The sequence below is a fragment of the Cyprinus carpio genome, chromosome B5 (genome assembly GCF_018340385.1).
Source record: "Cyprinus carpio isolate SPL01 chromosome B5, ASM1834038v1, whole genome shotgun sequence".
Taxonomy (NCBI): domain Eukaryota; kingdom Metazoa; phylum Chordata; class Actinopteri; order Cypriniformes; family Cyprinidae; genus Cyprinus; species Cyprinus carpio.
Genome location: NC_056601.1, coordinates 5,397,728 through 5,912,267, shown reverse-complemented (window position 1 = coordinate 5,912,267; position 514,540 = coordinate 5,397,728). Strand labels below are relative to the sequence as shown.

The 514,540-nt window shown below is 37.2% G+C and overlaps 22 protein-coding genes across 38 annotated transcripts; 12 read left to right on the top strand and 10 right to left on the bottom strand.

The window, feature by feature from the left end:
* The first annotated feature begins 35,380 nt into the window (after positions 1-35,380).
* On the top strand, positions 35,381-60,478 carry LOC109083844 (nuclear receptor ROR-beta-like). Of its 2 annotated transcripts, none has more exons than XM_042723868.1 (10): positions 35,381-35,615; positions 51,387-51,472; positions 52,186-52,327; positions 52,452-52,871; positions 52,962-53,083; positions 54,396-54,528; positions 54,610-54,717; positions 55,354-55,464; positions 55,666-55,778; positions 55,899-60,478. In XM_042723868.1, the coding sequence occupies exons 1-10, from the start codon at positions 35,609-35,611 to the stop codon at positions 56,055-56,057; spliced, it is 1,401 nt and encodes a 466-aa protein (XP_042579802.1). In that variant the 5' UTR covers positions 35,381-35,608; the 3' UTR covers positions 56,058-60,478. The 2 variants fall into 2 exon arrangements, with proteins under 2 accessions (XP_042579802.1, XP_042579801.1); XM_042723867.1 differs by lacking the exon at positions 35,381-35,615 and adding an exon at positions 49,800-49,858.
* Positions 60,479-60,973: 495 nt separating this feature from the next.
* On the bottom strand, positions 60,974-82,681 carry LOC109083816 (transient receptor potential cation channel subfamily M member 6-like). Of its 4 annotated transcripts, XM_042723866.1 has the most exons (40): positions 82,077-82,663; positions 81,536-81,604; positions 80,861-80,940; positions 80,686-80,724; positions 79,901-80,078; positions 79,594-79,807; positions 79,016-79,140; positions 78,523-78,694; positions 78,252-78,426; positions 78,038-78,161; positions 76,822-76,894; positions 76,649-76,749; positions 76,440-76,574; positions 76,304-76,357; positions 75,614-75,754; positions 75,392-75,502; positions 75,039-75,280; positions 73,102-73,328; positions 71,506-71,663; positions 70,399-70,500; positions 70,152-70,280; positions 68,663-68,911; positions 68,335-68,509; positions 68,017-68,131; positions 67,608-67,798; positions 66,710-66,842; positions 65,601-66,526; positions 65,438-65,514; positions 65,232-65,352; positions 64,486-64,529; positions 64,317-64,381; positions 64,206-64,228; positions 64,061-64,111; positions 63,898-63,963; positions 63,515-63,816; positions 62,664-62,746; positions 62,369-62,574; positions 62,233-62,284; positions 62,007-62,116; positions 60,974-61,343 (listed from the first exon to the last, which is right to left on the bottom strand). In XM_042723866.1, exons 2-40 carry the CDS (start codon positions 81,536-81,538, stop codon positions 61,276-61,278), a joined length of 5,640 nt encoding a protein of 1,879 aa, XP_042579800.1. In that variant the 5' UTR covers positions 81,539-81,604; positions 82,077-82,663; the 3' UTR covers positions 60,974-61,275. The 4 variants fall into 4 exon arrangements, with proteins under 4 accessions (XP_042579800.1, XP_042579797.1, XP_042579798.1 ...); XM_042723863.1 differs by lacking the exons at positions 60,974-61,343; positions 62,007-62,116; positions 62,233-62,284; ... (17 more) ...; positions 70,399-70,500; positions 71,506-71,663 and having other exon boundaries at positions 73,128-73,328; positions 75,035-75,280; positions 82,077-82,681; XM_042723864.1 differs by lacking the exons at positions 60,974-61,343; positions 62,007-62,116; positions 62,233-62,284; ... (17 more) ...; positions 70,399-70,500; positions 71,506-71,663 and having other exon boundaries at positions 73,189-73,328; positions 75,039-75,201; positions 82,077-82,676.
* Positions 82,682-83,713: 1,032 nt separating this feature from the next.
* Positions 83,714-86,478, bottom strand: wu:fa19b12 (uncharacterized protein LOC560551 homolog). The gene is made up of 2 exons (XM_019098548.2): positions 85,946-86,478; positions 83,714-84,641 (listed from the first exon to the last, which is right to left on the bottom strand). Exons 1-2 carry the CDS (start codon positions 86,324-86,326, stop codon positions 84,486-84,488), a joined length of 537 nt encoding a protein of 178 aa, XP_018954093.1. The 5' UTR covers positions 86,327-86,478; the 3' UTR covers positions 83,714-84,485.
* Positions 86,479-86,696: 218 nt separating this feature from the next.
* Positions 86,697-90,560, bottom strand: LOC109083779 (carnosine N-methyltransferase-like). The gene is made up of 8 exons (XM_042723869.1): positions 90,318-90,560; positions 89,914-90,109; positions 89,605-89,771; positions 88,079-88,219; positions 87,766-87,944; positions 87,551-87,664; positions 87,343-87,446; positions 86,697-87,253 (listed from the first exon to the last, which is right to left on the bottom strand). The coding sequence occupies exons 1-8, from the start codon at positions 90,464-90,466 to the stop codon at positions 87,077-87,079; spliced, it is 1,227 nt and encodes a 408-aa protein (XP_042579803.1). The 5' UTR covers positions 90,467-90,560; the 3' UTR covers positions 86,697-87,076.
* Positions 90,561-96,280: 5,720 nt separating this feature from the next.
* On the bottom strand, positions 96,281-98,282 carry fut7 (fucosyltransferase 7). The gene has a single exon (XM_019098539.2). The coding sequence runs from the start codon at positions 97,627-97,629 to the stop codon at positions 96,430-96,432; it is 1,200 nt and encodes a 399-aa protein (XP_018954084.2). The 5' UTR covers positions 97,630-98,282; the 3' UTR covers positions 96,281-96,429.
* Positions 98,283-100,750: 2,468 nt separating this feature from the next.
* Positions 100,751-164,871, top strand: LOC109081569 (ATP-binding cassette sub-family A member 2-like). Its single transcript, XM_042723861.1, has 49 exons — positions 100,751-101,377; positions 127,172-127,265; positions 134,424-134,535; positions 136,422-136,585; positions 137,927-138,048; positions 138,556-138,666; positions 140,284-140,457; positions 140,596-140,817; positions 141,459-141,811; positions 141,893-142,052; positions 142,313-142,441; positions 142,543-142,710; positions 142,906-143,002; positions 143,911-144,084; positions 144,626-144,728; positions 146,713-146,827; positions 146,927-147,117; positions 147,217-147,391; positions 147,477-147,681; positions 147,776-147,934; positions 148,085-148,265; positions 148,407-148,619; positions 148,706-148,902; positions 149,012-149,191; positions 149,899-150,074; positions 150,179-150,299; positions 150,376-150,648; positions 151,565-151,777; positions 152,391-152,493; positions 152,599-152,924; positions 153,915-154,128; positions 154,883-154,988; positions 155,080-155,191; positions 155,318-155,378; positions 155,462-155,636; positions 155,744-155,859; positions 155,991-156,138; positions 156,869-156,992; positions 157,081-157,212; positions 157,300-157,421; positions 157,517-157,695; positions 158,605-158,746; positions 158,987-159,121; positions 159,908-160,011; positions 160,092-160,184; positions 160,285-160,387; positions 160,703-160,840; positions 161,893-162,102; positions 162,832-164,871. Exons 1-49 carry the CDS (start codon positions 101,312-101,314, stop codon positions 162,865-162,867), a joined length of 7,527 nt encoding a protein of 2,508 aa, XP_042579795.1. The 5' UTR covers positions 100,751-101,311; the 3' UTR covers positions 162,868-164,871.
* A 68-nt stretch (positions 164,872-164,939) lies between these two features.
* On the bottom strand, positions 164,940-167,103 carry paxx (PAXX non-homologous end joining factor). Its single transcript, XM_019096571.2, has 7 exons — positions 166,882-167,103; positions 166,173-166,233; positions 166,038-166,087; positions 165,762-165,946; positions 165,636-165,686; positions 165,298-165,388; positions 164,940-165,205 (listed from the first exon to the last, which is right to left on the bottom strand). Exons 1-7 carry the CDS (start codon positions 166,998-167,000, stop codon positions 165,157-165,159), a joined length of 606 nt encoding a protein of 201 aa, XP_018952116.2. The 5' UTR covers positions 167,001-167,103; the 3' UTR covers positions 164,940-165,156.
* Positions 167,104-167,224: 121 nt separating this feature from the next.
* On the top strand, positions 167,225-171,438 carry dph7 (diphthamide biosynthesis 7). Its single transcript, XM_042723860.1, has 9 exons — positions 167,225-167,552; positions 167,643-167,779; positions 168,035-168,122; positions 168,789-168,883; positions 168,967-169,124; positions 169,516-169,588; positions 169,711-169,776; positions 169,994-170,166; positions 170,762-171,438. Exons 1-9 carry the CDS (start codon positions 167,412-167,414, stop codon positions 171,181-171,183), a joined length of 1,353 nt encoding a protein of 450 aa, XP_042579794.1. The 5' UTR covers positions 167,225-167,411; the 3' UTR covers positions 171,184-171,438.
* A 359-nt stretch (positions 171,439-171,797) lies between these two features.
* Positions 171,798-173,069, bottom strand: LOC109081605 (39S ribosomal protein L41, mitochondrial-like). The gene is made up of 2 exons (XM_019096590.2): positions 172,955-173,069; positions 171,798-172,389 (listed from the first exon to the last, which is right to left on the bottom strand). The coding sequence occupies exon 2, from the start codon at positions 172,359-172,361 to the stop codon at positions 171,954-171,956; it is 408 nt and encodes a 135-aa protein (XP_018952135.1). The 5' UTR covers positions 172,362-172,389; positions 172,955-173,069; the 3' UTR covers positions 171,798-171,953.
* Positions 173,070-175,101: 2,032 nt separating this feature from the next.
* pnpla7b (patatin-like phospholipase domain containing 7b) lies at positions 175,102-189,988 on the top strand. The gene is made up of 35 exons (XM_042723859.1): positions 175,102-175,216; positions 176,074-176,117; positions 176,271-176,345; positions 176,446-176,530; positions 176,677-176,759; positions 176,875-176,963; positions 177,051-177,191; positions 177,325-177,484; positions 177,573-177,653; positions 177,774-177,902; positions 178,298-178,378; positions 178,470-178,635; positions 178,780-178,863; positions 178,984-179,069; positions 179,181-179,336; positions 179,444-179,521; positions 179,611-179,816; positions 180,190-180,321; positions 180,469-180,592; positions 181,937-182,050; positions 182,133-182,208; positions 182,282-182,431; positions 182,515-182,578; positions 183,310-183,478; positions 183,709-183,891; positions 185,264-185,382; positions 186,256-186,412; positions 186,494-186,610; positions 186,712-186,781; positions 186,862-186,978; positions 187,148-187,296; positions 188,522-188,674; positions 188,758-188,874; positions 188,958-189,258; positions 189,334-189,988. Exons 1-34 carry the CDS (start codon positions 175,117-175,119, stop codon positions 189,135-189,137), a joined length of 4,035 nt encoding a protein of 1,344 aa, XP_042579793.1. The 5' UTR covers positions 175,102-175,116; the 3' UTR covers positions 189,138-189,258; positions 189,334-189,988.
* A 4,914-nt stretch (positions 189,989-194,902) lies between these two features.
* emid1 (EMI domain containing 1) lies at positions 194,903-254,760 on the top strand. Of its 3 annotated transcripts, XM_042723855.1 has the most exons (17): positions 194,903-195,520; positions 205,458-205,571; positions 205,988-206,091; positions 235,393-235,482; positions 235,935-235,996; positions 236,222-236,348; positions 240,145-240,189; positions 240,631-240,729; positions 244,288-244,389; positions 246,978-247,067; positions 248,166-248,218; positions 248,299-248,361; positions 248,446-248,490; positions 248,561-248,605; positions 248,790-248,801; positions 251,371-251,455; positions 253,148-254,760. In XM_042723855.1, exons 1-17 carry the CDS (start codon positions 195,354-195,356, stop codon positions 253,282-253,284), a joined length of 1,440 nt encoding a protein of 479 aa, XP_042579789.1. In that variant the 5' UTR covers positions 194,903-195,353; the 3' UTR covers positions 253,285-254,760. The 3 variants fall into 3 exon arrangements, with proteins under 3 accessions (XP_042579789.1, XP_042579790.1, XP_042579791.1); XM_042723856.1 differs by lacking the exons at positions 248,790-248,801; positions 251,371-251,455 and adding an exon at positions 251,664-251,754; XM_042723857.1 differs by lacking the exon at positions 248,790-248,801 and having other exon boundaries at positions 194,904-195,520.
* Positions 254,761-255,500: 740 nt separating this feature from the next.
* Positions 255,501-258,195, bottom strand: rhbdd3 (rhomboid domain containing 3). Its single transcript, XM_042723858.1, has 5 exons — positions 257,728-258,195; positions 257,261-257,644; positions 256,421-256,550; positions 256,122-256,334; positions 255,501-256,039 (listed from the first exon to the last, which is right to left on the bottom strand). Exons 1-5 carry the CDS (start codon positions 257,888-257,890, stop codon positions 255,877-255,879), a joined length of 1,053 nt encoding a protein of 350 aa, XP_042579792.1. The 5' UTR covers positions 257,891-258,195; the 3' UTR covers positions 255,501-255,876.
* Positions 258,196-258,396: 201 nt separating this feature from the next.
* ewsr1b (EWS RNA-binding protein 1b) lies at positions 258,397-267,544 on the top strand. The gene is made up of 16 exons (XM_042723854.1): positions 258,397-258,507; positions 259,439-259,475; positions 259,579-259,630; positions 260,340-260,499; positions 262,042-262,225; positions 262,633-262,898; positions 262,981-263,116; positions 264,833-264,870; positions 265,231-265,263; positions 265,723-265,835; positions 265,950-266,079; positions 266,206-266,319; positions 266,407-266,533; positions 266,666-266,763; positions 266,877-267,093; positions 267,197-267,544. Exons 1-16 carry the CDS (start codon positions 258,492-258,494, stop codon positions 267,231-267,233), a joined length of 1,758 nt encoding a protein of 585 aa, XP_042579788.1. The 5' UTR covers positions 258,397-258,491; the 3' UTR covers positions 267,234-267,544.
* Positions 267,545-269,853: 2,309 nt separating this feature from the next.
* Positions 269,854-297,742, top strand: LOC109090808 (GAS2-like protein 2). The gene is made up of 5 exons (XM_042723852.1): positions 269,854-271,449; positions 285,653-285,760; positions 289,430-289,526; positions 290,195-290,504; positions 292,908-297,742. Exons 1-5 carry the CDS (start codon positions 270,763-270,765, stop codon positions 294,916-294,918), a joined length of 3,213 nt encoding a protein of 1,070 aa, XP_042579786.1. The 5' UTR covers positions 269,854-270,762; the 3' UTR covers positions 294,919-297,742.
* Positions 297,743-298,182: 440 nt separating this feature from the next.
* On the top strand, positions 298,183-325,538 carry LOC109090809 (AP-1 complex subunit beta-1). Of its 9 annotated transcripts, none has more exons than XM_042723846.1 (25): positions 298,183-298,314; positions 300,655-300,715; positions 301,179-301,284; positions 302,333-302,468; positions 303,560-303,805; positions 304,167-304,357; positions 304,715-304,936; positions 305,081-305,201; positions 306,835-306,930; positions 307,137-307,252; positions 307,530-307,695; positions 308,012-308,110; positions 309,788-310,047; positions 310,362-310,560; positions 311,034-311,054; positions 311,444-311,509; positions 312,448-312,477; positions 312,681-312,824; positions 313,183-313,328; positions 313,998-314,127; positions 316,427-316,511; positions 317,299-317,385; positions 318,413-318,567; positions 319,705-319,713; positions 323,981-325,538. In XM_042723846.1, exons 2-25 carry the CDS (start codon positions 300,679-300,681, stop codon positions 324,053-324,055), a joined length of 2,943 nt encoding a protein of 980 aa, XP_042579780.1. In that variant the 5' UTR covers positions 298,183-298,314; positions 300,655-300,678; the 3' UTR covers positions 324,056-325,538. The 9 variants fall into 9 exon arrangements, with proteins under 9 accessions (XP_042579780.1, XP_042579781.1, XP_042579777.1 ...); XM_042723847.1 differs by having other exon boundaries at positions 298,251-298,342; XM_042723843.1 differs by lacking the exon at positions 298,183-298,314 and adding an exon at positions 298,387-298,564.
* A 2,256-nt stretch (positions 325,539-327,794) lies between these two features.
* Positions 327,795-340,429, top strand: LOC109090290 (ras-like protein family member 10B). Its single transcript, XM_042723841.1, has 3 exons — positions 327,795-329,222; positions 336,858-336,982; positions 338,735-340,429. The coding sequence occupies exons 1-3, from the start codon at positions 329,007-329,009 to the stop codon at positions 339,003-339,005; spliced, it is 612 nt and encodes a 203-aa protein (XP_042579775.1). The 5' UTR covers positions 327,795-329,006; the 3' UTR covers positions 339,006-340,429.
* Positions 340,430-345,735: 5,306 nt separating this feature from the next.
* On the top strand, positions 345,736-400,875 carry LOC109090291 (oxysterol-binding protein 2-like). Its single transcript, XM_042723389.1, has 21 exons — positions 345,736-346,156; positions 362,376-362,584; positions 380,398-380,648; positions 386,275-386,473; positions 388,205-388,329; positions 388,638-388,883; positions 389,408-389,528; positions 389,664-389,767; positions 390,396-390,492; positions 390,643-390,880; positions 393,564-393,766; positions 393,898-394,021; positions 394,880-394,946; positions 395,482-395,634; positions 395,949-396,194; positions 396,727-396,847; positions 396,984-397,087; positions 397,718-397,813; positions 398,012-398,196; positions 398,696-398,916; positions 399,431-400,875. Exons 1-21 carry the CDS (start codon positions 345,858-345,860, stop codon positions 399,571-399,573), a joined length of 3,552 nt encoding a protein of 1,183 aa, XP_042579323.1. The 5' UTR covers positions 345,736-345,857; the 3' UTR covers positions 399,574-400,875.
* Positions 400,876-404,087: 3,212 nt separating this feature from the next.
* On the bottom strand, positions 404,088-418,074 carry LOC109090292 (V-type proton ATPase 116 kDa subunit a2-like). Its single transcript, XM_042723838.1, has 20 exons — positions 417,215-418,074; positions 416,637-416,715; positions 415,843-415,940; positions 415,229-415,366; positions 414,691-414,788; positions 414,310-414,436; positions 414,006-414,088; positions 413,596-413,689; positions 410,292-410,504; positions 409,691-409,841; positions 409,437-409,576; positions 409,135-409,292; positions 408,579-408,669; positions 408,264-408,382; positions 407,967-408,177; positions 407,760-407,879; positions 407,556-407,675; positions 406,490-406,607; positions 405,447-405,618; positions 404,088-405,364 (listed from the first exon to the last, which is right to left on the bottom strand). The coding sequence occupies exons 1-20, from the start codon at positions 417,329-417,331 to the stop codon at positions 405,262-405,264; spliced, it is 2,550 nt and encodes an 849-aa protein (XP_042579772.1). The 5' UTR covers positions 417,332-418,074; the 3' UTR covers positions 404,088-405,261.
* A 67-nt stretch (positions 418,075-418,141) lies between these two features.
* LOC109090296 (tRNA (uracil-5-)-methyltransferase homolog A-like) lies at positions 418,142-422,531 on the top strand. The gene is made up of 12 exons (XM_042723840.1): positions 418,142-418,280; positions 418,654-419,293; positions 419,489-419,597; positions 419,784-419,965; positions 420,154-420,268; positions 420,371-420,486; positions 420,569-420,680; positions 420,823-420,945; positions 421,017-421,092; positions 421,169-421,285; positions 421,377-421,473; positions 421,680-422,531. The coding sequence occupies exons 2-12, from the start codon at positions 418,665-418,667 to the stop codon at positions 421,834-421,836; spliced, it is 1,833 nt and encodes a 610-aa protein (XP_042579774.1). The 5' UTR covers positions 418,142-418,280; positions 418,654-418,664; the 3' UTR covers positions 421,837-422,531.
* Positions 422,532-423,272: 741 nt separating this feature from the next.
* LOC109090295 (microprocessor complex subunit DGCR8-like) lies at positions 423,273-431,238 on the bottom strand. The gene is made up of 14 exons (XM_042723839.1): positions 430,960-431,238; positions 429,357-430,362; positions 428,882-429,029; positions 427,857-427,999; positions 427,446-427,779; positions 427,159-427,356; positions 426,968-427,069; positions 426,458-426,556; positions 426,281-426,363; positions 426,086-426,186; positions 425,854-425,960; positions 425,612-425,739; positions 424,402-424,515; positions 423,273-424,258 (listed from the first exon to the last, which is right to left on the bottom strand). Exons 2-14 carry the CDS (start codon positions 430,050-430,052, stop codon positions 424,175-424,177), a joined length of 2,337 nt encoding a protein of 778 aa, XP_042579773.1. The 5' UTR covers positions 430,053-430,362; positions 430,960-431,238; the 3' UTR covers positions 423,273-424,174.
* A 2,036-nt stretch (positions 431,239-433,274) lies between these two features.
* On the top strand, positions 433,275-440,547 carry LOC109090227 (nucleolysin TIA-1-like). Of its 3 annotated transcripts, none has more exons than XM_042723836.1 (11): positions 433,275-433,497; positions 434,176-434,272; positions 434,612-434,710; positions 437,259-437,313; positions 437,465-437,552; positions 437,652-437,727; positions 437,846-437,954; positions 438,138-438,236; positions 438,410-438,494; positions 438,583-438,718; positions 438,810-440,547. In XM_042723836.1, the coding sequence occupies exons 1-11, from the start codon at positions 433,466-433,468 to the stop codon at positions 438,957-438,959; spliced, it is 1,026 nt and encodes a 341-aa protein (XP_042579770.1). In that variant the 5' UTR covers positions 433,275-433,465; the 3' UTR covers positions 438,960-440,547. The 3 variants fall into 3 exon arrangements, with proteins under 3 accessions (XP_042579770.1, XP_042579769.1, XP_042579771.1); XM_042723835.1 differs by having other exon boundaries at positions 433,277-433,497; positions 438,807-440,547; XM_042723837.1 differs by having other exon boundaries at positions 433,490-433,617; positions 438,807-440,547.
* Positions 440,548-502,584: 62,037 nt separating this feature from the next.
* On the bottom strand, positions 502,585-504,420 carry LOC122137434 (putative nuclease HARBI1). Its single transcript, XM_042723834.1, has 3 exons — positions 503,476-504,420; positions 503,058-503,339; positions 502,585-502,837 (listed from the first exon to the last, which is right to left on the bottom strand). The coding sequence occupies exons 1-3, from the start codon at positions 504,189-504,191 to the stop codon at positions 502,792-502,794; spliced, it is 1,044 nt and encodes a 347-aa protein (XP_042579768.1). The 5' UTR covers positions 504,192-504,420; the 3' UTR covers positions 502,585-502,791.
* Positions 504,421-514,540: the final 10,120 nt, after the last annotated feature.

Sequence of the window (514,540 nt, the reverse complement as noted above, 5' to 3'; positions counted from 1 at the left end):
AATTACAGGTTCAAGGCCCTGCACAGCATTTAATTTAGTAGTAAATCATAAATATAGGGTGTATTTGAGTTTCTTAGTTGTAATTTGAGTAAAGGTAACCATTAACAAACTGAATGTGCCAGAATTGATCAGCCCGAATATGAAAGATCTTAACATGTGAAATTGTGTATGACAAAAAGGACTTACTTAAACAATTTAAACTTACATGATTTTTGCCCCAGTTTTCAGTCTGAAGGAGTCAATGCTGTTTGCCGAAATACAAAGAAAATTGTGTAGTGTATGAAGGGCACAGACTCTGATTTGTTAGGCTTCAAAGTTGGACTATGATTCTATCAATTCAGAGGATATCAAACATATGTATTTTTTGATGTTTTGAGCCAATTTTTGAACAAATTGTTATGCATCTCCTTACATTATAGTTTCTGTACTAATATTTTGTGTTCTGAGCAATTTGAAAGTCTGGTATCATGTGATCCTCTGTTGTTTAATGTAAAATGCACAGTTTTTTCTGTAACCATTTCCAAAGTAAGCAAGTGTATGATACCTACACTGCTGTTCAAAAATTTGGGATCAGTACAATTTTTTTATTTTTTTTAATGGAGTCTCTTATGCTCATCAAGGCTGTATTTATTTGATCAAACATACAGAAGAAAAACTGTAATTTTGTGAAATATTATTGCAATTTCCAATATGGGATTCCTGTTTTAATATACTTTAAAATATAATTTATTACTGTGATGCAGTGCTGAATTTTCATCAGCCATTACTCCAGTCTTCAATGTCACATGATCCATCAGGAATCATTCTAATATGCTGATTTATTATCAGTGTTGAAACTGTTGTGCTGCTTAATATTTTTTGGAACCTCTTATACTTTTTTTTTTTTTATGTACTGACTCCAAACTTTTGAATAGTAGTGTATTTTGTAACAAAACATTCCTATTTTGAATAAACACTATTCTTTTTAACTTTTTATTTATCAAAGATATGAAAACAGCCCATAAAAATAACTTAACTAACTAAAAAACACAACAGCAATGTGCAGGGTCCAAAATTAACTCACCAGGCACCAAATAAGCTAGTAATAAACTGAAACCACAACATATTGAATAGTTTTAATTGCAAGCATAATAGACTGACGTTCACGGTTTCTTTTTGCATTTACATACATAGACAGATTCATGGCTGGTACATCTTCTCATTTACCTTTGGCAGGTATAACAAAAAGCTAATTTTGGACCTTCAGTATGTGTAATTGTCTTCAAATAGGCTGATGCAAAATTCATGAGAAAGCATGCCTACGTATCAACACGTGTGCCAGTGTAACATCCCCTAACAAGAGGCCTTACCCGCCTCTCTCTTTCTCTCTCTGTGTGTTTCTGTGCTGAGTGCCTAACTGTAGCTGACAGGCAGCAGCTCATTAGAGAAGACGCTCATTTTGTTTCTCTGTCCGCCAGCGCCCTGGGACACTGCTGAAGGGAGGGGGGAGGCTGGGACCGGCTGCCCCAAACAATGCTACTGTTTGTCCACGACAGGACGGCCTTACATCCATAGCTGAGGATTTGGTCGGAGGAAAGGGGGAGTGTTGGGGGGAAGGGGAGTGTGTATGTGTGTGTTTAGGGGGCTGTTCTGTACTCTCCTGCACAAAGATATAATTAATGAAATGGGCAAATGGTACGAAAAATTGGCTCTTGAACATTCAGTGCTTCACTGGTGTTACTATAGAAACGATAGTTTTTGTGTTTGTCTATGTGTGTGAGATGTTAGAGATGGCAGAGTGACTGTGTTTTTATAAGTATTTATCTTTACAGAGACAGGCAACTCTAGTCTGTGGATGAAGGAAGGAAAATATGAAAACAGAATTTTACAGGTCATACTACATGTACTACAAAAGTTTTTATAGATATTATATAATTTCAAACTAGATGTTTTGTGGTATGTAGATATTAGGAGATATCAGAATTAATAGAAATTACATTTATATTTGTCCTGTTGTGCCAAGTCATTCCAATTTTACTTGTCCTGCAAAAATAATAATAATAATAAAAAATCCACTTTACAAAATTTTGTTCACTTTTTTCTGGAAATTAATTAACTATTCATATATACTTTTGTTGCAAAGCAGTGATGGACATTACTGACTGGTTTTCAGTTTCCGCATTCCACAGCACATTCTTAAAAATGCTTCTATTATTGAAAAAGTAATTTTTGCAGTTTTGACCACTTGGATGGCAAGTTGTCAAGTTTTTGTTCAGTTGAGGTTAAAGCTTTTTCAGTGGGTTTTAGTACTACATTCATAATTGTAATTGAGCTAAAGGGTATTGTGATTAAACTTTGGAGTATTTCAAAGTTTTTAAATAATTTATTTTTTAATATAAAATTGCAATATACAAGTAACTAGTTAAATGAACCCCTACAAAAATAGCTAATTATAGAACAAGTGAAAACTAAATTTAACAGATACAGAAATAAGATCTAACATAGAGTTCTCACCCGAGTACTGCTATTTCAATTATATGTAGCCTATGCTATTGTCTTACTGAAAATTTGACACACTCTTGTTCTCACTCATACACACACTTCTTTATCACCTGAAATGCTTCATATCTGGAGCTGAGAGCTCAACATTGTGTTCACAATGTCCCTGAGAGAGCTCTTTGCCCTGCGATTAACAATGATTATAGCCTCTTCACTTCATATTGCTAGCGCACTGAAGATTTTAATTTGTAGTTTAATTAATTTTAATGACATAACATTGGGCTCAAAGCACACATAAAGAAAAGGATTGAACTGTACAAGAAAACAAAAACATCAAAAGTTTGTTGCTGAGGGTTTTATGTGCTCGGTGTCTCTGCGCACGTTAAATGAATTAGATAACGTTCATTTATACAGAGGAGCTCTTCTCATCTGATGCCTGTAGATGTGCGTAAATGGGTTTTAGAGGACAACATCAAAAGGATGTAAAGCAGGCTTTTAATTAACTACTCCATGAGTCAACCAAGCAACAACAACAAAAAAAAAGAATATTTTTACAATACCTGAAAAGAGCCGCAATATCTAAGCTGTTGCATGTTATTATCTCAGTCGTAGTGGAGAAACTCTCATTTTGCAATGTGTTAGTAACAAAAGATAATCGATAGGAGATCAATTAGTGGCGATGAGAGATGGACAGATGTCAAGGACAAACCCTGAGAGCCAATCGATTAATGAGGGGGAGTTTCAGCTGGGTTCCATGGAGGGTGTTTGTTAGTGTTGATTTATTGCATAATGACTGCCGTCACCCTGAATGTGTGTTAGTGGAAATGTACCCAAGCCTCCTTCACAATTCACTTTTCAGTTTTATTTACATTTTAGCTCTTTTGTACATTAGTGAGTTCTCATTAGAAATCGACTGACCTGTGACCAGCGAGGCCTCGGTCTGGCCACTCTGAAACATTCGGCCGAGCATCTGGAGCCAGAGATGTGTTGTGTTTTTAAGTGAGTTGGTCTAAAGTTGTGTCCTTTGGTGTGATGGGTTTGCCATTCTGCCTGTTTGTGTGTGTGTGTGTGTGTGTGTGTGTGTGTGTGTGTGTGTGTGTGTGTGTGTGTGTGTGTGTGTGTGTGTGCGACAGATACTGCACCCTCCTCTGTTCCCCTCTCCTCTCTCTCTCAGCCCCATGAGCCAAAACAACAGGCTCCAAACAGCTTGAGCCTCTCCTTATCAGCAGAAAAAAGTGCCCCATTTTCACAGCTTTGAATCTGACATTTTTGGCACATTAAGTATTGGACATTAATAAATTAAATATAATGAAGTGACATGAAAGCAGAACAAGTCAGATGGTACAATGCAAAAAATAAAAAAAGTAGAAAGGGAAGAAAAAACTTTCTTTAAGCTGCAATTAGCTATTACTTTTTTAAAGTCATCTGAGAGTGTTTTTCATGTTCATTTATTCAGGCATATAGTGAATAATTAAATGGCCAGAGATGTAAGGAAGAAATACAAGTGAAGTTTGAGCCAATAAATCCTTGTTTGTGGACATAAACCAAGGATCATTTTGAATTCATTTTATTTGTCGATTATCTTAACTGGTCAACCAGAGGGTATTTTGCAGCATTGAAATAATCATAGGCATATTCTGGGTTGGATTAATATTTGCTACTGCATTGATTCAGTGTTTATGTTGCTCGTTTATCACTTGTAAACTTATTTTAATACCACCTGAACAAAAAAGAAAATTTCATTAAAAAGATATGCACAAGGTGACGCTTTAAAAGAGCCATAGCAAAAATAAACAGATAAATAAACAGTATTATAAAGCATAGAAATCAGAGTTGTAATCATCTTTTTGAAATCATTGTGCAATCAGAGCATCAGAATTATAGTAAAATTCTTTAAATTATAAAACTATATAACTAAACATTAGTTGTCAAATTTGTGACTAAGTCCATTTATTTTATAGTAAGTACATTTAATTATTATTATTATATTTATTAAATTATTATTACCACTATTATTGTTGTTACTGTTATTACAATTTATTGTTTATTATTAATACTTCTTGCTTTTACATTTTGCATTATTTCTTTTATTATTATTATTACTTTTTACTTTTACATTTTGCATTATTCCTTGTATTACAGTTGCTTACTGTTATTAACAACAACAACAATAATAATTTATCTTCATTTAATAAAACAATATAATTTATAATTAAGTGTTTATATAACAATATCACCACTTAATTAATTCTTCAAAATTTTATTATCCAATTTCATTAAGGATCATTTCATCAAGAAAAAAAATACAAAATTCCAATTTGTTTACAAAGCACAAATTAAATAATCTCACCAAACGTGAATTGTTTATGAAGCTTTATAAGCCTGCAGAAGTTTCCATGCATATGGAGCATGTCAGTCAGCTAAAAACTGAGGGCATAAGTTTAGGAGGAAGTGGGTCTAAGCCTTTGGGCCTTTGATTGAGAAGGGTGGATGGAGAGAATCATGGGTAGAAAAAGATAGACGAGAGACAGAGCCAGGAGTCTTTGCAGAAGGAGAGCGACTGGACCAGCGGCCCTCCTCTGGGCACGGGGATTCGGGAAGAGTAGGTCGGCAGTGTGCTGATGAAAGGATGGGGCTGCATCCATAGAGGAAGTGGAGGGGCGGAGAGATCAGGTCAGCACTCAAAACGAGGGAACAGCGCAGAATCAACTTCAAAAAAACAACAAGAAAAAAACAACAAATAAACAAACACAAAAAGAAGCAGTAAAAAGGAAAGAAGAAACAGAGGCTCCAAGGTCCTTTCGCTAATTACCAGCACTTGCATTTATTAATAAGGTCTAATGAGCACTTTCTCAATAGTTTGTTTTCCCCTAATATGAATATTTCCTTTTCATTAACATGTTACATGTGCATGGATTCTTTCCAAAGATCACACCACAGTCTCTTCTTTCCCAAATGTGCACCCGCATGTGTTTATGTCAACATTAAGTGCAAGACAACACGTGAGAGTTTGTAAAGATTACAGCTCAGTGCTCGGTTTGTTTCAGATTGTAGTTGTTTGTGCAGTTATGTATTATGTGCTCAACTCTTCCTGTAAGTCTTTGTAATGTCAGAATCACGTTAGATCGTATTGCCGGAGTGAGTGGGGGAGGGGATCCCATCCAACAGCCAAGTTCAGGCAGATGGTTTGCCTTTAAACTGCCTGATTGGAAGCATGTAGCCATCATTAAAGGTACTAATTTCAAAAAGAGTCCATATTGTACACATGCTTAATTAATCAGCCCCTGGCTTGCCTACTAAATCACCACTGCTGGTTCTGTACTGATATACACTATACACAATCACAAACACCTTCTTTCATCGGATCAGGAGGTTGTGGAAGTATCTTCTGCTCTGCAGAAGCATCATTGAAAGCTTTTGTTTTGTTTGGTCCTGTCTGGACTGAGTCTATTCACTGCAAGGGTTCAGTGATACTCAGAGAAAATTAGGATGGAAGTTATTTTGGTACTGTGCAAACATGTTACTCTGTATGTGTGTATCCACTGTGTTTGCTATGTTAGTACTTCACTAATCAAATTATTGCTCTATTCACTACTTTATCATAGCAAAAACATACCATTCCTTGTTTATATATATATATATATATATATATATATGTGTGTGTGTGTGTGTGTGTGTGTGTGTGTGTGTGTGTGTGTGTGTGTGTTATTCTCATAATGTTGACTTTATTGCCAAAGGGCTGTTTTGATATATATATATATATATATATATATATATATATATATATATATATATATATATATATATATACACACACACAAGTCTCTTAGGCTCACCAAGGATGCATTTTAATTTTTTTAGATAAAAAAAAAGGTAGTTATGTTGTGAAATGTGTGATTACACTTTAAAATAGCTGTTCCTATGTTAATATGTTTTAAAATATAATTTATTCCTGTGATGGCAAAGCTAAATGTTCAGCAGCTATTTCTCCAGTCTTCAGTGTCACATTTTTCACACGTATCAGAAATTGTTCAAATATTCTGATTTGGTGCTCATGAAACATTTATTATTATCAATAAAAACAGAAACATTTTGCAATCTTTCATTACAATTTAAATGTCTTTACTGTCACTATTGATTTAATGCATCCTTGCTAAATAAAATTATACATTTCTTGTAATTCAAGCAGCATCAAATAGCAAAACAAATGAGTATGATTTGTAATGCAAATGATTGGTGCATTATTTTCACAATGGGTGTGCCTTGTGCATGTTCTTTAAAGGGATCAAATCATTTAAATGAATGGGTCTCATTCTATATTTCTTTGTCAGGCTCTCCAAAATGCTTGAGTCTTTGTATGTGTGCAAATCTGGAAATTGGTAAGATTTTACAGAAATAAAAACATTCAGAGTCTGATTTCATAGGTTTTAAGGTTTTATTACTTACATTCTACTTTAGTTCTTTAGATTTATTACTCTTGAGGAAAATATGTGGGAATATTTACATGCCATTAAATAAATATTTAATCGATTCCTAGAGAACAAACAATTTATGATGCTGTCAAAATCAATACAATAGGACTAATACATGATGCAATATATTCTGGAATGACAGTTAAATTGTGTAAGACTGTGTACATCTGTACTTTCCTTTGATATTACAGTGGAGTAGAAAGTAAGGTAGACAGTACAGTAAATAATCTTTCTGGCTGGTGTTGGTGTGTACGTTAATTAAATCCAGTCTGAGGAGAGAGTGTGGAGCTGGTGCCAGCAGGGCTGGTTAATCTACTGTGCTCTCTGCCTGTAGGCCGCTTGTAATTAGTGATGAGTTGATTGGTAATCTAGCCTTTCCTGGTGCTTTATCTGTGGCAAGTCTTTAATCTGGTCAGCCTAGTCTGCCTAGCGTGTGCATGTATACCAATTGAATTGGCTGAATTTTAATCTCCGACGTCCCCCTTGCTGGTGTTTCGTCTGTCGCTGGTGCGTGATGTAATGATCTTTGTGAGATCTGGGCATAATTAGTGATGGGCAGTCGTTATAAGTGTGCCTGGTAAATAGAGCATGTGCTTTTATGGAAATCTGAGTGGAGTTGGAATCCAGCTCAGTTAATTTTTCTCATGCGGTTTCTTGGAATATATTTACAGGTGATGGAGCACAGGTGTGAGCTCGGATACACCCTCAACGATTGGCTCAGCAGGACACAGAAATGTTACTAGGTTGCAAAGCTGAAACAATGATCCCGGAGAGCAAGGGTGGGTCCCCTCTCACCCTGGGACAGTATAGAGCACGAATATATTGTAGCAGAATAATGAGGTAACCTATATACTCTCGTTGTGTCACTCTAACCTAATTACTGCTCAATACACCGAGAGCCTGCGTGTAACGCTGCCCAACAAATCTGATATCACCGTCCACCTCTCAACTTCATTACTTTGCCACCTGCTACAGTACATGTTACATGGGACTCATACATTTAGCTAGTTTTTTTCTATGGAAAGATCTGATAAAAGTAATGTTTGTATGATCTTTGAACTTCAAGTGAACTGTCCGCTCAATATGCTTTATATATACTGAGAGCCTGAGGGCTATATTTATTAAATTATGCTAAATCTAACTGCCTTGCAATTACCTCTGTCAAATGACATAAGTGTTTAAAAAAAGATACTTGGATCCAACCTGAGATATTAATAAGTGTAATTCTTAAACAGCTGTTTAGGTTATACATATATGTATGCACTACCAGTCAGTAAGATTTTTTAAATGCTTTTGAAAAACATCTCATGTTCACGAATGCTGCATTTATTTGATCAAAATTACAGTAAACTCATGATGTGCCATTACAATAAGTTTTCCATTTTAATATATTTTCAAATGTAATTATATTTGTAATGGCAAAACTGAACTTTTAGCAGCCAATTACTCCAACCTTCAGTGTGTGTCACATGATCCTTCAGAAATCATGCTGATTTGGTGCTCAAGTAAATTTTCTTAATATTATTACATATAACATATATCTCTTTTTTTCTTTCCTTTTCTACTCTCTCCAACTTTTGACTTCTGAGAATGACCACACATGAAAGCCCATTATAGAAATTCAACTTGGGAATAGACAAATAAACAAATGAACCATAATGGCGGGAATTAAAGCTTCCCTTTGGCGGTTCCTGGGGGCTTGTAGGAATGTGGTTCCACGTGTCCTTTTCTGAACATAAATGTTAGTGCTCCTGGTCTGAGACACAGAAATGCTAAATATGCCCCATTGAAGAGAGCGTGCTGGCATTTGGAGCTTTAACACTGCATATACTTACAGCAGAGGGTTTTGCTGTCTTTGTTCATATTTAAATGGATATCAGACCACAGACAACACTTTTGTATGCCTCTGAAGGAGTCCGTAGGCTGAGGAAGGTGTGATGTTTTTTCTTGATCTTATTAGCATCTGAATCTGTCATGTGAAATTTAAACCAAGCAAAAAACAGAATAGACATATGTCACTATTGCATTGCTGCGATGACAGTTTCACGGTTTATACAAAGTAAAATAAAAAGCTGAAATGTGTCTGTAACCAAGCAAGATCTGAGACCTGTCATGTTAGGCTACAAATAAAGATCTATTCAGGGGGGATTTTAGAGCACACACTTAATGTTCTGTGGTAAGTCCCCTTATTTAGTGGGGTAAGATGTGGTAGTTTTTGCTTATGCTGTGCTTTAGGCAAAGAAATATGAGACAGAGGTAAAACAAATAAGCAATGTTTTTAGTATGTTTCTGGGTTTTTCGGATATTTGTTATAAAAATTTCTATTGTTTATTGATTTATTGATAGTTTACTTGTTTCTTATCTTTATTTTTCTTGTAAGAGTAAACATTTTTTTTCCATTCCAAGTATTTATCTACATTTCTAGACAGTTAAGCAAACTTTCTAGGAGCCACAACAGGAGCATAAAATGGAAATGGAATGTAAACCGCAAATTTGATTGTTTTGGCAGATTTAATAAATTCTGAACTTCTTTTAATAAAAAAATGCATTTTGGAGAATTATTCGGTCAATTGTTGGATTGAAAAATCCCAACACAAAGGTTTCTTTGAGATTTCTCTTCTATTATTTTTAGGCTGAAATAGCTTCATTGCCACATGCATTCTTGGATCACAAACAATCAATTTTCCAGTTTCTCAATCAAGCCAATGATGTGGAATCTCTTGCATTTGATTGCAAAGTTCACTTAAAGTGACCAACTAAAAGGTAGAAATTACTCTGGATCATTCTCAAAGTTTTTTTTAACCCCTTAGTTTGTTGATAAGTTAATAATTTGGTAAATCACCTTCTAGAAGCAGTGTTGTGATGATGTTGCAAGACTGAACTGTTTCTTCTCACTGCATCTGTCCCAGGCCACCATTTTCACTAGTGTCTAGATGAGGGAGGAATTTTGTGACTAGCCTGTGTCTCTGTCAGCTTTAAGGCAAATATACAGTCAATGAATACGTTGCTCAGTTCCTGACTCCTTTTCATTTATGTTCTACTTGTAGAAAAAGACAACAGACATGATTGAGGCACTTAAAAGTCATAAATCACGGTGCAAATAATAATCATATATATGTGTTTAAATGTGTTTATACAAACAATGTGGGTTTGCAACTTGCTTTCTTTTACAGATTGTCACATGCACATACTTAAGGGGGATAAAACAGAGATTCATATACAACGTGGCTTATGGGAACATGTTGGACCTGCAGGGCAAAACAACCAAGCAGAAGATACAAAGAGAAACAAGCGTGGAAAGCTTTTAAGTTGAACAGAGTGAGCTTTATGTGGAGGAATGTCTAGACGCTCAGGAGAGTGATGCGCTCCTCACTCCAACAATCCAGCAGTGAAACCCCGTTCTGCCTCTTTCAGCTCAGTCCTTTCAATGCAGGATTTCTGCATTATCTGTCTGTCAGCCGAGGCCGCTGGGCAAACTCTGCGCACGCTAGGTGGGGGTGGGCTGGACCAGCCAGAGCATGGCTATTACAGTTGACCTCTAAACCTTTGGAAGGCCTCAGCGCTCTTGGTTCACTCATTCATCTGGACTCAAAAATTATATATTCGGAACTGTAAAGGGTCTACTTTTATTTGTGTGCACTCACAATATCAACAAAACCTTGTGCTTTTGTAAAATAAGAATAAAATAAAAAGGATGCGCTTTCTGTCGTCTTGGTCTTGAACCGAAACTCAACGAATAGGCTACTTGCCTCCTCACAGACATGATAAATGTATCTAACAGAATGCTTTAAATTATAACTTTACAACAAAATAATTCAAATTGAAAACAAAAACTCTTTCGTTATGTAATCCGTAAACATGTATTTCTCTGAAGGCGTGTCCTGAGGAGATGGTGAGTCATCTTTGCGACACTGACTCAGAAAACACTGGTTCATTGATAAATAAATGAAATATCTCCTTAATTTTTTTTGTTTATTTATTTATTGGGGCTTTTGTGCCAAGATTGTGTTTGCATGCAGTACAAATATCTTACAGCGGCATTTTAGTGCCACGTTTAAAAATAACTAATTAAATAAGATTAACGTCATAATATCTTAAGAATAAAGTCAATATTACTATAATAAAATCAAGTTAATGTGAAAATTCCACCTATGCTCTGCCAAAAAAAGAAAAAACAACCAAAAAAAAGTCTGTGGTATCCAACCCGTCATTCTTCACATTTAACATGAAAAACAGCAATAAAACTTATGCTTATAGACGTTTTTGAAACTCTAATTGATCGATTTCATGAGACATTTGTTTGTATTAAATTCTTCAACATGCATTCAAATATTCATGTTTATTTTGTGCTGCAAATATTAAAGAGGAAAAACACATTTATTGTTTTTATTTGATCATAAAGTTGACAGAAGGCTGAGACTTTTGTTTTAACATAAGTAACAAAGCACAAAGCTTATTGCAATTATTGTGTGTCTTGAGTGTTTCGAATGATGAATGGACTTGTAAACGTTAAATATTATTTCCAAGCATTTATACCATAAATAAAGCAGATTGTGCATAGTCACATGACGTTTATTACTTCAGAAAATTCAACAATATAGTCTAAGTTAAGTCAACCAAGTTGGAGCCCATAATGTTTGGGGGGGCGGGGGTTCTACCATGATACAGCTACCATTCAAACATTTTAAGGCCAGTAAGATTTTTTTTTTTAAAAATTAATACTTATATTCAGAAAATGCTACTAAGTACTAATTTTAATATATATTTTTTCTTTAAATCAAAGCTTGCAATGTTGTGATTCATCTCAGCAAATGTTTTTATTGTAATTTCCTATTTGAAAAAAAAAAAAAAGGCAAAAACCTGAACCAGGGCTGCATTGAATGGCTATACCGTTATTCTGTAACTTTTGCACTAGAGGGCCTTTCTGGGCACACATCAGCACACTCTGCCGCTGCCCAGCGTGACAGGCTGTTGAATATTATGGGGTGCAGATCTATAAGGTAGAGACCCCTTCTGAGTGGTGAGTCCTTGACACAGCAGGAGAGTAAGTTCCCACTCTCATGATTGGAGACATCCATTATTGATGATGTCCTGATGAGATTAATCAAGCTTGAGAGTCTTTTTCTTCCTCTTTTCTATTTTTTTTTTAAAAACCAGAATCATGTTGAAACCAATAACAGCGTCATGACATCCTAATCGCTGTGTAATGAATATTTATATCCAATGGAAAATGATGCGTTCCATATTCATGACCTTTCTGTTTTTGTTTTGTTCTTTCATGTATCAGGGTTTTATTTGATTTAGTTATATTATTATTGAAAGTGTATGTTTCTGAATGATATACCACATGTAGATGCGTGTTTTAATGCGCACGTTCTTTCATTCTTGAATGAATCTGTGTGTTACTGATTGTCAGATTATACTGTATCTGTTTGAGTTCTTTGCTTACTCAAATATGATACATCTTTCTGTTTTGACACAGCAGCAACCACATGCTCATAAATATCATTTCACAAAAATAGCTTCTCATAACTATACATGCTGTCCAAACACATCAATTGCATAAGCTTCCGCTTTCATTTCATAAAAGACAGAAATAAAGAGCCTGCATGTCATTAAAATACATGCGAATGCATCCACATTTATCCTCAGTTAATGTTATTTTTGATCAGGGCTGGAAGCTTCTGTCTTCCAGTCTTTCCAAGTAAGCTAGACCTAACTATTGCAGAAGCACTTGGTTGTGTGAATTATTGATTTAGACAGGCATGTTTTTTCATGCAGTTCTGTATAGCTCCCTCAGCCATTAAAAACTCTTCTCAGAATTCCTTATCAGTTCATTCACAAGCTAAGCAGGATGACAAACATATTCAGTAGATTTACAGTGTATTCATTTTATTTGTAACTATAAAGCAAAATGAGAAAAAAGTTTTAGTATTGTATAATGTGTAGTTTTAAGATTTTGAGGCCAATTTAATTCTACAAAACAAAGTAAAATATTAAAAGGTCATTAAAAAGGCTGTGTACAAATTTTTCAAAAAAGTTTTAAATTTATTATTGACATTGGCTTATTATTTGCCAATGTAAGTGCTTTTCCCCCAAAATACTTATTAAAAGAAATGTTAATGAAACCATTCAAAAATGGGTGCATTAGGATTCATTTATATTTTCACAAGTTCACAATGTTTTTGAAACCATGTTATGGTCAACATTATGAGATAAAGAATGTAATGCACTAATGCATATTAAAAAAACAGCCTCTAGGAGTTGAGGAGAGTAAGACATTTGTTGACGTGGTGACCAGGGAAAGGTCTCTGTTAGCCTGCAGTGTCTCTTTACGCACATATTTAAATGCAAAATGCAGATGCAATATTAGAGCACATCAAATAAAAATATTTTGCATATATAGTACTCACATCCACGTCTAGAGTCAGGAAAAAAGGGAACAAAGAGAACGCTGTAGTCAGTAGGTTAATGATTTGCTTACCTTAAAGGGATAGTTCACCAAAAATGTTAAATTCTGTCATGGTTTACTCACTCATGTCATTCCAAACCTGTATATGACTTACTTTCTTCTGTGAAACACAAAAAGAGCTATTTTGAGTAATGTTGGTATGGGCCAAAATACTACGGAAGTCAGTGTGTGAGTGTGTTTGTGTAAGATGAATGATGTCGATGAAAGTTTTTCTTGGCTAACAGGAAACACAAAAGGTCTGATGCTGGACCCCTCTGCCCCAACAATTTGTTCAGTGCATGTCTGTGTGTCTATGTTTGTGTGTTTGGCTATGGAAGGTGAATGGATCCCCTGCAGCAGTGTGTAATAACCAGTGTGTTCTAGGTAGGGGGTACAGAGGGGGAGGGAAATGGATTAGATGAGAGCCATTGCCGGACATGGTGTGTTAAAGATCTGCCTCCTGGCTTTCTTTAGTCTCCATCGGTGCTTCTGTCACTCTCTTTCTCTCTTATGCATTTGTCCACGGCACTGTGGCTGTGAGCCGCAGATCCCCTTATTCGGCCGAGAAGCAGCTCTGTCAATAAGGATACATCAGCGGTTCTAGCCCATAGAGGATCCACCCATTACCCCCCTCTCTTTACTAAACACACACTCACTCACTCACTCTGTAGCTACACTGCCAGGGGCTTCCATTAGTCCCACCACCTGCTGTGCCACGGCCCCCCCAAACACACACAGTCACTCTTTTTATTTTTTAAAGGGTCTCAAAGTGAACCGTCCATATGGTTTCTCTCTCTCTCTTGTTTTTGTCCTTTCATATTTTCAAGTATATCTCCTCTCTGAGCACTTATGTACAGGATTTCCATCTTCTTTAGAAGGAAATGAGTAGACTGAGACAGAGAGGAGAGAGTGGAGGTCCCATCGCCGCATCCCTCCCTCTTTCTTGGACTCACCGAGTGAAGACAAGGCGATGCGGTGCAATTATTTTAATTGGTTGTGACTTCTTCATTTACATGACAAGTGCATGCACATCCTGGGAAACCGCGGTCTGCTTCTCCATCAGAAGAGACCCCTCGGTCAGCGTGGGACACTGGGCTCTGGAGGTCCTGAGGGGGGCCCGGGGTGATTTTCTAGAAAATCCCACAGTCCGCTAGCAGACTAGCGTGTCCTATCCAAACCTGGTCTAGTCCCGCTTAATTATCGCTCTGTTGTCCCCTGTTGGAAGTCACCGCACCCTAAGCTTTATTCTTAAGTGGTGAAAGTTCTCATTAAGGCAGCAGTGCGGTGCGATACTGAGTGCTGTTGGTTTAACCTTGCAAGACTACTCAGCTGAATCATTATAATGATAACCACTTTTTCCCCTCTCTTTGGCTTTGGTTGATGTCCACCCAGTCACCGTCAAAGTTCTCGTATCAGAATGAATCATATTTAAATGTTGAATTTGTACATTAAAATACCCAGAATTTAAAAAAGGCCACACATTTATTACGAATATTCAGAGATGTTTATTTAACCTTTTTCATCCACATGTTGCATTTATTTGTTTTCCAGGTGTTATTCTAAATCAGAAAAGGAACATTATAAGCATTTATCATAAAAGGCAACAATATTTGCTCTACACAATGCCAAGTTTGAGCTAGAGTAGTTAAATAAATGTTAGTAGAGACTGTGAGATTATTTTATTTTATTTTATTTTTATATAGGATTTTTTGTAGAATGTGTCTTTGTTAAGGGAATTTAATTTACAGAAATTAATTTATTACCTAAAATGGTGTACATGCAGATGCTGTTGTATGTTTTAATTCATGATGATAATGCATATAACTTGTGGCATAATCATGGCTATAATATTTGCCCTATAAAAGCTGCTGATCATATTGCTAATTTGATGCTTTGACCAGAGATCTAAGATATTCTCCCCATAATCACCATTTATAATTTTTCTGCCCCATGATGTTGATTATTACAAATTAAATCACATCCTGCATTTAAAATGTATCTATCAGCTGTTCTCACGTCAGGTGGTAAATGGCTTCCTGGAATCACCTGATCGAATACTAAGAGAATGGACAGAAAGTCATGCCAAGTCAGGCTTTATAAATGTTTATAATAGAATATCACAGTACATTCCTACCAGTTTGACTTTAATGAAAGAGACTCTCAGCTTGTAAAAAAAAAATAATAATAATTTATATGTACGTATGTAAGATACTTGAACTGCTCTTCATTCACATGAGCCTTTAAGGAAAAAGTGTTATACCATATCACAAAAAATTTGATGTACTATGTAAGTTTATATCCTCACACCTTACAATACATTCAAGTTGTTTTTATTATGATATGATAGATTGTTAGATTTAATCTCATGAATTTACTCCACAGTCCAAAAAAAGATGTGATGAGGAATGAGTGTGTAATATCATGAGTGTGATTATTTGGAGCAGACTGTCTGTAACTCTCCTCGCTCTAGGTGCAAGTTTGGATTAACTCAAATGAAAGGAAATCAATTCAGTTTGGGGACTCCCAGGGGTGTCGTCTGACTCTGGCTCATGCGTACGCCACCATCAAAACATGTTGGCAGTAAAAAGACGTGTCTTCACACAGATGCCACAAAGCCGCCTTTGTGCTGCATGTGAGGGAATCTTTTAAAACAGGCACTTCATAAACGGAATAGCGAGCGAAACAGAACTTCTCTAGTCTACATTTTCAGCTGACAATGAGACGAGAAAAGCACAATGTGAGTGATAGGAGCGAACAAAAGAGTGGTTTTCCCTCACAGAGACGCCGGCGCTGCCAAATTTATGGTCCAAAACAAGAGGCAGATGAAATTCTAGGCTGGTGTTTGGGTTTGATTGGGTCCGGTGTGGAGTGCAGCTGGTCTGTTCTCACGCCCCGCCGGGTGTGTCTAGCGGCTGAGGGAGTGGCTGTCCGACACCTAACACAGCTCTGAACTCTGAGTTACCTGTCTCACAGACGGAGCCAATTTCACACACAAGACGAGGGAGACAATGTGTGCGATTCGGGGTCATTGCAGGTGTTTAGTTTTTTATTTGATTTCAGAGACTCTTGTTGGATTATAACTGATAGTTTAATGTCATTCAGGGCTCATCTTTGCTGTCTGGCACAAACAAAATGATTGTGAAACAAAACTCATTAGCTTTTGACAGACTGAGGGTGGGGGGAATGTATTTGCTGATAGTGTTATTTATTTACACACTTTCATACAGAGTCTAAGTCGATTCTTAAGGCTCTGGTCACAAATCTAAGTCAAGTCCAAAGTCTTTTGAGGCCAAATCTCTCAATGGAAGTCTCTTCTTCTGTCACACACACACTATTCAGTATATAGCAAGGATGCATTAAATTGATCAAAAGGGACGGTAAAGACTTTTATATTGTTGAAACATTTAATAAAAATCCTATTTATCAAACTTAATAATCCTAAAATACATATTTCACAAAATATTAAGTAGCAACTATTAAATTGCAATAATATTCTGCAATATTTTTTGAAGAAATTATCTTAAGTGAGCATGACTATTCTAAAAATAATTTTGAACAATATATATCACAAATATTTGCAAGAATTTCATTGATTATCTAAAAAAAGTATAAAAAGTTTAATCTTTATTACTATTTAGCTGTGATTGAGTTTAGTGTGCCTGAAAACTGTTCTCTTCCTTCTCACATAATAACATCATATAAATATAACTTAAATTAATATTGCATGTTATTTATTTATTTATTATTAATTATATATGTTTTTTATTATTTATATCTCAAGTATCTAGTCTGAATTTAGTCTCAAGTCGATTGTTTATGGGTCTAATTTGAATTTTGTGTGTTTGTGTGTGTGTGTGTGTGTGTGTGTGTGTGTGTGTGTGTGTGTGTGACTTAAAGTGATAGTTCAGCCAAAAATGAAATCACTGCCATTTACTCATTCCAAACCCATTCCAATAGTTTTTCTTCTGCAGAACACATAAGCATACATGGTCACACTGCTTGTTAGTAGTTATGAAGGTAGTTGTTAAGTTTATGTATTGGATTAGGGATGTAGAATATGGTCATGCACAATATGTGCTTAATAAGTAAGTAAAAAAAGAAGAATCTTTCACAGACATGGAGGAGTCACAAAGTGCTTTAAAAAAAATAATCAAAATAGATTAAATACCAGCTGTACAATTACCACCAAATACCACAGAAATTCAATAAAAACCAAACCATATTGTTAATTAAAAGCTTGTCCAAAAAGATATGTTTTTAATCATGCAAGTGCAGAACACTCACTGCAGGTAGAGGATTACTTGTTACAACCAAGATCAAATAAAACATTTGTGATCACTAACAAATACAGCACTTTGTTAGTGCTAATAAACAGCCAAATTGTTTATAATAGGCATGCTAATAAGCAACTAGTTAATAGTGAAAATTGGTCCCTATTCTAAAGTGTTACCAAATACATTTTTATCAATAATCGAAATGTTTTAGATTCATTCAGTGAAAGTCACAGGGTCATTTTTGGGTGAACTGTCACTGTAGGTGTAACACTCAGACTGAAGTGTCAGTCTCTGGCTTTGACTGCACATCATTACTCCACCACTGTGAACACCTGAACTGGCTCTTTAAAATGCAAAAAGTGTGCTCATATACAACACATGCCTGGATATATGCCCAGTTAAAGCACTATCCTCCATCATTTGATCGTTGTTTGATGAATTGCTGCTGCCATGATTAAAAGAAAATATATACACAGTTGTCTTTTTAAAAAGAAAATCCATTTACCACCGGCTCTCTGTGCCTTTTTTGTTAAAATACCTCACACAAAAGTGGCAAGCTTCTTTAGTGAATTCACCCCAGAGTGTGTGTGTATGTTGATGCGATCACATTTATTACCTTGTTGGTTTATTTGATTGTCCATAAAGGGAAATTGAAGATTTCTGGTGTTCTCCATTGTCTCTTTCTGTCATTAAACATGCCTGTATTTTATTAGCTCGGTCCCAAGCAAGGTCATTAATTGCAGCTGGGACCTGGGGTAGCCCAACTCCACTAAGAGGTGAGAGAACGAGAGAGAAAGAGAGTGCGAGTGAGGAGGGGGAAGGATTGTTAACGTGTTACGGCACAGGCGTCTTCTGAGATTGCCTGCTTGATTGCTTCATAAGGACCCTGTGGCACACAGCAATTAGGAGCCGTAGACCCGAGGAGCACTCTTCCCGTATCAGTCCAGCAGATCGGCACACTCAGCCTTCCCCTTACGGAGCGAGAGTCTGAGGAACGGGGCGAAAAGAGAGTTTCGGGAGAGGTTAATGACATCTAGAGCAAAGAACATGTGCTGTGGGTAATTGGTAAATGGTGGTATAATGAAAAAATTATAAACGTTGTAATGACTGTGCTCCTGTGAAAAGAGAAGTGAGTGTTTACACTGGAGAGGCTCAGGGAAAAAAAAGAGGATAGATGGAGAGAAGCAGAGAAAAAGGTGGAGGAATGGATGAAATGATGGCCGGGTGCAAACAAAGCAGTGATACTGATAAGTGTGAATCTTTGGAGTTTAATAGAAAGGCCTCTGGCTGTAGGAAAGCTCTGAGGATCCATTATATGCTCAATTATATCAAGACATATATAGCTACAAATAGTGTGTGTGTGTGTCTGTTTTAGGATTGAACTGATAGAAGGTCTTGTTTAACGCTGCCATATGATGCCACACAGTGACGTTATGTCTTCTGTCCTGCTGCAATTCATAGTTTTCAGTCACGTGACTGGTGAGGAGACCTGGAAGGCAAAACATCCATAGAACTGCAGCACAGGCCAGTCAGTTTTCCATCTGTTTCAAGTCACGAATATTTAGCTCACCTCTCAAAAGAAGATAAAAAAAGATATGTGAATAAACTGCAAGCTTTGGCCCCTTGTGACCCTTACACAGCACTCTCCGAAGTACATCAATCCCTAAATATGAGGGACGTTGTAAACTGCACATGGATTAATGCATTTAGTTATATTAAAGGATCTTATACACAGATAAGCAGGTGAGCCCAGAATATCAACGCAATGTGCTAAATTGCAAATGTTTACCTTATAATGGGTTCCTGTTTAAAAATTTGGGATTTGTGTTCATATTCTGGGCACATCTACTTGCCTGTACAGTATATAGTAATCAATGAAGTGTATACTGAATTATTGTTTTAGTATCACCGTTCTAGTACATCAATATTTAGTACAAAACCTTGTACAGTACAAGTGCAAGTTTTGAGGAGGTAAAGATGATCGAAAAGAAAAGGGTTGTCAAAATTAGCTTTTATCTTTTAAAAATGTTAAACTAAAAAAAAGGTATCTCATGTGGTAACATCTAAGTCAAAAATAATATTTAAAATCACTGAATCAACCTACAGAAGATTCATTGGATTAAACCAACAAAACTAAATTTAGGGTTAGATAAGGCAGAACACTCAAAGTAGCTGCCATCATTGTTCATACTGGAACTGCAGGTGTAGGTATGTATCTTTATATTTTATTTTATTTTATTTTATTTTATTTTATTTTATTTTATTTACAAGAGTATTTGACGAAGCCGAACTTACACCAAAACCACTTGCATTGGAAAATAATTGTAATTTGGCATGAATTAAATCAAGTGTAATGTGTGTTACAACTCGGTTGGTCATTTCCAGTTAGTAACCACATCTCCATGGGCGTTCCGGTGTCAGTGCCAAGGGGTGTCTTTCCACACCCTTCCCCCGCCCTCACAAACACACACCCACATACTGCTGCACATAATTGACAGTGTATTTAACCGCAGCTGATGAATGCCCTTGATTTCCCGTGTGTCCGAAACACAGCAGGAAATCAAGGTTGTGTGAGGCTGACTCGAATGTAACCGCCATTCATCACAACCAGGAGGATGTGACGGGGGGATGACCCAACCTGTACCAGACCCATCACGCACACTTCACCCAGGCGAAATGAATAAATTAGAGTGAAATTCTTGAGGAATAGTCCCTCAAAGTAAGTTTACTATATTAGCTTTCCATCAAAATCTCACCAAATCAGTGTTGTTTTTGATGCTAGATATTAGAGTAAGACTATATTGTCTTGTATTGCATATCTCATCCAGTTATTTGTACTAATGGATCCAGCTTCAAAGTGATGGATTACCGTCGATCTCAGACTTGTATTCCTTATCATAAAATCCCATCATTTTCAGATTGCTATTCTTCTAGAGGTTTGAAAAATCCAATAAGCAGATGTTTTCCCGGGCTCCTGTTCATGTTTATGTACTCGCTCAGTTCCTGTAATGTCAATTCCGAAGCTAAAATGATCTCTTCTAAATGTTCAGATATGAGTTGAATGAAACTTTCCCACATACAGAACACTAAAGTTTACAATAATAATACCTCTGGTTTAGAAGGCTTCTGCAAGTCGATATAGAAGATCTCTAACAAAAGAGATCTGATGCACAATGGGGAAAAAACTCTAGCAAACTACGCAAGGCAAAGTTATCTGAAAATCATTTGAATAATGCTCAATCTAAACTTTGTTTTTTATTAATTTATTTATTTCCACCTTTTTTCCCCTAGATGCAAAAAAGTTGCACAGAAAGTGAAGTGAGCGCAGCTCCTGTGGCTTGGGTGGCAGAATAATTTTCTTTTAAAAATATTCTTTATTCATGTGTTATTTGTTTATGTGGATAAATTATTTAAAATTTGCTGGATTTTTTGCAAAGGTTCTAGTTTGCAGTTAATGATCCCCCTCCATTCTCTCCCGATGGGTATAGTTCGTAATTTTCTTGAATATAAAAGCTGCATTATTCATGTGTATCGGCAGACCACATCTATTAATTATGTCTTTCTTTTTAGGTGCTTACATTTTTTTTACAATGATATGTTTAGTTTTTTTTCTGCTTAAAAGAGGACCAATAACTACATTGGAGGTTGCCCTGCAATAAGGTTAAATATCACTTTAAAAGTTTCAGTAGTTCATTGGGACATTAGTTTTAAAAAGTAACAGTGCAAAAGCAAAAGAACAGAGAAGAAAAGAGAAAAAGAACAGAGGGAAAGAAGGAGAGAGAAGTTTGTTGAGAAACAGAGATGTAAATGCCCCTGTTTAGTAATTTATAGATGTGGGAATTGAGTGAGACTCTCTACAGAGTCATAAACTATTGATGTGTCTAATCTTTTAGATCCTGCCAACATAATAATCAAGATCTGGATGACAGTGAGAGGCAGAGCCACACCCACTTCCTCCCCTCACCCCCACAACAAACACACACACACACACACACACTCCTCCATCAAAGCCTCTCCGTTAAAACACAAGCTTTGCTCTGTTAAAAACAGAGGACTGCAAATGCTACACATTTCTAGTAAAATCAATGAACACTTCACTCTACATTAGCTGCACAAATGTCCTGCAGCATTAACCGTTTGCAGTGTTTTTGTTTAAACTAACACTCATCTCTGCGCTTGCTCTGCACTGGAGTTTGGAGCACGCTCTAATGAGTCATTTGCACAATGACTTTTAAATAAACTTAGCTCATCCAGAAAATGTATCACGACTGTGCCATAGGAAAGAAAATCACAAATGAGCTGTTTCTCCTGAGCAGAAATGAGATTTTGCTCATTCTCCTGCTTCCCAGATTATTCTCCTGAAGAAAAAAAAAAGACCAGTTACGGAAGTTTCAGAAGACTAAATAAAGTGAGTGATTTCAGTGCGAACTCACCAGTATATTTTTTCCCTAGAGCAAATTAACTGCTACTTTTAATAGGAGAAACTTCTGATAGATATTTGATACCAAAATGAAACAATGGCATACCTTTAACAGAGCAGCCTTACTTTTGTGTGTCAACAAAGAGGGCAAGAAAAATTTATTATTTTGTAAAAGAAAAACAGTACAGCCTTCAACCGCATTAATGCTTTTACTCACAATACTGTATATTCCCTTCTGATTGAAGAGTTTGTCTGGTCGAGTGCTGATTGGTTTAAAAAGGTTTAATCCAAGTTTTTCTCTTGTTGTCACAATCAGAAGGAAGCACTACTGTCGACCATTATGTCAGAGATTTGGCTTTCATCATTTGTGTGGTAATTTCTAATAAAGACATCTCATAGCTGGAAGGTCCCCTGTGGGTTCAACAAGGAGAGCATCAGTCTGCAAAACAAATGAAATGCTTGGTCTTTAACATTTGACATCAGCTATTAATTATTGAGCGGACACACTATTGTTACAGTAACAAAAATCACATGAGAACACACATTGGCCTGGAGAAAGATGGCTGAATTGGTGTTGTTTATTGTCCGTGTGTCTTTGCTGTAGGCCTCTTTGGCATGTTCAGTCTTGTCCATCAGATAAAAGAACTGAAGGTCATTCATGATTCTGACAGAGTCGGATCAGTTTGGAATCTGAGTCACACACAGACTGTAGTATTAGCATCACTGCAGACCTTCCTCAGAATGGGCATGTTTTTGTGCTGCCTTTGGTATGAAGTTGATGAGTATCTATCCATCTATCCATCTATCCATCTATCCATCTATCCATCTATCCATCTATCTATCTATCTATCTATCTATCTATCTATCTATCTATCTATCTATCTATCTATCTATCTATGCCATTTTCATTAATCCATTTGATTTACACTAAAATGTGGTAAGTTTTTAATTTAGTAGTTAAGTGGTTCAGTCACTGGTATTCAGCTCTTCTCAGGGTTATTATCATGTTGTTATCATATAAGTATATTATCATTTAGTTAATCTTTTTTTTTAAGTTTGTACTTGTTAATTGTTAAACATTTTTCATTTCAGCTACAACATTTCTCATTTTCACTAGAAAAATAATTATTTTCTAGATGCATCTTTTTCACCTTCTCTAACTATTTTTCTTATACTATTCTGAATAGGAGCAGAAGTGCACCAATGAGCAGTAGGTTTTTGTGGAATGTAGGGGTTTTAAGTGGAAAAATAGCTGATCATGTTTTGTAATTGTGGTTAATGGAAAACATAAATGGACTGTTAATTTGCTGTTTATGCCTATTTAATGTCAGTCATGTCTTTTTAATGTTTAAAGGCTAAAATTGTATGTATATGGCTATCATAGTACTTAGTAGATCGAAAAGAAATTAAGTTAAATCTCTTCTGTATTTAACTGTGTGCGCAAATATGAGGATAAAGTCCATGGCATGCTTTATTTCTCGACCACTGAAGTTTTTTATAATTAGAACATCATGACCTCAATTATTAACTGTTAGTTTTGTAAATACAGTAGCTGTTTTATACTCGATGGAAGGTGAGAGCAATATGAACCCCCCCCCCCAGGTTTGTCTCTTTTTCTGTTTTTCATCTCTCTGAAACATAATGGAAACTCTTTTCTACACAGTGATTATATGATTTGCTCTGCTAAGGCCTGTGTGTTATTGTCTATTAATGGACAGACAAATTATATAAATGCATCTCAGAAATAATGGTGCACAATGGCTGATGCATGTAATAGCCGTCAGTGTTGCAGCCCAGCGGCTTGTTGTGAGGGAGCAATACAATGTTCCTCAGCTTGAACAACACCGGACGACTACCTCTGAACCCACATTACTCATCTGCTGATAAAGATATGGGGATAGAGAGAAGACAGGGAGAGACGAGGGATGCACTTGCACATGCAGGGTCTCAAACCTTTGTTTTTATCTATATTTTATTTAGACTTTGTTTGCAAAATGCCAAATGAAATATGCATAGTTTGCTTGACATCTTAAAGTTTAATGGTGGATTTGGGGTGGGGGTTTGAGCAAGAGGGCAACTCAAATGTGGGCAAACATGAGAATGATGGAACAGCGTTTTATAGATACAAGGAGAGAAAAAAGAGAGGGGCAGGACAGAGATGGATGAATATCCTGTAGCCGCATGAATTGTGAGAGTGTGGTAGTTGAAGATGTTATTATTCACCCTCATGTCATTCCAAACCTGTATTACTTTGATTCTTCTGTGGAACAAAATTTTTGGAGAACTTTATCCATACCAAAAAAAAAAAACAACAACAACAACTTCAAAATATCTTCTTTTGAGTTCCACAAAAGAAAGAGGGTCATGTTTCTGACACAGAAGAACTATTTTGGGTTCCCCAAATAACCTTTCAGTGATCAGTTCTTAAAAGAACCTTTTTTTATTAGTGTGTCAACATGTTAATAATATAAAGAGCTCTTTTCCACTATTAAGGACCTTTTGTGCAATGAAAATGTTCTGTCAACAAAATGTTAACAATTCTTCATGGAACCATTGATGCCAAAAATAACCTTTATTTTTAAGTGTGTGGGTGAGTAAATGATAACAGAAGTTTCTATCTCTATCCCTTTAGGATCTTTTGAAGGGTGATTTGTGAAGATATCAGCTGGCCTAGTCCTGGATTTGGTCTTGCTAATGCTATCTGGTGATAATGTGAAAGTTTTAATGCAACCTGTTATATAATTATAGTTATATTTTGGACAAATGAGGCACACGGTCAGGTAAAGTCATTCATGTGGGTATTAATCAGACTGGACATGGAAGGTTCTAGTTTTTATACTTCCGCCTCCTTACGAATTTTACAACACAGTGTCATTTTCGCTCTAGGCTTTGCATGCATGACCAAGCATGCCTGCTGTAAAAGAGAATGGATGCTCGTAGCTCATTGTAATCTATAATTAAACCTGGCGCTAACAGCTAAGCTCTAAACCTACACACAGTTCTGCTAACGGCTAGCTACCCTGGCAACTGCGCTACCATAGGAGTTGCATGATGGGACCTGACAGCACCGCCCGGGGGTTCCCCAGAGAGGGTGGAGCCTACCAAGGTGGCAGCAGGGAGGGGCACTGCGTTTGAGACGAGCAGCCAGGCTTCCTGTTAAAGAATACGACTGTGTGAGGAATTCTTGATTTGATTGCAAATCAAACTGTACATATGGATTTGAAAAAAAAAAAACATTTCACACAGTCATGTGAAAATGTTGTAACATGCATATGCATGATTATATTACTGATGTATGCACTCAGATGGAATTAAATTAAATGTAATCAACAAACAGACAGAATATTACAGGAGAATAAAGTCTCACAGACACATGCAGCGTGCAGTCTACGTGCGTTAATGTGCTTTGACAGATCGTGGAGGGCTTTTTTTCCCTTCAGCTGTTTCTCTCTAACATTTGCATTTGAGTCATGGTTTCGGCACTGTGCCAAGTGTATTCAGATGTTCCCTTAACAATGTGGGCACCACCAGGCTACAAAGGGCAAATCATGGGACATTAGGTGAATTGTTGCCTGAATAGCTCTTCTGAATGTGTAATATATATCCAAAGTGTCCATATACGTATATATATATGGACAATCAACACCTTTGAATATAGCTGATGGATGTTGGACTTTTTATAACTTCTTAGTTATGCTGCAGTAAGAGGGTGAAAGGTCACTTAAGGTTTTTCCATTAGTGGGAAAAAGCAGTGTCTGATAGCCATGAATAAAATATCGTAAAGTATGCCAGACTGTAGCTTTTACCATCGCAACCCATGAGAGACGAGAAAGAGTGAGAGAGCAAGTGAGAAAGCGAGAGAGGAATGGTGGATAACACATAAAAATCCATTTTTGAAGGCTTTCGATCACATTTTAGTCATCACATATTAGAACAAACGCATTTGTTTTTCCATAACAGTTCGTATAATTTCTAACCCTCACAAAAAATCTGGCTATTTCATAATTAACATTTTTTTAAAAGAATGAAACCATTTTGCATGAACGTGAAACTGTTTTCCTTGTGGAAACTTTTGACTGGTACAGACATTTAGATTATTGTAGGTTTTAGTATCCTTGTGAAAACATTTGGTCCCCAGAATGTATGCAAAACCTGGCCCCCACAGACATGCTTAAAGTAATATACTGTTTTATACTTTGCATAAATGAATATTTCAGCATTATAGTTAGAAACTAGCCTACGTTGCTAGGCAGATTGGGCCACCAGATTTCACCTCCACTCACTGAATATTAGCTGTGAATATGAGCGCTATTGTACATCACTGTCCACAGATCATTTTGTGGGTGAAGAGAATACATGTTGCATGCACTAACTGCACCGACTGAGTTTATAGACTGATATTAGGTGTGACAAGCAATGATGGATAGTGTGTGATGACAATAATGGATGGAGCTACATCTGAGCTACAGTGATGATGCATTTAAACAAATCAGTCAGTTAGATATTTATGCTAATTCAGGATGGGCTTAACCTACTTCATTTACCTCATTTATGGCAGCTCTGTTACAAGTACTTTGCCTATCCACCTTATTTTTAACATAAGAACAGGTGCAGCCATTTGTACACTCAATGTGCAAGGCTTCCCTTGTCATCTGCTTCCAGTTATTTCAGCTATACCGTAATAGTCTGTTATGCTGCATGATGTTGCAAACTGGTATTTGTTATTGTTATTTTAATTATAAACACATTGTTTTATTTGGCATATTCACAGAAAATACTTCTGTGTTGCAAAATAAAGTGAATAGTTTTCCCAGCCCAAAATCGTTTAGGTACATTTCTTCTGGGCTGTCAATAAGTATATTATGGAAGCTTGTAATTGTGACTTTTTTTGTTCTGACAATTATGACTTTCTTCTCGTAATTCAGATTTTTAAATTTTATTTCTGCCACGGAACAAATAATAGTAATAATAAAGGCTATTGTGACTTTTTATCTCACATTTTAGACTTTTTTTATATCTCGCAATTCTGATTTTATATCTCACAATTCTGACTTTTTTCTCAGAATCGCAAAGGGGAAATACATGAATTATGAGTCAAAAAGTTGCAATTACCTTTTTTATCTTTTATATCCTGTGTTAGCTTCCATAGCATATAGAGAGAAGGCTGGTGTGAGTGTTGAGTGAGTTTGACAGATACATTAGCATAGTGCAAATGCTCATATGCGTCTCACCTGGGGCATCAGAGGAGGGTGTGTGCAAGCAAAACTGCACAGAAACCATCACCAAATTTGGTATGCATATTTGACTGAATAGCAAATTTCAATGGCTGTTTTCTAAGCTGTAAATGATTAAGACCCCATGATGCCCCGCCCAAATGTAAATATCGCATGGCATTTTAATGACATTTTGGCAAATCAGACAATGCAAGCAGTTTGTGTGAAGTCTCATCAGATAATTTACTCTTTTGTGTGCTACTGTGTGTGTGTGCACGTGTGCGGGCACTGTTAGCAGCATAGTTTTGACTGTGCTGGTCAATGTGCACATTTCTGTGACTTCATGCCCTGAAGACTGAGTCTAGACACGAGCCAGCCAAGCTGCCCTGATGACCTACATCCCACTATTACAGCCATCATTCCATTCACACAGAGAGAGAGAGAGAGAGAGAGAGAGAGAGAGAGCGCAGGGGGAGAAGGGATGGGGAAAATGTGAGAGAGTGGAGGGAGAAAGGACAGAGTGAGGTGGCTAGTAAAAACAGAACATAAGTGAAGTATAACAATAATGTGGAATTTAAAAAAGAGAGAGAGAGAAACCAAAACAGAGAAATGTAGAGCTTATCCACAGATGAGGAGGTGAGATGGATGGTTTACGGTAGTATTAGCCAGGAAAGATAAATGCAATAACAGTTAAAAGAATAGTTTACATTACATTACATTACATAAAATAAAATGTAATAAATGGATATACAATTTTACTGTTATGTCTAGAATTAATTTTTTTATATATAAAAAATCGCTCTTTTCCATAAAATGAAAGTGAACGGAGATTACAGCTGTTGTATATGGCATTCAGTGAAAAGCTGTTCCTCACATAAAGATTACTTAGAATACCGTAAGTTGTTTAGACTAATTTTATGGTGGATTTATTGTTTTTGTCCTTTTTGGAGCTTAACAGCCCCAGTCTCCATCCACTTTCACTGTAAGAAAGAGAGAGTGTGATGAACATCCTACAAGACCTTTCACTTTTTTCCACAGAAAGAAAGTCATATGGGTTTGCAATGACCATGCAAAGTGTGAGTAAATGATGACAAAAAAAATTTCATCATTTATTCATGATTGTTTAGATGAACTGTCCCTTTAAGAATGAAGCATCCAGACAGAAGACATGGCACAGAATATGAAACATGACACAATTGGAGGCAGCAAAAACACATCAGCTTAACTCTTGTTTGTAGGAAGCAAAATGATGAAGGGGAAAATGCACTTCAGTTCAAGTCACGTGACCTATTAAGTTCAAACATATAGTCTAAAGAGCACATATTTCACCCATGTTTTTCATACGAGGATAAAGGAGCCAGACTGAGACTGTCAAAGAGATTTTGCTTTTCTGCATTCAGTTTCTTTACGTATTGAATGAGTCAGTTGGACTGTGCTAATGTGTATTTGTCTGTGTCTGTGTCTGTGTGTGTTTGCGTTTGTGTGTGTGTGTGTGTGTGTGTGTGTGTGTGTGTGTGTGTGTGTGTGTGTGTGTGTGTGTGTGTGTGTGTGTGTGTGTGTGTGTGTGTGTGTAAAAAGATGTTTTCGAGCATGCAGAATCAGACAAAAGTGTGTGCGGTTTTAAGTCATACGTTAAAGCAGACATAATACCAAAGAAGTAAAGGCTTACATCCTCTACATATGGAGCTGTGTAGCCCCCAACCCCCCACCCTCCTATTTCCTCCACTCACAAATACAAACGCTCAAGAAAATATCTACCGCAAGAGACATTGCAAGATTATGAGAGCATTTGCACTTGAAAAATAATTCTGTATGATGTCGTAAATTTGTTTATTTCTGTTATCACACCATTTGTCATGTTTGCAATATCAAAAATGTCAAATTTGCTGTTTTTGTTCTAGTGAATCAGCTATATACATAATAAACATGTGCGTGTGTAGTTTGTTTCAATAAGAAAGCTGAGTAAATTTTTCCATCCCTTTATTATCTCTCTACCCCCCCCCCCCCCCCCCACCAAACACACACCAAGTTGTTCGAGTTGTTGCAACTACTTAATCCTCAAGATTAACGATTGTACCTCAGCTGAAACAAAGACAAATTGAGATGACAAATGATCTGCCTGGCAGTCAGTGTTACACAGAGGAAGGAGGAATCAGGTAAAGGCAGAAATACATGTAGAAATAACACAAAAACACAAAATTAATGACATACTCTACCATTCAAAAGTTTGGGGTCAGTACGTTTTTTTAATGACTGCCTTTACTTGAAAAGTCTTTATTGACACTTCTAATCCATTTAATGTGTCTTCTCTGTTTACAGACTCCAAACTGTTTTTGGACAAACTGTTAAAAATCTGCGTAAATAAGACTCTACATGCACTAAAGACACAGCAGGTTAAAAATAATTGCGAAAATGCTCTAAAAAGTTAATTCTGAGAGAAGCTTTGGCATTATTTGTTTGCAGCTACTTGATTTGATATTCAGCATTTAATTCAATGAAATCCAGACATTTTAAGTCTGGATTAAGTGTCCAAATATAACCTCTGCCATTGCTTTATAAACCAGCCGAATTTACCAGAAACAGTGAAAAGACTGAAATGATCAGGAAAAAAGTATGTGTGTTATATGTGTTTGCCTTTGTGTTGACATGCTTGGATGTTTTCAGCATCATCTAATTGTATAAAAGATCATTATCACCCAGCAGATTATAATATTCCTACAGCCATCATACGCTAAACTGCTTATATACATAATCTTGGATGTGTGCGCTAAGATTTGATGCCCGTTGTGAGATGTTGGTATGGTCGAGTGCCCTCTAATCCCTCTCCTAGACTCAGGATTAAGCCGGCCAGGGCTGAAAGGGAGGGAGGGAGGAGTTCAAAACAGAAGGTCTCATCACCCCCCATCATTGTCATTAGAAGCACACACCAGTCCCCCTCAAACTCCCCAGCGTACACTTCCACACTACAGTTCCAGAGAAGATTAAATTGTGACACGTTGACTGGGCAGACACTAAGAGGATGTAGTGAGACCCCGGCTCTGGTGGGTGCCCACGTGATTTCTGATGGGGTTCAAACATGATGCCAATAGTCAGAGGGCAAAGGTCAATGAGTTTCTGTATGGAGATGATAAACTATGACACGATATCAGTTCTTCAGTCACTGTCTTCAGAGAGCGCAAACGTTGTACCACGGTTGCATCACTAACATATTCCTCGCTTTTATGGTATCTATATCAAGGATGATAAAAGAAAGGCATCATCATCCTCTTCCTATGGCTCTCAGAGACTCAGACTCCCTTGAGAAGCCCCATAATCCTCCAGCAGCCCAAGCTGTCGGATGTTTGCTACAGTAAATATGTCTCTGTTTGTGCGTTTATGAGTCTGGTCCCCCGCATATCCCAACAAGCATCCTGACACTACTTTAATTTCTCCTCAACTCTGGCAACAAGTTCCCCTTTGTTTCCTGTTGGCTCGTGAGACAAGCAGTCTGTAAGCCTTTCTGTACTCTCCCAGCCGAACAATAGGGAAGCTATGCAGCCTCGATCTCCTTTGTGTCTGTCTGTGCTCTTGTATTGTAATGCTACTTTATTTGTCCGCGTAGCCTAACTCTCAGCTTGCGATTGCATCAATTCATTAACTTAATCTGTTTTTCATGAGCGAGAGACGGAAGGCGGGAGGAAAGGAGTGCTGGAATCCGTAACGGTGTTGTGTTTTGTTTAAAATCATGCCAGAAGACTGGGATTGGTCAGCGGCCAAACGTAGTCGGGATGGGTTGAGTTTAACAGGGACGATCTGTGGAACTAACAAATGGGAGATAAATGGCAGACATCAAAGAGAAGAATGGGATGTTAAAACACGGGGAGACTCTTTGAAAATGTGCACACGACAGCAAGTTGCTCATCAGAGAAGAGAGAAACTTAGTCTCACTCCAGACAGCCAGTAGTGTGTGTGTGTGTGTGAGTGTGTTTTGCGTGTTAGTGTATATTGCATCAGTGGATCGAGTGAATAATTCAGCTACTGCTGGCGTATGTTCCATTACCTCAACCCCTCTGACTCCAGTCTTCAGCCCCTGAGGTGGCTGTACTGCAGCCATTAGCCTTTCTTCATCAGACACTTCTTCTTTGGGGGTGTAGAGAGGTGAAGGTCTCCCCCATTAGATCCGTCCCTTTAGATTCACAAATTGGAAAGGCCAATTTGCGATAATGGTCCCTTAAAAATGATTGCACGAATCAAGTATGTAGGTGTGAATTATTAACTGCGAGTTATGTCCGTGGATGAATAAGGAATGTTAAGTGAATGGTGTATATCTGTGGTAGACTAAGAAGTTCTGAGAAGTGTCGATTTGTTTGAACTTGGCTTATGTAGGGCACAGAGGTCACACTTTGACACAGAATCCGGTCGCTTCGGGTAATTCGAACTGCAACAAATGAGGATTTGAATTGGATTGGGATTTTTAATGCACAACTAAATCATGTTCCACGTTGGGCTTCTTATCGCCTTGTTGAGGTTTATTTTGCAATAATGACTGGCTGACTGTACAGTATACCACATATTTCATGGCTATACTCACACTAAGCAAAGCTACTACAGTATATAATAAATGGTCTAATAGATTGCGATGGATGACGGCTAATTTCTAGGTGGCACGACTGACCAATCAGCATTAAGTATTACAGAGAGCCGTATAAAGCAGCTCTGTCTTGTCCAGCTACTGATAGTCTACCAGAAGTTAATCTGACGTTTATCACTGTAATAAACAGATGATATAGTAGACGGTCTTTATGTTGCTTTACGCGCTGATCATTTTCAAAAGCAAGAATTGTGCAGTGTTTCTGTACAAAAGTCTCTCTCAACGTAACTGACATCAACATTTATTAGGCTCTGAAAACGAAATCAGCAGGAGAAATTATTTTGAGAGTTTGCCTCAGGGCATATGTGCATATTCTAATGTGTCATACAAAAAAACTACACACTCAATGTAAAATTAGTTTTAATATCTTAATAGCTTTGTTAAGAGAGAGTGAAGGAGAAAAAAAAATCATGGATTAAGAAAAAAATCCAATTAAAATCAACTGATTGGCAGGCTTCTGTACTATGTTGATGGGAAGGCAGTTATATTTTGAACGATTGGTCTTATTAAGAGCTTTGATGAGAAATCTGCTTATAACTTGCTGATACAGATGAGATGGGCTCCAACTTTATTAGTCTTGCAATAAAATTATAATACAGTCCCTTTGGCTTTATTTAGGCCATTTTGACATCCAGCTAAAATTATTCCATATACTAGTTCTGATCATTTACTAGTGTGCAAAACTTAGGCCATCTAATTATATTACATTTTAACCATACTTTTGATAAGTGATCTGTCAAGGTTTATAATGTAATAGTGTATGAAAAAACTGTTTGAAGAAATTGCAGCATCCCTGTAAAAGTGGCAAAGCAGTTTAGCACAAGAACAAAACTGGGTATAAAGAAACAGTATAGATTTAATATTTAGTTTGATTGTGTTTGTGTACATCTGTATATGTGTGTCAGAGCATTTGTGTGTGTGTGTGTGTGTGTGTGTGTGGAGAAGTTTAGTGATCTTTTCCACTGCCATTTTTCAAGGTGACACGGCTCTGCTCCTTCAGGGCTTTCTTTCCAATTCTTTTTGGGATTGAAATTATGATGAAGTAATTTTTTCCCAGAAAATTGCCTCTGTCACTTGTGGTATCTTTCTGTAAATTTCTCAAGTGTATTTTTCCCCTCTGTCTCTCTCTCTCTCTCTGAAAGCCAATGTCATTCTCTCATCCGACTCATTACAACAAGGATTTTGTCTGAGATTCAGCATGTTGACATTTGACATGTAGATTTGCAAGGGGAGACAATTATCGGGTGAACTCTGATCTACATACAAAAATATCGTGTTGAACAGTGATAGGAAAGAGATTCTTACACGAACTCACCTTACACATGTATATATAAGAAAAAAGCGGCGTTGTGTTCCGTAGGGCCTATATGGTATTCAATCAATTTCCCAGTAAAATGTTCTCTTTTTCAAAAACACCTGCTTGTTTCCAGAGTACAATATAAAAGGCATGTGTCATTTGAGAGTTAAGGGGAATCCCTTTGAGAAATAGTGCCCTAATTTTTATTTTCAATGGAAAGTTATCCAATTATATTTAAGTTAACTTCCTGATGGTCGATTCAAGGACAAAAGAGTTGCACAAATATGCTTAAACCTTAAAATCAGGGAGATCTATCAACTCATTTAATGCTTCTATCTTTAGACCTCAGCCCTGTCTTCTCTCAAAAATAATGACTAACAGTGAGGTGGTCTGACCAACAGTCCAGTTAGTCATCTGTGAAGAAAACTACGTACTTATGGGAAATAACATCACAATTTAGACTTTCTATTCTGCTACTGCTATTCTGTTTGACAGCAGTATGTAGTGTAGATCAAGGCAAAGCAACAGAAGAGAATACACAAGCTTTGCATAACAAACTCTTTCCTTAAGCCTTTGTATGTTGCCAAATATGTTTACCTTTACTCTGACTAGTTTTCAGGCACCATATGGCTGCATCTGTCTTTGGATCATTCATTTTTTCCTGTAGGTCTGCTGTAAATCTGCAGCCCTGAAAAAAAAAACAGGTAAGGTTCAAATTTTGATTGTGAATCAGAATGACTTTTAATTCTGTTTGTGATTAACTTTATCAAATAAAAATATTGCAAAATATTGCATGTTGATATCACAAAGGTTGCACGCACTATAGCCTATCTATTCCACTTCACAGGTTACATGTATTTCTTTTTGCAACACTCAGGCCTTTCCTGAATAGCCAGAAAAAGCTTTTTGTTCAACAACAGTGCTGTCACTCCAGGACAGTGCTTTACAATCTCCAATGGACTGGTCTGGCTTTATTGTCACGCTTGCTTTTTGTCATTACATCACAATTATGAGTTTGTTCATACAGGGGAAATGGAAAATAAAAAAGGAGGGGGTGGGTGGGGGTTTTGGGGGGGAATGTAGGTCAGTGGTGATGTGCTCTGGGCAGCTAGTCTCTGCCTTTCCCTGGATGGGTCTGTAGCTCAGTCTCTGTCTCCACCTTCCCCCATACACACACGGGCAGTGGGCAATTTCACACTCTCCTAGCTATTTGCTGTTTAATCTGATGCCTAGTAGATGAAGGTGATTAAAATATATATATATATATATATATATATATATATATATATATATATATATATATATATATATATATATATATATATATATATATATATATAATTATTGCTTCATTAGCCAAATGTAAAAGAAATATGAAACCATATTATGCAATTTTTTTTTATTATTTTATTTTTACTTAGAGAAAACTATAATTAATAAAAGTTTTTCTTCCCTACATTAATACTACTGCTGTTGTTTAATTTTCACCTGATATATCACACACTGAAAAAAACTCTCAGTTACTGCACATTAATCAAACATTGGGTCATTGATAAATATAGTAGCTATATATTCTATTATAGCTATATTTGAGGTCCAACAGTTTGCAATTATATATATATATATATATATATATATATATATATATATAATATATATATATATATATATATATACATATATATGTTTTGTCTTTAAAGGTGTTTTGCTCTATATAAGTAACATTTCTAGAGATTTTGAAAGTATGTTTAAAACTAAAATACATAAACTTTAAAAAGTATCCAAACATTTTTACTCCGTTATGATCATCCATGCAGTGCAACTCAATGTGGAACATTCAGACAAACTAGGCTACCAATAATAATAATAACTTCTGCTACTAATTGTAAAAGCAATATATTAAAGGAGAAAAAAAAACATAAAAGTTAATAATATGATAGGTACGAGAAGAAGAATATTTTCTTTAGAAAATGGATAAAACTGTCTGTGCGCGTTGCGCTGGTGTGCGCGCAGACCGCACAGTGTCCGTCTCTGCTTAATCCATCTGAAGACGCTAGAAAGTGGGCGGAGCGGAAAGTGTCGGTCCAATCCGGGCTGCCGTAGCCTGCTGCGTGCTCTCCCGTGCGCTCGAGGAGGCAGTGAAAACCTCCGGTGGGTATATGCGCTCGCAGATGTCATGTGAAACCCCGCATGCTGGCCTTACCGCACAACTGAAGAGTCCGAGCACCGCTTAACGCACCTCTGGAATGGTTTTGCACAGTAGTCTCCCGCTTTGACGAGACCAAACTTCACCACCGAGGATTTTGTTTTTTTTACTCTGGTTTATGTTTGTTTCTTCATGACTGACGCGTTCGGGAGCGAGTCGCCACCACTATGCGAGGTAGGACTACAACTGTTTGTGACAGCTCATTTAAATAATCAAGTATAGGGTGTTTTTTCATCCTCATCCCACAGTCCAGTCCCCACAGTTTGTCCATCATCCCTAGTACTGTCTGTTTAAAGTCATAACGACGTCAAGTGGTTCATACGCGGTCTATGATACTTAAATTCGTCAGATTAATCTGTATGTGGATAAAAAAAAATACGCTGTTTTTGGTCAGCTGTGTTTCATATTCCCGGGAGCAGCAGGCCATAAAAGAGAAATAAACCGCACATCATTCCCAGTCTCGTGTTTATGGAGACTTCATCAGACAGAGACAACTTTACTCCAACTTTCCTAAACAGTGGATTTTATTTATGAGCCTATGAAGACTCAGCACTGAGTATCTTCCTTTGAGTCTTGGGCTTAATTTACGTGCATGTGAGAAAATACAGCTTCTTTTTAGACTTTTACAGATTAGAAGATTAGCAAGGGAAACAGTTGCACCAAACTTACCCATGTTATTTTTATTCATTTAGTTATTTAAGTAATGTGGGTAGTGTTTTAAATCAGACCACCACGGTGTGGGTAAAGTGGAGTTAGTGTGCGTTCTACTGACCCATTTCCGTCAGTCAGGCGCCGCTGCGCGCTGAAAGCGTCGAAGTGCAGCAGCAATGTCCGCGCGAGTCCAGTGGAGCAGTTCTTCTCGGACTCTTTCCAGTTACACCTGTGATAATATGGTACTAACAAAAGCAGAAGTGTTTGTAGACTTTTTATTTAAAAATGCAAATATGTTTTAATAATAAAAGTGTAAAAAAGAACGTGGCTTGTATCAGTCAGAACGCTTTAGTTTATGTCGGAGTTCATGTTTTAAAGTGTAACATATTGCTGTTTTATTTGCTATAGAATTATGCTATAAAGATGTTTTAAGTCCTCTTTTCAGTTTGTGGATGATAATTTGATATATATATATATATATATATATATATATATATATATATATATATATATATATATATATATATATATATATATATACAAGCTACCTCTTCTAAGTTACATTTAAAAATCTTTAAAATCATGTTCATGTATAAAATTTACAGTTCACGGCCAGATCTTTATAATGGCATTGAAATTAGATTATTAGACAAAAAATAAAAAAATAAATAAAGATGTTGAACTGTTAATTAAAATGTGGATTAAAGTAATCTTTTGACAGACAACTGATTGTTTAAAATATAGGTATTTATATTGTAAGCAATCTTCTGCTGTTTTCGTTTTTTTTTAAGTAATTTTCGTTTCATAGTAAAATATGTAAACAAATACAGCATACAATGCACGCGCATGACATTACACGAAAAAAAAAAACCTTCAGATTTTTCATATGTCGACTTTTAAGGGTCTAGGCAGCTGTCTTTTTCGCCTTTTCGTTTGAAAGAATTAAGTTTAGTGCGGATGCCTGCATGGGAAACACCAAAAACTCAGTTCTCCATCTCTGTGTCACGCCCCCAGAGCACCTCTCTGCTTCTCTTTCTGTGCCCCAGAGGACCGTGTCAGAAAGAATCCCATCAGTATCAGGGGCCTCTTACCGACCCCGACTCTCCGACACTGACCTCAGCCTATAGCGCGGGCCTTTTCAAATAAAAATCAAACTTCGTGAGCTAATCAGATCTAGAAATGCAATCTGCTTACAGTCTTGTAAAATGTCCAATTACTTTTGAAGTTTGCATGGACATCATTTTTAGCAACACGTTCCAGATATAGAATTTTTACACTAGGTTACAGCCTACTTGTCTTTTTAATGTCATCGACATGACGGAAGCAATTGCTATTATTTGTTTTATATAATTACGGAGATAATCCGTTTAAAGGTTTTTTAATTATTATAAATTTTGCTTTTTATATTTACTCTATATTTTGTGTGGTTCAACGGCAGAGAAACACTTTACTCGATATACAGTATTGAGAAAAAGAAAATAGCCTAAATCTTTCACCAGTTGTTGATTTAGATAGGCTAGTAAAAATGAAATATAGTTATTAATAATTACTAATGGTGGGTGTTAAATACAACACATTCATGTTTATAATTAATGTATGTGTTTGTCGATTACACTTTTAAGCTGATAATGAGAATGCACAACAGAAAGTTTTTCTTAAAGGTCCAGTTCACCAAATCAAATAGAAATTGTCATAATTTACTCAAGTTTATGTAGTTTCAAATCTAAATGACTTTTTTTTCTCTGGTGGTTCACAAAAAAGAGATGTTATGACAGTCTTAGTCACCATTCAGTTTCATTGCATCTTTTTAATCAAGACCAAGTATGGTGATCGAGGCTGTTATTCTACCCAACATCATCTTTCATGGAATTAATAAAGTCATATGCTATGATAAAAATATGATTTTAGAGGAACAACCCATTTAAGTGTTGGGAACAGCTATGATTTTTTTTTAAATATTCAATTAATCTATTTTGTTTCATATTTACTGATTGCTGGGTTTGTGATATTAAATATTAATTGCACTAAAATATATTTATAAGAGGTAGAAAATTATACTAAAAAGTTTTTGTCGACTGGCTTCACTAGTGCACTAGTTAGTTTGTTGTTTTTGTGTTACAGGGTGTCATTTGTGTACACATAGATTGGTCAAAACATTTATCAGGTTGCTTCATTGATCAGAGATGGACTTGCAGTGTCTTCCAGTGCATATATCTGATGGACTGTGGTACCCAATCTAGTAACTCTAGCTCTACATCCGCTTCAAACCTTGTCTTCTCCATTACAGTGCACAGTGCTGCTTCAGGGCTGGTGTTAGTTTTCCCACAACTCTGTCACACGCAGATTACGTTCAAACTGCATTCGTACGCACACATACATACATACACAACACGTCTTGATTGCTTGACCCCTGTTTTCGTTGTTTGTCTTTAAAGAACAGCAAAGAAACATATCTGGCCTGTGTTTACTTCACATTTGGCCATAATTTCCACAAATGTCTCTGAGCTGCATTGCTTTGTCCATGCTCATTTCAGTCCTTGCTGCACCCCTAAAACTCTGAGCCACAGACACAAAGATACGCATGAACTCCCAATGCCAATAGCTTTTAGCATCACATTGGGTTCCAGAGTGAGAGGCCGTCTCTTCATCGACCTGCTTGGCGTTGCGTGGCTCAGCTTGCAGAAGAGCAGGATCAATATGCATGGCCTGCTCAACCATGAGAGTTGTATTCCAACTGTAATCTAACATAAACCGTGTATATAGATATTGTAGTTGTGTAAAGCAGAGGATCCACTTGATAAATCCCATTAGTGTATGTATATATTGCTTACCAAAGTGTGTTTTAAATGTGTTTTTTATATTACAGTTCGGCGGCGGATCAATAAACACAGCATTGTTTGTTTGACTGACACCATACACATGACCACATCACAGACATGGATTACGCATTGCAAATCTCTAACCAGGCAGTAGGCCAACAATAACTAGGTAAAACTAGCAATAACCAGCCGCTGCTGCTACATCCAGTGTTTTCAATGAATTAAAAAGACTTGATATACATATAACCGTGAAACTGCAAGGCAGAGTCTATCCGATCGTTCACTTTGAAGCCTAGGTTTCATCATCTGGTCAGTTGTTTGTTGTAGCTGCTAGTTTTTTTTTTCTTTTTGCTTTGCTGACTAATGGCTTGTGCTTACGTAACCTGTGAAAGATTACACAAAGAAAACCAAGAGATGTAATCCCCTAAAGTGAGGCAGAAACGGAGTTGCACAGCCAGCACAAAACCTAATCCATTTAGTATGTTGCGTTCTTTATTCTCCACTCAGTTTTATGGGCCTTTACACATTAAATAAAGAATTCTGGATGCAGCGTAATTGTAGATCTGAGTTTTCCTTCTAGCTGACTACATAATGTCAACCAGATGTCTTGGCATCTATTTCTGAGTGAGCGTGTCGGCTTTTGTCCCCTGTGGTGTTTTTGTGAACGCACCTTTCTTGAGTATCGACTGAGAATGTGTGGACTAGAGTGTGTCATCTGTTTGCTGAGCCCTTGTTTGAGATGGTTGAGTGTGCATGAGAGAGCAGATCTGCGAGAGGCTGAACTGTAAGACTAAACATGTCCGTTTAATGTTTGCATTTTGCCCTCCCTGCGGTACTGCAGCAGTGGCATTTCTGCATGTTTTCTCTGCTTTGCTGCGTGTCGGATTTATTAGTTCTCTTCGACTGGTCTCACCCTTCGCTAGGTGTTCATTCATTCAGTAATGTGCGCTTTGGAAAGTGGCACCTGGGGCTTTTGATATGGTGCAGGAGGGGAGCTGACATCACTGGAGATCATTCTCCAACATGACAATGATGTTGCATGCTGAACTTACGGTATGAATTTCATGGTCTTTTTTGTCTTGAAGTTTTTTAAAATCATGATGGTTTTGTCCAAAAGTCAGATTCGGTGCGATATATAGTGGCCAGAAAATAACTTACGAGGATTAATAGGCTTACTGTTCCACCTCAGGCCCGGAGGAAAGAGAAACTTTGTCTTATGCTTTAGAAAGAATTAAAACACATAGTTATGTAACACTGAAATCGGATCTAGAGTATAGCTCTCTCTCTCTCTCTCTTTCTCCTGTGTGGTGTATGGGTCGTGTGCCCACTGCTCACAGTTAGTTTCCACTTCTTTCAGTTTCAGCTGCATCAGAAAATACTGACATGTCCACAACAGGGTCCAAAATAAAAACACAAATATAGTGGGGTCCAAAAGTCAGAGACTACTAGTGCAAATGCTTTATCCCCCTTATTTAATACAAAATATTTAATTACTTATTGTTATCGGCATAATTTGTGTGATAAATTCAATTTTAAAAAGTACTTCTAAACTTCTAAAGTTTGTATAAAACCTGAAGATCATGTTTTCTAACATGATTTCTGAAATGATCCGAATGTGCTTCAGTGGAAGCAAGAACATTTGACCATCTGCTCAAAGAGTCTCTTGATCAATGCCAATCAAATTTACTTATTTAATTAACAATCTGTACAAAGTCTTAAATATTTCTTATTCATTTCCATTTTTTTAAATCTAGTATTTCCAGCAACTTTTAAACTTCAGTTTATATGCACATAAATCTCATTCGTCTGTTTTAGGAATCCTCTAGGAAAATTACTTTAGGAACGGCATTGAGAGGAAATGTCGAACAAAAGGTGCGTAACAGAAGTACTATTTGTGCGAGCTTTTGAAACAGAGGCCCTTAAAAGAGATTTAGATGAAGAGCAAGAATGATCTTAGAGAAAGCTTAAGACAGATAAGGATACTGAGATGGAGTGATCAAGGGAGATGAGCGAGACAGAGAGAGAGAGAGACACTGTGCTCTCAGGTGAAGAGAGGCCTTTAGATTGTGATCAATTTGCTTCTTTCAGAGAGGGGCTCCTGGGGCCACTTTGGGGAAGGACCTCGTTACATGGAATTAAATTGTGGCCTAAGGCGAGCTATCACCATCCCGTCCTGAGAGGAAAGCTGTAAAGAGGCATACGGAACACACACACACACACACACACACACACACACACACACACACACACACACACACACACACTACGATATACCAAAATTTAGAGAACAGGCATTTTGATGAATATCAGGCCAATTTATAACTATAAATATAAATCTATATTTAGCTGTTGAAAGGACCAGATGTTTCCATACACATGTAATGTGTTACAAAAAATGGTGATGTCCCAAACCAATAAATATATATATAAAGTTATATATATAATATATAAATATATAAGTACAGATGCATGTTAGATGTGGGAGGCATTCAAATTATTACCATGGGTTTTTATTAAAAAAAAAAAAAATATATATATATATATATATATATATATATATATTCTAATTCGAAAGAGAATATCACTTGTGCTATTTCTGAATAACACCTGAATTGAATGCATTCAATTTGATAATCTCCTTTATAAATTTGTCTAAATTTGTTTCTTCAGCATTACAATACATCCATATTTACTTCCTTTGACCAATCATGTTGGATTATGCAATTCTGAAGAGGGAAGAGTGAGAGAGGACACTGTCCAAACACCCAGATATGACACGGCTTTGCTGCCCTTAGGATGAGTGACTTACTAACCCACTTTAACCCATTGGGTCACAGTGACAAACCTTGCTCTACGAAGCCTCTGCATGCCTCACTGTATACTGTAGCTCACTAGCCCCTCTCTCCATGCTCACCGTTATACTGTAGCTCACTAGGCCACACATGACTTTATTGACATATATATATATATATATGCCCTTATATATATATATCCATATTTATCCATTTGACCAATCATGTTGGATTATGCAATTCTGAAGAGGGAAAGAGTGAGAGAGGACACTGTCCACACCCAGATATGACGCGGCTTTGCTGCCCCTTAGGATGAGTGACTTACTAACCCACTTTAACCCATTGGGTCACAGTGACAAACCTTGCTCTATGAAGCCTCTGCATGCCTCACTGTATACTGTAGCTCACTAGCCCCTCTCTCCATGCCTCACCGTATACTGTAGCTCACTAGGCCTACACATGACTTTATATATATATATATATATATATATATATATATATATATATATACAGTATATATATATATATATATATATATTGTCTGAAACTAAAGTATTTTGTGTCATGTTTTGCTGATGGCTTATCAGAGTGAAAACACTCATTCATTCCAGCTTTGCACACGCAGACATACACACAGTCAGTGAATTAAAGAAAGTTCAAAGGTTCATGAGGTCAAATAGGCTGTGTTGGTGGAGGGCAGGCAGGTCATGAAGGTCAGACTGATAGAGCACGAGTCCATTGACTTCCACACAGTTTCTTGATACTGTTTCTTTTTGTCTGGGTTCCAGCAATTCAGGTTTGTGAATGTCTTTGAGGTAAAACATGCAACTGTTCACAATGACAAGGATTAAATCATGGGTAGTCATGAGTCTCTGTGTTTGCTAGTAAGGTGTTCTTTGCTTTATGTCACTATATTAGACAAAACAGGTGAATAGGCTAAAAACAAAATAATATTCCAATAAAATTTGACACGTTGCTATGAAACCCTGCCAAGTTATTGCACAATTACCCTTTTTTTAATTACAAATTGTCCCCAAAACATGAAATATTAGTATATGAAATACTGGGAACAGAGTGCTTTTTGTTTGTTTTACTTATGTTTACACACAATGTGTAAGAAAGAATCAAAAATTAAATATTTAAATAAATCTTTATTTTTTTGTCATGTTTGAGAACCTGTGTGGAAAGTTGGTTTCTTGGTTTGTGCATGTTTAGTGGAAGCTGAGATGACAAAATGCATCAATTTTGATTACATTTTGAATTAAATGTATTTTAAGTACAGTACAAGCACCTCTAATTCAACATCTTGTTTATTTCATGGTTGCTACAGAGTGTAATTTGTTAAGGAAAGCTAAAAATTTAATTTGTGAATGAAAAAAAAAAGCCTCATATTACTTGATGTCTACCAAGGCTGTTTTTACCGTTCAGCATATGAGAATAATTTCTGAAGGATCATGTGATGCTGAAGACTGGAGTAACGGAGTAATTACTTTATATTGTAATAATGTTCTATATTATTGTATCTTATAAATGCAGCCTTATTGAGGACAAGAGAGAGACTTTTAAAAACATTAAAAAAAAAAACTTTTGAATGATAGGGTAAATGGTTTACTTGTACATTCCCCTATTAACTACTCTTAAACAATAATGATTTGCAATAATGAGCTTCAGTATTGCAGTATACAGTGACTGGTTGAACACACAGCACATTTATTCTGTAATGTCAGATATATGTTGTTTTATATTCTTCAGATGTTGGATTTGTGCCAGCGTGTCCCCTTCTGTAGCCTCATTGAGGCGGCCAATCACATCTCAGATCAAAGATGCTTGAGTCTGGCACAGCTGATGACAAGCCAATGGGGAAATGCCTGCAGCCTCATCAACAAATACATATTCTGCATTAGAGATAAAAGCCCTGCAAACTGTGGCACATACAGTAGAGAGCACTTTCTAAAACAGGTATAGAGATGCACAGACAGCCAACGTAGTGGGGTTAGTATTATTTTGGTATGATTGAGATACTATTATAGTTTTTATTAATATTTAATATTTTAAAATAATTTGAATACATTTTTTATATTTTCCATTTTCATTTTTTGGTTTACTAATTTTGTTTTGTGTTTTTGCTATTTAATTATTTAATTAGCTATTTTAGTACATGAAGTTAAACTTAAAAAAATAAATACTTATATGTTTTATCTTAGTTCAATGTGTATTTTATTTCAAGTAAAAAAAAATATATATATGGTTTTATGTTTAGTTTCTGTTAACTCTAAGTGGGGTAAGGGTATTATTATTATTATTATTTTTATCATTGCAACCGTCTTTTTTTGACATAACATAAAAGAGGCTGTCAAAGAGGCATCTGAAGGTCAGTGATAAAATTAGCCTATACAAGCACAGAAAGCACAGCGTTACACAGAGCGGACTAAAAAAGTCTACAGTGTGAGCAGGTGGCACAGAAGGCTTCACCAAAATGACCTGAAGTGTACCGCAAAACCCAATTACTACTGTATGTTATTCTATAGACAAGGACATGCAGAGCAAATGCATTGAATGGATCATTTAAAAAACCTGGGTTTCAAAACAATATATTGCTAATAATAATTAGCTCATTTACATGACTTACTAGAACCCAAATGCTAAGGATTTTATGTCAAGGATTATATCAATGAGCCAAGAGACTGTCCGGAAGATTAGTTATGCTGTAGGAGTTTTATATGGATGGAGTGGGTGGATTGGCTGTTTGGCTAAACATAGACAAGCTGGTCTCTTGATAACTTGAAGACTTTATAGTGCTTTTTAGTTAAAGATAATGCAGGTGGTCAGATACTTACATCTAAATATTTTAAAGGACCGATTGGTGAAAAAGTGGAATAAAAGTTGATTTCCCTGTGGAATTGTCCTAATTATTTTCATAGCAATACACAGTGGGATCAATGTTGAATCAGAATGCTAATGTTGCTGACAGTGAGTAAGTGCCCAGGGCCTTCATCTCAGAGTCATTCCCTGAAGGAAATGATGTAAAACATGGATGAACACCACATGCTGTCGCAGGCTGCCCCTCTGCAACCACTACCCCTTAGGCCACTGTCAATCTGGACAATGTGCCACCTAATGTTGACAAGCTGCCATTACACTGACCCTCTCACCCCAGCTCACTCCTAGACCTTCAAAAACACATGCACATTTGTCTGTGATGGACAATCTCAAACATTTCGAGTGCGATCGCGTCCTCTAATGTTTGTCTGTATGAAAGAAACATGGATTGTCGACATGCTCACAAGTGTGAGTGCTGAAGATAATCTCCCACCTACACGATGTATTAGTATCACTGTTTAGCATATCCCAACAAGGCTTTGGAATATCATTGGGCCTGATGCCAGATGACAAAACAACATCTTATCATATCCATACAGGCAAGATTTACAACAAAGACTTCAAATGGCCTTCCATCTGCAGGCTAAAATTAAAAGACGGCGACATTATCAGTATATTCACCTGAAGGAATGCTGCAAACAAGGTTTGTGGGTATCATTGAGGCAACTGCCAAATATCATCATCATCATCACATCAAACTAATACATATAAAATAGTACCACACATGGGTAGAAATCAGAAGGAAGCTGTTGGTGCATTACTCTGAAGTTATATATCCATCACATTTTTAGGAGAAAGCACATGTGATGATGTTATCATTTAAATTATGAATTACAATATTATTGCATTGTAGGTCGCGTTGGTACACATCTGTCACCCAGACAGCTGCTATCAACACCAAATATTTATTGGTGTTCTCCAGCATGTACGGGTGTGTATGCGTTATAATAAATTAAGTTGCAGGGGTGCTCATATCCACTTTAATGAAGCTAATTAAAGAACTATTTAGAGAGAGAGGGAACTACTCCTGGGACAGAAAAGAGCTTAATATCATTAGGAATCAATTATACAATCCACGTGTGTGTGTGTGTGTGTGTGTGTGTGTGTGTGTGTGTGTGTGTGTGTGTGTGTGTGTGTGTGTGTGTGTGTGTGTGTGTGTGTGTGTGTGTGTGGGTGGCTCTTTTTTCACCCACACACAAATTAAAGGACTAAATTCCTTTAAATTTCCTAAAAAATAAATTCAAAAGACCTTATTTACTCCCCATATGACTTACTTTCTTCTGTTGAACATAGACTAAAAATGTAATATTTGAATAACATCTTCTTCATATAATGAAAGTGAATAAGTGTCCGGCTCCACAATCACCGTAAAATCACCAAAATATCATAAAAATGCTCTGTATAATTCATACACTACATTTGAAACTGAAGCCATACAAAATTGTAAAGACAGGTATAAGACAGGAAATTATCCATGAATAAAGACTTTTGTTATCATCATATGTCCTTGAATATACCCTAGTAAAAAAGTTATAGATTTAAAAATACATTTACTTCATACTAAGTTCAAATCTATTAACATATTTACTGACATATCACTTGAGACTTACTAATATTAAAATTATAATTAAACTTTATTTGGAGTACTACTTGTGCACAATGTACATTTCTTAATATTAAGCCTAAAATATGTTTTAATGTTACTATTAATGTATGATTGTACCTGAAGTATACTTGCAATAGTTCCATTTTAGCACAATCAAATATACTTCACTATATCTTTAGTTGGACTTCAGCACCACTTCCTCACAATTAAAGTGCATTAAGTACAAAAATTAGTTGTTCCAGTTTTGCAAACATTAAGTATACAAGGTTAGTATAACAACGGTACAATTGCAGGGTATTTTTATTAAGCACATAAACATTTAATTGTATTTGTAGTGTACTTAGCATGAAATAAATGTATTTCAAATACATTTTAGTATATTTATTTTCCACTTATCATTTAATTGTAAACCTTAACCTCTTAAACCCAATGTGGGCCGCTGCTAAGTTACTTGACAACCACTTGCTTTACCAACACAAGATAGGTGTCAATTTAAAGCTTAGAAACTTGTGTTTTGTGCATGAGCCACATGTTTCTCAAAAGCACTGTTGTTTAAATGAATAATGGCAATTAATTGATCATTAATTCATTGCATCCCATATGGACTACATTTATGCTACTCTTATAGTGCTTTTATGTTATTTCACATATATGTATATAAAAACATGGTATGTTTTGGATAATGAGGGTTTAATAATGGCAGAACTTTCATTTTTTGGGTAAACTACTCCTTAAATCACACACTCTCTCATATGTGCAGTATAAACATAATTTATGCAATATTTATGTGTTTAGTTTCCACTCAGTTAACTTGTGTGCAGCTAAACTGTGAGGCTAGCATGTGCGGTATTCCGCCGCTCCTGTCTGTCCTCGGCTAAGCCTGCAGGGCTGAGCTCCTCTTAACCATGGAATCGCCAGCACTGCACTCCCTCTCTTACGTAACCCTCTGATAGGCCTAACCCTTATGCGTAACAGCGGACAGGGGCACGGAGCCTGCGAGAACAAACACATGCTCATTTTTGTGCAATAATAGCGTCGTTTATGAATGTATAACATTCACGCTAATTCTTATTCCTTGGTTCTGATGCTTTTCGACAGATGCAAAATGCACATGTCTTGGTGTAGTTAAACAGAAAACAAATTTGTAAATCTCTAATGGTTTTAGCAACACTAAGATGTTAAAAATCTAAAGAGGTAGTTAAATCCGTCGCTAACATCCCTCTAGGTTTTTCTATTTACATATTTCATCTCATCCTTTTAGGTTTTTAATCTCTTAAGGAAGTCAAATCAGTATAGGTGCCACAATGACAAATGTGCAGCATCGTTGTATTGGTAGGGATGGTGATGACATCATGTCCTGTTGGAATGTCATGGTGGTGTGGATGATTGCTCTGACAGGCAGACTATACAGGCCTCCTACCCACAAACCCAGGGAGGCTGTGGTCGTCCTGGCAACAGTGACACAGACACGGACGTCTCCTTATTTCATATGACAGGTCTACACACACAGGCCCTGTGGCCATTCTCACACAAACAGACACTTCCAATATATTAATTCAGACCCAAACACACTCATACTCAACACACAAACCATTTATTAAACACGCGTGAGCTGAATATATTTCTCAACTTCTGTAATGCATTCGCCGATTCAAATTTGGATTTGATAACAGTAACTAAACGAATTCTAACACGATATAAACACGTGCAGCATTGCATATTTTATCGATGGTCAATACTGCTGTGTCCTAGCGATCCAGCGCCCTGCTTTTAGAGGGCTATAAATAACTTCACAGCTTTTGTGTGCAGTTTAAGGTTAAAAGAGTTATTTACAGCACTGTTTTTTTGTATGAATGTGTTCAGGTTTCTATGCTCATTTGACCCAGTTTGGCTCTGGCACTGGTCAAAGTGGGTCACGAGAGGAACCGGTCCAGTGTTCGGAGTCTGGGGCCAATGGCTTTTTACCACACACAAAGCCTGAACATTTAAGTACCAGAGCATTTTACACTGCTGAAAACACCATTCTGTATTATTTGGCCTTAAAAGCAAGCACAGGGTGTGCTAGTTTTTCTTTTTAAATAACTATTTTCACATGTCTTACTGTGTCCCTGCAGATGATAATATTAATGTCTCAAAAAGAAATGCAGTGATTACAGAGTAATTAATTGTTCTGAGGAGCCCTAAAAGTGTTCATAACTCATTCTAATGAAGTAAAATGAAAACACTCAGGAGCATTCATAAGTTACTGTTAAGCAGAATAGTTTCAGTTTTGATGCAAAACAGGTAAAGGCACAGTTATCCATATAGGAATATTTTTATGGCATGCTGTCAGTAACCACATCCATTCATCTATCTATCATTAAAAATAGTACGTTTAGTCATTTAGCAGATGCTTTTATCTAAAGCAACAATGAGGACAATAGAAGCAATCAAAACCAACAAAAGAGCAATAATATGCAAGTGCTATGATAAGTCTCGGTTAGCCTAACGCAAATGTAAAAGATACTAAATCAATTTGCCAAAAAGACATTATAATGTATTAAAAATATTATATTTACTGAGGTATTTTTTGTAGTTGTTTTATCATTTCCCACCATTGTTCTACGGCTGCACTGCACAATTAACCTATCCCATTAGAACACTAAAATGTTCTTTCTAGATTTTTTTTTCTCCTGGTAAAAAAATTTGCTACAATGTTGAGTGTAGAACGTCACCTGACCAGACCCGGAAAACAGGTCTCATCGCTTCCGCTTGTCGGAGAACGTATTAAATAACGCCAATATCTGTGGACTTTTAAGGTAATCAGTTAAACTAGCAAGCTGTTCTTATTGTTGATGTTTTATTACATTTTTATATGTAAATGTTAGTGAAAAGAATCTTTTTTGTATCTACTTTGAAGGCATCTTGAGTAAGATAGCTTCATATTTAACAAAGCATATAAAAAAATGCTTGAACTGGAAGCGATGAGACTCATTTAACAGAATATGGAAGTCTGTTGCGCATAATCCCTATTGCCAATCCTGCTTCACATTTCAAACAGGGGAGTCAATTCAAGGTGACATTATCATGGGAACGACCTTGCTTGTGGTCCCTGTAGCTGAGGGTCATTGAGGGCAGACACCCACCCCCATAACCACCAAACCCACAGACACTGTGGCTTAAGTCTGTGTTAGACAGAGACAGGAAGAGACCAGCCACAGCTTAACCAAGCAGCACCAGTTAATGTATATGTGTGTGTGTGTGTGTGTGTGTGTGTGTGTGTGTGTGTGTGTGTGTGTGTGAGTGAGTATGTGTGTGTGTGTGTGTGTGTGTGTGTTAATCCCATTATACTGCCCACAGTGTGTGTGTATGTTTATGTGTGTACATTTAATTTTTCATATATCAATAAATGTTGCACATATTTCACAAAAGCAAATATTCACATATCATTCAGAAATCATGTGTATGCATATTCACAGTATGAATATAAGATAAATACTGGTCAGCGTATAATATATACTCTAGTCAGCCTGTCTGAGTTTCTATTCTCACAGTCAGATTAGCAGCGCACACACATAACTAGAGATGCACTCACACTTCCAAACCTCTGAGCTTCACACTGCGGTCTCGAGTCAGGTGTGTGTTTGCATCTACAGTGCTTCTGTCTGAAAATGAAGACAGACGTTGTAGGTAAGAGGACATTTCTGGTTTAAAGAGGTCTTAGTTTGTTTTGCAGTTAAAATATCACTTCACTTTCAAGCAAGTACAATATAATTTCATTTAGCTCTTTTATGAAGAACTGCTCTTCTTAATCATAAATCTGGCTGATAAAAATAGTAGTTGTGCTTTATGCATTTTATGTCATTTTTACAAATATTCATTTATTGCTTGATTTCTTTTGTTTTTATGTATTATCTTATTCTTTAAGTCAATTTCCTGTAAACTGTGCAGAGATGGAAATATACTCAACTCATAAATGTCAAATTGTGTAAACATTATGTCAAATTATTGTACATATATATTACTATGAAAAAATTTAACCATTTTGATCTGGCTTTGATCTAGCTCAGATGCGTATTTTGTATGTTTAATTGATTTAATTTAAAGCATAAATGCGTATAAACTAATATTGCATTTAAATCTTAGATCATGAAACTCATGATTGACATTATATGACGTCAGTTTTGGTAAATTGTATTGTGAGTGATGGAACTTGCATGAAACTCACTTAGCAGTTCTTCTGCATCTAAACTATATTGAAATTGCTTCTGAGACTGCTGTTGCATTTGTATTTGTTTCATTAGCGAGCTGCTTGGACTAATTGTGTGTTCCTGTGGTCCTAAAGAAAACAAAATCTACATGCAAATGTACAAGAATAAAATTACTCATAACAGTAAGAAATATAGCATTTGTTCTTTTATGTACATTTTTATGCGATTATAGGCAGATGTGAATTTGCGTTTGAGTGAGGAAAGATTAATTGAGAATTGCTGCATCAGATAAGCCAGTTGAGAGCAGGGGAACAAGCATGTGTAGAAATAATTTAGGATTAGATTGGGTGGCTAATCTCTTTATTGTGAGTATGCCGTCTCAGCAGGGAGATGGGTTTCTCTCTCAGTCTTCCTCTCCCTTGCTCTCTTTCTCTCTCTCTCTCAAAGGTTTTCCGTCTCCTTTTATCATTTCTTTTACATTTCCTAGTGACACGTGCAAGAGAAGGGAAGGTTGGAGCTGAGCCTCACGGCCATGTGTTTGTATTTGGTTCCTCATTAAACAACTTGCCATATTCTGGTTACGTAATTCAGTGTGTAGCTTGCCTTGTACATGTGCGAGGTTATTTTCATCAAGGAAATCTCTCAAGCATTATGCTTCAAATGGATAATGGAAGAAGAAAATTTGGACAAAAGCACAGATGAGAATCCATTTTGGTGAACCTGAGAGAAATGCATCAAGGGGTTTGGACCTTGACTCACATCTCTCGGCTGGTCTAATGTTTCTCTTTCTGTCTTGAAAGAAACGTACATTACAAAATGTCAAAGTGTCTCGACACAAATTTAAAGGGTACATCACGGTCCACTCTAAAAGCGACATCACTCTTAGAGTCAAGGTGGCCATTGTGTCACCTGAGAGGAGTCCTGATGTGCATCCCACAGTCTGCATCGGGCAAATAAAGTCATATGGTTGCATAACTGTATTTTTGTTCATTTCTGTCTGTTTTCAGCCCAAATTGAAGTCATACCATGCAAAATCTGTGGAGACAAGTCATCAGGCATCCACTATGGAGTCATCACATGTGAAGGCTGTAAGGTCAGTGAAAGATGTGCCATTTATTCAGTGCAATTGTAAGTCATCATCCAGGTGTTCCAGCCATTCATGGACTTTAGAACAAAAATAAAAAATCAATACTTTGTTTTGGAGGAAAGCTATCTAAGCATTCTTAAAACAAGATAAAGTTATCTAATGCAGTTTAACTGTTCAATATTACGACCTGATTTCAGAGAATGAATGATTAACAATGACAGATTATATTCATATTATTTTTTCATTTATAATAATAATAATAATTCATTTTATTTATGGACACCTTTCAAATCACTCTAGGACACATAATAAAATACATAAACAACAAATGAAAAGAAAACAATACACAATAATAGACAAAACTTTATCAATCAAAATAAGCTAATCTTAGTTTTGACTAGAACTATTACAAATGACTTGAGGTAAGGTATTCCAAAGACTAAAGACTATATACTGTTTTCATTCTAGACAGTATACTGTAGGTTAATTCTCAGAAAAACAGTGCAAAGCTGTCACTGGGGCAGTACCCTAAGGTACATAAGCCAAAAGGTACATATTTGTACCTGATTTAGTCCTAGATGGTACATTTTTACCTTAATAAGGTACTAATATGTACTTTTAAAAGTACATACACAAGTACCCACCCCAGTGACAGTTTTTTATTGACTGATTTTTCTGAATGTCACGTTATCTAAATTTTCTGTTGGTGTCCACTGTAGGGGTTCTTCAGGCGCAGTCAACAGAACAACGCGTCCTACTCCTGTCCCCGTCAGCGCAACTGCTTGATTGACCGAACAAACCGCAACCGCTGCCAGCACTGTCGGCTCCAAAAGTGCCTGGCTCTGGGCATGTCCCGGGATGGTAAGCGATATCTTATTCTTTCTTACAAACGAATAGCTGCTTGTCGACAAGCTGGATTGATCTTATTGATCACTTTAAACCTGCACTAATCTTATGCATTTTCTTTCGCCCTCCCCCATATCAGCTGTTAAGTTTGGCCGTATGTCCAAGAAGCAGAGGGACTCTTTGTACGCAGAGGTTCAGAAACACCAGCAGAGGCTGCAGGAGCAGCGGCAGCAACAGACGGGCGAAGCGGAAGCCCTCGCCCGCGTTTACTCCTCCAGCCTCACCAACGGCCTCAGCACCCTCAACCACGAGATTGGGGGGACATATGCCAATGGTCACGTCATAGACATGCCCAAGGGTCAGCCGAACGGTGCTCCCGGTGGCTACTACGGCATGGACTCCACGCAGGCCAGCCCAGATCAGTCAGGACTGGACATGACTGGAATGAAGCAGATCAAACAGGAACCCATTTACGATCTCACCCCTGTTCCCAACCTTTTCACCTACGGCTCCTATCAAGACAGCCAACTAGCACCAGGAGTGTCTATGGGGGAATTAGGTACAGAATTAAGTTCATGGTTCATGGGTTTTACATATTTACCTTGGTTGCTAGAAACAGTGGTCCTATATTCTGATTTTCTCTTTACAGACCGAATTGCACAGAACATCATAAAGTCCCACCTGGAGACGTGTCAGTACACAGCGGAGGAGCTTCAGCAGCTAGCCTGGCAGACGCACTCCTATGAAGAGGTCAAGATGTACCAAAGCAAGGTGTGAGGTCACTCCCTTAACGAGCAAAGAGCTCAGTTTATATGCTTAAACACTTTCTCTGTCCCTGAATCTCACTCACAGCGCCAAGTCGTACATTCATTTACATGCTTTTACACCTGCTGCTGACTCTCTCATCTCTCACCCTTTAACTCCGTACTTCGTTCCCTCTTCATAGCCAGATTGCACGCTTGAGATCAGAGTTCATTAGAGTATCTCAGCCCCCTGGAGCTGATCCTATCCCACTTTCGCACTGATACGGAGAAAAAATGAAAGCCAGAGAGCTAACGGATTTAGCTAACGAACACTCAAAGCACAATAGGGGAGGGTGCCAGACGTACTACAAGCCCTCTTCATTTCCCTGTGTCAAATGGATTATGGGTAATTACCGAGAAGCCCTTTGAAATAGTGCCTATGAAGATTCGCTATACAGGGAGAGAATTGCAGAGCTCACAAAAGCAATTTGCTGATATCACATTTTCAGTATTCTGTGTGCTCTGAAAGGATGTTTCATAAATGGGAAACTACAAATTCTGCCTTTTTTGTCGGTTTTTCATGAGTACTGAAAATTTCAATCATTACTTTTTAAAAGTAAATTAAAGAGTCAGAGTGTACTCTACAGAAGAGATAGGTCTACATTAATTTTTTTTTATATATTAACACTTTTTATTCAGCAAAGTTGCATTAAACTGATCAAAAGTCCTAGTAATGACAAAAAAAACCCTATTAAATAAATAGTTCATCAAAAAATCCTGGAAAAATGTATCAAAGTTTTCATTGATACACTGATAATAATAATAAAAAAATGTTTCATGAGCACCAAATCAGCAGAATAACAGAATGATTAGAATGATTCCTGAAGGATCAGAAATCTACTGAAATCTAAAAAAATCTACTGGCTACAGAAAATTCAGCTTTTTCATTCCAGGAATAAATTACATTTTAAAATATATTTAAAAAAGTTAAGGTTGTTTTAAATTGTAATTATATTTCACAATATTATACAGTATTACTAGTTTTACTGTGTTTTTTATCAAATAATTGCAGCCTTGGTGAGCATAGAAGACTTCTTAAAAAACAATACGTCCTGACTTCAAACTTTTGATCCCTAGTGATATTTGTGATTTCTTTAAATATTTTTGGATGTGATTAGACAATAACAATTATCAACAATGATAATAATTCAAATATTTTCAATGCATCAAAAAAAAGGGCAATTACTGAAAGAAATGTTTCCCAGAAGCATGCAAGAATTTATCCTGAACACGTCACAGATGACAAGCTTATTCATGAGGCTTATGTGTGTGTGTTTCAGACACGGGACGTGTTGTGGCAGCAGTGTGCTATACAGATAACTCATGCCATTCAGTATGTGGTAGAGTTTGCAAAGCGCATCACTGGCTTCATGGAGCTTTGCCAGAATGACCAGATATTACTTCTCAAATCAGGTGAGGAATAGCCTCTGCCAAAACACACCACACTGATACTGATTACGATTGGCCTGCTTAACACTTTTCTCACATTCTCAGGTTGTCTGGAAGTAGTGCTGGTCAGAATGTGCCGGGCATTCAACCCTCTCAACAACACAGTTCTGTTTGAGGGGAAATATGGAGGCATGCAGATATTTAAAACTCTAGGTACAACTACTTCCTGTTGTCTCATTTATATTATATTTTCTGCATCATTTACAAAATGTACATGAAGTAAAAATAGTAGAACATCATGTTAAAGGGTTAGTTCACCCAAAAATGTAAATTCTGTCATTAATTACTCGCCCGCATGTCGTTCCAAACTAGTTAGACCTTCGTTCTTCTTCGGAACACATATTAAGATATTTTTCCAAGAGCTTTCTGACCCTGCATAGACAGCAACGCAACTTACATGTTAAAGGCCCAGAAAGGTAGTAAGGACATTGTTAAAATAGTCCATGTGACATCACGAATGCGCCGTGGTACTTTATTGAATGCATGTCAAAGACTGACACAGAAGAAAATAAATTGTTAAATAAAGTCATTATTTTTGTATTCTTTTGCACACAAAAAGTATTTTCATAGCTTCATAAAATTAAGGTTAAACCACTAGTGTCACATGGACTTTTTTAATGATGTCCTTACTACCTTTCTGGGCCTTAAACATGGTAGTGCAGGTGAGTAATTAATTACAGAATTTAATATTTTTTGGGTGAACTAACCTTTTAATAAAACTGCATTAATTGTAAATTATTAGTGATAATTTAAGCATGCAATCTTATATACTGTATTTACCTCCTGCAGGCTGTGACGACCTGGTCAGTGCAGTGTTTGACTTTGCCAAGAGTCTGTGTTCACTGCAGTTAACGGAAGAGGAGATTGCCCTGTTTTCTGCTGCAGTGCTCATTTCTACAGGTCAGGCCTCAACAGTATCTTAGTTAGTACATAAAGATGTGTTCATGTGTATCATGAGTATTAATGTGACCAGATCAACATTTAGTATGTTTATTTAATGAAACTATCGTCTGAGTCCCACACATAATAGCAGATTTCTCAGCATTCCTGCAGTGTTTTCACACCAGCAGATATTAAAAGATGATTCTCTTGCATTTCTAGATCGGCCGTGGTTAATGGAGCCCAGGAAAGTGCAGAAGCTACAAGAGAAAATCTACTTTGCCCTGCAGCACATCATGCAAAAGAACCATCTGGACGAGGACGCGCTGGCCAAGGTAGGACGTCTCAACTGACCGTGACACAGTTCAAACAGGGACTGATCACATGACTGATGTAACTCAAATAGATTGCTGTTTTATCATGTGCCCCTTATTCCTCTGTACCCCGTTCTGCAGCTGATTAGCCGGATCCCCACGCTGTCGGCTCTGTGCACTCTCCACACAGAGGAGCTTCAGGCCTTCCAGCAGCTCCACCCAGAGACGGTTAACATGCTGTTTCCCCCCCTCTATAAGGAGCTTTTCAATCCTGATGCCGCTGGCATCATGCCCAAATGACCGCACACGTTCACACACACACTTCACAAAGTCTTTCATTCAACAACCAGAGGTGTTGCAGAGGATGAGCACTGTGTCGCAGCATCCGCAGATTTTGCAGCCACAACAAAAAAGAAACTCTAGGAATGTCCTGCACTTCAAAAATCCAATTCAGTTTCACCGGTACAGTCATAAGAATGTATATATGCGCCAGCAGCAAAAGGCGCCTTCCATTTGACCAGAAATGTACAGACTTTAGGACAATTTAAGCTGTCTTTAAATTGGGTAAGTTAATTTGTTTGTTTGACTTTTCTCGCTCTCTCTCTCTCTCTTTTTTTTTTTTTTTTTTACAAAATATTGTTATATTGAAATGAGAAGGTGGGAAGTGCATTCAAAATGATAATGTAGTCTTTCTCTAGTACAAAGCGGTATTCCAGTATTAAATCTTGTTCTGTTAGTCATAATTTAAAAACAACAGTGGTCTGAAAGGCCCGTACCTTGTCTATGTAATTCTCTCGTATTTGTTTTGTAGTTTTACCTGTACAGAATATGTGAAGTTGAAACTGGTATAAGGTTAACGGGGGACTAACTTTGTTTGGCCACGTTTAAAAGCCTTGTCTGGGCTATGTAGATATGTATAAACGGCACCACAGCATTAATCCTACAACTAAGGATTTTTGAAGTGGAAAAATAATTGATAATGGATACTTTTCCATACAAAAGTAGAGAGATATATATTTTGCAAAAAAATTGTATGGCCGATTACCATCTTGTTAGTCATAGCTGCAATAACAGTTTCTGTAACTGCTGAGAAACAATCCGGTCAAATGTGACTTTATGGAAAGCCCTCAGAACTGCTTCGAATCTATTATCCTGTTTGCTCTAAATGCCTCAAAATGCTGTTTTTACTGCCAGAACTAATATAGCACTAGTGTAGCTGAGCTGCAGCCATCTGTCTGGGAAGACATAAATCTCTAGTACATGATCATTTACTGCCACTGATAAGAAGTCAAAACTAAACTCTTTTCTGCCACATTCATAGACTATTCTCTGACCTTATTCTTAACCTTATGCTAAATGTAAAGCACTCATTCTTATTTTTAACATCATTTCATTAATGCTGTCTGTGTTTTTGGCAATGCATAATTCAAGATAAAAAATCAGTCAAAACTAAAAATGATGTTTTTCAAAGAAAACAGTCATGGAATTTAAGCGATCAATCGGAACACTGACGTACTTAAAAAAAATATATATGTATAGATTTCAGACATTCCATTTTTTAAATCATGAGTCCTGAAAGATCACAATCAAATCGCAATTCCTATAAATTAAGTTCCTAGTGAATAAACGGAAATTTCTATTTTTCATGTTCTTATTTATGTATTTATTCTTTAATTTATTTATTAACTTTTTCAACACAAAGTGCTACATTTAGAAATAAAAAAGGAATATTCTGATTAGGAGATTGTCTTGGAGTTTACCTGATTACGAAACTATTTTAGCAAAGCAGATTTAAATACGACACTCTTAGACAGTCATTCTTAAGTAACCACATATAAGTTTCCTGTGAATCAATATTGCTGAGCATCCTTAACTGGCTGTAATCCACTGTTTGACAATCATCTTAACTATTCATATTGCAGTATAGAACAACAAAATGCAGCTACTGTAGGAAGACTAGTAGTTCTTTGAGGGCAGTTTGGGTTTGGACCCTTCCAGTCCTAGGTAAATCTTGTAAAGTACCACCTCATACCACCAGGTGGAGATACTGAGAGCGCTTTTTCCTCTTCTCTTGACCTGTACTCACAGGATGTAAAGCCATATGTCAGTTTCTTATGAAGGAAAGAACACAAACACACAAGCTAGGAGTTGACATGTGGTTATACTGATCGGTGAATTTTTAGTACGTCTTGATGCATTTATATTGTGAAATGCACTTGAAAGCACTTAACAATGAATGATTAATAACTACAGATGGTATTGGTATTTAATACATGCACAAATGTAGTCTGCTGAGAAGCAATCACACCACCTGTTCAAGTCCTCTTACTGAACCAAACGCTCTCAGCCCAATTTTAGGGGATGTTTCCAAGTCCTTCAGTGTCAGTTTCCTGTTCAAGACAATCATTTCTGGGTGCATTTTTTTCCCGGCACCCATCTCAGGGACTTCTCTTTTAATGTTTTCAATAAAAAGAGAGTACTATTTAAAAAAAAAATGGACATTTTTAGGGAATAAAATACAATCACAGCGGTTTCTTCACATACAAAACCAACCCAGACAAGGCTTTGGTGTGTGTGTGTGTGTGTGTAAAGCGTATACACATCGTTGAGAGGTGAAACAAGCTCGACTGCAGAACAGGCCTCGTTGCACTGCGTTGCTTGTTGCACGTCCCAGCAAACAGCTCTCTCTCTCTCTCTCTCTCTCTCTCTCTGTAAATATCGATGTGCAGCAGTGTACTAGCAACGGTGCCTGTGCTCCAAATTAAAACGTTGTAATTATTAAGCATCTCCTGAAATGAAATGGATTTTATGTAAGTTAGATTATTTATACTGAGCATGAATAAGCTGCTCTCTATCTATTTCTATGCTCATTACAGAAAATGGATTCAGTCAGAAATCATTTTAAACTTATGATGAAGGCTTTTTTTTGTTTTTTGTATTAGACTGTGAATTGAGGGCGAGAGGAATTTGTATCTATATGAGAGGTTCAACACTGTTAGGTACTGTAGCAATAACTGGAAGCATTTACTACAGTCATCTTTGCATTCTAAGATTATTTTAATTTTATTATAATTCTATTATTATTATTAGCCTATTGTTCAGTTATTCTTGCATGCCGGTTCATAATAATGAAACCTTTGGGCTTTTGTGTTTTTTATGTGTTGCTGATGAAGGGTGGGCAATGGGGAGGGGGTGGAGTTGGGCTCGGGCTCGTTTTATTCTGAATGTTTCTGGGTTGGTGTTGACGGAACACAACACACCCTGTTCATTCTGTTCGCGCACACAGACATAAGCACAAAGTATTTCTTACTGTGTAGAAATAAAATAATATAAGGACACTGAAGGTCAAAACATACTTTGCGCAAGTATGCGTCTGCGCATGCGTACTTTGAGTATGTTTTGGCCCTTACAAATGTGACCCTGGACCACAAAACCGGCCATAAGGGTAATTTAATTTCTATTTTTTATTTTATTTTTTAATTGAGATTTATACATCTTGGTTAAAGCTGAATAAATAAACTGTCCATTGATGTATGGTTTGTTAGGATATATTAGGACAAGATTTGGCCGATATACAACTATTTGAAAATCTTGAAAACCAAAAGAAGTTCTTAGCAATGCATAGCCTATTACTAATAAAAAAAAAATAGGTTTTGATATATTTACAGTAGAAAATGTACTAAATATCTTAATGGACCATGATCTTTACTTAATATCCTAATGATTTTTATAATATACCTGTGCTACTTATGACTGGTTTTGTGGTCCAGGGTCACAAACTTGCCAATTCAAGTCTCCTATACCTCCACTAATCGAGGATGAATATATCAACTATAGGCATACACCAGTCCTACACTTGAAATGAAGGAAACAACATGTCTGTGTGTGATTTTGAGTGTATACCTTTATGTGACCACAGACAGCTATTCTGCTGAACACTACTGATGCATTCTACACATTTCACTTTTTTTTCCTTTTCTTAAATATTTTTGTTAATTTATGAATCAGAATGTGTCTGTCTCCCTCGAAGAAAAACAACAACAACAACAACAGCAAAACAAACAAAGGTAGCATCTGTTACCAAAACCCTTAAGACTGTACTTAGCGTGCAGCATCTTTTTATGTACTAAATATGTAAACATTTTTGTTTTCAAGTGCCATAGCTAGTGTGAAGTGAAGCTGAATGGCATTACGGGGTAGATGCTTTACTGTATAAGTTGTTTACTTGAGAAGCAATCAAAAAGTGGAATTCAGATGCAAGTGTGAATATTCAAACAACCAACTGTTTGTTGTTCATGGAGAACGGGCTCTGATTGACAGAACTTTAGCGCATGTCCACAATACAAGTAAAGCACATGTAGCAAGGGAGGGTGGGGGCTTCTGTTAACTTGCCAACAGTCTGAGTGTGTGTATGTGTGTTGTATGTACTGTGTATGTGAGTTGGGCTTTAAGACAGTATAAGTGAATGGTGAATAGCACTTTGTGTGATGGACTGAATATGTGCGCATGTGCTTGTTTGAGTCGGGGAGGGGTTGAGTTTGATGTGCGAGCATTGTGAAATGGACATGTAAAGGTACTGATTAATCGAGACCTTAAAGTGTCTCCTCCATGTTGTATATATTAAGCGAAGGACTTAAGTGATTTTTGTTAAATTCTATATTTTATGGCTTTTGTAGACATTTCTTTGTGGGATAAAAAAAAAATAAAGAAAATTTTATGGATGCAATCTCGTCTTCATTTCATTTGATTATTAATCAGTCTTGTGTTCCAGTAAAAATATCAAAACTTCCTTAAAACAGGTAAAATTATTTTAGAAACAAAAGTGTGTAAGATTAGAAAATAGTTTTATTTAACCCTTTTGCAACTGTTCTAATTATAAACATAAACCTCAATACATTTGTTTAGATTTACGCTTAAATCATTTTAAAAATTGCCAATGAATAAAAAAAAATAATATATTTCATGAGAGCAAGTCTTATTATCTTACGCAGTAATCTTATGAAATAAATTGACTTTGGCAGCAGAATTGTATAAGACTTTTGCCAGTGAAGTAAGAAGAACATGCTTCAAGATACATTCTCTTATTATCTTACAAAAACAATTAAAATAAATGGATAGGATGCTTAGTTTAGTTTTGTTTTGTTTGTTACTTAAAAAAACACAAAACGAAGACTTGAAGACAAAAATACTAAATTAGATTTTGCACTCATGCAGAGTTTCAGGGCCTCGCATACTATAATATTTTTATTTTTTATATTTAAACATAAAAATATATGTTGAACAATGTTTACACTATTAGTATAGGTACACACATGAAGTAATAAAAGAATATAAAATTTGAAATGGAAAACTGACTTCCCTTATCGCAAAAGTAAATGTTGTTTCACCTTGAGCAGCTCTTTACTATATATATATATATATATTCAGTCAGTAAAAACTGCAAATAGAGATTAGAGAACGAAACAGGATGTGAACAAGACGAGCTCCCTGGAAACTGAGTCTACTTCCAGGTTAGAGGTTAAACTGTGCTGCTCGTCTCATCAAAGGCAGGAACTGACTTCCTTCGGCTGCTGCAACTCCTCAAATCTGAAAAGCCAAACATAATATACTCAATTGTGATGCATATTCATAATTTATCACAGAGAGATGCTTTTCTTAAGATCCGAAATGAAATTTGTGGATTGCACATGAATAATTTGTTTTGATTTGATGTGGTTCTTGGAGAGGACGAAGACGAATAAAAAAAAAGCACCTTTGAAATATCAAACAAATGTGGCGGAGTGGTTTTCGTTTGTTTGTTTATTTTTTATCCCTGTACTTCTGAAGCAAAGCCTCCCTCTTGATACAAACAACAGGCATCTCATATGTCTTCCATGAGACAGTAATTAATATCTAATCAAAGACAACACTCTCTAACGCACAAAGAACTATTAAATATGTAATCAAAGAGAACACTCCACATGCCACAAAGGAAACCACGCCCCTCTTCTGCATGCCTTTGCTGTCATGGAAATGAAATCATTTCTGCCTCATTAGAATTTTTTTCTAAACCTTCAGGCTTAATTAGAGGGCTTTTCCTGTTCATTTTGAAGTTTGCTCTTTTCAAACGAACTATCAAATCACTTCTAAAGTTGGAAACATGGAGGTATGCCATGTGGACGTATTTGCGAGAGCTGCCACTGCAGGGAATGAAAAATAGAAGAGTACTGAAAGTTCAACCCTCAGCCTGGGACATGAGTGTTACCTCACCTGAGAGACCGAGCTTCTTGCAGCAGGAGTTGCAGGTGTGCTTGAGAACAAAGCTCTGGATTGCATCATCACCCAAATTGGCAGGTCCAAACGCCATCTCTCCGGAGGAGCTACAACAGGAGCAAACTTTACTTAGAAGCAGCGTAAACAAGCGTGTTGAGAAGTAAAAATCTTAGCAAATACATTGAATAGTTTTGGATGCTACACATTTGTTGTGCCTATTTACCTTTTATCATCAACTCTGATCAGAGAGGGGTCTGTGAGGTCCGCTCCCACACCTTCAGCCAAAAATAAAAAATCAATTCATCACCTTTCAAACAATTATAATAAATACAGGCTCTTAGAGTAAGCCTATCTTATACCTTGTAGATCCAGCACTAGCAGTTCCCTGTTGGTGTACTCGTACGTCCAGTGAGAGAACGCTAGTATTGCTTCTTCCAGACCAGAGGAGGGCAGGATCTCCTCTCCTGTATTATTGTTGTATTTCCTGAAATGACCGCTCATGTTCTTCTCAACAGTCAACCACTGGCCGTCAGAGCGCCAGTGCAGCAAGGAGACATCCAGAAACCTGCACACATACACGTGCTTCGATTTAAGTATGCTTAGTCATCAACTTCTTGCCATCATAATAACACAGAAAGGATTGATAATGCTGACCTAGGACTGTAGGGCACACTGCTGGGTTTGATTTGATTGAATCGCTGCATGAGTTTCTGTGCTGCTCTCTGTTGTTGGATTTCCTGCAAGGTGAAAAGAAATTAGTCAACAGAGAAGCAGAGAGAATAATAATGAATAATAAAACCTGCAAAGTGATGTATAATAATAAATACATATATATAAAACTACTGTCAAAAGTTTGGAATTTGATCAAACAATACAGTAAAAATAGTATTATTGTGAAATATTACTACAGTTTAAAAGAATTGATTTCCATTTTAATATATTTTAAAATGTAACTGGCATAACAATTTGCCTTCTGAATTGCAGTGATGTCGCATGATCTTTCAGAGATCTTTCAAATGTGCTGATTTGATGCTTGGTTATTATCGATTTCTTAAAGTAGCTTATTAGAATTATTTCTGAATGATCATGTGACACTCTCTTCCATCACAGGCATAAATGAAAATTCAGTTCTTTTAAATTGTAATAATATTTATATTACTATTTGACCATCTTTGGTGAGCATATGAGACTTTAGAAAAGTTTGACCAGTTTTAATTGTTTGTGTGTGTGTGTGTGTGTGTGAGTGTGTGTGTATATATATATATATATATATATATATATATATATATATATATATAATATATATATATATATATATATATATATATATATATCTATATATATATATATATATATATATATATATATATATAGATATATATATATATACACACCTAATTAAAACATCTGCTGTATATAATAAGTGTAAAAATGTAAATAACTAAATTTACATGCATCAATTGAAGAAATGTACAGTTAATTTATTTAAAATGTAAAAACTGTACCCGCAGACAGAGATGAAGTGAAGTGCTGATTGGGAACACTTTCTGCCAGATGCGAACTACCTCTGGCCTGAAGGCTTTCACCACATATACTGATCCCAGCTTTAACACATCACCCTCAGCCCAGGTACACACCACCTTGGTGGCCCTGCGCAGACCCCCATCCAGCACCTCCTGGTGGGCTAAAGGCTGAAGAACAGCTGTGCGTCCGTGCTGAATCCAGGTGGATATTTTAGAGGACTGATCTTTAAGTGAAGACCCTGCTTCTGTCTCCTCAAGTGTATAAATACAGACCTCAACACCACCTGCACAGACCAGATGACATTAATGTAAATAAATAAATCTGGCTAACGCTGGTTTAAAAAAACTATGGTTTGATTGTTTACCCAATAATGACACAGGGGTGAATGGTATAGAGTGAGCAAGTCTCATAAGGTTGTTCCTCTCCATTGCTGAAAGAAAAAAAACACCAAAGACCAAAAGTGATCCATCATATCCACAGAATAATAAAACAAAATATTTGAGGTTATAAAGTCAATAATTACTCACCTGAGTAATGCTGGCCTAAATCTTCAGTCAACTTAAATGTAGAGCTCTTTACTAACATTACACATAGACAGAGCACACCAAAATCAATCCCATGCAATTTACTCACAACATAAACAGAATTCCCATAAAAGTACAAGTAACTTACCTTCTTGTGTCATGCTGCTTACCCTACAAGAAGTAGAAAAATTAGGTGAACAGTTAGAAATATTTCTTCTTAATAATTAACATGTCTCATCAAATCAAAAACTGAACTTACGAGGGTCTTTGACTGATAGACTTGGCCCAGCTGCGTAGAAGTGGCTGCCCGGGGGTCACAGTGTTCTGAGTTCAGAGGTCATAACATTTAGCCCATCAAATGTGTCACAAACAGGAAAGAAATCACCTTCATGATGTGAGCACTACAGGTGAACTATGATAGGCCTTACCAGCCATGATGGGGCCAATTTCGTGAAATCCACTTGGTCAACATCTAATAAATAGAATGAAAAATTATCCCAGTGTCATTTTGCAGGTTGGTGTGATTTCATTTCAGGTAACAATTCCAGAAATAAGCTAAACTGTATCTAATGTAACTAATTTAGACACAAATTCTTAAGTAGATTGCTCAATGGCTTAATATTTAGCAATACTTAACTACTATATATATATATATATATATATATATATATATATATCAGATACATTTGCTTGCAATGCAAAATGAGATTACATAAAAAGTCTTGTTTTATAAGAAACTGATCAAAATGAAGCAAGTTTATGATTAAAACAAGCACAAATATATGGCAATGAGCTCAGAAATATCAACTTAATTCAAAGGGAAAACAAGTTTCCATACCCCATTAACAGATATTTGTTCTTGTTTTAAACATAACCTCACTTAATTGATCTGATCTCATTTCATTTTCCATCTCAAGTAAATGAATCTTGATTCAAGGACATTAAGATATTTGTTTTGGAAAACAAAACAAAAATGAGGAAGATACAAATTTTTTGCAGCGCATGCAAAATTCACTAGCGTGACTGTGTTAATTTAAGACTTTCTGCTCCAATTTAAGAGCCTTTTTAGCCCTTAAATAGTGGAGGCCCTGGAGGGGGCACATTAAAACTGTTTAAGACCTTTTTTAGACACGCAGTAACTGTACATTTTGGCATCAAAAAATTTTAAACATACTCAGCTGGGTAAGACTGACTGAGGTTCTGAATCGCCGGTCAAACAGGCCTTTTACTTTCCTCCTCATTTTTCTGCGTGGGTCATGCTCATGCATGCATCCCCGTGTTTCGTCAAGTTTTACCTAAGAGACAGTGGCATTACTTAACCATATGTTTATGACTAGGTCTGACTGCTTGAAATGAAACAGACATAGCAGGTTGGCTTACATTCTCAGGGGTTCCTGCTCTGGTCTTTATGGACTTTCTCCCAAATGACCTTTGTCTCTTAAAGATCTTAGATAACCCTAGAGTCACATACATTAATGGATTAATTAACACAAACTGAGATTGACATATAGTGTGTGGTTTTTATGGCTTGCATCCATAATACCTCTCTGGTCATGGCTGTGTTGGGGAGGCACCAGAAATGTCTGTCTGCCGTGCTCTGATGTCGAGGCATCAGGCATGGCCATAGTCTCCATGCTGGCTGAGAGCGAGTGGCTCTGCTCCAAATCAAAGGCCCATTTCCTGCCTAAAAGTCCTTGAGGTCTTGTGACGTGTCCAGCATCATCAAGCCTGTAGAATGCCGGATTTCTGATCCCCACTGATCGATCCCCATCACTGTGGGAATCTGTAAGCAGGAATGTATGGCTGGAGGATCTGGACATTGCATGCAAGTTGTCCTCATCATCCTCTTCCTCCATAGACTCCTCATGGTTGGGTTGAAGCTGTAAGTCTCTCATCAGAGACATGGTGGGAGAACTGGCACGTGATGGTTCCCCAGATCCATACATTCCCTTCTCCCTCCGTCCAACGTATAGGTGAGGTAAAGAGAGATGGCATACACCTTCTCTTGAATCGCCACGCTGTAGGGGCCACCTAAAACTACAATCTTCTTCTTCTGGGCTTGCCGACATGAATTTGCTCCTGTTCTCAAAGGGTCCAACACTCGTCCCCGGTGGCAGCTCCAGGGAAGGACGCTGCCGGCCAGGCCCCAAGCCTCTGAGTAAGGAAGGTGGCATACTGCGGTAGTGCTTTGGAGACGGAAGTGCTTGGCTGGGGGCGACACTTCCACCAATGCGGAGACAGCAGCTATGGGACACTTGCTCATGGCGGCATGCAATTGGCTGGCTCTGACCAAGACGGGCCACCTCTTGCTGCTGGTTGTCTGTGGCTAAGAGGAAGTTTAGAGTGTCCACTGCTAAAGCAGACAAGTCCTGCAACTGACCCAAGTGACTGTCTAAAGTGCGCATATTGTCCTGGATGATACTGATCTTCTCAGCAACCTCAACTAATATCCCGGCCATCTCTTCAGCCCTAGAAACAAACACCACAGACAAACTTGAGTTCATTCCATTTATTTCAGGTAAACCAAATCATTTTAAATGGAAATTCAGATGTATAGCTTTATTTACAAAGTTCAATCAACTGATAGATGAACTAAAAACAAATGATGCAATTTCCTGCGGCATCCAAATGAGATTTGGGAGATGCACTCACTTGTCAGCTGCAGAGCGAATCTGGTTGATTTGACTCCCTTGTTGACTCTCCTTTTTGTCTCTGAAATATCCAGCGACACACTTTTCTTCAAACTCATGCAACTTCTTCAGATCATCAGGGGCCAGGAGTAATTCTGTACGCACACCAGCAATACACTTAAATATATAATAATACTGTGTATAAAAAAGGAATTTAAGAAACAGCAGTATGCGCTTTTTTTTTATTGGATCAATCATAAATGTACATTAATTTTTATACAATAATTTTTTTCGAAACTGTAAATGTAAAACATTAATGTTGTCACATTTTGTCAGTATTCAACAATAGTGCAAATCGCTAATTGCAATTGAATTGGACTGAATTGTGAAAATTTAGCTTGTGTGTAAAATGTGTGCAAATAGAATCAAACATAATTTCTAACCAGCCATGTACACCACTAGTAAACAGATCTGTTTCTCAGTCAAATTCAGACAGGATCACAATAATCATGCAGTGAAGAATACTAAGCTAATACTAAGCTAATAATATTAATATTTTAATTTAATAGTATAATAATTTAATATTTTTAATGTTTATTGAATATTTGATTTTAGATTTTAGCTGTTAGATAATATAAAAGGCATGTTGCAACACTTATCGTACAAAATAACTGAACACTACATGTCACTGTTTAAATTTAATCGGTTCACATTTACATGAATATTTTTTAAATCTTTTGAAATAAAGATGTTTCTTACTTTTTTTGAAGAAACTTAAACTCATAAAGAACTATAAACTGGTATTGGTATCCTTTTTTTGTATTGTAACAATCCTGCCGAGTCAATTATGTAAGACATGTCAGTTTTGTAAGACATAAGACAGAGAGCTATGATGGTTCATAAACAATTCACACACTTACTCAGACCAGTTCTTCCCCGTTTGGATGCCTTTCTGTGCTTTTGCCACATTGAGCTGAGACACAATGTTACATGACTGAGAAGGATGAGAGGGGGCGGCAGCCATGGCTTCTCCTGATATGTCATGATGTAACGATAGCGGTTGTATTTCCACAGCTTACGGGATATGGAGCTCATGTCAAAGTAAACATTGCTGTGAAGTAAATAATAATGCAAAGTAGGTTAAACCATCACAGAGCAACCAAGACTCAACAATACATCAACAATCTGCAACAATCTTCCACTCTGGATGTCAAGGGACATATTAGTCCAACAACTCAGACCAAACTATCATCACGCCAGTAAACAAATGAAAACATGTGCGCGAATGACACTTATGCCAAGTCATAAAAACAAAGATAATATGCATACTTGAAGAATGCAATAAGTACATTAACCATGATAATGTACTGAACAAAAAGGTAGACGGCCTGCAGGAAGGGGGTGAGGAAAGCTCCAGAGACACAGGTTTCAGGATTACTACATGCTGTCAAAACAAGAAGGGATGATCACAAATAGTTGTTATAACAAAAATGTTATTTACAATATCATAGATAATATATGATAGAGTAGATCATATACAAGATGTGAAGAGTGAACCAAAAACCTGAAAACCAAATATTAAGAGATGAGGTTTGTTCACATCAGATGAACTGACCAGACTGAACGGTGTCCTTTTGTTGTACTCACCATCAATCTCTCCAGCATACACCTCCCCAAAGATCATCCAGTAGGGCTGAAAAACTACATCTCTGAGGAGATTCCAGGACGGATCCTCATTAGGAGACAGAATGGACTTCCTGGACGTGCCGAAACTGACCAACACAATTGCCATAATAACTACGATATAGAACATGTTGCTCATCTGTGGGAGAATATGTACACATTTTAAATTATATTATATATTTTTGTGAAATGTATCACATTATTAAAAACCAACTGATCTTATGAAAAACCTAACAACAGCAAATGCTGCATGTAGACAGTAATTATGTATTGATGCATTTCAAATACACACCATTTTGGTGATCATGGTCAGGTAGGGTCCTGCATGCTGATTGACAGCAAAAAGGTCCAGAAGCCTGACAGACCAGAATATGAAATCCAAAGAGTAGACAATGTGACTGGCTAAGCGTGTTTCTTGATGCCACCGCAGGGAGACCCCGACCAGGAACAGGAGGATGCCCATGAAGTCATTGATATTCCAGTACTCACTGAACCACACCTTCAACTTCTTAGTGAACTTCCTGGGCTCTAAAACCAACACCTAGAAAACACATGGTACCCATGTGTACCCAGCACTCTCAATACAATATTTTTAAAGCCCCCGTGAACTAGAAGTTGCTGCCGACTTTATTTAATAGAGGGCGTGGCAATCCTCCTCTCTGTCTCTGTGTCTAAAGATTACCAAAACAGTTTTTTTCAGCGGATTAACTTGCATGGATTAATTGTTCACATCAAGACTAGCAATATGCACTAATAAAGTAAAAAAAAGTCAATTTTGATTTCATGCAGACTTTAATAAAGCAATCAGTGGCTCTGAACTAGTGGGTTGTGAACCAGAATTAAGTAGCAGGCTTGTTCTGAAAGGCTCATGAACAGCAGAGAAAAATGTTAAATGCAAATAATAAAATGTAGCTAACTATTTAAAAGATTAAACACTTCCCATATCTGTTGTCATTTAGGACAAATACGATACATGAAATTAAAAAGTATAGTACTGTGGAACAAATTCATCTGTCACTTGTTAAAACCTAGTTAAATTAGAGATACTGTAGGAAAGGATAGAATACATACTTGAACATCAGGAACCAAAATTTATATGTAAATGAAAATAATATATTATACTCCAAAGTATGTTGAAAATATTGTATATTGAAATAATTGGATTGTAATTTACAACAATATTCTAAGTAAATTCTGTTACTATGGAACACCAAATAAATAAATAAAGGCTGTTCAAACAAATGTATTTTATGTTATTTTATGTCTTGAATCATTATGAGTTGTATGTAGTCACTTATGCATTAGACTGCTTTTAAATATTAGCAATATCTTGTTGCTGGTTTAAAGGAGAGGACAAAAATGCTTTTTGTTTTAAGTGTTACACTTAATTGTTCTAAAAAAAATTTATACTGTTATTTAGAGATTTTTAAACCAATAAACAATCACTCAAACATTTATTCAATGGCAGAAGTCTGTTAATAATTCCCACAAATGCACTGCTGCTGGGTTCATAGATAACAGAAGATGGGGAGTCAAACAGTGGCCTTCTCAGGGTCAAGCTTGAGAATAGCCTAATCAGAAAGCGATAGCACCTTACTGAAGACCTTTGGAATCCAGCTTGGTAAAGATAAGACTTTTCAAAGACATGCTTCCTTTAATTGCCCTGAACAGCTTCAAAGGGCACTGAGCCAACTTTTCACAGACAAAAGGAGACATTGATGATCTCATACTGTATATTTCTTGTAACTGCTGGAGAGGGGTGTGGTTTCAAGGGCACTCACCTCTCGAGCTTTCTCCACTGCCATGGTCAGGATGTAAGTTATGACCAAGCACTCCTGAATGTTGGGTTTCTCATCCAGCCTCACCAGCACAGTATAAGAGAACAGCATGAGGAAACCCAAAAACGCCATCTGTGTGGACAAATCAAATCTTCAGAGATGCAAGGTTGAAAAGAGAGGCAGCTGGAGCGAGAGGGTGTAAAAGAATCGGAAGGTGAGAGAGAAGGGGAAATCTTAAGGGGAAACCTACTGTGTGAAACCAGAATTTGACCACTGGAGCCGTATAGAAGTCATACACCTTTCTGGTCCAGGGACAAAGACACCTGCTCCCTCTCTCCTCATCACCCTGAATCTAAAAAAGTAAATTATTAATTTTTTAATTAATCATTATAATTTTGTTAGAATAGAAGTCCACTCAACAACTACAACACAGATAAATAATATATTTGGAATCGACCCGACTTTACAGAGTCAGCATTTAAAGCATCAGATGACAAAATTGCATCACATGTTTAAAAGAGAAAGTTTTCATCTGTTGATGCAGATACTAATGTAGTTATCTTTGTATTTATCATTCTTGGTGTGAATGGCCCTCTGGTGAATTGGTTCAGTCTATTTAGACAGGCAATTGATTCACCAATTCGTGTCCCTGCACAGAAATCCTTGCTGTCCATTTTATGCCTTATAGAATATCTATATAGAATATAGAAAAGAATATAAAATACGTATATACTTAAAGGTGCTGTATGTAAGATTTTGACTCTTCTAAAGCATAAAAATACCATAATATGTTTGCAGGTATTATAGAAACATGCTAAGTTAACATACTTGTTTATCTGAAAAACAAAGCTACAGTCAGTTATTCTCCTTTGAAAATGTGCGTTCCTGCCCTCTCCAAAATTTTGAATTTGGACTGCAATACCTAGTTCAACCAATCAGTGTCAATCCTACATACAGCACCTTTAAATAAAATATATATAAAATATACATATAACAACATATACAAAGTTTCCCAGGAAAATGCAATGCTTTTGCGTGAAAATGCAAATGTTTAGCCAACGAATGCACAATTTCTTAAAGGAAAGCAATGCTTTTTGGGGGGAGGCAATACTTTTCCAAGACAACACAAAAGCATTTTTCCTCCAATCTCATATTTTTCCATCACCATGTCCAGTGGGGCTCTATTGATAGCTGCCTATTGTAGCTACTAGCCATAAACAAAGGACTGTGGTCAGTTTGAATCAGTCCAACAAACTAAATGGGCTTACATGCTACAAACACATAATTATAGTGTAGTGTGTTAGCAGAGCAGTGAATGTTTGTTACTGTGTGTGTAGTGTCTGTCTAAATTCCTTACTGTATTTGCTGCCCCTTCTTGCTCTGATGCCCCAGGGCTTCCTGGGTCCCACCCAAACTGCAAGGCTTCCTGGGGCTGAGGAACATGGGACATCTCTGCCTGACTCTTAAACTCTAGCATCTGAATGGCCACAGGCATCAGGATACTGGCAATAATCTGGGGAGAAAGGATATGGTTTTGGACAACAACAAAAAAACACAAATCTGGGTCACAAATGTCCTGTTAACCTGTTAGCCAGCACCCCGCATTATGGGACTCACAGCTGAAAGTACCCTACCTAACTTAAAATTGCAACAGTTCCTTACTTCGGTGTGTTTCACACACATTTTGGTGTCTTTGGAAAGAATACCATTTGGGCTTTACTTTTCATCATCCAGAGTTAATAATGCTCAAAAAGGTTAAAATTTATAGATGCCTTGAAAACAATTGTACCACACTGAATTTTGTATTTCATATAAAAATACATGAAATCAGTCCTGGAGCTATCTAGAAAAGTAATGGGTTGAAAGACACATGTCTCATGAGTTTCTATTTCAAATCTGAAGAAGATACCATGAAAAATGAAATTCTGCAACCATTTTTCTGATACTATCTCTAGTGCACCCCCCCCCCAATATAAAAATATTTACCAAATGTATTGAAGGGTTCTACAAAATATTTTAGTCATTAAACATACCACCTCATAGTTTTTCAATTATAAAACAATAGACAGAATCTTAGACATCTTATAACTGATTTATTTGAGCAGTAGCAAAATACAATAAAAATAATTTGAGTACTAAAAATAAATAAGAAAAATAATAAAGAATTAACTATATTAAATGTCAAAACAAAAACATGAAAAGAGTTAAATCACACGGCTGTCAGCTTCAAAAATATGTTTGAAATATAAGATATTTGTGTAATTTCTGTTTTACTTCTGGGAAAGTTGAAGGATGAGTCATTTCTTATTTTTATTTTTACCTCTTTGTTATGTACTGTATTTACAGCAGAGAATGACAAGGAATTTCTGCAGTGAAAGAGGAGAATGGGATCGGAACATGCTGCAGGTAAGACTTAAACCTGGATTTTTCATGTAAGCACCACAGTCCAATGTGTCTGGATGCAACTGTGCTAATGATAGCATGCATAAGTAGGGTGACCATATGCACCGTTCATATGGGACATGTCCCGGCCAGGATTTTAATATTGCCTAAAATATCCAGGTTTTGGCTGTTTGCAGGTCAATCGTTGTGCGACATTCATGAGAGCTAGAGAGCAGAGCAGACGGCTCCTTATGCTTTCGGATCGCTCTCGCACCTACTTTGCTGTCTTTTTTGGAGCAGTGACACTTCAAGTCAAACGAATGAACGGACACGTGCGCATATTTGCATCGCTTTGATTGTTCCCTGTAGATCTCACCTTCTCACGTGCAGCCCCACGATTGGTCGATTATGTATAATACCTGCATGTTATTGGTCAAACTGCTTTGGATGTTTTAGGCAATATTAAAATCCTGGCCGGGACGTGTCCCGTATGAACGGCACATATGGTCACACTATGCATAAGTAATTTACGCATTCATATTTTAAAAATATGATTATATTCCTGATCAAATAAATCTGCTATGTATTTTAAAGTTGAGGCGGCCCATCCACAGGTCTGTGAGGAGCATCTGAGTGCAGTTGTGAGCCACAAAGGGCCTGAGTCTTGAGGAGACGGCCATTTGCAGACAGGTGAAGTTACTCCAGTCCTTCATCTCCCAGGTCAGCAGCTTCATCGCCATGCGTTCGTTCTCTCTGAAAGCCTGATCCAAGAGATCCACAGCCAACTGTCCGAACTCTCTGAAAGATCAATGCAATGCAATACATTGCATTGTTTTACCAACTTTTTTTTTAGCACTAGACAAGTTCCAATTTCTTTCAAGTTTCAGTTACTTCTAATCCAATGAAATCTTTACACCTTTAGCAACATTTAGCTACGGAGGCCCAGTAGTGCACAGTAGTGCCCAGTTTACAATCTTTAGCAACATTTAGCTATGGAGGCCCTGTAGTGCACAGTAGTGCCCAGTTTACAATCTTTAGCAACATTTAGCTACGGAGGCCCAATCGAGCACAACACAACGAAATCTCCACAACACAACAAATTTGACACAACACAACACATAAAACTAATTTCATTGTGCTAATTTTGCTGTGTTGTGGTAATTTTGTTTGTGTTGCACTAATATTGTTGTGTTGATGCTAATTTCTATTGTGTTGTGCTAACTTAGTTGTTGCGACTATTTTCTGTTGTGTTGAGGCTTGTTTCCATTATGTTGTGCCAATTTTGTTGTGTTGTGGCTTGCTTCCATTGTGTTGCGACTTGTTTCCGTTGTGTTGTGGCTTGTTTCCGTTGTGTTGTGGCTTGTTTCTAGTGCTGTCAAACAATTAATTGGAATTAATCGCATCCAAAATACACACATATACTGTATATGTTTTGAAAATATTTACATGTATTTACCTGAATATATTAACATTCATATATTATATATAAATATATAAACATATTTTTTCTTAAATATACATGCATGTGTGTGTATTTATATATACATAATAAATATACACAGTACAGATACATATATTATGTGAACAAAAACTTTTATTTTGGATGCGATTAATCGTGATTAATCGTTTGACAGCACTACTTGCTTCTATTGTGTTGCAGCTTGTTTCTATTATGCTGTGCTAATTTCATTGTCTTGTGGCTTGTTTTCATTTTGTTGTGCTAATTTTATTACATTGTGGCTTGTTTCCATTGCGTTGTGGCTTGTTTCCACTGTGTTGCGGTTTGTTTCCGTTGTGTTGTGCTAATTTTGTTGTGACTTGTTTCCATTGTGTTGTGCTAATTTCGTTGTGTTGTGACTTGTTTCCATTGTGTTGCGACTTGTTTCTGTTGTTTTGCGACTTGTTTCCGTTGTTTTGCGACTTGTTTCCATTGTGTTGTGGCTTGTTTCCATTGTGCTGTGCTAATTTTGTTGTCTTGTGGCTTGTTTCAGTTGTGTTGTGCTAATTTCGTTGTGTCGTGACTTGTTTCTATTGTATTGTGGCTTGTTTTTGTTGTGTTGCGGCTTGCTTCTGTTGTTTTGCAAATTGTTTCCAATGTGTTGTGGCTTGTTTCCATTCTGTTATGCTAATTTTGTTGTGTTGCGACTTGATTCCATTGTGTTGCGGCTTGTTTCTGTTGTTTTGTGACTTGTTTCCATTGTGTTGTGGCTTGTTTCTGTTGTGTTATGACTTGTTTTGTTGTTTCCATTGTATTTCTGTTTTGTTGCGTCTTGTTTCTGTTGTGTTGCGGCTTGTTTTCATTGTGTTGTGCAAATTTTTCATTGTGTCGTGGTTTGTATCCATTGTGTTTTGACTGGTTTCCATTGTGTTTCGGCACGTTTCTGTTGTGTTGCGTGTAGTTTCCATTGAGTTGTGGAGATTTTATTGTGCTGTGCACTATTGGGCCACCGTATTTAGCAGATGTTGTCTATATTGAAAACTTTAGAGTGAGGAAAAACACAAACTGACAGAGAGTTCTTCTTCAGTTCCTCGGCCACACTGTCACCCATATTGCTCTCTCTGGCTTCCACCACCATAGCACGGTAAAGCTTGCAGGCCACAACCGCCCTGGCCATAGCCTGCTCTCCATGCTGCCACAGAAACATCGCCATCTCTTGCCGATGCTTGAGCACTGCCCACACAAACAGGTCGTTAAAAGTGCATAAAAACTCGGGACTTGAGGATGTCTTCACGTCCTGAGGCGCAACCTCCTGCAAAGACACAATTCTGTGTGTTTTTAATAAACGGAATGATTGTGAATGTATTCATAAGCATATGACTCAATATTGCAGCTGTGAACAGAATGGAGATGTTGAGAGAACCTGGTGTCTGCATGGCTGAGCAGTTCTGTGGAAATGGGAGCGAGATGAGGTGGTCTCTGGAGCTGCTTTCCTGACTTTGCTGAAAGGGCTGGATGTCTCCTTACCACCCTCCTATCCCAGATCAAAAAAGCTAATTAAATTTAAGTTCAATAATGTCTACAAGAAATGGAAACTCACTTTCAAAACACTGAAATGCATGGATTATTGGAAAAGAAAGCAGACCTTAGCTGGGTTATGAATGCGACTGTACATGGCTCTGAAGCTCTTGCGTGTATATGTGCTTCGATAAGCTCCGCCAATTAGGTATTCAATCACCATTCCAATGTCGATTAAAGATATCCTATAAACAGCAGGCAGACGAGTCTACAAAAACACAGAAAATGCTTATGGAAACAGTATTTCAGGTCAAGGACCCCTTGGTGGATTGATAAACTGAGCATTTTAAACCTGACCTATAATAAGGATTTATAATATAGAATACATTTTGGGGTCAGTTAAGTTTTAGTTTGGAGTCAGAGTAAGATTATTTTAATTTTTTTTTTTTTTAAATAAGTCGCCAATGCTCACAAAGGCTGTATTTTGTATTTTTTTTTAAAAAAAAGCAAAAAGAGTAACGTTGTAAATACAGTAAACTTGTAATATTGTTACAATTATAAATAACTGTTTCCTATTTTAACATATTTGAAATTGTAAGAGAATTACTCTAGTCTTTACTCTAGTGTCAGGTGATCCTTTAGAAATCATTTGAAAATGCTTATTTGGTGCTCAGTGAATTAAATTAATTAATTAATGTCAATACTGTATTTCTGTTTAATGGATCCACAAAAATTCAAACAATAATTGTCTGACTTGCTGTTGACAACCAACACAACGAAGAACCGAAATAACTTCAAGGTTGCACTTCACACAAACCTGTTTGGCATCCTCAATGATGTGTCGAAGAAAATGATCAGAGGAGCCTTTATGCTGAAAAATACAAATGATTTATCATGAGAAGGATCAGAGATATTCGCTTATTTCAGAGACAAAAGTGGTAAATGGGCATTACTATATTGTAGAGCTGTTCCAGGCGAGAAATGGTCAAGAAGCGTCTCATGGTCATGCCGTTCTCAATCAGAAGCTTCACAAAACTGACACGATCCATTATCAATGCATCCAACATGGTCTGCTCCAGAGATCCCACCTACCAAATCCAGCACTGGATTATACACATCTGCTCTAACTCATAAAATCCTGGCTGTAAAATCATAACTGTACCTGCCATTGTTGTCCGTACACCAGAATGCTGTCCTTTGCCACATCAGCTCTGTCCCAGGCCAATGTGATATTTAGCTGCCCCTCAGGGGAAGCTCTGGTACCTGTATTTTCATTTATGGATGAACATCCACACTAATCCAATGTTTAATTAGTATGATAACAATATTACATACCTCTCAGTGATGTAGTCAGGATCGCAACATCTGCCTCTTGAAGGTCCTCAGATTCAGAGTCAAAAATGGTGATCTAAAATGAAAAATCGTCGAAGTATGACCTCATTTAAAAAGGAAAATTAATTTTAACCAACACAGATGGCCAGCATTAAAACAGATTTGTAAACTAGTGGCACTGCTGTGGTGTCATGTTCAATATAGCCAGCCGTTATTTATTTTGTTTGGTATTAGTATGAAACCACCAGCATCCCGTGCCAATATATAAATGCATGTAACTCTACAAGACACCCAGAGGAGATGTTCTTCTCTTAACATGCCTTTGGCATTTCGTCTTCACACGAGTGATTCATACCCAATCAAAGAATCTGTATGCCTGGGGACCAAATTAATCCCTTCTACTCGATTAATATGGAAATACGTTTCATGCGCCATCATTCCAATTATTCTGTTCTCTCTCAATTTAGAAGCTCAGAGATGTGGGATGGGTGTGGTAAACTACAACATTCCGTTTGATGGAGGCTTAGCATCAGAGCTTTTCGGCGTAGTGACAGAGACCGATACACAGCAGGCATCTTATCACACAAAACAACCAGTGTTTACCGCCAAGTAGGAGGAGAGAGGAAGAAGAGGAAACAGCCAGAGAAATTCAGAAGGGGATTTGAATATGTTGCACTAGGTTCACAGCTTAGAGGACAAGAACTTCGCTGATGAGTGAGGAGTTTGAGATTAAGTTAGGACTGACTGGTATTTCCTGAACTGACAATTAGAATCTGCAAGCTGATCTGTATCTCCTGAAACCAAGAGAGTGGAAATGTCTTTTAACCATTTTAATATTAGTTTCCGTTTTGGTTTTAGTAAATTATAATAACCCTGGTGAGCACATGATTAAAGAGATCAAGTCATTCGTCATCATCTATCCAGAAAATGTTCAGTCACTCATAATAAATAAATAAACACTGACATTTGAAATGACTTTGATATGAATCTTCTTAAGTATATGGCTAGGCACCAAAAATAAAATTAAATTAAATTAATAATTATTTTTGTTTGTAGAGTGATACAAGAGACATGAAACTAGCAGAGCTATGTAGGAAACCAGTTGTTTGTGACAATGGTCAATGACACTGTTTAGCAGCCATTATACAAAAATGTATCATAATTGACCAATCAGGGTCATGTGTTCCAATGAGATGTAACATAAGGTTATTTAACTTACAAGCTCTCTATATTCCATGCATTCCATGAGTATGCTGAGAAGTTCAGAGGCCTCTTGTTTGTCCATAACAAACATTTCCTGAATCCTCAGCAGGACATCCTCCTTAATATCCGAGTCCAACTTTCTGTGACATACATACAGAAACAGGTCAGACTATTCAATGTAACAGAACCCAAACTTTATTTAAATTCGTATACACTTATGTGAGACATGCCTTTCTACAGCCGTTTGTTTGTGTATTAAAGCCAGCAGGTCTGCAGCTCTGCCTGTTCCCTCAAACACCAGCACAGGCACAGGTGAACTTCTGCGCACATACTCCAGCACCACTGAGAGGACGGCAGGACCCCCTTCTACTACGACACACACTAAAGGCACATGCTGAGGCAGCCCTAAAATCAATACACATGCATATAGATATATACACATCAGACATGCACATATATTTTAACTCAAAAGATATTTGACATTGGTAAGAAATCACTTACTAGGGTGGATTTTCTGAAAGTGTATATGCCTTTCTAGCTTTTTCCTCAAGTCTATTTGACAACCTGATTTGCCCATGGTTCCATCATCAGCTAACAGGAAGTGTGAATGCATGCTGTTCAGACTGGCACGTTTACTCAGAGGATTACCTAGAGCCTGGTAGTGCCTCAAAACCTAGGATAATAAACCCCAAAATCAGTATAGCAGAACCGAAACAAAATAAAATAACATAACGCACAAAATAAACCAGTACAAATAATAATTGAACAAATTAACAATTACAAATTGTCAATGTCACAGATTTACTGCAGTGGTCCAGAAATGCATAATCTTAAATGCATTATTTGTTTTATATCATTACATTTCTTTGTTTTGAATTTCTCAAAATCTAGGTTTAAATGATTTTGAATTTTGATTTTGAATTCCCCTTTATCTCAGATCCTACTGTACATTTCAAAATAATTCAATAGCGTAGTGTTGAAATGTAGAACTCACATCCCGGCCAATAAGGTCACTGTTATTCTCAATAATGCCCCAGGGTGTGATCCCGACAACATTCCTCTTCCTCAGGTCATGTGACCCATACACTTTTACAGCATCACCAACATACTTAGACACCCCTGAATACAATGAGAAAGAAGATCCAGTGTTGTTACTGTAACTAAAAGTAAAAATGTTTTTGGTAATTGAAATATAAAGCTGAAATAAAATAAAATCTAAATATAAGATGAAAACTTTAACTTAAGATACTTAACTGAAATGAAAAAAATACTGCCTTGGCAAGTAAGTGAAATCAATAATTTTTTTTAAGTAGCAAAAATACTGAAATATAGATATATTTAAAAAAAAATAATAATAATAATAATAAAAATGAAAAAAACGAAAACTTAAAATATAAAAACAAAAGCCAATTTAAAATATGAATAAATACTACAATAGGATATAAATAATACTTAAATAACATTGATAATGTCATAATGATATGATGTGTACTGTGCTTCACTAGAAAACAGTGTGATAGCAAAAACAAGACTTTTAATGTACTGTATATGTATCCAGCCACAAACACAAACCCGTATTGATCCCGTCAGTCAGTATCCATGCTCCAGTGCTCTCTGCAGCTATGATGAGCCCTGTGCTGAAAGCCTGGCACACCCGTGGAGACAGATTGAAGTTGTCTGTCCCTCCATGCACAGAGATCACCAACTTGGGCATCTCCATGTGCCATTCTCTCAGCATCAGTTGGAGCAGGAGCTCTGGTGGAGTGTCACAGGAAAGACGCACATACTATAGAGAAAACAGCACTTTACTGTATGAACTATGCACAATTCTATATATTATAAATAACCTGATAAGTTTTTCCTCCTTGTAAGCACCAACCTTGGCATGACTTGTGCGCTTTGTGCTGCCCTGAAAGTCCAGTGATCCGAAAGCATCAGTTGGGCTGACGCTGGTGTGTTGCAGCACTGACCACTCCTCCTCATCAGGACCAGGGCCATGTCCCAGCAAGCCAGAGTACGGACCCACATGCTCCGCGATCAGCCTCCCACAGCAACATCTGAGGAAAGAGATGAAATGAGCAAAGCTGAATGAGAATAGAAGAGAGATAAAAGGTATGGAAATTTTTTCCATCACGGAATTTTAAAAAAATGAGGTAATTGTGACTTTTTTATGACACAATTAAGACTCAGATTCTTGCAATTCTGACTTTTTTCTCAGAATTCTGAGTTTACATATTGCAATTCTGTTTTTTCCCCCACGATGGTTAAAAAAGTAAAAAAGGTAACTGCAACAAGTCTGATTTCTTTTTTTTTTTTCAGAATTGCAAGAATTATGAGATACAAACTTTTTAAACCTCTTTTTTTCAGTCACGATTACTCAATATGGAGTTAAAAATTATTTTATAGAGATCACACTCACAAAGAGCAACATCTATGCAATGAAATATTTTATGTCCGAGTGACTGACTAGAAGACATTTAACTATTTAACTGATAATCAAATCCTCAGATTTTACCTAGAATTCCCATGACTTTTAAAGACTAGAATACCACAGTTTAAAAATTTCCATGACTGTGAGCTTTATATACAAAAATGATTAAAATGAGAAAACATATTCATAGTAATAAATAGAGGATGAATGTACTGATGATCAAAACATAATACCTTACTAAGCTTTGGCACACTTGACACACTGGATAACACCTGCAAATAAGCAAAAGCTGCAATTCATATGGGTGCTTTAAGACAAAATGAATAACCTCAGAAGCGCCTGATAAACTCACATTATCATTGCTAAAAGATTATATGCAGATATGACGACCAAGATTATTAAGCACACCTGTGATGATCACGTGAGGCTGGCAGAAATTTCACACATTCTCTCTTGGAAAAAGTGGCCTGGATCCAACTGCGTCTAGACTGAAGGGAAAACAGCTGTAGTATAAGCTTTGTTTTACTATAGGCCTACTTTAATGAGCCGAGATAACTACCACATTAGAAGCACTGCTGTTATTGTTACTTAAAACTAAATGTCTTTTTTGTTAATTGGTATATAGATTTATAGATATATAGATAATTTTAATAAATACAATATTATTATATAAATAATGCTAAAATAACCCAGATGTGGTCATAAAGAATTACAGATACACATAAACTTTCTTAGGGCATCTTTTACACATTTGAGTTAAGGCTGCCATGAATGTGTGCATCTGTGCCTGCTCAAAATATGTAAAGAGGTAATGCCATAAAAGCCAGATTAAATTATGACCCACTTTAGCTTATAATATCAACATATACAGTTATAACTGCTGTGTAAGTGCATTTATGACACCTATAAGCAGCATTAAACAGTTTATGTAAAGACATCTAAATAGAAGCCAATTCAGAAGCACCTATATGCCACCTTTTTACAGCCTACATACACTCCTATTGTGTGTGTGTGTGTGTGTGTGTGTGTGTGTGTGTGTGTGTGTGTGTGTGTGTGTGTGTGTGTGTGTGTAATGCAACATACCATTTCTCCTCAAATCTCCTTCACAGCTGAGTGAGTCAGTCATGAATACTTTCAGAGAGCCTTTTTAGCCTTGCAGATTTTGCAGATTAAAAAAAAAAAATACAATGCATTGGTGTGAGGTGGAAAATTACGTCTATATACATCCTTTTCCGGGAATTATTAGGTGAAATACAAGACACGGATGAGAAACAATATTCCTAACTTAAAATAACGACATCTAGCCGACCAAACAAATAAAAGGGTGGAGGGCGTCCTCACCCAAAATAGAGACTGAAACATACAGTACTTTCACTTACTGTATTATAACCTGAAGAGCCACATCTGTCCAGAAATAGTAGATAAGTGCATTTGAAGAAAGCAAACTGCTATAACCACGCATTTAAAACAACAGTGCTGTGTGGAATGGGGAATGAGATAACTCAAACACAAGTTTTAACATGTCTTGGAGTAAAGCCCTGTAGGATACAACTTTCCGTTTCATACAGCAAGGCAGCTACTAACTTATACCATACGCTGACGCTCTGCATAGCTGTTTAATTACCTGTGAAATAGCGTTGTTTTCCCAGTCATGTTTTCCAAAAATTCAGCGGATTCTTATTCCTTAAGAATTAAACGCGCATAATAGAATAGATGCGATCAGCTAGGAAGTGGGTGGTCTCTTCCAAGGGCTGTAAAGTGTCGAGTGTGGACACGCAACTGGAACTTTGATGCGAACTTGTTTCGTTCTGGGAAGCTCGTGCTTATTCAAGAGACCAATAGTAGTTGCATAACACATGTAACTTCATTCTTCACATTCTTCCTGTGTTCATTTCGAAATGTTTCTAAGATGCTATGAGATTCAAGTGTATTTTTTCTAGCTTAAAGTGTTATTTGACTTGGTTTCAAAAGCAGCGAAGCGAAAGGGGAAAATAATGTTCGTAAATGACTAACTTAATGAGCGCGTGCGGTTAAAGGAGGTTAAGGAGGAGCGCAAATAATGAAAAGACTGACGTTCAGTCAGACCTCAATCACGAGATCCCATCTCTACAAACAAACAATGTTTAGTTATGAAAAATTTTAATTGCTGCATAAAAATCAGAAAACATAGCTGCAAATAGCAGTTGATGGGTTTATTTGCACATAAGCTCACGATTCCTCGCATTTAAAATAAAACTGCAACTGGTAATGTACTGTTAACACCATTTCGAGGCATTTATATTTCGAGATGCATTAGTTTGTTATATCGCCTCCTTCAGTCAAAAACCGGATGTAACATTACATGCTTGCGACAGGCCCACCTTGTTTACTGACAATTTGATGTTGTTAATCTTATCTAATATCTTATGAAATTGGATTGGCTGATGGCTGACATTACTTTTAAATATGTAGTTGTCCTCATGTATCAGTTTACATCAAACACGTGGCATTAAAAAAAATATATTTGCAGTACGTCTATTATGCCAATAGTTGCCAACATATTTACATTTTTATTTACTTATCCCATTCAAGAATTGTAACAAAAATAGTTTGCCATACCTCAAACAGATTTTCACTCAAAAGTAATGCATAAAAAAAAAAAACTATCAGTTTATCCACTTTATATATCAGTAACCTTCTATAATGGCAAATATACGAATTACATTAAAATATTTAATAATATAAACAAAAATTCTAGCTTGTCATCAGAGATGTGGAGCTTGATTCTCACATGCTTCCATTTCACCCAAAAAAAAAAAAAATAAATACATTTTGTCTTCGTTGTACTTGAGGTTAAAGCACGTCTCTGAAGTGCCGAGTTGTTTCATTAGATTAAGTACTAACAAGACTGCACGTTATTTTCTTTTTTCATGTACATCCCAGTTCCACATATTCCCAGAGGAGAACCCAAATAGGACAAAGTATTAAAACTTGGCTTACCAATGCAGCATATTACTTTCATGCTTACTTTAGCTTAGCAGATGAGCAGGACTATCTCGATATACTGATCACTGGCGATGTAATCTCCTGATAAAGATGGCATTTTCTCAGCCCTTATTCCCTCCTAGACCAAAGGTCATGAGCACCTGACACAACAGCGTGGAAACAGGTATGTTTCATTTCCTTTGGGTGAGGAATGGGGAGAGAAAACACACCGTGTTTCACAGTAGTTCTTTACCTCTTAAAAATCAGACAGTTCACCAAGGATATTGCAAGCCATTATCAGTATAAAAAAAAGATTTTATTGCTGTTGAGCAATTTCAAAAACACTGCAATTACGCCACTGGAACGTTCAAAGCACTTGCTGTATCTACTAAGATCAGAAGTCCCCCAGAAGTCCCCAAGGCCCTAAAGTTTACAAAAATTGAAACACCTAAAGAATAAAAGTGGCTTAAACCTACAGAACACCATAGACATAAAAAAACAAACACAGGCTCAGTCGTAACAAAAGAACATTCGGTTGACATACAGGTGCTTCTCAATAAATTAGAATGTCGTGGAAAAGTTCATTTATTTCAGTAATTCAACTCAAATTGTGAAACTTGTGTATTAAATAAATTCAATGCACACAGACTGAAGCAGTTTAAGTCCTTGGTTCTTTTAATTGTGATGATTTTGGCTCACATTTAACAAAAACCCACCAATTCACTAGCTCAATAATTTACTGAGAAGCACCTGTACACTTGCTTTCACAGCTATACTGGAAAAAAAGAAGGGAAAAAAACACTCATGATTAGTCCAATATGCTTTCACAGTTCTGAACAGTTGACCTCTGTAGGACAGGAATATGAGGTCATGTAACCATCATGTGTTTCTACCAGAATGGAAGCTTCTGGAGGCCTTCATGCTGTTCACAGCACAATGCTTTGTTTATATGTTCATCTAGTGCAGACCAGGAGGAATCATCTCATCATATCCAGTCAGGTAATTTGGCAACACTTTTGTAATTAAGACAACATCTTAACAAGAATGTCACTGTGCATTAGGGATCTCCTCATGTTTCCATCGCCTCTAAGTCTTTGGTGGAAGAAGTTATGTGGGACCCAGCTGAGGGTTCAGTCTCCAGGAGAGCGAGATCCAACTCAGGCAGTGGAACCCGCCAGAACTGGAAGGAATTGAATGGAGAGAGGTCCTCATCTGTGTGCATCACCTAGTGGGATACAAGCAGAGCTGAATTTCCAAAGTGTTTACTACAGTACAGCAACAACCTGCACCAAGACGGGTGATGTTTAGTAGAAAATCCTAATTACACCTGAAGTACCTTAAAGTCAGAGCTGGGTAAATGACTTGCAAATTGTAATCCAATACTGATTCCAAATTACATGACAAAAATTGTAGTTGGTAATGAAATTCATTACACATTTTAGGTAATATAATCTTTCTACTTTTAGATTACTTTGTTTATCACATTGATTTAATTAGGATAAGAAAATAGATTCCATTCACTGTTATTAACAACATAAGTGCTTAAAACATTACATTATGTTAATGTTTCCCAAACTGGGTTTTGTGAAGGAACTGCAGAGGGTTTGTGAGTTTAATGAAATGCTAATAATTAATTAAATCATAAAATGTTAAATTTTAAAATCAATAAATAAAACACTTACTAAAACTTGAAATAATTTATTTGTTCACCTGCACATCATGTGACCATTAACCAACATCAGAGAACCATGAAGATGCAAATGTGATATTATGAAAACTTTTATTTTGAAATCTCAAGGGTAATTTAAGTAACTAAATTATGTGAAAGAGGATCAGATGTGCAGAATTTGTGCATTTTAATGTGTATGAAAGACAAAAACTTCCCAAAGACATAGAAATTCATGGTTAAAGTGATAATTCAAATAAAAAAGTAACATGTTCATCAGTAGTTGATGCAATATTGAAACACTTCTTAAACCTGAAATGATTTTTCTAAATCCGGTAATCAAATGCTGCAGACTTTGAGTAACGTTATATAGGCAGTAACGTTAGGCTATTTTTTTGCAAAGAAATTTTAAAAGATGAAAATGATGAGTTAGGGAAAATCAAGATTAATTTATTGCCCTTGTGTAAATAATATGTAATCAAGCAATCCATAAAAAAAGTAACTGTATTCTGATTACAAGCATTCTAAAATGTAACGTTAATTTAATCTAAGTACAAGTAACGTTACTTAATTTTTGGAATCTGATAATCCAGATTGCATGTAATCGGTTACTACCCAGCTCTGCTTAAAGTTTCATAGTCTTCACAAAATTAATAAAATAATAAACATGTTTAAAAGGCCAGACAGAATGACAGATAAAACAACAAATAGATTGAAATATGTTACGTTATACTGATAACATATTGGTCATGTACTGCCACCTTATGTTCATCTGCAAGCATTGCACATTGTTCCACCTGACGCCACACACACTGAAACACAGCCTTAACACGAGAGTTTGCTCTCAGGTGATGAAACTTTACCTTGTCTCCTGTAGTTATGCTATTTCCTTCGTCTGTCTGTTTATTTGATTGCGTCTGAAGCGCGCGAGATGACCGTCGCGTGCCAGGTCTCCCAGCACCATCCTCTAATGTTCTGGACTTGCATGTGTTCCTGACTGCCAGCACGAAATTAATCCCGTTTGCGGCCACCTTTCTCGGTAGGTTATCTGCATCCAGTGAATCTTCGAGATAGCTCGGTCTTTTCCTGCAGCGTTGTCCAGCCAGCGTTAATAACGAGGATGGAAATACGTTTTGGATCACGTTCACGCCTCCTACCGGTTTGTCGTTGTCGGAGAGAGAACGAAAACATCTTTTATGAGTGATTTCGGGATGCAAAATGTTCTCTGCTCTCCGTTTGGTCATGTGTGCGACCAAAACTTAGCTTCTATAAAAGAGCGGCAAGACTTTTTTTTTTTTTTTTTTAGTGCGCAGAGATTCAGATTCTCGGCTGTTTACGACAGTTGAAGTTGAATACAGCGCCCTCTGTGGCCAGAGAGGTCAAACAACAACAACGATTGTTAGGATAAGTGTCAATTTATTCACTATCTTCCAAACAATTATTGTGGATTTTGCGGGAGTGAATAATAAATAGATTCAAATGCTTAGAACACACAGTCATGAGTACGAAACACAGTTTCAATTGTTCTTGATTGTAAAAGGTTTATTACAGTATATGTACAAGATCATGAAAAATCTTTTAAAAGTTTAAAACAACTTTATTTTAATGCTGCCAACTAGTACAATTGTGATGGTCAACATATTTCCTAGGGGACACTGGAGTATTTGTGCGAGATCCAGAGCAGACTGTGAATATGATTTTGATCATAAAGCCTGATAATGTAAACAATTGCAAGAAAAAACTGAAATGTATGTGTGGAGTGACATGTGGCAATTAGTAAGTAGTGAAGCAGCACCCAAAACCTGAGGAATATGAATGCAAAGCGAAGCACCAAAACATAACATACATTTCAGGTAAACATCTGAGACAATTAGCACAGAATAAATCTCCAATCTTGTTGTATTATCAGGAATATGCTATAATGCTGGCATTCATGATTAAAAACATCAGTTTATTATTCTGTGAATTCATCCAGAGCTTCACACTTCTAAACGTCATGTTGACTTTTTTGTCTGTAAAGAATCTTTAATCTGGCCATCTTTAGGTGTCTGATCTCCGTTGATCAACTGTTCTGCAGGTTTCCGTACGATAAAAAAGACACAGTCATAAAGGTACTTGAGCATGGAATGATCGTTCTCAGTGTACGTGCTGGGAACAGACTCTCTCTCCAACTGTTGAAAAAAATACAGTAATATAATTTATAATAATTTATTCTGATTACATTATTTTTTTTTTTTTTTTTTTAAATAAACAAATTTACCTCCAGGACGAATCCATATTTTAAAATGACAGCCTTTATTTCCTCATAGCTCAGCTCAATGGACAATTCATTGGCCATATTCTCATAATGGTAAAGAAGTGGACCTTTGAGAACAAATACAAAAAGCTTTCAGTCACATGTGTGTTTTCAGGCATTCATTTGCAGATAACATTTGACTGAAAGTGATTATGCAGAGTCTGTGACTTACCCAAGTTCATCCAGACACCACCAGGTTTTAGAATATTCCAGATGGTTTCAATGTAATCAAGAACATTGTGGGCAGTGTCAATGAAGAAACAAGTAGCAACACAATCCCACAGTTCTGTATGGAGGATACAACTTGAAATGTTATTGTGTGTTAATGCTATTTAAGTGCAAATTATAATTATGTTCATGTTTATTCAAATAAACACAAAAACTCACCAGGGTCACTGTATACTTCCTGGAAGTCTCCAGCGACCATAGAGAAGTCTGAGTCTGCTGGGAGACTCTGTGGATTGACATCGGGAAAGGACACGGGTCTCGTCTGATCTGAGGACATTTTGTTATTACTGAACTGGTGAATCCAGGGATACAGTGTCAGTGCATTTTCCTTATCACACCTGAGAGACAAAATATTAGTTAGTGTCCTCATAAATACAAATGCAATAAACGTTCCGACTTCATAATTCACATTTGCTGTCAGCATCATGTGCTCTATCCTAGATAGATACTTCTGTCCTAGAATGTGGGTTACCTGTTCAGAACAAAATTAGAGGAGAAGAGCATGAAGAAACTCCACTCGTTGCCTTGGCACGAATAGCCCAGGTGAGCGATTTCCCATGCAAGCCGACCCAGACCTGCCCCCGGCACTAACACTTTGACCTGAGACACATCACTGAAGAGAGAAATATTACAAGATTTACACATTTATTTATAATATATAACATATGTGACCCTGGACCACAAAACCAGTCTTAAGTGTCAATTTTTCGAAATTGAGATTTATACATCCTCTGAAAGCTGAGTAATTAGCTTTTCATTGATGTATGGATTATTAGGATCGGACAATATTTGGACAAAATACAACTATTTGAAAATCTGGAATCTGAGGGTGCAAAACAATAAAAATACTGAGAAAATCGCCTTTAAAGTTGTCCAAAAGAATTCTTAGCAATGCATATAACTAATCAAGAATTAAGTTTTGATATATTTACAGCTGGAAAATTACAAAATATCTTCATGGAACATGATCTTAATATCCTAATGATTTTTGGCATAAAAGAAAAATCGATAATTTTGACCCACACTATGTTTTTTTGCCTATTGCTACAAATACACCCCAGCGACTTAAGACTGCTTTTGTGGTCCAGGGTCACATATACAATTATTTGAAATAGAAATCTTTTGTATATTTTGTTACATTATAAATATATTTAGTCACTTTTGATCAATTTAATGTGTCCTTGCTGAATATTTAAGGAAAAAAAAACCTATCCACTGATCTATAATAGAGAAATGGACATCATAAAAAGTGAAGCTACTGCACCATCATATTGCTATTCCCTAGTATTCCCATATATTCTATAAAATTCATAGGAAATTGTACAATTATAATTAGAAAACATTACCTAACGAGTCACTGTATTTATATCTGAAGTCCCACTGCAGATTCTTAAAAGTCAAATGTCCTAAGCATGTAAATGGTTATTTGTTTAAAAGTCCTTTATATTTAAATAATGAGTATATCACAGTTTCTGCAAAAACGGTGTTCAACACTGATAATAAGAAAGGTTTCTTGAGCACCAGATCAACAAATTAGAATGATTTCTGAAAGATTGTGTGACTATAAAGACTGGGGTAAAGGTTGCTGAAAATTCAGCTTTGCCATCATGTGTATAAACCACATTTTGAAATATATTTAAATATAATTTTATTTTTTATCATCAAAATATTATTTAATAATATAACAATTTTACTGCTCTGCATTTAACTCATCCAAAGTGCACACACACTGTGAACACACACCCGGAGCAGTGGGCAGTCATTTATGCTGCGGCACCCGGGAAGCAGTTGGGGGTTCGGTGCCTCAGTCGTGGTATTGCCGGCCCGAGACTCGAACCCACAACCTTAGGGTTAGGAGTCAAACTCTCTAACCATTAGGCCAAGACTTCCCCAAAATGGTAATAAACAGGGATACTATACATGCATCTTACACTTAGCCAGTTAAGTTAAAGCCATGTACCAATGAGAAGAATTTCATAGAATGTTTATTATATTTACCACTGGTCAGGAGGAAATAATCTCTGGATCTCTTCTACAATAGGTTTATAGCAGCTGTCCCTCTCCGCTTTTCCTGCTTCACTCCAGTCACGGACAAACTGCTTTAAGGTTGACTTCAGCTTGTCCATGTCAAAAGTCGAGGAAGGCCGTACTTTCTTTGGGTCACACTTTAAAATGCAAGGAAAACATTATAGAATCATGGACTAACTAAAGAAAAAAAAAAGTCACACTTCTGTCATCACAACAACCAAATAAAAAATATGACATTATTATTAATTGTAAGACCTACAGCCACTGATTGCCACCTACATCCTGTCCATATTCCATGTTCTCAAACATATGGAGGCAGTTGTGCACTATGGCCTGCAGCACCTCTTGGTTTCGGTCGATACAGTAGCGAATCTTGGTCAGATTGGGAATGAAGTTTGTCAGAAGCTGCTGGTGGTGATCTGGAAGGCATCGGAACTGCCGCTCGGCTCGATTCACTCGTTCATGAACATGAATTCTGAACACATGGAAGACAAAACAAAATTGAGGAGAGAGAGAGAGAGAGAATATCGATAATATGGAGAATTTATAAGCAGAGGGGTTGATAAACAGAATTCCATAAGGATATTTTCATTTTAAATATTAAAGTTCAAAAAGAACAGTTGCTCAGCTTGTGTTGGTGTGGAGCAGATGGCTCTTTGCTGCTCCAGCAATCAAGTGTTTACCTGTAGTATTTAAACGCGTTGATGACGTTCCAGAAATGTTGTCTCTCTAATCGCGCACCTTCCTCGGGGGAACATTTATTCCTCTCCCGATAGTTATAAAATATCTCTGGTTTAGACGCTGCTACTGTTTCATTCGTGATGTCAGCCATTGCCGTGCGCTGCAGGCGTAAGTAATCGATAATCGACAACGAAACAGAATACAGGGAAGATAATGGAACCCGCACAGTCGATTCGTGGGTTCATTACTTGACAGCTGACTGGCTAAGAAGAGTCATATATGATTTTGATGCTATTATTTAATTTATCATATTTTTTATGCTAATATTTTGTTTGGCGTCATGTATACAGATGGCATTGAACAATAATTTTGGCATATGCTGCCAATTTAATTTCGCAATATTTCAATTATTGTCAATGTTATGTTTTTAAGAGTTCCACTCCTGCATCAGCACTTATACTGGATTAGCAGGTATTCTGAAACTTTCTGTTTTTACTGCTGTTACCCAAATGGATGGCCTGGAGGTTCATTACGATGACAGTACTAAAAATGAACATATTTCCAAGCAAAACTGGATAAATACTGTTGAATTTAAACACGTCTGGAAAGAAATTAGTGCTTATCATGATGAAAGTGTACAGGCAATTGAAAAAGACTTTTGATGTTAAAAAGAAAAGTTACAATAAAACAGGTGAGTGTTTTCTTTTTCTTTCTTTTTTTTAAAACGTATTATACTTTGTATGTCTTTTTTAGTATAAAATTTACTGATAACAGAAATATACAAACACATCACAAAGTGTTTTCACAGGTCCCTTTAAAACATTCACCCCTTCACACCCATTAATTCTGTATCAAATATATATACCTGTGCATATGCCACTGTCAGTTGGAAGATGAAACTGGACATACACATATATACATATATATACATATATACATATATATATATATATATATAGATATAGATAGATAGATAGATATAGGTATAATCATCTTAGTTTTGATCGAGATCTAAGACTTTTTCTATGTACACAAAAGTCCTATTTCACACATACACTGAACAAAATTATAAACACAACACTTTTGTTTTTTCATGACCTGAACTCAAAGATCTAAGACTTTTTCTATGTACACAAAAGGCCTATTTCTCTCAAATATTGTTCACAAATCTGTCTAAATCTGTGTTAGTGAGCACTTCTCCTTTACCGAGATAATCCATCCACCTCACAGGTGCGGCATATCAAGATGCTGATTAGACAGCATGATTATTAGACAGCTGTGCTTTAGGCTGGCCACAATAAAAGGCCACTCTAAAATGTGCAGTTTTACTGTATTGGGGGGGGGTCCGAAAACTAAACAGTATCTGGTGTGACCACCCTTTGCCTCACGCAGTGCAACACATCTCCTTCACATAGAGTTGATCAGGTTGTTGATTGTGGCCTGTGGAATGTTGGTCCACTCCTCTTCAATGGCTGTGCAGATATTGGAAGGAACTGGAACATGCTATCGTATACACCGATCCAGAGCATCCCAAACATGCTCAATGGGTGACATGTCTGGTGAGTATGCTGGCCATGCAAGAACTGTTTTCAGCTTCCAGGAATTGTGTACAGATCCTTGCAACATGGGGCCGTGCATTATCATGCTGCAACATGAGGTGATGGTTGTGTATGAATGGCACAACAATGGGCCTCAGGATCTCATCACAGTAACTCTGTGCATTCAAAATGCCATCAATAAAATGTACCTGTGTTCGTTGTCCATAACATACACCTGCCCATACCATAACCCCACCGCCACCATGGGCCACTCGATCCACAACGTTGACATCAGCAAACCGCTCACCCACACAACGCCATACACGCTGTCTGCCATCTGCCCTGTACAGTGAAAAACGGAATTCATCCATGAAGAGAACACCTCTCCAAAGTGCCAGACACCATCGAATGTGAGCATTTGCCAAGTCAAGTCGGTTGCGATGACGAACTGCAGTCAGGTCGAGACCCCGATGAAGACAACAAGCATGCAATTGAGCTTCCCTGAGACGGTTTCTGACAGTTTGTGCAGAAATTCTTTGGTTATGCAAACTGACTGTTGCAGCAGCTATATGGGTGGCTGGTCTCAGACAATCTTGGAGGTGAAGATGTTGGATGTGGTGGTCCTGGGCTGGTGTGGTTCCACATGGTCTGCGGTTGTACTGACAAATTCTCTGAAACGTCTTTGGAGACGGCTTATGGTAGAGAAATTAACATTCAATTCATGGGCAACAGCTCTGGTGGACATTCCTGCAGTCAACATGCCAATTTCACGCTCGCTCAAAACATGCAACATCTGTGGCATTGTGCGGTGTGATATAACTGCACATTTTAGAGTGGCCTTTTATTGAGGCCAGCCTAAGGCACACCTGTGCAATAATCATGCTGTCTAATCAGCATCTTGATATGCCACACCTGTGAGGTGGATTGATTATCTCGGCAAAGGAGAAGTGCTCACTAACACAAATTTAGACAGATTTGTGAACAATATTTGAGAGAAAAAGACCTTTTGTGTACATAGAAAAAGTCTTAGATCTTTGAGGTCAAGTCATGAAAAATGGGGGCAAAAACAAAAGTGTTGCGTTTATAATTTTGTTCAGTGTATATCCCACAAATATAGGAGGCAGCCAACGATGCAGACAGTTGGAGTAATAAAACAGATCTGCTTCAACATTTTCTACAATGAATCACAGATGACTGTATTTTCTTTCTATACAATGTAATCAGTATGAGAGAACTATATTAATATATCTTCATTTTGCTAACATCACAATAGATACTTAAGTCTTTGCTTTGTAATTGTAACATCAATGCACTTAGGTAGTATGCACCAAGTAGGAAAATTAATGAAAATTATACTTTTTAGTCCCTCCCAAAGTGTATCTGCTGCAAAAGAACTCCTCTCCAGTGGTGTGCCTTGCAACAGGTTTCTAACCAGCAATAGCAATAGTGCATATTACCTGGAGGAAAAATTGACAGGAGCACCATGGAAATATGGAGACAAGAGAAACTTAAAATATGGATGAAACCTTCCAGAAGCGCAATAATCTCAGAGTGAAGAAAGAAGAGTGGAAGAGGAACTGTTGCACCACACAAGAGTTTGAAAAAGACATTCAGACGATTCTAACAGATGATGAGATCATTAGCAACCACAGTAAGTGAAATAGACCATACTCAACATTCCTTTCCAAACAATGTAGGTCTACAAAAAAAACAAAAAAAAACTGGATAAAATTTAGTTATAGGATCAGCCACATTTGTGAATTTCTGTTAATTAATTATAGCAAAATTCTGTTATTTTTTTCTGTATGTGTTTGTATGTGTGTTTTATACAGAATCAAACATCCTTGGAGTAGTGCTTGGAATTTTGAGCACCATTATTTTAATTATTCTCATTAGTGTGATTGTATTTGTAGTCATTAAAAACTGTAGGAAATACAAAACTAGTGAATCCTCATTTTTATTACATGACAATCTTACACTATATTTCTACATCACAGTTTTCATTGAACATTGCTACATTAACCATTTAGTAGTATTGTCATTTGTATTGGTATTTATTATTTAATTGAGAAATTAGTTTTTCATGTGATCTAAATTTTTTACAATGTTTTCTCTGTTTCTTACTCATGCACATTTTCAGACAACAACAGGAATGACACAGTTGGAAACAGGAACAACACTGAGTTGACCTTAAGAAATTACAATATATCGAAAAAAGTGGCTGATATCTAAGGCACCAAACCCAGGTCACACCAGAGGGTTTGTCCCTGAACATTTACATTTATTCATTTAGACAGAAGCTTTTATACAAAGTGACTTACAAATGAGAACAATTCAAGCCTTAGCGATTAACCTCATAGAAGTGGTACCATACTAAATTTCAATTTCTTAATTTTAAGTTTAAGCGCAGCGTTTGAAAATAAATGAAGTGTCTATATTGTCCTTGCAACACACCTTTCAATGGTACTTTGTACTTTTTTGTGCAGTATCTTGTGCAGTATCTTTCTACAGAGTTTCTCCTTGTAATAATAAAAATTATTATTATTCTTAAAATAATAATTTTGTAAATGTATAAGATCAAATGTCAAATACCTTATAAGGTTATAAAGTCTTATATGTGTATTTCTCTTTGTTCACATCATTTTACTCTATTGTATTAAAGGCTAACTTTAAAAAAAAAAAAAAATTACTGATGCTGCAAAATCCAAACATTCTAGAAACATTCTATATTATTGGCTTGTGCTTCTGTTTTGTAAGACTACAGTGCTTTTAAGTGAATCAAAAGTACCAATCTATGATGTCAATAGGTAGCGACAAGTGTCTGTCTTTTTGTGTCATTAAATTTCATGACAGTAGATTCAATGACAATCAGCAGATAAATGTTTAATTTAGCATGTTATATTTGCAAGCCATTTAAATGCAACAAATTAAAAAAGAAGGGAAAAGAAGGGAAACATCAGATTATATACAGTATGGTATTTTGCTCTGAGCGTATGTGGTAGGATGGAATTAACGATCCAGTTAACAGTTTACTAATTACTAAGTGATGAACGTAACATGAGATCCTCTACCCAGGGCTCGGGACAAAATTTTGATGGGTTTTTAAAACTTGTTGAAATATGGATTTATCAGAAATATGATAAACAAAATATACTCTTTTTAAATATTAATACACAATCTCTACAATAAATTTTTACATGCCAAAAAGATTTATTTAAAACTTCCCTTTGTTTCTACAAGGTGCATAAAAAGGAAACCACAGAAACAGCCATTTGAATATACCCCTTGTAAAAAAGGATGTGAGACTTTGTCCACTGTCAGCTTTTTCCGTTCATTGGTTACAAATAGCATTTGCCACATCAAGCTTTTGCTCTGTAACATCGGTTATGTCATCAGTGTTTTCAAATCAACACACTAAAAAGAGAAGAGAAGTTGTTCAGAGCACTGACTGTTAAATACTGTCTTGATTTTGCATCAGTCCAAATTAAAACAATTTCAGTAGTTCTCAGAAAAGCACAGAAGGCTGTGATCACAGATCTTAGACAGCATAAAATCAAAGTAGTCTTTAGAGACATGACTAATTCTGATCTGATGTGATGGTGTGACTAAAAACGTGCTTTATTTAAATGAAAAAAAAAAGAAAAAAAAAGTTCAATGGTTGGAATAACTATACAGTGCACTGCTTTTTTTTTTTTTTTTACCAGTCTGTCCCCGTTTCACAGAACCACCTCTGGAAAATACATAAAAATCATACTGAAATATCCAGAAGCTTTCTTGAATCGGGCTCTTAGCTTTATGCACCAGAACAACTTTGTAGAATAGCTTAGTACTTATATGCACCAAAAGCAATATTTAGCACAGGAAGTTATGAATATATATGTATATGTATATATATGTAATTTTTTTAAAAATTACAGGCATTTTTTTTAAAATGCCTGTAAAGTTTACAGGCCTCTGAGACTGATGTGCAATATCTGGCAATAAAGAAGCAGAACCACAAGGCCACAAACAAAGGCATAACAGTTTTTAACTGATTTTTAGCCTGGCATGCATATAATTAACACCCAGTGGTTCAAAGGTGAGCTGGCATGCTTCTCTGACTCATTTTAGCTTTCTGTGTGAAGTATTCTGGGGATTTTCTGGTGTGGCTAGTTTACCACAGAAAAGCATGTAAATGTGAAGTGAAATTTTTAGAAATTAGTTCATTTGAAAAAGAAATGGTTAAATACATGGAAGCATGAATTGCTGGCCTTAAAACTTTATTGATGAAACTCAGTAGGAACCTGTGAATACTGAAGCGGAAGGGCGTTCTCACACACTGAGTGCACACAACTATATTCAGTAGCATAATGGCATCTGATGATAAAAAAACAGGGTTGGAATGAGAAGCAAAATGCTATTGCTTAAGTATTAATAAAGCAACACTGTGAAATATCAGTTATGATTTACTAGCACTTATTGATGTCCCTGGACGGGTTTCAAATACATTTGACAGTTCTTGCAAAGAACAGATAAGGTGAACATATAATTTGAAAATCCACACTTTCAAATAAAACAACTTCCTTGAAAAGGTAAGTTACCTGTTGACCCAGCTGTACAGATCATTGTACACTTTTTTATGCTTAGAGAGCTGGTCATAACGCATGCAAATATTACATAGTCTCTCTCTCCAGTCTGTGTACATTCTAACATCATAGTAATTGTGCCATCTAAAATAAGATTCATAATGCTTTCTATCAGCAGCCACTTGACTTAAGAAATTAGCTAGGGCCTTAATGCTGCTGAAGTCATTTACATGGATGAATGACTCTGGTGGAATTGATAGTTCATAAATGTTCCTGGGTGGGCCGAGCACCACTGGCACACTCCCCGCCTGAAGCGAGTTTCTCCAAAGCTTCTCTGTGATATAGTCTGTGGATACAGAGTTTTCAAAGGCAAGGTAGAAATAACATCGAGATATTGTGGAAAGCAGCTTTTTGTTTGAGAGCAGCCGCTTGGACCACCGACCGTATACTTCTATTAGTTTTGATGGAATGTGTTTCTTCAGCTGATTGAAAACTAGAGAGCGACTCTGATTGGCTGTGTATTTGCTGACCACCCAGCAAACTAGGCATTCGCTCTTCTTCGGAATAGCATATGTGGCATTAGTCCTTTTAGGAACAAGCTCTCCGTATGGCATGAAGATGTCAGCGTCACGACGATAACTCATTGTCCAGTTGAAAAAACTGTTGTAGTTGCTGAGATTGTGGTTGTTCATAGGAGGTTCCAGCGATAACCAAAGCCACTTTTGCATTGGTGGACGCGTAAGGTGGAGAGGCAGTTTGGAGTAGCCAGTCCAGAGCTCATAGTGATGGAAGACTACAACATCTGCCTGAGCGAAAAGAGATCGGTTATCCTCCAGAAAGCATCTGGGAATTTCATATTTATCCATACAGACACCTCTCTCCAGTCTGTAGTGAACTCTGAAAGGCCAGTGCCACAGGAGGATGGTGATGTTGTTCTCTGAGCTTTTAGGTGCACTGGTCTCAATCTGACTCAAGAGTAGCATGGTTTTACTCCAGGATAAGAAATTGTAGAGCAGTACCAAGCCAAACAGACAACAGAGGGCACGGTTAAGTTTTTTCATTAATCGCATGGCACAAATATTGTAAAGACAAAGTGGTGAGGTGGTCACAGCAGGGTTATTGTAGATAACTAAAATTGAAATAAAATCAACATTAACTGAAGCATGTATACTTATTTTAGGTAGTGGACAAGTAAATGCTTTTTGTTTCATATTTGATGGACTAAATAAATAAAAACTATATAGACAACCCAAAAACAAAAGTACTAAAACTTATTTAAATGTAAAATAAAAACAGAAAATATAAAAATAAAAACAAAAATATATATATATATATATATATATATATATATAAAGAGTAAAATAACAGAATAAAATCAACTCTGTCATTTCCTTTTGAGAGTAGCGACTAAAACTGAGTTTATAACACTTAATCATCACATTGCATTTATTGCACGCAGCTTTTCATTGGTTAGTTTAAAAAAAAAACGCATAAATTCTAAAGCAGGCTGGAATCAATATACCACACACTGCCATTTTAATAGTCAAATAATATATTTATTATTCCCAGTAAAGGTCAATAAGTTACATCTATCCAAATGTATATAAAAATATATTTCTCTTTATTATTTTAGTCATTTTTGTAATTGTATTTTCTAACATAATAACCTGCACAATCAAAACATGTACTTGCCTAGAGTTGAGAATCCAGGAACAACATGAAAATCGATGTAAGCGGTTTGTTTGTATGAAAGCCACTGCTTTGAGTGTCAGTACCATATAAACCAAAAGCATCACTGCTTAGTGGGTAAACGACATATAAACCAAGAGTGTGTATCCGGTTTTGCCCCGCCTGTTGGCAGACAACTTCGCAATGCATACATTTGGACACATGAAATCAACTGTGGTGCAAAGATTCACCATGCACGTTTAGAGCCACACCTCTTTCAGCACAGAGCAAGCCAGATTGCCTCAGTAATATTGCACAATACTACGCACTGACAGTACATGTAGTTCAGATAATATTTTACAGATAATGCAAGGAGGATTTACATTTTTAAGGCAAAATTCAATGTTCATATTATTGTTAGAAGAAGTGCACTCCCTTCCAGATGTTTCCTTTTATTGTTTCAATGTGAGTGATCTCAATTTCTATCTTACTCCTGCCCTTCCTTTCTTTCCCCTTGTTTTTCGCCCTCCTATGTTCTCTGTCTCTCTATTCTCAATCGGTTCTCTCAGTCGGTGAAGAATGGTGGGGGACCTTTGTAGGCCCAGGTTACTGGGTTTAGTTTGCCCTTTACTGAAAGTTGAAGAGTCCCACTGACAGTATTGTTCCTTCTATGTCCAGTATTTCCTGATCATATATATGCCTTATATAACTTGTTGTTTTGGCTTGTACTCAACACATATGTAATCTATATCTTATTGGTTGAAAGGACTGTACCACCCTTATTGTATCCTTATATATACCCAGTGTAAGACAATAAAGATTTGAAGTGAAGGTATACTCAGATTTTGTGTCTGTTGTGCCTTTTCTTCCCATGGCCGTGAACACTTCTGGAGGACTGAGAAAACTTTGGTGGCCACGAGATAGAACGGGATCATTCTAATACTTTGTAATTTAACAATTATGTTATATTATATAGACTGTATAGATTCCATTTACATTTAAAAACATTCGACAAAAAGCACTGAACGTTTGTGATTCACTAAGTTTTTCAAATACTTTGAGCCTTCATTGTCATAAAGTGAAAGATCTTGGTGGGGGGAAGAAAAGATTTCGAAATTGCACCTTTTTTTATTTCCTTATCCTGTTCTGGACTGGAGAGTGCAAAAACCACAATCTGCTCTCAAATCAGCGCTTTACTTTTAAAATGCTGTGTGCAGACTTATACTAATCATTCAGTGACTGAACTCTTATGTGACAGGAATACATTACACACATGCACACTCATACAAACATGGAAATTATGCTAAATATAAATCCTTAAAAAATACAAGATGATGTTTGTCACTTTAAATTGTTAACTTTATTCAGAACTGATTATTCATTGTTCTTCAGTGATGTTCTTGTAAAAAAAATTGGATAGTGTGGCAATTTCTGCAAATTGCCTCACACTGTTACATCTATCTCCGGCCTATGTTACAACTCACACTAGTATAGTGGGGTAGGTCATTACACTCTTTGTAACTCATAATCTATGATTGTGTAGTAGAACAAGTCCATGTGAGCTTTATTTGTAATAGACAAATGTAGCTTTTTATCAAAGTTTGAAAGATCTACACAAACAACAACTGAGTTACTGATGCTCAAACAAAAAGTGTTACTTTCATCCCAGTCTCCCCTAATGGCACGTAATACTGTACTTCTAGCCACTACACAAGGTGTTTACCAAATATTTGGAGGGAAACAAGCCATTGATCATGTATCCCCAACAAATCAATAAAATCATCAGCACAATATACACAGCAAAATTGTGTTCAGTCATGTATATTGTATGTATGTGTGTGTATATATATATATATATATATATATATATATTTGGCTTTATTGCCAAATGTGCACACACAGAAGGAATTTGTCTTGGTGAAAAGATGCTTCCAGTCAGTGGACAGTAACATCACCATCACCAACAACAACAATAAGATGATAAAACAATATAAAAAAAGCCTTATATGCATTAAACATTAATAATTCATCCAAAAAAAAAGAAAAAATAATCTACAAAAAAATCTGTTATTCCAAAGCCAAGTCAGTACATGGAAGTTAACATGAATGATTCATTCATTTAATTCGTTTGAAGTAACTTAAAATAAAAGTAGATATATTCAATTCACTAATTCCTAATTTTAAAATAGTGCAAAGAAAGTTGTAAAGAATATCTGCAGTGAAATTTTGGCAAAGTATGCAAAAAAAGAACAATGAATGTTGAAATCTATCTTGAATTTGTTTTGTTTAAAATTAAAATTGAAAAGTAATAACACTAGAATACAAAGTTTTTTGTGAATAGAAGAGGTTGGAGGGGCTTGGATTATTGATTTGGAGAGGAAGGGTTAGAACCACTGCTCTAAAATATGTATAATCCTTCAGTTAATGGTCTCCCACAGAGGTGCCCCACAACATCTGGCCTTGGTGCGTGTCTAATGGTTGTTAGTTACTACGAACGTGTTTATTATAAGTTAGGCCATGTTTTGAGGGAACTGATTACTCGAGCAATTGTTTTTCTTTCCATTTCTTTCCGTACTATTTAGACCAGTGCCATGCTGCAGAGGGTGCTATTCGCTTTTCTCACTCTCAATTCTTTTCAAGGGTAACTCGCTATAATAACATACAGTACTCTGATCAAAGATCACAGACATCGTGCAATCCACGACAGCCTCAAAATAAAATGTGATCTCAGCGAAGTCTGTCCAGCCAGGAGGGATAACCTCAGTCCAAGAAGTAAAGCTAAAGATGCTGAGATTAAAATGTTCTCACATCGATGGAGTTTCTAAAAATAGCCAGGCGTCGCAGAATGATGAGGATTCAGCAGCGCATCAGTAATCCAGCTGAGGCAGCCGCTAGATTACTATAAAAATCACATCTGATCTACCGGATACATCAGTCGCTCGCTCAATGCGCTCAAGTTACTATAGCAATAAGAAATGTTCGCTCGCTACGTTTGGCTGAAGCTGAAGGGAGTATCTCCGCCCACTGCTCAATGAGATGCAAATATCTACATCTGCTGCTACCAAAAGATCATTTTGTTCACAAACCCAACCCTCGTAATTTAGGATGTTTGGCTTTATCACACGCCGGGGAGGACAAAATGCAGACGGAGCGGAATCTCAGAACAACAACAACACTGTGATGAAAATATTATAATTTGCGACTTCAATCTCCAACTCATCGAAAATGGGATTTCTTCACCAGCTGCACCTTCTCCTGTGGAAAAACGTGACTTTAAAGCGGAGAGGACCGGTAAGAGTGTTTTTGTTTACATGTGTCGCGAGTATTTTTTTTTTTTTTTAACGTTATATATTTTAATTTAGGCCTTGATGGGTTTTTGTTTTGAGCAGACGGGCGTCATTCAGTCACGTTGAGGTATTGCAAATCATTGAGCATACAGACAAAATAATATGTTACTCGTGGCTTTGGTGTTACAATTTCATCACGATCTGGCCTTCTAAATGTTTTACAGTTTTCACATCTACTAAACAAAGTGGGCGGGCGGTGTCGTGTTGACAGTCGATCACCTACTAACAGGTTGTTTAGGAAACTAACAGGTTGTTGTCTGAACAATCTGTTGGTTCGAATATGATCACGCATCTCAAGCAAGTTGAGGTGCCGCTAAACAACCTGCTGCTGACGTTGATGGAAAAAAAAATATCATTTAAACAGATGCATTTAAACAAATATGGCATATGCAAAACCTATGGTTTATGACATGTCACTGGCCTTTAACTGTAAGAAAATATGATCCTGGTGCTTCAAGGACTGAAGTACTGTACAGCAGTCTTATACTAGACTACAAAAGACTATTCTTATTGAAACAAGGTAGTTCTGTCATTTTTAACTCCACATGGCTAATTTTGGCTTGTCTGTAGGAGTAGAGTAACCTTTATTTTTATCCTTGTGGGAGGAGAAAATGCAGTGTTGCAGGACCAAAATACTGAATCTGGGCCCAGTTGCAACAAACTCCCTAAGTTTAGAAAACCTTTATGTAAAATCCAAAATGTGATGGGTTTTATTACAAAGAGCTACATAGCAAAAAGCAGTTTCAGTATACAGTGGTGTCCAAAAGTCTGAAACCACCTTAAAAATGTAGTATTTAGAATTTCGATTTTTCCATTCTTTCTTTTCGCACTCTAATTAAAATAACGTTTCATTTGTGGTCGCAGACCTTTGGACCCCATTGCACACACAATATACAGTGTACTGTGAAAATATACATTGTGCCTAAATAAATATTCACAAAATACAAAATGAGCTAGAATATAGGCAGCATGTTAATTTAGATGTTACATTATAGCATTAATCTTAAAGCAAACCGGTAACTAGGTTTGTGAGTGATTGGACCTTTTGGGTGATAGAGCACTCCAAAAATTTATGCACAGGGCATGCTATTTGTTTTCCATGTATGTGCATGCTACAGCAGCCTTATACCAGATGACAAATTATTATTCTTAATGAATGAAAGTGTTATCTTTTATTTCTGTAATTTTTACCTCCACAGGGCTAATTGTGGTATGTTTGTAGGAGAAGAGTCATTTTTATTTTTTATCCTTGTGGGAGGGGAAATGCAATGTTGCAGCATCAAAATAAGTTAAGAAAACCTTTATGAAAATACCCAAATGTATTGGGTATTTTTTACCTATTTGCATCTGGCTGCAGGAGAAAAGGACATTTTCAGTATACAGTGCGATCCAAAAGTCTCTTTATTCTCTTTTCCCTAGCTAATTAGAATGCTTGTTATATAATTTGTAATGATTTAAAAAAAAAAAGCAAAATTGATACATTTTCATTAGAGGAAACATTACAATGTAATAAAAATATTGCCTATATGAAAATATAGAACTGAAAAGTATACATTGTGTATATTTGCAACATTCATTTAGATGTTTCATTTTAAATATGAATAATAGCATTCATTTTTGAAAGCTATCTTAAGGCCCATTCACACCAAGGCCATAATGATAATGATAAAGAGATAAAAAATCATTCTAAATGTAAAAGAATAGCAGAGTCTACACGACCACACCACAACTGTAACGATAATGGACGAACAGCAACGTTGGAATCACTTTTAAAAAATTATTTTTTACAATAATTGATTATTTATGAACAACAGAAAATTGACAGCCAATCAGAATCTATCCTGCTTCAAAGAGCTTGACAAAACTGCAGTTTGCGCTTATAGTGTTATGAACAGAATATAATTGTGCATTGGGGTGAATGCAAATATGGTTATCATTAGTTATCTTTATAGTTATCGTTTTTGTTGTGAACGGACCTTTAAAGCAAACAGGCTCATAACTTGGAGTTTCTGGGCGAAATATAGCACTCTAAATATTTATATAAAGGCCAGGCCATTTTTTTATTGTATGACTAAATGTAGCAGCATTTTAAGAATGCTTGTAAGTTAAAGGGAAGGTTGACTGCTTTTTTTTTTTTTTAAGCTTGATTGTGTTTATGGGGTGCAGTCTAACATGTGTTAATGCTTAGTTTAAAAAGGAAACGCATTATTTTTCACATAATTTACCTTTATTCCACACCGCTCTGTCCCTTCTCCTATAAATGCGCTGATCATTTCCTGCTTTTATGAAGCCCCTCCCTCAGAAATACGCGATGGACTCTGATTGGTTAGCTAGTTCAGTGTGTTGTGATTGTCTAAACTGCCTCTAGTGCGTGTCTAAACGTCCCGCCCCTCACCTCAGCACAATGTGCTCCGGTTGTATTGTAAACAATGGCGTCATCTATATTGCTTATCAATTTGAGACCGATTGAGACGCAGAGGATATTCATGAAGAGGATTGAGCAGAACCTTTGCAGGCACGGCTCTTAAATTATGGTATGTTTTTTGTTTGTTGTTGTCTTATACTTTTAGATATGCTGTTATTTGTAAATGATACTGCATCTGTTAGCTTTTAATATACGGTTTTATCCTGATTAAAGCTTTAATGGCAACCGCACGTGCGTCCGTATATAACGCTTCTCATAGCTATGTGAAAATGTGTAAATGAAACCGTTCATTGTTTGAGCTGAGCTGGTGATCTGAATGAAAGATTGAGAGAGAGAGATTCAGAGCGTGTGCAGAGCAGGGCAACGTGAGAAACAGGATTGAGAACCGCTGCTTTAGAACACTGATTTTGAAACTTGTGAATGCATTAGAATCGTCAGAAGACAGATTTACGATTAACATATGAATAGAGTTTTACGTGCACCCCTATTTTTCTTCCTCTTCTCTAAAGCAGCGCAGCATGGCCTCGCCCACTTAGTAGCATGTTCCTGGGGGCAGGGTTCGTCTGGGTTTGTGATGTCACAAACCCGGGAAGTAACTCGTTGTAGTCCCTACGAGCCATTTTTGTAGGCATTAAACTGCCAGAATTTTAAAAGACAGTATCTCTGTTTGCACTGAACTTTTAGCGCTGCAACTTTGCAGATATTGTTTATACTCAAACAGCAACATTACACACTAATGTTAAAAAAAGGGAAATCGCATCACCCACCCCTTTAATCCTTATCTTTATCATATCAGCTTTCTGTTACTGTGAAACCAAATCTGCTATTGAACAGAAGTGGGCTCTCAAGAGCCCTGTCCTAACACTCAATTAGGAAATAAGCCACACTACTTTGAGCAGCGTTTTGACCTTGGGAAGATACTTAATCACTAAGCATTGTTCCTATCTTTATGAGCCTCGCTGCTCCATTATGTTATTTTTAGAAGCAGTAGCATTTTACAATAGCTCACGTTTGCAGCAGACGTCAGGCTCCCTGAAGGTAAGGATCACCCCATTAAGAATAGTAACAGTTACGTCACTGGGCCAGTTTGATAGGTCCATTTCAGAGGCTGTTCGAAGGCTTTGTACATTGATGGGACCCTGGGAAGTGGCTAGTCAGCAAAAGGTTTATCCTGCTCTGTCCTGTGGATGGTAAATGAATGAGGTCTAGTGAGTTCAACTCTCCACTGGCTGCCTGCCTTTATTGGTTACTCACTGCTGATATGTCAGTGGTGAATGCTGTCAGCTCTTTATCAAGAGTGTGTGTGGTTTGATGGTGTTGCAGTGCAGGTCTGTTCAGATGTTTGTCAGAGATGGAGATATTTTTGCTGATTTGATGACGTAGTTCTGATTTAATGGGTTGATGGAGATTCAGTTGGTGGTTAACAGCTTTCCCCTAATGTTTGCAAACTGATATGTTGATTTAATGGTGAGGATGCAGTTATATTCAAAGCACTGTCATAAAATCCCTCACAGCAGCTAATAGCTTGATAGCTTGTTTGTCTCAGCTGTCTGAATCCCACAGACATGTCTGTATTACCCAGTCTAGGGCTGTCAAAATGGCTGAAAAACTAAATTCGAGACGTTTATTAAAAGTTGAACTTACATTAATTTTACATAGCTTTCTAAACATGCAGCTCTCTCGGGCGAGACGCGAGTGCAACAGTGATAGATGTCCCTCTACAAAATGGGATGAATATGCGTTTTGTGTGAACAGATTGGTTTCAGTTTTGATGTAAACAACATCTTCCCCGCATTGATTGTTCTCTTTTTCTGCAATATTTTGTATGAACAACGTAGCAGCGCAGCATCTAGAAGGTTCAACTGGATAGGATAACAAAAACATTACATCGTCATCGCATCTCGTGCGCCACTGATAAGGCTGCCTGACGCACACCTAAAATTCGAATGCAACGTTTTTGCATTCGAATGTGGATTTTTATGTTAAATTCGATGAATATTCTAAATTCGATTTTTTTTTGACAGCCCTAACCCAGTCACAATTTTTGATCAAGCATAGATGGCTCTCCATATTAAAAACCTGGCTCTTAAAATTAAGACTAAATGGCCATTTTCCAGAATCGCTTCTCTTAGATAAAGTAGTGCTTTGACTTTACATGTTCCCAATGAATTAAATCTAAATTGAAATGCATATTTTTATCACTATGTTTGGTTATTTAGACTAGCATGTCTTCCTAATTATGTTTAGTCAAAGACTATTGAATACCCAAGACGTGTCACTCTTATAGTTTTGAATGGGGAAAAATGCAACGCTCAATATGGCCGCTCAGCTCAATCGCAGGAAGCCCCACCTTCTGAATGAAGGAGCCAATTGCTAATCGGTAAAGTCAGTGCATCACTGCAGCTGCCATTAGAAGTCCCGGTTGGTATAGAAACAGTCAGCGTTCTGTTACATGCGCTAAGGACTGCGAATGCGCACTGGCTGATCTAGCCTGACTAATAAGCTTTTTATAATGCTATCTGATTTCAAATATCAAATTTAAGTGCAAGCATAGTGAACAGTTTTGTAGAATTTGATATTTCCACATTCAAAGAGATAGGAGTTGGACTTGCATGACCGAGAGGCGATTCAAAGATGGCCGCCAAGTCACATGACTAGTCTTAAAGGGACTTTGGTTTAGTTTAAACTTGTATTCCAATTTGATGATGTCACGGTGATTATGATTATATATGTGTGTTTTGTAACTCTGTTTTGTAATGTATTTCCGCCTGCTAAAACTATAAACTATAAATAGTATTTTTTTTTTAATTGGAAAACATTTTATTCTGAATGAGATAAAGACTGTTTCATTAATAAGAATCCACTCATCAAGGCCATGTTTTCATGAATCATGGTTTGTTCTGTGTTGTGTAATGCCAGTAAGATTTTAAATTGCTGTTACAATTTTTATTATTATTATTTATTTTTGCTACATGTGCGGCAGTCTGGAGCCCTGCTTAAACCCTCTTCCCCACTAGACTGGGTGCCTCTTTTTCTTTTTTAACAAAGCAATATTTCTACCTCCTGCCCTATAATAAAAAAAAAATCCACATTTCATAGTCTGTGTTATGGACTGTGTTACAGTCCCTGTTTGAAGTTTAGATGAACATTAACCCAAAATTGGTCTTTTAATGCACTGGTTGCCTTTACCTTATGACAAGTGCAACACAGGCTGACCTACTTCCTGCGTGCTTCAATCCCTGAACAATTGGTTGAAGCAGGGAAGGGCGAAACTGTCTGCGTATCTATGGAGACAGGGATAGAAAGAGAGAGAGATAGATGGATAAAGCGAGTAAGAGAAAGAGTCAAGACACAGACAGCAGACTGATAACCGGACAGTCATCAACAGAGCGAGTTATTGTAATGGCAGCTGTCTGAATTATGCATGCTGATTGTATGTTAATGGAATCACAGTATGTGTTCTGTGAGCTGGTTTTATGCTGTGATCTCACTAGTAGAAATGCAGATAAGCTACCATTTCATTGTTAAAAATTCCGTTTGTGTATTTAGGGATGATGGTATTGCCCATTTCTTTCCATTAAGAACAGCTACTAAAATGCAGTCTAAATGTAAGCTCAAATTTTCGATGACATCATAGATTAGTGCTAACTGTTTAGCCTATATGCCAGATATATTAACATTAAGTATTTTAAAACAATGTAAATATGCCATTTACTGAGTAGCAATACAGAAACACTAAAAGTACTAACACTGTGGTTTTTTTTACATTAGTTGCTTTAGCTTCCTTTCAGTGCTTTGAGAAATAACAGAGGACATCAGTGGTCCTCTAGTTTGGCAGACATGTAATCTGAGTTTGGCTAACTACAGGATTCCATTTTTGTGATGAAAATTAAATTGGAAGATCCATGAGAAGTATTAAGTGTTCAAAGATTGTTGATTCAGCAAGCAATAAAGTTATGCTGCACTAGCGAGCCCCTTTTGAGATTTAGCCTGCGTCAGTGAAAGACCAATCATATATGCAAGCACAAAATGATTCAATTACTTTAAAAGGAAGTTAATTGAGAAGCAGTATGTTTTTGAGATCCATTGGATTGTAATTAGAAATGACTTTGTGGAATGTGTTGTAATACAGCGATATGGCAGCAGAGTAATTATGGTCCTTGTATGGATTTTTTTAAATCCTTTTAATTCTTTCTTTTCTTCTCTAATAATTTGTCCACAACTCCATTCTAACTTTGGTTTGTACATCATTTTAAAGGATTAGTTCACTTCCAGAATAAAAATTTCCTGATAATTTACTCACCCCCCATGTCATCCAAAATGTTAATGTCTTTCTTTCTTCAGGTTTGTGAGGAAAACATTGTAGGTTCATTGCTGTTTCAATGCCACTTCAAAGGGCTCTACACAATACCAGTCAAGGAATAAGGGTCTTATCTAGTGAATAAAAAAAAGAAGAAAGAAAAAAAAATTAAATAAATAAATATATATATACTTTTTAACTGTCTTGCACTAACTTTACCTAATGCATTACGTTATCATGTTGGAAAGGTCACGTGTGACGTAGGCGGAAGAACCGACCCGGTATTTACAAAACGAACGTGCAAAGAAAGTCAAATGCCCTTTTCAAAAAAGGTAAAACTATGTTGTTGGATACATTTGAAATTGAAGGAGAAAATGAGATGGAGTTTTTCGCCCTACCCTTCCTTTTTAAACCAAAGTACACAGGCGAAGAACTAACCATGTGTGACCTTACCAATGTGATTATGTAATGCGTGAAGCTGCACATGTGCATTGCAGAGTTAATGGGAGATGAGTATTTGTGGCTAAAAAGTATATAATTTTTTATTTTTTTTTTTAAGAAAATGACAGATCGTTTCACTAGATAAGACCCTTATTCCTCAGTTGGGATCATGTAGAGCCGTTTGAAGCTGCACTAAAATTGCAGTTTGGACCTTCAACCCATTGAAGACTATTATATGGAGCAAAATTTATGCAGAACCAAAGCCTCCCACCTTCCCTAAAACTTTAGCATGGTGATTTTTGATGATGACTTCTGAGCACTGATATGTGCAAATGTATTAGTTATACATTTGCAAGAAGATTAATGTGATTAAATGGTTTGTGCGGGAGTGCGGCAGACCAGTACAGGAAACAGATGTGCACAGTAACATTTACTACACTAGGATGATTGTGTGACATGAATGCTGTGAACATTTTGTGTGCTTATGGAGCTTTGTGTCTCATTCACCAGTTGCATAAAGAAAAAGCGGTATTAAGGATAGTATGATGTTCATGGACAGTGTACTGTAGATCATAGTGATCTCGTCGTTAGAAAGCAGTGCTTTGGAGCATTTGGAGTATTGATGACTATCTGTCTGCTTCTGGAGTAAGTGGGGCACTGAAAGTTCCCCGTGTCCAGTGATGGTTGTCCTGCTAGCCCAGCATAGCTCAGGCAGCCTCCTGAATTATTGAGATCTCTACCGTACTACTGGGAGAAAAGCAGCCCTAAAGGAAGATTGGATGAAATAAACATGAGATAGAGGAGAAAGGGAATGAGGGATAGAGTGACAGATGGAAAGTACTGTAATGGTCAGCCGTTCTGGAGGAGCAAGATTTAGGTAGGAGAAAGTTGATGAACGGAAACGTCTTTTGTCAATGCAGTGCTGACAAGCGAGAGTCAATGACGTGAGTGCTGGAGCGAGAGAGGACTGTAATGAGGACAGGTAGGGCAGTGTGTTAAATGAGGATCCAGTGAGACAGTAGAGGTGTTAGAAAGATTGTTTTAGGCAAAGGTGAAGGAGGCATGAGACAAGACAGAAAGTAAATGAAGTGGGACAGGAAAGAGGGATTGTGGAGTACAGAACTCGAGAGGCAATGAGTTATCCTTTATTTCAGCAACAAGAACAGCTATAAAACCCTGACCTTTAAGCCTCTCGTTGTGTGCCTGCCTTAAATGAATGGCAATATGTGTCCAGAGTCAGGGACGGTCCCTCTTAAATGATAATTATTGCAGCAGTGTTCACCTTGTAAAACCAAGCTCAGGCAGGGAGCCATAAATTGGGGCAGAGAGAGAGAGATGGAGAGAACCGGGTTAGTTTTGGAGATAGATTTAAGTTTTCCACCAAAATAGTTCTGATTCTCAGAACTGAGTGTCTGTGAACTTAATTCAGAACCAGCCTGTATTTCCACTAAGAGCTGAACCATAACTTAACTGACTGTCACTACATACAGAGATCTTTCATTTCAATTTAAGTTTTGCATGTTCTAGTTTGTTTTGTCTCAGTCTAATCCCTCAGGCTTGTGACTTCAGTGGTTCAGTGCAGAATATTTCTGGCTTGTAATTGCCTTTTCTGAATTCTGAACATATAGAAGGATTCCATAATCAGACATGTCGACTTTGTGTTAGTTATGAAGGTAATTAGCACAACTAAACAGGTTGATTTTAGGTGATATGTATGACCTTAGCTCAACCGTTACAGGAAGTTTAAGGAAGTTATGCACCAAAGTTTCAAATGTAATTTTGTAGACGTTTAAATCTATGATGCACTAGTTACAGTAAAAAGAAGTAAAAATAAAAAGGAAGATATTTTTTTTCTGTCACATGAACTACCACACCTCTATAATTTTGGTAATATTAAGACTTTTTTAGGAAGTACAATTACTTCAGGATTACAGAAATAATCGGAAATAACCTTGAACTTGTGAAAATGGACAATTGTTTTATATACTAAACATACTAAATATGAAATATCTTATAAAATAAAACCTTTTAAATATGTTTCCCTTTGAAAGGTTTATGAACGTGTCTGCTGAGTTAAAATTCTGTTATTCTGTTATGTTAAATTTTGTATATATATATACAACACACACACACACACACACACACACACACACACACACACACACACACACACACACACACACACACACACACACACTCATATATATATCATAGATAATCACAGTTATCTTGTATAATCATAGCCCCCCAAAATTGATGAGAAACACAGTTTCAGCAACAATGTAGAGTCCCTACCCTTTTTCCATTTGCTTCATTTATCTTTTAAAAGCTTCTAAAATGTTACTTTTCTAACAGTCACCCGCCCCAGTTCCTGGAAAATGAGAGAAATTAATTGAAGCCGTCCATCAAACACTGTCAGGGAAGCGTGTTATTGATCTGTTTTTGTGTATGTGAGATTTTTATGATGGATATCATGAGTTTATCTGTGTGTGTGTGTGTGTGTGTGTGTGTGTGTGTGTGTGTGTGTGTGTGTGTGTAAGCCTACATGTTCTTTCCATATATGGCTCTTCTCCTAGTCCTGTTGTGTGAGTCACCTGTTATCGGTTCTTAAAGTGTGGTTCTGTTTACTTTTGTTGTGTAAGTATGGGAATGTATTTAATAAAAAATAATAAAAAACCAGACTGCTTTTTTCCTTAACAGTTTAAGATCTAAACTTTTCTAAAACTATAATCGAATGAATTCTTATCTTAATCATAATAAAATTTTTGCTGATATCAAAGAGAAAACCGCATCATTATTCCTTTAACTTGCCCTGTTGTATCCACCATGGGGACTGTGAACTCTGCGACTGCCCTCTCCACTCATTCTCAAGAACACTTGCTCTCAGTTTCTCTTTTCCCACAGCTCAACTGCTCTTTCAACTCTTTTCTTCCTTTCTTCTTCCTGCTCTTACATTCTGTCTGTCTCCTCCTTGCCCTCCTCAGGAGGAATGATAGCGTGTGTTCTTATTGAAATGAGGTGCAAGTGCTCTCAGCCTGAGCTAATTTTGTCCTCATGTATAAAGCATTTCATGAAATATTTACCACTTTGATAAACATGAAATATTCATCTATTATAAATGTTCCTTTTCACCTTCATTTTGTGATTTGTCATGCAAAGACCTCTGAGACAATAAGATAATTACATCATTAGAAAGACAGAATTGTGCTTCACAGTCTTGACCAATCAAATGTTTCTCTGATGCTTTGATTATTCATGCTATTTATGCATTATAATAGGCTTTTTAAAAATAATAATAATAATAATCTTTTCTACTGTCGATAGACAGCAGGGTGACTTATGGTTGATATTTCACAAATGTGCATTTGAATGATATACATAGTACAATTTATTATTAGAAAATGTGATATGCACAATATTTAATCAAAATGATTTTGAAAAATCATAGTAATTGTTAAAACATAGTCTTATCCGAACCTTAGGAGATCTTGTAGGCTTGAAAGTGTTAAGGCTAGTATTATTTTTCCCAGGCATCTCGCATCAAAACTTGAGCCAATGAATCATGATATTCCTGGCTCATTCACACTCTACTGGCTACTTAAGTATCCATTTTTTTTCTGTGCTTTTCTCTGCAGAGGGTATTTATGTGCCAAGATGTTCTCCTTTCACAGCCCAGCACTAAGAAATAGGGAGAACAGAGGAAAAGAAGACTGCAGTTTCCCTTTAACTAAGCCTGATGCAAAGTGAACACTGAATGGAATTAGTGGAGGGAGAGAGAGAGAAAAGCTGAAGGAGGGAGATTACAGAGTCAGAAAAGAGAGAAATGTTATATGGAGGACAGTCTAATTTCAAGGGTTTGTAACTGATCCTGTCATCTTCGATTCACATTCAGTATCCTGGTTGTAAGATGATACATTTTCTCAGGAGAGTCATGTTGGTGCAGGTGTAATGGGAGAACAATGGTAAAAGCCTAAGGACTCCAAGGCTGCATCATTAAAAATATAGTAAAAATAGTAATATTGTACAAATTTTATTACAATTTAAAATAACTGTCTGTATTCTATTTTAATATATTTTAAAATGTAATTTATTCCTGTGATAACTAAACTGAATTTTCAGCATCATTACTCCAGTCTTCAGTATCATGATCCATTAGAAATTATTTTAATATGCTGATTTGGTGCTCAAGAAACATTTCAGTTCAATATTAAATGGAATTTATTTAAACAGAAGGTTTTTGTAACATTATTTACTGTCACTTTTAAACAGTTTAATGCATCCTTGCTGAATAAAATAATTATTTCTTAAAAAAAAAAAAAAAAAAACTGACCTCAAGCCTTTTAACAGTATGCGTACAAACAATTAGGTTGATTAAATTAGATTATGTCATGTGCAGTTCATGGGGGTGTGAGGTTGCTCCTGAACTCTTTTGGCAAGTTTCTATGGTAACAGCAACTTTATGATTATGGGTATAGTGTAGTTCCTCATTAGGAATTTGGCAATATAAACATGCTTTTTTAAAGAATGAAGTCCTTTATATATATATACAGTACAGGTCAAAAGTTTGGAAACATTACTATTTTTAATGTTTTTGAAAGAAGTCTCTTCTGCTCATCAAGCCTGCATTTATTTGATCAAAAATACAGAAAAAACAGTAATATTGTGATATATTATTACAACTTAAAATAATAGTTTTCTATTTGAATATACTTTAAAAAAAAAAATTATTCCTGTGATGCAAAGCTGAATTTTCAGCATCATTACTCCAGCCTTCAGTGTCACATGTAACATCCAGTCTATCACATGATCATTTAGAAATCATTCTAATATTCTGATTTATTATGAGTGTTGGAAACAGTTCTGCTGTCTAATATATTTGATGAATAAAAGGTTAAAAAAGAACTGCATTTATTCAAAAAAAAAAAAAAAATTTCTAATAATATATATTCTAATAATATATTTTCTTTACTATCACTTTTTATCAATTTAACACATCCTTGCTGAATAAAAATATTGATTTTATTTAAAAAACAAAAAAGAAAGAAAAAAAAATTACTGACCCCAAATTACTGACCAGTAGTGTATATTGTTATTACAAAATATTTATATTTTAAAAACATAGCTTCTTTTTTTTTTTTTTTTTTTTTTTTTTTTATTCATCAAAGTATCCTAAAAAAGTATCACATGTTCTGAAAAAATATTAAGCAGCAGAACTGTTTCCAACTTTGATAATGAATCATCATATTAGAATGATTTCTAAAGGATCATGTGATAATGATCATAAAAATTCAGCTTTGCATCACAGAAATAAATGATAATTTAAAGTATAATACATTTAAAAACAATTATTTTAAATTGTAATAATATATCACAACATTAAACATACTCTTTAATCTGATCAAATAAATGCAGGCTTGATGAGCAGAAGAAACTTCTTGAAAAACATTAAAAATAGTAATGTTTCCAAACTTTTGACCTGTACTGTATATATATATATATATAGATATATATATATATATATATATATATATATATCTATATATATATATCTATCTATATATATATATATATATATATATATATATATATATATATATATATATATATATATATATATATATATATATATATATATATAAATAATATATATCACCTTGTCTTCTTTACTCTCAAAGCTCATGGTAGGTTCATATTGAGAAGTTCATTGTCAACAGTTTCTCTAATGATAAAATGAGCAGGATTTTTACTTCCAAAACCTGACTGTTGTGCTCTATTCTGGTATTCCAGGTCAGCTGTATCTCATATGCCACCATTCAAAGAAACAATGCTGCATAAAGTGAGATACTCCTCTAATTAGGCTTACCTTTCTGTGGCATGAAGTCTAATTTGTGCCTATGACAGCTGCTGTCTTCACTCCTGTATCCTTCATGCGCTTACAGAGTGGGAAACAATGCAGTTGACTTCCCATGGGCAAAGAATGATAGTTAGATTTTTATTCTGCTGTCAGCAGCCTACAGAGATGTCCTGGACATTGTTAATTTTTGTGAGTAGATCGGTCATTCTGTGTAAGAAATGTATCCTACATGGAGCAACACAGAATCAAAATCAGAAGTTAAAACTCCATTTCAACAAAGTATTGTTAAGAATCTATCTTTACTTTTGCCGTTGATCTTTACTTGTTTCAAAATGGAAATAAGATGTGGTGAATCGCTCTCACATCCAAAATCCTGTTCTCATTGTGAAGACAGATTGTACGATTGCGCACATTATTACAGTGCAGCCTATGCTCTGTGAGGCGTAGAGCCGTTAGCATAAAAATGTTAACTACTCCATTTACTGAAGGGAAAGGAGTTTTTGAAACTCTTCTGCCCTCCAAGAGACTCCTATTCTGCATGAGGCGATCTTAAATTCTGCCTGATAGAGGGATTATCTCGCTCCCTCAGTGGCGTTGAAGGATGGAGAAAGAAAGAATGTGATTATACGAAGCAGTCTGCAATCTCAAGAATGCCGTGTGGGAGAGACTAGGACAGACTTTTGTTTTACACAGAAATGAGGCCTTGAATTGGAGAAGGAGAAAGAAAAGAACTGAGAATTGCTTGTATAGAATAACTGTGACAGAATAAGATGAGGAAACGAAAGGGATCTGTGGCAGAGAGATGGGCATGAGATTCCACTGAGATTTCCCCTTCTTTCTATGTCTTTGTGTATAGTGCTTATCAGTGTTGTGGAAGCTACTTTGAAACTGTAGCTTGCTTAGCTACTTATTATTCAAAGAACTGAAGTAAAAAGCCGTTTAACACAACACGTTTCTTTAGAAGTAGTAAACTACATTAAAGATATTTAAAGGGATAGTTCACCCCAAAATGAAAATCTTGTCATCTTGGGTCTTTCCTAACCAGTATGACATTCTTCTGCAGATACTTTGAAGAATTTTGTTTTCATTCATTATTCACTTACCCCTATGTCGTTCCAAACCCGTAAAAGCTTCATTCATCTTCGGAACACAATTTAAGATATTTTGGATGAAAAGTGGTAGGCTTGAGACTGTCCCATAGACTGCCAAATAAATAACAGTGTCAAGGTCCAGGAAGTATTCTCGTCGCTTCATAATGTTACGGTTGAATCAGTGATGGAAGATGGACTATTCTGACAATGCTTTTCATAATTTCCTGGACCTTGACACTGTTATTTACTTGGCAGTCTATGGGACAGTCTCAAGCCTACCAGTTTTCATCCAAAATATCTTTAATTGTGTTCCGAAGACGAAAGAAGCTTTTACGGGTTTGGAACGACATGGGGGTAAGTGATTAATGACAACATTTTCATTTTGCAGTGGAGTAACCCTTTAAGGTTCAAAAAGTTACAGCTCTTCTTTATGCACCAAGAGCTTGTAACACTCCAAACAGAAAGTAAAAATTGAAATCGCATCATATGACCCCTTTAAAATATCTCTTTTTGTCATGGAGTTTTGGAACAACATTAGGGAGTAAATAATTGCAGAGTTATAATTTTTGGGTGAACTATCTCTTTAAGAGGGGAGTGTTTTAAGAATGCAGTGTGGGGATTGGGAGCAACTAGAATGAATCAGTAAATTGGCTTTTTAAACTGGTTTATTGAAATGAACAGTCCCAATGAACCAGTTTGCTAAAATGAGCTGGATTTCCCAGTGTGTTAAATTATTGCCTCAGCTCATTTTTGCTACCGTTACTTCTTGGAAAAATGTCTCGTTTCTGAAATAAGCTATTATACACTATATTGAAAACAGACAATTATGTTCACGCTAATGAAAAATGTAATAATGTTAGAAATATAAGTGCTTTTGTTCATTCCCAATTAGAGAGCAGTAGCACTCTTTCTCGTTCCTTCTGTTTCAAACATATTTTTCAAAAACATGCTGATTTTCTGTATGAATTCCTTGTATGTTTAAATTGTTTTTAAATTTGAATATTTCATATATCTAAATATTATGTTTTTCAGTCTTCTATTATTTAAATGTTTTTTCCTCTTTTACATCACTGTCCTCTATTTGTTTTTTCTCCATCTTGTTTGCGTTCTCTCCAATTCTTTTTATGAGTCAAATTTGATTGAATTGCACTAAACACAGGAAGCCGAGAAAGTGTGGAGTCATTTCAGCAGATGAGTGTATTTAGGTTAGGAGGTTGATTCTCTGTCAGGTCTGCAGTAGATTACAGCTGCTGTGTCATCTGTGGGCTTTGGGCCTTGAGCTCCGGTAAGCGCTACATGGCTATTCATCTTCTCCAGGCCGTGCATAATTCATGGTTGGATTGACATGCTGTCCTTCACCCTTTATCGCTCTCTACCTTAAATGAAACACAGTCAGGTTCCGTATTTCGTTTTTTATGCCCTTTCTCAACCTTACACCTGTCTTGGTACAAAACCCTGAATGCCCACTGGAATTTCTGAATGGTCGCAGGTCAATATCACCATAGAGTGCCTTTAAACCCTCGCAATACTCAAAAATTTTGGTTTTAGTTTCCCATTCGCTTCATGTCATTTCATAAATCGTAGACACTCAAGTACTATAGAGACATACAGTATTAGCTGAGCTCCCACACATTTTTTAGATAATTATGGGCCATTATTCAAAGCATAAACCATAAGATATGTCCACCCTGTCATAGACATATACAGTTAAATACGTTTTCATTGCAAAATTAAGATACAAATTATATTTTCTGAAAGGTATGATGTCCCTTTCCTAAACAGGGTTATTTGTTTGCTTTCAAATGTAAATGCATAAAAGATTTTATGTAAACCATGTGTTTTTAAAGAAACTCTTACAATTCGCACATGTATTTTTTTTTTTTCTTATTTGGAGAAACCTGATATTTGGATGCAGTTTTTTGTTTGCAGGTGTAAAGCAGCTTTAAAAAGACTGTAGTGTCATTATTAATCCCTGTTTAGCTCAATGTTCAATTCAGTGTGGTTCAACAACAGTGTGAATTGAATATTATTTCTGAAAATTATTAACTTATCTCTTTATTTGTAAAAGAAAAGAAAAAAGTTTTTTTTTTTGGCCAGAATTTGGTTTATTGAAAGTAATTTTATTAGGTATGTCTAATCCTTCATATCCCTGTAGAAATATACTAAATATTACTAAATATGGTACATATTACTGAGTGTAGTGATTTTAGTTTACTTACAGTATATAGAATCTGTGCATGCAGATCCCTCCAGACAAGATGCACAGTAAATTAAAGGCTACAATATTCATACTTACAGTATATTCATTCTATACTAAATGTCTTAGATGTTCATTAAACTCTTATTTGTATTATGGTGTATTAACTTGTTTTATGGTCATGCTGAGAGATGGAAAGCTGTTATAAAGCTAGTCAACAAATATAAAAAATGCCACCCACCACTGACCTGTACTTAATCCTTCCTCTTCTCTCTCTCTCTCTCTCTCTCTCTCTCTCTCTCTCTCTCTCTCTCTCTCTCTCTCTCTCTCTCTCTCTCTCTCTCTCTCTCTCTCTCTCTCTCTCTCTCTCTCTCTCTCCTCTCTCTCTCTCTCTCTCTCTCTCTCTCTCTCTCTCTCTCTCTCTCTCTCTCTCTCTCTCTCTCAGTCTCCTTCTTCTTAAATCATGTTGACTCCCACTCTGTTTAATTCACATGCACAGTGATCCCACAGAAAGGGAAGACTAGATAAAATTTTAAACACATGCATGTAAATGTCTTGTCTCATTCCACCTCTTTTCTGACTGTTTTCAGAAGCTTTTTATAGTTAATGGGTTCATCTGTAATGACTCTCTCTTCAGTCATTACACTGAGATGAATTAGCAACTGAAAGAACACAGAGGTTAATTAACCTTTAAATTAGGTGAGCAGTTTTCTGTAATGCTGCCATCTGTGTAACTGGCCTCTAGACACAGGGCCAGTGCATTTTCACATATACAGTGTGTGAAACTAACATACATTTTATTTCCACTTTTCTGTAAGATTTAAAGTTTTCTTAGATTAATTAATTCTAAGCGGGTCTGTCAAAATTAGCTGTTACAAATTTCCCTCAGAAACCCTTCCAGCTCAATAAGGACAGGAGAAGCACAGTCCTGCCTTTGTGAGTAACAGAAACAGGATCTCTGAATAGAGCCTAACGTCATAGTAGATGGAGAACAGAGTCTTTTGAGAGTGAAACCTTAAGTATTGCTGTGTGAGAGGTGATTAGGATCACAGGGTCAAGAGGATCGTCCTTGAGAAAAAACACTCAGTACATCACTCCAGTGTATGCTGAGTTCATGGATATCATTAATATTTGAGACACACCAATACTACAAATCTAGGGCATACCAATAAATGGAAAATATTACAATTCTGAACTGTTTTTGTCTAAATAATTTAAGTAAAGTAAATTAAGTCAAATGTATTTATATAGCACTTTTGGTAATACCCGTTGTTTCAAAGCAGCCCAATGCAAGTATACTAAATGCATGGATAAAGTTAAATATATTTACTGTATATACCCAACTTTATATAAAGAACTCGGTGATATAGTTACATTTTGCAGTGAAATAAAAAAAATCAGGTAGCCGAGATTTCCTATATTACTTTACATGCGAATACTGTATGTACTGTATTCGGGTAAAGTCGGATATATTCTAATTTTTATATATCACGGAGCGATAATATAGTTTACTTTTTTTTGACAAATTAATAAAAATAAATCAACGATAACTAAAACCAGTCATGCTACAAAGCAAATTACACATCACAACATTGTGTATAGAAAAATAGATTTGGCAATGATTACATTTACCAGTGCTATTAAATAGTTTTTATAGATTAAAGGGTTAGTTCACCCAAAAATTAAAATTCGGCTGCGTTTTACTCACCCCTGAGGCATCCTAGGTGTATATGTCTTTCTTTCAGACGAATCCAGTTGGAGTTATATAAAAAAACTGTCTTTGATCTTTCAAGCTCTATCATTGCAGTCAGCATGTGTTCAGTCCAAAAGACGTGAAATAAAAAGTGCCCTTTCATTAAAAAAAAAGTGTCTCACACAGCTGTAGCGAATCGATGCATTTTTGTAAGAAAAATATTCGTTTTCAAAATGTAATAATCACTTGAATCTAGCTTGCGCTCACTGTTGTAAACGGAAGCAGTTCCAGGGGAATTACGTATGAGGTCAGCTTTGCGCATGCGCCGCTCAGAAGTTACTCATGCGGAAACACAAGGAACAGATCAAAACAAAACAACGGTCACTAATTAGAAGTACAAAATGAGGATTTATAAAGAAAAATCTCAGAGGAGACTGGTTTCCCTTTGCTAAAGTAAGGAAACCTTGCTTCTTTTGATCCTGTAAACAAATGTTGGTTTTCACGAGACTCACCGGCGCATGCGCAATGCTGATCTCCATACGTCATGCTCCCGGAACTGCTTCTGTGTACAACTGTTGGCGCAAGCTAGATTAAAGTGATTATTACATTTTGAATATGGATATTTTTCTTGCAAAAACTCATCGAGTCGCTACAGGAGGCCTTTGTTAAACCTCCCAGAGCCATGTGAGACACTTTTTTTTATGGAAGGGCGCTTTTTATTTCATGTCTTTTGGACTGAAGCAATGCAACACCTGCTGACTGCAATGATAGAGCTTGAAAGATCAAAGACAATTTTTAATATAACTCCGACTGTATTAGTCTGAAAGAAGAAAGTCATACACCTAGGATGCCTCGGGGGTGAGTAAAACGCAGCCTAATTTTCATTTTTGGGTGAACTAACCCTTTAAGCAAATGTTATGTGAAGGTAATTTGAATGTATAAATAGTGGAAATTAGCATGCACAATTAATACCCAATATCTCTATGTTTTCAATATCATTACTAAATAAATAAAAAATCTGTAAAATCAGCCAATAACTGATATGGTCATTCATACGTAGTGAATATATATATACATATATAATTTCATTTTTTTTTCAGTCTGCTTTAAAATATTTAATTGACTAGTTGTTTTGAGCGCTGGGTAGGGTGATAACATCACTTTATTGAGGGTAACAGCCTTCAAACTTCATGATATTTTAGGAGAGATTTATTGGAGACATTTGTATATTAAACATAATCTTTTTGTATATTAAGCTCAATCTTTTTGTATATTAAGCTCAATTCCACACATAAAATGTATAAAGTATTTTATTTAATCCCTATCCAGTAATCATAAACAAATGGGAAAATCATGTAAATTCATTGGTGCAAAGGTTGGGTGTGTCGAATTTCAGAGATAGTTTTGCAAAGGAGCTGCACTGTGAAATGCACAAAGCTCATTGTTAGTAATTAAAAAATAAAAGTTACGTGAGCAAGAAGTTAGAACCATTTCAACTTTAGAGCTTTCTTAATACACTTGTTAATCACTTTTCAATGTGCTGTTGTATTGAAGTTTGATCCACTAATCCACTAATATATATTCAGCTTTCTTTGTTGGTGAAATGGGTTTCATTTTCAGATAAACTTTAATGATCTGCTCTCAGCACCTGAAATATTATATCGGTATATCATCTAGTTGAGTTGTTCATATGAAAACAAAGCATTGCATGTTCTATCGAGGTCCCTTGTGCTTTGTTGTTGCCTGGGTGGAATTGTTTTTGTATAACCTGATGGGATGGAAATGCAGCAATGTCCCAGTGAGTCTCCGAAGAAATATGTCTATAGCCTGGAGCTGCTGGGTATTAACAGAGGGGAAGATGGGTAATCAATCCAGTGTGAATGACCACAAATCCATTCTTCAAGCCCCGGCTGCCTGGAGTGCGAGGCTAGAGTTGAGTAACAAGTAACTGCATTACACCTTTTAGATGAAGCACATCCAATACACTTGCGATTAATACACCTTACTCATTTTAGTTCAGTTTAGATTTATTTGTACTGGGCTTTTAACAGTCGCATTTGTCTCGCCAAGCAGCTTTACATAGTCCTAACATCCAAGTCTTGCACTTACAAGCAGGTACAGATATAAAAACAGGGATGGAATCTAAATTCTGATGGGATGAACCATAAAAAATGTTGCTAAAGCGAAAGACTACTGCATCAGTAATTATTCCAGTAATAAATGTAACAAATTTTATTGGAAATTGGTGCTATTGCTGCCATTTTAAGCAATAAATGCGCTCATACCAGTGGAAAAATCACTGAAACATACAGACTTTCTGATCACGCACAGTATAATAATTACAAAACATACCTGTTTCAAAAACACAGCTCACACAAACACAAACATCGCTTGGTGTCTCGATCCCAGGTGACTGTGGGGCCTGTTTGCATTCGTTGGTTAGAATGTAATTATGAATGCTAAATGATGTTTTGTGCATGTGAGTTTTATCTGATTATGCAGGCTTCGTTCATATGAGCTGTCTGGGGAGAGACGGGCCGAGGTGTTTATATGAGTTTATATGAGCCTTTCTCTAGTTCTTGCACAGTAAAAGCAATTCCATTATCTCAAATTTTCTTGACAGAAGAAAACCTCATATCTTTCAGCATGCATTGTTATTGGAGGATAAGTGTTTTAGCTCGCATTATTTGCCTATTGGTTGGTGATGGATGCTTTGCTCGATGGACAGTGGCACAAAGATGTAATTCAGTCATTTGGTGAATGGAAAATGTTTTAGCAGATAAAGTTTAAAGAGCGGACAGACAATAACTAGAATATTCTAGTGCATAATGGTGTCTGGGTTAGGTTGGGAGAGTGTGTTCCACCTACACGCTCACACACGTGTATATTACATTATAAGATAAATGCTGTTCATTTGAATTTTCTGTTTATCAAAAATATGTTTCCACAAAAATATAAAGTAGCACAACTGAAGACTGGAGTAATGGCTGCTGAAAATTCAGGTTTGTCACATGAGTAAATTACATTGTAAAATGTGTTAAAATAGAAAACAGTTATTTTAAATGAAAAATATTTCACAATATTATAGTTTGTGTATTTTTATTAAATTAATGCAGCCTTGGTGAACATTGATAAAAACATTTAAAAAAAATTACCAACCTGTGACGGTGCCCTAGTAAAAAAGTATAAATGCACTTATTTCATACTAAGTATAGTTCAAACCTATTAACATATTTACTGGCATCGCTCGAGACTTACTAATATAGAAATTATAATTCAGCTTTACTGTGGGAGTACTACTTGTGCACAATGCACATTTCTTAATATTAAGCCTAAAATGTATTTTAATGTCACTATTGATTGTATGATTTTTGAATAATATCTGCCTTTAAATGTGAGATATTTAAAGTGTACCTGAAGTATACCTGCAATAGTTCCATTTTAGCACAATCAAGTATACTTCAGTATAGTTGGATTTCAGTGCATTAAATTAAAGTGCATTAAGAACAAAATAAGTTGCTCCAATTTAGCAGACTTTAAGTGTACTAGTTTAGTATACAAAGAGTGCAATTGCAGGGTATTTTGATTAAGTCCATAAATGTATTTATAGTATACTTAGCATGAAATAAATGTATTTCAAATACATTGTAGCTTATTTATATTTCACCAGGGTGATATTAGTCTTATACAGTAGTTCTATTGGTAAGTTAAAATTATCTGCATAATTTATGTGTTAGACAAATTTAACAGGTTCAGGCTTTTCTTTATACAGTGTAGAACTAAAATTTAATTGCTGAGGATTCCAGTTGAAATGCAATCCAACAGCACAAAAATATTTCATTGTTTTATGCAGAAACTACATGTTGCTATAACAATATGTTCTAAAATTGCCTTAAAATATCAAGCATGTTTCATATTCTCAGACTGAATGGATATCAAAACGTTGGATATTCCACTGTTCAATCCGACAATAGAAAAGCGGTTATAGTCTGAAGCTAAAAAAAAAAGAGACAGTGACAATCATACACTATGTGATTTTCTATTAAATCTGTCAACTCAAATCTGCAGACTGGCTCTGAATTTTGTGCGTCAACTCCTCTAGACTCTAAATTGGTGCAAAATTCTGTGTAGTGTAGAGTATTCCAGCCTTAACTGTTGTTGCATATTTACATTAGACAAATAAGATTATTACCGAAGCAAAAGACATTTACCATCACAATCATAAAGGTCACAAAATTTTGGTATATCAAGGCCTTCTAGATCCAGCTTCACCAAGCCAGATGATCTACTCTCCCTACGATATGACACTATTCAACGATTACAATAGCAACCAGTGCCAAAATATTGTCGTAACTGAATGATTTGTTGTTTGCATTCCCTGCATGTCTTCCACATTTAAATGATGTAATAACTTTCTAGCAGAACAGTGGGTGATGTGTGGCCAAAATCTTGTACCATGGGATGGGTCACGGTAAAGGTATATATCACAATAAAGTAATCCAATCTGTAGAGTTGTTTTGAAACAATGTGCACTGTAAAAAAAAAAAAAGAAAAGTGCTGTACATATAGACTTGACTTAACTTGAGTATAAGAGCAGTGCTCATAGGCAGACACAATAGCTCCACAAATAATAGATGAACAGCCTCCACATACAAATTACAGTTTAAAACGGACTGTGAGTGAAGCAATGTTTTTCTTTGCCACTTTAAAAGTTAAATAAGCCACAGGACCTTTTAAAAAAAAACAAGCACTCTTTGGCTGGTGTTTACACCCCCCGTGCTCAGCACCGAGGGTCTCGTAAGCGAAGCTTTGTGATATGATATGATTTGGAATCTGAGGGTGCAAAAAAATCTAAATATTGAGAAAAACGCCTTTAAAGTAGTCCAAATGAAGTTCTTAGCTATGCATATTACTAATAAAAAATTAAGTTTTAATATATTTATGTTAGGAAATTTACAAAATATCTTTATGGAACATGATCTTTACTTAATATCCTAATGATTTTGATAAGAAAAAACGATAATTTTGACCCATGCAATGTATTTTTGGCTATTGCTACAAATATACCCCAGCGACTTAAGACTGGTTTTGTGGTACACGGTCACATAGATATGTATATATATATGTATACATATACCCATCCAAGTGCACACACACCATGAATGGAGCAGCCAATGCTGCGGCACCCGGGAGCAGTTGGGGGTTCTGTGCCTTGCTCAAGGGTCTCCCCTCACTTGTTTTTATTGAGGGTGAAAAGAGAGAGCTGGTTATTCACTCCCCCCACCTACAATCCCTGCCGGACCTAAGATTCGAACCCGCAACCTTTGGGTTATAAGTCCGACTCTCTATCTCTTTAGGCCACGACTGCCCCCGTATATTGATATATTGATATATAGAGATTATACCCAATTACGAGATATATTTGTGTTGACAAACAGTCCTTAAATCTTATTCTAGATCTTAAATATTTCTCTCTTTTGTGTACATTCAAATCGCTGGTTTGCCGACAATGAATGTTAAGTTTTCATTGTATGAAAAAAGGAAAACATTTTGCCTAACATCACTTTTTGTGTTCCACTGAAGAAAAAATATCAAGCATGTTTCATATTCTCAGACTCAATGGATATCAAAACGTTGGATATTCCACTGTTCAATCCGACAATAGAAAAGCGGTTATAGTCTGAAGCTAAAAAAAAAAGAGACAGTGACAATAATACACTATGTGATTTTCTATTAAATCTGTCAACTCAAATCTGCAGACTGGCTCTGAATTTTGTGCATCAACTCCTCTAGACTCTAAATTGGTGCAAAAGTCTGTGTAGTGTAGAGTATTCCAGCCTTAACTGTTGTTGCATATTTACATTAGACAAATAAGATTATTACCGAAGCAAAATACATTTATGGTTTCTCCACCATTATAATCCATCACAGTCATAAAGGTCACAAAATTTTGGTATATCAAGGCCTTCTAGATCCAGCTTCACCAAGCCAGATGATCTACTCTCCCTACGATATGACACTATTCAACGATTACAATAGCAACCAGTGCCAAAATATTGTCGTAACTGAATGATTTGTTGTTTGCATTCCCTGCCTGTCTTCCACATTTAAATTATGTAATAACTTTCTAGCAGAACAGTGGGTGATGTATGACCAAAATCTTGTACCATGGGATGGGTCACAGTAAAAGGTATATATCACAATAAAGTAATCCAATCTGTAGAGTTGTTTTGAAACAATGTGCACTGTAAAAAAAAAAAGAAAAGTGCTGTACATATAGACTTGACTTAACTTGAGTATAAGAGCAGTGCCCATAGGCAGACACAATAGCTCCACAAATAATAGATGAACAGCCTCCACATACAAATTACAGTTTAAAACGGACTGTGAGTGAAGCAATGTTTTTCTTTGCCACTTTAAAAGTTAAATAAGCCACAGGACCTTTTAAAAAAAAACAAGCACTCTTTGGCTGGTGTTTACACCCCCCGTGCTCAGCACCGAGGGTCTCGTAAGCGAAGCTTTGTGTGTCGTGTCAGATGCGGCTTTGTGTATTGTGAGAGATGCATGTAAAAGGAGCTTCTTGTTTGTTGTGACCTTCAGAAATGGCAGAGATGGGGAGAATGTCTAACAGCGAGAGAAAAACCCCTGCACCTTCTCTTGTCGCTTGTCAACAGAGACGGGATGTGGGGTCAGCGTGATGCTGTGCTGCAGTGAAAGACACATTGTGGTCAGGACAGGATGCCCTTAGACACTGATCTGAGATCAGCCTCTCTCTGTCAAGCACAGATGGCAGCCGCACGCATTCAAAAAGCAGGAAGAATAAGAGGCTGATCTCAGTTCAGCTATAAATAGTATCCTTGGCTATAACCCTGTGAGTTCCTAATCATAGTCTGCACTTCAACCAACGGCTTATTTCTCAGTAACTTCAGCTCAGATATGTCCAAAAAGAGCCTCCTGCAGAGAGAGAGAGAGAGAGCACATAAGGAAGTAGTGGAAATAATTCAGAGGTAAATGTTGGAAGATGCAGCTTTACTGCTGTACTTTGCACACTTTAAACAATGTGCTTGAAAGCATTTGACATCTCTTTCCAACCACCTGCTGTGGAGTGTGTATGTGTATGCGATATCTTTCGTTTCTCTTCCACCTCTTTTAATAATTGTTGGAACGGGCTGTTTGGAAGCACTAGCTGGTGTGTTGGCCAACCCGCTCGCAAATATTGCATCATGTTAAGCAAACTCTTCAATTGGCCATTCTGTGTTTACCAGATCAATCTCTGACACTTGACTCAATCGGTTGGCAGGCCTCAACAATGGGATTTTTTTTGCCTGCTTATCCACTTGAGCCAGCCAACATTTTCACTGGCCCCATTATGAAAGAATGTGATGTATTTTTATATTTACTACCAATATTTATACATCTCTTATGCTCATGAATCACCAATGCTGTATCAAAAATAAATTAGTCTTCAGTGTCACGTGATCCTTCAGATATCTTTTTAATATGCTGGTTTTTGCATAAGAGACTTTTTTTATTATTATTATCACTGTTGAAAACAGTTGTGCTGCTTAATATTTTTTTGTGATGGAAAGTTGAAAGAACAGCATTTATTTGAAATAAAACAGATGGATAGATCACACCAACTGTAGTGAATCAACTAGGCTATATGTATATAACCAGCAGCCACAGTGGCTAATGTGGCTTTCATAACCTGTTTTTTCTGTATGTTTATCTCTGCAGTGGGTTCTTGCATTTGAGATATTCATCCCTCTGGTGCTCTTCTTCATACTTCTGGGCTTGCGGCAGAAGAAGCCGGCCATTCCTGTGAAAGAAGGTAAGTTAAGTGACAGCACAGCGAGAGAAGATTAGGAGTAGAAGATGAAGGAAGTGTAAGGTGATTCTTACCCCAACCCAGCTCAATCTTGCCCTCCACTGGTCAGATAACTTTTGTTGCTCCTTGGGTTTTTATGAAGTTCACATTCGCAATACAATAGTCTAAGTGTGTCTGAATTAATTAGACTAGGCTCTTTATTCGTTATCAGTAATTAAAGAGACAGTACACACTCTCAGGTCGTTTCAAACCTGTGTGAGTTTCTTTCTTCTGCAGAACACCAAAAGAACTACACTGCAGAATGTCCTGACTATACAATGATATGATTTGGAATCTGAGGGTGCAAAAAAATCTAAATATTGAGAAAATCGCCTTTAAAGTTGTCCAAATGAAGTTCTTAGCTATGCATATTTCTAATCAAAAATTAATTTTTAAAATATTTATGTTAGGAAATTTACAAAATATCTTCATGGAACATGATCTTTACTTAATATCCTAATGATTTTGATAAGAAAAAAATCTATAATTTTGACCCATGCAATGTATTTTTGGCTATTGCTACAAATATACCCCAGCGACTTAAGACTGGTTTTGTGGTACAAGGTCACATAGATATGTATATATATGTATACATATACCCATCCAAGTGCACACACACCATGAATGGAGCAGCCAATGCTGCGGCACCCGGGAGCAGTTGGGGGTTCTGTGCCTTGCTCAAGGGTCTCCCCTCACTTGTTTTATTGAGGGTGAAAGAGAGAGCTGGTTATTCACTCCCCCCACCTACAATCCCTGCCGGACCTAAGATTCGAACCCGCAACCTTCGGGTTATAAGTCCGACTCTCTATCTCTTTAGGCCACGACTGCCCCCGTATATTGATATATAGAGATTATACCCAATTACGAGATATATTTGTGTTGACAAACAGTCCTTAAATCTTATTCTAGATCTTAAATATTTCTCTCTTTTGTGTACATTCAAATCGCTGGTTTGCCGACAATGAATGTTAAGCTTTCATTGTATGAAAAAAGGAAAACATTTTGCCTAACATCACTTTTTGTGTTCCACTGAAGAAAAGAAATTCATGCAGGTTTGGAATGATATGAAGGTGGTTAAATGATGAAAGAATTTAAATTTTTTGGGATGGAAAAAAGTGTTGTTTGTGGTTCGTTATAATCATATGATAATGTATTCATTTTTCTATGTGGTTGCTTCATACAACTTTGCCAATCTGTCATTGATTGCAAAGATTTTTGGCTGTTAGACAGAGCTTTAGCCATGTAGTATTTTTTTTTCACAGAACACCCTCATTTGTATGTCATCACAGTGTTATTTTCAATGCTGAAATCACACCATGTTTTGTTTCATTTTTGCTTCTTTCTGTCATCTGTCCTCAATACTTGTATCTCTCTCTCTGCCTTTGTCTTTCATTTTTTATTTTTTCCTCACCGTGCATGTTAACTGCATGCTGGACCAGTGTGTAAGTCAAAATGTTTGTTTTTTGTGTGGCTGAATTCTTAACTCTTTTGAGTATATGGGATCATTTCACTGTGTGTCCTCTAATTGTGTGTTGTGTTCGTGGACTCTTGACGTGTTTATTGTGCTGCTATTTTGTATTTGTCATATCAACTGTCTTATGCATTAATCTAATGGTAAAAGGGCACAGATGACTCCAGCAGTATGTGCAGACTGGAGCCTGCCCATATGTCAACATATACACATGCACATGATGAATTAAAAATAAATAAATAATAACAATGTGACATAACCAGGTGTGATGCATCAAGAATCCAGCTATATGAAATTTGCATGTCCACACTAAAGACCCATCCATGTTTGACTTTAAATATATTCCTACTGTGGCCATGAAAAGTTTGGAAATGCCCTACATTGGAGTTTTAGACAGAATTGGCATAAATCCTCCATTACAAGTAACTTGTTATTATCATTAAAGACCAGTAATAATTTTTTTTTTTTTTTTACATTGCATAATAATGGTAATATACAGTACACATTAAAGTCAGACAAGCCCCTTTTATATTACATTATTTTTACATTACTGTTGAAAAGTTTAGGGTCAGTAAGACTTTTTTAATAAATTAATATTTTTATTCAGCAAGGACTCATTAAACTGATCAAGACTGACAGTAAAGACATTTATAATGTTACAAAAGATTTATATTTTTGAAGGATCATGTTACACTGAAGACTGGAGTTATGGCTGCTGAAAATTCAGCTTTGCCATTACAGGAATAAATAACATTTTAAAATATAATGCAATATAAAGCATTGTAACAACAAAACATGTTAAATGGTTATAATATTCCACAATACCATGATGATGTAATCCAAAACCTCACTCCACCTAGGGTGTTTTCAAATATAAGGCTAGTCACAATGCTGCAGAAATGGAAACTAGTCATTATTACAGCTGATTTCAGAAACTCGGATTAGCATAGCTTTTATCGCTTGCCATTTTATTTCATCACGCCTGGTGTAAGAGGTTTAGGTGTTGGGCTCCCATATGTCTCTGTGAACAACACTAACATAACCCACAAACCCACTGTGAACGAAGGATCTTTCTTACGATGGCACGTTATTCAAACACCTTGTCTTGATAATGACACATCTGTGCTTTCTTCAACCAATGAGCTGTTTCTAATTGTCACAACTGTCACACACACATGCTGAATTCATCCACTTACTGAGCCATCAGGTTATTTCCCCTGACTGATCTTTGCTCTTTTAAACCTCAGCTGTGTTTGCGGAGTGGGTGCAGATGTCAGATATAAGAGTTAGGAAACCAAGGCAATAAACACAGCTTCCTCTTGTGAGCAGACAACCTGTCACTGGAAAAGCAGAAATATAACACGCCTCAGTGTTAACGTCAATCGAGGGACGTTTTTCGCAGAGTCATCAGGTGCCGATGGTGAGCGGTGTTTAGCTAATGAGGGCAATGTTGAGGATGCCAACTCTACAGGCCACACACTGCAGTGACAAACACTTAGGGAAGGAAAAAGAGTCAGCACTAACCATTAAGTAACCTTTTAGATCCCTCCATCAGTGCCAGCTGCCTCGTGTTTACATTTCAGTCAGGGCTGCCAAAGTGAAGGGAGGCGAAAGCTGAATTTGAATTGACTGATATTCTAATGGAGGATCACTTCTCACAGAGCCATTCATTAATTAAGGCTTCATTAAATAATCTCAGCAGTTATAGGCCTAATGTACTCATTAGTATATCAATGTAGGGCAAATTCGTAGAAAGGGATTGTTGTATGAGAGAAGTGCCATCTGAAAGGTAGTGGTGCATTTCAGTAAGTGAATTGTGAAGTGAACAAAAGTCACAGCCTGTGTGATCATTGGACTAACTATCGGCTGTCGATGATTTGTCAGTTAAAGAATCGTAATGAAAGCAGGTTGGTATTGGTCATAATTAAACTGAAGTTGTGAAAGTACACTAGTAAAAAATAAATATACTAAAATGTATTTGAAATACATTTAATTCATGCTAAGTTATACATACATTTACATATTTATGTACTTAATTAAAATGCCCTGTAATTGTACTGTTGGTATACTAAACTGGTATACTTAAAGTCTGCTAAATTGGAACTAAACTTAAATTGTGCAGAAGTGGTGCTGAAGTCCACCTAAAGATATACTGAAGTATATTTGATTGTGCTAAAGTGAAACTATTGCAAGTACACTTTAGGTACACTTTAAATATCTTGCATTTAAAGACTGATATTTTTCAAAAATCATACAATCCTCAATGACATTAAAACTTAGATTTTAGGCTTAATATTACGAAATGTGCATTGTGCACAAGTAGTACGCCAAATAAAGTTTAGGCTAATTATAATTTTTATATCAGTAAGTCTTGAGCGATATGTCAGTAAATATGCTTAGTATGAAATAAATGTATTTATATATATATATATATATATATATATATATATATATATATATATATATATATATATATATATATATATATATATACATATATACACACACACACACACACACACACACACACACACACACACACACACACACATACAGTCATGGCCAAAAATATTGGCACCCTTGGTAAATATGGTCAAAGAAGGCTGTGAAAATTAATTTGCATTGTTAATCTTTGTTGCATCTTTTATTTAAAAAATTCTCAAAAATCTAACCTCTCATTGGATAATAAGAATTTAAAATGGGGGGAATATCATTATGAAATAAATGTTTTTCTCTAATACACATTGGCCACAATTTAACGGCACCCTTTTATTCAATACTTTTTGAAACCTTTATTTGCGAGTTTAACAGCTCTAAATTTTCTCCTATAATGCCTGATGAGATTAGAGAACACCTGACAAGAGATCAGAGACCATTCCTTTATCCAGAATCTCTCCAGACCCTTCAGATTCCCAGCTCCATGTTGGTGGTGCTGCTCTTCAGTTCACCACACTCATTTTCTATAGAGTTCAGGTCAGAGGACTGGAATGGCTATTGCAGAAGCTTGGTTTTGTTCTTAGTGACCCATTTTTGTGTTGTTTTTGAGGTTTGTATTTGGATTATTGTCCGGTTGGAAGATCCAAACGTGGCCCATTATAAGATTTCTAACAGAGTCAGACAGTCAGTCACTTATTGATTTTTTTTTTATCTGTTGGTGTTTGATAGAATCAATGATGCCATGTATCTAAACAAGATGTCCAGGACCTCCATCAGAAATATAAGCCCACAACATCAAAAATACAGCAGTATATTTCATTGTACACATGGGGTACTTTTTATCCCTGTGTTCATTAAATCCATCTTGAGTGTTTGCTGCTAACAATCTAATTTTTAAGTTTCATCTGACCATAGAAGCCAGTCCCGTTTGCTGGAGTTTGTTTTTGGATGAGCGAGGAGAATTTTTCTTGAAACCCTCCCAAACAACATGTGGTGATGTAGGTGCTGTTTGACAATTTATTAATTTTTTTGTTAGGTTTTCTGACCCCAAGACTATTTTCTCCAATTCTCCAGCTGTGGTCCTTGTAGAGTCTTTAGCCACTCAAACTCTCCTTTTCACTGTGCATTAGGACAATATAGGCACACATCCTCTTCCAGGCAGTTTCGTAACATTTTCTGTTGATTGTAAATTCTTAATTATTGCCCTGATGGTGGAAATGGGAATTTTCATTGCTCTAGCTCTTTTCTTAAAGCCACTTCACTAATTTGTTAAGCTCAATAATCTTTTGCTGCACATCAGATATTCTTTGGTTTTTCTCAGTGTAATGGATGATTAAGGGGATTTGGGCTTTGTTTTCCCTCCTATTTATATTTCTGTGAAACAGGAAGCCATGGCTGAATAATTTCATATTCATAATCACCCTAGAGTGCTTAAAATTGTGAATATGAATGGGAATATATACTTCAGAGATATTTTACTCATAAGAATTTCTAGGTAGGCCAATAATTGTGTCCAACGTGTATTTGAGAAAAAAAAAATTATTTCATAATGATATTTATCCCCATTTTAAATTCTTATTATCCAATGAGAGGTTAGATTTTTGTGATTTTGTTAAATAAAAGATCAAAAGGATTAACAATGCAGATAAATTTTCACAGACTTCTTTGATCATATTTACCAAGGGTGCCGATACTTTTGGCCATGACTGTGTGTATATGTGTGTGTATATATGTATATGTATATGTGTGTGTATATATATATGTATATGTGTGTGTATATATATATATATATATTAGGGCTGTCAAATGATTAATCACGATTAATCACATCCAAAATAAAAGTTTTGTTTACATAATATATGTGTGTATACTGTGTATATTTATTATGTATATATAAATACACACACATGCATGTATATATTTAAGAAGAATATGTTATGTTTATATATTAAATATATTTATATATAATATAAAATATAAGAATATAAATATATAAATGTATATACATGTAAATATTTTCTAAATATATAATTTATGTGTGTGTATTTATATATACATAATAAATATACCCTGTACACATACATATATTATGTAAACAAAACTTTTATTTTGGATGTGATTAATCGTGATTAATCATTTGACAGCCCTAATATATATATATATATATATATATATATATATCTGTATATATATATATATATATATATATATATATATATATATATATATATATATATAGAAGTATACTAAATATAATAAATAAAGCTTACTTGAAAACACTGTAATTTAGGTGACATGATTACATGACCAAACTACATAATGCACGAGAATCCAAAAATTACACAGTAAATGTGCACCTTTTGCCCTTGCTTTTTTGTTTATTTAGTGCTAAAAACCTCCCTTCCTTTGTTGTAAAATTGCCAGCCTACATCTTATTCTCACCAGAATCACTTATATCATGACAAAATTATGATTTCTGAACTTGGAATTTCCCAGGAGGACTTGAAGGCAGCAAGTCCTGATCCATGGTTGTCGCTCCTATGATGTTTGTGGTCTTTGAGAGACAAATATGATCATTTACCCATCCCTGAGATTTGACTCCATATCAAGTGTGTAGAGGAGCAGGTTGCAGTGGGGAAGTGAGTCATCTAAACAAGTCTGTCCACTCCTGTGTTCTATTAGACGTGACTGGCAGCATGTGGGTGTAGAAGAGCCGTGCTACACAGCGATGCTAGTTTCTCTCTGCTTCAGTGACAGCTTGTCCGGTCGACCTCTGCGTGCGTGATGAAGTGAATCATTTGAAGGCCACTTGGAGTTTATCGCAGTGATCTGACATCTGAAACCCTCCCTGACTCTGTGTTTGCTCTCTGATATGTGACTGCTGCTTCTTTTTCTCTCCCTGTCTTTTAATCTCTCCCCAAATCTTTGATCCGTGGACCTTGGAAAATATCATTGCCTTTGTTTGTTCTATTATCCCGCATCCTATGATCCCGCTCATTCATTCATTCACTCACTCACTCACATTCCCGGCCATAAATATATATCTCCATCCATACACTGCCCTGTTTTATGTTCCTCTCCTCTACATCTGAACACACCTGCACCTTCGTCAAAACCATTTAAACCTCATTGCAATACTGGATTTCACTTTTCTTTCACCTCCATCCTCTCCGTCCCTCCGCCCTGGTGGTCTGTTTTTCCCCGGTTCTGTCCAGCCTTCTACAGCGCGGCCCCTCTCACCTCGGCAGGCATCATTCCCATCATGCAGTCTTTGTGTCCGGATGGTCAGCGGGATGAGTTTGGCTTCCTGCAGTATAAAAACTCCACGTGAGTCCACCTACACTCTGTTTCTGATTTTTCCTCTCTCGATGACTAAGATGGGCTCTAATGGATTCATTTTCATTATACTGTGTGAATAGCAGTCACCATCAACCCCTGTAATAGTGATCTTACGAGCTGTTTGATTGTGTAATGGATCTTGTCTTTGTGTTTAGATGTGATTTGATCGTTTAATGGATTGTAGTGATCGAACTACATAACTATGACCTCAGCATGACTGGTCAGCAGCATGTCTTGGGTTTAGGAGTGCACTAGCTTAAGTAGCAAGACTGCCGTCTTGATCAGTTTTACTACAGTTGTTTTTCAGTTTTGCTGGTAAAGATCATGGCTATTCTTATCCACCAGCCAGAACAGCACAAAACTACACTGAAAAAAAAATGGTGTGGAATTCAGAATTTTCTAGTAATTTCACAAAAAAATTACAAAGAAACAGCGAGTAACACATAGAATTAAACATGAAATTTTAAAGTAGAAAGACTGAAACAGTATTTAATTATATATGGTTTTATTTACCACTTAGAAAAATCATTGATCAACCGTGATATTACTAATCAGTATTAATGCATCTCAAAGGACCCATTGTTATTAAAACTAAATCTCTTAATAATAAATTTCATTAATTGAAATGCTGAATTAATGCTGAATATATATATTGTCCTGTCAAATGATTGATCACAATTAATCGCATCCAAAATAAAAGTTTTTGTTTACATAATATGTCCGTACTGTGTATATGTATTATCTATATATAAATATACACACATACAGTTTATATTTTTAAAATATTTACCTGTATATACATTTATATATTTATATTCTTATATTTTATATTATATATAAATATATTTAATATATAAACATTACATATTTTTCAAATATATACATGCATGTGTTTGTATTTATATATACATAATAAATATACACAGTATACACACATACCTGTATAGTATGTAAACAGAAACTTTTATTTTGGATTCGATTAATCACGATTAAACATTTAACAGCAATAATATAAATATATCAATGCTGTGTATGTATTTAAATATGTATGTGTATGATGTACTATGTATGTTTTTTGTGAAATTGAGTGTGTATTTTAATATATATATATATATATATATATATATATATATATATATATATATATATATATATATATATATATATATATATATATATATATATATATACATATACATATACATATATATATATATATATATATTATTTAAAAAATTAAATTAAAAAACCCAAAAGGAAAAAAAAAAATTGGAAAGGTTGCCTAATCAACTAACTGAAATAAAATAAGTTATAAAATTAATTAAACTAAAGCTGAAATAATAAATTCATGCTAAATAGAAATATCTAAAAAAGAAAAAACCATTACAAAAGGACTAAAATATAAACTAAAATTAAAAGGAAAATTTAAAATATAAAGAAGCTCATTCAAAAGATTAATATACTATAATATTATATAAGTAATCCGAAAATAACTCTGCAAGGACCTGGTGGTACAGTATTATGCCAACATCTAAGTCTTGCTATGATGATGTTGTGATTCTTTTTTAGGAATTTGGTGTTTTGCGCTAGAATTAAATTTAAAAAAATATAACAAAAAATGTATTAATTTTGGTGTGAACATAGGTTTATTAGGTAAAATACTTTAAAATGTTGTTTTTCCCCCATCTTATCTATAATCTAAATTCTGTAAGCAGTATCGGCCAGTCTGGACCACTGTTTTTTTTTTGTTTGTTTTTTTAGTTGGTTACTCTGCTTATACGATTTGACATTCTCTTCTTTTTATTATGCTCCTTCTTGTTCTTCTTTTCTTTTTAATTAATTTCTTTGACCTTTATTTTTCTCCTGTTTCTCAGTGTGACTCAGTTGTTAGAAAGGATCAGTGAAGTCGTGGAGCAGAACCACTTGTTTACGTCAGACAGACCCAGTCTGGGAGAGGAGCTGGAGTCACTGCAGCAGCACCTTGAAAGCCTGAGCTCAGCACAAGGCCCTCTGGATAGCCACTACAACACCAGCCATGGTAAGTTAAAACACATACATATACCAACCTTGACCATAACCATACATGCAAATTAGAAATTAGAAGCAAATGACTATTTTGTTCAAATAGCTATACAGTTTCTGCTGGATTTACTATTTTAAATCGCATTGTTATTACATTTCAAACACAGTTAGATTTCAGATGCAGTTTCAAATGCACACTTTTATGTGGCTCAGCTGTGGATCGCATATATTCTGTTGACACTATATGTATACTTTTGGCATTAAAAAGTTACCTTGTATATTTCCAACTGTAATCATGCAGTTGTATGATAATCAATGCAGCAGAACATTTTAGACAAACATACACAAAGCGGCAGACATCTGGCATTTTGAAGGCTATTGAACTGATTTCTTACAGGTAACATAAAGTAAACAGATGCTAAACTCACAGTCATACTGGATTTTGTTCTCTATGCACTTTTATTCATAATGTATGAATGCGAAAGAGGAAGACTGCAGATGAAGCTGATGTGAATTTTTTTTTAAATATCACATCAGTTGCTTTATACTGTACTTGCTTAAATTGTATTAAGCATCTAAATTACCATTAAAAAATTTGAGGTTGATAATGTTTTTAAGTTTTTGAAAGAAGTCTTTTATATTCAACAAGAAGGCATTTATTTCATTAAAAAAAAAAAAAAAACAATATTTTGAAATATTATTACAATTATAACTATTTTAATGTATTTCTAATTTTAATCTGTTTTAATGTAATTTATTCCTGTGATGGCAAGCGAAAATTTTCAGCAGCCATTACTCCAGTCTTTAATGTCCTTCAGAATGTTCAGTTATCCTTCAAAAATTATTCTTATATGCTGATTACGTGCTCAGGAAATATTTCTTATTGATCAATATTTAAATTGAAGCTGTAATTTTTTATTTTTTTTTTTCAGGATAAATGAACAGCGAGTTCAGAAGAGTTCAGCAACAATTTGTTTGGAATAGACATTTTTTGTAACAATGTAAAAGCTAAATTTAAAATATTAATATAATATTATATTAGTAACACTAACACTATAAGGACCTGGGGAAACAGTATTACACCATCTAAATCTTGATATGATGATGTTGTGATTCCTTTTTTGGACTAAGTAAAAATGTTTAATTTTGGTGTGAAATATAAATATAGGTTTGTGAGGTAAATTATTTTAAATTGTGCCCCCCCCCCACCATCTATAATTGAAATTCTCAAAACGAGTATGAATTTCTTTCAATAATAATTGCTGACCTCAAATGTTTAAACAGTAGTATACATATACGTCAACTGCAGCAAATCAAATCTTCTTTGATGAAAACGTTGTGCATGTCTCCGCTTCAGGTTTTACTGTGGGAAGTGTCCTCAGGAACCAGTCGATGTTCCAGCAGTTCCTGATCAGAAACCTTTCTCTGCCAAACGACACCGCCAGCCTGCTGCTCTCCTCCCCCATCAACCTGAAAGAGGTCTGTTTTCTCACCTCAACTTCCTTTTTCCTTCAACCCAGGTCAGACAGCAGTGCTTTTGAAGTCCAAATCATGACTCAGCATCATGCTCCTCTGAGCCTTCTTCCACTTTCATCCTCTTTGGAGTCTCAGCTCGGGTTTGCAGCACCATTAACGATTCTGCTCCATGACAACAAAGAGAGAAGATGTGCGATAGAATCTAATGCTTTAGGGCAGAGGAGCTCCAGCGTAACGCGCTTTAATGTGTTGGGTTAACGTGCTGTAGTCGGTGGAAAAGTGTGGAGATATGCTTTTGTGAGCTTCCGAATGAAATCTTAATTTTCCTTAGGGAGTTTCGTTTCTTCTCTACTCTGGCTATTTGAAGTATGTGTGAGATAGGAGTTTCTAAATCTGTGCATGTGCGTGTGTGTGTGTGTGTGTGTGTGTGTGTGTGTGTGTGTGTGTGTGTGTGTGTGTGTGTGTGTGTGTGTGTGTGTGTGTGTGTGTGTGTGTGTGTACTCTGTTCAGGTGTATAATCTCATCTTTGGGACATATCCTAAAGTGGGATCAAAGGTAGGAGAAATAGATGAAGGACAGCATGAACCCCGCAGTCCTGGAGAGAAGCTTGTACAGCTTGAGGTACAGAATGATGAAACACACATTCCCACGTGCATGTGTATGTACACGGCTCTTCACAAGTTTAGTACTTAATACATTTATTTAGAAATTGTGAATTAAATCAACATTGAAACTTTGACATTGTTACAAAAAATCCATTTCAAATAAATGATTTTCTTTCTGTTCATCACAGAGTCGTGAAAATAGAGAACAACTGCTTTTCAGCATTGATAATAATCAAATATATTTTTCTTGAGCAGCAAATCAGCAGTTTAGAATGATTTCTGAAGGATCACGTGACACTGAACACTGGAGTAATGATGCTGAAAATTTAGCTTTAGCATCACTGGAATAATTTATATTAAGTATGTTGACATAGAAAATATATTAAAACTACTGCTATATGACTGACCCCAAACTTGTGAATTGTAGTATATGTAATTATTAGATTTTGCAGTTTTTGTGTGGTTGACACTCTATTCTAAATAAAACACATTGTATAAAGGTGCATTTATGAAGCAATGCATTTTTCTTTCACACCTTTTTATCTTTGTAAAAATACAATTCTCTATTTTATTTTTATTATATGTCTCAATATAAACAGCAACTTCTAATTGAATAAATATAAAAATACCTTTTTTTAAAAAATAACATACTGACTCTATATTTCTTAGGCTCCATTAAAATGCACAAGAAGTGCAAACACTAAACTCGCAGTTATGCAAGTCTGCAATAATTAAATAATATAATAATTGTCCCACACTTTACAAACTTAATGCAGTGCCAATGCTGCTGCAGTGCCTTTCTCATTCATATTTCATACTTGTTGAGCTGCTGTAAGCAACTTTTTTTGAATACTACACACATAATGTACCTACTACTTGACAGATATCACAGAGTCCTGAGAAATCACCTGTCTGTGGCCCAGCCCTAGAGACTGTAAACGGCAAAAAATAGACAGGGAAGCAGGCAGCACCTTTTTTTCTACAACATTTCCTATGTTTGCTGATTTGTTGGCATGTCTTTGGGTTAGGGCTTTTGGAGAGAGGTTAAGATATCAGATTGAAATGATGTCAGATTGTTAGGATGCTTTATAGATGGAAAATTTAAAATATAGTATATGCATTAAACTATATTAATTTTGACAGCCATAAAAATTCGTTTCGAAACTGAAACTGTAATGTCTTTTTTGGATTCAGTAGGTGTGATCTCACTATGCATCAGCGCCATGTAGCAGACTACTGAAATGAGGAGGCAAAGTCCCTTCCCTACATATGTTTTTTTTTTTTTTTTTTTTGGGTGGGGTGCGTTCATATTTTGAAAAATTCTTAAGTTCCGGCTACATTTCATGCTGCTGGGCCACTTGAAATAATGTTTGCACATTAATGTCACACTAGTCTCATCAAGTTAAAGCATTTTAAATAAAAAAATGTGACATTTAGACTGTTGTTGATCATTATCTAGTGCCAAATTGTTTTACTGTTTTATAATTGCAAGGTTAAAAGCAATTGCATGCCCCAATTAGAAAGCCCTTCACAGCAAATGACAAACTACTTCTACCTATAAATATAGCAGGGGTGTTTTGTCCCTGTTTTGAGTAGGCAATATTTATGTCTCTCTCCTAATTCATGCTCAGAACAGTTACTTGGAGGCTGGCGTAGTTTGGAGGGGGGTCTGATTCAGAAGGCATTGAGAGACCCAACCAAAGCTGCTCACCGTCAAGCTCTGCTCAAAGTCCTGTCCCAGGCACTCGGGATTGCTGAAGGTGGAGGAGGCCAAAAATTTGATCCTCAAGCATTGCGTGAGATGGAGGTTGGCCTGCAACTCCACTTTTTAAGTGGTTTAAATGTTAAAAAAAAAATTTTTTTGTAATTTTGTTCTGCAGAAATCATACTCTTTAGTTTAATAACTACACCTCACAAAACCTCTTACATTTTTTTCTGTTTTTAGGGGATTCTGTTGACTGGTGCAGTGCTTGAAACCCTCACTTGTGGGGAAGGAGGGAACAGTGAGATAAGCAAAATCCTATTGGTCCCTGAGAAACAACAGGCAGTTTTACAGGCCTATCAAATGACTGTTTGTGGTGGAAGGGCGGAACAGAGGGCAGAGCTGTTCGGGGAGTTGAGTGAAGAATTGAGAGATCAGATTAATACACAGAGAGTGTTTAATCAGGTACATGCAAGAATCTTCTTAAACAGACACAATTTGGTATTTACATTTAATGTCCCAGGGGTTCATTTTTATTCAAAATAACTTCTATGCATATATATATATATATATATATATATATATATATATATATATACATAAATAAATTAATACATATTAATACATTTGTGAAAATTGTTTATCAATTTTCCAAAAATTACAACAGTCCCAATTTTGCCATTTATTTGTTTATTTATTTTGTGTTTTAAGGATATATAAGTGCTAACTGTGAAACTAGTTTTAGAAAGACACAGGAATCTGTCATTTTATTCCAGTCATTATTGCTAAAAATGTCATTTCCATCACCGTAATTGACTAAAAAGGGCAGAGAGTGCTATTAAACACAATACAGAATTTAAGATGTGCTGTAAATTACACTGTGGTACATTAAGTCCCATAAAAAAGTCCCATATACTTGGACATTATTAGTGGACAAATTAAACTATTAAGAGTATAAAAAGAGTGTTTAAGAAAGTGTACATGTCAAAAAAAAGTGGCCATTAGTTGAAGAAACTCTCAAACTGTACTGTACATATTACTTAGGATTAAGCATTACTCCTCTTTCCTTTCTCCATATGTCACTCGCTCCTGTCATCTTTCCCCAGTTGCGTCTGGAGCAGTCCAACATATCCGGTCTTTTGGATCAATCCCATCTCGGCGCTCTACTGAAGAACCTGGCGGATGTAGAACGACTCTTGAGGGATGTGGATTTGCTGTCAGGTCTGGCCAGACTGCTCCCTAAAGGGGCCTGTGCAGGCCACCAGCCTCCTCCTATAGCCAACACCACCTCTTGGAGCTCCAACACAACAACATGGGGTCCCAACACAACAGACAGCCCTGTGGAGGAAGGAGAGGGAGCCGCAGGAAACGAGGCAGAAACTGAAAACCCTAGATCACAGTTTTCTGCCTTTGTTCAGCTGTGGGCAGGTCTTCAGCCCATTCTGTGTGGAAATAACAGGTGTGTATATGAGTGTCACAGTGTGTTACCTTTCTGAATGTGAAATGTCTTTTTTTTATATAATCTTTATTGTTTTATTAGGATTATTGAGCCAGAAGCTCTGAAACAGGGCAATATGAGTTCCCTGGGCTTTACCAGCAAAGAACAGAGAAACTTGGGATTACTTGTCCATCTAATGACTACAAATCCCAAAATCCTCTACTCTCCCATTGGCTCAGAGGTGGACAAGGTCATACAAAAGGCAAGTCCAGACTCCCAAGGTGTTTCAAGGCTGGAAAAGACTTACAGCGAGCATTTATAATGTAGAAACTGGGTTTGCAATGTAAAAAAAAAAAAATAAGCAAATGAATTACTCCTGAATCCAAATGACTTTTTTTCTTTTTACTTTCTGCTGGTAATTCTTTCATCTAATTTCAGTTTTACCCAATTAATAGAGAATCATTTGAATAGCTGAAAATTTTTTACCAGATTGTTTTTTTTTTTTTAATTCTCTCTCTGTAGGCCAACGAGACGTTTGCTTTTGTGGGGAATGTGACTCATTATGCCCGTGTGTGGCTCAACATCTCAGCTGAATTAAGGGCCTTCCTAGAGGAGGGTAAATTGCACAATCACCTGATGTGGCTCCAGCAGGTAACATTCTGTCTTTTAGTTGCTAATTTAAGAATTTTTGGCTTGAATAGCACTTTGTGTTGTGCATGTGCTTGATGTCTTTTGTTGTCTGTATGTCGTAGTTCATTGCAGACCTGAAGAAGCACCATGAACTGTTGAACGTCTCAGACAGTGAGCTGATGAACAGTCTGCTGGAGGAGAACTTCACCCTGCCGAACACAACCACTCTACTGGAGCAGCTGCACACCATTGATAATGCTGCCTGTGGTTGGACAAACTTCATGTCAAAGGTCTGGAGAAGAATTTGATTTAACTTGTCCGGTCTTATATATCTGTTGGAAAAAAACCTTGTGTTGTCTGTCTTGAGGTTGAATTATAATTAACATGAATACAACTATTTCCTTTTTTATGTAATTGCATTGTTCGTTTTGATATATATATAAAAATATATTTTCTAAAAACCAAATCTGTTGTGAATGCCTCAGGTCAGTGTGGATATCTTCAGAGGCTTCCCCGATGAAGAGAGCATTGTCAATTACACACTGAACCAGGCCTACCAGGACAATGTCTCAGTCTTTGCAAGTGAGTAATCACTGGATCTCATAAAAGTTTTCACTCCCAAATCAAAAAGAAATAAGAACTTATATTTGCTTATAAAAAACTATTTTTACGACCATTATGATTTTTTGCATTGTGAAATTCAAAAAGCAATTAAGTTGTTTTTCTCTGAATTCTCACAGATAATGCAAAAATGTTCTCATATTCTTATTATCATGTGAAAAAGAAAAATGATTAAAACTGTCAGTTATTTATGTTGTGGTAATATTTGTGACATGTTATTTCAAAATGAAACACAAAAAGTATAAAAATTAGTTTAAAAACAACGATCCCAGGCGCACTTCAAAACATTAATGAAAAGCTATTATTCAACTATTTCATGACGTTAAACATTTAAAAAGAACGAGTTTCAGCCATAAATGGTTTCCTCAGGGTTCACTATTTGTACTTTTTTCAAAAGTTTTCTATCAGTTGAATAATTTTTTTTGAAGTTTGCATTGGTTTATTGTTTTTTGCATTGTAATTTTTCCTTACCAAAAAGCACCTTCAAACATATCTTACAGAAGTTCATCTTTGTTTTTTTAATAACTTTAAAATGTAGTATTATGCACTATGATAATGAGAATCACCTTTGAAAAAAATATTTGTGCATTTATTGTGATGAGAATTTGGGGAGATAAAATTGTCCTGAAGATAATATCACAATGCGATGTAGGCTTCATTTATTTATTTTTTTAATGTAAATGACTTTTTAATTTTTTTAAGTCAATGATTTTGTAGTGTAATATGACTCCGCTATTTCATAACAAGGTTTGAGACACTGACCCATTCATTCCCCATTAAATCGACATTTCCATGATTCATTTAGCCCTTAGTCATACCTTGTTAAATGTAGCCAGTAGCCATATGTTTAATCTGTGTCTCCTCTTTAGGTGTGATTTTTCAGACCAATAAAGATGGATCTCTGCCACCCCATGTTATGTATAAGATCCGACAGAACTCCAGCTTCACAGAGAAAACAAATGAAATCCGTCGAGCTTATTGGCGCCCTGGGCCGAACACGGGCGGCAAATTTTACTTCCTTTATGGCTTTGTGTGGATCCAAGGTATGATAAGAAGATTTAGCGAGACTTTGTCCTTTCACCTAGAATAAAATTTTGGATAGGATATCCAAAAGCAGATATTGTTTTGCATTTACTGTAAATTACTTTAGCTTGAGCACTTTAAAGTTTTGATCTTATTGGCAGTGAAAGATCTATCTTTCATCTAGAAGAGTGGTAATCTAAACTTATGAGCGTTAGCTCTGCCATTTGTGCAAAATTCTTTGTAAAACTGTTGACAAAGCAATAAATCGCTTGCTCTGAAACAACATCCACAGAGTCCTGAATTGGCATGGGAAAAGTGGAATGGATTTGATGTTTTATTCAAAATGAAAGTTCTTCTGGTAAAATGTGTACCTGGTTATGTAAAGCTTGGTGCACCAGTCAATAAAGTGCTGCTTTGGCATTTCTGGAAGCACTTATTTAAGAGCTCAGAAAAGCCAAGAGGATCAGAGCTGTCCCACAGCGTAAAGCTGCAGTGTGCAAATTCAGCTTCAGCATGTCTACTTGATGCTGTGTTGACATTTTTCATGTTTCTTCCTCTTAGATATGATTGAGCGGGCAATCATCAACACGTTTGTGGGCCATGATGTTGTTGAGCCTGGAAACTACGTGCAGATGTTTCCCTATCCATGCTACACTAGAGACGAGTGAGTTGTTGTATATTTTGTAAATACATAGTCTAAAATGCTGTGTTTAAAACCTGGTTAATCACTGATGATCAGTTGCATTGCGTTAATGTGTGTTATACACATTATAGAGTGGGATCTGAATGATCTCGGAGCCAGAAAGTACACAGATGCTAATATTAAAAAAAAAAAAGCATCCCTTGCTCCAGGCAAAATCACACAAGCTGCCTGCTCCGCTTCCACTCCACATTAAATTTGCAGATGACACAGCATTAGTCAGTCTCCTTCAGGGGAAAGAGGACAATCATAGACTCATCTTAGGGCAGTTTACTTTGTGCTGTGATGTTTCTGTTCTACTTAAAACTTTAAGACCAAACAGATGTGGGTATATTTTTGGGAAAGAAAACAAACTTAATGTGTGTTACTGCTGTTAAAGGAGAGCCAATTTAGAAAGTCATAAAGTGTTAACATCTTGGGTGTTATGACCTTTTGTGTCATTTGCACTTTTGGAGACAATACTGTGGAGAAAAAAAGCAGTTAAAGGGAATCCTAACCACTGCAAGCAAACTTTTAGGTATCCTCAAGAATGGTATTCTAAGTATCTCAGTAAGAAATTTCTCCTAGATCAGAAGCACCCACTTTACCAAGAATTGGATGTTGCCTCCAGGTTGTAGGTTTAGATTGCCATTATTTATTAAAACAATAATTTTTACTTAAACTGGGTTCTTGTAATGTTTTTGAAAAGTATTTTATGCTCACCAAATTTGCAATAATCTGATAAACATTACAGTAATATTATAAAATATTATTACAATTTGAAATGAAATGCCTATTTTGATATAATTTTAAAAGTGGTGTGGTGGCAAAGCAGAATTCAGTCAGCAGCACCCTAGTCTTCAATGTCACTATCATTTAGAAAATATTCAAAAATTCTGAATTGGTGTGAAAGAACAATTTTTTGAACACAGTTCTGCTTAATAAGAAGAATATAAAGCTAAGAGAGCAGCAGTTATTTGAAGTAAATAGGCTTTGTAATAGTGCTGGGCAATATACCGGTTAAAATGGTAAACCATTTTATTTACGCAAATGGTATAAATTTTAAGAAATAACAGTGCCTAAAAACCATCGCTACATAGGGTTGTTAATTTAGAGGAGATCCCTGTTAACTGCATATACTTCTGAATAATGGTTGAAAATGTTTTCGAAGTATTAATAACACACAACTAATTCTTAAACTGGCCAAATAAGCCCAATGAAAGCCACCATTAACAGAAGCCAGAGACACTGAAGCGCAAAGAAGAAAAAAATACTGTGGCAGGCAGCTCAAGCTCACTGTTCGTGATGTGCAAAATATAGGAAGAAAATTCGAAATACTGAACTGGGGGTTAGGGGTTTCTATGAATGTATCTCTGAGGGGAACTGACTGTCTTCAGAAAAGTTTAGATTTAGATTTTCTTTTCATCTTACCTCCATACAATGTATATTAATATAGTATTTAAAAGCGCAGCTACAGCCGTAGCTGCTGTTTCATAAGCGCCACCTGCTGTCAGTGAGTGAATTTGCATTCTCATATAGCTGGTCTGCTGGTTTTGTTTCGTTTAGATGTGTTTTATGTAGCAAAATATCACAAAGGTAGGGTCAGACCATTCTGTTTTTGCTATAAATTTTGAAATTATGCAATCCAATTTACATCAAAAACTGCTCATGCTATATGTATGATGGTTGTTTGGAATGTGAAAATGCAGTGGTTCTTCAAGTGTTTCATGCATTCTGATTAATATAAAGGCACAGTAAGAGAAAAAACGTGATCTGTGACCATCAAACCGCTAGAACCTGCCCAGCACTGTTTTGTAACATTATAAATGTCTTTACTGTTACATATGATCAATATAATACATCCATGATGAATAAAATGTAATTTTTCATTTTCTAAGGTAATAATAGCGATGTACTGGTGTATCAGCTTGTGGAGGTGAGAAGTTGTAACAGGTTTTTCCATTTGCAGTTTTCTGTTTGTTATTGAGCACATGATGCCTCTGTGTATGGTCATATCCTGGGTCTACTCTGTGGCCATGATGATCCAGCACATCGTAGCAGAGAAGGAGCAAAGACTGAAAGAGGTGAGAGAATAGACTGAACTTTCTTTTAAAACAAACTGGTGTCACTAACAAACTTCAGCGTGAGTGGTGCCATGGTTAACGCAAGTCGTTTTTCCACAGGTGATGAAGATGATGGGCTTGAATAATGCAGTGCACTGGGTGGCCTGGTTCATCACAGGCTTCGTGCAGCTTTCGATCTCAGTGACGGCTCTCACTGCCATACTGAAATACGGCAAAGTCCTCCTCCACAGCGATCCCTTTATCATCTGGCTCTTCCTCACAGTCTACGCTGTCGCCACCATCATGTTCTGGTACTGGAGCCATATTCTAATGTTTACTTGGCGTTTCCTTCTATTTAATTGCTTTTCAATGAAAAACAGTAGTCAAAAGTTGTTAATGTTATGTAAAAGTTCTCTCCATTTCCTTTTCGGGAAGTTCCTTGTGTCAGTGTTGTACTCCAAAGCCAAACTGGCTTCAGCATGTGGAGGAATCATCTACTTTCTGAGTTATGTGCCATACATGTATGTGGCCATAAGAGAAGAGGTGGCTCACGACAAAATCACTGCCTTTGAGAAGTGCATAGCGGTATGAAGGCTTCCCATGAATCCCTTTCATGTTCCATTTTGATAGTCTATTGATCTTCAGTAAACAAGTGATTCTCTCTCTGCAGTCTCTAATGTCTACCACAGCGTTTGGTCTGGGATCTAAATACTTTGCCCTGTATGAAGTTGCTGGGGTTGGAATCCAGTGGCGTACTATCAACCAATCACCTGTAGAGGGCGATGACTTTAACCTTCTGCTGTCTATGGTTATGCTCACCATTGATGCCATTGTATATGGTGTGTTGACCTGGTATATAGAAGCTGTGCATCCAGGTAAGCTGCAGTGATGTCATTATTGTGCAGTGCAAACACTGCAAATTTAAAATATTTTTCTTGGTTTCTGTAATGTTTCTTTTTTATCTTCCAGGGATGTACGGACTGCCCCGGCCATGGTATTTTCCCCTGCAGAAATCCTATTGGTCAGGAAGTGGCCGCATAGAGACGTGGGATTGGCCGTGGGGTGGCAGCACCAGGCTAAGCGTGATGGAGGAGGACCAGGCTTGTGCTATGGAACACAGACGCTCAGGTACACTTCGTTTCACATCCATCCATCCATCTATCCATCATATTATCAGCTTTCACTTCTTTGTTAAAGCTAGAATGTTTTGTGTAAGAATAATGTAATTTGTACAGATTTTCAGGCATGTTACTAAATATATCATTGTTTGTTGCTCAGAGGAAACTCGTGGAATTGAAGAAGAACCCAGTCATTTGCCGCTGGTGGTGTGCATAGACAAATTAACTAAAGTCTACAAGACGGGCAGCAAACTGGCCCTAAACAAGCTGAGCCTAAACCTGCATGAGAACCAGGTTGTCTCCTTCTTGGGACACAATGGGGCTGGCAAGACCACCACTATGTGAGTGTTAGGATATGGTGTTTCGTAGTGTATCAGGGTGGTTCTAGACCCATGCTGTGCTTATTTATGCTCACGATAGCACTCTAGCATATAGCACTGTCTTGCAGAAACTTCAATTAGTATCCATTGAATCTCTTGTAGGTCCATACTCACAGGATTGTTTCCACCTACTTCTGGCTCTGCCACCATATACGGCCATGACATCCGCACAGAGATGGAGCGCATCAGGCAGAATTTGGGCATGTGTCCCCAGCACAATGTACTCTTCGATAAGCTCAGTGTAGAGGAACATCTGTGGTTCTACTCGCGTCTGAAGGGCATGGCCGAGGAAGATATCCGGAAGGAGATGGACAAGTGGGTTAACACACTCGCATTTTGATAACACTTACTCAATCGCACCCATTCCTGAGTTCATTAAGGCTGTGTGTCGGAATTCACAGGATGATAGAGGATCTTGAATTGTCCAACAAACGTCACAGTCTGGTTCAGACTCTTTCTGGGGGGATGAAGAGGAAGTTGTCGGTGGCGATTGCATTTGTAGGTGGGTCCCGGGCGGTGATTTTGGATGAACCCACGGCAGGAGTGGACCCGTATGCCCGTCGAGCAATCTGGGACCTCATCCTTAAATATAAACAAGGTGATACTATGATTACTAATCATATATACAGTACTGTCTAAAAGTCTGGTGTGGGTCATCAGTTTTCAAATATATGATTAGTCCAAAACTATAATCTCTGTGTGAGCAGGTCGCACCATCCTGCTCTCCACTCACCACATGGACGAGGCTGATTTGCTCGGAGACCGTATTGCCATCATCTCACATGGCAAACTCAAGTGCTGCGGTTCCCCCCTGTTCCTCAAGAGCACGTATGGAGACGGCTACAAACTTACACTTGTCAAGAAACAGAGTGACTCACACACTGCAGGTATATGTGCAGCTATGTGTCACTATGTGATTTTTGGATATTTTCGAAAATTTTAATTATGCATGTCTGAGGTGGCATTGTGAGATTGTATCCAGCTTACATAATTACCCTCTTTGATTCTCCCTTTTTTTAGTGCTTTCCTGTCAGTAAATGTACCAAAATGTATTTAAAAATTACAAATCAGGGTTATTAAACTAACACTATCAAAAATATGAATTGAAATAATTCAGAAATAAAATATAAGTATTAGAGAAAAACTATGAAATGATTAGAAATGTCATCTTGGACACCAAATGAAATAAGTTGAAGCAGTAAAATTAATAGAAAAAAATAAATAAAACTGAAATAAAATTTAAAAATTATATATTAAAAAAGCAAATGCAAATTACATTACATAATTAGTAAAATGTAGTAAAAATTCAAATTGAAAATAAATAAAATATAAAACTAAAAGCTAATTTTTAAATATTAATTCAAACTCAAATAAAATTATTATAAATGTATCAAATCTATTGGTAAATATCTGTTTTATAGTATAAAACACTGTTTGTTTTTCTGTTTATCGCCATATTTTTATATGGTTCTTCTGTTCCTCATTTCTTTGTTTGTTCCTTTCAAATATCAAAAGAGCAGACGAAAAATCTCCTAGTTTTCCTTCTGCTCTTTCATCTGCTATGAGCTAACATCATGTTTCTGTTTGTTCTCAGATCAGTCAATCCAGTCTCCCGCCTCTTCCATATCTCCATGTTCAGAGAGCAGAGTGACACAGTTCATCCGTCAGTACCTTGCCTCCTGTCTGCTGGTGTCCGACTCCAACACTGAGCTCTCTTATGTGCTACCGTCTGAGGCTGTCAAGAAAGGCTGTTTCGAGAGGCTGTTTCAGGTGGCCCTACACACAAACATTTTTTTGGATAGAAATAAAATCTTTATTAAACTGAATATGAAGCATTCACTGATGGGCACGTGTGTTGGGGGTATTTTCTTCAGGCTCTGGAGCAGAGTTTGGACAGCTTGGCCTTGACCAGCTTTGGTGTGATGGACACCACACTGGAGGAGGTCTTTCTGAAAGTGTCAGAAGAAGATCTTTCACTGGAGAACAGTGATGCAGGTTAGATGGTCAGAGAGATCTATTAAAGCAATGTATCTAAAGCCATGAGATTTTATTTATGGTGGTTTATCTTCAGATATGAAGGACTCTCCCGGTGGACCATCAGCTGGAAAGCCCTCTAATCTGTTAGGAGGACCACAGTGTGAGGGGGCAGAGGTGATCCGGCCAGAGGTGGAGCTCAGTAACCTGATGATGTGCTCCAGGCTGAGCCCAAGCCAAGCATCCCTACAGTCCGGCTCCTCTCTCGGCTCAGTGAGAGGGGATGAAGGGGGACTTTATTCTGACTTCTATGGAGACTACTGCCCATTATTTGACAATGGCCAGGATCCTGACTCAGCCAGTCTCAGAGGTGAGGAAATTGGATTAAATAATAATAATAATAATAATAATAATAATAATTAATAATTATTTAGTTGTTATTATTATTATTATTATTATTATTATTATTATTATTATTTAATCCAGTTAATTTAATTATTATTTTGTTATTAACACATTTATTCAATTTGACATTGTGTGATTTCTAAAAACCAAACATCCAAAAGTGATTAGAAACACATTTATTAACATCACACACATTATGTAGATTAAATTTCCTTGTTTAAAAAAACTGAATGCATTAACAACAGAAAAAAGTATTAAACACATTTTAAATATTTGAAAATGCTTTATAGATACAGAACTTTATATCTGTAGATACTTTGTAAATCTTTCTATCTGTTATTATTATTATAATTATTATTATTATTATTATTATTATTCAAAGTGGATAATTGTAGGTAAATAACACATTTATTCATTCAATTTGCCATTGTAACTGTTTTGTTGTGGTCTGTGTCATTTCTGATTAGAACCAAAAATACATACACATTATCATATTGTTTCTTAAAAAAACTGAATGCATTAATTACATAAATTATTTATCACTGATCATTTGTATTATTGTTTTTAAATGACAGCCCTAGTTATTGATAATTATTTATTAACTTAATTATTTTTTATTATCAGTTTAATTGCAGTGATATTTTAGACTCTTTTCTTCATTAATAACTCAGTTGGTAGTTGTAGTAGGAACTCACTAGGAACCAGTTCTTTTTTTGGTTATATCTTGAAGGCTTTTGGAAAGAACATTGTGTCCGGTGCTGTTTGCACCCTTTGGACACAAAGCGGAAGTCTGTCTGAGACAAATGTATCTCTGAATGGCCTGTAGGTAACAGATAAAGATTACCTACCGCTCAGTGTACTATATACCCTCTGTGCTCCAGATGAAGAGTCCTCTCCGGAGCCGACCATACATGAGGGCCAGGGCGGATTTAAGCTTGAGGGCTGGTGGCTGAAACTCCGGCAGTTTCACGGGCTGATAGTGAAAAGGTTTCACTGTGCAAAGAGGAACACCAAGGGCATTTTCTCACAGATCCTGCTGCCTGCTTTCTTCATCTGTGTAGCAATGACTGTAGCTCTATCCGTGCCTGAGATTGGTAAGGACACGGGGCACTTGTGTTGTGATTGTTTGTATGTTCTGTTTCTCTAGGGAATGTAGGTTGACCAAAATCTTGTATTACAGTATAAATAATTTTATATCAAGATATATAATGGTACATATTATTGTAAGCATATATATCATGTTATATATACAACTGTTTACAATTCTGTCTACAAATCAAAAATTGACAAGAAAGACATTTATATAATAATCTATACATTTTAAATGAATGCTGTTCTTTTGTATCATGATTTCTGCAAAAATAGTCAACACTGATAATAAGAAATGTTTCTTGAACTCGAAATCAGCATGTTAGAATGATTTCTGATTTTTTATAATTAAATGATTATTTAATTATAATTGATATCAGTTAAAATGTAAAGAATACAGTGAATTAAATATTTTAAAAATGAAAGCTTTGCTAGTAGCTAAAGTACAAGCTACTAACAAAGAACCACTAGATCTCAATTTAACCAATTTAGGGGGCAATACCTTTTTAAAAATATAATTATGGAGATTGTGCAATTTAATCAGAGCAGTTTATCTGGCACAAAAAAATGATAGACCTAAATGAAGACTGTTCTGTTGGTCTCTCTTTGGCTTTGTAGGTGACCTTCCTCCGTTGATTCTGTCTCCATCTCAGTATCACAACTACACACAGCCTCGTGGAAACTTCATCCCTTATGCCAATGAAGACAGGCTACAGTACAGGTCAGCCACAAGAAATATTGTTTCAAATATCTACAGGCTTCTTTGCATTATGAAATCACAGTCATTATCTCTGTCTCAATCCCTATAAACCTTTCTTTGCTCCAGGAGTAAACTTTCTCCGGATGCCAGCCCACAGAGGATTGTTAACAGCCTGCGTCTACCCTCTGGAGTTGGTGCGACGTGTGTACTAAAAACTCCCTTCAACAGCACTCTGGACCAACTGGCCCAAACCCTGAATCCATATGCCAACAACTCCAAAACCCTGGCAGCCCGCTACTTTGACTCTATGTGCCTGGATTCCTTCACACAGGGTGTGCCTTTATCAAATTTTGTGCCCCCGCCACCCTCTCCCGCCCCCTCAGATGACCCAGATGTGCATTTTGAAGATGGCCTTTGGAACTACACTGCCGCTCCTCCCACGACTGTCCGAGGTCAGAGTTTACAGACTGGTATATGGTTAAATATGCATGTTTTTTTGTTTTTTTTTTTCAGCAAAGCTGTGCACATTGTAAAATTACGAAATGTACTGTAGATACTGCTGCAATTTCACTTTAATTTTACAATTACAATTTAATTTTTTTCTTTTATTTTAATACATTTTAAAATTTTATTTATTCCTGTGATGGCAAAGCTAAATTTTACTCCAGTCTTAAATGTCACATGATCCTTCAGAAATCATTATTAAGCTCAATAAGCTGAGTTAGTGTTCAAGAAATGTTTCTTAGTATTATAAATGTTTAACCATTGTACTGTTTTTTTTTTCAGGATTCTTTGATGAATATAAAGTTATTATTTGAAATGTAAAGTCTTTTGTAACTTTATAAAAAAAAATTATCAATTTAAAGCATCCTAGTCGAACGAAAGGTATTAATTTCCTTAAAAAACATCTTACAGTAGTGTAAGAACTATAAAAACCTAATACCATAATTAATATATATAAAAATGATTGAATATTTGGTTTAATTTTTCATTTTGTTTTAATGAAATATACTTTAATATTTCTGGACTAGAATTAGATGTAATTTTAGAAATGAGTGAGTTGATTTGAATGAATATGACATCTGAAGAAAATTCATACTAAATTATAGTTTCATCAAGAAGACAAAAACTATGACCACAACAAAAAGCTAAAAAATTTAAATAACACTCACCGGCAGCCAAAAGATGTAAAAGAATGAAAAATAGTAATTGATACTGAAAGGTATGCACCTTTTGGATATGATATTAGGGAAAACTGAAAATAACTCCTTTGCCACAAACCTGCTGACTGTTGCTAAAAGTGAAAAAATGTATTTCCTTGCATAATGTAGATTATTCTAAAACATCCTGTGTGCCGACTCTGTCTTTTTCCATGAAGCTGTGTAATATGAATTCTTCCACTCATTTGATAAGGCTCCTCTCACCCAGCTGTGCTCCCACAGAGATGGCAACGTCTCCCCCCACACTGCCCTTGACCATCCGGGAGCCGGTGCGTTGTATCTGCTCCATGCAGGGCACGGGCTTCTCCTGCCCAAGTGGAGTCGGGGGTCGACCACCCCTTATGAAAGTAGTAACCGGAGACATCTTGGTGGACATCACAGGACGCAACGTGTCCGAATATCTCCTGTACACCTCTGATCGTCTCAGATTACACAGGTAATCTTCTGAAAGGGTGCCAAAGGGATAATGTCATATTTTACTTAATTTATTAATTGATTGAATTTATTTCCAAGATGTCTTTTTTTTGCTGTTGTTCACTTACAGACTTTATACAAAAAAGTATTGCATTTGAAATGCTTACTCTGAATTTGTGGGTTTGCTGCCAGGTCCGGTAAAGTTTTTAATGAGCATCTTTGCAATGCCAGCAAAGTGATGGAGCAGGGCAAGTTGCTGAATGCTGAATATTTTGTAATATGGAACAATACCATTGCTCATTTGCAATGTGCGCGTGTATTCATCCTTATGACATCACCACAAACCAATGATTTCTGAACAAACTGTTTGTGCAGTGCAGTTTTTTAATTAATGCGCTTTTTGGACTGACTGGACATTTCGAGCTTTGAACATGCATATAAAACTGTTTTAAAATTGCTTTGTAACTGAAGTAGCAACAGTTCTTTTCTTTAATTTTGTGGTGTACGTCGAGTTAAACTGATTATTGAAAAATAAAAATAAATCTAGGGTGGCAATGCTACTTTTGTATTAAAAATAAAACGTATGTATGAATGAAATGAACATTAACAATTAGATCAATAAAATGCTTTTATAAAATGAAATAGGTAAAATGAGTGAATTACTATTTCATACCAGCTTTAAATTCTCATACATTTTTAAATTAAAACTTTTTTTTAAACCTCTCTTTCTTTTGACAAGAACTCAAAAACTGCATGTTTTTTGTGTTATCCTGTAGATATGGAGGCTTTACTGTAGGAAACATTCAGAAATCTGTCTCAGCATCCTTTGGGAGAAAAACACCACCTATGGTGCGCAAAATAGCAGTGAGGCGATCCTCACAGGCAAGTCAGAGCATCTTTACCCTTTATAGCTGATATGTATTTCTGAGTTGGTATTTCATTGTAATTTGAATGTTTTTGTTTTACTCTACAGGTGCTTTACAATAACAAAGGGTATCATAGTATGCCCACCTACCTAAATGTTCTGAACAATGCCATCCTCAGAGCCAATCTGCCCAGTAGTAAAGGAAACCCTGCTGCATACGGTGAGTCTGAATTAGCTTCAGCTAACTATCTAGAAGTCATCAATTGTTTTTTTTTTTTTTTTCTATTTAAATTGTGCATGTTTTACTGAATTCTAATGAAAACTCTATATGTGCAAACGTTCACAGGCATCACAGTGACCAATCATCCCATGAACAGAACCAGTGCCAGTCTTTCTCTGGATTATCTGTAAGTCTTACTCTCCTCTGTTCTTCCTGTTGCAGCCCTAAAACACTCATTGCTTATTTCGGATTTCATATCCGCTCTTCTAGGCTCCAGGGCACTGATGTGGTTATTGCCATCTTCATCATTGTAGCCATGTCCTTTGTGCCAGCAAGCTTCGTGGTCTTCCTGGTAGCAGAAAAATCCACCAAGGCCAAACACCTACAGTTTGTCAGTGGCTGTGACCCTGTCACTTACTGGCTAGCGAACTACATATGGGACATGGTAGGGGGAAGGAGAGACTGTGAGGGATTTGGTGTCTATTCACAAACAAGAACAGTCCTGAGGGCTTAACTGGTTTACAAAGATTTCTTTTGTTCTTTCTTCTTTAGCTGAACTACCTGGTTCCAGCAACGTGCTGTGTCCTAATTCTGTTTGTGTTTGACCTTCCTGCGTACACGTCACCTACAAATTTCCCAGCAGTGCTCTCTCTCTTCCTCCTTTATGGGTAAGCTATTTCTGTATGAAGACTCAATCAGACGTGGAGAGACAATAAATACAGTTTTTTTTTATTTTTATCAGTTTTATTAAGGTCTTAAAATGCCACATAAAATGTGACATTTCGCTCTCTCTTTCTAGCTGGTCTATAACCCCCATCATGTATCCAGCCTCTTTCTGGTTTGAGGTGCCCAGCACAGCTTATGTTTTCCTCATAGTCATCAATCTCTTCATTGGCATCACAGCCACGGTGGCCACTTTCCTCCTACAGCTGTTTGAGCGTGACAAGGTAGGTCAGACAGAGAAATTGTATATAAATTGTGTGTATAAGCTGTATGACAACATTCTTTTGAGCTCATTCTCTATAGAAGAAATAATTTTAATAAAATATTGTCTTTATGTATCTCACTCCCATCCCCTTCAAGGGTTAGTTCACCCAAAAATGAAAATTCTGTTATTAATTACCCTCTTGTCATTTCAAACCTGTAAGGCCTCATTTATCTTCGGAAAAGAAATTAAGATATTTTTGATGAAATCCGAGAGCTTTCTGACCCTGCATAAACAGCAACACAACTATCACATAAAGGCCCAGAAAGGTAGTAAAGACATAGTTGAAATTGTCCATTTGACATTGGTGGTCCAACTGTAATTTTATGAAGCTACGAGAATACTATTTGTGCGCAAAGAAAACAAAAATAATAACTTTATTTAAAAAATTCTTCTCTTCTGTGTCAGTCTTCGACTGGACTATTTTAACAATGTCCTTACCACCTTTTTGGGCCTTGGTAGTTGTGTTGCTGTCTATGCAAGGTCAGAAAGCTCTTGGATTTCATCAGAAATAACACGAAGGTCTTACAGGTTTGGAATGTGTGAGTAATCAATGACAGAATTAGTAAAAGTAATAATTTTTTGGGTGAACTATCACTTTAACATTTTCAACCAAATCAAATTAAAATCACATAACAATGTAACATTTTATCACTAATATATATTTGTTTGATTTTTTTTTTACCTTACAGGATTTAAAGTTGGTAAACAGCTATCTGAAGTCCTGTTTTCTCATCTTTCCCAACTATAACCTGGGTCATGGATTGATGGAGATGGCCTATAATGAGTATATCAATGAGTATTACGCCAAGATAGGTGTGTTTATGCATTCTTTATCTCAGAGCATCGTTGAGGACTGTTCTTTGCTCTTTTCAGATGGTAAAATGCCTTCTCTTCCCTGCAGGCCAGTTTGATAAGGTGAAGTCTCCATTTGAATGGGACATTGTGACACGGGGACTGGTGGCAATGACCATTGAGGGTTTCGTTGGCTTTCTCATTACAATTCTGTGCCAGTACAACTTCCTCAGGAAAGCCCAGTGAGTGTGATTTTGTATACAGCATGTGTGTGCCTTTGACAGTTTAAAATGAAAATGTTCTAAAGGTCACTGTTTTCATCTCATTGAGAGAGTGCCTGTCAACAGTCAGCCAGTTGAGGACGATGATGTTGATGTGGCCTGTGAGAGACGCAGAGTGCTGAGGGGAGATGCTGACAATGACATGCTGAAGATCGACAACCTAACCAAGGTCAGACACTCCTTGACATTTAAAAACTTTCCCTTAACCCAGTGCATTTGATCTGAACCCCTCAAAATATCCTCAGAGCCGGTGTTTCCTCACAGGTGTACAAGTCTCGCAAGATGGGCCGGATCCTGGCGGTGGACCGTTTGTGTCTTGGGGTTCGTCCTGGGGAGTGCTTTGGGCTGCTGGGAGTGAACGGGGCAGGAAAGACCACAACCTTCAAAATGTTGACTGGAGATGAGAGCACAACAGGGGGAGAGGCCTTTATTCAGGGACAGAGGTGCTACATTCAGACCAGCTTTGATGTGTTTCTCCCTCTCTTCCTCATCATTCATATAATATATAGAATATATATCAAATTAGTATATATTTAAAAAAAAAAAAAGTCTCATCTTGTAAGATTTTATTTCTCAAGTAAATAATTTTTAATAGACTTTTTTTAAGGTTTTGATGTTAGCTAGTAAAAAAGTAATATATTTAAAAACATTTTTTGCATACTAAGTATAGTTCAAATCTATTAACATATTTACTGACATATCACTTGAGACTTACTGAAATAAAAATCATAAATAACTTGGAGTACTCCTTGTGCACAATGAACATTTCTTAATATGAAAAATGTGTTTTAATGTCCCTGTTGATGAGGATTGTATGATCTTTGAATAATATCTGTCTTTAAATGCAAGATATTTTAAGTGCACCTAAAGTATACTTGCAATAGTTATTGAACCATAAAATGCGTTGCTGTTCTGTTGTAAGTAATCTTAAAGATTCCTAAATGCATCTAATTTCAGATGGCCAAACAAAGTGCTTTTGCTTTCACCTAGATACACACAGCATCTTCCTGACATGGCTGCTTCATCACTAACTGCGGTCACTGAAACCACGCCTTCTTTCTTTGCATGAACATCTGGGTGGCATTATGCAAATATTTCCACATAGTGACGTAGATATGTGGGGGCGTGTTTGAACGAGCCGTTTTAGGGGAGTGTGACAGAGTCTTAACTTTGATAAAGAATATCTCTTTGGGTTTGAGACTTTAGTCTTTGCAACTTTACAGATCTTCTTTATGCACAAAGAAAAAAATCGCATCATATGACCCCTTCAAAGCTTCATTTTCTTCTTTATTTTGCATATGTACTATTAATGTGAATGGTTTGGTGAGAATGAGTCTCTCATTACCCTGCAGTATCTTGCGGGAGCTTTTACGTGTGCAGCAGAGCATCGGTTACTGCCCTCAGTTTGATGCTCTATTTGATGACCTGACTGCTCGAGAACATCTGGAGCTGTACACACGCCTCCGCGGCATCCCCTGGAAAGATGAGGAACGGGTACACAGACACACACACACATCCTGTGTAGTCACACGGCATTCTGTAAAAGGTTGTCATGCACTTATCAGTGATAGTCAAGTGTGTATAAGAGCTCCTAAAAGCTCTCTTGAAATCACTTTAAAAAGTGCAAGAGCACTTAGCAATCTATAATTGTCAGCTGCAGTTTGAAATTCATTGTTCTTGCTGTTAAGAATAAAAGATCTCGCTCTCTAATTCACTCTCTCTTTGTGTCCTGAAGTGGTTCAGTGGGCTCTGGAGAAGCTGGAGTTGTCCAAGTATGCTGACAAACCTGCTGGCACCTACAGTGGAGGCAACAAACGCAAACTCTCCACAGCTATTGCTCTGATTGGATATCCCTCACTCATCTTTCTGGTTAGATCTCTGTATCATTCTTTTCTCTGATCTTGTTCCAAACTCTGCTGCAAAAAAAAAATAATAATTTTTAATCAGTTTTTTGTCTTGATTTATGAAAAAAAAAAAAAAAAGTGTATTTTTATTAAGGACATAAATATGTAAATGTATTTGTATTATACTTAGCATGAAATAAATGTATTTCAAATACATTTTAGTATATTTATTTTTCACTAGGGTATGTTAACGACTCTATAGCTTAATTTACATTGCTGATATAGCAAGGTATTTTTGGCAGAACGTAGAGTATATGTCAAAATAAGTTTATTGTTTTTATTTGTGATACTTTGCATAAACCTCCAAAAAATGTTGGTAAATGTATGTGTAATAAATATATAAATAAACAATCGTTATTTTATTTCAAAAATTTTGCTATGCTACCGACACTACTGATTAATTTTCAGTATTAAAAATAAAATATTTTACTCTATTGGTCATTTATTAAGCATAAAACTATTTTTACACTATTTTAATAACATATATGTCACAAAATTATGTTGGATTTATTCTTAAAACAAGAAAAAACTATTTGCCAACAGGCTAAGAAAAATAAAACTATAATATAGTATCTGAACACAAGTCCATTATTATAAACAAACTTGTTAATAATATTTTTTTTCCATTCATTGAATATGTTTTCCTGTAAGGAATATCAAAACATCCTTAAAACAAGACTTTTCCAGCTGAGCTGTTACTGTAAATGGTCTAAACATGATTTTTTTCATGATCTGTTGTTTTTCGTTATAGGATGAGCCCACCACAGGTATGGACCCAAAGGCTCGTCGTTTCTTATGGAATCTGATTCTTGACATCATTAAGACTGGACGCTCTGTGGTGTTGACATCACACAGGTGTGGTAACTATATAAATCTTATTTTTTGTTTTACATTTAGTTTTTATAGCACTAATGTACTGATGTATTTGTTTGCAGTATGGAGGAATGTGAAGCCTTGTGTACAAGACTGGGCATCATGGTTAACGGCAGGTTCAAGTGCCTAGGAAGCATCCAGCATCTCAAAAACAGGTCTGAAAAGTCTCAGCCATTATAATGTGTGATACAGGAGTGCAGGTTTCTTAAAAATGCCTACTCACTGTCTGTTCTTTTATTTATTTATTTATTTTAGATTTGGGGATGGATACATGATAACAGTACGAACTAAGACCACAGCTAGCGTCAAGGAAGTGATCCGGTTTTTCAACAGGAATTTTCCGGAGGCCATCCTTAAGGTGAGATTGGGGTGATTTTGACTGGAAATGCATATATAAAGGTAAGTTTAAGGACAAGACTTTGACTGGGAATGCAAACATTTCATATTTGCTGTGCATCAGCTGAAATTTCTCCAAACAGATGGCCGATATACAGGTACCTCCATGTTGTCCGTTTGGATTGTAATATATAAAAATGAGTTTTCAAAGTCGCAAGAAGCTCTCACAAGGTGTTTTTGTGCAGTGCTGACAAAACTAAGTGTACATGTGCGGATATTTTGAGCTTGCTTTGCTTGCAGTAAATAGTGTAAACTTCTGCGTATTCTTTCACATAAGGAGCGGCACCACACAAAGATTCAGTACCAGCTGAAGTCAGAGAACATCTCTCTGGCTCAGGTCTTCAGCAAAATGGAGCAGGTGGTCGAAGTGCTGAGCATCGAAGATTATTCTGTCAGCCAGACAACTTTGGACAACGTGAGTATACCTCAGTGACTAATAATGAAAGAAAAATGTCAATATTGAAAGTTTAACGATTAACCACAAGCCGGTTAAAATATGTGATGATTCAAATCGGTTGAGATGCTAAACAAATCACGATTAACTTAGGGGTAGGAGTTTATATGAATATATGTCTGAGGGGAACTTACTGTCTTTAGAAAAGTTTAAATGATATTTTTTTTCTTTTCAAATTGCCTTTGTATAATGCATATTTTAGTTCATAATTGCAGCTTTGCTTTGTTTACAGCGGAAACCAAGGAAACGCTTTAAGCGCCACCTGCTGGCGGAGTGTGAAACTGTGTCTCGTTCAGCTCGTCCGCTGTTTCTGTTTCATGCAGATATTTGTTTTTATGTATAGTTTCACAAAACTGAAGTCAAACCATTCTGTTTTTGCTTGTAAATTTTTAAATTATACAATCTAATTTAGATTAAAAACTGCTCATGTTGCATGTGTGCGGCATCTTTGTTTAGATCTTGATTAAAATGCAGTGGTTGCCTCTAATTTAAATGGAAAGAGCACAGACAAAGCCTTATTTTGTTTGTATGAAAAAATTTCTTTTATTTGTGTTACTTGATTTGGGGCTTGTTTTAAAATTTCAATTTAATTTTGTTATTTACATTTACATCATATTTAAATTTTGTTATTTAGCAGATGCTTTTATCCAAAGCAACTTACAAATGAGGATAATAGAAGCAATCAAAACCAACAAAAGAGCAATCATATGCAAGTGCTATATTAGTACATTATTTTAGTGTTATTTTTTAATTTCGCAAAGAAACGTGCAGCATTTTGTCCAAGCAATAATAAAACAACACATTTAATTTATAATTTTTCTTAAATTTCATTCTGTAAAAAAAAATTGTGAATCGAATCGTGAGTTGAGTGAATCGTTACATCCCTAAAAGTGAACAAACATTAGTTATTGATGCAAAAGATTAACTAAATGTGTGAAATATGAATTCAGAAGTGACATACTATAACAAGGAAAAGTAGTATTTTCTTCTTTTCTATTCTTTTTTTTATTTAGGTCTTTGTCAACTTTGCAAAAAAGCAAAGCGATAACTTAGAACAGCAAGAAAGTTCCCCATCTAGTGCTGGTCAGTCGCCACTGCAGCGGTTGCTCAGCATTCTCCGTCCACGTCCCGCTAACACCGAACTCAACGCCCTCGTAAGTGAAGAGCCAGAAGAACTTGAGAGTGAGGATGATGAAGGACTGATCAGCTTTGAGGAAGAAAGGGTAAGACTATAAAACTATAATTCACTTGATGAGATAATTCAATCAAATCTGCTTGGCACAGTCTGCAGAAGACTTTGGTTATGATTTATAAAGACATTTGTTATTAGAAAGCTTAATTCTATTAAAAAGTGATGGAGCGAATCACATTTCTTATGGATTCAGAATTAGGCTGTGGCTGTTGGAATGTCACAAACAGTACATTAAATGGATTATAATAAAACTATGGAAGACAAAAATGAGGCAAGATAGTACTATTAAACAATTTCAAAAAGTGTACTACATACTAAACAAAATATTACACTGCAGTTCAAAAGTTTGGAGATTTTGAAATTGATTTTTCACAGCGATGCCACAGAAAAAAAACTGTTTTGGTTCCCCAAAGAATCTTTCAGTGAACAGTTCTTAAAAGAACCCTTTTTTCTTAGTGTGAAAAACATCTTAATAATCTTAAGAACCATTTTCCACTGTAAAGAACCTTTTGTGGAATAAAAAGTTTCCATGTATGGTAAAGGTTCTTTGTGGAACCACTGATCCCTTTTTAAGAGTGTATTCTGAGTTAGTGCTCAAGAAGCATTTTTATATCATCACAGTTGAAATGTTTTACTGCTTAATATATTTGTGGGAAGTGTGACTTATTTTTTCCGGATTCTTTGATGAATAGAAAAGAGCAATTAATACAAGACTGTTAAACTACATTATTTCAATCATTTTTATTTTGCCTTCTCACAGGTGCAGTTGTCATTTAATACAGACACTCTGTGCTGAAACAGCTGTTATTCTCGCAGACGGAGAGATGTTAAAAAATAAGCCTCAAGTTCAGACCCGTGTCTGTATGGTGAAAGACATTTGTGCGTTTTTTTTTCTCGCTGGAGAGGATCTGTCTCTCTGGCCCAGTGAGTGGGTTGTTCTTGTTTCCATTTGCACTTCGGGTAGCGAAGCGAGAGAACGGCTCTTCTGGGAACTCTAAACAGAGATGCAGACACAGTCGGTGCCTGGACGTGATCGGGCCTCCCCTCCTGCATTTCAGAGACGATGGTTTATGGAATCGTGTATAACTGTGCTGGATGGGAACTAAAGAGAATGTATTTCCTAGACAGGCTATGAACCAGCCTATGGTTTATTTTGGTACTGCTTTCAATTTGAATATGATCGTACTATCTTTAAACAGATCACGTGTTAAATTATTTTAATTGTAGTGTTGATGTCATAACATAATCATCCCTCAAGGAATAGCGACTTGTTTTTTAATGACTGTTTATCCTCACATTGAGTTGAACCGAATCTTTTTTCATTACTCGGACCTACTCTGTTGATTTGTACCTGCATTGAGAGCATGCTATAAAAGACAAGCCTGTCGTGTTGTGGGTTGAAGAACTTTTACTATGCTTAAATGTTTTGAACAGACCTGTTGTTCTTGTTGAAGAATGCAAATGTACCTGTGCACCTTCATTGAAGTTTTGAAATCGGACACTCAATAGTGAATGACTCGTGACCGATTCAAAGGCCTTTAGTCGATCCAGCCCTACTATGGAGATGTTTGTGGTCTTGTAATTGAATGTAAACGGCATATGTGTTTTGTGCTGACTTTTGTGTCTCCTAAACTAGTAGGGTACAGGGGTTTCTCTCTTTTTTATTTTTTTTTTTTGTGAATGAATTCTGAAATTAATTGTAATTGATACCTGTGTCTGTCTCGGTGGAAAATTTACGTTGCATTATGGTTAAAAGCTGAGTAATACCAGATGTCAGTTGAAAGAGCTCCTACACCAGATGTCAGTAGAAAGTCATTGTCACGCTATCACTGTGAAGCCAAAGGTGAACTCTTAGTCACTATTATTACAGATAGACAGAAATCAGGTCATTGCTATTGATTATTGTATTTATGAGAACCCTTGAAATGTGTGTTTATTGAATAGAAGGAGGGTTAGACTTTGTCGTTTGCACTGTAATGTAACACAAGTGTACATGTTTCGTTTTGACCTGAAATCAGTCGATCATATTGTTCATTTGAAATGAAATGATGCTTCTCTTTCATGTCAGTGATGTACATGATGGTTCGTTCCTATCGCTCAGTGACAGTCTAACCGTGCTTAATCTCTGAATCTTGCACAGTTGTTGGCACTTAGTACTATAATGGTGTCTTATTTTTCTGACATTGCTGCGTAAAAGAGTATGATCGATATTTTGGAGCTCCTCAAAGAGAGGAAAGCAGAGACCGATAATGAGGCCCTAGTCTGCATTTTCATGTACGATGACCAAAGGGAAACGAAGCGTAGTTTTTGAAATGTGTAAATTAATTGTGAAAACTGACCTATTGAACACTTATTTACATAATGTTCAGGCGTCTGGGCCACTTCAGAATATATTTCCTGTTAACGGAGAACCTCAACAGCCTAACTAAAGATCAGCGCAAGCTGCTTTTCACTTTGGAAATTAACATGTGCAGTGATTTAAGACACCAGCAAACATGAGTGTGGTTCTGTATCATATAAAATAGCAGAATGGTTAAGGAGGTGATTTAGTTTGATCTTTCTTGTTGGAATGTAAATTCAGTACATGTGAATATGATTCGATATTTATGAACGTTTTTTTCATCCAGTAATACCTATGTTCAGGTGGATTCCCTTGTAACAAGAGTGACTGGACCTTTTCAGCTTGCTTTCAATTACTTTTGTTGTTTCCATAATCTTGTGCTAACTGGGGTGAACTGATGTTTTTAATATTAACAGGGAGAGAAGAGTTAAAAATTAAATCAATAAATTGTTAAATTGATTTTCTGACTCTTTTTTTTTTGTTGTTGTTGTCTACTTGCTGAAAATAACATTCAGTGAACACAGTTATTTAAAAATACCATTTTTATTAGAAACGCATTTAAAAAGGATACAATATGAAGAAATCATTTAGTAATGTCATTTAATAAAACCTTAAACAGTACATGATGACTTGAAACAGTTCACACTGATTTCTGTCCAAGTTACATTTTAAAAACAGATAGTGTTGAGTTGGTTAAAAGGTACAATTCTTATTTTTTTATAAAACTCAGTGGTCGTGCTGACTTCAATCATCGTCTTCGTCATCAAAAGCCACACCTGTTGCAGGTTTCTTTCTGTAAAATCAACAGAAATGCTCAGTGAGCGGAGATATTCACAGATTGTTAATTCGTTCAGTTTGGAGAATAAAGTCAATGAGAATATTAACCTTTTTGTTCCTGGGTTGATGAGAGAATCTCCAGGAAGACGTTTTTTGACTGCTACTACTGGACCCTTATGCTGTTTCCTAGGTTCAAATTCTAAAACAGAAACATGTCATCACTAGTTTTAAAGCTTTGACAATTAGACAAATAATTCTGATATAATTAAGTAAAGCTGATATACAGTGTACCTCTGGTATTTCTACTGTAATAAAATAAACTTTAAAAAAGCACTCAAAAGTGTAAAGTCTGGGCTTTTTAGCATTTTAAGTAAGATTATGTTAATATAACAAAATCATTTTAAGACTCATAAGGCCTCTTGGATGTTTACAACTAACATGCTTACCAGCACTCCATTTCTGAGGACTCTTGACTGGACTGAATGAGGATGAAGAACCTACAAATGATGAAACAGCAAACATTTAGAATGGAAAAATTTGTGAGTATAATAATTGAAAATATCCTGACTTGCCTTGACTTTCTAGCTGTTGCAAGCTGTCAGCCATTTTAAAAAGCAGTTCCTTGACTTCTGTCCTTCCCTCCGAGTCTTTGAGTTTGGACAGGGACAGACTGAGGTCTTTGGGCTCCGATCCTAAATGCAGCACAGCACTGTCCTCCTGCAGCTTCACAAAGGCTCTGCCAGCTTTACACGCACATCTGTCCACATACACAAGAGACGGTTCTCAGATCTTGCCAACCGAGAAATCAGATTATGGATTCATTAATTGGCCCTCAGGTTGCAACTCACTTGAGTTTGAAGGTATAATCCTCTGTGGACTTCAATGAAAATGTCTTGAACTGTAAAGAAATAAAAGCATTGTGTTATTGTTACAAGAAACAAATATCTGTCATGTAGAAAAAAAAAAAAAAAAAAAATCCTTACAAGCTGAGACAGAATCTCCTCTGAAAGATGTGTTTTCCAAACATCTTCACCATTGGTAAATCTACGGGAAACAGGACATCATGATATATACAACTATAAGCAATATATACAATTCGTAATATTATGTATTATTATTATGACAAATGTTGTAGCCAACTGACGAGTGTGCAATTTAGTGTTGTCACTGTTAACAAAAAATTATATATATATATATATATATATATATATATATATATACTGAATATAATTTATAGAATTAATTGTATACCAAAAAGAAAACTGAAATATTACAACTGTTAGATGAAAAGCTTGAAAGAACAAAGCAACCACCTAAAAATAAAAATAAATCAATTAAAGCTAAATAGAAATATTTAAATAATAATGATGATGATGATGACAAAATACTACATCTGAAATGAAATCTGAAAATATAAAAACAAAAGCAAATTAAAAATATGAATAAATACTATAATACTATATTAAAAATACTAAATCAACACTGGTTTATTTAACCTGAATTTATAACTGCACACACAAATATATATATATATATATATATATATATATATATATATATATATATATATATATATATATATATATATATATATATATATATATGTATGTATGTATGTATGTATGTATGTATGTATTATGTAAATTACATTAGAGCATATCAAACTGCTGTGACTGCTTTATGTCAACTCACCCTATGTTTATGTCACCCGCTGATCGTTTTTGTGTAAAAAACACATATTTGGACTGATCGTTTTTATCCAGCAATGTGCAAAGGACAGATTTTGACTCGGAGTTTTGTTCCATACTCATTTAACATAAAATCACATAAAAAAATACAACTGGAAAACTACATGCTTCAGCCAGGAACTGCTCCTCGTAAACAACAAGGGCGCGATTTAAACGCTCAACCAGTCAGAGCTCAGAAACCCGGAAGTTGTTGTGCCATTCGCGTCCTGTTTACCTCGCAAAAACGATAAAAGGCGAAGTTACACGAAAATGTTTATGACCTGGAAACTAATATTTGACACGAAGTTATAATACATACTATTCATTTTAATAAAAAATTATATAAAATTACAATTTTAAATAAAACAGCTGGTCTAGAGTGCTGCGTGTATGTAGGGGTCACAGACTGACAGTAAGTTTCGCGTGCAGTCATCTCTTGGTCAGTGACTTCGATTATCTATTCTAAGTTGCTTCATATTATGCCGAGCCGCTTAAATGGGTTGGCAGTCTCGAACCCGAACCCTGCAGGTGTTTGACACGGAGTTAAGCGCTGATACTGTGGAGTGGTGCCCGTTACCACAGTTCTCTCATGTTCTGGCATGTGGGACTTACCAGCTACAAAAAGGCGATGAGAAGGTAATGCTAAATATCTTTCGCCTTTAGTTTGTGGTATTGTGTGGTATTAACTGGTCAATCCTAAATTGAAACGGTGTTCTCTGTTAACAGCAAACCGCAGAAAACTGTCCTGCACCGAACAGAATCGGTCGACTTTATCTGTTCGAGTGTAATCCGCAGACATCTTTCATCCCTCCACTGACTGAGACTCAGCGGAGAGACACTCCTGCTATACTCGACCTCAAATGGTAGGTGAATCTCACTGTGTATTCTGCTCACTACACCATTACACACTCCATATGTATACTGTACTGTATTTTGTACAGTCTGTGTGTATATTATGTACGTTATTTATTGTATGTGATGGCATCCATCCATTTTTCACCGCTCGTGTCCTGTGTAACACTCTTGTCTTGACAGATGGTCAGTATGGAGTTGATGCGGAGTCAAACGCTTTTTGTAACTGCCCAACGCACAGTGTTTCATTTGTTCTAATTTCTCAGGTGTCACGTGCCGATATCAGAGCGCCCAGTGTTGGGTATGGCCACTGCAAGTGGAGAAATCCAGTTGTACAAGCTTATGGGATCTCAGGTGACAAATCACACTCATGCTGCAAAGTGAAATGCCCATTCAAAGACTGGTCTAAAACAAGAAGGAAAAAAGTAAACAAAAAAAAAAAATTGGTTATTTAGATTTGAAAGGTTATATATGATTTGTAATTTTTTTTACAGCTTTTTAATTAGGTTAGATAATTCCGTTTCATATTAAAATTATTAATAAGTATTGAATATATTATTTACATTATATTCATTCAGTTATATTAATTAATTATCATATTAATAGTTCACCCAGAAATGAAAATTGTCATAATTTACTCAACCTCAAGTTGTACCAAACTTGTATGAATTAATTTCTTTTACTGAAAACAAAAAAATAAATATTTTAAATATTATGTATCCGAAGAGTTTTTGTTTCTAACAGCTGTTTGGTTACCCAAATTCTTCAAAATATCTTCTTTTATGCTCAACAAACTCATACAAGCTTGGAAAACTGAGGGCGAGTCAATGATTTTTTTGGGTGAATTTTGAGTGAACTATCCCTTTTAAATATGTTAATAATGATATCTATCTATCTATGATTGAAACCATACTGCATATTCCTTTGAGGTAAACACTGTAGGCATTGGACACTGTATTTTATTGTTGTATTTGTACTTCATTGAGTGTTTTCTGCCTGTCTGGACTGTGTCTCCAGTAGCAGGGCACATGTGGTCTGGAGCACGAGTTGAGCACAGGGTTGGGTCCTGACAGACTGGCCTTGTCTTTAGACTGGTCCACAGGGAGAGGTGAGAGGTAAGGTGCGCTCGTCATTGATGGACTGATGATTTGGCATTGCGTTGTCTCTGTAAATAATGGTTACTGTTGTGTTTTTGTAGCAGTGATGTGCGTGTGGTGTCCAGTGACTCGAGCGGCTCTCTCACAGCGCTGTCTCTAGGGGAAGCCAGTTTAAATGCTGTGTGTCAGTGGAAAGCTCACGACTTTGAAGCCTGGATCGCAGCATTTAGTTACTGGGATACACAGATTGTTTATTCAGGTATTAGAGCAAGAGCAAGCAAAAGAAGTGCTGTTGCATGTATGCTCATTGATTCAGGATTGGTAATTTAAACACTATTAAAAAACATTTTTGTACTTTGATATAAAGCTGAAATAAAACACAATAAAATATAAAAAATAGATGAAAAATGTGGGGGGAAAAAACTTGTCAACTAACTAGAATAAACGGGAAAAAATAAAGCTAAATAGAAATATTAATAAATATTACAAGCTCAAAAAATACTAAATTAAAATTAAAAATATAAAATAACAGCTAATTCAAATTATTAATATTATCTTATACAATACTAAAATAACACTGCATTGATTTATGTTTTTATGTAAAAGTATTTATCTGAACTTCATAACTTTTTGTGTAACTGCTGTCCCAGGTGGTGATGACTGTAAACTAAAGGGCTGGGATCTGAGAATGGGTCCTTCTTCCCCTACCTTCACCAGCAAGAGGTCAGACACAAGCTATGGTTTTTCAGCCAGCAACTTATTACTTATTACTTATAGCATTTATTGAGTCACTGTTTCTTAATTATGTTCATGCTGTCATTGTAAATACTGCTCTCCTGTCACAGACACACTATGGGAGTATGCAGCATACACAGTAACCCCCATCGAGAGCACATACTAGCCACAGGAAGGTAAGTCAAAAAAAACTTGAATGGAGTACATGGGAGACTTTAACAAATATCTTTTTTTTTTTTTCATTCCAGTTTGCTCCAGCAAGAAAAAAATCCATGTTTGCATTTCCATGACTTTTTACACATTTGTGGTCATATTTGTGAAATGTCTTGGGCAAAAAATGTCCATTGACTGCTGTCAACAGTGTAGTGGTTTATGTGTTTGTTCCTCTTGCAGCTATGATGAGAACGTGTTGCTCTGGGACGGGAGGAACATGAAGCAGCCCTTGAGTGAGACTGCAGTGGGTGGGGGTGTGTGGAGACTCAAGTGGCACCCCAGTGAAGAGCACCTGCTGCTAGCTGCATGTATGCATAATGATTTCCATATTCTCCACTGCCAGAAAGCTATGGGTAAGAATTACTCTTAATATATGTCCATTATAAAAAGTACTCTACTGATCAAACGTATGGGGTCAATGTATTTTTTTGTTAAAGAAATTAGTTCTTTTATTCACCAAGAATGCATTACATTTATCATAAGAAACATATTTATTATGTTATTTCTATTTTAATTAAATACTGTTATTTATTTATTTTACTAAAATGTATCATTGTTTGCATGAAAAAAAATATTAACCAGTAAGATTTTGTCATTATTATTAATAATACAATTTCCTTGAGCACCAAATCAGCATATTAAAATGATTTCTGAAGAATCAAGTGACACTGAAGACTGGAATATAATTCCAGTAGCTGAAAATTCAGTTTAACCACCACATGAATAAACATTTTAAAATATATTAAAATAGAAAAGATTATTTTAAACTGTAATAACATTTGACAAAATTTTTACTGTATTTTTGATCAAATACATGTAGCCTTGGTGAGCATAAGAGACTTCTTTTTAAAAACATAAAAAATCTTACCAATCTCTAAGTTTTGAACAGTTCCTGATTTTGAATTCTACTCTTTATGCTGTTTTTATCCCTAATATTTACATTTGTAGAGGGACAAGATGCCCCATGCCCAGTTCTGGCCTCCTATATTCTACACAACTCCTTGGCATATGGAGCAGACTGGTCCAGACTCCCCCTAAGCAACTCCACACCCCCCTCTCCCCAAGAACCTCCCCAAATCAGCGTTGGGCTCACAGAGTCTGGAGGTCATCTCAGGATCCAGTATGAATCGCCCACTGCCAGCTTTGACACCTCTCTGGAGGATGATTCAGGGCGGTACATACCTGACCAGTGTTCTTTACCAGAAAAAAGTTCAGTTCCAGACCCCGTCACCAGCCCTGCTAGAGACTCCCAGTCTCTGTCCTGCCTGATGGCTTCCTGCTCCTTCTACGACCACATGATGCATGTGTGGAGATGGGACTGGAGCCCAGAGGACAAACAGAAGCCGTCTGAACCCGTCCCCTCTTCCTGAACACAGCTGATATGATGGGCTTCAAAAAATTGAGGTTATGTGGACCTGCACATTTCGCTGCATCGTGTTGCTGTAACATATCCAGTATTGCTTAGTATTCAGTATATGCAATTTTGAGATACAGATCTTTATTTCAACTGGGTGTCATTTTCTGACTATATATTTTAGCTAGAAAATATTAAGGACGTTTTCTAGTTTTACACTGAGAGCCAGACAGAGCTTTTGTAACAAATAAACCATAACCCTGTTAATAAACACAAGTGTCTACATTTATTTCTTTTGTAAAATTGTTTCTCTAAATAACCCAAAATATGATCATTCTTGTGCAAGGGACCCAAATCCTAAAATTTATAAGGCATCCATATAGTTTATACTTACTTAATGAAAAATGTATATACGTCTAAAATATATTTGGAAGATATTAAGTTTCTATTTAGGTACACAGTTATGTTTTCTTTTCCTAATCATCGTAATACTGTTTTATTTACTCTTTTTATTCAAAAGTTTGTTTATTCATGTAGATCTAATTTTTCAATTATTTATTTAAATCTTTATTGACCCCCCCCAACCCGTTTGAAAACCCCTGCTTTAGGAAATTATTCACTGGCAATATATCAGTTTTGCTAGGGGTTTGAAACTTTTCATTCCAGTAGTTTTTAATAATTTCCCGATGAAGAGACAAATTTTTCATGACTTCTGTTCAGAAGTTTAAGAAAACATCACACACTTGTTTACAGTCCATCAGCAAACCACTGAAACACAAAGTCCACTTAACGAACAAAGTTCCTGGGATGTAGCTTGAACTGCTTCCCCTCTTGTGTTTTCTCTAATCCATATTTCTCAAGATTGTCCTCATTGAAAACCCCTTCCTCAATGTCTCTCTCGATCTGTGGGGCCACCACCTCATTGAAGAACATCTCTGGAGTCATGGGCGGCTCCGTCCCTGCAGGGGTCTTGTACGAAACATATGGTTTCAGGTTAAATCCTTCCAGATTGGGCACCACAAACTCTGGTATCATGGCCTGTACAGGTATGAACTTCCTGCTGGAGGTGAGGACTCCAGTGGGTCTCGCACCTCTGCTCTTGTAGAATGTCCTGGGCCCACGCTTGCTTGTGAACTCTGCCATTCTGTCGGCTCCTCTCACGAGCCCCCGCGTCAGTGCTGACAGCACCCCCATTTTACAGTGATTTAGCTGCTGCAACAACCTGTTCAGAAATCAGTTATATTTAACTATGTTTTAAACAATTTCATAACATTACTTCTGGAAACTAATTATATTTTACACTATATTATAGTGCTGTGTGTATATTGTATACATATACAGTATTTACACATTCTTCATATTGTTTGAGTGAGATACCATGTAAATTGACTACGATTTTACAGTAGTAAAATAGTAAAAAAAATATATATATAAATAGTATATTAGGAAGGAAGCAACTGAACTGATGCTCCATGTGCAGTTGTGGGTTGGTAATCAGCATGAACATTGTAAATATTAACAATCATCATTAATAAATTATGTATTTTGTATATCATGCAAGAATGACAACAAAATTAACATCTTGACATCTTTTTAAAGGTTGTCTTACTGTATTCTAGATAAATGTTTTTAGAAACACTAAAGCTATTACAGCTGTGTTGTCAAAACCATTCACTTCAAACACTTTTACACATCGCCATAAAATAATGAAAAAGTAACAGGGCACATTTAAAGTATAAGCTAATGAAATATCATCTAGAAATCAAGAAAAAAGGACACACACTAACCTTGAACAGTCTGCTACTGTGCTTTCAAGAAGATCCCTGTATTCCCACGTTTAGCGTGATAAAGAAATCAACTACGATTGGTCAGATCAGCCTGGAGATAGCCAATAGAAGCAGCGAATACTGAATGGCGGCTTTGCGTTGGTTCTCAGCAGTGTTGCCATATCCGCTTGTTATAAGTTTCTTTGGGTTTGTTTTGATAAACTCATAAATTATAGAGTTCCAGAGTTTTTTTTTTATGTAATCAGAATGCATGCGAGTTTTGAGCTTGCTAATGGCTGATCACAGCTGTGCAATCACACTTGCTGTATTTACACTTGCTAGTTTATATGTTAGTATTTAGTTGTAAAAACGTTTATTAATAAAAAATATGAATTATTATATATGAATTATATTTCTTATTATATATGAATGAACACACACACACACACACACACACACACACACACACATATATATATATATATATATATATATTATTATTATTATTATTATTATTTTATAGTATAAAATATATAGTATATATATATAAAAATATATAGTATATTAATTATTGCCATTAAAATATGTGTATATTAATTAAAAAGACATTCATTTTGCAGAAAGTTACATTTTATACATTTTATGTACATTTTATTTATTTTATACACACATTTACATTTACTAGATGCTTGAAATTAGGAGAACAGAAGCAATCAAACCAACAAAAGAGCAATAATATGTACATGATGGGACAAGTCTCGGTAAGTCTAATGCAGTACATGTAGTAAGTACTTTTTATTTTGTTTTTTATTTTTTTTGATAATAAATAAAAAGAAAACAAGTTGATAGAATAGAAAAAGAATAGGGAACGTTAGTGTTAGAGGGTTGATATATATATTTTAATAAATAAAAAGTAAACATGGTTTATAATGAGTATATCCGATCAATAAAATTAAGCAATTCTCCTTCCTCCATAATCCAAATCCACAAATGAAATAAACATTTAAAGGGGTCATATGATGCGATTTCAATTTTTCCTTTCTTTTTGGAGTGTTATAAGCTCTTGGTGCATAAAGAAGATCTGTAAAGTTGCAAAGACTAAAGTCTCAAATCCAAAGAGATATTCTTTAAAAAAGTTAAGAGTCAACCACTCCCTCCTGAAACAGCTTGTTTAAACACGCCCCCACATCTCTACGTCACAATGTGGGAAGATTTGCAAAACACTGTTGCCGCCGGCGCCATGTCATGGAGACGCTGTGTGTTTCATTGTGAAAGCAAAGCTACTTTGTTTGGCCTTCCAAAAGAGGACACGACTAGAAATCAGTGGTTAAATTGTATTTATAACTGTTAAACACTGTTATAACTATTCCAGAACAGTTCAACCCAAATATTCAGATGTGTGCAGTGCATTTTGCAGAGGACTGTTTCCTGTGAGAGTAGCCTACAATGTATAGCCTGAATGCACTGTAAGTCGCTTTGGATAAAAGCGTCTGCTAAATGCGTAAATGTAAATGTAATGTAAACAATGTCGGTGCCTGTTTCTATAAAGTGAGGCAATTCCAACTTTGCAAGGACAGTCTGGCGCTTCTGACTCACAGCCTGTAAGTACGTTTTCATATGTAAAGGATTTGCCACTGACGATTCAAACACAAGTTTTAAGCAGTGTAGAGTAGTGCTTGTTGTGTGTCGTTTCTCTGATCACAAATGCAGACATGATATTATGTTTAAACACCACGATACCCAACGCATAAAAAGACAGTATAAGTCATTATAATCAGTAATTATGTCCCCACTGGATGCAAAAAATGCCTCATTTGAAATGGGTTTTATTGGTTTTGTCTCATCGCACCGGGACCCACGGCATCACAGTGTTAAGAGGCGTAACATTTTCATCACACACTTGAGGAATTCAGCCAATCACAACGCACTGGATAGCTGGCCAATCAAAGCACACCTCGTTTTTTAGAACAATGAGCTTTGTAAAAATCAGAGAGGCGGGGCATAGAGGAGAAACAATAATGTACAGTATGTGGAAAATAATGTTTTTGTTTTTTTTTGAAGCCACATATACACATTGCATTACACCAAATACAATAAATAATGTTCTTAGCAACGTCATAGGACCCCTTTAAACTTATTCTGGGCCTGTGTGGACCGTTTTTTTTAGAAGGATCTGGCAACTCATGTATTCGGTGGGGGGTTCTGACATTGTGAATGGAATCCCTGGGAGACTCCAAAGTGCATTGAGGGTGACCAAACCAGCTTGGAAACGCCGTTCCGAAGGTATTTTCCATTTATCTATAGACATTATTTGCATGCAGGATCTTCGCTTTATACAACTTCATAATGTTTTTACAGTCTTGTTAGTTGCAGTGATTGTAGGGGTATTTGATTACAAGTGCATGTTTAAAGCCGCGGCTTGTTCGTAAACAACAGAACCGCGTTTACCTCTGACCCAGAGCCACATGCCTCGTGCAGCTCGTCCTAAACCAATCAAATTCTCATTGCCAGTGGTTTGCCATTCTGTGCAAGACACTTAAAATTGAAGTTTTAGCGTCACCTTTACCCTGTGGTGATAAATTGACTTTTCCCCCTAACAGAGGGTCTCATGATGAATCACATCAACAGGGTGTCAGATTGCAGTGAGGGAAGACAGGCAGTGTCACGTGATTCAGACAGAACCCCTCCCACTGCCACTTTCGTGTGTAGTGTGCTTGTTGTTGTTGTTTTTTTGTTGTTTTAAACAGTGGTGTTGCTATTTTGGAAACTGAAGAAATATTTAGAAACACAGTAGTGAAAGACAGGACTTGATACATTTAATGGTTATTGCGTTAAAAGGCCATGACCATGTGCTGGGAGATTCATATTGCAAATACATTCCTGTCAAATTTGCTGCTATGACACTTTTTGGAAAGTGAGCTGTTGTTGTTATACGAAGTATTTAGTAGAACTTATATTTAGTAGAAATAGGTATCTTGTAACTATTTTAATGTTATAATTACCAGTTGGTCTCTGAGGGTTAAACAATTTACATAGAAACTGTTTCATGCCTCTTTAATAGGTATAATAAGCCTGAAGTAGGTAATTAGCTTTGTGATTTGTGTCAGATGTATTGATTTCTGCTTTCTCCTCACTGTAAGATATGGAAGAAAAAGAACAAGATGACACATGCAGTATATTTCCGGTAAGATGCTTTTTAATTTTCTGAACGTGTGTATCATGAATAAATGAATAAATACATAAATAAAGCCATGCTACTGTTTACTATTAATCATCTTTTCTACTAAAGTAATCTGCAGTAAGGTACGGTTTATAATGATGATTTTGTATATTCTAGGCAGTGCTGCCGTCTGGGACTGAGATCAAGGCTCGAGTGCAGCACTTCATAGAGGAGCAGTTACACAGTACCATGGTATATGACAGTTCCGCTTATGTTTTAGTGACTCAGTAGTCTGTATTGTTTGTCTTGCAAACAAAGTTTATTACTGTCTTTATTGTCATTTCATATACAGTGGACTGGTGTGCTGATCGGAGCTGCTGTTGCTATTTCATTTATCAGTATTGTTGCCTTTTTTCTGCACAGAAGATACAAGTTTGGTGAGTTTGAGATTGTTAATGATTTTCACAAGTGCTCCTTAAATCAACATATATCGATGGGATAGCATGTAGATGCTTTGTGATAAACTTGTGAAGTATAAATGCCTGATATCCAGGTTTTGAGGATTTTTCCTTTGATTTTCCAGGAGAAGAACAAGCTGAAGGTCCTAAATATCGTTTCAGAAAAAGAGACAAAGTGTTGTTTTATGGCAGGAAGATCATGAGAAAGGTACCAGAACTTCTTACTTGGGATGGAAAATGCCTTGGCTTTCAACAAAACTATGATTAATGTGATGCTCATGAGTTGATTTTAAAGCGCAGTGTGGTTATTTGTGGCCATTCAGGTCCAGACCTTATCCTCACCAGCCACCTCAGGTCCGGTTTCTCAAAAGCGATCCAGAAAAAGAACAAAAGTTCTATCAATAGCTCGCAAGTACGTGGAAAGTCACAAACCAAGAAAAATCAGGCATTTAAAAGCCAATCCATTACCATCTAAACATCCCATCCATCTCCTTTTCAGAATCCTGCGCATCCGTAGGGAGCCACCAGCCCTGCAGCCGAAAGAGCCTCCACCTTCACTCTTGGAAGCAGATCTGACTGAGTTTGACATGCAGAACTCTCACCTGCCCTCTGAGGTCCTGTATATGCTGAAAAATGTGAGGTTTGTAGCTTTCCATGCCCTCCTACAAGAGCTATTGATTCTTTTCCATAATAAACAGTGCATGGAATCCAAGCTCCAATGGTCTAGCTGTGCAGTTCAGCAGCTAATGTGTTGCGATCTGTCTGTCTCTCAGGGTTCTGGGTCATTTTGAGAAGCCTCTGTTCCTGGAACTGTGTCGGCATATGGTGTTTGTGCAGCTGCAGCAAGGGGAAGGATTATTCCGCCCAGGTGACACTGATGACAGCATCTTTATAGTGCAGGATGGGCGTCTTGATCTGTGTATCCATGAGAATGTAAGATCCAAACAATATACATGTTTTTAATCTATCCTACTGAAAATGGCTTTTTATATAGATTTGTATTTTTGTTTCCCTGGCTCAGGATGGGACTGAGGTCGTGGTGAAGCACGTTTTGCCTGGAGACAGTGTTCACAGTCTTCTCAGCATCCTCGATGTCATCACTGTAAAGCCCATCTGGCCTCTTTTTTTGCCCACTCTGATATGCAAATGTCTGTCATCTGACCTGTTTTCATGCTCACAGAGTTTTAAAATGTGTCTCATATTTGAACCTGTTATTCTGCAGGGATATCCAGCTCCCTATAAAACTGTCTCAGCCAGGGCAGCAGCCCGAACTACTGTTCTCCGCCTTCCTGCACAGGCTTTCCAGTCTGTCTTTGAGAAATACCCAGAGACCCTAGTCCGAGTTATTCAGGTATAACCTAAAGCCTAAACTACACTAACATCAAATGGGGCTGGTAAGATTATTATTATTGTTTTTTTATGATTTTGTCTCTTAGATCACAAAGGCTGCAGTTATTTGATTCAAAATTCTATATAAATATATTGTAAAATGTACTTTATTTATGTGACAGCAAAGCTGAATTTTCAACAGCAACATGATTCCAAAATTCCAAAATTATATTATGCTGATTTGGTGCTCAGGAAACATTTCTTATTATTATCAATGTTAAAGACAGTTCAGGATTCTTTGCTGAATAGAAAGTTTAAACAAACAGCATTTATTTTTATTTTTTTTAAATTCTAGTAATACAAATTTGAGACTGTTTTGTTTTGCTTATGATACAGCTGTTTCTTACTTGTTTTTAGATCATCATGGTGCGTCTTCAGAGAGTTACCTTTCTCGCCCTTCACAACTATCTAGGCCTGACCACAGAACTTTTTAATAAGGTTAGATGTTTAAAAAACATGCTCTACTTTTGGAAAATATTTGAAAGTATTACATGATTTTTTAATAGACCATCACTGTCATATCATGTAGGAAAGTCAAGCTGTTCCACTGGTCTCGGTGGCCAGTGTTGTAGGAGAAGCCAGTCCAGGCAAAGGACTATGCAGACACTCACAGACAATTGAGGAAGTTTCTGAAAAGTTCCCGCAGAGGTCAACAGACCGTTACAGTGACACAAGTCAGATGTACAGAGGAGAGGGTATGTCTGTGTATGTAGTTAAATATTTGCTGTGAATGTAGAATTTTGTTCAGACTTTCCTAATATTATCCTAATTTTTACAAATATCACTATGAGCTACAAAACAGCTTTTAGGTCTTATTTGCTCTTTTGTTTTTTTTTTAGATGGTGGGAAGCATCGTACAGAAAGTCCTACCGCTTTATTCAGGAAGTCTCGCTCACTGTCAGCACCTTTTGATGGCACCCATGGTAGTGCTTCACCATGCACCTTTTACAAAATACCCAAAACTGACTTTGACATTGCACTTAATGCTTGAATACATTCATAATGCACATTTTTGAGTGTGCTAATGTGTGCTTATCTTCCAGCTGGGTCTCCTGACCACAACATGGCCTTTGACAGGGCAAGCATTACAAAAGAGGAAGCCCCTACAAGTCCTATTGCCATTCATAAGGTACCTTGGTGTAATTTTATAACACACATAAAAAGCCATAGAGTGTAGTTCTTTTTCCTCACACTTGTTTACATTTTGTATATCTCACGTGTGCGTTTGTCTCTCCTCCAGTCTATACTGAAGAAGTCTGTGACAATGCAACATTCTCCTTCAGCCGTGTTTCACTACTCAGACACTGGGGGGCACTCCAGCCACATCCACCATTGTAAAGTTAATGCCATTTTCCAAGCTGCCAAGAAGGACTTGATTAAAATTATTCAGCTTCAGGTCAGGCTGCATTAATTATATTGATCTACTGAAGTGAGAAGTTTGATGTAATTATAATGCTTGCCCTGGACTTGTATGTAATATAAAAATGTAACTTTGTGCACCAGGACCCCAGTCTTCTTGAAGATAGGGTGACTTTGAGACAAGTTAAAGCGGGCTCTGTTGTTGCAAGCGAGGGAGATCAGGTAGAAAGATAGCTGCGACTTTGACTTTGAATTTGAATTATCAATTTCAAGTCACATGTGAATCCATTTCTTCTTTGTTTCTGTGACAGGATGTGAGCGTGCAGTTTGTCATCTCAGGAACTCTCCATGTGTACCAGAGACTGATTGACAGAGAGGAAGAATCGTGTCTTTTTGTGGCTCACCCTGGAGAGATGGTGGGCCACCTGGCCGTTCTCACAGGAGAGCCTCTCATCTTTTCTGTGCGCGCCCACCGTGACTGCTGCTTCCTGTCCATCTCCAAAACACACTTCTATGAGTACGTGATGTGCACCAAATTTTTACTTAAGGCAATTGAAAATTCTAGCAAATGTGCTCCCCACCAGCTGTAAGGACAAATCCATTTGATGAGAAACATTCATCATTTGATGCTTTCTAGTATTTATAGTAACAACTTAATCTGATTAAACTGCTTCTGACCTTTTTGGGTTTATTAAACCCTATGTAGACAGCTTTTTTATGTAAATGTTGTTTGGCTTTTTTGTAGGACATAAATCAATAATAACAACAAAAATTATTATCCAAAAAACATTTAAATCAAAAATAATTATGCAAAGAATTAGAAATGGTATCAAATTAAGTATAGTGTATAAGAACACTGCTTACCATGTCAACTGTGTTTTATCCACTAGGATAATGCGTGCCGAGCCTCGAATGGTGTTAAATGTAGCTCACACGGTGGTACGGAGGGTCTCCTCGTTTGTCCGACAGATTGACTTTGCCCTGGACTGGATGGCACTGGAGGCCGGACGGGCTGTGTATAGGTAAGCACCCTTTTCCAATGTAATCTCTCAGTTCCAGATCTTTATGTCTAAGGTCACTGTTCTGCTTTCCGCTGTTGTAAGAACTTGAAAGTGCATGTAAAATATATTTCAGGTAATGCTTTCATTTTTCTCTTTTGTCTTTCTCAGACAAGGTGATAAGTCAGACAGCACTTTCATTGTTCTGAGTGGACGTCTGCGTTCTGTCATCATGAAGGATGATGGGAAAAAAGAGCTTGCAGGAGAGTATGGGCGGGGAGACCTCATTGGTGTAGTAAGTGGAGATGTGTGCGAGTGTGTGTGTGTGTTTGCCTATACTGGTGTACTTTCAAAAGTTGACAGACTGCATTTTTAGAAGATATATTGGTAACACTTTACTTAAAGCCTTTATGCATAATGCATTATAAAAGTAGTTTTAATGCATTAATTATTTCTTGTAATGCACCTTATAATGCATTGTACAATCTCACGAAGAATTGTTACCACTATACATGATAACACTTACCAATTCATTGTTACACTATGCATTTTAAATTTGATATGAATTATTTACAAGATATAATGTATTACAACATACATTATGAATAATTAAATGCATTATACCCTTTAATAACCAGTGTTGGGGAAAGTTACTTTTAAAAGTAATGCCTTACAATATTGCGTTACTCCCTAAAAACGTAACTAAATACGTTACTTAGTTACTTTTTATGGAAAGTAATGTGTTACATTACTTTTGCATTACTTTTTAAATATGAGCAGGGCTTGATTGTTTTTAATATAAGAAGTTCTATTTATAGCAAATGTAAAAGCCCTTTCACACCAAAAAGTGTAATGAATAAACCTCAGGCTGAAGGAAAAGTAAATTCACGTCTGTACAGTAGAACACAGGAGAAGAAGGTTCAACACTCTTCAGCAATAAAAAAACAAAACAATGAAGCACAATTGTTAGTTTATCTAAAGTCATTTTTGATTATTAGTATGGTTGAACTGGATCATTAAAGGTCAGCAGCAAAGACACTGTTAATAAAATGGGAATAGATACATTTGTGTTATTAAATATATTTAGTTATTGCAGGTTTGCGTCATATTCTGAGTTTGCATTTCACTGTTTTGATTAATTTTGATGAATACTAAATCTGTTTTGTTTTTTGTTTTTTTTGTGAGTGGGATGAATTAATGCACATTCACATTTAGTCTAGAACTACAGTAACATCATGTTCACACAGCGCACACAACGACTCCATACTTCCGATTTCTCCCAATATGGGAACAGGAGGCTTGTCAGTCAAAAAATGGGAATACAAAGTAACTGGCGTTACGTTTTTGAAAAAGTAACTCAGATATTTTCTTGTAAATTAAAAAGTAATGCGTTACTTTACTAGTTACTTGAAAAAAGTAATCTGATTACGTAACTCACGTTACTTGTAATGCATTACCCCCAACACTGTTAATAACTCTTTAAAATGCACTATACATAAATACTTTAAGTGTTACCGATATATATAAAATGTTTCAATAGGAAATACATTAAAGGAAACATTTTAGATCATGTTGTGGAGTGTTTAATAAAAATCCTGCTGCAGTGTCCATCTTTTAAAAGTGTGTTTGCTGGTATTAGGTGGAAGCTTTGACTCATTTAAACAGAGCCACTACAGTCCATGCAGTCCGAGACTCTGAGCTGGCCAAACTGCCTGAAGGAGCTCTTAACTCTATTAAGAGGAAATACCCACAGGTTAGAGAATATAAAAGACAATCATTAATGCATATCATGATGTTGTGTTGCATGTGCATTAACACATCACACTCCTTCATAGGTTGTGACTCACCTGATTCATCTTCTTGGGCAGAAAATTTTGGGCAACATGCAGCAAGTGAATGGTCCACTATCAGGTGTGTGTTTGTGAAAATTTTTTGTGTGTTTGTGCTTTGTATTTTCCCTAATGCACAATATTGATCTTCGCAGTGCGCAATCTGGGTTTTCACACCCCAAGCAGTAAGTGGGACGCAGGTAACCCAGCGGCCAATCTATCTACGGTCACCATACTGCCTGTGTCTGAGGAGGTGCCTTTGACTGCCTTCACGCTGGAGCTGCAGCATGCTCTCAGTGCTATCGGTCAGCTATTGATCTCTTTTCCCTCCTTAATTTGCCTCAAAGTAAAGCTAATACTAAGTTGACTGTCTTAACTTTTTAATTAGGCCCCACTTTGCTCCTAACCAGTGACATCATCAAACAGCACCTGGGTGTTGCAGCCTTGGACAGGTGAGAGTTGTATCCACCTTTTTCTTCAACGTGGAAGCCTATGGGCAATACTTCCGGTTAATTTGCCGCTATAAAGAAATAACGAGAAAAATAACAACATGCAGTAAATGGTAAAACTTTTTGCACTACAAACCAGTGTGTTCATAATTAAATAATACATTCAGATAATACGGTAAGACACACCAATCTTCAATATCAACCAGCAAAACGAACTTTTTCATACAGCTAACGGATGAGACCGGAAGCTAGACCATGCCCATTTTTACAGGAAGAAAAAAGTGGATACTTGCATACTACGCAATGTGAAATGCATGGGAAAAACATACTTATATTATTTAATAGTATTTATAAAGACACTATGTATGCCAGATTTGGGACACACTACCACATCATAAATGTTCTTGATTTCACAGACTTCCTTTGTAACGTTAGCATCCGCATGTACTGTAGGTGTTAACAACTATTAACTAAATTCATTACCTTAAAAATCTTTATGGCCTACTTAACTTTTACGTTCATGCAAACAAAAACACCAAAGCAACTTTTGCATTCCTTACCATTTTTCTGCAACTGAAAGAGACTAAAATTTCCACGGATTGGATATCATAAATTCTATTTTCTATGACTATGATTTGGGGAGCATTCATTCAAATCTCGCATACCATTTAAGATGGGTAGTATGCAAATTGAGATGCATTGTATATTTTTTCAGTCAAATGTTGTGTTTTCAGTGTTCATGAGTATCGTTTGTCAAGCTGGTTGGGTCAACAAGAGGACATCCACCGGATTGTTTTGTATCAGTCTGACCGTTCTCTGACTCCTTGGACTCAACGTTGCATCAGACAGGCGGACTGCATCATCATAGTGGGTGTGGGGGAACAGGAGCCCACTGTGGGAGAGGTGAATTGTTATTAAAAGGTTTTGCCTATAAAGAAGTAAATACTGCTTTTGAAGCGTATTTTTAAAAGCATGTACTCACATGAGATGAAGTCATATCAATAGCCCAATAAAAACTGATTTATTTTACATGGACTGGGATTGTTGCCTAATTCACTGAATTAATGTCTGCACATCCATTTCTGTTAAATCGTTTGGTAAACTGAGCTTTTTGGATCTGTTTGTGGTATCAGCTAGAGCGAATGCTAGAGAGCAGTGCTGTGAGAGCTCAGAAGCAGCTGGTCCTGTTGCACCGTGAGGACGGGCCTCCACCAAGAGGAACAGCAGAATGGCTCAACATGCGCAGCTGGATCTCTAGACATCTGCATCTGTCATGTCCCCACAGGGTCTTCTCCAGGAGGAGTCTGCCTAAACTGGTACCAGTGTTAACATATTATTGTTGCAAATGTGAATGCTATTATTTAGCCTAAGACAAATCCATATATTTTCCAAACGACAAATGCAATGCAGATTTATTTTATATTACTAAAACTAAAACCATAGTCACTCAATTAAAAGAAAATGAAAATATAAATACCCCCGCACAAAACAAACAGTGAAAAAAAAATAAATATTTATCACGACTTCCTAACACATCCACATATTTATACAACAATCTGTACACAAAATAATAATAAATTCCCCACACAAAATAAAAATTGTGTGCACAAAATAATAATTTGTTCCCTCGTTTAAAGTAAATCATGCTCAGGAAATAATAATTTGTTCCACTTCCTGTCTGCATTCTCATTACTGCTGTTATGTTATTGGCAGAGACACTTTAATTGTAACTTTTATTTTGAGTTGGGAATGAGTTCTATACACATTATCAAAAGCCTTGCAGCATTGCATGGAATCGTTTTAAGTAAGAGGCATCTACATTGGTTTATGAGAATGCAGACAGGAAGTGAAATGACTTATTATTCTGTGCACACGATTTGCTTAAAAGGAGGGAATGAATTATTATATCGAGCGCATGATTTACTTAAATCGAGGGAACGAATTAGTAAATTGCGCGCACAATTTAGTAAATCGAGGGAGCGAATTTGTAAACTGTGGGCACGATTTACTTTTTTTCCTGCATGTTATGTGCAGGGCTCCGTAACAATTAACTAAAAAAAAAAAAACATCAACATCAGTGATATAAACTAATCTCTGGTAGGGTCATGGGGATGCCGGAGTCTGGGGCCATAGGCAGGAAAATACCTTAGCAAATTAACCTTACCATAACTATTAAAAGATTTACTAAAAAGGTATGTTTGAAACACTTTTTTATTGCTGATGTAGTAGGTAATGAATCCCATACCTTTGGAATGGGGACTATGACTGTCAAACAAAATTTTAAGACAAGTTTTGCAGTGAATAGCGAGACATTTCACACAGTTCAAGCAAAGTTATCGAATGGCTTCAGAAGACTTGGAACATAGTGTATGAGTTGTATAGACTCCTGTGACTAATTTATGATCCTTTTATGGTGCTTTTTTTTCTTTTGAGTTGCACAACACTTGGGCTGCATTACAGAAACATTCTAACTCTGAATCCTATCCTATCTGTTTAGTAACCATGGTAATTTCACTGAAGAAACAGAACTTTTCAAATCTTAAGTCAATTAAGAAATTTCTGTAATGCAGCTGGACCCCATCCACTTTTATTAAGTGAACATTCTTCAAAACCTTTTTTTTTCTGTGTGACCTAATCTACTCATCATCTCTTATCCGTGCAAACTCCCATTTCCTCTTCTCCTGTCAGAGGGAGATGTATCAGCGGGTATTTGAGAAGCCTCCCGACCGCCATTCTGACTTCTCGCGTCTGGCTCGGATCCTGACAGGCAACGCTATTGCTCTGGTGCTGGGAGGAGGGGGGGCCAGGTACGAATTTGTCTTCTCCTTCATCACCAGTAATTCTGTTCCACCTCAATCCATGTGGCCTGCTGCCAACAACATTTCTCATATACATAATCTAACAAAAGCATGTTGACTTCTTCAATCATCTGTAGTGCAGTAGTCTCTTGAGCTATTTATCTTTTGCATTATTAGAAGTTTGTATTTACTTAAGTTTTGTAATTTTGTGCTCATCAACTAATCCTAATATAGCGATTTCTAACTCATTAGTGTTATTTTGGGGTTCACATTCTCAGCATGTCTGTGGTTTCTCTCGATGATACCGACTCTTTGTCTACTCTCTGTCCCTGCCTGCTATCAGTCGTAATCAGCGACTTGTTAAAGGTGGGTCAAACATGATATATAACTGGGCATAAAATGTCTAATCTACTTCACGTAGTGGTGACAATTTTTCTGTTGTGTGATTCTGTAATTGCAATGATATGAATAGCATGTTATTGTCTCTGTGGCATATATGCTCGTCATCTAGACTTTTTAAATCTCTAATACAGATTTTGCTTACATATGAAGTATGTTTAAAGGTGAAGTGTATAATTTTTGTGTGACTAGCAGAACAGAGACTCTGTCTTTTGTCAGTCAAACTGGTAGCCCCGCCCCCAAAGCCATGTGATTGGTTGATCCAGTCTTTGACATGTTAGTGTTTTCAAAGCATAACAGGATCGATGTTCACATTCGATGACTGACTTCGTTTTTAAACATGAGAAATTGAAAAAGAAAAATACTCACTTTACCTTTAAAATGCTTTATTAAAAAAGACTAATATTACACAATGTTCAACTAAGTACTAAAATGTGAAAATGAAAACCAATATGTGAATATGAAAACGCGCTATACCCACAGAGGCTGCTCTCAGGTGGGCATTATTCGGGCGTTGAGTGAGGCAGGGATCCCTGTGGATCTGATTGGTGGCACTTCCATTGGTTCCTTGATAGGAGCGCTCTATGCTGAAGAGCGAAGCGTCAGTCGTATGACGGTCAGGGCACGCCAGTGGGCCATGGTGAGACCTTTAACCTGAGCACTAACATTCATATAGTACATGCAGAACCATGCATTGAGTTATCTTTTTTGTGCACAACAGGATTTTGGATCCATATTTAAGAAGATCACAGACTTGACGTACCCAGTGACATCCATGTTTACTGGGGCATCATTTAACTCCAGCATTAGTGGAATCTTCCAGGACAAACAAATTGAGGTTCAGTCGTTGACACTGCACAAAACAGACCATTATAAACATCATATTCTTATGTAAAAGTGTCTAAATCTTATAAAGCATATGTCTGTCTTATATGGTAGGACCTTTGGATCCCTTATTTCAACATCACCACAGACATCACTGCCTCCTCAATGAGAGTGCACACTTATGGTGACTTCTTTATCTCTAAAACATGTCATCTTTATTTCTCATCTTTTGTCACAGATCTTAACATGTAAGCTCTCTTTTAGGTTCTCTGTGGAGGTACGTGCGTGCCAGCATGTCTCTCTCTGGGTACCTTCCCCCTCTGTGTGACCCTAAAGATGGACACTTGCTCATGGATGGAGGCTACATCAATAACCTACCTGGTTAAGTGTCCTGTTGTACTCTTAGGCTGCAAAAATTAAAGTTTATTATAAGTATTACATGCAATCATTTATATTTTCACCAATTGTAGAATGTGCTATCACCCAGCTCTAAACTGCTAATTGTGAAATGTTAGCTGTGATGTATTTTAAACATTACATTTCTGTAAAGCTGACACGGCTCGCTCGATGGGTGCCAAGTTGGTGATTGCCGTTGATGTGGGCAGTCAGGATGAGACTGATCTGACTAATTATGGAGACTCTTTATCTGGATGGTGGCTGCTATGGAAACGCTTGAACCCTCTGTCAGAAAAAGTAAAGGTCAGAAGATATATGGTGATGGTTGAATATAATGGATTTTTATGGGTTATTCAATTACATACCATTTCAATTACAAATCCCAAAACATTTGTTTGTGTCTATTTCTACAAAAAATATAATTACTATATGACATAATAATATGTATAATATACACTGCCTTTCAAAAGTTTGGGATCGGTAAGATTTTTAATGTTTTTAATGTCTCTTATGCTCATCACGGCTGTATTTATTTAATCAAAAATACCGAAAAAAACTGTAATATTGTGAAATGTTGTATTGCATTTTTTAATATTGGTTTCCTATTTTAATATACTTTAAAATATAATTTAAATCTGTGATGCAGTTGTGAATTTTCATCAGCCATTACTCCAGTCTTCAGTGTCACATGATCCTTCAGAAATCATTCTAATATGCTGATTTATTACTGGTGTTGAAACTGTTGTGCTGAGTAATATTTTTTTTGGAACCTGTGATATTGTGATTCTTTGATGGATAAGAAGTTAAAAAGAACAGCATTTATTCAAAATAGAAGTCTTTAATATCACTTTTTAACCATTTAACACATCCTTGCTGAATAAAAGTATACATTTCTTAAAAAAAGAAAAAGAAAGAAAAAAAACGACTGAAACTCAAAATTTCTATTTTGAATAAACACTGTCCTTTTGAACTATTTATTTAACAAAGAATCCTGGAAAAAGTATTACAGGTCCTAAAAAATATTAAGCAGCACAACCATTTCCAACATTGATTATAAATCTGCATATCAGAATGTTTTCTGAAGGATCATGTGACACTGAAGACTGGAATAATGATGCTGAAAATTCAGCTTAGCTTCACAGGAATTAATTATATTTTAAAGTACTTTAAAATAGAACATTTAATAATTCACAAAATGACAGTTTTTTTCAGTATTTTTGATCAAATAAATGCAGCTTTCATGAGCCTTAGAAACTTCTTTAAAAACATTAATAATCCTACAGATCCCAAACAGCACTGTATATACTCACTGTATATAAATATTTATATAATATTTATCTGAAATAATTATATCATATATTTATCTTGTATACATTTTTTTTCCTTTTCTTTTTAAAACCTTTGTACATAGCAATATATTAAAAAATATTTTACTTTTTTATTTTCAAGCTCTAACTGCTTCCCATCATTACCTTACTCCCTTGCATTCACTGCTCCAATAAGATTTTTATGGCTTCATATCCTCTAGGTGTTGAACATGGCAGAGATTCAAACCCGTCTGGCTTATGTGTGTTCTGTGCGTCAGCTGGAGATGGTAAAAGACAGTGACTACTGCGAGTACCTGCGACCACCCATAGATCGCTATGGCACACTGGACTTTGGCAAATTTGATGAGATTGCTGTGAGGAGGCTGTCATCATCTCATAGAAACTTCTGTTGACTTGGCCTTGACTGCAGCAATGACTTTTTTTTCTGATATCGCAGGACGTTGGCTACCAGCATGGGAAGACCGTGTTTGACGTCTGGTGTCGGAGCGGGGTGAGGGAGACAATGCTCAAAGACCAGCATCAAGAGGAATTCCACAAATCCAGGAAAACTAATGTAAGGGAGTTCGAATAAGCTTTGCTTATTGCAGCAATAGGCTGTTTCCTCACAAACTAATTCCCTGATTATCTGTCATTCAGGTAACTTGTCCCAATGCTTCTTTCACTGATCTGGCTGAAATAGTGTCCAGAATAGAGCCAGTGAAGCAGACTGTGGTGGACAGTGAGAAATGGATGATCTTCACTCATGTCGTTTCTCCATGCCATTCACTCATCTTTGTTTTGTTTCTAACATTCACTCACACACACAGAGGAGTCTGAGTACCAGACAGACTATGATGAAGATGCAGTGCTATCAGACTTTGATCTGTCCAATCCCAACAGTGAACACAGTGAGCATACTGAAGATGAAGAGGATGAGACAGCAGATACGGCTGATACAGTAAGATAACTGGATGCATCTGTTATTTTTTTGTATGGTTAATGCTAATACTTACGATTTTGAACTTTTAAACAGGATGATGAAATGGAGATCAGGACAAGGCGACATTGAACACTCAACCACAACAGCTATCATACCATCTGACCTCAAATACTTTATTCCAAGATGTTTAGATTTTTTTTTTATTCTTTACAGTATTATCAGCCTTTATAAGGGTTTTTAAGGATTTTAATAAGTAAGATTATCAGTACTGGAATTGACTTACTTGAATTGTTAGAAACTAAATGTACTTAAGGGAAAAAAAAACGCAAAGTATTATGGTACATCTACATTAGGAAGGATGGCTAACACTGCAGTCCAGTAACAATTGCTAAAACTCTGAAACAAAGTGGTTTTCTTGCCTTTACTTTTAGTATTACATTTCAATTTCGTGCAAGCTGTCAATGCAACCTCAACACAGTTTACTGTGTGAAATGATAAGCTGTTTTGTGTCTATATTATCCTGTTAGTGAAGTTAACACTAGCTTAACTGGTTTATAACCAGAAGAGAAGGATGAACTAGTAAACATAACTGAGAGATATCCTGATTTCTGTATTTGTAGCCATTTATATGTTGGAAAATCACTATATAAACAGTCCTTTTATTGTGGATTATGGGTGAAGCCTTGATTGAAGCAGTTGACAATGTTTTCATGTTATTTGCCTTATTAAAAGTTCATAGTTGTCTGAATATTTGGTTGATTGTTAAATACTAGATATCTAGTATCTCACAAAATGAGGAAATATATAATAAATATATAAAACTCACAATGTCGACCCAAACAGTAAACACATATTGGAGAAAGTGGAAGGAGGTTTCACCTAAACTTGATGAATACTTCTCAACTTGTTAGTGAAAATAAAAGAGCTGGAGGAATCACTGGAAATAATCAGTAAACCTCCCACAGACTTCGCCTGTGGCTCACCGCTTCACTCATTAAAGACTTCCACAACACTCTTAACTGCTTTAGACCTGCATGGAAGTAAAATTTAAGTGACACTCCTCTGATTTACATTTATTTAAGGGATTTAGGTTTTTTACTTACTGTATTATATACTGTAATGTGCATCTCCTCACCTTTAAGTTGTTAGAGACTCTCCAGTTGTTCTGAAGCTGAGCATAAAGGAAACACATTTTACGATCTGTAATGATAAACTGATGTTCTTACCCAGCCTTCTGGAGTCTTTATGTGCTCCTGTAAAATTTAGTTCTGCGAGAGGAGCTAGAGACAGTCTAGACACAAACTGGCCAGTCTGATCTGTTTACTGGCTGCAGTCAGAACTTTTGACCCTTCTATAAACCCTTGTTTGTTTAATGCACTAAAGTGTCATTGCTCGATATCTGTCTTTTCATCAATGATAATTTTTGATTCTTTTCGGTCAGGAGTTCTCTAAGCTCTGCAGTTTATATTCTACAAAGGATTGTGAGACCTTTTTACTGCAAATCTGCCTGGGTACTTAAAAAATATTGTATGTCTATGAACATTTATTTTTCAGAATCAAGATTTTAAGATTAAAATATACAAAATGTTTAAGATCACTTGCCAAAACTGCACTTATTTAACATCTAATTAATAGTAATATGTCTTGTTTGCCATTGCAAATTATAGCCCTGCATAAAAAGGTAAGTGAAAATAAATGAATTTCAATGAATGTTCCAAAGATTTACTTACTTGATTTACTAGTTTTACAAATTTACTTAATTGTTAGTTACACTAATTTACTTATTTTCTAGGTTAAAATGTTTGTGGTCTTATTAAGCTCATTTGGGTCCCACTCTATATTTTTATATACACTACTAAACAAAAGTTTAATATAATTCAGATTATATCAGTCTCTTATGCTCATGAACACTGCATTTAAAGTTATTAATTTAAAGTTATTTAAAAAAAACAGTAAAATGTTATAAAAATCTAAAATAACGGTTTTCTGTTCTGTTCTATTCTATTCTGTATATACACGTGTGAGTGCATGCGTGTGCGTGTGTGTACCACTAGGAGGCAGCACACGCCAAACTAGTGTCTTGTCACGTGGTACCATTGAGCCACAAGGAGAAGCAGAAGGCAACTACTTTCTCCTTCTCTGTTTGTCTAGCTTCTGGACTCCTGCCAGCACCGCTCATGCACCCCATCTCACCCCGATCTCCTGATCCGTCTCCAGGCCATGATATATGTAATCTCAGAGGATAGATCTCTTTATTAAGTCGTCTGTCTATATGATTCCACATGACATTTCTAACACCCATGGGCCTTCAGAACCATGGGGGATGGTACTAGTGGGAGAAAGAGGGACTGCTTTGTGTTCACTTAATTACAGTCCTAACATTTCTTTCTCTAAGATTATGTTTCACCCAGGCATCCATACCAGCTCCCATCTGAGGCTTCCCCCAGACCCCTCACTCATGGTCCTGTTCAACGGTACATTCTCCAACAAAACCTCAAAGAAAAAAAGCACATCAGTCAGGTTGAGGGCGGACATATTCTAACTTATGTGCTGTATATACGTACAGGATATAGGTATGAGAGCATAAATTTAAGAGGCTTGTCTTTTCATGTCCGATCTGCATATGTTTATGCTTCATTTGGCATATGTCACATTTTTCATACATAATCTGTGGGTCACCAGAGGAATTTGACCCATTCTTATAGAACTTGATATATGTTTCCTGCTTCTGAAAGCTCAAAGTTTGCCCAAGAAAAAGCACGCATTTGTGGAGAAAAATGTATCTGTATCAAATAGAGCAGAAAGGAACTTTTCCACCTGGGATATCTCCACCTTTTTTCCCTTCCTCTCCTCTTTTTTTTCTGAGTCTGGCTGATTCTTTGTTCTCTTTGTTAAAAATAGATGAATTATGGCCAGGTGAGCTGATTCTTTATAATGAAGTGGGACAAAGTCATACCAACACAGCGTAGAGAACATAGCTTTGCCAACATTAAATATAGAACATAGTGCCCTCTTCTCAGCAAATCCTTATCCGGAATGTTTAAAGTGCCAACAAGTGCTCAATGTTTGCACCAGGAAGTCCCTTAACAATAGAGGTGACCACAAGGAACGTTCATTGGGGGCACTTTTAAAAGTTTACACAATCAATTCAAGGCTATAAAGAGTGTGTTTAACAACTCGGATTTGGCAACAAGCTGTAAAATTAGATGAGCTTTTCACAGAAATAATTAACCAGTAATTTGTGTTTTTTTACACTAAAATCATGTGAACACTTTGTTTACATCTCATGGCTGTGCTTTTAAATTTTTATTGTAAGTCTCTAACTATAACCCATGTTGAAATTGCTATAAAATTTTATGCCACGTCAAAGTCAAGCCAAATTTATTTGTATACCACTTTATAGCACAAAGCAGCTCTGCAGAAAATCACAATGTTAATGATTGTAATATCTTAATATCTTCACTTTTTTATAGTCACAGTTTAGCAGATTAACATTTTGCATTTTGTTTTCAACATTATTATGCCGCAACAAGCTTTAATTTCTCAGTATGAAGCGATGAAGACAGAGAATCAACAGAGTTTATTAATTCAAAGACTCCTACCACTACCGGCCTACCTTTTTATTTCTTTTGAAGCCCAGATTATTTTCAGCTTTCTTCCACAGCAGGGATTTATATTAACCCTGAAATGCTTCAGTGCCTGGTTGGCATGGCTGTTTTTTAAAATGCCACGGACGGACCAAACTTAAAGTGCTGAAATGTTGCACACCCCCTCATCGTAACTTTCCTACTTGCTACTTTTTTAACAAATCTGGCAGCAGGAATAAAGCCTATTCAGTCAAACACAAGATATACTGCACTAATATCCTTCCATTGTCAGTACCTCACATTCTGCTAGTTCATGTTTGACCTTTATTTCAGTCAAACTGTAGTCAAACATGTCAAACTATGACAAGTGGCATCCCCTCAACACCTGCAGATCTTGGCGGCCCGTGTGATTGATGCCCCTTCTCCATGCTTTGCTTATTTCTCTGGCTGTCAGGGGGTCCGGCGAGCGTAGTCACCTCGACCTCAGATATAGATGAGTGGGCTGGAGTCCGTCCTCCCTGCTGAGCCAGGTGTTTAGCTTGGACGTGGACCACAGTTTTGTGGTTTTCAGAAACCCCTTAGTTCTCCTTTTTCACCGGGCAGAGGAGAGGTTAGAGTAAACCGTGTTCCAGAGGTTCTCGTTCTGTATAGTTCTCTCCCCTTGCCCCATTCTGGATGCTATCCAGACGTTAGACTGTGCTTTGTCTTCTAGAGGAGGTTTTCATGTTATGGCAGGCATATGACTCATTAAGCCATCTGAACTGTAAGCATGTGAAGAGGCGAGACTGATGCTGAAAAGAGTGCTTTAGCACTTCTTATGTTTATTTATCATTTATAATGGGGGTCCATTAAATAACTAAGGGGGGAAAAAAAACATTTTTTATTAAATGTGTTTTCGAGATTAACTGTAAAACGCATTTGGAATGATCTGAAAAGCATTATACAGTCTTAAAAATAAAGGTTCATTATTTTGACACCCATGGATTTACCTAAAATGTACCTTTAGGGGTACAACAGCTTGTCAATAGGCGGTACCCTTAACTTGTACCTTATTTACCCCTAAAAAATTAAAAGTAGTACCTTAAGAACTACTCTAAGATACTAATATGCAACTTTTAGGGATGGATAAGGGCAAGGTTGCCCCTTTAAGGCTTAGTGACAAGCTGTACCTTTAGGGGAAAATTTTTTGACAGTGTGGTTCCACAAGGAACCATTAACATACTTCCATTGCACAAAAGGTTCTTTATAATGGAAAAAGTTTCTTTTGATTATTAAAATGTTTTCACTGAAACAAAAAATAGTTATTTTGAACTGTTTACTAAAAGGATATTTGGGGAACCCAAAATGGTTCTACTTACTTGCTGTGGAAACGTTTGGCACTTATTTTTAAGAGTTTATGAATAAATATAAATTTAAAATGTTTCTACCATTAATTCATATATATATATATATATATATATATATATATATATATATATATATATATATATATATAGCCTATATATATATATATATATGTGTGTGTGTGTATGTGTGTGTGTGTGTGTGTGTGTGTGTGTGTGTGTGTGTGTGTGTGTGTGTGTGTGTGTAATTTGCTTTAGCATCAGTGCATTAACAATAAATATTATGCAAATATTCCTAAACAATTAACTTTGTTTTAGATGTTTTGCCTAATATTACTTGGGAGATATAAAAACAGACACAAATGAAAGAAGTGAGGTAGAGTTCTTTTTTTTAAATATTGATAGCATTTGACTTGGAATTATTTTATAGAGATCATGTTGACTTTTGACTGTAAATTTTGGTATCTTGGTCATTTTGAGCACATTGCTCAGATCGCTTCTGGACCTCTGTATAAGAGTCAGGTGAGATTGCTGGAGAAATGACTCCAATTAAGTATTGCTTGGAGAAACAGTTGCCATTTCTGTGAGTAGTGTAGTAGTGGTCGTGCTTGTTAGCCTTTGTGGCTCTTTTTGTATTTTTTAAATGAGACTTGCGTAATTCTGTTTGTTTCATGTGTAAAAGTTTTCACTGGAAGAGCAGGGAAGGGGGAGTGCTGCATGTGTGAGAGGACAGAGGGAGAGGGAGCTGGGCTGGGTGAAAAAAAAAAATAACTACACAGGCTGTGGGACTCAAGGCGACTATAAAACAGCTTTCTTGCCCATTGTGTTGATGTAGTCTAGAAATATACCGTAACGTAAAGTCATAGACGGAGATGGAGGAGTGAGGCGGGACCGGTTGCGTGGCTGCTAAGAAACGTTTGTCTTGCGGTTTGCGAGCAAACTTTGTGAGGAGATTTATTTGTGGCGGGGTCTGCCGATGACAATCCTCTGAAACTTTAACTCTCGTGTTTGAGACGCAACACTGCGCATAAACAAGACGTTTATTATTTTAATTCTTGTAAGAGAAACGCAGTTCAGAAATTAATTTTGCGAGTCGTATATCTGTCCTCTAGTGACAGTTTGAACACAAGCGGGACAGTATTAGAAGAGGTATTTTACTGACTAGGGTCTCCGTATAGTTGAAATGGGAGCGGGTGACTGGCGCTCGGTGTCTGCGGTTCACCGGAGCTCTTTCCTCCTGAGGACGCTGCTGCTGCTGATACTGTGGCTGACATGCGTTCAGGGGACGTGGGGACCCGGAGTTTACAAATACCAGATCGGGACAGCACTCCACAAAGACCAGTCGAAAAGGTAAGGTTTATATGACATGACAGAAGTAACCTGTCAGTTGACGTTTACAGTGTTTTGAGTAATGTTTGTCATTTATGTCCACTTCAACTACTTTTTATTGATTGTTTGCAGTCAGTTAAAAACTTAAAAGATTTCCAAGGGGGAAAGTAGCCTAGCCTACATTCTTTTTCACACAAAACAGACAACCGTTAAAATAGGCCTATTTCAACAAGTAAATTCATATTTCAGGGTTTGTTGAATTTGCTATATCCCCAGTTGGAAAATTGAGCTGTGTGAAAACCTAGGTTCTAGCTGGTCAGTAACTAATGGGCCAGAATAACACTGGTTAAGGTGGTTTCTGAAATATTGTAACTGGTCAATTAGTTAATGACCAGTTTGGACCAGTTAGAAACCAGCATGTTCCAAATAAGATAGCAGTTTAAGATGGGTTTTCCAAAAGAGAACACAGATAACTGGTAACTTGCTATATTAACTGTGGCTTTGTAGATGAATAAAGACTGATATATTGTTAGAATAAACTATTCATTCTATTCAGTTTGTGCTTCTACCTAAATTCACTGATGATTTCCCTGCTCTCCACCTAATGCTCCTGTTGTGAGTCTGACAGTCTGTTTCCTCTTTCCTGAGATGGGGGGAACACCCATCTCTTCAGTCTATACCTTTGTCCATGGTTTATTCCAGTTAAAACATGTGTAAAATATATTGGCATCACTTATTCAAACTTCAACTCACTCATTCATTAGGACAGAGAGCTTTTGAATATTTGCATATTTATGCAGTCTTGTTTTCAGGATTTATATTTAGGCAAGTTTTTTTAAAATGCTAAATCAGATGTAATCAACAGTTTTTTTTTTTTTTTATCAGTATATCATCTTTTTCATTTCCCTCCTCTAGTGCTAGCATTGCATGTGGTTGATTAAGCTTTTTTGAGACATAACAAGGCAAGAAATTAGGCAAAACATCATCCAACATGTAAGTCCTCCACTTCTGTTCAGACCTCATCACCTTGACTGACCTGTGACCACAGCTTATGGCCTTGATCTGACCCTCATATCTTCATGTAAATATTTACTCTGTTTGGTTAAATGGCTTAGAGTTGTTGTGGGTGGGATGTGGGGTGTCTCTGAAGTATGCAGGTGTTGAGTCGTCTTCGCTCTCTGTGCTGATGGTTTGATCTCTCACCCCCTCCTCCCGTCAATCACAGACTGATGAAACAGACGGTGTTTACTAAACACATGCAGCTGCATCGTCTACATGCTGTGAGACTGAGAGGGAAGTTTATTGCACTGCTGTCTGATGATGCAGTGAGGAGAGGTCACAGACTTCTTTGAGATGCCTTGGATAGCCAGCACTGTTTACTGAGAGGTGCAATTTAACTTCAGATATAAAGAACGCAGTCTGTGTTTATACTTTAAACTGTGTGAAATACTCAAGATACAGCTGCTTTGAGTTTACTTGTTTATATAGTAAATCATGTTCAGCCTTTATTTTTTACATTTAAGCAGTGATTTATTCCTAATCTCATTTATAAAAATAACTTTTTTTCGTAAACTAGTCATTTAGGTTACCTGGCAAAACATATGTCATTGTGTGTTAGGGCTGAGTGATTGTGTAAATAAATAAATAAATAAGATTATTTTAGTAATTACTATGATGTTGATTATTTGTATTTAGAACATTCATTTATTAAATATATGGATGGATTAAATTGAAAAACAAATAAAAATACATGTAAAAATGGACAAATATAACAAATATATGTAAATCATAATAAATAATATCAAATGTGTTATAGATAGTGCATGTATATGTACATAGTACTTTAGTATGACTAAAATGATAATTTATCCTTTTTAAAATGATATTTAAATGCTTTAGTTCGACTAAAATTGATAAACTTGACTAACAGACCTATCTGTTTGTAGCTTTTGTCCAGCATTTATACAGGTTAATCAGAATACAACTGGTCTTAGCGTTGTGCACTAGTTTTGAAAGATGCACAACATGCTTTTAATCCTTTTAATATTCGATTACACATTATGTTGTGTATACTTTATGCTGTAGTTCTGCTACACAGAATCTCACTGTGAGTCAGTTAGAACTGCATGGCAATGTACTGTATAGAAACCTGCATAATTTAGTTTCCCACGCTAGAGCACAGAGAGACTGTTTATCCTGCTTTCTAAAGCATCACAGAGAGAGGCTGAACAGGCATATGAACTTTTGCCATAAATCATAATTAACCCTGATCCACATCCTAACCTTTAGCAAATCCATTTTGCACATAGGCAAGACAATGCCTGAAATGTATATGTCCTGAGAAAAGCCCCTTAATAATATCTGTCTAATTAGGGGCCGGTGAAGCTGAGCGCAGTTGGGGGTTAAGTCAGCAGCTATTTCCTGTTCTGATCGGCTTCACTGCCCTGGAGAGCAGCGCTCAGGGTGGGAGTGTGAGACTTGGGGCCCCAGAGGGACCTTTTACTGCTGACCCATCAGCACCAGCCAACATACCTCCACCTCTACCTCATTCTGACTCCACGAAAGCAGGGACTCTTTGATGCTTTAGTATTGCTCTGTGGGTTATACAAATAAGATGCATTTTGTTAACTGTATTTGTTTTTCTCCTCTGCATTTTCAGTAAACTATACTTGTAAAATAGGAGGAGGAAATATTTGTTATATGTATTGCTATAATTTTCATTACTTTCATTCTTGCTTTAATTGACACATTTAATTTAATTGTTCTGTGGATTCACAAAAATCTTCTTAAGAAAGAAGTAAAAAATGTGTCAAGATAAATTCTATCAGGTTTTTAAATATCATTCCTGAAAACATTCCTCAGATATTAAGCTATGTTCTTTTTAAAAGCAGAAAATGACAGGCTTTGGTGTTACATCATTGTATGAAGACTGTTCAGCTCAATAAAAATTATTTTCACTGAAGATTCTTTTCAGGAATTCAGGTTCTTGCTAAGTTTTGTATTCAGTATAATCTTAAGAAAAAATAAACTTCTTAAGAAATGTTTGTGAAATACAAAATACTCTTGATTTTATTCCAAAGTAAAGAGAAAATGACAGTTAACAAGAATTTTATTCTTAAGATTGTTTCATGAATTTAGTCCCTGTTCTGGAAAATAAGATCTTCTAAACTGAAAACAAATGCTGCAGCACTCTCATTTGGTGTCAGAGATAAATCAAGATGGTCACGTGGAGTGAAGACCATGAAACTCAGATCAATCAATCAAGGAATCAGTTTCAATGTGGGGATAGAGATGCTAAGGAAAATATGCACTGATCATCTTCATGATCTATGGGGTGTTTCTGTGTGTGTACTCACTCATCCATATCATCCGCTTCAGGGCTGTTTATCCTGTGAGGCCGGCCCTTAAATCCGACCCTGGAGAAGGACTGTCTCCCACCATGGCCTTTGACCTGTCCTTTGAACCATTCTTGAGCAAATCTCAGAAAAGGGGTCCCTACTCATTTCTGCTTTGCTTTGCCGTTCTTTCTTTCTTTTTTCTCTTTTAGTACTTTTTGATGCTTTCTTTCAGCAGCCCATTAATCTTATCCATCCCTCACTGTTTTGCCTAGTATTGGACGTCATGAGCGTGGCCTAATTGGGTTATCTTACCCCCCTAGTGCATCCCAGGAGGGCTTCATTACTGACCCGATGATGAAATGCTCTCTTTCCTCCCCTTCTGTCCAGCTGCCACAGCTTTCCATTGTCTTCTTGTTCAAACTTAATTTATTTGCCTCCAGAGTCAATAATCTTTGTAGTCTGTGCTACATTGCGGGAGTCAACATTTGCGTCTCAGCGTTGTCTCACGCGTTGTGTGTTGAAAGCTAGCATTCATGCTTTAAATGAGGCGCACTGCTTTTCCTTTTGTCTAAAATGAGACAGTTTCATGATCTTTCCTCTGTTTTGTATGCATGCGTGTGTTGTGCTGGTTTTATTTAATGGCCTTGGCTTGCTTGCTGCTCACTGCGTGCTGAGTTGCACTCAGTCCAGCTCTGTGTGATTCCTGCCATCCCTTTCTGATTTTAGTTATCTCCCCCTTACAGTCTGTGCTATGATCTGCGTGCATTGCAGAGTTATTTATTACGTTTCTGGTCCCATGTGTGTTTGTGAGGAAGAGAGTCAGTCTTTCGATCTGCTGGCCAAGTGCATGTTGATGCCAGTGAAATGTAGCATTGCTGGGCTGTTGAAAGCTTTCACACCTTTGAACTTGCATTACCTACCGCACATCTGAGACACAATGAAGCTAGAAGCAGTGTTGAAGTCAATGAAGCTTTCAGTGCAATGTGTTTTGAAAAAGCCAATAAATATGATGCTGTAATCGCTTGTGCTTCAGTTGCCTTCATTTAGAAAGAAAAGTATGCAAGTTCTCATTTAGCAGATGCTGAATTCAGAGTACACTACAGCGCATTGGCCCTCCAGGGCAAGATTTGAGGAACCCTGTCTTAAACCCTATTCGCATGGGATTAGTATTATCTGGGGACCTTGTGTGATTTTGAAATTATCCCCCCCCCCCACACACACACATCTGAATGTGCATTCGCACGCGAAAAGCAAAGCCTGTGATTTCACCTGAATTTACAGTCTTAACTTCCAGATATAAATGTTTCTTACTGCATGCTGCTATGTCATCTATCACCATCTAATCATTCTTTTTGTTTTCGCTCTTCTGAAGGTTTTCAGATTTCTCTTTCTGCAAATTGTATAGTTGTATGGTGTATAGAGACTGGGGCAGTTCTAAACCCTTTTTAGGTGGGCTTCAGCCCCCTATCTGTCGTCTCTGTCCCCCTAAAACTATCTGAACGATCAAGCCTGCTGCTTCCTCAAGGAAGTTTATAATTCTCATGAGTTTTAAGGCTTGTCAGTTTAAACATTTAAGTGATTTTAAGCTATTCAAGCACACACAGAAAGCCTTCTTTCAGACTTAAAGCAAATACCAAACCAAGTTCTTTTTCACGTATTGAGAAAATTTGTACAAAATTGTCATGACAAGTATCAATGTAAAAACAGTTGGTTACGTCTTAAGTGAACGTAAATAGTAAAGACAATATCGGATGTGCATTAATATAACAGACCCATGCATTTATTATGTTAATAATGTTAATCAAACAATAAAAGAAAAAGAGATAATCACTGGCTGCTTTTAATTAAGTAACTTCTGTAGCTTTAATGGATATTTGTGTATATTTACTGCAATTAATTTGGGTGATTTGTATTTTTGTATCTAGTGGTCTGTCTGAGGGCTCAGACCCCCTGTGGATGTAGTCTTAAACCGCCCCTGTATAGCAATATGACCCAGCACCCAGCCTCCATTCTTCACGAAAGATGAATAAAAAGGCGCACAGGAAACAAAAACCTTGAAAAGATTACGGTATATACGACCCTACCATTTTTTAAATAGTTTAATTGTCTATACAGGCCATAATCAGTTAGGTTTATTATGTTTAGTTTAAATTAATGATTCTGAATTGTTAGCCCTGATTTATTTATTTATTTATTTTTTAATGCTATCAAATGATTAATAAAGATTTCTCATTTGACAGCACTAATTTATTTACCAAAGTTTTTTATTCTGAAATTCTCTAAATTAATGTTAAATTATTCATTCATTCATTCATTCATTCATTCTAAAATTGCACTAAATAAATGTTAAATTGCTATATCTATTCATCCATCCATCCATCCATCCATTTTTTAATTTGTACTTAATATGCTAAATTATTAGTACTGTTATTTATTTATTTAAGAACTGCACTATATAAATGTGTTAGATTGGGATTTTGGATGTTGGAAAACATACTGGAGGTGTTTTTGTTTGTGTGTGTGTGTGTGTGTGTTTGTGTGTGTGTGTGTGTGTGTGTGTTTGTGTGTGTGTGTGTGTGTGTGTGTGTGTGTGTGTGTGTTGAAGTGGTGTGAACTGTGGACCTTAAAGATCCATCAATCTTTCAGTCAAATGATTTGTAACGAAAAATGGTTTTTGATAGTTCTTTACATCTCACATTACTGAAATATTTTCAAGGCACAACGATAAGTAGAACTGTTATCATAGAGAGAATTAGAATGTGGGTTGATAACTGGGTTGCATAATGAGCCCTCATAAATGCTCTGTGATGGAGAGATGTTAGATTACAGGAATAATGGTCTGTAAGTACTGCTCCTCCTCTTTTAACCCTGTGTCTCTCCCTGCCCCGAGGTTTAAATCTGGATCAAAGCAGACTTTAGCTGCCTTCGCCACTATCTCTCTGTTCAGAAAGCGGGCGAGGGGTCATTTCCCATTGAAAGGCTTTTGTGCTGTGTGTTCCCTATAAATCCTCTCATTAGTTCATATGGAGCTGGACTGTGTCCAGAATGTTTCCATTAAGGCCCAGAGAATGCTATGCACTGTGTGCTGTTTTAAAGTTGAGGCTGAGAGGATATTTTGCATGGTTTTTATGTCGTTTTGTGTTTTAGAGTAGAGGATCTAATTGAAGTTACACTTGGGGAAAGTACCACAAGAAATCTAGATCAGATGAGAGGAGAGGGGGTGAAGGACTCGAACAAATCACCCTGTTCACCAGACTGGCATTGTGATTGGGGGCAGTGTGGGAACTGTGTTCTGATGGCTGTGCCGCTCTAGATCTCTATCTGTCCATTGCTTCAGTGCAACTGAAATCACTGTGAAATATGGAAGCAATTATATATGATAGTTTTGCTGAGGTGAATTTACATGATTTAAAGTGTTGACAGAGGTGATGTGACTGTGCAAATGCAGTTCACCACAAAATTACAATTCTGGTGTCATTTGCTCATCTCGTCATTGCAAACCCATATGACTTTACTTCTTTGAAAAACAAAAGATGATGTTTTTGTTGGATGGAGTTTTCAAGCTTCGAAGAACATTATTTTACAATAATAAAATACATATTTTATTTTATTGATTTGCATTTTTAAAATATATTTTCATTCTACTGCATTTTATTTTATCGCGGTTTATTGAATTACATTTAATTTTTCTCAACCAATCATTGCCCTCTGATTGTAAGGGTATGTTTTGGATGATTTGAATGTTTACAAGAAATGATGTTGATGTAGGAAGATGGCCTGCTTGGGTAAATTATTTGGATTGATTTTTTTTTTTTTTTTTTTTGTATAGTTGTATTTATGGTAGAGTTTGGATGTGCATTTCTGTGTTTCCTAGAGAAGGGCAAGGGTATGATTTGTGGTTTTAGGGTCAATAATAAGCAGATCACAGAAATAGCTCCACGATCTTCAGCTGTGGCCAGACAGGCCTGTGTGTTTGTGTGTCCAGTCTGTGTGTGTTTGTTGGCTGGGCCGGAGCAGTTGGGCAGGTAGTGACCGGAGAAGCCTGTGGTCACTCCAGTTCTGTTCCAGACTCTGAGTCCCGGGGCCCTCATCTCAGGCAGGGCATGGAAAACTCCTTAAATTCATAGACTTTGGAAATTTTTGGAATATTTAAGGCCTGGTTCTGTGGGCCACAGTTTTAGCAGATTCTGGGAATGGGATGGGAAACAGCATGTGTGCGAGATGGTAGACCCCATGTTGCTTCTGGTTAAAACTTAATTCCACGATACATGAGACATGAGAAGTTTTATGAAATAAACAACAAAAATTTATAATTTATTGATAACAAATAACAATTCTTCCACTAAGCCAAGAAATGTAGTTCTATATCAGTGTTTTGCAGAATGGTTACAGACTTTTTATAATGGCTTCAAACATGAACAAGGATTGGAACTATTTGTTATATAATAATAATAATAATAATAATAATAATAATAATAATAATAATAATAATAAAGCTTTATATTTGTACACAAGCAGTTTTATGAATTATTTATATTTCAAATAAAAAGAAATCTATATTTATTTTGTAAAAGATAATCATATTCAAGTGTTATAGATTTAAGAGAGTCATCTAGCTCTAACCTACACCTAGTATTAAATTGCATCATTAAAATTAATTTCTTTGGCTGTTGTGGCATGCCATGTCATGTGTTCTTGAAAACACCCGTATCCCTACAATTTTACACACACGCAATGCAACAGGCAGACAATCAACAGTAATCTAGGCAGATTGATGCTGATTATTGAGCATGTAACGGCCCTCTGGCCTGTTTTCCTGGTGTGTGTGATCATAGCTGTGCATAAGCTGAGCCAATGAAGTATAGTAGATATAACGACCTCCATATGTTACACGTGCATTAACTCTCTTTGAATTCTGCTCCACATCTCTTTGACTTATGTTTGCTCAACTTGAGGCATAATGGTTCATACAAAGGTCTGTTTGAGGTGAACTTATCAATGGCTCTTTGTTTCAAGTCGTTCTGTGTAAAAATCATGAGGGAGCTCAGGGGGAGAGAGATCTGATTGGTGTTTCTCTTCAAACCCACGTTCATTCCTTTCTTTTGTGACTTCTGGCATGTGCCGAGAGTCTGGGCTTGGGCCGCACAGCTTTGTTTTGGTTCTCTGTGTTACTTTCCCCTTCTCCTCTCCTCTGTCCTGCCTCTGGTCCTCATCAGGGCTTGATTTGCCACTGGCTTCCCAATTAGAAAGTTCCACATTATGTAGGGCACATTTAATAAATACCGTGGCAAACTTTCCAGATGACTTTTGTCTCCCAGGCTTGTTTCTCTTTTGGGCATTTTCTGCTAAATAATGACTGAAACCATACCTTGAGTGAGTTTCTATGTTACAAAGCTGCCTTTAGGGCAGTCAGGATTTCATATGTATATGTATGTACAGAGGTGGGGGAAATATCGATACATTTGTATGGTTATATTATATTGAGAAATGGATTCCAAGTACTGATTTTTAATCAGGGTTTAAATTTCGGTTTGGGACTGCAGATATTGCACATAGTTTTTCTCATTCTGTGTATAATAGATCAGAAATTTCTCAGATATTGATCAGAAATTTATAATGTCCTCATTCCGCTAGAAAACAGATCAAATCAATGATTTGAAATCTTTGAAAATTTTATTTTGACGAATAGCTTGAGGGAATACAGTTTTTATTATTTACTGTATTTATTAAAATACTGTCATTTTTTTTTGAACAGTCTGTTTATTGAGATGTAACAATGTACAACAGTAATACAACAATATTGTAGTAAAATAATGTAAAATATTTTAATATTTATTTAAAAAATATCAGTGTAAAAATCAAACTGTCTTGCATTATTGTTTAGGCTATTGCACAACGAAAATAACCACACAGCACCATCTAGCATCCCAATTTAAATATTTTGAAGGATTTTTTAATGGCAAGGCTCACAATAATATATCACAATTAATGACACTATACTCTCTTTCTCACACTTTTTCTCTATAGACTTTTATTACTTTTTTTTTAATTAGTCAAACCTGATTTGGGGTTTTGTCAGGAGTCACTCATGTCAAGCCGGGTTTGTTTCTGGCCTTTTTCAGCTGTGTGAAGTGAAGCCCTGATAAAAGCAGCACAAAAGAACCAGTCTTTCTCCAGGGGACTTTGCCTCTGCTCTGGTTTTTGGCTCAAGTTTCTAAAAGCTGTCTTAAATCTGGATGAGCAGCCCATATGCTCACACGCGCAGGACATCGTCTCCCTCCGTGACTTGACCTGCTTGTAGTGCTGCGGAAATAATAAAAATGGGTGGATGTGTATTGCTAGCGAAAGACCGCAAAGTAAACAGAGCTGACAATGCTCTCCTGCTGGTGGTACGGATCATTTAACCTGCATAAACATCATAAAGAGTTTTCAAAGAAGATGGTTAGACTGTTGAAGGACGGGCGTCCATCCAACAAAACATTGATCACTTTTACAGTATGTGGGAGTTGGATTCGATCATTTTATGGTGTTATTATTCTTATGTCATCAGAACCATCCAGTACAGGATGGAGGTCAGTTGGATTGCTCTACTCTGATTCTCATATTTGTCTCTCTGTTAGGAACTGGTGTCCGCAGACAGTGACTAAGACAGTGACCTGTCAGGTGCAGAATGGCACGACTCTCCAGAGGATCTATCAGACCTGCAGGTGGCCTCAGGGATGCAGTGGAGGAAGGTGAGTTTATTATCAACACACACTTACTCAGTGTTTTATATCATTTTAGGGAGCTCCCTTTGCAGCCTGTCCAATAAATGTAATGGTATTTTCCTGTTCAGTTGTCATGTGCTAATAGGACACAGTCCCAAAAACATAACTAAAACTATTAAATGTTGCACATGTAAAGTTATAATCTCATAATTCCATTTTGCAGTTTTTTACAGGATCTTGTAAACCCATAATTTTTTGCATAATATACACGAAATGCTATAAGTATATGCTACCATTCAAAAGTCTTTGATAAAAATCTCTATAATTGGATTTTACTGTAAAAATATAATTACAGACTTTGAAACATACTTACATTTTATATATATATGTGTGTGTGTGTGTGTGTGTGTGTGTGTGTGTGTGTGTGTGTGTGTTTGTTGCAGCTATCGCACTGTGGTCCGGCCATCCTATAAAGTCGTGTACCGCACCATCACCTCTCTAGAATGGAAATGTTGTCCTGGATACAGCGGACCTCAGTGTGAGGAAGGTAAGACTGACAGGTGACGTTAGTTGCATTCCAAAACAGAACTAATTTATGAAGAAGGAATCTGTGTACTGTGCGTGTCTTTTTGTCAGTGTTGGGAAATCTGCCAAATATAAAAACTTATTAAGTAGTCAAGAGTATAGTCAAGCTGCTCTTTAAAAAAAAAAAATAAATGTTTTCAAAAGGTTAGATTATAAAATTGACTATCAGATTATGAAATAATTTTAGTTTTTTTTGGCTTTCTGGCCCAAAACGATATGAATCTTCATTTGGGTGACAAAATTTAACTTATACTGAATAAAACACATATCAAACTAATAGAAACATTCCAATTTGAAAGCAGCATTTGACTAAATGTGACTAAATATTTTAATATCTATTATTTTTTAAACATGAAATGTTGCATAGGGACTGTGTATTTTTAATAGGTTTATTAAAATAAATTGCCTGATAGAACGAAAAATGAATCTGATTTCCCAATGCTACTTGAGAGAGAATATATTTCCTCTTTTACTTGGCTGAATGCATGACACACTGTGACAAAAAGCATCTATGTAGCATTTCATCATGATACTCGTTGGAAAATGTTGCTGGAAAAAGCTACACTATTTTGGAGAAGACTGAAGTGCTGTCACATGGCAAATAAAAAAAAAAAAACACTGTAGCGTCGCTACTCCTAGTAGATATTCCACAGCATGCTTATAGTACAAAACTAGACATGAGCTAGGAATGGGAAATGATACACAATTGTTTGGGGTCTACAAGGTAGCCATATTTGTTATTTAATGTTTATACAGGCTTGCACAAGGAGACCACCGCACAACTAATGTCCTGCCCTGGCCACAGATCACGTCTCACTTTGACTTTGACTTCTTCTCGTTCGCTCCAATGTCTCTGTTTATAAATCATGTCCCACTGTCAGGAGAGCAAATAGTGGAGAAGACAAAAGAAGAGAAACAGGATGGATGGCTATTGTGAGACGGTGAAAGCATGCGTGTGTGAGAGTGAGTGTGTGATTAATGTGAGCGCGTGTCTCAGCTGTGTTTGTGTGCTGTTTCTGGCTGCTTTGCTCTGTGACGGTGTGTGTGTGTGTGTTTGGCTGCATTCTCTGAGTGTCAGCCAGAGCCTCATTGTGAGTCGTGCTGGGAGTAACTGTGAGGACCAGCCAGCAGCCATGAGAGTCTCCTATCCTCTCCCAGATGAACCAGGTCTTGTGTGATCTGGCCAGAATTGGGCTTTCTAAGCTGATGTTTGAACCAGCTGTACCCACTGACCCACTAGTAGTTTGTAAGTTGGGTATGGACACTTTTAAGTACCGCTAAATGATTTAATGTGGCAGGCATTGCCAGGGTGGCAAGTCTTCATTTGAAGGACTTTAATTTACTTTTATAGACAGGTTTGGCTTTAATGTGTCTTGTTAATTGCTTTGAGGGATCTTAATGCTGTACTGTGTCTGTCATGTGGTTGTGAGTGTGTGTGCGTATGCGTATGCTAAAATCTCAAGTAGTAACTGTATGCTAGCTTACTTGTCTGTGAGCCAAAGTGGTGTTTCTTTAGCCTACAGCCAAAGGCTTGGTCCATCTGGAGCTCTTTTTCTTCTTTAGGTAATAACAGTAGCATGTACACTTTAATACATTTTCAGAAGTTTAGTTCACTTAAAAATGACTCCTGCATCATTTACTCACTCTTATGTTGCTCCACGTATGATATATGATTTTTGCTTTGGAAAACAAAAAGACATGTGTTGCACAGTGTCCAAGCTAAATCCAATTTGGTTCCAATTCACAAGAGTTCAGTTAGACTGTATTTAATGGTTTGATTTAAATAAATTTGTTCATTTCATAACTTCAATTTGATTTTATTCTGATTCATTTAGGTACATTTTTCTGTAATAATATCTATTTTGCTTGCATATAAAAAACTTCTCAGCCAATCCTGTGAAATATACAAATATTGTTTTATATTCTTTTTTATGTTGTTTAATGCAGACTCCATCCTTGAAAGCAATGATGAATTGATGGTTATTCAGTGACTGCTCAGATGCATTTTTTTTAAATGATTAATTAAATGAATAGTTCACCCAAAATGAAAATTGTTATCATTTACTTACCCACATGCATTAATTATGTCTTGTAATGCATTGTACAATCTCATAAATAATTGTAAGTTGTAACCACAGTTAATACATCATAACACTTATCAATTCATTGTTACACTATGCATTTTAAATTCTGTTATAATTATTTAAGTTATAATGTATTACAATGAACATTATGAATAATAATGATGCATTATACCCTTTAATAACCCTTCATAATGCATTATACATAAAGGCTTTAAGTAAAGTGTTACCGATATTTTTACCTGAGTTATTGTTGCCCCTCCATTTAAGCTGATAGGATGAATAAATGTAATATTTGGTAACACTTTATTTTAAGGTGTCCTTGTTACATGTGTACATACTATTATAATAACAATAAATGCTGCATAATTTCATGCAAGTAACCCTAAGCCAAACCCTAACCATATAGTAAGTACATGTAGTTAATTAATATTACTCAATACTTAAATGTATAATTACTCTGTAACAAGGACACAAATTTTACATCTGTAACTAAATTGAAAGTCTTAAGAGATTTTGATTAAACTATTTCTGCTTTCAGATTGATAAAAAAATACAACACTGACCATTTAGTAGTGCCGTTTATCTCATAGATGCAGTCTATACAAGTAACTGTGTGAACTGAGTTGATCTGGTTAGCGAATTGGTTTGATCCAAGAGGGCAAATCCAAACTTGATTATTGCATTAATAGTACCTTATTTTTAAAATGAGTTTACTTTTATCCAAAGATGAAACCACACCGCAAACCCACACCCACACCGCCAACCGAAATCTAATCGGTTCTCTTTTCACACAATTACATACCCCGAAGGCAGCAGACATCCATGAAATGAGAGATAAAGTGGGTGAATTAAGTTAAAGCTGTTCATCATATGAGAGGGATGATGAAATGGAGAGAGGATACCGCCTTAAGTGGTACACTGTGAGGCCTGTGAACATGTCTTATCAGTACCATGTGAGACAAACTCTGATCACAGACACCCCTGAGTGGAACTGACAGCTCCGTTCTGTCTCTTTCTGTGTCTCTGAAACCACAGTTTACAGTGGGCTTCAGCACCCTCAAGACATGCTCATGTCACTGATGAAATACACTGTAGGGAGGAACAGAATCTAGAAAGCATGTTGTGTGCAGTGCATGAACATTTATTAGTGTCTGGCATATCAGACCGTGGAGAATGAGCTTTATTCTCTAATATATGGTGAGATGTACTGTCCAGACAGCCCCCACATCATCTTGTTTTATAAGACTTCTGTCTCTGTTTGTGTCTAGACTGGCTCAAGATAATTTTCATGCACACAGTATGGGTTGTAGTTTGAAATGTAAAGTGTAATAGCATCTCAGCGCAGTGAATATTTGTGTTTTGTAAGATCAGCTAGTTGTGTTCTGATGTGTGGAATGAGAAAAGAGAAATATGCTGCTTCGGTCAAACAATATCTCTTACACATCATCTCCACTTTAAAGCAGAGCTATTCATGTAAGCTTAACAGAACAACTGCAAATAGAAGTTCTGTGATACTGTATAATATGTAATTGGTGTGTAAAACATCAGCGTTATAGCATTCTTTTTTATTCTTTTTTGTCATGAAAAACATGTATATCGCAGAAAATTCTGGCAAAATACAGACCAAAAAAAAAAAAGATTTGGTAGTGCTCTGTTTGATCTGCAGTTTCTTTTCCTTTGGGATATTAATTAAACAGGCCTGCTTTAAAGAGTTGATTGTTGATTAGAGATACCAAAGATTTCTCTTGTTTTCATTCAGTTTCAGCCCAAACACTTCTTTGCTTTCATACTTGTAATCTCTTGTTCTTTGCTCATTAGTTCTCCCTCTCTCACCGGCGTCGTCTGAACTAGTAAAAACATTACATCACCGATAAGACACAAAAACATATTTGAAGTAAATGTCAAGCTTTTTCATTAAGATCAGTGTCCCACCCTTAATTACACATTCACACACACACACACACTGAAAATATAGATATGTAGCTATTTAGTAAACACCTGAGGTCCATTGTTGTATGAGCAGTTGTGATATAGTTTTGCTGTCTGTTTTTACATACAGTGTTCTGTGTAAATATTTCAGATGAGGCAGTTATTGTAAGTGCTCACAGATCGAAGCGTTCACAGGATTCAGTCACAGACAAACTGTATCCAACTGACATCCAACTGTAGACCACTTGCTACTTTTCTGCTCCATTACCGCTGAATTTTTTTCCAATCTTTCTACTTTCTCATCTGATAGTCTCTTTGGATAAATGTTTTTGTTAAATAACACTGAATTGTAATCGTAAACAAGCCTTAATGGATATCTCCTGTTATGTATGTCTCATCTGTAAAGAATGAATTGGAATTGCAAGCAAAAAAAAAACAACAACCTTGATTAAAACCCCAAAGATTAAAAAGCACTCAACACATTACATCATGTATTATCCTGTAAAAATGAAATACTGTCTATCAAGGCTTTATGTCAACATATTGTTCAGCCATATCTGTTTTCAGTTCAGTTTATTATTTCAACAGAGCTCCACAGATTATGTTGTTGATAAATGTAATGTCCTAACACTTGTTAAATCATTATTTCTCCCATCAGTGTCTCAGTGTTTTTAGAAGAAGATTTCTCCACAGACCTGTAATGTTTTATTTCAATAAATGATGAGGATTAATTTTGAGATGTTTATATTTAAACACACTAACTTTTCACTCTATTCAAGTGTATATGTGTGTGTGTGTGTGTGCAAGTAAAAGAAACTGACTGACAGTCAGCGAGTGATGGAGAGGAAGTGAACAGCTTGTGTTTGTCGTGTGGGAGGACGTGTTGAATTAACACGCTTGTCTCAGAAGTGCGAAGGGCCTTGTATCAAACTCCGCCCCTCGGTCAAAGTGAGGCTGTGCGCTTTTGATGCACTAATTACCCGCTCGGCTCGCAGGCATGCGACAGGCGCTTTAAAGCCACAGAAATGTAATCTGTGTTTTCACAGCTCAGTTCGGCTTATCGGGGGGTTCCACGCTAAGCTCTAATGCTTCAAACATTAGTTAGTTACACACACTCACTATGGAGGCAGTCAGCTGGGAGCGGTTTTTTGGCTCTTTTTTTAAGAGCACTTTTCATTCTGTGATGATTTAAGTTGTCCTTAATGACTTGGGAAAGGGCCAAACCCTCAAGCAGAGCCTCCTGCCTGTCTTTGTTTTTGCCAGTCAGCTTTGTGTGGCTGCGTTGTGTTTATGCTCCTCAAGCGAGGCACTGCATGTGTGTGAGCATGTGTGGGAGATATGAGGTGCCAAGAAGTGCATTGTGCAGCTGTTGTGTGTCTGTGTGCATTTGTACTTTGTGAGCATCAACTAACATTCTGAACGAACATTATGAACACACACTTTGAACGAACATTGAACAAACACACTTCGAATTAATATTTTGAAAGCACATATGAATGAACAATCTGAAAACGCAGTTTGAGTAAACATTCTGAACATACTGTGAATGAACATTCTAAAGACACACTTTGAACAAACATTCTAAGCACATTATGAACAAACATTCCGAAAACACACTTTGACTTTGCGCAAATAATAATAACATAAACATTTTACGTATTCAGCACCTTTCACACAACTCAAGAACCGAGATGCACCCACATTATGAACACATTCTTAATTCACATTGTGATTTGCCCATCAGTGGCCTATGAAGTCTTATTCTCTCTTTCACCCCACATCTTCCATCTGTGTTACTGTAAACAACTTTGTAAGTTATGTGAGCTGTTTGTTATTCTAAATTCTTGCTGCCTGTTCTGTATATTGTATATTCGTGTTGTACTGTAATTATTCCCTTGTTTTCCTTTCTCTGCTCTGAGCTGTCCATTTCTTCCCAAGGCCCCAATCAATCTGCAGGACGACATAACCCACCTGCTGAAATGAGTGTGAAATCTATGTATGCTCGTTCTTCTCTGTATAAACCAAGAAACTTCAGCTTTAACAGGCCCATCATTCTACATCCCATCACATAAACTCAAACAGGAAGTGTTGCATTGCACAGGGCCCCAATGGAGGAAGTGAAGGTCTGGAGATGGAAAAAAACAAATGAATTGAGTATAAGGAAGGAAAGTACATATTTATAGAGTAGACATTCTATTTTTCTTCACCCTGAGGTTGCAATTTCAAATAGTTGTCTTAGTTTATTAGCGCTCTACTTTTTCTAAGGCCCTGTTTACACTAGTGCGTTTTTGTTTTAAAATGAAAACGATCCTAGTCTACACTGGCGTTTTCACTGCATTTCAGAAATGATCTCCGTCCACACTACACAACCGAAAATGCATGTCACATGAGCATTCATGCAGGTACAACCATAGAGATGTATAGGTAGATTCCCATTTATTTAGATGGCAGACACATCTGCATTCTAGGAGTGGTCGAATGGGGAATCTAGAAACATGGGGAAATGAAGATTGGAAAAAATAAAGATTTTACAAAATCTTAATATTAATTTAATTCGTTTTTTAACAATATTTTTATATGCAGTTTATTTTGTTCTATTTACAGTTCTAGTTTTTAGCAGTTAGAAATGAAAAGTAATTTGAAGATTATTGACCTTCTTTTTTCTCATTACAACTGTCTTCTTTAACTCAATTACATGGAATTTAAAGCTTTTTTTCCCTGTAAAACAGCTTTAGAACTATTTGTTGTGAAAGTGCTACACAAATCATTTTTAACTGAATTAAGGTTTATAAACGTAACAGTACTTTTTGGTAGAAAGTTTCTTTGGTACAATGACACTGTAGAAACCAGTAATTTAATTTAGCGGAAAGCATCTTTGTTCCAAATTGTTATTCAAGTATATAATATAATATAATATAATATAATATAATATAATATAATATAATATAATATAATATAATATAATATAATATAATATAATATAATATAATATAATATAATATAATATAATATATAAATATAATATAATATATAATATAATATAATATAATATAATATAATATAATATAATATAATATAATATAATATTCAGATTTCTTGTTTTTCAAAGAAAGTATTTTTTATTTTACTCTCTTTTTAGATAATTTGTAATTTGCCAGGTCTTCTTAGGTAAATGTAAAACCTGCTTGAAGAGGTTGTTTCACATTGTTAAGCAAGTCACAGTTTTCATGCAATATGAGGAAGAAAGATCTGTCTAAAGATGAAAAGAATGAAATAGTACATCTTGTGAAAGGCACGAAAACAACTGTGTAATATCATGCTTAATATCTTAATATAAATATAGGAGGACTTTTATCTTTTAAGGGGGCTCACTCGTAAAGGGATCATCATATATTGGGGGCCTTGGCATCATAAAAAAACACGTGCAACAATTCTCAGCCATTCTACCTGGTATTTCTTGCCTTTCTTCAATTTTTAAATGCATTGAAATAGAGGTTTGTTGCTACGCATACATCACATCTTGTTTGGGCTGTTTGTTTTGGTTTTATTGTTGTATTTTTATATTGCCCTGTAAAACTTAACTATGCATCTGCCACATGAAACGGCACTGCAGTGTTTTAGATTAGAAAGAAGATTAGAAAACCTGAGGAAAACAGTTTCTTTGTCTCTTGTTTCCCACCTCCTTTTCTAACTCCTGTGGTCGTCTGAGACTGAAAGACAACCACAGAAGTCTTCATCTGTGGCGAGCGGTTATGATGTCATTCACATATTCAAATTATTTTGTGGTTGCCAAGAGCTCATTTAATCCTGACCCGCTGATTAAGCAAAGACATAAAAACCAGTGTTTCTTTGATGTCATTTGCAAACATTTGTAAGTGTGTGTTGGTGTGTACATACTGTATGCGTCTGGATCTTTGTATGCTTACGTGGTGGTGTAAAGATGGTTGTGATTAGTGAGGAAGGTTTTGGATGAGCTTTACATAAACGCATGCTTATTAGAGCCACGCTCCGCAGCAGTGCTGTAGAAACCTATAGGATAAAAGGATTAAGAAGAAACCGGGTGACCGCGGGGGTGTTCTGTTACAATAAACTGCAGTAATTCCCAATTGTGCATTGAGGGCTGTCAGATTGTATCTTTATTTTCTGCTTAAAGATTATGTTTGAATTTACCCTTATTCACACATAGTATAGTATATTGAAGGAAATGTTATATTTTCCTACACATTTTATTAGCTATCCATGACAGAGCTCTCAAAGTAAATTTACACTCCTCACACATTGTATGCTGAGTGACATTATATGCTTAAATTAATAGAGTACATTATTAAAAGTAAGCTTTTGTGTCTTGGCACATCACATATAAATGCCTGAGTGAACAGTTTGAAATGCACTAAGAAAAGCACTTTTTCAGAACCCAGCGTGATTTTTTTTTTAGTAGCAGGATAGTAAAACAGTATATGTGTCAGTACAAATGATAAAGTCAGACGTAAGTGACTGTGTTAATGTTAATCTGTTGTGTTGGGGTTTTAGCGATGGCATTATTGCATTAAGAGATGATGGAGGTGCTGGTGCTCACAGAGGGATGATGGAGTTGCAGTATGCTGTGTGCATTAGTTTTCTGCCTGTGGTTTTGGCCAGGAGTGTGCAGTGTTGACTTCATCTTAACAGAGCAAATCGATGTCGGAAAAGAGATCCATTATGAAATGCAGCAGGACATTTAAAGTGAACTGATTTCATGCATGTGCTTGCTGATCTTGTGTGTGACTAATTTAAAATGTGTGCCTGCATAGTAGTAGTATCTTAAAATATAATTTGAGAAGGTGGATTAAGGTGTAGTTTACCATTTACTGTACTTGCCTTCACCATCATTCTAAACATTTTTAATGTTATCTTTTAACTTGACATGCATAAACATAATTTTTTTTTATTTTGAATACTAATGCATATTTAAATAGCCATTTGTTAGTAGCTTGTCCCTAGTGAAAAATAAATATACTAAAATGAATTTGAAACACATGTATTTAATGCTTACAAATACATTTACATATTATATACTTAATTAAAATACTCTGCAATTGTACTTTTGGTATATTAAACTGGTATACCTAAAGTTTTCTGAACTGGAACAAATAATTTTGTACTTAATTCACTTTAACTGTGCGGAAGTAGTGCTGAAGTCCAACTAAAGATATACTGAAGTATATTTGATTGTGCTAAAGTAAAACTATTGCAAGTACTTCAGGTACACTTTAAATGTCTTGCTTTTAAAGACCGATATTATTCAAAGATCATACAATCCTCATCAGCAGTGACATTAAAAAACATTTTAGGCTTAATATTAAGAAATGTGTATTGTGCACATGTGCTCCGATCAGGATTTTTGCAGCCGATACCGAGTTCTGATTTCTTGTCATGGTGATCGGCCGATACCGATGCCGGTTCTGATGCTTCAAGCATTATATAACATATGCAGGATATATAACATAGCTATGAGGTCACCGAGGTAAAATAAAATTTGTTCTCTAAATGACTAATTTGCTGTTTAAAGCTCATCATATGAGTGTATGCATGTATAAGTTAAGACAGTTTGCTGTTTAGCGCTCGTGATATGAAAATGAGCGCTGCGAGACGCTGGCAGAGTGAACGAGGCTTGAGAATTGTGAGTGAGTGCGCGGGCGCAGTTGCCAGATCCAGCTATAATAAGCGTCTTTGGACTTGTCTTTTCTACTTAATTTGACACTTTAGAAAGTTAAAGGAGTTATGTGGAGGTTTTTACTTAAAAAAATCTTTAAGATAGAGTTTTCATTTGTACATGTATGAGCCAACCATGATGTAAAAAAAAGAATGACACCTCGACTGTCCACCACGGTTGCCTCTATCAGCCTGTAGGCTCAATTGTGTGTGGAGGAGTCGGGCCCGAATTGGCGCGAAAATTCACAAAATGTGACGTCATGCGCGTTCTCGTCTACTTGGGCTTACAACCGTACGGCACGCCAGCCATTATAGTAAGCAGCGGCAATAGTGTTTTCAGATGGACTCTGTGGATGGAAAGATGCGACCAGCCTCTGGCAGCACAATTCAGACACCCACGGACACTCCTCGTAAGTTAAAAAAAAAAAAAAAAAAATGTATCTAGTGTGGCAAATAGAGAGAGCGTGCGCACTGAGACTGGCTGCAGTTCCTCTAACTGCCACTGGTGTCAGTAACGGTTAGAAATTTCAGAACCTACGCAATGCTCCTTTAACAGAGCGGGAAGTTGCAGTTTAGGGTTGCTGATGTCTTTATCTTGTCTTATTTAAAAAAAGATTTGAACTCATTTTGATTTATTTAGGCTGTTGTTTATTTTTCGGTTTTTATTTGTTTTCATAGCAATATTTGGCAACACTGCAGTGATCGCCATAACTTAAACTGACAGTAATCAAAAGAGCCCACAGACATGTTATTGCTGACAGGATATCACATTCGGTAAGGCAAATGCACAAAAAAACAACAAGAACATTATACCTGTCAGAAATTTTATCAACGCTATCAAAAATAGCATATAACACTAGTGTGGAGATATGTAGAATAAGTAGTCACAAAATCATGCTAACAACGTTCCTAAGAGCACTAGACAAAGTTATGATCTATATAGCAATGGTTATTAATGAAAACTATAACAGTAATACTATTATTAACAGTATAATATAGTTTTATTACTGTAATGGGCCTATGTATTGTTGAATTAATGATAAAAAACTGATAAAATTATACACCCCTGATGGTGCAATGATATAATATAACAATGCTCATTCCTTCAAAACAGAGAAAACATCTTTCACAAACATCTACATGTCTGTCTCTTTTAAAGTGTTAGTGTATATAAAGAGTAGTATGTGGGGTTATTATAGCACTATTCTTAACCCACCACAGACCTCACTAATTTTCAAACCTTGGCTACAGCCATGAACATAATGTAATAATGTTATAAATAATCACAAAAATTATTCCTTATACAGTGAACATTTTAATATGACTTTAAAATGGGGTTTATGCATAAAATTATGTATATCAGGATACTTAATATAAGATAAAAATAAATACAAAATGGAGCAGTCTGATGCAACCTACAAGATTTATTTAAACATTATCCAAAAGTAAACTGTGGAGGACAAAATAAACATTTAATCTTCTAAAATTGAGAAGTCTGATGTAACTTAAACATTGTATGTCATCACGCGTTGATGTCATAAAATGTGATTATTGGCCAATACCGATCTCTGGCCGATTGATTGGAGCATCCCTAACATGTAGTGCTACAAATGAAGTTTAATTTAAAAAAATTATATTAGTAAGTCTCGAGTGGGTTTGTCAGTAAATATAATAATAGATTTGAATTATACTTAGTATGAAATAAATGTATTTTAAATATATTATTTTCTAGGGGACGGAGTAGCCTAACTACTTTTTAGTTTGACTGTAGTTTAACTGCTTTGAAGTAAAGTAGTTACTTGAAAAGCTACAGTTTGAAATTAGCTTCCCTTTTAACACACACTCAATCCCTAATGCAGCTGCCATTCTTTTTTGAAGACAGATAATGAATGATGGTAGTAAATCACTTTAATAGACTGTGTGTTGTGACATAATGTATGCAGAGGGATCTGGGCTCCCACCAGCCAATGAGAAGGCTTGCCTGAGATGCCACTGGATAGGACAGGAGAGTAGAGGCGGTGCTATTCCGCACTGATGTCTGGGTCTGTTATTTGGGCTGGATGTGTTCCACCTCGTCTGTCTTAAAAACTGCCTCTCACACACCTGAAGTAGAAGGCAGTGTGAGTGTGTGCTGCAGAAGAGTCGAACTCTTTCTGGACCTTAATCAGTCTAGCTGGAGTCAGTGACATGCTGGTCTTGAACTCTTGTTGTATTTATAGAGTTGATGTTGAGGCTTTGAACAGCTCAGCTTTTCCCATGCCAGAGTTTGGAGTATCAAGCTGGCCGGACAAAAGTATCCTTCATTTGATGGCAGTTCTGTTCCTACTTATCCTTTTGGATAAACCACTAGATCAGATTTACTAGAGGCCAAGTTATAATGTTTAAAAACTGCATAAACAAAAGGACTTTTCAAATTGTTTTTATAAAGATGAGTTTGTTACACGCCGCAAGGTCCTGTAAATGGCGTATAAACGATCGGTTTTAGTTCCAGATGGCAAGACGGTGTGATAAAGGCTCCCCATCTCTTTTTCTCTGCATCACGGTATCTTTTCCCTCTCTGTCATCATGGAGAAAGAGCATGATGAGGGATAAGCGAGTGAAAGGGTGGGGAAATCCAAAAATACACATTTCCTACGACTGCTGCCAGGTATCAGTGTCAATCAGCTCTCTCACTTTCTCTTTTTCCCTAACACTCTAACTCATTGTCAAGGTTGACATTGTGTTCACTTTGGCAGAGGCTCCTAAAGGGTTTAGATTGCAGTTCCCTCTGAGTCTCTGGTGAAAAATGGTGATTGTAGGGCACTTGGAGTGAAAGAAAGGCGGAGAGAGAGGAAAAGCAATAAAGAAAGATGGAGCTTTTAGTATGTTGTGAGGAAGGGGAGGTTAGTGTAGTCACGTCAGCGATCATATTTTCTCCAAATTACCGAGGGGTAAACGGACACCATGCTATTATTTAGAAGGGTATTTTGATAAAAAATTGATTTTTCACTATAAAAACATAATGTATGTTTTAGAACCCACAACTCTAATGCAGTAAGACCATGAAACGAAACTAAGCTGTAAAAACAGCTCATTGCGAAAACATTGAATCTGTCAGAAAGTCAAAAACATTAACATATGACAACCTACATTTAAATGTCTATTATTACATCAACGCTATCGTTCCACTTGGCATGTAATCCGGTCCACATGGAATTTGTGCCTGCAGAACTATTATGTACTGTTATTTTTTGTTTTATTTTTGATGTTTAATGTTTATACATTTTTTTTTATCTTTGATGGCAAAGTAGAAATTTCAGCAATCATTACTCCAGTCTTCAAGGTCCCATGATCCTTCAAAAATAATTGAGTTTTAATTCATATCGACTGCGACATGGTAGTCTTAAAGGCACAATATTGGAAAAATTTATGGTCAGAGACTGGGTAAACCTGATTGATTTTTTATTTTATTTTTTTGCCACAAACTGCTATTTGTAACTACGACAGGTGGACCAAACAAGCCCAAATATAACTGAACAATGTCATAACAGCCACTTGCTCTTTTGGGATAGGCAAACCAGTTTTTATGTTTGGTGGAAGCTTCCATAAAAAAAATGAAATTATTTTTTCTGGTGTATGTAGAGTACATATATAGTTGTGGTTTGTATGGCAGATATTTCTGTAAGAGGTTTGAGTGTTATGAGAATGCTATGCTGTTTGGGGCTGTGTTTCTCATTTTTTTCCACTTGATTCAAAATGTAAAAGTGTCAGTGGTGAACCTCTGAGTGTCCGAATGATAGAGCCTAGTCCACGTGGCTTTTACACTATCATTAGAGCAGTGTAGATTAGTTGGTTTGGGAAATGATTTTAGATTCTAGGAATTCTACAATTGTACATGCCATTGGATTTAGCCATGACTCCAGTCGCCTTCACAAATCATTCTAATATGCTGATTTAGTAAAAATTCTTAATATTATCAGTTGAAAACAGTTATGCTGGTTAATATTTTTGTGGAAACCATGATAGATTTGTTTAAGATTCTTTGATGAATATAAAGTTAATAGTTAAAAGTCTATACTGTCAATTTCAATCAATTTATTTAGTCCTTGCTGAATAAAAGTATTAATTTCTTTACAAAAATCTTACTGACTCCAAACTTTGGAATGATAGTGTATATAAAGGTGTACCTTGTTTTTTTCTGTACATTTGCATTTTATTTTAGACTTTATTTTATTTACATGTGTTCAGTTGAGCAGACAAACTTAGACTGCACATTCTCATTTATTCATGATTTCATTCTCTTCTTTATATTTTATCATGCATAGCATGTTTGTTCAAGTTTACTGCACTGCCCTCCTTTATCCAAATCCAAAATCTTTTCCTGATCTCTTTCAGTGTTTGTTTTGTGAGGGTGACTGTAATCTCCCTCTCCCACATCAATCTGCTGATCTCTTTCACATGGCACTAGTGCCAGCCTGTAGTCTCATCTCCCACACATTGGCACCACACCCGGCTCTTCTTTTAAAGATGCTTTTCTTCCACAAAACGGTGTCCCTTTTATCTATTTTTTCAGCTCCGCAGAGGGTTGCTTGTGTCATTCCACCATGGAGGCGAAGAATAGAGAGGGACAGGTGCGTGACTTGCTTGTGCAGAGAATAATGAGCTAGTTAAGTGCAAAAAGGTCTGAAAAGTGTATTGTGAAATGTCCACTTGAGTGCTAGACCTTTTGAAGAGATTATTTCACCAGAAACTGTCAGGAACAGCACCAACCTTACTGTGCAACTTCTTTCTCGGAGGTCGTCTGGTTCAGCTCTTTCTGGAGCTTTTATAGGCTAGTAGTCTATCAAACTAGAACCACAAAGTCTGACACCCTCAATGAGTCACGTCAGATTTTCAGATAAAAGCTCCATCACCCACAGACATCCAGTAGCTTAGAGCGGCATATATCAAGTCTTCCTTAATTATGATAACCCAACAACCCTGTACACAATATATGGAAAAGACATTTTCCTGCACAGACAGCATGATTTCATTTTCCATGTGCCCAAACTGTCTCATTATCTGGCCACTGGGTGAAGTCATTTGTATTCATAAAGCTTAAAAGCATCCATAAGTTACTTTGAAAGGCCTAACCGCCCTGTTTTCTTAAAAGCTTTATGAGTCGAGAGACTGGCTGCTAGGCAGCTGATAAAATGAAATTAGCTTAGTAGGACTGAGATATTATTTTCCTCTTTGCAGTCATTTGGTATTATGATGTCATGTTTCTTAATTAATACTGCAGCTTTTAAGTGGGTTATTAGGCATGGCAAAACTGTATTATTTTAGTTATTGTGAAATAAAACATTTTTGTCACAACATACCTACCAAAAAACCCTTTCAAGTCCAAAATTAAAGGCTAAAAGATACTACTTTTGTTTTTTGACAGAAGCTGTTAACCATGTCCTATAATTATTGCATTTTGTTTACCTTTATGGTCAATCTCTGCTAACCACACTGTCTTGTAGTTTTATAATAGTCTGCCATGTTTTTTAAACCCTCCAGAGCATACTTCTCAGTGACCTGACCCTCCGGTTTGACTCACACATGTATTTTGACTGGCTAGTAATAGAGAATCTGGGTGTGTTTTGATCCAGGACTCTCTCATAGTGAGATCAGTGCCGTTTGACATTCTTCTTCTCTTGCATTTGAATACCCCCTCATCGCTTCGCTCACAGGGTTTCTCTCATCCTAGTCAACCCGATCTTTCATCCACCCCTATATTAACACAAACACAGGGCCGTGTGGATGTTCTGCTGAAGTGGCTGCTTAAGATAAAGCTCAGATCTGTGGGAAGAGAGATGGTGGGAGTGTGGGAATCCATTTAAGTCTCTCTCACCCACCACTCACTGGTCTGGTCTGCTTCTTGTCAGTAAAATTGAGTGTTTGGAGAGGGTTTGTATGTGCTTATGTCGTAGTGGGGACAGCTGAGTGGTAATATTGAGTGTAATTATTTTCATTAGATGGAAACAGACAGACAGATGGGCAAACAGGAGAGACAAGGTGGTGATATGCTGCTCTGTCAGGTCTGAATGGATGACGCTTCTTTTAGCAGGAATGTTAAAGGTCTGAAGGCCAGAAAGATTTAGTTCTGCTGGCTGAAACTGAACTCTTTGTTGCAGTAGCGCTATCACACGCTCCATAAACAGCCTTTGTGAGTGACTCTTGAACTTCAGAGAAAGAGAAAAAGTTCCTTGAAGTGAGGGAGTATGTGTGTGTAGATATTTGACTTTTTTTGATGATGAAAATGATGAAACATTGAAGAATGTTTCTGTTTTTGTATGTTTAAAAGTTAGGGATTAGTTGTTGTTGTTGTTTTTTTTTGTTTTTGTTTTTTTTTGTTGAAAGAAAGCTTTAATTTCGTAAGGATTTATTTAACTATTATAAAGTTAAAAAAAGATGTCTGTTCTTTTGAAGTTTTGATTCATCAAATAATCCTGAAAAAATAGATCACAGTTTACACATGAATATTATACAGGGGCAGCTGTTTTCAACATAATTTTAGAAATGATTAGAACAGAAATGATCATTTTTCCTAAGCATCAAATCAACATGTTAGAATGATTTCTGATGGATCATGTGACACTGAACACTGCAATGATGCAGAAAATTCAGCTTTGCCATAACTAGGAAATAATTAAATGAATTGAACTGAAATAATAAATTAAATTTTTTACAAATTAAAATGAAATACAATATAGTGCTGTCAAACGATTAATCACGATTAACAAAATAAAAAAAAAAATTTACATAATACATAATAAATGTGTATATACATTATATATTTATTATGTATATATAAATACTTTATGCTTTATGTGTAATTTTGCCTTTGTATGTCAAATTTAATTGGAAACATAAAGAGACTGGCAGGAAAGGTGGGGGGACCGAATCAGGAAATGATGTCAACAAGCTTGCAGAACATATTCAATATGCCATGTGTATTGACAGAGAATTATGTCTGCACATGGATAAAAGTGTCTGCTAAATAAATAATTGGAACTAATGCGAGCTAGTTCAAACTATGAGTGTTTCATTGAAATGGTTATGTCTCTCAGCTGACCACTTGTGATCAGGTCAATACCAGTTGTAAAGACTCAAGTAAGCCACAAAAGTTGACACCGCAGGAGTGTCCTATTTTCCTGAAGATCTGACACTAATCATGTCTGTCGACCTGAGATGCAGGCCAGATGCAGGCATGGAGTAAAATAAGAGAAAGACAAAGATAAGGAGAGCAAGGTTACATGAGGTCAGATAAGAGATAATTACACCTGTCTAGATAACACTGAGAACAAGAGGCTGCATGTGTGTGTCCTGGTGGCAGAAATAGGGGGAAGAGATAAGAAGCCTGTCCCAGTGATAACAAGAGCTCTTCTCACACACATACAGAGTTCTTGGCACACAGCAGTTCATTCAGCTCCCAGCGCTTACAACCTCAGTATTGTCTTGTTCCTACTCATCTCTGAGTGTCTGTCAGTCAAGCCAGTAGCCTGGAGAGGTATGAAGCCATATGAACTCGGGTATCATCTTATGTTTTGATTCCTGTTAAACTAATATGAAGAGAAACAGCTGGATTCTGCTAGGTCAGATGGACCTCACTGCTCTTGCATAATGAGTCTTCAGCAAAGTGATGCACACTACTACTGTTCAGCTGGCGGTCCATAAGCCAAATCTAACCCCTCACTATTTTGATACACATCTGATTTAACAAAACATCAGCAGAGTTCAGAAGTGGACTGTGTTTTTTTCTGGCTTCAGTTCATCTATGAAAATTGACTATGTTTTATTCTGTAAAATGATTCAGAATTTTCAGTCCTGAACATCATCAAATCACATTCATTCAGCACAAATAGCTAAGCGCTGCACTGGTAATTCTATTGCTTTTTGTATGTAAAATGACTGTTCTGTGTTAGATTATGATTTTTATGAGGGTTGATATTGTAAAAGATTTAAAAGGCTTTTTTTTTCAGTTTGTTAACATTTCCCCAAAAATGCTAAAATGTTCAAGTTTTTATTTTCATAGTAAAGTTTATTATTACAGCTATTTAAATGCTTTGGCTAGTTTAGAATGTAAAGTCATGGTATTTCCTTTGCAGTATGTAGTATTTGTACTTTGCATTTTTTTATATGCATAGAATACACAGATGACTGCTATATTTGCCAAATTGTGCAGTAAAGGAATTAGGGCATTCCACGTGAAATGCTACATTCTGCAATGCAACATGCTTTACTGTCAATGTACTGTATGACAAATTTATATTCAATGCATTTGCCAGATACTTTAAAGAAAGCATCTTAAGCATCTTGCATTGCATTTTTAGTTATACATTTCATGTTTTAGCATGTTTCACCAGAAACTTAGTGCTGCTAGTGTCATAGCTCCTCTACAGGAACTAGAATGAAAAACATTTCTTATTTTTCTTCTTTATGAATTATAGACTTATTTTACGCAATTAAATGAATAAAATTCAAAATATAGGTTTTATTTCTGAGATGATTATTGGGTAACAGTGGCTAGATAAAACATACTGAAGCCATGTGACACCCTTGAAAATGTATTGCTGCGTACTGCATATTATTTAACAAAATATAGCTTTTATTTTATTCTGAAATTTGTTATATAGGTTTTTCTTGAATGTTGCATTTTGTAGTTTGTGTTTCATATGCTTCTATAATTTTTCTATACAGGTGTCTATGCTCATCAAGCTCCTGCCAGGTGTTATTTTAGTGTTAGGCTCGAAGCTCTGAGTTCAAGCACACGGTTCAGATGAGGTATCAGAATTCCTGTGTGCAAAGATCAAGCTCTGTAAGAATGCCTGTGTGTGAGTGTGTGCATATGTGTATGCCATTTCACGGGATGTGATTCTGAGAGTCTTTGTTTTGACATTTCACATGAACTAGCCATTAGAGATGTTAAAAAAATATTAAACAGTTCAAGCTGGATGATTGTTGCTGGATGGTTAAGATCCTGTGCTGAAAACACAAAGATCTCAGAATCACTTCCAAATAAGATGACAGGATAAGATCCAAAATGATCCTACATCTTCTGGACATCATGGTTATGGTACATTTTGTCATGTGAAAACCATCTGCTGAATTATCTATCTAACTAACTAACTAACTAAAAGTAGCTGTAGTCACTAATTCCTCACAATTTAATGTCATGACTAATACAATTTGTGTCAAAACACATTAAACAATTAGAAAATGACTTAAGACTTGACACTCGGCAAACAATTTCCATTGTATAAAGTCCGAATTCAGACAAGCTTTCACTGTGACCTTTGATCTACAGAAATAAGACATTTCTAATCCAGAAAAATGCACAGAATGCACAGCATACAGAAATCCAGTCAGGACATGATTAGAAAAGCAGCTGCAGCTCTTTGTTTCAAGCCCTGTAATGTCTTGGCTTTGTGTGTAAGTGTTTTTTAATTGGGTTTTTACTGAATTAAACACAAGGAAACAGTAAGGTATGATTGCTCATGTGACTCACTATGGGCAGCCACAACCACAAAGGACACTGCAACTGCTCCTATAATGGTCTGTGGCCATCCTGAAGTTCACCGACCACTTACACTCTCTTTAACTCTGACTTTGAAAGTAATTACAACATTTCTTCTTAATTCACAATTCTTTTCGTGCCCATAGTTGAAGTTAGCTTTGGCATTTAACGCATTACATAGTGAAAGGTGTTTTTTTAAAGAATTTATTTTAAATTGAGTGATAGTGATTCATGACTGGGTATGTTTCCGTTTTATGAAAAATATGAATAAGCGAGGTTTGTGGATGTCTGAGAAAAGGGGCAAAGTGAGAATGATTGGTCTGTCTCTAGTAAAAAAGTAGTATGTTTAAAATACATTTATTTCATCCTAAGTATAGTTCAAATCTATTAACATATTTACTGACATATCACTGGAGACTTACTGATTATTAGGAGTACTGCTTGTATACAATGCATATTTCTTAATATTAAGTCTAAGATGTGTTTTAATGATACTATTGATAAGAATTGTAAGATCTTTGAATAATATCGGTCTTTAAAAGCAAGATATTTAAAGTGTTCCTAAAGTATACTTGCAATAGTTTCACTTCTGTACAATTAAAGTGCATTAAGCACAAAATTTAGCAGACTTTACATATACCAGTTTAGTCTACTAAAATTACAATTGCATGGTATTTTTATGAAGTACATAAATATGTAAATATATTTGTAGTACACTTAGCATGAAATAAATGTATTTCAATTTTTAGTATATTTATTTTTCACTAGGGTAGTGACCGAATAATATAACATTTCCAAACTGCAAAAAAAATTATATCACATTTGTACAGTGATACTGATCTTAACCTCATCTTGAGTGAAATACTAAGCTGGCGTTTGCAGAAAGAGATCTTTGGAATAACTGACATCACAGAAAATAAGTTAAATGCGTTCTAAAGCATTTACAGAAAGTTTATGTCATTAGATTATATAAGCCTTAATTATCAGTGCTTTCAAAAACATTCATCCTTTTTAGTCTCAGCTGCCACCACAACAAAAAGCATCTTCTGTTTGCAGGGCAGCTGGCGTGTTGTCTGTGCAGTATCAGTTTTGGGGCTACACTCAGCGTATATGTCTGTTCTGTTTCAAAGTGTTTAGTTGCATATGGTTTTTTTAATATGAAAGACTGGGGTGTTTATACTATCTGCACACCATCATTATCCAGAGGGACTAATAACCGAAGGCTTTCCAAAACTTCCAGTCAGTTTTCCCGTCTTATTTTCTACAGGGATTGTGTTTTAAGAGTGTTTTCACTCTCAAGATCAGCTATTTTATCTTTGCTTTAAAATTCCTTTTGACCTCTGGGAGACAAACCCAAAATCTCCTCTTTGTCCCGTTTAGGCCTTTTGTAGCACAAACTTACTGAGTAAAAGTCAGATTTTCTGAACACTTCCAAAGCAGATTGTCGAAATTCCATCTTGTGCATCCAACTGTTTTTGTAAAGGAAATGATCTGAAATTGTGAGACAGGTTTTGTAGAGGAGTAGAGGTAGATGCCAAAAATTGGATCATATGCTGCTCCATGGCCTAAAGCGAAGGTATTCTTTCAGAGAGTGAAATGAGGCAGAATAAGGCTCTTTTTTCACACAGTTTGATGAGTGAGAGTGCGTTCATAAGCACATTAATACAGGTTTATGATCTGCGATTAAGGCAGGAGATGCTGCAAGGAATTTTGGAACATGCATTTAGTGCTAGCCAGGAGAACTGTAATGTTATAATGATATAGTTCCTGGATTTGATGCAATAGTTATGGCCTTGCCGTGGTACTGTAACAATGTTTTTGTAGTGGACCTCAAAATGTTTTTGTTATTTTTGGGGGGTTAAAGGTAGGATGAGATTTGGCCATCTGTGCTGATCTCATACGGCCTGCAGGTCTTGTTAAAAAATCATGCTGTACTTACAATGCAGCGGTTGGCCAAAAATATTTTGTGAATTTGGTCTGAACTCACCGTGAGCGAACTCAATCAAAACTATCCAGAATTTAACAACACAGGCACTAGATTTAGTAAAAGATCTTTTTTTTCTTGTGGAACAAACAGGTTCCTCAGAAGATCTGAGACTGTGTCATTTTTAATGGTCTGTTTTGGCTCAGAAGGATGTGCCACACTTGGAATAATACTTTTGACCGTGATCTTCACACAAACCACAAAGTCTCTTTCTTTTCTCTTCCTCAGTTATAACAATAATCCACTTGAGGTTATCTGTCACAATGATTTTACCACATGTAATGGGTGTTTTTTTTGGCAGGAGTCCCTTAGCTGTGGTTTAAATAACTATTTCACACAACCGTGCGTGGCTTATTGCTTTTTATATAACCGATATGGCATCAATATATTGTGCATTCCTAGGTTATTCCAGATATACATGTCACTGTAGGTGCATTTTATCAAATTGTCCTTGCTGCCTTTTATTTATGTTGGATATATTCGCCTATTTTGGATACTGGATATTGACAAGATCATTATTACATTTAGATTATCTAAATTATAATTTTGTAGTGTTTACTTTTAATTTAGTTTTAACTTCTAATATTATTCACTTACCTGTTTATTAGTCATAAAATGAAGGAGAAAAGGTCAGTACCAGCCAGAATTTTAATATCATTTCAGCCTTAGAATAAACAATTATTCTGCCAAGTAATAGCCTGTTCATAAAACTGTTCTTAAGTTCATAAAACTGCAGACTGTTTTTGGTTGTGAAGCAACAAAGCAACTTAAATAAGATTACTATTTCTGGCACTACAGGACAACTACAGCTCTTTCTTCTCATTTAAAGTCTTTATTGGTGGTACTTTCTACTTTTAGGCCCTCATTTACTTTTTTAAGGCTCTCTCCTTGATGTCTGTTTTCATTTCTTGCATGCTGAGGAGCTGATTTTGTGAGGTCCAATATGTGGCAGGCGTTGTTTTCCTGTGCTTGTTTTGTGAATCTCTTGCGGTGGCGTGTCCACTGAGCTGAGAGGTTTTTAATGACTGCAGAGTGTTTGGAGTGGTTGGTGTGTGTAGCCGAGATGATCCCCTCCCTGCCTGTCTCCCTCGCAAACAACATTCTGTGGTTCAGACAGACCATATTTTCAGTAGCACCCAGTGTTGTATTTTTAAGGAGAGAATTGGATGGAGAGGGGGTGTCACCTACTTAATCGTGGAAGTGAATGAGTTTAAGAAAGCTGTGTGAGTCATATAGGGCACAAGTGAGATGGCATGGGCACATGTCTGACATGAGGTCAGCTGAGGTCACAAGACAAAGACATGAAAGGGGATTGTGTTTTATGATGGGTGGAAGATCTATATGTTTTGTGTTTCAGCCTAATAAAGAAGGACAAGTGGGCCTGTCTTCTTTCTGTTCAACATCTGTTTTCTTAGTGTTGGAGGAAGTGTCAAAGAACCAAAAGGCGGTTCTGCGGTGTGGAACGTCTCATCTCAGGAGCTTATGGTACAGCTGGTCTGTGGCCTACATGGTTACACATGTTCCTGGGGCTTATTTTAGATCTTCCACAGGCACCACATGCCTGTTTGTCTCCTGTAGAAAAGTGTTTCCATCTTGTACACTTTAAATGTGTTTCCACACAGAGGATATCGAAGCAGATGGATGGCAGCCTTCTCCTTTAGAATCCTTTTTGAGAGAAGAGGCTTAAGTGGTTTCAAAACCTGACACTGTTATTCAGGAAACCACTTTTTAGACACCATTCATTAGTGGTGTTTACTAAAACAAGAAGACAAGGATTTTTCTGAATCATTGTGACATCCTAGAGTACTTTAGCAACCGTCTAGAAAACACCCGGATAGTATATGAATTAATTAGAATTTCAGTGGATTTTAATTGTGTAAATTTGTATTTCTGCATGCTGTTTGCTGCCACAATTTAACTGCAGTTCAAACCACTTTTTATAATTATAGAAAATAATTAAAACTACATAAAATGTTGTTTTTATTGCAGTTCTTACTGTGGTTTTCATTGGAGATACTGCAAGAGAGCTCATTATTTTTAGTATGGAAAAGTAAGAGAAACAAAATCAGAATAACAGGGTCATGCACTCAGAAGAAAACAAAGCCTTTTGTTTTCTAAGTTTACAGTCTTCATTGCGTCATTGAGTCACAGTTGTTAGTTCATTTTAAATGAAGTCCACTTTGTTTAAAATGGGTGCCGGAGAGATTAGTGTGAAACGATTTTAAGGTTTACATTTTCACAGAAACACAGTCCCAGCAACACAGCAGGAATGAAATAAAATGGCTAAAACAAAACCATTCACAAACACTCAAAATTTATTTACCTTTAGTGTATAAACTTGCTACTGCATCTAGGGTGGACTGTCTAGGCCAAATGTATAGCAAAGAGTGAGAAAAGGGAGATACTAGAGTAATTATATTGTACAAGATGAAGGGCTGTTTGCAAGTGCACATCTGGATGCTTATGACAGGCACACATTTAGACGAGGGGTGATTGACTGATGCGGGATGAGTAACAGTCGTCACACAGAAGACTGTGAAACACTCATGTCTGCAAGCTTTATAGTACTTGATTGTGAAGATGGGCTCCAGTCCCGATCTAATCTTCAAGTCTCTTTAGACAGCTCAAGTCATCTCATCAGTAAGACTGCACATTGCAGTATCCTTATCCCACACTTTGCATTATGGGTAATCTGGGGAGCCAGCCTACTGCTGTGGTGGCATATTAGGGTCCAAAAAGTTGCAGGAGTCAAAATCTGGGTGTCTTTAAACCTGAAAATATTTATTTATTGATTGATTGTTTTTTAATTAATAAAAAAGAAATGCTATGACATAAAAATGAAATATTTAATAATTATCCACTATTTCACTAATATCAGCGCAGCTGAGATAACAGCGAGTACAACTCTTGTGATATTGCTTCTATTTTATATTACATTTTTAATTCAAATAGTTATGCTAGTATTGAAAAAAAAATGTAAGTATTTTCACTAATGCTTTCAGATTTCTGGATCCCATAAACAACAAAATAAGTTATTGCTTACTGACTTTTGTCTTTCTAAAATGCCATTAGGTGTAGTCAGACTAAGGTGTTGAGAGTGATTTAATATGAAGTGTGTGGGTGTGTGTGAAGCCAGACTAAAGTGTGTGTTTGTGCGATGTTGACTGATGAGGTGAGATGTATGTATGTAGGAGGTGAGTTTGCCCCCCTCTCCTTCATTTCCCTCCATCACTCCCTCTCTCCGTCTGTTCTAGCTTGGCTTTGGTCTGTTCCAAGACCTCCAGGGCTGCACCAAAGTTGTCATCATATGTTTTTGGGTCAGGTGTGTGCTGCTATTTCTCTATGTCTGTCATAAAGAGAGAGTTCACCCAAGAATGAAAATTCTGTCATCTATCATTTACTCACCTCATGTCATTCCAAACCTATATTACATTCTTTCTTTCCTCTGTGGAACACAAAAAATTAATTTATTTTTATTTTTTTCGTCTATACAGAGAATAGAGTCAATGGCGTCTATTGTTGTGTTGGACCCTCATGTAGATGTGGGTTAATGTCCATACTGCTCAAGGTTGAATATGAATATCAGCAGTCAGTTTTGACCTTGAGCTATGGACCTTATTTTGAGTAGGTCAGAAACAATGTAGTCTGTGTGGAACAGAAAGAGAGAGACTGCTTCTTAAAACACAGAGACTGCTTTCTCAGCACGAGCGACTCCCTGTAGACTCGACATTCTATAGGACATTCAGAGAACGTGCATGACTTAAAATTCTCCGTCCCACACACACCCCCTCACACAGACATACACACCCACCTCACCTGCTTTCATCACTACCACCTGGTCTCTAATGAGCTTGTGGTGCTGAGGGCAGCAGTCTTCGCTGACAGAGATGGATGGAGACTTATTTTTTCATTTTTTGTCCTGTTCATCTACAGATGTGTGTTCTTTTCTCCTCTCTACTGTACTCAGATTTTAATCAGGTTAAATAAAGCCTCTGTTTAGTTTGAAGCCAGTTGGACTCTAAACCCATAATAGTGCTCTATAACCTTCAGATGTTTAGTCAACACAGGAAAGTGCTGTATTTTTGAACAGTCTGGATTTGGATGTGGTCTTGTTTGAGATCGCCTAATGGATCTAGACTTGCCATAATCATCTGTTTCTTACTGAATTTACCTTGCAGTGCAGACAGTGGAGCTTGACTCTTTAAATATGAGACCGTAACCACCCAGAGGAAAAAAAAAAAAAAATTTAAATGTATAATAAATTTTTTTTTTAACATACTTTTTAATGTATTATTTAATATTTAACTCATTTTCAATTTTCTTTAAAAACTGAATAATATAATTTTGTAACAACTTCAACACTTTTATTTGCAAAATGGTAAATTCTTGTTTTTGAGCACATTTTAGTAGATTTTTCCCCATTATTATCGACCTATAATTTTCCTGTTATTTTAGTAGTTAATCAATCACTGCTCTAGAGGATGAACTTTCTGTGCCATCTGTGTGCCTAGGTTTATTTTTATTTTGAGAGGGGAATTAAGGGCTGACCTTGGGCCATTAATAATTTCAGGGCTAAACAAGGAACAATATTCCTGTGAGTTATAGTGGCCCACTGCATACCTATAATTCTCTAGGCACACTCCTATATTTCCTCAGCTGCTTGTGTAAAAGATCAGTAATGTCATCGTCCTAATGCCCCCAACCTGAAGAGATTGATCTCTGTATGACAACTCTCTTTCTGTCCATTGTTTACAAAGGTAAAAACTGTATGAGATTAGTGCAACATTTTGTTTAATGTGCAATGGACGGTTGGTCAAAATAAGTGCACCCACACTTAACTAAACGCATGTGTAGTCACACACACTGCATCATAACTCAGGCCTCAAACACACGCAAACTCTAGGCGCTTCCTTCCACCAACTTCTCTAATTGTATATAAGCTGATAAACAGGAAAACCTCTCAGGATAAATACTCCCACACTTCATGCTGTTCCTGAAAGCAAAAAGAGACTCCACTGTCTTTTTTCAGTGCTTTCCCCTATGTGATATTTTAGTCAAATGAACTTGCCGATAACCCTGTCCAGCATTTTCCCAAGCATCTCAACAGGAAGTGACCTCACAATGGTGTTAAGAGCACTCAACCCTTGAACTATACAGACACACACACATTCACATGCGCCTCTTCTGACCCCTCAGAGCTGAGAGAGTTAGATTTTATTACATGCTCTGATGTCACCATCCGCTCTGCTCCTTAAAGACTCAGAAGGAACTTGGTTATTAAAAACCTGCTGATAAAATCGACGGCTGCTCCCACCAGTATACATCCACACACACCCAGGGGTGAGAGGTTAATCTCACATACATTTGCAGGTTGATGTGACCCTTGGCTCTCGTAAGGGGAAATATATTAATAGTCCAAGAAGGGATATTACAAATCTGGGGGTGGTTGAGCTCTCATCCCGGTATTCTTATGATGAATGTGAATGTGATATATTCAGCTCAAATATTTCCATTTAAATAGAGATACAGGAATGTGTTAAAGGGATAGTTCACACAATAATGAAAATGCTCTCATCATCTGCTCATTCCGGTGTCTTTGCTGATCCAAGCACAAAAGAAGATATTTTGTAGACTATCTGGCTGTTCTTTCCCATAAAACGAAAATAAACAGCAAGTTCTAAAAATGATGGGCACACTTTATTTTAAGGTCCAATTCTCGCTATTAACAAGCCATTAACTACAACCTTTCCCTCAATAAACTCCTAATTTGTTGCTTATTAATTGTTAGTCAGGTAGTTGTTAAGTTTAGGTATTGGGTAGGATTAGGGATGTAGAATATGGTAATGTAGAATAAAAACTTTATAAGTACTAATATACAGCCAATATGTAAATAATAGGCATGCTAATAAGCAACTAGTTAAAAGTGAATACTGGACCCTATTCTAAAGTGTTACCAAAATGACCAAAAACAGTAAATCACCATAAAGTAAATCAAAACGGCTGCTTTTTTTGTTCTTTGTGGACAAATGTTTGACTGGTCCCTAAATGCATTTGTAGTATAGAAAAAAGCAGTATGGACTCGCTTTGTGTTTTGTTTTTTAGGGTGAACTATCCATCTTTTGCCATTGCTGGGAGATGGAAGGCTGTTTGCATTTGTGTGTGGTTAGCTTCGCTTTTTGAGTTGCTTTTGGAAAAAGACTTCATAGAGGTGGAAAGGTCTACATTTTAAAATCACAGGGACAATTGGAACAAAACACAACCATCAGTAAGAGCAATGCACTATGGGAAATTTCCTTTCTGTCTCCTCCACACACACAAAAAGTAAATCAAAAGAGGTTCCTGAAGGGAACATTCATCCCAGGTTTCGTGGTTTAACTGCAAAACTCTTACCATTCCATTTTCTCCGCTGGTGAGGTTTGTTTAACACAAAACATTTTGTCTTTCTCTTTGAATTCTGTTTTGATTTACCCACTGATATTTCTTTCTCTATTGCGGTATATTTTTTACATCTTGACTTATTCATTCAATCCTATTACATTTTCACTCGAAAACGAGACTCCAAGACCATTATTTCTTTACTAAGTCTGAGAACAAGGCAGGTGCCACTTCATTGGTTTTGGTCCTGTTACTGCTGTGGTATATCTACGTCAGAGCGGCTAAGCAGACTTCCTGTCCCTAGCTGGTAATGAAGCTCTGAACTGGGTCAGTTGTTTATGTCTGGAGCACCTGAGCTAGCCACAGACGTTTGCTGAAGTAATCTGAAACAGGTCAGTCCAGGGAGTATTAAAACTTCTCACTACCTTGGAAAAAAGAGATAGAAGAAGAGAAAAAGAGAAGAGTTGGGGGAAAGTGAATCAGGCTCCATTTGAACAGCACAAGGAAACCATTGTTTTTAAATGTGAGCCTCTATCTTCTGTTGTCTGCCAAAAGTAACCTCTTCCTCCTCAAGATCATTATGAAGATAGAAGAAAAAATGTCATAAAATGATTTAATGTAAGCCAACATTAAACATATAATACCCAAAGGTGCGTTTCTCTTGTGAAAAGCATATCCAGGTTTCTCCCTCCACATTTGTATCCTGTTCAGCCCACCCCTGTGGACCCTTCTCCTCATGCCAGGGTTCTGTGAGCTTACCTGTCAGGGAGGCCCCTCTGTGCCTTTCCTGTCTCTGCAGATATGAAGCAGCATTATTAGTGCTTTTCAGAGCGTAACTATCCCAATACAGAGCAAAAGCCAGGAGTTAAATATATACTGCTGCTTGGGTTCAAATTCGATCCGAACAGATAGATTCTGAAAAAAAGGCTGGTTTCTAACAAAGTGCACATAGTTTGTTGGTGGTCAGTTGTATGTTGGGATATTGCATGATTATTCATGATGATTTTCATACCTAAAGTTGCCTCAAAATACAATATTTGCATTTGCATTGAATTTCATTGAATAGATAAATCGAGTTATGTCTTATTTATGTATAGTTATGAATAGATAGTCATGTCTGCAACAACAACAAAAAAAAAATGTTGTCTTTTCTACCCATTTTTCTACCCAAGTTCACACAATCTTAGCAAAGTAACCACAGGTGTTGTTCATCAAATTACCTGTGGAAATGTTACACTAATGTTAACCAGAACATGTCCAGATATGTTTTTGTTTTCCTTTTGAACAGTACATGTATTGATTAACTGTAAAATTTGAAACCAAACAACTTTCTATACTTTTTATATGTATTATTGTTTTTATAGTACTTTTCAAAAATGTAGGGGTTGTATAGAATTTCTCATATCTTAAAAAAAAAGTCTTATATGTTTACCAAGGCTGCATTTTTTGAAGGTAATTTATTTCTTACTATTTTAACATTTATGGCTATTTTTTGAAAATATTTAATGCATGATATCTGAAATATTTTAACAGAAACTATTAAAAATAAAAACCCCAGGAATTGTTTGATGGATAGAACAGCATTTACTTGTTTTTTTTTCCAATTTAACCCCCAAAATTTGAACGGTGATACTCATACATTTTTCATATTTTTATTCATACATTAATCTCTGTATGCAGGATCATCAAGTAACCTGGTTGCCCAGGAGGCTGTAAGAAAACAGGCTACACTTCTGAAACCTGCTTCTAAAGCAGGAGAACATATCTCAAGTAAGAACCAAACCTCTCATCTCCATTATCAACTCAAAATATGTTCCACTTAAGCGATGAAAAGGCCCTATAAAGACAAAAGCATCCATAAAACAGCACTGAAGGAACTTGTCCATCTGGAACTGTTATAAATTGTACCCAAGGCCTTTTGTTGCAAGACTTAATGATGTAACCGGCTTGTAACAGTAAACAGCCCACTTGTGTTGGCCATTTTGAGTTTGCATGCGCATTTCCTGGTTCTTTTAAACAGCACCTTTTCAGACTGATTCCTGTTTAACTTTCCGGCTTGAACATTTAATTTATTCTTCATTAAAGTGCTAAGAGATCCATACCACAGAAACTTTGTAAACAACAACACTATATTTAAAAAGAACTCACTTTGGAAAGAACACTGTGAAAGCTTTTATTGATCTAATTATGATTTGTCTTTTCCCCCCGCCTATATATCTCAGACTGTCTGAATTGCAGTCGTATCACTGCCCTCACAGATCGTGTGAGCTCTCTGGAGGCCAAGGTAAAGTCATATCTTTCACTTTGAGCTTCTTTCATGGGGGAATTCACTAAGAATGATTTGCATCCATTAATAGCTTTGTTTATTTGTACCTCAGTGTTTATGATGCTCTGTTCTCATCACTCCAGTACTATTTTATCACTCAAATAATCCCCATTTAACACAGTTTAATCAATTACCCTCTGTGTCTTCTCTGTCTCTCTGCCTTCCTGTTGCTCTTTCTCCCAGGTTCAGCTTCTTACTGCTCCTGCCTCCACCTCTCATCAACAGACACAGTTAAAAAATGAACCTGACTCCTCCTTGCTGATGGGGGCTACACCTGCCAAAGGTTCTCCTGGGGCTCAGGGTCCCGCAGGTATGTTTATCACTTTGTGTTACAGAATAAAGAGCAGTTTTAGTAGTGGTGTTTGTCCTGTACCATTGATTCAAATGGACCGAAGATTGATGTTCACTGGACAAAAGGCCACTGTTCCTGTCCTTCAGTGCCAAAGTCAGTGGTTCAAAGCAATGCATTTGGCCTCGGCTAAAATCACATCATTTTGTGGTGTATTCATAATAGCAATTTAGAACTTGATCCATATGGAGAAAATTTTATTAGCCAAAAGCATGTGGAGATAATCACATTCTCTATAACAATCATGATAATCCCAGAACCCACCCACATTTTCATTTATCTCCCAAAACAGTTGTTGGGGATTTCACTGTGGAGAGATTAGAGTAGATTTAAGTTGTGTGTGTGTTGGACGATGTGAGAACTGACGGTTGTGGGTGTTTTTTGGGTGATTGCCATGATGTATGTGACTTTGAATTGCACCAATTCATTGCCAGTTGCCATAGAGATGTAGAACTGAGACATTAAAGAGGCTTGTGGGGATTTGAAGGGGCTAATTGTATAGTAAAAACTGTAGGACTGCACTTGACACTGTGTCACAGATGTAATTTCCACCAGCCAAACTGTAACCGCAGACTTTTTAAGCAATCTTTGTTCTGGAAATATTGTATTTAAAGGGGTCATATGATGCTGCTGAAAAGAACATTGTTGTGTATTTGGTGTAATGAAATGTGTTTATGCGGTTTAAGGTTAAAAAAAACATTATTTTCCACATACTGTACATTATTGTTTCTCCTCTATGCCCCCCCTTCTGAAACGTGTCGATTTTTACAAGGCTCATCTCTCTGAAAAGCGAGGTGTGCTGTGATTGGCCAGCTATCCAGTGCGTTGTGATTGGCTGAATGCCTCAAGCATGTGACGGAAATGTTATTCCTCTTAACATATTCTGATGTCTTGTCTGGCCGGAGGGACAAGACATTAACATAAAACCCCATTATAAATGTGATATAAACATGATTTCTAGTTGTGTCTTCCTTTGGAAGGCAAAAACAAAGTAGTTTTGCTTTCTAAACGAAACAGCGTCACACACCGCGGCCATGAGTGAGCAGAGGCTGGAGGCCAAGAGTGAGTCGCGGTCTAGAGTGAGCCGAATCATCTCTCATCGTCAGTTTGTGTGTGTCAGCACATCCTTTTTAGTGGTTAATACCGAGTCCTTAATTCCCCTTACCCACTCCACAGGTATCCCTCGCTGTCAATGCTCAATCCTATCATCACTTAAAGTGTGGAAGAGATTAAAAGGTGTGTCCAAAGATTTCAGAAATGACTAGCCAGACTAAGTAAAATCCTGAGCGCCCTCACTCATCCAGTGTCCCTCCTCCCTGTGCTGACTTGGCAGATCTATTTAACAAATCAGGGCAATTCAGTTCCTTCCACACAGAACACTGAATAGATCTGCTGCCCAGAGGTTCTCCACCTCAGTGCAAAATCAATCCTCTATCCATTCAAAATACCACATCCATGGAGGGTTGTGGTGGAAGGATGAGGCACAAATTACCCTTGAGGGGATTATTTCCATGTGCTGGTCACACAGATGGAGAACGTGAAAGCTAAGCTGGTGCTTTCGTGGGAGGAACGAGCATTTGTTTGGAGCTCTTAAACTCTGCGTGATGCTGTGCAGGGCTCACTATAATGGCTCACGGTTATTGTTTTAGTCTGATTGAAATAGAAAAAGTTGATGCAAATTAGAAATATACAGATATTCGGTAATGTGCATGTACGCTATTGATATTTACAGAATTTCAAAATACTTTGAATAGGTCTAGGTACCTTATTATCCAAATTGATTAAATTTTTTTTAAATGCACAGTAGTTTTTTTGTCATGTACGCTGCAGAACAGGCTGACTGAAATGCAAGTTCACTCTTTGACAGTAGGTGACATTTAATGTAATTGTTTCACAAAATATACTGTTTTCAAACAGTCATACACTTTACACTATATTTTACATTATAATCTGAACTAACACATGCCAGCCCTGAAAAAATCTAGATATTCTTATTCAGATTTTTTATTATTATTTTTAATTGTGTTCTTTTGCATTCTAATTTGTTTAATCCATTTATTTACGTTATACATTTGTATTTTGTTGTATTTAAATGTTAAAGATTATTATTTTTGTTATTTGATAAGTATAACATTTTCTGGACAGCAGTGAAGTTTGTTTGTCTTTTGACCTGCTTTTGTAATGTAAGTAAATGCCATGGTAAAATATCACATATATAATGTAAGTCATACATGATCCAATTATCATGATAAAAATGTAATCAATTATCGCGGAGATAGGAACATTTTTTGCAATATGAAAATTGATATACTATTTATACCCTAGTAAAAAAGTTATATATTTAAATTTGAATATTTATTACTAAGTATAGTTCAAATCTATTAACATTTACTGACATATCACTCGACATTTACTAATATAGAAATTAAAATTAAACTTTATATGTAGTACTACTAGTGCACAATGCACATTTCTTAATAATAAGCCTAAAATGTATTTTAATGCCACTATTGATAAGGATTGTATGATCTTTGAAAAATACTGGTCTTTAAATGCAAGATATTTAAAGTGTACCTAAAGTATACTTTCAATAGTTCCACTTTAGCACAATCAAATATACTTCAGTATATCTTTAGTTGGACTTCAGCACTACTTTCACACTATTAAAGTGCATTAAACACAAAATTCGTTGTTCCAATTTAGCAGACTTTAAGTATACCAATTTAGTATAACAAATTGCAGGGTATCTTTTATTTCATTTCATTCAATTTATACTGCAAACTCACAACTTATTAAAAAAATATAAATAAATATATAAACACAAAAATGTAATTTCTTTTGCAGTGGTGCTGTAGATTTATAAGTAGTGCGGTGCCAGAACAGTGTTTTAGACAACCAGTTTTCAGTGAAAATGAAGGTACAGCAGTCCCTGCCTGGTTTCCCACTGATTTGTTCCTGGCTCTTAGCTCATCCAGCTTGTTTTCAAGTGAGCAGACATTGGCAAGCAGGATGCTTGGCGCAGGGCGTTAGTTTGATCAAGACATTAGCTGAGCATGAAGCCGTACCCCAAAAACTCTTCTGCGGCTCAGTCGGGAGTCCAGGGAAGGTGAATGTTATTCTGTGTTGGACTTTTTCCATGTCGAGAAAGGTTTGTCTATCATAGGATATCCCAAATGAGAAAGGCAAGAAAACTGTTCAAATTACAGTCTCCTTTTTCTCCTTGCCTGGTTGCTGATGTAGATCTAAACTACAAAGCCTTTGTGGCCCTCTTCAGGTAATCCTCAAAGGGGGTAATTTTTGTAACACAACAGGGTTGTTGAATTTGCATTACTCATTCACAATATTCCTGCAACATAAACTGTGTGGATGTGTTAATGGCCAGATGCTTGGTGGGAGAGAAACATGAGGAGATTTTATTTTATCATAAAGTCTTTTAGGGGGAGAATAACATGAGTGACTGTGTAAATATATCGATGTATCAGTTCATAAATTATTCCTTCAGGGAATCCTGTCTCTGCAGTGATGTCACAGTTGATGATCTCACATGATGAGCTCAGTGTTATTTAGACTGTGTCTGCCAACAGGCACTCCACTGATCCATTGATTTTTATCAGGCTGTGGGACGGTTCCAGTGGCAGGCCTGGAAGATACTTTATGGAAGATTTACTTTTTTACAGACTAGTGTAGAGAGCACTTTAAGATATGGAGAATCCTTATACTTCCTGTACAACGGTAAATTTGTGTGTGTTTGTCCCAGGTCCACAGGGCGAGAGAGGCCAGGATGGCTTACCCGGTAAAGACGGTAAGTTGTTTCATGTCTTTTCATTGTTCACTGCAATCTAACATATACACATTCACACTTCTGCACTCTCACATTAGAGGTCTGTTGCCCAACCTTGGTTCATTCATACAGTTTGTAAGGACTAGAACCTTTCTAAAAGCAGCAGGTTTCCCACGATCACTGCATGCATAAAACAAGAAATTATGAAGATTCACCCAAAGAAGAAAATTCACCATTTAATCGCTCTAAACTAATTTCCAAACTTGAATGACTTTCGAGTTTTACTGTCAAAATATCTCTTTAAACAGTTAAAATATTTTCAAAATCTTATTTTGTGTTCTGCAGAAGTATGGTTTGAAACGAAATTAGGGTGAATAAATCATGGCAAAATTAACATTCTCACTCTGAGAGGGGAAAAAGAAGAGCACTAATTTATACATTACATGTTCTCTGTCTCTGTAGGTAAACAAGGGTCTCGAGGTCTGCCAGGACCCAAAGGTGATGCGGGCAGCAGAGGTCCATCTGGGGCTCCAGGATCTAAAGGAACAGCTGGACCTCCAGGTACTTTGAACAAATCAAGCCCACCACACTATCACAAGATTCTGAGCTGAAAATCACTCTGTGACTCAAGACAAGCGTTGTGAAGGCTAGCTATGTCCTCTTAACACATCTTATGTTGCTGTCTAATGTGTAGATCACTTAAAGATCTAATTCACCCAAAAATTAGAATTTGCTGAAAATTCACTCACCCTCAGGCCCTCCAAGCTGTAGCTGTTTCCTCATCGAAACATATTTGGAGAACTTTAGCAGTGCATCACTTTCTCACCAATGGATCCTCTGCAGTGAATGGGTGCTGTCAGATTGAGAGTTCAAACAGCTGATGAAAAATATTACAATAATCCACAAGTAATCCACATGACTCCTGTTCATCAGTTAACGTCTTGTGAAGTGAAAAGCTGCATGTTTAAAAGAAACAAAACCACCTTTAAACCGACAAAAACATCATTAAAACCACCTTCAAACTGTTGTTTCCAGCTAAAATATGAGTCCACTATCCATTATATTGCTTTATCCAGTGGAAAAGTCATCTGAATCAGGAAATAATTATGCACAGATAAAGCACCAATAAAAAGTATGTCCAAAACTGTCAGTGGATTTTGATGTGAGAGGTAGAACATATGAAAAACTTTTTCACTGGAGGAAGTGTTATTATCAGTTTCCAGCGGATGTTTTTGCTAGAAGTGATGGTTTAAAGTGATGTATTTGGTCATTACAAACATGCAGCTTTTCACAAGACATTAATTGATGGACTGGAGTCACATGGATTACTTGTGGATTATAGTGATGTTTTCATCAGCTGTTTAGACTCCCATTCTGACGGCACCCATTCACCGCAGAGGATGTAAGTGATGCAATGCTAAATTTCTCCCAATCTGTTTTGATAAAGAAACAAACTCATCTACATCTTGGATGGCTTGAGGGTGGGTACATTTTCTGCAAAATTTAACTTTTGGGTGAACTATTCATTTTTGCTTTCATCTTTGTCTTAGACTCCCAAAAGTTGTCTTCATACATCAGTTTACATAATTGTATCCACTAACAACAGAGCACTGTTTTCTTGTGGAGTGCTGATATGTGACTTTCAAGAATGTGGTTTCTCACCATGCTGACTTTTCTGCCATAAGAGACAGTATATGGAGACGTTGCAGAGTCAGCATAGAGCTCCAAGTCCTCTTGCCAAAATATTTGTGCTTGGACCACACTATAAAAAATCTTTTTTTGTTCACAGCATGTACTGCTGCGCTGGGGTTTGCCTAAAACACACACACATCGACTAACATATGTATCACTTACTGCGAGGCTCAAAGATAGTATAGAATTTAGTTATAATATTTGAAACATGGCCACAGGTATGAAGGGTCTTTTACCAGAGCCATGACTGACTGACAGGGGCTTCAGATGACCTTAAGTCTTTACCCAGGCTCCTCAGCCATATGAATCCAATCTAAATTGAACATGAAATATGTATACAATACTTGCTTCTTATTTCTTCCATATGTTTGCCATTGTATTGTTTTTCTTGGATTTGCCTTTTTCTTTACGCCTTCATGTCATGCACAATGAACTGTATCTGATTGCTGTATTCTCTCAAGATAGGTATGTTTACATAAAGCAAAGTAGATCTATAGGAAAACGACGTCATGGCATATGGGTAGCTGACATGACACAGTTTGGAATAGTTACAAGCTGTACTTCATCTAAAACTTTTTAATATTCCTTCTATAATTGTTTTATATGCAGTTTTACAACTTTATATTAACTGAGGGATTGCATAGACATTTGTATGTTTAATTATTTGTACTTCTAAAATTTCACACTGCGGGACTATTAAAATGAGCTAGTTAAGCTGAAAAGTGATTCTAAAAATGATGAAAAAAATGAAATAATATCAATCAAATAAATGACATAAATTGTACATTCATGTAAATTTAACCTAAAATCTTGAGGAAATGGGAGCAATCCCAACAGAGCAATATTATTGGTGGTACAATGGTACAGTGCCAGTATGAGAAAGATAATTACTGAATACCATATTCATAGATATTCATTAAATTGTATTTACATGAAAGAGCAAAATGCATTTTAATCATTATACTTTTTTTTAAATGCATAAACATGACAATGCCATACTTATTTGTAAGTGAAGGATGGTATGGGCAAATTCAGTGATCAGATTCTTTTGTGTCTGAGTCAGCAGAAAACCAGTCTACGCACATCCTGTTAAAGGGAAACAGGACATCCTCTTTACAATGATGCTCTTACAGACACACAATGAACTGTTATTCACTCAATTAGCATTCCATAAAGCAGCAGACTCCACATGACTTGTGCTGTGACACTTCTCTAAATAAATTTTGTCCACTGGTAAGGCTGTTTATTTACACATGCTGTTGCCATTGTTTCAGTGACCAATTCTCTGCAGGTATTATGCAAATCAAGCAGCAGAGATAATAATAAATCCAATTTCATGTAGAAAGGAGGTATGTCTGTCTCATGGAATAGCACTACATCAGTACATATAGCACCTGTTTAAGCTGGATTGTGTATGGTTAGTGAATAATAAGAAACAGGTTTTACACTGCAAGAATGACAGTTGTTTAGTGAATTTAGCCCTTGGAAAATGAAAACTGGTAACTCATATTAAAGGAATTTTATCCTACTTCTCATCTAACCTCTTTTCCAAATAACTTTCGTAAACACTTTGTCAAACACCTAAAGGAGAGACTGATGAGAAATTAGGTGATAAGTACCCAGGGATTTCAGAGGAGAGGAAAAAGAAAAGAAGGGACAGGAACAGGAACAGAGAAAAAAACAAAGACAGGCAGATGAAACTCTTGTTCTGTTTGTTTTGCAATCACACTGCCACACTATCCGTGACGTAGCTTTTCTTTCCTTCATTTTGTTCCCACTTAATCAAAACTAACAGGCAACAGGGAACCAGCTGGAGGGATCTTATGTAGATGCACATGTTCACACACACACACACACACACAAACACATCCAGACAGAGAGAGCTGTATGAATCAGCGCAGTCACTGGCCAGCTTTTAATTTATTACACACCAGAGTCACTAATATGCTCCGGCATTTAGCAGTGTTTATTTGAGTTTTCCCAGCTCTCCCTGTTAGAACCCAGCACATGGCCATTACGAACCCCCTCTTGTTAATTACAGCCCACACACACAGTAACACACAAATACACACCACTCTCCTGCCCTTCTTATTAACCTGTTTCCTAGAACAGCCATGTATCGAAACCAAATACCTCATTGTACCTCAATCTGCGCTCTCTTTTACTTCCTCTCCTTCTCTTTAAGATGTTAAACATCCCATAACTTCTTTGGAATCCTTTTATCATATACTGTAGCTCCTCAACATAGTGTGCGAGAAAACACTCTATACGTTCTCCTGTTTCCTGTTAGCTTTCTGTTGAATAGGACAAGAGTGCCTTATAATTGACTACTCAGGGGAAAGATAGCTTGAAAGGTAGCACTTTGTGTTTTTTTTTTTTTTTTGAGCTTTCTCATACTTTTTTTTTTTTTTTTTGCTTTCTCCTCAGGTCCTCAGGGACCACCGGGCCTCCCAGGAGAGAGGGGCCTCCCTGGGCCACCCGGCCCTCCAGGTCCTCCTGGACCACCAGCCCCTGTCCCTGAACAAGATGGTATGATTACTAATCATTTAAGGAGCTTAAATTATAATGTACAATCACCCAGTCATTATCACAAAATAAAAACCAGAACCCAGGGTGATTATGTCTTGTATAAACCCTAAAGGGGTTTATTTTGCAATAATGACTGACTGATTGTGCTTTTCTACACTTACTACACCATCGTTCAAAGGTTTGGAGTCAGAAAGATGTTTATTTTATTTATTTTTAAAGAAATGAATACTTTTATGTGGCAAGAATGCATTAAATTGATAAGAAGTGGCCGTAAATCCATTTATAATATTACAATAGATGTGGTTCTCTTCATCAAAGAGTCCTGAAAAAAATGTAGCATCTCAGTTGTTTTCTACATTGATTTTTTGACCAAATAAATGCAGCTTTGGTGAGTATAAGAGACTTCTTACACCCATGAAAAAATTGTTCCAACCCCACAAGTTTGAGCAGTATACAAACGTTTGAGTTCTGTAAGAATTTTTTTATTTTTCATTCTTGTCACAGACTTTGTTTATTGTTTGTGTTCTACTCTTCTTGTATTGTTCTATAATCATCCTCATCTTCTTTGGACTATATGTGACAATCCTATTTTTGTGGCTGCTTATCAAATAACAAAATAAATATGAATGAAGTTGGTTTAAATTGAAATTATTTTGTTATGTAAGAAGAAACAGACCACGGTGCATGCGATAGAAGAAATGTAGGAAATCATTTCCCTGCAAAGGCAGTCAGTTATAGAGTTTTGTGGTCATTATACAACAATATTTGACCACAGAATGCCACAACTGACCAATCTGAATCAAGTATTCTGGAGAGCTGTTACATTTTACCCGCTTTGCTGTTTTTGGACCCCATACTAACTCGCTCTCTCTGTCTGTCTGGCTTCAGGAACTGTGTGTGCTGCACTCTCCCATGTGGTTCTTCAGATTTTTCACACCTTTAGAATCGAGTTGTGAGGGAAATTGCTGTAGTGCAGAACCAGATGGATGCATGTGGACACACACACACACACACACACATTGTAGTCAGTTGTTTTCAATATGGAATAGGTTCAGCTGTGATTGCAGGCCAGTTCTGCAAGTCTACTCCTCATTAGTAGCCAGTCATGGGACGGTCAGTTCAAATTCATCTACGTATTACACTGATACTTCCTGATTGTGCAATGGGAAACTTCAAATGAGTCTCAAATGAATGTGAATAGAAAAAGAGGAATGGATTAAGGAATTAGTCTAACTTAGGGGCATCTCTTCTCTCATTCCCCCTTTTTTCCTTTCCCGCCGTTGATTAAAATGGCAGGTTTCAGGAGGTAATGCAGGCTAGACTCAATAGTCACATGCTGGGAAAAAGGCCTGTCTGTCTGCTGCTGATGTCACTCAACCATTTCCAGATGTGCACAGCCAAAACAGCAGGGTAGAGCAGGAGAAGTGTGTGTATGTGTGCTGTCTTGAGACTTACACTCAGTTAAACTATAAGCACAAGGGAGTGTTTTAGAATAGAAGCAATAATATTTTAGTGTGTGTGTCGTCACTCTCGAAAAGGACTGGCCCATGTAGAGGACTGACTCTTCACCTCAGCTCAGCTTTATTTCTGCTCTCTGTTGAAGGGGACACAGCCCAGACCTCATAAAGTTTGAGAATTTTAAGTTTTGGGGTTCTTAGAACTTTATAACTCAGTTAAGGCTGTTATTCCCATGATTCTACCTTCAAAGTAATCAGGACAATTAAAGGGTCTGCAAGGGGCTTCTATAGACAAACACTGTCTTTATTGGAGTTTCCTGTCTGGGACTAAGCTCAGGGATGCCCTGCAGCCACTGAGACTGCAGCAGCAAACTCACCTGCTGGGAGGAGACAGACAGACAGACAGAGAGACAGAGAGAGAGGGAGATGGGAATCTGCCATTGCAATTTCAAAGGCTGAATCAGTACTTAGCCTTTCCTCTCTGAGAACATTGCCAGCAGTTACAAAACATCTATTATGTCTACTGTGAGTAGAGTAGCAACAGTAAATTTCAGAGTACTTTATTGCCATGATTGTGATATTGTACATACAGTATTTCCAAAGCACCAATGCACACGACAAAAGCAGTGACAAAAAATAGGAGAAAATGTATTAATACAAAAATAAGCTGCCAGTAAAATATATCAACAAATAGGAATTCAGCAGTAAAAAAAAAGAGAACATTTTTTGGCATGTTTCTATAATATGTTTTTATTGGTTGATTTTATAAATGTATAAAATATATGCTTTGATTTTCAGGGTTTCGGGCAGAGGGGTTACAAAGGGGGAAATTACAGACCACACAAGAGAAAGGGACAAAGAAAACCATTAGGCTGTGATACAAAAGAAAACCGCTGGCTTGTATTTTTATGTCATTTTTGTGATTTAATTCGCCTTTCGTGACAGAAAATAAAAAGCCAGCACATCAAAATGCCACAGCCACTTTTATAATTTATGGTGCGCTAATATTTTACAACCTGCTACAAATGACATCACTGGTTATTCTTGTTTAAACAGCACCGTCTACAGGCAAGTAGCCATAATGACACTTTGCTTAAGATCCTGGACATCGATTTTTATTTTTCGTTACAGGCCTGAAAAAAGACAGTCTGCTTCATAACAACTTCCCAGACCTCCGAGTGACCCCTTCAAACGGACCACCAGGTCCACCTGGACCCACTGGTCAGTGAATCAGAATGATTTTCTTCTAGTTTGTTTTTATGTTTATTTGCTAGCTTTTTGCAGTATTTGTCTATATTGGACATTTATACCTAATTTAAACTAAGCTTTTGAAAGCCTGATTTGAAAACAAAGAATAAACATCTGATGAATTTATGCCACATACTCACGGAATGTTATATGTGATTATATGAAGGTAATTTAAGACTTCTAAGTAATTTTATTGATAAAAACATTTACTAAAAATTCAGTTGAATTTATATAAAATCGGCATAGTATGTACAGAACCTTAGTGAATCTGCCTTAATGTCACTGGGCAGTTTTTTTTCCCCTGATAATGTCTCAACATGAGATTTGCAAACTCATTGTTACATAATATTTGTAAAATTTCAGCCATTAGTTCTTCAAATGGGATATTGAAACATCACACAGCAAAAATGCCACTAAACTCAAACTCAAACTCACCTTACTCTAGATAAAATATGACTCTGTGTTGGATGTGAACTGCCATCTGTTTAATGCAGAAAAGCATTCTAAAAGCTTTAGCACAAGCAACCATCTTTAACATGAGTAACACTATTTGCATGTTATCTCAGCAGGTATTAAAACAATGAGCCATTCTCTGATATGTCACTAAATTTCAGCTTTTGCAGCTTTTGTTTTGTCTGAATTAATTATCAGTTTTATCAAACACATTTCAAAGACAAAGCCTTTAATTGTTAAATAATGCTTGCTGGTTGATAAATTTCACCTAGAAGTTCCTGCATAATTTCAGACCATTATATATCCATAATATCCATAACTTCTTTGAGTTACTTTTAATTATTAGCTGTTTTGTGTTAAAAGATGTTTTCCCATAGCAGCATCCATCAGGTATATTTAAACTCAAATGTGATATTTGAATTGTAGGAACTTGTTTCTGCAGGTTAACAAAAGAAAGTAAGCCTGAAATGGACAGTTTTAATCATTATTCTATCATTTAAGTATCACGCTGGACATCATAATGTTTTCCATATGTTGTTTCGAGCTGCATCATGAAACAGTCAGTGCAATGCCATAACGTCAGATCATGAAGGGTTTATTCAGATGTGTCTTTTGCAGGTTCTCCAGGACCGATAGGACCCAGTGGACCACCAGGCCCTATGGGACAAACTGTAAGTTAAAGGCTATTCCTTATGTGAGCGTGTGAATATGTATGTGTACTAATCACATCATCTTTTTCTCATGTACTCAGGGAAAGCCAGGAGCTCCTGGTTTGCAAGGCCCTGTGGGACCAAAAGGCGAACGAGGCGAAAGAGTGAGTGCACAAGCATAAAGCTACCCAGAGTGCAACACTGCCTGAACATACTGTGCAGTTCTCACCCTTAATTTACCTCCACAGGGACCTCTTGGATATCCAGGAGAGAGAGGGTTCAAAGGAGAGCCGGTAAGACTCCTGAAGCCATACAGAAACTTTGTATAAGAAATAGATCATTACTGACACCTTTTCTTCCTAGGGAGCACCAGGACCTAAAGGAGAGCCAGGGGAGAAAGGTCTTCCGGTAAGACAAGCCCATCAGGAGTCCTGTTAGTTGCACACTCACTCCCTTTGCAGGAGAGAGCGTGGGAGAGAAATGATCAGTCCCTGAGCACACGAGTGCAGGGAAAATGTCATTCACTGTTTAAATGCATCGATTTTAATGCAGCAACAATCTCTTTCCTTATACCTGCATATCGTTGTTCTAGAGCGAATTGAACGTAAGATCATAATTTTGACATTTGCCATGATGATTTTGTTGTTCTTGGTTTTAGGTTTTCATTGCTCATCCTGCCATCCATCTGTGTTTTAACATCAACAATCACGTTAAATCCATCAGTGAAGTTTTCATCTTGATAAATGGGTGCAGACTGATTTCCATATTTTCAATTTGTGGAAAATATAAGCCAAATTAAAGAACGAATGAAAACTCCACTGAAAGGATTTGCTCCACAAACGCTGTTCATTGCTTACTTACAGTACTCACTGTTAGCACATTATATGTCTTGGTTTTTTGTGCACTGGTATTGTTTCCATATGTTTCTGAACAAGAGGTTGCCCTTTATGGCTGATCTGAGACTGGTTTTTGGCTTCTTACTGTCTAAAGGGGGATTCTAAACTAGTCTCATGTTAGCATACAAGGGCATAATCTATTTAAAATGTGCAGTGATGTTGTTAATGTTGTTGATTTTGATTGGTTGGTGGTTGGGGCTGTCTCTGAGTGTTTCCCCTGTCCTCTAAAGCTGATTCCTTTTCGTTACTGTCTCCATGGCTGCCTTTCACAGCCACCAGTCTCTTAGCTACCAACTCTGGCATATACCCAACACACAGAGAAGTTAAATCTTTGCTTTGTCATGCTGTTACGACAAAGAAGAAACATTGTACTATTGATATAACCTCTTTGTGTACACTATTGTAAATTGATTAATGTGGGTAGTCCAGCAACCAAACCGCTGGGTCAAAACTGCAGGGGGGGAGAAATAAGAACAAACATCTTCTTTGCAAGACCCTTTGCATTGTGTGTTGTGTATATGCTACAATTTAGTATTTGCAGGGATTTGGTGTGTGGATGGACGTGTGGATGGATACAGCTATCCCTCAGTGTCCCAGAGTGCTATGCTGCATGATCCCATCTCATTGTGGTGCTTGTGATCTTCCTTTTGCCTCCTCAACTTACATCTAACCATTCAGTTTGGAGTTTCGTAGCACTGAGCAATTACTAGGCAAATAATGTTCTGTTTAATTGCATTATGTTATCATACTCAATCTATTGTGAAAGGCTTGAAAAGCCTCTTAGTTCATAGCAAATTGATGTATGGTTTCATGCATGGCCTGCCGAACCCAGAAGATTTGTGTTATTAATCATAAGACAGATAATTTCATTAAATTCTATAGGTGTAGCTTCTCTAGACTCCTTAGAGATGTATATATAACATGTATAAAGACCATACAATTATTTGAAGATTAATCTCTTCACATTTATCAACGTGAGGCCAAGCGCTCATATAATACCATGGAGAAAGATTCTGGACCATAGCCATACTTATGTCCCTTAATGAATATGGTATTTTTTGGAAGAAATGATATTATATATTGTTTGCTGTTTTATTTGGCTAGATGAACTACCTCCTGCTCTCACAGGCACTAACTTTTACATAAGCCTTACATACATAACTCTTTCCTGAGTTCATCAATAATGCCGTTTTTCTAATGTGTGCTTGAGCTTGGGACTGTTGTGTAGGATGTATGTTATGTGAACAGTTTCTTTACACTGTTCAAGGAATGCCTACCAAAGCCACATAACCGAGTATTTCAGCAGATTTTTTGTAAAAGGGCACAAAGGTTTTCATTTAGATTTGTTTTTGATGTCCATGAATCCATGAATCATGAGAGAGAATTTCTTGAATGCAGATTGAGTGAAATATCAAACCAAGAATTTGAGAATCCGATTTGACCTGAACTGGGAAATCTTTATTGATACCCAATTAAAATGCCATGAACTTAAAATCCCTGTTGAAAAAAAAAACAGCATATGCTGGTAAAGTATGTTTTGAAGTATGGCAGCTGGTTTGAGCTGGTTTAAGCTGGTCCTGAGCAGGAGCTAGTTGCTTAGAACCAGTTCAGACCAGCTGCCATGCTTCAAAACATACAAAACCAGCATATGCATTTTTTTTTTTCAACAGGGACTGTCAGAATTCATCAGGCATTTAATATGTATCATATAAAAATTATTAACTGGCTCTGATTGGACACCAGTACTTGATAGACATGTCTTCAGTGTGAGCTAATTATGGTGGCTTTGGTGTAAGAGCATCTTTTACCTTGAGATGAGCAGACTAAAGACTAAAGAAATGTATACATAGTCAACTAAGTGCAGTCCAGATGACTCTAACATCTCTTTAGTTTGAAGGAAGCTGCTCACCTCTTGGTCTTTCAGTAACATAGTCTGAGTGTACTGGGAATGTTAAATGCATGTTTAAATCTAAAATGATTGAACATTTGGTATTGATTTGCTCTAAGGAGCCTTTGGCCTGCAAAAAAAAAATGCATGCTCTTTAGTCAAGACTTACAGCATGGCCACAGAAGAAAAGTATGAGAAAAGACAGGCAGAACTAAATCTGATGTGTAGTTAACTGGAGTTCTGTAGTGAATGGAGCTGAGAACTTAACCTGCTAACTACGGTAATGGATTGAGATTAATGTAAATGATTAACAGAATGACTATGCATCTTGGCTAGCGCTTTTGTTTGGCTTGTGCCCAATACCTTGACGGCTGTATCTATCTCCACAGGGGGATGGGATACACCAAATCCGCGAGGCCCTGAAGATCTTAGCCGAGAGGGTTTTAATCCTCGAGACTATGATCGGTATCCATGGTGAGTAGGAGGCCAGAGGTAGATTTAGGTCCATTTTAAAGGACTTAGGACCAGGGGTCAGAGATTTCAGTGCATCTTTTACCCCACAACATCTTTGGAAAGCCAGTGAAGAGCAAAGTGTGGCGGAGGACAGGGGCCAAGTACTCAACCTGCCATCAACAAGCCCAACCCCCCACCATGCTTGTCAAAAACTCTTGATCTTTGATAGGACTTTAATTTGAAGAAGTTCCAAGACTTGCAGGCTGACTTAGAGCTGCTGGCTCGCAGGGTGCAGCTGCTGGAGGCGATCATCTGGCCAGGTAATGTCCGCCTCCCCTAGTCAATCTACTGCCATCTCCTGGCCAGTTAGAAGATGAGCACACAGGAAGGATTATATGAATCCAAAAAAGACTCCATCCAGGGCCAGACTCCGACAGTGTTTCCCAGTTACTACCTCTCATAAAGCTGATATGCAACCACTAGGTATTTAGTAGATGCTTTCCCATCTATAATGACTTACAGTAGGCTACATTTACTATGGAGATAAAGCTGCTGCAACAACCCAGTTTCAGTGCCTCCCTCAAACATGCAGTGTGATGATGGGAACCACAGTAAATCACCCCAGTAATTCATGAATCACCCCTTCTGAAGTTTGAACCAACATCCCTTGAATTACGAGTAAAGATTTTACCCATTTCTTCCTGTGATTGGAGAGCCATCATTACCCACCGAAACACAGCCATACCACAGGGCTCCAGACTCAGAAATCACTAGGTTGAAATTGGCTACTAAAAGACAGCACTTAGGAGCCAAATGAATTCTTATTTGTCAGGTTTCTGAACTGCTTGATAAAGACTCTTGCTCAGACGTTGTATAAACCAGGGTGTTCTAGTTATCATGATTGTATTTTTGCCATATATTCATGCATTTTGTAAGAATATTTATTCCTGTTCGGGAAAAAAATAAAATATTATGTTGATTGTCTTACATTCCCATACAAATTTTACCATACAGTTGATTAAAACCTTTAAATGGACCTAATATTTAAAAATAATAATAATTTGTATAATTTTTTTTATTTATATTAACAATAAGAAGTATTTAGTTTTTATCAAGTTTTTTTTTTACAGTCGATTCTGCCTCACAGATGGACCTTACTGTGCTAAACAATAATCAGTAATACTTTTAAAAATATATAAAATAAATATTTTTTAGAATATAATTTATTAATTTATACAAAAAATCTGTTTTGAGACTTTATCTAGAACTACAATAATCTCTAATAATTTGCATATGAACAACCAGTCATTAAATAGACTGATTTAAGTCTCCAATTTTCCAAATCTGAAATATATATATATAAAAAAATCTAATTCAAACTGCTAAAAACAATCGGTTCATAAGAGTAATTTGTTCATGTCTTGGGCATCCATCCTCACATCACCATAACTTTTTATGCAGCTTTTCTTGCAGATCTTTTCATGACTATCACTAATAGTTCCTACATTTTTTATTTATTTTTTGCAACAATTTTAGTCAGTCTGGGGCCCTGTAACCACCCTTCTTCATCTCAATATGGTATAACAAGATCTCAATAATACCTCCATATGCCACATCCCTTAGAATGAACTGAATGAATGGACTTGCCACTTACAAAGTATTTCGAGTAAGAGATTAGCACTTAGCAGCCTTAACTCTCTCTTCCTTCAACAGAACCAGATCTAGGGTCAGGAGATGGCCTCTTTGGCACACCGTCTCCAGATGTCTACCGGATTAAGAGGGCAAGAATGTCATCTTTCCGAGTCAATTCTCCCTTAATCACTGCTGAGACCAAGGTTCGAGGGAAGTAATCTGCATATTCCAAAGAGCGAAGCCATCGTTTCCATCTCAATTTCATCATCAATAAATCACCTGAACTGGCAACAACTAGGGTTGCAAAAAGGTGAAAATCTTCCAGTAAATTTCTGAAATATTCCAGAAAATTTTGAAAAAACTTTCCAGATTTTTCACATGGATTCCAGGGATTTTGGGAAATTTTCCACCCCTTTGCAACCCTAGCGACAACTACACAAGTCTCCTTAGACACACACATTCTACAGGTCCAACTGCTTTGGAATATTTCAGTTAGTCAAGAAGGGGGAGACACCTCAGGGAAGACCAAATGGTGCTGTATAAATTAACCACCTCTAATGGGACTCACAGGTTCCTAGCACCTCTCCTCTGGCAAAATATTGTGGTTTGCCATCATGTTGTGTCACTCTTTTGACATAACCAAATGAACAGAATTAGTCTCAAAAACAACTTTTCAATTCGTTGTTTCACATGAAAAAGGAAACATGTTTTAAAATATGATATACAGAAACAGTATTGGTGCTTGTGTAATTGTTTAACAAAATTGTGGGCAAAAAAGGGTACAAAATGTGATGGAGATGAGGAACTTTTTTTTTTTTTTTTAGGAGAGCATCAAACCATATTATTAGTCTTTCCAGCTGCTGTTAGGAGCTCATAGTAACTTCAGCAAATGTACTGTATGACAAAATGCACATAACAATTCTGCTATTCTGCCAAACTCCACACTTTCCCCAATGATAAAAACTGATTTCATATTCCGTTCCTTGGATTAAATGCACTATGTAGATAGAGAATCACCTTTTTTTTCTTTTTTAAGAGAAAGTACAACTGAAGGACAAACATGTATAAACTTTAATAGACAGTTCTGTGGTAATAGGCTTTGGGCTTGGGTTCCCTCTTCCTTTTTAAACAGACTAAAGCTGTAACTAGATTTGAATTAGTGAAAACAAATTGTTTCAATGTTTTTTTTTTTTATTATCTTTTGTTAAAACATGGCTTTGAGCATGATTTTAAGTGGTTCTGGATAAAATTTCAGGATTCTCCTCTAGTTCAGGACAACAATTATTAAGTAACCCTAAAATAAATAAAATAAAAATGTGCAATTGTGTGAGCTAGAGGAGACAGAACCATAAACCACACAAAATCCAACTGGAGCACAAGGGGAAGCGGGAAAACTACTCATATAACTTGAATTCTGTTTTCGTGTTTCATGCATGTCTTTCCATCACAGTTACATGCACAGGACTGGTTTCCTTTCTCAATACCTTTCCATGTCTTTGTATTCCTATATAAATATTGTTGTATTAATTATTTATAGATGACTATTAGCAATTGATGTTTTCTCTACTCTGTATACCAATTCATGTAACGTCGCCTGCATTTTTCCATTTCTAGCCTCTTGTGTGAATTTGTCTTGCCAGTGTGCAGAGTCTTACCAACTGATGTTAAAACAAAATAAACTTTGTGTGTTTCTATTTTTAAGACAATCCATGTTTTTATTAATACTCATACAACCTGAATGTTTAATTTGTGATATTTTAATGAAGATTCTGTAGCCAGGAAACCTTGACTAAAATACTGACATATGCACATGACTCTCCTGGCCTGACAGTCTGCTAATGTGGATTTGATGATAGCATGTCCGTGGAGAAGTTTCTTGGAACGTCCATGTCTCATCCACTGGGACAGTTTGGTTGCTGTTCGGACCGTTTTTCCATTCTTTAAACTTTTATCATAAAAGCTGCCAACACCATAATATAAATATATTAATTTTCCACACCACCCATAATCCACTGGATTTTCTGTTGCACATCAGCAAATCATGAAGTAGTAAATACACAGTAACAGTTCACCTTGAAGATCGCTGCCTTGCTTAAAGTAATAGTTCACAAAAAATTAAAATTTGCTTAAAGTGTACTCACCCTTAAGCTATCCAAAATACAGCTGAATTTCTTCTTCGGAACAGGTTTGGAGAAATTTAGCGTTATGTCACTAGCTCAGTGATGGAGTGAGTGGGTGCTGGCAGAATGAGAGTTCAAACAGCTATTAAAACATCACATTAATCCATAAGTAATCCATACGCCCCCCAGTTCATCATTGACGTCTTGTGAGGCAAAACGCCAATCCATCAAGACCTTTTCATTTCAAATGAATCCTCTATCCATAGTCTTTTCTGAATCGGGAGAGAAATATGCACAGATCTGGCAGAGTTTACAAGTGAAAAAAGTCCTTATAAATTATGGACACATAATTTGGCAAGAAGTGATGGTTTAATGTTAAAGCGCCTTAATGATAGATTTGTTTATTACAAACACACAACCTTTCCCTTCACAAGATGTTAATTGTTGGACTGGAGACACATGGATGTTTTTATTGGCTGTTTGGACTCTCATTCTGATGGCACCCAAGGGATGTAATACTAAATTTCTCCAAATCCGTTCCAATGAAGAAACAAACTAATCTTCATTTTGGATGCCCTGAGAGTGTGAATTTTCAGCAAATTTTCATTTTTGGCTGAACTGATGCTTAAGTAATGGAATGATATAGAGCAATCCTATAGTACAGCTTTAATTTGAAGAAGTATCCCTGAGCTATGATGCTGATGATGACTTCTTTCCTTTTGAGATGACCACAGCCTCCTCCCCAATCTGATCATCAATAAGCAGAGAGATTGCTCCATCCAGCTGCCCTGTAGCGGCCAGTGCCACAACAGCTTTCTCTGTGGGGAAGCCCATCTTCTCTAGCTGTTGCAGCCTGAAAGTGCAGGAGTTTAGATAGATGAACAGCATTCAAGAGCTCACTGTAGAAGAACCAGTCATGTACAGTATGTACTAACCGTATAGAGGACACTGAGGACTTGGGTACTTCCACTTTGTCCACAAGACCTTCAGGCACGTCGTGGAGTGATGCTAGTATCCCTGCTCTCAGCATCTCCTCCTCTAACAGCTGTGAATCGGTTCCCATCAAAGGCTCCTGACGCCACTCAGACACAGAATGCTGCCATGCAGAATGATCTTCCAACTGGGATCTACTGGTTGATGGCTCTGGTCTATTACAGAACAATAATATAGCTCAATCATTCTAGTTAGATTATGCAATAAAAAAAGGAATTATTAGCATAAAGTTCACAGTAACCTTATTGAGGTGTTGTGGTAAACAGGCAGGTGTGGATGAGAGGTAACAGGGATGTAAGCCCATTTTGGCAAGCAGGCACAAGCACCCAGTTTCTCTATCTGCTCCAGTATTTCAATAAACTCATTATTGTCTGTATAATATATTAAGGGCATTACTTTAATGAGTTTATAAATAGATCATTTTATACCACAAAGTGTACCGCAGTGGTTCTCAACCAGGGGCCTCAGCAAACATCTAAGGAGGCTGCGGGGTGACTTAACATTTTTAATTTATATATATATATATATATATATATATATATATATATATATATATATATATATATATATATATATATATATATATATATATATATATATATATATATATAGCAATAATTGAACTCTACATACTCTAACTCCGCTAAACAAATCACATAAAATACTATATATATTAAATTAATTAAAATGACCCACAAATTAAAAATCTGTCATCATTTACTCTACCTCATGTACTTCCAAACCTGTATGACTTTCTTTTGTGGAATATTGGCAATTAGTTGGCAAGTTTTGGTTCCCATTGACTTTCGTTGAATAGACAAGAAATGCAATGCAAATCAATGGGAACCAAACCTGTTTGGTTATCAACATTCTTCAAAATATTTAGCAAACAGGTTTGGAATGACACGAGGGTGAGTATGTGATGAAGAGTTTTTGGGTGGACTATCACTTAAACCACAATTTCTGCTAATAAAAAAGTTTGAAAACTTGAAATATATCGAAAATAGTCTCTATGTGGGGCATTTGAATATTGTGTTGGACATCGGGGATTCTTTAAGTCAGAAAAGTTGAGAAAGGATACAGCTGAGACCCAGGCAAATGGCATAAAAGTGCAGCAGGCCAGGAGCACTGGGAAGCAGGAAGAGGTCGAGGATCAAGAAAAGCCAAGGCAAGGACCAGACAGGAACAAAGCGCAAGACTCTCTTCTGCTTCACCTGCCGACACTGAGCTGTGAGCAGGGCAAGGTGGGTGGCTGAGTAACCACTGACCCTGCTGGCTTCATCCCCGGTAACAAAGAGGAAGAGGGCATAAATAGGAGGAAGGAGCACAGTAGAGATGAAGGAGAGGGCTAGGAAGACAAAAGTGCCCCATCTTCTCTCCTGACAGGGCCCGAGCCACAGCAGCAGAGTGATGTTGTAGAGAAATGAAGTTAACTCCTCATTACTGAAGGCGTAGAAGATGAAATCTGCAATACACAAGGGACATCAGGAACTGAATGTTTAGAATCTGGAATCATAGTCCTGTAAGTTATATTCGTGCATTGCTTACCATAAAATCCAGGAAAATCCCCGCCTGGTCCTAAACTTAGACTGGCGTGAATACCACAGAGCCAAGTCGACAAAATTAATAGGAGTATTAAAAATGTTCCACTACAATAACCTGGACGGTTTGATCCAAACCACATCCATGCCGAAAAGAGATGATCAAGCATTGTAAAATGAAAAACGCATCACCTGACAGTTGCTATCATTACAAGTATATATCTAAATAGGCAGGAATATCATAATGTATGTATTCATGTTTCCAGTTTCATTTCACTCCAGGTTTCGACGCTGGCTATCTGCGGTCTGTTTTAACAGATATATCTAACCATGAGAGTACTTACTACAAAGTGCACAAATATCCAATGTGTTATAATAATTTAAAAAATAATAGTAATAAACAAGTAGGCTAAGACCAAGCTACACCAATAACCACAATGTCATTTGCAACCCTTTTTATTTTGACAGCGAATAACTTCCTCTTACGGGCAAGCGCATTGGGGGAGTATCCAAATATGTTTAGTAAAACGTAATTTTAATACGCATATTTATGGATTTGTTAAACTATATCTAACTGTTTTATGCAGATTAGTTATTGATGGAAGCAATTGTATAGATAATCAGGCATTAACACGTTAATAATTACAAACAGAGATTTACATCCGCCACCCTCTACACTCGGTGTGTTGGTATGTTCCATATTGACTTCACGCAGGCGCACTTGCCGCGCATGCACAGTCGTTCACATCGCGTACGTTCTCCGACGGAAAGATGGCGTCAGTTTCGAGTGAGTTTTTTTTCTTTCTCTCGTTTATGTCGTTTTCATTTTTAGGATTTTAGTACTTTGCAAATGCTAGACATTGTCACAGTTGAGGTAATTGTTAAATAATGTTAAGAATTTGGGTGTTTTTGTATAACCGACATTCCTCGAGCACGCGGCCTAAGATTTGTGTTTTTAGGTCAAGGTGGTTGTTTGAAGCTAGCGGATCGTTAGCTCGGCCCAACCGGTTTTAAAATCAGTTTATATTATACTTAGAGCATAAATTCATCACACCATCAAAATAATTTACTGTAATGTGTTTTCATGTTCTTTAAGTGCCTAAATAGCAAATCCAGAGCTCGTTTCAACAAGTAAACAGTGGCTAGCAGGCGTGGTTTAAAAACAGCGGGATAAAGAACGCAGCCACCTCGACGAACGCAATGTTTAGTGTTGGTATTGCACTCTTGCTTTAGTGTTGGGAAATAAACTTGCACCTGAGATTTGGTTTCTTGCAAGTCTTGTTTTTGATGTTTTTTTTCATCGTCAGTTTTAGAGTTAAAATAACGCGAAAACGCAAACGTTCAAATGCATGGTTTTCTTAAGTTTATCGTACTTAACTAAACTAAATGTAGTTAAATAACTAAAATATAAGTGTGGTGATTCAATATCACGGACCCCTGTTTCTTATGAATACTTTAGTACTTTAAACAACTGGCCCTGTCTTGTTGATATATGCTTTGTTCCAGCTGAATAGCTGGAATTCAGCAGGGGCTACACTTTATTGTCTGTGTTCTGGTGTTTGCTCAAGTCATGCATGTTTCTCCCTTCGTTTTTGGAATATAATAAAATGCTAACGTTATATGTGCAGTCAGTATGCATCTTTATTTTCCTGATGTTACGCAGCTCTAACTGTGTTTGCAGGAATTCTAATCTTTTGTAATTGTTTACTTTCCTGTAGATTATAGCAGCTACAACCAGGCTGGTGCACAGCAGTCGTAAGTCCACCTCCATTAACATGCTATATACCTTAACACAATGCATGCTTTTCATTATCTAAAAAAAATAACAAAACATGCATAAAATGCACATCTTAAACAGGTATGCCTCATACGCCACCCCACCTTCTCAGGGCTATGGACAGACTGCACAGGTAAACCTAAACTCATCAATCATACAAATTTCTGCACATATGCTGTGTATTTGTTCGATAATAATTTATAGTTTTCAGGTAACGTCACATCCTTACAGGAACGCCCACCTGGAGGGCAAAACAAGGCTTTCCTCCATTGACTGACAGTTGTTTTTTTTTAGTTTTTTTTTTTAGGTTTGAATCAAGTAGCATGAAACTAATATTAGAAGGCCAAATTCAGTATACAACTTATTGATGATGCATACTTTTTACATGCAAGCGTATAAACCCAGAATATAAACGCAATGCACAAACATTAACAAAAAAATATATACAGGCTCATCTGCTTGCTTGTGTAAAGTATGCATCATCAGAGAAGTGTGTACTGAATTCTTTTCGATCGTTTGAATTCATTAAGGCACTTTAAGTGTTTTTTACATTAAATGTTTTATATTGTCCTACTCTTTTTAGTAATTGAAATATTGCAGCGGGTGCTTTGCATTTTGTTTACGTTTTTATTTTATTTTATTTTTTTATTCTTTTGAGAGGTGGTTTAAATATTAGTGGATTGGAAACTTGACAGGCTTGTGCTGCAGTTCAATGGATGTTTTGCCCTCCAGGTCTTCAGTCATACTGAAACTATGAATTGAGCAATTCTGGTTGTTGTATCTGATGTTTTATTAAAGAGAATCCAGTGGCATTTAATTCTACAAAACTTATTTTATAACAGGGTTATTCTCAGCAAGATTATGGCTCATATGCTCAACCTGCCGCTGCACCCGAGTCCACCTACAGTCAGGCAACGCCCTCTGCTGGAGCGTATGCACAGCAGCAGTATGGATCCTCATATGGACAAGCAGCAACAACTGCAGCGGCAGCAGCAGCGCCAGGTCTGTAGGCAAAGCTTATGATGCTTTTGACTGAAATACAAGTAATCCATAATAATGCTTCCTCCAGTGGAAAAAGTCCAGCCCCTTGTTGTCCTTTTGCATCAAAATCCACCAACATATAACTTTTCAACAATTTTTTAACTCATTAACTTTAAACTGTTCATACATCTCTCCATAATCACACTCCTAAAACATAGAGGAGGATTGATTTATTTTCTTTCATTGGAGCATGCCATATTATGACAAGAGGACCTGTATTTTAGCTGTAAGCAGTAGGGGTGGGAATCTATGGGTATCTCACAATTCAGAGGCCCACGATTCGATTATGATTAACGATGCATCACCATGTTGTCATGCATCCTGTACATCTATTAGGGGTGGGAATCTTCAGGCACTTAATGATCCGATTCTGGGAGTCACGATCTGATTCCAAAAAGATTCTTGATCTACATTTTTTTTCCCCCAATTAATTCTTCTGCTGTGCAAAAACATCTTTACAACTTTACATCTTAAACAAAATTTCAGTTATATGCTTTTTGTTTATAGTTGGAATCTCTGTATGTCAGTTCTTCCATCTTAAAAATAGGGGTGTGAATCTTCTCTGGTTTCACCATTCAGTTCAATTACGATTATCATTATCAACTCAATATCACGATGCATCACATTCTCAATTTTCAATATAAAACAAAGCGCCCGTGAAAGTCTGTCAGTGTGCGAGTTTCGTGCATCTAATAGTACTGCATTCCAAACGGCATAAATGAAAGCATATCTAAAGTAAAACACGGCGGGTGGAAGCACAGACTGTCAAGCAATGTGCACATGTCTCACAGTGCCAATTTTGTGCAATGAATCCCGCTGTGTCTCTAGCCCGCACGCGTGTCATATGCAGGAAAAATAAACAAGCTCAGAATCGATTCTGAAATGTTCAGAATCATTGAAGAGAGAATCGTGATGCATCGGTGAAAGGTTTTTTTTTTCTTTTCCCTCTCCAACCCCTAGTAAGCAGTGGTTTGGAGTTAATCTCAATGGTTTTTACAAACATGCAGATTTTCACTTCACTAGAACGTTATTTGGTGGATTGGTATCGCATGGATTGTGATTTTTATCAGCTGTTTGAACACATTCTTAATGGCACCTCTTCAGTGCAGAGGATCCATTGGTTGATGTAATTGATTTTTAAACTTCTCAATATTCTCTTAAAATTCATTTAAAGTGCAATTTTCTATACTTCATTTAGTGTGATTATTTTTTATTTATTTATTTTTTAAAGAAATGCACAGACCACAACAAGGTTTGTGGGGAAATTTGCAAGCAATGCAAAGTGTCTTAGTGTATTACGGTTAAAAGGATCTGAAAAAGCAAATGTGTGTTGACATTTTTGACTTTGGTACTTCCCACACCTTTTAGTTGTTAGGCTTGGAAATTCCTGCTTTCTAAATTGCACCATTGTAGTTCTCTTGTACACATGATCATGCTGTGTTTATTCAGGTGCACATAGAACATGATTCTCAACTAATGTTTAATCATTATTCTCCCTCTCAGCCGCATATGGAACAGCACAGCCAGGAGCTTATAGTCAGCCTACACAGAGTTACGGGGCCAGCAGCTACACCAGTTCAACTGCGGCCCCTGCCACCCAGGCTTCCTATGGCTCCCAGCCCGGATACTCCACCCAGCCGGCCTACTCTGGCTACAGCCAGCAGCCTGCTGCCTCCGCTCCTCAGAGGTAACTGGACCGTCTCCTAGAGCATCACATTAACAGGATGCTGTATAGAGCCTCCCACAGTATTTCCATATGCTGTTCATTCTTCATGCTGAATGGCACTTGAAATGCACAGTTCGCATGCAAATCCCCTGTTTCTTTCTGTAGTTAATGTGTAAGATCAAAGAGGCTGTTTATGTTAATATGCTGATATTTCTAATATGTAACATTTTTTAATATTATCAATGTTGAAAACAGTTGTCCATATCTTTTGTGAGAACAGTTTTGCATGAACAAATTTCAAAAGCACAGCATTTATTGAAATGAGGTAATTCTTAATTGTTTGTTTTGATCAATTTAACATGTCCTTTTAAACAGTATGTACAGTGTGCACACATCTTTCAGATGTTTTTAATTTATCTGTATTGCAGCTATAGTGCAAGTGGCCAGCCGGCCTACAACCAAGGTGCCTATTCCCAGCCTGGAGCTTATTCTCAGCCTCAGGGTGGGTACCAGGCTCAGCAGCCTGGCTATGGGCAACAGCAGCAGAGCAGCTATGGGCAGGGACAGCCACCTCAGCAGCACCAGCAAGGCCCACCTGCTGCCTACCCCCCTCAGGGGAACAGTTCTTACGGACAACCTCAGTACGGCCAGCAGAGTGCATCACAAAACGATTACAACCAGCGAAGCCCTTATAGTAAGTTTTTCACAATTTTACAGTGATTTTAAGTTTCTTATCAAGTTAAGGCCATATGCTTAGTGCGTGATCTCTCCTGTAGGCAGTTACAGTCAGAGTGGCGTGAGCGGAGGCTACCCAGGGTCGCAGCAACGGGGTGGATACCCAGGAGATTCTGGCAGAGATGGTTATGATCGAGGTCCTCGTGGGCGTGGGGGTATGGGCCGCGGAGGCATGGGGTAAGTTCAGACTTTAATGTAACTAACTGTTCAGTGCTCTCCTGCTCGCTCATTTCTCTGAGCGGAATCACTCACCACACGCAGGTGTCTAAGAAGAGTGGAGTTTCTTGTGTAGTTAATCCAACCACTATGATTTGTAGAGGTTTCTATTAAACCACAAAAGATATTGTTGCTGGGATGTTTTATTTTGGTCTTACATATTGCAAATGTTTTTTTTTTTTACGATTACAATTTTGAGGGGCATTTAATTCTTATTCTAAGACTGAGGAATTAATGTATTTGTTCTCACAGCTTACTGGTCTTTGCCTTTTCTTTACTCATGGTTATTTCAATTGTGGCAGCGTATCGAAGATTTGAGTTTTTTCTTTTTTTGAGGTCTTTTATTCAACCGATTTATATTGTTGCAGTAAGCTGCCTACGAAATTAACATTTTGGTTTTTCAAAAGCTGTATGAGGAGATGTACTGCTGTTGAGTTTGAATGGGGATATGGAAAAATTAGCAAACGCATAGAGTCTTGGAAAAATGAGTAGTTTACTGTAATTATCAGAGCAGATGGTGGCACACGATGATGGGTGTTTAAGTTTTGTCCTTATTTACTGGGTTTTAAATTTTAAATGGAGGTTTGTCAATTGAGAGCATGTAGAAAGTAATCTGGTTTCAAAATCCTGAATGCTAGCAGAAGGGATGGTTCAGCGTTGGGAAAAAATTGATCATTGATATAAATTGGTTGGAGTAACCTTGAATGTCTAATTGACAAGCATACAATGAAACACTTTGGTAACCAGAGGTAAGAATGTTCTTTTATGCATAAACAGTTCTTCAAACACTTTTTAGTAGGTGGTTTTTGTTAACCAATGAAACTAAGTATTCACTGACTCCAAACAAAAAAGGAAAATCAAGTTATTTCTGGTCCAACTGAACTTGTTTCAAGGGATGGTGAGCATGCTATTAAACATTTCTAATATTTACATTTTATACACTTTCATGTACTTGAATATTTTTGCATTTGTGTACTGTTCTCATTTCAAAGCCCTTGTTTTAACATTCTTTGTCACATTTATACGCTGCAGGTATCAGAGATCGATGTAAGAACAGCAGTACTTATTCTTTAAGTACCTTTTTCCATTTCAAAGGCGACAACTCAAAGAACCATGGGGAATTTTCTTGATTTGGTTTTTATTTGCCTAATATCTGGATAATTTTTACCAGCATATTTGTGATTTCCTTTTTATATACTTATCACACTTTGTAAATCTTGTGATTTGTAATATATATTTTTATAGCGTGTACTTTTGTTCAGTGCTGACGTTTTATTGTTTTTGTTTTGTTTTTTTGGATTTAAATAGTTAAAGGGATTTTTCCAACTAACAGGATTGCTGTATTTACAATTTGCCTCATTCATTTTATACTGGTTGCAGCCCAAAGCATGAGGCACCAAGCTAACTTGGCAATTCATCCCATTTTAAAAAAGGGTTTACAAAAGGAAATTGTATTTGTGGTCCTAAATGGATGTCTTTTTATATTGTGCAACCAAACTGTTAAGGACCATGTAACTTGTTGTAGACGTCATGAAGCAGCCCAATTAGTTACTAAAATACTGTACATTTATCACATGGGGCATTTGCAAGGTTAGAGAGAGATATTGTGTTCATTTCCTATTGAAGTCCTATGGTTGGAGACTAAAAGGAATATCGCCTTCATATCTTCATGTTTAGCATCGCTGGAGACAGAGGGGGCTTCAATAAGCCTGGTGGTAAGTTCCTAAAGCGTATTCCATTGGCTAGTCCACTCGAGTTAATGTAGAGGCCATTCACGCCTATGTGTCCTTAAGAGATTTCATTTGGTGTGCCACTTTTTACCAAAAAAAAAAAAAAGTGTCCTAATGGTTTATATTTGGATTTCTTCAAAAGTTGAGACGTGTCCTTTGACAGAAGCGTCTTTTTTTCCATTTCATTCTGAGACTCTATTGTGGTCAAGGGTAATCCTGAAAATGGTCATATCTTAATGTATTTAATACTGCTCACAGGTTTTTTGTCTTGGCAGATGGGCAGGTTTGCTTTTAAGATATGTCATTGTCTAATTTGTCTTTCTCTGCTTTGATCCATGGAAACCCAAGGCATGAGGGGTGGAATGGATCGTGACATGGGTATGTGCTGTAAATGATCCCCCTCTCTTTTAATGTTCACTGCAGATAAAAAGTTTGATGCCTTTTCAATCTTTTAAAACAAGGATGCAGTAAAGTGACAGTAAAGACATGCTGTTTTTTTGAATGCTCATTCAAATTAGCTTGAAAATCATGAATGCAGAGTTTCCACAAAAATGTTAAGCAGCAACAACTGTTTTGAACATTGATAAATGTTTCTTGAGCACCAAATCAGCATATTAAAATGATTTTTTGAAGGATCATTAAAATAGAAAACTCGTGTTTTAAATTGTAATTTCAAATATTTCAGTTTTTACTATTTTTACAAAAAAAATTTATCAAAATGCATCCTTGAGTAGCATAAGAAGCTTCTTTCAGAATTGTTAACAGTGTAGTTAAAATATGTATTACAAATACACCTTGGATGAAATGGTAAATTTGATTGTCTCCCACAAACACCAGGGCATCCAGGAGAGCAGGACTCTGAGAACAGCACTATCTACATCACAGGCCTCACGGAGAATGCTACTCTACCAGAGATGGCTGACTTCTTCAAACACTGTGGAGCGTTACGGGTGAGGAGCTACATAACTAGATTAGCCTTTTATCATCCGAGTTCAGCTGTTGTAGTGGCTGCTTTGACGGTTTCCATTTTTCATAGCCATCTTGACCATTTTTGTTTCTCATAGATAAATCGACGTTTAAATCAACCAGCCATAAACATCTACACAGATAAAGACACTGGCAAACCAAAGGGAGATGCCACGCTCTCCTATGAGGAACCTGCCTTTGCCAAAGCTGCTGTTGAACACTTTGATGGTTGGTTTCTCTGATTATTTTCATCTGCTGTGTTAATTGCTTGACATGTATTTGGCCTGTTCGACTCAAGATCTCTTTTCACTTTTAAACATGTTCTCAAACATTAACATGTTGCTCATACCTCAGGTAAGGAGTTCCAGGGCCGGAGGTTAAAGGTCTCTATGGCTCGCCGGAAGCCCATGATGGGGGGTATGAGAGGTGGCATGCCAATGAGAGGTGGCCCTGGGATGGACCGTGGAGGTATGATAAATCCTTAAGCCAGTAGAAATCCGTCAGGTGGGGGGTTTCTCTGTATTGTAATGGAGGCTTTGTATTGTATGCCAACAGGTATGGGAAGAGGAGGGGAGAGAGGTGGATTCCCCCCTCGTGGAGGCCCTCGAGGTGGAATGGGTTGGAATGGGCCTCCAGGAGGCAATGTGCAGAAGAGAGCAGGAGACTGGGAATGTCCCAACTCGTGAGTGAAACAAACCGTTTTGAAGCAGCCAAATTACGATGCATCTGTTTTGCATTACACGAGGCCTGCTGAATAAGCATAAAAACTTAAACGTCTATGTTTCTGGCTATCTAACACTTATCTCAAAAACAGTGGGTGTGGAAATCAGAACTTCTCCTGGAGAACGGAGTGTAACCAATGTAAAGCTCCAAAACCTGAAGGCCTAGGAGGTCCTCCCTTCCCTCCTGCAGGTACACGCAGATATTGAGTCTTCCCTCATCAGCTGATGATCTCAAAGTGTCTGTGACGGAGATTTATGTTGTGTAACAGAAAAAAGCATGATTTGTTTTAATTGTATTTTCAGGCGGTGATCGTGGCAGGGGTGGAATGAGGGGCGGCAGGGGAATGGATCGTGGTGGTCCGGGGGGCATGCGTGGAGGCTGGGGAGGGGATCGTGGTGGATTCAGAGGCGGCCGTGGCGGAATGGACAGGGGCGGATTCAGAGGAGGTAGCAGGGGTGGTCCTCCCATGGACCGAGGTGGCAGGAGAGGCATGGGACCCCCAGGCAAGATGGATATGAGGTGAGCATCATTTACTGTGAGTATAACAAGACAAATGCAAAATGCTGAAGTCTGGGTGATGCTTCATGTACTTACGATGCATATTTTTTATTTTGTTTAACAGGGATCATCGTCAGGAGCGCAGAGACAGACCCTACTGAGATCATGCATCAAGCAAATGGAAATTTACATAGAGGAAAATTTTTAAAGTCCTTTTTATTTATGATTCCATATTTATACATGGTTATCCTTTTTTTTTGCTTTGTTTTTAATTTCAGTACCACTTCGTGGTTTTAGTTAAACCTTTAGGTTGCATTTTTTTTGTATGCAATAATTGCCTTTTTTTTTTCTTTTTAAAGATACTCAGTTGCCCTGTAGTCATCATTTTTGGGGATGTCCGTCTTACATGTCTCTCTATGTAACTATGTACTTTGAACTGTTTTTAAAAAATAAACTTTTCCACCTCCAATCATTTAGCTGTTTGATCCTTTTCATACTGTGGTTTTTGCTTACTCAAGTTGGCAGCAATTATTAATTCATACATGCCATCTATTCATGTGTCTATTAGTTAATAGGGGATTATAGCCTCCTGTTAATTCATGCTTTAAGCTCTTAAATCGGTTCCAAAAGGATGTTTTAAAACAGCAAGACAACATTTATCTGTGTAAATCTAATAACATGCACTACCCTTGTGAATAGGTGCAATTCAGACTTTAACCATTAGGTGTCTTGTTTGTTCTAGTTCTAGATTCGATTACTGCCATGTGCACTATAGAACAGATTTATCTGCTGAATAAAGTAAAATTATATCAGCTCTGTTGTTAGAGCATGACTAAGCCTCCATCAGAGCCTCTTGATGAACATTGGTGCATCTGAAACTATGAATAGATTGTAAGTAAATAGTGTTGTATATGTATTTTTATATTTTTTTTCGTTTCAAGAGTTCAGTTTCTGTAGGGTCATTTTTAAGTCCAATTTTGGAGGTGGAAATGTAAAGCTTTGCAGAGTGTTTCTATTAAAACAAATGCTGCCGTGTGTTTTCTGCTCTGACATTTAATTGTTCTATAACAGCACAAGTTGAAACTGTGGTCTCCTATAAAACTCGAGACCGTTATCAACATTTTACTTCATCTGAAAAGCATCTGGCATGTGTTCACCATGAGCCCTTAAGTTCGTATCTAATTACACTCAGAAATTGAATTAAGCAAAGGTAATTCTCAGTCATAAAATATTTCAAAGCATAAAATGGATCGTTTCATTTCAGTTTCACTGACTGATGCCTTTTTAATGGACATCTTGGAGCCAAATGCTCACTTGCTGGAGAGCTGTGGAATGAACTGCTTTGTGTATGTGTTCGCAGAAAAGCTGATTCATCCAGGCCTCGAAGAATGATCTCATTCCTTCTCTCGCTGTGTGTCCTCCCCTCTGTCTAGCTCTCTTAAAGAAACAACCGACGCTTTTCAAATCAAAACAAGGGCCTCCCTTTGGCTGCACGGCTGCTGTTGGAATCACACGCTGCAGTAGTCCGGGCCGAGCTATTGAAGTGCACACTGCCAGAGCACAAAGTAAAACAAAAGAAAATAAAAACTTTTCCATTATGCTCTCAGGTCCCATTTTAGGGTATCATGCAGACAAGAAAGTGTGAATGAAAGCTCAGTGATGCACAAAAGCTATCAAAATGTCTTCTGGTTGGTCTGCTGTTGTGTTTAAAGGAGAGTGGGTGTGATTTAAATCTGCAGTTGGCTTGTTTGGTGATGTATGGCAAAAACATCCAAGCAAAAGTGACTCTTAAAATAGAATGACATTAGGGAGGGAAGCTCAGGAGTTTTCCTCATAAGGATAATTTCTGATCCACTAGCATTAACATTACAATATATTAGTGAGACACATTCGGAAGGATTGTATTAAACCATGGCATTTAGATATTGCTATTTCAATCATTTTGTCTTCTCATTCACAGCATGTGCCCTAGTGTGGCTTTGACCCATGATTGTTAAGAATTGAGTTTCTGAAGACAGACTTTCAGTTGTCCTACAGCCATTGAACTTAGTGTTTAAAGGAGTCGAATGAGCACTGATTAACATCATGATGATGTCCTCATGTCTGTCTTTTGTCTGCCTATTCAGAATGGTCCCTTTCATTTGCTGATGACCAAGACCATTGGCAGAGTAGTGCGAATGAGCCTGGACTAAAGTTTTGGAGGCCAAACAGGAACAGAGCCTGTTGGATAACCACATTAATTTAATTTGACAGACTTGATTAAAGTTTGGTAATGAGAGTTTTTGGGAAAGGGGATCAAACAAAGATTGACGTTACTGAGCAATGGAGCAGATAAAGTAAGTTAAAAAGTAAGTTTTCTCACTGATCAAAGAGAGATTATCTTTAAAGTTCTACATTGGTCTTTACACGAGTACAAGCTTGTGGTGCAACAAACACCGGTCGGAACAACAATAAACAGGTAGTAAAAGCTAAGAACTGGGTGAAATTGTATCTAAATATGTTTCCTAACAAGTCACCAAATGGCTTTGAATTGCAGATAGAAATATATCAAATACGTAGATGGACTATTTTTAGCGGACGCTTTAAGGTAATTTAAACAACATAATATGTATTACAATAATATTAAATAAATAAATCATAATTTAATGACATTGCATTTGTGGTAAATGGTTGTATAAATAAGTGGGATAGCGTAGTCAATCGGTCATCATGGTATAGGCCTAACGTTACCCTCCACTTTGCGTCGCCTGACTGTAACGTTACATATTGACCCTGCAACAGTTTATCACATGAAGGTACTGTTTAATTACATCACAGTTTGATTTGATTTGAGTGATTGGTTTAAACAGACGGGCAGCGCGTGCAAACATATCACATGATCAAAGTCGCACTGATTAAACCTGATTTTTTTCCAACTGAAGCAATCACAGGATCCCTGTCCCCACCAACGAACATGCAAATTGAAGATATGATAAGCAAAATCAACATCCTCGTTTCTATTTTCGCTCGACTGCATAACAGTAACTGTATTTGAATAAAACTGATCGGTATCCTCCGAATGTCAGATGCAAATGTGAACGGTTTGGCCGTTGGTAGCTGCCTGGGCAACTGAAAGAAAGGGGATGCGCTGGGATAAAGTTGCAGTTGATCCTCTAATGAGATGTTACTCAATGTATAAGCCACTGCAGCTCGACGCGTTGTGCAGGAGGCGGCGCATGGGACGGTCGCATCATTTCCAACCGATGAAGATTATTATCATCAATGTGCCCCAGTGGACCGGGGCTGCCTTCCTGCCTCAATCGATCGGCCATGCGTCCTTCGAATGAATAAACGAGGCGTTGCGGAGCGCTGTTAGACAATGTGGATGCGATGCTTCTCGTGCACAACGATAGCGCGTCGAGCTGTCATGTACTGATAATCGTCCGGTTTCTGTTTCGCTCCGGACTTTCATAGTGGGAATGAGTAATCGTTATGTGGTCATTGAAGGAGGCGGGTATCTCACCGACATCCGGAATCCGTCGCGGAATCCCACAGCTGTAACGTTACCGCGGCGCTGCGAGGCAGAGCGGCCCGCTTTAGGAGCTCCTACCGGGCGTCGTTATGTCATTCCCAACGCTTTTTATGGAGGATCGCTGTACGAGACAGTCGTCCGTCATTTCGTGCCTTGATTGATACGCGTTTTCCCGTAATATGGCCGATCAGAGCAACATTCAATCCGCCGCCTCCAAAAGCATCAGGCCGTTCAAATCCAGCGAGGAATACCTGTATGCCATGAAGGAGGATCTGGCTGAATGGCTGAACACGCTCTACGATCTGGACATCACGGCGGACACTTTTATGGAGGGTCTGGCGACCGGCTGCGCGCTCTGCCGGCATGCAAACAACGTGAACCGCGCCGCCCACGAATTCAAGACCAAGTATCCAGATGCGGCGCTTTCGCTGCGGATACCCAGCAAGGACGTGGTCTTCCAGTCGAGGAACGTCATACCGGGCTCGTTTTTGGCCAGAGACAACGTGTCCAACTTCATCGGCTGGTGCAGGCAGGAGCTCTGGATCAAAGATGTGCTCATGTTCGAGACCAACGACCTGGTGGAGAGGTGCAACGAGAAGAACCTCGTGCTGTGCCTGCTGGAGGTGGCTCGCCGGGGAGCCAAATTTGGCATGCTGGCCCCCATGTTGATTCAACTCGAGGAGGAGATCGAGGAGGAGATACGGGACCAGGAGAACCTGACCGAGGCTCTGGGGGAGTCGCAGAGCCCGCCGAGCAGGACGTACAGCCGCAAGGAGAGCATCGGCGAGCCCGACCCAGAGCTGCTGGCCCGCTGGCAGCAGCAGCAGAAGAGAGTCCTGCTGGATATGCGCAACCTGGACGAGCTGGTGAGTTTGACAGGTGTAGGGTCTCAGACAGGCTGGTGGGTTATTAATAATCTGGTTAGATATTCAGAACTTGATGCATTTCAATAGTTAAAAAAACCTACATGTCAGAATTCCAGACATGGATGTAATGTGTCATGGAAAGTTCTGGTGGCAGTTGTTTTTTGTGTTACACTGTGTTTATATGGACCAGAAATTACAGGTTAACAAAGGTTAAGTGCTTCTACATACAGTAGATATAAGTGGATTTTCTGTCATATCTTGAATTTTACCTTCAGTGGCTCTACATTTCAAATGTCAGCCTTGGAAGAACAACCCAATGCATCTCATTAAACTAATACATTTAACATGGGACAAATATGGCTTCACCTAGCATAAAAATAACAACATTTATGATTTGAAATGATTGCTAGAATGTTCTTCTGGCACAATGAACACCAAAGTACTATTTATTTTCAGCTTCTTTTTATTTAAATGGCTACCCTATTTAGATAACTTAGCTGTTTCTTTGTCATATAGAAATAAATTAGACACTTATTTAACATTTAACAATGAGTTTGTTGTTTTAAGTACAGTTGTGACTTAATTCTTTTGTCACAACCACGTGTCAAAGCATTCATAACTAATGAAGAAAATTAGTTTGAAAGCATATATATTAATTTATTGATTTGCCAGATTTGTAAAGAAAATATAAATATTAACCATGTCTCAAATCCCCCATAACTAAGAAAATTAGTTTGAAACCATCTAAATTCATGAATTAAACCATCTAAATTGCTGAAGTGAATGCCAGATTTGTTAAAAAAATAAAATAAAAAAAAAAATAATAATAATATTAACCATGTGTCAAAGCCCTTATAACTAACTAATGAAGAAAATTAGTTTGAAACCATCTAAATTCATTAATTAAACAATCTAATTTAATTTACTGAAGTGAATGCCAGTTTTGTTAAATTTTTATAATTTGTAATTATGATTTTTCTTTCAGAACATATTGAGTGAAAACATCTTTTGTGAGAAAATGTAAGCAGGAGGTTTCATCCAAACATACCTCTGACCCTGCTGATTGGATTGCTTTTATTTGTTCGGTTTTGTAACCTGTTTCATCCCACTGATTCAGTGATTGACGTTATCTGGTCTTGTGAGTGGATCATTGTGTTTGTGTGTGTGCTGGATGAAAGGTCAGAAAGTGTGTGATTTGTATTGGTGTGTGACATCGAGTCTGCACAAGTTTTTTTAATGCTGGTCATGAGGAATGCTGACCATCCATGCCATATCTCGCATATGTGTGTTCTTAAGGGTTAAAGGTTGTTCCTTAAGGACCAGAGATATTGGATTCTGGTCTGTGTTGGTAAGTTAGTGAGATAGCTGAATATTTAAATACAGAGTGACTGATGAACACATGAGTCTTATTTGATTTATTAGCTTCTTTGCCACAGCCGCAGATATTGCTGTTTCAGAAAGATGCTTCTTATGATAGTCTGCTCTCACCCAATTATTCTGACATTATAATGTTTAGGGAACAACAGGAGAAAATGTGGAATCTCCCACAAGCTCTGGTGCACAGTTACTGTGTGCCACTGTGGTTATTTCCCTCTGAAAGTCCCTCTCTTCACTCCACTTATGCTCTGATCAGCAATGTCCATTTCACCACTTAAATCCACCAAACTGTCAACAACATCATCCCAAAGATCAGTATCTAAAGAATTAAGTTGTCAGTCCATTGTTGGTCCATCATAGAAACAGCCCTTGTGAGCATGTAAGCACCTTTTCTTTCCTTGAGCGTGAACTGCTAGCATCAGCATGAGTCGAGGCAGCGTGAAGAAACGGTGAACGTCATGTGCTGTTACATCAGGAACTCATTCCATACAGGTTTTTAGCATTTTTTATTGAATGTAAGCCGAATGTTAAAGTATACGGGCAGCGATTTATCTGGCACAGTAGACACTTTGATTTGTCCCCTTGAACAGTTGACCGTGTCTGGATCATATAACACAGCTGCTCATCTTATCTCACGAGCCATGTTGCTGAACAGAGCAGCTGGTTTTGTCCTGCAGAGACAGGGTGGATTCAGTGACAGGCAGCAAGTCCAAACATTAGATCACGCTGAAGCACTCAGCAGAATTTGTCTAATCAAACACTCTCTCTCATCTTGTCTGCTTTAATATATTGCTCTGTGAGATTAACTGCCCTTTGTAATTATGTGATTTCTCACAGGGTTTGTTCTCTGACAGGCAAGTTTGGACATAACCGTGTTGCCATATTTTAGAAAAATGTCATACAGCCACTTATGACTGGTTTGTGGGTAAATTATACTTCCACACAAATACATTCAGACTTCCTCTCTTTCTATATTTAAAGCTTGTTGTTTCATTGTTTCATGCAATTAGATAATACGGAAGTTCTGTGTGATTGTCGTTTCTTTCTTTTTTTCTTTTCATCATGACACTTGCTTTTGTGCTTTCTTGATTTAGTGTAATAAAACACTGTTAAAGAAGTCAGGTAAACTTAAAAAATTGGGATGCTCATTATATCAGTAGTGTATGAGTTATCTGATGATGTAATGGATTTTTAACTTTTATTTGTAGTAGTCCATATTGGATATAAATCAGCCAGTATTTGATATTTAATTCTGTCTTCTCCTTTACATTTAGTTTCATGTTTTGCATCATGTAAAACTTATTTATAGTTAATATTAAATAACACAGTTAAATGTAATTGTTAGCATGTTCATTTTTCATGCGTTCATTTTTGGGCGAACAATCCTTTTAATAATATTGTTTAACTAAATCTGTTTGACTACATTAGATTACACCAGCAAATGTCATTTTAATGGTCAGATAACGTAAAATGATCTCCAACACACTGCCAACTCACATTATGGTCCCTAATTCTATCATTCTTGCCTTGATTATAAAGTTGTTGTTTTTTTCTGTTTTTGTGAGTGCTGTCCATATGAATGTGTGGTGTAATCCAGTCTACTAATTTTTATGTTTTGGATTTAGTTTGAGGATCTTAGCTTGGTCATTTGGTTATTTTAGTTTTTATTAATACATACAAACATCAAAGTCACTGTCCAAATGAAAGATTCATGATTGTAAAGTAGAACGATGACCATGAGGATTATTCTACTTCGATCTTGTATTTCTTAAAGAGATTTCCGTGGAAACAGGATAGAAGGCTTTTGTGGATGTGCTCGGATTTAGTATTGGTAATCCTATTCATCCCTGTGGAATATGAAAGGTCCTCACCGTCCATTAGTTCCCCACACATCCTCATTCTGAAATACATTCATGCTGCATGAGGAAAAGCAGAAGTGTCTCAGAGATATGAGTGTCTTTGAATTACACAGCTATAGTTCCTCTTGATTTTCTTAGTTACAGAAACACAAATACTCCTCTGCACCTTTCCCTCTAATGCCTTTTTGGCTGGAATTTTCCACTGTTGGACAGCATGGGGGAGACACGGCCACTGCTTCCCCTGTGTAATGTTATTTAGTGCAGCCTATTCCTGCTAAAATGTCTAGTCACAAAAATGTATCCGTATAGTCACTCTAATACTGTAGAACCCAACCCAAAGTTGAGAGAGAGACGGTTTTGCTCTGTCTGCTTTCTCAGCACATTTGTCATTTGTTTTTGTAACTTCTGTCGTTGACGCACTGTCTTAGTGCTTTACATCACTCGTCATATACTGTAGTTACACATACAGTTGGCTACTCAGATTGATTTAAATAGAAGTGTAATATAACATACACTTCTGTAGGATGTTAAAGTCTCTTATGCTCACCAAGACTGCATTTATTTGATCAAAAATAAATTGACAAATAAACAAACTGTGAAATATCATTACAGTTTTTTTCCTGTATATATTTAAAATTCCTATGATGGCAATTTAGAAAACAGGAGAACAAAATACTGGTGTACTGATTTTTATCTATTTTTTGCACATGCTCTCAAAAACACAGCGAGACAGACAGCAGACAGAAATACCCGATGGAATGACATCAAGGCACATGACCAGAAGGATGCCCTACAATTTCTAAGACATCAGAGCCGTTATACTGTATCTGACAGACTGTCTTTTCTCTCTTTCTCCCCCTCTCTCTCCCCACACCCCGAGGCCTTGACATTCTGCTCCATGGTTTTGTCAATAATGCACAGCCCCGTTATTCTCTCTCTTTTTTGTTTCTCAGACATGCACATGCATGAGTACAGTACACACACTCACACTCACACACAGTCTTTGCCCAGAGCTAAGGAGAAATGGATAGAGAGAACACACTGCTTGATGGTGCAGTGCAGTATGGCTGCCCTTCTCATTATAATCCAGACATGAAAATATAGCTCAAATCATGTGGTTTCATGATGTCATGATGTGGTAAGATGATATTCTGCAGAAAATATAAAATGATCATTATCTTGCTGACACACATGCTGCCCCATGTTCGTTGTGCTCATGGATCGAAATTGAGAGATTTATGGAGGTATCTGCAATCCCCTAAAGGCTGAAGGGAACATGAGGCCAGGGAAAGAGAGAGGGAGGTATAGCCGTGAGGTAGAGGTGAATTGAAGGACAATGATAGCGGGAGAGAGGCTGATATCACAGAGAGGTGGGGTCGAGGAAAACAGAAAGCTCTGCAGCTAAAGAAATGAAAAAAAAAAATGAAAAATGCAGTTGAGAAGAGAGTAAATGAAAAATGTGTGGGGGTGAGAGAGAAGAAATAAGAGCAGAGAGAGAAACAGAACAGAGGTGAGACGAGGACAGAATAATGAGAACAAGATGGATGGAGAATAAAGAGAGCAGCGGAAAGAGTGAGGGCAGCTGGGGTGATGTGTTGCTCAGTGAACCGCATGGCAAGGACGTCATTGTGCATTTTCAAATTAGCTTAATTTTAAAACTGCTTTCAGATTTATTTTGCAGTGTCTAAACTACACTGTACTGTATGTTGTAAGTAACACTTGTAAAATACAATAAAACTGTAATATTGTAAAATACAACATTTAAAAAAAATCTATTTTAATATATTTAAAAATCTTTATATATATATATATATATATATATATATATATATATATATATATATATATATATATATATAGCAAAGGTACATTTTTAGCAGCTATTACTCCAGTCTTCAATTTCACATGATCCTTCAGAAATCATTCCAATATACTGATTTGGTGTCGTTTTTTTTTTTTTTTTTTTTTTGAGTAAAGTATTATTTGAATTGTCAATGTTGAAAACAATGTGGTTTAATATTTTTGTAGACGCTTTTTACTTAGGATGAATAGAAAGTGTGAAAAACAGCATTTACTTAATATGCATTCTTGCTAAAAAAAAAAAGCTATGTATATATATATATATATATATATATATATATATATATATATATATATATATATATATATATATATATATATATATATATATATATATTAGGGCTGTCAAATGATTAATCACGATTAATCACATCCAAAATAAAAGTTTTGTTTACATAATATATGTGTGTATACAGGGTATATTTATTATGTATATATAAATACACACACATGCATGTATATATTTAAGAAGAATATGTTATGTTTATATATTAAATATATTTATATATAATATAAAATATAAGAATATAAATATATAAATGTATATACATGTAAATATTTTCTAAATATATAATTTATGTGTGTGTATTTATATATACATAATAAATATACCCTGTATAGACAAATATATTATGTAAACAAAACTTTTATTTTGGATGTGATTAATCGTGATTAATCATTTGACAGCCCTAATATATATATATATATATATATATATATATATATATATATATATATATATATATATATATATATATATATTAGTCTCCATTTGAGTAGTTATAGTTAGCAAACTATAATAAATATAGCAACTGACAGAAAAGAAAAGACGCTATCATAGTGATTGCAAACAAGATTGCACATTGCACAAACAGTACATCTGTAAGAGAATGAAGGGTCCTCTGCTATTTTCTACCATTCATTGCGGTTTCATCTCTGATATCAGTATTAGTAACTGTACTGGCATCACACAGTAAACTGCTGTTTTCATTTACTTGCATTAATGGTGTTAATGTAATTTATGAAAATCTAAGGTCATTGTATTAATTGGAAAAAATGAGCTCTAGCAAAATAAAGCCTGCTCAAGCCTTCTTACTTGCACCATCAAACTAAGCTTCACTCTGCATCTTAGTTTGAGTTTGCAGTAATAACTCTGCCTTATGCTTTACTGCATGTTGTATTCAGGGAAGATCAGGCGACAGTTTGCCAGAAGTGCCTGTACTGTACATACTGCTACACCCACCTCTAATGGATTTTACACCAGAGAGATAGACAGAGAGGGAGAGAGAGACAGGAAAAGTAGGTCATGGCAGTTTGTGCTGGGTCAGAATCACACAAGCTGAGAATTCACTGTGAGAGAATGTCTCTCTCTCTCTCTCTCTCTGCCTCTGAGTATTTCCCATATGAACTCATCTGTAGTCTTTTCTCTTTTTATGGTCATGCTGATTTATGCTGCCATAAGTCATGTATCTTTCTGTGGTGGGCTGCAGTACTCCTCTATTAACAGAACTAGCAGATTGGGCCATATGTGTCATTTCATACAGCACCTGTCTATGTTCAGCTTTTGTTTGTGTGCACGCATGTGTGTATACATTCATGTGAAACTGAGCATGTGGAGATGAATGTGTGCGCACCCGTGTCTGCTCCGGCGTGTGGAAGCTGAGTGCTTTCTTAACTCTCTTGGTGGTTGATGGAATCACAGCATGGATGCCTTTCCTATTACAGTATGTGTTTGAATCACCTGCAAAATTGGTAATATGAGTTATTGTTGTATTTTGGACATGCAAAATGGTAATGCATACATTCTTTGTCATTCTTTGTATATACTGTATTTTAAGATATAAAGAGAAAGACAAAATATTAAATGTGATAACTCAATAGACAATGAAACATTTTTTTGAGTTGAGTGAGCTGAATGAATGGGAAGCACTGACGCAAGTAATCCATGATCTTTAATCTATATTTAATGTGTGAAGTGCCTGTCAAAGTGAAAGAAATGCTTGAAAATTGTTAATTACACCATAAATGAAGCAAGTTATTTACAGTGGTTTTATTTTTATTTTCCTTCAGTGTTGCCTAGAATTACATTTTAGTTTCTTTGTCTTTTTCCATATTTCCAAAGATTTTCCCATATGAATAAATTAGATTAGATTAAATTAGAAAAACTTTAAGCAAAAGCATTTGGGGTCATTGCCACTGATTTCCCACTGCAATTGACACTAGAGTTGAGTTAAGTATTTAAATAAATCAACAACCTCTGTATGTTTTTGTCTTTCATGGCCTGATTTTTTTTCCGTGGCCAAATTTTATTATGGCTGAGATATGAAAATTGATTATAAAATCTTTGGCAGTAGATTGTGGGAAAACAGAGAGAGGAAGACTGTGTCAAAAGTTATATACTGTCGCTAGAAAGATCTTATGCCAGGTACAATTTAGGTCATGTGAATTTTTATATGTACCAGAAGGTCACCTGATGTTATAGCTCGTTTTATCTCACTAAACGTAGCTTCAGTTTTGTCATAATAAGGCCTCAAACAAAAGGACAAGCGTGTGATAGTCTTATGCTGAGGCTTGTGAGGAGAGCTTTCATTCTTTAGTTCTTTAGACTAGACACATATTTTGCTTTGCCCTTGAGCCACAACAAGCCTTCAGTACACTGGAGAGACCAACCTTCAGAGTTTACAAACTGGCTTACTTGACTAAAAGGAAACAATCCTGTCATAGAAACTTCGTTTTTTTTCTTAAGTTTATCTTAAGCCCTATAGCCCAATTATTCTAAGTAGCTGGTTTGTCTGGTTAGGTCTCTCTGTTCATGTGTGTGTGGAAATTTCAGTGGTGTTCAGAAGGACTGTCCTTTTAATTAAGGATGACAAATCAGAGAAAAGATGTCTGATCTGTGAGAATGCATGTGTGCGTTCTCCACATGTTTTCCCTCTGTTTGTAAAAGTATGCTGGCTAAGCACACTGTGATACACACTTGATCACAGATCTCTGCTTGCTGACACTGTAAATGTCAAAAATGTCCTTGTTCAAAATCCTTTTTTCTGTAGTCATTCTGACTTTTTTCTTCTTTCAGTAACAAAAGAAGATATTTTTAAATAGGTCTCATTATTTCCTCTTTATGCACACAATGTTAATCAGTAGGGTTCAATTGGACCCCACTGAATTTCATTTTATAATTTGTATTTTTGAGTTAACTATGCCTTTAAGTGAAATTAAGTCTCTCAGAACAGGGGTTCCTAAAGTGGGTGCCGTGACAACTGGCTAGGGGTGCCGCAGAATCTTAGCTTTTTTCCAATTTAAACAACCTAAAATACTATCGTACCATATAATAACCAATAACAATTGAACTGTTTTCAGGAGAGAATCGCCCCGTCCGCGCCGCTCAGCTCCGCCCTTTGTACTGGTGCACGCTCAATTTTATATTTCACGCAGTGATTGACAGGACACGAAATTCGTGTTGCTGCTATATAAGGTTTTGACGGTTTTACCGGTGTGAAGCTACAATACTGTTTATGTCACTTGCCCACCGCGGCACCGTCCCCACTATCGTTTTGATTTTTTATAGTAATAAAAATCATTTAAAATTAAAACTGAACGCGGCTGCTCAATGCAGCGTGCCGAATGACACTCGCATCACAGATCAGATTTCATTTATCATGTGAAGAGAAGCTGACAAAGAAGAGTGAAGTGAGACAGACAAGACGATGGCAGAAGAGTTTCAAAACGACATGCAAAAGCGCCTGTTTTAAAAATAGTTTGGATTCGTTTTGCTAATAAATGTAGCGTTTCTCATTTATTTGGTTCTACGGTGTTTACTGATCTTTAGTTTTGTATAGGCTACCTAAATTTGTTAGTTGTTTGTTAATTTATATATTCACATGGTGCTTTTAAGCTATTTAAAAGCGAAGGAAATTAAGGAAAAGAGGGAAAACTCAAACGAACTAAAAACAAACAACTGCTTGACGTGGAATTGGCGGTAATTTGAAAATGAAAGTAAAATGCATAGGGTGCTTTTACAAGCTATTTAAAATGGAAGGAAAGTGAGTAAAAGAGGGAAAACTACCCCCCTCTTTTCCTCACTGTCACAACCCTAAATTATACCCTATCTCAGAATGCGCTGTCAATGTGCTATTGCCATTTTAGTTATAAGGTCAGGTTTGAGCAAATCAAATGAGAAACTAAAGAAAAAAAATAATTTGATTTGTTTCAAATCAGTCTGTTGATGTGTCATCCAGTTGCAAAAGACAGATGGTTCATTTGAATGGGTTGTTTCACCTCATATTATGTCTGTTGTGATCATTCATAATAAAATTCATGTTGCTGTTTATGCTTCATTTGTTGTTTGCTTATCTGGATTTAATTTCATATATCTATGTACATATATGAAATTATGTTTAATTAGGACAAAGGGATGCCATGCTTTCAAAAAGTTTGGAAACCAGACTGGTCTAGAATATGTAAGACCTGTAAGTGACCCAGATTATCTGTATGTTATTGTTTGTTTTTTGTGTGTGATGTTGATCTTAGGTTGGTTTCCCCACTAGAGATGCAAAAAATGTTTCTTCTGTGCCAGACACCCACTGAAGCGCTGAAGCAGTGTGTTAAATTCAAGGCATGATCATACTTATGTTGGAACCCACCCAGTTTTTATCTCCTAGTAGTGGAATGAATCAGATATAAACTTCTTAGCAAACGGATTTCTCATTCTTGCAAAACTGAAACAACAAATGTTTTTCTGCAAGGTAGTTTTTTTTTTCAGACTTTACTCAAAAAGCACAATACTGTTTAAATATTGTTATTATTCAGTACAGTTTTACTGCTGAAAGTGATATGAAACATTTCGAGATACAACTGCCCTGAAAATATTTTTGCCAAAATATAACAGCTACTACAATTTATTGGTGTCCGTCATCACTGTTTCATGAAAAAGATCATTCATTGGGCTGCTTTTGTAAGTGTGAATACAAGTCTACCACTATTTTTCACCATTTGAGAGTGTCTTTTTACACTAAACTCTTCTGAGACGCTCAGTCACACAGTTGCTGAGAAACGAATCGGCTATTCCTAAACAATCCACACCCACGGCCGGAAGGGTCCTTCACTTTTTACCCATCCGGCCTTCTTTGTGTCACCTCTGTCAAAGCGTGTGTCAGTATGTGTGTGTATCAGGTAGCCTGCAGTTATCAGAGACCCAGATACAGCTCGCTATCTCTCAGATGCTCCATTTCCCCGTCTGCATCTCCAGGCTGACCTCGCCCAGCGCTGTAACTTTGATGCTGGCTCTCACAGTCCCTTAGTGCTGCTGTGTTGGTGGTAAAGGAAGCAGGGTGATAAACAGAGTTTTCCCTCCAGACATACGCTCAGCCAAAAAAGCAGCACAGATAACAGCACTCGGCAACCAAAAACACACACAGAGTTCATGTGCATTTTCTTAAAAACAACACCCTTTTTTTTTAGTGTTGTGTTCAGTCAGAATTTGTGTATTATTAGGGTTATCAATAAGCGGTTGTGAATCCTGAAAATGTATGAGTGTGAGTTTAGTTACAGAATGTGGTAGTCACCCCGTTAATAATCGTACTATGTGTGAATGTAAATTTTTGCAGTTTAAACCAATTGCTTTTCATTATAAATTAAAGTATAAGCATTGGATTGAAAAACATTAATTCAGTAATATAAATGTAAAAAAAAAACATTTACTTTTAATGGCAGTCATGCATAAATGAATTATTTCTTATACATTAGGATGGTGAATCTTTCAGGTAACAGGGAATCAATTCAATTCATGATTTGCCTTTTTAAAATTATTTAGAACTTCTTAAGTACACAATTTGTCATTTGATGTAGTTACTTTGTTTGTATTATTTTAAAGTACTGTATACACTGGTGATTGTCCATCGATTTAATTTTAGCACTTTTAAATTGCATATAAAACAAAATGCAAACATAAAAATTCACAGTTTAAAATTAATATTGCACAGCGCCATGATTTCTAAAATCATTCTGAATCATATAATTATATTCTTCCATAAAATTCCATACAAAAACTGAATCTATATATCTCAACAGTGTTAGTGCTTGTGTGTGTTCTGAACATGGTCCTGTCTTTTAGAAATCACACCGAACAGAATGAATCACATTAGATGGATAAAAAAATAAACTGTGCTTAATAACTTTAACAGAGTTAATTTTATTTGCTGCTGAAGTTAATATGTCAACTTCGTCAGCCCTGTTCATTATCATATTTATTCACTCCCAGCAGGCGTCTCCTCTCCTGCCGTCTCACTCCTCCTCCATCAGGTGTTCATCTCTTTCTGTCTGCCAGCATGTTTTTCCCAGGAGATGCCTGCATCCGTAACAGAGAGAGCTCTGATAACTGCAGTCATATGACCGTTGTCTCTTATCGCTGTTTCCAGAGCAGTGCAGAACCAGCATTTTCCCATTCTGAGAGTTGGGTCTATCACAGCTACATCTCATCATCTGCTTTGTTTGCGTACAGTATATGCCGCTGACAGTAGACATTGCTGGGCAGACAGACATTTAAATAACGTCTCCATGTCTTGCATTTGTTAAGGGTGGTTTCTCAGTTAAAATCAACAAAGAAATGCTGTGAGAACGTTACAGGCAGTCTCTCTGGTTCTGCTAGACTGAATGGAAAAGCTCTGTGTAAACTTGATTCTCCTTCAGTCTAATGGAAGGAGACTTCAAACAGTGCATCTAGCATAAAGACTCCATACTTCTCTAGCGCTTAATTGTTTTCCCTGATGTCCATTTATAATGTTTGAAGTCCATTTAAAATTTTGCAGTGTTTCTAGTAATACTCAGTAACCGACTTTCAACAACTATATAAAAATTTATAGCTGTTGCTAAAAGAAACACTCAACATGGTAACATGCGTTTGCTCAAATATGCTTGTAGAATATTATATGTGAGTGGGCTCTGTTATGATTGGCTAACCTCTTCACATTTAAAATGAATAAGAACATTTGTATGCAGTGTTGATGACTGGAAGCATTTTGGTTTTGTCACCTCATTTGTTACTGGTATATATATGATGTAATGGAAAGAACCCATAAAAACCAAGAGAGAGGACCTAACAGTTTTGTATTACCACAGAAATCTTTAAGGTGGTCACTGCTTACAGACTTTACAGAACAGATGTCTAGAGAAAAAGAGCGAAGCATGAGAAAGGCAAAACACAGCAAGGGAGCACTTCTTACTTCAGAGAGAACAGCAGAGAGAGTGAGTCTGTATTACAGCTCTTTCTGGTTCTGTGGTAACTGTCAGACACATGCTGCCTAAAAAGACACGACGATGGGTCTAATTATAGAATATTCCAGCTTTAACCCTCTAATCTTCCAAACAGGCCAATAATGTGGAAAATTAAAGATATTCTAGGCAATTCTAGAGCCTCCAAATTCAACTACAGTTAATAAAGTCTCACTGAGTGTGTGGCAATAAATCTTGTCCATCACGCCAGCAGAAGTCTGCTGTCTCTCATCTGTGGAAACTCAATTTTGTCTGTGTAGGAAATAAGGATGAGTTTTCCATGTGTTTGCACAAGCAGTACAGCACAGAGCCTTAAAGTGTACGGTTGAACTTTCCCACACTTGTTACAATGTACGAAACTGCACAGTCTGGTAAAGAAAATATACTGCATACTAAATAAATGTGCATAACATAATATAAATAATAAAATAATGTTGCATTGAAAAAAATTATGCAAAGCATATTTTAATTAATTATTAATTAAACCTTTTCTTTTTATTTTGGCCTGAATTACAACACTGACATGAATTTTTATTAGATCTGCACATATACACATTGCAATTTAATTTGTGATATTTGTTACTTTTTTTTACTGAATAAGTGTCTGTCGTATTCATCCTTTCTGAAATGGCTAAGGTGTGTTGGAGACAATGTTTTGTCTTGCCGTACAAGTTTAAACTATAAACATTGCTGCTTGATTGAACTTCTGGACTTTTCACTCTAAAGCAGAACACATGCATGCCTCCATACTGTTACGTCACTCTCTTTCACATCAATAATTATTTTTTATGTCTATGTGGCATGTGCCTTTGAGTTAATCATTGGGCAAGTCCCAGATCTCATCAGGATATGACGCAACTTTAGGGAATGGCTCTTTGTTTCACTAATTGTGCTTTAGAGAGAGTGAGAGATTATTTGTTTTCCCTAGTGAGTGATTCAGTTAAGGTGTGACAGGAATTGGAAAGGTCGGGCTCTTTCGATGAGTCAATCACCTCAGGAGCTCAGGAGTCAATAACAGACTATCCCATGATGCATCACATATAAGTTACATTCTATCCGTTCACAAGCTTGCACATGCTTCCAGCGTCCTTGAAGCGAGGTTAGGGATGTGACTCAGTGTTTCTCACAGGAAACTGCTTCTGTTCAGGTGCTGCTGGACATTCAGTGGACTGTTTGTCTCTGAGTGTGACTAAATGTCTTTTATAGTCTGCAGTGAGCCAGCAAACAGCTGAAAAGAATGACTCCATGTTTGTGAATATATTTCAGCTCACCTCCTATGTGGAAGAGATATGTACATAAATATAATACAAAAATATTTATTGATTCATTTATATTTTTATATATTTATTGTTCGACTAATATGTTTTGGTGATTAGTGACCCAACTGTATTTTATTTGTATTGTATTTTTTTAATTTTTTTTCAGGAACCATGGTTCCATGCCCAAAAATCCTTTAGTTATACCATGCTAATTTTTAGTCCTTTTTTGTTGGTGGAATCAAACAGAAAGCTATATTGTCTGTAAAAATACATGGAAAGTAAGTTATTTTTCTTATAATAGATAATAGATGGATAATAGATTACTTTTTCTTAAATATTGGTTAAAGTAGTCATGATTCATACAGGCCTGTATTTACAATTTGCACGCTTCATACTATAGAATTGGCTTTGTAATGTATGGCAGAATATACAAATATACTTTTAGCATTGATATTCATCTTTTTTGTCTATTTGTTATGTGACGAAACGTTTGTTTGTTTCAATATTGCACACGTTTAACCGTGATTGTCTACACACTTTATGCTATTTGTAATAAGATTTTATATTGTGTGTTTTTAGGTTCGGGAGATTCTGGGCCAGTGCTCCTGTCCGTCACAGTTCCCCATGACCAAAGTCTCAGAAGGGAAGTACAAAGTCGGAGACTCCAGTGCGCTCATCTTTATCAGGGTACATCTTTAATTGACTCACCAGTTACTCATTCACCTGTCTATTCTGTCAAAACGCTGAGGCAGTGTCTTTTTCTTTATCTTTTTATTACTTAAAGCTGATGTTTGTCTCTTTTGCTCTTTAAAACGGATTGAAAAAATTCTGAGCTGAAGTATTTAAGTATTTAAATTCAGTTAAATGTTAATTGTAGGTTGACTCAACCAATGCCAATCAGTTTGAAAACAATTATTATGTTTGCTATGTCATTTGGTGACGTAAGTGGCACAGAATGATACACCTCACTTTCTTTCATCACAAAGTTCTGTACAAATGCTGGTGTCACACCCACAGACATCAAGCCATCGATTCTGTTATTTACTTTTTGAATCTGCGCTGCTGTATCATTGGAATCCTTAACATTCCCAGAATAGAGGCCAAACTATAATAATTATAGCTCCATAATAAGTCATCCCGAGGTCTGAATGGTGTTTACACAGTTGCCAGGCTGACCTATTCAAGACTTAGCCTGTTATCCAACTTCATCTAAAAGCACCCACACCCATTCATACTGCAGACAGAAATAGAGACTTGTGTCATTTCCTGTTCTCTTCCAAGCTCTCTGGATACAAGTGTGTGTGTGATTTGGTGTATGCGTATTTACATGCACTTTATGCATGCATCTGTGTCTCTTTAATATGCTGTTAGGTCTACAGATTTTTATTCTCAGCTGGAGGAAATTTTAGATGAAATTTTATCTTCCTCAAGTGCAGCAGGGCTGAATCAGTTGAACTCGATTTAGCCTCATTCTCCTCCGCATTGCAACCCTATATACCATCTTTCTCTCTGTCTTCATCTGTCTTGATCTGCTCAGTTTTTGTACTGTGTGTGTGTGTACCTTTTTTTTTTTTTGCAAGATGTGTGTCTGCAACTTAGCTGGTGTTGTTAGATTGAACCCTTTTATTTACTGATATTATAATTATACATAGACCCATCATCCTTCTCCAGAACAAATGAAAACTAGCAGCACAGCGTGAGGTGAAGCAGAGGCCATTCACATGCCCAGCTCAGCTACCCCTGTGTTGACATCAGTGAAGAAGACAGAACGTGAAAAGCAAAGAAAAATGTCATCTGTCATCTTCTGGATGGCCACTTTGTTTAGAAGCTCAGTGCTCAATTTGATGTTAGTAAACTGAAAGAAAACCTCTCGAAAATTGCTGAAATCCCTGGCGATGACGACCTTGCCACAAAAGAACATTCGCTTTGTTTACTGTTTATTATAATTATGGTTTCAGCATGTTTTCGCCTGTTGCCATGGTGATGAATCCCAAATGCTTTTTAAAGGGCAGATGATTTTGGCTGCCGAAGATAGCAGCGCTCCCATTGGCTAAAGTAGAGGTACAATAAAAGTCAGTTGTTAAGGCCTAGTGTAACAACAAATCTACCCGCAGTTACATTTTCCTAAATACTTACTTGGGGTTTCAACTAGGTCACAGATGATGATGATTCAAAGTCACAGTGTAAACGTTTGAAGTTGTTGTTTTTTTTAAAGAAGTCTGTTACGTAATATTAGTTTTTAAATAAACTGTTTCTGTTATCTGTTTATTGTAGTTATTTCTCTTTGTATTATAATTATGATTAGTAATGCGGATTATTAGAATGTACATTATTTTGTGTAGGGCTGCTACCTGTTATCTTTATATGGGAAAGACATCCAAAACAAGCGGAGAACTGTGCAGCAGAATTACAGCCCTAGATGTAGTTCAGTGTACGGTTTAGCTTGCATGTGTGTTTCAGTTTATGTATAAATGAGGGCTTGTGTAAGTTTGTGCAGGTGGGCACTGTGCCAGCCAGCAGATGTGCTCTCTTTTCATGGCAACAGCACACAGACACGCATCACATGATTATTCCTTACCATGTGCTCAGCAGATGGAGTTTAGCAATGCTAAAACTCTAAAGAGCTTTGTTGCAACAGGTTCGAAGTACGCAATCAACAACAGTGAAAAGTGAAAGAGAGTGTTTTCCTGACTGAGTTATTTTTTGATAAAGAAATCAATAGTAGTGTAGTGTCTTATCCTGCATTTCTCTCAGAGAAGAGCTAAAGAAACAGAGCTTGGAGTAAAAGGAGGGCAGTTTCTATGCTAAATCTCCTTCATTCCCTTCTCTCTGAATACCAGTTGAGCGGGGTTGGATAAGGCAGAGTATGTGTCGGTGTGTGATGTTTTTTGTTCTCTCTCCAGCTCTGTCATTGCGTGTTGTCATGATAATGAAGGTGGATGGAGGAAGTGTTGGTGGCCAGATCTGTTATATAGCGTTATACGACACGAGGGCTTGAGCTTATAATAATCAGCTGAATATTCCACCTGTATTATTAGTGGTGTTTGAAGATAAGCATCACTATTATTATTGCCCATACTGAGGGTTAGGGATTTAAACAAACTAACCCTACTGATTGTGCCAAGGCCATGAAAAATAACACATACTTTACAGTTTTGCTTAGTGATCAGGCTTATGATTTTCACCTGATGAACAATAAAATGGTAAAAAAAAAAAAGTGCCATAGAATTGCATTGAAGGAGGGAGTGCTTAGGGAGTTAAATAGTATATAGACTTGGGGATGGGCTTCTTTTGACTTGGGCCAGTAAGAAACCACACATAACTCAATGGGCATAAACTAGCATCACCCTACTTCTTTTTCATAGGCAAGTGCTACTTAATTCTTCTTCAGAAGAATGTAATTTGTTAATTAGTTTCACAGTTTGACACATTTACAAATACACAAAATAATTCCTTGCAGATCTAACCTCTACTAATCCTTTCATTGTACTGAACAACAAACTGTAGGCCTACCTCTGAAGTGTACCCTGTTGTACTCAATCTTTTACCACTGTCTTTTGTACTTTTTCATTTGGCAAAACTTCTGTTATCTACCACTGAATCACACTTCAGTCTGGATTTTTTAACCAGCTGTTTACATTTCTAATGCTGCAATTATGAAAAATCTTTTTTTAATTTTTTTTATTATGCTTTTCTCAGCTGCTTAAAAGGTTTATAACACAATTTTGATATTTGTTGCTGTGTATTGGCACTTTTCCACTGCGTGGTACGACTCGGCTCGGCACGGTTTGTGTTTCCACTGCAGTTTAGTATCACTTTAGAGTGGGCGGGATTATTCACATGTCGTTATAGTTGCGCCACCTCTACTGCCAAGACTTTTTCATTCCACGTCGCCCCATCAAGCTCTTGCTGGATCCGCTCCTCTACTATCAGTGAGAGGAACATCTGTACTTCCGCAACAGACAACAAAACTTTTTGGTTATTAAAAAAAGGTGTGCAAGTTCAAAACAGTTGCATTCGATCGTTGGCTGGCTGTGCTGATTTAAATCTAGCGGTTCTTTTGTGTTTGTGTCGCAAGTTCAGTGACGATTCTCTCCAGCAAATCTGTGATCAGCAGAGTTTACACGTCACGTTTTAGTAACGGTACGGTTCACTTGGAACCTCAGCTGAGGTGGTACTATAAAAAATACTAGGTACTGTACCCAGTGGGAAACCCCCCAAAAGTGAGCTGTACTGAGCCATACTGTGCTGAAATATGCAGTGGAAAAGCACCATATGACAGCTATATTGAGTGTTTCACTTTGGTTGGTCATGTTAATGTGTGTGTGAAATGTGTTAACATGTCTCTCTGTGTAGGTGTTACGGACTCATGTGATGGTGCGTGTGGGTGGAGGTTGGGACACACTTGAGCATTACCTCGACAAACACGATCCCTGTCGCTGCGCTGCATTCGGTGAGATCACCACTTGTATCACTTCCTGTCTCTGAGCTCAACTGGAATTTTTCAACAATACTACATGTGTTTCTCACGTCTGATTGTTTACTTTCTCACAGTATCATACAATCAAGTTATACTAGTTTTTGTTTCTAGTGTTCTGTGTTTAATGAGGGTTAGTGTAATTCAATATGCCTTTGGGCTTTTACAACAGATTGGTAAAAGCTAGCTCAGATCATATGTTCATATATTGCCATATTCTTATATAATCCATATATTGCCATACAACTTACTGAAAAATATACAAACACCTTTGGTGACCATGGCTGGATTTATTTAATCGGAAATGGAGTAAAACAGTACTAATGTGAAATATTACTACAATTTAAAATTACTGTTTTTCACTTTAATATATTTTAAAATGTATTTTATTCCTTTGATGGCAAATCTGCCAACAGTCATTACTGCTGCCATGTAATGTATCCTTAAGAATAAAAGTATTAATAAAAAAAAAAAAAAACTTTTTTAACCCTAGTGTACAGTACAAGACACATTAACAAGGTTTTTTTTTTCACTTTTTTCCATTTAGATGTGTATTAGGTTTAAAAAAACACTTATGATGTTCATCATCATTTTTCTTGTGAACATTAAAAGAGCTGAATGATGCCTTCCTTTGACCTCAACAGCTCACCGGTATCAGCAAGCTAAAGCGAGTGGCCAGGGTCCTCACAGTAAGAGCTCCAGTGCTCACTCCTCCCGCTCCACAAGCCCAGGACCTCACTGGCGCAATGAGGGCATAGCACCCTACAAAACCTCCGACAGGCGCTCTTTGGACCCTGTGTTGGGCGCTACGGTGCATTCCTCTCCATCACGACCTGGCAGGTCGCACCATGCAGCTGTACCTGTGGAGATGGAGACTAACACAGGGCGGCCCACAGCACTGCTGCCTCGACCACCACGAGACAGATCAGAACCATGCCACTTTAATCCTCTCAGGTCAGTGCAGGTGTGTTTGGGTGTTAAGATGTGTGTGTGTGTGTGTGTGTATGTATGCATGTGTGCAGGTTTACAGCTTCTTGGAAAGTACCTAAAATAGAAAAGTACCCAAAATCACACCGGAATCAAAGACACCTTGAAAATGAATGTGAAAGTCAGCTCTTGTTTATTTGTTCTACTTATTCTTATTTAAGATATAAGAAGTGAAAACATGTCTGCTCTTGTAAACACTACCTAAAACAATTCATACATTTTGTAAATATAAATTTTGAGAAGGGACTTTGAAAGAAAGTATATATTTCATAATGTATTATGTTTATTAATAATATAAAAGTTTTTTTTTTTAAGACATGAAAAAGCCAATACCTTCTCCAGACAGAAAGAAATATGAATAGTAATAAAAAGAGAGGGGGAAAAAATCACAGGATCACTGTATGCATGCATGGATATGGAGAGAATGCAGTCGTTGTATGAGAAGAATTGGGTGACTGGGACACATGCATGATTGTGTGTTTGTACAGTTGTTTTGTCTGTGTGGATCCCTCAGGGTGTCTGCCATTTGCTCACACTGACCTAGTTAACTCAACACAAATTATAGCACTCTGCTTGTGCACTGTACCTTCACAATGAGCTGCATCTTAAGGCAACCGTGCACATGCACACAAACAAATACACACACACAAACACACAGATTATTGCAGGCAGATTTGAACTAATCCCAGGTGACATTGTCCTGACATCTATCCTCTTTTTGTCCAGTTTGTGACTCCCCCTTGTGTTAGAAAGTAATAATTACAATTTTATAAGGCGACAACCACAGTGTTTTCGCTACCTAATTATGCAAGTGATAACAAGTTTTGGATAAATCTTTTTTTTTTTTTTTCCAAAGCACATGTACAATTATACATATTTGTATTTATTATTTTTATTTTTAACCTGAAAATGAATGTTTAAGCACAACTATAAAAACTCCATGTTATGCATTACTGCACACTTAGAGAGTGGTGAACAAATAAATCCTAAACATCCTGAAGTTTCAAAAGGTGCTTCGTTATTTCAATCAGATGGCATACTTGTACGTCAGTATGTGCAGCCAGGACATTGTATAACTGGACCATGAACAGCTTGCTGGTTTATCTTGGCTGTGTGCCTCAATTTCCTTAGGCTGACTAATGATGCAGGCCAAGCGTCAGAGCAGCACACTTTAACACTTGCACTCCCAGAGCTGCAGGTGAGGCAGACTGGATTACTAAAGATTAGGATAATCTCAACCCCCAGGTCTGTCACTTCAGAAACTGCTCAGAACATGGTTTATGCAGCTTATATTACAGAACCAGACTGTCGGGGTGTGCATATTTCACTTTCTTGTCTACATAAGAGTTTGCATTTGAATAAAATCAAATGAGGGCAGAATAGGGTAGCACGTTCACTTGTTCTTAAGTGTATCTTAGGATCCAGAAGTTCTACATTTAAGAAATGATTTTAAAACAGTGTTTTTACTCATATGCACACTCTGTTTTCAGTGTTTTGTCTCAGTGAACACAAGGCAGTCTTTAAAGGTTAAAGGAAAGAGTGATGTCACTTTTATTCTGAACTTAGTAGTAGTAGTTCAAAAATGTGTGTAAAGAAAGTGTGTCTGTGTTTGCACGTGTTTGATAATGCCAGAGGATGAGTAATCTCTCTCTCTCCATTCCTATTTGATGGATTTCTTTAATCCCAAAAAATGGCTCATGAGGATACAGCCTTGCATACAGTTCCCTGCATGCTTGGTACAGATTCTCCCTGTTGTCAAAAGTGAAAAGTGTCACATAAAATCATAGAGAAAAATGGAAATCATGGAAATGATGTTGATTAGTAATTCTAACCAAGATAACCAAGAAATATTTTTAATTGATCAAAATCAAAGTATTAAATTGATCAAAAGTGACCAAAAAATTATTTTAAATAAATGCTTTTTTTTTTAACGTTCTATTCATGAAAGAATTCTCAAAACGTCTGTTACTTTTTCCAAAAAATATTTAGCAATATTTTTAACATTGATAATATGAAATGTTGTTTGGGCACCAAACCGAATTCTTATTATGATTTCTGAAGGATCATGTGACATTGAAGACCTCTGTAAAAATAGCAGTGCAAAGGAATAAATTACATTTTAACATATTAAAATGGAAAAAAGAATTTTTTAAAAAAATCGTTTTTGCATTATTACTCTTTTTACTATATTTTTGATCAAATAAATGCAGCCTTGATGAGCATAAGAGACCGTTTTCAGAAACATTTGGAACGGTGGTGTGTATGTGACACAAAATATGTCAAAAATATCAGACAGTAACATATTTGAGAATTAGGTCTCATACATCCCAATATCTATCTTAATCTTTCTCTCTTTACCCTTACACACAGGAATAAGGAATCTCTTCTTCCGACTCGCAGGCTATCAGGAGATAGTGATTCTTCCACAGCCTCATCTAAAGGTGGAGGAGGAAGCACAGGAGGAGGACGCTTCTCTCTGGGTACACGGCATGCTCATGGAGACGAGGTGGTTCTGCTGGTGAACCGTAAGGAAGGGAAACACGTTATTGAGCGTCCTGGAGCAGGAGCGCAGATTCCAGCCCTGAGAACCCCTCAGACCCGTGCCCGCAGTGCTTCCAGAGAGCGCCCTGCATCACAGTCCACCTCAGTCCTGAAACCTAGTCCACCAAAGGGCCCAGCAGAGGGACATCGAACACCCCGCCCAGAGAGAGGCAGATCGCTGGGGCCCGAAGGTCCAAGGAAGCTGCAGGCTCCACGCTCCCTCAGCCAGGGCAAGACTCCTAGAGCCCGATTGGGGGATGTCAGCCCTGGATCATCACCTCGCCGCAGAGACCCTCAGTCTCTTTCAGTAGATCGGAGAGAGGAACTGAGATCCAAGCACATGTCTGCAGCATCTTCAAGAACAAGTGGAAGTTTGGCCAGGAGACAAGCATCTTCCTCGACCTCTAACTCACCTGTGAAAAGCAGTGCCAGTGGAAGTCCTGCGAAAAAGGGGACGGTAACGTCACGACCCCCTGCACCGTGGTCACCTTCCACTGGGAGTCGAAAGTTGCTTCCCCCTGTCACACAGCCAGGGCGGCGCTCTCCGCATTCTTCTCCACGATCGAGTCATCACCACCCACCACGATCCCCTCGATCAGCACACAATGCACGATCCGCAGGAAGAGACCAAAAAGGTTGGGCAAATCCCCACAACCAGCAGCAGGAGAGCCAGAAGGACAGTGGTATTTTTAGTTTACACCTGCTGCCAAGTCTGGACCCTCAAAGGGAGCAAGACTTATATCGCAGCTTTGAGGCCGAGCTCCTGGCCAACACGCAACAAACCAAGGCTGTGCAGGGTAAAGCTTCCACTGGAAGGGAAATGAGGTCACTACAGCTCCCTGTCTCCCAACAAGGTTTAGGAGTGCTCCCAAACTCTTCGGGTGACACTAATGTTACAGACTCGGCTTATTCTTCTTCTAATTCTTCATCATCTTCTCTTAATGTCGGAGGTAAGGTGGGAGTCCTACCTGATTTGCGAGAGTCTAAACGCACTAATCCTCGCACATGTGCACTCGAGGACCCTCCTGCCCTTCTCCATAGCCAGATTCGTGGAGGCCTCCCCAATGGACGGCTCCTGGAGGGAGAGCGATGGGGTGGCAAAGGAGGAGGTCTTCGTAAGCTCCCTGCAATCTCCAGCTCCACAGAGGAAGGAGAGGCCTCAAATCTCTCAGTGGGCCTCCCCAAAGACATCAATGGGAGCCTCCCTTTAACGGAGGTGCCAATGGAGAGTCAGCAGGACCTGGAGGAATGGGCTGGGGTGGAGGGCGACGTACCACAAAGTACCGAACATCACCCGGACCTGCCATATGACAATGCTGACCTGCCACTTCCTGAGACATTTCCCTCCACTCCACCACCTCTAGATGACTGTTCTTATCAGGACTCTTCCAGTGAGAGCTCCTCCATGTGCTTGAGCCTGAGTGAGCCTCCATCCGAAGGTTCCTGCACTCCTCCTCTACCGCTGGCCAATACAGAAGACGCAGTCATCCTCCGTGCCAAGAAAGGTCAAAAGAAAACACAGAGAGTGCCCCCCACCAACAACAACAACAAACTGCGGCCGCGGATAAGACCCCGCACTGACAACAGACCCGAGAACAGCCCGTCTCGCATCCCTACACCTGTACGATACAGGAATCATTGTCAGCAGTCTCCTGCCAATTCATCTCCCCTCCAGACCCCACCACAGTCTCCACGTTTAAACAATCACCAACCCTCACACAAAGCTCTGCATCAGGCCTTTGCTGACCTCATCCAACCCCAGCAGCGTTCCCCAGCTATGGGCTCTAGAGAGTGTGCCTATTCTTCGGAGTCCAGCCTAGACAATGAGGCCTGGATGTAGTGAATGATAATGATGATGATGTACACAGGCAACTGACCTACGCTCATCATATACAGCTTTATAGTCAGATTAGAGCAGAAAAAAGCACATTTGTAAGACTAAGAGACAATGCACATCTGACTGTTATGTACAACATGTAGCAGGATGCTGGAATCCTTACTGTCATTTCACTGGAGGCATAGATGTGTTCTAAAGTGGCTAAGAACAAACAACACTATTCTTGACATCTTGGACCAACATAGCCTGTTCTGAAGTAAATCTGAGAGCTGAGCTACTGTACATGCACCATCTGAGCTGTTTAATTTCATTCAAGTCATTTTTCCTGCTTAGATTTGTTCTGTTTGAGGAAGAAAATTTCCCTTTGGGGATCTGTAGTTTTTAATGCTCCTTATTAATATCCTCATGACCTGTTTTTGAATTCATTCGGTGAGGACAAATTTTAGCTGGTTAAGTTTTCATTTGGTGGAAAGAAGTGTAAAAATCTTATTTTAATCAGGGAATTGTAATATACAGAGTATACTGTATACTGGAGAATAAGATGGTGGAATCGTTATGGTGTAATTTTATGACAAATTTTATGACGTTTTGACCATACTTCCATGTGGAATCCAAATTATCCAAATTGGAGATACAATTAAGTGGTTGTACTGCTGTTTTAGCCCATATCAACTTATGGTAAAGGTTTAACATAAAGGTTTATGAAAGAACATAATCCACACATTATCTGTGCACAATCACCTTGGCAGACAAACGTTTCATTTATGTTCTGTACAAACTAATACGGTTAGGTTATATCTGTATAGGTTTATATGTAATATATGTTCATTGCTTAGATGTGTGGTAGTGTAATGTAAATATAATTATTATTAATTGAATTTAATATTAATGTACAAAATGTATGCTGTTTATTTCAGTATGGTAATTCTGCCTTAGCTATGCAAAGTTGCTATTGAATGTTGCCTTGACAAATTTTCTTGCCTTAAAGTAAGGATGAGAAGCTGTGTTTGTGAAGTAGAGATGAAGAGATGGTGTTTGTATGTATCTGGGTGGGTAAGTCTGAGTATGTGAGGTAGAGAATGTTTGTTATGTGTTTTGGCCCAGTGTTAACTGTGAGACAATCACACGTTTAAGGTCACAGTGACAACAATATCCTGCTTTATGAATATTCCTCAGTTTAAAGTAAATTGCTTGATTTATCTGCAAGTGAGAAATGAAGGACATTTAATTAAAGATAGTGTCATATTAAACATCAACAGGATGTTTTCAAAATATGGAAATCACTACAGGCGATGTATAGAAATGGTAATCATTCAGGAAATAAGGCCCTTTTATTGTGAAAAGCCATATTGAGTCCAAAACTGCTTACGAAGTAGAGATATTTTTCACAGTCATCATCGGCAGACATAACATTTCTTTTAAAGCTTTATGGCGCCACCATGTGGTTTTTTTTTTTTTGTTTGTTTTTTTTTTAACGTTGAGCTGATTGTTACCGGTGGTATTTTGTGTGACTTGAAAGTATAATATGAAAGTGTGACTTGAGTGAGTGCTTATAAAACGAGTTTTTTAAACCTTCAAACACATCTGATCTTGAATTGGAACTGGTAGGCACCATTGCATAAAATAGGAGAAAACATCGACTCCTCTTAAATAAATTACACTACACACATATTGGTTTGGCATTGGATTGTTTATTTATATTAAATGAGTAAGCTAATAAGCCTTGTTGATTGGTTGTGGGTGAACTGTTTTATCATAAAGGGACAATGTTGTATGTTTCTATATGAATGGATGAATTGTTTACTTTTGGTATGTTCTCCTTCGGAGGCTTTATACAGTACTGCCATGTATTTATGAGCGTGAGTGTTTTATTGCGAGGTGTTCTGATGTTTGCTGTTTTAGTGAATCAAAAAGGGTCAGAAAAAGTGTTGGAGATTTTATGGAAATGGATTTCAGTGTTCTTTTTTTGCCTCAAGGACTGCAACCATATGATATTACTGTTTGCATGGCCATTGACACTCCATAACACCTCTTGTATAAAAGCTGCAATACAATGCATCACTGCAAATTGCTTTTATGTTCAATGCCATGTAAACATCTGTTGTGACACTTAAGGACAATGTTAAATTTCTCAAATAGGTATAAATAAGGACAGTAGAGTTCTCTGTAGTCTTTCAAATTATATTAATGGTTGCTTTGCCTCACTTTAGTCAAACACAAATTTACACACACTACACATTCAGTAATCTTTACAGTATCTAATTATTAACTGCCGTACATTTGTACAGTTAACTCATTTTGAGCTCCAGTTGTATTTATGTTATGCTTTCCAAAAAAAAAAAAAAATTGCAGAAAGATGTTTCTTTTCTGTGATGACATTCATTATGTTTCTAATCACATTTAGGCATTTTTTAAAAATTATTTATTGCATGGATGGGTTCTGTTTTTCTTTATTCATTATTGACATCAGTACTACAAGAGTGTAGATTCACATGTTTTATTTACTTGTGCGAACCCGTCTGATTTGCATTATGCAAATGTGATGTTCAGACGTGATCTACAAAATGCATGTTGAATCTATGTCATGCTCTGGTTTCAGTAAATGAAAAGGCTGTTGGATGATTTGGAATCTGAATGTTGTTTGATTTAATTTGAATTTCTGCAGTTTGTTTGGCCGATTGTTTTTCTTTAATGTTGACAATGAAATGTAAGGTCTTGATTGTGGAATTTGTCTGTTGAATAGCAATATTGCAAGACCGACATTCCACTGTTCCTTGAAAACCAATTGCTGTTAATTTAATACTTATAATAAAAATGTTTTGGATGACATGCTTTGTATTTCTTCTTTGGTAGATAAACATATGACGGCTACAATGGCCTATTATAATAGTGTTTTAATAATATATAATAATTGAAAGAATATTCAAAATTTAGTAGAAGAGAATTAATGACAAAAATAGGCAACATCTGAAAAGTTATATTCAAGATATCATGATAAGTTGAAAAATGCTTTTGTAAACTTGAAATTACGTGAAATGTCACTAAATAAGACATTCACTGACGATTTTGTTATGATATAGTAATGTGAGGATACAACACTTAATCTTTAAAACGTGTTGCTATTTTCAATAGAATATAAATTGCAAATTAGGTAGGTTATTCTGTAATGTATGCTGATATAACTATAACATACAATCTCTTAGTATGTTTAAATGAATACAAATTGAAAACCAATGATTATTTTACTGTAACATTAGGGCATTCAACAGTGTGTAACATGAGACTGTAAACGTCCCTCAATGAAGGCGGAAGACGGAAGTGTGAATCATATGATGACAAAACATGTAAGGAGGGAGGGAAGGAAGAAGGCCGATCTGTACACACTCACTCTTCACTTCGGTAAGGAGCATTTCTCGGTTTGACTGAGGTACGGTGGCTCGTTTACACGTATCTATGGCTTTGTGCGCTGCGTGCTCGGACAGTAATACAGTCCGCTAGATTAAAGGCTTAACTGCGCTCCCATAAGCCCTGATTAAGAAGGTCATGAAGCTTTAGCCGTTAGCATTCAGCTAGCACACCATCGACTGTCTACGTCTCCGCGAGCAGGTTCATTCATCCGCCAAAAATGGAGTGGGCAAGTCAGCTGTGTGTGAGTGAAGGTCCAGTTTGCTCTTAGGATTAGAAGAAATACCCGTGGATTATTCTGAATTGAAAATGAGTTTAAAAATGTCGGATTCGGGGCGTAATAAAAGGGTTTTGCGAGTTAGCTCTGTGGGTTTACCTAGTGCGACTGTCACCTGCTGCAGTCACCGCTGCGCCACGTATATGTTTAACCAGTTGTTGTGATGTTACGGGTGTTGGTAACGTTAATCGTTTAAGATCAAGCGCTGCATCACGTTAACTGTCGTGCAGTGGACTCTCTGACAGTTGACAGTTACTTTATCTGTACTTGACTAACATTAGCAGGGACGCCGCCTCACAGGCTGACGAGAGAGATTATTCTTCTTGAAAAGAAACCCGTCTGGAATGGGAAGATGTGCACTGTTCAGTATATTCTTGTTTATTACTTTAAGTGCCTGCCAGCGTTATCAACTTTGAAATACTACGGCCTTTGGCTTTAGTTTACCACTGCTAAACTTTGTAAGACTTTGTTGCAAAAATGCTGTATTTATTGTAAAGTTTACATCTCTGTAAAACAGAATTAATGAATATGTTAGAAGCTTTCAGAATATTACACACATCTATCTATCTATCTATCTATCTATCTATCTATCTATCTCTACCATTCAAAAGTGCATTTGATTGATAAAAAATGTAGTAAAAAATGTTATTTAATATGTTTTAAAATGTATTCCTGTGAGGGCAAAGCAGAATTTTCAGCAGCCTTTACTTCATGCTTCAGTGTCATACGATCCTTTCTTCTTATTATTAATAATGTAAAAAATATTTGCTTAATAATGTGGTTGAAACCATGATGATTTTTATTCCGCCAGAGTTGTTTGGTGACTAGAAGAACGTTTAAATGAACAGTATTTGTTTAAAATAGAAGTCTTCTGTAGCATTATACTGTAAATGTCAAATTGATATTGTTATTGAATTACTAAATTGCTAATGATTATAAATTATTATTGCAAACACTAGTTTATATGATGCTGTTTTTTTTAAAGGGGTGTAATGATAATATAGTAATATGGTATGTTTGGTAATGAAATATCACAGCAGTCCTTGATCAATGATTTATGCATTTGGAGAGTTAGTGGACTAGTAGTGTTGCCTTACTAACTTACTGTGTCAGTATTGTCATTCATTTGCCATTTAGACAGGTGTGAACATTAACAGACAGGTGCTGTTTCATGGATGGTCATAATACAGTTTTTTGAATGGAAATGGTCAGCAGGGTTACACAAGGCATTCAGGTGCACAAATCATAATTCTGCAGCTTCTTTATTGTAACTGCAAGAATGACAATGACTCGTGCTGTTAGTCATTGGGGAAGACGAAATGCAGTAAATGCGACAGGTTTTTCCAACATTGATAATAAAAAAAAAAAAAAAAAGTTTCTTAAGCACCAAATCAGCATTTTAGAAAGATTTCTGAAGGATCATTTGAGACTGAAGACTGGAGTAATGGCTGCTGAAAGTTCCGCTTTGCATCACAGAAATAAATTACATACAATTACAACAGAAAACAGTAGAATAATTAAAAAATTGTAATAATATTTCACACTATAACATTTTTACTGTTTTTAACCAAATAAATGGATCTTTGTTAGGCATAGGAGACTTCTTTTAAAAGCATTAAAAATTCTTACTGACCCCAGACTTTGGAACGGTAGTGCATATAAATAAAAAACTAGTCATCAAGTCAGCTGAATCAAATAAAATACTGTTGTATCCCAAGGTTTCTCTTCCTCTTAAAAGACCTTTCAGGTGATGGCGAGAGTCTAATGTTCAATAACAGGAAATGGGAAGCTCTTCACAGCACATTTAGAGAGCATGAGAGGGCAGTCACTGCACATAAACAATATAATTTGCTGACTGAAAGAGAACATCAAGCTTTAACAATGTGTTTTTGCACAACTTTTTCCCCACTCCACAATCTGTAAGGAACATCAAGGAAGGTATCAGCAGGACAGGGACTTGACTTCCTCTTATTCCCCTGCGCTTGCACTTTTTCGGTATCCTACCTCCCTTTATTCTCTTCCACACTTTTCTTATGGGCTTTCCTTCTCTTCTGCAGGAGAACCGCGGCTTGGGATCCAAGATGACAGACTCCAAATATTTCACCACTACCAAGAAAGGTCTGATGCTTTCTGTTTTGGGATTAGTATAACAAAATGTTAAAGAGATTTAGTCATTGCAGATCATCAAGTGTACCATTACACATTTAAATACTGTTAAATAAATCAACATTTAGTGCTTTGATATTCCTGCTCTGTTTCTTTTCCGCAGAACCCAGTAAGCTAAAATCTAATATTGTGTAGTCTTATTTAACAGCAGTCTAAATGAGACTTTGAGTTCTGGCTTTATTTGGATTAGGCACTTGCAGGCACATGGTTGTGCCAGAACAGAGTATTTTAACTGCAAATAGAGCTGCACACAATACTTGGTCAAAGCCAAGAAAAACACTTTACGCAGAATTATGATTATTTTCTCTTTTAGGGTAAACAACTCCTCTAATACTGGCTGTCTGGACTTGCACATTATTTTCATGCTCTAGTTGTAATCTAAAATTAATAAATTCTTGTGTGTTGGACTGTTTAGGGGAGATCTTTGAGCTGAAGGCAGAGCTCAACAGTGATAAGAAAGAGAAGAAGAAGGAGGCAGTGAAGAAGGTCATTGCGTCTATGACAGTGGGAAAAGATGTCAGGTAAGACAAGTTTTTTCACTGTCAAGTATGCAACGTTTATATGAATTAGTGGTCGACCGATATTGTTTTTTTGACAGCCGATTAATTATTATTAATCTTTAAGAAATTTGAAATCATTTGACAATGGATAAATGTGTAAAATAAACATACTTATACTTTAGATGACAAAGTATTTTTCACAAATAAATAAATATTTAATAAAAATATAATTAAAAAGGAAGAAAACACTGTAACTAGCAGGGCACTCAGTATTCTGGGAAGTTTGTGTGCATTGGGAATCATATTTTTCAAATAAAGCCAGGTTAACACTCATTTTAACTACAGCACACAGTGAAAATGACATGAATATGATAGTTGGCAAATGCATAAAGCGCAGCATAAATTGAAATAACGACTTTTAAAGTTGAAAGTTTAAACCATTAAATTCACATGGACTGACCGTCACGCAGAGAACACGCGATCATTCTGGATAAAAATGCACACTTCACAATATCTCACAGCTGGATTCGACTAAATTTGCAAGGTTTGTGAAATTAAATGTTCATTAGTCATTCAAAGATTTGTTTAAATGATATAAATGCGTATCTGCTTAAAGCTGATGGCAAACGGGAAAGTATTATAATGTTTGCCTTTCTATTGCTAATAATATAAAAGCAATCATTATATTAATTTTTGTATACATTAATTCCTTTGTTTGACCATTCTATCTGATTATTAGACAGACTTCTATCCGTATTAGACAGAACTGTTAACGACGACAGCGAACAAGAGGGAGAATGTGAGCACTGTGAATTATTTTGAATGGGAACACCATCAAAATAAAAGTCCCGCCTCGAACACATCAGCCAAGGGGAAAAACTTATCGGCCGATGCCGATATTTGAAAAATGCCAAAAATCAGCCGATATATCGGCGTCGACTATATATCGGTCGACCACTAATATGAATGGCTCACTTTTTTATATGCTACTCTGCATGTCATCCATCCTGTGTTTCCATCGGTGCAGTATGAGTTTATGGAGTTCTGATCTTAATATTTTTGTTTCCAGTGCTCTGTTTCCTGATGTTGTGAACTGCATGCAGACAGATAATCTGGAGCTGAAGAAGCTGGTCTATCTGTACTTGATGAATTATGCCAAGAGCCAGCCGGACATGGCCATTATGGCAGTCAACACCTTTGTGAAGGTACAGTTCAGACAAAACAACTGATAGTATTTTTAATATTTTATCATACAATTTGCACAGGCAGTAGATAAAGATTGAAATGTTAATGTACTTTTCTATGAAAAACAACTGTAAAATACCCTATGGATTATAAAACACACTCTGAAGTTTAGACAGATGAAATTCCTACTCTGGACTGTGAAGTTCTTAAAAGGTATGGCAGCAGCAGAGAAACTCTCATCTCTATGAGTGCTAGAATAGTCGGTCTTTATAGGATGGTACAGTCTGCATGGCAGTCACTCCGTCAGCACTAATGAGTTTTTGCTGGCTTCCCACACACCTGAGAATGGAATGAGAGACAGATTACTGAAGCAAATAACTAGACGAAGACTAAAGCAAGTAGGCAATAAGGCCCATCACAGCAAATTAGAAAACACAGCAAAAAGTTTACAGGTCCTTCAGGGTCTCTGTCTTGTATTACACATCTCTGTCTTTTGTATCGGTCTCTCGGTGTTGGACTTTAATGGTGCTACAAACAGCAAAGCTGTTAGTTTATTTACTTTTCTCAGTTAACCTTTTTCATTGCTAGTTTTTAAATTATGCTTTTCAGTAGCAAATTTAATTGATTAGTTTTTTTTCATGGTGGAGACTTTTTCCATTGACTCCCATTGCTTTTATTCTGTGAAAATTTATATTTTCTATAACTTTAACAGAAACATTATATGGTATGTTTATTTCGCTGTTTCATACAGAAACCTGGTTTATGAAAATATGTAAAAGCTTGTAGCAAGGTATTTTTGCCATGTTTGTAACTTAGCTTAGCTAATTGTTTTGTATAGGCCTAATAGGAGATAGCTTAGTATATATTTTTGTACACATTCATATTTAATACACATAAATATAAAAAATGTATCAAAAGTGGCAGTAGAGACATTTATAATGTAACAAAGAAGTTTATATTTAAAAAAAAAATGCTGTTATTTTAAACTTTGCATTTATCATACAAATTAGCAGTAAATGTGTTTATATGTAAAAAATTTTTTTTCTTTTTTTTTTTTATAATGTCTGTATTTTAGGGCTTATGTGTGTTGGTGATGTGTTCTCTCCTGTAGGACTGTGAGGATCCAAACCCTCTGATCCGTGCACTGGCTGTGCGCACCATGGGCTGCATCCGAGTGGACAAGATCACCGAGTACCTGTGTGAACCTCTAAGGAAGTGTCTGAAAGATGAAGACCCTTACGTAAGGAAGACTGCTGCTGTTTGTGTCGCCAAGCTGCATGACATTAACGCCCAGCTGGTGGAAGACCAGGGCTTCCTGGACACTCTGAAAGACCTGATCTCCGACTCCAACCCCATGGTGAGGCATTATAACCCAAATAGCCAAATAAGATAAAACCGATCTAAGATATATAATTGATATGTGAAAGGAACATAAAATCCAAGTCCTGGTTAGATGCTGACAGTATTCCAAAAAAAATTATCTCTGAACTTAGATAAATATCCCTGAGTGCATCTGTACTCACGCTAATTCACTTGCCCACACACTTATGTTTGTTTAAAGGGCATCCGTGGGCTTGCCAGTGCCATGCAGCTCTCTCTTAGTCTCCATGGTGTGTAATTACATGCTATTGTTGTGCGAAACTCGAGACCCATCTCACACACTACCACTGTATTGAGTTTAATGCTTCTTCTTTTATTTTTATTTTTTTCTCCATTAGGTGGTGGCAAATGCAGTAGCGGCTCTGTCTGAGATAGCAGAGTCTCATCCTAACAGCAACCTCCTGGACCTGAACCCTCAGACAATTAATAAGCTCCTGACAGCCCTTAATGAGTGCACCGAGTGGGGTCAGATCTTCATCCTCGACTGCCTGGCCAACTACATGCCCCGTGATGACCGCGAGTCACAGAGGTCAGAGGGCAATGTTATTTTATCACTCCTGTGTGGTGGACACAGTTTCTCTAATGAAGTCTAGACGCTAGCTTCACTAATAAAGCTGTATCTAGTGTGTCACCTAGTATCTGCATTGATTACCTGAATTGAATGTAATTAGATCAGAGTTGGCTTTGAATCACAGTTGATTCAGTTACGCATTTTAAGAATCAGTATCGGATTGTTCAAATGTGGATTGCAATTTGAAAAATTAGTTTATATTTTCTACCATCCATAATCCAGGCATTATTAAACTGCACAGTGTGTTTTTGCCGTTAAAGATTTTTCTTTTTTCCTCTGCCTTGTTAAAGCATGTTTCTCTCTCTCCTCCCACAGCATCTGTGAGCGTGTAACTCCACGGCTGTCCCACGCTAACTCTGCCGTGGTTCTGTCTGCCGTGAAGGTTCTGATGAAGTTCATGGAAATGCTTCCTAAAGATCTGGACTATTACGGCACTCTTCTGAAGAAACTTGCTCCTCCTTTGGTCACGCTGCTCTCAGCTGAACCTGAACTGCAGTATGTTGCTTTAAGGAACATTAACCTCATCGTACAGAAACGGTAGGTGCAGAGCTGTGGAAAAGAAAATGAGTTTATATAAAGTGATGATGGTTTGGGTATTTCAAAAGTTAATGTACAAATAATTATATTGTAAATCAACTTAATTATATATTTCTCTTTTTTTTTTTTTCATGTTTTTACCAGTCCTGAAATTCTAAAACACGAGATGAAGGTTTTCTTTGTGAAATATAATGACCCAATCTATGTCAAGCTGGAGAAGCTGGATATCATGATCCGTCTGGCATCTCAGGCCAACATTGCTCAGGTGAATGAAACTGCACCCGCACCACCACACTTCACTAATGTAAAACATGATCTCTGCCTGATCATCTATGTTCATACATGTTTCTGTGACTCCACCCAGAATACAGTGGGGTCCAAAGGTCTAAGACTTCTAGTGAACAGTGTTGGGCAGTAACGCATTACTTAGTAACACGTTACTGTAATTTGATAATTTTTTTTATAAATGGAGTTATTTAACGCGTTATAATTTTCAAAAAAGTAATTAGAGTACAGTTACAAGCAGAGGTCTTTATACGTTACTGCCGTGTTACATTGCTGAAAGAATGCAGTGTTTTATAATCTAGAGATTGTAAAAAGGATGTTGAGTCAAGTGCATTCAGTGGATTAGAGACCTGCTCCCACGAGACCCAACGCAACAGAGTGCAGCGCAGGACAATACTTGATGCAGAGTCTCGCGGGATGCAGTGTAATAAAATGATTCACAGGATATATGTAAACATAAAATATCTATATCTATCTATTGCAGAAAAGTTACATGAACTAATATAAATGATTATCAGGTGCAAGCGTATGCAGAGTTTCTTTTAGGGCTATAACACGTGTTTGCAGTGTTGAGCAATGCAGTGCTGAAATATGCGTGCTCTCGAATCCTCTCATTATAACACATGAATTGTACACATTATGAAAGATTAATTATGCATATATTTATTGTGTTGTAACAGAGATTTGTGAGTTTGCGATAAATGCAGCACTCTTTGCTGGCATTCTGCCATGCCAAACCATGCACGCAGCATGCCATACCAAACCATTAACTCAAAATTCGCCTGCTTTAGTTAAAAATGACAGTGTTCTGTGAATGTTGACGTTTTAATAACAAATATTTATATTTGTAATAACAAATATTTAAGTAATATTTATATTTATATATTTTGTAATTACAATATTTAAGATTTCATAAATTTCATGGAGAAAAAAGTAACGTAACTAATAATGTAACTAATTAGCCTACTAATTACTTTTGAAATAAAGTAATCAGAACAGTAACGTGATTACTTTTAAAAGGAGTAATCAGTAATCTCAACAAATTTTAAAAGAAACTTTCCAAACACACCTAGTAAAAATGCATCTGTTTTGCATTTTTGTAAAAAAAAAAAAAAAAAAAAATTTAATAACAAATCACCATGAGTTTCACAATGTCTAAGTATTTGTTTTTTCCTCTTTTGCATTAATGATAGCAGCAATGTATATTTATGGTCTGCCCAATTTTTAATGTAATGATACAATGATTTTTGTAATGACAAAGAGGGAATATAATTAAATTATGTCTTACATGTACTTACAAATTTGTTCAGCCTTTCTTCTTTTTTTCTAGCCTTTTTATCATTATTTTATTGTTTTGTTAATTGGATTTTAAACCTTTGTCTATGAAGCTGAAATGGCAATAAAACGTAAATGTTATTACTACTACTACTTGTGTTTTATAATATCCTTTGTAATTTTTATTCTTGTTGTTTGTGTAGTTTTTGTTTTTCCTTTTCTTTTTTTTTTTAAATCCCGAAACTGTTATTTCACTTTTGGACCACACTGATCACATTAACATTTGAAATGTACGCTTATGAGAGTCTGTGTTAAATTTCTGTGTGTTTGGGTGTTAGGTGCTGGCTGAGCTGAAGGAATATGCCACTGAAGTGGACGTGGACTTTGTGCGTAAAGCTGTACGAGCCATTGGCCGCTGTGCAATTAAAGTGGAGGTGAGCTGGCCTGACCCTGATTAGGACTTAATTAACACTGACAGTCTAATGAGTGTTAATTTTAATTGTAAAGTTCACCACTCCTAATGAAAGAATTCAACCTGATGTATAAAAAAGCCAACTGCTTCATTGGTTAACTGATGATACCATTTATGCTTTAGCAGATTAGCTTATCTGTTTTTCTGTCCCTCCTGTCTTTGTTACAGCAATCAGCAGAGCGTTGTGTCAGCACACTGCTTGACCTCATTCAGACCAAGGTCAATTATGTGGTGCAGGAAGCCATTGTGGTCATCAAGGACATCTTCCGCAAGTACCCCAACAAGTAGGTTTTTCTGTGCTGCTTGTGCAGTTTCCCCTGTCCCTGACCTCTTTGTAACTAAAGCTGTTTCTCTCTCTCTCTCTCTCTAAACTACATCCTATTTCTGTTTGGCTAAGGTTCATTATACAGGTGTTAGAGGTTCATTGTCTCTGTTCAGCCATGCCTTTCATAGTAAAATGTGTTGGAGAATTCAATAAAGATTCACTGAACCCAGCCTTCACCCACCCCCCACTGTCATTTCGCTGCTTCATTGTTGCTTTTTTCCTGAATTTATTGTCAGATATGAGAGTGTGATTGCCACTCTGTGTGAGAACTTGGACTCTCTGGATGAGCCTGAGGCACGGGCAGCCATGATCTGGATTGTGGGAGAGTACGCAGAAAGGATTGACAATGCAGATGAGCTGCTGGAGAGCTTCCTGGAAGGCTTCCATGATGAGAGCACACAGGTGAAGTACCTTTCAAATTGCTTTATTAAATATGCTGTAATAAGTACAGCAGACTTGTGATATGCATGCATTGTGTTACTTTGCTTCAATGCGCATGAAGAAAAACTACAACAGTGTAACAGGATGACTTTTTGCTGTGGTATCGAAATTGGTCTCTCTCACTGGTAGTGGTAATTACTACTGAATTCTTGGAATTATAACAATAATTCCATACTAACCTAGTGAATACTGTAATGAACTCGCATGAACTTGTCACTTGGAAAATTGTGATACAGGATTTGTCCCTGTGTTAATGTTTTTCACGCTTCTCTTTCAGGTGCAACTGCAGTTGCTGACGGCTATTGTGAAGTTGTTCCTGAAGAAACCCACTGAGACCCAGGAGCTGGTGCAACAAGTGCTCAGTCTCGCCACACAGGTGAGATATCCACACGGGCGCTTATCAAAGCACACATACTACAGTGAGAAAATAGCTGCACTTATACTTGCTCACACCTTGAAGGACACCCTCTGTAGGTGTTGCCATTCTAAAATGGCAGATCTCTAAAGCAAGGCCGTTTGGCTTTCTGACTCACTCTGAAGAAAACGAGATATTAAAAAAAACTGATACTCGGCACCCTGATACAATTATTTTTTTTAACGAAATTCTGTAATTGCTTTTTGAAAATCGCAGGCAGACAATAAGACAATAAACAAACCACAGAATGGAAGACTTCTAAGTAGTAAACATGTCTCAAATGAATGTCATGTGAAATCCTGTGAAATATGAATGTCAAGTTAATAGCAAAATGTGCAATTACTTAGACCTAAACAACCATCAATCATTTAATAAACCTTCACATTGAGTTCCTCAGTGAGGTTAAAATTTATATTAAATGCACCAGTTCAGCTAGAATCTGGAGGTACTTGCGTTGCCTGTTTAGGGGGTTCCCTTTGTTGTCATCGTTGCAGAAAGGGGTTTCCCAAGGTTGCTGATTGGCTGGAAGTTCAGTGGTTGTTTGAAGTGACGTCTTGGGCATTGGCTGACAAATGGTGTGGAGTCAGTGGTTGGTTGAAGTTTTGAGGTGGGCACAGTCGGAGTTCGACTTTGCAGCAAAATTGAACTCAGAACATGAAACTCTCGACGGAAAGAAAAGCAACTGAAGTAAAAAAAATAAAAGGATGTAATGAGACTAGACGGTTTTTCTTCTCATCATGGTTAAGTAGCAGCGAGCGTGCAGGCTGAAACACACTGGAACGGTGCTCAAAGAACGCAAAAAACATGGGGCCCTAATGCAAAAAGCTAAATTTGATGGTGTCGTGAGTTTAAACTGTGCTGTTGCACACATCCCAAATGGTGTCTTGACCAATTAGACATTGTCTTAGTTCGGGTTGTTGCTATATTTCTCCTCCCAATAAATAAATCAACATGTTATCTTATATTTGGACATGATTTCTGTAACAAGAATATAATACATTTTACAAAGTATTGATTGATAGAAACATTTAAAGCTTTAAAACTCATACATACCCAACATGAATATAAACCTATAAACTATTCAATAGTTATTTGAAAGGCATACACAATGAGTGATTAGGACATGATAGTCAAATGTGTGGGTTACATATGTAATATGTAGTTATGCATAGAAATGATTAGATCATTTTTGTGCATCTACATCTGTAAAAGACAGTCTCTCTGTTGTTCTCATTAATATTCAGAGAAGGCACGAGCTTGTGCTGTCAGACTAGGATCTGAGATTGAATCTTGTCATTATTAACTTTGAGGTTCAGTGCCACAGGCTGTACTCGCCGCCAGGGTTCTGTCAGAATACCAAATGTCCTCCTTTATCCTAGGTGCCGTTTTATGGCCTCAAGATCTAATTCTCTCACCGCTGTTTTGCTCCCGGTGTTGCTGGCGTACCACTTGATCTTATCACACAGATGAATTGGTGCTTAAAGGAGTTTTGCATTATTTACACAAGACTCTGTCCTTGAGGTTTTGTGGAAAGAACCAGTCACCTCATTTTCTCTTCCTTCCTCTCACATCATAAACAGTGTATGATTCCCTTAGGTTCACTATTGGTCAATTTCATTTTCCTCTGTAACTCTGCAGGATTCTGATAATCCTGACCTGCGTGACCGTGGCTACATTTACTGGCGTCTACTCTCCACTGACCCTGTGGCAGCAAAAGAGGTGGTGCTGGCCGAGAAGCCTCTGATATCAGAGGAGACGGACCTGATTGAGCCCACCCTGCTGGAGGAGCTTATCTGCCACATTGGTACTCTGGCCTCAGTCTACCACAAACCTCCCAGTGCTTTTGTGGAGGGCAGCCGTGGCGTTCAGCACAAGAGAATTCCTGCTCGCGCTGGCTCGTGAGTCTCGGATTATTTTTTCTTTTCTTATATTACTTTATATATAGAATAGCAAAAATAATTATTTATATATATATATATATATATATATATATATATATATATATATATATATATATATATATATATATATATATAAAAAAGAATTTATAATGATTATTAATTTGTTAATATTTAATAATATATTTATAATGAAATTATTTTACATTTTGTATCTTGTTTAAAAATGTGTTAGTGTTTAAATGTGTTTTTTTTATTTATTAACATAAACAACAACAAAAAAATATTATAATTTGATAATTTCTCTCTGTCAGTGGGGAAAGTGCTGAGAGCTCTGATGTTGGCCAGTCTGGACCTTCTGAAGCTCCACCTGCCGTCATTCCATCACAAGGTGATCTCCTAGGTGACCTGCTGAACCTGGATCTGGCCCCACCCACTGCCACTGTCCCTTCAGTGCAGCCCTCGATGCAGATGGGAGCCATGGACCTACTGGGAGGAGGTCTGGATAGTCTGGTATGTTCATTTCCTGCCGCCTCTCGCTCTGCTACAAACATAATCACCCCTTTGTGGTGAAATTAGATTAATTTAAAGGGAAAAACAGTGTAATTACTGGAATGAATATACCCATCTGTTCCTTTAACAATCTGTGTGTGTGTGTATACAGAGGCTTGCAAGGCTTTTGGTAATGCCGTTGTCAGTTGTTCAGCTCACACATGTTATATTGTATTTTGAGTTAGCGTTGGCCTGAACAGCAGGATCCAGACCTACTTTACTAAATCGAGATCATCTAATCCCGAATCAGCCCCCTCCTCCTTAAACACACATCCAAACTCTCTTAACCAGTGTAATTGTGTCTGTTGAGAACTCACAGATGGTCCTGCATAATTACAGTTAACTCTCCTTGCCTGCATTTCCCCTCCGGTCTTCTCTTTCTCTTTTTTTGACTCTTTTTCCCTCTCTCTTTTATCCTTACGCTACACTTGCAGATGGGCGATGAATCAGATACGGTAATTAAACTAAGTGAAAGAGGAAGCAGACACTTTCATATCATGCCATTTCATTAGTCTAAATTGCGGATCTGTTAGTATGAGTATCCAATTTACTCATCACACCAGCAGAGGGCCATGTACATTTACAGCCCCAACATTTTTATTTACAACCCATTGAAACTAGTGTCAATATAAGTAAAATACCTACAATATTTTTTTTTTGTAATAACACATCTTGTATAAACAGTCCTGGGCTTGATATATTTCCGGAAGTTATGTCAGTATTTTTAGTCTCTGTAAAGTTCATGAATGTTTGTAGCGTTTTAGAAATCCCCAGCCTCATTCCCCTCATTTCTTCTGCTTTCATCCATTGGAAACATTTCATCCATTTCTAATTCCTCTATCAGCCGGGAGTTTCCCACAGGACAGAGGTGCAGTCTCCCCAGCCATCTTCTGATTATAGTGAGAGAGAGGTCTGTGTGGGTGTTCTCACCTTTTGAGTTTATCCTTAAAGTGTTCCTCTGTACTGATCTTAGACTAGTCCCTGTTGCCCAACATAAACTGCTCTGAGTTCAGTATGAAGGAACCATAAGAGCACCTTTCCACCTTTTTGTTTCAGTGTTTGAGTTAGTAGCAGTAGTTGTAGTCACACACAAGTAGTCACATCTCATACAAAATGTTTAATATGTTGAAAGTAGGGGTGGGCGATATGACTATATTTGCTTTCATAAGTGATTTATTGTCCCAATTATATATATATATATATATATATATATATATTTGTTATTAAAATAAAGAACAGGTACGCAAATATAAAACAACAAGACAAATGCAGGTATGTTAGACTGCTGTCACTCTAAAACTTCATTATAAAGATCCAGTTTGTTGACATGCGCCTGATTTCTTTCCCAGTGGTTTACAATCATTTAGGACATAACTGACTGTGTTTTTGTGGATACTCACCAAGACAGACATTTTATGGCCTTTTTTTGGCTTTATTAGAAACAGACAATAGGGATGAGACAGGAAATGACAGAGGAGAAGTGTTGGGGATGGGACTGGGAAAGCACCTCCTGACCCTGGATGGATGCTAACTTGGGTCACCCATGTACATCTTTCTGTATCACTTTAACATCTTAATAACTTTAAGCAGTTCTGTGCTGTGCAGATATATGTACACGCTGTGATATAAACAAAACCTTTATCGATTGACATTTCATATTGCCCATCCCTAGTTGAGAATAAAAAGTTTAAAGAAACTGTCCATCGAATGTCTCACAGCTTCTTTAGCAGCTCATTGACTTGCTTCCACCCACTGAGCTAGTTCCCCCTTCATCAACCTCTTCATAATTATCCGCATCTTTTCTGCCTACTGATCCTAACATTCACTTTTTGTCCTCTGTGTTCCCAGCTGGGAGGAGACATCGGCGGAAGCCCTTCGGTAAGATTTTAAGCAAAGTTCATCTAGACTTTGATGAATGCGCTTCATTGGAGGAGTATTAGCATCAACAGAGGGGTTTGCCTTCATTAATCAAAGAGCTGTTCAATTCCTTCTCCACGTCTTTTATCATAGTTAATTTGTCTTTTTCCTGATGGTCTTGTAGCAGTCTAGAAAAGTTGTAATACTTGTCTCCCTCTGCTCAGATGGGTGCCGGTTTGGGGGTGGCCCCAGCAGCCATGCCTACTGCTCTCGGCATTGCTCCTGCTGTTGGAGGTGGATTAGGAGACCTTTTTGACCTCGGTGGAGGTGTTGGCATGCCAACAGGATCCTACGTTGCTCCTAAAACTGTAAGTATAGAATCAATCAATACTTTGAATCAATAACTTTGGTTATTACTTTAGAAGTCTTTTATAAGCAGTTTCCCCGCTTTTTAAAGTCAATTTGTAATGCGGCAGCATTTCCTGGACTCTTAGTGGGTGTGCACATGTGCTGTGGTGCTCAATAACAGTCCAACTGAATGCAGATCTTAAAAAAGGCTTTAAAATGCAACTCTCATAGAATTATATGCTTAAAAAACAGTAAGGTGCAATGCAGGGGCCAAAAACATCTATTTGATGCATTTGGACAGAAACAGACGTCCTGTGTGTGTCCGCCTAACTCTCTTTCTTTCTCCCACACTCTCAACCTGTTTATCCGTGGGATCAGGTGTGGTTACCGGCAATGAAAGCTAAAGGGCTGGAGATTTCTGGGACATTTGCCCGACGCGGTGGGATCATTCAGATGGATCTGACTCTTACCAACAAAGCCATGAGTGTGATGACTGATTTTGCCATTCAGTTTAACAGGAACAGGTGAGTCCAGTGGCAGAACGGGAGACTGTTTTGGAGGTCTCTTCAAGGTTTTGCTCTTCTCTCTGTGGTATCTTCTCTGATTGTTAATCAGTTTGGAGGCCTGCCTGGAAGGCTTTTCATTCATTTATATCATTTTGTCAGTGGGATCATTCAAGGACATGCTGATATTCTAAAAAGACTTAAATGTGTTCATGTAAATTGAGGACTTCTGTCTAGAAAATTACTGCTTATATAGTAAAGTTCTACTTAGATCTGTGACTAATACATGGGCAACAAAAGGTCATATTCTTATATATGTATAGATTTATAGAATGGTGCTTTCTCACACTAATCTCAAGCCACAATGTACTTGCCCTCTCAAAAGTGCACACATCTAAGTCTTTGTGATGTTCTTGTTCCTAGAAGGTCCCTCTACCTGTAAACATGCAATAGATTTACAGATTGCAGACAATAAAACAATTTCAAATCCTTACCAAATATTTGCATACATATTTGCAGCATCAGAACTGTGAATATGACATATGAATAAGTATGCAAATTAAATTACCCACATTTAACTGCATTAGTTTTAGCTAAATGAAACTTTAATTTCAGTTTCTGTAACAAAAAAAAAAAAATCAGTTTTTGTTGCATCACTAGTCTAAACTGTGTTTTTCTATTTTTCTGTAGTTTCGGTCTCGCCCCTGCTGGCCCTCTGCAGGTTCTGACTCCTCTGAGCCCCAATCAGACCATTGACGTTAGTCTCCCTCTCAGCACGAGCGGCCCTGTCATGAAGATGGAACCTCTCAACAATCTGCAGGTAATGTATCCATCGCATTTCTGCAGCATCATAATTCATGTACAGTATGAAATGAGTGATGTGCTGTTAAGCAATAAAGCAAGCCCCCAATGAGCATTTATTAGCAGAGGCTGCAGCCCAAAAAAGCCATTTCAGAGGCCGTACTATAGACATTAAGTGTGGGTGGTTACCAAGGGATGCAACTTCTCAGAAGAGATTCAGTAAAAAAAAAAATCATCATTAGTGGTTCTCCCTTGACTGTTTGCTCTCTCTCTTTTCTGTCTTTCTCTTCCTCTCACTGCATGTCCATTTCTGTCATCTTTTAATCAGGTCTGCAGCAGTACAGCAATAGATCTGAATTAGCTGTTCCTGATTATCTCTCTCACTGGAATCATTCACAGTGCTCTCCAATGACTGCACTGGGAAATAAACCACAAATCCCACAGACTACAATAGGAAGGCATAGGCATTTTGGAACAGTGCAATCACTAATTGGTAGTAATTAAACCAGGAAAAGATTGTGTTGAGCTTCAGGGACTGTTTTGGTTGGGTGAAGCAAATGCAAAAATATAGGATCTCACTTCTTCTCTCTCAGAGCCCTAAAGGAGATTAAAAGAAGATAGTGTTTTAATCTGAAGATTTTATAGAGCCCTTCAGGCTTTATCTAATGCCATTTTCAAATGAAATGCATGTGAGAGAGATTAGGGAGCGTTGTGTTCAGGATGCACATGTTAGACTTGCATTAAATGGTTAATCATAAATATGTCTCTTTCACTTTCTGCTCTGTGCTTATCGTTGAAGTCATCAGCAGGGGTTTAAGAGAGCTGTATGATGATAATAATTATGGGATTTGTCGCTGTGAATCATAGGAGGCAACATGAAATTTTATCTCCATTTTGCTAGGACTGATGTAACAATATGTCTGGATATCAGGCAGCTCACAGCTTCAGCACGTGTATTTGATCTGGACATGTTTTGGCTTACCATGCGTTTCCAGTCTTTGCAGGCATGGATTACAACAGCTGATACTACTTCCATTCCCAGAGAGGCTTGTGGCATTATTAATTTCACACGTGGCTGCCGATAATAGATCAGTTATTCATTGCAGTGGCATCACAGGAAGTGAATGTTACTCATAGACTGAATGAAAGGCAATATTTATTTATTTTTCTGTAGCTTGACTCATTGTCATTATTTGCAAGGCTAATAATACTGTAGATCAATCTGAACAGAAGAGAAACCAATTCTAATACGTCATGTTTGGTTCAATTCCTGACAATTCCACAAAATGAAAAGTTTGATTTCTGATTTCACATTAATTAGTACATTGGTTATTCTTCATATTATTTTGCCTGATGGTTCTATAGTATTTCTAACCACAATTAGACAAGTGAGGGAGGGATGAAGCTGGTTTTGCTGGATGAATTATTCAGAAGTGGAGTGTAGCAGGTCTGGATGTCTATGTGGGGCTGCCTGTCCCTCTCTGAGGCTGTGTAGTCTTTATTCTGATGGATGCTGTGCACCTGCTGTCAGCTTTTATAAAAGCTCCCCTGGGTGCCTTTCAATCCCTCATGCTCTCAGAAGATTTACAGCCATAATCAGATGAAAGTATGGTGTTTTTTTTTTTTTCAGCTGCAAACTTACTAATGCTAAAAATGGAAAAACAAAGAAGTTGTTAAGCACTTTTTTGACTGACTTTTTGTATTTCTTTCAAATTCATGCAAATAAAAGCTGAATTAGGATGATTTTTAGGGCAAGAAAAACCTCAGCTTGTAACATTTTACAATAGAAATAATATAGACAATAACTCACGTAGAATATATTTACTGTATATCTGATTCTTTAGGACAGGTGTTTTTGAGTATGCTTGTCCAGGACACATACGCTCGCTCTGTTTTCTCGAACTGTCAGTTGCCATCTTCTGTCCTCTTAGTGAGTTTGCCTTTGAGGCATTCACGCATGTTTGAAGTTCACATCCTGGCGTGCAAACATGAACTCCACACACAGGAGCTGAACCCAACCTTTGCAAAGCCACAGAGGGTCTTAAACAAAAGAATGAAGAGCGAGAAAGAGAGAGAGAGAAGCAAAATGGCAAAGAAAGAGATGATCAAAGGACCATATTTCCCTGCTATTCTTTGGTCTGTGTGTGTGTGTATGCCATTCTTTGAAAGTGCTGGAGAAAGAGAGGCCCATTTATTTTGGCTGCATTTATGAATTGAATTCTGTCTGCTCTTAACAGGGTTTGAGAGCCTTGGCCACAGCCACAATGTTTTAAATCACAGTCGTAATGTGTTTCTCTCTCTCTTTGTCGATGCTGCAGGTAGCTGTGAAGAATAACATCGACGTGTTCTACTTCAGCTGCCAATATCCCCTCAGCCTGATCTTTGTAGAGGACGGAAAGATGGGTGAGTGTGTTTGTGTGCAGTGCACCCTTAATCACTGCCTGCGTAAGCAGAAGTGCTTCAGGTGATTGTGACGTCAATTCTTTATTTTTTTGTGTGTGTGTGTGTTCTCTTAGGTTTTGTTTGGGTATTGTTTTTAAGTTTTGACTCATGACTTGTGCTTGACAGTGTGAGCCAGATCTGTGTCCAAATGAATGTGTAAGAAAAGATGTTAGGGTTTATGTGGAGACGTGTGTGTGTGTGTGTGTGAGAGAGACTGCTTGTGCATAAATGGTTTCTCCAGGAGTCTCTTAAATGGAGTTCAGTCTCTGCAGGATATCATACAAATGCACAGTAGCTGTGTCAGAAAAAAAATAAATAAATACTGCCTTTGCGGGCAGAAAATGCAAGTAGGAAGGCATCAAGGCACGCTCAAATCATGTTGAGAGAAGCCATATGGGCATTTGGACACGACTAAAGTGGGGCACCATGCAAGTTGGAAAAATATTAAATCAATATGGGTCCTTTTTAATAATTTCTACCAAGAAATAAGGATATATATTGCTTGGTCAACTCTAAAGCTTGCTAGATTGTGTTGTACATCTTTAGACATAACAAAATGGTGCTTGAATAAACAGTCTAAAAGCATATTTGATGTGGGGTGCCTTTATAGAAAAACATCTGACTGAAAGCAAGACAACAGCCTTTAGTGTCAGATACAGCCAAACTGCATTCTTCTTTTTTGCTTTCTACCTTTTTTTTTCCTCTGGTGTCCTCTCACATGAACTCCTTTTGTCCCTCTGCTTCTCAGAACGTCAGGTGTTCCTGGCCACCTGGAAGGACATTCCAAATGACAACGAGGCACAGTTCCAAATCAAAGACATCCATCTCAACTCAGGTAACAGGAATAAAATGTGAGCTGTGCATAAGTGAATTGGGTGAAGTGTGTGGAGGAAGATGAGAATAAATGAAATGGAGGAAATGAAACAAATAAGCAATGATATGAAGGATGGAAGTGCTTTGCTCTTCTCAGTGCTTTGGATTATACTGACTGTCACACGCTCTGTCTTTTAAAAGAACACACTGTCCTGTTGAGGTCTGTCTCTGAAGAGTGCTGATCGGGTGGCCTGTCTGGGTGTAATTAACTCGAGGCAGGTTTTTGGGGAATAATCCTCTTCCGCCTGACTGTTTGCATAAAATAATTGTGAATCACACTGGCATGAACATGCACACACTCTCAGTGATATTGCTAATGAATGCACTGTGGGTGTCTTCAGTGCTCTTGTTTTTTTTACTTGACTCTCTCTCTCCTCTCCATTTGGCTTGGCATTTAATATAGGTGTTGCTGCATTGTTAAATATAAATCTCCTGTCCCAAAGCAAAATATTTTAATGTTAGCAGAGATTTGAGCTTGCAGTTAAATGGCTATGATGAGAAAGCACAACATATATACAGTAGATTGTACAGAAACAACTCAACTTTATTGTGTGTTACTCATAAGTTTTTTTTTTTCTTTCTGTTTTGAGCAATTAATTATTAAATCTTTTCAACAGTAGTCAACTAGTCACATCTGATTCACAAAATAATGTTGTGAGATGGTTCTTTTTAGTGAATTGGTGAATCCATGTAACGTTTAAATAAATGGATATCAAATTAACATTTCATATACTCTTTGAAAGGCAGATCAACGCTTTTGTTCTATGAAAAAAATAGGCAACTTAGACAAAGAATTTGAAAATTGGTTATTTTTGAGCTAACTTTTCTTTTAAATCAGACTAATTACTGAATGGTTCATATGTCAGCGTGTAAGTAAAAATACGCATTTGCCACAGAGTTGCCATAGAGACTCACTCAGGTTCAACTTGTCTTCAGAAAACCTGCTATGTGTGTCTGTGTTTTGTTAATGAGTAACTTCTCTCTCACAGACGCGGCCAGCAACAAGCTGCAAGGCAGTAATATCTTCACCATAGCCAAGAGGACAGTGGAGGGGCAGGACATGCTGTACCAGTCTGTCAAACTCACCAACGGCATTTGGGTGCTGGCAGAAATGCGCATACAGACCGGCAACCCCAACTACACGGTAAATGAGAACCAAGAGACATGGAGGATGTTGTAGTGGATGTGAAGAGACTAGCAAAGTACCACTCAAACACACACAGATCAATAAAGACAAGAGGATGTGCTAGAGGAGACCGTAGCGGCCGCACGTCATAGAGTGTGTTCTCTGCTGAGAGAGAGTACGGCTCTCCTGATATTTCCTAGTGAGTCATGCGGGAGCAAGATCTGTGTGTTTGTGTGCACGCATGAGAGAAGAAGCGGGTAAAAGGGGAAAGGTCTGCTGGGTAGATCAAACACCTCCTTAAAGCCTACTGAGCTGCATGCCTAGATAGCATTTTACTGGCATTATAGTTGCCTCAGAGTCCAAAAATGCTGTCTAGTCAGGCTGCATGTTAGGTTGGAGACCCAGCCATTGTGTTCAGAGAGAAAGAGTATTTGGTAAATCCTGGGTGGGTGAAGATAAGGAGAGAAGATTGTCAAGAAAAGATGTCAGTCCTCCTGTTAGTCCTTTCTCCCTTTGGTTTTGTGGGATTTGCCATTATCACTCAGCTCAATGCGGAGTGTTTGTTTCTTCTCCCTCGTGTTACCTTTCACGTTTCCCACATGAATCATGCTTTACAATTGTAGGGCACCATTTATTCTCTCAGATCTCAAGTGCACCTAGAATTGCGTACGCTAGCATGGTTCATTCCGTGTAGCAGCATATGCATCCAAGAGAGAATTGAATTATTAATATATTATACAATTGTAATTATTTTTCATCAGAGTTAATCAACATATTCAGCTGTTTTCATCATAGCATGCACATTTATTATATTATTCCCGAAGCGATGTGGCACCTTTCTTGAGTCGTGTACAAATTGGTGCACCATTATTTTTCTGTAAAGCAATACATCATGCACAAATCCCATCTTCTTTACAGAAGTAGTTATGTTACATAAACTATTATCTTACATAAAATTAATCACATCAAATGGATCTAGCCCCTACTGAGTGCTTAAATTAGGTTAAATATGTGCCATCGCCCACGTATCCTCTATTACATCTTATTGTCTAAGTCACAAATGTTATTATTTATGATGTTTGATTTTATTGTATTTTTTCCCCTGTGTGTTTGCTCATATCTGCACTCACCTTTGATGATGACATCACAATGCAGGAAATGGAGGTTGGGTGTTTTTTCCCCAAAAAATAATCTTAACTTAAACTAAACGGCTTATCTTTACATCTTGCTGCCTTTAAATGAGCATGGTTTTTTCTTTGACTTCCTACTATCTACAGTAAACAGTCCACTGAAACAAAGCATGTCTGTAATAACAGTGAATGTCACAGCTATGTGACTTCATATAAGAGCAACTGTTTTGAATGATCAAACAACCCACACAAGGAAATGTGTAGAAGTTCTAGTTATATGTCATGATAGAAAAGCATGATATTATAGGAAGATACTGAGGTTGTGTGCACAGATTTATTTTCCAGATTTCATTCCAGGAATAAACAAATTGAATAGCCTTCATCAAAGCAGTTGCTCTTCAGCAGGAACCCGTCGATTCACGGCATGTGCTTTTAATGTGCACAAGACTCGCTCTCCTATACACACACCAGTGTTTCCTGCAGCGCTTTCAAGCTGAATCCAAAAATCCGCAGTTAAATCTACACCGCCACCACAAAATGATATTTTATCTGAGATATGAGCTGGTGGTCTGAATTAAATGTGATGAGATAAGCTGCAAAATTATAGCAAGAAAACAAGTTGTTTTCCTGACTGCACGCAAAAACAAACTCGACCAGTGTTGTCTGAATCACTAATATGTGACTCACTTCTTTTCAAGAATCATTTAAAACTATTTTTACAAACATTCTGACAAATCTTTCATTGAATAAACTAAATTTGTCGAAAAATTAGATTTGCACTCTTAAACTGAAAGTTATTGGCTGGACGGGGCACAACTTTCTGAAGGAAACACTGATGCACAACACATCTGTAAGGGTCTGCTAATCTTCCATCTCTCTTCTCACATCCTAACAGCCACTTTAAGAGGCAGAACTGTTATTCACAGCTCAGACACGTGCTCCATGAATCATGGTTGTTTTGTTCCTGGCTGTTTGTTGTAGCATATAAACAATATTTGTCTCAAAGGACAGAAAAATGTGGCAGTGTGGCTATACTGTGAAATGGTGTGATATGTTGTTTTCTCTAAATATCTAGCAATGTTTCCATTAGCTACAAAGCTGTACAATTTGTCACTGTTCGTTGTCCCTATGGCAACCAGGCATCCAATGGCACGGCCCGATTCCCCTTTAAATGCTGCGAGCGTCTGATGGCAGAGATCTGTTAAAGCATTCCTCTGCAAACCTTCGTGCAGCACCCCGCTGCTCCCACTCTTCCTGTCATCCCACCATCTCGTCTGTTTTCATTTGTGCTTTGATTACATTCTTCTCTATTGTCGCAACCTGCCTCTATATCTATATCGAAGTCTTAGAGTCACACCATCCACTCTTCCTTCTTTCTGTGGTTCATGCCCACCACCCACCTTTGCAGTATCTCCAGTCAAATTATAGAATAATGTAACTGTTAATAAAACGCCTCTGCGTACAGGAAACTGATGCCACAAAGCAAGTCGGCACCAGTGTCATTGCATCTATGTGCATTTGTGCACCCACTACATTCTGCATGAAGCTGAGACAAAATCCTCCAAATCTTGAAGGGGAGCAGGCTGGGGTTTGATTGATAAGGACATGCCACCTCATTCTTAGATGTTCTCAGCAAATTCATTCAACTAATTTACCTGTCAAAATTTGACTGGTGAGGAGTTTAATGATCTTTACACTGTTCCCCAAGCTGTGTATTGATCTTTATTTCTATTCTTTGTACAGTATATTACATTTTTATTTTGTTAGAATTTTTTATATATATAATTTAAATATATACTACCATTAATTAAGACCTTGGGGTCAGTAACTTTTTTTTTTTATGATCCCAACTTTTTTTTTTTTTTTTTTAATACTTTGATTTTTTTTATGTAAGTGGATAGTTTAATTTTCATCAAGGATGCATTCAGCAGATGTACAAAACAATGTATAAAAGCTTTCTATTTCAAATAAATGCTGTACAACTTTCAATTAGTAAAAAAAAGCCCTGAAAAAAGTCACTGCTTCCACAAACAATATTAAGCAGCACAAATGTTTTCATCATTGATCATTCTGTAAGAAATATTTATTGTGCAGCAAATCAGCATATTAGATTGATTTCTGAAGGATTATGTGCTAAAAATTCAGCTTTACCATCACAGGAATATTGCATTTTAAAATACATTGCAATGATATATTGCAATATTCACAGCATTAATGTTAATGTATATATGTATAAATGCTGACTTAGCTTGAGCATAAGAGACTTTTTTTTCAAAAACATTAGAAATCTTTCTCACCCTAAACTTTAAAGAAGAATTTATTTTGTAATAAACTGCAATATACGTTACTTTTAATGATTTCATTATATATTATCATATGCCTATATATAAATCAGTATGCATCTGATTGGCTGTGAATCTATTCTATTATAAAGCATTTTTACCTTGAAACAAACGGATGCAAATACTCATTATTTGAAACATGTTCCATCATCCTTGGTGAACACAGTATTAGTTATCTCTAACTTAGAGTGTGTAGTCACCGAGTTCTTTTTTTTGACTAGTGGGAGCCTCACAATCGCTGCAGGGTGATCTCATAGAAGCCCAGAGAGAACTCTTGGGTTTGGGAGGGATAAATTGTGCCATTGATCTCTCCCTCATGCTCATCTCTTTCCCTTTCGCACTTCTGATGTCCTGTTACGCAGTACCCACAGGCTTTCTGATTATCCTCCGTATGGATCTGCTGCAGCGCTCACTTGACAAAAGAGGAAGCAGGTGTTGCAGTAGATGGAGGTCTCTACTCATGTCGACCTCTCCAAGTGCTGTTGCTCCTCTGGCATTAGTCTGTGTTTGTTTGTCTATTACTCTGTTAGTGCCATGTGAGATCCTTTTAGGAGGAACAGCTTTTTATCTGGCTCACAGCAAGTAAACACAGCTTGCTTTTGAATTTGCTACAGGTGGTTAGTTTAAATTGTTTCTCAAAATGGGTAAAAGCAGAAACACCATTCAGATGTTTGGGGTTGGCAAGACATTTTATAATGGTTTTTATAATGTTTTTGAAAGAAGTATCTAATGCTCACCAAGGCTGCATGTATTTAGTCCAAAATACGTGACCCTGGACCACAAAACCTGTCTTAATTCACTGTTTTTTTTATTTTTTTTAGAAATAGCCAAAAAAACATTGTATGGGTCAAAATTATTGATTTTTCTTTTATGCCAAAAAATCATCAGGATATTAAGTAAAGATCATGTTCCATGAAGATATTTTGTAAATTTCCTACCATAAATATATCAAAACCTAATTTTTGATTAATAATATGCATTGCTAAGAACTTCATTTGGACAACTTTAAAGGTGATTTTCTCAGTGTTTTGATTTTTTTGCACCCTCAGATTCCAGATATTCAAATAGTTGTATCTTGGCCAAATGTTGTCTGATTCTAACAAACCATACATCTATGCAAAGCTTTTTAATTCAGTTTCGAGACTGGTTTTGTGGTCCAGGGTCACATATAATAAAACAGTAATCCGGTGAAATATTACAGTTTAAGTGAACTGTTTTCTATTTAAACATATTTTAAAATGTAATTTATTTCAGCAGCCATTATTCCAGTCTTCAGTGTCACATGATCTGTCTAAAATCAGTCTAATATGCTTATTTGTTGCTCAAGAAACATTTCTTATTATTAGTATTGTAAGCAGTTGACCTTTGTAATATTTTTGTGGAAACCATGATGCATTTTTTAAGGTTTCTTTGAAGTTCAAAAGAACAGCATTTATTTGATTATAAAAAATTATAACATTATTTTTTGTAACTTTTTTTGTCAAAGTTTTTTAAGATTAAGTTAATGCATGAAAGTATAAATTTCTTTCTTGATCCCAAACGTTTGAACAGTGGTGTACTATACATTTATAGAATTTATTTTATATATGCCTGGTGCACGTAATGTTGTGCTTTCAGACTTGAAATGAATGTAAGAACCTTTTCTTCAGCTAATAATAAGGCAAAAATTGGAAGTGTGAGTCATAAAGTGTAAGCTTGTTTTGATCTTCTTCATGGCAGTGTTTGTAATTTTGTGCTCTTGGTACAGTGAAGGAGATTTATATTGTATTAGTGTGTTGGCAGGCTTTCAGCATTACTAGTGTTCATTTTCTCTCACTTTTTTTCTCCATTTTGAAATGTCTTAATTTTCTTAGCATGCCCTCAAATCTTCACTTAACAATTTTTAATGACATTTAAATTGATACTTGCCAGTGTGTCTGTATTTTATTCTAATCTCTCTTCCTCCGTTTCTGTCCTCAGCTGTCTATAAAGTGCAGAGCACCAGAGGTGTGTCAGTTTGTGTTCCTGTGCTACGAGTTGGTGCTGAAGAACTGAAGTGGGGGGAAACCAACAGGAAACTACAGTTCCCAGGCATCGTTTGGGTGACTGAAACTTGATTGGACCAGTCAGAGAAGGAACCCCTGCTGTCTTGAATTTCCCTCAGACTGTGCTTTCAGCATTGACTGAATCCCAAGGAATTTTTCTTCATTATTTTGTCCATTCCTAACACCATTCTTTATCCCACCTGTTTCCATCCTGCAGTCTTTAAAATATTACAGTAAAATACGACACACAAAATATAAAGATATTTTTAATTCACATATGTGCAGGTGTTCTACTCAGCAAATTTCATTCCTGTACTACATGATTGCTTCGATGTTTATCCTGGGTGATTGTTTTTCCCCCTCATGGACATCAAGCATCACACATAGATGATCTCAGAGTTGTAGACCAGCCTGTATTCGTCATCCATCCAGTTGTAGAAAGGGTGTGTTTACTACATTTGAGAGAAACCTTTCAATACTGCTGTTTTTAATTTTTAGTCTTAATAATCAGACAGTGGGTCGCTGGGTTTGTATACACACAAACAGTAGAAATCTTTATTTATTTTTGGTTCTTTTTTATTAAAGCTCTCCCTGGTCTTTCCTCAGTCATTTAGGTCTCCCACAATTTCTTTTAAGGGACTGCTGTGTGTTTATCCAGAAGCACTACACTGCTGAGTAAATTTTTCTCTGTCTTCAAAATATCTCTGTATTTGGTGATGACTAAGTTTGCAGTCATGTTTTGCTATTAAGCTGGGTTTAATTTTAGTAACTCCTGTCTTTTGTGTGCTGTGTATCAGTTGTGTGTGTGTGTGTGTGTGTGTGTGTGCGAGTTGGAGATGTAACATGCTGCATGTTCTGTTCCTCCTCCCTTATTCCCTCTAATGATTATGTACATACCCATATATTTAAGTGGGTTGTTAATTTAGTGTTAGTGTGTGTGTGTGTGTGTGTGTGTGTGTGTGTGTGTGTGTGTGTGTGTGTTGATAAACTGTTGGATCTGTGAGGGAGACTTGACTCCTAAAGATCATCCTGCAGAAAATGATCTTCTTTATGGTATGAATATCTCATAAGTCACACTGAATGCAATGCTCCTGAAGACTCCTGCTTTGCAAAACAACTTGTTCACTGAACATGTTTCTTCTCTCATTATTTACGGGACAGGGAAATGTAGTTAATCTTACATGTCCATGTGATGTTTAGTTCTTTTAAACCATGTTGACAAGGTGGACAGACCTCTCTGTAAAATAGCAACCAGGCAAAACTGCTGACCTGGAACACACACAATGTTGTGTGTACACTTAGAAGTTCCCAAATAATATTGATTATTGTTTTTCTTTTAATCATAGTTTGCTGATTCTGTATGCATTTTACTCTGTTGGTTTAGTCATAGGGGTGACTACAAGGAGATGTGCAGCAAAGAAATTTGCTTTACTTTTTGTTGGATTCTGTCATGAATGCATCTGTTATAGAAATTAAAGTATATTACCCATTGATTTAAAGTGTAATCATTCCGGCCTGGATCGTAAAAATAAAATAAGCATTGAAACTAAACCTAAACCCTTGGCTTACATAACATGGACTGTCCAAAAAGTGCTTCAGAAATGTGTAATCCTTCAGCAAAATGTATGCAAGTCATTATATTTAATACTTCATGACTATTATTGACCACTCTTGACCGCTTCAGTTACAGTCCTAACACCTTGTATATTGTTTTATTCATTCATACTCTTGGGCAATATGACTCAAACAGGCACCATGCTGCAAACTAACTCCTTTAAACTGGACTTCCAAATATCACCTTATAGTAAATGTGAAATCCTTGCGGGCACAAGTTTAACCAGTATCTCATCTAATGACATTTTCTTGAGTGAAACTAATAGGCTGTCTTATCTAAGCTGGGGTCGCAAATGTTTCTAAAATGCCATTTATTATGGTTTGCATGCATGCATCATCAAGTCCTTCACTAAAACATTAGGTAAAGTCTGTGATTACTCATAATTGGTTGTGTAGAGTAGTTCTGTAGAGTTTTAGCAATATTTTTGTTTGGTAGTTTTTTTTGCATGCTCTTTTTGGAAGCTATGATGGGCATGTTCATATCCCCTTTTTATTCAGTACAGTATGAATCCTTGCTGAGCTCAAGTTTAAGCACAATTTCCTCTTTGTTGTGTTGACTGTCCTGTGGTAATTAAATTACAGTGTACTGTAGAGTATTAAGGTAGCTTGGTGCCGCATTTGTGTTTCAGACCATATAATTCAGTGGAAGTGCAATCATATGCCAAGCCAGAAGCTCAGTTTTGAAGCTGATGGCAAACGATTTAAGCAAGGAAGACAGGAGGCTTGGGTTGTAATCTATCTCTCATACTAATGAACTTGGCCTGGCAATTGAAAGCTACATATAGATGTTATAACATTCATGGTTGATGTTTAATGGCCATTAGAGTTGTGCGCATACTAACAATCTGACACGTCTCCCGACTACTTGTCAGGTTTAAAAATTAGAAATAGAGGGAGAAAAATCATCATTTTAGATGTGGACTGAGAGGACAAAAACCCAGAGCAATTAATATTTCTTTTAAATCAAATTGGACGAATGGATGAATGTATTTCAGGTCCAGATATCATTACATAAGATTACAGTCCATGCACTTCTATTATCCAAATGAGACTGGAGAAATTAAAAGCTCTGGATTAGAGACACTGTGACTATTCCTGCAGATGACCATTCAATCTGAAAAGCAGAAGTTAGTAACAGTGTTACCTGTTTTGTGTCTAGATCCATGCATTCTTCTAGTCAGAGGTGGAAAGTAACGAATTACATTTACTCGCATTACTGTAAATGATTTTTTGTGTACTTCTACTTTTTCAAGTAATTTTTAAAATCTGTAATTTTACTTAAGTATATTTTGTTTGAAGTATTGTACTTTGCTACATTTTAAAACATTAATTACTGAGTTAAAAAAAAAATCGCTCCCTGGAAACTACAGCAGTAAATAATGGGCAGGAGGGCAAACTGGCGCTAAAATCACAAGAAAGATGATGCAGACGGACAAAACAGGCGTTAGTGGTGCAGACACCGCTGAAAACGAAACTTCATATTCTGAAGTTGAACTCGAAGGAAATAAAGTGAACCCCTGGCCATATTTATGCTCTGTAAAGCAGTGTAAGCTGTGCATGGCTAGGGAGACCAAAACTAGCAGCTTATAAAATCTCTTAGTTCCTGAATGAATCAACCGTTCAAATGATTCGCTTCAATCGCAATGACTCAATTATTAACAGTGACTTGCTAACACATACTGGCCATTTTTTTAATAATTAATTTCTTATAATTTCAAATGAGTATTCAACATTTTATGTCTTGTATATCAAAACATTATTCATGCATTTGTAACTGCAGGTTAAATGCATTCATGTCCTGCATTAAACAGTGTGTAAATACATCTAAATGCCACTTTAGATGAAGCTTCTGCATTTCCTCTGCATTGAAAAGATGAATTTTGTTGACATTGATTTGCCTGGTAACCACCCAAATGTCTTATTATTCTAAATAACTGATTCCTTTAATTTAAAACAACTAGTTTGAGATTAATAGGCCTGCACTGTCCCCTTTTTGCCTCCCTCCCACAGTTATAATGTAATGTTTTAGACTGGTACTCTTACTTGTACTTAAGTAAAATTTCATTAATGTAATGGTACTTTTACTTGAGTAGAATATTTTTGTACTCTTTAACCCTCTGCTTCTAGTGAACGTTAGTGGATTTGTAAGAAGCGGTTTTTGAAGCTCTCGAGGATGGATTGGAGCGGGTTTCTCTGGCTAGTAAGCGAGGAGTTGCAATTGAAAAACCCGGAATGGAATTAAATCGTATGTGATGGGAATGGGAATAGTGATAATGGAATGGGAAATCTCTTCAGCTCCGCGCCACTCAAGTAAGAGATTCCAGTCCTTTCCAGGCTTTCAGTTTTGTTTTGTTTTTGTTGTTGTTGTTTTTTCTTTGGCGGATAAGAAATATACGAATTAACTTGACTATGGTAACTTTAATTTCTTCTTTGAAACTTTATTTACTCTGTATCTTGTGCTTTAATTTTATGCATCATAAACAGTACATAAATTCGTTTGTTTATTAAGCAGTAATCATCATTGCTGTTTGAGCTAGACAGTCGACAGCTACCTTATATTTTCACCTTGTATCCCTCCAATAATTTAAGTAATTTCTGAGTGACCTTTTTGAACTGTTCATGGCCAGTAAACAGCGCGAGCCTAATAAAACGGTCTTGAATCCGCGCGCGGAGAGCTGAACCACAAGAGTGCGCGCGGAGGAGCAGCTCTTAGAACCGCACAGCAAGGACTGGAGACCGCTTCACGTGTAGCACCGAGAGGTCTGTGCGGATACAGTCCACCTACAATCTCACGGAGTAACGATGGACCTCTGCGCAGACTGCATTTGCCCTTCGGTGAGGAGCGCGCAGCACGCACTGCCGAGATGATGAGGGGAGCTATGAGAGGTTACGAGGAGAAAGGGTCAGTGGTAACCTCGAGATCGAAGAGCACACGTTATGCTGAGAGCTGCCAAATGGATGCTGTTGAAAAATGACGGGTTTTGAGCTCCAGATCTGTGTGTGTAGGAATACTGTGGAGCGGCGAGGACTGTTCCCCAATGGAATGCAGAAAAGACAGCGCAATTGCCGCAGTGAATGAAGTTGGTTGGTTTGTTGATCCATTCATTAACGCATGATACTAACAGTATACTTAACCAAAAGAGATAACGACATGCATCAAAAGACAAGATCTGTAAACAAACTCTTATTTATCTGAACATCCGCGAAGTGCGTTCTCGTCGTCGGTGGGTGATTTAAGCACAAAACGGCGCACGCTCATAATTCACGGTATTGTTTTGATTTGTTGAGCAGTTTTCCGAGTGTCTTCTTGATCGCTAGTGTTCGTCAGCAGTCCTGAGCGGCGCGGGATGGTGGAGACGCTGAGCATCGCCGTCATCGGAGCGCCTGGAGTCGGGAAAACTTCCATCATCCGTCAGTTTATTTACAATGACTTCTCCGAGACTTACACCCCCACCCAAACGCGATACGTGTACAGACCCTCGGTCATTCTTAACGGTGTTATGTATGACCTGAAGATTTTGGATGTCCCGCCAATTTCCTCCTTTCCTTCAAGCCCAAGTCAGGTAGGCTACGGTAAAGCGCTCGTGCGTGCATTAGTTTGTGTGATAATGCATCAGAATTCAACACATGACGACATAAAAAAGAATGCAGTAAACGTTAAAGCACTCTAAAGTATATAAGAGACAATAAAGAACCAAGTGAAATATTTTACTGTAAAAGTAGGCTACAGCCTATTGTTGAGTTGGTTGGTAATTTTACAAATTTTCATACCCAAAACAAATACATATTTACAGTATTTATGCTACTATAATGCATTTTTCAATGACTATTTTCCCGTTAAATGCATTCACCTTTTATGCTAAGCTTATTGAAAACGTTTTAATGCAGCATTTTAAATGTTTTTGCGTATTTAAATCGTACAATTTGCGTCACTATAATGCTCACACGTCAAAAGTGTGTTTGTCTCGGTCTCAAAATCAGTATAAATGTGGGAAATGTAAGTTTTAAGGCATAGTGAACTATTTTTTTTTTTTTTGTAATAATAGGCTATTGTTTAATTTTTGAAAATGTCAAAAATAAGGCACTTTATGTGGTAAAAACCATCGATTTGACCTTGCACATCCAAACTGTCATTATTCAAATACACACTTTTCCAATCCTGGTAAAAATGGAGTGTCCTTTTGTTCTCGTGAACTTTTTCATCAGTACAGTTGAACTGAATCTTCAAAAGATTCATTAATAGACTGAGATTCCTGAAGAATGATAGTGTATTGCTTTAGGAGAGAGGGGCTTTCCTCTAGAAAAAAAAAGAGAAAGATCTCATTTGGAGTAGTTGCTATGGCGACATGGCTTGAACTGAGCATCTGTAAGCTTGTTTTCTGTATCCTCTCTCTGGCAAATATTTATTTCTCTCCCCCACCTCTCACTCGCTTCTGTGTATCTCCCCCTCATCTCTCTCTCTCTGTCTCACACACACACTATTACTCTTCCTCTTATTTTGTCTAACAGTCTTGGCATTTAAAGCACCCCTCCAGTTATTCTAGTGGGAAGCTCCTCAAATTTCCAATGTTTTGGAATAATCCAAGACCCCAAAAACCTGTTTTGTTAAGAAAGCGGAATAGATTCTACAACATCCCCAGGTGTTCTTGCATCACATGAGTTTTCTGTCGAAACCACCACCATATTCTGTCAGTCAACTGCTACATGAAATACTTGCAGAGTATTGCGCAGGGATCTGCCTCCGTCACAGGTTTAGTTTGTTTAGTTAGTAATTAACTCTCTGTAATATTCACACAAAAGCTTTATTAGCTCTTTCATGTGTTTCACTGGTGCAGAAAATCAAGTCTGCTGGAAGGTAGATCTTTATAACAAGGTAAGCATAATCAATTTGTGCTCTCAAGAATTACATTAGATTTAAATGCATTCATTTTGCAGACATTTTGATTTAAGCAAAGCCATTTATAAATCAGATTAATTATAAATCCAAGAAGTGCTACTATGCCAGAGTAGCACAATGTGAGATCCTTACAAATCCTCACAAATCCAGACAAATAATTTCAGCTCACCTCCTAATACACTCAGAACATTTGCATGCAAGACAGGGCCAAGCAGGGATCTGTGGTCTCCTCAGAGCAAACGGCTGAAAACCCAGAACACTGCCTTCGAAGGAATGAGATATAATTCACTTTTGACCTTTTTAAGATTTAAGGCTGACACAAATTCCCTTTAGGTCTGCCATCATCTGAAAGACTGAGATGTCTTCAGAATGTAAAATCCTGTTTGTTCTGTGAACAACGGAGCTATTTTCTCACCTTATTTTCCCTGGCAGCATTTCAGAGTAAATTCCCTGCATCGTGACCACTCCAGACAGAGACCACCAAGGTCGCCTCAGCAACAAGTGATTGTGTTGATTGTTGCCAGGTTCTGTATTACCAAACATAGTGTTGACACCAGTGAAAACACAATGAGAAAGAAATGTTATTAAATGGAGATGAGCATGCTGAATGAAGACATAAAAGGGTTGCTTGTAACGCTGGTGTCATGACGTCCCCACAGTGAATCAGAGAGGTGTTAGTGGTTCTGATGTCACGTCAGCAAAACGGAATGTAAAAATGATGAACATGCTGTGCTGAGGTGCGGTGGGGGCATTGCTTTCAGCGCTCGGAGCACATTGAGCCAGAGCACGTTCCAGCTAAATGCCATTTAGCTCCCTTTAGAGCATGGCAGGCTGGAGCACATAGAGGAGAAGGTGTGTGTGGATAGATACATCTTTATTAAAATGCTTCTTTTGACAGGTGCTGGTGTTTCTGATGAAAGAAGGAATCAAACCAAAAGTTCAAAGTCATTGAAATCAAACATGATTTTAAATGGCTGTAGAGATGAAAGTGTAGCAAATTCATAGATACAAAAAGCAGCTGAATTAGTAACATTGGAGTTTCCTCTGATCTAGGACCATTTTTGGCTGCTTTGCTTCAGTGGTTAGTCCCTGATGGTAGATACCATTGCAACAACATTCTGCAGACAAAAAGTTGTGTTCTGACTTTTTTTCCCCGAAGCAACATAATGTATAAATTACAAAAAAAAAAAACAATATATAAATATATATTAAATATATGTATATTGTTTTATATTAAATTATATTATATTGTACTATAGGGCTGTTGAATGCTTGAATCTGATTGGCTGATGAACATTTTAAAGAGGTCATATGACATTGCTAAAAAGAACATTATTTTGTGTATTTGGTATAATGCAGTGTTTATGTGGTTTAAGGTTCAAAAAACATTATTTTCCACATACTGTACATTATTGTTGCTCCTCTTTGGCCCGCCTTTCTGAAACAGGTCGATTTTTTACGAAGCTCATCGTTCTGAAAAGCGAGGTGTGCTCTGATTGGCCAGCTATCCAGTGTGTTGAGATTGGCCGAATACCTCAAGTGTGTGACAGAAATGTTACGCCACAAATCGCAAAATGTTATGCATTTTGCGATTTGTGATCGGAGAAACAACCAACAACAAGCGCTACTCTACACTGCTCAAAACTCACATTTGAATCATCAGTGGCAAATTAATTTCACAATTAATTTCAAAGAAATGGCAGTGACATTAAATCAAGCATGGATTTTTGAAGTTGAAAGACTGAAATATTGTTTTCTTTTTTTTATTTAATTTTTTTATCTTTTTAATTTAAGTTTTCCTGTAAAACGTACTCCAATAATCTTTTTATTCATTACTTTACAACAATTGTTTTACAGTGTAAAAAACAATGACAATTAACCCAGACGATATTTCAAATTCTACATTCAACATTGCTTGCTTACACTTTCATATTCCATGCTAAAACTGCTTAATCCTCACATCTCCCCATAATGCATCATGGAATATCTTCTGTATCTCTGTGTATTGAAATGCAAAATGCTCCTGCTGATTTTCGTCGTATAGACAACTGTGAATGATAATCTTTGACTGCTTGGCAACTTTGGTGACTGAATGTCGCAGTTTGTTCACATGATGCCATGGCAGATGGAGCAGATCAAAAGCCAGCATGATTCAGGATTTCCTGTAACTGCCAGCCTCTCTTTCTCTCTCTTGTTCTCTCTCAATAATGACAACAGAGGGCTCAGTGACACGTTCCCCGTGTGTACAGCAGTTGCTTGATCATGTAATGGTCCTCAAAATGTGATAGAATTCACTTTGCCCAGAGCCATGCACTTCCTCCTGAACTGTTTCTCACCACTAGCTGAGGAGAAAATGTGCTTGTGGCAGATTTTGGTTGTTCTTTTAGCCAGTAAAATTGAGGAATATTAACTTGGGTTTTGTTTATTCTGCTCTGTGCTCTCATTGGCTGTAGCGTCTCTTCGCATTTAGCACTGGTTTGTCACTCAGTTCTTTTTACCAATGTCACACTGCTAACTCATGAAAAAATTATTTTCATTGACATTGATTCTTGCATTCTTTTCTGGAGATTCATACAGATTTTCTACATACACTCACTCATGCACAGCTTTAACAGCTTTTAAAACCCTTTTCCAAAAATGTAAAACAAAAAACATTACATAAAATTAGAATGAAATATTCCGTAGTGACCCTTCTCAAGCTTTTGAGACACTATTAAATTAATCTGCCTTTAAAACAAATGCCGTTCAGAACTGGGCTGTCTCGAGGACAGATAGACAGATATGTTTTTCACGCCTGAAAAGTGTAATCTCTCATTTAGGATGCATTGTCATACATCACAATGTCAGCAAGTAGTAAAAAGAAACCAACTAAATAAATCTAGCTGTACACCTTAGCATAAAATTAAGAAATATAATTTAGTAATTATCAGGGACATTTTTATAAAATGTTTATTATATTATTTTTTACATTTCATTACATTTTACATTTCTAAATTATATATATAATTGTACAAATATACATATATTTTATTTTAAAATTGAAAAATATATTAATAATAAGTTTAATACATTTCAGTATTTAAAATATATTTGTAATCATATTTAATAGAATTCAAGTTTTTGTTATTGAACATTCTTTAAAAATTTTGAGAAAACTAAGAATAGAAAGAAAGACATTTCGAGAAACAACTATCAATGAATTATCAAACTGACTCTATTTTAGCCTAACAGTAGTGTCTGTCCAAGCTGTCCATTCAGCAGAACATCAAACTTACGCGTGGATCAGATCACATTTATTTGTGAACAAGCTTGGCAGCTTTCAGCAGCACAGCTACCCATTCGGCAATTTCTGGTGGACATCTTCCAAATTTCTAAAAAAAAAAAATTGCTTAAAGTGGATACCTTCCTTGCCCAGAGGAGAATGTTGAATTATGATGAAAGTGAATCTGAACGTGTCCTCTCTCTAACTCACACTCACAGGAAAGAACAGAGCTGGGACTTGACAAGGAGAGAGAGAGAGAAGCTTCTATTTTTAGCTTTCACGAGGATGGCAGCGCATCTGAAACATCTAACAGGCACACTGAGGGAGTGTTTATGTAAGAACAGTGCTCAGCAGAAAAGACAGAAAGCTTTGAGGCTCATGTTTAATTGACAGAAATTTGTCTTGTGCTCTAGCACTAAAGTTAATGCTCAAAACCTCTGCAGATAATTGCTTCAATCTACCCCTGATCACAGCTAGAACTCCATAAAATCTCATAGAATGTTGAGTTTGTGCTTAATAAGGTCTGAGAACCGTCAAAATTCCCAGTGGAGACGGAGGGCAAGGCATCTGCTTTTGATGTGCAGAAAATTGAAAAAGGAAAAAAGCAAAAGAGAGATGGGGAAAAAAAGGACAAAGACTTCCTATTCAGCAGCTAAGGACTGTTTTAAACCCAAACACACAGACTCTATCCCGTTCTTTTCCTTGGTTTTATAGATGATCAGTCATAAGTTGGAGAGTGTGGTGGGAATGCAGAAAGCTATATTTTGCCTTAGTGTTTTTCTTTCTACATATTTAAAGTCAGTTTCGAACCCATGATGCAAGACACCTTCTTTTGTGTTCCAAAGAAGCAAGGTTTAGAATGACATTTCATTTCTGAGTCAGCTATCCCTTTAAATGTCCTTCCTCCCTTGTCTGTTACACTATAATGATCTACAATATGTCAGTGCGTTTATCTGCACACCTGATTGCTTTCATTATTATTAGGCCTACACTAATGTGTGAGCGTGCACGAGTGCGGAATCACAGTAGTCATCTCTGAGTGTGAAATATTAGCAGCGGGCTGCTTTTCTAACATCACTAGAGGATGAAGGTAATTATTCCTCTGTCAAGATGAATGTGCAACCACTGTCTTTGCTACAGTTGACATCGATTTTCTTTATAAGCAAGATCGGATTGTGACGAATGGCTTCAATTTGACTTCCTTCTCTCATTTGATCTTTCTTCTGTGCCCAACACACACAAATGCAGATCACAATCAATGTGGCAATTAAACAAGGTCTACTGGAATTTCACCACATGCAAGCTCTATTCGGTTCAATCACTGATTCTTTAGAGCTTAGTTATTAGGGGTGTGCTGTGGTGAGGCCACACTTTTTTGCAGCTTTTTTGAAGCTTAGGTTCATTTCACACTGTGTTTGTCATTGAAAACTATTTAAATTCAGCATGAAATAGAAATTATGATCATCTTCCCGTATTATCTGACTGAAACATCTTCTCGAGAGAGAAAAAAATGTAAGGAGGGACTTGATTTAGTTAATAGTTTTCCTATGGTCTCAAAGGTTAACAATATTTGAGTTGCTGATATATGAACAAATGTGTGTATGTATGTATGTATGTATTTATTTTTTATGTATGTACATATCTGTGCTGAATATTCTGAAATAGATACTACAAAAATAGACTGAAAAAAAATCTATCAAAATATCAAAAACGCTCAAGGATTTGTGTAGATTATTTCAGAGTCAGTGAATGTAGGCCTAATTCTGATGGTGAATATCTAGTTTGCTTGTTTAATGCCTCACACAAATTCTGAATATCTTTCAAAGATTTTCTATATGAATAAGGTAAATAAATCCAGTGACATTTTAGTAGCTGAAGGCTGATATATACATAATACAGTTTAATGAGAGAAGAATAAAACAGCTTGAATTAGTATTTGTTTTGTACAATATTTAATAAAAAATCACTTTCGAAGCATAATGACAAAATGTTTCCTGAGAGGTCTGCTCAAATCATTTATGCAACCTATGTAATTTATCAAATAAAACATTAATATTTAATGTCTTGGTATGACATGATATACCACATCTGAGGTTGTAAATTAATACTTGAATTGATATTCAGTTCATATCATAAGAGCTCTCCTAAGAAAAGCCGAGGGGAGGGGAGATGAGGTCAGTGTGTCACGGTTGAAGAAATTTGCTCGCTGCCTCTTTCAGATTTCCCCCATTCAGCGCTGTTGTGTAATTACTGTATGTAAATCATTACTATTTGTGGGGTATAACCTTATATTCTCCCCCAGTCTATTGAACTAGCTAATAATGTACCAGCATACAAATAACAATGGGCACACACACACCGAGTGCATGTTTTGCACTCAATACCTTGGATGGAGTAGAGAAATGACATTAGGAAGAAAGAAAATTGTGCAACAAGACAGTATATTGTGCTATTTTCTTTACTTATGTCTTTACTGTGATTAAAATGATACATACAGTTTAGGGGCCTGTGATCACCAATGGAAAATTTGTACTTAATTAATTAAAGCTTTAAAAAACGAAATTCTTTTTCTGACCTCCTATCAGAAATTCAGTATCAGTAGTTATTTTATTATTATTATTATTTTTAATTTTTTTACAATTTATTAATACTTTTATATAAAGACCTAAATTTAAAAAAAAAATCACCCCAAAAATATGCTGATATTTTTAGGCTATGTAAAGAAAACTGAAAATTTTAGTGTTTGCAACTAAAAAAAATTTTCTCAGAGTTGTAATGTGGTCTTTTTGTGATCATTTAAATATGTAAAGTATCGTCGACTGCACTAGTTTGATCACAATCATGGTTTCTTGACCTTTAAATGTTTTCGTACCACCACATGACCTAAACTACAACCAAAATGCAACACTGTGCAATGTTGTAATAATGTTTTTATATTTGATTGGAAGTTATTTTCATAAATGAATTATGCATTGGTTTTGTCAAGCAATCAATCAGTGGCCATCTGTTTTTGTCTGTCTCTCTGTTTGTTTCTGTCAGGAGTGGCTGGATGCGCGGTGTAGAGGGGTCCGCAGCGCAAACGCCTACATTCTGGTCTATGACATCTGCTGTGTGGAGAGCTTTGAGTATGTCAAGATGATCCGACAGCAAATTGTGGATAACAGGTACGAAAGAGCTCATTCAGAACCTGAAATGACCCACCTCAAAGAATAATAGTGAATCATTATCATGTTATAATAAATGCAAAAAAAGCAAATGTTTGACATTCCTTCTATTATTAGAATGGGACAAACTGTGGTCATGAAGCTGTTGTTTCCCTAGCTTAACAGCAGTACGAAGCACATCAGCACTGATTAATGTAACTGTATCAGCTGCAACGACAAACTACTAAATGGTTTTGATGTTTTTAATAACAGTTGGCCCTTATTTCCCCAGCTGATGCTGAAATAATGAGGTGACATTTGAGAATATGGATGAGTGACAGTTACAGATTATAGACACTGTCACCATTTACTACAGCTAATAAGAATATAATAGATGCCACTGAGAAAATCCTTTTACATATGCAGGTCTTGTGCACCACAGATTGCGTGCAGCATCATGTATTTGCATAAAGGTCTTATGTGAACAGAATGAATGACAGAGAATGATCTGCAGTCTCCACCTTAAACCCTTTTCCCCGCCCACAATATCACTATGCTCACGTTTTCACTGCTTTGAGGACGCCTCAGTCTTAGTGCAAAAAATCCTTTAGACAATAAGATTTTAATGATCACTGTATTCAGTTAAATATTTAGAGATTGCATGGAGATGTTTGATGTGGTGGAATATTGAATGTAGACCATATAATAAAAGAAGCGGCTGTGGTAGAAGAAAATATTACAAACGTTCCTTGACTAAACATGGACTTGAAAGGTTTAAGAGATAGTGAGAGGGTAGAGGGGGGTCTGGGGGGGCATACTGAGAGAGCACAGATAAACTATATGAAAGGGGGATAAATCAGTGTAAAACCTGACACAAGCACCCAGACACAGGAATGAGGGATTGGTGTAGGCTTATTAAACACAATGACATTGGTCTCTTTGACAGATTATTCACCTCTTTTATGCTGAAATTACTTGTGCATTCTTTTCTTTCTCTCTGTCTCTATGCAAATATTGAACAAACATATATAATAGCATAAATCCTCAATATCTGAATTTGAAATGAGTAGAATCGGAATAATAGCAGTAGTATGCTTTTTAATATTAAAATGAATAATATGGAATACTCTTGGGTCCACAGTTAAATTTAACGTGTTATAAGAAAGGTTTTAAATATTTATGATGTGTAATTTGTGTATGCATAGATAAAGATAGTCAGTACTATATTAATTGGCCAGACATTTATTTAATAGCTACATATTCAACCAGGCTGTTACACTTGACATTTTCTAAGCAAATAAATGAGCTCCTTGTGCAACAGTGAATTGGCAATTAAATTTGTTGCACTTTTTTCAGATTAGCAAAATGCACACACACTTGCCACTGAAGCCCCCTGAACATGAAACACTGTCATTCTTCATTGTGTGTGTGTGTGTGTGTCTCTGTGTGTGTCTCTGTGTGTGACCTTCAAGCACAGTCAAGCGCTGAGAAAGGACACGCATCATGCAGTCTTCAGCACACATTATGAGCTCAGTGCCATTTTTTTAGAGCGTGTCTAGGAGCTGAAGGGCTTTTCATGTTTGTGGAAGATATTATTGTGCAAACATGAATGAATATTATGTCCAGCATAAATGTCACCTAAGAAATGGATTGATTCTCATGGGGTCGCTTTGTTTTACTTGCTAATTCCCTCTTAAACCTCTTTATTATTGCGTTTCTCCTGTGCCATCTCACCTACCTTCCCTCTCTCATATCTTTCTGTGTCTTTCCATAAGTGGGCAGCAGTAGTGAGGTGCCCATCCTGGTGGTGGGCAGTAAGCGGGACCTTCAGCGGCATCGGTTCACCCAGCGGAGGGCCGTGTCTGTCCTGGTGAAGAAAACCTGGAAGTGTGGCTATGTTGAGTGCTCTGCTAAGTACAACTGGCATGTGCTTTTGCTCTTCAAAGAGCTCCTGGGAATAGCCGTGGCACGAGGACTGCGTCCGAACCACACCTCTATCCGACTCCAAGGGGCATTACAGAGGAACCGCTGTAATGTCATGTGAGAGATATGTAGCCTTTTTTGAATTTATGCTTATTTAGGACCAGTTTGTCTTATCAGTGTCTTAATTATCTGATTTTAACTGGTCCTAAGTCAATATTGAACGCCAGCTTTGCTGTACCACAAGGATGGAGCTTTGGGGACAAACTGTTAATCAAAATGGCTGGAATATTACCACCTAGGGGCCTCTGTAACTGATGCATTCATCTGATGGATTACCTTTGATACTACTGATTTCACTTTTCTCCAGTGTACTCTAACAAACAGGAAAAATGGAAGCAGATAAGGATTTTTTTTCTCATTTTACCAAAGTCTGTCAGGGTCGGAGTAAGATATTTTATCTGACTCAAACAGAGTATAATGTGTTTCCCCTTCTTGCTCAGATTTAAATTCAGATGCTGTGGGTGCAAGTGTGAACGTTTTTAACTGTTGCTTGGAAACAGCTATTATACTTATCATTTAGAAATAATGATGAGTGAAAGTTTATTAACCCGTTGGAATTATCTGTAGTGCTCATCAAATTTGAACTTAAATATGAGATGATCTTTCCATGTTATAGTATAAATTCAAAACAAAACTACAATGGAGGCACAGTTTATCTGCGCTTTCACAGAAGCACTGACTTTAAAATAATTCCTGTCCTGTTACTCATTGGCCAGTTTCCTTTTTGCAAAACTGCTTCAGGACATTAATATTGAAGGAGCTGCAGGCTTCAAATCCTGCCACAACATTTCACTTCATAAACCTTATTAACCATATGCTGCAGCTCACAGACCGAAACCTCACCATTCTCCAATTCCATTTGTAGTAATTCATTGGGCCACTTTACACAGACCCTGCAAAAGTGTAAATAATATTCCTACAATGTGGTTGGAACAGCTTTTTGAATAGCAAAATGGTTTTGTCCATAATGGCTAAAGGGGGTTGCACACTAGAAAAGAAGCGCTACACCGTGTCTTTAAAATTTGAACATATGGTTTTCTATGAGTGTACACACACCAGCAGCATTAACTAGCTACGACTGAGGCTGTGTATGCTGGAAGACTTTTGTGCATTTTTTAGCAAATGTTTGTCTTTCTGTGAGTTTGATAAAGTCTGTATGATTTATATAGAGAGATATCATGCCCTTTCTCTTTCCATTTGCTTTATTTTTTTCAAGAACCAAACTTTAAACTCAAGGGTGCCACTTTGTTGACCACCATTCTTGAAGTGAATTTTTGCCTGTTTGGTGATTAGGTTGAGTGTTTACCAGTGAGTTGTCCTAGACACAATGTGGCACTGCACTCCTGTTCTGCTGTGCGACTGCCTTTAAGGGGTCATATGATGCGATTTCAAGTTTTCCTTTCTCTTTGGAGTGTTACAAGCTCTTGGTGCATAAAGAAGATCTGTAAAGTTGCAAAGAATAAGGTCTCAAATCCAAGATATTCTTTATAAAAGTTAAAAAAATTTGTCCACGCCCCCTGAAACGCCTCGTTTAAACACGCCCCCACATGTCTACGTCACGATGTGGGAAGATTTGCATAACGCTGCCCAAATGTTCACGCAAAGAAAGAAGGCGTAACCTGAGGACTGGAATTGAGAACCACTGGTGTAGAGTAGTGCTTGTTGTTTATTGTCTCTCGATCACAAATGCAGACATTGTTTAATGTTTAAAAAAACACAGTATACAGTAAGTTATTATAATCCGTAATTAAGTCTCCACTGGATGCAACAAATGGCTCTTTGTAATGGGTTTTATTGTGTTTGTCTTGTGGCGCCGGTGTTGTACATCACAGTATGGGAAGGGGCGTAACATTTCTGTCACCCGCTTTTGGCATTCAGCCAAACACAACGCACTGGATGGCTGGCCAATCAGAGCACACCTCGCTTTTCAGACCGATGAGCTTTGTAAAAAAAAAATGTTTCAGAAAGGCGGGGCATAGAGGAAAAACAATAATGTACAGTATGTGGAAAATAATGTTTTTTAAACCCTAGACCACATAAACACATTTCATAACATCAAATACACAAAATAATGTTCTTTTTAGCAACATCATATAACTCCTTTAAGAAATGTAGGAAATTTGTCCTTAAAATAGGCACCAGCATTCATACTGATGAGTACACCTCTCCATTCATCGATTTATTCCATGGTGGATGTATGAACAAGGGCAAGAGATACCTGGAGATCCTTAACTGTTATCTCGGACTTCATTAAATCATGCTGACTTATTTTATTTCAAACTTCTTAGCACATTTGCCAAGATAGGTATATCCCAGCATGCTATATATAACTGCGTTGCAATTTTCTCACAATATGCCCTGCCAAATCAAGTAAAATGGCAAACATCCTACCTCCTAAATATAGATCACTGAAGAAATGAGAAGAATGTACTAACACTGGCACTCTAGAAGCTGTGAAAAGTGATGATAAAGGAAACAAGTCCTCTGGGGTTTCCCTAAACCTGAAGATTTCTGCTGAACCAGGATGCAGAAGAGGCTTACATCCTTTACTGCAGTGGACTGCAGTCTGTATGGTAGTGGATGACAGTGCACATCCTCTCTGGAGTATTTCTGAATGCAGAATACATTAAAATTAAAGTGCTTTAGTGTCTGCAGTGAGATTGGGCTACTGTTTTTTCTCTGCTAGCGTAGAGAACAGGTAGATGTTTGGCCCAAGCTTCAAATTAACTAACAGAGAACATCCTGTAGATGTACGGATAGCCAACACGATTGATTGGCTGGCTGTGCGGAAGTCTTGATTCACAGCTAGTGCTGTCGCACTGCTACACCTATTCTGTTATAAACTGTGGAATAAACTGTGGAGCATTGGCACACAGGTGGAAATTCGTCAGACAGAGAAAATTGATGGTCCCAGCCCAAATGCTTTCCCATGACAGAAGAAGGTCATAAGACATAATATTCTCAGAGTGTGCAAAGGAGAAAAATCAACATCCTTCCTCACAAATGCAACTCTGACAGCCATCTATGCACTTGTACACATCTTACATGACTCAAAAGAGCTAAGAACTTCTGTCAGCAGATGGAAACATAAATAAGTTAGCAACTTGGGTCATCCTTCAGACTTTTTTATCATAAAGAATCTGTTTTCTGTTTAATGGAGCTGCATGCTTTAATTGGCAAAACCAGAATCATTCAGGGGTTAATTGCACTGATGTACCTACATGAGTGAGTACAAGCAGATCTTTGTAACAGTACTTGAGCATTGATTTTGACTTTTTGTATAATGTTAGTGCGAAATAAGCTTAGCATGTAGTTTAAATGTATGTGATGGAGAAAAAGTCAGGCTTGTGTTATAAAACAGCAGAGAGGGGCTCATACATTTGCATGCCACACGGTGTTGTGCTATGGTTGTGGACTGAGGACTAGACAATGTAGCAGATGTCATGTTCTTGTGGAATATGTCCTGTGCTAGTAATGTTAAAGGCTTTTTAGACTAAACATTCAGACTTGCTGAATATGGATTGTCTTGGTAGGACTGCCTGTTTTTTTTTTTTTTTTAGATTTTAAAGGGCTACCTGTTTTTTTGTAATGGAAAAAAATATTTGTTTTCTTTTTAGTAGTTGTGATGTTTCATCAATGAAAAATGAATAAACCCTTTCAAAAGATGCCTGAGGTATTCTTCTCTTTTGTTTAATATTTCATTCACTTGTGTCTGGCATCCCAAACCAACTGCTTGAAATGCTGTGGCGCCATCAACCGGTGAAAGATCACAAAACATCACATGACCTCAGTCTCCATGTCCTATTCTATGAAGTACCTGAACACAAACTTATCACAATACTTTAAAGGGGTCATCGGATGCCCATTTGATATAAGTTGATATGATTCTTTAGGGTCTTAATGAAAAGTCTATAACATACTTTGGTTAAAATTTCTCAATGGTAGTGTAAAAAACACCTTTTTTACCCTGTCAAAATGAGCTCTTTTTTTAGCAATCCATTCTAGTCCAATTTGCTTTAAATGCTAATGAGCTCTGCTGACCCTGCCCTTGTCTTCTGTGGGGTGACGAGCAGTACTGTTTACTTTAGCCGAAAAACTAAACTTGCTTACTAGCACATATTAGGAAAGGCGATTTGCAAAGATTCATAAAAAACCTTTACTTCTGTAGATGAAGCTCGATCACAAATGATTCGCACGAACATAGACGCATTTAGGCAGATTGGGGATCGGCACATTCCCTTAAAAAACGAAAGTAACCTTAATCCTCTGCTTCTTCAGTGGCTCAGATGTCAGGAGTAAATGATGACTGCTATGTTCATTATTACATCCAACAACAAAACACCTCAATTGGAGACAATCTTGTCTTCCCCTGCACCGGAGTCGACACAATGGCGGACACAGCTCAATTAGGGCGGGTCTAAGGTAGGACGGCCTTGTCAATCAACTATCATGGGAGGGGCCTGTGCAGAACTACGTCATTCTGACAGGAATCTCAGAACAGCCTGATTTGAGAAAGGGGATTTTAAAATAGGGATTTTAAAAAAAAAACCCTGGGTGGATTTTTATCATCATGGGATGGATGTTTACACACACTTCCAACACACATTTATGTTCAATGAATGCACTGGTGAACAGAAAAAGATGACAGCATTTAAAGAAGACAGTTTTTTCTTAACTAACTAAAAAAAAAAAAAAAAAAGCAGCGTTCCAATAAGAGGGTGGCAGATTTGTTGACACCAGAAAATGTGAGCAATCCGGAGTGAATGTGAAGCGTGGAGCGAAATTTGCAGTTGTGGCTAGAAGGGATGCAGCAAAATCCGGAAGCTTACAATTGGATTGAGTTCTCCAACCCTAAAGCTTGATGGTGGTGACAGCAGCGGCAATCCACCTGCCACTCAAGTAGCCGCGCCCTTAATTATGCAGAACTATAAGGCTTAATATAATTTAAATGGATGAGTTATAAAAAAAAATCACCCCCTCAGAGTTGTCATGAAGGGCAAAATTAGCTATTTAGACCAAAATCATTTTTTGAACCAGGCTGTAAACGTTTTTTTTTTTTTTCTGAATTTTAACATGGGGAGTATATGGGATTGAATCCCTTTTGCAGCCAGCCTCTAGCGGCACAGTTGACGAAACACAGTTTAAGTCACTTCCGTGTAAAGCAATATTAATATTAAACATGTTTTCTGAGTTTGTCACTCTACAAAAAAATGTGTTATTAAACCACCCAAATTTTAATATAAAGAACCGCCATGTAAATAAAATAAGTTGTCAAATTAAGTGCGTGTCCGCTGTCTGTACTGAAACCACGCCCACTCGAGGGAGAGCTGCCGCCTCTCTCAACCGTCCACACCGATACAACCTGAATGGATGCGTCCTCTATCAGCTTAATTGGATTTACACAGCCATACAACAGGGACAGGTAATATGAATCAATGTGAGGAAGGCATAGCTAGCTAGCAAACTATAGGCTGGTGTAACTAACGTCATGACAAAGCGACCATTGAAAATCATTTGAACTTTCTGTCAGTATCTCATAAATAGAACGAATGTATTTGTCTGTAGCGCCGCGCCACATCCAGTGTAGACATATTATAAAATAGGTAATTATTTTGTTGTGTTGCGCCGCTCACGGCTGGTGTAGATCATAGACTGTATAAAAACATGGACATAGTGTCCGTGACGTCACCCATAGATTCCTGAAGAGCGTTTTTGAATCTCAAAGTGGGCAGAGCAGGCCATCGCCATCTTGGCAGCACGTCACCGCGCGTCACTCCCGGATAATCGAAAATGGGCAAAAAGGAGGGAGCTGGTTGCTGAAGACACGCCCACCTAGCTCTACGGCAGTATCAGCAGCAGCAATCCACCTGTCACTCAAGTGGCCACTCCCTTAATTATGCAGAACCCCACAGTGGTCATGAAGGGCAAAATTAGCTATATAGACCAAAATCTTTTTTTGAACCTGGCTGTAAACGTTTTTTTTTTTTTGTGTAAAGTTTGGTATTTTAACATGGGGTGTCTATGGGATTGAATCCCTCTAGCGGCCAGTCGATGAATTACACTTTAACTCACTTGTTGGCTTCAGAGAGAGAGCAGGAGGTTGCCGCTTGGTGTAGACACGTGTAGGCCAAACCATTGATGCTTGCTCATACTCTAGTCTAGACTAGTTATAGTTTTAGGGGAGATGCCATGCTCAGAGGCTCCAGTGCATCATCGAGACATGATGTCAGGCCCGCCCAAAAAACATGAACACACACACAAAAAAACCTCGTCTGTTTAACGGTCTACCTCCGCAATTCAGTCTTTGTAACGTTTTTCAACAATCCAGTTTTAATATTTATGCGTTTAGAAACAATTCTCTGAATTGCCTTTAGGCCTATACACTTACTGTTTCATAGAATATATTCTCTGACAAGAATTTACCAGAAGAAATGGTCTGAAACGCGTTACTCACTTTTAACTATTAACAGTGAAGTTAATTAGAGTCCAACAGCACGTGATATTGATTAAATGTAAATTTACATAACATTAACACATAAAATAAATAATATAATTCTCTATAAGTATAACATATAGAAGTGTCTATAATAATAGTAAGCATTTTAAATACTCTTTATTATCGAGCCCATGTTTTGTATCGCTCAATATTTACTAGTATGTTTGTAATTCACGTGGATAATGTAGAGTAAAATGTGAGCGACTGGATGACAAACTATGAGCGTATGAAGTGCGCGGGTGATTTCGCTCTCCTCTCGCGCCAGTGGTGGTCGCTCCTGCTCTCCAACTCGCTGTTTTTCATCTCTCTGTCTTTGGGGAGAGAAAGAGGGGGGAGTGTGCTGTTTCTTTCTCCCTGCCCCAGACCCTCCTCCTCCTCTGATAGCCCGTCCATCTCAGAGTATCGGCGGTGAGTTTTATGGGGAGAGTGGCCGCTCCCTGCAGTGGCCCCGGCAGGATCGTGTCCTTTCTCACCGCAGTTCCGTGCTTATCCTGCAAACAGCGGCGGCGGCGGCGACATCATCAGTCTGTGGCAGTGGACCGGGGCAGGAGGAGCATGAGCGAGCAGGGCAAGAGTGCCGCGTCCACGCCAGCGAGCGGGACACCAGCCCCGGGCTCGGACACCTACAAAGGCTGGCTCTTTAAATGGACTAACTACATCAAAGGTTACCAGCGCAGATGGTTCGTGCTCAGCAACGGGCTGCTGTCCTATTACAGGTAAATAATGCGTCTTCCATATGCACGTGTAGATGTCATTCATTTAGAATGCAATATATGTAGGCTACACTGGGCTGTGTTAGTATGCTGTTGTGTGGCCGACCAGTGTAGGGATCTGTCATGTCAAAGCAGGTCGTAAGAGCTGTCAAAACCACACACGGGACTTTATGAGCGCGTCTCTAATGTGGACAGATGCCAGTCCGCCTTTATAAACCCTCGCGGCCTCGCCACCACTATGTGTTTCTTTTTAAACCAGGTTCTTGAAGTCATTACTAGCGGATAAAAGCCTGTCTCTTATTAAATGACAACAGTACGCTGTTTTTATTAGCGCGTCAGCTAGCGCTTATGCTAACGTCAACTGATATTCTCGTATAGCGAGGCTGTGACGCTTTATGAGAGTCGCTGCACTTTAATATCTGACAACCTACTTTTGCGTGTGTGTGGGCGTGTCCTTCAACTTTAGGTTTGATCATATATATGGCTCGTCTTTATGGTGAACTTGGTCAACTGTAACGTTAATTTATTCTGGTCCATATTCAGCCTCTGGCCAGCTACAGATGTGTTAGCCAGCGTTAGCTTTAGCCAGCGTACACGCAACAAACTAAAACATCCCTTACAAACATTCACCATGGTAACCAGCTTCCCTTAAATATTTGAAAAAGAAAGCCAATTTTTCGCATATTAATTTATATTAATAAAGAATTAATTTATATGTGTGTGTGTGTGAGCCACGGAAAAATACACTCTTTTTTTCTATATATGTATGTGGCTTTATCTGCATACAAATGCGTGTTTGGGACAGACGCGGTAATGCACACACACACATCACATAGCACACTTTTTTTTTTTTTTTTTGTGACAGCATCTCGAATGACAGGGTCTGAGATATCTGATGTGAAGCTTATGTATGCAGTGTTACAGTATCTTTTTAAAATTTAAACCACCTTCACGTGTCACCTGTGAGCTTGGCCATTAACACCTGTTGTTCAAGAGGCACTTGAGCCAGCAGGGGTAATCATGTTTCATTTCTCCCCTTGTGTCAGGAAGACAGGTGGATCACATGAGGTAACTGTCACAAAAAAATCCTAATTACTGCTGTCTTTTAATTGCTTCATTACCGCATCAAGGTCTGTCACATAAAGCCCAAAACACACTGCATGATTTTAGCAATATCCTATAAGATCACTGCATGTCACACTGTGCAACATGGATCTAATAAGCTTGGGTAGGACATGTGTGTAGACCATACGATGTTGACACCTGTTGACTTGTACACTACAACTCACGTTCCTAAAGATGAATAAAACCTCATCAGCATTTGCTAGTAATAAAACAAAACGCATGATAAATCACACTTCAGTTGTTGTATTTCTTGTGTGTGCTGAAAAAAAGTGGAAGCGGCGAAAGAGGAAGGAATAAAAGCTAGAGGTAAGGTTCTTTGAACCTCTCTCACTGTATGACACAGGACCACCGATTAGGAGCCATGATCACAGAAATCGCCACGATTGTTTCACGATGCCAATCTTTCATCTGGGACAGAGACTTTAGAGAAACATTTAATGATTTAGTCAAGCAGAGATATTCCCATTGAAATGTGTAAGTGATTGCTCATTACGTGACTAGGGTTACGATATGGATACAGGAAAATTTAATATATGTTCTTTGAGCTATAAAGATTATAATTGTCATAAAGTATCCTACTGCTGGTGATTCTGCAGTTTCTAAAATATTGCCAGTCTACATTGTTTCCAACAAGTGCATGTTGGACTTTCTCCCAGTTGAAGGAGGAGTAAATGGACTTCCTGGAAACATGTATAAGAAAAATCCTAATTGTCATTATCACAATTGTAGACTGTCACAGTGCATTTCCGCTGTTTTCAATTAATTCCTATGGAAGTTAAGACTTGCATTTATGGTGCATTTCCACTACAGCGTCAAATCTGCAATGCTACAACACCATTGCTTTGGTGCGTGTCAAATTTAGGGCAGAGCACGCCTATAAAAACAATTTTTATCTCCTTTTCACAGCGATTGGTTGTCGCCCAGCATTTTTCGCTGAAAATTGGCATCAAGTCGAGGAATGCCCAAACTTTTTGACACTCGGCCACTCTCAACGCTTTCTCTGCATCGCTTTCAATCCCGTAATGCACTGTGTGAGCGTTTAATCTCAATTTCCATAGGAATAAATTGAAAACGCTTGCTCCGAAGTGCTCGCTACGTGCCAGTGGAAACGCACCATTACCTTGCAGCCCTTGCAGTTTTCAGAGCCAATCAGCTGTGTTTATTCTAGAATATGCATTCGTGTTAGGTCTAACAGCCGGGAAAAAAGAAGATAAAGAAGCAGAATGTAGGATAGCTTTGTTGTTAGATTTTATTGCTTATTTGTAATATATTTTAATATCGAACCATCATTTAACAAATAGTTTTGAACATTTTCATAATTTTCTGTTCAGGTTGATACACAGAACATACAGTGCCTTCAAATGCATCTGGGAAGCTCGTACCTTCCAATCAGGCATTCCTTATTATGACATATCATGCATTCAAGTCAAAAACATAACATGCATCTAGTCATATATGGGTCAATGACGTGGCGTGTCAATTCTGGTGTCCAAAGCTTATTCATAATATTAAAAATGTATACATTTTTAAATGGATTTCATTAAATGACTCAACTTTCCCCTCTTTAAATACTCATGTGAGAATTCATTATAAATAATTAATCTTTAAGGATCTACTGAGCTCAAAAGTCCCAAAATGTCATTCCGGGTAACTGTCCCGGCTTAAAATCTTAATACAAAAATACAATAAAAATGTAAAAAATAAAAATATTTAAAATCTACTTGGGCATAATTGTATTGATGTTTTAAAACGATACCTGCAAATATGGTTATAATACTAAGCTTAATTACATTTTAAAGACAGAAAGACTTTTGTCCCCAAATTGTGATTTCTGTAATGTCATTCCTGGATAACAGACACCAATGACCATTTTAGACCATAATGCATTGTGGTATGTCATGTGACATAATATTGTATCAAAAAGAAGACCCTGAAGGAGCACCAGAACATGTGCAAATGTGAGTAAGCGTCTCTTAAAATGTTGATATTTTGACCTTTTCGGTCACTGATGCACTTTGTAGCAATATCATGTGTCCTTTTGGATAACACTGATAAACTATTTATGATGTTTTTATATTAAAAAACTATCTATTTGATCTAAAAGATTAACTTAAAGCGATGATGGCTAAGTTGTAGTTTTCCATAGGTGGTTAAATTAGTGCCTGATTATAAAGAAAAATATTTACTTTGTCATTCCTGGATAACAACATGTCATTCTTGGATAACAAAAAACCTCTGTTAGCCAGGACATGTCATCCGTTATCCAGAATGACATAGGCATAACAATCTAGTTTTTAATTAACATTTGTAAACTTTTAGGTATAGTTATTATAGTTACATTATTAACATTAACATTATTTACATAATTGTATGTTTTTTGCCGTATTTTTGCTGTAATTCATCTTGATTTCATATGATTCACATTCAATTATCATTGAATTGAACTTTTGTAATGTTAATGGTCAAATCATGAATAATGTAATCATTTTTATTAATATAGCCACATTTGGTAATACTTAACTACACGTTATTAATCATTAGTAAAGCATCATTAAACAGTTAATTCATTTATAAAGCATTACTAAACATTAATAAGAATTTTATAAATGCAGCTATACATGCTTAATGCTTGATTTATAAGCCTATCCATAAGTATGAAATTAAAGTATGAAAATACAATTATTAAACACATTATAGTTAAATCAAGAATAAAGCATTTATAGCTGTATTTATAAACTGCTTATTAATGTCTATTAATGCTTTTTTTTATAAATGATGAATTAACTCTTTACTAATGTTTAACTAATGATTAATAGTGTGCCTTTATTATAAAGTGTTACCCATTTTAAAACTTTTGTATAGCTTCTGGTGTTTTAAGGTCAATTCTGTTCTTCCAGATGCCTCTGTCTAATAAAGAGAGGCAGAGACGGTTCAGAGCCAGGATAAACACAGATGCAGAAGCTAGGGCTGAGTATCTTGCAAAAAAGAGAGCAAGGTATTATGGTGATGATTCAGTGGAATAATATTGTGTCAGTAACAAGCAAACTTGAAATATTAATCGAAATAGGTTCACACTCATTTGAAATAAGCCTAAATGTTTTAGCTGTTGGAAAGAGAAATTATACAAATCATTATCCTTAATTCAACCATGAAAAATATATCATAAATTCATACAAACTAAAAGTATGTCATTCCGGCTAACAATGACATGGGCAATTCATTTAACCCATATTTGTGTGTTAAATTACACAAATTCAGTTTTTTTGTTGAGTTAATGATAAAATAAGTCTTATTTACTTTATTGGAAAACATTTGTAAACATTTTCCAGGTTTTTTTTTTTATTTGGTTCTGAATTTTGACTTAGCAGCAGCCAAAAATGAGCCCGTGTCTATATGAAATCCCAAATTGATTATATTAATTGTGATTAAAATGTAGTTTTCCGAGCACTAATTGTTTGTTGAGCTCCAAATATGGAGATCAGTACATTTGTATATGCCAACAATGGTAGAAATGTAATGAATTTAAAAATTCATTACGTTACCCAGGAATGACATTTTCATGGGGAAAAAGATCTGTTTCACCAAAAAAAATGGTTAATTACATTCTTGAAATGTGTAAATATCATTGCATTACATACACAACACTCTAATAAGTATAGAAAGTCCTAAAATTAAATTTTTTTGCCAGTTTTATTTTTTTTCACATTTTAAATCCTTATCCGTCATTCACCCATATACTGTGAACATTAAACCCAAATAACTACATCAGAATTAATTTCTATCACTTCTTTATACATGGTATCACAAATAAATGTATAGCAAACCTTGAAAGCCCGTTCACCGTGGGGCCCCCTCAAAGTTTGCACTGCCCAAAGGACGGCCCTCTCAATGTCTCATCTCAACTGAATTCTGAGTTTTCCAATTGTAAATACAGTACATCTTTGCTTGGTCATTCATGTGCTCAGAACTTATAATTATTATATTTTCAACTCCACTTGAAGGTCACAATATTTATGAAAAAATAGCTGCCCGGGATGTTGCAAAAATAGTCGCCAAGTAAGCTTATTTGCTTTATGTGCCCTACAAGTAGAGTCGGAAATATCGCAATTAGTTCTGAGCCAGTTACAAGTTTAAAACATAATAGATCACACACTGATCTTTAATTGGGTTAATAACATATATGCATAATGTATGCTGTGTACTATATATAAATATGTTACAGATGGGAATAATTTTCATTATTTTTGAATTCGAAGATGTTTTGTTTTGTTTAGGCTACTTCTGTGTTATGTCTCTGACTTGAATGGATGATGTCATTTAGCAAGTGCCTCACTCAGAGATATGAGTTTCCAAGGTGCACTTGAAGGCAGTATTTTGGTATATCCTAAAACATTCGATCTTCAAAATTATACAAACCAAATGTTTTATTAGTAATACAGTACGTGAATGTAACAAGGCATACTGAAGACATTCAAGGAGTGTATTTGAGAGCCTTTGTGCTATCAGAGCTGTATTGTGCACCAACTGTGATCTAGAATGAATGGTTATCAGATGGTCACGAGGGTCATCGTGATAGCGTCATGGAGTACAACTGTAGTCAAGCAGCTAATGAAATGGCTTCTTGATAATTCCTTGGTATTTTTAGGAATGTAGCCTAACTGTTCTTTGGTGAAGTCTAGTTAAAGGTGTTGTTCACCTGAAAACTAAATTTCTGTTATCATTTATTCACCCTCATGTTGTTGCAGACTGTATGGCTTATGTTATACACAAAGTAAGATATTTTCATTTGGACAATTTTTTTTTTAAAGAAAATATCTTCCTTTGTGTTTCACAAAAGAAAGGAAAACCTTTTAAGTTGTAGTAGAGAGACTTCTGGACTCTTATTTACTGGACAGCATAGGGAATGAGATAGCATGGGCTGTGATTTAGACGTGAACCTGTATTCCTGGCCTGACCATGTGCACAACACAGCACTACTGCTCAAATACAGATGTAGCCTACTTAAAGTGTTTATTTTATGCCTACATTTTTATTAGACCATTAGTGGTCAATATATTCGAGTGAATTAAAAGATTTGTACCAATCTTTCAAGCAAATCTGCTGCATGCTGCTATAATAAATATGCACAATTACAACATCCTACAGCGCTTAAATGCAGAGAGCAGCTGACTCACACTTTCTAGGTGGCTTCTGTATCAGCGTTTTCTTATTTTCAGCTGATATCAGTCTAACAATCAATCCCCTTGGAGTCATTTTATATATTAAAAAAACTGTATTAAAATATTGTGCAATTAGCCAATACAATATTATATTGATAATGCACAATTCTACAGTGTTTTGCACAATATTGCATCAATATTTTTATTTATTTGTAATTTATCATAAAAAAAAAAACAATTGGGGCCTGTACGATTTGAAAGATGCTCATCAAGGCCATTTATTTAATTAAAAATACAGTAAAAACTTAATGTTGTGACATAATTGCAATGTAAAATAACTGTTTTCTATTTAAATTCATTTTAAAATGTAATTTATGACAAGGCTGAATTTTCATCGGCCATTCCTTCAGTCTTCATTGCCACATGATCCTTCAGAAAACATTCTAATTACGTTCTCATGAAACTATTATTATTGCCTTTGTGAAAACTGATAGATTTTCTTTCAGGAATCTTTGATGAACAGAAAGTTTAAAAGAACATAATTTATTATTATCATTGCTGAATAAAAGTATCATTGTTTTTTTTTTCATCATATTTTATTTATTCCAAACAAAGTCTACTTTTATTATTTGCATTTTTGGTGTACTGTATGTTTTCTCCCCAGTATGTTCAGAATTTTTGGTTTTGGCCAAGGATTTTCTTTTCAGTGCGTCATTAGACTTCATATCATTTCCTGTGGTTCAATTAGTGAAGAAGTAGGTTGTTATAATAATCTGAGTGGGGGAAGAGAAAGTACTGGGAGATAAAGCCCTGTTGTAATATGCTCAGTACAGAGGAGATTTTCTACTCCTGTAACAAGGCTCATGCTTTTTTCCTTAAGCGGGTCAGCTGCCAATTCATATTTGTTCTTTAATTAAAGTAAAATAGTAATGTTATATCAGATCTCATTTTGAACAGAAACAATCACTATCCAATTAAGATATTCTGGTGCATCACAATGCATTCAGTCTGTTTTGCCTAGCCTTCCTGTACTTCTCCTTCTCGAGGATCTCTGAGCTGACATCTATGTGAGTCATCCAAGCGTCCAGCGAGTCTGTTTCTGACACACTAAGTCGATGTCCCTTGGGTTGAGATGATGCTGCTCACATGCACACCTCTTCATCTCTCTGGGCTGGATCGAACTGATCTTGCTGTCATGCAGACTTGTGCATTATTACTAAGAGACACATTAATCAATCACTTCTGAAGAACTCAGCTCCCTGTAGTGTTGTCACTACACTCTGAAGGAAATGCAGAGGCTTCTTTAGGATGTGCCTTGGATGTGTTCTGCTGATGTGTTAGTTTTACTGAGAGCAATAGAACCCCCACCTCCATCACCACACATACAGTCCTGTCATCTGCAGCACTAAAACACGTAAAAGTGTAATGGCCTTCATAAATTGCACTCGGTCACAGCACCCCCCCCACTCCTTCCTCTACTTGCGATGAGTCACACATCTATCTTCCCCTCCTGTGTTTTTCTTCTTAAACACTTACTCAATAACACAATTGTAATAAAGCAGCGGGGTTTAAGTGGACTAAATAATTAGAGAGTCCGGCATACATCACCAGGGAGAAGTCTGACATTTCACTGGAAAATCGAGTTATTGCATTTAAAAAATATATATAAAACACATGGATGAATTGTTTAGAATAAGACATTAAGATGCATTTAGATAGGGTGAATTTCCATTACATTCCCACTTAAAAAACAGGCAAAACAAATTTTATGCTGACTTACGCCATGAGATGAAAATTAAACCGTAATCAAATTGCCCATCTTATTGCATATTACATAATAATCAGTATTATCACTATTAGCCAAATGTTCTGTTTTCAGGGCATCTCTAACTCATTCGCTCCAAGACAATGCTTGACCTTCTTTTGCAATGAGCGATAACGTTCCATTTTGCTGGGAAGAATGTGGTCACATGATCCGAAAGGAGTGTGTCCCTCAAGGGTATATGGGAGGTTAACTGAGAGAAGGGTTTTTTGGAATGCCTTTCTGATACTTTGCATGATGTTTTCACTGAAACTTTGCACACTTCCTATAATTATTTTTGGACTCTAAATAAAGTAAATTTCACAGTTTGAGTAATCATCAGTCATTGCTGAGTGTGTTTCTCTTGCATGTGATAATATGCAGTTTTTTTTTTTGCAGTAGTAGGCATGATTTATGGGCACTGCAGAGCAAGCCCTCTCTTAATAGTCTCCAGGGGCTAGTATGAGATTGGGAGTGTGTTAGGACTGGAAAAAGTAAAAAAAAAATGCATACATAGAGGGATAACAGAATATAGAAATAAAAATAGTTCACTTTTCTAAATGATACAAAGTGATAGTGCTAATGTGACATATATGAAATAATGTGACACCTGAGCAAGCCAAGTTACGGTACAGAAAAGAAGGAGTTGCTGCTCTTTTGGCCACTCAGAGTTGCTGCTCTTTTTTTACATTTTATTCTGCAAGTATGCATCAAATTGATCAAAAGTGACAGTAAAACATTTATAAAGTTACAAAATATTTGTATTTCAAATACAGGTTCTTCTCAAAAAATTTGCATATTGTGAAAAAGTTCATTATTTTCCATAATGTAATGATAAAAATGTAACTTTCATATATTTTAGATTCATTGCACACCAACTGAAATATTTCAGGTCTTTTATTGTTTTAATACTGATGATTTTGGCATACAGCTCATGAAAACCCAAAATTCCTATCTCAAAAATTAGCATATCATGAAAAGGTTCTCTAAACGAGCTATTAACCTAATCATCTGAATCAACTAATTAACTCTAAACACCTGCAAAAGATTCCTGAGGCTTTTAAAAAACTCCCAGCCTGGTTCATTACTCAAAACGGCAATCATGGGTAAGACTGCCGACCTGACTTCTGTCCAGAAGGCCATCATTGACACCCTCAAGCGACGAGGGTAAGACACAGAAAGAAATTTCTGAACGAATAGGCTGTTCCCAGAGTGCTGTATCAAGGCACCTCAGTGGGAAGTCTGTGGGAAGGAAAAAGTGTGGCAAAAAACGCTGCACAACGAGAAGAAGTGACCGGACCCTGAGGAAGATTGTGGAGAAGGACCGATTCCAGACCTTGGGGGACCTGCGGAAGCAGTGGACTGAGTCTGGAGTAGAAACATCCAGAGCCATCGTGCACAGGCGTGTGCTTTTGAACCAGAAACAGCAGCAGAAGCGCCTGACCTGGGCTACAGAGAAGCAGCACTGGACTGTTGCTCAGTGGTCCAAAGTACTTTTTTCGGATGAAAGCAAATTTTGCATGTCATTCGGAAATCAAGGTGCCAGAGTCTGGAGGAAGACTGGGGAGAAGGAAAAGCCAAAATGCCTGAAGTCCAGTGTCAAGTACCCACAGTCAATGATGGTCTGGGGTGCCATGTCAGCTGCTGGTGTTGGTCCACTATGTTTTATCAAGGGCAGGGTCAATGCAGCTAGCTATCAGGAGATTTTGGAGCACTTCATGCTTCCATCTGCTGAAAAGCTTTATGGAGATGAAGATTTCGTTTTTCAGCACGACCTGGCACCTGCTCACAGTGCCAAAACCACTGGTAAATGGTTTACTGACCATGGTATTACTGTGCTCAATTGGCCTGCCAACTCTCCTGACCTGAACCCCCCATAGAGAATCTGTGGGATATTGTGAAGAGAAAGTTGAGAGACGCAAGACCCAACACTCTGGATGAGCTTAAGGCCGCTATCCAAGCATCCTGGGCCTCCATAACCCCTCAGCAGTGCCACAGGCTGATTGCCTCCATGCCACGCCGCATTGAAGCAGTCATTTCTGCAAAAGGATTCCCGACCAAGTATTGAGTGCATAACTGAACATAATTATTTGAAGGTTGACTTTTTTTTGTATTAAAAACACTTTTCTTTATTGGTCGGATGAAATATGCTAATTTTTTGAGATAGGAATTTTGGGTTTTCATGAGCTGTATGCCAAAATCATCAGTATTAAAACAATAAAAGACCTGAAATATTTCAGTTGGTGTGCAATGAATCTAAAATATATGAAAGTTTAATTTTTATCATTACATTATGAAAAATAATGAACTTTTTCACAATATGCTATTTTTTTGAGAAGGACCTGTAAATGCTGTTCTTTTGAATTGTATATTCATCACAGAATGACTGTTTTCAACATTGAGCTGTTTTAAATATTGATAATAAAATAAGAAATGTTTCTTGAGCAGCAATTCAGTGTGTTAGAATGATTTCTGCAGGATCATGTGACACTGAAGACTGTAGTAACAGCTGCTAAAAAGAATCTCTCATCTGATATTTATTTTTGTCATTGCCTCACTTTCCCTGATATACTTCAAGCGAAATCGAAGAATGAACTGATGTGATGTCATTTCGAACAAAATTGAAATGAGTTAGTTTTGGGAGTTCGAAACAGTTTGCCAAAGCGAACTTTCTGGAGAAGTTTGTTCTGGCTGCAAAACACCTTCGTACTACAATTGTTCCATGATGATTACGTCATAGGAGGTGTTCACTGAGGCTCCGCATTCTTTCATGCGGAACTCTGCTCTGGGTTCATTTGAAACCCATACTCAGAATTTGTGCTCTGCATTTAACCCATCCAAAGTGCACACACACAACAGCGAACACACACACACCGTGAACACACACCCGGAGCAGTGGGCAGCCATTTATGCTGCGGCGCCCGGGAGCAGTTGGGGGTTCAGGGCCTTGCTCAAGGGCACCTCAGTCATGGTATTGCCGGCCCGAGACCCGAATCCACAACCTTAGGGTTAGGAGTCAAACTCTCTAACCACTAGGCCACGACTTCCCCACGGTAAATCTCGTCTACAGAGTCCTTGAAGGAGAGATGTTCGTGCAGTGGAGAGCCGCTTTATAGTGGTAAATAAAATTTTGCTTTTGATGAAATAAGACAGTTTTCATATTTAATTCTGCTGCTTGCTTTTAAGCAATATATTGATTAAAATGCCATGTAGTCACACGTGACGTGACTTCACGGGAGTGCTAATTTGCAAAGCTTATGCGAGCAAAGCCATGTCGCTATGAACAGATGCTTTTTATAAAAAAAATTCTTACTGTTTTCTCCATTTTTATTGTGTTTATTTTGTTACCGAGAGGAAAGTGTGCAGCAAATATAACATATTCATTTAAACGTTTCTTTCACCAGGGTGGGTGGCGTCAGGATGTTCTATAATGGTATACCGCTGCTCATGTATTTCGAACTTCGTTTTACCCCTAAACAAAGAATGAAAAAGAACTTCGTTTTGAGTATATCGGGGCCTTTACCCTTTTCTTAGTCTTCTCTCTTCTCTCTTTCCCTACCTCTCTCTCTTTCTGCAGGTTTTAATGACATATCTCTGTCTCTCTCTTTTTGCTCGGCATGGTTCATGTTCTCAGTTCTGACCCACTTACAGCCATTTGCGTCCAGTCTGTCCCCTGCAGGGTGGGTGAAGCTAATTTAAGATCTTTGCTTTTACCCCTCCACACCTCCTTCCCCCAGCTTGCTCTTTCTTTCTCCTGTCTGCATTTGCTTTGGTAGGGTTTGAGTATTCAATCTAAGCTCTAGAGGGTTTTTTTCTTTTGTGTGGTGGAGTGAATATGGTAATTGATGGTTGGTCTCTGAGCTGAATGTGTATCTCTCCCTCCCCCCTAGTGACTCGGTCACCTGAGTTTGGATTCAGCCAATTACTTGGTTTGCTTGACTGTCAGACCATCAGTCCCCAGAAGGCCTGAAAAAAATGTAGCCAGCAGACGTTGGACTCTACACTTTCAACACTCTCAGACGCAGTAGGGAGACTATAGTGTCTCGTATGTGGAAAGAGAGAATCGCTTGTTTTCTGATTCAGATTTCCTATTATGCTGGTATATTTTTTTAATCCATTTTCTCACACAGATTGTTCAGTTTCCAAGTAGACTTCTTTACTGAAATGATTATTCAAAATGGAAACAACTTGCTGGGTGCAAATGTAGACAGAAATGCTCTTAACATTTATTAGTATTAACATGAACTGCAGACATGACAGAGACTGTACAATTGTGGTTTTTAAACTTGGTTTAAATGATGGTTTCATGCACAGGCAATAATTTAACACACAATACACATGAACTGTTTTTGCAGTCATGTGAACATCCAGTCAGTGATCATAGGCTACATTTTTAAAGTTAACAAACCTAAAGTACACAAAACTTTGTTTATTTTAAGATTGATGTCACTGACAGTAATGATAACTTGAAGTTTAAATGAGTCCAATGTTAATTCGGTAACCACTCTGACTGATTCAGTCAGGCACAATCACTGATAGATTCATCAGACTGATTAAAATGGTAACTCGTGAGTCTTTGAGTTATTCCTTAAAAAACACTCCCTTATTTGCCCTTCAACTGGACTACACTGATAATGTACATGATTTTTCTTTTCTTCCAAACTAGTTGAGCAGAAATCCCACCTCACAGCCAATTTCATTGATCAACTTGTGCAGTTTAAATTTTATGGACTCAGTTCAAAGTTCAGAAAGATGGATCTCATGACAAACAGTAATGCTATCTATCAGTATATGCTACCAAACACTTAGGTTAAGGTTAGGATGCAGGTTAAGGTTAGGGGTGAGTATTTGTTTCAGTGTTGTGTAGGCAATTAGCACTTTAAATTGACGTGACCAATTAAATCTTTAAAATCGGCATTGGGTGAATTTGGTTTGAGAAAAAAAAATCATAGTAAATATGTTTTTGATACAATATAAATAACTGGTTTATATGAATAATTTTTTGTGAATCAGACTAACTTGGTTGTGCTGTATGTTTTCTTTTGCATGCAGCTCATGAGAACAGTTCAGAAGAAAGGAATGTTTGCATTTTTAACATTTTATTGGTATCTAGCATCCCGCCATATGTAACGGAGACCAGCGGGTAGGTGCTGTGCAGGTAAACCTCACTCCCCTGATCTCAAGAGACGCACTAGCGACTAGGGTTGGGAATCGTTAGAAATTTTCAGATTCCGGTTCCATTAAAATCATTAAACAACAATTAAAAAAATAGTGGTAAGGAAAAATGCACAACTACTCAATGCTCAATACTGTTTATTACTTATTGTCAACTTAATTTAAGGGTTGGCAATGTCAAAATTCAACATAAATTACAGTATAAAAATTTTCAGGTTCCGATTCTGGTTCCATTTAAATGAACTATTATTCTGTCTTTTACTATTTTACCTTTATTGAATGTAGTGTTCCTGAAAGGAAGTAAGTATTGTTGAGTAATGCTAGTCCATCAATCAGCATGTGCTTCAGAGTTGATGTTTTTTACACTATCAATAACATTTTGCTTTTCGAGCAGGAATAAGCTGTTCATTTCCCTAAATTAATGAAATATAAACTTATACTTATAACCATGTATACACACACTCCATAAAGCCCCTATTTTACAAATAATAATGCAGTAAGGAGATGTTGTGATGCAATGAGTGGTTTCCACATTTTTAAACATTTAAAATGCATGAAAATATTTTTTTTCTATCACTGTTTATCACTCATGAAATGACCTGTACACTAAATAATCTAACCCTCATACTTGCATAACAATAGCAGTCTATTTATTTAGTGGTCCAAGTTGAAGTCAGTATGTATATTAATGACAATATGGGACGAATATAATGTAATTTAGTGACAGCAGGTGCTATGCGCTGCCGGTACATGTACAGTCAGACAAAACGACGTGCACAGTTATCAGAGGCGCGAGTGCGCGTACACTCGTGGGACACGATGCGGCACGGCGAGTCTGTGGAGTGCGCGTCATTGGAAACAATGTGCTCAGTAATTAAAGAAACAGGGCGGCGTTTCTGTTATTTCGCACCAGAACCGTTTTTGGAACCGAAACTTAGAAATTGCTCAAGGTTCCGGTTCTTTTCAAAAAACAGAACCGGTTCTCGGTTCCCAACCCTACTAGCGACTGACGCTAGTGATTGCAGTCTTTAACCTCCTTGTTAGTGCGAGACCCGGGTTCGAGCCCACCCGGAACAAGAACGAGGTGGGCAGTGAGGACCCGGGAGAGAGCGGTTACACAGATAACACACGTTTCACATTAAATACAGACACATTAATTTCCACAAGCACAGTGTATATCCGTGTCAGAGATGTCTGACTGGCTCTGAATGAGTGGAATGCATCTCACAGTTTCTCTGAGAGGTCAGAGCTTTGACATTCCATTAGAGATGTGCAACAGAAACTGGGTAACCAGAGCAGTAACACAGAGATAGGGTACTGGCTCTCTGTATGTCTCCCCACTTTTCGGCTCCTCCTCTCTACCCCTTCATGCCTTTTACTGCCCTCACTTTTACACTTTCACTGAAGCTCTTTTTCATTTTCTCTTTCTGAGTCAGCAAAGCCTCAGTGGCGTGACTGAGTTTGAATCAGTGTTTCATAAGCAGCTGAATGAGGGATCTGTCTTTATTCCCTGTCTGTCTTTCTTTGGCTGTGTTTTGTGAGGATTAAGGCTTTTGTTAGGCCTCTACTCAAGGCTTGGTTAAATTAGAGCTCCTTAGAATGGCCTGACAGACTACCAAGAGGCTCTGCTATCCTTTTAGACCTGAAATATTTCACACACTAAACAACCAGCCACCCTCGTCTGTCTGTCTGTCTGTCTGTCTGTCTGTCAGCTGTAGATCGTAGAACCATTGCTACCAATGGTCTCTATGATCAACTTAGCTCACAATGCTTTTGAGGAACGCAGCCCTGTACTTTTCTCTTTTTTTTTTTTGAGAAATGTCATGTTTCGGAAAAATAAATATACTAAAATGTATTTGAAATACATTTATTTCATGGTGAATATACTACAAATACATTTGCATATATATGTGCTTAATAAAAATACCCTGCAGTTGTACTTCTAGTATACGAAACTGGTATACTTAAAGTCTGCTAAATTGGAACAACTAATTTTGTGCTTAATTCACTTTAATTGTGTGAAAGTAGTGCTGAAGTCCAACTAAAGATATACTGAAGTACAGTATATTTGATTGTGCTAAAGTGAAACTATTGCAAGTATACTTCAGGTACAATTAAAAAAATATATTGCATTCAAAGACTGATATTTATCAAAGATCACACAATCCTTATCAATAGTGACATTAAAAAACACAGGCTTATTATTAGGCTTATTATTAAGAAATGTGAATTGTGCACTAGTAGTACTCCAAATAAAGTTGAATTAGCTAGTGTAATTTAAATATAAATCTTGAGCAATATGTCAGTGAATGTTAATAGATATGAACTATACTTAGTATGAAATAAAATTATTATAAACGTATTACTACTATAAAGTATTTTCACTAGTGTAGGCCTCAGTAGTTTCTTTGCTGTTTGATAGTGGGTACTGTAAGTTCTCTTCCTGATCTCTCTTTCAGGGTTTACATCACGCTCTGTTCCCTGTCTCTCTGGCTGTGACACTGGCTGGTTTGTTTGAGTGTTGTTGTTTGGCCAGCTGACACACAATAGCCATGTTAACTTCTATTCTCTGCCCACTCAGTATGCAGCTGTGTGTAGTAATGTAACGCTTACAGGTGCTCAGTGTTTTTCTCTCTTACATACGACTGGTGCATTATTCACTCTACTTATGATTTCATTCACAGTACAGCTATCCTGCAAGTTACATCATAACAAAGAGTTATGCATTGTGGTACTCTCTTCAGCATTTGACAAAATGGAAATTTGGGATTAACAATATAATTAATCAATTTCTTTTTCTCTCTCTTCTTCTCCTCATTGTTCACTGTCTGTCTTTCTGTGAATTTTTTTTTTCTTTTTTTTTTTCTCTTGGTGTCTTTTTGTCATCATGTACTAACACCTCCCTCTCATTTCCTGCACTCCATGTTTTGGTTGCTCCTTCTGTCTTCGTCGCTCTTGATAGGACGCAGGCAGAGATGGCCCATACGTGCCGCGGCACCATCAACCTGGCCACGGCGCACATCGACACCGAAGACGCCTGCAATATTGTTCTGAGCAGTGGGGGGCGCACGTACCATCTGAAAGCCAGCACAGAGGTGGAGAGGCAGAGATGGGTCACAGCACTGGAGCTAGCCAAGGCCAAAGCCATCCGAATGATGAATGATCAGTCCGGTAAGAGTGGGAAAATTCTGGTGAACATAGATGTTTGTTTGTTTTTTAGCTTGTGCTTTTAAGCTGAAATTGATAATTGTCACACTTATTTGCCAACATTTTATTTGGGCTTGTAAATTGATTGTCCATATAATAAACTGGGACAATGATTCAGCTATATTCAACACATCACATCAGTCCTTCAAGTCTTTAACAAACATTTATCTGAAGTTTCCTGGCAACAATAGGTCACTTTGAAGTTGCTTTTATAGCAAATGTGGAACACTCATCTGCCTTTTTGGCAAGATGGCATCTAATCATATGGTTGAAAGTGTTACTTTGTAATTGAAACAGTATAGAAATCTGGATCCATGTTATTTTTTTTCTGCTTAGAACTAATTGTGTTAATTGAGTTGCTGCATAAAGGTTTTAAATGGAAAATGTCTGTGCTTTTAGACAATGGCCCCACAGCCCCGCTATCACACTGTTATCAGTCTGGTAAGGTGACTGGGCTTCTTACAGAGGCTTTGCATCATGTTTGCAGGGTTGGTGTGTAGTTCAGAGTGTTTGCAGAAAATTGCAGGGCTCAACAATAAGAATTTTCTTCTTCTGGTCCAGTCAGGAGATCAAATTTGCACTGGCCATGACATTTTTATATAAAATATAAAATTAAAATTATATAACTAAATTAACTAAAAACAAAATTAAGGTTTTGTGAGGTCATTGTATTATTAAAAACATCCTATGAGTTTCAGAACTCAAAACTTTCTCATTAGTCTAAAAACAGATTATATTGAAGCCAGTCTGCCAAAACAACTGTTTTGGTGTCTCAGTAAACACCGTCTCCTCAGAAGATCAACACTTGCTTATACATCACTGCCTGTTTAGCCCCGCCCACTGATTCACGCATGTAGTGTAAATAATGAGAGAGGCAAATTCAGGTCTACACAGCAATCAAGCGATAAACTTTATTTGATGAACTTTATTCTCAATTAACATCAGTAAGAACTTGGTCCTTTGTTCACTTCATTATACCACACAACACTTTACAAACAATGCACAATTAAGTGCAGAATTTTCAGAAAGCTTAAAACTAAAAGATGATACTGTGCCAAGTCGACTATATTGGATTCGACAGTAATGTCGCACTACACAAGTTTGAGTAACTGTTTTTATTATGTGGTCACTATTGCTTTGTCTGTTATTACAGATTGTTTGATATTTACTGGGCAGTATTGGATAAGTTACTCTAAAAAAGTAATTAATTACTATTTACTAATTACATCTTCAACAGTGTAATTAGATTACTGTACAAATTACCCTCTCCAAAAAGTATTTAATTAATTATTACTAATTACTTTCTAAATCCTTTATCAACCTCAACAAGTTAATCATATAAGGATAGAAATTAAACTGTTCTTTTAATTCTTTCAAATAAATAATAGATAACTACATAAACTATTCAGGTCACACTTTAGAGTCCAATTCTCACTATTAACTAACTATTAACTTATACTTTTGCCTCAATATACACCTACTTACTGCTTATTAATACTTAGTAAAGTAGTTGTTAAGTTTAAGAATTGGGTAGAATTAAGGATTTAGAATAAGGTCTTGAAGAACAAGACATTAATATGTGCTTTTTAAGTAATAATAACAGCCAATATCCCAGTAATATTCATGCTAATAACTAACTAGTTAATATTGAGAACTGGACACTTAAGTGTTACCAATGTTCTTATTAACTCACCAAAGTATTTAAAGTGAGAAGGGTACATAAAAAGCATGCATTTTAAGGTTGGACTTTAAATTTTGATGTTAAGTACACTATTGCATTCTATATAAATGTTCTACAGTCTATACACAGTATTAAGTTCAATTACATAAGAAGTAACTGTAATTAAATTACATAATAAAATAAGAGTAACACCTTACTTTACTTTTTCAAGGTAAAAGTAATTAAAGGGATTCTCCACCCCAAAATTAAAATTTTGTCATTAATCACTTACCTCCATGTCGTTCCAAACCTGTAAAAGCTTCATTCATCTTCGGAACACAATTTAAGATATTTTGGATGAAAACCGGGAGGCTTGTGACTGTCCCATAGATTGCCTTGTAAATAACAGTGTCAAGGTCCAGAAAAGGTATAAAAGTCGTCGTCAGAATACTCCATCTGCCATCAGACGTGCAATCTGGGTTATATGAAGCGACGGGAACACTTTTTGTAAGCCAAGAAAACATAAATACCGACTTTATTCAACAATTCCTTTGTCAACAGTTTCCTCTGTGTCTCTCCATATCACCGTATGCTGCGTATGCTCTTCTGTATCAGCCGGCCACAAGTATGCACTGTTTTCTTTCAAATCAAAGGCTAAATACATGTAGGGTGGAGTATCCCTTTAAAGTACAGTAACTAATTACACCCAAAACTGACAGTGGGCGTTTACTTCCAAGTCTACAATCCACCAGGTCTGTTCAAACAGAGTGTTCTGATGAGGGGGGTCAAAACAGGACAGAAAATAGCCTATTGCTTCTGAATTATCATGTTTTTGATGTAAAAATCTTGATAACAGTATACATGGACCTCAGAGAACAGTACAAAATAAAAAACAAAGGCAGTTTATGACCACTTGGAATTAAGAACTGGTAATTAACCAGATATAATATATGAATTTATGGATGCACTTTGTCTGAAAAAACATTGACATGAGTATTTATCATTTTCAACCCATTTTAAATTCTGGAAGAAAAAAAAAGACATGACAAAGTGTCAGCCACGTCAGCCAGCTGGCTAACATTACCCTGATGATGCATTTAAATTATCAGAATTGAACAACAATGTTCAATATATCATAGAAAACCAAATATTTAAATATGAATAGAATTTTAAATTAAGACTTGAGACTATCTCACACGGTTCAGGCAGTCCTTTTTGTTGAGCCCTGGAATGATTGCATTTGGACTGGACTGGCTCAAAGATGTTTTTTTTTTTTTTATTATTGTTTAGTTTGTGGTAACTGCTGTGGGTCACTGCATTGCTTCAGATCCGTCAAATCTCTCTTTCCACTAAAGATATCTTTGACCTGAACATTAAGCTGTCACACGGATTGTATTACGCTTTGGCTTGAAACACTACATACTATAGATCTGTTCATGCTTCTCATTGACTGAATTCTGAACAAGTCTAGATGAGATGGTACCTCTGGGTTTCAGGACTGCATGGAGCATGATTTTATTGCTTATGTTTATGTAACAGTGCTATTCAAACTTTAGGACCTTTAGAGGACATGATTACATGGACTGCAAGACTCCAGATATTTACTACTTTAGAACTGAGAGTTGGATATATACAATGTGTAGACAACATTCATTAATCAACAACCTCAAATGCAAATGGCTATATGAATTGAATAATTTTGAGAATATTAGGTCTTGTTCATATTATTGCAGTCATTGTAAATATAGCCAGTGCCTGCTATTTTGCAGCTCTCTCTTTTTTTCTTGAAAGACAAGGCATTATTTGGTCAAAGCTGTTGCTGCATGTGTTTAAAGATATGTGGTAATTTCCTTTTAATTAAAAATCTCATTCCAGGATGTTAGATCGGCTCTCCACACCAGATAATAATTAGGATCCAGCCCTGGATGCCAGATCCCGTCAGAAAATATCAGTTTGTCCAGTAACAGAACAGCTAGTCAGCAGCGCAGTTAATACCCAAACCCTGTTATGCAGCAAGTCTTGTCTGGTATCGAGTGTTTAACAGTCTTCTGTCAAAAACCAGAGAAAAAACTGAGAAAAGCCAGAGAAAAGCAGAAGCAGGAGACAAAGTGATGATGGTAAAAAGTTACAGTTTATTTAACAGTCTTAGTTGCGTGTGTCTCAATGTTCAAACTACTGATATACCAAAACTGCTTCACCGCAACATCCCATAAACCTTGGGTTTCCATAAACATTCCCTCTTATCTATCTCTATTCATACAGACAAAACAGTTCATGAAACCCCACAAGCATCAACAATGAAAATGCATAAGCTAGGGAAAATTCATAAGAAACATAATAAATGAATAAACAATAAAAATACTTAATATAATGATAAATATTAAAAATAATCAAATGATAATAATCAAATAATAAAAATAATCAAATACATCATATGAATGACTAATCATTATAAAATGATTATGTGAATAAATTATTGTAAATGAATAAGAAAAAACATAAAAAATAAAAACACAACACATACAATTTGTACGTGAGGATCTAAGGTTCCTTCAAGGGCTTCCTAATACTTTAATTGAACTCTTGGGTCAAGCTCTAAATGTTATCATACAAAGCTGTATGAATCACTCCGTGTGTTGTCTGTTAGTTCTTTGGCAGTACTCAGGGTCAGAGTGGGTTAGCACATTCGCCATGTTCCAGCGCTGTCCTATATTTGAGACCTGAAGCGCTCCTCTCCTGTGACACACACAGCTGTCATTGCTCTGTGAGCTCCTGAAGCAGATGGCTTTTGCTTTTGGATAGAACTTGTTTTATGTACGCGTAACTCCAGACGTTAACCCTACACGTACTTTAACTTAGCTGTATTTTATAAACACGAATGAGTGTAGAAACTTTTCATTCAGTTATGTATTGTATGTACCATTGTACTTAGCTTGTTTAAATGAAAAATTATAACTGAAACTTAAAATATTTGATAAATCGGTAGGAATTTTTTTTTTCCAGAATTTTTTTTACACAAAGATATATTGCTCAAATTAGTATTCACCATCATATAAGTGGAGAAAAAATGTTTTCTGCTTTTAATAGTTTCACCACTAGGGGGCCGGTGTGTTTATTTTGGCACGTGATCTCAGTTCTCATGAGAACCTAGCCAGCACTCACATGACAACACATGACACTCTTTTTTTATTTCTCTCTCTAATCTCTCTTGTATGTCAGACTCTCATCCATATGAAACCCTGGCTGTGCTCCAGCCCCCTCTCTTCATTCCATTTCAGATGCTGCCCACTCTTTCCTCTCACACACAAACAAACCCTTCTATTTTTGCGGAGCTGTCGCATTCTGTGTATTCTGTCTATGCGAGCGGTATGTGTGTCAGTATAAATGGCAGATTCATTCCTCTATAGAGTTGAATGGCAGACAGAACGCTGATGATGTGATGTTGTGTGTGTTTGTGCTCAGTGCACCTGAACTCTCTCAAACTAAAATGATTCAATCCCTTTGTCTGTGTGCCATGCATAAATGGTCTGTAATGAATCATGTTCAGAACATTAAATACTAAAGGCCAGTAAAATCACCCTGACAACTCCAAGGATCCCACTAACTTAGTAAGAACTAAATACAAACAAAAGGGTGACAGAGCCTTTTCTTGTGTCGGACATCAAACTTTGAAATGATCTCCCCTTTTCTGTCAGGTCAATAAAGTCACTACCAAAATTTAAGGTTAAAAGCAGATCTTTTAAAGATTTTCTGGGCATCTTCATGATGGGGTGTTTTTGATTGTTTACCTTGTCTATGACTCTGTGTGTTGCTCTCTGTATTTCTTTTTTTTATTCTGTGGTTGTATGTTATTTATGCATGTGTGTTAGTGACAGTAAAGCACTTTGGGCAATCAGTGGTTGCATTAAATGTGCTATATAGATAAATACAAAGGAAAAAAGAAAATAACTTAGACATTTAAATTTGTACAAAGTACGATGGCTAGGCAATCTTCAAAATTAACTGTAGACCTTTACATTAAAGACCACATACAGATCATATAGCTAGCATAATTCCATAATACAGAATTAATGTGTATAAACAGTACATATACTACCATTCAGAAGTTTGGGGTCTGAAATTTATTTGATCAGAAAAAAAAACAGTAATGTTGTGAAATGTTACTACAATTTTACTATACAGTATATATATATATATATATATATATATATATATATATATATATATATATATATATACTGTATAGTAAAAGAGCAACACACAGCTGCATATATATATATATATATATATATATATATGCAGCTATTACTCCAGTCTTCAGTGTCACATAATCCTTCAGAAATCTTTCTAGTATGCTGATAACATTTCTTATTACAAACAATGTTGAAAGCAGCTGTTCTGCTTAATGTTTTTGTGGAAACCATGATACATGTTTTTGTTAGTATTATCATAATAAAATATAATTACTCTTTTTCTTGAGAAGTGGGTCAGACTCACATCATTGATCTCAAGTTTTTAGATCAACACCATGAGATCTAAAAGTACCGCACAGAACAGTGTCTATTTTTGCATCAGTATTTTTATCTGCATCCCCACCTGTCTGTCTCTCTCTGTCTCTGCCTCAGAATCCCAGAAGACCCACCTCACTCTGTTTGTTTTCACACAAACTCTGAGTCACTCTGACAGCGGCTGATCCCTGTGCTCCAGTGTCTGGTTTCAGGATGCTGGGAGTGGGTGTCATGGTGATGTGATCCTGCACTGAGATCCTGTATAGACTGAAATACAGATTCGCCAGTGCCAAGGTCATGGGATTTAATCCCTAGAGAACACATATGATAAATGTGTGGCTTGAAGGCTTTGTAGGTGTCTTCGCATACAAGCATCTGCAAGATTAATAAGTCATCACCAACTAAACCTGTTAGTCACCTGCTTCATGTAAACATGTGGTTTATAGTGTAATATCATAAAAAAGCCAGCAGGTGGCAGGCCATACCTGACCACAATGCTATGACCACAATAGCTGTTGGACCAGGGAGAAGCAATTATGGTCCTGGAGAGCCACTGCTCTGGAGAGTTTAGCTTTATCCCTTATCAAACACACTTGAAAAATCCTTTAGGACTACAATTGCCCATCTTTGTATTAGATATTTTAGTTAGTGGGTCATTAGTGGACAGCATCCCTATTATTATTGGTTATTCACACAACTAAAACATTTTCTTTTGCATTTTTCTCTTAACTAGAGACCAGGGCTGGTTGAAAAAACTTAGTCATTATGTTATGACTGTGTCTTAAGAACTCGACTGATCAATTGGCAGATATTTAATAGGAAATTGCACTTTTCAGATTTAAATTAGACTAATCTGTGTTACTATATAACTGAAGTTATTAGATGACATAGTTGAATAGTCTAAGCATTTTGCATCCAAAGAGACAGACTACATATTGCAACCTACCACAGAAATAAAGACTTTTTTTTTTTTTTGGACTTTCAAATCTTGACTGTCTGCTGACATTTGCCATGACATCCACTTTGAACACAATATTCGTGATTATTACTTTTCTAGTGTTGCATGAACGAAATTGGCTAGCGTCTGTGCTAGGGTATTTGCATAAGGAGATCTGATTGGCTGACGCCTGCGTTGGCGCTTAAAGTTAAAAAAAGTTTTAAACTTCTGCCGCGAGCAATGCCAGTGATACTACACAACGGACCCAAAATTCAGTTTGGCAACACTTGACGTCACTCTATTCAAAGTAAACAAGAGGCGTTGACACTGACGCACCTTGGCCTTTTATTCACTTCTGTTTTTAGTTGCCCTCTGTTTTTGTTACTTCCTTGTGCTCTCCTTCTGTTTCCAGTATGAGCTGTTTAACAGCATGACATTGGGCTTGTTTAGAGTCTAATGAAGGTATACAGACATGCATGTGGTTTTTCAGCTTCCTGTCTGTCACGCTCAGGGAGTGTGGTGCTGAACGATCAGTTCTGGTATGTACACTCATTACCCAGCATTCCTCAACAGGCACATCACAAGGCAAGAAAGGAGCGCCTCGCGTCCCTGTCATCATTTCACACCCACCGCAACATGCCTGACATGTGGACAACACGTTGTCGTTTAGCTCTTCATATTTCACTCTCCATTCCTCTGTCCATGGTGCTGAAGTCTATTCTTTGAGCAAAGCGTCAATGATTAATTGGTGACCGTTTCCCTGGTATTCTCTCTCTCTCTCTCTCTCTCTCTCTCTCTCTCTCTCTCCTTGCTCTTATTTTCCCACCTATCTTACTGGCTGCTCTCTCCCCCTCCTAGTCTTTCTACCTCTCCTCTTTCTCTGTAAGCTCATTCATTTTCTCTAAGTATAGACCAGAGCAGAGAACCGACACAAGTGACCTCTTCTTTTTTATAAGGGTGAGCTCATAGACAAGCTCACTATCTCTCTCACACGCTACCATTCTTTCGTTCGGCTCTGGCTGGATTCTTAACTGAAGAGTGAATCTCTGTGCCAGCAGAGAGGAGGAGGGCTCTCTCCTGTGTGTAAGTAATATAATAGCGTGTGTCCAGGCGAGTTGGTTTTGCCTAGATAGATCGTCATAGCCACTGTGCGTTGGATATATCTGTATTATATATTGAATTAAATACCTTCTTAGATATGTGAAGAATTTTTCTGCTGTGGCTCAGTGGACTTTGAGTGGTTAATGGCAAGTTTCTCTTGTGTGTTTGTAAACGGCGGGTGTGTATGTGTGTGTGTGTGTTATTTGTGTGGTGTGTGTTGTATGTCTCACTGCTGTGCCATGTCTCTGTGTGTGTTTTATAATCTCACACACTCCAGCCTGACCTGATTTACTACACACTGACAGATGGTGCATCTCTCTCTTCCTCATACCTCCATCCATCTCTCCTCCTGCTATCCATCGTTCCTTCCTTTTTTAATGTCTGTCCGTTGGGCATTACAGTGTGATTTGCATGTGATTTGTGTGTGTGTGTTTATGAGAGAGAGACTGGAAACATGTATGCGGGTTCTAATCTCCTTTTTTTCAAGTACATGATTTGATCTGCATTGTGGTTGTTTATTAGTCTTTGCCTTTTGTTTTGTTTGTGACTCTGTGTGTGTGTGTGTGTGTGTGTGTGTGTGTGTTAGCCCATAGGGATCACTGTACAGTTGAGAGACTCTGTATGCTTGGATACACACTCAGCCTGGTTTCTACAACAGTCGTAACTGATTATAAAACTGGCTGGAAAGGATAAGAAAGAAGGGAAAAGGAAGGAGAGACATGCTTTGGTGATTTTATAATGTGAGACGTGAATCCTTGTGCTGTTTATCTGTCCAGCTGTCCAGTCATTCACTACAGTCTCAGATGGGATTACCACACTTTCTCTTATCTTGTCTTGTCAAGTCAAGTCGCCTTTATTTATATAGTGCTTTTAACAATACAGATTGTGTCAAAGCAACTTTACAGTATTAAATAGGAAAATAGTGTCAATGCAAAAGGACTGTAGTAAAGACTCAATTTTCAGTTAAAAGCAGTTCATCACTGAATTCAGTGATGTCATCATCCAGCTCAGTTCAGTTCAAATAGTATCTGTGCAATCAACGATATCGCTGGAAATTAAGTGTCCCCAAATAAGCAAGCCAAAGGAACCAAAACTCCATCGGTGAAAGAATGGAGAAAAAAACCTTGGGAGAAACCAGGCTCAGTCAGGGGGCCAGTTCTCCTCTGGCCAGAGGACTTCTTGAAGGTTTTGTGGACTTCCTGCCTTTCTTTCTTTTGCCTTTTGTCACTCTGTCTCTCCTTGTCTGTCTAATTCCTCCTCTTATCTTCTTTTTTCTGCATTCTCTCCCTATCTATAGCTTTTTTGAACGGTGTCTTGTGATATTGAGGTGGCAAGTGTTTTGTGTCAGTCAAAACTGTTGCTTTATTCCCTGTGTCGTTTATCCAGTGCTGTTATTAGTTAAAACTATTATTAACTAAAATGAAAAAAAAATAAATTATTCATTGAAATGAAGCTGAAATAAAATAAAATAAAATATAAATATTACATGAAAAACTTAAAACTTAAAACAACTTAAAAATGTCTTTTATTTCAGTTACCAAGGCAATGTTTGTAGATCTCAAAGATGAAGTATTAAACTTAAATATATTAGTGCTGGGCAGTGAGTACATTTTTTTAAATTGCGATTAATCGCATTGTTATGCACAAAATTCAATAATGCATTCAAAATTAGTGTTCATTTAAAAGTACTGCTATGTGAACAAACGTGCAATAACATTTGGTTTGTCATAGTAGCAGTAAAATTTCCTTTTACATAGTAGCAGTTAAATTCTTTTTTGTAAATCTCAACTTATAACGTTAATGTAATCAAATTAAATATAAAACCAAAGCTATTTGCCACTGCCAGGGCATTAACGTTTTTAATAGAAAATATTTTATAGTTTGTTATAGAAAAACTATTTATGCTCAGAGTCTCGATCATAACATTATAACAGTCACTTTTACAAAGAATATCTCTTTGGATCTGAGACTTTAGTCTAGTCTTTGCAACTTTACATATCTTATTTATTCACCAAGAGCTTGGAACACTCCAAAGAGAAAGGAAAATTTGAAATCGCATCATATGACCCCTTAAAGTTGAAAACTTTAGGAAACACTGCCATGATGCCTTCTCTTATGTTCCCTGATGTCTCTCATATCTGTATCTTTCTCATCCATGCATTTTTTATCTTAAGATCCGTGACATTGTTTCTCTGCAGAGCATTTTAATCTGTTCCACTCCCTTGCTATTTAGTTATTGCTTGTTTAGAGTAATTTTTCCTCTGCTCTTGCCACATGGTTGAGCAGTTGGCACAGATGTCCTCTGTGGTCTTTCATCTCTTCGTGTTGCAGCCTTTACCCTTTTCAGACTACCCTGAAAGCCCCAGAGTCCTCCTACATCTAGAACAGTCCAGTCTAGACATCAAGAATTTCCCAGAAATCCCTGCCCACACTGTTTCTCTCACATTTACAGTCGTGCACAAATGCACACATAAACCAGCTATGTAGTTCTAGAAGCTCTTTCTCTCTTGAATGCTCCCTGGTGTGAAATATAGCAGGCGTAGAGGGAGAAAGTGAGAGACCAAGAGGGAGATGAAGCTGCGGGGCGAGAGTCTGTATGTGTAGGAAACACTCACGGTCCACAGGAACGGCTCCGGTGTCTAGCCGCCTCTCCCCACAGGACTGATCTCACCCCGAACAGAAAAACACTCAGTCCAGCGATCGCCTGTGCCTGCTGGCCTCATGTAATCCAAAAAACGATCTGTTGTGCCAATAAACAAGTGTGAACAGAGAAATTTCACCCTTTTCTTATGTAAACACTGTTTGGATGAGGACGTATGTGGCAGTTGGAATAGGTGGAAGAAGAGAGAGAGAAGCAGAGCATATGGCATATTAAATGTTTGCAGAAGGAAAGGACTGCGATATGAAATTATGTCTCTGTGGTGGGTCGTCTTGGGCCGTACCCACTCTTGATTACAGCAGGATCCAGCCATGCTCAGACGTGTGCTCCTGTGGTTCTGTCTCACGCTGCAGACAGATGTCTGATCAAAACCAGCAGGATTTCTAAATGAATGAAATCTCTTTTTGCCCTAGTGGTTTTGTTTACAGCATGTCTCTCTTCGTGAAGATGCTGCTTCACACATTTCCCTGGCTGTTCATATGTCTGCTGTTAAACCCAAATGGTCTAGTTAGCTGGTTAGCATGGCCTGTTAGCCCCTGTTGGTAGATGCTGTAGCTGCACCATCTGGACCCAAAAAACATGTTTCTCTAATGACTACCCATTCAAAATTTGAACTAAAAAAAAACAACATTACTAATTCATGTCCTCCACGCAAAAAACAACAAACTGAAAATGAAGCACTTGTCTCCTGCATGTCCTCCACGCAAAAATCAATAATGTATTTATACATCAGCCTGTTTATTTAGTCAATAACCTTCATATGTTTTTAGAAAACACCACTTGTCAGCTTTTTAAGCTATAAATACATACTAATTTTTCTCTGTCTATTGTTGGATATGAAGGTGAAAGATGTTAATTATGGTGGTGTGTGCAGTATGTTCACAGTTTTACAGTATGACAAATCAGTTACACAGTTGTGTTTAGCTAGGATTAAATAAATGCATTGATGCATCTCAGGTAAATAATCAAAACATAATTTGCACTTACTGTTGGCAGACAATTTTAAATCTTAGAAACATTTTCAAAAGTTGCTTTAAAAGAGAGTCATTTCAGCTATACTGTAACAAAAATATCTCAAATCATGTATGTGTTATATTTGGTTTCTATTCTGCAATTTAAATAATAACCATGTTTTTTGCTTCATTAGACAGCACATTTCTAGTTAATATGCATGACTTCTTTGGCTGTTCAGGAATTTAACATGATAGCTGGGATTTCATCATGTGATTCAATGAGTTTAGTAAGTTCAACCAAACCAAAACCAAACCATTTTACTCTGCAAATGAGTTCATGGGGTATCAAAATTCTATTAGAAACTTGATGTAATGTCATTGTCACTGTTTTGTCTTTAAACCCTGCAAGTTCATTGCAGCTCTAATTGTAGCTGTTTTCGTGACCATTAACACCTTAATACTCCGCTTAGAGATCTTACAGTCAAAAGTAGTAATTTACAATGAGAATGCCTGTGATTTAGTTCATTGTTGTCTTGTCATTATACGACTGCACATTCTTGTTGGGAAAATATTGTTTCCAGCAGTAAGTAGTGTACTGTTGATCCCCAGCAGTGGTGCCAGTCCTTATATAAAGTATTACATCGATTAATCACCACGCTTTGAAATCAGTACATCACCTCTATTCTCATTCATTCTGAGTGATATAATAAGAAGCTCTCAAAAATCTCCATTCCAGAGAGAAGCAGCACCACTTTTAGAAGGATTTTTACTATCTTCTTACCATCTGCTACAGAACCTTCTAACAGAGCTTGGTGTGAAACCTAAGAAAAAGTACTTTTTATATTAAGCAGATTAGTTGGGGCCTAACCCTTGATTTCTGTCCTAACAGGACCTGATCTGTAAATAATACTGTTTGAATGAAAGTAGAAGGACTTATTCAGAGTCCTTAATCAGGTTTACCGATTTGTCAATCAAGATATGGCTGAGACTGTCTAGTGTTACTCTCTCATTATTCTTAATGGATCTGATGCTACTTGAGGGATGTTGAGTCTTGCAAAACAGCAGTGAGGAAAAAGGCACGCCAGCACCTGTTTTTCTCAGTACATTTAAATGCACATTTATGCATTTAGCAGATGCTTTTATCCAAAACAATAGAATTATGTAGTTTACGTAGCACCGCAATGAGCAGAATGCCATTTTCTATCTGTTCCAACCACTACAGAGTCTATCAAACGAACACTTACTTACATTAGAACTACAGTGTGCCTCCCTGAAAGATACGAGTCCATAGGCGAGGAAAGATTGGCATGTCACCACTGATTGTGACAAACTCTCCAGATGCATGATTGAGAGAATTCCTAACAACTGCATCACTTGCCTGCTACAGAAACTGTTCTGTATTTTAATGCCTTGGAACTGCAGAGGGTGGTGAAGACAATGTAGTCCATCACAGCACCCAGCATCCATGACATATATTCAGATAGATGACTTAAGATGACCGGATCATTCTTAAAGACCCCAGGCATCCCAGTCGTTTATATTCTGAGAAACAGAATTGCCTGGGCACAAACCAAAATGGCTATTGCGCAGTTTCCACCCACAGGCAATAAAAATTCAGCCTTACTGCTGTAAATTAATTACAGCAACTAACTTTACAAAACCCCTGTTTTTGAATGTTCTTGTATGGCTGTTATTTTAATTCTGTTCAACAGTATTATTCACATAATAGGTTAACTTTTTTTTACTTGCTTCTTTATATATTCATAAAATTCACTTATTGATTCTTATTGGCTTATAGTATTATACTTTTATTACACTTATTTTTTTTATATACATTGCACCTACTGTATATTGCCTCAGTCATTGTCTGTTACCTCCTAATAACTCGTTTATCCATTTAACACTGTTTTTTGTCATTTTTATGTTCATTTCCAGCAGGGAGGCACAATCTGTAGATTTCTAAGTTATTAAAGTTGGTGTGGAGGTAATATACATTAGTTTTATATGTTTGATAGACTCTGGCTGGAGAAGATTAAACACTGCCATCTGCTCATTGCAGTGCTACATAATCTATATCTGCATCATCATGTTTCAACTGCAGCATGTCCATCTGATCTGGCTGTTCATTTGTTGATGTTTTCTGCCTTCTGCAACTTTTATCCCTCAAATAGATGAAAGCTGGTGAGATTGCATCCATAGATCCTAAATAAATAATCATACAAGTTGATGCACACTTGATGTGCTTTCTAAAAGAGGTTGACAGTTAGGAAATTCTCCTTTGAAATGCACTTTGTATGGAATTTTTTACATATTGGAGTGACATTCAAGCATTTTCTATAGTGAAATTATAATCTATATTATATAGAAGTACAGTCTTTCCCACATTACTTACTGTGAAGTCTTGACTGTCTTTTGCAGTAATGACAGAAAATGCAGACAAACAAACAAAAATGAATTGCAAGGTGAGCTTTGCAAGGAGACTCTCCTCATTTTAGGCATATTCTGTTTGCTGGCCTCAAAGTGAAAGCTGACAGAGTTTATCCCACCTTCTTAAATGAGTTCTTATAAATTCTTTTTAATCTTTTAACTAAAACTTGAAAACTGTTTTAAATCCTATGTGAATGTGAACTATTGCTGGCAGTGGCATTACTACAGTAAATTTGGAAGTATGAAACCAGCTTATACATTTATTAAGTAAATCTATTAGAAGTAATTCCTTTGTCAGATTTATTACCACATTATTGCAGGCTAGTAGGTTGTGCTCCTTGACATATTCACCATACATCATTCTTAGCTTAATGTTCCTATTTCAGACATACAGCTGAGCTCAGAAAAATGTAATGGTCAAAAGGTTGTAAAAAAAATATGAAGTGCAAACATACATAGTGGGTTTCTACTAAAGTACCATTCGATGTAATAGTTATTCTGTAATCTGATGTTGAGCTACATTTTAGATTGTAAATAAGACAGATGGTGGCAGAAAGATTTGTATGTGTTTGCATTTAATATTTACTACTACTTTCTCTGTAATGTCACTCTGTAAGTAGATATTTGTGTGCGCAGTTTGCTGATTGTGATATATGTCTAGAATAAGACCTCTACACTGACTGGTGCCTTGCAGCTGGTTAAAAGAGTAGTTCACTTCCAGAATGACAATTCTGTCATCATTTACTCACCCTCCCAAACCTGTATGAGTTCTTTCTTCTGTTGAACACAAAAGAATATATTTTGAAAAATGTTAGTATCCAAACAATTGATGAGCACCATTGACTTCCATTGTAGGAAAAAATACTATGGAAGTCAATGGTGCCTATCAACTGTTCGGATACAAACATTTTTCGAAATATCTTCTTCTGTGTTCAACAGAAGAAAGAAACTCATATAGGTTTGGGACAAGTGGAGGGTGAGTAAATGATGACAGAATTGTCATTCTGGAAGTGAACTACTCCTTTAAGGCCTGTAAGTGTTATAAAATAGCAAGCCACTTTGTCCTTCTGTCGGACAGTTCCCAGACTGAGGAGCTGCTGTGGAAATGAGCTGTAATCTCCCTATACCAGCTGCACATTACCCTCAGACCTTCATCAGCAGCTCTTCTAAAGCTGAAAGGTGACAGGGTAAAAGCTACTCTTAATGTAAAGCTGTGTGTGTCTGCTTTTTTGTTTTCTGGCTATATGTGTGCTCAAGATTAAACCCAAAAGAGGAAGGGAAAGAGATGTTCTGTTTGGAATGAAACACTAGTGTGCTATATACTGTGCGGTATATAATTTATATTACTTATAATTAGTATGTGAAATAATATGCAACAATAACATACATTAATGAACATTTTAATCCAGATTTTTTTCTAATCTAATCTATACTGTGCACAATATAGGCCTATGTACTGCATGGAAAGTACTTTGTATGGTCATATGCTGTTAGTAACATACCCACAGATTCCTCTGTCAGCAGTCACACAGCTCACAAATATGTGATGTATGTGCAGAGTCAGCCAGTGTGTGTGTGTGTCTGTGTGTTAGTGGCTAATAGAAAGAGAGAAAAGAAGAAGTTCTAGAAATGGACGATTTGATTGAGCGTTTTCCCCATGTTGGCATTTAGACCCTCAAGATGTCATTCTGTTGCTGTTTAAATTAAAACTACAATGAACTGAGAAGCAGGAGAGACCTTTTAATGCATAATAATGATCTGGTATTAAGTCATAGAAGACTCTCGTTTAGTTAGCATGTAACTTAACTTCTTTCTACAGGAAGTGCCCTAAAGTGACCCCTCTTCCTCCTCCTCAATGTTTTCTATCTGCCTATGTTGTTGTCGAGTCATGAGAAGGTTAATGTGTTCAGTCTCTGAACAGTTTGCTGATGGCTGCTCTTCTCTCTGCTGAGGAAGAACAAACACAGTCAAATCAATCTCACCCATGCCCCGCTCTGCTGCTCTGAATGAGGTTGCCATGTCCTCTTTTCTCACACATACTATGTCTTTTTTCCAAATAGTCTTTTTTTTTGTTAGAGATGAGCAACAGCGTCCTTCCTTTCAGAAATTGTTTTCTAAGTACATTGTTTTGTAATAAACGTGTCTGTGAGTAGCTGTCTCATTGCATCCATGTTGCTTGATCCTATCATGGCCTCAACTCAGCTTCAGGATCTCAGCTCTGTCCTGATGTGTTTTCTCCATTTGCTCTATATTTATGCCACCTGTGTCATTGGAAGGGAGCCATTGTGTGTGTGAGCGTGTCCACACATCAATGGACTTAAATGATGGCAGCTGTGGAACTGTGCAAAGTGAACACATTTCGGCATCCAAATTATTTATCTTTTATTTTTAGCACATCCTATCCACTAGCAAATGTTGCAAAAAATTGAAGCCCTAATACAATCGGCAGACGTAACAATCTAAAGTTAAGCAATAAACAAACTACATCACTGCATGACTTCAGTGTCAACTTTTATGTCATAGAAAACTTTAAAATATAAAAAATGAGCTTGTGTTTACCACAGATCTTCAGGCATTTAAACAAAAACCCATTGATTGGGGGCAATGAAACCAGAAGTTCACAAATGCTGACTTATTTTGGTGGTTTTAAGAACAAAGTGCTTATAGCCTACTTATTTTTTCCATAGAAGACAATTGACAAAACTTTTTTTTTGTCAAAATACTTGTTTCTTTTGGTGTAAAAAACATTATTGAATTGCTTGAAATTATATTTGTTTTTGCTTCTTCAGTCCTCACCCTGCCAGTGTGTTCTCCAGTATGACTTAATTAGGAAACACAATTTTATCTGAGACTTCCAGGTTTCTTAAAGGGATAATTCACCCAAAAATGAAAATTTGATGATTATCTGCTTACACCCAGGACATCCAAGATGTAGGTGACTTTGTTTCTTCTGTAGAACACAAACAAAGATTTTTAACACAAACCGTTGCGCTCTGTCAGTCTTATAATGGAAGTGGATGGGAATCATGGTTTTATGTTTTTTTTATTTTTTTTATTGTTTTTATTGTATGCTTTAGCCGTGATTCCCATCCACATCCATTATAAGACTGACAGACTGCAATGGTTTGTGTTAAAAATCTTTGTGTTCTACTGAAGAAACAAAGTCTCCTACATCTTGGATGCCCTGGGGATAAGCAGATAAACATCAAATTTTCATTTTTGGGTGAACTATCCTTTTAACAGGTAATATTTTGTGAGAAGTCATTTTCTCTTAAAGCTGTCCGCCATCTATGTGTGTTTGTGTGTGTGTTGATTTGGGTGTTTGTGCTCTGTTTGCATATGTGGTAATATTGACTGGGTGCCTGCTGTTAGGGCCTCAGCCACCTGTAAAATCAGCATTAATTAATGAGGGAAATTAGGAGGAGCTGTGATCTAAAAAACAGCTGGAAAACACATTGTGGGGACATGGGATGTTTTTTTTTTTCCTGTTTTGAAACAATAATGAAATTTCCTCCCATCTCTCTCTCTGTAGATGACTCTGCGGACGAGGAGCCCACCTCTCAGTCAGACCAAAGTGAGATCCAGGGCACTCTCAAGACTCTGGCCAGTAAGTTGGATGACTTGAGCACGTGCAATGACCTGATAGCCAAGCACGGAGCGGCGCTGCAGCGGTCTCTGAGTGAGCTCGAGACCTTACGTGTGCCTCTGGAGGGAGGAGAGAAAATCAAGGCTGTCAACGAGAGAGCCACCCTCTTTCGCATCACCTCCAATGCTATGATCAATGTAAGGAGAACTGACTTTCTGTTATTACACAATTTGAGTTGGGTCAGGTTTCAGTTATTCTAAAATACAGTAGATATTTTTTGTATGAAATACCGTTTAAAAGTTTGCGGTCAGAAAGTTTTTTTTTAAAGAAACGAATAGTCTTATTCAGCAGGGATGCTTTGATCAACAAGTGACATTAAAGACCTACACTGAAAAAAAAGATTTATTTTTCAAACAAATGCTGTCAGGAATTCCTGTTGAGCTTGAGTATCCTGAAAACAATATTTCTTGAGTTCCAAATCAGCATATTACAATTGTTTCTGAAGGATCATGTGACATATGTGAAGACTGGAGTAATGGGCATTGCAGGAATAAATGTAATTTTAAAATATATTCAAATATAAAACTGTTGTAATAATTCTATTTTCTTTTGTAATAATATTTCACAATATTACTATTTGTAGTGTTTTGGATCCAACTGTAACCTTGGTGAACTTAACTGACTTTTTTTTAAAAATGTAAAAAAAACGAACAAACGCTTGGAATTTTGTATATGTTATTAAAATGTGTGTACTGACAATATAACAACCGATAAGATTGCTTTGATTTTAAAAACATTTTATTCTTGGAGCTGGAGAAATCTGTCCCCTTTTTATGAAACAATGAGTCTTAGCACTGTCTGACTTTGTTCAAATTAAGAATTGTCTTTCGTCATCTGGACAGTGTTTTCCTCTGTTCTTAGTGCTACGGTCAATATGAATGAGCAATGTTCAGAAATAATGGGTGGAAAGATTGTGGTTCATTTATCACAATGGACAGTGTGGAATCTTACCTAACCATACTTCATCAGACAGACTCATTTCTAAAACCAGCTCCAGAACAGAATACAACAGCAGCTTTACTTTAAATCTTTTTCACAGAAAATCCCCATCTGTCTTTGTTTTCAAATTTGATGTTCAGTGTCGTTCCAAAGGCAAATGTTGTTGCAGATACAAAGATAGTTTTTGATAGATGGATCAAAGATACTTTTTCTTATTTTGTCTGTAATCAGTGAAGGTAGAGCCTCCACTGACATGATCAATACAGGTCTAGGAATAGCTCTCAGTTTTGCGGATGTCCTCTGTGTCTTTGAGTTCCTAAATCAAACTCTGGATAGGTATCACTGCTCACAGTCATGGAAGTCAATATTAGAGGTGATTTTGTCGTGTGTGTTCCATTTCAACTTTGACAAACTGAATTCATCTATCTTAGGTAAATGCAATTTCATGCTGTTTATTTGGATTTGTTGGGATTTCGAGAGGATTTTGCATCGACTGCATATGAATATGCATCGACTGCTTCATATGCATCATAATTTGGATTGTTGGTACACAACTTGAATACAAACCTCACTAGTCTTCACAGCGAGGAGTACATTACAGGTAACTCATTCTGGCAAAGCAGTCACCACTTTGACAAAAAATGGTCAACCACATTTTTGAAACCTGCTAAGATAGTCATTATTTTTAAGTAAAATGTGTCTGATAAACAAAGTGAAATTGGACATTTCCATGCACATTTAGTTCATGTTAAAAATGTGATTATGTCCACTTTCAGGTGAGCTAGTGATAAGTTGCTTCACAAATGCCATAGATAAGAAGCGGCTGTTATAGAGCAACTATCTCAACATGTACACCTAATTAACTGCCTTTAGATTTATGTTCAATATAAGATTTTCACAAGAGTTTGTTTCATAAGAGTTTCACAAAACCAAAGTAAATTTATAAGTGAAACTCTATCTAGATTCTGGACATGTTGAAATATTACTGGGAATCTCACTGAATTTCACATCTTTAAATTTTACACACTGAATCACATGGCCCTTCCTCCCCCTCACTATTTTAAATGGCATTTCTCGGATATGTGTATGTACGACACACGTCTCTTTCCTCTAAGCTCTTCCTGAAGTCACGAGCAGTCTGGGGCCCAGGGCCTCACTCAGCAAAAAAAAAGTTGAAGTTTGCATATGTTAAAGGTGAGGAGCTGTAGTTTCATGAATGTGTGAGGAAGCCACAGTCACATGCTAAGCGTAGCACAGAGGATCCTCTCTCACAGCAGAGCTCTGGACACTTAGTGCTGACAGGAGTCAGGTAAGGGCTAGTTTGTTGCTTTGTGTGTAGACTTTAAGGGCACAAAAGTCAAAAAGAAAAATGATTTTCTGATGCTTGCTGATGTAAATGATGTGAGTGATTAAAATATATGGATGTTATGATAAAAATATATATTGATGTTATAATAAAAAATATAGACAAAGATATACAAAAAATGTTTTGCCTCAATTTTATTAGCAGAAATTTTTATATGAGGCCTAAATTGTTTTCCCCATTAATCCATGCATTAATGCCTCCAAATGAAAATGTAAGAATTTTCGTATGTACTTACAGTGACCTGCAATGATCTATCATTAATATGCAACAAAAACAGCTATATAATGCGATATATATTGTATACTTTTTCTCTCATTTTTTAGTATGTAATATCTTATTCATTCAATTTTTAAAAATAGATTTGCCAGTCTTTTTGTCCAAAGCAACTGCATTCAAACTATTTTTATTTTTTTTATCATTCCCTGGGAATTGAACCCATGTTGTGGTAAAATGTGCATTTTGGACAGTGATTCTATGCCCATTTTGTTAGAAGTTGAGCTCAGTTATCTTTGTCAGTGTGGTTCCTGATAAATCCAGCAGACTGGGGTCAGTCAGATGAGTCGTGTCATTGTGCCTCCATATGAGACTAGGGAGATGGACAAAGAAACATTGATCAAGTACAGATACCCAGAGGCAGTGACACTGTAAAAGACGTGATTGGTTGTGACTGCGAGCTGTCTTAGTGATTTTGTGGCTGTACTGTAGTCTCAGTTATTAACGTGATTGATGAGCTCTGATGAGAGAGACACTGTGTTAGATCACAGTGGTTATTTTTAGTAAAACCTATGTGTGGTGTGGGTTATTATTCTTAATAATGAGCAAGAAACATGCTATTTGGCATACATTGCACTATATGTAGTGAAGAAATTGCTAGGTTTTCAGTTTTCAATGCTATGGAGTGAGAACAGAATAATTGAATCGGGATGAATAATGACACTGTATTGTCTTCTGCAATAATAACTGAATTTATTCTTACCTAATTGAATAATTTTGCAGCATTGAGGCTGCAGTTTCTCCTGTTTATTACTGAAATGCTGGTTCGAAGCGATCTATATTGTATAAAGCTCTATATAAATAAATGTTACTTGACTATAGAAAGGAAAAAGCTCTTTAAAATCTCACTTTTTTCTCCTCAATAACAAAATTAAATAGAGAGCAAATGGAGACATATAGTTCTGCTGAAAAAAAAAGTGATCATCTGAGCCAAATCTTATATTGAACCATGACTGTGAACTCAAAAAAGTCTAATGAGGTTTGAAAGAGAAATAACATTTTCCTGTGGGTACAAGCATGTGACTGTTCTGTGTCCATGTTATTGACCAAGAGTAACCTCTCTTAGATGCTTATATTACTCAATGCTTCTAATCCGAGACTCAACTAAAAAAAGCATGACTCAGCTCATAGACAGTCTGTATGTTTGCGTGTTTCTGAACGTGCACTGGCCATCAGATTTACTCTTTCACTTCTGCTTTGAGTTACCACTATGACCCATGATCAATTTCATCAGATCTTTTCAACATTTCTGTCATAGACATGTCAAATATAATTTCTTGATGTTGTGAAGCAGTTCACAGACATTTCGATAAGAACAATAAACAAAAGTCTAGAGATAACTAGAAGAAAGGTGGAGAAAGAGGAAGGCAGAGAGCAAGGTATTTCCATGATCTCTTCCTGTGGGGACCATTTTTATGTAGAAACAGGCGAATTCATGTGTGGTGCCTACGGCAGGAGGACAGATAAGATCCCTAGAGAATTGGGAGCTGGGATTATCGTGATGGAGATAGCGAGGGAAAACAGAGACGAAGAGGATGTGGAGGCAGCATTTGCTGTACACCTCTGAAATTGATAACATTTTTAAATATATTTCTAGCTTATGGTAATATATTTTCAAATGAAACAAATGGTATTAACATATGGTGTTAACCTCCATATACAGTATATTACTGTAATTTTTTTTAAATGACTAAAATATGCTGTATATAGGTGTAAATCTCACACATCATAAATCACATAATCTTTAAAAATTTGGAATACAATAATGTCATTTAAAAGTTTTACAAGAAATTATAAATGTTTCATTTCTTGTCGTAAATCTTGTTTTACATAACATTTATTTATTTAGTTATTTAAAACATTTTAATTCAATAATAAAAGATTTCAAAGGACTATTTATTTCTGTTGTTTTTTGAAAATGTGAATTATTTTGGAATTATTTTATTCAAATATTTAAAATCCTTAAAGACCGAGACAGTCGCCTGCAGCTAAAAATAACTATTGTTTTTAATCGTTTACTAACTTTTGAACCACTAATCCGATCTGTATGCTTTAAAAAGGTCACATGAAGAGGATTCATATTCAGAAGCTCTGTAGTGAATGTGGTTACATCATCAAGTTTTGATTCATTAAAGAAACCCATGCAGTTTGTTCCTCTGATCCAAACAGGAATGATTGTTGATGCTTAGTCCCACCCTGTGCCCAGATTGGTTCAAACTGTCATCTACCCAACCAATTAAAAGCTTTTGGGCTTCTTTTGAACTTTGAACAAAGCAAAGTTCTTCAAATGCAAAGTGAAAATAACCCTTGTACAGCAGAACACATGACGGAGAACTTTGGCATGACATAAAACCAAAAACAAGGAAGAAACAGCACTACATATAAGATAAAGCATTGGAATTTAGGCGATATCCCAGTAGAATCGATTCTGACGGAGATACCAGGTCCAGTGAGGAGGAGTACAGCCAAGGGCTCGCTCCATCTGTTTGGGTGTTATACTACAGTATGTAAATAATTCTTATATAGTTTGTGAAGATCATTTGCACTATTTGTTCAGTTGTACTCAGTATATTCTTTCTCATTTTGAGTGCAGTTTGTGAAAATCATTTACACTGTTTGTATTTTTGTTGCGTGTGAGAATTTACAGTTGTTTTCACTGCTTGCTACACTGTTTGCATTTGTTGTTCATGTTCAGATTGAAAATATATTTCTCTGAAAAAAAGTCGCTTTTGATTAAGTGATCACTCTGAAATATATATTATCAGTACATAAAATGGACCTGTTTTTCACTGAAAAACAGCTTGAATAATATTGTAATAAATTGCTATAACTTGCTTAGGTAAGTTAGATGTAGACTAATTTCATTTGCAAGTGTAAAACAATTTGTGTTCACAAAAAAAATGAGTTTGTCTAGTTAGGGTTTTATGCATTTGGCAGTTTTATCTAATGCGACTTGCATTGCATTCAAGTCATATGATCTCAGTTCATGCACTCCCAGAGAATCAAACCCATCACCTAACACCATGCTCTTCTGTTTCATCTGTGATTGAATCAAAATTTTTCACGGAGGTTGATCTTTAGGAGCAGAATCATGCCACCCTGGTCTATATAGCACTTTTATATTGTTCCTGAAGCTTCCGTGTTTGTGTTGAAGTTTAGTCCCTGTTTTATACCTTCCTGCGCAGGCGTGTCGAGATTTCTTGGACCTGGCAGAGAGCCACAGCCGCAGATGGCAGCGAGTACTTCAGCATGAGCGAGAGCAGCGCACACACCTGGAGGAGACCATTGAGCAACTAGCCAAGCAGCACAACAGCCTGGAACGAGCCTGGAGAGAGGCCCCCACGCACGCTGTCAACACGCCCGATACGCCCACCACCGACACGGGTGAGACTCGCCACCCCTACCGCAGCGTGATCAATCATATATGAATATTATAGAAGTAAATGAGCTCAGTTAAGAGACATGGCATGATGGCAAACTGTTGTGCCTGTTTTTGACTACTTGTGTGTGCACAGGATTGAGTGAAAGGGCCCAGGAAAGAGGAAGCGAGTGATGAAGATGAGGATACGGAGTATTTTGATGCCATGGAAGACTCACGGGCTTTTATAACAGTGACTGCCACGGACCCCTCTCACCACAGGTTAGCTTCATCCCCACTTAACCCAAAAATGAAGGTCATTTTTCAACAACATTAGGGTAAATAAATTATGACAGAATTTTCCGTTTTTGAGGAGAGTTCGAAAATTAAATGCAGACATTTATGAATAATGAATTCAAAACACATTTCTTAAGTTAATTTCTACTACCTGCTGATAAACAGTAGACCAAAAGTCATTAATTTCCAATGGAGAGTAGTATGGGAGCTGCATGGAGTTTCGATGATATGAATATGCATACTTTTTGGGTCTGATTTATACTTCGATTGCATTTACATATTTGAACTCAACCATATGTGACCACTTGACCGAATGAGTATGAGGTGAAAATTACCAAATGTTTTACACTAAAACATAATTCTTTTAATACTATTTTGGTAAAAGAAGTAGTTATGAATAACTATGTCTGAAATAACTGTTTTATAATTTAATATAATTTATAAAATATTTATTAAAATATTTATTATATAATTTATAAAATATTTTATAATTCTGAAATAATTATTTTATTAATTATTACACAAGTATTTATATTGAATAGCCCTAAAAAAAAAAACAACTATGCTTTTAATTCAAATGTATTGTGTGGATATATTCACGCATTCACTATTCATTCATTACGATTGTGAATAAGTGGAGGATAATGCTTGTGATTTATTCATTCATTTATTTATTTTTTTTCTAATCTGGTCCTAGTAAGAGGCTCTTGTTCACTGGTTGACTCCTGAAACCTTTATTTCATCAGTCAAACACAATGTCACACATTTATTCTGCTTGTTTGCCTGCATCTCATCCTCTTACTGTCTCTCTCTCTGTCTTGTCTGTGCAGACGTTCCAGAGTAATCTCAGTGGAGCTAGTGGAGGACAGCCCAGTGACTGGAACCAGGAAGACAATGTGAGTGTGACATGAAATAAGAGCTGAAAACAAAGGTTATATACACTAGCATCCAAAAAAACAACAACAGTGAAAATCTCAGATTTAAAATCTAATTCTGGCATTCTGAAAAGGGCCTGAAACTCGCTTCATATTAAAAAAATTTTTTATTGATCTAATGTGAAGTGGAAGCATTTTTATTAGTGGCCTCAGACTTTTGGACCCCACTGTATTTCTTGTGGCATAAAGATCCAGTAGACTCAGCGTGACTGTGAATGCTTCCTCAGGCGGTCTGTGTTCATCATTGACTCTCACAGCTGTTGTTCATCTCAATTAACCAAATCTTAATTAACTGATATCTGCTCCCCTCGTTTCATCTTTCTCTCGGTGACTCACTTTCTGAGACAGATGGAGCATCAGTCAGCTGTCAGTGTTTTATGCATTACGTTCCTCAAGGGGCACTCAGGCCCTTCAAATAATGTCTTTCAGCACAAAAACATTTCATAAATTTCAGATGTTTTTTTTAATACAAACACTCTTGTCTGTGTCTTTTTAGTGTTCTGTGAGCAGTAATGATTTTTTCAGGGAAAGAGCTGCAGCCTCACAGGAAGAGGCGGACCCAGATCCCAGAGAAGCCCAACTATTCACTCAATCTGTGGAGCATCATGAAGAATTGCATTGGCAAAGAACTCTCAAAGATCCCAATGCCTGTAAGTGATATCACATATTGGGGAAATGGTCCTAAATGCAAGATTAGAATCAGTGCATTGCTGGTCTTTGAGAACAGTAAGCAAAAGGTGCCCAGATTATATATCATTTGCATGTTCAAACTGTTCAAAAGTGTGAGTTCAGTGAGTTTTTTTCATTCATGCTTTAAAAAATGACAGTGAAGACATTTATACATTTGTAAAAAGATTTCTATTTTAACAGATTTGAATGACTATATCACCATTCTCACAAAAATATTAAGCAGCACCAATGTTATCAACAATGTCTCTTCCTCTTTCCTTGTGTCCAGGTGAACTTCAACGAGCCCCTGTCCATGCTGCAGCGCTTGACGGAGGATTTGGAGTACCACGAGCTGCTGGATAAGGCGGCGCGCTGTGAGAACTCTCTGGAGCAGATGTGTCTAGTCGCAGCCTTCTCCGTCTCCTCATACTCTACCACAGTGCACCGGACGGCCAAACCCTTCAACCCTCTCCTGGGAGAGACCTACGAACTGGACCGCCTGGAAGAATTCGGCTATCGTTCCCTCTGTGAACAGGTCAGTGTTAAGAGTCCAAAGGTCTACGGTAACATATGAGGAAAGCTATCCGTTAGCATTTATATTCACCTCAGTAGTGGTTGTTCAGCTAGAACAGGGCACCCCAATATGTTTTTTTCCTGTGATGGTAAAGCTGAATTTTCAGCATCCATTACTCCAGTCTTTGGTGTCACACGATCTTTCAGAAATCATTCTAATATACTGATTTGGTGATGAAGAAACTTGTTTTGCTGCTGAAATCATTTTGCATCGAAAGCAGCTTATAAATTTAGCAACAAGGGAGGAAATGAGAAATTAAGCAATTTATTATAACGCAGCATCACAACATTCAGTCACCTTCAGCCATTACTGGAAATGCTTCTCATGCGCGGTTCAGTGATCGGAGGAGTAATGGTTGAAGGTGACTGTGAGAATACCGGAATCACACACAGAACGTCTGAACATTTGAATGAATAATGACACAGCACCCCCTACTGGTGAATTTTATATTTAGCACTTGACTGATACTTGCCTGTATCTTTCAGGTCAGTCATCATCCGCCGGCAGCCGCTCATCATGTGATGTCACAGCGAGGCTGGACCCTGTGGCAGGAAATCACCATCGCTAGCAAGTTCCGTGGCAAATACCTCTCCATCATGCCTCTGGGTGAGTCTCCTCTGCTCTCTTGACTGTCTCACTTATTCACTATTCTTCATATAAACAATTGTACACATATGTACTAGTTGTAAGTAACACAAAATCTATAACATTATTTATGGCTGATTTAATCTGTCTAACCAGGTGCGATCCACCTACAGTTTCATGCGAGTGGAAACCACTATGTGTGGCGTAAAGTCACGTCCACCGTGCACAACATCATTGTGGGCAAACTGTGGATTGATCAGGTTGAACTTTTGACATTATTCAATATCTGTGATTACCAGAATTGTTTTGCAGTAGTTTGTCAAATATTCAAAGCCTAGAAATGTCAAGGGGAATATATTTCTTGTAGGTCCATGCTTGTAGAATATATTCTTTGAAGGACCTAGTTTTAATCAATTTTAATGTCCTCTTCTGAATAACAATGACTAAAAATGAAAAACAGTTTGGCAATTGAACTATGCAGCCAACAGTATTGTTAATGGGATAGTTCACCCAAAAACGGAAAATTTTGTCATCCTTTACTCACACGCATGTCATTCCAATGATGGTCCCCATTGAATTTCTTTACATAAAATAAGATATTTTTAAGAATGCTGGTAATCAAACAGTTGATGGTCCCCATTGATTTCCATAGTATTTCTTTCCCTACTAAGTCAATGGGGACCAATAACTGTTTGGTTCTTTAAAATATCATCTTTTGTGTTGAATATTTCTTGAAGTTTTTTAAAGACATGGTTTCTATTCAATATCAAATACGACTTTATTGAAGAAAAACACATCATACCTCCATGACCCCCAGATTTTGAGGACCACTGATTTAATTAATTGTAGGTATTTCTCTCTTTTCATTTCATATTTTCTTTGTTGCAGTCTGGAGATATAGACATAGTCAACCACAGGACCAAAGAGACCTGTCAGCTCAAGTTCTCTCCGTTACAGTTACTTTTCAAGGGAGGTCCCACGAAAGGTATGTTTTGGACTTAAATCCTGTCCCTCCCGCTGTGATTCATCTGTGAGTTATACTGACAGCAGATAAGAGCCCTTAATGATGTTTGTCATGGCTAAACCGTCTTTCTATCCTGCTCTGCCCTCTCTCTGTCTCTTCATGCTTCTATAGTTCAACCCCAGAGCTTGTTTACCCTTGTTCTCCTTGTTCTTTCCCACTGTAAGGTCACAGGGGTGGTGAAGGACAGTGAAGGCCAGGCCCACTACATCCTGTCAGGTACATGGATCAAGATGGAGAGTGCCAAGATCGTGCAGAGTAGCAGAGGAAGCAGCATCTCTGAGGGCAAACAGAAGACTGTCTATCAGACGCTCACACCCAAACTGCTATGGAAGAAAAAATACCCTCTACCGTAAGACACAGCATTAATGTCAATCAATAAAAGTACTGGCCTACCTCCATATACTAAGATGAACTAACTACTGACATATCTAAATGATTTTACCACCTGCCTACTGACCAACCAAACCAAATTACCCACAGGCTACTGAACCTACCAATCAACCAAACAAATTACCAAAATGACTAACTAACTCTCTATAGACAGAGCTACCTGCCTACCTCCAAACCAAACTAAATATCTACCTAAACTAAGTCTAAAAGGTAGTTTGTTCAGTAGGTAGGTACTGCATTTTGCAGGTAAGGGGTAGTTACAGTACATTGGTAGATACTTACCTGCCGAACAAACTTGCAGACTGAACAACCTACCAGACTCATTACTGACAGACCAGAATTACACACCTGCAGAAATACCTTCTTCACTTCCTACTCACACACTTAACTAAAGGTGGCCTTGCAGAACAAATGATAAATTTAGATTCTCTGATCATTTCTCTTCTCCTCTCTATCTCTCAGAGAGAATGCAGAAAAACATGTACTGTTTCTCCTCTCTGGCTTTGACCCTGAATGAGGAAGAGAGGAGGGTGTGTGTTGGACGGACAGCAGGCTGAGGCGGACCAGCGGCTGATGGAAGCGGGGACGCTGGGACGAGGCCAACGTAGAGAGACGCAGAGGCTGGAGGAAAAAAAGAGAAGCAGAGAGCCACGAGGAGGAGGAGAGAAAGCTGAGGCCTCAAAGGCCATCGATGAGGGTGAGCGGAGGTCAAAGGTCACACAAGATGAAAAAAACATGAAACTAGGGGTGTTATTATTTGCATTGCTGCAAAAACTGAGTCTGTTGGACTGTTTTTTTATAAAATCAATATCACATTTGCAATCATACTAATATTTGGAGAAAAAACTGTACTCATATCACATGATAAAATATAAATACATAAAGACATACGGGGGCATATTCCATATCTTGAATTTTGGGTAAATTTTAATAGACTAAATCACGCAATCATGAACTCTAAAGTGTTCCGCGGCAGTAGTCTACCCCTCCAGCTGTAGTGTATGCGTGCACCCCTGTGGATGTGTTTTTGTTTTGTTTTTGCGATTAATTACTGATAATGTCTCAAATCGCATTTCTTTTAAACCCAATAAGATATTATTGTTGTTATAATATATTGCACACCCCTAATGAAACTATAAATTCCATTTATAACCACAACTTCTGTGCCACAGTTCAGGCTGTTCTCCTGGTGATGGTGTGTTGTTTCGTTACAGGACAGGACTTTGAAGGGCTACATTACGCGTGGTTCCACCAGAGGACGGATGAACTGACGGAAGATATTTACGTTGTTGGTTTTTGAAAATGTGGAATTATTTTGGAATGATTTTATTACAAATATAAAATCCTTTAAAGACCGAGACAGTCGCCTGGCAGGCTAAAAAATAACATCTTGTTTTTAATCGTTTACGTAACTGTTTGAACCACTAATCCGATCTGTATGCGTTAAAAAGGTCACATGAAGAGGGATTCATATCAGAAGCTCTGTAGTGAATGTGGTTACATCATCAAGTTTTGATTCATTAAAGAAACCCATGCAAGTTTGGTTCCTCTGATCCAAACCAGGAACTGTTGTGATTGCTAGTCCCACCCTGTGCCCAGATTGGTTCAAACTGTCAATCTACCCAACCAATTAAAAGCTTTTGGGCTTCTTTTGAACTTTGAACAAAGCAAAGTTCTTCGAATGCAAAGTGAAAGTATTTGTGTACATAAAATCAAACAGAAAATAACCCTTGTACAGCAGAACACATGACGGAGAACTTTGGCATGACAATAAAACCAAAAAACAAGGAAGAAACAGCAACTACATATAAGATAAAAGCATTGGAATTTTAGGCGATATCCCAGTAGAACATCGATTCTGACAGAGAGATACCAGGTCCAGTTGAGGAGGAGTACAGCAAGGGCTCGCTCCATCTGTTTGGGTGTTATAACTACAGTAGGGATAAATAATTCTATATAGTTTGTAAAGATCATTTGCACTATTCGTTCAGTGCACTCAGTATATTTTTTTCCCCCTCATTTTGAGTGCAGTTTGTGAAATCATTTTACACTGTTTGTATTTTTGTTTGCGTGTGAGAATTTACAGTTGTTTTTCACTGCTTGCTACACTGTTTGCATTTGTTGTTCATGTTCAAATTGAAAATATATATTTCTCTGAAAAAAGATGTCGCTTTTGATTAAGTGATCACTCTCTGAAATATGTATTATCAGTACATAAAATAGACTGTTTTTCACTGAAAAAACAGCTTGAATAATATTGTAATAAAATTGCTAATAACTTGCTCTTAGGTAAGTTAGATGTAGACTAATTTCATTTGCAAGTGTAAAACAATTTGTGTTCACAAAAAAAATGAGTTTGTCTAGTTAGGGTTTTATGCATTTGGCAGTTTTATCTAATGCGACTTGCATTGCGATTCAATCATATGATCTCAGTTCATGCACTCTCAGAGAATCAAAAACCCATCACCTAACACCATGCTCTTCTGTTTCATCTGTGACTGAACATCAAAATTTCTCACGGAGGTTGATCTTTTAGGAGCAGAAACTCATGCCACCCTGGTCTATATAGCACTTTTATATTGTTCCTGAAGCTTCCGTGTTTGCGTTGAAGTTTAGTCCCTGTTTTATACCTTCCTGCGCAGGCGGTGTCGAGATTTCTTGGCACCTGGGAGAGAGCCACAGGCCGCAGAGGGCAGCGGAGTACTTCAGCATGAGCGAGAGCAGCGCACACACACTGGAGGAGACCTTGAGCAACTAGCCAAGCAGCACAACAGCCTGGAACGAGCCTGGAGAGAGGCCCCCACGCACGCTGTCAACACGCCCGATACGCCCACCACCGACACGGGTGAGACTCGCCACCCCTACCGCAGCGTGATCAATCATATATGAATATTATAGAAGTAAATGAGCTCAGTTAAGAGACATGGCATGATGGCAAACTGTTGTGCCTGTTTTTGACTACTTGTGTGTGCACAGGAGTGAGTGAAAGGCCCAGGAAAGAGGAAGCGAGTGATGAAGATGAGGATACAGAGTATTTTGATGCCATGGAAGACTCACGGGCTTTTATAACAGTGACTGCCACGGACCCCTCTCACCACAGGTTCAGCTTCATCCCCACCTTAACCCAAAAATGAAGGTCATACATTTTTCAACAACATTAGGGTAAATAAATTATGACAGAATTTCCGTTTTTTAGGAGAGTTTCGAAAATTAAATGCAGACATTTATTAATAATGAATTCAAAACACATTTCTTAAGTCGATTTCTACTACCTACTGATAAACAGTAGAACAAAAGTCATTCATTTCCAATGGAGAGTGGTATGGGAGCTGCATGGAGTTTCGATGATATGAATATGCATACTTTTTGGGTCTGATTTATACTTTGATTGCATTTACATATTTGAACTCCATATCCATATGTGACCACTTGACCGAATGAGCATGAGGTGAAAATTACCAAATATTTTACACTAAAACATAATTCTTTTAATACTATTTTGGTAAAAGAAGTGGTTATGAATAACTATGTCTGAAATAACTGTTTTATAATTTAATATAATTTATAAAATATTTTATTAAAATATTTATTATATAATTTATAAAATATTTTATAATTCTGAAAATAATTATTTTATCAAATTATTACAAAAGTATTTATATTGAATAGCCCTAAAAAAAAAAACAACTATGCTTTTAATTCAAATGTATTGTGTGGATATATTCACGCATTCACTATTCATTCATTACGGTTGTGAATAAGTGGAGGATAATGCTTGTGATTTATTCATTCATTTATTTATTTTTTTTAAATCTGGTCCTAGTAAGAGGCTCTTGTTCACTGGTTGACTCCTGAAACCTTTATTTCATCAGTCAAACACAATGTCACACCTTTATTCTGCTTGTTTGCCTGCATCTCATCCTCTTACTGTCTCTCTCTCTCTGTCTTGTCTGTGCAGACGTTCTCAGAGTAATCTCAGTGGAGCTAGTGGAGGACAGCCCAGTGACTGGAACCAGGAAGACAATGTGAGTGTGACATGAAACAAGAGCTGAAAACAAAGGTTATATACACTAGCATCCAAAAAAACAACAACAGTGAAAATCTAAGATTTAAAATCTAATTCTGGCATTCTGAAAAGGGCCTGAAACTCGCTTCATATTAAAAAAAATTTTTTATTGATCTAATGTGAAGTGGAAGCATTTTTATTAGTGGCCTCAGACTTTTGGACCCCACTGTATTTCTTGTGGCATAAAGATCCAGTAGACTCAGCGTGACTGTGAATGCTTCCCTCAGGCGGTCTGTGTTCATCATTGACTCTCACAGCTGTTGTTCATCTCAATTAACCAAATCTTAATTAACTGATATCTACTCCCCTCGTTTCATCTTTCTCTCGGTGACTCACTTTCTGAGACAGATGGAGCATCAGTCAGCTGTCAGTGTTTATGCATTACGTTCCTCAAGGGCACTCAGGCCCTTCAAATAATGTCTTTCAGCACAAAAACATTTCATAAATTTCAGATGTTTTTTTTAATACAAACACTCTTGTCTGTGTCTTTTTAGTGTTCTGTGAGCAGTAATGATTTTTCAGGGAAAGAGCTGCAGCCTCACAGGAAGAGGCGGACCCAGATCCCAGAGAAGCCCAACTATTCACTCAATCTGTGGAGCATCATGAAGAATTGCATTGGCAAAGAACTCTCAAAGATCCCAATGCCTGTAAGTGATATCACATATTGGGGAAATGGTCCTAAATGCAAGATTAGAATCAGTGGTCTGATTGCTGGTCTTTGAGAACAGTAAGCAAAAGGTGCCCAGATTATATATCATTTGCATGTTCAAACTGGTCAAAAGTGTGAGTTCAGTGAGTTTTTTTCATTCATGCTTTAGAAAAATGACAGTAAAGACATTTATAAATTTGTAAAAAGATTTCTATTTTAACAGATTTGAATGACTATATCACCATTCTCACAAAAAATATTAAGCAGCACCAATGTTATCAACAATGTCTCTTCCTCTTTCCTTGTGTCCAGGTGAACTTCAACGAGCCCCTGTCCATGCTGCAGCGCTTGACGGAGGATTTGGAGTACCACGAGCTGCTGGATAAGGCCGCGCGCTGTGAGAACTCTCTGGAGCAGATGTGTCTAGTCGCAGCCTTCTCCGTCTCCTCATACTCTACCACAGTGCACCGGACGGCCAAACCCTTCAACCCTCTCCTGGGAGAGACCTACGAACTGGACCGCCTGGAAGAATTCGGCTATCGTTCCCTCTGTGAACAGGTCAGTGTTAAGAGTCCAAAGGTCTACGGTAACATATGAGGAAAGCTATCCGTTAGCATTTATATTCACCTCAGTAGTGGTTGTTCAGCTAGAACAGGGCACCCCAATATGTTTTTTTTTCCTGTGATGGTAAAGCTCAATTTTCAGCATCCATTACTCCAGTCTTTGGTGTCACACGATCTTTCAGAAATCATTCTAATATACTGATTTGGTGATGAAGAAACTTGTTTTGCTGCTGAAATCATTTTGCATCGAAAGCAGCTTATAAATTTAGCGACAAGGGAGGAAATGAGAAATTAAGCAATTTATTATAACGCAGCATCACAACATTTATTTTCAGTCACCTTCAGCCATTACTGGAAATGCTTCTCATGCGCGGTTCAGTGATCGGAGGAGTAATGGTTGAAGGTGACTGTGAGAATACCGGAATCACACACAGAACGTCTGAACATTTGAATGAATAATGACACAGCACCCCCTACTGGTGAATTTTATATTTAGCACTTGACTGATACTTGCCTGTATCTTTCAGGTCAGTCATCATCCGCCGGCAGCCGCTCATCATGTGATGTCACAGCGAGGCTGGACCCTGTGGCAGGAAATCACCATCGCTAGCAAGTTCCGTGGCAAATACCTCTCCATCATGCCTCTGGGTGAGTCTCCTCTGCTCTCTTGACTGTCTCACTTATTCACTATTCTTCATATAAACAATTGTACACATATGTACTAGGTTGTAAGTAACACAAAATCTATAAACATTATTTATGCTGATTTAATCTGTCTAACCAGGTGCGATCCACCTACAGTTTCATGCGAGTGGAAACCACTATGTGTGGCGTAAAGTCACGTCCACCGTGCACAACATCATTGTGGGCAAACTGTGGATTGATCAGGTTGAACTTTTGACATTATTCAATATCTGTGATTACCAGAATTGTTTTGCAGTAGTTTGTCAAATATTCAAAGCCTAGAAAATGTCAAGGGGAATATATTTCTTGTAGGTCCATGCTTGTAGAATATATTCTTTGAAGGACCTAGTTTTAATCAATTTTAATGTCCTCTTCTGAATAACAATGACTAAAAATGAAAAACAGTTTGGCAATTGAACTATGCAGCCAACAGTATTGTTAATGGGATAGTTCACCCAAAAAGGAAAATTTTGTCATCCTTTACTCACACGCATGTCATTCCAAACCTGTATTCTTTCATATTTTTAACATAAAAGAAGATATTTTGAAGAATGCTGGTAATCAAACAGTTGATGGTCCCCATTGACTTCCATAGTATTTCTTTCCCTACTATTGAAGTCAGTGGGTACCAATAACTGTTTGGTTCTTTAAAATATCATCTTTTGTGTTGAATATTTCTTGAAGTTTTTAAAGACATGTTTTCTATTCAATATCAAATACGACTTTATTGAAGAAAAACACATCATACCTCCATGACCCCCAGATTTTGAGGACCACTGATTTAATTAATTGTAGGTATTTCTCTCTTTTCATTTCATATTTTCTTTGTTGCAGTCTGGAGATATAGACATAGTCAACCACAGGACCAAAGAGACCTGTCAGCTCAAGTTCTCTCCGTACAGTTACTTTTCAAGGGAGGTCCCACGAAAGGTATGTTTTGGACTTAAATCCTGTCCCTCCCGCTGTGATTCATCTGTGAGTTATACTGACAGCAGATAAGAGCCCTTAATGATGTTTGTCATGGCTAAACCGTCTTTCTATCCTGCTCTGCCCTCTCTCTGTCTCTTCATGCTTCTATAGTTCAACCCCAGAGCTTGTTACCCTTGTTCTCCTTGTTCTTCCACTGTGGTCACAGGGGTGGTGAAGGACAGTGAAGGCCAGGCCCACTACATCCTGTCAGGTACATGGGATGACAAGATGGAGAGTGCCAAGATCGTGCAGAGTAGCAGAGGAAGCAGCAGCTCTGAGGGCAAACAGAAGACTGTCTATCAGACGCTCACACCCAAACTGCTATGGAAGAAATACCCTCTACCGTAAGACACAGCATTAATGTCAATCAATAAAGTACTGGCCTACCTCCATATACTAAGTGAACTAACTACTGACATATCTAAATGAATTTACCACCTGCCTACTGACCAACCAAACCAAATTACCCACAGGCTACTGAACCTACCAATCAACCAAACAAATTACCAAAACGACTAACTAACTCTCTATAGACAGAGCTACCTGCCTACCTCCAAACCAAACTAAATATCTACCTAAACTAAGTCTAAAGGTAGTTTGTTCAGTAGGTAGGTACTGCATTTTGCAGGTAAGGGGTAGTTACAGTACATTGGTAGATACTTACCTGCCGAACAACTTGCAGACTGAACAACCTACCAGACTCATTACTGACAGACCAGAATTACACACCTGCAGAAATACCTTCTTCACTTCCTACTCACACACTTAACTAAAGGTGGCCTTGCAGAACAAATGATAAATTTAGATTCTCTGATCATTTCTCTTCTCCTCTCTATCTCTCAGAGAGAATGCAGAGAACATGTACTGTTTCTCCTCTCTGGCTTTGACCCTGAATGAGGAAGAGGAGGGTGTGTGTTGGACGGACAGCAGGCTGAGGCCGGACCAGCGGCTGATGGAAGCGGGACGCTGGGACGAGGCCAACGTAGAGAAGCAGAGGCTGGAGGAAAAACAGAGAGCCACGAGGAGGAGGAGAGAAGCTGAGGCCTCAAAGGCCATCGATGAGGGTGAGCGGAGGTCAAAGGTCACACAAGATGAAAACCATGAAACTAGGGGTGTTATTATTTGCATTGCTGCAAAAACTGAGTCTGTTGGACTGTTTTATAAAATCAATATCACATTTGCAATCGTACTAATATTTGGAGAAAAAACTGTACTCTATATCACATGATATAAATATAAAAGACATACGGGGGCATATTCCCATATCTTAATTTTGGGTAAATTTTAATAGACTAAATCACGCAATCATGAACTCTAAATGTGCCCGCGCAGTAGTCTAACCTACATCTTATAGTGTATGCGTGCACCCTGTGGATGTGTTTTTGTTTTGTTTTTGCGATAATATACTCGATAATGTCAAATCGCATTTCTTTTAAACACCAATTAAGATATTATTGTTGATTATATATATTGCACACCCCTACATGAAACTATAAATTCCATTTATTAACCACAACTTCTGTGCCACAGTTCAGGCTGTTCTCCTGGTGATGGTGTTGTTGTTGTTTTGCGTTACAGGACAGGACTTTGAAGGCTACATACCGCTGTGGTTCCACCAGAGGACGGATGAACTGACGGGAGAGACTATTTACGTTTATAAGGGGGGTTACTGGGAGGCCAAAGAAAGACAAGAGTGGAGTACGAGTCCGGATATCTTCTGAACACGCAAAACAATTGACTAACTCTGCAGACAGACAAAGACAAAAGAGGAATAAACCCTCTACATGGACTCAACAGGGCCTTGTGAGTGTGTGTGTGTGTGTGTGTGTGTGTGTGTGTTTGCAGCCCAATGACATATCTTTGCCCAACTCTTAAACAGACTACTAAAATGGGAGAACAGAAGAATGTTCTCTCTGAAGTTCACCTCAAAGACGAGTGTGTGAGAGAAATGCGCAGTTGAACTCTTAGCCAAGTGCCGCCCCAGTTTATCTTCCAAAGCAAATCAGGTTCTTTTTATTGGAGTACAACCCCATCACAAATGCACTTTGCTCTCTTCCCAGCAGTGAAGTACACTGGACTGAGTCTTGTTTATAAAGAGATCATATCAAAGATGCTCCTCCCCGTCCCATGCTGGCCTGGACAGCACATGAAGAAACTCACATATGAAGGAGAGACTCACTCGACTTAACACAACACAGAATTGTCTGATTGTTCAGCTTGTGTACTACTTTTAGTTTCATATCAACAACAGTACCATATTTAGGCAAGGGAAGTTCTTGCATTTGTATATCCCAGGAGCACAATCAGGCTCTTTTATTGGACACACAGCTGAAGACTTTCTCACTGGCTCCGCCCACTTTGCATAGCAAATGACAGTAAAGTTACATCTCATGACTTCAGTTAACCAATGAGCTTCAGGCAAGCATTAAAAGAGCCCTTGTGTCTGTTGTATTGGACAGTGCAGGTGTTTGGACACAAATGTTTTACTCCCATGAATTGTCATGCACATTAATTAGCTGCTTCATGCATTGGCTCTGTGGAGCCCCCAGTGGTCATTATCTTGATACTGTGACTGCCACAGTACAATGCATATCAATGCAATTAAACAAAAAAAAAAACAACTTTTTTGTACAATCAGGATACTTAATTAATGAATGAATGAATGAACGATCAACTAATAAAAGTAAACAAGTCACCTGCTTTACTCACTCAGAGGACATAGCAAACAATCAAAATACAAAGTGTGATACTGATAACACAAGCAAACAGCTTGCTGACCTTGTTTTGTGTTCAAAGCATGCTTGTATTTATTAGCAGTAGAGAACGTGGTTTAAAACACCCAAGATTAAGGGGATTGCTGTAGTTCACATTACATTATGGTGATAGAGAAGTACATTGTAGTACATTTTTTTTAAACTGGTCATTTCAGTACTTTGTGACAGAAAGACAGATTTTAAATTTCTTCTTAAAGGGATACTCCTTGATGAAAATGTTGTCATTAATCACTTACCCCTATGTTGTTCCAAACCTGTAAAAGCTTTGTTTGTCTTCGAAAAACAATTTAAGATATTTTGAATGAAAACCGGTAGGCTTGAGACTGTCCCATAGACTGCCAAGTAAAATACACTGCCATGGTCCAGAAAAGTATGAAAAGCATCGTCAGAATAGTCCATCTGCCATCAGTGATTCAACCGCTTCGTAACGTTACAGTTGAATCACTGATGGAAGATGGACTATTCTGACGATGCTTTTCATACTTTCCCGGACCTTGACACTGTTATTTACTTGGCAGTCTATGGGACAGTCTCAAGCCTACCAGTTTTCATCCAAAATATCTTAAATTGTGTTCTGAAGACAAACAGAGCTTTTACGGGTTTGGAACGACATGGGGGTAAGTGATTAATGACAACATTTTCATTTTGGGGTGGAGTATCCCTTTAAGGTTATAAATCATCAGGACTCAGGAGCAATGTTCCCTCTAATTTTTTTTCTTGCTGAGCAAAACTTTTCTCTATTGGGCGGACATTTCGGCCACCTGTGCAAAAACATTCTTTATACCAGACATGTACAGCGCGCACAAAAAAAAGTGTGTAACTTTTAACTTTAATGTGCTATTTGTATTTAATTTGACCAGTGACTAAATGATGTACATTTTAGATTACCTGAGAAAACTTTATATTATATATATATATATATATGTACACAGTATAATACACTGCCATTCAAAAGTTTGGGATCAATAATGTTTATTAAATAAGTTTCTTATGCTCATCAAGGCTGTATCTATTTGATAAAACTATTGAATATTTTTTCACAAAAATAATATTGTGAAATATTATTGCAATTTAAAATAAAAGTTTTCTATTTTAATATACTTTAAAATACAATTTATTCCTATGAAGCAAAGCAATTTTCAGCATCATTTCTCCAGTCTTCGGTGTCACATGATCCTTCACTAATCATTCTAATATGCTGACTTATAATCAATGTTGGAAACAGTTGTGCTGCATAATATTTTTTTTGGGACTTGTGATATTTTTTCGGGGATTCTTTGATAAATAAAAAGTTTAAAAAGGACAGTGTTTATTCAAAAATAGAAATTTTGTGTTACAATATACACTACTAAAATGTTTGTGGTCAATATTTTTTTTCTTTTTTAAAAGAAATTAATACGTTTATTCAGCAAGAATGTGTTAAATGGATAAAAAGTGATAATATAGACATATTTTTTAGAAAATATTTCTATTTTGAATAAATGCTGTTCTTTTTAAACTTTTTTATTAATCTAAGAATCAAAGAAAAAAGTAAAACGTTCAAAAAAAAAATAAAAAAACAAAAGAGTAAAAATATTAAGCAGCACAACAGATTCATTACTGATAATAAATCAGCATATCAGAATGATTTCTGAAGGATAATATAACACTGAAGGCTGGAGTAATGATGCTGAAAATTCAGCTTTGCTCCACGGGAATAAATTATATTTTAAAGTATATTAAAACAGGAAACCAATATTAGAAATTGCAATAATGTTTCACAATATTACTGTTTTTTCTTCTGTATTTTCGATAAAATAAATACATCCTTGATGAGCAGAGACTCCATTAAAAAAACAAGGTCAATTATTTATTAGGTTAATAATGTAGGCCTAACATAATATAATATCAAAACAAACTGAAGCATTTAAACTGATAGAATAGAAGAGAATAGAATAGAATAGAAACTGAAGCATTTAAACTGAGATCTGTAAGTTAAATCTAAAAAAAAAAAAAAAAAACGTGAGCGTCAGTTCTTCTATAGCTATCTAAACATCCCTAGGATGTACAGTTTGCACACTACACCTGTGTGACTGTAAATGTCTCTGAGTTTTGTTACCGTTCTGTGCCCATCATCCGCTGTTTCCAGCACTTAATCAAGCCACTCTTCTTTAATACATGATGACGTTTTATTTCACATGTCATTGCGTTTGCGTCGGCTCTCGAGTTGAGCTATTTCGTAGGCTACGCAACCATTAAAATATTCGGTTTCAACAGCGACTCATTTGGCGCACATCATTCCCTTTCTATGAAACTGTAAACCGCATTCACCGGTTCTAACTCTATCGTGATATCAACTCTATAGCGGTTTACCCGAGCATTGCAATTCATTCGCTTTCGCAAATAGCTTTCCCAACTCATTTATGCGTGTGCGCGGCACATTATTTCTTCTGCGCGGCAGCGGTGGAAGAAGTGCGCGGCCGCGCGCGCGCGCAGCTTAGAGGGAACATTGCTCAGGAGTGATAAAAAAGGATTTCTGTTGTTTTGCTGAGCACTATGAAACTGTAGCCCCCAAACTGCAAAGTTGTATAACAGAAACAAATCTACAATATTTATTTTATGTTTATCAAGTTCTAAAGCAGTGGATTCAGACCTGACATCACTGGAGATCAGAATTGCTGTGTAGAATTAGGCTGAAGGTCTTACTTTGCGCTCACGCCACTGTATGTATTTTGTGATAACCATAATTATTATTACTATTATGAAGAAAACAGAAGTAATGATGCCATGCCATCCTAATAAATGCTGTTTTGGTAAAAACCTGAATTTTAACCAATAGGTTTACTTGTAAACAGATATTTTAATTTCAAATGATCCAGCTAGTCAAAGTTTCATTTTTGACAAGCTATCAATGTATGATTATAAATGTTCATATTTTCTATTAAAACTCCCTGACTTGGATACTGGCAGGCACTTTTCATGTCTATATACATTGGTTAGGAATGCAGAATGACTGAAGGGGGGTGTGATGATTTGTGTCGAATTTTAAGTAAACCCTGGTTCAGCAGTGTGTCGGAAGGTAATGCGGCCACAAGAGCTTTTTTTCATCACCAGCAAGGTTGTTCTGTAGGATTTTATGAAGAGATATGTTACTAATTTTAAACAGTTTGTTATAATGCTGGCATATCCTTATTTCGTTTCCATGTCAGCCCTAAAGCATTGAATGATGCGCAATATAACAATTTAGGGTTTATGTTTGTTCACACATTCCCCACCTGTACATTTAAATGTCATTTTCCCTAAGATTATTTATAAAAACAAATAAAGTCTTACATTTTTGTAAAAATAAGCTAAATAAATTGTTTGTGAATTCAATTAGGAATAAATAAAAGTTGTTACAATTTCAGAAAAGGAACAATTAGGTCTTACAAATTAAACGCTGTATTAAAGCCTTTGCTTAAAAATGGTATCAAATCGAGTCATTTAATCAAACAGTTTTATTAATCCAGCTTCACAGGTTTTATTTTATTGTGTAATGTTAATATAGAGCTCATATGCAAAATGTGGAATGTAAATTACCTAAACGATGCAGATTTGTCAAACGATAGACAGAAATCAAAGTACTGTTAATAAATAAAAATAAAATAAAAATTGGAATGAATTCAGTGGCTCACAATCCACACACCAAAATCTCACATTAAATTGAAGAGTTTAAAAAAAGGACCATTCTTGAGTGCAAAAACAGAGTAACTGAACAGATCTGCAAGTTAAAAAAAATCACTAAAAACATCTCCATTTATGATACGATTAAAAAGAAACGACTTTGAGAGTTTCGACCTGAACCGCAACACAATGATACAATGCACAAATGACTTCATCTGAAAAATTAAATCCACCACCCACCCATCAGAATACATTCAGCATATTAGGCACGTAGAAATATCTGAGCCTCCTGTGGGCTAGTAGAGGTTCTTGAGGACAGTTTTCAAACAGAAGAGGATTTGAAACAAACAGAACCTCGTGAAGCTCGATCTATACAGCCAAACAGAAACGAGATCTGAGCTAATCAACATGAAGAATGAACACATTTCATCTGGTTGCCAACATCTGAGAAATACTGTGCCCAAATGTACAAACTCCTGATTGTGTTATATCTGTTGTTATCCAAGCACAGTTCCATTCAACACTATGCATGAACTACATGAGCCATACTCATGTTTCAACACTGTGGAGGATGAAAATGCTGGAAATTAAACAAGCAGTTAAATCACTTGCTCGACTGCCAATAAACAAAAAAAGTTAAACCTTAAAGTCACTCATGGAATGTGCTCAGCTATGGAGAGTCAACAGGTACGATAGAGAAACGATATTCACAAAGAGCACTTTTGTGAAGAGCTAATACATTCAACACATAAAAAAGCACTCAAGAGTCCTATTTACAGTCCAGAGCTGTTGCTTTATCTCAGCGTGTTTGTGTAACGATCGCTTGTCCCAAAGTGTTCAAGCATCTGATGTGGCTCAGTTTTGTCAATGCTGATCTGGTATCTCCATATAAAGAGTATTTGGTTGAAGCACTTTGGCATGTAGTGCAACATGTGAATCTGTTAAAATGAAGCTCACAGATCTGCTCTGGTCTGGTGTTTAGCGTGCCATAGTTCACAACAACCCCTCGTTTTCAAAGCTGGTGTGCAAGAGAGAGAAGGCAAATGGTACAAACTTGATGCCAGCGCCGCTATAGAACTTATTCTGGAACTCCACCCTGAGGAGAGAGAGATGATTTCAGTTTGAATCATTCAGTATAGATTCATACTGTTTGAATATATACTGAGGACTGTACTGACCAGTGGAGTCTGAGGGCATGAAGGAAGGCTGAAAGTCCCTCCATCACCAGCAGGATGGACACAGTGAGGACAGCAAACAGACCAAAAACAGGCACCAGGAACACAATGCCCACACTGGTGTCCACACGCAGACCGAGCCGCATCACCATCGCCCACAACACTTCAGAGAGCTCTGGACCACAACAAAACATGTTCAGCATTCCTTTATTATAAATAAAGCCGTTTGTTTTTCCAAAAACAATCATTTACAGGTCCTATATATGCAAAAAATTTCACCCAGTATTTCTGCTGTAATTATGATAAAGCGGCTTGTTTCAAACTCTTTTATTAACACACATTGGATGTGCTGAATATATTAAATTAATCACAAATTTAACTATAAAACTGTATAGTCGTCAATAAAAAAAAGGGAAATATTATGTCAGTTTACATTTGTGTAACATTTCATTTTATTTGTAATAGATTATTTAAAAATAAATAAATAAATAAATAGATTAGATAATCATTCAAGTAATGCTGGGGCAGTATTACAAAAAAAATTGAAATACAGTATTTGTAAGAATTTGGTTTCAAGGTATATCCGTGTATTTTTGAATTTGCATGCCTGGACCTTTGTATAGGTTTATAGTGGAATATTTTACTGTCAGGATTACATTTAAATATATATATATATATATATATATATATATATATATATATATATATATATATATATATATATATATATCTATATATATATATATATATATATATATATATATTGTAACGGTAAATACAAATTTACTATCAAAAACTGTGGTAATAAATTTATAAACAATTTAGTTCATATTTAAAAATTTAATCAAATGAATTTAGTGATATTTCTTAAAAATGATGTTTTCAGTATTATTATTACTATCATTATCATAATTACTTTTAAAAGAACATTCTATTGTTGAATTATTAGACAAACTTTTATTTTGGCAGGTTTTAATGAAGACCTTTGATTTCTGTGTGTTTTATAAACTATCATTATTTACTGCACTGAAGGGTATGTTACTCACGGGCATGTGCCAGGCTGAGAGCCCACAGACGGAGGTAAGACGCAGTGTTAGAGATGCAGCCCAGGCAGTACTCTATAGTGTGGATGGACTGATGGAGGAAGACATCAGCAAAATCAAACTGGGAAGAGAGGAAACTTTGTAAGGCTCAGAGGGAAAGTAGTTTATTCACACCAAATGATGCACAGAATTAGTTTGAAATTAGGGGTGCGCAATATGAACAAAATCCTATAGCACGATATGAGTCATTTTATATCACGATAACAATTTACAGTATATCACAATATAGTTATTTTTGCGTTTAATATGGTTTTTATGTTATCAAAGTTTTTGATGCCATAGAATTTTCATAAATTGTCACCTGTGTCAGTATCACAGAAAAACTAATTCAAGCCTAAAAAAGGAAAAACTCAAACTCACTGAAGATAACTAATTTCAAGCAACAGGACAAAAACTGCAATAAATAAACGCTCCATACATTGTAGAAATTAATCAAAAACACTGCATAGTTTCCACTGTATAAATTAAATTTCATATTATTTAAGTTACATAAGTGATTTAGTCAAGAGCAGTGAGAAATTTCTCTCTTTTGTTGTTTGAGTAACATGAATGACAGACAGCAGGAATATTAGACTGCTGTCACTTTAAGAGCTGCCCAGATCCAATATACTGTTACACGTTTTCTTTCAGCTGTTTGCTTTCACTTAAGACCTAAATTACTGTGTTTATGAGAACACTTGCAAAGACAGGCATTTTCATACATATGTGTATTTAACCGTACAAGGCCAATAAAGCAACAAAAATACTCGCATTCACTATGTCCAGCAGATTCATGCAGGATTTATGCAGATGAATGGTCTCATAGACAGTGCATACATATATAATGCTGTTCTTTGCATTTAAACAGCTTAAAATCACTCATTTTTAAACCTCAATGTTTAAAAACGTGCAAACGATACATTTCGTGACCACAGTGCACCACAACTTGATGTGAGTGCATAACCGCAGTAAAGATGATAGTCCAAAATCTCGACCGGTATATAACCCACCCCTATTCTGAATGTCTTACCTCCTCTGATTGGCTGTCAGAGCTGGAGGAGTGGCTGTCCAGACTGGTGCCCTCTTCCATATCATGAGCATGCATGAGAGAGAGCTCCTCCTCACTGCTCCGCCGTACACGCTGATAACCCTACAGAGAAAGAAACAGAGAAGATCAGCCAACGGCCTTCAGCCAACTGTAGAACACACACCCAGACAAAACAAAGATCCTCACCCGGTACATGCTCAAGTGATTTCTGCCCTTGTGTTGCCAGTAGAGGTAGAGTGGTTTGCCCAAGAGTAACACAGGAACAGAGAGCACAGCCACAATCACCAGGAACACCTGAAACCCAGTCTGTGGGAAAGAGCGAAAATACATGTAAAGAAACACAGAGGTGCATGTAAAGTGGAATGGGTGCAAGTACGGTTCTTTCAGTCCCACCTGTCCTGGGTAGAGGGGTTGACTGGAGTCCGCCTGCATCAGGAACATGTTGATGAAGTGGATGAGAATGCTGGGAGCTGTCTGAGAGTCTCTGACTGTGAAAAACAGCCACTTATAAATGATCATGAAGACCAGATAGCCGAAGAGGCACAACAGGAAAAGCAGCTCAGGAATAAATATCAGGTACAGATTGAATGTCCGTCTGAAGTGCCTGAACAGATGAACATGAAGTATTAGACGGATCATAGTATTTCATTTGAAATGGATCTATCCAAAAAATATTTTAAAATGTCTCACAGGTGATTGAAAACGCCAAGGACGACTCCAAAAGTCATGTGGATTATTCCTATGATCACAGACATCTTCATCTTATACGAGTTCAGGAAGGTGAGACGGTTGGATGCCAGGTTCCAGATCTACAGAGTGCAAATAAAATATTATTAAACTTCATTTTAAAAATAATTAGATATTTTATAACGATTAAAAAAAATCATAGCTTGTCTTTCACCCATGGAACCTTTCACCCACTGTTACTAGTTTTTATGGTGATGTGATAGTAAGGTAATTTGTTTCATTTGATAACACAGTAATAAAATCAAGTCAGAGACCTACCGGGTCAATGCCCAGAGGATAGGCCCCTTTAAAGACTCCTGTGACGTTTGGATCCAGTGCAAGGAAGCTATTTGAGCGGAGTGTGCTTGGTTGGGAGAAAGAGAAGATGAAGATCACATTAGAGTCATATACTGTACATGAGAAATCTCTGTGCCTGCTGTAATTCCCTACGGTGATAATCTCCACAAATTTTTCCCATCAGAATTTTGGACTGGGTTGTAAATTTTTATGTAAATAAATTTCTTTATGTAAATAAATAATTTATTATTTGATTTCATCTCTATGGAAATAAACAGCAAAGGTTGTACCTACATTTCAAAATAATTGTTAGATACAGCTATGGAAAAAATTGAGAGGCCACTGAAAATTCATAGAATTCATCTGAATTTGCCATCTATAGGTATGCGTCTGAGTAAAACAATTTTTGTTTAATTCTGTAAACTACTAAATAAAATTTCTTTCAAATTTTAAATAAAAATAAACTGTCATTTAGAGCATGAAATAACAGTTGGTCAAAATAATGCTGTACACAATATTTTGTGCTTTGGACACTCACCTCCAGACTCCGGACACAAACATAGCGCTGACGTTCCACCCCGAGCCGAACAGGTTGAGTGATTTAGAGAAGCAGTCATTGTATATTAATCCAGTGTAGACTGAAAATATACCCATCAACAGGATGATGTAACGGCCCTCGAAAAAAATGTTCCAGATCTAAAAAAACCACAAATGTTAATCAAACCATAATAAAATTAACAAAAACAGTAAACTAATACTAAACTCAATAACTTTTAACAACTATGTCTACATGAATTTCAGAAGAAAATTAACACTGTCATCACAGCACGCTACATGTACCTCATTTCTGCTTTTCTTCAATTTGCGGTCATTCTCATAGAGAACCATCCACAGAGCAAACAGCGCCATGATGATGCCATGCCCGAAGTCTCCAAACATCACAGCAAACAGGAAGGGAAAGGTAATGATTGTATATGGAGCTGCGAGGAGGTGTGATAAAGAAGGAAGCTTACATATCTCATGTATGAAGCATTGAGGGCATGTTAAAGCTGCGAACGTTAAGTTAATTTTAATGTTAATCGCTATCCTCTCACCTGGGTTGACCTCTCTGTAGCTGCTTACTCCGTAGGCATCCACTATATTCTGAAAGCCTGAGGTAAACTTGTTGGTGCGTATGAGGGTTGGTGGAGTGTCATTGCTTGGGATACGATTGACAAATGAGGGAACTGTGGCTCCACTCTTCCTCTGAAGGAACAAAACAACAGTTAAATGGATAGTTCACCCAAAAATTTACATTTGTGCATCGAAGACTGACACGGAAGAGAAGAAATTATTGAATAAAAGGCGTCATTTTTCTTCTTTTCGCACAAAAAGTATTCTTGTAGCTTTGTAAAATTGCGGTTGAACCACTGATGTGACAGACCATTTTATCAATGTCCTTACTACCTTTCTGGGCCTTGAATGTGTCTGCTGCATTGCTGTCTATGCAGGGTCAGAAAACTCTCGTATTTCATCAAAAATATCTTAATTTGTGTTCTGAAGATGAATGAAGGTCTTGCAGGTTTGGAACAACATGAGGGTGAATAAGACAGAATTTTCATTTTTGGGTGAACTGTCCCTTTAAGAGATATGTGCACAATTATTTATCAGATGTTTCTGAATTCATGCACCTTCGAAATAATGTCAAGTACTCACCGATCCATCCTCTAGAGCTCTCCGAAGAGCGGGCAGATCATTTACGGGACACCACACCTCAGCTATGAGGCACTTGTTTGTGACATCAAAACTGCAGAGGTTAAGGATGTGATATATGGCCTTCATTTTCTTAACCTGGATCACCCAAACGAACACGGACTCTGAAGCCTTGATCAACACCTGCCTCAGGTAATCCTCAGTCCGGTGAAGAACCTACGAAGAAACAATGGTTTCAAGAGCATGTTCAGAACTATGTCAGGCTAAACCATTTCACATGTAAAGTGTTAAACATAACAGAGAGTGATTCAACCAGAGGGCTTCGGCAAACTTCAAAGTGGGCAGCAGGATGACTTAAAATGAATGAATTTACTTATCTATTCATTTATTTATTTTTAAATTGTGTACTAATGTAAAGCTCTGTAATAATATTAATTACATGCTTTACTGAAGAACATACAGTTTATGAAATTTCTGGAATCACAAAATTAATGTAATATATTTATCAGTTATTGTGTGGATAAGATTTTGAAAACAAGCTTTTTGTCATAAATATTTTAGCCTGTATGGGGAACTTAAAAGATAAATGTGTTTTCCCCCAAGGTCAACCATACATGGCATTTTGTTGCTCTGGTTTCTGAACTGTGTTCTCAGATCAGCATGCAGTAAAAGCATTTTGCTGTGCTCTTCAACAAACAAATCTTCAATCAATCAAGGAAAAGGATTTTCTAGGCCCAGAAACAACCAAATTTACTTTTCATTTATCTTTTCATAGGTTTTGAGAGGAACAGTGAGTAAGAACAAAGTATCAAAAAATAATTTAATGGTGCTTGTAGTCTGTGAGAAATTTGTCCACAGCCTAGACCTCATGAACATCATGTGCTGAGTTGGGCCACTAACACAATTTTCTCTCACTCTTTTACAGAGCAGTCACAAGCAAACTTAAATGCCCTCAAACCTATCCTGCCCCCTTACATTCCTCCACTGCATGGCTGTCTAGAACTGGTAAGAAAGATTAGTTACAACACTAAACCCAAATGATTCTAATGTAGATTCTATTATGTACACTTTCTGCTCTTTTGGTTGGAGTATCTGAAGTACCATCATCTGCTAAAGACAGACAGAACGCAATCAAACCCTTCTACAGTTGCAGCCCAACATATATTACTGTGCATTTCATTACTATAATTCCAGTGTTAAAGTGTCACATCCAGGAATTTTCACTTTACTCAAGCACTACTGAAACAGTAAATCTGCACTTTTTATTCAGTTAAGAAAATAGATATTTTGTTTCTCTGAACTAACAAGTGAGATAATGTTTGGGTGGATTTTATTAAACTTTTATTGAAAACAAGCAATAAAATCTTGATTACAATTAGCTGCTGAATTTAACAATGTCAAGTTACAGTTTCTAGGACAGAGGTTTCAGTTTAATGTGTCTTACAGCCTTCCCTGGTAAGGACAAAACTGTGGTTATACAGGATGCTTGAACATTTTGCGCATCAAAGTTGGTTTGAGTCAACCTCCACTGTCCCCCATTTCATCAGTCAGTTTCAAAAAACCCTAACAGTAAATGACTAATCACACTAAAGAGATCATACATGTGGAAGTCGTGGCCTAATGGTTAGAGAGTTTGACTCCTAACCCTAAGGTTGTGGGTTCGAGTCTCGGGCCGGCTAAAGCACTACTGAGGTGCCCTTGAGCAAGGCACCGAACCCCCAACTGCTCCCCGGGCACCACAGCATAAATGGCTGCCCACTGCTCCGGGTGTGTGTTCACGGTGTGTGTGTGTGTGTGTGTGTGTGTGTGTGTGTGTGCACTTAAATGCAGAGCACGAATTCTGAGTATGGGTCACCATACTTGGCTGTATGTCACGTCACTTTCACTTTCACCCTCATCATGTTACACACAGTCAAAGCAAGAAAAAGTGTGTGTGTCAAACTGTAACAAGGATGAAACTAGGGGTGATATGGCAAAAATATATCAGGATTCTATCACAATACTTTATCATGTTGGTTTTACTATTTTGCAAGTTGTCTGGGCATTACAGCCAAACTAATTTCCATATTATAAAGACAAAGCATTTCAAGGTAAAAAAATATAAAAAAAAAGAATGGCGGATTTTTTGACTAAGGTGGGTGAAGATAAAAATCTTTAATTATTTTATCTGCTTTTAAAAAATAAGAACAAAGATACACGTTACAAATACACATAATATACAAATAAAACACTGCTTTTTTTTTTAGGTACAATACTCAGTAGGAGCATTCAAGAAATTATAAAATTAAACACTATATAGATTTATTATTATTATTATTATTAAAGCAAAGCAACTATATTAAAGTTCTTCAGTCAAGAGTAGTGAGTGATTTTTCTCTTTGTGTTTTGTTGTTTTATTAATAAAGGAATAGTTCACCCAAAAATAAAAATTGTGTCATCTGTCTGTCAATTCTGTCATAGTGTTTTATTTTTATACCATCATTTACAAAGTTGTTTTAAACCCGCATGAGTTTCTTTCTTCTGCTGAACATAAATGTTATTTTGAAGAACGTGAAAAAACAAAGAGTTGCTGGTGCACAGTGTCTTTCATAGTATTTTTCCTACTATCAAATTTAATGGGGACCAGCAACTGTTTGGTTACCCACGTTTTTCAAAATATCTTCTTTTGTGTTCAGCACAATAAAGAAATAAATACAGTTTTGGCACAACATGTGAGTGAGTAAATAACAACAGAAATGACATTTTAGGGTGAGCCATCCCTTTAATGAAAGTCGGCAGCATGTTTAGTACTGTCCCTTTAAGACCTGCACGTATCCGACTTTCTCTCAACTGTTTGCTTCCATTTTAGACATAACCAATTGAGTCTATATGTAAACCTTGTGTATTTTGACAGTATTAGTGCAAAAGCTAACTTAGTCCAGTAATCAAGATCTATTTGACAGGGATTTTAGTCCACGTGCTTCGGCTGTAACGTTACCCCCTCAGAAAAAGTGCACGTTAGAACAGTGCATGAATTAAATGTTTAATGACTCTAAAGCAGATGAAAATAATGTACTTTTGTGACTGTGAATAAGTGCAGTGTCCTGTAAGAGTAACTGTATTGCTGAGTCAACACTGATGTGAATGTATGTCGCGTCGTATAGTATCTTTAGACGGACGCTCCAGAACTGCAGCTGATAGAATGTGCGCTGTAGCACAATACTATGATATTTCTTCAAAAGCACATGCTGGAGATATTTTTATCATCCATAATCAAAAATCATCATATCACACACCCCAAGGTGAAACCAAGCTCATCTGGACTCACCGTGTGCAAGTCCTGAATGCGTGTGCGGAGCCCCTCCACCACATCTGTCCTCTCCTCATTACTGTTGGGGTATGGGTACAGATGACAGTGGTAGCTATGGAAACAAAAACAATATTTTAAAAACTCCAGCACTTCTACTTTCTCTTAAGAACAAAAAAGCTCTGAAAGAATTCAAATAGATTATGAAATGAAAGCATGAAGCTTCCCCTAAATGTAACAGGAAACAAGCTATTTATAATCTTTATGAAAAAGGAGCAGCTCCCTGTTTGTCACTGTGACACAATCACTTAGCGCAATGGTGGTTAACTGCCCCAGATATGTGGCAGCTTAGCACAAAGTTATTTAAACCAGACTGATTAACAGAATAGTCTCAAGTAGAACATAGGAAGTTGATTTAAGAGCTAAGTTACCAGTCACAAATCTTCTTAACTTTCTGTCCAATCTGATCTCCCCAGTAGGAGATGAGAAACACCACACTCCTGGTTGGCTCCCCCTGACATAACAGACAAACTCGAACATCTTAGATATTACGATTTTTATTAATATTATTATTTTTAATTGAAGCAAGCATCCAGCATTACAGTAAAGGCTTAGATCAAACTGACCACAAGAAAAGAAACAAATGATTAAAAAAAATAAAATTTAACTAAACATTTGTGTTACCAAAAACAACACATAAAATCAAACTATGCTGGTGATGCCAACTAGTCTCACCGTATCAGGGTCCTCCAAAAGCCCATCTACCTCTGAGTAGCTGAGGATGGTGTAGCCCTTACACACTCTCCAGAGCATTCGCTCAAACGCCTCGACTTTTACGCTCTGGATGAGCCCAGAAATGAACCTGTGCAGGAAGGACAAGAAGAATATGAGCTCCACTTTACAACACAGGTTTTGTGTGCTTCTAAACATGCACACAAGAAGCAGGATGTTAGATAAAAAAGATGATTTTAAAAGAAAGATCCGTTTGCATGGAAGATGTGCAACAGGAAACTGTGGTGATGATGAAAATTCTTTCACATTAACTGTTGGTGAGCCAAAGCAGGACATGGGCAAGAGCAGTACACTTTCAGCTTGATATTTTTAAACACAGCTCACCCAAGCTTGGCTCCAAGCCTCTGCATGCTGGTGTAGTCCATCATGGGTTCCTTCTCTAGGAAGGGAAACTCTTCATACTGAACCTGTGACGGCTCCCTCTGCTCATACACAAGCAAAAACCCAGCAAGAGATTAGATTCACACAACACCTCGGTGATCAAGAAGAAGAAGTCAAGGGTTAAGCCTATTTGTAAAGCCACTGCTGGCTCCTCGCAAAGTTCTGGCAGTCAGTGAACATCAGGTGACTCCAAATCACCTGCGGGATTCCCACAGTCCTTTTCTCTGGAGATGAATTCCTCTCAATTACACCAGAGAGGTCGAACATGATACCAAAGACATCAACAGACACAGAGAAACAAAAGCCAAACTGCAGACAGTAAACTGAGCAAGAGTTTCAAAGATATTTGATTTATAAAGAGCTGTTTGCTTAACAATATTACGAAGAACAAAAGCAGGCTAAATCTTTCCACCAATCAGACTTTCCTGTTTCTTTTGCTCAAACATATGTTCCTAACATTTGACGGAATCACATGACCTACCTCTGCACTGCATTGCACAAAGTTGCGTGTGATGCGTAGCATGTGTGTGTACTCAGTCAGTTCCAGAAGGTTCTTCTGGAGTTTCTCCTTGTTCCTGGTGACCTCACTCAGCTCCAGTTCCAGTCTCTGAAGCTGCTCCTAAACAGAACACACAGGAATCGGTAATAACTAAATATCAGCGTCATATATCAGCGTTGTAAGCAGTGCACTGACATTGAGGAAAGTGTTCCTGAGAGAGACCTAGCAGGGAACTGAAGAAAGGGATTTCAACGGCATCCAATACATGCGATTAAATGATTAAATAAAGGCATGACCAACTGATGAATATATTCAGAAAAAAAGCCAATAGGCAAATATTTTATATTTACATTTTGAATGACAAACATTCTATCAGCAGACATTTTCAAATTAGATTTTTTTTTTTTTTTTTTAAGTTATCTTTATAGCTCCACTGTGTTGTTAAAATTATTGAACAAAATGTCTTGAACTGAGCTAAGCAGCCTTAAAAGAAAAAAAAAACAAGCAGAAACTAGGCAACTGGCTGTGAGAAATGTGTCTGAAAGACCAACTAATCACAAGAGTTAAACAAATGAACAGCGCTGAACTGAGCTCACCATTATGACCATCACATGCTTGGGTAATGGTGCAGCTGGGTTCACCTCCCCTTCTGGCAGTGGGATGTCTTCTTTTTTGATTTCCCGCAGAAGATATCCTGTTATACAAGTCCACTTTGAGTTCATTCTGTTCATTTACTTTGGGGGATTTTAATTAGCTTTAATGTCTGTCTCTGAAGGGCCATCACATACCAATCTTAATCTACTGAATTAACTTGAATGCACTGTTTATAAACTCTATCAAATTAAATAACCTAATGGTCCTGCCCATCACTCATTCACAAATATTTTAAATAAATATTCCTATTTGTACTACTAACTAACTGTTTTTGCTAATAACTCAACCATTGTGAACATGCTTTGTGTTCAGAAAGTACTAAGAAAAGTACTTCATTTTGAAGTATGCCCTTATTAAAGAATTTAATGAATTTAAGTTAATCAAATACGTTTAATTTAGTGCTGTCAAATGATTAATCGTGATTAATCGCATCCAAAATAAATTTTTGTTTACATAATATGTGTGTATACTTTGTATATTTATTATGTATATATAAATACAAACACATGCATGTATACATTTAAGAAAAATATATTTATATATATTCTAAAATATAAGAATAGGAATATATAAACGTAAATATTTTCAAAATATATACTGTATGTGTGTGTGTGTATTTATATATATACAATAAATATACACAGTACACATACATAATGTAAACAAAACCTTTTATTTTGGATGCGAATAATCGTGATTAATCGTTCGACAGCACTAGTTTATATTAAGTTTTTACCCAGAATCCTCTCCATTTCTTCACATCTCTTGATTTCATTGACAAACTTCCGCTGAAAAGAGTTCACACTTGGGTTAAGCTGGGGAAAAAAAAAGAGAAAGAAAATATATATCAAAACAGTTCCAGCATGAATGCAATATTCTACACATATTCAAAACACTCTATACTAATAAATTCAAAACAATACATTTAATACCATTTAATGTAATAAAAATATAATAATTTTAATAATAATAATTCATTGAATTTCTTACACTTACAGTTAAACATTATATAAAACTATGTTTGTCAATGACTTTAAAATGAGAATAAAGAACACTGGTGCAAAGTGTGCCAAAAATTAATGCATTTTTGAAGCATACCAACAGTTTATGTGGGAGCACTTATGTTATTCCAACAAATGAACGCCGTCAATTAAAGATGTAGTAATGTGTGGGTGGTCTAGTGTGATGAGTATAACTCGACAGCTTTCATATCACATCGATAGAAAACGTGCGTGAAGCTGTCAGCTCAGCACAAGCCAAGTTACTATTTCAAATAAGAAATACACATAAACCAGACGCTATACACCGACTTACGTCTCTGAACTCCACCAGCCCGAGTTCGCCGAGTTCACTGATGCAGTCGTAAGCGGATCCGGACTGCAGAAAGATCTGGGCCAGACACATTTCTTCACTCCGAAACAACGAACCCATCCTGACAAAAACACGTCTTTCAACACCAGAGTGGGGTTAAGAAGGGTTAAATTAACCGGGCGGTGATGTTTAGGGTAAATAAAATCCTACAGGTCCGGGTTAGAGGCTGGATGTACTCCCTCTGTGGGGCGGACCGAGCTGAATGGACCGATGGATGGATGTCAGCGCTGTGGCTCTTAACTCCAGCCGCTTTATCAGTGACACGTCTCCCGTCTCCAGTCCCAGCAGCCACATCTGACCACTGAAAACCCCGCTGTTAGTCGTTATTCTAATCAAATCCAAATCTCCAGTACTGCTGTGTCGTCCATCCCTTGTTAAAGTTCGGTTGAAGTCCTTCAGAAACGAGTCTGAATCCGCCTGACTTTCCTCAGTAATTTGCGCTGTCTTCGTATCAGATAGCAGCGAGCTAGACAGCTGCTATCGAAGGTGCTTGGCCTCTCATTCAATAATCTGTCAGTTCATCCCCCGGTGATAATTTTAAAGACAATAACTTAATGTTTAACAGCACTTGTTAGTCGTTTACGCTTCTTTCTCTCTCTCTTCCGAACACGAACCTTTCCAGCCAAAACTTCTTGGTCCGTCAGAATAAAGACTCAGCGTTTACTTTCGCCAGTTGAGGTACACTTCAAAATAAAAGTCCCAGCTCTTTTGCTCTAGATAAAATTAAGCGCTGCCCTGGAATTAAATCAAATTAAACGTTTAAACGCAAAGCATTTTGAATATTATTTGTGGTCTTAATTTAAGTAGTATATTCAAAACAATTAATCTTACACAGCTAGATTTTACTAAATAGAGGAATAGACCTTAACCGGTGTTCCCAGAATACGCTGCTTTTGACACGTGTTTCTAAAGATGGCAGCTTGCATGCATGCATAACAGCACAGTGTTTTTAGAGCTCCTTAATGGTTCATAGTGAAGAACACTGAATAACAACAAGGAGATTTGACATCACATTTTTTCACACACTCTAAAAATATATAACAAAAAAAACCCCTTGCGATATATTTGCCATCCAATTAATTGTCTTAAAAATTTAGTTTTTTTTATTTGTAGTGTCCATTAGTTGACATAAACAAGTGAATTAACTTTTTTAGATGAATTGTACATGCGTATGTATTAGGGATCTTAGATGCTGTAACTAGTCACTATTTGTTTTTTAATGGTCCTGTTCTGTGGGAAATTAATTATTAAACTAGAAGAGCACAATTACACCATGGCACACTGCAGAACACTGTTGAAACTGATTTAATGAAAATTAAGATCACCTGTTTGAATAAAACATTTTTTTTTTAAATCTAATAATATGTTCTTTTGGCCTTTGATGCAGGACAAAATGACAGATGTTGCTCTTGACAAGACTGATCCAGCTGGTTCATTACCCAGCACAGAGAAAGAACCAGATGACATAATAGAAGAGAACAACCAAGAGAATCCGCCAGCAACAGCAGCAGAAGGAGAAGGTGCAGCAGGTGGTCTGTACCGTTACATCAAAGGAGATCTCTTCACCTCGGAGATCTTTAAAGTTGAGATTCAAAACTTGCCCAAGTACATTGGTTTTAATGACCTGAAGAAGTTCCTCAACAAGCATGGGGTCAATCCTCACAAAATCAAGCTGTTTAGCAAACAGATGTTTGCCTTTGTCACTTTTAAGAATCAGGAGGAAAGGGACAAGGCCATGAAGGCAGTGCACGGCATGCAGTGGAAGAGTAAAGTGCTGAGCGTACGGCTGGCCAAGCCCAAAGCTGATCCCATCCTCAAGAAGAGGAAACAAGAGGAGGAAGCGGAAGGTGGACAGCCTGGTGCAAAACGTGCAGCCGGTAGCCAGGAGGGAGAGGAGGAGGAAGAAGGGCCTCTCAATATCCAGATTGCCAATGCTGTAACACCCTTGTGGAACGTACCTTATGAAGAACAGCTGAAAAGGAAAGAGAAAGAAGTTGAAGGTGTTCTCCAGAAACTGACCAGGTATTTCCTGATGGGTCCGGTGGCATGCGTATGCATGGATGGTTTCCAGATGTTTCTTTTATAAACAGCAAAAATAGATAAATTGCATGACATTGTCACACATATAGTTCATACATGAGCTTCCAGTAGTATAACAAAAGCTGGTCAGTAAAGTTTTCCTTCAATATAACCAGCCTCCTTGATGCTTGTTCTCAGAGAAATTGGCAACAACAACAAAGCCATGCTTCCCTGGTTGTTTCTTCAAAAAGAGAAGTACAACAAACTGTGCTGCCCACTCGAGGCCATACGACCATCACCTGTGCAGGTAAATCATCTGTGCATACATTATTCTAATCACAGTCACACTTTAATGAACTCACAAAATAAATATCATGAAGTATGTGAAGCATTGAATCAACATTTTGGGAATTAAATGGATGCATAATAAATAGTTTGTTAAATACAGTCTGTGGTTGAATGTGATTTGACATTGTCTAATCTGTCCTTGCAGACGGAGTACAGGAATAAGTGTGAGTTTGTGATTGGAGTGGGAGCAGATGGAGAGGATAAGACAGTGGGCTTTCGTTTAGGCAAGTATAAAGGAGGATCCTGTGCAGTAGTGAGTCCAGCAGAAACCAGCCATGTATCTTCTGAAGCCAAGAGGGTTGTGCAGGGCTTCCAGCAGTTCATCAGGTAAATGAAATCATTCTGTTGTTAACTCCTGATTATGCTTAATGTGCATCCAAATCTAACCATATTTATTAAGTCAAATTAGTTTTTTTAATGCCAGAGACAAAGTATACGTCTGCATTATCCATCAGCCATTGTATAGGTATTTATTTTTTATTTATTAAATGATTTCGTATTGATATTCTGAACAGGACAACTCCCTATGCAGTATACAGTCCAGAGACTTATGAAGGTCATTGGCGGCAGCTAACAGTCCGAACAAGCAGGATAAAGCAAACAATGGCCATTGTTTTCTTCAATCCACAGGTAAGAGATTTATTCAGTGGTTGTTTTTGTGTCCACTTTAGATGTTGGTTGTGGATCTATTCTTACTGCTGCATGAACTATTTACTTGTTTAAACAACCTAGAAACTCCAAGAAGAAGAAATTGAGGAACTCAAACGAAACCTGCGTCAGTATTTTACTGAAGGAGAAGGACAAGAAAGTGCCATCACTTCATTGTATTTTGTGAGAATGGGACAGAGGTAAGACCCCGAAACCTTAAATGAGATGCATTTAGATTTTAGATGACTTTACACATTCTTTTATTAATCTGCATCAACCCAGAACATCTGCGGGTACAGAGGACCTGCCATGTGAACACGTGACTGGAGAAGAATGGATTCACGAAGAGCTTCTCGGACTTAAATTCCGTATCTCTCCACACTCATTCTTTCAGGTGAACCTTCTGTTATAGAATTTCTTGAAAATTAATACTATGATGCTTGATAAGGCATCAGGCAGCTGATTCAGAATATTAGGTACAGCATACTTTAGCGCTATTGAAATGTTTATAATATTCTGATTTTTGACACTGCCAGACAAACACCCCTGCAGCGGAGGTTCTGTACTCTGCTGTGGGTGAATGGGCACAGCTGGACCAGGACAGCACTGTGCTGGATGTGTGCTGTGGAACAGGGACCATCGGCATCTCGCTGGCAAAGGTGCGGCGCTTCCTTCTAAAAAAATATGAGGAAGGAACAGAGCAACAACTAAAATAATTCTGTGTTAACAGAGAGTGAAGAAGGTGATTGGCATAGAGTTGTGCCAGGAGGCAGTGGAAGATGCTAAGGCTAACGCTGAAGCTAATGGTAGGCCAGAATGGAATCATCATTGCCTTGTTTTTATCTCCCATGATAGACTCAAACTTTAAATGTACATTTTCAGGGTTGACCAATGTGCAATTCCACTGTGGAAAGGCTGAAGATGTGTTTCCCACTGTTCTTAATGCTGTCGTGTCCCCCAACGTCACAGCAATCGTTGACCCTCCGAGAGCTGGGCTACGTATGTACAGTACTCCCGAACGTAACTTAGAACTTGCAGGCATGGTGTTTTGTTTTTAAGTTCTCTGCCCAAATATTCTCACTCTTCTCAGATTCCAAAGTTATTCTAGCAATTAGAAGAGCAGAGCATCTGAAGAGACTCATCTACGTTGCCTGCAATGCCAAAGCAGCTATGAACAATTTTACTGAGTAAGTTTATTATTTTCTGTTTAAAATGAACAATACATTACACATCAAATTCAGGATAGCAACATCAAAGGCTTATATTTTTCATAAAAAATTATGAAGACAAAACCAAAAAATACATGGCAAATTATTTCAGGTTGACTTTCTTCTGAAAATAAAATATTCCCAATTAACTTTTTTATTCTAAAATGTATATTTATGTCTTGAAGTCTCTGCAGAGCTGTTTCGAACCGTGTGCGAGGAGCCCCTTTCCGTCCGGTGAGAGCTATGGCTGTTGACCTCTTCCCCCAGACCATGCACTGTGAAACCATCCTGCTGTTTGAAAGAGTAGACTACAGCTCTGAAACTCAGACCACAGAAACCTGAAGCTCTGTTATCTTCATCTATCGTGCCAGCACGGCTGTCTCTCTTCCATTTAAACACTGAGTGAAATTCAAATATTCACTTTTTCTTAAGAGTTCAACTGACTTCAAAGTGCTCAAAACATTACCACATTTTTGTAAAGGTTTCTTTTCTCTTTTGTTTGCATTAAAAACAGCACAAGACATCAGTTTCTGGTCATCAATTTATTTGCATAAACAAATCACTGTGTATCAGCAATCATGTCACATGAAAAGAACATTTTTTTTTTTTTAGGCAGCTTTACTTGAAGCTAAATAATCCAACATGATCCCTTCAATGATAGCGACTAAAAAGCACGCTTTTCTTCACACAATTAATACACACTTAGCATGACTGACAGGACAAGTTGTACACTCCAGCCATGTATTGGAAAAGCATATTCTCAATGCACTCTTAGTATGGCAGGAGCCTTGTGCTCATGGAAAACAGGAAGGTGCCTTCAATCAGAAGCTCACAAACTTAAATATTAAACTCAATGACAGTGCACTGCAGTTTTTTAGTCGCTGTCCCAAGAAACCCCCCCGTGTTAAACAGACTTCCTGTCATATCTGAAGGCCAGAATCCCCACCCCCCCCCTTCTCCCATTTTAGTTTGAAGGGAAGTGGAGATTGTCTTCAAACAGGCACCATATTTTAATCCAGCAGTTATTGCATTTTTTTTTTAAATATTTTGTTCTATACATGTTTACATATATTTAATGATAAAAAAAATGCATAAGACTTAAAGCTTTGGTTCACACTGTTCTTCAAGCTATTGAATATAATGACATGGTCTGATTAGATTATTATTACGAGGTATGGACTTACCACCTTTGTTTTTAGGTAGACTGCCTTAGGAAATAACAAATAAGGTTCAAACTATTTAATACACCAGTGATAACATCTGAACAAAATGTGCACACAATCACCCACTGCAGCAAATGACCACAAAACCATACCGAAAAAAAGCACATGCGTAGAAGGCATTGTTTTCCTAAAATATCAATGCAAGAAAGCAAGCATCACTCCACAGCAAATACATAATGTATAGCATCACAAATGCAGACTCAAGTGAGGCTTTTCCCTTTTGAAATAAGGTGCCATCAATAAAAGAGGAAAAACTAAGGCAACATATACCACTTTTTCCTACCGAAGATTGCCAAACAGCCTCTAATGCAAGAGTTAGATTATATCAGAGCATAACAAAATGTAACAATACCAAAAAAAAAAAACATAGCTTGAGTAGCACGCGCTAACATCCCATCTCCCTGATGTCTTGCTCCTCTAACTACAGTACCTCAAACACTTGTGCTTTCTGAATAAGTAGAGCAACTGGTCAAGGTAACCATAGGTATGCATCAATCTTTAATTAAAACAAAAACCCAAAGGTTGTTCATTCCACACAAGCAAATAGTTCCTAAGTGTATTTCTTAACAGCAGTTGGAAGTGTGCACATGAAATGCTTTAGAAAGACAACATTTAAATGCTTCACATGCCAATAAGAACTAGACATGGCCACTTAAGAAAACCAACACACTTTAAGCCATTATAAACCCTATTTTCCAGATAAAAGATCACGTGCACTGAATGAACAACTCTGCATGGAACAAAAGCAGACATTAAAGGAACAAATCCCTGGCGTATCTGTTCAAACGCATCAGTTATGAGTACCAAGGTACAATCTGTGGTTCCACAGTAAATATAAAATGAATTTGCCATTTAGGAAGGGAAAAAGCAACATTTTATTAACATCTAAAAGCCACACACTTAAAAGCATCTGTAATACTTCACATACATAATTTGTATGATTCTTCTTAATGCAGTCATATTATTGTCAAAAGCCTTCATTATATTTGTGCATGTTCAGGTGCAGAAGTGCATCTGGAGGTATTTAATGCTCATTCTAACTTCCCTTAGTGCAGTGGTTCCCAATCCTGGTCCTGGAGAACCCCCAACACTGCACGCTTTTGGTGTCTCTTTTATCTGACAAACACATCTGATGTCTTGGGAGTCTTCGCTAATGAGTTGAATCAGGTTTGTTTGAATAGGGAGACATCTAAAATGTGCACTGTTGGGGGTTCTCCATGATCAGGATTGGGAACCACTGCCTTAATGCATGTATATGACTGTTACCGAACCCATGCATTATGTGCAATAACTGGATTGGGAACACAGCTCATTAATCTGATAAAAATGTAACTAGTATTGCCATTTTGCACTGCAAAGTAATGCATAAGTCAGTAATGGTACGATGACCTTTTGTTATAGAACCATTACCATTGGTCAGTGCTATCTGCTATCACAAAATGCTGGACGAGGGTTTGCTAGACGTCAACAGTACACAGAGGTTCACTGCCAGGTTGAGCGGACTCCATTATAGTCATCTTCGGCTTCTTTCTTGCCTCCTCCTGAAAAAAACAAAACACAAATGAATTTACACTAGAAAGGTTTAAGCTTTTTAGCTCTCAAGTTACGGAATTTATTTAGATTTTTAATCTTTAGACAACTCCATTTATCTAAAGTGCAAGATTTGTCATATTTGCAGCTGTACCCTTTCTCCAGCCAGCTTCATCATCTCTTCTCTTAGTTTGTTGAGGATGTGAAGATTTGGCTTGTTCTTTTTGGCAAACTGCTGAAGCTCAATCACGCTCTTATCCGAGTTCTCCTGAAGATGACAAGAATCCAAGATTAACTTCTCGATCACACAAACAAAAAGAAACATTCCTCTCATGTTTAATATCTTAAAGGGATACTCCACCCCAAAATGAAAATTTTGTCATTAATCACTTCCCCCCCCATGTTGTTCCAAACCCGTAAAAGCTCCGTTTGTCTTCGGAACACAATTTAAGATATTTTGGATGAAATCCTGGAGACTTGAGAATGTGCACTATATGCGCTATTGTTTGTGCGGAGAGTGGAAGCTGCGCGCTTTGCATGACATGGAGGCACCAGCGTGATCACTTGCATGTTTTCCGTGGATACGCCATCATCTTTGCTCATAAGGTAAGAGTAATTGATTATTCATAACTGTAAAGGGTGTAATTTTATTTTTGTTCACTCACAATATCAACAAAACGTGCTTTCATAAAATAAAACAAACATGATGCGCTTTCTTCCATCTGGTCTTGAATAAAAGCACTTCACAAAAATGAACCGAAACTCAGCGAATACATGCCTCACAGACATAATAAATATATCTATAGAAAGCTTTAAATTAGTACTTAACGAAATAAAACATATCGAAAACAAAAACTCTTATTATAATCCGTATAGATGCATTTCTTAAAGGCGCGTCTAATGAGGAGATGGTGAGCACTGCACGACCAATTGGCTCGTTGTTTGTCATGGTAATCAAATCAAAACTTTCAAAATGCAGTTTTTTCCCCAAGCATTGGGAACTTTTGATAACTCCCCATGCTCCAACTTCTCCCTGATGCTCTGCATGGTCAACTGTCACCTGTATGCTAATGCGTGCGTATGCGTTGCGTAGGCAATGTATAATATTTATAATAGCCTATAATCATTATAACAGTATTTCGTACAGTAGCCTGTGTGTGCTCTGCGAGTATATGGGCACAATAAAAGGAGAGAAGCTAAATGAGCCCGATCTGTGTAACAAAAACAAAACTAAATGGCCCGTGCCCAGCCCGAATGGACTCAGCGTGTCGGGCCCCGTCGGGCTTGTAGACCTCTATAAGTGATTAATGACAATTTTCATTTTGGGGTGGAGTATCCCTTTAAAATGCAGGTTATTTTCTGACCTTCTTAACCATCTTGTTGCTTTCTCTGCCGTACATGCGCAGCAGTGAGCCCCAGTTCTTCACGTGAGGATGAAGCATCTGAAGAATCTTCTGTGATGCCAGCTGCTTTCCAACCCTCTTATTTTTACCTGCAGTCAACAAGAGCAGTGTTAGGTATGTAGCTTGAGATTAACCTGCAGAATGGACCAACATATGACATTGTGAAATGCTCTGAATGAAACCTCTTAAGCATGGATACTCACACCAGCCACGTACAGTGTGCTTCCCACATGTCATGACATATTCACTCTTTTGGTTCTTTCCTGGAATCACCTCAAACTTGATGCTGGTGTCACCCATGCCATGGTTTCTATAGAACAGACGACAGCAGATCTTCAGTTGCTTTTCAATCAAACATGACATTTCCAGAACCCGTGGTTATATTAACATGCATTTCCTGTAATACGGAGTGACAGACTCTCTATCACAACATACCTCTTAAGGCACTCATGAAGGATCTGATATGGTGAGAGTAAACCTGCTTTGTTGGTCAGCTCATACACCCTTGAATCTTCAATACTGATATGATTAAAATACTGTGGGGTTGGAGAAAGAAATAAACATCCATAAATACAACAAAGAACAAAACTCTGATCAAAGATAAAAATCACTCAGAAAGAGGAGCAGCACCTCCAGTTCATCTCCCTCTATAGGCTTCTCCTCAGACGTCTGCTTCACAAAGTCAGGAATAAGGATCTCCAGTGTTGCTCGAGCTGTCAGAAAAAGAATGACAATATAAATACTTATGTTCCCTAATAAAACGGTTACTAAGGTTAAGGACTCAGATGAAGATGGGGGAAAAGGTACCAGCTTTATTCTTGGCAAGTTTTTTACTACTTGCTGTTCCTGTGCCATATGTAACACCGTCTATAATGACTGAGGCTCCGAAGGGTTCACTTGGGTTTTCTAGGCAAAAAAAAAAAACAATATTACATATAAAGAAAAAGAAACCAAACACACACGCAAAGTAAAATCGTTATGCCACAACAGGCAATGTATTAATGCGATTTTAACAAGGTTAGAGAGAGCTGTTAGATACATCAAGCCAAAAATGTCTTTAACCAAACCATTCGGCATGGCCTTAAGTGGTTTATTGCTTTCACAACAGCATTATAACACATTGTAAGTACACTGATATATATTAAAAAACATTTTTCTGCCGAGCGAGCTCATTAGCACAACTGAAATGATACTGCAGATATGCACTCAGTACACCAATAACTCAACACATGTGCTTATTACTTATTACTATTATTTTTTAACAGCTTCAAACATCTTCTCAATTACAATTTTAGTCTTATGCATTATGCTACTTACCACATTCAAAAAAGTTGTAAACTGGTCGCACTTTGAGCACTCTTTGCATATACTCGTGCAAAATGCACACTTCTGACTTCCCGTTGGGGTTGATGACAAACTCTGAAATATAAACATGGTCAGTGTTGTTAAAAAACACCATGTGTTGTGTACTGCTCAATTCACTAATGCAATGACCCATAGACAAGTACCTTTCTTTGTGGGGGCGTCTTGTACGGACAGTGTGATGAGCTTTTGATTGGCTGGTAGGATGGGCCTCTCAGACTCGGCCTGCTTCCTCTTCATGTCCCTGTTGAACTGTCTGCGCTCAGCCCATGTGCGAAACTTCTTAACCGTCACTTGCTCAAAATCAAAGCACTTCTCTAGGTAGCTTCTAAACTCCTCAATGTCTGGGATACAAGTCAGGAGAAGAGAGTTTACAAACCATGTGAATTTTATATAGCGATGCACAGGAGAGAGTGAAACCTCATCCTCTTACCAACAGACTCATCCTTGCACACCTCCACCTTGGCTTTGACCTGGCCCAGCGCTCCCTGTGCAGTATCATTGGCTTGTGTCTCCTTCACTTCTGAAGATCCTCCTGGCTCCATGAGGTCAAGATCTGGATCTTCTGATGTTGGTCTGCCGGTCGGCTCTTCTGTGGCAGTAGAGTCTGGTTCATCCACTCTCTCCAATGGGATGCCCTCCTCACCAGATTTCACTGGAGACACCTCTGCAGTTGGAGTCACCTCTCCATTCTGTTCCCTTTCTTCTAGATCCTTCATTTTCTTATAGTGCAAGCAGGGAATGCTACTGGTTGGTGGGTCATGTTTCTGGGGGATACAGGGATGAGGTGCATGAGAATGCAAAGCACTCAATTTGTAAATCTTAAGGGACCCAAACCATTTACCCTAATGCTTCCTGTTCCAAGGAAGTAAGGTCTAGACCAGGTGACAACTCTGGTTTCCCGGTGGAGGTAGACTGGAATGCCAGAGTTATGGAATGTCATGATCCACCCATCGGGTAACGGCTCAGTTGGTGGACGCCCGCGACCAATAAATTAAAAACTAGTCAGAACAACCAAGAACTACAGTCACCTAGAATACTGTAGGTTTTTATCTGGTTTGAATCAGTGTTAGTGTTAACAAAAATTTAAATGAAAACATGTTTTAAAAAAAAAAGATAGCATAAAAGGAAAACCTAAAAAACATTAATGGAACCAACATAAAATCAAAAAGAAAAATGTGCACAAATGACACAGTCTGACTCTGAATATACACTTTTCAAAAGTCAGAAATTATCACATTCACCAAGGATCAAAAATGACAGTTAAGACTTTCACATTGTTATAAAAGTGTTGTTTCAAATAAATGCTGGACTTTTCAACTTTCTATTCAATAACACATCCTGGGAAATGTATCATTTACCACAAAAATATGAAGCAAGTGTTCAACACTGAAAGGAATTTTTTCCTGAGCACCAAATCAGTATATTAGAATGATTACTTTTTAAATAACTAGAATTTTAAAAAAGTTAAATATACAATTACTTGAGTTACTTGAAATATTAATATAAAATATTTACTGAAGTAATTAAACAGCCTTGGTGTGTAAAAACAAACACCAAATTTACAGACTTTAATACAGTTTGTCAAATTTTATAGATTTTTTTTTTTTACACAAAATTTGTTAAAATACTTTGGCAGCACAATAAAAAATTTTTTTTAAAAAAAATCAGTGAAACCCACAGAAAACTCTAATAACCTTGGGGTTTGAAAACACATATCATCTTCACATAGTTATATAATAATCTTCCATTCTAATAATAACCTATAATCCACCTTAATAATCTCTAAAAGTTTTAACAGTGTAGCAAAAGTGTTTAGAACTTCCAATCAAACTATCTATAATTTAACCAAGAGTTTCTGAGGCTCACTCTTAAGAACAGTCTTAATTTTGGTCATCATGGGCTGAACTCCGGCCTCCCCATCTGAATGGTGATCACTGTCTCCAGCCAGACGTCTCTTCTTGGGCATGGGCATGCCTTCCTCCAGCAGGGCATCTACATCATTGTCAAAGTCCTCCTGGAAGAACAGGTGGGTTAGTAACTGGCAGCCACTTACACGTCATCAACTAAACGTACATCAAGATTTGAATCAAGCCCATTTTGTGAGCTGTAATTCAAATCTTCTTCAAATGGACCACCTTGTTACAGTCCAGGATCCTTCCTGATGAATAAAAGACATGCACTCTATTTGTGGTAGATGCACATTTCAGGAGATGTTTTGATTGCTGGCATTTACAGGTTTAGACGGAAATAATATTATCTTTAATTAGCCGATGTAATGTTTCAATCTGAGCAAATAAAACTGCCAAAATTAAAGGAAGCATAATAAGACCATGCATTTTACCTCATAAGAGTAACTCAGGTCCTCCTCATGCGCTTGCTCCTGCTGAACTATCATCTGAGAACTGAAACCACTCGGCTCCCCATCTTCCGCTTCCAGAAAGTTCTCACTGAAATCTTCCAGGTCGTCCAACACGGCAAACTCAACCTTGTTCTCCTGCTCTGTCTCCAGCTCTTCACTGTTTCTAACTAACCCTAAGAAACCAGTGGTCATGGTCGAGCTGCCCGGCACACTTCTCTGCTCTAAAGAATCATACAATTCACCATTCGGTCCTTCTAGGCTATGTTCTTCATCGCTATCCTGCCCCAAACCAGTGTACAACACTTTCCTGTCTTTGCTCTTACTGCTGTCTGAGAAACTGACGCTGATCTTTACATCTTTGAGGAGTTTGAGATCAGGTAAGAACTTGGTTACTGGGGGAGCATGGCGAGCGGTTCTAGGGCACGTGGCCATAGGGTCAGGGCTACCTGATGGGTGACTGCTAACAGACAATGTGCGCTTGTTGAAGACGAGCTGTTCATCCCTATCCACTGCTGGGGTGTGTTGGTGTCCATCACCACCAGAGCTAACGTCCATTTCCTCTGCGTCACTGGACGTTTGCAGCGGAGGTGGTGGAGGTGCTTTACTGTAATCATTCCCTGCCAATACAGTGTCTGGTGGCTCCAATGGGAGGGGAGGTAAAATCTCATTCACATCCATGTTTAATTTCTTTTAAAACAACACTATTAAAAATTATACGAGAATGAAAGTGGGAAGGGATCTGCCTAATTTAGCTAAAAAATGCAGCCCCTAATACATGCACGAGTACATTATATAACTCTAGACACCTATTTAACAATATTCATGTACATGGTTGAATATGCTAAGCTGACTACATTGTTCTTTTCATTAATGTAGACAGCTTTTTAGAAATCACTGTCTCAATTATTGGAAATCACAATGCATTCAGCTTAAACGTTGCCCACATCTAAGCACTGTCCATCCTGGAAGGCCAGATCTTCTGCAAGTGCTGAAAGAAAGAGAAAAGGGGAAATCAAGAGGGATTGAAAGAGCACAACAGAACTGGATCTAAATGGTAAAACTTCTCAGATGCTCCTTTTATTTCCCAAAACGTTCACCTCACAAGGTATAGGAATATATGCCCCAGGAATCAGTAACGTTAACTCAAAAGATTCACAGTTGTTCGTTTGCATGTCGAGATTAAAATTGGGTGTTGTTGCTCAATAAATAGGTCAGCAAATAAACACTGTAACGTTATTTGTATTATATTATAACGAACCATAAGCCCTGAAGGCCTTTGCTAATTGGTCGGCTAAGATAACCGGAAGGCAATGTGGAGTGGTTAACAATACATTTCATCACGCAGATATTAAAAACTGAAACTTTGTGTCTCACAGCTGTTTTTTTTTTTTTCACAGTTACGTGCGCGCTTTCGTGTTTGTTTGGCAGAAACTGATCCATGCCTCGATTAGTTCGCCCGTGTTAGCCGTAAATAAGGAGCCGTGTGCGGCAACCAAACCTTTTCAACTGAGCCATGTGTGAACCAACTAAATGTCGAAAGGAGTAAAAATCAGAGCAGTTTTTCACACTATTCTCTTTAACTTACCTAATACCCAAATGCTCTACTGAAGACCGCGTGCAATCAAAGGATTTTTCCGTTTATAGGTTTCAGATGGCCGTCTCCTCTCTCCGCCATCTTCACTGCAGAGCAGCATCAGAGGATCTGAATGAACACGCGGCACGCCTCTCAATAACCGGTGTCTACGTTCATGTGATTGGGCCGACATTCAGTTTTTACTTCAGATGTGGCAAATAGTGTGCAATTTATTTTTTGCATGCTTAAATAATATGCTACGCCAACATCATTAGCAGACACGATCAGATATCAGAGTGCGATAAATCTAGCTTCTGATGTCACTGACATGCATTCTACATTTAGTTGTGATCACATAAGTGCATGACTATACAGTCAGGGACAGAGCTGTATGATGTTACCCTCCTGAACAACAACAACAACAACAACTAATTCCTTTTTAACTTTAATCTTAAAAATTAGACTAATTACCAATTGGCTAACTGCTATTATTTTAGACTAGTAGTGGCTAAATTTATGCAACTTCATGACCCTTAAATGTGAACAGCTTAAAGGGATAGTTCACCCAAAAATGAAAATTCTGTCATTAATTATTCACCCTCTAGTCGTTCCAAACCCGTAAGACCTTTATTTATCTTCCCAACACAAATTAAGATGTTTTTGGCCATAGACAGCAAGGTTACTACCACGATCAAGGTCCAGAGACATAGTAAGGACATCAGTAAAATAGTCCATGTGACATTTAGTAGTTCAACCGTGTAATTTCACAAAGCTGCAAGAACAGTTTTTGTGCGCAAAGAAAACAAAAATAACAACTTTGTTCAGCAGTTCTTCTCCTCATCCAGTCTGCTGTGGCTTGCATCCATAAAAAAAGTATTCTTGTAGCTTTGTAAAAATTACAATTGAACTACTGATGTCACATGGACTATTTTAATTATGTCCTTACTACGTTTCTGGACCTTAACCGTGGTAGTACCCTTGCTGTCTATGGGAGGGTCAAAGAGCTCTTTTAGAATGTATCAAAAATATCTTAATTTGTGTTCCGAAGATGAACTAAGGCCTTATGGGTTTGGAACGACTTGAGGGTGAGTAATTCATGACAGAATTTTCATTTTTGGGTGAACTATCCCTCTGAATCCCACATGGCTGCCTAAAAAGGTTACCGAAATCTGTTACCCTACTCTATTTTATACAGAATGGCATTAATGTTACCAAAATTCACTCTTGTGATGTCTAGCCTCCTCTATTTTATATTCTAGAAAGCTATTTGTTTTTATGTGAATAGACTCAGATATTAACAGAATCTGACAAGTGTAACTGGTTACCAAAAATCTGTTGCCCCTCTGTATTTCACACTGAAAGTGTGTGTGGCTTACGTTAATGTTACCCAGATGAACTCTGGTGATGTCTAGCCTCCTCTATTTTGTATTCTAGAAAACAATTTGCTTTTATGTGGACAGATACACACAATCTGATAAAGCAGTATAACATGCTACCAAAATCTGTTACCCCTTTTGCATTTTACACAAAAAAAGTGCAGCCCACTTTCATGTTGCCCAAATTAATTCTGGTGATGTCTAACCTCCTCTATTTTATATTCTAGAAAACAATTTGTTTATGTGAATAGACCCAGAGATAAACATAATCCAATAAACCAGTAAAACGTTACCACAATCCGTTGCCCCTCTGAATTTCACACAGAATGTGTCTGTTCACTTTTATGTGAACAGACACAGAGATACGCAGAATCCGATAAGGCACTATAACAATACCAAAATCTGTTACCTCTCTGTATTTCACACACAAAAAAAGTGCAGCCCACTTTCATATTACCCAAATTCAAGATCGCCTCCTCTTACTTTATATTCTAGAAAGAATTGTGCTTTTATGCAACCATAACAGGTTACCAAAATCTATTACCATTCTCTGTTTTACACAGAATGGCTTTATTGATTGAACAGTTCGTTTCCAAATAAGACTGAACACCAAGAACTGTATATGAGCTTTAGTATCAGTATCAGTTTTAGTAGTTTTAGATTCAAATGAAATATTTTAACTGGTTTTCTAAATGACTTAATTTTTGTAAGAAGAACCATGCCTTCAGCAAACTAAACTGTGACCTGTGAAATAATAATGAATGCCCTTTGAAATAAAGTTCAATCGATCTCCATTTGGATGGATTGGAACGTTTAGAACAGTTAACATGTCAAAAAGTCATAACGTAAAAGAATCACTGAATCGAAAGAACCGATTCGGCGAAATGAGTCGAACTTGCTGTCACAGAGTCAGCGAACGACCTGATAGGGGGCAGTAATCGTTCTCTTTATCCAGGAGCAGCGGCAGCTAAAGAAGAGCGCTCGCAACGTCATTTGATGACGTTTCACGAGTAACGTCAGAGGAAGTTATTCCAGTAAATTCGCGTTAACTAACAAGTTAAAATCATACAAGCTTTATCCACTCGAACGTTAAAAACAAAGCAGTTTTTTAAACAAAGCGTCAACCTTTTCCCACCAGCACGATGATGATGGACGAGGACCAGCCCAGGACATTGTAAGTGCTGCTGTAGTTTAGTCGGCCACTTTCCGAAGCCAAGCTCGTGTTTAAACACGTTTAGTAAAGCGGCGCACGGTCGCAAGCGCAGCACGCCGAACGAAGATAATCAACTCAAGGGTATAACTCCGTTAATTACTCTTTTTGTTATATATGAAGTGTGATATGGGCGTCCATGCTTTCAATCCCGACAGCAGAAGCCGGCTAGACAAACACCAAACTGGGGCAGCGGAACCGAGCCTAGCAGAGGTAGCGGTGAAGAACCCATCCACTGTGTCCCTTAACCTTATTTTAATTTATCCGGCTATGTCCAAATGGATGAACTAATCTGTCCACATTACGGCACAGAAGAGGCTTTTGCCAGCACACAAGTTCCGCTTGTAGCGTTAGCCGTAATTAGCTAACCAACAAAACGCGCTTAAATGTTATTATATCCCCCACATGGCCCTTCTTACTCTTTCCTCTAGTGTAAAATCGTGAATCAGACGGACAGTCTGCTTACTATGCGTGGTTTCTCTTATAAATAGAGCTTTTGGATCATGTTAGCTGTTGGCTCTCGTGCGCTGAAAACGTGGCAGAAATGAAACCTCGCGGAATGTGCTGCTAGCGTGAGAGAAGGAGGAAAAACGCGACGCATTTGACCGTCTTCCTCATTTTGCTGTGCTCTTCTGTTTTTAGGTATGTCGGGAACCTCTCCAGGGACGTTACGGAGGCCCTCATCCTGCAAGTGTTCTCCCAGATCGGCCCCTGCAAGAGCTGTAAAATGATATTTGATGTGAGTTGAAAAACATCTGAAAACCGAGAAATATTTTACAGGCCTGGAAAAGTCATAGGAGTTAGTAGAACCTCAAACGTCATGGAAATGTCTGTAGTTAATACACGTTTCTAGCTGTTATTGCTTTTGTGTAGAATACAATTTCCTTGCAAGTGGGAGTTTGAAATTGTCACTGAGTTGATTCTTTTTAATCAGTTAGCAAAATGATTCTTTAAATTCTTGTCTACTACTAACTGATGACTTTTAAAAGGCCATGGAAAAAATCCATTGATCAAAAAATCTGGGAACCCTGGATCTTTACCAAGATCAGTGTTTGACCCAGATGATTTTGTTTTTCAGACGGCTGGAAATGACCCGTACTGCTTTGTGGAGTTCTATGAGAACAGACATGCTGCTGCAGCTTTGGCTGCCATGAACGGCAGGAAGATCTTAGGAAAGGTAAAATATTGCAAACACACCCTCGAAAGTAGATCGGATATGGTTTGAAATGAAGTTACACCCCTTAAATGTCTTGTCAAAATTCTAAGATGACACACTGAATATCTTTAGTTAGCACAATTATAGTGTGTTTACAGGTAAGTTGCTTTTGACCTGTGCATCAAATCTTTTTAGTCCCTTCATCTCAACTATTTACAACATACAAGTCAAAGTATATTGACCAAGGATTTACTTAATTTATGGTGTTTAAACCTTTTTTTTTTTTTTTTTTTGTAAAACATTGTTTTATATTTGTGGCATATTGCCACTTTTACAAATTGAAAAAAAAAGAAGCCACAATATGACAATGCACAGTAAACAAGTCAAAAATAGACATGTTCAAACCGTTAGCTTATGGCTTTAACATGGTGATATTTAAATATATCTGAGAATACTATAGTTGTATTGGTAGTTTGAATTGTAATCAAATAAGCAAAATATTTATCCAGAAAGTCCTTTCAACACACTAGAATCCTTTACTGGTCCATTGGAGTGCCTAATTACTTTGTTATATTTCAATCCCCACAAAGCATGTGAGCATTTTTATTTAAAGGGGTCATATGATGCGATTTCAAGTCTTATTTTCTCTTTGGAGTGTTACAAGCTCTTGGTGCATAAAGATCTGTAAAGTGGCAAAGACTAAAGTCTCAAACTCATAGAGATATTCTAAAAGTTAAGAGTCAACCACACCCCCCTAAAACGCCTTGTTTAAACACGCCCCCACATGTCTATGTCATGATGTGGGAAGATTTACATAACACCGCGCAAATGTCCACGCAAAGAAGAGCAGCGTGACTTTTATTCTTGCTGTTGCCACTGGCGTCATGTCATGGAGATGCTGTTTCATTGTGAAAGCGAAAATACTTTGTTTGGCCTTCCAAAAGAAGACACGACTAGAAATCAGTGGTCAAGTTGTATGTACGACCCTGTTCCAGAACAATTCAACCCAAATATTCAGATGTGTGCAGCACATTTTATGGAGGACTGTTTCCTGATCCTGAGAGTATAGACTACAATGCCGGCTGTTCTGACTCAGTCTGTAAGTACGTTTACATATGTAAACGATTTGCCACTGATGATTCAAACGCGAGTTTTGAGCAGCCATTCTCAATTCCATTCCTCGCGCCCCCCTGCTCTGCACATATTGTATGTTTCTTATCGCTTCAGACATTTGTTCTATTCGAACGTAAGTGCCCTGCGAATTGGACATCACAGGATATTCCACCATTATTCCAGTTTGAAGCGAACGTATATGTTCCATTCAAAGTGCATTGAAGTGTGCGAGACGTGAATTTAAATTGTATTTATTTACAGAGGTATATGATGACACACTTGTCCGTGTGTGAAGATGTTGCGCAGCACAAATCCGTGAATGACTGTTCCAAAGTGAGGTAACTTCAACAGATTTCCCCTGCTCAGGGAGTAAGGAGCAATGGACACTGTGTAGCAACCATGTCAATGGGAACATAGTTCATGCATGGAACTCACTTCTAATGAGCTGATTATCTAAATTAGGTGTGTTAACAAAGAGAGACATGCAAAATGTGCAGAGCTGGGGCGTGCGAGGACTGGAACTGATAACCGCTGGTGTAGAGTAGTGCTTGTCGTTTGTTGTTTCGGCAATCATAAATGCAGGCATGGTTTTATGTTTACGCGGCGCAATGCAACGCGTAAGAACACAGTGCAAGTCATTATAATCCATAATTATGTCCCCACTGGATGCAACAAATGGCTCGTTTGTAATGGATTTTATTGTTTTTGTCTTGTCGAGCCGGTGTTCTGACCGGGACACGCATCACAGTATGGCAAGGGGCGTAACATTTCTGTCACACGCTTGAGGTATTCGGCCAATCACAACGCACTGGATAGCTGGCCAATCAGAGCACACCTCGTTTTTCAGACCGAGGCTTTGTAAAAAAAAAAAAAAAAAAAAAACGTGTTTCAGAAAGGCAGGGTATAGAGGAGAAAGAATAATTTTTTTTTTTTATCTTTAAACTGCATAAACACATTTCATCACACCAAATACACAAAATAATGTTCTTTTTAGCAACATCATATGACCTCTTTAAGGCATCTTTTGGGTACAGGTTGAACATTTTTATTTTTGACCCCCTTCATTTGTCAACATCTTGCCTTGCTTTATCATCATCTACACCTGTACCAGGCCTTCAAATTGAGCAAAGCCTTGGATAAATATATTCAGTGCAAATATTTTATCCTCAACAGGTATTGAAGGACCATTTGAGGAGTAATACAAGTTGATAATGTCACTTCTTTGTAAGTCTGCTATTTAGACTCTTTTCCTATGTAGAAAATAATTCCAGAGTTTTTTTTTTTTTTTTTTATAAATTGTCCCTTTTTCTTTGAACCTGAATGATCACCAGGGTTTTTATTTTGTTGTCAGCTTATTTCTTCTGCGTTTGGAGGCTCGCCATATTTTGCGGCTAAGTAAGATGAAGATCCTCTGCTTGTCTTAATCTTCCAGCCTCTGCTCTGCTTTCTCTCTTAGGATATGAAGGTTAACTGGGCCTCAATGCCAGGCAGTCAAAAGAAAGACACAAGCAGTAAGTGTCCTCTTCAGTGTTGCTAGTGGATGCATGTGGTGTTATATTGAGCCTGTGTGGTCAAAACTGTAAAGCATGAATACTAGTTTTTCTCTTTTGCTTCATAGTTCATGAAATATCTAACTTGCTTCCCCTCAAACCATTATTGTAGATCATTTCCACGTCTTTGTCGGTGACCTGAGCCCAGAAATCTCAACCGATGATGTCAGAGCAGCCTTTGCTCCGTTTGGAAAGATATCGTAAGTGGAATATTGTGTAATTCAAGTGCCATTTAAACCTCATCTGAGCTGGATTGTCTAAACATTCGGATTCTTACTGATTTCATGTGTTTGGTGCAGTGACGCCCGTGTGGTGAAGGATCTGGCCACAGGCAAATCTAAAGGATACGGTTTCATCTCCTTTATTAATAAATGGGTAAGATTTTGCATGTTATTTGTTGTTAAGTGATAGTCATGCTCTGCAGGATAACAAGAATGTAACTTTTTGTCTATATAGCTTTTTTGTTATTGATTGGTTTTGTTGCCACTGTTAGGATGCAGAAAATGCCATTCAGCAAATGAATGGCCAGTGGCTAGGAGGCAGACAGATCAGAACAAACTGGGCCACAAGGAAGCCATCAGCTCCTAAACCAAACAATGAAGGTAAGTCAGTTTACACAATAGAATTTGACAGTTTCTTTGGTCTGTCATTTCTCGTCTTTTATGTAGCCATGTGTTTTATTATGTGAATCACCTACTATGGGACTGGATATTTTTTTCCTTTTATTCATGTGTCATTTATTTGTATTATACTACTCTAAAATGTTCTTTCTTTTTGATCTAAAGCGGCCAGCAGCAAACACTTGTCCTATGAGGAGGTCCTGAACCAGTCGAGTCCGAGTAACTGCACCGTGTATTGTGGCGGCATTGCTTCTGGCCTTTCAGGTTTGTCTAAATATTGAAATTGTACATATGTAGTGAGAAGAATGTCATCTTGTAAGATCTTGTTGAATTTTAAAACTGGTTTGCACATCCTGTCAGTAAACCAAGCAGAGTTAATTAAAATGAAATCTAAAATGAATATCCTGTTTGAATGTGTTTTTCCTCATCCACTGTAGATCAGCTGATGAGACAGACTTTCTCTCCGTTCGGGCAGATAATGGAGATCAGGGTTTTCCCGGAGAAAGGCTACTCATTTGTGAGGTATGTATGTCGTACTGCTTCTCTGTGACTAAATCATTCACCTATGCATGTACTTGAATTTAACGTGTGTGTTTTTTTTTTTTTTTAGGTTCGACTCTCATGAGGGTGCCGCCCATGCCATAGTGTCTGTAAATGGGACCTGCATCGAGGGCCACATTGTGAAGTGCTACTGGGGCAAAGAAACAGCTGATATGAGATCCATGCAACAGATGCAAATGCCCCAGGTAACCCTTCACCTTTTTCTTGACCTCTCAGAAATATTTCCTCTGCACTATTTCAAACGCGAGTCTTACTGTTTCTCCTTTTCCACAGCAGAATAAACCCACCTATGCGGCCCAGCCTTACGGACAGTGGGGTCAGTCATACGGCAATGGTCAGCAGATGGGTCAGTATATGCCCAACGGCTGGCAGATGCCCACATACAACGTCTATGGGCAGGCCTGGAATCAGCAGGGATATAAATAAGTACAGATGTGGCTGACTTAATCCCTCAGTCCAATCATTAAACCCCTCTCCAGTGTGGCATCTGCCCAATGGGACTCACCATTACACCAGTTCAGGGGTTGTTGAAAGGGCTGCATTCAGCCCACTGTACATTATACCCAGACCATTATCTTGGAAGGAATCCTGTCTTTTGTCTTTTTTTTTTTTTGTTTTTAGGCCCCAGGATTTTTTTTGTTGTCAGATTTTCTTTTAAAAAGTACTGCATACTGCATTTCGGGGACTTTAATTGTCTAGTTTTGTAACAGATGGAATGTCTTTTCAATGTGTTGAATCTGCAGGCTCAATTTAGCGCACACCTCAAACAGTGTAGAAAGTTTGAGGTCTAATATACTGCACTCTTTGTATGGAGTTCTTGTCTCTAAAACTGATTTGTTCACAAATATCTTTCGTCTTTTTTTTTTTTTTTTTTTTTTTTGTCATTACGACTTTGCTTTACATTTTATTTTGATGAAAAGGTTTCAAAAATTGAGACGTGTGATCGTGTTAATCGAATATAAAATATTTTATCTCATGACGCCTAATGATAAAGGTATTTTGCATGTATAGGGGAGATTATTCTGTGGCCTTGAGGTTTCAGGAACTTCATGATAAAGTTTTGGATAATTACTAAAGCTTTTAACAAGTTGTATTAACACAGAGGTGCAGAAAACATGCTTGCTTTTTTTTGTTCAATTTAAACGTTATTCTATTCATTTTGTAACATGGAATTGTTGGCTCAATTTTTAAACCTTTTTTTTTCATATTTTTACAAAATGTTTGCTCGGATCAGTTGAGGGTGTGACAGCACAGCAGCTAATCAGTGGTAATGGCAGTGCTGTAGCATCTTTGTAAAGATTTTTGTAATTCTGTGTAAAATGAGGTTGTGAATTATTTCTTTAAATCTTGTAAATTCAGGGTTTGTTGAACATTGTAATGTAACGTTGCATGGACATTCTGAGCTCTGTTCTTGTTACAATCTCTTGTAAAATCCATAAAAACGTTCATTAGAGTTACTGAGATGCAATTTTTCTATGTTCCTCCTATACTTCTTCCCCAAGAGTCACTGTTGAATTTACAAGCCAAAGACAATGACAAAAATGAAGCGAGATCATGCATGCTTTCACCTTGCTGTATTGAGATGGTGATTGTAATGTCAGTGTTTGGTGTAATATGGAAAGGGGAAGAAATGCAAGATACTCCTATGTTTCAGCCACACGCTCTCAAGTTGCTCACACGGCCAAATTCTTTACCGGACACTGGTGTTTTTTCTCTTACCATCATTCTCTTTTTTTCTTACTGGGCCCCAACACAGAGTCATGATTAAGTAGATCAAATTGAAAGTAATGAGCAACTATCCTTTTCCCCCCCTCTTCTGTGTCATGTAAATTTATCGACATAGTTATTTAATGTATCTTTTTTTTTCTGTCTAAATGGGATTTTTTTTTTTTATTTGTAAAAAGCTAGAGACGTTTACTGTTATTTTGAAACGCCCCGATTATATGCTTCCATCTAATGTTCCATTTACTGTATTCCATGTGTAAAAACACTTAATTATAACCATTCAGAACTACTTTGTCGTCTTGAGTGTTCAATGAAAGAATATTTTCCAGTATTTTACAATTGTGTGATAATTCATGATGCTTTTTGGTAAAAGATGACCGATATATCTTGGCTATGGAGGAGTGCATGGGGTAAGATGTGCCGCTTTCTGCTATGGTCATTTAGTTAATATTGTAATAATTTCTATAATTCTTAATAATAATATTCTAATAATTATAATTTCTTTCATTAAACTGAAAAAAATTAGATTCAACTTCATATTTAATATTTTTTTAAAACTCCACTTTCCATTTGTTACATATGGCCATTTGGTACAAATTAATTTTTTCTAGTACAATGTGGGGAAAAAATCCTTGATTATTTCCTTTAAAAGATGGGCTTCAGTTTGCTAGCAGTCATGTACAACAATGTTAAAAACCAGATATTAATGATGATTCATTCTCTTTTATAAGATGCTAAATACACCCATTTCAACTGATTCTGGTTGCCTTTATTTATTTGAAACAAATTTGGAGTACTATACAGTATGTATATTAATAAGGTCCTATGGAACAGGTTTTAACACCTTGTTTGAAAGAAAATTTTATGTCTGAAGAATTCTGTCAGCCTGGAGTGCTTTGGTTGTCACTTTGCTCTCAGTAAAGACCACAAAATAGCATTTTTTTTTTGATTGTTTGTAGCAATAAACAAACATAATTTTTTTGTTATTTGTTATGTGCCATGGACTTCAGTAGTGTTGCTGGGTCATTCCTGGGATTAAGTAAGATTTCAACTTGGAATATAGGCCAACTACATGTGATTCAACTTCTAAATACCCCACATCATTAGACACATATCAAACCTTCAAAAAAAAATATATATATATTACATACATATTTTCCCACCTCAGACATTAAAGACCTTTTATTATTTTATTAAGCTTTAGACACCTTTTTTTCTCAGGCCCGTAACGGACAAATTGGGATTGATTTAAAAAAAAAAAAAAATTCACAGAAATTGTTAGAAGTACCTACTGCTCATGTGTCCCTGATAACAATTTAATAACAAATGTAACATTTATCATAATTGTCACATTTTTATAGGACTGAAGCTAAAAATATACAAATTGTGTGTCTTCAGTCTCTTTATTTTTGTAAAAAATATTTTTAATTTAAAATTTTAATTAAAACCACAATATTGTTTTAGCCCTTAACATGTCAGATAGAAATCAGCAAGAAATGCTTTTGTTCTTAATTGTCTTCCCTATATTTTTCTAAAAATATTAATGTGAAGGGGTTGAAGACTGTAACACATTTGAAGAGATACATTGGCTTAAATTAAAATGTTTGGTTTTGTTGTCTCTCTCATATTGTCCCCTTGTTTCTGGGTCAACATATCTGCATGGCCAGCATTGCCTTTCTGCTGCAAATGTGGGCGCAATTTCTGATTTATGATGCTTGTCATCGTTTAAGTGGACATATTACATCAAACATTCTATTAAAAACTCATATATGAGTTGTCATGATTTTGGAGTATATATATTTACTGAAACCATGATTTTTTTTTTTTTAGATTTTTTCATTAAAATGATTAATAAATAAAGCAAATAACTCAACCCTGTCACACGTTTACAACCCCGTAACAATGAGAAATACATATATTTGTGACAGGGTTGTGGTTTTTCACTCAAAGTGGTCACTGGTCCTCATGTAGTGTAGGACAGTAGCCCATATATGGCAGCAATAAAATAAGTACATTGTATATACTTATGGATTAAAATAAAATGTTGAAAAAGTAATAATTTTCCATCTTAATTTTATGAGACAGGGTTGAGATGTTAAGCTTGACAGTACCCTCCCTGACTATAACATGCCTCAAAAATATGAATATAAAGTATGATACTACTAACCATTTTCTGCACCACTATTAAAGAGACCTGAATGATGTCATTTCTGGGAAATTATGTCACATATGAGTGTAGTCTAAATTATTATGGGTGCAGAGTTCAGACTGAAGGATATAACTACAGAATGTACTGTAGAATTCATGCAAATTGGGCCACTTTTAACAGTCATCTAAATGTAAAACAGTGACCCAAGTGTGCTTAGCAATAGTGGAATGACATGATGTACTTATATTACATTTAAAGAAAATTTAATTGCAGTTTACATAATATAGTTTCCATAACATAATTCCAAAACTATGCATGGAATGCTGTAGCCTACAATTTTCAATTTCTGCTTTTAAAAGAAAGGCAGACAAGTAGAAAACTCTTGAAGTGTGCCTCCATTACTTATACACAAGCTGCAACACCAAAATTGGCCACTAGATGGAAATCTCACACAACACTTTGATGGTCATTCAAAGTATTCTTGAATTCCTTAGCATGAAAACACATTCATATAATCTGTTCAGATATTGTGAACAGAATATACTGTGCAATAAACATTCATTGTTTCTTCACAGCCTCCATCGAAAATCAATTTGTTCTACAGAAGGTCTTCCTCTAATCATGTTCTAATAGTTTAAGGTAAGAAAGAATGCAATAACATTTGAATATCTTGCATATGTTTGATAAGATAGTTAGTAAGATGGGGCTAGTAAATGACTGAGAGAGAACGCGAGACAGCAAGGCGTCTTTGCCTTGAAACATAATTTTTCAGTCTGTCAGTGTGATTCAGTAGAATGGTAGTGTGTGTGTGTGTGTTGCTCAGAACAAGGTGTCTTTAGTGCAAGCCATCATTAGTCAGTGTGTCAGAGCACTGGTGTGGAATAGAGGGCTGGATTGACAGTCTGATAAATGAGGGCCGCTCCTCTCTCAACAGCACTGCTAAAAACAGACAGCGAGAGAGAAAGAGAGAGAGAGGAGGAGATAGAGAGACAGAGAGAGAGAGAGAGAGAGAAATGTCAGCAGATGAGTTACTGAGCAGATCAGAACTGACATAAATCAAATCTGTCCATGACTTGCTCCATCTTCTCTCTCTCGCTCGCTCGCTCTAACATCAGCTCTAAAACTCTCAATACATCATACCAGTCAAAAGCGAGAAAATTTATATGAGAGCTCTTGACTGATCTCTTGTACTATTCAGGTAAATGAGCTGAATTCTGTTTACAGCGGATCTTGATTGCTAAATTCAGTGTGTATGTGCGACGTGCTACACACACAAACACACACAACTTTATTTTTCCTTTAATTACAAAATAAATCTTCGAAAACACATGCAAATTATCTGAATGAGCGCATACCATAGACATGTATTATTAATAATAATAATAATAATAAAACAATTACAACATTTTAAAATTATTTAATAAATATTACAGATTTTCATATTTTATATATTATTGTTAATATTGATAATAATAATGAAACAATTAAATGTGTAAATTGTATAAAACAACTGTAAATAAAATGTAACATTTTATTACAAATGGGTGATTCTATAATTGCAGGTAGGTTACATTTCATGTCCAAAGTCATTATTTCTTTTCTGCTTTTTTCAAATGGTCATTTTTTTATTATTTATGTAATTTGTTACTTATTGTAATGGATCACCGGGTGTTACAGGTCATAACAATATTATATTTTCTTACTTATATAGCTGCAAAACATGATTTCTTGTTGTCCAAATTAGTGTCAATTCTGTGACCAAGGTAGAGTAACGATTTTAACAGTATGTAACAACTGATAGTCATACACAGAAACACACACATGACTGTCACTTTACCTTAGTAACACAGCTTGACAGTAACAGAAATGCCACTGACTAATTAGGACAATAAGAAATTATGACATGAAACTGAATGTGTTTTGATTGTGATAAGAAATGCTTGATTAATAAAAATCCATACAAATAAAATGCCCCTTCCAGGACACACAGTGTGGTTCATGTGCTTGCGGATGTCTGGCCTTCTCCTGTTGTACTCTGACAATGTCAACTATTTTAATTCTGTCTTAGTCTTCTGTAAGAGCCATTCCTCCAACACTCCAGATGTGTGAATGGATAAGAATATGAGCGAGCAGATGAAAGAGAGAGAGAGAGATGTATGTGTTACCGCTGTCCAGGAGGACTCTCCATGTAGCCATGCGTTTGAAGACTGTATCTGCACGTGTGTGACAGCTCACAGCAGAGGCTGACACAAAATAAACACGTTACAGTAATTAACCTTGACAGGCTCAATGCGGCCGCCAAGAGCAACTTACTCCTAATGATACAATTAATTTATAATTAAGGCACACTGTCTAACCAGAAACAGAGAGAGAAAGTGCGCACTCTTTGATACATGAAAATAGCCTCTCTCATTCACAGACTACAGTCACACAGTCAGCTTTGGACACGAGATGCTCAAATACGCTGCTATACGTTTGTCAGTGACTCGACAGACAACAGTCGTGTTTCCACTCTTACAGCACACATCAACCAAACTCGCTTTCTAAATTCAGCTGTGACTTGTGAGTGACTTTGGCTCTCTTATAACTAGACTCCATGAGTGACTGCTGGTGGATGACATAACCACACCATCTGTTCCCCAAATGTATTTTTCTCCATTGATTACCATTCTGACAAAATAAATGGATGTCACATTGACTGTAGAGAAAACGTTGATGCTCTACTTTTGTGTTTTTTCATATCATGGTATTTTGCACTATTTTCCTTTTACTCTCAGTCTATCGTCATTGTATTCTGGAGGTCCCTCTGCTGGTGGAACAAGGTATTATACCGGACTGTAGGTAGTATTGCCTATTGAGGGCAATTTGTGGCACGTGATGCATTTAGTGTCAAATGCCATTGATCTATTGAGGCCTTTTTTAGGAGCCTGTGATTCAAAGAAGCCCAAAAGCATTTTTTTTTTCTCAGACCCTTCTCTCTGCTACCCATCTCTGAGGCTTTATAGAACTCCAACCCATAATTTCCACCTCTCACGTTCAGTTCACAGATGAGTTTTTGACTCTGTAAAGGCCAAGCACATTGTTCATCATATCTGTTTTATACATGTAATATTTATTGTGTAGCATAAGGATTCATTAGTAGTCTTCAGAGAAGACAGTTTTTTTCAGACCATATGGCCCTGTCTGTTGAACACACACATTCCATCTGTAGGATGCCTGTGAAACACACACACACACACACACACAGTCTGTCTAACAGACACACGGTCAGCGTAAGGTTAGCACTGTTTTTCTTTATGCTGATAAATATGACATTCGCATCAATTAATTTGCAGAATTGCTGCATTAGCATCTATAGGAGGATAAATGCACAAATTTAAAGGCTTGGAGAGAAAATCTGCTGCAAATATTTGTCAAGAATATCATTTTGAATCAATGCAGTGCATATATATATATATATATATATATATATATATATATATATATATATATATAATATATATATTAAAAATAAAACCTGAAAATATAAAAATAAAAGCTAATTTTATATATATTTCAGCTATTTATTTTTAACATTCATATTTATTTTACTTTCATTTTCAGTTATTTTGTAATTATTATTAGATTTTGTTTATAAAATGTTTCTAAATAATGATTTAATACTTTTAGTTATTTTAGTTTAAATATTTCTTTTATAAAAATCTAATATTTATATATTTTGTTTACATTTTTTCTATCACCTGATTCACGAGATCACCTGTTCATATGATCCTTGTGTATAATGAAAGTAAACAGATTTGCTGAACAATATGGAGAGATCAAGCTTGAAACTCCCCCTGGACTAGTTAATAATTATTAGTGAATTAACAGAAATAAAGGATGAGTAGGTGTGATGGTTTGGTCATAGCTGTTTATTTATAAGATTGACAGAATTAGATTTCGTCAGTGAAGCATATTCACCAAGTTCTCCCAGAATGCGCTTGGAGCTTATTGAGCGGTGCATTTTTGAGTATAAAATAGAAAAACTAGCAAGACAAAAGGCAACCGAGAGCCTCTTTTCTTCATTTATGTCCACCTCCCTAAAACAGGAGTGAAGATTTTCCACGATAAGAGGGATTGAGTTTCCGCTTAAGTACCTCAGAGATAGATCTAGTTTAGCTTCTGGTTTTCTTTACCTTTTAATACATGGAAGTTCACTTAGTCCCACTGCTCAAGATCAGGAAGGGAAGACAGCAGAGGAGAGAGGGGGAGAGATGTCTGTATCTGTCAGCGTAAGGGAGACTAAGCTCTGACAGGTGTGTCAAGCAGTCAGTCACCTGTCAGCACTACAGAGAAATGAAAGAGAGAGAGGGGACAGAGGCTGTCTGCCTTTGAGCCAGACCCATATAACTCACACACAGCAAAGACACGCAGTCTCCGTCAGAGTCCACCTATGTAGGTCAAAGGCTGCCTGGAGCTATCCCAGAATTCCCACAGATGAGGAAAGAGAATAGTGTGTCCTGCTAAATCTCTCTTGTTCTATTTCTTTTTAATCCCCCTCAACACGCTGATCAAAATGTGCATTCTGTCATCTTCACCTTGTCAGAAAGACGAAGACACAGTTTGAGAGTCTAGATGTCTTGCCAGGCTCTGCTCTGCTCTTTTTGTGGTGGAAAATGAGATGTGCAAATGGAGCCAAATAAACACATCTTCTTTGACGGGCCTTTGTGCTTGAGCTCTCCCCTCCAATACCACAAGAAAGGGGCTGCTAACAGTTTTATGGCTGTATAGAAGCAGAAAGAGCATGACAGAGGAGGAGTGGAAGCAGTAGTTGTGCCAAAATGCTGGATGAAGCTTATGGCTCTGTCCGAACCCAAAGACAGCTGTCTTGCACCAAAGGCAGTTCCTCTAAAAATGAAAATTCTGTTAACATTTACTCATCCTCAAACTGTTCCAAACCTGCATGAGTTTCTTTCTTCTGCAGAAGAACATTTGCAATCAGATTTTGCTGATAAGCCAATGACTTCCACAGAATGGTCAATGGCTACCGGCAACATTGTTTAAATATCTTCTTCTGTGTTCAGCAGAAGATAGAAAGTAAATGATAAGGATGAGTAAATGATGACAGAATTTTCATTTTTGGGTGAACTATTCCTCGCACACAATGCATATTTCTTGGCAAAATCACAAGTTGGGGAAAAAAACGTGTGCAATAAACTTCCATATTCTGTAAAACAGGTCACATTGCTTCTGGTTCAGGTCTTTTGTATGGTCTTTGTTAAATATAGAGCTGTTTTACTCAAAATGCCTTCAAGAACTTACTAAATATTAGCATAACCAGTGCCCAGATTAGTATCTAAAAGTTTTTTAAATTTTTCATCTCCGCACTAATATTCAGATATTAAAAAAAAAGGCAATAATAAAAACAACTAGCTATAGGATAGAAGATGATTAAAAGTACATAGACATTGGCATCAGTTGATATTGCTATTAACACTTTCTGGTTTGACATATACCTTATTACATAAAAAAATATTATTTAAAATTTGTTTAAATATAAAATAAGATAATATATATATATATATATATATATATAAATATATAATATTTATTTTATTGCCTTATTTCTTTTATATACAGTGTATATGTTAATTAATAAAAATAAAAAATATAAAAAAAAAATTATAAAAAAAAATATGATATTAAAATATATATATATATTTTCCCCACTACTACCATCTTATGAAGAAGAAAAAAAAAATAAATTAGTTAATTTACATTTTAATTATAAGGCTTTCCCCCACAAATAGGACTGTAGAGTACCATAGGCAGCAAAGGACACATTTCCAAACTTGAAGCGATGTCTTCCTACCCGCCTATACCTCCCTAAAGACAGCATTTTTCAGGTTTCCGACATGGCCTACATGTCTCGATGTTTCTCGCACAGTGCAGCTTTACTGAGTATAAAACCTCCCCTTTACATTTAACACAAGTTTATAATCATCTAAGGATGTCTCCTGGAAGTAAGCGATTGTGTGGGAGTGTTTCTTTCCGTGGCCGTGCGGCTGTCCTTGTTCCTCAGAGAGACTGCCACTCAGACTGACGTTCCTGGGTCTGACAGCACCCGCTTACACATGTCACTTGACATTACACACACACACACGCAGACACACACTTACACACACTGACTGCCAGGAGGATCGGGAGGGGTGCCCACATCCTGCTGGAAGCCCACACATAGACACATACACACTGTTCTTACTGTCTCACGCAGCTTGTGCTTTCTTTGAAAACGTCTTTACCCTTGTACTCTGACCAAAATCACATTCACTATTTTAGTCGACAGACCACTGAAATTAATAGGACATGGTTTAGGGTAGGAAAAATAGGCATGTGCTGAATTAGCGTGTGGGCTGGTACCCAATGCGGATCACATGACCAATAGCCATGTGTAGTGATGCCATAGCACCCTACGGTCAATCAAACTGCTATCAGAGCAATCAGATGTGTTGTTGTGTGTATGTTCTTGTGTTTGATGGAGCGAGGATACGCATGTGCCAGTGGGTGGTTAGATGGCAGATGGAGATAGGTGTGAAAGCGTGTTTAAGGAGAAGTAGGCAAGCAAGTTAATTTGTGTTGAGAGTCCGCATATGTGTGGGCGAGAAAAGCGAGCAAAGGAGTGATGGGATTGATACCCGTAGGAGAGAAAAATCACAAATGAGATAACTTGTTGTTTCTTTTAGACAGCATTGAGATTATATGGAGATCAAATGAAGATGAAAGTCTCTCGCCTCTCAGATTTTTTCTTGTGGAATAAAAAAGATACTATTAATATCACATATGTCTCATAGACATCATAAACATATACCAAATAATGTAAAGTGCAGAATCCACTATCTATCTATCTATCTATCTATCTATCTAGGAAAAACCATCTGAGACAAAGTTGATCCATGATGATAGAGATCTTCATTATGTCTCATGTGCTGTGAAAGAGCGACCTCTGGGTGGTGTTGTGAGTATGACTGGTTAGACTTAGGTGTCAAAGTGTTTGTTTATGTGTGAATGGTTGGGTTAGGGAGGGCAGCTGGTTTAGGATTGGTTAAAGAGTTAGTGTCAGTGAGTCCCTGCAGTGTGTGTTTGTGTCTCGGCCTGTGGGTGGCGAGAAGGCCACTTAATCAACAACTCTATCCACTGCTAAAACACCTGACTGATATATTTAGAGAGAAACCGGACGAAAGACAAAATGAAAAAGAGAAGATACACTTCAAGCAGGTGACCGTGCAGATGTGAGTAGGTGTTGCTTGTGTTTGTACAGGTTTGGCAGTATCTATGAGTGCCAGATTTGTGCAAATGGCCTGAAAGATGTTGAAAACTGACTTTTGAAGTGGTTTGCACTATTCGAAAAACTCATAAATCATGTCTTGCCTAAATCAAATCATGGTTTTGCATTAAATCTAATATTGTCAACAAGTTTACGGAAAGGTTATGTTTAGGGGTACGGTACAGTAAACATCATTATCTTCTTATAAAAACTACTGTGTCCTCTCTAACACTAACGTGTGTGTGATAAAAGAGAGAGAGAACTCTTGAAGGATCGCTGTGTGTGTTTGTGCTTTGTCCAAACACACATATTTCCAAACCTCCGCAACCACAGAGTGAGAACAAGATGATATCAGAATAAAGAGGTATGCTGAAAGCGGAGAAAGAGAAAGAGAGAGACGGCACAGTGAACACAGACATCACCCATCACAAACACTCCTTCACCCACAGCAGCCTGACAGACACAAAGGGAGGGAGGCGAAGATGAGAAAGAAGTGATAGACGGAGGGAGAGCGTGAGTGAAAGAGTCATCACCAGGGATCACTCCATTGCATACCGTGAAAGATGTGTCTCTTTTTGTTGGCGGAGGGCTGAGATTAGGCTGTAGCCCGTGGCCATAACAGTGCCGACTGAGACGCGAGGGTATTCTCTTTAACTAATGAAGAGCCGCAGACCGTATGATTGTCTGTCTGACACTCTAAGATGAGTCCTCACTTGTTGGCACGGCTTTTAAACCGTGCCTGAATGTCTTCAGAGAAAGCGACAGTGTCTCAGCTATTAACGTCTCAGTAAAGCCTGCATGATTTCCTTCTTTGAACTTCTGAGTGGGGAGAGGTTTTTTTTTACGTGTTGAAGACACTTTCTGATTGACAGTTTTGGTTTGAAGGCCTTGAAAGAGGGAGAGATGGAGAGAGAAGGAGAGGCAGACTCTGTTTTGTACTGGCAGCCTATCAAACTAGCTCTGTGACAGGCGGAGTTTGGTTGGGGATTATGACTCCAGCACACAGCCGAAGACATGGAGTGGGCTGACTGCAGTGATTGACAGCTGTCTCTGAGAGAACTCGGACGGCACAATCTGTGTGCTTTGGCCCGGCAGACCTCAGATCAGACCAGATCAGGCTGCTCACATGCTCATTAATATCTGTCATAACGCCCTTTCCTGCCTGCCCTACAATGGCATCATTCAGCACTCAACTTACAAACACAGTACTGTGAGAGTACTGTTGGCCTCTGTGTTTGTGTCATGACAGGATTTATTAGGGTGTTTATTCAAAATACTTGCCCTGAGGGAAAAGATATCACAAATGAGATCTTTCTATATTACCAGCCAGCTCATACTTTTCAACTTTATTTGCATACTTACAGTAGACTCACATAAAGTGATTTATACTACATAGCAAATCTCAACTGCTTGATTGCTTGTATATTATTGCAAAATGTAAATTATATGATCATCCTGCTCTAATCAGCTAAATGTGATTATAAGGCATGAAGATATTAAAATGTTATAAACATTCATTCAACATCACAATTTTCTTTAAAGCTGCTTTGAAACAATGTTTATTGTGAAAAGTGCTCTAAAAATAAATTTAGTTTTTCCCAGCCTGCATTTAGATTTAATGGAGAGCAAATGAAGACTCCTTCTTCTCAGTGACCTCACATATGAGACTCTGGATCTCAACAATCTTTCATACTTTGCTAAACTGCTAAGATATGGAAATCTATCAAAGGTGGGATATTTCAGTAGTTTTTCCAACCAAAAAGGTTAGTAATAAATGATTTTTTGAAGGAAATACTATTTCAGTCATTCCTTTAATACAATATATTACAGTATATGCAATTTCTTGGTTATTTTTTATGAAAGCAATTTCTGAGTGAAAATTGATTTAAAGTAAATACTACATCATTTGTATCTGTCAACAATTCTCTCAGTCATGCCTGAAGATCTTAAGAAAAATTATTTAGCATTTTATTTGAATTTAATACAGATCAGAAATATTTTTACATCGAAAGTCATGGTTCTTAATGGGGAAGTTCACCCAAAAATGAAAATACTGTCATTAAGTACTTACCCTCATGTCGTTCCAAACCAGTAAGACCTTCGTTCATCTTTGGAACACAAATGAAGGTATTTTTGATGAAATCCAGGAGCTTTCTGACTTTGCATAGATTGCAACGCAACTACAACTTTCAAGGCCCAGAAAGGTAAATTGATAATCGATAAAATAGTTCATGTGACATCAGTGGTTCAACCTTAATTTTATGAAGCTACAAGAATTATTTTTGCACACAAAGAAAAAAAATAACAAGAGAAGAAACTGTTGAATGAAGTCATTATTTTTGTTTTCTTCGCCTACAAAAAGTATTCTTGTAGCTTCATAAAATTAAGGTTGAACCACTGATGTCACATGGACTAATTTAACAATGTCCTTTTCTAGGCCTTGAGTGTGTTGGTTGCGTTGCTGTCTATGCAGGGCCAGAAAGCTCTCGGATTTCATCAAAATATCTTAATTTGTGTTCCAAAGATGAACGAAGGTCTCACAGGTTTGGAATGATATGAGGGGGAGTAATTAATGACAGAATTTGCATTTTTGGGTCAACTATACCTTTAACAGTAAGAGGTATATACTGTATATAAATAGTCTCCTTACTCCTATACATGAATAGGAGTAAGGAGTATATATAAGAGGAGATAATGGGTATAATGCACAGCTGGATGTGTACAACATCAGACATGTGGTATGTTGTGATGTGATGAGTGAATGTGTGTGATCTAATGTGGGAGACATAATATGTCTTCAGTGTCTGTATTTCGGTGTGTGTGTGATTGTGGGCAGCTTGTGTACATCTACCACCAGAAGAGATCAAACACACTGCTCAGCACCCCAGCAGCTGCCAGAGTCTGCCTTTTATCTCGCTCCCTCTCTCTCTCTCTTCCATACTTTCTGAATTAACCGTCTTTGGTTCATTTACTATGAGCCCATGTCTCCACCCATATCTGTCTTTCTCTCCTTATTCTTTTCTTCACTATCAATCTTTCCTCAGTCTCTCATCCCTGTTTCTCTATCTCGATCCTTCATAACCCCCCCTTCATCCTACATCACAATTTATCTCTCCCCACAGTCTCCCCACTCACTCCCTCTCTTAATCTCTCTCTTTCTCCTCTCTCACTCTTAATCTCTCCACGTCCCATCCCTCTTCTCTCGCTCTCTCTCTCTCTCTCTCTGGTGTTAATGTGGGGGTGATTGAGGAGTGCTGGATGTGTGCTGTGACAGGGCTCATCTCTTGCAGTGATGCATGGTCCGCCCGCTCCTCCCTGTAGCCCCATTACACCCTGATTAATCGCCTCTGTTTAACTCAATAATTCATCCCTTAAAAAACAAAACCTCCATTGGGAGCGATGCTGGGAAGAGGGGGCTGAGTAAAAAACAGGCAATGAAAAAAAATAAATAAATAGCAGAGTGAGAGAGATATGGACGGAAGAAAACGAGGGAGGCAAAAGGAATGTGTCCTGATTTGTCATACTCCATATCCCATAGAATCGCCTGTTCCTTTAATTATGCAACTCATGGTACAGTCAGTGTCAAGTTTGTGCTTTCCTGCAGTTTGTTCTGTAGTGTTTCTTTTCCATAAAGGGATAGTTCATCCAAAAATGAAAATTCTGTCATCATTTACGCTGTTATGTTGTTCCAAACCTGTTTCATTTTTCTTTGTGCCGTAGAGCACAAAGGAAAATGTTAGCAGCATTTTTTTTTCTCAGTGTGAGTTTATTGGGACCACAGCTGTCAAAATTTAAAAAAATGACAAGAAGAGACCATAAAAACAGCATAAATCTAGTCCATACGACTCATTCTGTATTATTTTAAGTACTCTGATGATATATGATAGCTTTGACTAAAATCTGAGTCACAATTTACAGGAAATCTTCCTCTGTTTGAGCTCTCAGGCTGTCAGTACTGTTTAAAAATGTTAAAAAATAAAGATTTTTTTTTGTTCTTTTGAAAGAAATTCTTTCAAATTACAAAGATACATCAAATTGATCATATGTGACAGTGAAGATGTTTGCACTGTTGAAAAAATATATTTTAAATAAATGCAGTTTTTAACTTTTTTTTTCAACATATTGAAAAAACATATCATGGTTTCCACAAAAATAATCAACAGCACACATTTTTGTTTTGCTTAACTTGGATTATTAGTTTATCACCTTAGATTATTTGAATGACTTCAGAATGATTTTTTTTTTGGCTGCTGAAAATTCAGATTTGCTATTATAGAATAAATATATGCAAATAATATATAATATGCAATAATATTTCACAACATTACTGTTTTACTGTATTTCAAATAAATGCCACCTTGGTGAGCATAAGAGACTTTTTAATGGCAGTGTACATCTTTCTGTTTTGCACACTAGCTATAATATTATTTGAAGATTTGACATGTTATAAAGACAAATTCTATGGTTCTTTTGTAGTGTGTTTTTTTTAATTTTTGGAGCATGACAGTCCCCGGTCACCCTTCACTTTGTGTAGAATACAACAGCAGAGTGAATATTCGTCTAAACTTCCTTTAGTGTTTCAAGGAAGAAAGAAGGAAAGTCATGCAGGTTTGGAACAACATAAGGGTGAGTAAATGATGACAGAATGTTCATTTTGTGTTATCTGTCTCTTTAAGGGAATCTTTTGTTCTCAGGATTGTTTAACAGTAGATTGCAGTGAAATGTAACTAACCTTGTCCTCCCATCTCTTCATGTTTATCTCTCCCAGCTTCTTACCAACATTCTTGCCTCCACTGCTCGGCCAGATAACCTTTCCCCAATAGTGCTCTAAGGTAAAATCTGAGCGATCAAATGAGGTCATGAGCTGATAGCAGAAAGGAAAAAGACCCAGTGCCAATCACCCAATCCAGCCGAGGGAAGGTAAACACAGGCAGGTTAGACATAAAAGACCTTGTGGAGTTTTGTTATGGCTCATATGGCTCAGGCTGATGTGTTTGACAACTGCACTGGCTACTATCAACGTTGTGGCATGTCCTACTCTGTCTACAATAGGGACTTGTTTTGCACCGTGTTCGGAAATGTTAGTGCTTCGCTGAGAGGACTGAATTTCAAAAATGCTGGTTAACTCTGTCATAGGTGTAAATCTGGCGAGAACTGCTCAAAAGGGAATCTAATTGTCTTCCCCAATCATGTGTCTGAAATTTTTTAATCAACATTTAAAAGAATTTTATATCAGACGCTGGTAAATTAAGCATTAATGGTGCTCCTGAGAGATTCACAAAGGGGTTGTTCAATTTTAATGAATGCTCATCAAAGGCCTAATAGTGGACAAGTGCAACATTATTTTGAAATTAATAGACAGAATATACATGAATCTAAGTCACTGAAATATCTGCTTTGTATCACAGCATGTAAATAAACATCAGACTGAATATTATATTACAGGATTTCTCCAACTACTGCTTAAAAGTTTGGGGTTGGTAAAGTCTCTTATGCTCACCAAGGCTGAATTTATTTGATCACAAATACAGCAAAAACAGTAATATTGTTAAATATTGCTTTAATTTAAAACAGTAGCCATTACTCCTGTCATCAGTGTCACATGATCCCTCAGAAATCTTTCTAATATACTGATTTCAAACATTTCATCCTATTACTGTATTATCAATGTTGAAAACAGTTGTGCTGTGTAATATCTGTCTTATTACTCTCATATTTCATCAATTTAATGCGCCCTTCAGAACAAAAAAAAAAAAAAACAATATTAATTTCTTTTTTAAAATCTTATTGACTCCAAACTTTTAAAGAGTATTGTAAATGAAAGTGTTCGAATCATGTCTACAACATACGTGCAATTTTAAATTGCAATGTTTCCACTGAAGAGTGAAGCCTCCACGAACAATTTGAGTCTGACAATGACAGTAAATGTGTTTTCTGTCTGTCTGAGAAACAGTGATGGTATCAGTTTTACTCCTGCTGTACGCCAGCTGATAACAGCCAGACTATGGCTCCTTCCTCTCACAGATAAACACGGCCTCCATACCAAACTGTGAGTGCTTGTGAGTGATAGGCGATGTGTGTGTTTGTTGTGCGAGTGTACACATGTGAAGTGTGATGTGCGTTGCACAGATTATCCAGTCAGAGTTCATCTCACAGATGTACATCGCGCAGATATACACAGCTATCGCTCCATTTGCTGAGAGACACCGTCTATCTCTGTCGTAAACCACAGATCAGTGTTTGGTGTGAGAATTCTTTGGTTTCATATAGAAGCCCAAGAAAAAAAAAACACTGTAGCTGGAACTGTGGCCAATGAGCTGTGGTGTTCATGTGAGAAACAAGGGTTCAAAATATGCCATCATTTCCAGTTATCAATAAAACGGTGGAAAGACATTAAACATGATTAGAATGGCATACTAGATTACTATTTACTGACTACTACTGTATAAAACCTATACTCTTTCCTTTGATGGTGTAACAGCAACCTTTCTGAAAATTCAATATTCAGAAAGTAGTATGCTAGACTGTTGTCACATGAGCTCACTATGTCACATGACCATATGACATTATGTGGCTGAATTCTGAATAGCATATAATATAGTATACTGCATGCACTATTTTTGCCATATATGCTAGTATGCTGTTCTGAATTCAACATTTAGTGAGTGGTGTCCAACAGTCATTTTGAAAATAAAACAAGTAAAAAAAAAGGCTTATATTGTGGCAGTTGGATCAAATAATGAGTCAAGAAAGAAATCACAGCCAATACTTCTGTTTCAAGCGAGCACATGGAACTTACTTCTCCAAAATAAACTCTGTTACATACTGCACATTTTGGCAAATCTATTACATAATGTACATACTACACACAGTATCCATGCAATACTGCAGAAATAGCAAGCGTACTATTATAGTATGCCATTCTGATCGTTTTCACACCAACGCATTCAGGCACGTGATAATGTTCAGGAGTGCAGATTTGTCTCCCTCTTTTTTTCTATCTATCTCTACTTGTCACACTGAGTGGAGCTGTCATAGCATATATCAGGAGTGCTACATGGCCTGGGGAAACACAGGGCAATTATGCTAATAAATAATAATAGGATTGGCTACATGACATCATGAGTGATGGGGCCTCTCAGAACTCATTTACATGACTTTGTGCAGCAATCATCGGCCCCACTAATGTAACGCTAAGCAAATGAGCCCTTTCTGAATATTGTGCAATTTATGGCAAGTCGACTGGCACGGAGAGCGAGTCTATAAATCATGTTGAAACACATGCCCCCAATGACAGCTAAATCAACATAGAGTAATTGCTTTGAAATGTGCTGGAACAGTGCTGGCTGGACAGAAAGAGAGAGAGAGAGAGAGAAAGAGGACGGAGAGAGAGAGGGAGTGAAAAATAGAGGGAAGCAGGTTTTGAGTGAGAGTGTTGTGCTTCTGACCTCCCCGTGACACCTCAGATACATGCAGGGCTGGGAAGGTTACTTTTAAAATGTATTTCACTACAGATTACAAAATACACGCTTTAAAAAGTAATCAGTAATGTGAGATTACTCAGGTTTAGTAACTTAATCTAAATACTTTAGAATACTTTGAAATACTTAAGCTATGTAACACAAAGGAACATATTAACTTGATGTCTTGATTTTATGTTTTCCAACTCCTAATAGAAGTGACATCTACCAGTCATAAGATTTGTATTTTCTTTGCATTTTATTTTTAACATCAGTTTTCCACAGCATTTCTATGAAAAAAAAAAAAAAGTTTTCATTTAAATCTACCAATCAATATAAATTCAGTTTGAATAAAATGAATAGGATTCAGTGCTGTTTCATGCTGCATTCCAAGCTTCAAACAAATCCAAACACACCATAGCCTATCATAAAAGTAGCCAAAACAACTGGCACAGTTCTCCAAGTTATACAATAGATTTGTTTAATAAATGGACCAAACTTTAAGTGATTGCTTCACTGATAATCCTCTCCATAGAAAAGCGATCGGCACAAAAGAATCGCTGAGTCAAAATTGACAGGGCTTGTTTCCCAAAGCAACGGTCGCAGCGAGTAATGTCGTTATAGTGCAATGTAATTTAACAACCACAGTTCGCTAACAATGCTTTTGGGAAACACACCCCAGATCTATCCAGTTTAATGTGAATGATTCACACTGGTTTTGTTAAACAAAAGAAATGATTAATTTAAAAGATTGACTCAAAAGAATCATCTGTTCACGAATCGGATCATGAACTCGCAATACCGAGATTATCTATTCTTGAACATTTCGAATGAATAAAGACTTCAAGTTCATCTGTAATGCACACAAAGCTATCGTTTGACTTTATAAACTTTCATTTTTTGCATGATTTGTATGGATCTGTTAACTGAATGCAAAGTGTGAAATCTAGGAGAATTCGGTGTCATTTTCAATTAAATTCCTAGAAATATTAAACGTAATGATAACCATTCAACACTCAAAATATGGGAATATATAAAAAGTTACTGGATAAAATTTTTCAAAGATCAAGAAAAACTTCCCTCAAGATGCTTTTTCATATTAGACGTAGAATCCTTCATGCTGTTTTGTTGCAGGTAGGGATTGCACTGCACTAAGTTGTTATGTCCTTTTTCAGATTTAGTAGTAAAATAGTCTTTCCACAAGAGAAATGCATTACGCTAATGTACGGAGCCCCGCACATGGCATGCAAGAAAAAATAGTAGGCTAAATTGTGTGCACGATTTACTATTTCGTTCCCTCAATTTATAAACTGTGCCACGATTTACTAATTCGTTCCCTCAAATGTACTAAAAAGTGCACACGATTACTATTTCGTTCCCTCCATTTGCTAAATCATGCACACGATTTATAAATAGAGAGAACGGATTAGAAAATCGAGGGAACGATTTGGTAAATCGAGGGAACAAATTAGTAAATCGTGAGCACAATTTATTTTATTTTTTTCTTGCATGTCATGTGCAGGGCTCCGTACAAATGGCTTTCTGTTGTGTCATCCATTTTTGTGTCGGTCACTAGGAGTTGCTCAATGAACAGGCTGCTGCACACAGTTTGGAGAATCAGTTGCCTTATTTGTTAAAATCCTCAAACTGTTTACTTAAATATTAAATTAAGAAATGAAATTAAAATTCAAAGTAATCACTTTTGTAATCTAAAATACTTTTCGGATATCACTGTAATTTGATTACCACCTATTTAAAATGTAATTATAACGAAATACAGTTACTCATATTTTGTATTTTAAATACGTAACGCCATCCCATGTATTACTGAAGTTTATTTGGGCACAGCCTAGTTTTTTTCCAATAAAGTTGCACGACAAAATGCTACTTTGCTGTTTTTAATGTCACATTGTGACAATAATTTTTGATTATTATTATATTACTATAAGAATAACAACACACACACACATTTTATACACACACACATATATTACACATATATAAAAATATATATAATAAATATAATATATAATTACACACATATATATATATGGAGCATTACATTAATATATATATATATATATATATATGTATGTATATATATATATATATATATATATATATGTATGTGTATATATATATATATATATATATATATATATATATATATATATATGTATGTATATATATGTATGTATATATATATATATATATATATATATATATATATATATATATATATATATATATATATATATATATATACATATATATACATACATACACATATTTATGATGAATATATATATATATATATATATATATATATATATATATATATATATATATATATATATATATATATATATATAAAAAAATAATAAAAGTCTATATTTATATATTTTAGAGCCATTTCAAATTTCAAGGTCACTTTACAAGAAAATTATAACATCCTAATATATATATATAAGTACCTATAATATTCTATATTGAAATATTTAATTGTTCATTCCTAAGTGTTAAGGTGTGTTCTAGTTTCTTTTAACTAATTTCTGTTTAAAGACTAAAGAAAATCAGTTTAAAGACTGCTTTATCAGACTGTACTTGGACACGTGAAGAATTTTGTTCCCAAAAAAGTTACATACTGTAGTTTTTTTTTTTTTAAATAATTGTAGTCAGCTTTTTGTAAGAAATGTGTAGTATTCTGAAGTGTAGCGTGACTGCAGTTTAACAACATTAAACTATATAGTAGGTTTTCAAAGCATCTTCTCCATCACATGCACAACTGGACATTTTTACTAAGGTTCTCATACAGAGGTAAATAATGAATGGACACCATTGCTCGGAGTTCCCCGCTCCACCACTAGAGGGGGCAGGCTGAGGCCCAGGCATTAGTGTTTGCCTATGTGCCACAGTGAGTTAGCTGAGCTACATACAATGGCCATGCTGTATCACAGAAGGGGCTTACTGCTGACACTTCACCTCTACACCACACTTCCACAAACACACACACTTCAACATTACACACACACACAGTGCAGATTTAGCAACAACCCACTGACTGATTGCTTTAGACACTGTCAACTACTGAATGACTGAGTGTGTCTGTGTGTGTGTGTGTGTGTGTGTGTGTGTGGAGCTGTCAGTGGGGCACCAAAAGTGTTTTTTAGAGTATGTGTGCAGTGATACGTAGCAAACACTGGCTTGTCCATCATCATCCATTACCCTGACAAGGAGAGAGATTAATGACCACGGGGTCAGCGAGGGGCGCCCACTGCCCAACTCCACCCCCCCACCCCCACACACACACAGTCTTTGAAGCAAAGCAGGGTGAATTTCACACACACACAAAACCAATAATATATAAAATAGGTACAGAGTATGAGGGAGAAAAGAGAGAAATAGAGAGTAAGATCTGATTAATCGTCATTTTCCCTGGGAAGTATTGTGGTTATTCTTTTGCATTTCCATGTCCTTTCCATTTACTCATGGTAGCATATTGAGTTACGCAGCGCTGTCAGGTCTTTCAGCAGTGTTAAGTCGGATTTTGAGCTTGAGGGCAGGTTTTCGTTCCAGCTCTGGACTTTCTCTGGCTTTCAATTCATTCCCTCTGTCTCTCTCCTCAGCTGGCTCTGGACAATACAGACCCTGAGCCACACGGAAATCATTTTAAGTGGATTTATATACATCCTACAGTCAATCGACTGGTTATATGGACAGAAAATTAGCCTTTTTGTGACTTTGGGAGTTTTTAATGAAGCATTGTAAAGTTAGGAAAATGTGAGTACCAGCATCATACATAGCCTACTAATAAAATGTAGGCTATAGCTTGAAGTCAGTTTGAATAAAACATCTGCCAAATGCATAAATGGACGGAAAATCCTCCCTGCTGACAAAAAAAAAACTGCTGGTTCATGTTGGTCTGATGCAGCTTGTGAACTAGCATAGCCACTACAGTTGTCCTGGTGTGCACTAGCATGCTAGCATCTTGTATCTAAAACTCAACAAAGTGACTGGTTTATAAACATATTTAAATGAAGCTTGATAAAACCTTTTGTTATTTGTATCATCTCTGGATCTCGGTCGAAAGGCTGCCCTCAAAACCACCTTTAACTTAAAGCACAACCCTGACACAAGCATGGTGAGGCGACAAAAAACTCTACTAGATCCATTAAACAAAACTTGGCAGCCACTTCAGTTATTAATTTCTGAGCTGCTTGATGATCTTTATTATATTTGCATAATGACGGAGACTGCTGATAAGCAACATATCACGGCTAATGCAGTGGGCCTTAATTAAAAACAGCTCGTTAAGATGAGTGTGTTCATTACTGGGACAGATGGCTTCTATTAGTTCTCTTGCCATCACTCATTCCCATGTAATCACATACATCGGCCATTTTGAAATGTCCTCTTCAGTGAGCCTGAAGGTCTCATGAAGATTGAAGAAAGCCTTGGTCTACACTTAATGGTCATTGTTTGTTTTAGTGGTTAGCACTTGTACTTTGTTCGTTAACTAACTCCTCAATGGCGTAACTTACACTGCCATCTAGGTTGGTGCTAGATCTCAGCTAACCATTATATTATGATTTCACGGTACGATTTTCTTTAAAAATGAGATTTAAGACAAATTATAAATGAAAAAGTTGTATTATTTTATTATTGCTTGGACAAAATTTTGCATATTTCTTTGTGAAATTGAAATATGTCAAATAACAAAACTAAATTGAAAATTTAACATCTCAACTGATTTGAACCGTCACATATTTGTATTGATTTTTAACCGGTTTGGGGTGCATCGCTACATCCCTACTAACCATGTATTAACCAATACTATAGGTACTTACACAGAGCTCCTATGTACTTTTAAGGAATAAGCAAAGCGAACATAAGGTTCTATGTTTCAAATTTTACAACCATCGTTTGTAAACCGTTTTTAGATGATCTTATCTTTTTTATGAAGCATTATATAAAATAATGATATATATTTTTTTAGATTAACTTTTTTAATTATGCATCAAATATAATAGAACGCTTCTAATTATATACATTAAAACCTTTACATTTCCTTCAAACACTGTCAGAAGCTTTCAGGATCATGTCAGTTTTGGATGACAATGGCATATTATACAAAGTCAGCTATTTTATTGTAGTTACGATGATATTTTTGCTGAAAATACACAGAAAATGTTGTAATGCGATTCCAAATGTTAGTGTATGTGCTAAGCTAACAGCATGACCACTAGCAGAGGCTAATGCAGTGACAGTGTTTCTGAGGCCTACAGGCCTGATCTCTCAGCCTCGAACGGTGACTCTGTAGGACAAATCACGTTCAGCGTCCCCGAGAGAGATATTACATCAGGTTAACTGGAAAGCAGCGTGTGTGTGTGTGTTACTGCGAAACATTATTATCCTCTGAGTGTTACGTAGTAATTGTGCCTCGTGCTGTTCAATCGAACTGTCGCTTTAGCTTAGCCCTCTACTCCCTGCCCTGACAGGTTCATACACACACACATTCGCTCAAGTTCCCGAAGGCTGAGTAGACTTGACATAGGAGTCCTTGGAGCTTGGCAGTAGCGACTAGCCAATGCTGACTATGAGCTCTAATTATCCACTCTTCGTCCTCATCTTCCTCGTCATCGTTAGTGCCTGCTCGCCTTGTCAGAAGTAATCGGGCAGCCGTCACCTCTCCCCGCTGCCCACAGGGTTGTCAAGGCGACCATGGAAAGGTCAACGCCACGCAATTAAATCTCCCTGCGGTGGGCCGGAGAGAGAGGAGACACGGGCACTCGGCGCTCACTGTGACACCAGGCCCCTAATGCCTCGCACTGTAGCCTACTTATGCTGCTCATCATAAGTACACACTCACACACACACACCGGCCTGCAGGGGTATCTCTTTCCCTCTTTCCCATCATTTATCTTCAGCCTCCTGTTTTTGCTCTATTTTCACCTCTTTACTTTTTCTCTTTCATTGTGAACTGCTTGTAAAAGGAATGGATGTGTTTGTTTGGCTTTCTCCGAGTTGAAAATGGAATGTATTCTAGATTACTACAAGATTAGACACAGTGTTCATTTGTTCAAATGGTTTGCTTTTCTTTGTTTTGTTTGGATCTATTTTAGCCAAGAGTTCTGAGATTCTCTCTTTCCTTCACTTTTTTTTTCTCAACCTCTTTGCTTAGGTTCTTCATTTGTCTTCAGGGCTTTTTTTGTTGTTGTTGTTAAAGAGATAGTTCACCCAAAAATAACAGTGTTGTAATTATTTACCCAGGTTCATTTTGTTCCAATATTGTATGTTTGTATTCCAAATACTTTGTATCAGAGTTTTTTTTTTTATACAAAGAAAAAAAAGTGCTGTCAAGTTTCAAAAAAGTAACTAACAAGGGAAAACTAGCACAACTTTACCGTGAGTTAAGTCAACTAGGGCTTCCGATGAAGGCTTGAAAGCTGAAAAGCGTAAATGTATAAAGTTTTTTCTCATTACAAACACTGATGGATTCCTTTTTGTTGTTTCCAAGCTCAAAAAAGTACCAACACACCATGGAAGTAGTCCATAATTCATAGTATTGTTAATTAAAACTAAAACTATTAGAATCATTTTTGGTGATTGAAATAAAGCTGAATTCAAATAAAATAGAAATATTAAATAAAAACTTTAAATGAAAATTAAATTGTTGGCAACTAACTAAAATAGGTCAAATTGAAATAAAATAAAGGTTCTAAAGAAAAAAAGGATATACAATTTATGTGCTTATATAAAAGCACTATATAGCTACATGATAGCTTTATGTGAGAAAATGTAGCAAATTTAGATTAAAACAAGCAGAAACCAATGATTTGGTGAATAGTGAATAGTGCCAGAATATGAACTATTCATTCAACCTTATGTCATGTAGTCATTATATACCTCTTCCATTCCAACTTTTTTTTTGCATGTAACTGAACACACACACACACACCTCTTTCTTTGATCAAAATCTCCCCTCTGACCTTCTTCTACACACACACTTTCTTGTGACCTTGCTGGTTCTCTCCCTCTCCTCCCCTATCCCGTGTCTGCACGCGCGTGCATGTGTATGTGCGCACCAGTGACTAGCCTGACTAATGTGCGTGCAGGCCCCCACCCTCAGTGTGTGTGTGAGTGTGTGTCAGTGGCCAGCCTGACTAATGTGTGTCCTGGCCCCCACCCTTCCCATCCATCAGGCCCTGCACATTGTTTTGACGTCTAGTTAATTCTCGCCTGATGATTTATCAAACTCTTATTACGGCCCGCTGAAAGCCTCATTTATTGTCTTGATGTATGGTAATGATAGGCCTACTGCAGCCCTCCTGAATCTTAACTAACTCCTCTACTTCTCTCCCTCTCTCTCTGCTTTTATCATCCCTCTCTTTCTCTCTCTCCATCTCTTCTGTTCATATTAGGTCATTGCCAAGTGCTTTATCACTTTCTAAGTCATTGTTTCTACAGTAATCTCTCTAGTTTTAATATCCTCTCTCTTTCTCTCTCTCTCTGTTTTAGTTGGAATGTCTCACCACAGGAAATTATGTGAGATTATTCTGTTCCACCTGTGACTGAAACGGCTCCTCTGTCTTTAGCCCATTACACCCAGTAAATGCCATAGATTTCTTCGCATAGATTTCGTCACATCGCATTAGCTTTATGTTAGTCTGTAGGGTCTATAGTCCATTGGTTTCCGTTCTGCTTGATCGCCGCTGACAGCGGATCAGAGAACTTCTGGTGTGTGCGACTCCTTGGGAGCATCGGATATCAGCTACAATAAATCTACAATGACTTTGTTACTGACACATAACAAAACACTCTGTTTAATAATTCACCATAGAGCAGGAACGGGGGCTATTAGCTATTTGCTGCAATGCAATAAAAGGCTTGTGAAAAATCAATACAGCCAGACTATTTCCTGGACAGCCTTTCGACCACGTTCCTAATGGATCTGTGATCATTATCGTTTGCACGCATGTCTTTTAATTGTGGCTGCGCCCTGGATTTTTCAAGTTTAAGGATCCAGTCTATGTCTTGAATGGTCCTCCTTGTCAATAGCAGGGATTTGCTTCGAGAAGCCTCAGATAAATTAGCATAAATGTACAAGTTTGTTAGGGCTTAAAAGATCAGTTCAGCCGGTACTGAAAATGTTGTCATCATTTACTCACCGTCACTTTGTCCAAAACCTTCATGTAAAACAAATGGTTGTGATTCGGCCGCAGGTGATCATTCTGAGAAACAGCACAACTGCAAGTGTGATGTTGCTTTTGTACAACAGTTCAATCAAGAAGAAGATAATATTGAGTAACTTACATTTTACACACTATGTTGCCTATTACTGCCTGTAACGAACAGAATATTCCAAACAAAGCCACAGTAGGACTGTCACAACATCCAAGCAACACTCGTTTGTGAATGAAACAGCGTTTTTGAGCAAATCAGTTGAATGATTCAATGGCTGCAATATACTTACCTCCCTACTATAAGTAGTATTTGTAAACAGTAAAAATACGTGGATGACCTACCACAGAAAGAGTCACTGAAAAGTACACAGTCTGACAATGTGCAATCACATATAGGCAGAGTGAACTGTAAAGCAATATATGTTATCACTCTTGGAATGCTGCTTGACCAGTCAGATTCATAGACCCAAATTTTATAAGTAAATATATGTGCCACAAACAAGATTTGAGAGCTGTGTCAAAGAAAATAGCCATCAATAAATAACTTATATTTCTGTCTGTTTCTCTCACAAAAAGCTATCATATGACTTCTGAAGACTTTAAGTACACTCTAAAAAATGCTGGGTAATTTTTTATTCCCAACCGCTGAGTTGAGACTGTTGGGTTGTTTTTGTGTTAACTAGCCATTAAGTTAGTGGCTGGGGCAATCTCACTGACCGCTGAAAATATACATCCCTCTCTCCGAAACAACAAAACAACCCAGCACAAGGTTTACTTTAATCAGCTGTTGAGTTACAATCAGAGCGCTGGCTTTTTGCATCCTCTTCAGGAGAGAGCGGTTCTCGGCGCTGCCTAATTGGTGCACTTCTTCAGCGAAATTAAGGTTTGTACACCTACATTTTATTTCATAAAGTCTTTACTGTGCTGTAAATTATTTTATTTTATGCAATAAAATTTCAGTCAGCTAAATGTTTCAGCATGATGAAAACACCTTTGCCTTGCATAACATAAACTGATTTTATTCATTATAATACTAAATTGAATTTATTTTGATTATAAATTATGTTCTCTAATCTCAGTACTGTTTGTTTATGGGCATGTTATACAGTGAGTCACGGTATCGTTCAGCTTCAAGTGAAACACAAGGCGGTGGTCTAAGGTTCGCAGTCCCCCCGGCGAACAACAGCCCTTCACTGGCTCAGATTTCGGCAACACTCCGGCATTTCAGTGAATATGGATAACAGAGAACATTTGAATACACTTGAATCAAAATTGTACTTTTATAAGTTACATTTTTTATTTCTAAAATGCTAAAAATGAGCTATGCTGTGAAACTATGCTGTATTCACCCGAATAAATTTCATTTGTCTTATTATTTTTTTTCATGGATGCTTTAAGCCAGCAATATAGTCATTTTTAAACAACCTCTCTTCCTTCAGCTTGCTCCCCTTTTTTTTATCAGGGGTCGCCACAGCGGATTGATCTGCACAACCGTTTTAGCACAAGTTTTACCATTCCATAGCCATTCCTGCCGCAACCCAGCCCTGATGAGTGCACTAACTCGTGCAACCCCAGTGCTGGGACACACTCAGTCTCTCATTCACAGACACAGTGACTCACTATGGCCAATTCACTTTTCTCCAATTCACCTATACCGCATGTCTTTGGATTGTGGGGGAAACCAGAGCACCTGGAGGAAACCCACGCAGACACAGGGAGAAAATGCAAACTCCACACAGAAAGGGATCCTGGCTCAGCCGGGACTCGAATCAGGGACCTTCTTGCTGTGAGACAACAGTGCTAGTCATTTTTAAACAAAAGTTGAGTTAAATAAAACAACCCATAATGTTGGTTCAAACATTCAGCCCAACCAGCTGAGTTAAAATAACCCAGCATGTGTTCTGTCCAATATTTAACTAGTGTTGGGTTGCCAAATAACCCAGAAATGGTTGTATATGAGGCCGTTCACATGTCGCCCCTAAAACGCCTGACTTTAAAAATGACTTTAGACCAGGTTTGAGTTGGTTTATGGTGCAGTCTATTTTCAGTTCCTCAAAATAGCAACGTGCCAACAATGCGCCTGAACAAAGCTCTTTTTTTAGACCAGCACGGGCATGGGCGCACAAATGGGCACAAATGCATTTGCTATTTAAACAACGTGGCGCAGGACGGGAAAATGAGAACTGCGTCGTGCTGAAACTAGCAAAAACACTTGTGCCGTGCCTTGTGCTGCATTGCGCCGGGTGTATGATAGGGCCCGAAATGTTTGTATCTCGATAAGGCGTGGACACAACTGGAAAAGCGCACCATTATGAGTACGTCTATCTATTAACATAGCCTCATTTTGCTTTCAATAAAAGAAATACGTTTTTTGTCAATGACAAGTATTTTGCTTCAAGAAGATACATTTTCATAAAAACAGCATGACTGTGAATGTGATATTGCTTTTATATAATATAGGGTCATCAACAATTAGTTAAAATTGAGTAACTTACATTTTACTTGTTTACCTGTTACTTTGGCTGTTTTTGCTTCACCAACAAACAGAATTCCAAATAAAATCACAATAGAACCATCGCACATCTCTGAGCAACACTCTTGTTTGGAGTCACAAAGGGGTAAGTAACTACTTCTATTTTACACTGAGAACAAATGCATGACCATGTAAAGACGGAAATGGAGATAATCAAGATCCTGTAGCATGACTATCCTTCTCTTTCACTCTTTCCCTTTCTTTCCACTCATTCTTCGGTTCCCAAGAGAGAGAGAGAGCCCCTGGGGGTCTTTAAATACTTTATTGGGCTGTAACATTACCTTAATGTCTCTCAGCATTTCATCTGCCTACAGCCTAATGGGAAGTGATGGCAGCCATGTTCCTCTGCAGCAACGACCTGATACACATGTGGGTTCAGTTTCTCTTTTGCAGGTTTGTGTGTGTGTGTGTTTTCTTTTAGGTAATGGGAACATGATGATCTCACTTAGTATTTGGAGTATCCAGTGTTCCTTTATGTGCAGGATAATTATATGACTTCTACATCCCACTAAGACTGTGCACACTTACGTAATCTTGATTTACATCTAATCTAGACAGGAGAAGAAATTTAAGCAATTTGTTTTTTTCCTTTCATCATCACATCTTTCTCCACACTCTCACCTTCTCTCTCCCTCTTTCTGTAGATGAGCAATGAGAAGAACATTGAAAGAGGTCAGACATTAGCAGGGCTATCTAATGACTGTTGCAGCTCGGCATTATGGGATGGGTGATCTGTCAGCGCCTGTCAGAGACAGGCCTTCCATTAGGGCTGCACCTGAGTGATGGGACACACATACACTCAGGCGCACACACGCAGCGTTTCAGACACCTCACAACATAACGGTTCCAGCGCTGCTATGCATCATGTCATTCTAGAGCCCTCTATTTAATGACCCTGTCCATCCACACACACACATCGCTCAATGTAAATTACACCTGACCCAAGGGGACAGGCAGGAGGACAGTGAGAAGACAAGAGAGTGAGACCGTGTGAAAGGAGATGACATTATTAAACTGAACAGGAGACGCGGGTTATCAGACACGTATGCGTGTGAATGCATGTTATCACTCATATCCATTGGTAATCTATATGTGCACTTTTACATCGCTTATTCTGGTGCTGATATATATATGATGTTATCTGTGAATTAGTTAGGGATAAAGAAACCTTTATAACAAGAACCAGATGAGTCCTCTGCACAATCTGACTTTGCTGCAGCCTGGAATTAAACTGCTGTTTTTTTCTGACCAGAGGATACTGAGCCTGGTTTCTCCCAAGGTTTTTTTTTTCACCGATGGACAGCTATCCATCCATCCATCCATCCATCCATCCATCCATCCATCCATCCATCCATCACCTATATATATATATATATATATATATATTTATATATATATATATATATATATATATATATATATCCATCCATGAATCCATCTATCTATCTATCTATCTATCTATCTATCTATCTATCTATCACCTATATATATCCGTCTATCCATCCATCCATCTATCTATTTATCTCCATTCACCCATCTTTCTATCCTTACATCTATCTCTATATGATAAGATCATCACCCTTTCTTTCCCGTAGGCCCCTCAGTCCTTGTTTCTTGACGAGAACGAATCACCTGTTCTTTCATCCCTTCTCTCTCGTCTTCTCTGTCGCTCTCTTTTGCTGAAACCCCATCCGTCATCTTATCCCCGGTTATAATACAGCCCATATGAGTTGATTGGCCTGAGATGGTCTCCACACACTTTCATTTAGCCTCTCTCCTCCTCACACATATACTCTGTCTCTGTCCCTCTCCTCTATCCTTATTCCATCTCTCTCACTCTCCTTCTCTCCTTCCTCGCCCCAGCTCCTTATTGCTCTATCAATCTCTCCCAGCAGAAGATCAATACATGCTTGCTTGCTTTCCTTCTCTGTCTCTCTTTTCTCGCTCACTCTTTGTCTACCTCTTCACCCGGGGGGACTCTATCGGTAAAAAGAAAAAACTATTGATTTTAGGCTGCCATTATCATTAAGAACAACTGTTTTTTGCACCATCCAAATCTCTTAATTAAATTTTAAATTGTGTATGATGTTTAATCAGTCTGTACCAATTGAGATACGCAGATTCGATTGTAGTGATTCCAACTGGTGATGTTTTTTCTAAATCGGTTTTGCATAGATATTTTGTACATAACTGTGACTAGGGCCTATTTATTGACTTAAAGGGATAGTTCACCAAAAAATTAAAATTCTGTCATTAATTAGTTACTCACCCTCATGCTGTTCCAAACCTGTAAGACCTTTGTTCGTCTTCAGAACACAGCGGAACTACAACGTTTAAGGCCCAAAAAGATAGTGAGGCATCATTAAAATAGTCCATGTGACATCAATGGGTCAACTTTAATTTTATGAAGCTATAACAATACTTTTTGTGCACAAAGAAAACAAAAATAATGACTTCATTCAACAACTTCTTGCATCCTCTTTCAAATTCTTACCGACATGTTTTTATGTACATGCGTGCAACTTCCTCTACTTGTAAACAAGGCACAGCACATGCATGTATCGTGGTACTGTCGTGAATGCGTGGAGAAGACTGACACGGAAGAGAAGAATTTGTTGTATAAAGTCGTTATTTTTGTTTTCTCTGTGCAAAAAAAGTATTCTCATAGCTTCATAACATTACAGCTGACCCACTGAGTTCACAGGGTCTATTTTATCAATGTCCTTACTACCTTTCTGGGCCTTGAGCGTGGTAGTTGCGTTGCTGTCTATGCAGGGTCAGAAAGCTCTCAGATTTAATCAAAAATATCTAAATTTGTGTTCCGAAGATGAATGAGATCTTATGGGTTTGGAATGACATGAGTAACTAATGACAGAATTTTCATTTTTGGGTGAACAATCCCTTTAATATTGACTTTAAAAAGCAAAACAGCTATAGCTAAAAGCTTGCAATTATGCCATTACTGATTACCAAAAAAAAAAAAAAAAAAAAAAAAAAACACACAACCCTGTGGCTAACAGGACCCTAACATAAAAGCCTTGCATTCAATTTAGCTTTGGTGACATCGCTGCAAAGACAGGGCACACATGACAGCCCAGCGGCAGACAGACAGGCCTGCCAGCTCTCCAATTACAAACACACACACAGGAAGGTAACACACACAGCCTAATTTGACAAGCTGAAATGATGCCCATTCATATCATTTTACTCCAGCAGCCCAAGGTAAATATTTCCACTACCCTAGTATAAATAGCCCACCAATATTTGAACAGCTGAGAAAGAAAGCACGACAGAGAGAGAGAAAGGAAGAGAGATCTTTATCCTTTATACATGTTTATACATATTCATAAACTGTCACTCTTAACAAGACACTGAGGCTGGAATATTGACTCACTGCCCCCTTAGTATGTGTCTCTCCGGCTTTGGAGGAAAACGAGATAATGAAAAAGTATCAGTAGATTTTGAGCCGCTTGTCTAGAGAGTTGAATAGTTGTCTGACAGCTTTTGTTGTAAGGTGTAGAGGATCTGAAAGTAATTCATCAAACCCTGATCAGTAATGAATGCACACTAATCCCTATAGCGGTGTTAGAAGGCCTGAGGGATAATGGGGATTCCTGTCCAGAAATGACAATGGCCTGTCAATCAAACTCACCCATTAGGTGCCACTTGTGCCGCCTGTGTAAAACTTCATAAAGGCAAAACGGTCCTGACATTTCACCACGAGAGAGTGTGGGAAAGAATTTTAAGTGGGCGAGTTACTTCGTTTGCTTTCTACGTGCTACGACAGTTCCAGGGTTACATCGCAAGGACGTATAATACCGCAAAATCTTGAACAAAGCATCTTGCACCCGCCTTCCTTCCTGTCTTCCAGTCCACTTTTCTCTGAGTCATGTGTCCCACAGAGAGAAGAATTCCAGCTCTCTGCTCACTGGCTTTCTGTCTGAAGTGGAATTTGGCAGTGTGGGTTGAGCTCATTGTTGTGGAGAGGCCGCGATTGATTCTGTCAGTCAGATGACTACAGCACCAGCTCACTGAACCACAAGACTATTGATTGAGAATGATGGATACACAGCTAAACGGTGAAACACTAAGAGAGAAAGAGATGAATGTCAAACTGTTATTGATACGCCACACCATGCACACACACATAAGTTTTGCAGAGGTGGAAGGCTTACCTCTACATCTGACTATGAAATCCTAAACCACACCTTAACAAATGCATCTTACAAGGCAAATTATTTATAATAATTCTTGCCTGTGTTTTAGAAAGTACAAACAAAGAACTGCCCTGCAGGGCAGAGTATAAAAGTTTGGGGTCAGTAAGATTTTTTTTCTTTTTAAAGAAATAAATACTTTTATTCAGCAAAGGATGCATTCATCAAAAGTGACGCAAATAGTATTTCAGATAAATGCTGTGCTTCTGAACTTTCCATTCATCAAAGAATCCTAAAAACAAAATATATCACAAATAGTATGCAGCGCAACTGTTTTCAGCATTAAAAATAATAAAAATGTGTCAAATCAGCATATAAGAATGATTTCTGATGTATCGTGTAACACTGAAGACTGGAGTTATGGCTGCTGAAAATTCATATTGCTCATTAAATTAATTTAAAATATTCTAAAAGTGGAAACATTTATTTTAAATTGTAATGTTGTCTAATATTACATTTTATTATATTTTTGATCAAATAAATGCAGCCTTGGTGAGCATACTTTGTAATTTAAAAAAAAAAATCTTACCAACCCCAAACTATTGAGTGGTAGTGTAGCTCATTAGACTCAATTTTGTTATATACAGAAGCTTGGTCTCAGATTGTCTCTTAAATTGAACTTGTTTCATTATTGATTATCTTTACAGTTATTGAACTGAACTTGAACCAGTTCAGAAAAGCAAAAACCGAGGTTTCAGTGAGGCCCCTACCATGGATGAAAGTGGGGCAAATTTAGGAGGATTTCAAAGCAGAAATGTGGAGCTTTTAGTTTAAGAAAGGCTAGAGGAGACACATATGAGACTACTGAGGTTGTTTCTCTCAACAGAAAAAACTAAATTGAGCAGAAAACCCAAAGTCAAAGTCTCCATTTGCTCTCCATTTCATTTCACTGCTGTCTAGGAGAAAGAATAGAGATATTAAAGACATATGATCTTACATAAAGTAACAAAGAATTATTTCACAAAAAAGTTACTTAATGTAACATTTATGTAATTGGAAAAGCAGATGTTCTTTGAATGTCACAGTGTGTCGAACTTCAGCATGTGCGTCAGCGAAGGGCCAGAATGAGAGCGAGAGACAAAAGGAATGAGAGAAGTGTGGAAGAATAGAGCGGAGGGGTATGAGAGGAGGGATAATAGAGACATAGCGGGCTGTCAGATGCTGTTAGACAGCCATGAGGATGGAAATGATGGATGAGCTCCCCCTGGACCACCGACCTCCAACTCCATTTCTGATGGCTACAATATGTCAGCATTTGTCAGGTTATAGCGAAACACACACACGCACATTAACACTCCTATTCTAGCTCAGCTGGACTCTTAATGTAAATGCATTCCTGTGTAAACATGCTGATATCAGATCAACACAAGTGCGCTCTGTTTATACAGTAATAATTGTGCTGTATTAACTCGAATTACATCTCGCACGGTTTATTTACATACTCTGAATTCAAAAAAGTTGGTATTAGTGCAGATGCCGAGACAGTGTTCTGTCAAAACAGAGCTGTTTCTGCACAGTGCACATTCACGTGCGGTGTAGGTGGATGTTTACGTGTGGCTTAGACGCCGCTAGTCTAACTGATGTTGACTGGCAGGTCACACCCACCTGTAACTCACCTGCCGTGACACATGCCATAGCTGTCATCCTCATCTCACCTGTCTCCTGTCACTTGTCATCTCTGCCTGTCTGTCTGAGATAATACGCCACACATTTTCCACTGAGTGTGTGTTATGAAAAGGGAGGAAGTCTGTTTTATATCTGCGGATGAGATGACAGAGAGGTCTGGGATAAACTGTGTGCATGCATGTGTGTGTGTGTGACATTGTGCATTACAGTACATGTGAGAGCAGAAAAATCGGTTCCTGCTGTCAGGTGATATGTGCAAACTGCAACGAACTTAACTGTCCTGGTGAAAAATACCATGCACCAGATTCAGACATACGCACGCTCTTAAAAACACACAGTCTGCAGCTTATATGCTACAGCACGTGAACCAAGAAACATTAATATATGGCAGATCAATGGCCACATGATAATGTTCCCTGCCCAAGTCCCAGTTCACATACTTTAACTGCACAGTATGTACAGTACTTGGCTGGTCATGGGAAAATACATACAGTGGGATCTACATTCTAAAAAACTGAGACCACATTGAAAATCAAGGATTTAAAATCATATCACAGTAATCACAGTCACATAATCACAGACTCATATATTTAAAAACTGCAGTGTCAGCTTCACAACTGAAGAACTACAAATGTCGATTGAAACGATAACTCGTCTTTCTCTGCAGCACAATATTACTTTTGTAAATGTACTATGACCTGACTTACATATCATTGGTTCTCAATTGTGGTCCTGAAGCAGCCCAGCACTGCACATTTCGGATGTCTCCTTTATCTGACACACCCACTTAGGTCTTGGAGTCTCTGCTAATGAGCTGATAAATTAGGTGTGTAAAATAAAGCAGACATTCAAAACGTGCAGTGCTGGGGAACTCCCACTGTCATATACTATTTAGAACAGATGGTGTATGATTTGAAACACAGCCATTCTTTTTGTTCATAATGAAGTTCTAAATTAATTTTGGGGAGAGTATCCATCTAGTCCTATCAATCACAATATAGCCGCTTACGGATATTCTTCCTGCATCTCACCATCTCTGTTCTCATTAATTTCTATTATGTATCAGATATTATATAATTGTCATTGATTAAAAGGTGCAGGGAGTATTTAGAGCTTGAGTCAAGTCTCATATATAAACCCTCCATCACGTGCAGCAAGATATGCTTACCTTCATCAGTTAATACTAAATTCTTTAAAAATGTTCTCCTCCTCCTGACTAATACGAAAGATTGAGAAGTGGAAGCAGCTGTAAGCAAACGAACGGAAAACACCGTACAAACGTGTTTACACATTCATGACAGTTGTGTTGTGTGGCCTGAAAAATCTCTCTCTCTCTCCTCTCTTTTCTGTAGCCGCTGATCTCCTCACCTCTCCGGCATTAATCTGTTGTTGGTAATAAATCAAATGTGACAGAAAGGCTTGCGCTGCTGCGATTAAAATCGTTTGTTTAAATTCACATACTTTCCACTCCTGCCATAACTCTGTGACAGCCCTGCAGAGAGAAAGAAAGAGAGAGAGAGCTGAAGTTTGGAGCTCTTTATTCCCCCCCCACAGAGAATCCTCTCTTTTGTATTCTGTGTTAGAGGCAGGAGAGCTAAAGGAGGATTTCTGTGATGCTAGTGCACTTCTGAAAGGTTAACGATATTCAAGGCCTCAGAAGATGAACCCGCTCTGAGCCCAGTCCTTTTGTTATCTGAGAAAAAAAGCCAGTCATATAAATCAAACTTGCGGTGCTTAAAAGCAAAGTCATTTCCCTAAAAAACTTTTGGTCCCTTCTGCACTAGACAATGCCTCGTCAGGCTTTCCTCCTCTGCCAGCCCATTCTCCTCACCGCGACGCCTCCTTTCTGACCCTCGAGAGACGGACTGGAGTTGTCGTTGCCCGACGGAGTTGATCTACGATCAGTTCCTTCAGTAACAGTCTATGTCAGGGTTTAGGAAGGTTTCTGCTCGGGGATCTGCGGCCGGGCGGAAGGCAGAGATGGAAAGCAGATGCCTGTTGGCTGACGACGGCTCGATCCAGGAGAGGAAACTTTTCATTCCTCTCCATCCATCATCCAGGGAGGAGGGAGATGGAGTAACGCCTTGCTTTCTTCAAACTGACAAAGGCATGAGGACACACACTGATGCATATGTGAAAATATTTGTCCCCTCATTAGTGGTTTTGTCCTGCATGCTGAAAGCACTCCTACTTACTGTCCATAGGGAGACACATGTTGTTTCCTCCACCCTCCACTCTTTTCCTTTTTTTTTCATTCTCCAGTCTTTCTGTTTTTGTCTCTGGTATAGAGAGACAGAAAGAAAATGTGTCAGTGAAAAGGAGAGGTCATGTGAGTAATGTACCTGACAGCTGAGAATCATTAATCACTGTCACACTTGAAAGGGAAGGAGGAGACGCCACACACACACACACACACACACACACACACACACACACACACACACACACACACACACACACACACACACACACACAGTCAGGTTGGGACGCCTTCCTGTTCTCTAAGAGGGCCTGCTTGCCCTTTTCACACTCATAATCCCCCTTATATGATAGCCGTGTGTGTTTTTCTAGGTGTGTGTGTGACACTAATGGGCCGCTCTTGCCGTTTGACTTCACACACACAGAGCCGTCTCGCAGCAGGAACTGAATTCACGACATGTCAACATGCCTTCACTGAGAGGGAAAAAAGGGGTATAACGATACGCCCCCTGTCTCTCGCTCTCTTTAACTCACAAATCCACAGTTTCTGTCTTCCTCTCACTTTGTTTTCCTATTTTGATCTGTATTCTCTCTCTCTGTTATTATGTCTGCCTCCTTGGAGGACAGACAACCAGCTGCCTGTGTATGTGTGTGTGTGTGTGTGGGAGAAGCCATTCAGTATGTAATGACAGCCCTGGCAGGTCCCAGTGTAGTCAAACCGTCCCACCTCCACCCCCTGTCAGCAGATGAATATGTCACACTCCAGACTCCGGCACTGATTGTGGTTCAGAGAGCAAATGCTGCCACTGATCTGAGATCAGGCCTGCTTTTTTTCATGTAAAAGTGGGGATCTGAATCCAGATTGGGGATGGCTGTGAAAGTAAAGGAGACAGAGGGTCTTAAAATACCAAGGAAAGCAGAATGTGAATGTAAGAGATGTGCTGAGGAAGGTTTTTAGGTTCAGAAACAAACAATTTAAGCCTTTATTCTACTCACTGTCATGTCTTTTATCTGTGTAAAACAAAAGGAGGTATTCTATTAAAAAAAAAATTGAAATTCTTGAAAACGACTCAAAATTTTGGGGTCTTTAAGATATTTTTATGTTTTTGAAAGTCTCACAAAAGCTGCATTTATTTGATCAAAATTATTCAAGAAGAACAGCATTTATTTTAATTAGAAATATTTTTTAATATAATAAATGTATTTTTTTTAATCAATTTAATGTATTCCTGCTGAATAAAAGTATTAATTTATGTTACACTTTATTTTAAGGTGTCCTTGTTACAGTGTAATTATACATTTAAGCACTGAGTAATATGAATGAACTACATGTATCAATATGGTTGGGGTTACAATTTGGCTCAGGGTTACTTGCATGTAATTACACATAATTTATTGTTATTATAATAGTAAGCACATGTAACGTGTAACAAGAACACCTTAAAATAAAGTGGTACCTTAATTTCTTAAAAAAGAAAAAAAATCTTGCTGACCCCAAACATTTGAACGGTTGTGTATCTTTACAGAAGAAAGAAAGTCTTCCAGGTTTGAAGCAACATGAGCTTGAGTAAATGATGACAGAATTTTCATTTTTGGATGAACTGTTTCTTTCATTTTGAACAGTATCTACTGTTTTATAAATTAAAACTTATTCAAATAACCCTATTTGGTTCTATTCTGAGCATTTTCAAGAGAATATACTGTAGAGTCAAGACCCAAAAGAGACATATTTATAAAGCCTGTTTATTTTGGTTTTGAGCAGTGGTCTGATACAGTGATTCTTAATGAGAAATAATAAGCCAGAAAGAGAGCTAAATACAGAATAAATGTTTATGTTTTGGTCACACTCTCTGTGGTGGGCTTGATTGGACATGAAACAGGCCTGCAGAATAAGCACACTCGTCCATTCTGAACCAGTGCGGCCACAGTGTGATTTTCCATGTTAGGTTTGGAACGGTGCACCTGAACCAGCACAGGGTGTGTGGTGGACAGGGTACGTTTACCGTGTGTGAGAGTGAAAGCTGCAGTGACCTCAAGGCTTGCGTGTGTGTGGCGGCAGGGTGGACGGATTGATGGGTGGTCTTTGGGACAGATAACATACACACAGACACACACAATATTTAGTTACGGCGGTCTCCACCACATTACAGATATTATTCTCTCATTTGGGTGATTTCTAGCTCAATGTACTGTTTGACAAATTGCACTGATGGAGAAACATGGGATTCAGAGGTTTTATGGCTTTCAGATCCATCTTTTGTGGTTTTGAGCAAGTATGCAGCCTGAGCATACACTTTGAACTTCTATGAATTACTACAGAGCTCAGATATGGTGAACAGCCATGGAAAATGTCAGTAAATTTCATTAGAACACTTTTTTTCTGTCAAAATGTCATATTCCATATAGAAATGTCATATACATATTTTGCACATTTTTTGATTAAATAAAGATGGACTTTCATTATGTCTATATATTTTTACTTTATATTAACTGTGGTATTTTGAAATAGAAGAGCATGATGGTTTTGTCTAAACAAAAAAACCCCAAAAAACAACATAACAAAAAAAATAAAAAAATAAAAAATAAAACAAAATACATATTATTTAAAAATTCATTTTACAAAAAAATATGAATAATATAATATAATATTTCATCATTGTATTTGGTCGTATTGAGGTATTTAAGATTAGCTCTAAAATAAAAAAATATATATATATATATATTATTATTTTATGCTATTTATCTTTCTCTGACACAATTAAGACAAAAGTTGCACTTCTCCCATATCAAATTAGGGGTACAATTGCCCAGAGTTAAACCGATTTCCATCCAACGTCCCTCTAGAAATCACCTTGAAAGTAAACATATTGCAATTTCAGGCAATTTCCATATGGATTCCTCAAATCAACTGTGATTTTTTGGCAAGAATAGTGGAACTGAGACTGGATAAAAACAAAACCGTAACAGTGTTTGCCCGGAGGGCTCTCACCCACACTCTGTATAACTGTATACAGGTCTGACCACTGTTTAATTCCACATGATGCAATGAACCCCACTTCCACAGCAATGATCTCCTGCACCCACAGTTCCTCTTCGCTTACATGCTTTTGGTCAGTCTTACATACACACATCTTGCAATGTCAGTCACTTTTTGTCTCACACAGTGTAGTCCTGGCCAGTTACACACACACACCTGCCTTGCCAGTCCCTCTTTCTCCTCCATTCTGTAGATCTGGCCAATTACAGTCCTTATCTGTGAGTGAGAATAATGAGGTTACACACTGAGCAAATTCTATCATGTCTCTGTAATGAGATTTGGGTTGAGCTGCGTTGCCGCTGTGACGGGGTGGAGGACAGACACACTCACGCTCATGGCACGTTATCTGCTCCCCATCTCTCCGCCTGACATTCCAGGAAATTGCATTCCAGTGAAGGAGGGAGCAGAGGAGTCAGTGACAGTGTCACACACACACACACACACACACACACACACACACACACACACACACACACACACACACACACACTACCTTTGCCTTTCTGTCTCTCTCCCTCTGTCTGTTTCTCTCTCTCTTTCCTCTGACAGCCTTTTTGATTTATGGCTCCAATTCCCTGGTGCAGATGCAGCCTGCACTCATAACCGTGTATATGTATTTTATTTTGCTGCCCTCTCCTTGCCTCAGCTTCTGTGCTTTCACATTCCCCTGCACTGCCTGATTGATTATCCCATCCACACTGTCTACAGTGTTTCTCATCTTTCAGAAGTATAATCTCTCCCAACAGCATGAGAGAAAGAGCGAGAGACTCTGAGGCCCGAATGTAAAGCACCCATATTAGTTTAAGTCCTGTTTCAATCTGGCAAAATTCCAAGCTGGCTGAATGAATGAATTGGGCATGACTATATGAAAAGGTATTGGAAAGTGAGTGTCTGTCTCAAAATGGAGTTCATAGAGTTGATATCTTGGGACTGTGGCTCCACTGGCTTCAGGGAGATTTGGCAGGGATTACTATAGGGTTACTGCTTTGTCTCAACCTGTATACAAAGTCCTTGCTTTTTTGGAGATTTGTCAGATGATGTTAAAAGTGCAGTAATCTTTATGACTGAATACATAAACATGGATATATATATATATATATATATATATATATATATATATATATATATATATATATATATATATATATATATATATATATATAAATAAATGCACTACTGTTCAAATATAACAGTTGTTTCAATATAAAATAGAAAACTCAATGTTAAAACTTTATTAATGTCACTTTTGATTGATTTAATGCATCCTTGCTAAACAAAAGTATTAATTTACAGTATTAAAAGTACTAATTAATTAATTCAAATACTAAAGTACTTGTTTAGTACTTTAAAGTATTAAACAAAATTGCCAAGTTTATTTACTTTTAATTATAGCACCATTAAAAACAATTTAAAAAAAAACTGAAAAAAAAACCCCCTGAAAAAAAGGAGATGATAATAGTAGTAGTAGTAATACAATAAAAGTCATAAAAAAATTAAAACAATAATAAAAAGCAAAGATGACTGGGATCAAATAACTCCTAACAGCCAAAGAGATATGTTTTTATTAAAAAAATTAATAAATAAATACAATCCCCTTTTGACATTTTGGTGTATTGTCTGCTATGTTCCAGTATAAACACATACATAAAAAATAAATAATAAAAATTACATATCATAGACTTCAAAAAGTGTTGTCGTCCAGACTCTTTTCAATTATGTTAAACCCCAGAGCTTTAGGATGAGCCACAGATGAGCTAAGAACACACCCATGCTAACCACCAAAGCCAGTGCCTGAGTTGAGTTACAGCTTCGAGGTTAGCTGCTAAGATGCTAACATGCTTTAGGCCATATAGTTAGCATCTAATCATGTTAGCTGGCTTTCAGAATAACCCTTTGAGCTTTTAAAATGATGATGTTGGCCACGTAAAAAAAGACAGCAACAGCAGACATCCCTGGACGCAGACAAGGAGGTGACAGTGAAAGACTCAAAGGGACAATCTGTTCCAGCAATTATGGTAGAGATCACAAAGAATATAATTAAGCTGCCAAAAGGGTTGTAAATGAAGTGTTTTTTCAAAGTAGTTAAAGCAGCTCGGTCACAAGAAATGCCTTGTGCTCATGATGTTGCTGCGAACACAAACATAAAACACTGCATGTGTGTTTATGTGTCCAGACATCTTAAAACCCCCTCGTCACGCTCTGTTTCATTCACCATAAGCCTAGAGGATGCTAATTATGGTACTGCTTCGTTACTAAAGATAAAGTTCCCAAAGAGCCTTTGGCTTCCATAGCGAGGGATTTTTTTATTCAAACCATTCTCTCACTCAGTCTCAGTCGTCTGTTATTAAACTGATCCTAAGTTTATGTGTAAATAAAATCTTACTTACTTATGCAGGCTGTACATATTTAGCTGAACCCGTTCAGGAAAACCTTGTTAGTTGAGTTTATTCACAAAGTTTCTAATCAGAGTGTGAGCTCAACAGATTGGTCTTCCACTCCAATAACATAGTGGGGTTTCAACGTATTAAGGAACTGCTGAGAAGGCAGTTGTTTACGACATGTAGGATAAGATGGGAGGAAGTATTTAAATGTTTTTCTACTCCTCTCCTCTTTCCTTATGCATCCCCTCCACTCCTGCCCTCGTAACAAATCTCTCTCTCTCTGTGCAGTCTCTCGTGGTCTGTGCAGGCAGCAGTATTGATAGGGTAATTCAAGCATGATGAACGACCCGATAGTCACGAGATGGCTGAAATAAATCACACTCTGATCAATACACACACACGCACAGATCATTACCCTGCTGTAACGCATCCTCCATTAAAGCAGCACACACAAACATATGCGCACTCAGAATGGAAAGGAGAGGGAAATGAAAATATTGTGTTTCTATAACGTTGAGGCAGAGATTGATGAGGGGTTTGGGCTTCTTTTGAACCGTAGACAAAAATGGAGGCTGAAGTATTTTCCCAATATCTCATAAAATCTTACCAGGGTTACGTCAGGTAAAGGCCACGATGCATCAAAATAGCACTGGAATATTCTGCGTCCTGTGCACAGTGCCTAAGGATGTATTTTGCAGTTCCATCTTAATATTGTCTCTATTGGCCTCTACTTATCTGACTCATAGCATTAGTGACATGTCCGACAAAGACAGCCGGCACGCGGCCACCCACCCTGTTTTGCTATGAGGAATTATATAGTTATATAATATAGCTCAACAACAACGGTGAATGCATCAAGTAAAAATAAGTAGGGAGGAAATTTATCTCTCCAGATTTCTGTCAGCCTCACATGATGATTGATAAGCCCAAAATACAAATTCTGTCATTTACTCACCCTAATGTGTGTCAAATATGAATTGCATTTATTTTTTGTAGAACACAAAAGGACAAATTTTGAAAACTGTGTTGGTCTCTCTTTTACATGCAATCACAATGAACTGAGTCTGAAGCTTTTTACCTAAAAAAAAAAAAAATATTGAAATTAAAATGTTAAAAACATTTTAATTGAAGAGTAAATACCCTAATCTTTTGTTATCCCCGCAGTGCATCAATTATGCGGTAATAATGTAGGGTAAATTAATTGTAATTTTAATTTAATAACAAAAGTGACAAAAAAGTGTGAAAGTGAAAGTGACGTGACATTCAGCCAAGTATGGTGACCCATACTCAGAATTCGTGCTCTGCATTTAACCCATCCGAAGTGCACACACACAGAGCAGTGAACACACACACACTGTGAAAAACACACCCGGAGCAGTGGGCAGCCATTTTTTTATGCTGCGGCGCCCGGGGAGCAGTTGGGGGTTCGATGCCTTGCTCAAGTTGCAAGGGCACCTAAGTCATGGTATTGAAGGTGGAGAGAGAAACTGTACATGCACTCCCCCCACCTACAATTCCTGCCGGCCCGAGACTCGAACTCACAACCCTTCGATTGGGAGTCAGACTCTCTAACCATTAGGCCACGACTTCCCCAAAAGTAACTTCATAATAATAATAAGCCTATTAAAATTAAAAATGTAACAGGCCTACATTAATTGGAAATGCCAAATCCTATTAATATTGCCAATAACTGATGTTTTTGACAATATTTCTGGCCTTTCGACGCAACCCAGCAAAGGGAGGTTATCGCGGGCCCATCCGCTACGGCACTGGGCAGACATCACGTTGCCTGTTACGTCATTTGGGTTTTCATTGTTGAGCGCAGTAGCACTGAGAACATTATATTCAACACACTTAAAGCACTTTTATTTTCCATAAGTAATAGGATTAGTCCAATAAATCGTTCGGTTTGTAATGCATACAAGACCGAAAGCCTCATACCGAACGGTTCAATACGAATATGTGTATTGTTACACCCCTAGTATATATATATATATATATATATATATATATATATATATATATATATAATTTATATTAGGGCTGGGCAAGTTAATGCATTACAAATTAATACGCATTTACACAGTTTTTTATTATTATGAAAGTCCGTTGCTCACTGGCACTGAATACACATACAGACAAACCATGGGATGTCCCGATCAAATTATTTAGGCTAAGCATCAACATACACAAACCACTGTCCACTGTTATTTTTAACAGAATAGAATGCAGCAAGCTTGTAATCACGACTTCATGAGTGGGAAATAGGAAGTTTCCGATAGCACGTGAAGACAGCAGCAGAGAAGCGTTCTCACACAGCACAGTGGAGTGCATCATTTTAAGTTTGTGGTTTATTATTTTGAGTCGTATGGGACACGGTAACTCTCACAATATATTTTCATTACAAATCTATCACTTTTGCCACTCAGAAATATTCACACAATCATGCATCAGAAGATCGTATCAGAAGATCTGCGCTCTGGTTTGGTTAGAGCTCACACTCACTGAATAACTCAAAATAAATATTTTAACTGCTATTATGTAAAAGGAATACTGCTGTAAAAAAGCACCTTATTTGTTTAAAGTGTTTGCAAACCAAATGTTATTGCACTTTTGTTCATATAGCAGTACTTTTAAATGGAAAAAGTGCAAAATACACTACTTGCATTATTAGTTTTGTGCATAACAATGCGATTATTCACGATTAATCACAGACAATCATGCGATTAATCATGATAAAGAATTGTATCGTTGCCCAGGATATATATATATGTATGTAAAACTTGTACACTATATTCCAAGTCTTCTAAAGCCATATGATAACTTTGAGCAATAAACCAAATGTTCCCATTATTCATATACCTCCACTGTAGCTCTCATTTAGATATCTCACTACACTTCTGGATATTCAGATTTGCTGCATCACATAACACACGTTTGTTAAACCTGACAATTTCCATCTACAGGCTCCATTTTTTAACAGACAGTATAACTTACAGTGAATAATGACTTAAAATTGGGCTTGTTCATCACATAAAGCTCTTTTATGGCTTTAGAAGACATGGAACATAGCAGACAATATTTTTTTATGATACTTTTATGGTACTTTTCTGTCATTTTAAAGCTTGACAGTCTGGATCCTCATTCATTCTCATTACGTGGAAAGATGTGCCAGTAAAACGGTCAAATAACAAGAAGGTTACTGATGTAAACTGAAAAAGACAGCGGGTCTCAAAATGTCGCCCCCATGAGGTGACTTGATGCATGTAAAATAAATCAGCTTTTATTAGGCTAATAATATGAACCTTAATTTAATGTGATACATGAATTAAAATATTTTTTTAATACTATTAATTACGTTAAGTGTTTTTTTAGTGCACCTTTTTAGTGGAAAGTGAGACAGGAAAGACAAGAAGACGAAAAAAGGAAACAAGCACAGAGAAAAGGAAAGGCAAGGCAGAGTGAATAGAGAGAAAGAGTGGAGAGGAGAAAACAGAAAAAGGGGAAGGGAGAGAGGCTTTGTCATGCTGAATGTAATAAGCAGTAGGTAGTGTGTCTTATGGAAGGTGATTTATGGGGCCTGTCCTGAGCCAGCCAGCACTTTGTCTCCTCTAGCATGGAGGATGAATGGGCTGCTGTCAACCCAGCCAGAACACCCCTCCTCCTTCTCTCTCTCTCTCTCTCTCTCTGTCACTGCCTCCCTCTCGTTCTGTCTCTTTCTCAGTGCCTGGTTTTCTCCTCTCGTTTCTGGCTCATGGTGGTCGGTGATCCAACCCGTTTTCTTCTCTCTGCCTCTCATGTGCACACAAAACCCTCAGTCACCTAAAAAATCTGCATAACTACAGCAGGTCGACCCCTATCATGTTATTCATGATGTCACTGCTGACAAACTGATAGACATATTAAATGCATTAGTCATTAGTGTAATCCCCTCCATCATCAGAGCCCCCTGTAGTATGGCAGGAATGCTAATCCATGGCAGCTGATCAGCTGCACTCATTAAAACAGTTTCCTCTGTGAGCCTGCAGTTATCTCCCGACCTGTCATTGACCTCCATTCTAACCCAACAGAGACTCTTGACTGACCTGAGAAATAAATAGCAAGACCTCTGCTAAATTGTTCTGTGAATTTTACATCCTGCGTCTAATTTTTTGTTTCCTAGCAGAAAATGAGATGGACCGATAACCCCCTAAAACCTTCCAGAGACTATAAAGTCAACACGAAATCAAAATCGACTATTTATTTTCCTAATACGCATTCCTGGTCTAATTGTGAATGATTCACTGGTGTATATTATTCCAAAGAAAAGCATTGTTTGTCTTTGTAATCACAGTTTAATAAGTTTCTCTTCCCCTTGAATGTCTTTTCTTTCTGCGTACATAACTGAGGCTATTAGATAATGTTAAGCAATAGTTACATCCAACCAATTCCCTCTTGTCTTATTGAATATCCTGTTTCAGCCAGAATAACAATATGGAATTTAAATGGGTTACAAGTGACAATTCACTTTGATTAATAATCTATAAAGTCACGATTTAACCAATATAGAGACAGATATAGTCTTTTTTAGCAAGCCACCAATTATTGATTAAATCTGAATGCGAACTTAAAGCTGAGGGTAAGAAACTGGCACAGTTTAAGCTGAATAAATCATTGGAGAAGTCAGGCATGTATAAAACCAGAAAGAAGACTGTCGTTTTACCAGAAGATTGAAAATTGCAAGACAAAAACGCAAAAAATTAAACATGCATAGATGAATCATTTACATTAAGATCAAAATTGCATTTAGAAAACAGACGGTGAATTTTCATGCCAACTTTCAAATCTCAAACGCCTGCATGTGTTTGTTGGACTGACTTGTGTAAGCGAGAATCATGTTTTGGTGTCAGTGTATCTGCATATTTTGGTCTCCCTGTGATCATTTGTATTTCAGCGTGCATTCTCAGCTCTTCTGCTGACTGTGAGTATGTGTGTGTGTGTGTGTAAGCAGAAGCAGATGGCGTATTAATAGTGTAAAATATGATCTGCAGGAACCCAATATGCTTGCATGCTTGTGTTTATGGAAATCACAGTGCACCATGGGAATAAATAATTACCTTTCTGTTAGACCGTAGTCCAAGCCACGAGCTAGCAGGGAGAGAACCCGAAAACAATAATTATAACAACAATCAACTATATATACTTCTCTCTAATTCTATCAGGTTTTGGGGCGCTGTGAAAGACCAACTCATTCTCCTTGTCAGATAGAGGGCAGCGTTACTAAAACCGAGCAGCTATTCCCACGGTCTCTCTCTGTTGCTCCCACTTCGTCTCTCCCATCTGCTGAAGATCTAATGGTTGATTAAAGTTGACAGCAGAGAAACAAAAGGAAGGGGACGCTAACAGAAGGAGGCACAACAATTAGCACACAAGCAAGGTGAGTGTTTATCTGTTCTCGATGCCACTCGTACCCCCGTCCTTCTCCCGCTCTCATGTCTGATAACTGATGAAGAAGCCAAGAGCTCTTGAGTCAATCCAATAAACATGATCAATCATAACAGCTACATTAAGACGTGCTGATTTAATTGCTTGACTTGTGCAGATAATGTGGTTTCTGAAAGACTAATGAGAATAGACTATTTTCATGCACTGCGAGGAAATATTTGTAGTGGATCAGGAAAAATGGAGAGGAAAGGTTGTTGAAACATTCTAATATTCCAGCTTAATATGTACAGACATGTGAAACGCAATCTGTTTGAATGGGCGTCCCAATTAACCAATGGCATGAGGTAGGGGGTGGGACTGACTGTTGGTCCAGCAAATGGACACCTGTGCAAAAAAAACAAAAACAAAAAAAACAATCAATTTGCAATTCCATTTAATGATGTTAATGGTCATTTGATGATCTGCCATAGAAACACAATAACAAATGTTAACAAAAATATAGATCTAACCCAATCACTACCCCTAAACCTAACCCTACCCATCATTTATTTCCTAAAATCAGAGGGAAATGATGGGTAAATAACAAGGGTGTATAAGCATCTAACCCTGATTGTAAGCCTAAAACTGACATTTCTTGAAAACTTATCCCTCGATTGGTGGGCTTGATTGGTGTATTGGAATGTTGTTCCAGGATCAACAAGAATGTTGATCCAGGAACATCTTGTACTTGGTGAAATCTTGTTCACCTAGGAACTCTAGAGGAAACCCCATGTACTGTTTTGAGTTTAAGGAGCGATCATCAAAGACCATTAAATCAAGTGAGTGTCCACAGAGACAGGAAATTGAGGAGGGGATTACAATCTTTGCATGATGAGGAGGGGCAAGATTTATGTGTCATTTACCGAGAATAATACTGTAAAACTCACACACACACACACACACACACACACACACACACACACACACACACACACACACACACACACACACCCCTAACTGCACATAGAGCACTATTCATCTATACACACCCTCCCTTACATTCTCAACATATTTCCACACCAAAACCACACACCCAAAAAAAAAAACATTGACCCTAAAAAAGCCCAGCCCTGGAAATACTGAACAATTAAATCAACAAGAATAGAAATGAAAGCAAAAAACACAAGTTATGACAGGCAGAACACCTATGTCAAGTCAGAGTGAACTGCCGTTTGAAAGCTATTTTAATTTCACAATACAATGTATTTTCAATACATTCAATGAGGAAAAATGTGGGGCGGGACTTAATTTGTTCTATTAGGAATTGATTTGATTGTGAAAAGTGAGAGTTACACTACAGCTCAAAATATTTCTTAGTCATTTTTAAAGAAGTGTCTTATACTCACCGAGGCTGTATTTATCTGATCACAAATACAGCACAACTTAAAATAACCTTTTTCTATATTAATATATTTTAAAATCCTTTATTCGTTTGATGGTAAACCTGAATTTTTAGCACCCATAACTCCAGTCTTCAATGTCACATGATTCTTCTGAAATCATGCTGGTTTTGGTTTCCACAAAATTGTTAAGCAGTAAAAACTTTTTGTGTTTTCATGTTTCATGTTGGTTCTCAACATGTTTCTTGAGCACCAAATTAGCATATTAGAATGCTTTCTGAAGGATCATGTGTTCTTTTAAATGGTAATAATAACTCACAATTTCAACTGTTTTTACTGTATTTTTGATCAAGTAGATTCAGCCTTGGTGAGCTAAATATACTTAAAATTCAAAAACTTAAAAAGTCTTAATTCCTAAAAAATTTGAATGGTAGTTGGAGCCAGATTTAATGTGAGTCTGCTGAAACATTCCCTCAGTAGCTACATGCTCATTGTCCTATAAGCAGCACATCTGAATAACATTACTAAGACAAACACTGAAACATTCACCAATTTCCTCATTTGCAATGAGACCAAAAAAGTGCTGTAAAAAAGTATATTGACTTTAATAGTTTGAAATTTCACACACAACAGTTCAAGAACCTCATTATGGCTCTCAAATGAAGAGTAATTCCTCCCAAACCCTGTCGGTTTGACAAACGTAAATCGCTTACTCAAGGTCTATATAAAACTTGAGCAGGCTCTTTAGATGAACAGTGTACCCAGAACCTTTGCACCAGGCCTAATTACTCTAGTAGCTCTGAGGAGAGGGCAGCCCGTTTCTATTCATCCCGGCCGGCCTGAAAGACCCTGCACCAGATGTTTCTGAAAGGGGGATCTCTTTTCTTCTCTTCTCCCCTTCTTTCATAAGTCAGTGACTAACTTTTTGACCTCCCCTCTTTTCTCCTGCAGGTCTTGTGTGTGAGGGTCAGGGAGAGGTGGTGAGGTTATAGTGAGGTCGGGGCACATTCAATACAGCACCAACTGCACCTCCCCTCCCGGCCTCCTCCGTGCCACATCCATCTCTCCTCTCGTCTCTCTCCTCCCCCTGTTTCTTCAGACAGCCCTGAAGAGCCACAGATGCCGTTCCCCTCTGTTTTCTGTAATTCGTCTTCAGGAGGGGGGACACAAAGAGGATGCTTGTCGGAGCGAGAGGAAGAAATACGGCTCTCTCTACCTTCCCGCACAATACGACCAAACAATAAACACTGCTTGTGTACACATATCATGACAGAATAATGTGGCCATAAATACCAATACAGACACTCCCTTTCGTAACGTCTCTCCTTCCTACATGCAGAGACACACATCGTAATCATACTACACAGCTCTCGGCTACCAATTTGTTTTTATTTCGAAGTATCGATGTCAATAAAAGTTCAATATATGACACTTGCTTACTCCATTGATAACACTTACAATACAGTTGATGAAGTATTCGGTATCAGGAACTAACAATGATTAATTTTTAACAGCATTTATTAATGTTGGCTAATTTAATATTTTACTTTGCATCCACTATATATCGGTTAGAGATTTTTTATTGACATTTTTTTAAAATCTCAGTATTTCATACTGTGCATTATAATATTGTGATGCCTATTTACTTATTTTTTAAGTGTTTTATTTTACAAAATACATTGGCCTTAACATGAACATAATGATCGACTTATTAGTATCAACCATAACATTAATAATAAGTGCATCCCAAATTATCAGTTCAGATGAATACGCCACCAGATGTATAATTTGTAATGTATGAAATATATGTGCATATGTACAAAATAGCCTTGACCAAGATTAATACTAGCTGTAAAAGTCTTGTTCATTGTTAGTTTATGTTAACAATCGTGATGATTAATGTCGACACAACCTTTGCTGTAAAGTTTCACCACTCCAGATTACAATCCAAGCGTCTGTCACCAACATTTCCTCTTGTCCCATGTATGAAACAATTGCTGCTTATATTGAAAGGTGCTGTCTGCTTCTGTGTAAACACAACACAGCTGATTTACATAACCCAGACAAAATGACAGCCCCGACACAATGAACGATGCTTAGATAGACCTTAAGGGCCTTCATACAACAGCTATATTTGTGCATGCACTGCTTGCTGATGTTATAAAGCAAATGGTATTAAGTCTGTTTTGCTCACTTCCACGATTTGTTAACAACACAAGGTGACTAATGCCATTTTAAGTGTCTCTCCATCAGTTTGAGCTTTACTACACCATTGGTCTGTGTAAATACTTCCACACATGCATAAACAATGACCTCAGCTCTGATTGGTCAGAGTGTTTGCTCTGATGGAGTGAGCAGTTTGGCATGGTGAAGCACAGGCTGAAAATAGCCAGGCCCCTGGCGTGGGTTTGAATCACTCATGCAGTTTATAGGGCACTGAACAGGTTTAATGAGCCACAGATAAATCTGATATTTCAGTCGTTTCAGTGACTTTTTTCAGACTATTTCATCGACTTAGTTCATGATAGCACCTTATTTAAAATCACTCCATTTAAGTATGACCACAAACACTGGATCCAGCTGCATGGATTCAATGTATTTCACCTGCTGTAGTTTCTTGAAACTTTTGCTGTAATTACTGCATTTTGTACCTTAAAATAAACCAGGGTCTGCAGGCCTAAAATACAGAGGCCTGCAGTCCTGAAGCAGCCAGTTCCCCACCCATGAGCCGGGATGAGGTTAAACTCACAGCTTTTACCAACACCATGTGCACGCACATGTGCACGAGTGCATATTAGCAATGGCAGTTTGTTATAGAGAGTCATCAGTAACTGTCCCTATGATGCCAGGAGCTTAATTAACCCTCTCTCTCATTAACACTCTCTCTATACGGCTCTCTCTCACCAGCTAACTCACTTTCTCCCTCTCTCCGCTCTAGTCTCGGCCAATTACTGAGCCCAAATGGAACAACATTAATCAAATCTTTAGTGCAGCAGCATGCTTTGAAATATCAGATTACGCAGGGCTGCAAAACTAATATGTCACTGTCACCGAGCTCGCGCAGGCATTGGGGAAGTCGTGGCCTAATGGTTAGAGAGTCGGACTCCCAATCGAAGGGTTGTGAGTTCGAGTCTCGGGCCGGCAGGAATTGTGGGTGGGGGGAGTGAATGTACAGCGCTCTCTCCACCCTCAATACCACGACTTAGGTGCCCTTGAGCAAGGCACTGAACCCCAACTGCTCCCCGGGCGCCGCAGCATAAATGGCTGCCCACTGCTCCGGGTGTGTGTTCACAGTGTGTGTGTGTTCACTGCTCTGTGTGTGTGCACTTCGGATGGGTTAAATGCAGAGCACAAATTCTGAGTATGGGTCACCATACTTGGCTGAATGTCACGTCACTTTCACTTTCACTTTCACTTTTCAGAGGCTAGCATTAACAAGATGGCTAACGTCACGAGCGTCTGCGCACTATGTGGAACGCCGCTCTAGGGGCCATTAGTAAGACAAGGACCCTTTCTTCTTTTCCTTCCTCTTTGTCTTCTGCTTCTCTTATTGTTCTGTCAAAAGGCCCGCGCCGCAGACGAGGAAGAATGGGCAAGACAAACGGCCCGGTGAGAAAGGCTCGAAGGAGATTAAGCAAAGGGAGGAAACGGAGGTCAGCGAAGGAAAGGAGTTGGTGCCGAAAGGAGGACAATGACGCAAAAAGCATGAGGAAGGAAAGAGGAAAAGATGAGTGAAATCTTGAGCGGATGGACGGACAGATTCCTGGTGGAAATGTGCTGACCTGTAGGCATGTGTGCCTGGCATAACGGCTGCTTCTACGTGGTGTCAACACACTTTTCTCAGGGTGAAAAAAGAGGGAGCGAAGAAAAAAGATGGCTCTGTGAGAAAAAAAATGTGCTGTTACACAGGGAGTTTGGGCGTGCTCTGTGGCAGGAGGCAAAATAGATGACAGTGTAATGATATTAAAAGCGCAAAGTTGTTAAGATGCCAAGTCAAGGCCCCATAAATCCAGCCAGGGCTCCCACTGCCTGTCACCCACACCGCGTAATTAAATCTGATTTATGAGGCGTATTACAGCAGTGAGAGATAGTTCATATTCCAGCTCTGCTTTATTAGACAGCCTGACAGGCGCCAAAAAATATTGTCGAAGTTGCCTCGGCCCTAGCCGCCAAAAAGCCTTGCTCCGCACTCTGTCTTTTGTTGTGTCAGTCCTCCCTTCCCGTGATGGATTAGGCACTCTTTCTCACTCTCTCTTCTTCTCTCTTTAATTCGCTCTCCATCTCCTCCCTCAGTCAGAATGTGGTGGAACAGCCCCTTGTGACACAGCCAGACAGCTTCATCTTCATCAGTAGCCCCCAACGCCTCCACGCAGCCCCCGCTCCCGCCCCCCTGCTGGGCCGAGAAGGAAAAGAGGGAGGGCACAGGTGCGGAAGAAGAGAGCCATTTGAGAAGTAAAAATACAGAGAGCAGGGATGTAACAATTAACCGCAAGCCGATCGAAAATCGATTCAAATAAGTGTCAATTCAAATCGGTTGAGATGCCAGACAAATCGCGATACAATTGTAGTAGGAGTTTAAAATTAATGTATCTCTGAAAAGAACTGAATATCTTTAGAAAAGTTTACGTGGTATTTTCTTTTCATCTTGCCTCTGAACAACGCACATTGCATATTAAAGTAGTGTTCATAAAGCAGCTCTGCTTTGTTTACAGCGGTAACCCGGGCAACACTGTATCATTGCTGTTCATAAGTGCCACCTGCTTTCAGAGAGTGAATCTGCGTCTCACTCAGCTTGTCTGCGGTTTCGGTCAGATATTTTTTTGTAGCATAGTTTCACAAAACTAAAGTCAGACCATTCTGTTTTTGCTTCAAATTTTGAAATTATACAGTCTAATTTAGATTAGAAACTACTCATGCTGCATGTATGCTTCATCTTTGTTTGAAGTGTGATTAAAATCCAGTGGTTGCATCTAATTTTAAATGGAAGGAGCACAGACAAAGCCTTAGTTTGTTCACATTAAGATTTTTCTTTTATTTGTGTAACTTACTTGTTTGATTTGGGGTTTGTTTTAAAATTTCAATTTAGTTTTGTTATATTTCAATTTCACAAAGGAACGTGCAGCATTAGCCTAACAAAACGACACCTTTTCATTTACTGTATAATGTCTTTAATTTCATTTTGTAAAAAATAATTGAGAGAAAATTGAATCGTGAAATCAAAATCGTGAATCGAATTGACGCGTGAGTTGAGCGAATCGTTACAACAACAGAGAGACAAGGCTATTGTAGTCAACTAAAACTTGAAGTCAAACAAACATTAACTTAAATATGTAAATACATATAAATGTAAACTTCTTATATTTTAAGCAAGTTGCCAAGGAACTAATTATTTTCATTTAGGCTAACTTGATGTTTTTTCCCTCTATTTCAATTTCCGCATATTTATTTTTTATTTGGTGTCTGTTTTCTTTATTATTAGTGTTATATTTCATTTTATTACCTTAAATTATATGTCTGCACTATATCTGTACTTTCTGCACTAGAAGTTCCTGTCACCAAGATGAATTCCTTGCATTAATGATCTTTCTGATTCTGATGTAAAAATTATATAGACATATTAAAGTGCCCCAATTATGGATTTTTGAAAATTACCTTTCATGCAGTGTGTAACACAGCTCTAAGTGAATAAAAACATCCAGTAAAGTTTCTAATCTGAAAGTGCATCTTGTATAAAGTTATTGTCGCAGAGGAGGGGATTAAAAAAATAAATAATTGATCGAAATACATTGAACAAACAAAGCAAAAATAAAAGAAAATAAAAGCATATTATATAAGACAATGAAAGTGTTTTTTGTCCTTGAATTTATGTGAACCTGTTGTTGGGGACTCCCAAAACCAAAATATGAACCTTTCATTACCCATAATAGGGGCACTTTAAACAAAAATTACAAACATATTAAACAAATGACATAATAAAATTACTTAAAATTGAAACTGGAAAAAAAAAATCTAACTTTTATTAAAAATTATATTAAAATAACACTAGAGACAGAAGCATAATATAAGGTAGCATGAAAACAGATGCATTTCGTGACATTAGACCACTTTACATTGACTGGATCAAAAGAAAGTGTAATCTCAACATTTCTGTCTTTTCGCTGACAAAAACATTTCTGTCTTATGTTCTCTGTAGCTGTCCCGAGGCTGCTGCTTCAACAGGTACTAGAAATCTGAAGATCTTGTCTGATGTAAACAGATCAAATATTTGAGGCAGCTAAATTGATTTTTCTTTCTAAAAGTCACTATCACTTATGTATTTTCAAAGAACCAAAGGGCCTCTCATGGTCACCCACACAACTCTCCATTGATTAAACCCGAGAGACAGGAGAAAAAACATCTCACCAGCAGACCTTAAAGATTAGAGAGAGAGAGAGAGAGAGAGCAAGAGCAGATAAAAGAAGAAAGGATGAGTGCAGGAGGGGAAAAAAAACACCAGCTGATGTTAACGAGCTGGGACACTTTTATTATCATTATTAATTAGAGCTTTTCAAGCAACAGAATTAAATCAATATGCTGGAGTGAAACAAATTTCAGAAGGCCGCTCAGATCAATCAGGAAAGGTTTTTATCTGCGTAACTGCCACTGAGCTAAGCTCGTTAGTGAAACAGTCGTTAACAAGGCACTTGCGGCAAGAGGATAGATCTGAGCTATTTCTAATTAGGAGGACATAAACCCAGCAACCATTTCTCCTCTCTGATTAACTGTTAAGTTCATTTGTGATTTTACCCCCTCCTACTATCCTCTTTCTCTGTCTGTAACAAACATACAGACACAATCCCAATTTCTCATGTAGATCTATTTTCTCTTCTCGTCAGCTTCTTGCTTTCTCTCACAGGCTAACCATTAAACAGGATTAAATGCTTGCAGAGATTCTTGCCTTGTGTTAAATGATTGCGTCCTTATAAGGGTAAATGAGACCATTTATCATGAGCCCGTCCTCTGGGTGCGCTGCAGGTCGTTAGCCATCTACCGTCATGAAATAATTAGTTTTACTATTAATGTAGCAAAGCTCAATGATCATGAGTGCCCACATGTCCCCTTGCACTGGGATTAATTGTATTAATGTGCTCAGATGCTCACTAAAGGCCTTTAAAAAAGGATGAAATGTTAGCAGGGCTCTGAAACATGGAACAGTCTTGAGCAGATAATAGCACAGAAAGATTCAGCACTGCTTCCCTTTTATATAGCCTTTAATACCAATAGATTATAATAGTGCATACTGATGATAATGGCTGAAATGGCTATATTATGAATACAGCTCTTATGTGGCACGCGCAACACTTACATAGTTCTAATATAACATTATAAAACAGATAGTGCTGACTCTAAATTGGATTTGATATTATAAAACATTCTTTTCTGATTGGAAAGTGCCATGTTATATTGTGTTTTATTAATAAGAAATTGCTGTTGCTGTTATTATTACTACTACTAATAGTAGAGGTGGGCAATATGACAAAAATCTTGTATCAAGATATGAGTAATTTTAGTTCACAGTAATGATATATATATCGCAATATAGTTATTTTTGCTTTAAATAAGGTCTTTATGATATCAACATTTTTGATACCATATAAATTTTTGAATTCTAGTCACCAGTGTCAGTATTACAAAAAATGTATACTAGCCTAAATAAAAAAATAAAAAATAAAAAAAACTCAAGCTCACTGAAGACAAGTAAACAGTCAGCGATTAAATAAGAATAAGAAACAAATTCCAAGCAACTGGACAAAAAACTACACTATCACAAATAAATAAGAAATCTTACATTGTATAAAGTAATCAAATGTATAAAAACAGTGCATATTCTTCACTGTGTAAATTACATTTATATTTAATTTAGTCAAGAGCAGTAAGAGATTTTCTCTCATTTATTGTTTGATTAACACAAATGACAGACAGCAGGAATATTAGACTGCTGTCACTTTAAGAGCTGCCCAGATCCAACATACTGTTACATGTTTTATTTCTCAGCTGTTTGCTTTCACTTAAGACCTAAATTACTATATTTACGAGGATACTTGCAAAGACGGGAAGTGTATTTAACCATTAAAGGCCTATAAAGCAGCAAAAATAACTCAATACTCCCCCTCTCTATGAGCACCTTCTTCAATTACTTGCTTTTAAATTGCAATGCTTAAAAATGTGTGCAAATGATACATTTTTTAAAAAGGTGCGCAGATGCACTCTCTTCATAAAAGCACTGAGACATGGTGACATCAAAAGGAGGAAACACACCAAACTAACAAAACACTTTAAAGACAGACACCCAGATCAAATGAAAGAGTTCAAGCAGGCAAGTTTCACTGTGTTTCCCATACATTTTTCTCATATTTGTTGCGGCCGCCACAATATCAAAACTGACCGCCACAAATAGATTTTCCAAAAGGCTTTGACTTTGTTGAATAAACATGAGCACTGCACGTGTCAAACTCAAAACCCGGTGTGGGTGTTTTTATATCACTGTATTTTCTTTATTAACTATTTAATGCCCCTATAACTTTTATTAGGGTAAAAAAAACAGGAGGACATGATATTTACTATTTTTACACACCTGAGGCATTTAAATGAATTGTGAATCTTACAAATGGTTATCATTGTTTGTGTCATATCAGTCATAAAAGCAGTGCAGGGCTTTTTTTTTTTTTTAAACTAACTTAGTTGTTATTCGTGGCTTTAAAATTCAAAAGCCCAAATTAAATATGTACACAGTTTGGATTAAATGAAAGTATAGTAAAAAATTTTATTTGTGTTTAAATGTTTTTGCATGTTTTTGTGTTTTGCTTTGATACCGAAATTGGTACCGAGAACTCTGGATTTTCACTGGTATTGGTACCAAATACTGAAATTTTGGTACCGTGACAACACTAGTCACGTGAGTGTGTAACTGTGATAGAGATGATAGACTAAAATCTCTATCAGCTGACAAATGTTTACTGGTTAATCATCTCTACTAGTATATCACCCACTCCAAATAGTAATAATAATAATTTCTTATTGATATAACATGATATAAAATATAACACGGCACTTCCCAACATGTCTGAGAATACCAATTACCCATAAAAACATCTCACTCATATCTTATAACACTTTATGAATGTTTGCCATTTCTAATTTCGAGCCAGTTATAAGAATGATTGAAAACAATACTAAAACATAAACTGATTCCCCAGCAGTTAGCATTTCTACATATTTTAATTAGAGAGAAATAACAGGGAATGAGTGACACCATAAGTGATCATTGTTGATGACCCAGTTCTTGAGGCAGTGTTATTAACCTAATGAAGAACAATGGTTGACTCGAAGTCCACAGCTGTTCCAGCCTCACAAACACCAGGAGGATGAGATGGAAAAAATTCTTCACAGTGTCAGAGGTGTAATGTTAGCAGAGACATGAAGGCTAAATGCTATTGGTGACGCTGGCTTTTTCCTATGAGCATTGTGAATAACCTACTGCTCCAGGTCTTCCTCTTGACCCTCTCTACACGCTGACCTCTACATCCTAGCACTCTTTCACAGCGTCTCTCTGCAGGCTGTAGCTGTAGTCATAGTAGGCCGCATCTGGGGCCTGTAATCAACGTCACGACACATTAGAAACAGTGACAAAATTCCCCCGCCCCCATACTCGGTTGGAGTTTTATTATGGGTCAGAAACAGAGCCAAACTCCCTTCAGCATAGGATGTCTGTTTTTGTCCTTCATTCATTTATTGTTTTAGTTTCAAACAATCTGTTTATCTAAATGTCTATTTAATCCAAGCCCAATTTTTTATACATGAAAAATATTCAAACATGAGTGCTGCTTGCATGTGCAAAGTTCTAGGGTGTTTTAGTAAGTCAACAGTACGTTGCTATGCAGTCTGCACTTATTGTAAGTGCATGGAAAGGCATTACTCTGTGATTGCTAGGATGTTGCCAATGATTGCTTACCAGGCCAAGTTAAAAGAGCTCACCCAGATATCTGTATAATGTTTTGTTTACATCCAAGTTATACATACCGAATTCTTAGGTTAGGGGTTTAGAATAAATTACTAAAGTAAGCATGAAATGGAAAGTCACCCTATCTGTTTTCTAAATTGATTTTATTGTGAACAATTCATCCATGCAATGATAGACTTCTCTCTGGTGATGTTTGCCAGACTTCTCCAATTATTTAGTCCGCTTAAACCCCGCAAGCTCACATTCTGATCTGTCTCCATTCAATCAACAACCGATGGATACACGTTTCCACCTTACATTGTTTTTCTTTTTCATAATCGGTTTCACTCAGATGTACAGTGCACAGAACAAAAGAGATCTGTTGCTACTTCTGTTTCATCTTGACTTTAAAGGGATAGTTCACCCAAAACTGAATACTTAGTCATCATTTACTCAATATCAAAATGTTCCAAACCTGTATCAATTCCTGAACACTAAAGAAGATATTTTGAAGAATTTGAGTAACTGAACTGTTTTTGTTCCCCAGTGACTAAAATAGTATTTTTTTCCGTACTATGGAAGTCAATGATGACCAACAACAGTTTGGTTAAATTGTCCAAAATGTCTCAGTTTAGGTACAACAGAAAAAACAAACTCATAAAGGTTTTGAATAACTTGAAGGTGAGAAAATGTTGACAGAAATTTTATTTTTGGGTGAACTTTGGGCAGAAATACTGATTATTATTGAATTGCTCCAATACCAGAAAATCCATTTAGCTAACTTTTCAGAAACATAACTTTGGAACTGTGAACAATTTTTAGTGCAAAAAAATAAAAATAAAATCAAATTGTTAATAATATATACTTTTGTGTTGTTTGTAGTTCTGTTAAGCCTCTGGTCCTTGATGAGTCAAATTGAATCATTACTTGAAGTCAGTGATCCAGAATCACACTCCACCAGATGAGACCAATTTGGAAAAAATCTTACCCATTCTTGATGCATTTTCTAATTCTTTTTCTCCCTGTTTTTTGTTCCAGATCCTACCGTCTGATTGTTGCCTAATGAATAGGCCATGTCTGAGTGCAAAGATCCTGCTGTACCCTAAGACAGATCGAACATCTGGACCCAAAAGAAAGATATAACACCAGTGTCATCACAGGCTGTGACTGTAAAACCAATTCATCTGCATTACGTGCAGCACATGTGCGAGGGAGCTGAATTGTGCCATTTTCAAAAGTCTGTTTTATGTGATTAAAATACACTCACTTTTTTGGGGGGGTTCATGTGTGTGTGCACGCACATGTGTGCGCGGTTGCAACACTCGGTGGCTATGTGCAGCAGAGTGCAACAAAGCCACTACATCACTATAATTAGTTTTGTCATTCTCTCTCCCTCACTCACTCACCAGCTCTAATGTAATACAGAGCTCAGGCCAGGCCAGCAAGGCCATTAATGAGTCACACTGACACAGCCTCCAGGACCCCAGTGCTTTTTACTGTCTATCCGCAGCCATGACATCAATTAATCACTCGTTAATCCTAGCCCCTACACCGGCCTTACTAAGAGGGGGCAGGGGGCCGTGTATGATCCTAATTTTACCCATGCAGAAAAGAAAAAATCAAAAAAGAGATAAAAACATACATATATATATATATAAGTGATATATATATATATATATATATATATATATATATATATATATATATATATATATATATATATATATATATATATATATATATATATATATATATATATATCAGTATATGTATATGTATATATATATATATGTTTATGTTTATGTGTATATATATATATAAAATAAAACAAAGGCTCCATTATAACAGGGAATGCTCACTTTTCACAATCCAAGGAATCCAATCCATTCCCAATGGAATGAAATCCTGCCCTATATTTTTTTTTCTCTTTGAAAAGGCATCTCATTATAGACTTGAACTAGGAGAAACTGTTTAAACTCAGAGGCAGTGTAACCCACTTCAAATTTTACTGCTAATTATGCACTTTAGAAACAAGACAGATAAGCAAAGAACATGTCCTTAAAAGGTGTTGTGTGGTGTTTATTGTTCAGTGTGTACATCAGATTGTCTCCTCCTCCACAGGGAGTGACTGAGGGGATGCAGGTGCTGGATGGACTAATGTTGTGCTAACAGGTGTTTTGGAGAGCTGGCCATGTATGGGAAGAGTCGTCCACTGTGAATGTTGTGTTTATCCTCTCTGTCTCTCTCTCACTCACTCTCTCTCCCATGATAAATGACACACTTTCTTCTGGCTGACTTTTCACAGCACTGGAATCTCTCAAAGCCGTTAGTCTCTGACATTTTGTTTCCTCCACCAAAAAAAGGAAAAGTAGAAGAAATGTACTCATTTCCAGACGTCCCTTTACTGTGTAATGTGGAGGGTATGTGGTACGAATTAATTCAAGAGTGATTCCTGTTTCCCTGATCAAGATGGGTCATCACGCATTGAAATTACACAGTGAAAAAGCTATGAAAAGTTGTGTCCTTTTTCCAATACTGAACATAGCAATACTCAAACTTAATTTGAAAAGTATTGATAAATGAAAGGTAAAATAATTTGATAAATATGCAGAAATTGGTTTGACACACCTACTCATAATTTATTACTACTATTTTCCATATTTGTGACCCTGGAGCGCAAAACCAGTCTTAAATCGCTGGGGTATGTTTGTAGCTATAGCCAAAAATACAGTGTATGGGTCAAAATTATCGATTTTTCTTTTATGCCAAATATCATTAGGATATTAAGTAAATATCATGCTCCATGAAGATATTTTGTAAGTTTCCTGCTGTAAATATATCAAAACATAATTTTTGATTACTTATATGCTTTGCTAAGAACTTCATTTGGGCAGCTTTAAAAGCAATTTTCTCAATATTTTGATTTTTTTTTTGGCACCCTCAGAGATATTCAAATAGTTGTATCTCGGCCAAATATTGTCCTATCCTAACAAACCATACATCAATGGAATGCTTATTTGTTCAGCTTTCAGGTGATGTATAAATCCCAATTTCCAAAAAAAAAAAAAAAATACCCTTATGACTATTTTTGTGTTCCAGGGTCACTTTTTTATATAATAGTGAAGTCATTCATCTATGATATAAAGTAAATGGATGGAAGTATGTGAATTATGCAGTGACAAAAACAATCATATCTTACTCATATAAAAAGAAAAAAGTTAATCACTTAGTCTCTTAGAAAGGCCATACTTTTAAAGGGGTAATTCGCTGCTGGGAAAAGGGGGTTTTAATAAAAATTGGCTGTCTAAGACAGTGCTACATAACTAGAGAATACAAAGAGGAAGGGCTGTGGCAAAATAAAGTAAGAAAACTTACTTTACACACCCATAATGCACTTAGCTTTTCACAAAAGACCTGGGCCCGTATTCATAAAGATTCTAAGAATCCTCTCAGAAAACTCTTAATTTAGCTTAAAAACTTTTACGTAGGAGTCTTAGCTTAAGAGCAATTCGGGACCGATCTGAGAGCAACTCTGAGTAAGGAAAAAACAAAAACTTTCATCTTAGTGAGGAGGCGGGGTTGACCCCGTTGCTATGTATGACACAATCTTTTGAAGACTGTGATTGGTTGGTTGTCAAAGAAGGAAAAAAAGAGTGATTTTAAATACAGGGTCTATTCTAATCCTTCACTTTGTATTTACATGCGTAATTTTTCCTATTTGACCGTTCTCTCTCACACACACACATACATTATATGTGTGTATATAAATCCCTTTTTTTATTTACCATGCTTTTAATTTCCTATAAGGTATTTGATTGGCTTAGAATGATAAAAATTGTTCCACTCATTCCAATTACACTGATTGCTGTCTATTTAAGTGGTGGTTTGAATGTTGGTTTTAATGTATCAAACATGGAATCAAAACCAAGAAGGGCGAGAAAGCCCAACTGGACAGAGGAGCAGTGTTTACTGTTAGCCCAGTTAGTGGATGAACACAAGGCCATCCTTAAAGGAAAATTCGGGCCGGGTGTCACAGCACGGGACAAGAAGCAGACATGGGAGCGTATAGCACAAACTATTAACGGTTCATTCCCCCTGCTTGTGCGGACCAGTGAAGACTGTGAAAAACGCTGGTATGTGCTGCAATCAAAAGCCAGAGAGGAAATTGCAGCACACAAGCGGGAGTCATCATGCACAGGTGAGTGCTATAACACTTTTTTTAAACCGCTGGCAAACTTATCTCAAACAATTATATGTATACTGTACACTGTATTGTTTTCTAAGGGGGGGGACCACCTGCTAAACAGCTGTCCCAAGTAGCCCAAACCGTGTTCAACATCTTAGGTCACTCAGAAACAAGTATTACCGGTTTGAAGGAGGGCACAGACAGCTCAATGATTCAGCTGGTGGAACTACAAAAATGGTAATTTTAATAAACCAACAGCCAAGTAACACAATATAAAGACACATTTTTATTTAACATAGGCAAGGCCATTTCTCATATTTCTATCTGGCATTCTATAAACTGAAAAAAAAAAACAAATTGCCCTAAATTTATTTGAAATAACAGAGATTAAATGTTTTCTCCTTTCAGTAGCACAGAGCTTTCAGCAGAGGAATGGGGACCGTCGACATCGCAGATGGGTGACCCTCAGCCCGAAGCGCCTCATTCCCTGCCTTCTGCTGCCACTGCAGCTGCTCCAACACCATCCCTAGAAGACAAAAAACTGGAGATGGAGATGGATGTCCTAAAGCAGCAGAAAATAGTACTTCATCTACAGGAGGAGTACTACAAACTAAAAATTGAGCTACTCAAAAATAAAACTAATAACAAATAATATGTTTTTTGTGTCTTCATAATATCTTTCTAATGAAAATGTTGGCTAGTGTCTGTTTTGTCACTATTTTTATATTGCATTCAATGTAACTTACATGAAATGCAAATTAGTAAACTGGGCTCTGTAAGGATTCCCACTTTGGGACAGATCCCTCCCTTGTGGAGGGTATTCTTCATCATCATCTTCATCAGCCCGATTGTCCGTGGGAGGGTCTGCAATTTGTCTAGCTTTACAGATGTTATGAAGCACTGCACAGGCTGTTATCACTTTGCAGACCTTTCCTGGTGCCAGTCGCACCTCTCCATGCAAAATGTGAAAGCGCCTCTTTAGTTGACCAATACCCCGCTCAACTACGGCTCGTGTTTTCTTGTGAGCTCTGACAGTTAATGAAATATTTTCAAAACATAATGGTAGGTTATTTATGGGGAGTAGCCTACAAATACTACTGCAACACATGTGTTGTTCTCAAAATTTGAAGTCCACACACATTAAGTGTATGTTGTCACCGTTACCTGTTGTAATTTAGCTGTGACCCCTGGTCAGGACGGAGGTAAGGTGTGAGGAGCCATGGTTTACAAGGATAACCACTGTCCCCTAACAAGTGGCAATTTGCTGGAATACGACGTCCTTCAAACAGATGTCTCAGGCCACTCTCCGCCAGTATCCTGGCATCATGTGTTGCACCGGGCCATTTTGCAACAATGTCTACAATCCTATAATCTGCACTGAAAACAACTTGAACGTTTATGCTGTGGTACCTCTTTCTATTAACATAAACGTACTCGTCTTCCGACGGTGCAATAATTCGGATGTGGGTTCCATCAATTACTCCGACAACACCAGGGAAGCCTGCTATATTCATAAATGCAGTTTTTTGAGCCTGCAAGGTGGGAATGTCCAGTGGAAACGAAATGAACTGCGACACAATAAGAGGTTCTGAAAGTGCTGTAATTGTTCGTGTGATCACTCTGCTTACAGAAGGTTGTGACAGACCCAAATCATCACTACTGCATTGTTGCATTTTCCCAGTTGCCAAATATCGTAATGTAGTGATTACTTTCAGTTCTGGCGCTATGGCATTTCTGCGCTGTGTCGGAGATGTTAGCGTGTCTCTAATAAGATCAGTCACAAACATGATCCCTGCACGATCTAATCTATAGCGTCTTATTAACTCCCTGTCATCCATCGTCTGCAACACATTTCTTCTCCCTCTTCTTCTTTCTGCCATTTTCTCCTCTGCTAAAGAAACTCTTAAGCCTCTTAAAAGTCCTCATCCGTGCTCCTAACAAGTTTGACCTTAAGACCTCTTTTAAGGGTTAAGATGCTTTCTGAATTACTTTTTTTTTAACTAGGATTTTTTCTTTAATTTTAAGAGTAAACGCCCACATTTCTAAGAATTTTCTTAGAATTTTGTCACTAGGAGCTACTCTTTGCATTAAGATTCTTTATGAATACGGGCCCTGGATCTGTTATAAGTTCACCTGATGATGCATTTTACATCATTTGGTGGACTGTTGCTGACAAATGCATGGGATATCTTGGTGCAGGTAACACAGAAAAATAATACACTTTGTTCCTTTACTTACAGTTCTGATATTGCAACAATACAAAACCACCTTCAAGGTGCACTAAGCAATTTTTGAATAATACTTTTGACCACAGTGTCGGATAAATTCCTAAAACACACTTGTAGCCAGTCAGCAGTAAGGGCGTGTCTTGTAATGATAGAAGAGAGCACAGGACAGATATAAGCAGATCAACTGTAGATAGAGAGAAATGGAAGATACGTATGGGGTGGAGATATCAAAATAGGGGTGAGTTCCTTTTGGGGTATGGGGAGTGTTTGTTTTGGTGCTTTCAAATATCAACATCATTTGGCAAAAATTGCTTGGTGCACCTTTAAGACCCCAAATCCGGCACTAGTAAAAATCTACACAATATAATGGAATACTAGCAATTTTAAGTTTTTTTTTTTTTTTTTTTTTATTAATGCACTAAAAACTTTTAGAAGACAAAGATATTTTATATAGCACTGGATTTGAATGATTTTTGCAGTCAGATGGTGTGGTTAAAGTGTCCAGTATCCAAATTTCAAGCATTTAAGCACATAGATCAGGAGGTCTGCAGGATGAGAAAACAGTGGTTCAGTGGAGGTTATAATATTGTCTCATCTTAGTAATGTAGTTGCTCAAAATATACAGACTTGCACTATACACTGCATTCAACACAAAACGCATGATCTGTTTCATGTACTTAATTTCCCCTGCATGCTCTATAGGGAATACTGAGTGATACTACAAGCAACAGAAAGATTTAATTATTTAAATTTATGCAAATTAATCCAATACATTTGTAAGCAATACTGACAAAGGTCAAGCTGACATTTCTAATGAGTAACAGACAGTGTTGAATTTGAAAGGTGTGGGGATGTTCTGCCATGCGCAAAACACAGTGGCTATTTATTTTATTAAAACAGATGGGTTTCTTAAAGTGGTCATATGATGTTGCTAAAAAGAACATTATTTTGTGTATCTGGTGTAATGAAATGTGTTTATGCGGTTTAAGGTTCAAAAAACACATTATTTTCCACATACTGTACATTATTGTTTCTCCTCTATGCCCCGCCTTTCTGAAACACATCATTTTTTACAAAGCTAATCGGTCTGAAAGGCAAAGTGTGCTCTGATTGGCCAGCTATCCAGTGCGTTGTGATTGGCCGAATGTGGTGGAAATGTTACACCCCTTGCCATATTGTGATGCATGTCCTGATCAGAACACCGGCGCCACAAGAAAAAAACAATAAAACCCATTACAAACGAGCCATTTGTTGCATCCAGTGGGGACCTAATTACGGATTTATATTATCTTTTTACGCGTTGCATTGCATCATGCCACATAAACATAAAACCCTGTCTGCATTTGTAATCGGAGAAATCAAGTGCCACCCTAAACTGCTGAAAACTCGCGTTTGAATCATCAGTGGCAAATTCTTTAAATATAAAAAAACGTACTTACAGTATGTGAGTCAAAACAGTCGGCATTGTAGTCTACTCTCCCAGGATCAGGTCCTCCATGAAATGCGTTGCACACATCTGAATATTTGGGTTCAACTGTTCTGGTACAGTGTTATAAATACAACTTAACCACTGATTTCTAGCCGTGTCCTCTTTTGGAAGGCCAAACAAAGTAGTTTCGCTTTCACAATGAAACACACAGCATCTCCACAACATGGCGGTGCCGCAACAACAATACTACAGCGAGAATAAAAGTTACGCTTTCTTTCTTTGCGTGAACATTTGGGCGGCTTTATGCAAATCTTCCCACATCTTGACATAGACATGTGGGGGCATGTTAGAATGACCCATTTTAGGTAGGCGTGGTTGACTTTATGCACCGAGAGCTTGTAACACTCCAAAGAGAAAAGAAAAATTGAAATCGCACAATATGACCCCTTTAAGACTATGATCAATGGTTCAAAAAACAGTGTGAAAACAGGTATCAAATCAATCAGAATTCAGTTCTTTGGAGTTTGAGTGTTGGTGTAGTTGGGCTTTTTTATGTCACTGTTTTGCATGCAACTTAATTTGAGCTGAAAATACAAGGTTCAGATTCTACATTTATGGTGCATCACCATTCAAAAGTTGGGGAATTTTTTTTAAAATAAAAAATGTATTACTTTTACTCAGCAAGGATGCGTTAAATTGATCAAAAGTGACAGTAAAGATTTTACATTGTTATACATTGTTGAACCGTTCCATTCATCAAAGAAAAAAATCATGATTTCCACATAAATATTAAGCTGCACAACTTTTTTCAGCATTGATAATAATAAGAAATGCTATTCTAATGTCATTCTAATTTAATTTTAATCATATTAGAATGATTTCTGACTGGAATAAATTTTTAATATTATACCAGATTTTACTGTGTTTTTATCAAATAAATGCAGCCATAGTGAGCATAAGAGACTTCTTTCAAACACATTTAAAAAAATCTTACCAACACCAATCTTTTGAACAGTAGTGTATGCTGAACAGAATGTAGTGATGAAAAGGATGACATTCACTCTTACAAGTACCAACTAAGCGTTAATTCCTAAGAAGTAACACTGAATCTTTGTAGTGTAAAGGTTATGTAGAGTTGGAGGTGCACTCATTCAGAAAACAGGCTGCCTCACAAAATCAGTCTTTCAAACTCTGACACCCACAAAGATCCACCCGTCTCCAAAACACACACGCACACAAACTTTATTTGGCCATAGAAACAGTTCCCCCGATCTGAGCGATCTGAACGTCACAAAGCTCTCCCCGCTGCGGTCAGAAAAGTGTTTCCCGCTGCTGACAGGCAGGATAGATGACCTCCATTATACACAACTACAAATACATTCCAACAGCTGAAGGTGCAGTAAATTATCCTTCAGCAGAGATGGGAGGAGAGACCAGAAGACAAAAAGAACAGAGGAAAAAAAAAAGGAGCGAAGGTCTAATATTTCAAGCTGGATTCTCTCAGAGAGAAGAATGGAGTCTTAAGTTTGTCTACTCTAAAGGTTGTCTAACAATAAGAGTTATTCCATTCTGATGACTTAAGAAAATCAATCAGACAACAACACAGAGTCATCTGTAACTGTTTGTGTGTACTAGCTGTTTTTGATGAAGCTGAGAGTTCAGTCTAATCCCCACTGGTTGACATTAGCATTAGCTGTTTTGCTAAAATACTCCACATTGTTGCGGCATTTTCATTTCTACCTGAAGTCTACATATAATGTAATTCAGTTTTTCTGTGGCAGCAAAACTTCTGGTTTACTCTTGTATTAGTGCTGCTAATACGATTGGCTTCTGTATAATAAACTACTTGTATTTTTCCTCATCTGTTAATCACTTTGGATGCTAAGTGCATGCTAACTGAATTAAATAACAAAATAATCCTTTTCTGTCCTCTCTCTGACTCTTATAGTTACACAGGCTGTTTTTGCTTCTGTAGCTTTAAGACGGTTGTATATAAATGACCTCTGTTTTGATTAGCTAACCTCCAAGTGCCGGTGTGTTTCACACAAGTTAAATATGCATTAATATGCTTCTGATATATACACAGTTCAAAAATCTGTGTGTGGGCAGGTTTTGCTATGGTTGTAGGGACAATATTTCAAAAATTTCTCCAGAAAAGCGAAACCTGACCAAACTGCTTTGTGGAGAAGTATGTGTGTTTGAATGTGTTTGAAATATGTAAAGGCTTGACCTCAAAAAGCTGGTTCCTCTGTGAAGAATAGAGCGTTCTCTGTCACACACCCACTCTCACTGTAACACTATAAATTAGCTACAATCCCTGCAGCATCAATCTAATATAATTGCTCTGACGCCAGTCGAGACAACAGTTCTGTTTACGAGACAGTTTTCTCTTATCTGTTCATATTATCCTATTATTAATGGTCTGCTTCATAAAAACACTTACATTCATTCCGAACCCTCAAACAGTCTCCTAGAGAAATAGACTGTAAACATACACACTCAAGTGTCAGAGAATAGCTAAAGTGTCTGTCTTTGTCAAACTAATGTGCGGAGTGTCACACTGCAATGTCAAACACGATCACATCAAACACACACTCCTTACCCATGGGGCATTTCATCGTGGAAGCTTGACAACACAACCACAGAAACTCAAAACACTTGCTTATCAAGACTATCACTGCAAGTTTATGGGAAACGTGATAAAAGCAAAAGACGAGAATTCCTTTGATATGATGGCCTTTGCCTCTATAACCAGATTTTGGCACTTATGGCATAATATTTTCCATAAGAAGTCACTGCTGCAGATCAGAGTCAGTGAGAGAGTTTGTTTTATATTTAAAAGCTACCCACTGGATGTCAACTATTTATACACCGAATATCAAGGCTAAGAAAAACTACTAGATATCTAGCACTTCCTTTCAATTTTAGAAAGAATTAAAAGGTTAGAAAGCATTACAACAGTTTAAAAAAATACAGCTTACTTCATACCGTACATAGAGGAGACGCATGCAAGTTGTCACAAAGTAGGACTATATTAAAATTAAAACTTCTTAATTTGACACACGAATATAACCATTCCCATAATCATTCTTATTGCGATTTTTATAGGCCATATATATTTATATTAATATATTATAGAATAAAAAATTAAATAAAATAAAATAAAAACTGATATTGAGACATGGGCCAAGGCCTACTGGGGCATGTTTTCTCAAAAGATGTTTTCAATTCCACTTTTTCCTAAAAAAAATTTAGGTGTATAGGAACTGACTTTCAAACCATTTACTGAAGTACTGATCTTTATGTTACATTAAAGGGATAGTTCATCCAAAAATGAAAAATCTGTCATCATTTACTCACCCTTATGTCATTCCAAACCTGTACGAGTTTCTTTCTTCAGTGGAACACAAAAGAAGTTATTTTGAAGAATGCTGGTGAACAAACACCAGTGTTTTGGTTCCTATTGACTTCCACTGTATGCACAGAATTTTTTGGGTGGACTATCCCTTTAAATCTGCAGGTATTTGGTGTTGCTGCTCTGTCTCGATAATGAAAAAGCATGTAAAGTAGTTTTGTGTGTGAACAGAAAGAGCGATTAAAACGTTCTCTTTGTTTGGTCTCTACTTTTGCTTCTTTCATTTTCTACTCTCTCTATTCCTCTGGTTCTCAGCCCTCAGTTTCCCAGAGAAGAGGGCTGAAGACAGATTTTAATGAAACTGTCAGAGTGTGTGAGTGTGTGTGTTTGCTTCACTGCTGAGAGTGTAATTATGCCTCTTCCCTTAACAGACATACTTGACAGACATATTCTCTTCTCCCTTCTTCTGTCTTTCCTCACTCTGTCCATCTCACAGGCCCCTTGAGACACAAATTAACATCGCATTTGGTTTGTCATCAGCCTTTGAACGACAAACACAGCTAAAACAGAAATGACTGAAAAGGACCAATGCTTTATTCTTACAGTCATGCCACCATGATGACCAACTGTCGTTCCCAATCAGCTGCTAAATCACTGAAAGCCATTTGTACATGAATGAGCCATGTCAACATGCAAAAGACACCACTGTAAATCAACGCAAACGGATATGTAGGAAAAGGCAGGAAAAGAGAGGAGAGAAAAAGAGGAAAAAAGAAGAGAGAAAGCAGAACCAATAATTAAGAAATACAGATGGGGCTTTACTTGAGATGGAGGGACCATAAATCCCATCATGTCTCGCTCTCTCTCACTCACTTTATCATCAGCGCTGTAAGTTTTTAATCACACTGAAATGATTTATTTTAACGTCAGCCGTGTGTCACCGCACTTCCTTTCATTCAAAAAATTTTTTTTTTTTTTTCTCGATGATAAATTTATCTTCAGACAACCCCAATATGACTAATTAACTCTGAAATATAGGAACCAGATGTTCGGGTGAAGGAAGTTTCTACGCAGCAGCCAAAAGAACATGCCAATCTCTCTCTCATTCTCTCCCCCTTACTCGTTTTATGTTAAGTCAGGCTCTTTCGGCTCTAATGTGTGACCTGTCATACTGAGGTCCAGAGTAAATTTCCTGGGTACGCTGCACATCCTGCAGTTCATAGGCACTTTCCTCTCGTTTCCATCACCTCTCTTCCTTCTTCGCTCATCACCCCATACCTAATAATCCTCCTCCGTTGCTCGCAGACCACAAATTTCACAGGAGTATTTATAATTATGTCTAATTTACCATTAGGATCAAAACATTTACAGTAAGCGCAAACAGACTGGAAGTAATCAGAAATGACTGCAGTTGATCCCATACTTTATAAGAAAAATCACACAGTATGTAGCCATTAAATAAACAGTGTATTTAGACATGAACATGAAGTGCAAAGTTGAACAGTCTTTGAGGGCCGTGCTTTGGCCTGTGTGTGTGTGTCGCTGCTAAAGCAGCGTGTGATGGCGCCGGGCCCCAGAGGGACGCGTTGCTCTGACACTCTGACAGTTTGCCATGAGTGACGTGTGATCCGTACAAATTTCAGGACTAATAAATCTACCTGTCAGTGCGGGGGACTTGAAAGGGCTGAGGCCCTCGGGCTGAGCTTTAACACAACTCGTGTTGATGAAATTCTGTAGGCTGGAGAATTATAGCTGTCAGAAAAACGCCCACGTCAAATCTTGAGCTTTTGGCTCACTTACTCTTTTTTTTTCCTTTCCCTCTTTTCCCTTGTTCTCTCAACACTCATATATCGCTCACATACACCCAAAGCGAACTCTCTATGTCTCTCTCTTCCTTTAGCTCGATGTAGAAAATGAGACGCAGACTTCTTTCATCGCTTGGTAACTATTATTACATCACTTTGACACCGTACAACCTCAGGCCTGCCAAGCTGCACCACATAACACCATACCTCCTCGACTTCCATCACTGCACTTAAAGCGCACACACATACACTCTGGTTGACGTCGGTGTTATCTGCGTCTGGCATGGCTCCGGTGACGTGAGAGCAGGTCCTGATCTCTTTTGTTTGTAGGTGTACAGGACATGGAGGATCGTTGTCAGCAGTCGGGGTTAAATGGGGGAAACGTGCAAAACGATCTCACTTTGCTCTCTCTGTAAATTCTAGACCAATATGCCAATAAATCACTCGTTCCTTCTCCTTTCTCCTTCCTTGAAGGTTCACAGTGTTAGATTTATTCCTGTTTGTCTTTTATTTTTGGCCGTGTTTGCTTAGCGTCTTCTCTCCTCGCGCTCTGAGTGTCCGCAGGGCGATAACTCATGTTGTTTGGACACTTCTCTACTGGTGCTGTCTTTCCCGTAAACTCTATAGAGGGGGATATGAGGGCACTTGTATTTACACTGTGGAGTGAAGAGTTCAGTTGTGTGTGTGTGTGTGTGTATGTGCAGACTGCTGCCTGGCCTGTCTGCCAAAATGTCAACAGCACCTTCCTTTCCTGCAGTAACTCATATATAGGCCTGATCGCAACTCAAAAATATCTTTGAGATGATGCACAAACTCTGTCTCTCAAAAACACATTCTAAGTATTTTGGCATGTAAATCATAGACAAAGGACAAAATCTTCCATTGACCTTGTATATCCATTTTTAAAATTAAAATTTAGTTGAATAAAACTTAATTTGCAAAGCTCTTGTAATCTATCTGGCTAACAGATAAAACTGTCAAATGTGCAAAATAAATTACTGATCTACGTCACTGGGTAACACATTAGCATAATTCCCGCCTACCCGCGAAATACGAAAACTCTCTGTGTCAAGAAGATGCTGTATTCCACGATACCACAGCAATACAATTCGAACCTTGCGCTCGTCATTTTACAGAGGACTGCTTCTCTAATCTTGCCTTTTATCTTCATTGGCTTCTAATCTTCTTTATTTGGACCAACAAGCATCTCCCAACCACAACCTGTAAGTACGATTGATACGTTATGTGTACATTTTCAATTAAGTGCTCAAAATATCTAGGTTTTTTTTGTGTGTGTGCTAACATGTGATGTATACCTAGTGCAGCTTTAGGTTTGCAGGTAAAGCACGATATTACTGTTTTATTGAAATAGTCCTGATAATTCGCTGTGAACCCACTATTTCCTAAGAATGTGTCGATTAATGTAGACTGTCTTTGTTCTAATAATAAAGAATGTAGTGTAGTGCACAGACTTTGTAATCATTGTGAAAGTGCTGTTTATGTAGTTATAGGGTTAATGCAGGGAGTAAAAGACCAGGTTTAGAGAGAGACGAGTTAGTTAGGCTGATGCGCATGATACAGCTGTTCTGCGTTATAATTAAAGGTTAAGACATGGAGCATCTTTTGTCTGTCGTTCTTCAGACATTACAGTAGACATATTTTGGTTTTCAAACTGTATTGTTTCATCAGTTAGTCACGTTAGCACTCGGCTAACGTATCCACCGTTATTGTATTGTTAAGTGTTTAAAATTTAGCAGCTGAACTTTAGCTGTGGGCATGATTTGCTTGCATACATTTTAAACAAAAAATTTTTATGTCATTATTTTAAGAACTGAATGGAGCACTATATTATTGTTTTATGAAAAGGTGCATGCATAGGTTGCCAGGTTGTCACAACAAAACCCACCCAATTGCTATTCAAAACTAGCCCAATCATGTTTTGAGGGTGGTCCCCCTTTAAAAATTGCATTCTGGGGTGTAAGCTTTCAGTCGGGGTTCCCCTGGTAAATTCGCATTCCAGTGCCTAAATATGACGTTATTGGGGTCACTACAACCCGTGACATCAAAAACAACCACTGACTTGGCAACACAGAGGTAGTGCTCGCTAACTTGCTCAAGTGATCTTTTTTGTGCCAATCACAATAGGCTTGGCCAGCTGACCAAGGCTTATGGAAGGGAGGGGTTTACGGACATTTCGCTCAGAACTGAATCGAACGAACCGTTTTGAAATCATGGATAAATGACTCTATGTATAATGTTTATTCTGGGAAAATTACAGTGTTTTCTGACCTTAGATGCATTTAAACCTATTGTAGGGGACTCCAACACAATATTAGGACACATTAAAAAAAAACATATGACCTGCTCGTTAAATAATTAAAAATAAATAGGCAAAAAATTCTTTTTTTTTTTTTTAAACTAAACATTTATGTTCCACATAAGAAAAAGTGACATAGATTTATAGATTATCATCAGAAAACCTAAAAATAAATTGCTAAGGGAAATAAAAGTTATTTTAAAGTAGGACCAGTGAATGTGGTGGCAGGACAAGCAAAAAGTATAAGCACTGGCCCAAATTGCCAGCAGAAAAAAAAAATCCTTATTATTGTTGTGCTACCTCATAGTAATATGTATTAAAAAACACCTTAACCTCAGAACACGCTAGAAGATGCTTTAGAAAATGTACATTATCATTGGGTGAGAGTTGGGGAAAAATCCTGAACCTGCTACTATTTTTCAAACCTTCCAAGGAAATCTGAATTCATCTGTTTAAAAATCACATCTCATGCCAACTTTCTGCCACGCAGCATATTTATGATGTTTTTACAAAGCGGTTTCCGTAAAGTTTGACACTGACAGTAAGTCTAGTTAACATGCAATAAAAATGTGTTCTAAAAGCACTATTAAAAGGGGAGTTTCATCAACTGTTATGAAAAGATTTTACCAAAATGATCTTCCACACCCCATTCAATGATAATGTCATCAGATAAAGGAAATGAGTAACTAGTAGATTAAAGGCTGATCCCAGTCATTCATTCATTGACCTCACCCCATCATCAACAGGTAGTATTTAAAAAAAAAAGTCTCTTCATGTCTAGATCTGTCAAAGTGTCATGTAGGGTGTGTCTGACAGCGTGAGTGTTTGACCTCAGACTTTAACAGGGCTTGGGGTGAGGACTAAATGCGCCGCACAACAAATCCCAGCAATAAAGTGATCTCAATGCAGTCTTGATGAATCCATGAGATCTTTGAAGACAAATTAACAACCGCCGTGCATGCACACATTTGCATGACTCTGAAACGGGGCCCTGACTAACAACAACCAGACCTGTTGCAAATGTGATTTCCGAGCCTAATAGATTGAAACTTCACTGGTGGCTTTAAGCAGCTGAAACCACATTCTCCTGTTCCT

Bases quoted from the DNA above. Each gene is read 5' to 3' on its own strand.
- LOC109083844 (XM_042723867.1), top strand. The intron at 51,473-52,185 runs GTCAGTGAAAGA...TGTCCACTGTAG, and splicing joins TCACATGTGAAGGCTGTAAG to GGGTTCTTCAGGCGCAGTCA. The intron at 53,084-54,395 runs GTGTGAGGTCAC...TGTGTGTTTCAG, and splicing joins TCAAGATGTACCAAAGCAAG to ACACGGGACGTGTTGTGGCA.
- LOC109083816 (XM_042723866.1), bottom strand. The intron at 80,079-80,685 runs GTATTATGTTTT...CTCTTTCCTCAG, and splicing joins GTGTGCCAAAGCTTAGTAAG to ATGTTGCTGTGGGAGGCTGA. The intron at 70,501-71,505 runs GTAAGGAATTTA...TTACTTTTTTAG, and splicing joins AAGAAGGGGCAGCAAATACA to ATTCAGGGTGATGAGGAGAG.
- wu:fa19b12 (XM_019098548.2), bottom strand. From the start codon at position 86,326: ATGACCAAACGGAGAGCAGAGAACATTTTGCATCCCGAAATCACTCAT. The intron at 84,642-85,945 runs GTAAAGTTTCAT...GTATCCCACTAG, and splicing joins GCATAACTACAGGAGACAAG to GTGATGCACACAGATGAGGA.
- LOC109083779 (XM_042723869.1), bottom strand. From the start codon at position 90,466: ATGGCTGACATCACGAATGAAACAGTAGCAGCGTCTAAACCAGAGATA. The intron at 90,110-90,317 runs GTAAACACTTGA...CCATGTGTTCAG, and splicing joins AACGCGTTTAAATACTACAG to AATTCATGTTCATGAACGAG. The intron at 87,447-87,550 runs GTAAGTCACAGA...TTGTTCTCAAAG, and splicing joins TGGTGTCTGGATGAACTTGG to GTCCACTTCTTTACCATTAT.
- fut7 (XM_019098539.2), bottom strand. From the start codon at position 97,629: ATGAAACAAAAAGCATTTACTTGTCCACTACCTAAAATAAGTATACAT.
- LOC109081569 (XM_042723861.1), top strand. From the start codon at position 101,312: ATGGGATTTCTTCACCAGCTGCACCTTCTCCTGTGGAAAAACGTGACT. The intron at 142,053-142,312 runs GCAAGTCCAGAC...CTCTCTCTGTAG, and splicing joins TGGACAAGGTCATACAAAAG to GCCAACGAGACGTTTGCTTT. The intron at 157,422-157,516 runs GTCAGACACTCC...GTTTCCTCACAG, and splicing joins AGATCGACAACCTAACCAAG to GTGTACAAGTCTCGCAAGAT.
- paxx (XM_019096571.2), bottom strand. From the start codon at position 167,000: ATGAGTATGGAACAAAACTCCGAGTCAAAATCTGTCCTTTGCACATTG. The intron at 166,088-166,172 runs GTAAGGATTTTT...ATTTCTTTACAG, and splicing joins AGGAGATTCTGTCTCAGCTT to TTCAAGACATTTTCATTGAA. The intron at 165,206-165,297 runs GTTAATATTCTC...TTGATTTTACAG, and splicing joins ATCAACCCAGGAACAAAAAG to AAAGAAACCTGCAACAGGTG.
- dph7 (XM_042723860.1), top strand. From the start codon at position 167,412: ATGGGTTGGCAGTCTCGAACCCGAACCCTGCAGGTGTTTGACACGGAG. The intron at 168,123-168,788 runs GTGACAAATCAC...TGTCTCCAGTAG, and splicing joins ACAAGCTTATGGGATCTCAG to CAGGGCACATGTGGTCTGGA. The intron at 169,777-169,993 runs GTAAGTCAAAAA...TTCCTCTTGCAG, and splicing joins CACATACTAGCCACAGGAAG to CTATGATGAGAACGTGTTGC.
- LOC109081605 (XM_019096590.2), bottom strand. From the start codon at position 172,361: ATGGGGGTGCTGTCAGCACTGACGCGGGGGCTCGTGAGAGGAGCCGAC.
- pnpla7b (XM_042723859.1), top strand. From the start codon at position 175,117: ATGTATTCGGTGGGGGGTTCTGACATTGTGAATGGAATCCCTGGGAGA. The intron at 178,379-178,469 runs GTTAGATGTTTA...CATATCATGTAG, and splicing joins CCACAGAACTTTTTAATAAG to GAAAGTCAAGCTGTTCCACT. The intron at 183,892-185,263 runs GTACCAGTGTTA...TTCTCCTGTCAG, and splicing joins GGAGGAGTCTGCCTAAACTG to AGGGAGATGTATCAGCGGGT.
- emid1 (XM_042723855.1), top strand. From the start codon at position 195,354: ATGGGAGCGGGTGACTGGCGCTCGGTGTCTGCGGTTCACCGGAGCTCT. The intron at 205,572-205,987 runs GTGAGTTTATTA...TGTTTGTTGCAG, and splicing joins CAGGGATGCAGTGGAGGAAG to CTATCGCACTGTGGTCCGGC. The intron at 240,730-244,287 runs GTACTTTGAACA...CTTTCTCCTCAG, and splicing joins AGGAACAGCTGGACCTCCAG to GTCCTCAGGGACCACCGGGC.
- rhbdd3 (XM_042723858.1), bottom strand. From the start codon at position 257,890: ATGCTTGATCATCTCTTTTCGGCATGGATGTGGTTTGGATCAAACCGT. The intron at 256,335-256,420 runs GTTACTGTGAAC...GTTCTGTAATAG, and splicing joins TACCACAACACCTCAATAAG to ACCAGAGCCATCAACCAGTA. The intron at 256,040-256,121 runs GTTAGTACATAC...CTGCACTTTCAG, and splicing joins TCCTCAGTGTCCTCTATACG to GCTGCAACAGCTAGAGAAGA.
- ewsr1b (XM_042723854.1), top strand. The intron at 259,476-259,578 runs GTAAGTCCACCT...CATCTTAAACAG, and splicing joins CAGGCTGGTGCACAGCAGTC to GTATGCCTCATACGCCACCC. The intron at 266,534-266,665 runs GTGAGTGAAACA...TCTCAAAAACAG, and splicing joins GACTGGGAATGTCCCAACTC to TGGGTGTGGAAATCAGAACT.
- LOC109090808 (XM_042723852.1), top strand. From the start codon at position 270,763: ATGGCCGATCAGAGCAACATTCAATCCGCCGCCTCCAAAAGCATCAGG. The intron at 285,761-289,429 runs GTACATCTTTAA...CTCTCTGTGTAG, and splicing joins GTGCGCTCATCTTTATCAGG to GTGTTACGGACTCATGTGAT. The intron at 290,505-292,907 runs GTCAGTGCAGGT...CCTTACACACAG, and splicing joins TGCCACTTTAATCCTCTCAG to GAATAAGGAATCTCTTCTTC.
- LOC109090809 (XM_042723843.1), top strand. From the start codon at position 298,541: ATGGAGTGGGCAAGTCAGCTGTGT. The intron at 301,285-302,332 runs GTAAGACAAGTT...TTTTGTTTCCAG, and splicing joins ACAGTGGGAAAAGATGTCAG to TGCTCTGTTTCCTGATGTTG. The intron at 310,561-311,033 runs GTATGTTCATTT...CTACACTTGCAG, and splicing joins GAGGAGGTCTGGATAGTCTG to ATGGGCGATGAATCAGATAC.
- LOC109090290 (XM_042723841.1), top strand. From the start codon at position 329,007: ATGGTGGAGACGCTGAGCATCGCCGTCATCGGAGCGCCTGGAGTCGGG. The intron at 329,223-336,857 runs GTAGGCTACGGT...TGTTTCTGTCAG, and splicing joins TTCCTTCAAGCCCAAGTCAG to GAGTGGCTGGATGCGCGGTG. The intron at 336,983-338,734 runs GTACGAAAGAGC...TGTCTTTCCATA, and splicing joins CAGCAAATTGTGGATAACAG to AGTGGGCAGCAGTAGTGAGG.
- LOC109090291 (XM_042723389.1), top strand. From the start codon at position 345,858: ATGGGGAGAGTGGCCGCTCCCTGCAGTGGCCCCGGCAGGATCGTGTCC. The intron at 346,157-362,375 runs GTAAATAATGCG...CGCTCTTGATAG, and splicing joins GGGCTGCTGTCCTATTACAG to GACGCAGGCAGAGATGGCCC. The intron at 386,474-388,204 runs GTGAGACTCGCC...TGATTTTTTCAG, and splicing joins TACGCCCACCACCGACACGG to GGAAAGAGCTGCAGCCTCAC.
- LOC109090292 (XM_042723838.1), bottom strand. From the start codon at position 417,331: ATGGGTTCGTTGTTTCGGAGTGAAGAAATGTGTCTGGCCCAGATCTTT. The intron at 409,577-409,690 runs GTGAGAGGATAG...ACCTCCTCGCAG, and splicing joins CTACAGAGAGGTCAACCCAG to CTCCATATACAATCATTACC. The intron at 409,293-409,436 runs GTACATGTAGCG...TGGTTTTTTTAG, and splicing joins TGAAGAAAAGCAGAAATGAG to ATCTGGAACATTTTTTTCGA.
- LOC109090296 (XM_042723840.1), top strand. From the start codon at position 418,665: ATGACAGATGTTGCTCTTGACAAGACTGATCCAGCTGGTTCATTACCC. The intron at 419,598-419,783 runs GTAAATCATCTG...CTGTCCTTGCAG, and splicing joins TACGACCATCACCTGTGCAG to ACGGAGTACAGGAATAAGTG. The intron at 421,474-421,679 runs GTAAGTTTATTA...TATGTCTTGAAG, and splicing joins GCTATGAACAATTTTACTGA to TCTCTGCAGAGCTGTTTCGA.
- LOC109090295 (XM_042723839.1), bottom strand. From the start codon at position 430,052: ATGGATGTGAATGAGATTTTACCTCCCCTCCCATTGGAGCCACCAGAC. The intron at 427,780-427,856 runs GTAAATGGTTTG...TGTATCCCCCAG, and splicing joins TTGGAACAGGAAGCATTAGG to AAACATGACCCACCAACCAG. The intron at 427,357-427,445 runs GTAAGAGGATGA...CTTGTATCCCAG, and splicing joins GTGCAAGGATGAGTCTGTTG to ACATTGAGGAGTTTAGAAGC.
- LOC109090227 (XM_042723835.1), top strand. From the start codon at position 433,466: ATGATGATGGACGAGGACCAGCCCAGGACATT. The intron at 437,314-437,464 runs GTAAGTGTCCTC...CCATTATTGTAG, and splicing joins TCAAAAGAAAGACACAAGCA to ATCATTTCCACGTCTTTGTC. The intron at 437,728-437,845 runs GTAAGATTTTGC...TGCCACTGTTAG, and splicing joins TCTCCTTTATTAATAAATGG to GATGCAGAAAATGCCATTCA.
- LOC122137434 (XM_042723834.1), bottom strand. From the start codon at position 504,191: ATGGCAGAAAGAAGAAGAGGGAGAAGAAATGTGTTGCAGACGATGGAT. The intron at 503,340-503,475 runs GTAACGGTGACA...ATTAACTGTCAG, and splicing joins TCACAGCTAAATTACAACAG to AGCTCACAAGAAAACACGAG. The intron at 502,838-503,057 runs GTAAGTTACATT...TTTGTCTTCTAG, and splicing joins TTTACTAATTTGCATTTCAT to GGATGGTGTTGGAGCAGCTG.